The sequence below is a fragment of the Equus przewalskii genome, chromosome 6 (genome assembly GCF_037783145.1).
Source record: "Equus przewalskii isolate Varuska chromosome 6, EquPr2, whole genome shotgun sequence".
In the NCBI taxonomy this organism is placed as follows: Eukaryota; Metazoa; Chordata; class Mammalia; order Perissodactyla; family Equidae; genus Equus; species Equus przewalskii.
In genome coordinates, this window is record NC_091836.1 from 49,316,215 (window position 1) to 49,799,085 (window position 482,871).

At 56.7% G+C, this 482,871-nt stretch overlaps 18 protein-coding genes and 7 long non-coding RNA genes across 84 annotated transcripts; 12 read left to right on the forward strand and 13 right to left on the reverse strand.

Annotated features, from left to right (window-relative positions):
- Positions 1-332: 332 nt before the first annotated feature.
- SPC24 (SPC24 component of NDC80 kinetochore complex) lies at positions 333-6,800 on the forward strand. Of its 5 annotated transcripts, none has more exons than XR_011541496.1 (6): positions 345-538; positions 4,043-4,187; positions 4,573-4,698; positions 4,807-4,883; positions 5,695-5,831; positions 5,945-6,800. XR_011541496.1 is itself a non-coding variant. In XM_070625481.1 (6 exons), the coding sequence occupies exons 1-5, from the start codon at positions 379-381 to the stop codon at positions 5,799-5,801; spliced, it is 594 nt and encodes a 197-aa protein (XP_070481582.1). In that variant the 5' UTR covers positions 346-378; the 3' UTR covers positions 5,802-5,831; positions 5,945-6,800. The 5 variants fall into 5 exon arrangements, 3 of the variants coding, with proteins under 3 accessions (XP_070481581.1, XP_070481583.1, XP_070481582.1); XM_070625481.1 differs by having other exon boundaries at positions 346-538; positions 4,573-4,677; XM_070625480.1 differs by having other exon boundaries at positions 333-538; positions 4,573-4,677; positions 5,695-6,800.
- A 5,872-nt stretch (positions 6,801-12,672) lies between these two features.
- LDLR (low density lipoprotein receptor) lies at positions 12,673-42,350 on the reverse strand. Of its 2 annotated transcripts, none has more exons than XM_070625519.1 (18): positions 42,092-42,350; positions 33,931-34,053; positions 32,897-33,019; positions 31,315-31,698; positions 28,929-29,051; positions 28,044-28,166; positions 26,403-26,522; positions 25,531-25,656; positions 23,658-23,829; positions 23,343-23,570; positions 20,729-20,847; positions 20,312-20,451; positions 18,934-19,075; positions 18,662-18,814; positions 18,038-18,211; positions 16,019-16,096; positions 14,957-15,114; positions 12,673-14,366 (listed from the first exon to the last, which is right to left on the reverse strand). In XM_070625519.1, the coding sequence occupies exons 1-18, from the start codon at positions 42,156-42,158 to the stop codon at positions 14,331-14,333; spliced, it is 2,589 nt and encodes an 862-aa protein (XP_070481620.1). In that variant the 5' UTR covers positions 42,159-42,350; the 3' UTR covers positions 12,673-14,330. The 2 variants fall into 2 exon arrangements, with proteins under 2 accessions (XP_070481620.1, XP_070481621.1); XM_070625520.1 differs by having other exon boundaries at positions 33,931-34,181; positions 42,092-42,305.
- Positions 39,561-45,882, forward strand: LOC103564901 (uncharacterized). Its single transcript, XR_548178.2, has 2 exons — positions 39,561-39,752; positions 44,334-45,882. It is a non-coding gene; the product is annotated as an uncharacterized lncRNA (long non-coding RNA).
- Positions 45,883-60,427: 14,545 nt separating this feature from the next.
- On the reverse strand, positions 60,428-145,551 carry SMARCA4 (SWI/SNF related BAF chromatin remodeling complex subunit ATPase 4). Of its 13 annotated transcripts, XM_070625490.1 has the most exons (36): positions 142,968-143,104; positions 142,434-142,570; positions 129,662-129,914; positions 127,495-127,627; positions 126,335-126,739; positions 125,986-126,084; positions 124,815-125,073; positions 122,259-122,385; positions 121,517-121,690; positions 119,638-119,811; positions 118,360-118,527; positions 118,234-118,284; positions 113,356-113,486; positions 113,143-113,200; positions 104,207-104,328; positions 102,783-102,933; positions 100,961-101,124; positions 97,691-97,757; positions 96,631-96,741; positions 94,853-95,095; positions 92,846-92,959; positions 92,097-92,204; positions 90,955-91,041; positions 90,147-90,193; positions 88,466-88,632; positions 85,783-85,946; positions 83,497-83,724; positions 83,148-83,246; positions 82,835-82,912; positions 81,949-82,167; positions 77,401-77,654; positions 63,256-63,361; positions 62,845-62,946; positions 62,037-62,169; positions 61,743-61,885; positions 60,428-60,924 (listed from the first exon to the last, which is right to left on the reverse strand). In XM_070625490.1, the coding sequence occupies exons 2-36, from the start codon at positions 142,460-142,462 to the stop codon at positions 60,892-60,894; spliced, it is 5,001 nt and encodes a 1,666-aa protein (XP_070481591.1). In that variant the 5' UTR covers positions 142,463-142,570; positions 142,968-143,104; the 3' UTR covers positions 60,428-60,891. The 13 variants fall into 13 exon arrangements, with proteins under 13 accessions (XP_070481591.1, XP_070481585.1, XP_070481589.1 ...); XM_070625484.1 differs by lacking the exons at positions 142,434-142,570; positions 142,968-143,104 and adding an exon at positions 145,474-145,551 and having other exon boundaries at positions 63,256-63,364; positions 129,662-129,911; XM_070625488.1 differs by lacking the exons at positions 142,434-142,570; positions 142,968-143,104 and adding an exon at positions 144,314-144,478.
- On the forward strand, positions 144,294-181,134 carry LOC139084146 (uncharacterized). The gene is made up of 3 exons (XR_011541498.1): positions 144,294-144,431; positions 176,360-179,544; positions 180,092-181,134. It is a non-coding gene; the product is annotated as an uncharacterized lncRNA (long non-coding RNA).
- Positions 179,217-185,929, reverse strand: LOC139084149 (uncharacterized). The gene is made up of 2 exons (XR_011541500.1): positions 185,805-185,929; positions 179,217-179,529 (listed from the first exon to the last, which is right to left on the reverse strand). It is a non-coding gene; the product is annotated as an uncharacterized lncRNA (long non-coding RNA).
- TIMM29 (translocase of inner mitochondrial membrane 29) lies at positions 183,311-185,057 on the reverse strand. Its single transcript, XM_070625523.1, has 2 exons — positions 184,940-185,057; positions 183,311-184,856 (listed from the first exon to the last, which is right to left on the reverse strand). The coding sequence occupies exons 1-2, from the start codon at positions 185,031-185,033 to the stop codon at positions 184,168-184,170; spliced, it is 783 nt and encodes a 260-aa protein (XP_070481624.1). The 5' UTR covers positions 185,034-185,057; the 3' UTR covers positions 183,311-184,167.
- YIPF2 (Yip1 domain family member 2) lies at positions 185,133-190,437 on the forward strand. 2 transcript variants are annotated; one of them, XM_070625524.1, is made up of 10 exons: positions 185,133-185,271; positions 185,423-185,483; positions 185,829-185,986; positions 186,077-186,157; positions 187,361-187,448; positions 188,610-188,726; positions 188,807-188,973; positions 189,045-189,227; positions 189,313-189,444; positions 189,522-190,437. In XM_070625524.1, exons 2-10 carry the CDS (start codon positions 185,453-185,455, stop codon positions 189,570-189,572), a joined length of 1,008 nt encoding a protein of 335 aa, XP_070481625.1. In that variant the 5' UTR covers positions 185,133-185,271; positions 185,423-185,452; the 3' UTR covers positions 189,573-190,437. The 2 variants fall into 2 exon arrangements, with proteins under 2 accessions (XP_070481625.1, XP_070481626.1); XM_070625525.1 differs by having other exon boundaries at positions 189,078-189,227.
- CARM1 (coactivator associated arginine methyltransferase 1) lies at positions 189,620-227,628 on the reverse strand. 2 transcript variants are annotated; one of them, XM_070625521.1, is made up of 16 exons: positions 227,330-227,628; positions 204,601-204,726; positions 203,028-203,134; positions 202,130-202,234; positions 199,941-200,051; positions 198,740-198,917; positions 196,796-196,886; positions 196,599-196,680; positions 192,722-192,807; positions 192,458-192,547; positions 191,974-192,111; positions 191,802-191,891; positions 191,614-191,726; positions 191,444-191,521; positions 191,153-191,221; positions 189,620-191,028 (listed from the first exon to the last, which is right to left on the reverse strand). In XM_070625521.1, exons 1-16 carry the CDS (start codon positions 227,547-227,549, stop codon positions 190,886-190,888), a joined length of 1,827 nt encoding a protein of 608 aa, XP_070481622.1. In that variant the 5' UTR covers positions 227,550-227,628; the 3' UTR covers positions 189,620-190,885. The 2 variants fall into 2 exon arrangements, with proteins under 2 accessions (XP_070481622.1, XP_070481623.1); XM_070625522.1 differs by lacking the exon at positions 191,153-191,221.
- LOC139084148 (uncharacterized) lies at positions 209,006-210,273 on the forward strand. Its single transcript, XR_011541499.1, has 2 exons — positions 209,006-209,165; positions 209,843-210,273. It is a non-coding gene; the product is annotated as an uncharacterized lncRNA (long non-coding RNA).
- A 1,404-nt stretch (positions 227,629-229,032) lies between the features above and the next one.
- Positions 229,033-246,920, reverse strand: C6H19orf38 (chromosome 6 C19orf38 homolog). 2 transcript variants are annotated; one of them, XM_070625526.1, is made up of 8 exons: positions 246,773-246,920; positions 238,852-239,097; positions 237,511-237,816; positions 235,627-235,719; positions 234,918-234,945; positions 234,169-234,212; positions 232,967-233,004; positions 229,033-229,668 (listed from the first exon to the last, which is right to left on the reverse strand). In XM_070625526.1, exons 2-8 carry the CDS (start codon positions 238,880-238,882, stop codon positions 229,519-229,521), a joined length of 690 nt encoding a protein of 229 aa, XP_070481627.1. In that variant the 5' UTR covers positions 238,883-239,097; positions 246,773-246,920; the 3' UTR covers positions 229,033-229,518. The 2 variants fall into 2 exon arrangements, with proteins under 2 accessions (XP_070481627.1, XP_070481628.1); XM_070625527.1 differs by lacking the exon at positions 246,773-246,920 and adding an exon at positions 246,536-246,692.
- On the forward strand, positions 243,164-248,725 carry TMED1 (transmembrane p24 trafficking protein 1). Its single transcript, XM_008537459.2, has 4 exons — positions 243,164-246,117; positions 246,784-246,881; positions 247,023-247,206; positions 247,842-248,725. The coding sequence occupies exons 1-4, from the start codon at positions 245,935-245,937 to the stop codon at positions 248,058-248,060; spliced, it is 684 nt and encodes a 227-aa protein (XP_008535681.2). The 5' UTR covers positions 243,164-245,934; the 3' UTR covers positions 248,061-248,725.
- Positions 248,726-249,248: 523 nt separating this feature from the next.
- DNM2 (dynamin 2) lies at positions 249,249-327,914 on the reverse strand. Of its 20 annotated transcripts, none has more exons than XM_070625498.1 (22): positions 327,700-327,914; positions 301,004-301,077; positions 289,031-289,180; positions 287,898-288,101; positions 285,282-285,380; positions 281,467-281,627; positions 278,901-279,043; positions 275,641-275,776; positions 274,189-274,256; positions 272,305-272,443; positions 271,252-271,338; positions 269,644-269,714; positions 268,213-268,242; positions 266,361-266,412; positions 265,467-265,478; positions 261,784-261,897; positions 257,034-257,143; positions 254,703-254,814; positions 254,147-254,311; positions 251,551-251,783; positions 250,471-250,722; positions 249,249-249,918 (listed from the first exon to the last, which is right to left on the reverse strand). In XM_070625498.1, exons 1-22 carry the CDS (start codon positions 327,858-327,860, stop codon positions 249,849-249,851), a joined length of 2,643 nt encoding a protein of 880 aa, XP_070481599.1. In that variant the 5' UTR covers positions 327,861-327,914; the 3' UTR covers positions 249,249-249,848. The 20 variants fall into 20 exon arrangements, with proteins under 20 accessions (XP_070481599.1, XP_070481600.1, XP_070481598.1 ...); XM_070625499.1 differs by lacking the exon at positions 272,305-272,443 and adding an exon at positions 273,472-273,610 and having other exon boundaries at positions 249,249-249,915; positions 327,700-327,913; XM_070625497.1 differs by lacking the exon at positions 272,305-272,443 and adding an exon at positions 273,472-273,610 and having other exon boundaries at positions 327,700-327,912.
- Positions 327,915-330,152: 2,238 nt separating this feature from the next.
- Positions 330,153-340,241, reverse strand: QTRT1 (queuine tRNA-ribosyltransferase catalytic subunit 1). The gene is made up of 10 exons (XM_070623657.1): positions 339,570-340,241; positions 339,262-339,330; positions 339,029-339,167; positions 333,637-333,715; positions 333,426-333,541; positions 331,162-331,300; positions 330,843-330,918; positions 330,619-330,728; positions 330,447-330,534; positions 330,153-330,364 (listed from the first exon to the last, which is right to left on the reverse strand). The coding sequence occupies exons 1-10, from the start codon at positions 339,810-339,812 to the stop codon at positions 330,212-330,214; spliced, it is 1,212 nt and encodes a 403-aa protein (XP_070479758.1). The 5' UTR covers positions 339,813-340,241; the 3' UTR covers positions 330,153-330,211.
- A 316-nt stretch (positions 340,242-340,557) lies between these two features.
- Positions 340,558-344,768, reverse strand: LOC139083912 (uncharacterized). 2 transcript variants are annotated; one of them, XR_011541044.1, is made up of 5 exons: positions 343,799-344,765; positions 343,462-343,638; positions 342,852-343,004; positions 341,244-341,352; positions 340,558-340,689 (listed from the first exon to the last, which is right to left on the reverse strand). It is a non-coding gene; the product is annotated as an uncharacterized lncRNA (long non-coding RNA). The 2 variants fall into 2 exon arrangements; XR_011541043.1 differs by lacking the exons at positions 340,558-340,689; positions 341,244-341,352 and having other exon boundaries at positions 342,614-343,004; positions 343,799-344,768.
- Positions 344,769-346,427: 1,659 nt separating this feature from the next.
- ILF3 (interleukin enhancer binding factor 3) lies at positions 346,428-375,395 on the reverse strand. Of its 10 annotated transcripts, none has more exons than XM_070623649.1 (21): positions 375,055-375,313; positions 364,546-364,643; positions 364,175-364,216; positions 363,499-363,728; positions 363,168-363,345; positions 361,057-361,204; positions 359,703-359,794; positions 359,227-359,322; positions 358,605-358,716; positions 358,089-358,186; positions 357,409-357,520; positions 357,210-357,320; positions 356,689-356,888; positions 356,161-356,328; positions 355,660-355,782; positions 355,397-355,573; positions 355,147-355,300; positions 354,978-355,031; positions 351,418-351,780; positions 350,555-350,683; positions 346,428-350,060 (listed from the first exon to the last, which is right to left on the reverse strand). In XM_070623649.1, the coding sequence occupies exons 2-21, from the start codon at positions 364,546-364,548 to the stop codon at positions 349,924-349,926; spliced, it is 2,727 nt and encodes a 908-aa protein (XP_070479750.1). In that variant the 5' UTR covers positions 364,549-364,643; positions 375,055-375,313; the 3' UTR covers positions 346,428-349,923. The 10 variants fall into 10 exon arrangements, with proteins under 10 accessions (XP_070479750.1, XP_070479749.1, XP_070479748.1 ...); XM_070623648.1 differs by having other exon boundaries at positions 355,660-355,785; XM_070623647.1 differs by having other exon boundaries at positions 355,660-355,797.
- An 8,419-nt stretch (positions 375,396-383,814) lies between these two features.
- Positions 383,815-407,609, reverse strand: SLC44A2 (solute carrier family 44 member 2 (CTL2 blood group)). Of its 4 annotated transcripts, none has more exons than XM_070623658.1 (22): positions 407,458-407,609; positions 395,033-395,081; positions 393,503-393,576; positions 393,294-393,378; positions 392,625-392,709; positions 392,326-392,436; positions 392,147-392,207; positions 391,940-392,063; positions 391,738-391,821; positions 391,534-391,646; positions 390,065-390,196; positions 389,868-389,967; positions 389,691-389,783; positions 389,433-389,517; positions 388,673-388,935; positions 388,492-388,586; positions 387,706-387,809; positions 387,529-387,602; positions 387,370-387,440; positions 387,117-387,205; positions 385,900-385,984; positions 383,815-385,455 (listed from the first exon to the last, which is right to left on the reverse strand). In XM_070623658.1, exons 1-22 carry the CDS (start codon positions 407,486-407,488, stop codon positions 385,334-385,336), a joined length of 2,130 nt encoding a protein of 709 aa, XP_070479759.1. In that variant the 5' UTR covers positions 407,489-407,609; the 3' UTR covers positions 383,815-385,333. The 4 variants fall into 4 exon arrangements, with proteins under 4 accessions (XP_070479759.1, XP_070479760.1, XP_070479763.1 ...); XM_070623659.1 differs by having other exon boundaries at positions 383,815-385,061; positions 407,458-407,608; XM_070623662.1 differs by lacking the exon at positions 407,458-407,609 and adding an exon at positions 395,484-395,678 and having other exon boundaries at positions 383,815-385,061.
- Positions 398,527-404,288, forward strand: LOC139083913 (uncharacterized). 2 transcript variants are annotated; one of them, XR_011541045.1, is made up of 4 exons: positions 398,527-398,739; positions 399,244-399,485; positions 400,698-400,798; positions 400,916-404,288. It is a non-coding gene; the product is annotated as an uncharacterized lncRNA (long non-coding RNA). The 2 variants fall into 2 exon arrangements; XR_011541046.1 differs by having other exon boundaries at positions 398,546-398,739; positions 399,244-399,471; positions 400,916-403,586.
- A 6,794-nt stretch (positions 407,610-414,403) lies between the features above and the next one.
- AP1M2 (adaptor related protein complex 1 subunit mu 2) lies at positions 414,404-422,678 on the forward strand. 2 transcript variants are annotated; one of them, XM_070623664.1, is made up of 12 exons: positions 414,404-414,580; positions 415,583-415,739; positions 415,939-416,006; positions 417,292-417,422; positions 417,514-417,661; positions 417,751-417,877; positions 418,316-418,458; positions 418,540-418,611; positions 420,164-420,322; positions 421,161-421,286; positions 421,778-421,853; positions 422,246-422,678. In XM_070623664.1, exons 1-12 carry the CDS (start codon positions 414,539-414,541, stop codon positions 422,266-422,268), a joined length of 1,272 nt encoding a protein of 423 aa, XP_070479765.1. In that variant the 5' UTR covers positions 414,404-414,538; the 3' UTR covers positions 422,269-422,678. The 2 variants fall into 2 exon arrangements, with proteins under 2 accessions (XP_070479765.1, XP_070479764.1); XM_070623663.1 differs by having other exon boundaries at positions 414,447-414,580; positions 418,310-418,458.
- Positions 422,679-423,456: 778 nt separating this feature from the next.
- On the forward strand, positions 423,457-426,606 carry CDKN2D (cyclin dependent kinase inhibitor 2D). Of its 2 annotated transcripts, XM_070625545.1 has the most exons (3): positions 423,457-424,156; positions 424,428-424,574; positions 425,640-426,606. In XM_070625545.1, the coding sequence occupies exons 2-3, from the start codon at positions 424,434-424,436 to the stop codon at positions 425,997-425,999; spliced, it is 501 nt and encodes a 166-aa protein (XP_070481646.1). In that variant the 5' UTR covers positions 423,457-424,156; positions 424,428-424,433; the 3' UTR covers positions 426,000-426,606. The 2 variants fall into 2 exon arrangements, with proteins under 2 accessions (XP_070481646.1, XP_008535673.1); XM_008537451.2 differs by lacking the exon at positions 423,457-424,156 and having other exon boundaries at positions 424,202-424,574.
- Positions 426,607-427,032: 426 nt separating this feature from the next.
- Positions 427,033-435,870, forward strand: KRI1 (KRI1 homolog). Its single transcript, XM_070625536.1, has 19 exons — positions 427,033-427,178; positions 427,277-427,350; positions 428,049-428,154; positions 428,463-428,571; positions 428,901-428,955; positions 429,032-429,078; positions 429,341-429,437; positions 429,512-429,589; positions 430,101-430,237; positions 430,563-430,689; positions 430,793-430,888; positions 430,973-431,143; positions 432,365-432,440; positions 432,554-432,642; positions 432,722-432,848; positions 432,934-433,064; positions 433,831-433,895; positions 433,999-434,097; positions 434,975-435,870. Exons 1-19 carry the CDS (start codon positions 427,085-427,087, stop codon positions 435,312-435,314), a joined length of 2,118 nt encoding a protein of 705 aa, XP_070481637.1. The 5' UTR covers positions 427,033-427,084; the 3' UTR covers positions 435,315-435,870.
- On the reverse strand, positions 435,509-441,222 carry ATG4D (autophagy related 4D cysteine peptidase). The gene is made up of 10 exons (XM_070625540.1): positions 440,857-441,222; positions 440,271-440,354; positions 440,016-440,189; positions 439,442-439,718; positions 439,304-439,368; positions 437,868-437,998; positions 436,957-437,035; positions 436,805-436,881; positions 436,594-436,713; positions 435,509-436,068 (listed from the first exon to the last, which is right to left on the reverse strand). Exons 1-10 carry the CDS (start codon positions 441,086-441,088, stop codon positions 435,886-435,888), a joined length of 1,422 nt encoding a protein of 473 aa, XP_070481641.1. The 5' UTR covers positions 441,089-441,222; the 3' UTR covers positions 435,509-435,885.
- A 15,007-nt stretch (positions 441,223-456,229) lies between these two features.
- Positions 456,230-460,824, forward strand: S1PR5 (sphingosine-1-phosphate receptor 5). Of its 3 annotated transcripts, none has more exons than XM_070625542.1 (2): positions 456,230-456,521; positions 458,712-460,824. In XM_070625542.1, the coding sequence occupies exon 2, from the start codon at positions 458,730-458,732 to the stop codon at positions 459,918-459,920; it is 1,191 nt and encodes a 396-aa protein (XP_070481643.1). In that variant the 5' UTR covers positions 456,230-456,521; positions 458,712-458,729; the 3' UTR covers positions 459,921-460,824. The 3 variants fall into 3 exon arrangements, with proteins under 3 accessions (XP_070481643.1, XP_070481642.1, XP_070481644.1); XM_070625541.1 differs by having other exon boundaries at positions 456,280-456,544; XM_070625543.1 differs by lacking the exon at positions 456,230-456,521 and adding an exon at positions 456,872-457,302.
- A 1,808-nt stretch (positions 460,825-462,632) lies between these two features.
- LOC139084151 (uncharacterized) lies at positions 462,633-464,330 on the reverse strand. Its single transcript, XR_011541504.1, has 2 exons — positions 464,195-464,330; positions 462,633-462,910 (listed from the first exon to the last, which is right to left on the reverse strand). It is a non-coding gene; the product is annotated as an uncharacterized lncRNA (long non-coding RNA).
- KEAP1 (kelch like ECH associated protein 1) lies at positions 462,812-472,966 on the forward strand. Of its 3 annotated transcripts, none has more exons than XM_070625538.1 (6): positions 462,812-463,425; positions 465,373-466,058; positions 468,296-468,981; positions 470,258-470,463; positions 471,002-471,178; positions 471,316-472,966. In XM_070625538.1, the coding sequence occupies exons 2-6, from the start codon at positions 465,513-465,515 to the stop codon at positions 471,480-471,482; spliced, it is 1,782 nt and encodes a 593-aa protein (XP_070481639.1). In that variant the 5' UTR covers positions 462,812-463,425; positions 465,373-465,512; the 3' UTR covers positions 471,483-472,966. The 3 variants fall into 3 exon arrangements, with proteins under 3 accessions (XP_070481639.1, XP_070481638.1, XP_070481640.1); XM_070625537.1 differs by lacking the exon at positions 462,812-463,425 and adding an exon at positions 463,428-463,817; XM_070625539.1 differs by lacking the exon at positions 462,812-463,425 and adding an exon at positions 464,472-464,611.
- Positions 472,967-482,871: the final 9,905 nt, after the last annotated feature.

Below are 482,871 nucleotides of genomic sequence, written 5' to 3' on the forward strand. Positions count from 1 at the left end.
ATGGTGAGACCCCCATGCACTGCAGAACGTCAGCTCCACGAGAAGCAGCCCCCATCTTCGCCCCAGAAGGCCACCTTGCACGCCACCCGCAGGCGCTGGACCTAAGCAGAAATAAACAGCTCCGGCCTCTTGCATCCGCTTACCACTCTGCGCAGGCGCAGCCGGCAGGCCTCCCGGGCGCGCCCCCTACCAGCGCCGATTGGCCGTTGCCGATGACTGACAGAGAAGCCGGCGCAGGCGCACCAGGCCAGACCTGCCGCGGCTCGCCCCCATCGGCTGATGACTGACGGAGGATCAAGCCAATGGAAGCGGGGCTCCCCGGGAAGGGGGCGGGACCCCCGGGCAGTTGAATTCGCGTGGGATTGGCCCCGCGTAGTCATGGCGGCTTTCCGAGACATGGAGGAGGTGAGCCAGGGGCTGCTGAGCCTACTGGGCGCCAACCGCGCCGAGGCGCAGCACCGGCGGCTGCTGGGGCGACACGAGCAGGTGGTGGAGCGGCTGCTGGAGACGCAAGACGGTGCCGAGCAGCGGCTGCGAGGTGAGGCCGGGGCCCGGGCCTCGAACCCCACCCCCCACCCCCGCCGGGCCCCCGCATCCCCTGCCCTCATCCCTGGGGGGACCGGGAGGTGCGCGCTGCCCCCGCTGAGCCTCAGTTTCCCCGCCCGTGAAATGGGCTTCAGGGCACCAGCCGCCTCCCAGGGGTTTAGCGGTGATAGAGGAGCTCCATTCTGGCCCCATTCTGAGCATCCCGCGAGCGGGGGCTGGGGGACCCAGGGTTGCAATTGGGGTGGGGGCTGGGGGACCCAGGGTTGCAATTGGGGCTGGGGCTGGGGGACCCAGGGTTGCATTTGGGGCTCAGGGATCCCAGCATCCCCGATTGCTGAAGTTGTTCAGATGTTCTCCTGAGCACCTGCTGCGTGCCAGGCAGAACGCCAGCCCTGGGATGGCAGCGGGGACGAAACAGACAGAAGACCTTGGGGGGTGCTGCTTTGTTGGGGGAGAGGAGAGAGGCTGAAGGAGAAGAATGGGTATGTCGGGGGGCGATGGGCTGCGGAGAAGAGCGAGGCTGTGTAGGAAGGAGCGGGGATGTTTGGGGGCGGGGTCAGCGAAGGCCTTGTAAAGGACGCGGCTGTTGTAGCCGCAAGTCGGAGGTGGGGGAGCCGGCGCTATGTTGCGGGTTAAATGTAAGACACCATCAAATGTAAGACTTTTAAAGGGGAAAAAAGCTCAGCTAGTAAATGTCTTAACACTGAGAGGGCTAGACCCAGCCTCTCCCCAGGGCCTCCAACCTGGATTTCAGCTAATTTATGAGCCCTGTGGTCCCAGCCCAGTGGCGTTAAGTACGCTCCCACGGCTGTGCAGCCATCCCCACCATCCGTCTCCAGAACTTTCTCATCTTCTCAAACAGCAACTCTGTCCCCGTAAACTCCCCATCCCCCTCCCAGCCCCGTGCACCCACCATTCCAGCTGCCGTCTCTATGAATTTGACTCCTCTAGGTTCCCCCTGTAAGTGGAATCAGGCAATGTTGGTCCATGGTGTCTGGCTTCTTTCACTTAGGGCTGTATTCTCGGGGTTCCTGCATGGTGTAGCCTGTGTCCGAATTTCTTTTTAAGGCTTGCTAATGTTCCATTGTATGGAGGACCACCTCTTGTGTATCCGTTTATCCATCAGTGGACTCTCAGGTTGCTTCCACCTCTGCATGTTGTGAGTCACGCTGCTGTGAACACGGGTGTACCAGTATCTGAGTCCCTGCTTTCAATTCCTTTTCGTATTTTCCCAGAAGTGGCTCAAATGGTAGTTGGATGTTTAATTTTTGGAGGAACCGTCATGGAGTTTTCCACAGTGGTTTTGTGCCAGGAGTTTTAATGCCTTACATTTTACGAGGACGTGCCCTCTGGGTTGAAACTCGCATGACCTGGGGGCTAGCCCTGGGGTAGCTCAAGAGAACAGTGTTCCTGGCAGAGGGGACTGCAGAGGCAGAGGTCGGGAGGTGAGGATGCGCCTGAAGACTCAGGAGAAAGTGGTAGAAGGTGAGGTCAGCGGGGCCAGACCCTGCCTGGCCTGGGAGCCCCAGGAGGAGTTCGGAGGTAGAGTAAGCATGATGAGTGTCCCCGTCAGAGTCTTCCCCTCTTTTCTCCTCCTCCTCCCTCCTTCTCTCTTCTTTCTTTCCCCCTCTCTCCATCCTTTCTATGGTTGAGGAGAAGATCAGCATGACCCAGCCTGGGTTTTAGCAGAACAGATGGATTGAGGCTAGGGGAATTAGAGTCAGTGTTCTAGGGAGCACGGACTTTGATCAAAAGGATCCAAATTTGAGGGCTGGACCGGTTGTGTAGCAGTTAAGTTCACATGCTCTGCTTCAGGGGCCCAGGGTTCATGAGTTCAGATCCTGGGTGCAGACCTATGCACTGCTCATCAAGCCACACTATGGCGGCATCCCACATACAAAATAGAGGAAGATTGGCTCAAATGTTATGTCAGGGCCAGTCTTCCTCACCAAAAAAAAAAAAAAAAAACCACCCCCGCATCCAGTTCAGATCCCAGCTTCGCAGCTCAGTGCCTGTGGAGAGGCCACTGAACCTCCTTGGGCTTCTGTGCTTCACCTCTCAAAGGGGGGGTCTGGGGTTAAGCCACCCTCAGAGGGATGTGGGGGTGCCCTGGGTAGGGGCTCCCAGGTCACCCCGCAGCACCTTGAGACTTGCTTGTCTGTCAGGAGGGTGGGTGGGGAAGGGGCAGGAGGCTGCGGCAGAGAGCCAGACCCTCGCTCTCCCAGCAGGAAGTCAGCAGGCCCCGGCTAGAGCAGACAAACCGAGAAATAGCAGCGTAAGCAGATTATGCAGAAATATGAAGGTCGTTGCCAGAGAAAACAACGAAGAGTTGAAAGTGGCTGCTTCGGGGGCCAGAGAGCCTTCGAGAGGGGCTGCGTGTGTGGAAATTTGCACAACCCCATACAGGCGGTGCTTCGATTGAACATTGACTTCGTGGAGGTTCGTAAACAAGTAAATGCTGGCCCTTTGGGGGCGTTTTCATCTGTGTCTCCTCTGAGGTGGCAGCTTTCTCTGACTCCGTGGGAAGGAGCACGGTGACCTTCTTGCGGTGTTTGCGATCTTTCAGGATGTTTTGTTCAACACGTGTTTATTCTGAGGAGGTGCTGGCGGTGTATGGCGGCTGTGAGACGGCATCTCTGACTCAAGGGAGAAATAGTTGACTGTGGTAGGGGCCGTCATGGAGCAGAGTCCTGCCCCAGGAGGGAGGAGATGCCCCACTGCCTGAGTCGGGCATCTCCCAGGAGGTCTGGAAGGCTGGGAACAGTGTGCTGGCCGCCAGGAACCCCAGGGCGTCCCATAAGGAAGAGCCAAGGCCCAGGATGTGAAAAACGTGGCCTATGAGGCGTCTCTGTGGCCACAGCGGAGAGAGAAGCACATGGTGCGGTGACACAGAGGCAGGAAGGAGGCTGGCGGGGACGGTGAAGTGCCAGAGGTGCCCGGGCCTTGTCCTGGAGACCCTGGGGAGCCATGGCAGGTCTCTGAGCAGGGAGTGACATCACACTGGGCCTCTAATGCAGCCACTCGGGGGCAGAGAGCAGAGAGGGTTGGCAGGTTGGAACCAGGAGAGGCCAGAGAAGCTCTCCGAGGGGGCTGTTGTTGGCTCTGCAGGGACAAGGACTGGCCTCAGGAAGCAAGGGGGACCTGCCAGGCCTGGTGACCAACTGGATGCAGAAAGTGAGCCAGTCCCAGGCTTCTTGCTCAGGCAACAGGCTGGTCTGTGACATTGTGGATGAGACGAGGTGTGCGCAGAAGCACTGGGTTCTATTATCATTATTTTTTTGGTGGATTCAGATGTGTTTTGTGAAATGGAAGCACTCAGGCGAGGTTGGGAGAACCAGCCAGTGGGCGTTTGGAGACCGCACAAGCAGGGCAGGGAGCTCATGGGGACACTGCTGTCGACGGGGTGGTCTAGGCTGCAGGGGGCTCTCCTGGGGCAGGGACAGCCTCTGGGGGGCCTCCCGGGGCGAGGGGTCTCAGCCTTCTCTCCGGCCTGCAGAGATCCTGGCTACGGAGAAGGAGGTGGCCCAGGGCCTTCTGGATGCGAAGGAGCAGGCGCACCGGGGCGGCACTGAGTTGCAGCAGCTGGAGGCCGAGCTTCAGAAGGCCAGCGAGGAGGACTCCCGTCTGAAGGCCAGCCTCCTATATCCTTTCCCGTGCGCACGCAGCCGCGAGCCTCAGCCTGCCCCAGGGGGCGAGAGCTCGTTCACACTGGAAAATGTGCTTGGTGGGGCTGGCCTGGTGGTGTAGAAGTTAAGTTTGCACACTCTGCTTCAGCGGCCCAGGGTTCACAGGTTTGGATCCCAGGCATGGACCCACACACTGCTCATTGAGCCATGCCGTGGTAGCATCCCACATACAAAATAGAGGAAGGTGGGCGCAGATGTTAGCTCAGCGACAATCTTCCTCACCAAAAAAAAAAAAAAATAGAAACGTGCTTGGAGCCGGAGGCCCTGGGCCCAGTGAAGTGGTGGTAGCACAGGGGTAGCCCTCCCTCCAAAGCAAGGGCTCCTTAACTGCCTGCTGCACTCAGCTCACCAGAGAGCTCGAGGAGCTCAGAGACATTGAGGCCGACCTGGAAAGACAGGAGAGGGACGTGGACGAGGACACAACGGTCACCATCCCTTCAGCCGTGTAGGTGCCACCAGCGCATGAGTGAGTGCATGCCCGCGTGTCTGTGTGTGTGTTCATTCCCACAGCTTTTTGTTGGAGTGGACACTGGGGTAACTTTCTCTCCTCCTTTTTGTTTTTGTCCTCGTACAGGTACGTGGCTCAACTTTATCACCGAATCAGCAAGATCGAGTGGGATTATGAGTGTGAGCCGGGGATGGTCAAAGGCAGTATCCTTTGTGGGAAAAGTGGGCCCCTGTGCATGGTGGGCGGGCGTGTAACACGGTGCGGCCGCTGTGGAGAACAGCACGGCAGATCCTGCACATGACACGTGGGATTACCATATGGTCCCACAATGAATGCCACTTCTGGGGATAAACACCCAAAAGGTCGAAAGCAGGGACTCGAATAGCTGTTTGTGCTCCCACGTTCCTAGCAGTGTGGTTTCACAAGAGCCAAAAGGCAGAAGCAACCCAGGTGTCCACCAGCAACTGTGGGGATAGACAAGAAGTGGTCCGTCCAGGCAGTGGAATATTACGCAGCCTTAAAAAGGAAGGAAGTCTGACACATGTTCCAATGTGGACAAACCCTGAGGACATTAAGCTAAGTGACAGAAGCCAGTCACAAAAAGACAGATACTGTCTGATTCCACCCACAGGAGGTCCCTAGAGGAGTCACAGTCATAGAGACAGGAAGTAGAAGGTGGGGGAGGGGGAGTTGGTGTTTAATGAGGACAGAGTGTCAATTTGGGAAGATAAGAAGGTTCTGGAGACGGATGGTGGTGATGGTTGCACAACAATGTGAACGTGCTTAACGCCTCTGAACTAGACACTTAAAAATGCTTACGATGGTAAATTTTACGTTATGTATATTTACCACGATTTTTAAAAAAATAGTGCATTACCAGAGTTGAACTTTGGTTCACCAAAGTTTGTTTGAGTCTCCAAATGGCTGAGGAAAACTTTTTTCAAGGCAGTCTCCCCGCCCGCGGGGCCACGGGGAGGGCCGCGGGGGCTGGCTTCCTTACATCTGTGCCCTCAGTCCATCACGGCCCCAGCGTCGCCCAGCCGCTCCACCTGGATGGCACCCAGCTCTCCAAGAAATTCGTCAGCGACTATCTGTGGAGCCTGGTGGACACCGAGTGGTAGCCAGCAGCCTTGCACGCGGCAGTCAGCACGGTGGGTGCTCGGTGCCTCCGTGCTGGGACCAGCTTAAAATGAAATATTTACCCGTCAATGAGCTTTTTACTGGGTTTCTCCCCCCCGTCCCCTGCTCCCGATTTCGCCCTCAGGCGCTGCCCTGGCCTCGTCTGGGTGACCAGATCGAATGTCTTAACTGTCGCAGGCCCGTGACTTCCCGTCTCTGACAAACACCGGACACACAGCACCGCAGGAAACAGTGACAGCTAGAATCTAGGTCTTGATCACTTGCGATTCAAGTTCGGCCCCTTTTTATCTGTCCCGGGCACATGTTTCAGCGCCACTGTGTACCCAGGACTGTGCGAGGAACCCCAGACACAGAGGCAGGGCACAAGGATCCCCTTGGCCAGGGCAGGAGTCAGCAGCGATCAGGTGCCGCCCTGGAGCCGGAGCGAGTCCAGCGTGCGGGGGACCCTGGTCAGGAGGATCTCAGGGCAGCTTTGGGAAGGATGAATCAGTCGTGAAGAGTGTAAGGGCCCACCCCTGGCTCCAGGCTGTGTGTCAGAGACCACTGGTCACCTCGCTAATATTTGTTCTCCTCCCTCCTTACTAAGGAGAGAGTAACACTTTTAGCTGTTCAGTCAAAACACAACAGTTCCCAGCCTCCATTGCAGCTAAGTTCAGGCCAATGAAATGTAAGTGGAAGTGTTTTGAGTCTTCTAAAAGGATCCTTAAAAGGCAAGGGAGTACACTCCTTTTTTCCCCTCCCCTCTATTTTCTGGAACTTGGGTGTGATGGCTAGAGCCCTGGCAGCCATATTGCCACGCTTAGGGAGGGCACAGTCCTCTAGGGATGATAGGAGCCTGATTCCCTGATGATTGGGGGAGCCGACTATCAGCACTGGACTTTTTGGGGGCGGGGGTCTAAACTATCTTGTGTGTGCTGTTGTTATTTTGTTATTTTCTGTCACAAACTGCCAAAGTAAACCCTCACTGATTCACCACGCAACCCAGGCCTGCGCCAGCCAGTTAATGTGTTCACTTATCCTCCATCCTCAGTGATTGGGGTACGACCAAGAGTGAGAGGCTCGGAGCTCGCCTGCCTGAGGGTAGAGAGTGGGAAGTAGGGTCCCCTCAACACCACTTGCCTCCTGGATACAGCCTCGCCTGAAGCCAGCAGCTTTGTTAGTTATGTGAACCTCTGGGTGTTGGGTTGTGTGCACCTCTGTACAGCTGAGTTGTTCACAGTAAGTGTGATCAGTATTTTTCAGTCAGGGGCATTCTAGGCCGGGGGAGCAGTAAGTTCTAGCAGCACCTGAGCACAAGTGGGCACTAAAACCAGTCCATTCCGGTGACCCTTGGAGGTCCTAGGGCCAAGAAGGCTGCCTGTCAGGCTCTGGGGAGATGGCCCCCCAAAAGAGAGGTCATTAGTCCGTCTCTGAACTGTAAGAAGCCCAGTCCATTGGGCTCCTGAAGGAAGATTCCAGAACTTCAGAGGCCCTGCTTTCACACCACAGACCTGGCTGTACACGGTCAAGTCAATGTCCACAGAAGGCTTCAGGGGCTGTTTTCATTGTCAGGGTCCACAGAGTCTTTTGTGGCGCGAGATGGGAGCAGAGCCCCCGCTTCATTCCATCGGCCTCCAAAAAGACCTGACCTGGACCAGGGCTCCCCCAGCCCTCGGGCCCTCGGGGCCGGTCATCCTCTGGGGGGGCTGTCCTGGACATCGTAGGACATTTAGCAGCAGCCCTGGCCTGCATCCTCTAGAAGCCAGGAGTGCGCCCCTATCGCCACAACCTGGGGGCCACACACCCCAGGCTGCCCCCCCGCCTTGTGGCTGCAGCCAGAACCAGTCATTCATGCGCCGTGGTCAGCTGGCAGCTGCTGTCACCTTGGTGGCCATCCCTGAGACACAGCCGGCCTCCAGCTGCTCACCCGCAGGAGTGAGGGTGCCGGGGTGGACCTGGCCCAGCTGGGGGTCCTAGGATGGGCGAGGGGCAAATTTCTCTCCAGTTCAAACAAGCTTGCAGGCGCCGCGTGCCTGGCGAGGACACAGGCCTGGGGCTGCTGCAGCCTCCCTGGACCTGTACTCCCTCCCCAGCAGCCCCCCCGCTGTGTGCTGGGCGGGGGGCCAGGGAGGAGCTGGCCTGCTTGGTGCCCGGTCTCCCCAGGAAGAGGGGGCTCCAGGGGCTGCATGAAGCCAGGCTTGGGGGCCGGGTCCGCATCCCCGTGGGCAGCCCCGGGGACTGAGCAAGTGGCTGAGGAACGCGGTGGGCGGCTCAGGGAGGCGCCGAGCCCACAGGGTCGGGAGCGGCCAGGCCCTCGGCATGCCTGCGCCCTGACTCACTGCCTGGCTGGCCGGCCGCCCGGACAGCCTGCAGCCTCCCCACGCCCCGCCCCCGCCTGTCCCCCTCTGAGGGCCGGCCCTGGGGGTGACCAGCTCTTCCCTGGACCCTGGAGGCTGGCCAGAGGCAGGCCGAGCCCTGGCCCAGCCTGCAGGGGTGGGAGCCAGAATCACATCCCCAGCACCGGGGTGGGGGGGGAACCAGTCACTGGCCCCGTGCCTGCGGAACTCAGCCTGGGCCCCACGCCGACCCCCGTTTCTCCTCTGCACCCCCTCAAGCCAGCACCGGCCCTGCGCTCACTGTCCAGCACCATCCCAAACCAGTGAGGAGTTTCCAGTTTACGGATGGGGAAACTGAGGCACAGCATGGTCCAGCCACTCGCCCAAAGTCACAGGACAGTGATGCCCCTGGAGCCTGGGCCTGGCAGGGGGACCCTGGGCTCTGTGGCGGAGCATCTTGACATCTCAAATGAGAAACAGCCCTGGAGGCGGCTGCCCTTGTCCAAGGTCACCCAGGTAGAGAGAGGAAGCGAGGGCTGGAATTCACGCCCGCCCCTGGTGGGGCCCCAAAGGGTGACGAAGGGCCCCAAAGGGTGACGAAGGGGCTGAGGCCCCGGTACTGAAAGTCACTGCTGAGCGGGGGGTGGGGTCAGAAATCCATACCCCTGGCCCGCCTGCTGCCAAGGGGGTACCTGCACAGTGCCCCTCCCCCAAGTGTGGCGGGGAGAGGCTGGGGGACTGGTCATGGGGCACTGACACGATGCTTGGATTCCCGGGCACCCTCTGGGTGTGGCCTGCGCTGGTGCCCCCTCAGGGAGGCCCCAGGCCCTCTGGCGGCCTCCCCTGAGTGACTCAGAAATGTGGACTGGGCGTCTGAGCCCTGCCAGGCCCCACTTCAAGGAGCCACACTCCAGTGGAGGCCATGACGAACTGGGGTCACGTGGGTGCCGTGTGCCCGGTCTGTTTCCTTACAGGGGACAAGACTGAGGCACAGAGAGGTCAAGCTGTTGGTATAAGGTTTCGTAGCTGATGGTGGCAGAGCTGGGGTTTGAACCGGATCCAGATGCTGTCTCCTAAGCCCGACCTATGAATGAGAGCATCTGTTAGCCATCAACGCTGTCGCTGTTTGTGGGGAGACCGTAGGAGGCCTCAGCCCAGACCTGAGCCTCCAGGGGACAAAGTGTGGAGAGTGATCCAGGCAGAGGGAACAGCAAGTGCAAAGGCGGGCAGTGAAGGACAGCAAAGAGGCCAGCACGGAGGGAACTGCGAGGCCATGAGGCTGGATCACGCCAGGCCTGCAGTCCACAGTGAACCATGGGAGGGTTTTCAGATTCCAGGGGGGCCCCAGAGTTGGGGTGCAGAAAAAGGGAGGCTGATGCCAGCCTCTTGACACAGGTCAGTACAGACGCCCTGCCTAACTAGGGGACCTCCCGCGATGAACCCCCAAGCTCACCCCTCTGTCCAGAGCACAGCTGGGAGGGGAGGCTGGGTGAGCGGAGCAGCCGGGCGGGGAGGGTGGGGCTCGGGAAGGAGGGAGCCCCTCGGCCAAGGGCAGGAAGCCGCGCTGAAACCCGAGCTGCCGGGAGAGGGGCTGGACGGGACCCACGAGTCCTGGGGGCCGAGCCCACTCCCAATGCGCATTCAAAACCCTGGGCGGCTCTCAGGTCCCTGCATGTGCGGGGGGGTGGGGCGGGTGGAGCGGACCCCACCGGGGGAGGGGCGGGCGGCGCAGGGCTCGGGGGGGGGGGGTGGGCCGCCCCCCTTTCCCCCGCGGACCTGGGCTCAGGCCCCGGGCTCCAGCCTGACTCGCCGCAGGCAGCTGCGGTTTGGGGGGGGGGCCCGCGGAGGACACAGTGGGGGCGTCCGACGGGGGAGCAGCTTCCTCCCACCGCCCAGACCCTGCCAGAGGCGCTTCGCCCTCGGAGACCACGTCCTGGGGGGGGCAGACTGCCCCGCCCCGCGGGACCAGCCCCTTCGGGTGGGCGCTGGACCACGTCCAGGGGTCGCATCTCACCCGGGTGCCATCCGCGCCTTTCACTGGGGACCCCCTACGAGCCCAGGGGACCGCAGCCCGAGAGGGGACCCGCGCCCGGTGGCCCTCCCAGGCCGCCCCCTCCCCTCCGCCCGCGCGTCACACGGCCGCCCTCGCGACCCCGCGCCTGGGAAGGAGCCCAGAAGGTTCTCCGCGGACACCGGACACCGGCCCGCCCCGCCCGCCCCGGGCTGTGCCGCCTTTGCCGCGCGGCCGAGCATGAGCGCGGCCCATCGCCCCATTATCGAGCGCGCGGCCGCCCCGGGCCTGCTGGCCGCGTCCCAGGACCCGGCGGAGGGAAGGACGGAAGTGCCACCCTGTGGCCACCGAGCAGACCGCAGGCCCCGCCGCCTCCCCCGCCCGCGCTCCCAGGGCCCGGAGGGGGAAACTGAGGCTCTGAGGGGCCCGAGCTCGCCCAGCTCCACCCGGCGGCCCGCCTCCCTGTCCCCGCGCCCGGTGGCCGGCTCCTCGGTCGGCTCCTGCTCTCTCCTGATGCGGCCTGTGAGGCAGGGGCCCGGGTCCCGCCGGTCCAGCAAGTGGGGGGCGCTGGCGGGGGCCCCCGGGGAGAGGCTGCGGTCTTTCTCCCTCTCTCTGATAGTGGATCCTCCGCGGCTGCCACACCTCCTGGCTCCAGGAATGTCCCCGCTTCCTCCGCTGCTGCCTATTTCTGGCTGCCTCATTGACCTCCGTTTGCTCTTTTAAAAAGTTATCGTTATTTAGCATTATTTTTAACCGTGGGCCAATACGCATAAAAGGTACCATCTTAACCATTTTTCAGTGCAAAGTTCTGTACACTTGGCATTAAGCACATTCACATGGCTGTGCCACCATCCCCACCATCCATCTCCAGAATGTTCTCATCTTCCCAAACTGAAGCTCTGTCCCCATGAAACACTGACTCCCCCTCCCCCAGGCCCCGGCCCCACCTTCTCCTTCCTGTGTCTGTGGATGTGGCTCCTCTGGGGACCTCCTGTGGGTGGAATCACACAGCATCTGGCCTCCTGTGTCTGGCTTATTCCACTCAGCATAATGTCCTCCAGGGTCATCATGGTGTGGCATGGGGCAGAACTCCCTGCCTTTTTAAGGCTGAGCAAAATTCCCCTGTCTGGCTGGACCACATTTGGTGTGTCCATCCATCCGTGGGTGGACCTCTTGGCAATTGGGGGTCACGCTGCTGTGGACACGGGCGTACAAGTGTCCATCTGAGCCCCAGCTTTCAATTCTTTGGGGTGTATGCACCCAGAAGTACAATTGCTGGATCTGATGCTAATTCTGTTTTCAGTTTTTCGCGGGACCACCACGTTTCCCACAGCGCCGGCGCCCGTTTGCATTCCCCCCAACAGCGCGTAGGGTTCCGATGTCCCCACATCCTCACCGGCACGTGTTATCGTGTTGTGTTCTACGTTACCGCCATCCCAGCAAGCGACAGGTGCCGTCTGGTGGTCGGCCCTATTTCCCCCTCCAGACTTAGTTCCCTGGATTCGGTTCTTTGTGTCCAGTGACCTGCCATGTCCCTGACCCGACCCCACTGATGCGCCGAGACTGTGTGTGGTTTCACTCACCTCCCGACGGGCGGGGGTCCGAAACGCCCCCAAGGCCCGGGCCCGGGTAGAGCTGGGGTGCACGAGAGGACGGGGCGGGGGGTGTGCTGGGTGGCCTGCAGGGCACGGACACCCGTGGCTCTGGCCAGATGTTCCCACGACGGAACCTGGAGCCAGACCCGCAGGCACTTCCGGTTCGTGCTGAGAAATGTCTTCATTTTCTGTATCTTAGCGATGAATTCAATAGCCCCATTTTCATCCTTTGTCTTGTTCTTAAAGAACCAACCACTCCACACCAACCACTCCGGGAGGCCCAAGGTTTCAAGGGGAAGAGTCCTTAGAAAGATTGCTTACAGGCTGATGGGGCCGGGGCGGGGGGGTTGGGGGGTGGGGGGTCCCAGCCCAAAATCGCTCTTTCTCCCCCCAGATCCTCACCCGGCCAGTTCTTATTCTTCTGGACTCAGCTCAAATGTCACCTTCTTAGAGAACCTCTCCCTAAATAAAGGAGTCCCCCCCCAGCCTGTCACTTCTCCCTCCCATTGCCGTTTAATATTCTTCTAGAACATTCTTCGAACATATAGTAATTGTGTGTATCTGTTTCCCCTTCCAGAATGTCAGCTCCTTGAGGGCACAGGCTCTCAGGCACTTTGATTCACTGCAGTGTCCCACGTGCCTAGAACAGGACCTGGCACACCACAGGTGCCCAATACCTGTTTGTTGAATGAATGAATGAGCGAGATCCAACAAAACCCTAACTCAGTGAGGCGCCCAGCAGAGCGGGAGGGAGGAAGGAACATGCCCCTAGCTGAGCATGGTGTCACCCCCCAGGGAACTGTGGCGCCCGCCCTGGGAGCCTGCAGCCTGTCCTGAGCTCTGGGGAGACATTCCATTTCCAGATCTTTCTGCGGGGGAGTCCAGCCCATTAACAGACGGAGGAAGGGAGTGAACAAAAGACAAAAGCAGGTTTAAGCCAAATGGTTCATTTAAGAAATTTCATCCCTCACAGGAAGACACTCAGGCTATAAAAACATTCTATACAGCGGTTCCAAAAGCGACACCCACGCCCCCAGCAACCATATATACAACACGGACCCGATTCTCCGGAGAGCGGGGCGCAGGGCGGCACGAATAACCTTTGTACAGAAAGATGAGGCATCTCGGAGACAATGAGCCCCGGGGGGTCGGCAAGCCAACGCAACAACTGGGGTTTGCAAAAATAAATAGCTCTTTTTTTCATATATATATAAGTGATAAATGTTTCAACCAATATACAAAGTGCAAATATCACAAAACCCGCCCCCTGCTCTGGACACGGTTTATTTACAGCTTCAGACAGACAACAGGTTTCACAGTTTCCCTCGGGGTGGGGGGGGGGGGCACAGTGTTTCGTGGTTGGGTAGTGAATAATTGACAATCTCCCCCCACCCCCGTCTCTTTGGTCATAAATGCAGCCACACAGGTGACACCTGCAGAAAGAATTTTGGTTTCAGAAGTCCCGTAAAGTAACGGAGCCAAGGGACATGTGGCAGGGCTGGACCGCTGTGCACGGTTCAGATGGTCACCCATCCATGACAACAGTCATGTCGGGGAAATTAATGGCTCGAGGGCATCTGCATAGACGTGGTGACACTAGCCAGCGTCCCAATCTTGGCTTTGAAGCACTGGGTCACTGGCCCGGGCCCGTCCAAGCAAAGGGAAATAGTGCCAAGCAACCACACGGACGTCGGCTTTACACAGTGTGCGACTCTGGGCTGAAAAGTGCAAGGAGGCCCGGAGGGAGCGGGAGCGGGGGCCAGGCCTGGCAGCCCCCTGGCTGGGAGGATGCTGTGGGGGCCGCAGGCTGCCGTCCCCAGCGCAGGGACCCGGTGTCAGGCACTTCATAGAAGATTAAGAGCGATCGGTGGCTCAGGCTGTCTCTGGAAACTGTTGAGGTTTTGTGAATGGCTGGGGCTTAGCCGGCGCCACCCCCAGAAAGCAGGACTCAGCCACGTTGCCATCGATGCTGGAGTCCCCTCCCGGCTTAAGGGGAGGCCACAAACCCGGCTGGATCTTGACCTGGGGGTGGCAGACGAGCAGCAGACTCTGGCCATCCAGCAAGACGTGCGAGGTGGAGGTGGACACGCTCACTCCTGAGTTTGGGGGCTCCGGCTGGAGGAAGGGGGCGCAGTGGCCGCCTGGGGCCCTGTGGGCAGCACCTGCTCCCCGGCGCCCGAAGCCACTTATTTCTCACTCTGTGTCCCTCCGCCCATCAGTCCCTCAGCTGGGGCCAGTGGGAGAGGCTGGAAGGTCAGACGTCCCCGGAGAGGACAGACACGCACCCCAGCTCACTCGGTTTCTCCTCTTCTCCCTCAGATGGAAAGACAGACAGACAGAAGTCCCACCCCAAGCCGTCCCGTGGGCGCCGTCGGAAGCCCGTTCTGCCTCCCAGACGAATAAATATATAGAACAAAGTTCTGGCAGGCAGCGCGGCCGCCAGCCGTGCTCTCGGTCGCATCCGTCGGTGAACGAACAGGAGGGCGTGGGGGCTCAGGAAGGGCTGGGGCAGGTCAAGGGTCCAGGGAGAAAGTCTCTTCCTGCCCTTGACTGATGGCGGTTCCGGAGGCCCGGACTCCAGGCCGAGGCTCACGCCACGTCATCCTCCAGGCTCACCATCTGCCTCTGCCAAGAGGACCAGGAACAGCGGAAGCCATCAGGCCAACAGCCGGTAAACAGGGCCAGAGGCCACCCACGCCTCCTGCCCTGCGGCCCCACCCAGGCCTGGTCCCCTGCCCCACAGTCTGATCCCCTCACGGCCACCAGAGGGCGCTGGTGAGCACCCGAGTCAGGCCACCTCCCTCCTGTGCCAGAACCCTCCGTGGCTCCCACCTCACTCAGAGCAAAACCAAGGTCCTGCGGCACCTGCCCCATCCCTTCCCTTCTCTGGTCTCCTCCCTCTTTCTGCTTCAGCCACACTGGCCGCCTCCGTTCTCCTCACACAGCGGGCACAACCCAGCCTCAGGGCCTTTGCACAGGCTATGCCCCGGGCACACCACACACGCCCTGCTCAGGGAGGCCGGCCCCGATGCCCTTATCTACAACTGCGTCCCCGCCCTCCCAGCCCGCAAACCGCTGTCTGACCCCCTTCCAGCTTCTTGTTCTCTGTCAACATCTGGCCTAGGATCTCGTGGCTTACCCACGGTCCCTGTTCCCCCCCCGTGAGAGCACCTCTGGGGGCCTCACGCCCGCTCAGGGCAGACGTGGCCTCTCACCGAGGGGTAGGTGTAGCCGTCCTGGCTGCGGCAGATGTGGACCTCGTCCTCCGTGGTCTTCTGGTACACGGGGTTGTCAAAGTGGATGCTGTTGACGTTCTTCAGCCGCCAGTTCTTCCAAAGGAGGAAGGTCCCGAAGCACAGAACGATGAGCAGCGCTGTGGGGAGGGGTGCCAGTCACCCGCTGCTCGGGGCCCCGAAACCCAGCGGGTGCCCTGGCCTTTTTACTTGTTAATATTCTTTTTCACTTCCCTTTTTTTTTCTTCTTTTTTTTTGGTGAGGAAGATTGGCCCTGAGCTAACATCTGTGCCAACCTTCCACTATTTCATCCATCGGATGCTGCCACAGCGTGGCTGATGAGCGGTGTGTAGGTCTGTGCCCGGGGTCTGAACCCGTGAACCCTGGGTGGCTGAAGCAGAGGGTGTGAACTTAACCGCTAACCACCGGGCCGTCCCCCGTGTTAATATTTTTGTTATGAATTTAAAGCAACATTAGCCCATTGTAGAAAACCTACCTGTGAGCGTAATGCGCCTCTACCTTGAAGACTATGGCCTCGCCCCAAAGACTCCTGATGACCGAGGGTCCCCCAGGTCTCCCCCTAACCACACCTGGGCTACGACTTTTCCAGAAATGGAGTTTTTCTCTAAACACAGGGCCACGACTCACTCTTTCCTTCTGTGTGGACGAGGATGGGGCCGGGTCGCTCTGTGTCATTTAGGGCGGCCCTCAGGGCGGCGCCCCCTGTCCCCTCCCCCCGGGTTCGGACAGGCCCGACGTCCCCCATCGGACACATCAGCTGCCTCATGTTGCTCCCCGTCAGCTGCGAGGGGGCAGGATGGCTACGTCTGTCACATCCGTGTCCCCCATGCCCAGAAGCGGGCTCGGTACACAGCAGGCGCTCAGCTATGTTACATGAGTGAGGCTGGAAAGAGGGGCGCCGTGATGATGAACAGGATGCGCAGGGCTGCCCCGTTCCTGGGAGGAACGGTGGGCCAGAGCCCATAGGCGGGCAGGCGGTCCTTTCTTGGGGACCATGGACCGGGGGAGGACCAGCATGCTTACCGATGGGGAGCACGATGGACAGGGCCCCCACGCCCCGGGGCCTCTCCTCGCCGCCTCTGCCCGCAGCGTCGCCCAGGGCTGCGAGGGAGAAAGGACAAGGGGCGCTCAGATCCAGAGCCAGGGCCACAGGCCACAGAAAACACTGGACGCTTCTCATCGTCCTTCAAAGTTCAACGGAATGTGGAGCGTCCCCCAGATCTGAGATGTGTCACACTGGCCTCCACCAGGGCCTCATTCGTTAGCAACGGGGTCATGGGGTTTGGCTCAGGTTCCCAATGGTTGGTGAGGTCATGGGTGGGATTTTTCAACCTGCTTTTTTTTTTTTTTTTTTTTTTTTGCTGAGGAAGATTTGCCCTGAGCTAACATCCATGCCCATCTTCCTCTACTTTGTCTGTGGGACACCGCCACAGCATGGCTATACCACCAGGCCAGCCCTATCAACCTGCTTCTGCATCTGAGGGAAAGGAGCCTGTTCTGGATGGGGCAGGGGCCACCCTCTGACCTGTGATGCTCAGCAGTCCCAGAGCCCGGGTTTGATGGCACCAAAGCCCAGTCCTGTGCCAGCTGTCCCTGGTGGCTGAGAAATACTGCATGTGGGAGGGCGGGGGACCTTGTCACGGAACCACACGCATGCATCTGGGCCAGACAACGGGAGGGTGCTGCCCGAATGAGTTTACAGGCCTCCCACGTGGCCCGTGGGCTGGGCAGCCTGAATCAGCTGTTCCCGGGCCACCCGCACACCGGCGGGCTGTGACTGACATCGCTGGTGATATTCAACCCCTCAGGGTCCCATTCAACCGGCTGCTGTCACTGCGTGTAAGAAGTTTATACCCAGTCCTCTGTTTGCACATATTTAAGAAACCACGTAATAAAAACACTTTCGGGCGGCAGTAGGGTCCTGAGAAGTTTTTCCCTTAAAAGGGCTCCTTGGCGAAATTCGAGAAGCCCTGGATGGGCTTGTGTGTGAAATAGTTGTGTGAGCAGCGCCCGCCCCAGCGAGCAGGGCTCCAGGCCTCCCTCGACCAGGCAGCTCCTCTTTTATCTCGTTTATGGTTGAACAAAGGCTTCAGCCCAGAAAAAAAATTGTCTGAAAATTGCTGATGTGCCTTTTTTTTCTGTCTGGAAAAGTCTATGAACTCTATTTCCGGGCTGCTGAAAAAACAGGTCGCGCGCCCTCTGGTGGACAAAGAGATGAATGGTGGGTCTTCCATTAATTGACTGAGAGCCCAGCTCTGACTTCCGTCCAGGAGGTCAGGTCATGACCTTGAGGGTGTAGATCATGACCTTTTTTTTTCTTTGCTGAGGAAGATTGGCCCTGAGCTAACATCTGTGCCCATCTTCCTCTATTTTGTATGTGGGTCACAGCCACTGACGAGCAGTGTAGGTCTGTGCCTAGGATCTGAACCTGTGAACCTGGGCCGCCGAAGCAGAGCCCACAAACTTAACCACTACGCCATGGGGCTGGGCCCGAAATACCAAAATTTTTAGGAACACAGGATTCGGACTCTACACTTCCACGATCCTGCCTCATTGGACCGTGGCTTTGATCAAAACAGTATTTATGAGACCAGGGGTTCAGCCCTGAAGGCTACAGTTTGCTGATTTAATTTTTTTTAAATATCACATTAAAATATGATTTGAGCCCTGGATTTTGTAGTTCCCGCTCAGAGGCTGCCTGGAGGGAGGAGTGCCTCACCGGCCTCACCCTGGACCTGGCCCGCTGGGCAGCAAAGGGGCTGTGGTGACATCTCAGATTCCCAGGACGGCGTCTGGAGGACTGTGGGCTAAGCCAACACTGTGCACTCAGGCCCTTCACCCGGGTTAGCCCGTGCAGCCCCGCTATTCCCGGGGGATGGGCAGGTGGGGAAACTGAGGCTGCAGAGATGCACAGGCCCGGGCAGAGACAGTCAGCACAGGAGCCAACAGTAAACCCACTCCACCTCTACACACCAAAGCCTCTGAAGGGGCCCATCTAGATGCGCATCCCGATGAACCCAGCCAGGTGTTCCCAGCCCTTACCTTGATGGGACACCGTCACCGTCTCAGCCGTGGTGAGCTCAGGGCTAGCCATGGACCACGAGCTGGCTGTGTGCTTCGGCCCCACCACCGCCGAGCTGCCCGTCGGCCTGACCGTCGAGCTGGCCACGGGCCTGGCTGTGGAGGGCCCCCGGGTGGTCGCGACAGCTTCAGTCTCTGAAAGAACAAACGTTTCCTGGGTGCCCCAGGGCCCCAGCGCCACGCAGACGACCCTGTGCTGCTCATGACAACAAGCAGGAGGGGAGAGCCATTGGCCACGAAGAAATAACCGAAAACAAATGCAGTGAAAATACAAACCCAGCAATATCTACGTCGTTATTGGATTATCTGTGGCTCAAAAGGGAGATCTGAGTTATGGACACGCTGGCCCCCAGCCTGGACTGTCCCCAAGGACGAGAAGAATCGAGAAGAGGGCCGTCTCCTTGCTCGTTGTCTGTGTCTTAACAGTCACCTCCCGGCGTTCAAGAAAGGCCGACTACGGTTACCCCAGCTCATGAGTCCCCATCTCGGCCTCACGGGGCCTCGATCCCCCATTGAACAGATGAGGAAAGAGAGGCTCGGGAGGGTCCAGCCGCCAGGGGGACGGAGCAGGACTTGCGCCCTCACCTGTGTGGCAGCTGCGCATGTCCTTGGCCAGCACCAAGCCGTCGGGGCAGGCGCAGGTGAACTTGGGCGAGCGGGGATTGATCTGCGGGGCCGGGAGACACAGGTACTGGCAGCCGCCGTTGTGGAGGGCGGTCCTCTCACACCAGTTCACCCCTGAAGCAGAAGAGGTGGGAGTCAGGGTGAGACCGAGGTCAGAAATTTCTAGAAAATTCCATAAAAATCCTAGGACACCGGCAGGAAAGTGGAGGTTGGGGCGGCCACCTCGTCTTTACCTCTTGGCTGCGTGAGGTTGTGGAAAAGGACAATGTCCTCCGGGGACAACAGGTTTTCTGCCATCAAGTGAATGTCTGAGCCCGTGAGGCGGTTGGCACTGAAAATGGCTTCGTTGATGATATCCGTCCAAAATACTTTATCCTGCGTGGGCATCAAGGAAGACGATGGATCTCATTAGCCACGGGGGTGGGACACAGACCACTGTCTCCCCGTCACCCCGGTCTTTGGGGTCCTCTGGGAAGAAACAGCACTAGGTGGTGGCATCGTTTTTTCTTTCTTTTCTTTTGCTAAAATTTTTAATTGTGGTCAAATACATATAACATAAAATTGACCACCTTAACCAATTTTAAGTGTCCAGTTCAGCGGCATTAAGCACATTCACATTGTTGTGCAGCCGTCCCCACCATCCGTCTCCAGAACTTTCTCACCTTCCCAAACTGAAGCTCTGTCCCCATGAAACACTGACACCCCACCCCCTCCCCCAGCCCCTGGTGCCTCCATCCTCCTTCCTGTCTCTGTGGATGTGACTCCTCTAGGGACCTCCTGTGAGTGGATCACAGAGTATTTGTCCTTTTGTGACCATGAGGTTCATCCACGTTGTAACGTGGGTCAGAATTTCCTTCCTTTTTAAGGCTGCATAATATTCCCCATGTCTGGATGGACCACATCTTGGGTGTCCATCCGTCTGTCAGTGGACACTTGGGTTGGTTCCGCCTCTTGGCTATTGTGAATCATGCCTCTTAACCCAAAATTGTATTTTATTTTTTGGTGAGGAAGATTGTCGCCGAGCTAACATCTGTGCCAATCTCCCTCTATTTTTGTCTGTGGGTCGCTGCCGCAGAGTGGCTTGCTAAGCCGTGCATAGGTCCTCGCCTGGGATCTGAACCTGCAAAGCCCGGGTCACCAAAGTGCAGCGTGTGAACTTCACCAACACACCACCGGGCTGGCCCCTGAGTCACGCCTCTCGAACACGGGTGTACGGATATCCTGACTGTGGCGCTATTTGGGGCCAGACGACCCACTGTGGGGGGACCCTCATCTCTTTGGAGGGTGTTCAGCAGCATCCCTGGCCTCTCCCCACTGGAGGCCAATAGTAACCCCACTCCAAGTGCAACGAGCAGAAAGTTTCCAGAAGTTGCCAGAGGGCTGCTGGGCGGCAAGATGGTCCCTGACTGGGAACTGCTGCTTTGGACCTTTCAAGACTCTTTTGATAAGAAAACGGAAGTAACTCTAGGTCTAAGACCTCGTCAGAGGCACAGGCTTGAACGAACTGGACAGCGTGTCCCCAGTTAGTGGGACACGCGTGGCGCTCAGTGAACAGCACCTGGCGTGAACTCCCCGGCTCGGAGGCAGTGACCACACGCTCCCAGCCCCCACCTCAAAGACGGCCAAGGAGAAGGGGTGCGCCAGCTTCTTCTTGTCCTCCAAGATGGTCTTCCGGTCCCCGCCGTTGACGTCGATGCTGGAGATGGAGTGGAGCTTGGAGTCAACCCAGTAGAGGCGGCCACCGGAAAGATCTGGAACCCACAGGGGGACGAGGAGAGGTCACGTGTCGATGCCAGAATGGCCCGGCCACTCCATTCCCCGCAGGAAGGAGACCCCGAAGGCCCCAGGGCAGCCGTGCCCAGCAAAGCAGCTCAGACACACAGACAGCACCCCCCGGGCCAGGGCGGTGTGGTTCCAGACGGTCAAACCCTCAGGGGGCTGTGTGGCCTGGTCCAGGCGCGGCCCAGACACTGTCCCCTCTCCTGCAGCCAGTGCCCGGCCCCCAGGGACCACCTCCTGCGAAAGTACCCAGGGTGATGCCATTGGGCCACTGGATGTCCTCCGTCACCAGCGAGTAAATGTCCACGCCGTTCAGACCCCCCTTCTTGATCTTGGCGGGCGTCCCCCAGTCCGTCCAGTACATGAAGCTGGTGGAGAAGCAATGAGAACAGAGGGCATCAGTGGGGAGGGGCCCCCCGCCCACACCCGAGAGCCGCCACACCAGGACCCGAAACACGCCCTCGGGGAGACCCCGAATTCGTCCCCATGCTCCCCCAACCGTGCCTACCCCGGGGCTGCCCCCTGAGGAGCCCTGGCAGGATTCAAGAAGCTTCGTGAACAGATGGAGGTGTTCACCCCAGTGTCAGGACCAGGGCTGTGGAATCTGCATGCTGAACACCGCTTTCCAAGGTCTTTTATGAATTTTCTGTAATTTTTTTTTGCTCTTCAGATATATATATATAAATTGTGGTAAAATGCACAAGATGTAAAATTGACCATTTAACCATTTTTGGGTGTCCAGTTCAGTGGCATTTCGTACAGGCACACGGCTGTGCAGCCATCTCCACCCTCCGTCTCCGGAACTTTTCCATCTTCCAAACGGAAGCTCTGTCCCCATTAAACGCCCCCACCGGCCCCTGGTCCCAGCAGCTGCTTCCTGTCTCTGTGGCTGTGACTCCTCTGGGACCTCGTTATCAGTGCGAGGACAGTGTCCGTCCTTTTGTGTCTGACTTATTTCACTGATCGTGATGTCCTCCGGGTTCAGAGGCTGTGGCAGGTGTTGAGTCGCCTTCTTTGAAGGCTGAATAACATTCCCCTGCACGGAGGGACCACAATTGGTTCTCCACTCATCCTTGACGGACGCCCGGGCCGCCTCCACTTCTGGGCTATTGTGACTGAGGCTGCCATGAACACAGCATACAAATGATCTATTTATGTCCCTGCCTTCAGTTTTCTTGGGTCTAAATTTACAAGCCTGTCTCCAAGGGCTTTGAAACCTCGGGAGGGACGCCAACGAGCCCCCAGGTAGCCAAATCCCAACGACAACCACATTGAAACTGGCTCAGAGGGACAGCCCACGGGTGGGGTGTGGGAGGACGGGCCCTCGGGGGCCCTCTGGCTGAGGGTCCGGTTTACAACATGTGTTTGGAAGGACAGTCTGATGCTGTGTCGGTGCATTTGCTCCCCGAGCTAGTTATCCAATTTCTAGAATGTTCTCCTGCTGATAAACTGCAACAACTCACTTCAAAGGATTCCCAGCTGCTTTGTGACGTAGGGGGAAAAATACTAAATTTCCATGTGCTGGATAGCAGTTCAATGAATCATGGCTCAGGGGCGACAGGGGGCCAACCCCAGGTGCCAAATGGAAGAGACAGGAGGAGAGCAGAGGGTCGTGGCGGGCAGGCATCCTAGGGAAGAGACACCAGACAGGCCACACACACGCACACATGCACACACACACATGCACACACACACACACGCACGCACGCACATGCACACACAAGCACAGAGTCCCCACCACTTGTGTCTAAGTGGATTTTTTCTAGGCGTCTCTCTCTCCTGGCAGTTGTGGGCTGGTTCACTGGACTGCGTGTCCCTCCACTGGATGATGGCATTAGTCCTGTGGGGGGGGACCTGCCCGGGGCCCATCTTCACCCCCAGTTCGATCCGATCTGACAAGACTGAGCCCTGGATGCCACGTGGAGGCGCCAGATGCGCCTTCTCTCACGTTCCCTCCCAGAAGCCAAAGCTCCCTTTTCTCCAACTATTGCAGCCAGAATAGGCTATCCGCCCGGTTGTCTGCACGCCTCTGGAATTGTGAAATTCCACATGTGACGTGCTGAGGTGGCAGATGTGGTCTGACAGGTGCAAAGTTCGTGGGAGGGAGCCAGGCTTTCCACAGGCCACACTGGTCCCTGTGGGTCCTGGAGCTGCTGAGTCAGCCACAGGCCCCTGCAGACACCCTCCTGGGGGCTCCACGGGGTGGCGACCTCGAAACAACTGTCAATCGACTAACGCTAGACCTGAGGGTTTTTACTTTTCTCCAGTCCTGTCCTGGTAGACGATGCTCTGCCCTTAGATACTCAATCAGAATTGAAATTTCTAATTTCTAATAAGAATTAATTTCTTTTTTCTTTTTTCTTTTTTTGTTGAGGAAGATTGGCCCTGAGCTAACATCTGTGCCCATCTTCCTCATTTTGTATGTGAGTTGCCACCACAGCGTGGCTGATGAGTGGTGTAGGTCCATGCCTGGGATCCAAACCCACAAACCTGGGCCACCGAAGTGGAGCATGTGGAACTTAACCACTATGCCATGGGGCTGGCCCCCAGTATTAATTTCTAATACCGATTTCAATCAGTAGTTTGATTTCTGATTTTGGATTCTCATTCCAAGCCCAGGACTTTTGAGGCTCCGGGTCCATCTCAGGTAACGCAGACATCGAGAGGGACCCACATCCCCCACGACCCCCAAAGCGTGGGTGGGGAAGGCCCGCCCTTCCAGGCCTTGTTCTTTTTGGCTCTGCGGCTCCGGACAGCACCCACCCCACTTGGTCTTGCCCACCTCAGGCACAGACCTTCCACACCGCCCGGAGCCCTAACTGGTTCTTCAGCCTCTGAGCCCCTCAGCTTTGGGGACACTCACCCGTGAACAGGGTCCACCACGATGGCCCTCGGCTTTGAGTCCTTCTCCTTGAAGAGTGTCTTTCTCTTCAGCCCCTTGGTGTCGGCCACGGAGACGGTGCCCAGGACGGAGTCGGTCCAGTAGATGTTGCCATGGATCCAGTCGACTGCCAGCCCATCGGGGGCCTGCAGGTCCTCGCCGATGACGGTGTCGTAGGAGGAGAAGCCGGGGGCTCTGTCGATCTGGGTGCTGAGGAGGGAGGAGGGGAGCAGGAATGCGTCGGCACCAAGGGCGCTCATTTCACCCCCGGGCGGCGCGGCGTGGGGCCGGGCTCACCTGTAGATCTTTCTCTGGGACAGGTCGGACCAGTAGACCCTGTTGCTGGCCACCTCCGTGTCCAGGGCGACCACGTTCTTCAGGTTGGGGATGAGGCTGGTGTACTCGCTGCGGTCCAGCGTCATCTTCCTCACCTCGTGGCGGTTGGTGAAGAACAGATAAGCGATGGTGCCTGGGGACCCGGGAGGGATGCTCAGGGGCGTGCAAGGGACCCGCACGCCCCCACCCGTCACCCTGTGAGGTCCGGCTGAAGCAGAGATGCCCAACACGGCGTGGAAAGGGCCTCCCTGTGTACGAACTACGAGCTTCTGATGCTCTGACACGCGAGGCCACGGAGACCCCGGAGGGACGGCCCCTCCCGGGGGCGAGCTGGTTCCTAGACATAGTCAGCGACTTCAAAATGCAAACTAACCAGCCACTGCCCCTGCCTGGTCCCCTCAGGGCCAGGGACCTGACAACCAGGGACACGCCCGGCACCCCAGAGCCGGCTGAAATCATTCCAACCAGCCAATCCCAACGGACACCCTGCCACCTCCGTTGCTTCTGGTGGAAACCACGACAGGGGCTCCTGCCCACACGTCGCCCTCAATCCTTCTGCCTTCTGCTGGTGCTTCCCCGTGTGGCCCTGCGTGGCGCCCCCTCCTCCCGGGAACCGTGAGTGACAAGCTGGCTTGTCAACGGCTGTCATCTCCTGATCTTTAAAGCCTCACTCTAGCTGAATAATAACACCTATACTTTGAGCCACGTGGGCCCCAGCATTTTACAACTAGAGGATAAGGATCATGTCTCATACGTACAGAGCAAGTCCTAAGGGCAGGGAATTCTGCTTGCTGCTTTTCCTACTCATTTTTCCTCACTGATCCTTACACTCCGATAATGCAACCCCCCTTTCTAGATAAGGGGATTGAGGCTCAGAGAGGGGAAGGGACTTGTCCAAGGTCACACAGCGAGTGAGTGGCAGAGCCAGGACTCAAACCCGGGTTGCCCCAACACTGGGGGCTGAGCTGTCACTCTGACACCAATCTTGACCAACAAACGGACCACTTCTACAACTGACCTCACTCCCAATATCGCTTCCCAGCCCCGGGGTTGAAGACCGTATAGACGCTGAGCCCTACAGACTGGAATGGCAGTGAAGTCTCAAACCCTGGAGGGTTTTATGAACTCAGTCCCCACTTTGCCCCAGAACCGGGACACACACAGGGACATGACGGAGGGAGGCCAGGCAGCTGTCAAAAAGGACGACAACAGGGGACAAAGACTTATGGCCTAAGGGGCCCTTGGGGAAACGGCAGCAGGTTTAAAATATTTCTGCAAAATTGGCCGTCACGGGAATCACACTGCAGGAGCAGAAGATGACACAAAAAGGGGCATTTGCACGACCAGAAAACCCCGCCAGGACGACGCCTCCAAAATCACGGGGTCCTTTGATTTAGCTGATTGTAAGAATTAGCCCTCCGTGGCAGTTCCAACCTAACCTTCAGGTGGCAAAGAGACTCAGCGATTTCCACTCTCTCGTTTCATTACGAGCTCTTCTATTCTGGTCTCTCTTAAATGCACTTGTTTTTGGGGTGTAAGTGCCTTTGGTTAATAACAGCTGGGGGGGTGTGGGCTGTTTGGGGCCACAGCTTTCCACTTCCTGACCCCCGAAGCCCACGGCGGGGCTGGGGGCTGCCAGCTGTCCCCTGCGGGGCCACCCTGGGTCTGTGGAGAAGCAGGACGGTGCGGCAGCCTCCTAGTAAGGCCGCGTCCTAACTGGGCTGCCCTTTCGGGGCCAGAGGCCTCGGCGACAGCTACCCCCGGGTCACTTGAGTCCTTGCGAAGTTCACATGGTGAAATCCCCGTGGCATGGCGCTCCCCTCCCCGTGCTCACCTGTGGCCTTGCAGGCCTTGGTGAGGGGGTCCAGCTGGAAACCCGCCTCACACTCACACTTGTAGCTGCCCTCGAGGTTCACGCAGAGCTGGCTGCAGGCGTCAGGGTCCTGACACTCGTCAATGTCTGCAAGTCGGGACAGAGAAGGGGGTTGGGGGCATCTCCCCCTCTGGTGTGGATGGAGCGGCGCACTCCAACCAAAAGCCGTGCCCCGCAGTGGCAAATGGGGGACAGCACGCCCTCTCTGGGGAAGATCTGAGGCCAGGGTCTCGGTGACCATCGGGCTCAGAAATGGAATCGTGGAAACGGACAAGCGTCATCTCCAGCAATGACCTGACCTCACTGTTCACCTCAGGGGTGCAGCCAGCAGGGCAAAAAATCTTTGGTTGCAGTTTCTTTAATTATTAACCCCAAAAGGCAAGAACCGAGGCAGCCCAGTGGCATAGCAGTTAAGTTCGCTTTGGCGGCCCCAAGGTTCACAGGTTTGCATCCTGGATGCAGACCTACACACCACTCATCAAGCCATGCTGAGGTGGCGTCCACAGAGAAGAACTAGAAGGACCTACAACTAGAATATACAAACAACTATGTACTGGGGCTTTGCAGAGAAAAAACAAAGAGGAAGATTGGCAACAGATGTTAGCTCAGGGCCAATCTTCCTAACCAAAAAAAAAGGGGGGGGGGGGGAAAGAACCAAGTGCTTCTTCAGGGTCCACTAGACATCCTGTGCATTGGGCATCTCATTAAATCCTCCTACTATGTGAGGTGGGGACTGCTTTCACACCCACTTGACAGGGAAACTGAGGCACAGAGGGTTTGGTCACCACATCCGGGGAAAAGGCTGAGGAGGCCCAGGGCCTGTCAGGAATCACCTTCGCATCTCCGCTGGTCCACCAGCCGGAAGCCCTCGGGACACAGGCACTCGTGGCCGATCTTGAGGTCGCTGCAGATGTGGGAGCAGCCGCCGTTGTTGTCCAGGCACTCGTTAGTCCCTGCACCGGGCGGGGGACACAGATCGGTCACACTCGGGCCTCCAGCCACCCCTTCCCCATCACCCTGTGCTATTTCACCATCTTTATCGCAGTCACAGCAATGACTTGGAGGCCGGCGAAGTAACATGACCCCTAAGAAGACTGAAAATAACTCTTGTCACATGAACGCCATGGAGGAACCTGGAGGACATTCTGCCGAGTGACAGACGCCAGTCACAAAAGGACAAATGCTGTCTGATTCCACCTGGAGGAGGCCCCTAGAGGGGCCAGATCCACAGGGACAGAAAGGAGATGGTGGGCCCGGGGGAGGGGGAGGGGAGGGGAGATGGTGTTTCATGGGGACAGAGCTTCAGTTTGGGAAGACGAGAAGGTTCTGGAGATGGATGGTGGGGACGGCTGCACAGCAATGTGAATGGGCTTAATGCCACTGAAGCGGACACTTAAAAATGGTTAAGATGGTAAACTTTGTTATTTTTTTACCACAATTAAAATTGTTTTTAATTATAAAAAATTAAAAGCCACACACTACTTACTACAGTTACAAATATTAACTAATTTAATCCTCCCTACAATCGTAAAGACAGTTGAACTGCAGCTGGGGAAACTGAGACACGGCCACGTTATATGACTTGCCGAAGATCACACAGCTGGACCGGAAGCCGGGGGGCCTGGCTGCGGACTCTGCCCTCGCCCTCCTCGGCCTCTTGCCCACCTGCCACCTGTTCGTGCACTGCCCGAAAGCTAAGGATGGTTTTTACACTTTTAAATTATTGAAAAGAAATATAAGAGTCAGCCCTGAGGGCCTGGCGGTTACGGTTCGCTGAGCTCTGATTCGGCGGCCAGGGTTCGGGCCCCGGCACAGAACCACACCACCCGTCTGTCAGTAGCCGTGCTGTGGCAGCATCCCACACAGAAGAACTAGAAGGGCTTACAACCAGAATATACAACTGTGCACTGGGGCTTTGGGGAGGAAAAAGAAAAAAAAGAGAGAAGATCGGCAGTAGATGTTAGCTCAGGGCGAATCTTTCCCAGCAAAAAAAAAGAAAGAAAGAAAAATAGTATTTCAGGACATGTGAAGTTCGATGAAATCCACATTTCCGTGTCTGTGACAGAGCTTTCCTGGGGCAGAGCCACACGCATTTGGTTGCATCGGTATGCGTTTCTATGGCTGTTTTCTTGCTACACCGGCTGAGCTGACTATCTGTGACAGAGCACGCGGCCTGAAAAGTCCAAAGCATCTACACAGCCGTGGATCACAGAGCACCAATGACACTTCCCGGGGGACCCACCGGCCGATCCCAGCAGCCCTGGGACGTGTGAGCAAGGCTGCCCCATCCTATGGATGTGAAAACGAGGCTTAGAAGCGGATCCACTTACCCTCATTGCCCTCACCACCATCTTTCCCCAGGGCCACAGCTCTTACGGGCAGCGGCGGCAGCTGGACCCTCAAGGGACCACGGCACCCATGTCTGGTCCTACCCCCCCCCCAGCTCAGCATGAGCTCTGCACCCCGAGGCTCACCGCATTGCCTGAGGGGCTCGTCCGACCAGTCCTCGCAGTCCCTGGCCGAGTTGCACACCTTGTCCAGGGGGATGCACTCGCCGCTGCGGCACTTGAACTTGCTGGGGCCCTCGCACAGGGTCACTGAGGAGCCAAGAGGAGCGTCAGGCGCCGCGGAGCGCCAGGGGCCTGCTGAGCGCTCGGCAAGAGTCTAATACTGAATCCAGCCAAGAATGTCCGCTGATGGACTCACGAACCAGACATCGCAGTGGCTGACCCCCGTGAACCCCCACCCAGCTTACAAACCGGAACATCGCCAAGAGCAGATGCTGGCCCCGCCCACCCATTTGCACACTGTCTGTGGCTGTTTTCATACCACAAAGCGGAGTCGACAAGCTGCACCTAAGATGTGGCCTGCAAAGCCGGAAGTATTTACTATCTGGCCTTTTAAGGGAAAAGTTTGGGGACCCCTGACCTAGATCATTTTCACAGCCTTTGCTGTCCCATCTGCCACCCTCTGCCATGCCCCCAGAGGTAATGATAATTCTGAATTTGGGGCTTATCACTTCCTTATTTTGTCATTAATAGTTCTATCACACATCTTAATGAATTGCATTAATTATATGGTTGAATTCTCTTCACGTGGAATTGTATTGTACATAGAACTCTGAGCTCAAAGATGTGAGCTCTGGACGCTCGACTTCGTTAAATCTCATAGTCCTGAAATAGGTGCTTTCATTATGCACATTTTTCAGATGAGTGGAAGTGAGGCTCAGAGAAGTCAAGTAACTTGCCCAAGGACACACAGCTGGTGCGGGGCTGACCTAGGAGGCTCCTGCCTCGCCTGGGATGCACTGTGCTCGTCCCCCCAGGCCCAGGACCCCCTCGGCATGGAGCGCAGCTCACCATTGACGCAGCCCAGCTCGTCACTCATGTCCTTACAGTCATACTCCTTGTCGCACTGTCGGCTGCCATGGATGCAGGTCCCGTCGGAGCACTGGAACTCGTCAGGCTGGCACGTGGCCACGGCTGGGGAAAGACAGATACGTGCTAGTTTTTCTCAAGGAGCTCCTTGAAAATTCACTCAAAAGCCACAGACCCAGCCACCCATGCTCAGCAGACAGCAGTGACGCGGCCCGACCTCGACAGAGGCCGGCCAAGCACATGATGAGAAATGAGAGCAATGCCCTGAGTCTGACACAGCCGTTCAAAGGACAGAGACTGCGGACAGGAAAAGTGGCTATAAGACGACGGACGTGAAAAAAGACATTACAGTTAAAGCTCGGGGCCGCACGGGGTGACTGGATTAGGTCACTGCTGGCCACGGTGCACACGTGGACCTCACGCAAGTTTGTGGAAATTAATAAAAGAAACCTTAACTAACTAGAGCCAGGAAGGCCTGCAGGGGGAGCTCTCATGCCCTGTGACACATCGTCAATTGCACCAAATGGGAAGAGAGGACCTGCTTGCACCTTAGACGCAAAGTAAAACTACTTTACTGGGGAAGGAAGATTTCTCTCCTCACCTGGCAACAGCCCAGCCAATGAGAAATGCTACAGCCCAGCCAATGAGAAATGCCACAGCCCAGCCAATGAGAAATGCCACAGCCCAGCCAATGTAAATAGCACAGCTCAGCCAATGAGAAACACTGCAGCCCAGCCAATGAGAAGCTGTTGCCACCCTGAACTGTTACTTTCCGCCAATGGACTTTCATTTAGAAGAGCCTCCCTCCCCCTTTATCCCTATAAAAGCAGCTCCCCTTCCCTATTTATTGTATTTGCCTATGCCTTGCCTTAGCATGCACGTCCTAAGTTGCAATTCTTTTGGCTATTCCTGAATAAACTCATTTTGTGCCTTTTCAGATCAACAGGTTTTTGCTTTATACTAATTCGTTAAGCCGAAAGTTCACATTTCATGCACTTTCCTGTGGGTCATATTTCACAATAAAATGTTTGCAATTCAAATATTCGATTTCAGGATGTCAGCGAAAAGAGAGAATAAATCTGTGGGCTGAACCATCCCCCCTTCTCCTTTTAAAAACCATGCACATTTTTGGAGCTCTGCGAGTTCAAGCCGAGACTCGCTCAGCAATGATATAAGTAAAAAGGAGAGCAATCCTATTTTGAATCTTCGCACGTGTCTTTGCATTGAGGAAAAAGACAACTGGATGCAACTCTAGCATAACGAGAACTCTGATGACAGCTAAAAAGCAGAGAATGATGAAATTTTTAGTTTTCACAGATGTGTCCTCAGAAGGGCACACAGCCTTTCTGTGCCTCAGTTTCCCTATCTGTAAAGAGTGAGGGAAGCCTGGTCTAAGTTATGGGGATGAAATTAATTTCTGCTAATTTTTAGTATGGATCACATGCAAAGTTATCAATTGTTTTTAAAATGTGACATTTAAAAAAGTTTAATTAGGGGGCTAGCCCTGTGGTGTAGTGGTTAAGTCTGGTGCACTCTGCTTTGGTGGCCCAGGTTCATGGGTTTGGATCTCGAGTGTAGACCGGCATCACTCAAGCCATGCTACGGTGGCGACCCACATACTAAATAGAGGAAGACTGGCACAAATGTTAGCTCAGGGCCAATCTTCCTCAAGTAAAAGAAAAGAGGAAGATTGAGAACAGATATTAGCTCAGAGCAAATCTTCCTCACCAAAAAAAAAAAAATCTAATTATATCTGCATAGTAATTACAATTCTATGAACACTGTGTATGTGGACAAAGACACCAAAGAAACAGGAAAAGGAAAGCATGTTCTAGATTCACAGTGGTTCTCTCTAGCCAAGCGACAACGACGCTTGTTCAAGGAACAGTGACACGGGGCCAATCCAGGGCCACACCTTTTATCTGCACTGTCTCCAGCACAGGCACCACTAACCATGTGTGGCTATTCAACTAATCAAAATTCAATAAAACTACCGACCCTGTTCTTCACTGTGCCTGCCACCTTGGTCAGCGGCTACTGTGGGGGCAGCACAGACGGGAAACAGGCCCCCCATCACAGAAAGTTCCATCGGCGGCCCTGGACTTTCCCAGGCCCGCAGAGGCCAATGCTGTTGCCCATGCTACAGGGGAGAGGACCACAGCGCAGTGAGGTTGGGTCCTTGGCTGAGGGTCACACGGGCCGGATGTCACCAGCCAGGCCTGGAGCCCAGGATCTTTTCTGGAGCAAAATAATACAGGCAGCTGCGCCTTGCGCCCCTTGTGGAAAAAGAAATGTGACTGGAAATGGTTTAACCCCCTAGAGGGGCTATGGGTCCCACACCCGGGACGCACAGGGACGGGGGCCCTACCGCAGTTGTCCTCGTCGGACTTGTCCCTGCAGTCGGGGTCGCCGTCGCAGCGCCAGCTGGAGTGCACACACTCGCCGCTGCTGCAGTGGAACTCGAGGGCCGAGCAGGGGCTGTCGTCGCGCGGGGGCGCCGCGTCCCGGGCCCCGCAGCGCTGCGGCCACTCGTCCGAGCCGTCCTTGCAGTCGGGGTCGCCGTCGCAGGCCCAGAGCTCGGGGATGCAGGCGGAGCTGTTGCACTGGAAGCTGGCGGGGCCGCACGTGGGCGCCGGGCAGCTGGCCTCGTCCGAGCCGTCCAGGCAGTCGCGGTCCGCGTCGCACACGAACTCGCGCGCGATGCACTTGCCGTCGAGGCAGCGGAACTCGTCCTGGGCGCACGTCTTGGGGGCTGCGGGGCGCGGGGAGACGACAGCGGCGTCACCGGGCAGCCTCCGGCGCCGGCCCCTCCGCAGATGGGGACACCCAGCCCAGCGGAGGCCCCACCCGGTTAGCAGACCCTGGAGAGGCGGTGCGGGTGGCGGTCACGGGTCCTGGACTGGGAACCACGGCCCCTCCCTGCCCTGCTCTTGTGCCCCCTCTGTGCCTCAGTTTCCTCATCTGTACCGTGTCTCATCATGTTGTGAGGACTGTTGAATTGACAGGTGCAGAGAACTCAGGTTGGGCCGGGCACACGCGAATCACTATTTAAGGGTCTGCTTATGATTAATATTAAAAGAACCCAAAAAGGCGCCCGCTGGTGGTGTTAGCAGTTAAGTTCACACGCTGTGGCAGCCCAGGGTTCGCAGGTTCAGATCCCAGACGGAGACCTCGTGCTGCTCATCAAGCCACACTGTGGTGGCATCCCACATGAAATAGAGGAAGATGGGCATAGATGTGAGCTCAGGGCCAGCCTTCCTCAGCAAAAAGATGAGGATTGGCAACAGATGTTAGCTCAGGGCCAATCTTCCTCACCAAAAAAAAAAAAAAAAAAAAACCCTAAAAGAAAGTGATAATTATAAGAAGTGATGGAGGCACTAACTCACCTTATTGTGATAGTCATTTCGCAATATGTACGTGTATCAAATCATCACATCCTCCACTTTAAACTTACACAAGGTTGTATGTCATTATATCTCAATAAAGGTGGAACGAGAAAAAAGAGTGGCTGGAAAAGAACACTAACCTATTTTATTCTATAACAAAGGAGTGGTTTCATCAGCCACTCATCACGCTGAGACGTGCATTTCTAACGCAAATGAAAGCAAATACGCTTGTTTCTTAAAGACTCTCTTATGGGCTTTTGTGTTTTGTGAACTTGAAGGGTTGATATGATCTTACTTATTTAAGTTTTTCCCAGTTTATTTCTTTTGGAGAGGCTTACTCCATTAAAAAAAATCTACATAGTTGAAAAAATAATAGTAATAATAAATAAAATCAAAGCGCCAAGACGGACACCCTGCTCCGAAGTGCCAGGCAATGGAAGAGCAGCTGATACCCAGCTCGGGCAGGACTCGTGGGGAACAGACTGTGACTGCCGCCCGGAACCTGGTCGGGCCCCACGGACGCGGCCAGGGCGCGCGGGCAGCCAGGCGAGGAACCACACTTACGACAGCCCTGCTCGTCCGATCCGTTCTCGCAGTCCACCTGGCCGTCACATCTCCAGAACTGAGGAATACAGCGGTTGACACGGCCGCCACAGCTGAAGTCTCCCGCCATGCAGGTGACGGACACTGTGGGAGAGACGGGAGCGGGTTGAACTCCAAGGGAAGACCCAACTGCCTTGCAGGTCCTCGCTTTGCAGAGAAGACCCCAGAGAAAGAGGGTGTCCATCCCAATTCCACTTTTCTTGGTCACAAGGAAGGGCATCTAATGGAGCTTGTTAGGGGCCGACCCCATGGCCTAGTGGTTAAGTTCGTGTGTTCCACTTTGGTGGCCCAGATTCACGGGTTTGGATCCCCGGCTTGGACCTACACCACTCCTCAGCCATGCTATGGCACCAACCCACATATAAAATTGAGGAAGACTGGCAACAGATATTAGCTCAGGGCCAGTCTTCCTCAGGGGGAAAAAAAAAAGAGCTTATTAAAAAATCAGATGTTAGGTGATATAAAGGTTTTGGAATGAGAAAGAGGTAGTGGTTGCACAGCACTGTGAATGTATTGATGATACTGAACTGGCCACTTTAAAATGCTTAATTTTAATTTTAAATGGCTCAGCAGTTAAGGGCACACGTTCTGCTTCGGTGGCCCAGGGTTCACTGGTTCGGATCCGGGGTGCGGACATGGCACGGCTTGGCAAACCATGCTGTGGTAGGTGTCCCACATATAAAGTAGAGGAAGATGGGCGTGGATGTTAGCTCAGGGCCAGTCTTTCTCAGCAAAAAGAGGAGGATTGGCAGCAGTTAGCTCAGGGCTGATCTTCCTCAAAAAAAAATAAATAAATAAAATGGTTAATTTTATATTATATGAATTTCACCGCAATTTTTTAAGAAAGAGCCATTAAAGGACAGTTCCAGTAATATGTTCTCTCCCCATCTCCCAGTTCCTGGTTGAACGCATCCATGCGCTGGCCGTTTTCCCCCTCGTCTGTCTCCCACCATCGTGGAAAAGGCTGGGGTCCTGTCACGTCCCAGGGGACTCACTGCACGTCTCCGGGGCCTCGTCGGAGCTGTCGCTGCACTCGGCGCGGCCGTCGCAGACCCACTTGTAGGAGATGCACTTCCCGTCCCGGCACTGGAACTCGCGCCTCCCGCACTCGCCCTGCGCTGGATTGGGGGGTGGGGGGGAGGGGGGGCGGAGTCAGACGCGGACCGGAAACGGAAACTCATCTCCGTCTATTTCCCGCCAACCGACAGACTCCAGGAATAGAAACCTATCCGGACCCTCCAGTTCCCTGGAAAAGAAACTCACACCGTAAATTCAATTCATGACCCAGAAGGACAGAGGAGGAGGCCAAGAATGTACTGGAAAGCGAGACGTGTCGACAACGTGTAAGACTTTGCTAGAACAGTTGCTGAGTCCAGAGTCTGGGCCCACGGGGATATGGGAACAACATGTCCGAACTTCCGTGCACACAGATAAAGAAAATTATTTAGCATGTTGCAAACCCATGTTGGAAATAGGGATGAGGGAAATTGACCCTGTAAAAGCATGAAGCTGAAGGAAAACTTGAGCTGCTCTCTCTAGTAGGTAGAGAGAGAATATAAAGAGACAAAAATTAACAGAAATTAGGGGCCGGCCGGGTGGCACAGTAATTAAGTTCGCACGTTCCACTTTGGCGGTGCCGGGTTCGCAGGTTCGGATCCCAGGTGGGGACCTAGCACTGCTTGTCAAGCCACACCATGGCAGCATCCCATATAAAATGGAGGGAGGCTGGCACAGATGGTAGCTCAGGGCCAATCTTCCTCACCAAAAAAAAAAAAAAAAAGTTATTTTTTAAAAGTCCTTGAAAGATTACATACATTAGAACACCCCAGTTCTTTAAAAGGAACAATGAAGGGGAATACAGATTTGTGGAACCTCTGGGGGTGAAAAAGACTTTAGGGCTTGAAGCCACGTGAAAGCAAGACCTTAAACTGATGAAGGAAGAGCTATGAGTCTCCAGCTCACCCCATCTTTGGCCCCAATGGAAGAACTGTGGTGTCCACCTAAGTCACTGCCAAGACTGAAGACGGCGGAGAGGCGAAGGGGGCCCACGGCCAGAGGGGAGCAGAAAGAACGGGCCTAGAAGCTTCCATTCCAAGCGTGTGAACCCACGGCCGGCGCTCCTTCCTCCCATCCCGTCTCCTCTCTGCCTGTCGATCGAAAGCTTGTCCACAAGCCAGGACATGAGAGCAGCCTGGGGCACTGGATTTCCCCAGCTGCCCCGCCCCGCAAATCCGGTGAGTTACAACACGGTCCAGGCAGCATTCTGCTGCCCCTTTCGCAATGACCCCCGAGGGAGACACATCCTGCCACTGGGCCAGATCCCTTAAACGTTTCACAACCTCAGACCCCAAGTAGTTGCAGTTCCCTCTGCCTGCAGGGCCCCCTCCCGACTCCACCCCTCTGAGGCTGACCCGCCGAAAAACCGGGTTTGGGCCCCCGACCCTGTGAGCTCCTGAAACACTCGTTTCTCACTCCTGTCACACTGTTTGGAAATCAGCTGTTTGCCCGTGTTCCTGCCAGTCTAGACTTAAACTCCGGGAGGGTGAGGAGTGTCTTTTTAATCCTTTCTGCCGACACAGCCACAGCCCAATGCCTGACAGTCGTTTTGTTCAAGAGGTGGGCGAAAATCAGGGAGGGTCCAGCACCTCGATGGGCAAAGATTCCAGGAAACGGGAGCTCTTCCACCCTCTAGCCTTTAGGAGGGTAACAGGGCAGAACCTGTCAAAATTTAAAGTGTGTGGGGCCGGCCCCGAGGCTTGGTGGTTAAGTTTGGTGGGCTCCAGTTCAGTGCCTGGAGTTCGTGGGTTCAGATCCCGGTGAGGTAACCTACACACCATCAGCCATGTTGTGGCAGCAACCCACGTAGCAAGTGAGGGGAGGAAGATTGGCACAGATGTTAGCTGAGGGCTAATCATCTTCAGCAAAAAAAAAAAAAAAAAAAAAAGGGACTAAAGTGCAAAGTCCCTGGGACCCGGAAGAAATACTAACACGTGCATCCAGCAATGTTAAGTTCAGAGAGGTCCAAAGTCTTCCTTATAACAGAGAAAAGGAGGGAACAGCTGGTGGCAAGTTAAAATATGACTGCAAATTCTGTGACACTCCCTTCAAAAGAGGAGCCTAATTCACCACCCTTGGGATGTACTCTGGACTTAGTGACTTGCTTGTAAGTGGTAGAAAAAGGCAGACGTGATGAGGTGTGGCTTCTGAGCCTGGATCTTGAAGGCACCGTGGCCCCCTCTGTGATCTCTCAGATTGGACCCTCTCTGGGGTCACTTGCTCTGGGGGAAGCTTGTGACGAGGAGCCCTGAAGAGCTCCAAGCAATGAGGACCCTCCCCCACAAGCCATTGAGTGCACCATCTTGGAATGGAGTGTTCAGCCCCTGTCAAGCCTTCGGATGATGGCAGCCCCTGCAAATATATATGTATATTTTTAAAGTTTTATTTTTCCCTTTTCTTCCAAAGCCCCCTGGTACATAGTTGTGGGTCCTTCTAGTTGTGGCATGTGGGATGTCACCTCAGCATGGCCTGATGAGAGGTGCCATGTCCGCGCCCAGGATTCGAACTGGCAAAACTCTGGGCAGCTGAAGCTGAGCGCATGAACTTGACCCCTCGGCCATGGGGCCAGGCCCCCCTGCAAACATTTTTTTCCCTGCAGTCATCGGATTCCAAATTCGCGAGAGCCTCTGCACCAGAACCGTCTAGCTGGGCTGCTTCCGAACTCCTGACCCGCGGAAACTGTGGGAGGATAAACGCGCGTTGTCTTCAGCCACTCCGTTTTGGGGTAATTTGCTATGAGCGAGAGATCATTAATACACAACCTGAGATGGTGTGTCTGTATCTAAATGTAGATATACAGCTGCGTGTGCAAAATCCATGTACAATGAGGACGCAGCTCCCCTATGGCCAGTGAAAAAGATGTCGGTTATCCTATGTTGTGACATGGAAAGCTGCCCAAATTACCTTGTTAAGGGGAGAAAAATGCGAGGGGCAGAAGAGTTTCTATAGCTGTGTGTCGCATAATGATGTTTTGGTCAACAGTAGACTGAATACACAACAGTGGTCCCTTAAGATTAGGACCAGACAGGGGCCGGCCGGGTGGCGCAGCGGTTAAGTGCGCACGTTCCGCTTTGGTGGCCGGGGTTCACTGGTTGGGATTCCGGGTGTGGACATGGCACCGCTTGGCAAGCCATGCTGTGGTGGGCGTCCACATATAAAGTAGAGGAAGATGGGCACGGATGTTAGCTCAGGGCCAGTCTTCCTCAGCAAAAAGAGGAGGATTGGCAGCAGATGTTAGTTCAGGGCTGATCTTCCTCAAAAAAAAAATAAAAAAGATTAGGACCAGACAACCCAGGTGCGTAGTAGGCTATCCCACCCAGGTTTGGGTAAGTACTCTCTCTGATGTCCCCACAACAAGGAAAGCACCTAACGATGCCATCGCCCAGCAACGCATCGATCAAATGCATGCCCATGGTTAAGCGCTGCACGACTGTCATAGTTTTCAGTGGGTCCTATTTTTCTAAGAAACAAAATCTTATCTGTGTTTCGGCCTAGGAAAGAGTGGCAAGGCGCTCCTTTCATTCCTTTCGGGGTTGTGTGGTTTTCTTCTCAGAATGCTTCGTTCTTGAAATTTTTAAAAAGTAAAGAAAAAATAACGAAGTTCTCGAATACACACGGACAGAGGGGGAAACTGACTTGGCATTTCTGGTAAAGGGGTGCAGGGAAGAAAGCCGGCCCCCTCATTCATTTCTGCTTTGATGGTTCAACCAGCACTTTCTCGGAGCTTCTCCAAGAGGCAGTGTTGTGAGGTGGTTAGACGTGCAGACCTGGGGGTAAGTGACTTTGCAGGCCATGACACTAGGACTGAGCCACTGAATTAATCCTTCTGGGCCTCAGTTCCCTCATCTGGAAGATGGGGGGGAAGGGTGGGCCCTATTCCCAGGAGACTGTTGTTGAGGATTAAAGAACAGAACAGAAAAGGAGCAGGTGACGTGTTCGTTCGATGGAATACAACTCTGCGACAGAAAGGGACAGATGGCTGATAAAAGCCACAGAGGAATCGCTGAAACACTGTGTCTGTGTGTCTGTCTGGCTTCTGTTGCTCAAGAGTCCGAACTCTGATTGCGTTTATGTGAAGTTCTAGTTCAGCAAAACTAATCCAAAAGGATCGAAGTCAGGTTAGTGGCTGCCTCTGGTGTGTGACGCTGGCGAATGAACTAGAAAAAAGCGCAAGGGAACTTTCTGGAAGGCTAGAAATATTCTATATCTTAACGGGAGGCGGTTACACAGAGAGACATTTCATAAAACTCACTAAACTGTTGTTCCCTTAAATATCTGTCCATTTTATAATATGTCAATTAGACCTCAATTTAAGAGGGACGTTCTAGTCCAATGGTCCTGCCAGAGGTCAGGAAACCAGTCAGGCGAGACTATGAGAGATATGAGGGGGGCCAAAAAGGAGGATAGAGCTGATAAAGATGGAGGAATACAGAGTGTTTAGGAAAATCGACAGAACTTGGTAACTGAGTTACGGGGAGGCCGTGCTCCGGGGGCCACAGTGGGGAGCCGAGTGACGAGGAGGATGAGGACACAGAGAGCGGGAGGACGGAAGCGAACGGGTCGGGCTTTGGAATGTGCTGTGTTCACACATCCTGATACCTGCATTGCTCAACTACCGATCCCAACAGATATCTCCCCCCCGGGGGCCTTAGCATACACCCCACGCCCCACTGACTCACAGCTGAATCATAATTGTGCCAAATGGGGGAAATGAGTCACTTCTCTTTGCTGCTGGCACACGGGGTGCGCAAAAAGCGAGTGAAATTGGAGGCCTCTCAGAAAAAAATCAGAAGGAAGTTCAGGCCGGGGGAATCTTGGAGGAGGGGCTTCTGTCATCCCTGTCACCTCCCGCCTCGCCACCACCAGGTGATCTCAAATCTATTGGTCTCATCTCTCAGCCTTTGCAAAGGATCCATCTTAAAAGCAAAATGTGCCACCGGAAATATTGATAACATCTTAAAGACCTTTGAAGAGGGGTAAAGATAAAGAACAATGACTCTTTCCTGGACACCAAGCCTTCCCCTGGCAACAGTTCGCCAAATATTTGCCAGCCACGGGTGACTGAGGGACTCACCAACAGGAAGAGGCTGCCACTACCTATTTTCATCAGAACAGGCCTGCCCACAGCTGCCAACGGCTCCAGACAATGTTTGTATGAAAACTGGGTGGATTTTACTGTTCCGGGCGCAGCCAGACAGCAGTCGGCTGAGAAGTGAGCCTTGCTAGGTGCAAGGTCACTGGGGACAGAGATCAAGACAAGTGAGCGCCGAGTGACAGCACATCAGACGGGTGTGCCCACAGCAGGCAACACCATCCTGAGCAAGGGGACAGAGCTGGTCCTGTTTCAACCCCACAGCCCAAGAAACCACACATTGTTCTCATTTCCTCCCTGTTGTGAAGCAACTTTGGGTGTTCCATGTCACTTTCATTTGAATTTCAGCAAAAGCAAACCAGAGCCCCCTCCCATATGTCCCCGTGCTGAGGACGCTTAAAACGACCTAAGCACGGCACCACCTCAAAATAAATCTCTAAACATAGCCCTTAGATCTCTCGTTACAAGTAACCTGTCAGGAACAAGGTTATCGAAACAGAAAAGGAGAATACACATTTCTGCTTTTTGGCCAGCACACAAATGAGGTGGTAAACGCTTTCGATGTTTTCTTTCCCACGCTCCCGAAGACACTGGTCGTCTGGGAAAATCAAAACTGCAGAGAGAATCTTTTCGTTGAAAACAGAAGTTTACCAGACGCGGCTGGAAATGGTGAGAGATTGATTTACCCGTGCTCTTTTCCAAACTAGGTAACATCAAGGTCACCCCGGGGGTGACCTCCACAGTAGATTGTGCTGCCAGCTGCTGTGGGGAGGGGTGGCCTGTCTCCGACACTGGTCACTGCTAGACAGACAGACAGGCAAAGTGTGGGTACTATGAACGTACTCGGTGTGGCTTGTGAAGGGCCGTCAGAGAGCCGAGCCACAAAAGCCTCTAGAAGTGGGTCTTCTCAGGGGAGGACCCCACAGATCCCAGCAGGACCAGCCTGGAAAGACAGAAGGAGGCATGTAACTCTCCTTAAAGTTTTCAGTCTCAAAAAAGCTCTCCTTTCTTTGGCCCGTGTTGCCCTGGAAGGAAAGGATGCCTTGCAATGTCCGGTGAGCCCCCTGGGGCACATTGCCGAAGCTGACGCGACTGCCAGCAGGAGGCTGTCCTGTCGCTAAGTCTGGGTGTGCCCTTGGCATAGTGGATACCCCACACACAACTCTTCGCTGCTTTTGATCTGGCAAAGGAAAGGCATGGGGTTCAGAGTCCAGCCACTTCCATTCCCTAAGGAAAGGGACATGACGCCCCTCCCCTGCTGCTCCGGGAAATGCTTTGAAGGAGCAAGCCGGAGCGGCCAGGGCTGCCACAAATACACAACTCTGGGGGGAATGACTAGCTGCCAGCTCAGGAGTCCGGGGACGCATCAGGACTCAGAGCCTCCTTGAGCACAGAAAACCCATCACGTCCTCCACCACCCAGCAAGAGAGGAAACTAAAGCAGGCCACCCATCGTGCTCCAGACGTCCCCGCCAGGATTCTCTCTTAGGGAAGGTGGCTGTGAGCGTGTGAAGTACAGGTTAATCCGCTGTCTCTTGACCCAGCCTAGCTCCCTGCGCCTCACACCCTTGGGCAGCCCAACTCTTAGAATAACCGGCTCTGTGGGCCCACCACCTCCCTTCCTCCCCTCCCAGGGGAAACGGATGTGTCACAAGGAGCGATTCCAGTTCAAAGCCACCTCCGGGCCAATGAAGAAAGCTTCCTGCCATTCTGTTGAGCAGCCAATCCCAGGCTGGGCCGGTTCCGAGCAGGAAAAGGACCATTTATCTGTTTTCCAGGGCGAGGTCAGATGCCGCGGGCGGTCACTTACAGCCCCGGGACAACTCAGGATCGCGCACCAACCAGACTCTTGCCCGAGTCTGAGTTTGAAACGCCCTAAAGTGAGAAATCGCCCTGCGGGACCCACTGAGCCTCTGAACCCACAAGACGACCCTCAGGGGTCCCTCTGCTGTCGCTGTCCCGGCCCGGCTGGAGGTCTCCGCGAAGTGCCATTCGCGTCCGACCGAGGGGCGGGAGTTTTCGGAACAGTGTTTCAGCTCAGAAGGAACCGAGGCCCCGAGGGTGGCCCGGGGACCCATCTGCGAACTTGCCCCGGGCGGGTGGAGCGAGGGTGGCCCCGAGGACACAACGGGGACCAAGGCCTTGTCACCGATCCGGGAGGAAACCGGGATGGGGGCCCAGGCGCTCGCCGGCCGCCTCATCACGCTCGCGGAGGCGGCTCCAGGGGACCGGGACGTGTCGCCGCTTTTGGTGACAGGTGCCCGAGACGACACGACGCGTCGCCTTCTTCGCCTCCCGGAGAACCAGGTGCGGGGCGAGTGTCGCGCCAGCCCCGCCCCACTCGTGCGCAAGCCCCGCCCACACCGCGCGCGCCTCCGCAGTTGCCGCCTCCCATTGGCCAAGGGGAGTGGCTCGAGGCTCGCCTGTTCCAATCGCGCCCAATAGGAGTTCGGGGGCGGGGCAGGGGCGGGGCCGGAGGCGAGGCCAGGGGCAAGGCCGGAGGCGGTGGCTCCCGGCAGAAGCGCGCGAGGTCCCGGTGGCGGATGCCCTCCGCCGGGGCCCGGGAGCCCGCGGCGCCCTCGGGAGGCACAAAGCCCGCTTGGCCGCCGCGGGGACAGCCGCCCGTGGACGCGCGCAGGGGAGCGCCCGCTGGGCCCTCCAGGCTGAGCAGCCGGGCTTCGGGTCACCCTCGCCCCTAGGATGACTCCAGGAGGGGGTCCCACCTTCCCCAGAGCTGGCTATCCCGGTACTCCGCTCTGGGGGAGACAAGGGAGACACCTGGGGGGACAGCCGCATCCCGTTTCCCCTGCCTGCCCCAGATCTCCCCCAAACACTCGCGCCCCGCTCTGCGCTCCCTCCAGCCGTTTGGGAAGGACTTCGTGCCATTTTCCCACAAGTCTCCCCAGGATGGAGTCGCTTTTCGCTCTCTCCCCCCAAAAATTGCCAAGGTGCTCCCCGAGTTCAGGAGGCTCATCCCAAACTTGCGCGGGCGCCTGGAGCCAGCCTTACCTGCAGCCCCCGCCGCGACGAGGAGCAGGGCCATGGCCCAGCGCAGCCGCCAGTCCGCGAGCCTCATGCTCCCAGCCTCCGCCAGTAACGCCCCGGCCCGGGTCCCTGTCTGCTGTGTCGGCGGTGGAAACCCGGGCTTCGCGCGGCCCAGCAGCGACTGCACGCGGGGGCCCCGTCATTTGCAGCATTTCAATGTGAGGTTTCTCGCAGGGGGAGGAGTTTGCGGTGGGGTGATTTTCAAATATCTTCGCCTCACTGCGGGAGGAGGAGTTTCGAGAGGAGGAGTTAGGAACGGCCGATGTGACATGGGCCCCTTAACCCCTGAAACCCTGACTCAGATTCCAGCCGCTCCCGGGCAGGCTGCCTCATTTGTCGTTTTGTACCCCAGGAGAATAGGAGTCGTCCCAAACTGGAGCTGCGTCTCCTGAAAGCGCTCCCTTAAATTTTTTTTTCCTTTCTAGGAATTGTGGATAGATTTTCACGGAGTTTAGTCGTATATAATTTGTAGATGGTTCTTCCAAATCACCGTATAAACAGTCATCAACGAGGCATTTAAAAAAAATCCTCAAAAGTCCAGCCCCAAATGGATTTTGTTTTGTGCGAGCCAGCGCTTGAAGGAGGAGCAAAAACGTTTCTAAAGTCAGTTGACCCGATACCTGGAGCCTGATGTAAATACTGATTTCTCCTTTTACGAGAGGGAGTGAAACAGACAGAAAGGCTGTGTCCTCGCCCCAGAGCAAAATTAAAACAAAACAGGGGGCTGTCCGAGTTGGTCCTGATGCTGATGCTCAGGGCCGACGGAGAGCAGCTTTGGGGGACCAGGGAGAGCCATGTGGAATTCGTGAGGTCGCCTGCCAGAAGCCCCTGCCCAGAAGGCACGTGTGCGGATCTTGGCTGAACCCCACAAAAAGTCTGGCCGTCTCGGAGGGGTCCCCCAGGAATGAGCAGAGTCTCTGGGGTCTTACAAACTGAGCTGGGCCAGCGGGGTACTAACCTCTCAGCGGGCCGATGGGGAAGCCCATGAGAGAAGGCAGAAAAGAGGCAGAAAGGGGACAATTGAACCCATAGAAAAAAAACTGGTGATTAATCCCGAGGAAGAAATTTATGAGCACACTTTGGCCCTGAAGAGCCTCAGGCGTGGAATCAGACAGACCTGGGGCGAGCGGATTAGCTTTCAAAGAAGATAATGCCTGTTCCCCTTACTTGGCAGCTTCAGTGTCAGGGTCAAAGGAAATATCAGCCACCGCCTGGGGAAATTGACGAGGATGGGCAAATTCTGGGAGTTGCGACATTTACAAAAGTGTCAGCACCGCCTTCCGCTCCTTCTACCTTGTGCTACATTTTTTTGTGTCTGTAAGAGTTCTGGGTTTGATCGCCCTTCGGAAAAATTACAAGACCGGACAAGCTCAGTGTCTGTTGTGAGTCCAACATTCTGGCCCCAACAGGCCTGGAAAGGATTAACAGAAACGTTTTCCTCCGGGAAGGAACTTAGCATAAATAAGATGTCTACACAGCTAGCTCGACAGAGATGTAAGGGCAGACCTGGAACAGGGCCACAAAAACTCTGCAAGGAACATTCCTCGGGTGCCAAGGCCTGCACAGGGTCTCTGGGGCAGCTGTCCTCAGTTGTCCCTTTGACCTGCCTGCGGAAATCTCCAGGTCCCTTCTGTTCCTGCCATGTGTGGACACGGTGACATGTTGCCCTGAGGACGGGGTCACGCTGTTTCTCCACTTCTACTCCTTGGAGCCTCCGTTTCTTCTTCTGTAACCAGCTCATAGGGCTGTTGCGAGGATTAAGCAAATTGATATACACACAGGCATGCCTCGGGGATGTCGTGGGTTCGGTTCCAGCCCACGGCGATAGGACAGATACTGCAATAAAGCGAGTCACTCGAATTTCGTGGTTTCCCAGTGCGTATAAAAGTTACCTTTACACTCTCCTGTAGTCTATTAAGACTACAACAATATTATGTCTAGAGAAATAATGTGCATCCCTTAATTAAGAAATATTTTATTGCTCAAAAATGCTACCCACCCCTGGAGCCTTCAATGAGTGGTAATCTGGTTGCTGGGGGAGGGTCTTGTGAAAAATGCATTATCTGTGAAGCACAATAAAGCGAGTGCAGCCTGTATATAGTGATTAGAACCAAGCCTGGCACATGGTACACACCATATATGGGTTCGCCTTTTTTTTGGCTGTGTCTGTGTTGCAGCTGCATCTTTTCTTTTTTTCTTCTCTCAGGGAAGACCTTTTGCCTCGGAGGCACTGAAAAATAATCCTTTCATTTGAAAGTTCCTGAGCTGGCAAAGTCACCTGAGACAACCCAGGGTGAGCGTCCTCCTCGTTCTAATGGACGGCCCACCGTTTTGGCTCATTAATTCACCAGGAGGCTCAGAGCCCAAAGGAGTCCAGCCTTTGGGCAGAGGTGAGTCATGGCAGCTGCGATCTGGCCTGTGGCCCAGCAGGCACAGAGAGAGGGTGAATAACTGCGGGAACCTTGGAGCCTTCCGGTAGGTTCGATTAGGGACCCGCCTTGACCTCGCTGCCTTCGATCATCTCCATAAAAACACCCATAAGCCACACGAGGGCAGAGATCATGGTTGCATCTGCAGTGCCTACCTGTGGTAAAGGTTAAATAAATAAATAGAAAGAAAAGAGATTGTTGGGGTGATTGCAACAAGAGCAGAGATGCACTCTCTCTGAATTCCACTTTCGTTGGGATTTTGATAGTTTGGAACTCAAATTTTCTGTTTTTTTGGTGAGGAAGATTTGCCCTGAGCTAATATCTGTGCCAATCCTCCTCTATTTTGTATGTGGGATGCCGCCACAGCATGGCTTGATGAGCAGTGTGTAGGTCTGCACCCGGGATCCGAACTGGTGAACTCCGCGCGCCGAAGCAGAGCGCGCAAACTTAACCACCACGCCACTGGGCCAGCTCCTAGAACCCAAACTTTCTCCTGGGCTGCTAGTCCTTCTTTTGAAACAGAACACCAGACTGGAAAGCAAACCCGTATTGAGGACACGGAGAGAGCCCTGTCAGTGGTGGGGGGAGGGTCAGAATTGACCGAGATGCCACTGTGTCCTCGAGAGCTCCAGGAGAGAGAACAGGGCAAGATGTGTCCTAAGCAATGGGCCCATGCTGTGCCTGAGGATGCCGAGGCCGCTTCCAGTAGGAGAAGTAGAAGGCCACTAGAGAAAAAGGCTGTTTTCACTTAGTTTGAATACTTGAAACATTCCCACAGTTCAAAAGTTAAAAGCCTTTTTCCCAAGATCAGGAACAACACAAGGATGCCCACTTTCATCCCTTCCATCAACATGGTATTGGCAGTTGTAGACAGCGTAATTAGGCAGGAAAAAGAAATCAAGGGTATGCAAGTTGGAAAAGAAGAAGTACGAAAGAAGTTTCATATGTAGAAAACCCTACAGAGCCCACATACACAAAAAACTGTTGGAATGAATAAATGAATTCAGCAACATTGCAGGATATGAAATCAACACACTGGGCTGGCCTGGTGGCGCAGCGGTTAAGTTTGCACGTTCCGCTTCGGTGGCCCAGGGTTTGGAACCCAGGTGCGGACATGGCACTGCTTGGCACGCCATGCTGTGGCAGGCATCCCACGTATAAAGTAGAGGAAGATGGGCACAGATGTTAGCTCAGGGCCAGTCTTCCTCAGCAAAAAGAGGAGAATTGGCAGCAGATGTTAGCTCAGGGCTAATCTTCCTCAAAAAAAAAAAATCAACACACTAAGACAAGTTGCATTTCATACCCTATCAAAGAATAATCCAAAAAGGAAATTAGGCAAACAATTCCATTTACAAAAGCACCAAAAAGAATAAAATACTTAGGAATAAATTTAACCAAGAAGGTGAAAGACTTATACACTGAAAACTAAAAAATGTCCTGAAAGAAATGAAAGAAGACGCAAATAAATGGAAAGACAGCCCACGTTCATGGCTTAAGACTGTTCAGATGTCAATAGTACCCAAGGCAATCTTCAGAGTCAATGCAATCCCCATCAAAATCCTAAAGATGTTTTTGGCCGAAATAGAAAAATCCACCCTCAAATTTATATGGAATCTCAAAAGACTCCAAATAGCCAAAAGGATCTTTTGACACAGGTGCCGAGGCCATACGGTGGGGACTGGACAGTCTTTCCAACAAACGGTGCTGGGAAACGGTGATCTAAGTGCAGAAGAATGAAGGTGGACCCTACCTCACACCGTATACAAGAAGGAACTCAAACTCGATCAAAGACTTGAAGAGCTTTTGAAAGTTTCATAAACTCGTAGAAGAAAACATATGGGTAAAGCTTGATGCCACCGGATTTGGCAATGATCTCTTAGTATAAAAGTATAGGCAATAAAAGAAAAAAGAGATTAACTTGGGCTTCATCAAAATTAAAAACTATAGTGCATCAAAGGTCACTATCAACAGTGTGAAAAGGCAACACATGGGATGGGACGAAATATTTGCACATCCTGTATCTGATAAGGGATTAATATCCTGAATATATAAAGAACCTCTGTGACTCAACAACAAAAAGACAAACAGCCCGATTAAAAAATAGCAAAAGACGTAAATACACATTTCTCCACAGAAGATAGAAAAAATGGCCAATAAGGGCATGACAAGATGTTCAACATCACTAATCATTAGGGAACTGTAAATCAAAAGGACAACAAGACGCCACTTCATACTCGTCAGGATGGCCATTATTTGAAAAAAAAAAAAAAAACGGAAACAGAAAATAATGCGTGTTGGTGAGGATGCCGTGAAATCGGAATCCTTGTGGATTTCTGGGGGGATGCAAAATGGCGCAACCACTTTGGAAGACCGCTGGGCAGTTTCTTAGAAAACTAAACATACTCTTACCACGTGATCCAGAAACCTCACTCTTTGGTATTTACCAAAATGAGTTGAAAACTTATGTCCGTACAAAAACCTGCCCACGAATTCCTGTTGCCAAAAATGCGGACTCCCAGCAGTGAATGGATAAACAAACTATGATCCATCCAGACAATGGAATGTAAGTCAGTGTAAAAAGAGATGAGGCGCCACCCAGTGGCGCAGTGGCTGAGTTAGCGCTCTCTGCTTTGGCAGCCAGGGTCTCTGGGATTCAGACCCCAGGCGCGGACCTACTCACCGCTCATCAAGCCATGCTGTGGCGGCGACCCACATAGAAAAGAGACGAAGCTGGGCACAGATGTTAGCTGAGCGACAATCTTCCTCAAGCAAAATAAATAAATAAATAAATAAAATAAAAATAAAAAGAGATGAGCTCTGAACCCATGAAAAGACACGGAGGAAATTTAAATGCGTGTTACTAAGTCAAAGCAGCCTGTCTGGAAAGGCTCCATACTGTGTGATCCCCACTTGACGACATCCCGGAAACGGCAAAACTGTGGAGACCGCAAAGAGATGAGCGGCTGCGGGGGGCTGGGGAGGAGGGAGGAACAGGTGGGGCAGAGAGGATTGTTCGGGCAGTGATATTGTGATGGTGGACGTGTGTCATTCTACATTTCTCCAGACTCATAGGATGTATGACACCAAGAGGGAACCGGAATGTCACCTGTGGACTCTGGGTGCTAGTGACGCGTCAGTGTCGGTTCATCGATGGTAAAAAGTGCCCCGTCCATAGTGGGGGAGGCTGCGCGTGCGCTGGGCAGGGCCCTGTGGGCGACCTCCGCATTTGCCATTCAGTTTTGCTGTGACACTAAAACTGCTCTAAAAATAGCGGGAGATGCTGAGGAAGAGATGGGGGGAAGCTGGCTGAGGGTGGGGCGCGCGTGGAAGGGGGGGTCGACATAAAATCGGGACAGACGCCTGAGGCCTCCGCGCCCTTCGAAGGGAGGAAAGTATTTGGGGGCCGCAGAGACCGGGTGTGGCAGGATCCAAGTGGTAAACTGCGCAGATGACTCACTCTGAGGCCTCGGGAAGGGGACCGGAGAGTGGCAGTGGCACAGGAGTGAAGTGCAAGGCAGGGAGCTCGAGAGCTTGGGAGAGGTGACATCTCTCAGGTTATACTTTATATTTAGCTCACCGGCTGCTTATTAATCGACATGAATACCGACATAAAAAGTTTGGTCACTAATGGTCCCCACCTTGTCGTGGGTCATGAAATACATCCATGCGAAGTGCATCACTTACAGCCTGCTCCCAGTTGAAGGGTTTCCTGAAGGGTCTGGAAATATCTGGAATGATCTGGAAGACCCCGGAAAGCTTTGGAGGTGTGGGAAGTCTGGCCAGAAGCGGGAAGGGTCGGCTCTCTGTCCCGCTGGCATCACTTCTGTGACCTTGGACACCTCACTTGTCCTTTCTGGTTCTTACTTCCTCATATTTCTTCTTCATTCAACAAACTTTCCCTGAGTGTCTGCCATGTCTCCGGAACATTTTAGGTGCTGAGGACGCCGCAGAAACAAAGATCCCACCCCTGCTGGAGGCGATGTTGTCGTGGGGGAGACAGACAGGGAACAAATCAACCAGATGGTTTCCAGGCATCAAATTCGTGAGACCCTGCAAAGGCGCGGCTCATGTGGGAGATGCCGATTTTTATGATTTTTTATTGAGATTCAGCACACAGACCAGGAAGCACAGACACTTAGGTGTTCGCCTCCAGAGACTTGTTTCATGTTGTCACCTCTGTGTAGCCACCACCTGGAGCAAGATAAAGAATGTCAACAGTGTCCCGGACGCCACTGGGCTGACCTTAGAGTGTGGAAAGGAAGGGGCTTCCCTGGGGATGCGGACATTTCAGGTGAGACCTGGACAGCCAAGACGTGGCTGAGGGAAGGGCACCGTGACAGAGGGAAGAGCAACAGCGAGGTACCTGAGTGGGACTGAGGTTGGAACGTTCCAGCAGGAGGCGGCTGTGGCTGCAGGGGAGTGAGAGGGGCAGGCGAGGGCAGGGAGGGGACGGGGGCAGGTCGTGCAGGGCCTGGTGGGTGGCAGGAGCGACTTTGGCTTTTACTCCAAGTGAGGTGGGAGCCATGGAGAGTTCTGAGCAGAGCAGGGAGGGGGCCTGACTCGGGTGCTCACGGGCGCCCTCTGGCTGCTGTGGGGGGAACAGCCTGAAGGGGTCCAGGACACGAGCTGGGAAACCCGGGAGGAGGAGGTGACTGCTCTGGTCCAGGTGGGACCAGGGTGGGGCCCTGGAGGTGAGGAGGAACTGCCAGACTCGGTTTACCTTTTGGCTGGGCAGCCATGCGAGTCCCAAAGGCCAGGATCAGGTTCTCATTTACCAACAACCTGTCCTTGGTTTGCAAAGCTCTGGGCTGCGGGGCCTCCCAGGCACGACCCCCGGGGGCAGAGCTGGGCTCGCAGCTCCCCGAGTGGCAGGAACAGACTGTACGTCCCTGAATTTTCGCAACTGCTGAGGGACCAAAGTTGAGAGACCGATGCGGGCAGAAGCGAAGGTGGCGGGAGGTCTCGACTCCCGTCAAGACTGCAGGTCAGCCATCGGGGTACGAGGAGTCCCCCCGAGGGGAAAGCTGAGCCCCGCATTCCAATCTGAGGAGGCGAGCGGGAAGCGATGCCTTCGTTCTGCGTCCTCCTGGGATGTTGTCTTACAAGGCTGTGTCCCATTTATGGGACCCACTGCTTGTGGGATGAAGAACACAGTGAAATAAACGAGGCACAGAAAGGGTGTGATTCCACCCACAGGAGGTCCCCAGAGGAGGCACAACCACAGACACGGGAAGGAGGATGGAGGGGCCAGGGGCTGGGGGAGGGGGAGTTGGTGTTTCATGGGGACAGAGCTTCAGTTTGGGAAGATGAGAAAGTTCTGGAGACGGATGGTGGGGATGGCTGCACAGCACTGTGAATGAGCTTCAATAGCCAAGACGTGGGACAACCCAAGTGCCCATAGACCGATGATTGGATAAAGAAGATGTGGTGTATATATACCGTGGAATACTACTCAGCCAGGAAAAAGGCAAAATTGCCCCATTTGCAGCAACATGGATGGACCTGGAGGGAATTATGTTAAGTGAAATAAGCCAGACAGAGAAAGACACACACCCGCATGATTTCACTCATATGTGGAAGATACACTCAAGGACAAAGAGAACAGATTAGTGGTTACCAGAGGGGAAGGGGGTGGGGGGTTATGTGAAAGGGGTAAAGGGGCACATATATATGGTGACAGGTCACCACTAGACTATGGGTGGTGAACACGACGCAGTCTGTACAGAAACGATAGGTAATAATGCACACCGAAACTTACACAGTGATATACGCCAATATGACCTCAATAAAGTTTAAAAAAATGGAAGGGACAACAAAAACAACGAAAGAAAAACCATGTGACTGTGCTTAATGCCACTGAACTGTGCACCTAAAATGGATGAGACAGTTCAATTTTATGGTTGTATTTTGCTTGGATTAAAAATAAAAAAAGAGGGACCAGCGGGTGGCGCAGCGGTTAAGTGAGCACGTTCCGCTTCGCGGTGCGGGGTTCGCCAGTTCAGATCTTGCGTGCATGGCAGCGCTTGGCAGGCCACGCTGTGGTAGGCGTCCCACATATAAAGTGGAGGAAGATGGGCATGCTGTTAGCTCAGGGACAGTCTTCCTCAGCAAAAAGAGGAGGATTGGCAGATGTTAGCTCAGGGCTGATCTTCCTCAAAAATAAATAAATAAAAAAAGTACAAAGAAAAAAATGAAGAGGAAGAAGGGAAGGAGGGAGAGAGGGAGAAAGGATGGAAGGAAAAGAAAGGAAGGAAGAAGGAAAGAAAAAAAAAGAAAGAAAAGAGAGGGAAAAAACCCTCCTCCGAAAGCTGGAGCTCCCCCCCCCCCCCCCCCCCCCCGCGCAGGCGGCCTGGGCTCGCAGCGCCGCCTGGCGGCCAAGTGGTCAGTGTCGCTCGGTGGCGCTCAGTGTCGGTCAGCGTCGGTCAGCCTGGTGCGCTCACCCCTCCTTTCCAGGAACCCAGGGCTCCAGGGTGGGGACCCCCGTCGGAAACCCCCCGGGCCCGCCCGCCTCCTGCGCCCCCGCTCTGCCCGGAACTGGGCTCCCCCTCGGCCGGAGGGGCTGGAACTCAGGGTCCTGGGTGGGGGGACCAGACGTGACACCCGTGTCCCAGGTGCAGGTTCCCTGGCCACCGCCAGTGGCGTGCACCCGGAGGGCCCTGCTTTTCTTCCCACAAAACGCAACAGCGACCCTCTTCTCCTTCGGATGCTGCGAGTCAGCATCTTCATCCTCCGCCTCAGCTCGAGGCCGTCCTGACAAAGCGCCCCCCGGACGGAGCAGAAGGGCCTGGCGGGGCAGGGACTTCCCAGGATGCCGCCTCCCGCTGCTCCTCCGGGGGCTGGGGCTGCGGCCACATCCGAGCTCGCGGAGGGGACCACGCTGCGGCCTCTGGCATCCACCCAGGTGGGCACCGGCCACCTCCGCGCGCCGGGCAGGTGGGACCCGCGAGCCCGCCTTCCTCCACCCGCGCGGGCGCATGCGCACGGGGCCTGGCGGGCAGCGCAGGGCAGCGAGCAGGCACGTGGCTCCGGCCTGTGGCCCGGGTGGCGGACGTGAGCCTGGACTGGTCGCCTGGATCTTGGACCAGGAGCAGAGGGTACGACGCGGAGCTGGGAGCTGCTGGGAAGGATGGAGATGAGGCTGGGGGCTGAGGCGGACCAGAGACATCCCGGATGGCAGCGCGCAGACGAGGAGGACGTGGACGTGACGACGGGCATCCAAACGACGGCCGCCTGCCCTGTGCCTGCAGGGCGGGGGGCTCCGAGCCGATGGGCAGCCCCTGGGGACAGACGGAGGCGGAGGCTGGCACGGGCTCTGCACAGAACATCTGGGCGTCCAGCGTGAACATCTGGGCCTCCCAGCTCCTGCTGACCCCCTGATGGGCCGGCTCACGGCGGCCTACAGACAGCCAGGCTGAGCTGCTTCAGGGGACGCCCGGCGCCCCAGGGACAGCCCCGGTCATCTTGAAGTGTCCAGCACGGTGGCATTAAGCACAGTCACATGGCTGTGCAGCCATCCCCACCAGCCGTCTCCAGAACTTTCTCATCTTCCCAAACCGGAGCTCTGTCCCCATTGAACACCAGCTCCCTCAGGCCCTGCCCCCACCGTCCTCCGTCCTGTCTCTGTGGACGTGACTCCTCTGGGGACCTCCTGTGAATAGAATCACATCTTGTCTTTCTGTGACCGGCTCATTTCACCTAGTTTAATGCCCTCCAGGGTCATCTGTCGTGTGGCCTGTGTCAGAACTTCCTTCCTTTTCAAGGCAGAATAATATTCCATTGTGGGGATGGGCCACTTCTTGTTTATCTGGTCGGCCATCAATGGACAGCAGGGTTGCTTCCACCTCTTGGCTCTTGTGAATCAGGCTGCTGTGAACACGTGTGCAAGGACCTCTTTGAGTCCCTGCCTTCAATTCTTCTGAGTTTATACCCAGAAGTGGACTTGCTGGATCATGATGATTCTTTTTTCTTTCCTTTTTTTTTTTTTTTTTGCTGAGGAAGATTGTCACGGAGCTAACATCTGTGCCAGTCTTCCTCTATTTTATGTGGGACGCTGACACAGCGTGGCTTGATGGGTGGTGCTAGGTCTGCGTCCTGCATCTGAACCTGCAAACTCTGGGCTGCTGAAGCCAAGAGCGTGAACTTAACCACTACCCCGCCGGGCTGGCCCCTGATGATTCCCTTTTTAATCGTTCGAGGAAGCTCCGTGCTGTTTTCCACAGCAGCTGCACCAGTTTACATTCCTTTTCTTTTTTATTTAGAGAGTTTTATCCTGTTTCCAGCTCTAATGAGCCCAGTTAAAGCCACTTTCCCAGATGCCCTTGCAGCCGCCAGCATCCCTGAGACCCAGTTCTGCTGCACGGAGCAGGCGGGCATTTCTGCACCCGTAGGACGACCTTCCCTGCGCCTGTGCAGCCTCGGGCAGGTTCTCCGACTCCCCTGGGCCTGACTTCCTCCTCGGTCAAGTGGCCATGAGGACGGCTCGCTGCTTAGGACAAGCATCCAGATCAATTGAGTCAAGGGCGTTCGCTGGTGTTATTGTTATTACTGTGCGGGGCTGCCAGCCGGTCCCCCGGGAGACCGGGCACCTCGTCCCGGCTTCAGGCCTCCCGTCTCCTCTCTCAGCCTGAACTGAGTGCTGCACACTCGGCCTTGGTGCATGCTGTTCCCTCTGCCAAGAACGCCTTTCCTTCTACTCCCCTCATCTAAATTTAGTGGGCCTTTTGGGGACTTTGCCTGCCCAGCAGCCATTCTCCTGACTTCTGGTCACAAAGGGGAGGGAGGGACCATCTCTCCCTGATCCTCGGGCCATAGCCAGGTCCCTGCCTGCCAGTCTCAAGGGATTGGCCACGTGACCCTGGCCTGACCAGTTAGAATAGTAAATCACCCTCAGCCATAGAGATGGACTCAAGGATGGGCGTGTGACTCAAGCCAGCCAATGAGAGGACAGGGAAAGAGGAGCTCTCTTTCTGTCAGGGTAGCTGAGTTGAGAAGGATGGAGCAATGGGAATTCATTCCGTTTGGGACCACTAGGGGAGGTCCTGCCAAAAGGGAAAGCCCTGAGACAGGGAGGGACAGAGCCACGACATGGAATCCTGACCTCATGGCTAGACCTGAGTACCTTGATACAGCCATGCCTGAAGGCATCCCTGGGTTTTCCAGTTATATATTGCTTACCCCAGGTTGGGTTGAGTTTCTGCCACACTCAACTGAAGTCCCTGGCAGATGAACTCTTTTCCTCTAAGGCTCAGCACAGGTATCACACTTCCCTAAAGCCCCACCGGCCTCTCCTCCTCTGCTGGCAGCTTGGGTGTTCCTCCTAGGCTCTCCCATTATTCCCCTGTGCATCAATATGGGATCGATATTTTCGGTGCCTTTTCCCATCACTAGACTGGGACCTGGTTGAGGGCAGGGACTGCATTCTTGTTCCTGTCAGCATCCCAGCTCCCAGCAGGAGCTCAATAAATAAGTGAACAAATGAACGAATCGTACATGCAATACGTCCTTGAGAAACCTCATTTGATGGTGGGGGTTTCCAAAGGCTACTCAAGAATCCCTTAAAGAATGAAAATTGTTATTTTTATTCATTTAAAATCTCTTGAAAACAAATGAAACCTTTGGCATTCATGTTCATTTTTGTTCTGGAGAAAGGGGCTCTCATTTTTTGTTTTCTTTTTGTGTGTGTGTGAAGATTGGCCCTGAGCTAACATCCGTGCCCATCTTCCTCTACTTTATGTGGGATGCTGCCACAGCATGGCTTGACGAGCAGTGCCAGGTCCACGCCCGGGATCTGAACCTGCAAACCCCAGGCCACCAAAGTGGAATGTGCGAACTTAACCGCTAGCCACCAAGCCAGATTCTCATTGTTCCTTTTGATTCTGAAGTCACCCAAGCTGGTTTGTGCCATTTGCCAACAAGAATCCTGCTTGATCAAACATCTGTCAGATTAAACCAAACCAAGGGAACCCATATCTGAGGCTGGAAAAGCCACAGGTGCCACATCCGCAAACCCTCAGCCTTAATGATCTATTACAACATTCCTCAGAGGTCCATCTAAACGCCATCGTTTTCTTGGATGACAGCACGGGCTTAAATCTGAAAACCTCAGAAGTAGAAAACTTAGAAATTACTGGGAAGCACCAGACACCCAGCATTGATTCACGAGCGTCACTGGTTGTATGTTATTTCTTCCAGTCTCTCTACTCATATACATGTGACGTGGACGTTTTTATAAAATGGGATTATTTTCTCTGCACAATGTGGGAGTCACCAAACTTGTCCTTCTAGGCCCCCCAAATTGCTCTTTTTGTCCCCAAGTGAAGTTCATCGTGGCCAAGGATATCAGGCGGAAGTGTCACCTCCAGGGGGATGCTCTAAGTGTCACTTTCCTGTCTTGGGGACCGTGGTGACGCACATCAAGACAGGGCCTCCACGTTCCTGGGTCCCTAAGTGACCCGAACTGGTCACGTGTGAAGAAAAAAATCACCTTTTGTTGATTTAAACCACTTGTTCGATGGGGCTGTTTGTTACGGCAGCACACACCCAGCTTGTCCTGACCGATACCATTTTTTTTCAACTTTTATTTTGAAATAATTATTGGCGCAAAAGGAGTTGTAAAGATAACACAGAGGTTCCCTGGGCCTTCCCCCGCTTCTCCCAAGGGTGGGGAACATCGCCATACCCATAGTGCTTTATGAGACCAGGAAACTGACGTTAGCACAACACAGTTAACAAGGCTGCAGACTTTACGCGGATTTTATTGACCAACACTAGTTTGTAGCCCATTTCTGCCGCATCTGAGCTCTTCCTGATGCCCACAATATGATGTCTCTTCAGGATGGAACAGAGCAGGTGTCGCCACTGCCTTATTGTCGAGCTCTTTCATCCCCACCCGAACCACGGAAACGATACCCATTCACGTGTCTTCGATGGGCTGACAACCTCCTGAGAAAAAGGTCTAAACATTTTTATGTCACCTTGTCCAGTTGCTGTTTAGAAAGCCGGATCTGTGTGCAGCTGTGACTGAGGGCCCGCCGTCCCATTGCCTTGCCAACAGTGTTATCACTGAACAAGCCTTCACCGATTTGCTAAGAAAAATACTAATGATGAAGTATTTCCTCAATGTTTTAGTTTGCATTTACTCGGTGGTTATGGGATTAAACCTTTTTTTCATGAACACGCTCGTATTTCTTTTCCGGACCTCGGTGGGGCTTCTAAAGATAACAGCAAAGAGGAAGCACTCCTCCACTGTCAGCTTCTTAGTGCGTTTTTTCAGCCAACGAGCTGGTGTTTCTTTTTCGGTTTCCATCCATTCATCTCTTACCCACATCCGCCTCCTGCTGGTTGCTTAGCAACCAGCCTTCAGGGTGTCATGGAAATAAGCTCTGGAAACACACCTTTCTGGGTGCTCCTAGGGAGGGCTACACGCTTCCGCTCCCAGCTTATCAAGGAAGGCGACGAGTGTGGGAAGGTGACATTGGAGACGAGGCTCAGAGGAAGGAGATTCGCAGAGTGAGGCCTTTGGGGAGGGATGCGCATGTGCAAAGGCCGGGAAGTGAGCAGTGTGCATTTCAGTAAGGCGATGGCGGGAGGGCTGCCAGGCTCACGTGATCAGGGCCCCACGTGCACGTGGGAATCGCGAAGTTCAGAAGCTTCTGGCGCGCGGGAAGGCCAGCCTGGTGGGGAGTGAGGGTGAAGGCGGGGAACCAGGGAGGAGCTGACCACAGTGGTCCAGACCAGCGATGGTGGCCCAGGCGGGAGCCAGGGATGGAGCGGCAGGTGGACAGATGGGAGAGGTACTTAGAAAAGGCTCAGCTGGGAGACTGGCTGGGTGGTGGGGCCTGAGGGAAAGGGACAACAGCGGACTTGGATTGCTGGGGCCACTGGGGCCACCTGGAGGTGGGGACATGGGATCAGAATCAGGTGTGGGAGGAGCGTGATGAGCTGGGCTTTGGCCACCTTGTAAGTATCAATGCCCCAGAAGGCAGGAACGGCCTCATTGCAGTAGAAATCTTTTTTTCTTTTCTGCTTCATCTCCCCAACACCCACCCCCCCCCCGTACACATGTGTACATCTTAGTTGCATGTCCTTCTAGTTGTGAGAAATATTTGAGACCACGAAACAAACTACAAACCAACTGTTCTGTTGAATTAAACACCAGTGAGGAATCAAGAAATGGTTCTTACAATGGACGGACAAGTGTCGGGGCCTCACCAGCTCCCAACTCCATCCACTTATCCCTCGTCCCCAGCGATAATGGCTGTGTGGGATGTGGTGTGTTTGGGGTGTATCCTGATGGACCTTTCTCTAAGTTTACATGGCAGTGCATGGTCCAGGGTCTGGTTTGTGCATCAAAAACGGCATCTTGCTGGACATTTCACTGTGCAGTGTTTTTCTATGCTTAGCAACGCTCTAAAGTTCTTTCCATTAGTTTAATTGGACCTATGTCACTCGAAAAATTATTTTGGGATGTTCCAGTTACAGTTGCTACGTAGTCAATGACCCCACAGCTCAGTGGCTTGAAACACTCAGTTTATTCTCACTCATGGTTCCTGTGTGTCAGGGCGGGTGGAGCAGTGGGGGGTGGCTGGACGCCCCCTCTCCACCGGTGGGCTCGGTGGTCTCTCAGTACGGGCTTGCTTGGGCTTCCTCACAACATGGCGGCCTCCGGGCAGTGGGGCTGTGAGATGGCGGCTGGTGGCTTCAAGAGTGAGTGTCCCAGCGAGCAAGGTGGAAGGGGTGACCCCCACTGGCAGCCACACTGTCACCTCCAGACTCAGGGTGGGGCCCAAGCCAAGCTCAAGGGACGAGAATTGGACTCCAGGTCTCGACCTGCAGCTTCCAGAAGTGCGTGTGGGAGGGAGGGCAGTCCTGTGGCTGCTCGTCACATGTGACACCCCACGCTCCTCCCGACGGCCCCCAGCGCAGCTCCCTCTCCTGCGTGCGCTGGCCCTGCGGACACAGACCTGTGCCCCACTGTTCGACCCTCACCCCCCAGGGGCCTGTGGCACGTCCTGCACCCGGGGCCTTTCCTCCAGATCCAAGCAGGTGCCAGCCCCTGAGGTCGCCTGTGCCCCCAAACCCAGGCTCACCGCTGTGTCGGCCTGGGCGAACGCCTCGTCCCCTCTGAGCCCCCCTTGTGTCATCTGTGACAAGGGAATGATGTCGCCCGCCCCTCGGGGTTGCTGGGAGACATGGGGGAGGGGGGCAGTGGCCGGCAGGGCAGAGGGAGGAGCTGGCTGCTGTCACCAGGAGCCGCGGAGTTGGGGCTGGTGGAGGCCCGTGGTTTGTGGCCTGTGTCACACAATGGCCCCACTGGTTCCAGGACCTTGAGCTGAGGTTAATGTGGGAGCCGAGCCACGTGGCTTGAGGCCCCAACCTCTGACCTCACTCACCATGGCCACGTGGTCCTGGGTCACCATGACGGGCAGGGCTTGAGAGGCACTGGTTCCAGGCCTGGCCACGCAGCATCAGGCAAATGTGTCCCTTCTCTGTGCCTCGGTTTCCTCATCAGCGAGTGAGCTGTGAGCTCACCCCTTGCTTCCTGTGTGTCAGGCCTCATGAGCCTGCTTCTCGCCTGGCCCCTGGTGCCCAGCCCCTCCTTCCAGAGCAACAGCACAACCGCAGCTGGGTACAGGCACCAGAAGAAGGCTGCGTTTCTGTTCCCCGTGCAGCCACATGTGTCATGTGACTGTTCTGGACAATGGGCACATGAGAGAGACCAATGTGTCAGTTTCCAGAGAGGGTCTCTAAGGGGTGGGTGGGCCTTTCTTCCCCCCCTTTGTTGATGGCTGGAATGTGGAATGGATAGATGGAGCACCAGCAGCCATTCTGGGCCATGAGGTGATCTTGGACATACAGGTGGCACATACTATAGCACTAAGACAGGAGCCTGAGGCCCCAACTCCAGACTCTGACATGAGACAGATCTGAATTCATGTCTAATAAGTCAGTATTATTTTGGATTTTGCTGCCATTCATCAGAAACTATCTCACACACACGCTTTTGTCATTTTCAAATTCCATGTGTATTTTTCGTTCCCTCCCAAGGAACTCATTTTTAAATTGGCCTCATCCTGAAATCAAGGATTTGGTGAGCTGGCTCTCTGTAAACATTAACATAAATCCAAATCTCTGAAAATAAAGTCGAAGCCATTCAAACAAAAGAATGTGCGTTTCCACAATTACGGGTGAGACTCTTAGCAAATCCGCTCCCTAAAAGCAACAATAAACTAGAGGAGCTGTCGGAAACAACCATTCCGGGATTCTGGAGATTAAGCAAAGGCATCTGACAATTAAGAAGCGTTTATTCACAAAAAACGCCTGGGTGGCAGGCACGAGCGGTGGAGTTGGCGGGATGTTCTGCCTGGGTTTTTGGTGCCTGCTGGCCAGGCCAAGCCCTGCAAACACGTAGGCGACCGGACAGGAGTCCAGGGAACGAGACAGCCACAGCCGGCCCCACACAGGCCGAGGTCCAGAACACCGTGTGCACACTCGGGAGAGCCGGAGAGAGCGCCCTGCATGCAGAAACTTGCGCAACCTGCTCGACGGGAGGCCGTGTGCCAGGCTGAGGGACGGGCATGAGCAAGGCAGGTCGAGGGGCAAACCGCCCAAGGGAGCCCAGGGCCACATGCCGGGGCCTTGGACACACGGATTGGAACACAGGCTCCTAGCCATCAGCGGCTGACCCCGAGGCCAGGCCGACCCAGGGGCGATTCGCAGAGGAAGCCACATCAAAATAAAGATGGGAAACAGAAGATGCTTCAAATAAAGGAATGACCCTCCACAACTAATCAAACCAGAATCAACTCTTTACTATTTAAAAAATAAATCAAGGCAAGAAGGGAAACCGAAACCCAGAGATGGGGCACAGTCACCATCAGCTGCCTGCCGTGGGGCAGACAGACCGACTGTCAGTCTGGCAATTACCAAACCAGCAAACCAACCCAGCAGCAGCACGGGTCCCTGTGGGGATTGGAGGTCAGGGCTGCTACAATCTGTTCCTTAAAATGTCCATTTATTTTTCTTTTTTGAGGAAGATTAGCCCTGTGCTAACTGCTGCCAATCCCCCTCTTCTTGCTGAGAAATACTGGCCCTGAGCTAACATCCGTGCCCATCTTCCTCTACTTTATATGTGGGACGCCCACCACAGCATGGCTGCCAAGTGGTGCCATGTCCACACTCAGGATCTGAACCAGCGAATGCTGGGCCACCGAAGTGGAACATGTGCACTTAACCACTGTGCCACCGGGCCAGCCCCATAAAATGTCCATTTTTTGAACAAAAAAGCTGTAAGACATCAAAGGAAAGTGCGACTTATGCTGAGGAAAAACATAGACAATTGGACCCTCTGAGGGGGTCCAGATGTTGGACCTTAGAGCCACCATCATAAACGTGTTTACAGAACTCAAGGTGACTGTCTCTGAAGAATTAAAGGCAAGCATGACGACAACAACTCAGGAACAGAAGACCCTAATGAAGAGCCAAAAATTACAGAAAACAACCCAAAGGAAGTTCTGGACTTGGAAGCCCTGCCCCCCGGGGCCACCACACTGCCCTGGGCTTCCCACGTCACGGCCCTGACCGCTGTGTGTGGCACCTCCTGTCTCCGTGCCCATCTCCCCACCCCGCCTTGGCTGCGGGCAAGAAGGGGGCCGAGCTGCTCGTGCCCTGTGTGACAGGGTCAGGGGACAAACGGAGAATGGCAACAGCCCTAGGAGGGCCAAGAGCCGGAGCTTGTGGTCTGACGGTCCCTCCCTTTGCCTGGGCCTCAGTGCCCTCCGTGTGACAGGAGGACTGGCCCCCAGGGGGCTCTGGGGCCCTGAACCGCCACGGCACAGGAAGCCAGGAATGAATCCACCAGAAGGCGAGGCTGTGAGTTTTGCTGTCGGTTTAATTTATTACTGTTTGACATCCAGTGACATTGACATAGCCCGCCGGGCCTGTGGTGCCCGGGCCCCGGCGAGTGTGACCTGTCCAAAAAAATACAGTACGAGGAGTGGACGGCTACAGACATGCATCCACGGCTTCAACTACAGTGACCCCAAACTGCGGCCGCATCAGCACTGCCAGGGAAGGACAAGGAAAACAGGCGTCGCATGGGCCCCGCACGGTTCTGTCTCTCGTTCAAACACTTAATGCGTGACACGCGCTAGCGAGGCCGGGACAGGGCCGGACACAAACAGTCCCAGTCTTCTCTGCCGTATAAATATGGAAGATTCACGTTTATACACTTTACCCCGGGCGGAAACTACCTCTGCTGCTACCCGTTACTGCTACTGGCTATGCTGCCTCGGCCCCGGAGCGACGGGCTCGCGGTCGAGACTGGAATGTCGGCGCTCAGTCTTCCTCACTGCCACTTCCTGAGCGGTCCTGGAGGGGCGACAGGAGGGGAGCGGTGAGCCGGCTCTCCATGGGTCTATTAACTGAAACCCTGACGTGGGCAGAACCGCCTGCCCGGGTGTAAGTGAGCGCACAGGCTGGAGCCGGGGGGCCTTGCCCTCAGCCCCTGCAGCCAGGGCCAAACCTCAGTGTCACTCAGCTCCTGAGGACGGGTCCCTGGGCCTCCCTGCTCCCTGCTGTGTGTCTGTCCCTGTGCCCCTGACCTGCGGCTGCAAAACCTCCTTGGTCACTCCTGACCACGGAAGATCCTTGCTCCTCCAGATGAACATTCTATTGTTTTTATTTTTATCATCTTTTTTGGGCGAGGAAGAGTGGCCCTGAGCTAAGATCTGTGCCCATCTTCCTCTATAATGTGTATGTGGGACGCCGCCACAGCGTGGCCTGATGCGCCACATGTAAGGTCCACATCCGGGATCCAAACCTAAAAACCCCGGGCCACTGAAGAGGCACACACTTCACGGCTATGCCACCAGGCTGGCCCAGGGGGTCGTGGGATTTGTTGACGCCACCTTGATAAACACCCAGCCCGCCAGGCCTCAGCACGGCAGCCCTGGTGTCTTGGGCTGCTGCAGGGGGAGCAGGGTGGGAGGCCCGTCCTGTCCCCAGACGCCCGCCAGTGCTAGGGGCACTGGCTCAAGGGACATGCGGACTTGGTTTTAAGCCACAAGCCATGTGATGCTGAGCCTCAGTTTCCCCATCTGGGGAGCAGGGCAGTCAGAACGTCTCTCCTCCAATGAGCAGACCTCCCCCGGCCCCCTGCTGCCCCTGCCCGGGACTCAGGGCCTCACCTCCTCCTGCTCCTCCTCACTGTCGTCGTCGCTCACCACCGGCTTGGCCCGGGACCCTCGGCTCGGCCGCCGCCGGGCCCCCTTCAGCCGGTCCTGCGCCTTCTCCTTCCGGCCGAGCTTGATCTTCACCTTGACCGAGCGGGCTGCAGGGGGAGAGAGAAAGAAGGCGGGCGTGAGCTAGGGAGAGCGCGGGGGACGATGGGGCTGTGCGGCCACGGGTCCCCTCCAGCGGGCGTGCACGCCGGCCTCCTGGGCCGCCCCAGCCCGAGCCCCTGGCCCGGCCCCGGGACTCACACTCGGACTCGGAGCCTTCCTCCTCGCCCTCCTCCTCCTCCTCGCTCTCCTCGCCTTCGCTGTCGTCCTCCTTCTCGATTTTCTGCCGCACGCTAGTGAACACGGACTGCAGGACGATGGAGTCTTCATAGATCTGGGCGAGACACGGGGCTCGAGTGGGCCGCGGCTCCAGGGGGACTGCCCGCCCTGCCCAGCCCAGCCTGGAGAGCCCGTGTGGGGCGGGGGTCCCAGACCAAAGGTCAGGTGTGTGCATTAGGAACAGCCGTAGGTTCCTCCCTCCCTTTGAAGAATCACAGGGAGCATCCAGTTTTAAAGGCTCTGACAAGGTCTGCAGTAACATCATAAACACATGTCCCTTGTTTCAGCCAGCAGCCCCCCAAACTATGGCCGTATAATCTCCTTCCCAGGAGGCACCTGTCCCAGACACACTCGGGAAAACTTCGCTAAGTTGAGGTTGCGGGTGTGTATGTGTTAACTCCATCAGAAGGCACATGGCCATGCAACTCCTTTCCAGGGCATCCCGAGGGAATTCACAGTAAAATTCCCACAGATATGCCGATGCTCACAGGGTCCTCCTGGGGCAGAGGACGTGAATGGGGCCGAGCCTCCTGCCTCTCATTTGCTTGTTGTGTTTCTGGTTTCTGTCAGTGAGGACACACACTTTTGTAACTGCTAAGATACTCCCAGTTGTTGGGATTTGTAAGAAATCAGTCAATTCAAAAGGGAGCCAGGGTTTGGGTTGGTTTGGGGCGCAGCCGTGAGGGTGGCGAAGGCTGGCAGTGGGGCCCTGGCCCAGGCGCCTCCTTACCAGGGAGCCCTCCAGGTTGAAGGTCTGTGCGTTCTGGCAGAGCAGCATGACGTCCTTCTCCAGGTCGTTGAGGCTGCGGTACTTGTGGTTGCGGATGCGTTCCTGTGGGCACGGGAGGAGTGGCCTCAGCTCGGGACCCGCCTCGGGCCTGGGGACCCTGGGACAGGAGGCCCTCCGCCTCACGAGGTCACAGCCGGGGCTCGGGGACCTCCGTGCAGACTCGGAGGCCCAGGAGCCCTGAACACAAGAGGCGCAGGACGAGGCCTGGGCTGTGCGTGACCTCGAAGGAGCCCCAGATGCCGGCCACCCACTGACACATCCCTGGGACCCTCGAGGCCACGAGGAACCCCAAGATCCCACAACCGGGGCCTGGCCAAGGGCCCCCCCCACGCCGGCATGGCCCTGCGGTACCTTTATCTTCTTGAAGTCCACGGGCTTGCGGATGAGCTCATAGTACTCGGGCAGCTCCTTGCGGGATGGCAGCTGGATGAAGACCTCGCTGAGCTGGCGTCCACTGCTACTGCAGGGGGACACTGCGTGTCACTCGCGGAGCCCCCGCCTGGGCCGCCCGCCCCCGTTGTTTGAGGGCAGAGAGGGCAAGAAATTCAAAGCAGACCCAGGAGTTATTTCCTGAACACGTACTGTCCCATGCATTCTGGAACCTTCCTGAGAGGCAGCCGTGCGCACAGAGGCCCAGGATGCATCTGAGCCAGGCTCTGCGCTCCCCTGCCCGCCACCCAGGCCCTGGAGGAAGGTCGCATGCTGAACGCAGCCAGCCAGGGCCTCAAAAGAGGTGGCACCACAGCCATCTGTTCAGGACTTCAAAAGCGGGCCATGTCGGGAGCGGTCGGCACTGGGGCTCAGACACCAGTTTGCACAAGCACGTGGCGTCTCTTGCGGACGACACTCAGGAGCAGCGAACTTCCGAGAATTGGGCAAAAACTGCGGGAGAAAGATGTCTCCCAGCAGGACGCTGATGAAGGACCAACGCTGCTTTCTAGGCCTTTCCACAGGGAAAGCACCTGTTCTGCACAGGAGCAGAAATGAGACACAACTGCCCTCCCTGTTGTGGGCACCTGTGCGCTCGGCCACCAGGTCGCACCACCTGAGCCAGGCTGTGCCAGGGTCAGGAGCTCAGAGGCCTCGTCCCTCCTGGGCCTGCCCGAGGGAGGGAGCAGGGCTTTACGAGCCAAAAGCAGCAGCCTCAGTTTCTCTTTCTGCTCCGTCAGCCTGACGGAGCCTGGTGACCTCGGTGGCTGCCTTGCTCTGCGGGTCCCCATTCACCCAGCCCCGCATGCTCTGGCCATGGTGGCCACGGCTTGACCTATGGATGGCTGGCGCAGCCCAGCGCCCATCCCGGCTCTGTATCCGGGATGCACCACTCCCGCCTTGTTTACGGTCCCCGAGGGCGGCAGTGACAACACGCTGCCAGCCGGGCTTGTGCTGGACGCCCCGATTTCACAGAGCTCCGCTGGGACCGCCTCCTGGAGGCAGCAGCGCGGGCGGTGTCCGCTTGCTGGCGTTTCTGCGCATCCTGAGGCGGGGCTGGACCCGGTCCCGGCTCCCGACCTGCCTCGGCCAACCTGACGCAGCCTCTCAAACTCTGTTACTCCAATTGTTGCGATGGGGAAACTGAGGCTCCCCTCAGGGCTCTGGCGCCCCGTCCTTCCAGGCTGCCTCTTCCGCCACATCTTGCCCCCTGGGGGACCCGAGCGGTCACAGACAAGGGAGGGCCTGCCCCCTTGAGGCCACCACTCCCGCCCCCTCCCCTCCCCAGGGCACAGGCTTCCTTTCGCTCCTGAACACGCTGGTGGGTGGTTTGGCCACAGACAACTGGAATTTGCTGCATTGGTTCCAGAAGCGGACGTGGTGGCTGCTCCACTTGGGAGAAGCAGACGCGGGGGGACGGGAAAGACGTCAGGCCCCTCCGCTCCGGGGTCTCTGTGCCTCCGGCTCAGGCAAGGCCTGGGCCACAGCCCGCCCGCTCCTCACAGCCTGCCCTCCCCGGGAACCTTCTAGGCATAGAGCTCTCGGCTCTCATCCAACGGCAGTCACCCCACTTTCCCGCGGCGCCGGCGGCACTCATTTCACCCCGAGCCAGGACACACCCCCGCAAAGGTGACGTGACAGCAGCTCCCTTACGACTGCAATGCACTCAGACGTTTCTGCTCTATTCCCACCAGAAAGGCCAGCTGTGACCCACTCACCTCACTTCACAGCACGCTCGCGGGCGCAGACCCCCAGCTGGTAAAGCCCTGGCCGCGGCGCCAGGCCAGGCTTGCCCGCTGTGTGCCCCGTGCTCATCCACATGAGCGGCCGGGACTCAGGGTGCGGGGGGCCCTTACAACAAAACTCCCTCTCCAACAAAGAGGTTGTTGGAGAGAGTGAAGCACGGGGGACAGCAGGCTCCTCTTCTAGGCCTCTGGGGGACTCGCGTTCTGGAGGGAGGGGGCCCTGAGCCCTGCCCAACGGCCCTTCCCGGTGACATGAGCCCCGTGCGGCCAGCCTGGAGCTGGGTGCGTGGAGGAGGCCAGGGTGCCAGGACGCAGGGCTTGAAAACTCTCCCCGGAGACAGTGAAAACCCCTTGGGAAGCCACTGCTTTTAGGTGCCAAAGTCTTCAGATGTGGTTGTTTTTTTGTTCGTTTCTTTTTGTGAGGAAGACGGGCCCTGAGCTGACATGTGTGCCCATCTTCCTCTACTTTCTTTGGCTGTGGGTCACTGCCACAGCACGGCTGGTGAGCAGTCTGTGGTCTGCACCTGGGATCTGAACCTGTGAACCCCGGGCCACTGAAACAGAACGTGCAAACTTAAACACTCAGCCATCAGGCCTGCCCCCAGATGTCATTTTTAATCCTGGGAAGTGCCCTGGAGAGGTCCCCCACGCACACCAGGGGTGGCTGTGACCAAGAGCCGCCCAGGCCTGCTTGCCAGCCCCTCACGCCCGGGATTGGAGGTGCAGATGCCACTGCCCCCCACCTCACTGGGAAGAAAACCCTAGTCCTCCCGCTGGCTGCCCAGCCCTCCGCCCTCTGCATCCCTCTCTCCACTCCTCAGCCTCCTCAGGGACTGGGACGCCGCTCCCCAGAAGCCCCAGCTTCCGGACACAACGAGCACAAGTGCCACCTCTCCCCGAGGTCCCTGAGACCCGCCCGCCTGCGCACCCCTCATACAGACAACACTCGAGGGGTCAGACAGGGGCGCGGGCTTCCACGCCTGGCGCCCACGCCTCCCAGGAGCACTGGCCTCTGGCACCTGGCTGGCTTGGCCTCTCGAACTTGATTTCACAGGTCCCCAAGGGCTGAGCTCGCAGGCTTGGTCGCCCCTCAGCGCAGTCTGTGAGATCTGCCCGTCAGCGTGCGGAGCAGCAGCACAGGGTCCGAGGCTGCCTCACGCCCGGCTGTGGATACTATAAGCGAGTGGCTGCGGACACTCGTGTCCAAGTGGGGGCCTCGCGTCTCCTTTGGGAAGACACTTGAGGGTGGAGTGCTGGTCACCTCGGGGGACACTCCGCTCACTCCTGGGTGGTGGCGAGCCTTCCTCGTCCCGGCTCTCCGCAGCTGCCCTGCTGCTGTGGCTCCCCCTCGATGGGGCCGCCCCACACCCTGGGTGTGACCTGGGACCTCCGTGTGGTTTGAATCCCCATTTCCTTGGTGAGCGGTGACACTGGTCGCCCTCTCCCAGGCAAGCTGGTTGTCTGAGGGCCCCCTCCGGCAGTGCCTGCTCCGTCGTACTCCCCCTGGAGCGCTCCGTCGGACCCGTTTATTGCCAACACCTTCTCCAGTCTGTGGTGTCTTTTTCCTCTCTGCACGGTGTCTTCTGACGAATGGATTTTAGCTGTTCGTGGGTTTTTTTGGTGAAGAAGATGGTCCCTGAGCCAACCTCTGTGCCAATCTTCCTCTAATTTGTATGTGGGATGCTGCCACAGCGTGGCTGACAAGCCATGTGCAGCTCGGTGCCCGAGATCCCAACCCACGAACCCCGGATGAAGCGGAGCGCTTAACCGCTATGCCACGGGGCTGGCCTCTGGATCTGTTTTCATCCAAGTCCAACATGTCAGTGTTTCCTTTCATACTTGGTGCTTTTCCTGTCCTGTTAGAGAAATCTTTGCCTACCCAAGGTCACAGCGGTCTTCCGCTCTCTTCTAGAAGCTTTGACGTTTTAACCTTCTTACATTACCAGATAGCAGGCTGGTCACCTTGCTTAGATTTTGCCCATAGCAGCTGCACCGCCACATCCTTCGTGTCTGTCTGTCTTCCCCCTCAGAACATGAGCCAGACGCCAGAGGCGCTGCCTAGTTTATTCGCCGCTCCGTCTTGGGCGTCGGAAACAAAGCCTGCTGGACAGCGGTGCTTAATAACCACCTGCCGACTGAAGGCAGACTAGCTCAGGGTGCAAGTCGTGGGGTCACGGAGCACGGCTTGAACCCGGTCTCACCAAGGTTGCCTCTGGCCAAGGGTGCTTCGTCGCCCCCACCCCGAGTGGCACCACCTGGGCCAGAAGACTCCGGCAGTGACTCCGAGGAGCCCGCTGCCCAGAGCGCCCCGCGTGCCCGCAGCACCTCCTGTCTTGGGACACCTGCTGTGGAGAAGCTGACGGGGCAGGGTGGCTTGGGCTCCATCTGCAAGCCCTGGCCTCATCCGGCGGCCCGGCAGGGGTGAGGACGGGAGTGCAGGAGCCAGGAAGGATCCTGAGCTGTCAGGATGAGCCCAGGAGCCCAGTTCAACACGAGGGGAGTGCCCGCCCGGCCTCACGCCTCCAGCCCGGCTGCCCAGGGCTGGGCAACAGCAGCAACACGACGAGGATGACGATGAGGACGCCATTCTCCCGCGCCTCCACGTGAGCCCCCAGGGCAGGCCCTTCCCTCAGCCTCCTGCACCACCCTGTCCCCACCACCACGAGGGGCCAGGGGACATGGGGCGGCTCAGAGTGACCAAGGCCTTGCCTGGAACCTTACTTCCGCCCCCGACTAGCCTGGCGGTAATTTCTCACGGAAGGAGCTTTGTGGCAGTAGTCTAGCCCCATGGGCGGGGGCACGCAGTGGGGGGCTTGTCTAGTCTTAGAAGACCTTCTCCTTGGGGCCCGGGGAACCTGCTGGGGACCCTTATCATTCACCCGCCCCAAGGGCGCTTGCCTCTCACTGGCAGGGCGCCCTCCCCCGTGCCAGCCCCGGGTTCTGGTGGGGCCGCCCAGCATCGAGCCCCCACCTCTCCCCAGGACTTGGGCCGGACCAGGCACAGCCTTGAGCCCGCCTGGCCGCAGTGACTGGTCCAGGCAAGGGCCTGGGACACAAGCCAGCCAATCGGAGCCCTTCCCTGGGACTTTCCCAGGCGCTGGGATCACAGAGCTGCTCCCCTCTTGGGTGTGAGGCCTCGAGGATGGGGCCCAGAGCTGGTCTTTGGTAAGTCCTCCCCGTGCCCCCGACCAAGGAGTCCCCATTCTGCCCAAGGGGCCTAGAACTAGGTTCCCGACATGCACAGCCCCCAATCCAAATGGACGTGTCTCTTCAATTAGATTACCGGGTTTGTCCTTAAAGCAAAAGCACGACACGCGGAGGAGGAGCAGAAAGAAGCAGGAGGGACTGAGAGCGCCCTGCACAGGACAGAACAGCTCTCAGTACCTAAGGGACCAGCCATCCACAGCCCTCTGTAAGAGGGAGAACCAGAGAGGTTCTGAGAGCTGCCTACAGACACACAGCAAACGCGAGGCAGGCAGGACTCGAGCACAGGTCCCCGAGGCTCCCGCCTTTCCCACTCGCTGCTCCCAATGCAGGTGAGCCAGCTTTTTCTTGAACAGCCACTGTAAATGTTGTTGGCTTTGTGGGTCACACCACGTCTGTCACGTCTACTCAATGGTGATATTGTTTCACAAAAGCAGCCACAGGCGATATGTAGGCAATGGGCCTTAGCTGTGTTCCAATGAAACTTCATTTATGAACAACGAAATCTGAATTTCACAATCTCGCGTCATGAAATCATCTTTAATTTTCTCAAAATCATCTGAAAAAAACATTCTTAATTCCCAGGCTGTACATACAGGCGGTGGGCCAGATTTGGTTTGCTGACCCCCGGTGTGAACCCTAAAAACCACAGAAAGGGCGTGTGTATGGGGCAGTGGTAACCTGCTGCCTGGGGCCCTCAATTCCTAATCCTCTGACCAGGGCAGACATTGCAAACGGATCACAGCACCAGCCCTTGAGCCCCAACAGCCTCAGGCAGGCAGAAGCAATCAAGTGAAGATGGCGCTCCAGATGGACCCTACTTGTGGAGCATGGAAGTGGTCTCCACCTGCCTGGAAAGGCTTCCTCTTCGTCCCTCAGCCCTGCTCTCCTGCCCAGAGTCCAGTTCAAACCATCTTCCAATGAGATCTCTCAAGGACACCGGTTAGTCCCAGGGCCATCATCCCTTTTAACTCCCTGCCCGTGAATTGGGACAGCAAATGTCCTAGATAGAAGCAGCTCGAGATTTCAAAACTGCCTTAGCAGAACATTGATCTGAAATGGAAGCTCAGAAGGTCCTGCAGACAGCTGAAAATGAAAGAACGAAACACGTCCAAAAGGTTCTTTATGAGCACAAAATGATTTCCAAGGTGCAATTTTTTGACACATTACAAAGTCAGGGCTGTCTCGAGGGTTAGAAAACTGCGGAATCTGGGGAAGATGCACTCACTTAGAAATGCACAGAGCCTCCGCTCGCCAGGCGTCAGCCCTAAAATGCCAGTCAGAGTGTGGGATTTATGACTGTGCGGTACAGAAAAAATTCGGACTCACGGGCGACTGAAAGAAAACGACATCCACCAATGAAGCCGCCAACGACACGCCTGTGGCCGTCAGCCCTGTGCTCTCAGCGCTCTTCTGGCAAAGGAGCAGAGTGGGGACGCCTCACTGTGGGGTCACTGTGGGGTCAGCGTGCCAAGGAGCCAGACGGGCTGCGGGTTACGACACTGACTTAAGTTTCTAACGAGCCCATGACACATCTCAGAGCGTGTTTCTCAACACCGTCCAACAAGGAAACCCAAATCTCATTCTTCAGAGAGCGTGACATCCCCTCAACCTAGGAGACCACTTAGCCTGAAACCCTCCTTTTGGGGGTGAGACCCTGAGCTTTGGAGAAGGGAGAGGCCCGGCCCAGGGTCACATGGGAAGCAGCAGAAGTGAGGTCACAACCCAGGCATGCTCCCAGCTGCGGCAGCTACTCCCCGCGCGCCTGCTGGCTTCCCCAAGACCCGGAACGCCCCGAGGCTGGTGGTGCGGCCTGCTCTGCTGCGGCAGGCGCTCAGGACACATGGGCTGTGGTGACCAGCACAAAGAACAGTGCCCGTGAGCTGCTCACGGCACTGCGAAGACCATTTCCAAGGACCAGGGAGAAGGGCGCTGGGCCTGCTGGTCTACCCGGAGGAACGGGTCGGGGGTGTCCGGGGGTTGGCGAGCTGGACACTGGGCTGCGGCCGGACAGGGCCACCCACCCCCTCCGCATCTGCCAAGGCCACACACCCACTCTCTGCCTTCCCTCCTGCTAATTGTTAACCTCAGTTAACTTACACCTGACTTATTATTTAACTCTTAACTGATTTCCAACTGGTTTCACCTCACAAGTCCGACGTTTCTCAATTCACCTTTCTATTCTTTTATGTATCTCTTGGCTTAATTTTACATATCTTTTGTGATTTCTCATTTATTCAACCTTGGTTTTGGACCTCTTTCCCCATCCTTTTCCTCTTTCTTGTCTTTTATTTTTAAGCCGTTTTGACTTTTGCGTTTCATGCCTCCTGTCTGAGCTGCTGTCTTCTCTTTTTGTGAACGTTCCTTTACTGCTTTCCCTGTGTGCAGAGGAACAGGCGCTTGCTGAAATGCACGGCACGCTCTAGAAGGATCTCTCCCAGCCTCCGAGGGAGGCAGAGGGCAGAGTGTCAGGCGTGACCCGCTCACCCAATCGGCTCGTCCCCAAGTACAGGTATCCGTTCCAGAGCCATTTTAAGGTTTCATGGACTCCTGGTGTTAAGACCCTTCTAGCCCAGCGGCCCTGCTGTCCTTGGCGTGATCCATCTCTGCTGTGGTGATCGATCCCCAGCAGGGAGGGCAGCCTGGGGGTGGAACCGGAAGGATGACAAACAGGCAGGAGAAGCTGCTTCCAGCAAATTCTGCAGCAGGCTCAGAACCTCAGCCCGGCTCGAGAGCTGCCTGGGCCAATCCTCCCTTGGCCTCGAGCCCCACTGGGCCCTCCGCCCCTGGCATCCATGTTCAGGCCAGCCCGGGCTCGGTGACAGGGACCAGCACACTCACCAGGGCATCTCACCTCGTTGTCCTTGGGCCAGAGCGGGGCCCGGGCAAAGAGTGTGACCCCAGACCTGAATCTGCAGGCGGAGGGCCTTTCTCCTCCCGGAGTGGGCTCCGCACCCAGGGCCACCGGCCTCAAGGCTGGGAAGCGAGGCCTCCCGGGCCCTCAGGAAGGGGCTCCCAGACCTGCCCCCGCCCTGCCCTCCCCTCCTGCAGGAGGGGCCGGGAGCCACTGGAGCCCTTGCGGGGACCTCTACTGCACAAGGCTTGAGGCCGCCGACCTTCCCTGGGGCCGCTACATTGCCCCAGTTTTTCCTGAAAATCAAGGTACAACCTTTCAACCCTGAAGAGCCAAGTGCTTCTGATTTTACCAGGAGTGCGGGGCTCCCGCAGGGCACAGGGACGGTGCTGCCACCACAGGGCTGGCCATGCCCTCTGTCAGCCACAGCGGATGCTGGGGGGTCTCCGGGCTGCATACCTGGCCCACGTTCTCTCATTTGGGGGCTCCTCACCCCACGTAGGGCCTTCCACCTCTGTGCTGCAGAGATGCGCGTGGAATCCAGATCTCTCTGACGCTCAAGGCCCTTAGCCGCTAGAGTCAGCGCCTCCCGGCAGGGGAAGGAGGGCCCCAAGGGGCGGCCTGCACACACCACCACCTTTCTGAGCATCTCCTGAGAACACAGACGCTGTCTTCCGGGACCTGGGCGCCGTGGGGCTCAGGCGACTGGCGCAGACACACCCCCACTGCCAGATGCGGTCCGCACGGCAGCCACAATCCTGCCCCGGGGCTGAGAAGCGCCGAGCTCTCCACCCCGGCCTCGTGAGCAGCCTGAGGGTCCCAGGAGGTCCTGAGGCGCCCTCTTCCTGCAGATGCACTCCTCTGAGAGCTTCCCAGAGGCGCCGAGGGGTGTGCCCTGGAGCATACTTGCCGACTGGCATCTGGACACAGTGCCCCAGTGCCTGGGTCACCAGCCACCGCCCCCTAAAGGATCCAGGGACGAAGACACCAACTGGCGGCACGCAGCCCTGTGACAAGTTCCCAGCCTGACCCAGGAGCCTGTGCCCAACGGGTCTACAAGTTTGGATCTGAAAGTCAAAATCTCTACTTCCAACTTAACTTCTGGTTCCAGTTTCAACTCTGGCTGGTGCCCCACGGGTTTCTCGAGGCAATTTGAGATTTCCAACCATCCAGGAGAAGGTGCCCAGAGGCCCAGAGAGCAGGCTCGTTCCCCCTTGCACATGACCCTGCTCGGCTGCCTGGGGTCCCGGGCCGGCTGTGCACTGGGTCTGCAGGCCTCCGCGCATGCTGTCCCCTCTGCCTGTGCTCATGCGCACTCTTCCTGGAGGCCAGGCCAGACCCCAGGGCTGCCTGTGCCAGCACCTGTCAGTGGCCCGGTATCGGGGTCCCACAGCAGGAAGTGCATTCTCACAGAGGCGACAAAGGCGGAAGACCCAACTCTGGGGGGGGCGCCACTGCCAGGGCACATGGGGCCCCGGGGAGGTGGGCGAGGCAGCCCTGAATCTGAACCCACGGGAAGGGAGCGAAGCTTCCTCATCAAGACATCGCGGGTACGTGCAGGAGGATGGAAACACGAAGGCAATATACACAGAAGCCCTGGTATCTCGACACAACACGGCGGGAAGGAGGTGGAGGTATCTTGAAACGTGCAATCAAAAGCAACATTTGGAGTGGGGCCCGGGGAGGGAAGAGGAACAGGGCAGCAGAGCCGGGCGGAGGCCTGCAAGCCCACTCTCCCCAGGGCCACGGGGGCGCAGACAGCAGCACCACGCCCCCTGCTCGGCCCCCCTCCGAATCCAAGCGATGCCCCCGGCCTGTGATCATTCCTGGGTGGGCAGGAAGAACCGGCTGCAACAATTCATTCTTCCTCGGGAGCCACCGTGAACTCAAATACAGAGTCCAGAGAACTATGGGGTGCTGGAAGGATGGCATTTTTTTTTTTAGATCCAAATGTCTCATTTCCTCTTCTGGAAAGGAGCCACTGGAAGTGTGAGACAAGCAAGGCCACATCTGCTCCCTCCAGTTTGATTCCACTCTGGTTCCCTTTGGGGGAATGGTGGCCAGTTCCTCAGAACCTTCCAGGGGTGTCATACAGAATTTAACCTGGCCCAGACGGAGGCCTGGCCTCTGGCCTTGGCTCCTGGGAGCTGATCTCACAGCCCCTGGAACGTCCTGCCTGACGCCCGGGCGCCTGTTTACCTGGAAGCCTTGCACCGAGACAGACTAAAACTGCGATTCAGGGCAGGGGCGCTGGGCCCCGTGGGGTCAGCGCAGCCCACAGAGGGGCTGGAGACCAGGTGGGCCACGTGGGCATTCAGGCGCGTCCACATGACCAAGTTCCAGTAAGAACTCCGGAAGCCAAGGCTGCCCTGCCTGGCGATGCTCTGTGCGGCTGTCTCACCACGCTGCCAGAGAGCCAGCACTGCGTGCGACCCCGTGGGAGAGGACGGCGAGCTGTGAGCGGAGCCCTCCTGGATGCTGCCCCGCGCCTCTGCCCTCGGCTGACTTTAACCTGTCTCCTTCTGCTGTAATAAACCACAATCGTGAGAAGAACAGCTTCCAGAGAGTTCTGAGAATCCTTCGAGAGAATTACTGAGCCTGAGGGTGGTCTTGGGGACCCCTGAACTCTGCGGTCGGCGTCAGAAGTCAGGGTGGTGTAGGGACTCGCCTAAAGTCACACACTTGTTTTCCTCGTGGTTTCAAGTTTTGTTTGCTAATGTCAAACTGCCCATGAAACAGGTCAACCTTGTGTCCAAACATCATCTTTGAAAGTGTCTGCCATGAGGGAACTGTTCACCCAGGACAGTGCGACTGTTGTCCTGAGTTTCTGTCCTCTGATCTCTTCCTGAGCGACCAGCGGCAAAGCAGAGAGCGAGGGCCGCACCAGCCTAGGACCCGACACTGCTCAGAGCCGGACGTGGGCGCTTCCTCCAACGGTCTACTTGCTGACCCACCTGCCCTCCTCCACTGCCCCTCCCAGCCTGAGGAAGGGCTCAGCTCGGCAACGCCGGCCATGCCAGGAGGACGTGCGGCTGAATGGAACCACGCATCCAACCCTCCATCGAGGTGTCCACCCCGTGGCTGTGACCCCGGCAGGGGTGCGCTCCTCAAACGGGGTCTCAGCATCCTGCAACAGAACAGTCTCCACAAGAAGTCATGGACCCCTTGGACATTTGTTGTCTGGTTTACGACCCGGTACTGCATAGGCTGGAAGAACGGTCGCTGGCAGCAGCTAGGGGAGCCGTTCTCTCTTTTGTCACATGACATACAGCTAAATATGCTCAGAAGGCCTTTTCAGTAAGTTGTAGGATGACTGAGAAAGTGGACTGACACTTGACATCTTTTTTAGTGGGAAAATATTCAAGGCCTTCTCAACAAGTTCCTGATGCTGTTTCCAAGTGTCTTTTTTTTGTTTGTTTTTTTGGTGAGGAAGATTGGCCCTGAGCTAACATCCATTGCCAACCTTCCTCTTTCTTTTTCTTCCCCAAAGCCCCACTTCATAGTTGTATATCCCAGGTGTAAGTACTTCTAGTTCTTCTATGTGGGGCACCGCCACAGCATGGCTTGATGAACGGTGCATAGCTCTGTGCCCAGGATCCAAACTGACAAACCCCGGGCCGCTGAAGTGGAGCACGCGAAGCTAACGACTGCCACCCGGCTGGTCCCATGTCTCTGTTCTTTAACCACGGTGTAACGTCATACAGGGAAGTGCACGTATCTTCAGTGTACACCTCGCCGAATGTTTTCAGGCACACACCCAGATCCACAGATGGAATAATCCCAGCATCCCCTCCCTCATGCCCCTTCCCTGCCATCCCCCGTCTCGAGGGAACCACTGCTGGATGCCCATCACTGTGGGTCAGCCTCCGAACCCCCTATAACTGGAAGCACACAGTAGGTACTGATTAGTGCCTGGCTTCTTTCATTCAACAAAAGCCTGCAGATTCTTCCATGGGGCAGTAGCGTGTCTGTTTCCGTTGCTGTGAGAACTCTGCCATCTGATTAGGCCACCACAGACCCATCCTCCGGGGGTGGACACGGGGCTGCTCCGTCTGGGGCCGTCATGGCCGCGGCTGCAGTGAACCTGCGTGTCCCCGTCTTTGGCAGATGTGGGCGCTCGGCTCTCTGGGGTTTGCAGCTGGGACTGGAGCTGCGGGGTCAGAAGCTTCTCTGTCTGGAGGGCTTCAGGGGAGACTGCCAAGAGCTCCCGGAGGCAGCGTGCGGCCCAGCGGCTCCGGCCCTGCCGACACACAGAGGAACCTTGGCCATCCTGGCCGGCAGCGAGGGCACCTCCTCCTCATTTCACAGCGCATCTCCTGATGCTCTGACGTCGACGGAGTGATCCCGAGCTCCGTCTCACGCGCTGACTGGCCATCGGGCCATCACCTGGGAGCTGTCTGCTCACGCCTTTTGCCCATTTGAAAGCTGGGCTGTCTTCTCCCAGCCTGCGGCAGTCTTCAGGCTCTTCATGACGGTGTCCTTTGATGAACACATGTCCTTAATTTTATGAAGTCTAATTGAGGAGTCTTTCATGGCTCGTGGCGTTTGCGTCCTGTTGAAGTCTATGCCTACTTCGAGGCCATGAAGATCTTCTCCCACGTTTTCTTCTACAACTCTACCTTTCACACTTATGTCTAACATGTGTATGGCGTGAGGTGGGGTCAGGGTCACCTTCTCCGTGTGGATATCCAAAAGATCAGGACTTTCTGAAACGTCCCCCGCTCCCCACTGACTTGCAAGGCTCCTCTTCAATTGGATCATTTGAAGGTCCCCTTGCAAGGATATCATTGGGAAAGAAACATCAGGGTCCATCGTTTCCACTGAAGTTTTGCACACTCCGTACTTTAAACAACCGTTAGTCTACTTTTTTCCTTGTGGAATTTGCCTTAAAGGTGAAGTCTGAATTAGTGCAATATCATTTCCTCAGTACTGACGCTAACTACGTTTTTAGACCTAGCAGTTGAACTTGAATGTGTCTTTTTCACTCCGTCATTTGTTTCTCTTCTCCTAATAGAAGACTCTTTCTTTCTGGTTTGAGGAAGATGGTCCCTGAGCTGCCATCTATGCCAGTCTTCCTCTACTTTATGTGGGACGCCACCTCAGTGTGGCTGCCGAGGGGCGCTAGGTCCGTGCCCAGGATCCAAACCCACGAACCCTGGGCTGCTTACCCAGGGCCGAGCACACAAACTTAACCATCATGCCACCAGGCCGGTCCTAAAAGATGCTTTTTAAAGGGCCATCTGCATCTTTTATTTGAGTACAATCGTCACCGCCCCAAAGTTCCACGCTTGCTAAGCGTCCCTCCAAACGACGAATGTGGGCTCATGCCTCGACGCCTTTCCGTCCGACAGACTGAAACTCCCCCTTCCTTTGCTTCTCGACCAACTGCAAAGCATTAGCATCAAATCGATCTGTAAACCCTCCGGTTACGGGGACAGCCATACAGCCAGTATGGACCAGAAAGCGGACTGAGACACCAGGGAGGGAAGGAGGAGCCGCGTGCTGGGCAAGGAGCAGCTGTGCCCCGGCCACCTCCCGCAGCCCACACGTCCGCCCTGTGTGGGCGGAAGGCACACTTGGCCCCTTGGGGGCTGCAGGACAGCCAGCGCTTCCTTCCTAGCATTTCCGTGGCCCTTGTGATCCGGAACTGGATCCACGGCAGCCGACAGCATGGCGTGTCCTGTACTCAGCGTGTGTGAGGGCAGAGACCCAAGGCCTGGGGCGGAGCCTGGCCTGTCTTCTCAACGTGTGGCTGCCCCGTGATGGCCAAGGGAGACCAAGAAGGCTTGTCACCCGAGCGTGGGGAGAGGGCACCAAAAGTGGGAGGGTCAGAGGAGGAGGCCGCTCACTCTCTGCACCAGCCACGCCGCCTCCCCACCACGGCCACACGGGCGCCCATCACAGCACAGACTCTCCTCTCCTTCCAGCCGCCCCGCCACTGGCCGAACCCACCGGCCCCACTCTCCCCGCAGCCGCTCCGCCACTACGCCCCTGCTCGAGCACACCTGCCTGACCTCGTCCCTCAGGGCGCCTCTCCAGCGCCACATTCCTGCCTCGACCTCCCCACCATGCTTTATTTTCCCTCCCCACAGCCGACACGGCTTGTATGCTTCTAGAACATGAATTCCACGAAGGCAGGGGCCCTGAGAACAGAGACTCAGCCACCATCTGGGCAGCAACCGAACCGACAGGGGCCCACGGGCAACGGAAGGCTGGGCAGGTCCCCCCAGGACCCCCGGCCCAGCTGCCCACCCCTCGGCTTACCTGTCCTTGTACTTGATCACGGCATCCACGATCTTCTTCATCTTCTTGGTGAGGTTGGGTGGGTTCGGGGAGAGCTTCTCGGCGGGCGGCCGCCCACGCTTCTTCTGCTTCTTGCTCTCGTCGTCCTTGTCGCGGCTGCGGGTGCTGGTGGTCGGGGTGGAGGAGCCGGCGTCACTGTCCCGCTTGCGCTTCCGCGACGACTTCTTCTGCCGGACCTCCTCTTCGATCTCCTCCAGCGTGCCCTCCTCGATGGCCTTCAGGGTCAATAGTGGTAAAATAGGACAGCCAGCACCGAGGTCGACAAGCAGAGGCCGCGGCGCGAACCCGGGGGCCCGGCTGGGGCGGGACGCGCACGGGGGTCCCCTGGGCTCCGAGAGGGCATGAGAGGCCAGCTCTGCGCCCCCAGCACACGCCGCTCCCCCCCCAAGTCAGTCCTAACACATAAATGGGTGCACTTCACAAATCAAGGAGTCACATCCTCATGTGCGGAGCCCGAAGAGTGAATCCCGCCAGCCCTCCACCTGGCAGTGACACTGGCAGCACTCCCACCCTAGACCCGCCGCATCTTTTTAAAACTGCGGCAAAACACGTAACAGAAAAGTGGCCACTGTTAAGTGTGCAGTTTGGTGGCATCAGGTCCATGGACACTGTGTGCAGCCATCACCGCCATCCACCTCCGGGGCTCTCCCCTCCCCCCATGCCACGTGCACAGGGCAATCAGACCCACGCACCCATCGTGACTCATGTTTTTGCTTACTATAGCCTGGGGATGTTTCCTGTCGTTCTTCTGCAACAGAATTTGTAAGGTCTGTTTATTTCATCGCATAACAGGCCTTAATGGAACCTTTCCCTGTTCCTGAGCATTTGGGTGGGTTCCATTGTTTTTTGGGGGGTGGGGACCATGCTAAATAAAGCCACAACCAACAGCAGTCTTTCCTGCAGAGAGATTCCAGGAAGTGAAACTGCTGACTCAAAAGACAGGAATGGGAACAATATTAACTTTAAAATAATCTTAATTGACTAATTCTCAATGATAACTAACTTGCACGTTTTATCCCTGGAAACAAAGGGACGGGCAGCCAGGTCTCCCTGGGAGCGTGGAATCAGGAAGAAGGCAGGGCCCAGTCCTGAAGGATGTGCCTCGCATTCAGTGGCTGTGACTATCAGCCGGGCACAGGGCTGGGCACCGAGGACACAGGGCTGAGCGGAACCAGATGGGCAGCGATCACACGGACACGCCACAAACATGGTGACAAGTGGGTCAAGCGCCAGGAGGGAGGCTCTGATGGTGGAGCCAGTGTGTCCTGGTCAGGGATCGGGGAGAGCTTCCCGGAGGAGGGGGCACTTAAGCTGAGATCTGGAAGGCAGTGGGAGGGAACGGCAGCCGGGTCAAAGGAACAGCATGGAGGTCACACGGCAGGCAGGAGGGACGGAAAGAATCGACATGTGGGAGGGCATGCACTGTGAGCCCAGGGGGCACAGGGGGTCGAAGAGTGTCCCCCAAACTCACATCCACTTGGAACCTCAGGATGTGATCCTACTGGGAAACTGAGTCTTTGCGGATGTCATGACTTAAGGATTGAGATTAGACCACCCCGTATTAGGGTGGGCCCCAAATCCAATGAGAGTGCCCTTAGGAGAGGCAGAAAAGGCCACAGAGACGGGGGGCGAGGCCGCTGAAGACGGAGGCAGAGACTGGAGCGATGCTGCACGAGTGAAGGAGCTGGGGCCACCACAAGCTGGAAGAGGCATGGAAGGGTCCTCCCTTCGAGCCCTCGCAGGGAGCACAGCCCAGCTGCCACCCTGACTGTGGACTCTGAGCCTCTAGAGCCAGGAGAGAACTAATTACTGCTGTTCTAAGGCCCCAGTTTGTGGTAACTGTTAGAGCAGGCCCAGGAATCCACACCAGTGTCCCTGGATCTGTGGCCCAGACATGCAGGTCAGGCAGCAGGACAGGAGCCCGGAACATTCTGACGGGTTTTGGTACATACGACATCAGGGTGGCTGCCAGTTACACATCCACCGCTAAGATAGCCTGTCTGGGCCAAATGCATTTCCTTTTTGCTGAGGAAGATTGGCCCTGAGCTAACATCAGTGCCCATCTTCCTCTATTTGGATGTGGGTCGCCGCCACAGCATGGCTGATGAGCAGTGTGTAGGTCCACCAAAGTGGAGTGCGTGAACTCAACCATTACACTACTGGGCCAGCCCCACACGTATTTTTCAACTAATGTAAATTCCGTTGAGTATGACATACAAAAAGGCATGTGCTCAATGGGGAAAGGAGAGTCTTTTCAACAAATGGCGCTGGGACAACTGGACATCCACATGTGAAGGAATGAAGTTGGACCCGACCCTACACCATCCACAAAAATTCACTGCAAAAGGATCACGGACCTAAATGTAAGAGCTGAAACTCTAAACGCTTGAAATAGAACACAGGGGTGAATCTTCATGACCTCGGACTTGGCAATGGATTCTCAGACATGAGACCAAAGCAGAAACAAATAGAGAAAAACAGATAAACTGGACTTCATCAGAATTAATCACTTCTGTGCTTAAAAGGACAATATCGAGAAAGTGAAAAGACAACAGGATGGGAGAAAATATTTGCAAATCAGACCTCTGGTAAGAGACTTGTGGCCAAAAAGCATGTGAAAAGATGCTCAACACCACCAGCCACTGGGGGAGTGCAATTCAGAACCACAATGACGGACCACTTGATGCAGCTAGAATGGCCACAACTAAAAAGAGAAGTAAGGGGCTGGCCCCGTGGCGTAGGGGTTAAAAGTTTGGTGCGCTCTGTCTCAGCAGCCCAGGTTTGCGGTTCAGATCCCAGATGTGGACCTACACCACTTGTCAGCCATGCTGTGGTGACGTCCCACATACAAAATAGAGGAAGACTGGCACAGATGTTAGTTCAGGGCCAATCTTCCTCAGCAAGAAAAAGTAAAAAGACAGATAGAAAGTACTCGCAAGGAATGTGGAAAACCCTCCTATGCTGCTGGTGGGCATATAAAATGGTGCAGCCACTCTGGAAGTCTGTTAGTCCCTCAAAAGGTTAAATGACAATGACCACTGGATCTGCTTCTAGGTATATACCCAAGAGAAATCAAAAAGGATGTCCTCACAAAAACCCACACACGGATGTTCACAGCAGCACTATTCACAATGGTCCCGAAGTGGAACAACCCAACGTCCATCACCTAATGACTGGTAAACAGAACATGGTCTGGCCACACAAGGGACTATTATTGAGCCAGCAAAAGGAACGAAGTTTTGATACATGCTACGATTAACCTCTAAAACATTCTGGAAAGTGAAGGAAGCCAGACACCAAAGGATCACATGACGTGTGACTTCATTCATACAAAATGTCCAGAATTGGCAAGACTCTCGAGACAGAAAAGGGCCCACTAGAGGCCGAGGGAAGAGGCTGGGAAGGGAGCTGAAGGGGACAGGGCTCCTGTGTGGGGTGTCAGGATGTCCTAACGCTGATCTGGGGTGACGGCAGCACAAGTCTGTGAAAATGCGAAAACCAGTGACCTGTACACCTCAAATGGGGGACTTCTGGGGTATATAAATTACATCCCCAAAAAACAGAAGTGTGCACAAAAATTACTACATTGTTAGCTACTTTTGAAAAGGCACCTGCTGTCTCTAAAACGTAGGGTTGGTGACACCCCGGGAGCTGGAGTGGCGGTGGGGCCCAGGTTCCTTGGGAAGAACAGGGGTGTTCTTCCTGGCCCTGGCGCCCCGGGCTGATGGCTGGGGAACGGGACACCCCGCCCGCCCACCCCGTGGTTCGCGGGGCCCCTGGCACATTGCAATGGCCTCCCTTCATGCACAGCTCAGCAGGCGCGCGAGTCGGGGGCTTCGGAGCTGCCAGCAGGGGGCTGGGGCCACCGGGCCACGCAGACTGAGGCGGCACTGGGGCCGCACTTGGTCCAGAGGGGGCCCAGGCAAGCACCACCGCTCATCTGGGTGTGGAACTCAGCAGGGCAGAGCTGCTTTCTGGGAAGTGTGGCTTCAGGGACCACCCAGGGCTTGGTTCTTACTTATCACCTGGGCGCTCGGAGCCCTGAGCAGGGGAGGGTCTGATTCGTCACGTGACCCCATGCTGACCCTGGTGCCAGGCGCCCCGCAGGGGCAGGGGAGCAGGGATGAGGCGGGAGGGCCTAGCGGGCATCTGCAGCCCTGTGTCAGCTGTGTGCCGCTGTGAGGCCGGCTACTAGCTGCTGGGGACGCGCTTGCGGCCCCCAGAGTAGCCACAGACCCGACCTTGGGGGGCTCCCTCTCCCTCCACAGCCGGGTGGGTGTCCAGCTCACGGGGCAGCTGCCGGCTGTCGCACCCCTGGCAGGGTGACCTGGCGGTCACCAACTGATCACTGTGCCTTCCCTCTCACGGACTCAGAGGTGACACCGAGCATGGTCCGTAGGCACCCGTCCCTATGTTAGAAGCCTCGCTGCTGTTCGTGAGAACGACCAAGAGAAGCGGCGGGCAGAGGCCCGGTCACGCAGCCCCGCCACGGCCCTCGCCGGCATGTACCTTGAGCCACTGCTTCTCGGTCAGCGAGTCGCTGTAGTCCACCTCCTTGCGGTGGCGGGAGCCGCGGCCAAACATCTTCTCCTCCTCCTCCTCGCAGGTCAGCCGCTCCACCTCGGCGTCGTCCTTGATGATCCACGAGGGCAGCTCGTCCTCCTCCATCAGGCGCGGCTTCCGCTTGGGGTTGCGCGCCTCCTCACGCCTGCGGTCCAGGTCCATGCGCTGGGGCGCGGGAGGGGACAGAGGGAGAGAGGCGTCAGCACAGCACAGCCAGCGGGCACATGAGGGGCACGTGGACAAGGGGCTGCGTCCCTGCCGCGGGGACCGACGTGCAAACAGCACTGGGCAGTCAAATAGCAGCCCTGGGGTCTGTGCTGGCCGTGCCGGCCCGGCTTCGACAGCAGACCCCGGCTAGGGGAAAATGGGAAAGGAGGGGAAGGTCACAGAAGAGGAGCCGAAATGGGATGCGGGCGCGAGGCCTGCCAGGGCAGAGAGCCCCCCTCTGACCCCATGCCGCCAGTGGCTTGCCCCGCAGGGAAAAGGATCTCTATGACCGAAGCCCTGATTTGCCCCTTGGACTCGGCCAGTGTTAACTCCCCATCAGCCATCGGACCCGGGAGGACAGGCAGTCGGTGGGACTGAGGGCCACAAACGGGTCAGGGGATGTGTGCATGCTGCACATGAGCACACGTGTGTAAGAGTGTGTGTGTGTGTGTGTGCGTGTCCCGCCATCTCTACGACACGCCAGGAGGTGGCGGCCAGGGAAGGAAGACGGGGCATGAGGAGGGCTGGTGGGGCCACCCCGAGGGCTGCCCCAGGTTCCGGGACCCGCCACGGACACTCGCGTGGCTAGGAGACCGCTCGGCTGTTGCCAGGGCGGGGCGCTCACCATGAAGAGGTCGAACTCCTCCTCGTGCCGGGCGATCATCTGGTTCACCGTCTCGTCGTCCGGCACCTCATCTTCTTCCTAGAAGACGGCACAGGGTTAGTGCGAGGGCGGCGGGCCGGGCTCGGAGGCGAGCGGCGGCGCTCCGTGGGAGATGAGCTGGCGGTCCAGGGCGGCTGCGGTGGACGGGAGCCACGCGGCAGCGAGAGGCACACACGCACACGCACACGCACGCTCCGTGGGGTCGGGCCCTGCTGGCCGTCTCAGCCGAGAAGCCGAGGATTGAATGGGCGTGGAGACTGAACGACCCTCTCACCTTTAGAGGTGGCTCCTCCAGGTCGGGGTTGACGCCCGCCGGCGGAGGGGCAGTGTGGGCGAGGCTGGCACTGCCGCTGCCCGCGCTGCACTGTCTGCTCTGTGGATAAATAGAGGACTTCAGTCTCCAGGGCTGTCAATCCGGCGTCTTTCACCAGCAGTTTAGAAAAAAAAAACCACTTCAAAGAAAAAGCAAGTACTCATCCTCTTTCCTTTCAGCCCACACTCCCTTTACTCCAAAGGGATGCAAAAAAAATAAGAGTGCAAAAAAGGCAAAAAAACAAAAATGAAAGCCGCTCATGCGTCCACCACTCACGCCGGGGAGGGGTCGGGGCCGGCGCTGCCCTCACCTCGTCCTGCTCCTCGTGCTCGAGAATGGCCTGCAGGAAGGCGCGCCGCTCGTGGCTGGAGGACTTCTGGTCGAACATGCCGGCCTGGATCACCTTCTGGTCGACGTTGAGCTTGTACTTGGCGGCGGCCAGGATCTTCTCCTCCACGCTGTTGACGGTGCAGAGCCGTAGCACACGCACCTCGTTCTGCTGCCCGATGCGGTGGGCGCGGTCCTGCGCCTGCAGGTCCTGGGGGAGAGACGCCTGTCAGTCCCGAGCGGCTCTTTGGGTCTTTAAGGGGAACTCGACCTCGCGAGGCCATCAGGAGGCGGGGACCTTCCGCTTCTTGGGCGCCTGCCTCGGGCCTGGCCACTCCACCTGCCCCACCAGCAGCTGCACGGGCTGGACGCTCGGGGCCATGGCCTGGAGGCTGCGCGGGGACCATCTGCCCTGAGGCCCTCCAGCCCAGCTGTCTCAATGGGAGTCAACAGAGACTCGGGACAAAGCGCAGGTTTGGAGAGCAGCCCAGGGGAGCGCACTGCCAGGCAGTTCCTATCACGACTGCAGGGGCCCCTCGCCCGCCCAGGAGGGCCCTGTGCTCAGCGCCGCCGTACCCCAGGGAGGGCAGCCTTTACAGGATGGGACCAAAGCTACAGCAGCATGGCAACTCCTGGTTCGCCATGCTCGCTACTTCCTCACTGTGCAACCCAGGCCTGGGCCGAACCTCTCTGAGCCTCAGGATTCGCTCTGGGCCCCCTCGTGGCCACGGTGTGCATGAGAGAAGCGGATGGGCGCTGGGTGCTCGGCCCAGGGCCTGGCGTGGAATAAGCTCTGACAGTGGGAGCCGTGTGCCACCACCTGCATCATCGCCCAGCACAGAGCCAGGAGGGCTCCCGCGACATCCTTTGTCAGGGCCCAGCAGGTGTGTGGGGCTGAACTTGAAATTGGCCCCCAGTGGGGGCGGCACAGGCCACACCTGGTGGGGGGTACAGGAGTGCCTTGTGTCCAGGCTGGGCCCAGGCTTGGCCAGGGGACTTCGTGGGGGGGCCAGCGCCTGATAAGGTGCCCCGGCCCTGAAGTGAGCTTAGTGGCCTGAAGCCTCCTAGTGTGGTGGAGGCCAGGGGTCCTGGGGGCCTCCGCCTGAGGTCTGCCTTCTAATGGGGGAGGCATGCCTGACCACCGCTCAGGAAACTGGCCATCACATGGTCCAGACGGGACCCACTCCCCATGTTGACGGGAGGAAGGGACACTAGCAACCACCCGGGGCATGCATCAGATGGGCTATAGTTTACATGCTGCTCATCAGAGCTGCCAGGCCACGTGGAAGGGCACGCTCGCACCCTGTGGATGGCAGAGAAACCTCAGGCAGCCCGCTGGAGGTCACTTCAGTAGAAGCAACCAGAGTATGAAGGGCGCACGCTGTGGGCTGAGCATCCCACCGCTCAGGGGTGACGTGGCTGGGAGCTCTCCGAGGGGCTAGTGGTCATCCCAAGAAACAGAAACCCAGACGCCCACCAAGGGGGCTACGGAAGAAGTCTGGGGGCCATAACGTGCCAGGACAGCTGGCAGCTGCCGAAATGGCTGGTGGGGCCCAGTGTGCTCACACGGAGAGGCGAAACACTTCGGCTGCTAAAGGGAAACGACGCGTGCCAGAACATGCCATCGTCGTGGCAAAGGCAGGACACGCGTGTGCACACAGGCAGAGGTGGGGTAGCTCAGAGCAGAGCAGGACTGGTGGGAGGGAAAAGGGACTCCAGCTCGCGCTACTCCGAACTGTTAGTATTCGCATTTCTTAAAGAACAAGAATGTATTACTTTTATGATAGAATGCACGGACGGTTAAAAACGTACTTAAAAACTGCTGTATCTATAAAACACCGTATTCTGTGCCTCCTGGCACGGAGCCCCGTGGAGGGCATATGGATAAAAAACAAGAGAATCAGTGCACGAAGTATGCTCTGAATGTTGTTTCAGAAGCGCCCGTGGGAGCGAGCTGGCACAGAACACAGCCCACAAGGACCCGGTCACGCAAGCAGCGACCACGCCCTCAACCAATAGGACCGGGTCTTGTCCGCTTTCTTTACGCTTTTACGCTATCCAGGCCTTTTTTTTTTCACATAACAACGGAATGTATTTTTTTCATAATCAAAACAAAAATTATTTCGTTTTGAGAGCCAGAGGAAGGGAACCCTCTCTGGGCTTCTCTCCGAGGCTCGGGGGCTGGGGGTGCTGCCACCACAGGCTCCAGGGAGCCGCGGGCATGACAACGTGGCATGGCCCGAGGCTACAGACCCCGGCCCGCTCCTACCTGGTGGGGGTTCCAGTCGCTGTCGAAGATGATCACAGTGTCGGCCGACTGGAGGTTGAGGCCGAGCCCGCCGGCGCGCGTGCTGAGCAGGAAGATGAAGTACTCGGAGCCCGGCTCATTGAAGGTCTTCAGCAGCATGCCCCGGTCCTCCGCCTTCGTGGTGCCTGCCAGTGCGGGGGACAGGTTCAGCAGGGCGACCAGGACGGGCTGGGGGGTTGGGGTGGCAAGCAGACAGCTTCGGAGAGCAAGGACAGTGCTCACATGGGTCCCACAGGGGCCACCTGAGCCACGGCCACACTCGCTCAACACGCAGCCATGAGCTTCCATGAGTGAGCAACTTGGATTAACAACAGTGACACAACTGACGGCCACTCCCCCTACCAGGAGATGACACTGAGCCCCAACTGGCCAGCTGCATGTCCCCATGTACAACAGGGCCACAGTGGGACTAAGCAAGGCGGGCACTGGAGCACAGCGCCTGAGCCCAGCCGACGCCCAGCCAACAGGGCCGGCCCATCAGTGGTGCTGTCACCACCCCTGCCCGGCTGCTCCCCGGGAGACATCGGTCCCCACACCCCGCAAATACATGGAACAAGAACCCAGCCAGCGGCCGAGCGCCTGCCCTCGAGCCTCCCGTGACGGGCCCTCTGGGTTCACTGAGAAAACTGCCCTAGGCAGACACCCTGGTGTCTGGGATCTGGACTCGTGTCCCTCTGGGCAGGACCAGCTCCCCTGCATTGAGTCGTGGGGACTCACATGTGACAGCCTAGGACACAGTCCTCAGCATCGTGAGCATCACAGGGACAACTAAGTTTCTCGGGCTGCCATCAGTTCAGAGCAAAGGGACCTCTGGCAGAATCGGGCATCATTTTTGGTGATGAAACGCCACTCGCCTACACACCTGATGCACCGTGCAGAGGTCTGATGCCCACCGGACCCCAGGCTCCAGATGCGCCCGCAGCTGCCCCAGCCCTGAGGAGGGGCCGAGACCTAGAGGGGCAGGGCGAGGCCAGGTGGAGGGGCCCGCCTCCCGAGACGCCCGGGCTGCGCCCTCACTCTTACCCCTCTGCCACTTGGTCTACTACACTGTCACGGAGCCCCCACCCTCCGTCGCTCTCTACCGCACCTTCTACCCACATGGCAGCGACCGTCAGAGGCACCAGGGACGCACCGGTGGCCACCAGAGCCCCCCTCCTTAAGGAGAAAACCCTCGTCATAAAGAGAAGCGGAAAGACGGCCAGCGGACAGGCGCTGGGGGAGAAGGGAACGTTCTCCCCTTGAGGCCTCTCCTCTGGGGGCTGGGCGGTGACACGGACAGGGACTGGCACTCCTAAGGGCCGAGCCCCGAAGGACGGGCGAGGCAGCCGGAGAGGCCCGGCCATGCCGGCCTTGGCAGGGCTGTGGTTCTCAGCACCCAAGCTGCAGGAAGTACCTGAAGGAGGCGGGGGCGCAGGAGGACCCCCGAGCAGGCCTGTGTTTGGATGGCGCGCCCCGGACGGAACCCCAGAATGGGCACAAGGCAGCCAGGAGGGTGGGGGCTGGCCGGGGTTGGGAGGGCAGCACCCAGAGAGAGTCAGCCCAGCAGCCACAGGCCCAAGGGCCAGGAAACCGCAGCTCCCCAGGACAGCCAGCGAGACACAGAATGGGGCCCAGGGGCTCGGGGCACCTGGCCATAGAGCCACACCTGGCTGCGAGCCTAGAGAAGGCTGAGAAATCAGGGGGAAAGGAAGCTGTTGACCCGTGTCTACCTCAGCGGCTCCCACGCTCACCGTTCTCCCCAGCTGTCTGAGAGGGAGGGAGGGGACACCCTCCAGGCCTTCCTGGCCCGGTGACACGTGTGGGACCACGTGTGCTGCCTGCTGCCAGCGTCTCACTCAGCCCCTCCTCCCCAGAGCTCTCACGCACTGGGGAAGGCAGAAACACAGGACTTTCTGGGAAAGCACAGGGTAGCAGCCGGTGCTGTCCCCAGGGGAACCGTCACCCCCACAGCAGCTGCTTCCCGCCCTCTTTCCTGTTACTCCCAGTGCTCACGGTCCCGGCACTGATAAGCCTGACCACTGACAGCTCCACAGCACCCCCGGCAGTGGAGAGATAGGCACGTGGCTCACAGCAGCCTAACGGGAGCTAGCCCCCCCCGAGCTCTGGTGGCAAAGGTGGGTTGCCTCTCTGTTGGGGACACTGAGCGGGGGAAAAGAAGCCTGGAGAGGATGCCTGACAATGAAGCCAAAATGGAGGACAGTGGAGCCAAGAGCTGGAGAAAAGCCCCTCCAACAACATCTGGACACCTGGATCCAGCTGTGTCTGAAACCTGAGGATCACTGTGTTTTGCTTTATGCCCACAGGATATGGGTTCCTGTCATTTCTGATCAAAACAGGGCTGTCGGATACTCCTTAACCATTGGTCCCACTGGAAAGACCACAAGCCACGTGTTGAGGAGACCTGTGTCAGATTCAGCTCGGTCACTCTCCCAGGCTGTGGGCCCTGATCCAGCCTACACACTCCCAGGGCCCTCCCTCCCAGTCCTGCAAGCCTGTCACTGAGCCTGCTGCCCTGCTCACTCCTGCACCAGCCCTGGAGGCTCTGAGCCTTGTCCTGCCTCGTGACGGAGGGCTCACGGGCCAGAAGCTTGGGTAGCAGTGGGTAACGCAGCCCCTCAAACGGCCCTCTCTCCGGCACACTCACCATCGAGCCTGAGGTATTTAAAGCCGCGATACGCGAAGTAATCTTCCATGATCGTCATGAGGGAGGTCATCTGACAGAAGAGCAGCACTTTGTGGCTGGTGGCACGGAGTTTCGGGAGAATTCTGTCGAGCAGCTCAAACTTCCCCGAGGCTCGGTACAGGTCCAGCCTGGCAGGGGAGGGTGGGGGAAAGCACCCAGTGTCACCCACGGGACTGTGTCAAGGACGAAGCCCCCCCCACCTCAGGCTGCCCTGAGCTGGCCGGGTGGCTGTCCTCAGGCTCCAGGGGCCCTGAAGGGGCTTCCTGGGCGGACCTACACCCCACAGTTCCAGCAAAGCCGTTTCAACCCAAGTGGAATAAACAGGCACCCCCTTGAGATGTGTGGCCCCCTAATCATCGTCCCACTCGGACACTTAAGAGTGAGAGGACACGCGATTTCCATGACTCCAGGCCAAGCGGCGTGGACGGGGGCTGCCCCCTTGTCCCCTCCTATTACAGAACTCCCAGGAGCAAAGGCTGCCCCTGGAGAGAGCCCATCATGCACTGCACGCAGGGCCGAGGGCCACCGCGGCTTCTCTCATTCACTCCGGTCAGCCACCCCAGTTGAAAGATGTAGAAACTGAGGCTGGACGACAGTGGGACATGGCTGCTGACATGCCAGGGCCAGAACTCGAATCCAGGTCTGTGGGGTCCTATTATGCAATTTGGTATGAAAAAGACAGCAAAAGGGGCTGGCCCGGTGGCATAGTGGTTAAGTTTGCACACTCCACTTTGGTAGCCCAGGGTTCACCAGTTCAGATCACGGGTGCAGACCTACGCACCACTTGTCGAGCCATGTCGTGGCAGCGTTCCACAAATAGAGGAAGATGGGCATGGATGTTAGCTCAGGGCCAGTCTTCCCGCCTCCCGCCCCCAAAAAGAAAAAACACCACAGCAAAAGACCTTTCAGTTCCTTCACACGGTGCCTCTGCTCTGGAGAATGCTTTAACGTCCCAGAGAAATGACGGTGGCACAGCCACAGTGCTCTTAGCAAGGCCGCCTGAGGTGGTGACAGTGAGAGGCAGCATGCACGCTCAGCCCAGGGCCTCAGCACAGCCTGTGCTGCACTGCGTAAGCAACTCTGGGAAAACTTGCTTAGGGCCAGGTGGGCAGCAGGCCACACAGAGTGTCCCTCTGTTAGCAGACAGGGCTGAGGCTCAGAGTAGTCAAGAAAGCAGTCAAGGGTCACAGAGCCCGGAGGTGGCAGAGTGGGGGCTGGGAGCCAGGTCTGCCTCTCGGGGTTAATGGCGGTCAACTCTAAAAGGTAGAAGGTTTTTATTCTCCTCTGGGTTGTTCATATTTTCTAATTTTTCTGCCAGCAATATAGTTCCTTTGAAATCGCACAAATGGGGGCCGGGCAGTGGCAGAGCAGTTAAATTCGCGTGCTCCCAGCATGCTTTGGCAGCCCAGGATTTGAGGGTTCAGATCCCAGGCACAGACCTACCCACTGCTCATCGAGCCATGCTGTGGTGGCGTCCCACATACAAACAGAGGAAGATTGGCACAGATGTTAGCTCAGGGCCAATCTTCCTCACCAAAAAATAAAAGAAATCACACAAATGTAACTAAAACCATCCAAAAACAAGTGAGAACCACTAGAACGTGGGCCATCTGCCCCCCCACCCAGCCGGAAAACTTCTCACCCTTGGACGATGCCGCCGGTAAACCCCAAGTGCTCGGAAAAGGACTCCTGGAACAGAAGGAGAGATGAGTCAGCTCGGGGCAGCACTGGCCACTTGCCTTGCGCCCCTGAGCCCTCTCGCCAGTGCTCAGCCATTGCCCACTGTGGCTCCGAGGCCACACAGGTGCTGAACGCAGCTTTTCTGTTTCTCGGCCACGCCCTCCCTCGTGCTCCTCCAGCGAAGGAAAGGAGTCACAGAACAACGCTCTGAACCACCAAAACGAGCACGAGGACGGCGTGCACCAGAGCCCGTCCTTGGAGCCTGAACTGGGATCCCAGGGGCATCGGGGGACTTGCAACAACCCCAAACGGCCATGCCAGAACAATACGGACACACATGCCTCTCAGAAGCAAGAATCCAGATCCCCAAAGGGCAGTGTGGCCCGAAAAGGTCCTGACCCAGGGGCTTTATGGAAAATCGAGGCTGCTTTCGACACACTGATCCAGGACGGCCCCCACATCCCCGGGCAGGGAGAGCTCGTGCAGCGAAGAGGCAGCAAGACCCCGCCCGGTGGGAAAACGACCCCAGAAACAGTCTGGATGCTTCCGTGGTTATCTGAGGTGGGCTTCCACTTCTGTCCCCTATTGCCCTATGCTGTTTGCATTCTGTATGGTTAAGTACTTGCAAACAGAAAATCAGTACTAAGAGACAGATGTGCAGACACCAGCTACTCAAATACGAAAGGTGCCGTGTGGAGGCCACCAGGGCGCGGCGAGGCGCTGTCTGCAGGCTGGGCAGGAACGGCTGCCCCGAGGGCCCCCAGCCTCACCTCGATGTGCTGGAACATGTAGGGGTGGTTGCAGATCTTCCTCAGCTGCATGATGGTGTTCATCAGGGTCTTGGTGCCGCCCTTGCCCTGGGGAGGACAGAAGAGAGGCTCCCAATGGGCTCTTGTCCCAGGGGCGGGTGGGGGCAGGCGCAGGCGGCAGAAGCTTCTGGGGGGTGTGGTTGGAGGCAGAGAAATCAGGAGGAGGGGCAGGCTCCTGCGGGGGCTGCAAGGCCCGAATCAAGCCCTGGGGGAGCAGAGACGGCCTTGCACCCTGGAGGGGGCAGGGTGGGGAGGGCCCGTCGGGACTGGCAAAGAGCTGAGGCTGACCCACGACTGCCTGGTGAGGCCAGCGTCGTCCTGGGCAATGGGAACCTAGGGGACCGCGGCCGCTGCACCATGATGACTTAGGAGGCTGGCTGGTGACAGGGGAAGGGAGGACACAGGCACGGGTGGGGACCAAGGGCCAGAAGTAAACCAGGCATCAAGCTGCGGCAACAGCTCAGGAGAGAAAGGGCCCGAACGAAACATCGAGAGGAAATGGGGAGGCAGGGCCAAGCTTGGGGCTCGGGGCGCAGGCCTGAGGGACCTGAGGGGACAGTTTCAGTCCTGGCGAGGGGAGCTGGGCCAGGGGGGCCTGGGACCTCAGATCAGCCCCCCTGCCCCACCCCTCTCCATGGTAAGCACCCCGAACTTCACTTGATAACAAGGTGAAGGGGGTCGGGGGCCGCGGCTGTGGAAGCAGCTCTTTCCTGGCTGGGCAGGTGGGCTCACTAGAACATTCTAACACTGCCGGGGTCGGCGCTGGGCTCCACGCTGCCCAGTGACACACACTGAGAAGCCAGCATTTCATGAGCACAGAGGACACCAGCCAGTGGCTGACTGGGAAGGTCTGGGGGACTAAGTGGCCCTGGAAACGGGCCAGGAGCCTCTGCCCCCACAGCAAGGCCGAGCCTGTTCACACCAGCTGTGACCGACGCCACGGCTATCCAGTGCCCTCGGGGTCACGACCAGATCGGGCCTCGACTGCAACCAGGACCCCAAGCAGGCAGATGGCCCGATGGTGACAGCGTGCTCACGACCGCACACCCGGCTGCCCCCAACCCGCCCTCCTCGGATGGCCTGGGGGGAGGGCCTAGACCGACCTTCTTGTCCTTCTCGGAGCCATCGGTCAGCAGCACGCCCTTGGCCTGCATGTGCCGGTAGAGCACACGCTGCAGTGCCGACATGTCACACTTGATGACGTACTCCACCTGAGGGGACATAGCACCGGTCAGCGCGGCTGGGGGCCCTGAGCCGAACCCCACCCCCCACGGGCTCTGATCTGCGAGCCTCTCAGGCACCCTGGGACCCGGGCTGGGCGCTGAGGGGGCACAGGGAGCGACAGTCAAGAGCCCCCACGGCAGGGCTGTGGTGGCTACACCAGGGCAGAGAGCATGGAGGGCACCTGGGCCCGAGGGGCAGTCGGGCCCCTCCCGGGGCCTCTCCACAGAAGGCCAGGAGACAAGGGCAAGGACAGCTGCAAGGGCAACTGTGGCCAGCGGCCTCAGCCCAGTCAGCGGGCAGGGGACGGGGCCCTGGGGGCTGCTGGGTGGCTGAGTCGCTGAGCAAGAACCCAGAGTCAGCCTGCGGTGGGGCGCAGCCCAAGCGAGCCACGGCATCGGGCCCACGATGAGAGCAGGTGGGATTCTGTGCTCCAGCCTACACGCCCGACTTCCGCTTTAGAGACCTGGTGGGTGGGTGGCCGTCCCCAAGCTGTATCACCCCAGAATGCCGAGGCCAGGGCCAAGACACCATGGGCCCTGGGCCAGCAGAGAGCCACCCGCTGGACCATCCTGGGGAAGCCCCGCGCACGCAGCATCGTGGCTCCTTCCGCTCATAACTGCCCCCTTACCTTTTCGGGCAGCTGAGCCTCGACTTCCTTCTTGAGCCGCCGGAGCAGGAAGGGCCGCAGCACTTTGTGGAGGCGCCGGATGATGAGGATGGTTTCCTCCTCGTTCAGGTCCACCTGGCGGCCCGAGACACACAAACCGAGCGTCACCTCCAGGGCTGGGAGGCGGGCACGTCACGGGGGGGAGGTTCCTTTCTAGACTGCCTTCTGCTCTGCGGGCCCTGGCAGGGCACCCTGTTCCTTCCAGACCTGCAAGGATCTGGGACCTTCCAGGGAATTCCTGGGACGTGGAGCTGAAGGTCCCAGGACGCCATGTTTCATAGGCCTTACACAACACAGCAGGACGCTGTGTCGCTTCCCCCAAAGTAACACAGACTTGTGTGTCTGGAAACGCGCCAAGGTCCCAACGACAGCTGGACAGCACGGGGGGCCCTGGGTATGAGACATTTGGGATAAACTAGATGGTTCTCATGGAGGACTCTGTCACTGGGAGCCCCATGACCTCTCTCATTTCAGCCTTGGTGGAATGGAGAGAAAAAAAGACCGTGCTCCCAGCTTGCCTGCTACTCTGATAAAAAGGTAAATTAAAACAAAATTTGTTTCTAAGTGAAAAATAACAGGACATCTGAATTTTTCTTCCATGGGCCCCTGATAATTTCTTGGCAAAGCTTTCACTCAACTTGAAAATAATGAAACTACAGCACTTGCTCCCAGCTCTCAGGATGGCGGTCCTGGGAGGCTAAAAGTGGGACTCCTTTCTTAAGAAACTCTCAGAAAGGCCTCAGTCCCTTCAGGAGGGCTTCGGCCTCAACCCATGCCAAGGAGGGGGTGGCTCATGGAGGATGCTGGCAGAGGCCCCCCTGTCACATAGTGTGGTGGCCGCAGCTGTCCTGCATCTGTCTAAGGAAAACCTCGTAATTGGAACTCGCTGGCTGGGGCCCATGGATCAGCAGCCCCAGGCGGGCTCAGGCCACTTAACCTCTTTCAACAAAAAACGCAGCTGGCCTGCTGACAGTGCCACCCACCGTCACACAGACATCAAGGGACACTGACCACAGCACTCTTTGAAAACAAAATATACAGGGGCTGGCCCTGTGGCTGAGGGTTGGAGTTCTGTGTGCTCTGCTTTGGCAGCCTGGGTTCGCCAGTTTGGATGCCCAGCACAGACCTACACCCCTCATCAGGCCATGCTGTGGAGGCACCTCACATACAAAAAATAGAAGAAACTGGGTCAGCCCCATGGCGTAGTGGTTAAGTTCATGTGCTCCACTTCGACAACCTGGGTTTGCAGATTTGGATTCTGGGTGTGGACCTACACCACTTGTCAGTCACACTGTAGGAGCCCCCATATAAAGCAGAGGAAGACTGGTGCAGACATTAGGTCAGGGCTAATCTTCCTCAAGTAGAAAATACAAGGAAGATTGGCAACAAGTGTTAGCTCAGGGCTAATCTTCCTCAAGCAAAAAGAAAAAAGAGGAAGACTGGCAACAAAGGTTAGGTCAGGGAGAATCTTCCTTGCCAAAAAAAATAATAATTAAAAAATTTTAACAAACAAACAAACCCCAAATATACAGAATCTGGCCATGTTGTTCTCTTGACTGGAAACTTCCGAGCCTCCTGCAGCAGTGAGAGTGGAATCTGAACCCCCAGAAAGGACTGCCAGCTGCATCTTCACACCCTTGCTCCTTGCTGGCCCCACAGCTGCCTCGGGGTCACATTCCCGGAGGTGGCCTCCCTGTGCCTGGGGGCTGGAGCAAGGGAGTCCTGAGTATCCCCTGGGACCCACTCATCATCTCCGCCCTTCTCTGGGGCCCTCGTGGCTCCTGCAGCCTCGGGCGCCAGGCAGCCCCGCTCCATGAAGACATGGCCTCCAGCCCCGGCCTGGCCCACTGGGGTGGGCACTCAGCGCACACCCGCGAGAGATGCCAGCTGACCCAGGCCGCCCATCAGGCCCGGCTCCTCCGCAGGCAGCCCACGCCCCCGGCTTCCCACGCGGCCCCGTGCTCCCACCTTCTCCCCGGTCATGGCGAAGGGCGCGTTGAACCACTGCTCGAAGGTGCTGCAGCTCTTGAAGATGGTGGGCAGCAGGAAGTTGAGGAGCGCCCAGAGCTCGGGCAGCTTGTTCTGCAGCGGCGTGCCCGTCAGCAGCAGGCGGCGCGGGGCCACGTAGTGCGTGTTGAGGACCTGCGTCAGCTTGCAGTGGTGGTTCTTCATGCGGTGGCCCTCATCCACGATCATGTACTTCCAGCGGATCTGCGGGCCCGAGAGCAGGGTCAGGGGTGGCGGCCGGCCCCCGCCGAGCGGGACGCACACAGCCATGGGGGGAGGGCAGCAGGCGGCAGAGCACATGGAGATGGAAAACATGGGTGTGACCACGTCCCCTGACAAGGGACTGGCTGACTGAGGGACAGTCACATCACGTGGCCTCTATATAGCACAGGATGAGGACAGACACACAGACAGGGAGACGCGTCCGGAAGCTGCTGTCAGGCGTTCACGGTGCGGTGCAGAAAGCACTTTGGTTTCCCCCCAAAATTATATGTACTAGTATACTGCACAGAAAAACACGCCAGATAACACACCTCTCGCTGACCAGAGACGGCCTGGGGCTGCGGCCCAGGGCCTGTCGTCGGCTACGTGTCAGCTGGACACGGTGCATGTGAGTGCGCAGGCGGGAGCCCCAGAGTTAAAGCCGCACTGAATTGGGGTGACGAGCCCCAGAGACACCCTGCGCTTCCTCTCCCCCCTCCCAGGGACGCGGCGAGGCCTAAGTGATGCGGTGCCCGTCGGTGCCCCGGACGGAAAGGGCAGAGCTGCCCGGAGCAGGGGCCCAGCAGCCACTCCCATGAGGAAGCCCCATCGCAGGGCGCTGATGTTCATTAAAGCCATGGTCAGAGAAGCACGGGATTGTGGGAGCCCCATCCTTGGGCGCGGGATGGGCCCGGCTTTGGACCAAGTCAGAAGGGTGAGCCCAGAGCGGGAGAGCCTGCACATGGGACGCCAGCTCCCTGGTCTCGGTTTTCCCATCCATCAGCTCGGGGATGCATGTCCAGCACCCAAAAGCATCATGACAAGCCCTGAGAGGCGTGGAAACGTGTACACATCTCCTCTATCCCACATCACAGACCGCGCCCCTCCCCACACCAGGACACGAGCTTTTGGTGGGAAAGGGACCATGCCTGCTTTACACACGGGTCCCAGCACATGCTCAGCAATTCACTGATGGCCTCACTAGAGCTGCCTGCACAAGTGTGTCCGTGAGAGGCTCCCAGGCCTGCGCAGACCCCCAGAACGTGCTGACCCGGCAGCCCCGGGCAACAGCGCATGGGGCCTCGGAGGGCCCGGCCCCCAGTGCTGAACTGCTCTTACTACATGGGCTGTGGCGGGACACACCCGCCAGGGAGGGAGGGCTGGGGCCTGGGGAGGGGCAGAGACGAGGCGGGATGGAACACTGCAGGCAGCGCAGACGGGCCAGCAGGCACCATGGTGACAAGGCTCTTTGAGTGAAGCCCGGAGAGGAGCTGGTCCCCTTGCGGCACAAGACAGCCCCATCTCTGGAACCGGCCCGGGAACTGTCAGAGAGGCACACTCGGGTCAAGCCTGGGCCGGGTCATTCACATGCCCCGAGCGGCCGTCTCTGCCACACAGGCATGAATCACTGAGAAATGACTCACAAGGGGCTTTGAGAAGACGGGAGGCATGATGCTCACAGGACAGTGCTGGCTTGGGCGGGCCCGTGGGCTCCCTGACAGCACTGGCCGGGCAGCCATGCACACGGGGACACTCACCTTGGCAAGGATATGCTTGTCTTTGATGATGTACTCGTAGGTCGTGAGCAGCACGTTGAACTTGCCGCTGCGCAGCTGCGGGACGAAAGCGCGTCTGGCTGCCGGAGAGCCCTGTAGGGAAGACACGCCCGGCTCAGCTTCCAGGCCAGTGGCTGGGTGCTGGGCTGTCCCCCAACCCTGACGTGCCGACTGCTAACCGCAGCGAGTGGGGAAAGGCGTGTGGGCCACTGGGCGCTCTGGGCTGCTGCCTGTGCCACGTCCGCCCCACCCTGCTGGCTGTCAGCTCCCCTCCTGTTCCTGGGCCCCATCTCAGGCCCCCACACGAACGCAGGCCACAGGGAGCGCTCCCCGACGGCAGCTCCAGCCGCTCCCCAACTCGCCCTACCCTGGCCCTCCCCAGCTCCAGGCCCCGGGCTGTGAGCCTCCTCCAGGCTCGTGTTCCAGGCAGACTGATCTTCCTGGGAGCCCGAGCTCCTGCCAGAACGACTTTCGGCTCCTCGAAGGTGGCACCAAGTTCTCCCCACACACGCTGCTCCCCATGCTGGGACCCCCTGCTCCTCGCCATGGGCTGAGAGCCTGGACCCCCAGCCCACGGCCAGGGCCACCGCCCAGCTCTGCCACCTTGTGGCTGGGTGAGGCCTCAGTTTCCCCACCAGGATAACAGGCACAATTAGCCCCATTTCACAGGGTGACCTGATCTAGGCACGGCCCTCAGAGCAGCCGTGCACAGGGTCCACGTCCCCTGTCACAAAGCGGCCCATAGGGGACACTCAGCAAGTGCCTACATGTGAACAGCTGTTCACCAAAGGTCAGATGAGAACAGCATCTTCTAGTGAATGCACGAATGTCCCCATATCCCACAAACTGAGTCCATGACTCTCTCAAGAAGCAAGCATCAGTCCCAACAGGAAATCAAATGAGCGATCTGGAGGCCGCATCCCCAGCACAATCCACGTGCACACACACATGCTCATGTCATGGACGCCAGCCACGCCCTCTGTGCCCAGCCACGCCCTCTCCCGCCCCCCAAGCCACGTCCCTCTCCCATGCCAGGACCTACCTTGTAGGACACCTTCACCACAGAGGGTGCCCACTTGTCAAACTCGTATGCCCAGTTTGACAGCGTCCTGTGGGGACAAGGAAGGGATGGTCAGGTTCCAGCTCTGTGGTCAAGAGCTCAGTGTCCACACCTTGGTCCACGGGGAGGAAGGCCGATGTGGCTGTGACCCTCAGAGCTGGCAGAGTAACTGGCCGCCTGAGCAAGGAGGGAAGGTGCCCCAGTGGGTGAACAGGGACGCGCAGAGGAGGCAGTGGGTTCAGGGACAGCCATCGTTGGGGGAGGAGGCTGGGTCGCCTGGGACGGAGCTGGGCCCCGTAGACCAGTCCTGTCACCACGCGGGGTGACAGGCCTGTGAGAATACGTCATAGGCTGTGCACCTGCTGCCAGGGAGAAGGCACACACTCAGTGCCTCGCGTCAGGGTCCGAGCCAGGCTGGGGACAATGCTGTGGAGCCCTGGGGATGCAGGAGACACCACAGGTTCTCTGTGCCACCTCAAAATGGAATGGCAGCACTGCAGGCCCTGCCCAGGAGGGCGCCCGCCCCATGGGCTGAGCAAGGCCAGGAAGAGCACGGAGAGACAGGCAGTGCTGGAGGTGGGGTGGGCAGAGGGCAGGTGACGGGGGACAGTCACCGGGACTATGTGACAGCCTCAGGAGAGGGTGACGGTGAGGAGAAAGCCCAGCTCAGAAAGGGGTGGGCTCCAAAGGGGTGGGACGTGGAGTTTCCGGTGGGGGAGGGAACTCGCTCAGGAAGCCTGGACTGGGGGGTTTGTAAACAGAGGACTCAGCCTAGCGGGAGACACTGCTCGTGGCTCAGCCAGCTCCTCCCTCCGAGACACTACTGAGTCCGGTGCTGTGTCCACCTTGCACCAGAGCTCCCAGGCTCCCCAGCAGCCAGGGCCAGCCAGGTGGCCACAGTGGGAGCCAATGAGATGGAAGCATGAGTTGCACAGGGAAGCTCTGGAAGGGGGGTGGGGAAGGTGGAGACTCAGCTGCCAGATACTCCTGCTGCCCCTGGCTGCCCATCTCGCTGGGAACCCAGATGAGATGACGGATGCATTGCAGCCATCTTGCAACCATGAGGCTAAGAAGCCTGAGGGCAGGAGTTACATGCTAAAAATGAGCAGAAAACTGCAGAAGCCTGGGGCTCGGCACCCTGAAGCCACTGGGCCTGCCTCAAGTAGCCTGGCTTTGGGCTTCCCCTTACTGAGGATCAGCAAGATGGCCCTGGTTCAGCCACTGAGGGCTGGCTTCTATCGTAGGGAGCAATGGGGGACGGTTGGGGCAGCAGAGGGAAGCTATCTGGGACTTGCCACAGTGATCCTTTCAGGCAAGATTCATCTGACGGATGTGGCAAGTGCTGGAGACAGGATGATGAGAAATGGGATACTGACAGTTCCTAATTGCCTTCCCACAAGACACTGACGAACTGCGAAGGAACACTCAGGTTTACGTGGGGAAACCAGCAGGCACCACATAAGCAAGAGCGCAAAGTTACTCTCCCCTGTGCTGGGGCCTCCCAGCGCCTCGTGCCTCCTGAGGCGAGGCCCCAAGAGGGCACGGCACCCCTGCTCGGGATTCTTACCAGCATGGCAGAAGCAGCATGTCACACAAACACAATCTGAGGAACAGCCTACCAATGGCCTGAGTAGAACTCAAGTGGCAAGATCACAAAGGGTGAAGAAGGACCGGGGAGCTGTCAGAGCCGTGGCACAGGGATGTGACAACAAGAGGTAACGTGGAATCCGGGGCCAGAAAGGGCCATGAGCGGGGAAAGGGACAAGACCCGAATCAAGTCTCCAGGCTCGTGAACAGCGTGAAGTCACTGTTACTTTCACGGCGTTGAGAACTGTCCCGGGCCTAGGAAAGATTTGGGAAGCCGGGGGAAAGCTACAAAGGAATTCTTTACGCTGGTTTTGACTTATTTATAAGTCTGAAATCATTTCAAAATGAAAAGTTAAAAAACCCCCGGCTGCATAACGACACGATGGAGAGCCATTCAGGGGGTGAGACGGAGAGAGGGGACTTGGGCCGTGGGAAGGCTGGGGGACACCACACAGACAAGTGCAGTGGGCGAGGAGGCTAGGCCACCTGTCACCGGGCGTGGGACCTGCTGTGACAGGGTGGACACAGCTCTCTGTGAAGACCCAATCCTACCCAGGCAATCCACTTTACATTATCATGGGGAAGGGAAGGCAGGAGGAAGAAAGGCGCTTCTCCAAGTAAGTGCTGGGAGGGCCTTTTCCCGGGAGGCAGGGCACAAGCGCCCGGCTTCCCGGTCTCCCCTCCACGGCTGATCTGAGGCTGACGTGTCCCCGCTGAGCACGGGTCCAACATAAGGGGGTTCCCCTCGGTCAGGCCCAGTGCACACACAGGCCTGGCCCCACAGGAACAGACCAGCCCCCAGGCCCTGGACGGGTTTGGTGCCTAACTTGAGACCTGGGCTAGGTCAGTGAGAGCCAGCCCTGGGGCTTCCAGAACAACCTGGGGCACGTGACCCATTTTGTGGCCCATCCTGAGCCGGGAGGAGGGATGCCCAGAGCGGCCCGACGAATCCTGGCCCCTGAAGTGGGGCCCACTGGGAAGAAGAGGCCAGTGGCGCCCAGAGGTGCTGAGTGAGAGGCAAAGTGGGAAGCGGAAACGGCGTTCGCTCACAGCGGCTTCACTGCATTCTTCTACTGGGAGGTTATCCGGCCCCTGCAACAACCTTGTGTGGAACAGGCTGGCTGTGGGGCTTGCAGAGGACCCCGAGGACATCCTGCGAGAGCTGTCCCAATGGGGGTGACGGATGGGCATGCTGTTGCCCGCCCTTCTCCCACCCTGCCCCCTGAAAGCAGAGGCAGGCTGCTCTCGGCTGACCCATGTCTCCCGCAAGTTCACACGAGGAAGCCCTCACCCCCAGGACCTCAGGATGTGTTTGGAGACGGGCAGTAAAGAGGTAATCAAGTTCAAGTGACGTCACTAGGGTGGGCCCTAAGCCAACACATCTGGGCTCCTCATAAGGACAGCAAATCGGACAGAGCCATGCACAGAGGGAAGCCGAGGTGAAGATGGGGGAAGGCGGCCACGTGCAGGGCGAGGCGGGAGGCCTCAGGAGAAACCAGCCCCGCTGCCACCTTGTCCTAGGACTGCGGCCTCCGGGAAAATGCCACCTGTCACGGAAGCCACTCAGGCCTGGTGCTTGGTTAGGGCAGCACGACAGACTATACACAGGCGTCAGAGCGAAGGCTGGGGTGCGAGGGAGCCCGGGCCCGGGGGAGGGCGACTCACGAGAGAGGCACTATGATGAGGAAGGGCCCGTTGATGCGCTTGTGCTCCATGAGGTACGTGATGAGGGCGATGGTCTGGATGGTCTTCCCCAGGCCCATCTCGTCGGCCAGGATGCCGTTCAGGTTGTTGTTGTACAGCGACACGAGCCACTCCAGGCCTTTGATCTGTGTGGACAGAGGCAAGCGGCTGGGACTGAGGCCCGGGGCGACTCCAGAGCACCCCCGGGCTGCAGAGACTCGCAAAACCAGACCCAAGTTCTGCCCTAGTCACCAACCGTGCGCGGCCATCTTCATTTGGTATTTGGCTCTGACTCGGCCCACTCCTTGTCTGCCTGAGGCCCCTCCTCAGCTACCATTCCTATGAAATCGCAGGGCTGCTGTGCTAATAATACATGTATATACAATTTCTTTTTTGGGTGCACATTTTTTTTTTGGTGAGGAAGACTGGCCTGAGCTAACATCTGTTGCCAATCCTCCTCTCTTTGCCTGAGGAAGATTTTTGCTGTGCTAACATCTGTGCCCATCTTCCTCCATCCTGTATGTGGGACACCACCACAGCATGCCTTGAAGAGCAGTGTGTAGGTTCTCGCCTAGGATCTGAACCTGCAAACCCCGGGCTGCCGAAGCAGAGCGTGCAACTTAACCAGTATGCCACCAGGCCGGCCCCTCCAGTGCACATTTAGACAGCTAAGTTTCTAAATGTTAGAATGTCCATCTGCCTGACACCAAGCCATGCTGCACTCAGGGACAAACCTGCCTGCACCACGGGACAGTGGATGTGGGAAAGCATTAGGCTTCACGACTGCCTCCAAACACCATTTCAAGATTCATGGAGAGCCTGCCAGAGCCGAGGAGCTTTCAGAAATACAGGCAATTAGAAGACTGTTTTCAAACTGATATGACATCATGAGGGAAAACTCGGGAATTTTCGTAACAGATTAAGGAAGTAAGTTCTGGCCAAGTTCTGATTCCTTTGCTTACACTGGCCTCCCGAAATTTCCACTGGTCGCTGGATTCACCTCTTTGGAACCTGGTATCCACGTGGAGGTTCTGAGAGTTCTTTCAAGGGAAGTCATGGCACAGGAGTCACAAGCACAGGGGAACCAGGGAGCCATGGTCTCTGGCTGGACATATCCCAACTGGCTCCTGGGAGCTGATGAAGGAGCTTGGCGGCAGTGGGGCCAGAGGAAAAGAAATTTCTACCACGAGCAGCTCCACTTCCTGGCTGTTCTAGGCCAGGCCCTGACGAAGAGCTTTAAAGCCATCGTCACTTCAGCCTCAAGAAGGACCTGCTGGAGCGGTCGCTGCCCCACTTCCCAGAAGAAATGGCTGAGTCCAGGGCTGCTAGCTCCTGACATCTAACCTCTCACCCTTTGCTGCATCACACTGCACAGAGCTCAGGGAACAGGAATGAGCACACGGGCCCACACCTGGGGCCCGTCCTGGCATGGCCAGTCCCAAGCTGTGTGATTCTGAGGCATCGCTGCACCTCTCTGTTCCTTAGTTTCCCCCACATAAAATGCAGAGGACGGTGGCGCCCACTTCAGAGTAGGTGGGGATTCAGAGGCTAACAGCTTAGAAAGCGCTCCTGCTCTACCTGGCACCCAGCAGACACTGATCTCTTGCAGTTTCATTTCCTCCTGGTGACTAACCTGACAGTGTCTCTGCCTTACAGATGGGGAAACTGAGGTTCCGAGGGAAGAGCGACTTGCCCAAAGACAGAATGGAATGAGAACTCGGGTCTGCCTGACTTCCACAGCCACCCACCGCCCGGGAGCCCCTCTCTCGAGACCGTGACGTGGATGTGGCCCCTCCAGCCTCACCTGGTACTGCTTCAGAACGCCGTTGACCATGAGCGCCGACTGCTTGTCCACTCTCTCAGTGACAGCATGGGCCACTGCGTAATAGGACTGTAGGCCGCGAGCGAGGGCCTGGGACACACCGTACTCATCATCAACATCCTGCTTGGCATTCCTGGAAGCAAAGAGGACCGCCGTGTGAGGACACACATTCCTATTTCTAACAGTGTGCTTCTGACACAAGGCTCCTCAGAGTGGCCCTTTGTGCTCGATGGCCTGTGACCCGAGCAGTAAGGGGACAGCCTGAGCACAGGCAAGACAGCAAATACTGATCTGAGGCTGGCCTCCCAGGCACCGCGGGTCCCTGCTCCACCTTCCCAGAGCAGGAACCACGTCACTGTCACATCACAGGAAGAGTGTTACTTGCGGCCAGAGGCTAGTCACGGGGCCGGTTCTCTCTACTGAGAGTTCATGAGTCCAAGGGGAAAATGCACTGACGGCCTCACACAAACCCAGAACCAGTTCTGCTTTGGCTGGTTTGTGATCCAAAGAGGAATTTTAAAAAAAAAGGGCTGTAAACCGTTTACGTTTACTGACGTGACAGACACATGATCCCACTCATGTCACACTGCTTTATGCCGTGCTGTGCTTTCTGGTTTTACGTCTTCCTACAAATCTTTCACGGCGGGCTCTGCGTTTTCCCAGCTCAGTGGGGTTTCTCCTGCGCATCTCTTCTGATGGACAAAGGCCCGTGGCTGTTCCACTGGGCGCCTTCACGCCCACAGCTTACAGCACACCCTCCATCCTCTGTTCAGGGGCACCCACTATCCGTACACGAGCAACGACGAGATCAGCCTGTTAACTATAACTGTGCTTACAGAGCACGAGGTAAGAAATAAGCTACCCGGTGCCCGCCACCAGGCACAGGCCACACAGACAGGGGTGTGACAGGCAATGCCACACTGCCAAACGTGCAAGAGTGACAACGCTCTCCTGACACAGTGACACAGGATGGCCCCTGAGAGAGCATCTGGTGAAAAAAGCAGGGGGCAGAGCAGTGTGCTGGGACAACTGTGCAAGTGAAAGACAAACAGATTCACGTGATGCTTACTGATGCACAGGATGTTTCTGGAAGACTATGATGATGGAAAGAGCTTCCTCCTGGGAGGCGCGAGGGTGGGGCGCCTGGGGAACTGAGACAGGCAGCCTTTTGTGGTGCCCCCACTACCTCTGAAGCCCAAGACGAACCATGTGAATGGAGGGAATATTACTAACTCCCTAAAAATCCATGCCGTTTGAAGCACAGCTATTTGGGCTGTTTGTGGTCTCACATTGGCTGCCGGCTGGATGGTGCAGATTGCGTCCAGAGAGAGCCTGGGGTTCTGAGGATCCCGCCGGTGCCACTGCAGGGAGCTGGCGGTGCAGGAGGGAGTGGAGGGGTGGCTTACTCAATGATGTGCCGGGCGTCCACCTCAGAGACGTCGTCGCTGTCTGGATCTGGAATCTTCTTCTTCTCCTCCACGGGCAGCGTGGGAGGCTGGGCCGGCTGCGGCTGCTCCTCCTCCTCCTCCTACCAAGAGACAAGACCTGTCACCTCATGTCTCCCACAGGGACAGGCAGAGGACTCCCGGTGGGGGGACAAACTTCTGGGAGCAAGTGATGCTTCGACAACCCTCACATCTTCTTCCCGTCCCCGAATGTGCTGTGACTCTTCGCATCTTTTTTTAATTGCTCAGGATGCTACTATCAGTTTCCCTAGCCCAGATTCCAGATGCTTCCTTTTAAGGGTATTTTGTACTTTGTTGCTCCCGGTAGATTCCTCATCCTCCTGCACCCATTACGCAATTACTACACGTTTATTCAATATTCACCCAACCTACTGAAGCAGTTTTTCACTTGATTCTCATGGATTTCTCTGAGTATTAAACATTTTAGAGCCAATTTTCAATACCCATTGCTCCCCATTTACTTTTTTACTAACATGGCTAAAATGGCTAAAATATGTCGAATAATACTGGTGATAACAGGCATCCTGGTTACTAAGAGGTTTTCTATAAACCTGTAAATTAAGTATGAGTGCTGTGTTTCATTAAAAGGAGTTTTCTGCATTGACCAAGCAGATGATACAGAGATTTCACATGACATATTGATAAAATACTCATGAATGCATTTCCCAATCAATATCAAACCATCCTTGTATTCCAGCACAAATCATACAAGATGCCAGCGGATTATTTTCTTTATGTATAACGGAACTGCCATAAAACTAAAAACAAAAGTATCTGTAATTAATCTGCTAAATAATTCTAATAAAAATCCAGTGGGATTTCTCTTGGAGGATGTAATATCATTTTATAGGTCATTTGGAATAGTGAACAAGTGATAATAGCACAAACATTTTGGGCAAAATAACATATAACTGGTACAGGCTTATCCTAACTGATATTACGACGTCTGGGATTAAAACAGAGGTGGGACTTCTGGCTAAATCCAAGTGGGGAGGTCAGCCAATTCTCTCCTCAAAAGGCAACTTTAAAACTGGACAAGGGCCAGCCCAGTGGCACAGCGGTAAAGTTCACACGTTCCACTTCTCGGTGGCCCGGGGTTCACTGGTTCGGATCCTGGGTGCGGACATGACACCGCTTGGCAAAAGCCATGCTGTGGTAGGCGTTCCACATATAAAGAAGAGGAAGATGGGCATGATGTTAGCTCAGGGCCAGCCTTCCTCAGTAAAAAGAGGAGGATTGGCAGTAGTTAGCTCAGGGCTAATCTTCCTCATAAAAAAAAAAAAGCTGGACAAAATTGGCAAAAGTAACATTTCACAGCTCTAAGAGCTGAGAAGCATTAATGCTAGAAAGACCTCTGAACCTCAGCTATGAAGAGTGGGAGCTGGCAGTGTTCCTCCTTGGGGGGCTTCCATCTCTCCTCCTCCCAGCTCCGTCATGAAGGTTCTGCCAGGGTGGGCAGGCCATGAGGACAGGCAGCTGAGTCAGACAGGGACTCAGTTACTTCGTAGCAGTGGGCGATGCCCATGTCAGCAGGACTGCTGGTGGAGGTGAGGACCTCAGCCGTGGCTGGGAAAGCACACCATTGGCTGTAGCTGTGCACGTGTGCAGAGGGAATGAGAAAGTGCCAGGCAGAAAGAAAAAGCCAGGGCGGACTTGAAAATGGCGAAACTTGCAATCTGCGCCCCTGGACCCAGCAATCCATCAGCAGGAAACAGAAGCCTCGCTGGCTCTGGGTGTCTGAGCACAATCTCTGCCCGCTCTCTGGGTGACTACTAAGTTACGAAGAAACAGGGCCCACTCCTTGAGAGCCAGGACTAAAAGCAAAAACGACAATAAAACAAAAAAATAAATGGAGCAGAGAAGTCAAAGGCAGCACACCCCACGGGCAGACAACTGCATGGAGTTAGCCCAGGCAGGTTACTCAACACACACCACCAACAAAACCCCTGCGGGAGTCAGAATCCAGAGTGGCGAAAATAGCCTGCCACCAAACATGACGAGACAAGCAGAAGCGGAAGAAAGCGTGACCGGTACTCAGGTAACAAGCAGTTGAACCCGTCTCTGTTCCCAGATGCTGGACTCAGCATAGAACCTTCAAAGCAACTGTCACCACAAATACGTCCAAAGAACCCAAGGAAACCATCTGTCAGCACGATCCATCAACACGCAGAATCTCAACACAAGACTGAAAAGATAAACTCCCCACGCTCGATGGAAAACATGAAACAGTCAAGAAACTGAACAAGCACCGAGGAGAAACACAAAGAGAAAGTTCACAGCCAACTGCGAAAAGCCAAAGACGAATCGAAACGCTTGAAAGCAAGAAAGCGGAAAGCGAGTCCTCAAGCAGAGGCACAGCAACACAAGCAGTGGCTCCATCCTCGCGAAACAAGAGGCCAGAGGCAGCAAACGACGTGCCCAAAAGGAACAAGGCTGCCAACGCAGCATTCCGTGCCCAACTAAACTATCTTCCAACGTGAAGGCTAAAGAAGTACATTTCAGCCAAACAAAGAGAATTTGCTGCCAGCAGACACATTATCATAAATGCTGAAAGCAAGTCGTTCAAGTTGAAAGGAAAGGAGAGCAGATGGTAACTCAAATCCAGGAGGGAAAATAAAGAGCAGGAGACGGTAAATACATGGATCAATATAAAAGACTCTAAAAATAAGTTTTCCTTCTTTCTTCTCTACTAACTTCTTTGGAAGTCATTACATTATATAAAGGATTAATTAAAAGACTGTACTGTTGGGTTTATAACATACATAGATGTAACGTGACAACAACAGCACAGAGGAAAGAGAGCAAATGAAACTACATTGCAGTAAGGTGTCTATATTTTACCAGAATGGAGTTAGCAATAAATTAAAATATATATTGTAATCCCCAGAGCAAATACCAAAAAAAAAAAACACTAAAAAAGTATAGTAAAAATAAAAACCTACAGAAAAAATAGAATGGTACAACAAAAAATATCTAATGCAAAAGGCAGTAAAGGAGAAAGAGAGGGACAAAAAAGACAAAGGAAAGAAAGAGCGGGGGCCGGCCCGTGGCCGAGTGGTTGAGTTCGCGGGCTCTGCTTCGGCGGCCCAGGGTTTCGCCGGTTCGGATCCTGGGAGCGGACATGGCACCACTTGTCAGGCCACAGTGAGGTGGCGTCCCACATGCCACAACTAGAAGGACCCACAACTAAAAATACACAACTATGTACTGGGGGGCTTTGGGAGAAAAAGGAAAAGTAAAATCCTAAAAAAAAAAAGCATTTAAAAAAAAAGAGCAAAACGGCAAATGTAAACCAAATCACATCAATAATTATATTAAATGTGAAACATCTGAAACTTAAAAGGCAGACCCTGTCATACTAGATAAAAAAGCAAGATCTAGTTTCTGCTGTTTCACATTCAAATGAACAGATAGGTTTAAAGCCAAAGAATGGAAAAATATACACCACGCAAATGGTAATCATTCGAAAGCTGGAATAAAGAGCAGGAGACGGTAAATACATGGATCAACATAAAAGACTCTGAAAATAAGTTTTCCTTATCAGACAAAACAGACTTTAAAAGAAGAAACATTACTAGTGACAAAGACAGATATTTAAAAATGATAAAATATAAAATACACCAGGAAGATATAACAATGAAATCTACCTACTAACAGAGCATCAAAACACGTAAAGTAAAAATTGACAGACAATTCAACAAAACTCATTAGGATTTTCCTACTTCATTCTCAACTGACAAAATCAGCAAGGACACACACACGTGACCTGAACAACCCCATCCACCAACTCAACCCAACCACTGTCCACAGAATGCTCCACCCAAGGCTGCAGAGCTCTTTAAACATGAACATGAAACATTCTCGAGGATGCTAAGCCATAATGTGAGTCTCAATAAATGTAAAATTATTAAAATCATACAGGGGCCGGCCCCGTGGCCAAGTGGTTAAGTTCGCACACTCTGCTTCAGCAGCCCAGGGTTTCGCCGGTCTGGATCCTGGGTGCAGACATGGCACTGCTCATCAGGCCATATCGATGTGGCGTCCCACATGCCACAACTAGAAGGACCCACAACTAGGATATACAATTATGTGCTGGGGCTTCAGGGAGAAAAAAAAAAAAAATCACACAAAACATCTTATACCACAAGAGAATTAAGTCAGAAATCAAAAGCAGAGAAAAATCTGGGAAATTCTCAAACACTTAAAATTTAACAAAACACTTCTAAATGACCCAAGGGTCAAAAAAATCATAAGGGAAATTAAAAAATATTTTCAACTGAATGAAAACAAAAACAACATATCAAAATGTATGGGTCGCAGCTTAAGCAGTGCTCAGCAGGAAACTTACAGCTTCAAACGCCTACAACGGCAGAAAAGAAAAGGTCTGCAATCAATAACCTAAGCTTAGACTGACCTGTAATAAATGAAAGACAAATCACTAAACTACCAACATGAACAATGAAAAAGGTATCACCACCAACCCCACAGAAATACAATAAGGAATTACTATAAAAAACTTTATGCCAACAAATAACTAAGAAGAAGCAGACAAATTCCTAGAAAGACACAAATTACTAAAACTGGCTCAAGAAATTTAAAAATCTGAACAAAGCCTGTAACAGCTAATGGAATTAGTCATTAAAAATCTTCTCACAATGAAAAGGCCAGGCCCAGATGCCTTCACTGTTGAACTCTATCAAATATTTTAAGATTAATACTAATCCTTCACAAATTCTTCCAGAAAACAGGAGGAGGGAACTTTTCTTAATCCATTCTATGAGGCCAATGTTAACCTAATATCAAAGCCAGACAAAGACATTACAAGAAGAGAAAACTACAGCCCAGAATCCCTCACGAATACGGATCTAAGATCAGAAAGGCAGGGATGTCTGCTCCTGACACTCCTACTCAACATCATACCAGAGGGTCTAGCCAGTGCAATAACGGCAAGAAAAAGAAATTAAAGGCACAGAGACAGGAAAGCAAGTAGTAAAACTGTGTTTATATACAGATGACATGATCCTGTATGCGAAAATCCAAAGGAATCTATCAAAAAGAAGAACCCCAAAACCTATCAGAACTAACAGTATGAGTATAAAAAGTTCACAAGAGACAGTATCAATATTTTAAAAAATCAATATAACAAAACCTGTATTTCCGTGTAATGGCAACAAAATATCCAAAGATCAAATTAAGGAAACAATTATATTCATAGTAGTATCAAAAAGAATAAACTATTTAAGAATAAATTTAACAAAAGAAGTGCAAAACTATATACTGAAAACTACAAAACACTGCTAAGAGAAATTAAAGATGATCAAAATAAATAGAGAGACATTCCACATTCACGGGTTGGAAGACTAAATATTATTAAGATGCAATTCTCCCCAAATTGATCTATAGACTCAATGCAATAATCCCAACAAGCTTTTTGTAGTAACTGATGTGCTGATCCTATTTACACAGGAACGGAAAGGATCCAGGACAGCCAATAAGAGCAACGAAGGTGGAGGACCAACGCTTCCTGATTTCAAAACTGGTCATAAGCTACAGTAACCAAGATAGACGTACAGACCACTAGAACAGAACTGAGTGAGAAACAATCCCTTACGCTCACAGTCAACTGATTTCCCACAAAAGTGCCAAGACTATTCAAAAAAGAATTTTTTCCTCAATTGGTGCTAGGTAAAGTGGATATCCATGTGCAAAAAACTAAACTCAGACCTGCACGTCAAGACCATACAGAGATATCAACCAATTATGACCCTAAGTGTAAGAGTTTAAACTATGAAACTTCTAGAAGAAAACATAGGAGACAAATTTTCGTGACTCTGAGTTAGGCAAAGAGTTCTTAGATATAACACAGAAAGCACAATTCACAAAAGAAAAAAATTGATAAACTGGAGATTATCAAAACCTTTTGCATTTCAAAAGACGTTGCTGAGGGAAAAAAGGCAAGCAGCCTGAGAGAAGATATTGCAAATTTTGTATCTGATCAGGGACATGTACTAAGAATATTATAAAGAATTCTTACAACTCAATAATGAGATGACAAACAACCCAATTAAAAATGGGCAAACGGGTTGAATAAACTTTCACCATAAGCACATGAAAAGATGCTCAACATCATTATCTACTTGGAAAATGCAAGTTAAAGCCACAATGATGGGGCCGGCCCTGTGGCTGAGTGGTTAAGTTCACACACTCTGCTGCGACAGCCCAGGGTTTCGCCAGTTCGAGTCCTAGGCACAGACGTGGCACCACTCATTGGGCCATGCTGAGGAGGCATCCCACATGCCAAAACTAGAAGGACCCACAACTAAAGATACACAACTATGTACCGGGGGGCTTTGGGAGAAAAAGGAAAAATAAAATCTTTAAAAAAAAAAAACCAAAAAAACCCACAATGAGATACCAGGATGCACCCACCAGGATGGCTATCATCAAAAAGACAGAGAATACCAAATGCTGATGAGGACGTGGAGAAACTGGAACCCATGAAATAGTCCCAGCACTTTGGCAAACAGTTTGGCAGTTCCTTAAAAAGTTCAACTTACCATACGACCCAGCAATTCCATTTCTGGGTATCTACTAAGAGGAATGAAAACACGCATCCATATGGAGACATGCAGGGGAACGCGCACAGCAACATTCTTCATGAAACCAGACAATGGAGACACCACGAAGGCCCATCAGTCAGCGAAAGGACAAACTGGTCATCCAGACATGGAACACAACTCAGGAACGCAAAGAACGAACTCCTGATACACAGGACCATGTGGATGGACCTCAGAACACACTAAGTGACAGAAGCCAGACACAAAGTACCACAGGATGTATGACTCCACTTATATGAAATACCGAGAAGAGAAAAATCAGTGGGGACAGAGAGCACACCAGTCGTTTCCTGGGGCTGGGGGAGGGGGCTGCTGGGGTGACAGAAATGCTCCAAACCAAGTGTGGTGAAGACCGCACAGCTCTGCAAATTCACCAAAAATCACTGAACTGAATATGGGCATATCTTAACAACGTAAATTATACATCCATAAAGCTGCTAAAAAATACAACAAAAGGTTATTGGCCTAAGAATCAGCAGAAGGTTAAAAGAAACTGGGGGCTGCCCCATGGCCGAGGGGTTAAGTTTTCGTGCTTTGCTTAGGCGGCCAGGGTATCCCTGGTTCGGATCCTGGGTGCAGACATGGCACGGCTCATCAGGCCACGTTGAGGCGACGTCCCGCATGCCACAACTGGAAGGACCCACAACTCTAATAAACAACTATGTACTGCGGGAACTTGGGGAGAAAAAGCAGGAAAAAAAAAAAAGAAGATTGGCAACAGTTGTTAGCTCAGGTGCCAATCTTTGGGGGAAAAAAGAAAAGAAACTGAGCAGGCAGTCCTAAAAAGACTCCAGTGGATATAAAAATTGAATATATCAAGTTTAAAAAACATCACAGTCAACGGGGAAGGGATGACTAATTGGTCTGCCAATTCTCTTAGTCCCACGGCTGGGGGGTCTGGTTAGAGCTACACCCCGTGCCCGACACCAAATAGATTCTGATGACCTAAAGTGGTAATAAAGGGGAGCAAAAACAGGAGAAACCAAGAAAAAGATACAGGTGAACACTAGAGCGCTTAAAAATTCAGTTAATGGATCAGCCCAGTGGCTGACGGTTAAGTCCAGATGCTCTGCTTCAGCAGGCGGCCCAGGTATGAGGGTTCAGATCCTGGGCGTGGACCTACACCACTCATCAAGCCACGCTGTGGCAGCAACCCACATACAAAATGGAGGAAAATAGGCAAAGATGTTAGCTCAGGGCCACTCTTCCTCAACAACAACAACAAAAACAAAACAGTTGAAAAACACAACTGATTAGAAGTGTGTAAATGAAACAAACCATTCACAGAAGAAATCTAAATTATCTGCAGCCCCTGAAAAAATGTTTAACTTCTTTTTTAAAAATGTATGGAGGCAGCAAAGGTTTTTAAGGAACTTAAAACAAAACCTTTTTTTTTTTTTTTGATTGGCACCTGGGCTAACAACTGTTGCCAATCTTCTTTTTTTTTTTTTTAAAGATTGGGACCTAAGCTAACAACTGTTGCCAATCTTTTTTTTTTCTTTCTGCTTTATCTCCCCAACCCCAACCGCCTCCCCCCCACCCCCACCCCCGGTACACAGTTGTATATCTTAGTTGCAGGTCCTTCCAGTTGTGGGAAAAAGAAAGCCTTTCAAGACACTCTCGCCCCAGCTGAAGGAGGCGTGAAGGCGAACACCCTTCTGGATGCTAACCGTGTGGCAGGAACAACGCCCCGGGCATCAACGCTGCATCCCGGGCTCCCTGAGTCCTCTTTCCCAAGGATGCGATCCAGGACGGAGGCGCAGGGAGGAGCAAGGCCCTGCAGCAGAGCTTTGTCAACCAGGGACAAAGCAGCTCTCACCTTAAGGTGGCAGATTAAGTGAGTCACAGAAACGCACAGTAAACGCGACTATTTCTGCTGTTTGGCAGCACGGGCCGGAACGGGTGGACGTGCACGTGATCTAGCGTTCAGACCACAGGCCGACTGTCTTAGGGGGCGGCTGCTAAGCACTTGAAATGCAGCTAGTGTGACCGAGGACTCGAGTTCTAAGTCTATTTAATTTGACTAACTGAATTTCAAACAGAAACAGGCATGCGTGGCAGAGGATACTGAACCGGACGGCGCAGGCCAAAAGCACAACTTCCAGCCGGGACTGGGGCTCCGCTGCCCCTGCCCCCCTGCGCCACCAGACGCCCAGCCAGAGCAGGCGAGGGTCACAGAGCGCAGGCAGGTGACAGACACAGGGGGAGGCCACCACAACAGAGCACCGGGGGCCTCGAAAGCCGGACATGGACTCTCACCTCCTCCTCTTCGTCAGAGCCGCTTTCCTCACTGTCAGATCTCGGGGCCACCTCATACCTGGAAAAAACGTTAGTGTTTTAACAGACGCCTCCCCAGAACAGGCATGATTCACCTTCCTTAGCAAACCGGCCAGTTTCTAGATGCACGTGAGGTCGCCCCCCAGCCAGCTCCCCGGGACCCAGGTGGCGCAGACCCTGGCAAGGCCCACTCACCCCGGGTTCATCTCAAGCCAGGCCTCCAGCTGCCCGGCTTTGGGGGCGTCGGTGCCCGTCAGGATCTTCCCGCTCTCCACGTGGATCACTTTCACGGGCAGGTCGCTCATCTGGCTGGTCTCGTCCAGCGGCTGCAAAAGAGTCGAATGTGTGACTCGAGGTTCCGGGGTCTCCAGACCTCGGGCATCCAGAAAAGAACAGAGCTCACCATGGCCAATGAGGGACATGCCCACCCAATGCCACACCTGGAAATCGGCGCAGGAATGTGGCCAGTGGTTATGAAAACGGGTCAACTGCATTTCAGTAAAAAGATTCAGTCAAAATCTACAGCCCACTGACGACAGCTGTGTCTCTGAAGTAACTGACAGACACGTCTTCCTTTTCATGTAGATAAGACACTCACAAAAATGCAAATTCGAGACTACAGGGTGTGGACACTCCGCCTCCGTCCCCCAGCCTGCCAGCTGCTCTCACAGGCGTACCCTTCCAGATCCATTCCACGCATAAGAAACCAGGACTGGTTTTCCTCTTTTTTACACAAATGATTATACTATTCACATTCTTCTGGCCCTTGTTTGTCCATTTACACAGTATTTGTCGACTTCATCAAGGGTGCTCACTGTTTTTTGGAAAAGAGCTAACTAGACTATTTGAAAAATAAGACTGCGAACTGCCTCCTAGCAACGAATATGGAATTCCTCGATTTCTCAGTTTCCAACTTTGGATGAGCATTTCCCCCTTCCAACTTCCTGGAGAAAACCTTCAGGGTGAGGATGACGTTTTTGGTTTGAACTTTTGTCTGCATCTTCCAGGAACTTATACCTCGCTTCCTCCCTCCAAGGTGTCACGGTCCACACCGCCCGCACAGCAGAGTGGGATGGGTCAGCCTCCCCCAGCAGCGGCCCCCGTGAACGGTGACAGCGACCCCACCGCACACGCAGGCTCTGTGGACTGCCTCAACCCCTGACTCCCACCCCAGGCTCCCTGAGAGAGTTAAGGGTGCCGATGCTGCCACCCCCCACCCCCAGAATTCAGATTCAACTGCTCTGGGGATTTTTACAAACCCCCCAGGGGGTTCAGATGGCCAGCCAAGGGTGAGAAGCCCTGGCAGAGAGCAAGGCCAACGGACAGCCACCACTGATGGACGCTCTGTTACTACACTGGAGCAGCAGCCACAGCGATTGCCCAACAGAATTCCCTGAACAGCACGTTCCTGCTGCACGACGGGCCCGGATGGCCTCACGAGGGCTTTGCACTACAGTTAAATGCCAACTCACATACTTCTGAACTCAAGATAAGGTTCTAAATAAATCACACATAATACATGTGTATTTGAGCTCATCACCAATCATCCACCTCCGGGAATCTGGCCTCCAGGGAAAAGTGTGCGTCAGCTATGGACTGGACTGTCCCTCCCAAACGCAAACGCTGACGCTCGACTTCTCAATGTGACCGTATTCAGGGGGACTTTGGGGGTCACTGGAGTTACATGAGGTCGTGAGGCGGGGCCCTCACGATGGGATTAGTGCCCCAGAACACGAGACACCAGAGCTCGCTCTCTCCCCCAGGTGAGGACAGAGAGAAGGCAGCCATCTCCAAGCCAGGAAGCGAGCCCTCACCAGGAAGCCACCTTGATCTTGGATGTCCAGCCTCCAGAACTGTGAGCACCAATGTCTGCTGTCTGAGCCCCGGCTGTGACACTTTGTCACCGCAGCCTGAGCTGAGTCAGACAGCACCAAAATGTCACGTCCCAGGAGGCTCACTACAAAGACGTGAGCAAGAGGCAAAAAGGAGGGCAGAGAAACAGCCGCCAGGGGAGGAGGCGGACGGCGGTGCGTGGGAGCCGCTCAGGCAGGATCTTTCTAGCAGCCGCGCCTGGGAAGCGGCCTTAAGCAGCTATCAGTCTGCATGACAAAACAGAGTCTGACACATCAACACAATCAAACCAAAAGAGAACTAACGGCTGGATGTGGAAAGTGGCCCAAGACGTTCCACACGGGAAAAGTCTAGCGAACGTCTACACTGACTCAAATGGTTCCAAAACCAAACAGAGAGGAGAGAAGCATAAAGATTTCTGGAAGGACAGAGCAGGCATCAGCCAGGGATCACATGCGTGCCTGTGAGGGGAGCTGCCAAGGGGACTTCAATTTTCACGTCACCGTTTAAACGTTTTGTACAAGTATCACTTTTCAGTGACGTTAGAAAGAGTTAGGTTAAGTGCACATGAGCTAACGTGGGCAGATGTCAGAGACACAATGCAGGGCTGGAAAAAGAAAACCATCGGGTGGGGTCCAGCCCCGCGGCTGAGTGGTTAAGTTTGTGCATTCCGCTTGGGCAGCCGTGTTCGTGGGTTCCGATCCCAGGCAAGGACATACACACAGCTCATCAAGCCAGACTGTGGTGGCGTCCCACATACAAAATAGAGGAAGATTGGCACAGATGTTAGCTGGGCGACAATCTTCCTCAACAAAAAAAGAAAGAAAGAAAATCATCAGGTGGCACGTGCACAGAAAAAGCCAGGAACAAACACCCCCACGGTTTCACGGTCTAATCTGGGAAGTGGGGCTGAGGAGGGTTTGGGGAGGTGGCAGAGGAAATGCTTCTCATTCACACACCTCACTTTTATATCTCTTTCTTTCAAATGAGCATATTGAGAATGGCTGCCCTCAGGAGGCAGGCAGGAACGCTGCAGAAAAGATGGGCGAGTGGGGACAGCAGCCCCGCTCTGAGGGGCCACTGTGGACGGTTTTGACATTTGGAACCAGGCTAGTGCTTCACATACTAAATCAATCAGTGACGAGTAAATAAACACAAGCAAGAAGATGGGGGAAACCATGGTAACGGGGCGCTAAAGGGGAGAACTAACCCACCTAACTCTTGTGCACAGTATTTGGAGCACAGACCCTCGGGCTGAAGGACCCCCACAGCCCGGAACCCTCGCCAGGAGGCTTCTTTTGCAGACGGTAAGCATTAGCGACTCCGAATGTACATTCGTGTTCTAGGATCGAGCAGACAAGAAACTGTGTCATGGGCCAGCCTCAGTGGCTTAGTGGTTAAGTTTGGTGTGCTCTGCTTCGGTGGCCTGGGTTTGATTCCTGGGTGCACACCTACACCAGTTGTCTGTTAGCGGCCACGCTGTGGTGGCGGCTCACATAAAAAAGTAAAAAAAAAAAAGGAAAATTGGCAAAGGACGTTAGCTGAGGGCAAATCTTCCTCAGCAAAAAAAAAAAGAGAGAGAGAGAGAGAGAAGCAACTATGTTGTAGGTAACGGGAACCAGGTTTCAGGCTGTTACAAATATGGAAAAGAAGGACAGAGGAACCCTGCGGTACTGGATTAGAATTGGAGGTAGAGTGTGACCTCATGGTTTTTTAGGACATAACCAGCAATGCGCATGTGATGCACACATATGTCTACCTCCTAGGGCCGTCTACCGAGAGGGGCTCGTGGCAATGAGCACGCCTAGATCTTGGTTTCTAAACACTCCTTTCTGATAAAAGGAACAGGGCTCCTTGGAGAAACGGCTGACCGGGGGCTCAGGCAGGGAAAGCAGATGAGACTGGGCCAGTCTGGAGTGCGAGGAAGTCAGGAAGCCCTCCAAGAACAATGGGGACACACCAAAAGGACACAGGAGCCAATATGGAGGGACCCCTGCTGGCCCAAACTGGAATAATGTGAGCATCAAAACAAATAAGGATAGTACAGGATTAAACTAAGTAAATCCATTAAACTAAGGAAGAATCCACGAGTAGGTACCCAGAGTTGGCAAACTACAGCTCACAGGCCAAACAGAAAGAGAAAGGTTTTCCCACCTTAGAAAGCCAGCTAGTAAGTGCAGAAGGAATCGTGGGGACAGATTGTCACTCTGTCACCAGGCTGGCAAACCTGCCGCAGGCGGAGACCACCAATCCGGGACGCTGAGCCCAGAGGGCGGGGGTCTGAGCAGCTGCGCCGCGTTCACATGGTCTCCCGTACGTCCCCAAGAGGTACTCATGAATTACAAAAGGAAAATCTGTAACTGCACAGCGGAGACGCCCTGGCGGATACCGAGGGATCAAGGTCAACCTCACCAGTGACGGAAGAAATGTCCCGGGTTCTCCTGATGTGACGCACGGGGAGGGACACAGCGTCATGTCAGGGTCTTCCCGCCAAAAACACGTAACATGCCCGAATCTAATCTAATCCTGAGGAAACATCGGTCAAGCCCGCAGTGAAGGCCAACGTCGGAGATGCCAGGCTGTGCTCTGCAGAAATGCCAAGGCCAGAGGGCAAAGACAAAGCGAGGAGCTGCTCAAGGTCAAAGGGGACGGAAGGGAGCATCACTGAGCGCCACCATGAGCCGCGTTTGCTGCTGTGAGGGACGCTGTGGGGACAGGCGGACAAACCTAGTGAGGGCTGCAGATCGGCCCACAGTGTCACATCAACGCTCATTCTTGGTTCTCACCATCGCACAGCCACGGAAGAGAATGACCTTGCTTTAGGAAACACACACTGAGACACAGAGGAAAAGCCCTCACGTCAGCATCTGACTCTCCAGTGGTTCAGGAAAGAATGATGTCGCGTGACAAGAGGGAAGCTGGGTGAGGAGCATGCGGGGGTCTCTGTACTGTCCCCAGACTGCTCCCATGAGTCTGCACTGACGTTAAACTACAAACTGGAAAGTAACATCATGCGCATAGAAAGAGGTCTGGAAGGAACCACTGCTGGTCAAGAACGTGCCTCCAGGAGCAGGATCGCAGGGGGCAGGGGAGGCAACACCTGGATTGTCCACGGGCGTCCACGGCCCTCGTAACTTACACAGAAAATGAGACTTACAGGCAAGAGAGCTAAGCGATGGGGCCGGGGCTGGCCTTCCCCGGGAAGGAACCCCGCCTCCTCACCTCGCCGTCGGGGCCGATGGCCGGCGTCTGTCCTTCTGCGTTCTCCGCCTTCTGCAAGGAAAGACACACACGGTCACCCAGAGCCGGCCGGGGGTGGGGTGGAGGGCGCGTCCGGGCCCCACGCACCTTCTTCCTCTTCTTCTTCTTCTTCTCCTTGGCCACCTGCGCGGCCTTGTGCTGCCGCACGAGCTCCGTGAGGTTGGCCACGTACTCATCCGTCTGCTGCAGGAGGTAGGCCAGGCGCTTGTCCTTCTTCTGGTCGATGAGCTTCCGGTATCCCTCCTCGTCCTCCGCCTGCAAGAGCGTGCGGTTGCGGTGCCAGCTCGCGAGACCAAGGCCGGCCAACCCGGGCTCGAGGCACCCACTGTGGTTGTCGCCAGCCAGCCAGCGGAGCCGCGGCAAGGGAGCCACTGTGTCACACGCACGCCCTTCACATAACTATCGACTCCAGTCATACTTCCCAACTCCTACCCAGCGCCAGGGCCCACGGGGACCAGCTGCACAGAGGTGGGCCTGCCAGGAGCCATTTAGAGAGGCCAAGAGCAAGTCCTGGTCCCTCTGGCCACAAACACATCCCAGATCCAGATGCTTCCCTCCACCTGGTCCAAGCCATGTCGTTCCCACAGACAAGCCCCTCCCAGCTTTCTGAAAAGAATCAACTGGGTCACATCACCGCCCCCAGCACCCAGCCTCCGACGGCTCCCCACAGGTCCAGAACGACATCCAAGGCCATCCCTGTGAGCTGCCCATGGGACTCCACCTCACTCCTGCCCCACACCACGCTGTCCCAGGGGCCACCTGCTGTGCCCTGCCCTGGCTTTCTCCCACCTCAGCCCTGACCCTAGGTTCCTCTCTGCCTGGGAGGAGTTCCCGATATCTGCACATCCGTAGTCACACCCACCCTTCCAACCCCCACCCCACCCACAGCCTGCGGCCTTCTCTTCAGTGTACCTTCCATCATCCCAAACTGGCCTGTTTCCCCCAGGCACCTGTCTCTCGGGCCAGCACGAGCCCCAGAGGGCAGGGACTGCATCCTCCTTACTGCTAGGGCCCCTGTAAACATGGCAGCTAGTGGCCCAGAGCGGCTGTCACTATCCACCCAATTAGAGAACCATCACAAACAGTCGCTAGACACATGGGGTGGGGGTGGGGAGTGGGATCACACCATCAGGGGCTCTCCCAGCCAGGAGGGAGTGCCATCTCCATCTTCCAGAAAGAGCAGAGCAGCCAGCTCAGCGGCCGGAGGCCACACGCTCACTCTGAAGGTCGGCGTGGCCGGGCAAAGGGCTGCGGGCAGGTAGGCCAGATCCCCAACCCGTTCTCTCTCTCTGTCCCACCTCCAACGCCGAGCACGACGCTGGCACCTGGGGCACACGCAAGGGCCCAGGCTGGGGGCAGAGTTACCATGAGCCTCCGCATCCTCTCCTTCTCGATCCTTTCGTTCTCCTTCTTCTGCTCCCGCTCCGTGTTGGCGTGGTAGGTGGCCACGGCCTTCGTAAGTTTCTGGATTTTGCCAGTGACGGATCGATGATACTCTTTGAAGTCCTTGGCGTGCTGAAGAATGCTGTTGAGGTACTCCTGCAGGCACGCACACAGAAGAGCACACTGATGACCCACAGGAGTCACCGGAACCTTCCCCGGGGGAGACAACACCTGAAAGGCGGCTTGTTTCTAATCGAGAGGACACACTCAAAACAACCCCGACACACTGTCCCTGAGGCTAGGAGCTCTCTGTGTGAGGAGAGACTCGGGGCCGGCGACTGCGTGGTGAGAAGGGGCCACCTCGTGCCCAACACATGGAATGGTCACCTCGCTGGGACAACCCAGCCCCAGACATTAATGCCTCAAAATACTCCCACCCTCCAACCAAGTGATTCCACTGCCAGGAACTTATTTTAAGGAAACAGCAGAGATTGGCCCCAAAACTCAAAGATAAGAACGCCTAGCCCAGTGTCTTTTCTTTTTTTTTTTTTTAGCTTTTTCTCCCAAATCCCCCAGGTACACAGTTGTATATTTTAGTTGTGGGTCCTTCTGGCTCTGCTACAGGGGACACCGCCTCAGCATGGCCTGACGAGCGGTGCCATGTCCACGCCCAGGATCCGAACCAGCGAAACTCTGGGCCGCCAAAGCGGAGTGCGCAAACTTAACCACTCGGCCACGGGGCTGGCCCATCCCAGTGTCTTTTCTAACAAAGAAAAGTCGAGACTGGGCCACACATGGCCAAACAGGGCCCTGGATACATAAATTACCAGAAGCTGGACGTGCTGAGATGGAAGACAACATAGACGTTAAAAGTCACACGTCAACAACACTAAAAAACAGGTCAGTGTGCAGGTATTTGTGTGTGTGTGTGTGTGTGTGTGTGTGTGTGTGTGTGTGTGAGAGAGAGAGAGAGAGAGAGAGAGAGAGAGCGAGAGAGAGAGGGAGGGAGGGAAGAAGACTGGCCCTGCTGTCACCAATCTCCCTTTATTTTGTGTGGACGCCACCACAGCATGGCTTGATGAGCGGACCCCAGGCCACTGAAGTGGAGCATGTGAACTTAACCACTATGCCACCAGGCCAGGCCCACAGGCCTTTCTTTTAAAGGCAGCTTTTTAACTTTTGATTACTTATGTATACAAAAAAAAGTTGGAATGACATACACCAAAATGTTAACCATGGTTAACAAGGAGTGTTGACATTTCTTATTATTTTAACTAGACCTGTAATAGATACTGACTGGAGGAAAACTTTAGAAAATATAAATGAGCAAACAAGAAAAAGAATCATCCCCAAATCCTACTTGCGTAGATTCTGGTCTCCTTGACAGATCTTGTAAAAACTTACGTTGGATCAGGCCCTCTTCTACTCAGAACCCTCTATGGCTCCCAGCTCACTCAGAGGGAAAACCCAAGTCGTCCCCTCAGCCCACAAGGCCCTGCTTGCTCTGCCTGTCACCTCCCCATCCTCACCTCCTCCCACTCTTCCCCTTGCTGCACTCTGGCTACACCGGGATCCCTACTTTTCAGAGGACACAGGGGCACATTCCAGCCCCAGGGCCTTTGCACCTCCCTCCCTCGGGTCTTGGACCTTCCCCGACCATCCTATGTGAACAGCTCCTCGCTCCATCCCTCTCTGTCCCTGTTCTGTGTTTCTTCACCTCCCCACATGCTGTATGTGCATCTGATTGTGGCCTGTCTCGCCCCACCGCTTGGTTTTGTCCACTAACGGAACCTTAGTGCCTAGAAGGAACACAGACCAGACCCACCAGGGGGCGAGCCGTGACCACCCCGGTGCGCCGCACCTGGTGCTTCTGCCGGCGCTTGCGCTCCTGCTCGATCTTCTGCTGCTTCTCCAGCTTCTCGGTGATGCGGGCCTCGCGCAGGGACTGGCGCTTGCTGCGCTTGTAGGCCTTGGCGTTGAGGGCCGTCTCGAGGGCCGTGTCCCTCCTCATGCACACCACCACCTCCTGCCGCAGCTGGAGGAAGCAAAAAGAGGTCAAAGTGGTTGTGTGCACGCCTCTCTCGTCCACACAACACGCACGATGACGCAGCGCAAGCTAGGCAGCATGCCGCTGCTTCCAGACAGGTCCGTTCGAAACGCCGTAAGCACAAAAGCCTGTGCGGAGGGTGACTGGGAGGCACCATGGGCGGGGACAAGCATGGCCAGGGACAGCTGCTTCTGGACACCCAGCAGAAGGCCCTCGCAACCCTCGCAGGCCTCCAGATTAGCCTTAACCTCAGCCACACACAGGACATCTCTCACGGGTCAGTCACGAGTGCAGCGCCCTCAGACAGACCTTCTCACGTCTGCCCCTTCAAACTGGCAACTGCCGTCTTCGGGAGACCCTCACTTGCTCATCTCAAAACCCGCACGTCCCACCACGGTGCAGGATGTGGGGAGAGAGGAGGGGACAGCGCGCTCGTGAGCGTGGGAGGGCGGGGCTGCTTTTACGGCCGAGGGCCACTTAATAAGGGCCCGGCGAGCAGCTCGGAGCCCAGGCAGCCGCGGCAGAGGGCCCTCCCAGAGCCTCAGCGCGCACCCACCTGCCTCTGGAAGTTCAGCAGCCTGAGGGCCTTGAGCTCAATGGTCGCTTTGGTTCGCAGATCCCCGGCCAGGGAGCCGGGAAGGTTTTCAAGTTCCTGAATGCGGTGTGCGATGCGAGCCTGCAGCCTGGGGCGGGGAAGCAAAGAGGACAGGTGACGAGAGGTCTCTGTTTACGAGGAGGCCCCTGCTCCCTCTCCTGGGGCGGGGAGGGAAAGAGGACAGGTGACGGGAGGTCTCTGTTTACGAGGAACCCGCTGCTCCCTCTCTTGAAAGACGGAGCCTCAGAAGAATCCAGGCCTGAGGGAGGCAGACGCTGGTCAGGAGGCAGGCGACGGCTCTGAGAAGGACGGCAGCCACAAGGTGGGATACATACAGAAGGCATGGCCCCAGAGGACCCGGGGACACAGCCTACAGGACACTGAGAGGGCGGCGCTGCTGGCTTATGCCATTTCAGCAGCGCAAGGCGGCCCTGGAGTCGGGCGGGCCAGGGTCTCCATCCCAGCCCTGGGGATCTACTTGGCCCATGAGCTTCAGGGGCCTCACTTATAAATGGGGGAGAAACCTCGGGGCTCCCTACAGCTTGGTCTGAAGTTCGTATGGGCTAATGCCCTTACTGAGTCCTTCCACGTGTAGTTATTGAGCGCCCACCATGTGCCAGGGGCCGTTCCAGGGGTGCAGCCTCAGCAACCAAAGGACTAACAGGGCTGTTTGTTGCTCCCATGGAGCTAACAGTCTTTTCAGGAAGACGGGCCATAAGGGAGTGAAAAAATTAAATATCTATGGTAATTCCAGAGTGGCAAGTACTTTGAGGAGGGAGCTGAAGGGGAGAAGGGTGGGCAGGGCCTCTGTGAGGAGGTAACCTCAGCAACGAGGCCTAAATGAGCACAGAGTCATGCACAGCCTGTGCAAAGGTCCTGGGGTAGGAACAAGCCGAGTCTGTTGAATGAAAAGAAAGAAGAGGGGCTGGCCCAGGGGCGTAGTGGTTAAGTTCGCACTCTGGTTTGGCAGCCCAGGATTTGCTGGTTCAGATCCTGGGCGCAGACCTGGCATTGCTCATCAAGCCGTGCTGAGGCAGTGTCCCACATAGCAGAACTGGAAGGACATACAACCAGGATGTACAACTATGTAGTGAGGCTTTGGGGAGAAAAAAAGAAAAAGAGAGGAACAGTGAGAGCAGGGTGAGTGAGGACACAGTGTTGGGCAGGGGCCGAAGAGAAAAGAGGTTACTGGATGGATGATGAGAAGCCAACAGCGGGATTTGACCCGGGGAAGAGATCTAACGCAAGTTAACTGCAAAGAGACTTCCAACTGCTGTGTAGGAAACCGCGCACAGGCAAGGCTGCGAGCAGGGAGCCGGGAGGAAGTGAGGACCAGGTGGCAGGGTCAACAGTGGGGACAAGGGCAATGTTCCCGGGTGGGGAGAGGGGAGCAGAGAGGGCTCACCAAGAGGACACAGAGGATGAGGGAGGGGGAGCAAGGGTCACGGGCTGTAAGGTCTGTGGCCCGCTGAGCTGCTGGCTGACAGATGCATGGGGACAGAGACAGGAGGGGAAAGCGGCGGACATGAGGACATCTGGACAGGCCACTTCAGGCCTGGAGGGGGCGCCCGGGTACAGAGGCTGGAGCTCCGGGGCCCGTCACAGTGGAGAGCCCTCTGGAGACGGTCATCAGGCCACATGCTGCATCTGGGGCCATCCGGGAACGAGGCACGGCCCTTACCCTGACCGAGGGAGGCCAGCCACAAGCAAGGTAGTGCGGAAGTGGAGGGAGGGAAGGTGCTCAGGGACAAATCCCAGGGCCCCAGCAGTGCGGGACAGGGGTACAGACCCACGGTGCGCCAGGCGGCTCGCCAGCGCCTGGCGCCCAGGAAACCTGGGCAAAGCGGCCAGCAGCTAGCGATGTCTGAGAGGGGTCCACTGCGAAAAGTCCCCGTTTCAGGGCTGGTGTGCCCAAAGTTGGGTGACACGCGGTGTTGGCGAGGAGGAATGGCACTTTCAGTCCACCCCCACCCGTGCGACGTCCGCTGAGGGCGGGTGCGCAGAATCCACACAACTTCCCGGGCTCGGCCCCCGTCCCTTCCAGGGCTTTAGTTCCGTGTGCACACACACACGTGTGAAATGAGAGACATGCAAGCGTATTCACCACGATGCCGTCTGAATGAAAGATCAGGAAGAACCTGACGCCCACTCAGCCAGGCCCGGCTAACTAAACGGCGGTATGGGCACCGGGTAGAACGCCCTGCAGCCTGAAGAAAGGAGAGAGAAGCTCTTTCTGGATGGAGGGTGATGCTCTCCAAGACACGTCGCTGAAGGAGGAACAGTGCACACGTCATGCACCACTCGGGGACAATGCGGCCACCTGTAGCTGTCCGCCTACCTACAAACAGACGGCAGTTCTCTGAAGGATACACACCAACTGGGGACCCGGGAGTCTGGGGACAGAGGCGGGAGGGTGACTGCTTGTGGCGCACCCTGGTGGCCTTTAGAGCTGTGAACCACACTGACGTGTGTCAGGGCTGGCCCAAGGGAGGCCTGGAGCGGCACTGGCGCCCTCACCTGTACTCCCGCTCCTGCAGGATCTCCACAGGGTCCAGGCCCCGCGGCTTCTGGATGGGCGTGATGCGGCTCTGCTTCTGGTGCAGCGGCACCATGGGGGCGGGCTGGGCCGGCTGCCCCGGTGACTGCGTCTGGGGTGGCATCACAGGGGAGGCGGCAGGCGGGACGGCGGGGGGCGCGGGCGAAGGGCGGCCCGTCGGCTGGGGGGGGATCAGCTTCTGAGGTGTGCTCGTAGGGGCAGCAGCGTTCGCCATGGGCCCTGGGGGGAGGCAAACAGGCACAGCTGTGAGTTCTGGGTCAACTCCAGGTGCAAATGAGAAGCCTGCTGGGTGCTCACTGCCCCAGGGACAGACAAACTTGTCCTCAAGGCTGCGAGGCTGCGCTGGCCCCCTCCCACTGAGCTGCCACGCAGCTTGTCACTCAGGGGTCTCGGGCTTCGAGCCCCCTCTAGATCTCAGCCTGCGTAGCCCCTCCCAGAAGCCCCCACTCATCCAAGGCATTGGCTCACAAGTCTGCTCAGCCACAGCCCACCTGGGTTTGGTCTTTCCGGGCTGTGGCCTCACCGGACCAGCACTTTTTTCCAAATCCTGTTTAAGTGGCTAGCTCATTAATGCCCATCGCTAAAACTCAGGCTCCAAGAGAGTGACGAATGAGTCCCAACAGACGTGGCCCTCACATACCTACCGACCACTATGCTGTACCCTGAGCACAGAATGCACACGGTCAGATGGAGCCCTGAGCCGCCCTGCCACCCTGCCTGCCTCCCACAGCCTTGGGCGTCTTCTCAGGAGGGAAGTGGGTCTGCTGCGACCTCCAGGGCAGAGGCCCCGTGTCCCGAAGGATCGCGTCCTTCACGCCCTGCCTCACAGCCCCTCCTGTGAGTCACAGAGACCAGCTCATTTGGATCCTTCTCTGCTTGTCATTGGTTTTAAAGACACCCCAGGATCACCAAGACCCACAGGACAAGGGGAGGCAGGAATTGCAGACTGGAACCAAACCCGAACCTCTGGGAAGCGACCAGGGACAGGTGAGACCCCAAGAAGACAGGAGACAGAAGCGAGGCCTTGTCCTTGGCCCTCTCTCTCTGACCAGGCGAATCTCAGGGTCGGCACAGCACAAGCTCGTGACGGGACTCAGGGCACAGATGTGTCACCGAGACCGAGGGACGTACCTTCAGGCCAGGGCTTCGGAGGGCCTCCGGGGGGCTGGCCCGGCATCCCTGGGGGCACACCTGAGGGTCCGGGGGGGGGCATGTTGGGCCCTCCCATGCCTACACACAGGGAGAAACACACAAGAGGAGAAAATGCATCCTGTGTTCGCACCTGCAACCACTGCCCTGGGCAGCCCTCCCAGGGGCCACCCCCCCAGAAGCCCCTCCGTGTGGCATCAGGGGAGAGGGCGGCTGGAGAAACAGCGTTCACCACAATGGCAGCCAGCTCTGCCCGACACTGCTGCCCAGACGCTAGCAGTTCACCCCGCCCCCCCCGCCCCCCCGCCGGGCTGTGGACAGCTGGCCTTACCGTGAGGCCTGCTGTAATTTGGAGGTGCTGGGCCAGGACCAGGCCCGGGGCCGGGGCCAGGGCCAGGGCCAGGTCCCGTGGCGGACACAGAGGGTGGAGGTAGTGTTGGCATCTGCTGCTGCATCCCGGGCATGGGCCGCTTGCCCTGCACGGCCATCTGCAGGTGATCGGGGAGGGGCTGTCCCCTGGCCAGCATCTTATACGCCATGATCTGAGCTCGGAGCTGGTGCAGCTGGTTCTGGTTAAACGGGGTCGGGCCCCGGGTCTGCTGCCCCAAAGCCTGTGGGTCAGCACCATCCAGCGGGGCCCCTCCGGGCCCAGATGACATCTGTGGGCCCGAGGACGGGCCGCTGGCTGGAACCGGACTGGAGGCATGCTCGGAGCCACCCAGCGGCGAGGGGTAACCTGCAGGGAAACAGGTCCCGGGGTCACTCAGCAGCACAGTGCAGTGATTTTTAAGGCCATGATGGCAGCCTTCCCACCGGGCTTACACCAGCTCCTATCCTGAGACAGGGGACAGCCAAACCACTCCGTTCTCATGATTCAACCCCGAGGCACCCGGAGGGCACCCACTTGCAGCCTGACCAGTGGGGGCGGGGCTGGTTTGGTTTGGCCCAACTTCAGAGTAAGATGCCGACGGCCAATGCTGAGATGGTCCACAGATCCAGGCCTTCTCAGGACTGCCCTCCTGCCCTCAGGACGGCCAGGCCCCCTCCCTCCTTCCGTTCCCTGTGGGGCCCCAGGGCTTCCACCCCCTCGACTCCACCACTCCCCAAACCTCCCCCCTGGGAAGAGCCTCTGGAAGGCTTTAAGGCCGAGCCCGGGGCCCCAGGCCGAGCTTCTGACTCAGCTGCTCTGCAGTGGGGCCCGGGAGCGTGCACTGCCAATATGCTCCTGGGTGGCCCAAGGAGCTGCCCTGCCCAGCCCTAGTCTACACCCGGCGCTGAACACGGTTCCCCTCCACCAGTGTCCACTTTTCTGGGGCTGCTCCAAGCCAAGGCGGCCTGAACAGGGCACAGCCAAAGCTCAAGCTCAACAGCCCGTCGTGGCAGGGTCTCCCACGGGACTAAACGCTCCCTGGTCCCCTCTGAATCCATCTGTGGGAGGTTCGATCAGGAAAATGACCCCAGGACCCCCAAGGAAGGGAAACGAAACAATACCTTGGGAGTGCTGGTCCATGGGGCTCGGTGGGGGCCCCATCCCGGCGTGGCCCCCCGGCCGCAAGCCCATCCCCTTCATCTGGTTGTAGCGGGGGTCATCCGACATGCCCTTCTCGTGCATGGACTCCATCGGCTGCGAGGGGAGAGCGACAAGGCAGGATCAGCAAGGCGGACGGGAAGAGGCGGCAGGGCAAAGCGCCGCCCGAGAGGAGTTCAATGTCACTGACATGTCCGCCCAACGTCACCATGGCATTTACTGAATCGCCAATACGACCACGCGGCTTAGCCTCAAGCTGTGGTTCTGACGTCTACTTAGGAGCAAAGCAGAGACATAAAATAATGCCACCCAGTGGAGGGTGATCGCCTGCAGGACTGGTGGTCGGAGGCGAGGGGACAGCTGGACCGGGGCGCCCCAGGAGGGCAGGGAGGCAGTTTCAGACTGCCAAATCCCCAGCAGGAAAGGATATGAGCTCCTGGTGAGGGACACGGGGCTCCCTGCTCATCGTCACAAGAAGGATCAGGGATCCTCTTTGGATCAGGGATCCTCTTTGGATCAGGGATCAGGGATCCTCTTCTTTGGGGGCTGTAAATCAGGGAGACAGAAAGAAACTGCTGCCCGGGAGCATGGTACCAATGTCAGATAGGCTGGGACTGGACATGGGCCTCCCGCATGCTGGCTGGGAGGGAGGCTGTCCTGTCCCTCCTGAGAGGCACTGTCAGACCCTGACGGAAGGACGACATCGACTGTCCCTCCTGAGGCTCAGCACTCCCCCTAAGGGAACGGCTGGTGACAGGGACACTGTCCCAGACCCTTCCACGGGCACTCAGCTTGGCCCTGGTTAACGCCCATGTCCGGACATCTCTGGGGACCTACAGTCTAATGGGGGTCCAGGAAAGAGGAGTAAGAGGGGCCTGGCTGGAGCATGAGGGGCAGCGGCACAGGCAGGGGAAGGGGGCCTAGGGTGCCGACCCAACCCCTGGGTGGAACCTGCCCTCCGCTTGCTCTTCCCTGGGCTGGAAGTGCTGCCCAGCCGGCCTGCCTCCATGCGGGTGGAGCTCTGTGCAGGCAGGGGTGTCTCGCCACCTTGAGACCCCGCTCCAAGGCTCCTAACGCTGGGCCAGGCCTGCGGCAGGCGCCTGACAGGTATGTGTCAAAGGTGTATGAGCGATTCCAGGAGGAAGAAACAAAATGGGCAGAGAGGGAAGGGTGGGGGGTCATCAAGAGCTCCCAGGAGGGAAGTGACAGACGGATACTGTACTGAAGCTGACAAGAGTATACGGGAGGAGGGAGAGTGGGGGCCGCCCTGCTGTGCTGGGGGCCGCCGAGGCGGCCCAGGCCTGGGGCATGGGGAGCGATGAGACGGCTCTGCCACCCCCCACTGAGGGGCCATCTCTCCGAGCCCCTGCTCCTCGTCCGTACAGTGAGCACTGTACCCACCTGTACCTCACGGCTGGGGTTGGGGAATGGCCAGTGGAACTGGGTGCTGACATGTGGACAGCCCTGGCAGCGGGGTGGAGGGTCGGCAGACCCACTCCCCCTGCAGGTGCCCCGCCCACATCTCCCACCACAGGCGCCTCCCAGGGTCCCGGAGGTTTGCAAGTGTCCCCTTTTCCTGTAGATGCTAATACATAGAAGAGGGTACGACCTCGTTTCCTCCAACCACCTCCCAGGAACAGAGAGAGACAGGAAAATTATCTGCAACCCTGCTCAGCTCAGCTAAGTGGTCAGACGGTGGGAAGCGGCTGCAGGACGGAGCAGGACGGAGCGGGGCAGAGGGTGAGAGTTACGTGGGAGCGCAGAGCAGCCTGCGTGGAGGACCACATGCCCCGTAAGCCTTCTGTTAGGGATTTAGACATTTAAGGCATGAATGAAAGCACACTTCAGAGTCACGTGACCGCAGCGCCCACGGAGAATCGGGTGCAGGAGACGGGACCGGCGGCTGGCCCACAGCAGGGCCCAGGACGTGCCCTCGGCCTCTTGCCTCTGATGGTGTAGAGCCAGCTGGTCAGAGCGGTGGGCATGGGGGTGGTGTGTGAGCCAAGCCAGGCCAAGGGGAGGTCTCCGCAGGCCACCTCCAGCTAGGAGGCCCTCAGGCCAGAGGCCACCCCCGGCAGCAGGGCTGGGGGCAGCAAGGCGCGCAGGGGAGAGGGGCGCAGGGCTCCCTACCTTGTGCATCTGGTGCATGTTGTCCTGAGGGTACCCTCCAGGCCCCTGGGTCGGGATGGGGTGTCCTGCTGAGGGAGGCCCTGGGCTGGGCCCCATCATGCTGTGGGCAGAACCTGGTGAGGGACCAGGGCTGGGGCCCAACATGGCTCCAGGGGAGGGGCCGGGGCCTGGGGAAGGGCCCGGCCGAGGAGTTCCGCCCAGGGGTGGGTCTGGAGTGGACATCTTCACGGAAGCTGCAGACAGTGGTCTCCTGCTGGAAAGAAGCCCCGGTCAGTCTGGGGGTCACGGCCATCAGGTGGACGGGTCAGGGCTGGCGCGGGATGACCGCACGGTCAGGTCAGAAGCACCCATTTGAAGGGGAGCTGGTGTCTTTGACACGTGACCCTCTGCCACCCAAACCTTTCTCCTCCATTCCTCTGGGTGGAGGTAACACATCAGGCACATGAAACCAGATCCAAGTCCCTGGGGAGGGGAGGGACTCGGAGGCGGGGGGGGGCGGGGGGGGGGGCGGGGGAGGGGCGCACAGATCAGGCCCGGGTGATACTGCCCCACCTGGGGCTTCGCTTCCCCTACTAGCTTTCTGCTCACAAGGTCCACGCAGCTCTAATGCTTGCTCACATTCCCACCCAACAAAAAAGCAGAGCAGGACCGAGGCTGGAAGCCTGTGCAGCAGGCTGGGCCTGCATGGGAGTGGGCCTTCCCAAATTCAGCCCAGACACAGACTCACGGCAAGTGACGCTGGTTTTCCTTTAAGGCACTGAGACCAAGCTTCCTTTGAAATAAGTGCATTTAAGTTTAAAAAGCAGGCTCGTTCACAGAGAAGTATTACATAAGAACAGCACCCCGATATCCCAGCTACTTCGAGAGGGATACTGCAGAGTCTAAAGTGTGACCAACATCGCAGTAGGCTAAGGACGGATCCCCAGAACTATGGCCCACAAGATCCATGAATAAGCTAAAAAGCATCTGGCAATGTTGATAAATTAAGCTCGCTCTGCCGGGACGGTGAGCAGATGCACTTTATGAATGCTCCTATGATAAGGTGTGGCATTGAGGGGACCCTTAGTCTGCTGGGCAGTCAGATGCGGCCTTAAACACAATGCTCTTTAGGTTAAGAACCTCTTCTACGAGGAGGGAGTGATACATTCTCAGTGCTGAAATCTGGAAAACACAGAGAGAACACGGAATCTTCAAACCAGCCATCATCGCATGGGACACGGAGCCCCATTGCTCGCGGCCCCACGGAGTCCTGGCCTCCATGCGCCCAACAGGAGGCGTTGGGGGGAGGGTGGGGGCTCCTCACAGGTGCTCAGAGCCCCCCAGAGCCGTGAGGATGGAGCCAGCCACCCCGGCAGGCGCTCAGGATGGAGAGCTGCCCAGGGGTGCCGCTGGGACCCCGCCACAGTCAGCGCCTCCCTTCCAGGCTGTTCCACGCACAGACAGACACTCAACAGAATTACTCAGCACATTCTAGGCGAGCTTTTCTTCACAGCATCACACCTGTGATCATTTTCATCATTTAATAGTCTTCAAAACACGAATTCTAGCGGCTCCACGGCGTTCCCTCATCCTGATTTCATCCTGAGTTATTTAAAAGCTCCTCTCTCAGTGGCATGTCACAAATCTGGTTTTTGTTTCTGTGGCCTTTTTGATTTTTGGAAGGAATCTCTTTGCCCCTAAACTTTACTGGGCACTTCTGGTTGTAAGGATAAATTCCTCAAGTGTAGGAACATTTTTAATTCTCCTGATTAAGAATAAAAAAGACTGAATTTGCGGCCAGCCCCATGGCCGAGTGGTTAAGTCCACGTGCTCCGCTTCGGTGGTCCAGGGTTTCACTGGTTCGGATCCCGGGCGTGGACCTGGCACCGCTCATCAAGCCATGCTGAGGCAGCGTCCCACATGCCACAACTAGAAGGACTCACGACTAAAGAAAACACAACTATATACTGGGGGGATTGGGGGAGAAAAAGCAGGAAAAAACAAAAAAAGATTGGCCACATTGTTAGCTCAGGCGCCAATCTTAAAAAAAAGAAAAAAAAAGACTGCATTTGAAAGGTGGGGATATTTTCCTGGAAAAGAGATCAAAGCCCACACTTCCTTGTTCCAGTTTTCTGACTAAATAATTGGGGCAGAGGATCAGAAACCTCAGCAGGCCAGGGACCGCTGGCCGGCGCTCCAGCCAATCCTTAACAGAAGGGACAGCGGCCCAGCCAGGAACAGGCCAAGCATGCGAGGGCACCCCACCAGCCCCTGGGCGTCCCCGACTCACTCCGCAGCTCCTGGAGCCTCCGTGCTGGACGTTAAATAAACCCCAGGGGCGCGGGCAACTGGCGTCTGCTCGCAAGCCCCGCCCCGCATACCCCAAACCCAATAAGCTCAGGGTAAATCACACTTTAAAAAGAACAAATTCAAGGCAAATTCATTTGGGAGCACACTCGGATCTGACTCAGCTCCACGTGCAGAGTCACATGTTTTGCTACAGAAAAAGGATCCTGCTTGATCCCCAGCCGCCGCCGGGTCCCATCGGCCTGGGCCCCCAACTTCCCTCACTACAGTGCTGACTCTGGAGTCTGAAACCTCTGGTCCAGGGCTGTGTCCCCGGGGAGGACACACCTGCAGTCACACTTCACAGGTGGCAAGTCAAGTGACACGTCTGAGGACACGGCTGTGGCCGGGAGGGGGACACGGCTCCTCGGGGCTCCCCTCTGGGGCCACAGAGCACCACAGCAAGGTGGGAAGAGGGCCGATGCCCTGCAAATACTCAAGGAATCATGCAGCATCCGGCGGCTTGCGGTTTCCTTCTCACCTGGCGGGCTCTAAGCCAAGCCAGTGACACTGACAGCAAATACAATCCCGCCACCCAGGGAGCAACACCTCCCACTCTAAAGGCAGCCATGCTGACACACAGACACTGGGAAGTGACTTTGGAATGATGGCTCAGCATCCTGAAGGCTTCGTGTCACTTCACACTTCGTGTCAGACCCTCTTCCAGCTTCTTCCATCACACCTCGTGGTGCCTCCAGAATTAAGTGCCTCCGCTTACAGAAGCATGAACTTCCTCACAACATACAGAAGCTCACCCAACACACGAGAGGGCATTGAAAAAAACTTTCGTGCCGAAATCCAGCAACGACCACTTCTGAGAAGCACGGGGTTTCACGACTCGCTTATTTAAATTGCATTTGCTTGTGAAGCTGCAGGCTGCGCCGAGGCAGGTAAGTGTGCAGAGCCACTGTCAGTAAACGGATTGAAAGCTCAGATACACACGGGGAGTGACAGTAAAGGGGACCCAAAAAGTGCAGGCACAAAGCAAACCGTCCGTGGGGGGCACAACAGAACCGGCTCTCGGTCCTCGGCACGGTGCGGAGGAGGGAAGTCCCACTGCACTGACTTGCACTAGGCTGTGGCACAGCTCAGGCCCCGACTGCAGGCACAGCCCACGACTCCTAGAGCAGACACGGCACTCACACCACCCCAGGAGGCCCCGGGCCCCCACCAGTCAGGACCACCCTCCCCGGGGACCTCTGTCCGACGACTGCTGCAGATCAGTCGCACCTGTCACGGAACTGCATCTGAAGAGAGAACCACACAGTACTGTCGTCTGGCCCATCCATGTTACTGGGGACAGCAGTCACTCCTCCTCCTCTATGTGACTGTGCTCCTGCTCATGGACGTCGTGCTACCAGGTCTGGGCTGGCGCACAAAGGTGCTGAGAACAGTGTCACTCAGTGGCGTGGGTGCTCCTCCTCTTGGGGCGTCCGGGGTGGAAACGCTGCTCTAAGGCAGACGTGAATTCAGCTCTGGGAGACGCTGCCAGTTTTCCACACCAGGAGCACAGCCCTACACGCCCGCCGCCCCAGCTACAGGTGGGCGTTCTGGGGGCTCTACATCCATACCGACCCTGGGGTGCTCAGTCTTAACCTGTAACCGTCTGGTGAGTGTATAATCGCCTCTTTTCATGGCTTTAGTTTGCATTTCCCTGTGACTAATGGAGATGAGCACCTTCCCACACGAGGACCGGCCACTGAGCCCCCCAGTCAAGGCGCTCCGTCTCCACTAAGGTTTTCCTGGGGGAAACGTGGCCGCAATTACCGTCTCCCAGGCTGGCTTGCCTTCACGCTCTCTAAATGGGGTCTTGGGATGAAGACACGTTCTTTATTTTAACGACGTCCAACTTACCATGTTTGTTCTGTTATGGTTAACGGTTGTGGGGTCCGTTGAAGAAACCTCTGTCTACCTGGGACGTAGTAAGAAACAGTGATTCGGTCTCCGCTTTCAGTTCCTGACACAGAGCTTCCAGAACCCTTGTAACTTCCTAAGTGATGGGGTGACTGAAGCGTCTTACACTGAGCCCCAAAACCCCTCTGAATTTGCCGGGTGACTGGAGACAAGAGCGTCCTGTTTTAACGAGGCGACTCTTGCCGGGCTCCTGGATGGCTTCAGGATGGGGGTTGGTCACCAGGGCAGAGCCATGGTGAGAAGCTTGGAACTTTCAGCCCCACCCTCATCCTCCGGGGAGAGGAGGGGCTGGAGATGGAGCTAATCCATAGTGCTTATGAGAGGAAGCCTCCATAAAAACTCTACACCACGGGGTTCAGAAAGTTCTGGATTGGTGAACAAATCCACAGGCCCGGAGGGTGGTGTACCCCAAGCCCATGGAGACAGAAGCTCCCACAGTGGGGACACTCCAGACGCCGCCCATGTACCTCTTCACCTGGCTGCTCATCCATATCCTTCATAACAAACTAGGAAACACAAGGCAATGTCTCCTTGAGTTTTGTGAGCTGTTCTAGCAAATCATCAAAACTGAGGAGGGGGTTATGGGAGCCCCTGGCATGCAGCCAAGCTGGACAGAAGAGTGGGGAACCTGAGGGCCCACTACTTGCGACAGGCGTCTGACGTGGGCCCCGGGAAGTCCAATGGGACTGAGCCCTTCACTGTGGGGTCTGCACCAACTCTGGGTAGTTAGTGGCAGAAGTGAACTGCTGCACACTCGGTTCATGTCCACAGAAACTTGGAGAATCGCGTGGTGTGGGAAACCCACAGGTTCAGCATCAGAAGCAGTGTGAGCAGAGGAAACAAGCTTTCCTTTCCTACCTCCAGGTCATGGGACAGAGGAAGAGGGGCTGTTTGAAAACCCAGGGGGACTGTCACTTGCCCCTGCCTCCGAGTGAGGGACACCTGCTGAGGATGTACCAGTCACAAAGAAACCACAGGGAGCACGACCCGGCCGGAGAGGGGAGCAGGGCTGAGGGCCCGCTGGTGGTGAGGACCCGGACCGACTCCACACGGAGGGAGCATCCTTGGCCGGCCAACAGAGGGGTCCCTGAGGCTCAGAGGCCACATGGCGGGTCAGCAGGCCACCGCCACAATGCCACTTGCTGCAGTGCAGCCCGGACTCCGAGCGCAGACTGCCACCTGCCACCGACATGATGCAGAATGAGTGACCTACCCTCCTCTGTTGGCTGGAGTTGAGGCCGTCCGACCCTCAGGGTCACAGCCAGCATCACTCGAGCCAACACATGCGAGGCCCGTAGAGGCAGGAAGCGCCACCACACTGTCGGTGAAATCAAGGTCCCCATGCTGACTGAGCAGTTGCTTACTGATTGTCACCACTGTCCTAGAAGTGTCATGTAGATTAAGTCCTTCGCTCCTCCGCTCCCCAGAGAGATGAGCAACCTGGCCACACGGGTAACCACTCTGGAGAATCCGCTTCCTAAACTTAGCCTCCCATGGGACAGACCTCAAGGAATGCTCATGTCCCGCAGGGCTCGCTCACTCGCTGGGGATCCCAGGCTGCTGTACCCCGAGGCAGAGGTGGCACAGGCTGCTGTGATGAGGGGAGGAGCAGCGGCTGCCCGAGACCTGTGCAGCCACGGCCCACGACGAGCAGCTGACAAAGTCACGAGGTCCAGCCTGGCAATGGATGGGCAAGATCTGGGCTGCTGCAAACTCTCCCTTGCCCTCTGGGTCCCTCTGCCACACAGGCGGTGTCTTAGCCATCACCAAGCTCCTTTCAGCCGTCACCCTTCCTGAGGGGCGGGGGGTGGGCCAGGCCCTGCGGAGAGCTGCAGAGGCTGTGGGATGGGTACCACCGTGCTCAGGGAGACGCCTACCCAGGAGGGCCGGATAGATTCTGCCTGGAATTTCAGGAGAGGTGGGATGGGAGGCAAGGAACGCCCTTCTCTCTGGCCCCTTCTTCCCCCATCACCAGACACCCCTACCCTTTCTATACAGGAAACTAAAGATCTGGCATTTTCAGCAAATTCCTTGGGTCCCCAAGGTCATCCTAAGGCCTTGGGGATTTCAGGGGGCTCCCGTGGCGCTGCCTGGACTCCCCAAGAACACTGAAACCCTTCTCAAACCAGACAGCCACCTCAGCAGACAAGGAATACGAAGGACAAGGGCACGCAGAGGCCAAACCAGTATCACCACCAGCGCATGTGTCCTTGTCCGGGAGCCTAAGCAAGACGCACGTGGCCGTGGGTCAGTGTGTTTCGGGGGAAGTTCCATGAGGAGAGGGCGGAGCCTGGAACCAGGACAGTAACGGGAAATAAAACGACCCCAAGGCAAGAATCGAAAAGCCGAAGGTGAAGATGTTCAGGAGGCCTCGAGATGAAAACAGACTCCCAGGTTCCAGGCGCACAAGGGTCTGCAAGTGACCTGGCCATGTCACCTCGATTTCTCTGAGAAGCACCCCAACTGCCGAGCAGTCAGAACCGCCACAGGATCCATGCGGCAAAAGTTGTGGCACCTCTGAAAATGAATGGGGGGGGGGCCAGCCTGGTGGCGTAGTGGTTAAGTTCATGTGCTTCACTTCAGCAGCCAGGGCTTCACAGGTTCGGATCCCAGGCATGGACCCACACACTGCTCATCTAGCCATCCTGTGGCAGCATCCCACAGACAAAATATAGAGGAAGACTGGCACGGATGTTAGCTCACTTTCCTCACCAAAAAAAAAATTAAAATTCGGGGCCAGCCCGGTGGCGCAGCAGTTAAGTTCACACGTTCCACTTCTCGGTGGCCCAGGGTTCACTGGTTCGGATCCCAGGTGCGGACATGGCACTGCTTGGCACGCTGTAGGCGTCCCACATATAAAGTAGAGGAAGATGGGCACAATGTTAGCTCAGGGCCAGGCTTCCTCAGCAAAAAGAGGAGGACTGGTAGTAGTTAGCTCAGGACTAATCTTCCTCAAAAAAAAAAAAAATTAAAATTAAACAATGAATGAGGTAGCTCCGTGCACACGGACATGGAGGATGGTCCAAAATGAAGCCGGGGAAAGACAGCAGCATGAACAAGAGCTGTGCTTGGCTTGAGCCTCACTTTGTTCAAGATAATAATAACATACATGTGCTAAAGTGAGCACAGAAACCAGCCCAGAGAAAACGCACCAAACGACCGTGGCAGTGCCACAGCTCTGTCTGCAGGCAGACGACGGGGAGCCCGCACTCTCCACATCACAGATGGGGGTGTTTGTGACAATAAACATCTATTACTTTTGTCATCAGACTTTTAAAAAACACTTTGCAAGAAAAGAACCTAGGTCAGAAAAACACCCAGCAAGGATGCCCAGGAAGTGCCTTTATGGAAATAAAAGAGAAAGACGAAAAGGATTTAGGACTGCATTATTTCCCATGCAACTTTCAACTTCATCAAAATGATCATTTAAAATAGAAACATCTGTCGATGTTAGAATGCGGAACCAGAGTGCTGGAGGCCCACAGGTCTAGTTTCTGCTTTCATACCACTCTTTGCGTTTCTCTTATCACAGAGGACGGCAATGGCCAGCCACTGCCACGGGACAGACAGCTAACAGACAATCAGGACCGTGGGAAATCTCCCTGCTGGGATTATGGGTTTGTCTTGTTTTCATCTTGCCTGAACCCAGCATTCTACTGCAGTCTGGCCCCAGGATATCTGCTATTTTGTTTTTTGGGTGTGGAGAAATTCGCTCACAGACATGTCACATGGGCAGATACAATGCTGCGGTCAAGTCACGGCAGGGTGCTCAAACCGGTCAACCGTCAGAGGTGTCCGTGCAGGACAGCTTTGCCAAACCAGCCCTGTTTGTTACATTTAAACTACAAAAGGAAGGGCCGCCCGATGGCGTAGTGGTTAAGTTCACACGCTCCACTTCGGCTGCCCGGGGTTCACAGGTTCAAATCCTGGGTGCGGACCCACATACTGCTTATCAAGCCATGCTGTGGTGGCGTCCCACATACAAAATAGAGAGAGACTGGCATGGAGCTTAGCTCAGGGCCAATATTCCTCAAGCAAAAAGAGGAAGCTTGGCAATGGACGTCAGCTCAGGGCCAATCTTCCCCACCAAAAAAAAAAAAATTTTAAAGAAACCTTACAAAACGAGACCCTCCCAAACACACACCCAATACTCTACTAAGAAAACCCTCCACGCCTGGTCTGATGGTGAACCTGGAAGGCCGTGAGGGGTGGGGCATCTGTGGGCTCAGGGAAAGTGTGGAAATGGCTTAATCAATCCAGAAAAGGCGCTCCCCCAACTCTGGCTGCTCTGTGGCATTTTCCTCGCAATATAACTAAGTAGCAACACTTTGCCCTACATTTAAAAGGGAATACATTTCAGAAAGGAAAAAACCTGTCATGATGGTAAATTACAATGTCTCCTCCCTACACCTGGGAGGCAGGAGGCAAACTGTTAGCAAGTATCATTTTTAGCCCTGGGACTATGTATCATTTTATTCATTGATTTATCCCCTCGCACCCTTTGTAACATTGTCACTCCCTGGAAACCACTGGAGAGCACCTCCCTGACAACAACCAGGTTCTCTGCCCTTGGGGAGTTCGTGCTCTGACCCAGGAGGGAGATGGAGCGTCTACACCATGAGAATACGAACACTACCCTATCTAGCCACTAGACAGCTGTTTTTCAAACTCTTTTGACTGTGATCCAGAGTTGGCCCAACACAAACACACCTCAGGTAGCTGTAACCAGTGTGACAAATCTGTCCACACGTCTGCAAGTCACAGGAACCCTGGATCCACTCTTCCCCTCTGTGGAGGCTGGGGCCGCCCCACAGGACGGATGTCACAGCCCACTGCCAGGGCTGTCATGGTGCCTGCTGTACCCTCGACACCAGCCCGTGGAGAGGGCTGGAGAGAAGCGCCCCACGAGAGGCACGCACAAAGTATGGGAGCAGCCAAGGGTGGGCGGGGAGGCGCCGCCCCCACACCTGCCAAGCATCACCTGCGACAGGCCCGCCCAGCCACCGCCATGCCAGCCGAGCACTGACTGTGCTGAGCAGGGCTCCAGGCGCCAAGCAGCCCCCAGAGAACAATGAAGTCCCTGCCTGGTGGGACTGACAGCTGAGGGACAGGGACGAGCACACAAACAGGACCCGATGTCATGCGGGGGGCAGAAGTACTATGAAAAAATAATCCAGCAGGGTTAACAGTCCAGTCGACAGGAGGCACTCTTTCAATCACGGTGGACAGGGATGGTCTCAGTGACGGGGACAGAGCAGAGACCTGAAGTGAAATGGGAGCCACATGGCTACCTATGGCCAGAGGGACTGGCAAGTGCAAAGGCCCTGGGGTGGGACCCTGCTGGAGTGCAACAGGAGAGAGGGGTGTGGCAGCAGATGAGGTCAGACATGGGCCAGGGCACGGATCACTGGTGACAGGGGTGAGGAGGTAGGAGTCTACTGAAAGGCAATGGGAAACCACTGGAATGTTCTGGGCAGGGCAGTGACACGGTCTGATGAAGGTTTTCAAAGATTTCTCCAGATAGGCTGATGGAATGGACATGAGGGTGAGAGGAGGAGAGGAGCCCAGGTGACAAGGTGATTAGCAGGGCCTCCGCTGGCACATGCCGTGTGACATATAAAAGGTCTCCCTTCCCTGGGGCTCAGGGGCCCTGGAGCCAGGCTTGGCAGAGCCCAGTGGGCTGCACTGCAGCCCCAGCCGCACCCCCTCGGTTCACTACTGCCATAGAGGTGCCGACTGGGGAGACAACGAGAGGAACGGGGTATTTTCTGCTCAGAGAGGTTAAATCACCTGCCTCCAGTCTTTCTGCTCGGCGGCCGTCGGAGGCAGCTCCCAGGGCGTAGCGAGAGGCCCCTGGGCTGCAGCGCCGCATCAGGACAACGAGACCACCCCCTGCGCCACTTTACTGGTGCTTTTGCGGCAGGTCAGGGTGGCACACACCAAACCCTGCTCTGAGTCTCCGCCTGCACCAGGTGAGGGAGCAACTGCCACGCGGGCCACCTGCTTCCTGAGCAGTGGGGTACGACCTGCTGGCGGAACTTCAACCACCCCAGGGAGCCATGGCGAAGGCCACGGCTGCTAAAAGCGGGGCTGTCCGCCTTCACCACACTCACGGCTGGTGCCCTGCAGCCTGAGCGACAACTCAGACTGTTCCCAGGGACAAGCGTTCCCAGTCACAAATGAACGTGTGGCCCTTTGGCAAAGTAACCCAGGCCCAAAGCGAAGCTCTGGAAAACAGTGTGGGGCGCAGAGGCCAGGACGGGGCCAGGGCTGGTTTATGCTTAGCTACCATTGACCTGTGATCTTTTCTTTTCTTTTCTTTTTGCTGAGGAAGATTCACCCTGAGCCACCATCTGTGCCAAGCTTCCTCTACTTTCTATGTGGGGTGCCACCACAGCATGGCTGACGATGGAGCAGGTCTGCACCCCGGATCTGAAGCTGCAAACTTGGGCCACTAAGGCAGACCATGTGGAACTTTAACCACTCGGCCACGGGCCGGCCCCTTACCTGTGTTCTTAAGAAAGCCCCTTCCTGGAGGGAACTGGAGGGAAATCAACGCATCCCCTCTCTTCCCTCTGCCCTGCGAAGTCTAACCCCCCAACAAACCCAGCTACACTGGCCTGCCCTCCAGGCCCTGGCCTGTCCACGAAGATGTTCGAGGCCAATTTCTCATACCCCACAATCCAAAGCCTGAGGAATTAATACCAGCAGCATACAGCTAACAGAAAACTCCAACCAAGACGTCACCGATTATCTGAATAAGCCTAACCCCCCTCCTTAGCGATACCTGCAACCGACAGCAACGGCAGCTCTGCTGGCCTCAGACTCCATCCTGACACCCTCGCCCTCTGACATGCCCCCACCAGGCCAGCAGCTGCCACCTTCCTTTCAGAGCAGGTTCTGCACATCCCTTTAATTCTATTTTTTTTTTAACTTTTATTCTCTCTTAAGTCTTCCACCAGTGTTAGTTACAGGTGATGAGGGAAATATGTGAAACAGAAAACGAACATTGGCTGGGAGCCGGCCCTGTGGCTGAGTGGTTAAGTTTGCGTGCTCCGCTTCAGCGGCCCAGGATTCACCAGTTTGGCTCCCGGGCGCAGACCTACACACTGCTCATCAAGCCACGCTGAGTTGGCTTCCCACATAGAAGAATTAGAATGACTTACAACTACATACTGGGGCTTTGGGGAGGGAAAAAAAAAGGAAGATTGGCAACAGATGTTAGCTCAGGGTCAATCTTCCTCACCAAAAAGAAAAAAAAACACCTCCCATCCTATGGAGGTGAGGAAAAAAATAAGAAAACAAACATTGGATATTTTTCAAAACTCATGCCACCAAACATACATCCTTCTTTCCAATGCCTTATGGTGAAATTGCAAAGCACACAATTTTTAAATATTAAGGAGAAAATGGAGGACTTGATTCCTTTGCTCCCGCTTTGAAAACATAGAGAACTATTGCAAGGGGGCAAAAATAGATTCTGTATGTCACCCCGCCAGGGTGTTGCAGGCACCCTCATGACAAGAGCTACCAGGGGCTCAGCCCCACATGCCAGGCACTGTCCTAAGCGCTGTGCATTCGTCATTTGTCACTTTGTCGTTGTTGTTTAGTCCTTGCAACCATCCTCCGAGCTGGGTACTATTACCGTCCCCCTTTGCAAATAAGGAGACGGACGTGAGCAAAGGAGCACAGGGCCTTGTCTGCCTGGGTGCAGCCGCCCCCCCCCCGCCCCCAGCAGAGCCGGCTCGTGGCGGGCACTCACTGCACACTGGTTCACTATGTGAACGGGGAATGCGCAGCCGGGCCTCGTCTTGCACAACTCCAGGGGGCGCCGTTCACGTTGTGTTCTGTCTGTGGTCGGGGTGAATGGGTCCTGCTGTGCCATGGCAGCCCCGATGACCAAGGCCAAAATCTGCTGGCACATCTGACTATTTACTACGGGCCGGGCACTGTCACCCCATTTCTCTGAGGCCCCAAAAGGGAAAGTGGAGAAGCCAGGAGTCCAACCTGGACAGCTGACTGGAGAGCCCCTGGTGAGGAAACGTCCCGGACCTCAGTTTCTTCACTGGCAGAACGCTGTTCTCACCAGACATTCACCCAAAATACCTATCCTCCCATGCTCCCACATGCGACATCCGCTAAGACCCCGAGCTGGGCTAGGGTTCCCTCCCAGTGTTTTGAGGGTCCACCAAGAGTGGCAAAGGCATATAAACAAGGATGCAAACATGCTGGGGTGCTTTCCACAGACAGAAAGAGTCTGGAGACCATGGCACTGCCCTCTGCCACAGCTCTGATGACGTCCGTCACCCCCGGCTCAAAACCCTAAAAGATCGACGTCTCCTGAAGGTTGGACACAAAGTGACTTCAGGTGGCACATGGAGGAACATTTACTATTGTCATAATTATGTATGCACTGATTTTAAAGAAAATCAGAAAAATATATGTAACTGGCACATCAAACCTGGGCTTCCTAAGATATCAAATGACTGTAATAAATTTTTAGTTTAAACAGATTATTTAGAAATATACATACACACACAAAATGAGGAATGTTAACTTCATCCAACGTTATCTCGCTCAACCCTCTGGACAAGAGTGTGGAGCGGCGTCACTGTCACATCTGTCTCACAGATGTGGGACCTCCTGGTCAGTGCCTCCACGGAGGTCAAGCTAGGATTGAGAGCTGGTCGTGAACCCTGAGAGGTGATTCCAGGACAAGAAGTCCCCACCGCCACCTACACCAACCGCCCCCCAACCCGGGGGGGATGAGGTGTGGCAAACGCCGGCCTGGGAAGTCAGAAACCCACAGCAGCAACCCACGGCCACTGCTCACGACCCAGCCCCAGTCCTGCACCAGCACTTCAGACCCACGTCAACTCGATGCTCCAAGGCCCCTGCTCATTCGTGCAACGATGTCCGCCAAGGGCCTACCGTGGGCCGGGCCCAGGGTGCACTGTGAGAGGCCAGGGAGACACCAGCTTTGCTGCCGGCCCCCCGAGAAGAACGGATGCGTAATTACAAACTGGGGTAACTTCTACATGGGAAAACATCACGTGATGGCACGTACAGCAGAGACGAACAACATGGTCCTGGGCGGTGGAAATACAAGCCGGGCCATCCTCCCTGATACTGAGTAAAGGCCCTCTCTTCCATGCAGCCTCCTTGATTTCTGGTCCCTCCACTCCCACCGGCATCCACTGCGTCCTCTCAGAGAGGGGAGGGAGAATTAAATGACAGGGCGAGGGGAGTGGTTCCCACATTTACAGCCTGTTCCCCTATAAGACTGGAGGGGCTCCACAGGCCTCCAACCCCCAACCATCTCACACCCAGTAGGGACTCAACATATATTTGCTGAGCAATGACCAGACAGTAAGAATACTGTTTCCCACTCGCCAGGAACCATTTTACAGGCTTTCACCAACTCCCGTGGTGATATTATCCCCATTTCACAAAAGAGGAAACACAGAGGTTCAGAGAGGTCAAGCTATTTGCCTAAAGTCACACAGCCAAGTGACGTACGATGCCGGGATGCAAACTCGAATCCTGTCTCAATGCAAACTGAAAACTTCTTTCAAATTCCTCCCAAGTGGCTCTCACACCTCTTCCCTACTTTCCCCAGGGATTCACTGGGGGGGGGGGGGGGGGGGACCAAAACTAGTGTTTTCAAGCACAGCACAAAACACTCTCCCAAAAGGTCCACGTTTTAAATAACAGCCTTAATCTAGAAAATCAACCGGGAGGAATGGGAAAGGATGCAAAATAAAAACAACGCTTTCAACAGCCAACAATTTCCCCCCTGCTTCCTCCCCCACTTGCTGCCCACCCCCCACTTCAGGGCAAGCATTTTGAAGTCACTACTTGCAACATTCGGGCAGTTATTTCTCTTTCCTTGAAAATATTGACTGTGACTTTTTTAAAATAAAATTTTAGGGCAGCTCATGCTCGTGTCCAGTTGATGCTGGACACACCCGGGGTTCTTCCTCCCGAACCCCGATCGCGGCCTCGCCAGAAAGGCAACGTTCGCGTCAGACCCGGGACAACGCAGCCAGCAAAGCCCCGAGGCCGGGCTGCTGTCGCGGCCGCGACGGGGACGGCGACCGGGGGCCGGGCAGCCGAGGGGGCCGCGAGCTTTGTCCGGCACCCCAGGCGAGAGCGCGCACGGGGGGCGCGCGGCCTCCACGCGGCCCGGGCCCCCACCCCGCCGGCCCGCGGATACTGCAGCCGCCGCGGCCTCGCGACGCTGGGGCCTGCCCCGCGCGCGCCGTCCCGGCCAGGCTTCTTGACCCTCGGGCGCCGCCGTACCCCGGCCCCGCTCCGGGCGCCGGCGGCCCCCTCCCCCCGCGGCGCCCCGGCTCCATTCAAACCGGCCTCCCGGCCCCGCGCCGCGCTCCCCCCGCGGCCCGCCTTCCTTACCGGGAGCTGCCGGCGCCGTCGCCTTCCCAGCGCCGCCCCCGCCCCTCCGCGCGGGGCCGGGGGCAGAGTAGGCGTCTCGCCTCTCCTCACGAAACAAAGAGGCCGCCGCCGAGCGAGGGTAAGCCTCGCGCGCGCGCCCGCCCGCCTCGGCCGCCCCCCCACGCCGCCCGCGCCCCCGCTGCGCGCGCACCCGCCGGCTCCCCTCCCCCCACCGCCGGCCGCTCCCGCTTCCGCCGCCCGCCCCGCCGCGTGCGCGCGCGCGCCCACCCTTCCGCTCCCAGCGCGCTTGCGCGGCCGCAAGGGGCTTGGGGGAGGTGGGCGGGGCCAGAGAGGGCCTGCGCGCCCGACGCGCCTCCCCACTGGGTCCCGGACGGTCCTGCGCCTGCGCCCCGGGGTGTCCGGCCTCCGCACGCCGCGCGTCCTCAAGCCGCCGAGCATGCGCAGAGCGGGCGCCACTGCGGCGGCAGTGGGAGATTGGGGGATGGGGCTGGGTGGCGGCGGGGTCTGCGGGGAAAGGATGGCGGAGGGGCCTTGAGACTCGGCAGCGAGGACGGGAAGCTGGTGTGAGGGCGGGAGGCGGGCAAGCTGGGCCGGGGATGAACACGGGCGGGCTGGGCAGCGGCTTGCATCCCTGGTTGGGGGGGTGGCGAGGCCCGTCCGGCGAGACCGGGCGGGGCCTGACTGCGGCCGCCTTTTCTGCACAGCCTACCGGAGGCCATTCATTAGCTCAGCACGTGGTTATTGGCCTGCTGCGGTGGCCCAGGCGCAGGTGCTGGGGCCCGAGCAGACGCATCAGAGCCGCTGGGGCGCTCACGATCCGGTGGGGGAGACAGAGGGGAAGGAGGGAAAATGCATTGTGTTGAGATGGCGACTTCAGGGTCGTGGGCATTCTCAGTGGGGCAGCCAGGGGAGGCCCCGTGCGAAGAAGACGTTGGAGGCAAGACAGAAAGCTGTGCGGGAAAGAGCCTTGTTGCAAGTGTGGAGGCCCTGAGCCTCCGGGCCTCTTCTCTGTGATTTGAAAGTGTCGCCAGTGTCACCTTTAGTCCCGCAGCCAGACAAGCGCTCCCCGAGGTCAGGCCCCACCCCGTGAGACTGTCTCTCCCGCTGCTTCTGGCCGGCCTGCCTGCCCTTCCTGATTTCTCAGGTCGCAGCTGACTCACCGCCTCCTGTTTGATCACTGCCTCCTTTTTCCCCTTCCTTCACATTTCTTGGGTACCCTCTTGATCGGCTGTCTTCCTCCCCTAAATTTAAATGGCAAAGATATTGTCAGTTTTAATCACTAGGGATCCCCAGCATCCGGCGTAGTGCCCCCCTCCGCCACGTACTAGATACTTTAAATTTTTTCATTGAAAGAATAATAGAGACCGACTGTCTGGTGAGTGTGTCCCACACTTGCGTCAGCAGTTGAATCTACCCACGTCCAAGGTGAGTGAGTCACTTGAAGCATAGAGCAAAGATCTGGGTTTCAAACTTGACTCCCTTATTAGTATCTGGGGGATGCCGAGCAAGTCTATGGGACTCGTCTACACGTCTGTTTCTTCACCTGTAAAATGGAAACAGTAATGGCACCCGCCTCCCCTGGTGGTTATGAGGAATCGGTGAAAGCAGGCCACCTGGAGTTCTCTGAACCTTGGCTCCTAATGTGATGCGCAGTAAACGGGCACGTGGGATCCAAACCTCGCTCTCTGTCCTTCATTCAAGTAATATTTCTTAAGCGCCCTCACCACGCTCCGCACTGAGCTGGTCCTAGGCCTCCAGTGATGCGCCGAGCCGGCAGCGTTCCTGCCTGTGGAGCAGACAGTCCATGAGTTCAGTTGACTGTCTCCCGTATTGATCACACTAACACATGATAGGAAAATCGAAGTTCAGTGGAAGAAAAGCCCAGGGGGCAATGAGATCATAACATGGGGCCTTCCTGGGATGAAGAAGTCAGCTCATCCTCTCTGAGGGAGAGGCATTTATGCCAAAAGCCAAAGGAGGAGGGCACTGAGTAGAGGAGACAGGATGTCCCAGGACTCTAAAGAGGAAAAGAGCCTAGGGACAGAAAAAGGCCTATGTGGCTCAAAGGGGGAGGCCAGGAGCAGCCACACTGGGCAGGGCCCTGTGGGCTGTGGTGAGGATCTTGAGCTTTTTCTGGAGCACAGTGGGAAGCAGTTGAAGGGCTGTAATCGGGAGAATCCCATGGCTGCAGGGTGGAGACTGGGCTACTGGGGAAGGAGAGGAGGTGGGGAGTCTCTTTGGGCTGTTGCAGTGGCCCAGGGTGCAGAGGGGGATGGCTTGACTAGCACGAAGGCGGTGGAGGTAGAATGGATGAAATGGGAGGAGTGGACGGACTCCAGCTTTCTCTGCAGCTGGGCCAGTGGGGACATGGATCCTCTGGCAAGAAAGTATCCAGAGTCCTGTTTGGACAACACGTCTGTTGGGAGTAACCCTATAGGCTGGCCATTTATGGCTATATGTTGAAATCCCTGTTTAAGCAAAATTGATGCCTTTAGTGCTTATGTTTATGTCTATGATACATTGCGAGTTAATTTTTTTTCCCTCTCCAAAGCCCCAGTACACAGTTGTAGATTCTAACTGTAAGTCATTCCAGTTCTTCTATGTAGGATGCCACCTCGGCATGGCTTGATGAGCGGTGCTAGGTCCATACCCAGGATCCAAACCAGTGAACCCCAGGCTGCCCAGGCAGAGCACACAAACTTAACCACTAAGCCACGGGGCTGGCCACATGAGTTAATTTTTGTGTAAGGGATGAGGTAAGATTGAAGTTCATTGTTTTCCATGGGGATATCCAGTTTTTCCAGCACCAGTTGTTCCAGACTGTCCCCATTGAATTATCTTAGTGCTTTTGTCAAAAGTCATTTGACTGTTTAAGTGTGAGTCTGTTTCTGGAGTCTCCGTTCACTAATCAATGTGTCTCCCGATATGCTAAGACCACACTGTCTTGATGCCTGTAGATTTATGTCATCTTGAAATCAAGTAGTCCTCAAACTTTGTTCTTTTTTTTTTCACTGTTTTGGCTACTCTAGGTCCTTGGCGTTTCTGTGTAAATTTTAGAATCAGCTTGTCTATTTCTACCCAAAACCATGATGAGATTTTGATTGGGATTGCATTGAGTCTGTAGACCAGTTTGGGAACCATCTTAATAAAATTAAGCCTTCCAATCCATGAACATGGTATATCTCTCTGTTTATTTAGGTCTTCTCTAATTTCCATTAAACGTGCTCTTTTCGGGCCTTTCGTACTCCACTGTAGGAAATGACAAGTGACTCGTGTCAAGGTCACGGGGACCTACGTGTTGCTGGCTCTGGGGGTCAGTTGGCAACAGTGGACACATTCCCTCTTCAGCGCAGTCTCCTCGCGTGGCTTCCAGGGCACCACACACCCCTGGGTTTCTTCCCACCCCTTCGCCGGCTCCTTCCCAGGCTCCTTTGCCACTTCCTTCTCTTCATACTGACCCCTTAGCAATGAACTGCCCCAGGACTCAGACCTGGGGCCCCTATCTACAGTCACCTCCCTGGCTTCCAGTCTGATGACCTTAAAAAATCATCTGCCTCCTAGGTATCTATCCAAAAGGATTAAAGACAGGTACTTAAAGAAATACTTGTAAACAAATGTTCATCATTGCTGCTATTTATAATAACCAAAAAGTTGAGTCCAAATGTCCACCAGCAGACGAGTGGATAAACGCACTGCAGTCTCTCAGTCAGTGGAGTCGTCACCCATCAAAGGCAGCCACGTCCTGACACGGGCTGCCGTGTGGGTGAACCTCGAGAACATGCTGAGAGAGTGGAGTCAGACACACAAGGCCACATGTGTGAGTCATGTCCAGGACAGGCAGATCCAAGCAGATTGCCAGGGACTGGTGTCGGGGAGGACTACCTAATGGGTACAGGGTTTCATGTGGGCTGGTGAGAATAGTTTGGAACTAGACAGAGGTGGCGCTTACACAGCATTGTGAATGTACTGAATATCACTGAATTCTTCGTGTTAAAATATTTAACTTTATGTTATATGAATTTCACCTTAATTAAAAAAAAATCTCCATGCTGGCCAGCCCAGGGGCATAGTGGTTAAGTTCCCGCACTCCGCTTTGGTGGCCCTGGGTTCAGTGGCTTGGATCCTAGGCACAGACCTACACATCACTCATCAAGCCATGCTGTGGCAGCATCCCACATACAAATAGAGGAAGACTGGCACAGATGTTAGCTCAGGGCCAATCTTCCTCACCAAAAAAATAATAATAATAAAATTAAATAAATAAATCTATATGCTGAGGATTTCCGAATCTTTCTCTCCTGTCTGGACCTTACCCTTGAGCTCCAGAAAACTGCCTCTCAGACACCACCACTTGGATATTTAATAGGAGTTACAACTTCGGTTCTATCAAGTTCCTCTTCTGCTTAAAACCCTCCAGTGGCTCCCATCTTGCCAAGAATAAAAGGCAGAGACCACGAAGAGAATGAGAAGCCAAGCCGCAGACTGGGAGGAAACACTTGAAAAGGCATATCTGATAAAGGACCATTATCCAAATATACAAAGAGCTCTTAAAACTCCGCAAGAAGAAAATGAATAACCCAATTAAAAAATGGACAGGAGTCGGCCCGGTGGCGTCATGGTTAAGTTTGTGGGCTCTGCTTCAGCAGCCTGGGGTTCACAGGATTGGATCTTGGGCATTGACCTACATACCACTCATCAAGCCACGCTGTGGCAGCATCCCACATACAAAGCAGAGGAAGATGGGCACAGATGTCAGCTCAGGGCCAATCTTCCTCACCAAAAAATAAAATAAAAAAGGACAAAAGACCTGAACAGACACCTTACCGAAGAGGATGTACAGATGGCAAATAAGGGTATGAGAAAATGTTCCACATCATATGTCACTAGGGAATTGCAAATTAAAGCAACAATGAGATACCACTGCACACCTATGAAAAAGGGAGAAATCTAAAACTGGAAACACCAAATGCTGGTGAGAATGCAGAGCAGCAGGAGCTCATTCATTGCTGGGTGGGAATGCTGATGGCCCAGCCACTTCACAAGATGGTTTCGCCATTTCTTACAAAACTAAACATACTCTTACCATGTGACCCGGGAACCCCACTCCTTGGTACTTACACAAAGGGGGAGGAAAGATGTCCCCACAGAAACCTGCACGGGGACGTTCTGATGGCAGCTTTCTTCATAATTGCCAAAACCTGGGAGCAGCCAAGACGGCCTTCAGTAGGTGAACGGATAAGAAACTGTGGTTCACCCAGAAAATGGGATATCGGCGCTAAGAAGAAATGAGCTCACAAGCCAAGAAAAGGCGTAGAAGAACCTTAGATGTACATCAGTAAGCAGGAGAGGCCCATCTGAAAAGGCTCGTTTGTGCTGGATGATTCCAGCTCTGTGGCCTTCTGGAAAAGGCAAAGCTAGAGACAGTAAAGAGATGAGTGGTTTCCAGGGATGGGAGGTGAGGGGGGAAGACGGGTAGAGGACAGAGGGGTTTCAGGGCAGTGAGACTGTTCTGTGTGACCGTGTGATGGTGGACACGTGTCATTCTCATTTGTCCGAACTCGGGAACCCGAGCGTCACCTGTGGACGCTGGGTGATGACGCGTCCCGGGTTCATCAGTGGTCACAAGCGGTCCCCTCCGGCGGGCATGTTGACGGAGGGGGAGGCTGTGATAGTGGGCAGGGAGTGTGTGTGGTAACACTCGACGTTCTGCTCAGTTTTGCTGTGAGCCTAAAACCACTCTAAAAAATAAAGTTTATTAAAAAAAATATAAACAAATTTAAAAAGCCAGAGCCAGTCCTCACAGAGGCTACAGGCCTTCGCTCCCTCCCGGACCTGATCTCCGACTATCCTTCTCCTGGCTCATCCCTCTCCCGTCACTGGCCTCTTTGCTCACTAGTCTTCAGACCTAGGTCCTGCCCCAGGGCCTTTGCCCAGGGGCTCCTGACACCTGCCTGGCTCCTAGAGGCCCCGTGTAATGCTGCAGACGCCCCTCCTGCATTCCCATTTATTTAGTCTGCGCTATTCGTCTGCCCTGCTGGACTGTCAGCTCTGGGTCTGTCTCCATCACCCACACCTCCCCAGCACCTGGGACAGCACCCGGTGCCTGGTGCGCGGAAGACAGGATGAGTGAGTGCATGGGCACCACGGAGGGAGTCTCAGGGTGACTCAATGCTGCCTCCTCGTACGGAATGAGGGTTTCCATTGACGAGATCCTTCCTGAGGCCTCGGGGTTATCCCCCAGCCTCTCAGATGCCAGGAGGGAGAGTGACCAGGCCCTGGCCTGGAGTCACATCGTCAGGCTCATCTCATGCGCAGCGCCCAAGGCACCTTCCGATCAGCTGCCTGGGGCAATGGCAGCTGCCACTCCGCCTTCCCAGGTGGGAAGCAGACTGTGAGGTGCGGGGAAGGGTGCTGTGAATGCAGGGGGTGCGGAGGAGACCAGAGGTTTGCGACATCCCTCCCCACATGGCGAAAATAACCTTCCCAGTTGGTCTTAGCCCTCTCAGAGCCTGTGTCCACGTCCACGTCCTTGTGTATGTGTCACCTTGTTAGGTGGGAGTTTGTCATATTTTTTGGGTGGCTCAGAGGACGTGTTAGGGTTCTCCAGAGATACAGAATCAATAGGATGTTGGATATACATATATATGCACCCTATTGATCCTGTTTCTCTGGAGAAACAGAACATATATATATATAAATAGAGAATATACATATATATCTGATAGGTAGGGAGAGCTTTATTTTAAGGAATTGGCTCATGCGATTGCAGAGGCTGGCAAGTCAGGGAAGAGTTGATGTTGCAGTCTCGAGTCCGAATCCTGCAGGGCTGGAAACTCAAGCAGGGTTTCTCTGCTACAGTCTTGAGGAGAATTGCTGCGTCTTTGGGAAACCTCAGTCTTTGCTGTTAAGACCTTCAACTGATTGGATGAGGCCCACCCAGGTCATGCAGGGTCACCCGTTTTACTCAACTGGTTTCAACGTTATAATCACATCTAAAAATCTACCTCCACGGCAACACCTAGGCTGGTATTTGACCAAACAACTGAGGGCCATGGCCTAGCCGAGCTGAGGCATAAAATTAACCATTACAGAGAAGAATGGTCTTCTCTCTTTTGACTCAGTGTTGAGGGCTTGAAATAAAAAGCTCACGCATGTCTAGTATGTGCAAACGTAAAACGCACCCTCTTCCTTTGCTGCTGTAAAGTGAAGACTCTTTCAATAATCTCTTCAGATCTTTCTTGGAAAATGAAATCATTTATTAACCAAATGTGTATTTATTCCACAAACATGACCTACTGCCCTGAAAAATGGGCCTCACAAGAAAACGATTTCCCCAGATGAAGCAATGAGATGTGTAGTGCGGAAAACAGGAGGAGTCCTGCTAAATTACAAGCCCAGAGCAATGGCAGGCAGCCCTGGCTGTAATTCAACACAGTAGACAACTGGCATGTCACATAACGCTTGCACTAAAGCATGCCACTGCCGGCAACCACAAGGAGAAGGCTAACCACCCACATTTGTCATAATTTTATGGATGTTTTATTCTTACTCCAGGATGTTTTATTTTAGGTTGAATTTATTAAGCTCTTCTAGGACACTAGTCCTGAATTGTTACACTTTGGGCTTCAATCAAGAGTAATCAGGGGCCGGCCCGGTGGCACAGTGGTTAAGTTTGCACATTCCACTTTGACAGCCCAGGATTCGCTGGTTCGGATCCCAGGTGTGGACATGGCACTGCTCGTCAAGCCATGCTGTGACAGGCATCCCACATATAAAGTAGAGGAAGATAGGCACGGATCTTAGCTCTGGGCCAGTCTTCCTCAGCAAAAAGAGGATTGGCAGCAGATGTTAGTTCAGGGCTAATCTTCCTCAAAAAAAAAAGTAATCAACAACAATGGTTTATATATATACATGCACCGTACATATAATTTGGTCTAGGCTTCATATATTTAGACATTTCACCAAAGAGGATAGACAGATGGCAAATAAGCACATGAAAAGGTGTTTAGTTAGTATCACTAGCCGTTAGGGAAATGTACATTAAAACCACAGTGAGAAATCAGACCTCTCAGAATGGCTGGAATAAAAATCAGCGACAACACCAAGGCTGGCAAAGATGCAGAGAAACTGGACCACGTGGGAACGCACAGCAGGTGGGGATGTGAGTGGTCAAGCCGCTCAGAAGACAGTTGAGCACTTTCAGAAGAAACTAAACAGACAGCTATCACACGGCCCAGTAAGTGTACTCCTGGGCGTTTATCCTAGAGAAACGAAAACGTGTTCACACAAAAACCTGTGCATGAATGCTCACAGCAGCTTTGTCTGTAACAGCCCAGGAAGAACCGGAATCAGCCCGGGTGTCCCTCACAAGGCGCGTGGTTAAACAAACTGCGGTCCGTCAGCACTGTGGATACTACTTGTCAATCAAAGGAAGCGAATGCAACAATTTGGACGAATGACTCTCTAGGGAATTACGCTGAAAAAAAAAAAAGACCAATTACAAAAGGTTACATACTGTCTGATTCTGTTTCTGTAACACTTTGAAACAGCAACATTTTTTCATGTTGGAAGACACATTAGCAGTTGCCAGAGGGAGGTGGGTGTGGTTGTAAACGGGCTGAACTAGGGCTCCAGCGGTGTTGGAACTGTTTGCTGTCTTGACTATGGGGGTGGATACGCAAACCCACACGTGATAAAATTGTTTAGAACTTAATACACAGGTGCACACAAATGAGTACAAGGAAACCTGAAAGAATCGGAACAAGAGCAATGAATTGTCTCAGTGTCAATATCCTGGCTGTTATACGTCAATAGACCTGGGGGAAAAAACATAGCAGAAAAGTATATGTAGATATCCTGGCTGTGAGACTGTATATCGTTTTGTATTTGGGGATTCGAATAGATATTTGCACACCCATTTTCAGAGCAGCCTGTCTCTGAACATCTTGTCTACTGTAAATGTACAGCCAATAGCCAGTATATTTACAATATACAAACATACTCTAAATATACATCGACAAAATGTGCAAGTAACCCAGGTGTCCATAGACAGATGAATGGACAGTGTAGTATATACAGACAATGGAATATTATTCAGCCGTAAAAAGGAAGAAAATGCTAGGGCTGGCTCAGCGGTGCGGCCGTTAAGTTCTCATGTTCCACTTCGGTGGCCTGGGGTTCACTGGTTCAGATCCCCGGTGCGGACACGGCACCACTTGGCACGCCATGCTGTGGTTGGTGTCTCACATATAAAGTAGAGGAAGATGGGCATGGATGTTAGCTCAGAGCCAGGCTTCCTCAGCAAAAAGAGGAGGATTGGCAGCAGATGTTAGCTCAGGGCTAATCTTCCTCAAAAAAACAAAAGCAAACAAAACAAAACCGGGGGCGTGGGTGGGAAAGGAAGGAAATGCTAACATGTTACAACATGGATGAACCCTGAGGACGTGATGCTCAATGAAATAAGCCAGACACCAAAGGACAAATAGAAATTGCAACATGGCTACCAGTCCTCTGGGGATGTTGATAGTTGGGGGTGGGGGTGGGGGGTGGGAAATCTCTGTACCATCTGCTCAGTTCTGCTGTGAACCTAAAGCTGGTCTAAAAACTAAAGACTATTAAAAACTAGAATGTGCAACCCCAAATGAACCCTAATATAAGCCAAGGACTTGAGTTAATCATCGTGTATCACTATTGGTTCTGTTGTAACAGATGTTCCCCGCTAACACAGGACGTTACTAACGGGAACCTGCAAACTGTAGGGCGGGGGCGGGGGCAGGAGATATTTGGGAACTCTTTGTACTCTCTGCTCAATTTTCTGTAGTCCTACAACTTCCGTGAAACCTAAAGTCTATTTATTTATTTATTTATTTATTTATTTATTTAGTGATTGACACCTGAGCTAACATCTGTTGCCAATCTTCTTTTTTTTCTTCTTCTTCTTCTCCCCAAAGCCCCCCGGTACATAGCTGTATATTCTAGTTGTGGGTCCTTCTACTTGTGCTATATGGGACACCGCCTCAGTATGGCTTGATGAGCCGTGTCATGTCCGTGCCGAGGATCCGAACCCATGAAACCCTGGGCCACCGAAGCAGAGCGCGCGAACTTAACCCCTCGGCCACCAGGCAGCCCCCTAAAGTCTATTTATATATGTTCATGATCCTCACCACGCCCTATGACGTGTCTCCTCCCATCGCCCACGTGTTATTGTTGGACTAAGGCACAGAGGGGGTAATAATCCACCCCAGGTCCACACAGCCCTGGCAGAGCTGGCATGATTTGCACCAGGCAGGTGATCACTGGTGTCTGTGCCCTTCACCCTGCGCCCTGTGCCCTGCCGTGTGCTGCAGAGGACCGAAGGAAAAGCAGAGCCAGAGACGGGGCAGGAGCCTGCCCTGTCTGCCGGTGGCATGGGGAGCCATGGAGGGGAGCAGACCCTGGGTGACCGTTGTCACTGTGCAATGGGCTGTGACAGGCAGTGCTGGGCGGGGGTTTTAGAGGGTCAGTCAGCGTTCTCCCAGGAGACAGAGCCGATCGGAGGAGCATATAGAGACGCGCTGTGGACTGAATCGTGTCCCCCTGGATCATATGGTGAAGCCCTAACCCCGAATGTGACTGTACTTGGAGATGGGCCCGCAAGGAGGTAATTAAGGTTCAGTGAGGTCGTGGGGTGGGCCTCGACCTGCTAGGATTAGTGTCCTTATAAGAGGAGACACCTGAGGGCTCCATCTCTCCATCTCGCTCTCTCTCACTTTCTCCAATCCCCCCCGCTCTGCCCTGTGAGCACACGGCAAGGAGGTGTCTCTCTAGAAGCCGTGACTATGAAAGTGAATTTTCTGGCACCATGATCTTGAACTTCCCAGTCTCCAGAACTGTGAGAAAATAAATCTCTGTTGCTTAAGCCACCCAGTGTATGGTGTTTTGTTAGAGCAGCCCGAGCTGACTGATACGAGCTTGATTTTTAAGGAATTGGCCCAGGTGACATGGAGGCTGGCAAGTGCAGAATTGGCAGGCTGGAGGCCCAGGGAGAGCCAGGGCTGTGGGTGGAGCCCCAAGGCCGCCTGCTGGCAGAATCCCCTCTTGCCTGGGGAAGGTCAGTCTTTTGTTCTATCCAGGCTTTCAACTGATCGGACGAGGCCCACCTTTGATGAAGGGCAGTCTGCTTTACTCAGAGTCTACTGATTTAAATGCATCTCAACCAAAAACACCATCAGAGAAACATCTGGAATCACGTTTGACCAAATATCTCTGGGCACTGTGGCCCAGCCAAGTTGACACATAAAATTAACCCTCACATCACCAAAACAGACTGGAAATGTGCAAGCACCAGGGCGTAGTTCGCTGGACACTCTCTGAACATCTTTGGTGTGGAGATGCTGACAAATTCAGTCTTCGTCCGCGGGCTGGCAGAGGGCTCCACCTTCTCCCCTTTGCCGGGGTGCAGCTGGCCACAGGGGGTGTAGTCTGAGAACGTCCAAACTGCAGCCCCTCTCCCCCGTCTGCCTGGGGGTAAGCAGCAGGTGGAGGTTGGGGTTTGGCCCACACGGACCCATTTTCTCAAGGGCTTCTTAGAAGACGATCTAAGGCTGAGGGTCTCAGCCGCAGCGTCCCTGACGTTTGGGGTCGAATAGTCCTCTGTTGGGAGCCGTCTCGTGACTGGGGAGGCTGAGCAGCGCCCCTGGCCTCTAGCTGCCACTGAGGACCGCAGCCCGGGCTTGCTCCCAGGTGCCGCCTGGGGGCTCGGGCCTCTGTGTGGCCTTCCCTGCAGAAGCTCGCTCCGGGCCAGGGCCCTGGGCTCCTGTTCTTTCTCTTCTTTTTGGTGCTTTGCTGTGGCTGGCCACCACGTCACTGACCATCCCACTCTCCGGCAGCTGCTCACATGATGGTTTGGGCGGCAGCCTTGGCCACAGCAGTCCCCTCCAGCCTCCAGCGGGGGGTCTAGGAGCAGCGAGGACCCTTCAGAAACCTCTGGCCCTGCCCTGCCCTCCCTGCACCCCCTGGGTGCCAGTTCTAGGCTGTGACACCCCCCACATCTGGAGATCTGCACACTGATGGGGACAGAGGCTGGGCCGACCGGGCGGGACCATCTCTGCGTGTTGAACTTTCAGGACTTTATCTGTCTACAGGACAAACTCAGGAAGATTCACTGATTCGTATTTAGTGCTGAGCTACTAGTGCAAAGTGTTCCATGTTTATGTGACTTCAGAGACTTTCGTGTGAAAAACAGCACCCTCCCCCCAGCGTCCAGCATCCGGTTCCAGCCCCGGGGGGTGGGGGGCAGAGTTTGCTATTTATGCATCTGCTCTGTAGGCTTATAGGTCCCGAATCCTGGGCAAGGTTTTAGGATGCCTTTAATACTTTTTGAAATAGAAGTACTTCCCATGAAACAAAAATCACCCCCCCCTCCGAGTTCTGACAACCAAAAAAATGTCTGCAGACGCGGCCAGATGTCCCTTGGAGGACAAATCGTCACCCGTTGAAGAGCACTGATCCGGGCAGCTTCTAACCATCCTCTACCTTCACCTGCTCATGGCCAGACCATACGGCAGTGACTTGTCACCCCAGCCCCGGGGGTTTGTGTACACACACACACACACACACACACACACGCATGGCCAGTGGACCCTGCCCCAGGGCATGGGGGTGACAAAACCCCAGGTGGCTGTCCCACCGGCTCTCTCCGTCCGCCTCCTGTCTGCCCCTCCCTTCCCTTCTCCTCCCATCGTCTGCTGCCCTCATTCTGCAGCGCAAATTCAGCCTGGGAGTGGCCTTGGCAGGACTGTGGCAGAACAGGTTGTCCAAGCCTGAACTGGAGAAGGGACGACCTGTCTGCCCAGGGAGCCAGTGCTGGGAACCCACCGCGCGTGCGCTTACGCCAGCAGGGTGACCTTGGGGACGCTCGAGGGTGGGGCCTCTAGGCCTCTGCCTCTCCCAGGGGAAAGGTTCCCCTGTCCGGGTTTATCGGCCTCTTAGTCTCGCTGGGGCTGCTCCAGTGGCTTTGTGAACCCGAGACACACTTCCAGGAAGGCAGAGCGGCCTCTTACCACTCGGAAGTGACAACCAGCTCACACCCATTAGCGTGGCGACTACCAAGACAACAGAAAACGATGTGGGCGAGGATGGGGGGACATCGGAGCCTTTGGGCACCGTCGGTGGGAAGGTAAAATGGTGCAGCCGCCCTGGAGAACAGTGTGGAGGTTCCTCACAAACCGAGAAGTAGAATTACCACAGGATCTAGCAATTCTACTTTGGGGCATATAATTTAAAAAGTGGAAAGCAGGGGCTCACAGAGATATTTGTACTACCATGTCCACAGCAGCGTGACTCCCAATTGCCAAGAGGTGGAAACAGCCCAGGCGTCCATCACAGATGGATGGACACGCAGAATGCAGTCCAGCCAGACAGTGGAAGTTTGTTCAGCCTTAAAAAGGAAATTCTCTGGGGGCCGCCCCCGTGGCCGAGTGGTTAAGTTCGTGCACTTGGTGGCCCAGGGTTTTGCTGGTTCAAATCCTGGGAGTGGACATGGCACTGCTCATCAGGCCATGCTGAGGCGGCGTCCCACATGCCACAACTAGAAGGACCCACAACTAAAATATGTAACTATGTACCAGGGGGCTTTGGGGAGAAAAAAGGGGAAAAAAAAAGGCGGGGAGTTCTGCCCCATGCCACACCATGATGACCCTGGAGGACATTATGCTGGGTGGAATAAGCCAGACACAGGAGGCCAGATGCTGTGTGATTCCACCCACAGGAGGTCCCCAGAGGAGCCACATCCACAGAGACAGGAAGGAGAAGGTGGGGCCAGGGCCTGGGGGGCGGGGGGGCGGAGATGGTGTTTAATGGGGACAGAGCTTCAGTTTGGGAAGATGAGAAAGTTCTGGAGACAGATGTGGGTAGTGGCTGCACAGCAATGTGAATGCACTTAATGCCACTGAAATGGACACTTAAAAATGGTTCCAACGGTAAGTTTTCTGTTATGCATATTTTACCCCGATTAACAAAAAACCCTCATACGCCGTAAAAAATGCAGATCGAGGGGCCAAGCTCAGCCGAGCGCAGCCTGGGTCCCAGGCCCAGCGTGGTGCCTGCTGAGACGGGCGAGTCCGTGCGCAGGGCCGCAGCCCTGGGTGATGCCGACGGCTCCCATGGCCCCGGGGCATCCTGCAGACTGTGCTCCGGCTGAGATCACGACAGCTGTGTTTGCAGGGGACGTGCAGGTCCCCATCATGAGGCTGTCGTCACCGGCCCTTCTGGGATCAGTGTCGAGTCCCACAGGACAGGATGGGTGTGAAAGCCCCGCGGTCCTGGGTCAGCGCTCACTCACGGTGCCACCCTGGAGCCGGCCTACTGAGAGCGGCCCACGGCTGGTGTCCTTTCACCATCACCTGCTGGGCCCTGTGATGTGTTGTTATCAGACATGGCCAAGTGGCCTGCCTGGGCCCTCCCAGACTCCCCAGCGTGCCTGGATTTAGATGCTTTTCCGAATTTAAATCTCCCAGGAGAATAAAGTGGAAGAAGCCATGGATTATTTTTGCCCGGCAAGGTGAACACAGCGTTTCTTGCTTCTGAAATCAGAGCCTCTGGGATCTTCTTAGGCTGGAAGGACTGGACCAGTGGCTGCATTCACCCAAGCTCAAGTCCTTACAGTGGCCCACAAGGCCCGCTGCCCTCACCCCCGCCAGTCCCCACTCACTCGCTCACTCCAGCCACACTGGCCTCCTAGCTACTCCTCCAGCCTGCCAGGCACAGCCCTACCCCAGGGCCTTTGCACCTGCTGTCCTTCTACCTGGAGCATTCTTTCTCCAGATGGCTGCTCCTCCAGCTCTTTCAGACCTTGGCTCCAATCTCACCTCTCTGGACACCAGATTTAGTATTACAGACCCTCCCAACTCCCTTACCCTGCTTTTCCATTCCTCCTAGCACTTCTTCCTTCCTGACGCACTCTCTGCTTTCCTTATTTACTCCGCCTGCAGCCCGTCTCCTCTGGCCCTCATGCCCCCTCCACCAGCACTTGAGCCCTGAGAGCAGGTGCTCGGTGAACACCAGTCAAATAATTCACCTGAGCCGCCATCCACACCTAGAGTTAGGATTTAAAAGGTGTTTGGCAGGTGAGAAGGATTATCAAAGTGTGAGTGATTTTTAATTAGTTTGAAGTTCGTACATTATATAAAAACAGAACAGGCTGGCCCGTCAGTCAGCTGCAGCCCCGCCCTCCGTGCTCAGGCCTCACGCTCAGACCCGTCCTCACCTCCTCGGTGTCTCCCACCTGCTCCTCCGGTTCTTCTGGAAACTGTAGTGGTCCTGTCCTGGGATGTTGTGACGCACAGTAAGAAACACACGTTGGTCTTCCCCGTCTCTGGCAGAGAGCTCCTAGGACCCTTGGAATATGCAAGAAGATGAGAGCGATGAGAGAGTCTTGATATTCAGAGCGAGCCCCTTTCCACCACCCCTGAGTTTATGTTAACGAGGTGACGAGTCGAAAGCCCTGAGGGATGGGGCTGGTTGCCATGGGAACCCTCCTTGTGACTAGAGGGTTGGAACTGTCAGCCCCACCCCCTCACCCCCGGCCTCCCAGGAAGGGGACCCGGCTGGAGGGTGAATCAGTCCTGCCTGAGTAGTGAAGCCTCCTTACAAAGGACGGGGTCAGTGGGATTCTGGGGCGGTGAACCGATGCAGCCCCACACTCCATGGGGACAGAGGCGCCTGCGTTCAGGACCTCGCGCCCTGTGTGTCTCTTCACATGGCTGTTGGTTCATATCCTTCCGTATCCTGTAATCAGCCAGGAACCTAGTGAGTGAAACGCTCCTCTGAGTTCTGTGAGCCACTCTAGCAAATTAATTGAAGCTGAGGACACGGGCCCGGGAACCTCTGCTTTACAGCGGTCGGTCAGAAGCACAGGTGACAGCCTGAACTTGTGATTGGCATCAAAGGGACGGGGAGGCAGTCTGCTGAGACAGAGCACTTAGCCCGTGGGGCTGATGGCATCTCCAGGGGAGTGGGGAGCGCTGTGGGTCTTGTTCTCAAAAAACTGTGCTTGTGTCATGAAACGACGTTCTACGTCACTGATCATCAGGGAAATGCAAATCAAAGCCACACTGAGATTTCACCTCGCACATGTTAAAATGGCCATTATCAGCAAAACAAAAAATAACAAATGTTGGAGAGGGTGTGGAGAAAAGGGAACCCTCATCCACTGCTGGTGGGAATGCAAACTGGTGCAGCCACTATGGAAAACAGTATGGAGACTCCTCAAAAAACTGAAAATAGGGGCCAGCCCGGTGGTGCAGCGGTTAAGTGCACATGTTCCACTTTGGCAGCCGAGGGTTCGACAGTTCAGATCCCGGGTTCAGACATGTCACCGCTTGGCAAGCCATGCTGTGGTGGGCGTCCCACATATAAAGTAGAGGCAGATGGGCAGGGATGTTAGCTCAGGGCCAGTCTTCCTCAGCAAAAAGAGGAGGATTGACAGCAGATGTTAGCTCAGGGCTAATCTTCCTGAAAAAAACATAAAACTAAACTAAAAATAGAACTACCATACGACCCAGCTATCCCACTACTGGGTATCTACCCAAACAATTTGAAATCAACAATCCAAAGTAACATATGCACCCCTATGTTCATTGCAGCACTGTTCACAATAGCCAAGACATGGAAACAATCCAAGCGCCCACTGACTGATGATTGGATAAAGAAGATGTGGTGTATATACACAATGGAATACTACTCAGCCAGAAAAAAAGACAAACTCATCCCATTTGCAATCACATGGAAGGACCTGGAGGGAATTATGCTAAGCAAAATAAGGCAGTCTGAGAAAGACAAACACCAGATGATTTCACTCACATGTGGAATATAAACAAGTACTGGGACAAAGAAAACAGTTCAGTGGTTACGAGGGGAAGGAGTGGGGGTTGGGCACGGGGGGTGGTGAGGGGAACACTTATGTGGTGACAGTCAAGAAATAATGTACAACTGAAATCTCACATCGATGTAAACTGTTATGAACTCAATAAAAACAAAACAACAACAAAAATGACATACTGGAAAAAAATCAATCAAACACAAAAGAAGGCAATCATGGAGGAGTTAAAGAAGAAAAAAACATAGAAAATACATAGAAAAAAGGAGTCCTCTGCATCTCTCAGCAAACGTTTCTCCAGCGTTGACCGTGGCTGACACGGGTTAACTTGCAGAAGTTTCTGTCGTCCTCGGGTGCATCGTCCTCCCGCCACATGGACCTGCGACAACACGCACAGATTATCGCCAACCAGGAAAGTGCACCCCGTTTCGGTGCTCTGAGTTTGTCCTGGCGTTTCACTAGTAGGAGGCATTAATGGAATTGTTCCATGATTGATTGAGTCATTGCCCACGTGACTCGATCTCCAGCCCCCGCTTGGCCCAGGCCCCATCCAGCTGATCAGTGGTTGGCCTTCCTGGCGGGGCGATCACCCACCCTGAGTCATGGCCTTGGCATTACCATCCTGGGACCCACCGTGAGTCATCGAGTTGGTGTAAACTGTCGGGTGTGTTCCAGGGGTCCCACCGTGAATACCCATTCCTGTCACTCAGGAGTCCCAGGGGTGAAGAGGCCGCCTCCCAGGAGCCAGGACAGAGGCCAGGCCTCCCTGTGGGTGATTCCGCCCTGTACCGTGTTGTACCTCAGTTTACACTTTATCCCAATAACAACTTCTCCACTAGATCAGCTGTCATAAAACTGTAGGACATCAAAAACAGAGAGGACTGTAAGAGCGGCCGGAATGAAAACAACAATCACACTGACCACGGACATTGCGAAAGTGACACTGGAGGCCAGAAGACGGGGAATCCTGTCTTCAAGGAACTGATTTTCAAAAACCAAAGTCAAGGGGCTGCCCCGTGGCCGAGCGGTTAAGGTCACGCTCCACTTCGGCAGCCCAGGGTTTCTCTGGGTCGTATCCTGGACACAGACATGGCACCGCTCATCAGGCCATGCTGAGGCGGCGTCCCACATGCCACAACCAGAGGCACACACAACTGGAATACACGGCTATGCACTGGGGCGGCTTTGGGGAGAAGAAGAGAAAAAAAAAAGACTGGCAACAGATGTTAGTCCAGGTGCCAACCTTTAAAAAACAAAAAACTGAAGTCAACTTTGTGCTAAAGACAGCTTTTCAAGAACACAGTGAAGTCATTTTCAGGCAAATAAAAACTGGCAGAGTTTGCCACCAGCAGACCTTCCTGCAAGGAAATTCTAGGGCCAGCCTTGGTGGCCTGGTGGTTAAGTTCCGTATGCTTCACTCCGGGGTCCCAGGTTCTGTTCCCGGGTGTTGACCGACACCACTTGTCAGAGGCCAATCCGTCGTGGCAGCAGCTCACATACAAAAAGAGGAAGATTGGCAACAGATGTTAGCTCAGGGCGAATCTTCCTCAGCAAAAAAATTAAAAAAAAAGAAATTCTAAAGGGTGCTGTTCAAGCAGAAGAAAATTGATCCCAGAGGGAAGAGCTGAGAGCCAAGAAGATATGTTGAGTGAAAAAAAGTGGTAAATGTGGGTAAATCAAAATGAATGTTGAATTTGAAATACTAGTAATAATGCAGTATATTTTGAGGTTGAAAAATAAACAGTTTAGTTTTTTGTTTTTGTTTTTGTGGTGAGGAAGATTGGCCCTGAGCTAACATCTGTTGCCAATCTTCCTCTTTTTGCCTAAGGAAGGCTGGCCCTGGGCTAACATCTGTGTCAGCTTTCCTCTATTTCGTATGTGGGACCCCACCACAGCATGGCTTAGCGGTGTGTAGGTCTGAACCCAGGATACGAACCCACGAATCCCAGGCTGCCAAAGTAGAGTGCATGAATTTAACCAGTATGATACCAGGCCAGCACCTGGAACTAATTTTTTTTAAAAAGTCCTATCATAGCTTGAGTTCACCAAATGTTTCTCCAGCAAAGGAGACAGAGCACGTCCCGACGTCTCTGTGTCAGGTTGGAGATGCGACATGAGGGTCCCAGTGGAGGAATCGCTGTCGGGCCTCCTGTGACAGGTGCTCTGAAGGCAGTGTCTGACGAGAGGCTGGGCCCTGGGAGGGCTCCCCCTTCGAATGATGCTGCAGGTGACAGCTGTAGAAGGAACAGGAGTTCAGGCAAAGGTGGGGACCCGTGGGGGCTGTGAGAGGGGACCGGCCTCAGCACGCCGCTCTCTGGGAAGATGAGAACTCGGAGCGTCCGAGCTGTCGAGCGTCAGGAGTGGGCTCGCAGCTGGCCCCCCTCTTGCCCCGGCTGAACCCTGTGTCCGGCCCCGGGCCAGCCCATGTGCGCAGGTGTGTGGCGCTGCCTCGCGTGGCTGAGCGTGTGTGCAGGGGAGCAAGCCATTTGTTTCTGTTTTAAGAAGACAGATGTCGTGCTGGAGCACAGAGCGTGGAGAAGAACCAGCTTGAGCATCGCTGCCGCCTCCGAACATGATACCGTCTGCCGTACAATTCTGGATACTTCCTCTGTGGCCTTGAATAATTTTTTTCTTTCTTTTTTTTTTTTTTTTGAGGAAGATCAGCCCTGAGATAACATCTGCTGCCAATCCTCCTCTTTTTACTGAGGAAGACTGGCCCCGAGCTAACATCCGTGCCCATCTTCCTCTACTTTATATGTGGCATGCCTGCCACAGCATGGCTTGCCAAGAGGTGCCATGTCCACACCCGGGATCCGAACCAGGGAACCCTGGGACACCAAAGCAGAACGTGCGAACTTAACCGCTGCACCACCGGGCTGGCCCCCAATAATTTCTAATTTAACAATATGTTCTCAACAACACCAGTCATTAGGGAAATGCAGATCAAACCCACAAGAAGATACGACTTCACAAGCATACTTTTCTCTTAATTGTGGTGAAATGCACATAACATGAAATTTGTAATCATAATCATTTGTAAGTGTCCACTTCAGTAGCATTAAGCACATTCCCGCTGTTGTGACACCATCCCCACCATCTGTCTCCGTGACATTTTCATCTTCTAAAACTGAACCTCTGTCCCCAGTAAGCAGTCACTCCCCATTTCTCCTCCCCCAGCCCCCGGCCTCCACCTTCTACTTTCTGTCGCTATGGATTTTCCTGTTCTACATATTTCATCTAAGTGGAATCAAGCAGTATTTGTCTTTTTGTGTCTGGCTTATTTCACTCTGGGTTCATCCATGGTGTAGCGTGGGTCAGAACGTCCTTCCTTTTGAAGGCTGCATAATATTCCACCGGATGGACGGTCCACATTTTGTGTGTCCAGTCATCTGTCAGTGGACATTCGGGTTCCTTCTACCTTTTGGCCGCACAGGTTCAAAGCAGCATTATTCGAGTCCCTGCTTTCAGTTCCTTTGAATCTATACCCAGCAGTGTCATTACTGGATCATCCAGTAATTCTGTTTTCAACTTTTTGAGGGACCACCAGCCTGTCGTGCACAGCAGCTGTCATCACATCTGTTTTTGTTGTCTTCTCATCAGAGCGAGTGATGCTGGCTGCCACGTCTGATAACGATAGAGATTTCCCTTGAGATGGGTGACAGTGAGCGCACAGAAATGAAACTCAAATTCTGCTCAACAGCCTGGGTTTATAACCCACAGCGGCGTAGCCCCCTGCTCTGCCTTTACTCCAGGTTGGTTTGTGGCCCAAATATGAAATTTCACGGTGGGCTTTTTCTCTTCTTTGCTTTATTTGTTTTCTTTTGCATTTATACTTAAAACTAAGGTGCAAACATTTCTGCTTTATCCTGCTGTTACTCCAGAACAAACATTCAACAAGAGGGTAGCCTGGAAGGTTTGCTGACATCCTCTCTGGTGATTTTGCATATTCCCTCTTCATGATGGTTCCAGGAGATATTTGCTGATCTGGCAGTGGAAACACAAACTAACACAGACTTTTTGGCAGTCACATATCCTAGGAGCTGCTGGCATGTTAATTTGTACACTCTTTTCGCCAGGATAATAGCTCCCATGACTGCAGCTAATAGAACCAGGCCCAGCCGTCTCCATGGTAACCTTGCACCGTATCAATGTCACATGCATCCCTCTGAGATCATGGTTCATAGGACCAGTCTCAGTCGTCTCCATGGTAACATTGTACCCTCTCAACATCCCAGCATCCCTCCAAGAACGTGGTTTCACAGGGACCAAGGTAGAGCCGGGGTGGGAGGAGATACTGGCACATTTTCTATCTCCATTTCAACAATTTCCATCTCGGTAGGTCAAGTTGACAATGTTTGAAGAACAGAAAGGCTCATATTGGGCCTTGACTCTTTTGCAAGGCAGCCTTTCAAAGCAGAGCTTCAGGGAGCAATGGCCTGAAGTCACACAGGTGAAGGGACCTTCCGCTGACCACATGTCACCGTGGAACAGCCTGCAAGCTATGGTCGCAAGAGCAGAAACAATTAGGAATCTTACTCTTTGAAAAAGTAGCACTGTGATGGCAAGAAGCCTAAATATAATCTACGGCCACTGGGACCTAATGCCTGGCGTCTAGTAGGTGCCAACTGTTGATAGTGAGTGGGCAGGATTTGCTATTTGCATCAAATCGGGCTGTAACTGTGCGGTCACCTCAGAGTCCTCTCTACAGAACATAAGGGGCAGGACGTAGATTCTTTCATTTAGCTACAAATAATGACTGTCTCAATCCGTTCGGGCTGCTCTAACACAATACCAGGGACCGGGGGACGTGTAAACAACAGAAATTTAGTTCTCACAGTTCTGGAGGCCCGGAAGCCCAAGATCCAGGTGTTGGCAGCTATGATGTCTGGTGAGAGCTCTCTTCCCAGTTTATAGAGGGACATCTTCTCGCTGTGTCCTCACATGGTGGAAAGAGAGGTAGAGAGACCTCTCTGGGGTCCCTTTATAAGGTGACTAATCCCGGTCGTGAGGGCTCCACTTTCCAAAGGCCCCACCTCCAAATGCCATCACATTAGGGGTTAGGATTTCAACACATGAATTTGTGTGTGTGTGGCGGGGGGCACAAACATTCAGTCCATGACATTGACTGCATGTGTCCTGTGTGCAGGGCACTGGAGAGGTGGTGGTGGACAGAGAAACAGACCCCGTCCCTCAGCTCTTCATCCATTGCAGGACATGGACAGAGAAAACATCAATGAGTACTGGGAGCAAAACAAAGCAGGGCAAGAGACTGGAGAGTGATCTCAGACAGCGCGGTCAGGAAACATCTTTTTAAAGAGGTGATGCTGAGCAGGGCCCAGAATGAAGAGATGGAGCCAGGCAGGTATATGGGAGGTGTGTGTGGGGGAGCTTTCAGGCAGAAGAAGCAGCAAGTGCAAAGGCCCTGAGGTGTGACTGCACTTGGTGTTCTTATGTTCAAGAAGAGCTGGAAACTCATGAGCAAGGGGTGGGGAGAAGTGGGAGATGAACCAGGAGGGGCTTACAGAACACTGTGAAGGCGTTCATGGTTACTGGACAATTTGTGCTGCACTCATAGACACCTGGAAAGCACTGAGCAAGTGTTGAGGGCTGAAGAAAAGGAGACCATCTTGGCTTTTTTCCTCTAATGTAGTATGTGATAAAAACTAGTTACCTTAGGGGCTGGCCCTGTGGCCTAGTGGTTGAGTTCAGTGTGCTCTGCTTTGGCAGCCTGGGTTTGGTTCCCAGGCATGGACCTACACCACTTGTTGGTGGCCATGCTATGGTGGGGACCCACATACAAAATAGAAGAAGACTGGCACAGATGTTAACTCAGGGCTAATCTTCCTCAAGAAAAAAAAAAAAAACGGGCTGGCCCAGTGGCACAGCGGTTAAGTTCACATGTTCTGCTTCTCAGCAGCCCAGGGCTCACCGGTTTGGATCCCAGGTGCAGACATGGCACTGCTTGGCAAGCCATGCTGTGGTAGGCGTCCCACATATAAAGTAGAGGAAGATGGGCATGGATGTTAGCTCAGGGCCAGTCTTCCTCAGCAAAAAGAGGATTGGCAGCAGTTAGCTCAGGGCTAATCTTCCTCAAAAGAAAAAAAAGAGGAAGATTGGCAACAGATGTTAGCTCAGGGCAACTCTTCCTTGGCAACGAAAAAAAATTAGTTACCTTAATTGCTTTCTGAACAAGATGGAGAGAGGTTTTTGTTGTTAAAGTTTTCATTTCAGGAGTTTTTTTGTTTTTTACTTTTTAGGCTAAAACGCATGGTCTCACTTTAACTCATGTCATCTGACGGAGTCTTCCTCCACCTACCTCCCACCCCCAACCCTTGTATCTTCTTAAGTAACTTATTAACCAGGAAGCCCCAGGTGATGTGCTCTGTAGAGGGTAACTAATGTAGAAGCATTGCCAGCACAAGCAGGAGCTGTGGTTAAGACCTCCGGCTCAAACCAGACTATCTGGGTGTGAGTTCAGGTCCTGCCACTTGCCTGTAAGATGGGGCCAAAGGGACAGCAAGAGTACTTGTATGAACAAAATGGGAATATCAATAATAAAGAGATAGAAAACCTAAAAAGAAACCAAAAAGAAGTTCTAGTGCTAAAAAGTACAATAACTGAAATGAAAAAGTCACTAGAGGGATTCAAAGGCAAATTGGAGCAAGCAGAAAAAAGAATCAGCAAACTTGAATATAGGACAATGGAGACAATTGAGTCCAAGGAACAGAAAGAAAAAATATGGGAGAAAATTGAACAGAGCCTAAGGGGTCTGTGAGGAACCATCAAGCATTGGACCAACATACTCACTGTGGGAGTCCCAGGAGGGGAAGAGTGAGAGAAAGGCGCAGAGAGAATATTTGAAGATATAATGGCTGAAAACTTCACAAATTTGATGAAAGAAATGCATATAGACATCCGAGAAGCTCAAGGAACTCCAACTAGAATGAACTCAGAGAGACCCACAGCAAGACACATTATCATGAAACAGGTGAAAGACAAAGAGAGACTCTTGAAAGCAGCAAGAGAAAAGCAACTCGTCACATACAGAGGCTCCTCAGGAAGATCACAAGCAGACTTCTCATCAGAGAGCTCGGAGGCCAGAAGTTGGTGGCCTGATACACTCACAGTGCTAACCGAAGAAAACTGTCAACCAAGAGTCCTATATCCAGCAAAACTGTCCTTCAAAACTGAGGGAGAAATTAAGACCTTCCCAGATAAACAAAAGCTGAGGGAGCTCATTACACTAGACCTGCCCTGCAGGAAATGCCCAAGGACATCCTGCAGAATGAAATGGAAGGGCACAGGCAGTCCCTGGAAGCCATATGGAGACATGAGGGTCCCAAGAAAAGCAAATACATAGGCAATGACAAAAGCTAGTATTGTTGTAACAATGGTTTGTAACTCTACTTTTGTTTTCTACATGATTTATGAGATTAGTACATTTTTGTATGTGTGTGTGAGGAAAATTGGCCCTGAGCTAACATGTGTTGCCAATCTTCTTCTTTTTCTGGCTTGAGGAAGATTGGCCCTGAGCTAACATCTGTGCCCATCTTCCTCTATTTTATGTGGGACGCCACCACAGCATGGCTTGATGAGTGGTTCTAGGTCCACGCCCAGGATCTGAACCTGCGAACCCCAGGCCCCCGAAGCCGAGCGTGTGAACTTACTCACTATGTCATCAGGCCAGCCGTGAGATTAATACATTTTTTAAAAAGTCAACTATTAGTCTAAAAGCTGGTATTATTATAATGTTGATTTGTAACTCTATGTTTTGTTTTCTACATAATTTAAGAGACTAGTGCATTTTAAAAATTATCAGTTTATATTTTTGGACACACAAGGTATAAAAATGTCATTTTGTGATGTCAACAACTGAAAGAAGTAGGGATGGCTATAAAGGAGCAGAGTTTCTGTATGTTATTGACGTTAAGCTGGTATAAACCCAAATTACAGTGTTCTAACGTCAGCATGTTGAATGTAACCCCCACGGTAACCACAAAGAAAACTATAGAATATACATGAAAGGAAATGAGCAAGGAATTTAAATATTTCACTGCAAAAAATTAGCTAAGCACAAAGGACAGTAATGCAGGAAATGAGGGATGACAAGCTCTAAGGTATATAGAAAACAAATACCAATGTGACAGAAGTAAGTCCGTCCTTATCAGTGAGCCTTCAGAAGGAAGGAAATTCTGACACAGGCTACAGCATGGAGGAAGCTGGAGGACACTGTGCTGAGTGACAGAAGCCAGTCACAAAAGGACAAATACTGTCTGATTCCACTCACAGGAGGTCCCTGGAGGAGTCACATCCATAGAGACAGAAATTAGAAGGAGGGGCCAGGGGCTGGGGGGTGGGGGGAGCTGGTGTTCGATGGGGACAGAGCTTCAGTTTGGGAAGATGAATAAGTTCCGGAGATGGATGGTGGGGATGGCGGCACAGCCACGTGACTGTACTTAATGCCGCTGAATCGTGCACTTAAGAACGATTATGACTGTGAACGTTATGTGTACTGTATGTCACCACGATCAACAAAAAGTATGTGAGAAAGAAAAAGAAAGAAGATCTGTCAAACCATGAAAAGACATGGAGGAGCCCTAAATGCCTGTTGCTCAGTGAGAGGGGCCAGCGTGACGACACTGTGTAGCATATGATTCCAACCACATGACGTTCCGGGAAAACACAAAACTGGAGAGACAGTAAAATGTCAGCAGTTGCCAGGAGTTCAGGGGGAGGGAAGAATGGGGGGAGCACAGGGGACTGTTAGGGCTGTGAAACTATTCTGTGTGACACTGTAACAGTGGATAGACATTGCTATTTGTCAAAACCCGTGGGGCACCAGCCCGGTGGTGCAGCGGTTAAGTGCATACATTCCACTTCAGTGGCCCAGGGTTTACTGGTTCGGATCCCGGGTGTGGACATGGAACCACTTGGCAAGCCATGCTGTGGTAGGCGTTCCACATATAAAGTAGAGGAAGATGGACACGGATGTTAGCTCAGGGCCAGTCTTCCTCAGCAAAAAAGAGGAGGATTGGCAGCACTTAGCTCAGGGCTGATCTTCCTCAAGAAAAAAAAAAGAAAGAAACCTGTGGAACTGTACACCACCAAAATGAACCCTAGTGGAAAATGTGGGCTGTAGTTAATAGTAATGTCTTGATATTGCTTTGTCACAAATGTCCCACACTAGGGCAAGATGTTAATGATTCGGGAACCTTAGGGGGTTGGATTATATGGGCGATGTCTGTACTTCCTGGTCTATTGTTCTGCACATCTAAACTGCTCTAGAAAATAGTGCATTAATTCTTGCAAAACGCAGGTCCCACCCCAAATGTCCAGCACCAAGTCCTGCTCTGTAGCAGGGCCCCAGGTCACTGACCTGGTGGTCTCAGCCCACACTGTTTCTTCCCCCCGGGATACCCCTACTTACCCTTGCTGCCTCTCCCACCCGGGCTGTGGTCCCCAGAAATCTCCCCCTTCATGATCACTGGGCCCTCTGCTTCTGGAGGCAGCTGGTGATCTGGGCGAGTTGTTGTTCTAGGGTCTGGGGAGCCCCAGTGTCATGGACGTGGGCAGGAGCTGGAATTTTTTTCCTTGTTTTTTGGTGAGGAAGATTGGCCCTGAGCTAACATCTGTTGCCGATCTTCCTCTTTTTGCTTGAGGAAGATTCTCGCTGAGCTTACATCTGTCCCAATCTTCCTCTATTTTGTGGAATTTTTTAAAGTCCCCTTTTGGGTCAATTTCTCTTGGCCCAGCCTGCTCTGGATTCACCAGAATGAGCTGATGTCATTTCCCTTAAAAAGAGGTGAGCGAGAGAGACCAGGAAATAAAGAATGAAAAAGACTTAAAAGAGTTCCAGCGTCACTCAGGTTTCCATGGAGACACTTAAATGGCTTTAAATGCTTGCGTGGGAACCCACCGGGACCCCTCTGCTCACATCGGAAGGCAGCTCCCTCTGCCGCTGGCAGCAGCCGCCCAAGGAGATGGCGAGACGGAGACGGCGCCCTCCCTAGTGGGTCCCTCAGACCAGAACGAAACAACACGATCCCCAAGCCATTGCCCCTCCTGCTGGGCCCTGGCTTCTCACCCAGCCAGTGACAAGCATCCTTGGGCCAGGGACGGTGGCACCAGGCTGCTGGGAGATCAGCCTCGGGCCCTTGTCCCCCCTGCTCCTCCCACCACCGCGCTCGTCGCTGGGGATCCAGCGGGCACTTCAGTTAGTTTCTTTGGGGGCAGGATTCTGGACAGACCCCATCAATGCCGAAGCAAGAAGACTCCCTGTCAATTCAGGGGAAACATCTAGTCGTGAAACGCTGGTTTTTATTCCAAAGGAAGCAAGTCCAACTTAATTTGCCCCACGAGGTTTCCAGATCAGTCCTAGTTCGGGGCAAAGACCAGATTGAGCCTCGCGCAGGCAGCGGAGGGTCAGAACACAAGGGGAAATGGCCAGGCGGCCCGCGACAGGAGAGGGACCTGGCGCCCTCTGCTGGCCACCACGCCACCTGCCGTGCCCGGCCGAGGCAACTCTGATGCCACCGGGATGCCCTTCAACAGGCGAATAGATAAACTGTGGTGACCCAAACAATGGGATATATGTACTGACAAAACATGAGCTATGAAGTGACATCAAGACACGGAGGGAGTGTAAGCGCGTATTACTGAGTGGAAGATGCCTCCTGACCCCAGCTCTGACGCTCTGGAAAAGGCAGAGCTGTGGTGACAGGAGAGCCCAGGGGTGGCGGGAGGGATGAGAGGCGGAGCACAGAGGGCTCCTGGGGCAGTGGCCCTACTCTGTGTGAGACTGTGGTGGGCACACAGGACCCTACGCCTTTGTCCAAACCCAGGCAAGGTGCAAGACCAAGAGCGACGCTCGTGTCAGCAGGGGGCTTCAGTCAGTCATCGTGAGCCACTCTTGGCTCATCGGCTGGAACCAATGTTCCCACTGAAGCAAGAGCTTAACAGCAGGGAAATCTGGGCGCGGGGAGAGGGCGTCTGTGGGGACGGTCTGTCTGCTCGGTTTTTCTGTAAACCTAAAACTGGAGTCTATGGAAAAAACCCAGCTCTATTGGGGTGTAACTGACATAAAACCGACACAAAAGGACGGATACTGTATGACTGTGCTCACAGGAGGTCCCCAGAGGACTCACATCCACAGAGGCAGAAAGGAGAAGGAGGGGCCGGGGGCTGGGGGAGGGGAGGGGGGGTTGGTGTTTCATGGGGACAGAGCTTCAGTTTGGGAAGATGAGAAAGTTCTGGAGACGGATGGTGGGGATGGCTGCACAGCAATGGGAATGTGCTTAATGCCACTGAACGGGACACTTAAAAATGGTTAAGATGGGGGCCGGCCCCATGGCCAAGTGGTTAAGTTCACGTGCTCTGCTTCATCAGCCTCGGGTTCACCAGTTCGGATCCTGGGCACGGACCTGGCACCGCTCATCAGGCCATGCTGAGGCGGCGTCCCACACAGAAGAGCTAGAATGACCTACAACTAGGATATACAACTACATATTGGGGCTTTTGGGGGGAAAAAAAAGGAAGATTGGCAACAGATGTTAGCTCAGGGCCAATCTTCCTCATACACACACAAAAAAAGCATTAAAAAATGGTTAAGATGGTAAATTTTGTTATATGTATTGTATTTTACCACAAATTTTTAAAAAAGCTTTGAGGGGGGAAAAACAGAAATCTTACAATAATTTGAAGAAACTATGGGAAAATCTCTTTCTGAACCCTGCGTGGGAAAAGCCTTTCTAACGATGGTTCTAAAGCTAGAAGATAAAATATTGATAAATTCATCTACATAAAAATAAACTGTGTCCAACATAAAAAACTACCTGGAAAAAATATTTACAGCTCCGGCCACAGGAAAGGCCTCACATATTCGTGTGAAGAGATCTCATCAAGAAGGCAAGAGTAACAGCCCCAGAGGGAAAGGGCCAAAGGATGTGGCCGGTCATTTCACAGAAAGTGAGTCTAAGCCAAACCCCAAAACACAGGTGACTGTCAAGCCTGTGAGGAAATGCCCGACCTCCCTGTAAAAGAAATGCAAGATGAAACTACAATGAGCCACCAGTTTTCAACCATCACGTTGGCCAAATCCAAAAGCCAATCTTAACCATTTTTAAGTGTCCCGTTCAGTGGCATTAAGCACATTCCCATTGTTGTGCAGCCATCCCCACCATCCATCTCCAGAACTTTCTCATCTTCCCAAACTGAAGCTCTGTCCCCATGAAACACCAACTCCCCCTCCCCCAGCCCCTGGCCCCCCATCCTCCTTCCTCTCTCTGTGGATGTGACTCCTCTGGGGACCTCCTGTGAGTGCGGTCACACAGTATCTGTCGTTTTGTGCCAGACTTATTTCACTGAGCATAATGTCCTTAAGGCTCGTGGTGCTGTAGCGTATCGCAGAATTTCCTTCCTCTTTAAGGCTGAATAGTATTCCATGGTCTGCATGGACCACACTGTATTCACCCATTCCTTTGCAGATGGACCCTTGGGCTGCTTCCGTCTTTGCTACCGTGAATAACGCTCTTATGAACGTTCGTATACAGGTACCTGCGTGCCTGCCTTCAGTTTTTGGTCACACACCCAGAAGCGGAATTGCCCGGTAGTGTGGTTCTTCCACACTTAATCTTCTGAGGACCCGCCCTGACTTTCCACAGCGGCCGCACCATTTTACACTGCCACCCACAGTGCACCAGGGCTGCAGCTTCTCCCCATCCTCGCCGACACTTGACGTTTCCCGGTGTGTGGATTACAGCCGCCCTAACGGATGTGAGCGCACACATCTTACAACCCAGCAACCCCACTGCGGGGGGCCGATCTTCACCCTCTTCCGAAACTAGCTTTTGTCAGGTCATCGCACGGCCTCGCCACCCCTGCCGGGGGCTGCCTCTCAGTCTCGCTCTCTTGTCAATGACCGTGGGATTCCACAGGGAGGATGGACCTGGCTTTATCTATTGTTTCCTCGTGGGCGTTTACACTGATTTCAAGTTTCAGGCGTTGCCACACTGCAACAGTGTACCCTTTATGTGGCTATTCCAAGAAACACAGTCTTCAAAACCTACTTGGAGAAAACCAGCACTCACTCTTTAATTTGCTAAGCGCCACTAAAAGATCAGGGTCTGGCTATTTGCTCTCAAATCATGGTTGCATGAGGGCTCTTGCAAAGACACCTGGTCTCTGAAAACTCTTCTCCAAAGTAATAGAGCTTTGGCGCCTGGACCCAAGATCCTGCTTTAACGTATCCGCTAAGAGGATGAAGGTAGTAGCATCAGGCTCATCTTTGACTCCAGCCTGTGGGTCCCCAGCGCCCCCGGGCTTGGGCAGCGCTGAGCAGCCAGGGGCCGACCTCCTCCGGGGGAACTGCGAGGCCGGCCAGCGACTTCGCTGTGTTCCCTAGAACTGCTCCCAGTTTGTCTGATGTTCTAGATTTTACTGTGCAAAACTTAAGCGACGCAAATCGTATAAAGACTAACGCAAGCAACACCCGTGTACCCACCACCCAGCTTTGCCAATATAGCTGGTCCCCAGCGTGCCCCAGCCCTGTGTCCTGCCCTGCACCCCCCAGGGACAGCGACTGTCCTGGTCTGGTGGGTAGCAGCCCTGGCTCGCCTTTGGATCATTCCAAAGAATGGGTTTTGAATGGGTTTCAATTTTGTGTTTTGAATGCGAGGCTTTCTGACTTTATTGATCCTTTCAATAACATGATGTTCTCTCTAAAACAAACAGAACCCTGACTGCGGGAGTGAGTGAACTTTTAACGTGAAAGGGCTGGTTCCCTCCACATATTCTTCAAGGCTCCCCTGTAGACCGCTCGGGGTGACGACCTGGGGAGGACGTCATCCTCTCCTCTCAGCTGTGTGTTGGCTTGTCCCTCTGATGTTGACAAGTCCATTCATCACTGTCGTCCGTGTGTTTGGTTGTGTTCTGTTTCTTTCCTTTGAACGTTTGCTGTCTGTGGTGCTGTTTGAACATGCTTCTAACTTTGGATAAAGCCATTGTGCCACACGCAGTAACTTCCGCTTGCCTTTATTTGGGCCCGTGTCCTGTCGGGTCAGGTGCAGAGGCATGCGGACCAGGTTCACTCGTCCTCACTGCCAGACAGCGCCTGCTGCTCTCAAGGTTTGTGGCCCCTGCAAATGCGTGTGGTGGAGTGCTCGCCCCCAAAGGTGATGGGGAGGCCTTTGGGAGGTGACGAGGTCATGAGGGTGGGGCCCTCAGGAATGGGATTAGTGTCCCTATAAAGGACCCGCCAGAGAGCTGCCTTGTCCCCCACCATGTGGGGACACAGCGAGAAATCTACAACCAGGAGAGGGCCCTCATCAACTGTGCTGGCCCTCTGAGCTCAGACTCCCGGCCTCCGGAACGGTGAGAAATCAAATTCTCTTGTTTATCCATCCCCGGACTGTGGTGTCTTATTAGAGCAGCCCAGACGGACTGACAACACCCAGCGTCTGGATGCACCGCCCGCTATCTAGCCTCAGCTTACAGACACTTCAGCACTTGCTCTGGACAGTGCTGTATCCGGGCACACCCGGGGCTTCTCCAGAGACGCGTGCGCATGCTCCCAGCAGCTGAAGATGCACGCGCCAGAGCTGCCCGTCCACCCTGCGTGCACGGTCCCCAGGCAGCTGCACCGGCTTACACTCCCCTGGCTGTGAGAGCTCCTGGTTCTCCACCACCCGCCCCGCACTGGGGATTGTCAGATTTTTACTGGTTGCCAATCTGATGACCATGCGGTGGCATTTTTGTCGGGAGCCCCGGGCTAGTTTTCCAAGCTGACCCAAGTTGGCCTGGTGCTCAGGGGAAATTGACTGAAGAGTCAGGACAGGGCGGCCCCCGGCCTCCGCGTCACCAGTTCCATTGTTTCATCTGGGGCCACCAGAGGCTGGGAACTGAGGCCTCTCCCTCCATCAAGAACTCGAGGATCCATCACTGAACCAGCTGTTGGAAACCAACTGATTGTCTCTTAGCATTTCTCGTGACATCCTATCCAGCGACAGCCTATTGCTGGGGGCCTACCTACCAGCTTACTTGTGTCGATTTTGTTCCGTTGATTTCCTGCCTTTAGTATTGTTAAACAAATATATTTTGAAAAGGCTCTAGTCAAAGTCTGGAAGAACATGTTAATGGGGGGATGGGATTATGGGGCCTAATTTCTTTCACTAATTTCTGTATTATTTTGATTTTAGGCAGCAAGCATATTGCTTTGTGGAAAAAGGAGAGTTAAAAAAAAAAACTTAATGGAAGAGGATAGCAAGGAAATGTCCTACACGAGCGTTCACAGCAGCACCGTGCCCAACAGCCCAGAGCGGGAAACGAGCCGGATGCCCATCCGTGGACGCATGGGTAAACCCGCTGAGGCACATCTGGACCATGGAATATTCTTCAGCTGTAAAAGGCAGGAAGTTCTGAGACACGCTACCACATGCACGACCCTTGAAGACATTATGCTAAGTGAGAGAAGTCAGACACGAAAAGCCACATATTGTAGGCTTCCATTCATACGAAATGTCCAGAATCAGAAAATTCACCGAGACAGATAGCAGACTGGGGGCCGACGGGGCTGGATGGACGGGGAGCAGAGTGCCTGCTTAAGGGGCCGGGCTTTATTTTGGGGTGATAAACATGTTTTGGAAGTAGACAGAGGCGGTGGTCACACGGTGTGAATTCTAATTACCACTGGATCCATCGCCCTGTGGTTAATTGGATGTTATGTGAATGTGACTGCAATAAAAATAAACAAAGAAAGACGACTTGCAGCCTCACCAGCGCTGACCACCCGAGCATTTTTCCTTATTCAAAGCAAGTCGCATAAGGGAAAAGGGGAGGGGCGGCAGGGGACGCCTGGGACAGCTCTGCCAAAGGCAGCAGCTCCAGGAATGCTTGGCGGGCCCTCCTTGGTGGCCTAAGACATCCGCAGTGCCCCTGGGAATGTCGGTTCCAGCTGACCCCAGGACACGTCCCGGCTGCGTGCCCCTGATCGGGTCTCCCCTGGCCTGGAGGTGGCTGTCCCCACAGGTCCCGTTGGTAATGATGAATGGCTGTTCGGAAGAGCCGTTCTGGTCTGCCACCAGCCGGGGAAGGGACACGGCACCCTTGCAGCCGCCCTCGGGAAAATCTCAACAGGGCCAGTTGGGGACTCCTCCCGTGGATGGCGGCGAGTTCTCCAGAAGCTCCACGTGCTGGGTCTCGCTGAATCAGCGGCAGCATGTGTGGGACGCCCGGGTCTCACCAGTTCCGAGTAAGATGGCAGCACAAAGGCACCGGGCTGCATGTCAGGGCCCCTGATGCCATGACTGATTCACGCATCGATCAGCTGACAAACCCCTTAGAAGAAAGCTGACAGAAAACCTAACGGGACGGACAGTGGGACAACCAGACATGGTATTTGTCCCGACGTGATGCAATCGGAGGCAACAGCACCCACTAGGCAGGAACGTGCTGGAGCAGTTGAACACGATCCGAATCAAGCCTCTGCAGTAGTGGTGCTCAGACTGGAATATATATGGGCAACACCTGGCGACATCTGAAACCTGTGGTTGCCTGGGACCCAGCCGGCGACATGGACTTCACGGCCTGGAGAGTTCAGGTCCCCAGGCGGCCCCGATGTGCATTCTGAGCTGAGACCTGATAGAGGGACCACGGGGCTAGAGGGACAAGTTGCATGTCACGAGCTGCCAAATCCAGTGTGTGGGACATCTCAAGGCGACCGCACCCATGTCTGCAACAGGTCAAAGGTACGTGTCGGGGGACCGTCTCTAGATGAAAAGGGACTTAAACGACACAACCACCAAATACAATGTGGGGACCTCGTTTGGATCTGGATTAAAACAAAGCAAAGTGTAAAAAGACGTTTTTGAGACTATTGGAGAAATGTGATCATGGACTGGTACCAAATGACACTGAAGAATTACTGTGAATTTCATTAGGTGTGACAATCACGTCATTACGTTAAAAAATGATACTGAAATCATAGGGGTGAGAGGACATGATGTCGGGGATTTGCTTTAAAATGCTTCAGCAGGGGCTGACTCAGTGGCACAGAGGTTAAGTTCATGTGTTCCACTTCAGCAGCCCAGGGTTTTGCTGGTTCAGATCCCAGGTGCGGACATGGCACCGCTCGTCAGGCCACGCTGTGGTGGCGTCCCACATAAAACAGAGGAAGACTGGCACCAGATGTTAGCTCTGGGCCAATCTTCCTCTCAAAGATAAACAAAAAATAAAAATACCTCAGCAAAGAAAGGAAAAACTGAGACAACTGACACCAATGTGGCACACTCTTAATTGTTGAATTGGGTGATGAGTTATGGGAGGTCAGACATCCTTGTGTATGTTTGAAACTTGTCATACAAAAGAGTGTCAGAACGCTGTGAGCTGTCCCCAGACCTTACAGTCCTACGGGTTCGGCCTCTTCTTTCAAGTGTCTCCCAAATAAGTACCTGTCACATGACCAAACCTGGAGGATGGCGATGGGCTGAGTCAGCAAAACGCCAGAGCCTGTCGGGGGCCCTCCACCTGTGGCCGTGAGCCTCACCTGCAGAAGCGCTTGTGGCGTCAGCAGGGATCATGGCCGGGGCCAGGGCAGGCAGCGAGGTAAGGCCTGATGCAGACTTTCAGGAGGCCCCTCTCAGGGCAGCCCCTGCCCTGCCTGGCCCTGGGAGCGAGGGTCTCCTTAAGTCCCAGCCCTGGGCACTTGCCGCCATCCCCTGGTGCAGGGCCTAGCGCGCTAGGCACCTCAGGACGACTCCCAGACAGTAGGGAGCTGGGCCAGCGCCCAGGCCAGCCAGGCGTCCGGGAAGCAGCAGGGGACATCTCAGGGGACAGGCCACCTCTGCGGACGGCAGGTGCAGGCCCACAGATGCATGTGGCCCCTCCCTCGCTGCCAGGACCGCGCTCCTCCCGCTGCCCAGCGCACAGTGGGCCTGAGGCCTCTGCCCGCCTCGAGGGGCACAGCAGCCAGCCCGGAGTGCCCACCGGGGCCCACGCCTGGAAAGCTGAACCGATCCAAGCAACTAAAGAGAAAGTTTAAAGAAAGAGAGGCCTGAAAACGTTCGTATTCAATCCAAGTGTCTTTTGGCTCCAGGAGATGGGCACGCTCTGCTCCATGGCTCTTCTCCTCCACGTCCTGAGCACTCCCCCTGGGCGGCCCTGGTCCCCGTGGTTCCCGCGGCCGGGTTGCCCATCTTGCAGAGCACAGCCCGTGGGGCGTGCATTCTGGGCTGGCGTCTCCGCACACCGCGGACCGTGATGCCCACTGGGTCCCACGTGCTCATATGTGCTTCCAGATTGTTCTTACAACTCGAGCGGAATCATCGCCATTTACAGAAAAGGAGCTTGGGGCGCGGAGAAGCTGCTTCACCTGTAAGTGTGAAAGGTGAGATTCAAACATTTTCAGAAAATACACAATACAGTATTATTAACTACAGTCACTATCCTGTACGTTACACCCTCAGGACTGACTTATCCTCTAACTGGAAGTTTCTACCTTTTGACCCCCTTCACCCATTTCGCCCACCCCCGAGCCCAGTAGTCTGGCAACTACTAATCTGCTCTCTGTCCCTGACCTTGTTTTTCTTTCTTTAGATTCCACATGTGAAATCTTTTGATATCTGTCTTTCTCTGTCTGACTTATTTCACTTAGCGTAATGTCCTTAAGGTCCATCCATTGTCACAAAGGCAAGCTTTTGTTCATTTTTATGGCTGAATGATATTCTGTTGTCTATGTAGACCACATTCTCTTTAAACATTCCTCAGTTGCTGGAGCCTTAGGTTGTTTTCGTGCTTCATATGTATAGTAAATAATGCTGCAAGGAACATGGGGGGCATGTAGCTTTTAGAGTTAGTGGTTTTGTTTTCTTCAGATAAGTATCCACAAGTGGAATTGCTGGATCATATGGTACTTCTTTTTTTTATTTTTTTAGGAACCTCCGTACTGCTTTCCAGAGTGGCTGCCCCAATTTACACCCACCAGCGGTGTATGAGAGTTCCCTTCTCTCCACATCCTCACCAACACTGACTTCTTGTCTTTTTTTTTTTATTATTAATGTTATGATAGATTACAACCTTGTGAGATTTCAGTTGTACATTATTGTTAGTCATGTTGTGGGTACACTGACTTCTTGTCTTTTTGACAACAGCCATCCTAACAGTTGCGTGAGCTGAGATCTCACTGTGGCTTTGATTTGCATGTCCCTGATAAGTGATGTCGAGCACCTTTTCATATACCTGTTGGCCATTTTGTATGTCTTTTTGGGAAAAATGTCTATTCAGAGCCTCTGCCTTTTTTTTTTTTTTGCTATTGGGTTGTATGAATTCTTCATATATTTTGGATATTAACTCCTTAACAGATATGATTTGGAAATATTTTCTCCCATTCTATAGGTTGCTTTCTCATTTTGTTGGTTTCCTTTGCTCTGCAGACGCTTTTTAGTTTGATCTAGTCCCACTTGTTGATTTTTCCTTTGTTTTCTCTGCTTTTGGTGTCAAATCTAAAAAATCATCACCAAGATCAGTGTCAAGGAGCTTACTACGTGTTTTCTTCTAGGAGTTTTATGGTTTCAATTCTTTTTTTTTTTTTTTGAGGAAGATTAGCCCTGAGTTAACATCTAGCCAATCCTCCTCTTTTTTGCTGAGGAAGACTGGCCCTGAGCTCACATCCGTGCCCCTCTTCCTCTACTTTATATGTGGGACGCCTACCACAGCATGGCGTGCCAAGCTGTGCCATGTCCACACCCGGGATCTGAAATGGCAAACCCTGGGCCGCCGAAGCGGAACGTGCGGACTTAACTGCTGCACCACCGGGCCAGCCCCAATATGGTTTCAATTCTTACATTCAAGTCTTTAATCCATTTTGAGTTAGTTTTTGTGTACGGTGTAAGATAGTGGTCTCATTTCATTCTTTTGCATGTGGATGTCCAGCTTTTCCAACACCATTTATTAAAGAAACTTTCCTTTCTCCATTGTATGTTCTTGGCTCCTCTGTCGTAAATGGACCATATAAACGTGGGTTTATTTCTGGGCTCTCGATTCTGTTCCATTGATCTGTGTGTCTGGTTTTGTGCCAGTACCATGCTGTTGTGATGACTATAGCTTTGTAGTATATTTTGAAATCAGGGCGTGATGCCTCCAGCTTTGTTTTCTCAGGATTGCTTTGGCTATTCATGGCCTTTTGTGGTTTCGTACAAACTTTAGGATTGTTTGTCCTATTACTGTGAAAAATGCCATTGAAACTTGATAGGGATTGTATTGAATCTATAGATTGCTTCGGGTAGTATGGACATTTTCATAGTATTCTTCCCATCCACGAGCACGGAATATCTTTCCATTTAGCTGTGTCTTCGATTTCTTTCCTCAATGTCTTAATAGTTTTCAGTGTCCAGGTCTTTCAGCTCCTTGCTTACATTTATTCCTAGGTATTCTTTTTGATGTAGTTGTAAATGGGACTTTTTCAATTTCTGACAGCTCGTTATTAGTGTATGGAACACAAGAGCCTTTTATATACTGATTTTGGATCCTGCAACTTTACCGAATGTTTTAGTTCTAAGTTTTTGGTGGAGTCTTTAGGGTCTCCCATATATATCATGCCACCTGCAAAAAGTCAGTGTGTTACTTCTTCCTTTCTGACCTGGATGACTTTTATTTCTCTTTCTTGCCTAACTGCCCTAGCCCAGCTCAGTCACAAAGCCGCTCAGTGTGACAGCTGAGATTCAGACCCTACGTGAAGGCACAGTTCTTCCTGCCCAGACCCGGCCCCTACGGCAACGGAGGCAGTCTGTCCACTCTGCTGTCTCCGGCACTGGGCAGGGCTGAGAGCAGGGGCCTCTTCCCCTGGGTTGGCCAAAGGATGGGGAGCCAACCCCAGACTGCTACCTCCTCCCCAGCAGGACAGACCAGCTCCCACCCACCCACACTGGGCATGTGCAGTCCTCATGTAACTCCTCCAACATCTGCTGATGCTGTGGGGTGTCTGCAGCTCAGAAATGAACAAGGAGACCTGGACCCGACCTTTGGGAGCCGTCTATGTCCCAACACTGCGGGCCCATCTGACAGCTTTTGTTTGTGCCTTACACCAAACTCAGGAGACCAGAGCTACTAGAGAGGGGAGCAAAAATATAGCAGGATTCTGAAGGGAAAGGCTGACCCTCCAACCAAACATAAAGCCACGTGGGCTTCAGGCCTATCCTACGCCCTATGATTCCCATGAACACACTGAGAGCTGTTTAGTTTTTTGCCAACCACCGTTCTGAGCTTCACAGCCACAGGGAGGCTGCACGGACACACCCTGGCTGAAAGGCAGGAGGGGCCCTGAATAACGGACTCCAGCAGTGAAGGTGTGCAGTCCTCTTTCCATGCTTCTGATCGCAGCAAGGAACAAGTCTCACGCTGATGCCAGTGTGTCTCACTCCTTCCCTTGCAGTTGGTTAATCTGTCTCTCTTGAACAAAGATGTCAGGATTTAGGTCCAGAGCCTTTGGCAGGTAACGGTATAGGATTACAATTCAGTATCATTTGGCTGTTTTCATTGCATTTTTTTTTTTCTGGCGAGGAAGATTGGCCCTGAGCTAACATCTGTTGCCAATCTCCCTCTTTTTCCTTGAGGAAGACTGTCACTGATCTAACATCTGTGCCAATCTTCCTCTATTTTATATGGGACGTTGCTACAGCGTGGCCTGATCAGTGGTGCTAGGTCCATGCCTGGGATACGAACCTGTGAACCTTGGGCACCTGAAGCAGAGTGCACGAACTTAACTACTATGCCACCGGGCTGGCCCCTGCATTTCTTTTTTATATTCACTTATTTCTGTATTCAATTTTATGTATGGCTACCGATAACAGCATTTAATAATTTGTGGCAGGATGTTGTTAGGATCAAAGATAGTGCCACGAGTCTGAGGAATAAGTCACAGGGCTGGGAGTTAGTTTGAATCATGGCCCTGCCACAGCCTTGGAAAAATAAGGGACTTTTTGAACCTCACCTTTTCCTTTGTAAAATGCAGATCTTAACTTATAAGATGCTCCCTTCCCCCAAAGGTAATGCTATGAAAATTACCATGTGTCCAATATACCCATAGTATGAATGAACAGTCCAGACACCAAAAGTTAATAGCAAAACGCATGAACACAAGCATCACAACAAAGATGGCTGTTTCACCTCCTGGTTTTATTAAGTACCCACGGGCCACCTAGATGACAGAGATATTTCATTCCTGCAATATTTTAGTTTCAAAAGTATGATTACCATAACCTAGCTATGTATGCTAACATTCCCTTACAGAGGATTCCGTTTTCAGGGTTAAATGTAACATAACCAGAATCTATGATTCCATATAGAGTTCCACATCAGAAAATGCTTTATTCCTCCAAGTCACTTTAACATCACCCTCAATACACACATGGTAAAAGCAGGCATTTTCTTTTTTTGCAAAAAGTTTCCCTATGAAACCCACGTAGTCATACCAATGTCCATCTCTTGGTTTGGTATTGCTTATGTAACACGGTTCCATTTCGGGGAAGCCAGCGGAAGGGTACCCAGAATGTCTGTATTATTTCCCCAGTTTCCTCCGAGACTATAATTATTTCAAAATAAAAAGTTAAAAAAAACCCAAACATGTTACTCATAGGAATAAATAAACATTTCAGCTCCAATTTTAAACGGAAATCGGAACGGTCTTAGGAGAGCTTGGGAGTCCCCCCACAAATAGGACACCTCAGTCGGGGGGACTGTGCGGCCAAGCAGTGACAAAAAGGCTCAGTTATGAATAAGGCTCATTACTGACTCCGGCAGTGGAAAACACACGGCCACGCCACTCCGCTCCGCCCAAGTCCTCGACCCAGACGGCTCTGGACCGGCTTCAGGGAACAAGGAACAAGGGGAGAGCGAGAAAGGCCCCTAATTTGGGGAACCCAGCGAGACCACACTCCGCACGTAGCTGATCTCCGTCGCTGCCTTCGAGGCGCCCTCCCACCAACTGCCCCATCCCGGGGTCTCCCCCGGGGTCTCATCTCGCGCCCTCCGGCGGCAGCAGAGAGTCGGCCTGGCTCAGGGCGAGCTGCTCCCGCTTCTCCTTCTGCAGGACCTGCTCCTCCCACAGCGCCTGGTCCACCTGATCGTCCGTGAGCACCACCGGCCTGTACTTCTCGTCGAAGAGCCGCTCGTTGGCCTCGGAGCGCAGCTGCTGGGGCCCGATGACGCGCAGGTGCGCCGGCAGGTGGAGGAACTCGTCGTCGTTGATGTCGCAGTCGCGCATGCGGGCCCCGAGCACCCACCAGCGGCCCGCGAAGCCCACGTCCAGCACCCGGGCGGGGAAGTCGGCCCAGCGGGGCTGCAGGTAGCGGCAGCGAGCCTGGTAGAGGCTGGTCTGGGCGTCGAAGGGCGCCTCGTAGACCAGCGAGCAGAGGCCCAGGCTGGCGTGGCGCAGGCGCCCGCGGCCCCGCAGCCAGAGCAGCCGCTGCACGTGCGCCTCCGAGGCGCGGTTGCGCGTGGCCGGCGCCAGGAGCAGCAGCGTCCCCGACGCGTCGAGCAGCGCCTCCTCAAAGGCCGCCTCGCCCGGCGCCAGCGCGCAGCAGGCCGCCGCGCCGCCCAGCAGCCCTGCGTACGCGGCCGCGCGCACCGGCCGGGCCCGGGCCGCCGCCGCCGCGTCCCCGCAGGCCTCGGCGTAGTCCCGGAGCAGCGCGCGCGCCCAGGCGCCTGCGGGAGAGACGCGCCGTGAGAGCCGCCCACCGCCGCAGCCCCCGCCCCGCCCCGCCCCGCCGCCGCCTGCCGCTACTCACCCAACCGCGCCCACACACCCGGCTTCGCGGCCTCAGTGCCGCCCGCCTCCCCGCGGCCTCGGGACCACAACCTCTTCAGAGCGGCCGTCGCCATCCTCTTCCGGCTTGGCGTCCGTGTTCCGCAGAGAAACGCCAGGGAGGCGAAGGAAAAGGCCCGGGGAGTCTCTCCTGCGCAAGCGCCGACATTGCCGGAAGTGGCTTCCCGCCGGAAGAGGATAGTAAACGGACCGACGCCGGATGTTGCTGTCCGGTCCGAGAGCTGACGACTGCTGCGGGCAGGCGGGCCGCGCAGGCGCAGAGAGCCGGGGCCGCGCCGGCTGGAGCCGCCGCAGGTGAGCGGGGCGGGGTGCACCTGCGGGGCGGCGGCGCGAGTGCGAGGCCCGGTGGGCGCAGTTAGCCGCCAGGCCGGGCGGGCCGAGGGAGACACTCCAGGAGGGGCGCCGGGCGGGGCGGGGGGCGGACCTGATTGACCTCTGTCCTCAGAGCGGGATGCGGTGACGCCCCCGAGCGACCATGGCAGCTGCCGACGAGCTGGCCTTCCACGGTGAGTGCGGCCGCGAGCCGGCCCGAGCCCCGACCCCCGCCGCTGGCCACACCCTCCCATCCAGGGCCCACCTCGGATCTAAGCCGGACCCCAGGCCGCTGTGAACCCGACCCAGGCAGGAAACCCATCCCCAAGGCGACCCCCGCTCCAGTCCCGAGCTCCCATCTCTAACCCGAGCCCAGATCTGATCTCTCCCAGAACTAGCCCTGAGTTGCCGTTCCCTGATAGGAGGGAGGGGACACACCTTCCCGCTCCCCAAAATTGAGAAGCCACGCCCCCAGAGGCGCTGTGGGCCAAATTGTCTTGACCCCCCAAACATACCTGTGTCCCGTTACTTCTCCATAGAGTTTGAGGAAGCCACCAATCTGCTGGCCGAGACTCCAGAGGCAGCCACCACCAGCAGAAGTGAGCAGCTGACTCCGCAGGGACACGTGGCTGTGGCCGTGGGCTCAGGGGACAGCTATGGAGCTGAGGACGAAGTGGAGGAGAGTGACAAGACCGCGGTGAGTCACGGAAGCCCCTGTGTCCTGCCTCCGTGCAGCCCCCGGCTGAGCCCGGCCGGCGGGCGGGCACTGAGAGCCGGCGCTGTGCAGCTCCTGCAGGAGGAGAAGCAGCAGCCCGGCTTCTGGACCTTCGGCTACTATCAGAGCTTCTTTGACGTGGACACCTGGCAGGTCAGGCCCGGGAAGCTGGCGGATGGGGCTCCGAGTCCTGCTTGGGGTTCAGCCACTGTTCACTGATCACCAGGCCCTGGACAGGGTGCTGGCGATACCCGACGGAGAAGAGTTGCTGCCCAGGCTGGTAGAAGGAACTGGTGCGCTGTGAGGATTATGGTGTGACTGGGGCTGTTGGGAACATGGGGGACACATGTGATCTGCGGGGATAGAGAAAGGCCTCCTGGAGGAGGTGAGGAATTTGCTGAGACCTAAAAAAGGAAGACTTAGCCGGGCAGAGTGGAGGGAAGCATGAGTATGTTCCGGGCACAGGGAACAGCATGAGAGAAGATGATGAGAGAAGGTGTGAACTGTCGCAGGAGCGATCTGTCACTCGATCTGGTTGGAGGTGTGGTGGGGGGGGGAGACCGGCAGGCAGAAGCCAGGTCAGAAGGGGCCTTGTGAGCAATGGGAAGGAGTTTGGGTTTTATCCTGAGCGTGCCAGGGAGTCATGGAAGGGTTTAGAGTGGGCGAGGACTGAGTGGAATGAGCAGACGTGCATCGTGGAGCGTCGAAGGTGGGTCGGAGGCCCCAGGCTGAGGTGGGAGATGATGATAAACCAGGGCTGTGGAGCAGGGACATGTTGGAGAGAGGTGTAGGGAGGGGATGCCCAGGACCTGTGACTGTCCTGGGGCTGGGAGGGGAGGCAGTAAGGACAGTCTTGGGCCGCCGAGCCAAGAGGAGGGGGAAGCGAAGAGGAAGGTGGCAGGACCGGAAGACTCCTTCGGGGTGGGACACTGGGGTAGTGAGTGGGGACTGGCCAGAGGGAGGGGCTCCAAGCCATGGGAACAGCTCATCAAAAACCCAGAATGGGGCCAGCCCTGGTGGCCTAGTGGTTAAGTTTGGCACACTCCACTACGGCAGCCTGGGTTTGGTTCCTGGGCGCAGACCTACACCACTCATCTGTCAGACGTTGTGCTGTGGCAGCAGCTCCCGTACAAAAAAAAAGAGGAAGATTGGCAATAGATGTTAGCTCAGGCAAATCTTCCTCAGCAAAGGAAAAAAACGGGAAGAGCTGAGACCTTTCAGGCAGTGTGGAGAGAGGCGGTGGGAAGTCAGCAGAGAAGGAGCCTTTAAGGTCCTCCCAGGAGCATGGCCCCTTTCCTCTGTGGGCGGCGAGGAGCCCTGGGTAGGCTTCCATCCTGGCCCGACCTTGCCCCCCAGGTCCTGGACCGGATCAGAGGCTCGCTGCTGCCCCGGCCTGGCCACAACTTTGTACGGCACCGTCTGCGGAATCGGCCGGACCTGTATGGTGAGTGAGGTTGCGCATTCAGCTCATTCGATTATTCAGTCAGCAAACGTGGACCGAGTGCTAGGCCCAGATTTCCAGCTGAGGCGAAAGCAGAGATGCTCACGGAGGCTGTAGAACTTCCATCATGTTCAGTGACATCGAGACACACGCGGGGGCAGAGGGCGACAGGGCCGGGAAGAGAGGCTAACAGTTCTGAGGAAGAGAGTTGCCGTTTTGCGTGGCTGGTGGGGGAAGGCCCCTCTCAGGAGGGTGAGGGAGTGACCCTTGCTGGTGTTGGGGTGGAAATGCAACTGAACTGCAGGACAGCACTGCCCCTGGGGCAGAGCGAGCTGCTGGGAGGTGGCAGAGGTGACAGGACAGTGGCGCAGGCTGTGGTGAGCATGGAGAGTGCTCTCAGGGCCCTCTGGCTACTGTGGGGGTGAGTGTGGCAGCAGGGGCCCCAGGAGGGGCAACGCTGTGTGCAGGGCGCCCCGGGGAGGCCGCAGACGACGAGCAGGTCTGGAAGTTTCCGTTAGCAGGACTGGCTCATGAGCAGTGGCCGGTGGGAGGAGAGGTGCCGAGGGTGGCCCCCAGGTTCTTTGCCTGGACTGCTGGCAGGAGAGAGCTGCATTTATGATGGGAAAAGCTGGGCAGGTTTGCGGGGAGAGGGCGCCTGGGGGGTGGCGTGGGAGACGCCCCCATGGAAACGCTGACTGCGAGCCTGCGGTTCAGGGCAGAGGCCCGGCCTCGGGGTTTGGCGTCCTTGGCACAGAGGCGGCACGAAGCCCTGATGCTGCACGAGATCACCCAAGGGGGGACAAGGCAGGAGGAGGGCGGAGGGCTGCCCTGGGTGGTTCCCCGTCACAAGAGGGGCCGGGGAGTGGAAGGGGTCCAGGACCTGCCAGTGAGATGAGACAGAAACCAGGTGGAGAGGTTTCCAGAAGGAGAGGGATCATCCAGCCACATCAAAGGCTGTAGAAAGGCCGAGAAAGATGAGGACTGCTGAACACCAGCACTGGATTCAGCCACCACGTCGTCGCTGGGACCTGGGCAAGTGTCGGGGTGACAGACGGTGCAGGAGGCAGCCTGAAGCTCGGGAAGAGGCTGGGGTTCCAGCACGGTTGACGTGGGACAAGTCTGCTGTCTGCGGAGCCCGGGGCCCCTGACCACACCCTCCCGCAGGCCCCTTCTGGATCTGTGCCACGCTGGCCTTTGTCCTGGCCATCACGGGCAACCTGACGCTGCTGCTGGCCCAGAGGAGGGACCCCTCCATCCACTACAGCCCCCAGTTCCATAAGGGTGAGTACCGCGGGCCGGGCGCAGCCCCTGGCGGGGTCAGAGCTGCGGGCCCGGGGCTGACGGCCCGCCTCCGCCCGCAGTGACCGTGGCGGGTGTCACCATCTATTGCTACGCCTGGCTCGTGCCGCTGGCGCTGTGGGGCTTCCTGCGGTGGCGCCAGGGCGTCCGGGAGCGCCTGGGGCCCTACACCTTCCTGGAGACCGTGTGCGTCTACGGCTACTCCCTCTTCGTCTTCATCCCCACCGTGGTGAGTGGGCCCGGGGTCGGGGGCTGGGTGCCCTCGGGAGCACCTGGGAGCCAGCTGCGTGTCACCCCCAGGTCCTGTGGCTCATCCCTGTCCCGTGGCTGCAGTGGCTCTTCGGGGTGCTGGCTCTGGCCCTGTCAGCCGCCGGCCTGGTGTTCACCCTCTGGCCTGTCGTCCGCGAGGACACCCGGCTGGCGGCGGCCGTGCTGCTGTCTGTCGTCGTGCTGCTCCACGCCCTCCTGGCCCTGGGGTGTAAGGTGCGGTCCGGGCTGCTCTCGGCCAGGCCTTGGGGTGGCGGGTGGCTCAGTGGTCCCGACGCTGACTCCCGGGGTCTCGGTTCAGTTTTACTTCTTCCAGCCGCTGCCTCCGGCGCACGTGGCACCTCCACCCCGGGCCACGGCTCTGCCCCCAAGCATACTGCTGCCACCCACCTCGCCATGGTCCGTGGCTACCCCGGATGGCCAGAGCCTGCAGGTGAGGGGCTGTTCCCAGCGGGGGCTGGGGGCTGCCGGTCTCCCTGAGGGGCCACTCCAGGAGTCCCTCTCTTCCAGGCCCAGCACGAAAGGACGCTTCTGCCTGCCCTACCCACCCTCAGACCATGAATGAAGGCCCCCTTGACACCTCGAGATGACTCCGCTCCTTTCCAGACTTTTCTTACAAAGCAAACACTTTTATTTTCTATGCAAAGGTGATTCAGAGAATTGATATAAAGGCGGGAGGGGGGCAGCCAAGCAGGGAGCGTCCAGGGCACTGTCACCCGAGGGCCACCTGCTTCCCCTGACAGGCAGGGCAGCTCCTCTGGGGCGCCAAGTGACCAGGGCCTGGGGACTCACCTGAGCGCCACCACACGGAGTTGGGGGTGTTAGAAACGGGGCAGGAGAAGAAAATGGCCTGTGCTGAAACATACATTTCCTTTTTATTTCTTTTGGAGGGACAGGTCCCTGCCAGGCCCCTTCCCAGGCTGGGGGGGCCCAAATGCCATCTTAGTAGTGGGGACTGGAGCGTCTAAGAAGGTTGAGGGAGACACACAGGCCTGACATTAGCTACAGGAAAGAGGACGCCTTCCACAACAGGTCCATGAGGTTTCTGTGTCTGCCCCGGGCCGCCACGGTGGCCCTGCCCGCCAGGCCCGGGGCCACCTGCTCTCGCTCTTGGCGGGGTGGGGGTAGGGGTGGAGGGTAGACCTGCAGGGGCTCAGGGACAGGACAGCAGCAAGAGGCGGGGCCTAGGACGGAGGGCCTTCCCGACTGCCGGGCTGGGTTGTACATTCAAGTGTGAGGTGAACCCTTGGGGGAGGGGGCCCGGCCTGCAGACCCGGCAGGGCCGCCACCCCCAGAAAGCCCCCCCCCGACGGAGCCTCTGGGTCAGGAGGGGCTGCTGGCTCGGCCCGGCCGGCCTGCTTTCTCAGAGGGGCTGTGGATTGACACTGGTTCTTTTCGTAAAAAAATAAAATTAAAAAAAGCAGCACGTCACGCCCATGGTGACCAAGGCCTGGGAGTGGAAAGGGAGGCCCCGCCCAGCCAGGATGGCCCTCCCACAGGGGACGAGCCAGGGCAGGCGCCCAGGGGCCAGGCGGGGTGACAGCTGTTCCCCCACCGCCACCGGCAGCTGTCAGGCCCAGATGCGGCAGATGTCAAACCCAGGTCAGGGTGGAGAGGGCAGGAGGGGGCCGAGGGCTCCCACGACATGATCTCGTGTAAAACATGGCAGCGACACGCACTCAGGGCCAAGAGGTGGGTGGGCAGTGGGGTGGGGGCGGCGGCGACAACGACATCGTGTAAAAAAGTGTCCGAGTTCCCATAGCAAAGAGGGCTGGGGCCGGGGGTGGGGCTCCTCCAGGACGGGCGCGCCGCCGCAGGGGCGGCTGGCTTCATTTGGTTTCCTGGTGCTGGCAGTCCGTCTGTCCCGCACAGGTCTAGCTCCCGTAGTGCATGGTGTTGGTCGGGATGGACATGGGTGAGGCCATGGAGATGGCGGGGCCACCCATGGTGAACTGGCTGTTGACCGCGTAGTGGGCGCTGGAGCCGCCGCCGCCGCCGCCCTGGGCGCCCGACGAGCCTGTGGGGCGGCCGTGGGCACTGAGCGGCCGCTCTGCCCTCCCCGCCTGGACGCGCCGCAGAGAGAGAGAGCGAGCGAGCGAGCAGGCGAGAGGGCGGCGGCCCGGCTCCCCCGCCCGCGTTACCTTGGACAATCCCCGTGCTCATTATGGAGCCCATCCGCGAGTGCGTGTGATTGACAATCCCCGTGTTGGCTGCGCAGCGAGAGGGAGAAGGAAGGAGGGAGACAGGTCACCCGCCCGGCCTGCCCCAGCCCCGCTGCACGGTGGGCACCCCAGGCCGGGGTGCAGCGGCGGCAGAGCGAGGCAGAGAGCAAGGGACAGGGGCCTGAGCCGGGAGCCCCAGGAAGAGGAAGAGAGGACACCAGCGACTGTATGCAGACCCAGCCCCGCCGCCCCCAGCCCCGGGACACTCACCCAGAGGAATCAGGTTGTTGTGGCCCACGCTGGAGCCGCCGGCGATAACACTGCTCAGGTCGTAGGCGGTCGGCATCCCTGTACCCGGAGAGGGAGGTGTCAGGGGTGGGGACAGTGGCGCACTGGCAGGGGTGACCCAGACATGGCCCGCGGTCTGCCCGCCCGCTCACCGGCCACGGCCATCCCGCTGCTCAGGTTATAGGTGCTGCCCGTGTTCCACATGTTCTCCGACGGCGACGTGTAGTGGGAGCCGGGTGGGGGCGAGGGCGTTGTCCCTGTGTATCTGCGGCAGAGACGGACCGTGGGTAGGGCCGGCTGCGCCGGAAGGGCGCCCCCCGAGCAGGCGCGCCCCGCCTACCTGAAGAAGGGGTTCTTCAGGTCCAGGAGGTTGCTGGATTTGGAGCCCGTCTGGTCCACCTGGGCCACAATACTGATGTCGTAGCTCTGTCTGCGGACGGGGCAGGGGAGGCGACCGCGAGTCAGCTGGCTGGACGGCCCCCGCCTCCCCCGCCCCCGGCGGCAGCACGCACCTTTTGTTGGCAATAAGCAGACATGTCCCTGAGAGCGTGTCCCCAGCCTTGGCGAAGAGTGGCGACTGGAACAGGCACCGGACCTGGTACCAGTGGGTCAGTGGCTCCGTCGGGGCCGTGGACAGCCACACGGTCATTCTGCCAAGCAATGACAGGCAGATGCTTGATGGGGCCGGAGCCACCACCCTGTGCACCTTGAGCTCTCTCCAGGTGCCTGCCCCCTCTGGCCGGTCCCCTGGGGCCCTGGAGCTGAGTCAGGCTGGCCACCAGGCTGTCCCAGACACACGGCCGCATGCATGCCGCCCTCCCCGCCCCACAACACCCTCCCCAACAGTCTTGCTGGAAGGCGAGCTCGCACTGTCTTTTGGAAGGGACAGGGGAACCTGGAGGAGTCATGGCCCGCTCTCCCAGCCCCTGGCTCGGGGTCACGACTGCAGGGAAGTCCCCAGGCTGGGCCCAGCACGCTCTGCTCGCCCACACTCACATGGAGCCGATGAAAGCGACGTCAAACCAGAAGGCCAGGCCGTGCACCAGCCCGGAATGCAGCATGTGGAATTTGAATGGGATTTCTATCCTGGGAGCAAAGGGCAGCATGAGCCACAGGGGCTGCCAGGCGAGGAGGGGTTAGCTGGGGGCAGGTCCTGGGGTACCACCCACATGCCCGGGGGTGGCAGAGTGCCCCGGGGAGCCAGAGGCCCTGACCCCTGCACAGCTGGGCCTGGAGGGCAGGCCTGGGCGCCATCGGTACCTGTGCAAATCTCCTTCTTTGGCTTCTAAGAAGTTCACCGTGTACTTGACAGACTTGGCCATCAGGATCCGGATGTCAAATGTGTCCTGGGAGAGACCACAGGTGTGACCTGGCTTTGGGTGCAGGGGCCAGTGAGGAGGGGAGAGCCCGGCCCCTCCCTGAGTCTGGCCATGGCCGCTAGGCCACTGGGCTAAAACCAGCTTGCCCTCGCCAGACCTGCTGGGGGAGGATGAACTGGCACGACACCACAGAGGGCAGTGGGATGGCAGCTCTCAAGTGACAACTGTTTACACACACTCAAGACTTGGCACTTCCACTTGTGGGAGTGTAACCTACAGATGAGTGTGGATGTGCATAGGCTTACACGCGTAATCACAGACTAAGGAGCGACACGTGGGTACCGTCGAATTAAGCCAACGGTGGCCCGTCTATAAAAGCCGGTGTGCGCGTGCAAAGGACGAAGAGGCTCCTTATGAACAGACAGGGAGAGATCTCTGAGAGGAATCATTAGCAAATTCACAAAAAAAGCAAGTTGGAGAACTGAGTGCTGACGTCCACTCGCAGCTACGATGGAGATTTTAGATCAGACTACCACTCCTGCCAAGAGCTACACGAGCCGAATGAAACACAGAGGAGGAAACAGCCCCAGCTGTGTGAAGGCGTTGGAGAGCACCTGCAGCAGCCGCGGCTTCGGGGCCAAGGTCCTAGAGAGAAGGGCGATGCTTCTGGCTCGAGCCTTTCCCCTTGGGGTGGGCCCTTGCAGGGGCCTCCCTGGGTGGGGAAAGCAACATGGGGCGCAGGGGGCCAAGACGCGAAGGAAAGAGGAAGTGTGGAAAAGGAGGTGGACATTCTGCATGCCATCTCACTGGGCGGCATCTGCCAATGTCTGGGGTGGGGTTAGAGAAACCCAGCAGAGACGGCTCTCAGACGCAACAAAGCCACAGTTGAGCAGCGTGTTGCTGCTGGGAGGCTGGGACGCGGGGCCCTGTGGACCACCGGGCGAGCTCACTGCGACCGTGAGGGCCACGCCCTAAAGTAGCGGTTCTCAAAGCGCGGTCCCTTCAGAGCAGCCTCAAGGCCAAAACTGTTCATAACACTAAGATGTTTTCTGCCTTGTTCATTCGTTAAGGCAAAGCTGACATTACCACAGACTGAATGCGGAACAAATCCAACTGTCTTCTATTAAGCCAGAGATTAAAAGATTTGCAAATTAAAAATGCAACTATTCTCACTGGAAAGTTTTGGAAAATATGTATTTCTTAAAAATGGTATTTATGGGGCTAGCCCAGTGTTGCAGTGGTTAAGTGTGCATGTTCCACTTCAGCGGCCCGGGGTTCACCAGTTTGGATCCCGGGTGGGGACATGGCACCTCTTGGCAAGCCATGCTGGGGTAGCTGTCCCACATAGAAAGTAGAGGAAGATGGGCACGGATGTTAGTTCAGGGCCAGTCTTCCTCAGCAAAAAAGAGGAGGATTGGCAGCACATGTTAGCTCAGGGCTGACCTTCCTCAAAAAAAGTGATAAATAAAATAAATAAAAATTTTTAAAAATGCTATTTATGTTAACATGTAATGGGTTTACTGTTATTTTTAAATGAATTAAAATAAGTCAAAATGAATAAATGAATAAAAATATGTCTTTTTAGAGCCAGCCCTGATTGCCTAGTGGCTAGATCTGCATGCTCCACTCTGGTGGCCCAGGTTCGGTTCCCGGGAGCGGAACCACACCACTCGTCTGTCAGTAGCCATGCTGTGGCAGCTCACACAGAAGGACTTATAACTAGAATATACGACTGTGTACTGGGGCTTTCGGGAGGAAAAACAAATACGTATTTTTAAGTTTTTTGGGCTCAGTTTTTAATACCAATAGATACTAACGGTATATCAATAGATATACTGGATTAGATATAATGGTATACCAATAGGTATATCAATAGATATAACACACATTCACGAAAGTTCTTTGGGATCCTCCATTTTTAAGAACGCAAAGGGGCCCCAAGACCAAACAGTCTGAGAACCCTTGCTCTACAGGGAAGCTGGAAATAGACCAGCCAAGCGGAGCCTGAAAGCAGCCCCCACACACCTCAGTGCCTGCCAGGCCCGTGTGCTGCGTCCATGTGGCCGGCACTGCCTGAAGCACCGCCAGCCTGGGAGGGAGCCTCCTGCAGGGCTGCTCCAGTGCTCGGTACCAGGCACAGCGAGACAGAACCAGAGATGGAGAACCAAAACCCAGAGGATGAACAGAAGACGGGTACACTTACCATTTACCCAGATACTGAAGTCATCAGAGACTTACAATTACTGTGTGCAAGAAAAAAGGTGGAAAAATGGAGAATTTCAAGGAGAACCGAAATAGTGAAAAATACACAAAATGAAATTCTATAACTGAAACTAAGAAAATCAGATTAGACACAGCGAAAAGAGGACTGGAACTGGAAGGTGCATCAGTAGAAAATAAGAAAATGAAGCAACTGAGAGAAAAATGGATGGAAGATACAGAAGAGAGTGTAAGAATCATCTGAGACTGCTGAAAAGGTCTAATGTACACGGAATCAGAGTCCCAGAAGGAGAAAGAATGGGGCACGGGGAGGGTTTAAGGACATACTGCCCAAGAGCTTCCCGAAACTAATGAGAGACGTCAGGAGGGGGAAACAAGAATATATACCTCGTTAAAACAAAAGAAGGCAAGAAAAGAGTTAAAAAGAAACAACAGTCAGAATAAACAGAAAAATGGTAAGATGACAGATTTATACCCATATACAGACCAATAATTACATTAAATGTAAATGGTCTAAATATTCTAATTAAAAGATAAAAAACATCAATCTGGTTAAAAAACAAGACTCATATATATGCTGCTTATCTGAGAGAAAACTTAAGTAATAAGGATACAAAAAGGCTGAAAGTAGAAGGATGAAACAATATATTGTACAAAGGTTAACCAAAAGAAAGCCAGAGTAGCTGAACTACTATCAGAAAAAAAAGGAGACTTTAAGGCAAGAAGTACTCCTAGAGATAAAAAGAGGCACTTTTCATAATGACAAAAGGATCAATCAACAGGAAGATATAATAATCCTAAACCTGTATGCGCCTAATAACATAGTGTCGAAAAATATAAAGCAAAAACCAGCAGAACTAAAAGGAAAAATAAGTTAGTGATAGGACAAGTAGATCAAAAAGTCGGCAGAGAGAGAGACTGGACCGACACAATTCCCAGCTGTGACCTAATGGCATTAATACCACACTGTTCTCAACAAGTGACTAATACACTTTTTTCTCATGTACACACAGAACACACACCAGAGAGACTATACACTGGGTGTAAAGCAACTCTCAACAAATTTCAAAAGACTAAAACCATACATTGTATGTCCTCTGACCACAGAGCTAGTAAGAACTGTATGCTGATTATGCTATCTTTTGAGAGGAAAAAACGTCCAAATATCTATCTATTTGTATATGCACATTTAGGTAGAAAACTTCTGGAAAGACAGACAAGAGATACTGTTTGCCTCCCAGAAGGAGGACTGTGTGGCTGGGGACAGAAGTGGGAGGCTTTCCCCTTGTAAGTTTTTGGTTTTTGAACCTTGGTCTGTGTATCACTGTGAAAACCTCAATAACTAAAAATCCATCACCATCAGTCCACAGGCTGATCCACGTGTCTGGGGTCCATGTGTCTGGTGACAGCTCGCATGTACCGCGTGCTTCCCATAAGCTGAGTGTGTTACCTCCAGCATCCTCTGTGCTGGGGCGGAAGTGAGAGCTCCGAGAGGGGCAGTGGCTTCCTTAGGGATGCACAGCTTGCTCCCCTCGCCTCACCCCAGAGGAGGGCCATGTCCCACACGAACTGCGACAACGCCCGGGCGCCCCACTCACCACCACAGGCTGCCGGAAGTACTCGTCCACCGCGGCGCCTCGGAGGGCCGACAGGTCCACGCCGTGGAAGGAGGGCTGGTACCTGTGGGAAGGCCCGCCCATGGCGAGGTCACCGGCAGCTCGTCCGGCCCGTGTCTCAGGCCCCACGGAGGAGGAGGACAGGCGGCCGGCCGAGCAGGCGGCCCCGGCGCACTCACCAGAAGTTGGCCTTGGTGAACTGTTCCATGTAGAGCTGCTCGTCCGTGAAGGGTGCCAGGTGGACGTCACCGATGGTGGGGAACATGTTTCCTGGGAGCGAGGGGCAGGCAGGGTGCCAGTGTCAGGGTGGGACATCCCGCAGGGCCTGGGAGAGCCTCTAAGGGGCCCAGGACCCCCCACCCTGGGCCTTCCTGGCCTCTCATTCATTCATTCATTCATTCATGTGACACAGAGGTCCTGAGTGCCTGCTCGCCAGTGGCCCCAAGGAGCACATGACCTGCAGCACCTCCCTCAGCCTGGACAGCCAGTGGGGAGGCACGAGGCCCGCCGTGTGGCCCATTACCGGGGCAGGGAGGCGGGAAGGCTCCCCGAGGCTCGGGGGAAGTGAGTGGCGCCCAGGGTGTGGCCAGGACTTGGGGGCCTGCCATCCACAGGGCAGTGCCTCCCAGGCACTGTTTCCCTTGGACACCCGGGCAGCCGGGACAGCGAGGGTGAGCCCCAAGCTACGCCTGCCGTGACCTCAGCTGGGGCCACAGGCTGGTGGGGATCTGGCCGCACCCCCACCACAGGGACTGCCCAGGCTCTGGCAGGCAGGCGGGGGCCGCTTGGGCCTCCATCAGTGTGACTTAACGCACAGACAGATGAGTCCGGGCCAGCGGCGGGAGAGCCAGGCTTGGGAGGCCCCGGTCACCTGGCCACCAGATGTGGGCCTCCCCGTCCCTCCCTCCTCTCTGCGGGGGAGGGCCCTGAGGCGCTAGCGGGAATCCGCCTTCTCCTTGAGCCAGAAGCCTGGGCTGCAGCCACTGCGGAGGATGGAGACGCTCCCTCTGGCTGGAGGCCCCCTGCCAGCCTCTGGGGCAGCCCCCAGCCCTGAATCCCCCCAAAGAGCTTTCTGAGATTGACTGGAGCCACACTCCCGCAGGCTGGGGCAGCGCAGGCCTGGGCCTCATCCTGGGCAGGCTGCTTGACCAGCAGGGTCTGTCCTCACATCCTGTGAGGAGCAGGCCACTCTGCTGGGGCCGCATCCCCGGCCCAGCCTGGCCCACGGGCAGGGTGGGATGGGAGGAGAGCGAGTCCAGGACAGTCCCCGGGCGGCCTCACTTTCCACACTCACGCCCAGGACGCAGGACACAGACACAGCACACAGCCGTGGGGAATGGCAGCCACCAGCCCCCCCAGGGAGGCGAGTGCGGGCAGGGCCCTGCAGCCTGCATCCAGGAAGGCTAGAGGGCTGAGGCGGGGGCCCCCCACAGACCCACCCACCCCCGCCCGCCACATACCCCGGCGGGAAGTCTGCCGGCTTCCCACGCTCTGCCCCTGCTGCTGCCCTAGCCAGTGACCCCGTGCCCCATGCACACACGCACACACACAACTCCTTGCTTATACATTAGTACTCAGACAAACCCAGAAGCGAGCAGAGAACCGACACACACCATGCAGATGCCCAGGGCTGTGCAGACACCCAGGGCCGTGCAAAGACCGCCCCTCCCAGTGACCCAATGACCCAGGAGCACAGACAGGCAGGCAGCCACAGATGGGCACACTGGACAGCTGCCCCCAACACACGAGGACCCCCACCCCCGTCTCCCTGAGGGCCAGGTCCACAGCTGGGGATGAAGGGAGAAAGACGACAAGTCAGCCCCTCGGGAAGGGGCCCCCACGACTTCCCTGCAGCTTCTATACCACCACCTTCCTGCCAGACACTGTCCCCCAGACACCAGGGCACGAGATGGCAGGGGTGGCCCGAGGCTCTCTGGAGGCGTGAGCAGCCCAGGCAGGAGGCTGTCTGGCCTGCTTTGGGGTAGGGAGCGAAGGCCCAGACGACCCTTGCACCGCAAGCCGCCGCCGAGGCCAGCAGGCAGCCGGACCACAGTCGTGCCGGAGGCGAAGCGCCCAGGGCCTCTCCAAAGGTACCCTGGGCCCAGCAGCCAAGGGCTACTCACCGCCAGGCCGCAGGTACTTCTTGGCGTGGAGGTAGCTCTCGAGCATGCGCTCGTTGAAGAGCATATAGCCCATGGGCTCCGAGATGATGATGTCCACCTGCTCGGGCAGCGAGACCTCCTCCACCTTCCCGGGGATGACCACGATGCGGTCGGTGAGGTTGTTACTCTTCACCAAGACCTGCGGGCGGGCGGGCGGGCCAGGGACATCACTGGGAGTCCCTGCGCCCACCCGCCATGGGGCCGTCCACATGTGGCCACCAGACGCCCTCTGCCTCCCTCGTCGGATCCTAACCACAGCTGCGATCAGCCGGGCGCCCTAGGAGCTCGCGGCGGCCCCAGCCCTCTCCTGGCTGCCCTGCCGCGGCTGCCCGCCCCTGACATCAGCTTCACCCCGCGGGGACAAGTGCTGACGGGAGCAGAGACAGGGGCGGGAGACTTTGCTCCAGCCACCAGAGCAGAACCTGGACACACCGTCCCGCCCAGGGATTCCAGGGCCAGGAACTTGTCCTGGGGACAGTCACGCAGGGCAGAGGTGACAGTGTGTCAGCATTCAGTACAGCGCTGGTCTGCAGAGACTGCGAGCAGCCTAAGTTCGCCAACACTCTGTGTCTACACAAAAGATGCTCTGCAGCCACGGGGAGGAGCGAGGAGGCTCCATACGCGGCAACACAGTGGAGACAGCAACGCGGGGCCGAGACGGCAGGGCGGCTGGGAGCCGGGGCAGGGTGCGTGGGGGGCGTCTTCACTCGTTACCCTTTTGTAGCTTCCAGGTTTGGAACCTTGTGGATGAAGGTTTCAGTGCATTTTTCCCCAAAGAGAAATGGAAATGACAGCAGACACCCATAAAATGAAATCCTGAGGTGAAATGCATTTTGCAAACGTGGGAAGTGGGGTGCAGAGAGGGTGACCGCTGGCCCGGGGCCTGTGTGACTGCACAGTCTACCCCCTGTAGGCCCAAACCACCCCTGAACCCCGTGGGTGACCCCCAGTCATGGAGGGGACATGGCCCCAGGGTCAGCAAGCCCCTCTCCCTCCCAAAACCATTCAGTTTGGGGGACAAGAAACTCAAGTAGAGAAGTGATGTCCCCAGCCTCCCCTGATCTGGGGGCAGGTCTCCTGGGGCCTCCCAGCAGGGCTGGCTTCCCCAGGCTGGGAGAGGACAAGGACGAGGACGGGCCGGGAGGCCCCGCAGGCCGCTGACCTCGGCATGCTGGGCCATGGTGCTGGCCTCCACCGCATAGATCTTCCTTGCTCCGGCCTGGGCGGCGAAAAACGACAGGATCCCAGAGCCACAGCCCACGTCAAGGACGATCTGGGGAGGTGGGGTGGTGAGAACAAGACGCCAATGAAGGGACAGACATCACCAGTCTGAGCCCTGCCAGACAACCCCACTGGGTGTGCCCCGTGCTGCGAGGAGCACACGAGCCCCAGCTCTGGGTCTGAGGGCAGCAGAGCGGGACTCGCACAGACGGCGAGGACGGGAAGCCCATTACACACTCTCGGACCCGAGAAGGAATGGTTTGGGCTGTGGGTTGATGCAGCATGGGGGACAGGCTGTCACTAGTGTCACGGTGCCCAGAGTCTCTCTGGGAACAAGCGCTTGCTAGGTAAGGGCATTCTGAGCCCGGCTGTGTGACCACTGAGGCTTGGCCCGACCAGGCAGGCCCACCTGGAGGGCACCAGGTGGGCAGGCTCCGGCTCCAGGCCCCACAGGGCGTCAGCATGCTGGGAGGGGCCCCCGGGCCTCTGGGTCAGCTGGGCTGAGGACCAGCTTGGCAGCTGAGTGTGTGCTCCCGGGACCTCTGCAGCCCTCGCAGGGACAAAAGGGGCCCAGGGGCCGTGGGCGGAAGCATCTCCTGGCTCCGTGCTGACCCTGCCTGCAGAAGTGGCCAGTGGCTTGGCTGGGCGCCCCCTGAAGAGCTGCCGGCCCCTGTGCCGTGGGCTCTTGGAAGAGTCCAGGCCGGGGCATGGTAGACTGTCCCACGTTCTGGATTCGTCGGATTGCTTCCTCACAAGCAGCATCAGGAGAAAAGTTTCTGGGGTGACAGGCACGCTCTAACAGAGAACTGCTCTAGGCGCAGAATGAGCGCCCGGGGGTGCTGGGACCGTCACATGGGGGCCTCGGGGAGCCCACTGGAGCTCTAGGTGAGCCAAGGAAGGGATGTCTGTCCTGGGGGAGCTCGCAGGGACTTCGCTGAAGGAGCGTGCCCCTCCTGGGGCTCAGCGTGGCCTGCTCAGGAGGCCACCCGGCCCGGCGAGGACAGTGCCTCCCCAGCTGTGGGCTGGGTCCTGAGGGGATTCCAGCACTGCTGGGGGCATGACCAGGGCACCGGCTGCTGAGGGCGCGGACCTGTGGAGAGCCCTGACACACGCTGGGAAGGCACAGGCTCCCGGGGGGTCCAGAGACTCCAGGCCGTGGGAAGAGAGGGAGTAATCGCTCACCTCTGATCACGCATACTCTGCCCTGCTCGCTCCTTCTAGTCACGAGTATGCGTCACTCGGCAACGTTAAGATTTTAAAAGGAACCGGGGAAATAACTAGGTAAATTACACTACATTCATGGGACTCAATAATAAGTCCCAAGACGTCCCACTAGGCGGGGGAGAAGTATTTTGCAAGAAGAGCACATAAACTACAATCCCATTTTGTGAAAAAAAAAAAGGTTGAATGAAATAACTCAAAAATATATACACTGGCAGCCAGCCCGGTGGCGCAGTGGTTAAGTTCGCATATTCCGCTTCTCGGCAGCCGGGGGTTCACCGGTTCGGATCCCGGGTGCGGACATGGCACCACTTGGCGTGCCATACTGTGGTAGGCGTCCCACATATAAAATAGAGGCAGATGGGCACGGATGTTAGCTCAGGGCCAAGCTACCTCAGCAAAAAGAGGACTGGCAGAGTTAGCTCAGGGCTAATCTTCCTCAAAAAAAAAAAAAAAGCTGGTACAGTCATGCACCGAATACTGACATTCGGTCAATGACAGACCGCGTATCTGAAAGTGGGCCCATAGATGAGTCCCACGGAGCCTGGGTGTGTAGGGGGCTGTCCCAGCCAGGCTGGCGTAAGGACATGCTGTGATGTTCACACAAAGACAAAATCACCTAACACATTTCCCAGAACACAGCCCCGCTGTTAAGCGATGCGTGACTGCATACAATGGGGAGAAACCTGGAAGCGACCTTCACTGCTGCCCGCGGTCATTCTGGAGGGAAAGGACAGACCTTCCATGGCTGTATTAGACACCCTGGGTCCCGACACAAAGATTTTGCTTTTGTAATCCGAAAAAAGTAAAAATAAAGTCAATGAGCAAAAAAAACCTGGAGACAACTGACAGCGAGGTGGGCACGGCGGGCAGAGGCGTGGGGGGCGGGGCGCCTGCGGAGCCACTCACCTTGTCCTTGAAGTCCGTGTGGTTCTGCAGGATGGCGCGCTGGTAGGTGCCCGTGCGCACGTAGTCCTGCATCATGTTCTGCTGCTGGGACAGGTAGCCGTAAAACTGCAACAGACAGGCACCAGTGGCACAGGGCGACAGACACAGGTGGCCGAGGCCCTGGCCGGCCAGCGACATGGGGGCCGCCTCGGGCAGAAACTTCCATCTAGAGGCCGTCTCCCCGCTACCGCCAGCCTGGCCCCCAGGAGGGACACCGCCCACCGTCACCGTGGCCAATGCAGCCTGGAGCTGGAAGCCAATCGGGAGAACTCAAGACTTGCCCTGGGCGGGGTTCTGAGATCAGGGGCCCCAAAGAAGCAGATCTGACAGAACCCAGAACTCAGAGCACCAGGTGGGCGGGGTGCTGGGGTCTCTGTAAGACGACAGGCACTGGGAGGCGGTGTGGCCTGGGCGGAGGCCCGGGCCTCGGCATCGGGCAGACCTGGCCTCCCACCTTGGCTCTTGTGCATAAGAGCTGTATGACTTGGAACAAGTCTGAAGCTCCCTGAGCCTCAGTTTTCTCATCTGTAAAATGGGGACAATAAGAGTCCTTCCCTCCTCGAGTTGTCGGGAAGGAGGCGAGGCCTCCGTGTGTCTGACGCGTGTGGACCAGCGCCGGCCGCCCCACCCGCTGCGGACGTTCCGGCCACACTCGCCTTCCGCACAGTGCTCTCGGCTCTGAGCAGCAGCTGCACTCTGATCCTTGCAGCAGCCCCTGGGCAGGCACTGGCGTGTCCATTTCACAAACACGGAAACTGAGGCCCAGCGAGTGGAGGAGCCCTGCCCGAGGGGACGAGCTGGTGGGGGCAGAGCCAGGCTGGGCAGCCGGTGGCCCTGGGCCACGGCCGCAGGGACCCACCTGGAAATACTGCACGGCGGAGGACTCCTCGGTGCGCTCGCTGAACACCGAGCGCTCCAGGGTGTGGCCCCGGCAGGTCTTCAGGATGTTGTAGAAGGAACAGAAATCTGCAGGGGAGAGCTGGGTCATGCGCAGCCGTCGCAGGGGCACGGGGACCAGAGGGACCGGGGACCCTCTCTCCAAAGAGGTGCACACCCGACTTTTCCACCTTGAGCACATGCGACACGACGATTTCTTTTTCCCAAATATTTAAATTTGGACAAGAAGAAGGGCAGCCGAGCCTGCCATGTGGCTGCTGACACGGGAGGAGGCAGGTGTCCGCACTGGGGGCCGGGGTGCTCCACAGGGTGGGTGGCGGCGGGCCTGGGCGCTTCCTTGTCAAAGGAAGTGCGGCGAAGCCTCCGGAGGGCACACGCCCGCTGACCCGGGCACAGAACCTCTGGGCTTCGTCCCAGCAAATAACCACTAGCCCACCGAGCGGCTCACAGCGTGTCTGTGCGTGGCAGTGGACACAAGGGACGCCATGCCTCGGTGACAGTAAGAGGGGACTGAGAAACAGTCAGAGACGCCATCACCGTGGGTCTGCAGGACTGATGGTATGCGGCCCTTTAAAAGGAACTGTGTTTATTAACACAGACGATGGCTGCTGAATTGCATCAAGCAATTCAAAATCCAGAGAGACAGGAGGAGGTGGGGCCAGGGGCTGGGGAGGGGAGGGGGAGCTGGTGTTTAATGGGGACAGAGCTTCAGTTTGGGAAGATGAGAAGGTTCTGGAGCCGGCTGGTGGGGACGATTGCACAACAATGTGAATGTCCGTAATGCCACTGAACTGGACACTCAAAAAGGGCTCAAATGGGAAGTTTTTTGGTACGTATACTTCACCACAATTTAAACAACAGATAGGATCGAAAGGGGAAAAAGCAAAATGCAAATATTCACACAGTAGAAAAAGACTAGAGGGGGCCAGCCCCGATGGCCTCACGGTTAAGTTCGGCACACACTGCTTCGGCGGCCTGGGTTCAGTTCCCGGGCACAGACCTACATACCGCTGATCAGGTCATGCTATGGCAGCATCTCACATACAAAACAGAGAAAGATTGGCACAGATGTTCACTCAGGGCCAATCTTCCTCAGCAAAAACAAACACATACTAGAGGGATCTAAGCCACCAACTTCCAATGGTTAACCCTGGTGGTGTTTCCTCTCTCTTTTTTTTAACAATGAACTTAAGTTATTCCTGGAGGAAACGGGCTGTAGGGCTCAGGTCCCTTCAGGGGTCTCCAGCCCTGGTCGTCCCACTGCCCCCACTGCTGCCCCTGCCCCATGCCACCAGCAGCGCTCGCTGGGGCTCGCCAGCCCCTCCGTAACCTCATGTGTCCACTCGTGTCCCGTACGCGCGTCTGCTCAGCACCTTCCGGTGGCTTCTCTGCGCTCCGCCCGCCCCAGCCCCTCGTCCTGCCCATCCTCCAGTGTCGGCTGGGCCCGGCCCAGACCCTGACGGCCTCCTCCAGGGGCCAGGGCTCTGGGAGGAGGGAACAGGGGCCAGGCCCGCGGGGCGGGAGGGGCATCGTACCGTTGGGCGTGGCGAACTGGATGAGGACGCTGTTGCAGCCGAGCGTGATGATGAAGGACTGCTTGCCCACGCGGCTGCACTCGGTCTCCCGGGACACGGAGCACTTGAACACGCACACGTCTTCATCTACAATGACAGAGGCGGCGTGAGCCACAGGTCCCCGGCCGGCCACGAGGCTCTGCTCAGCCGCCTCTGCCTGAGCCATGTCCCTGCCACCCTCACCCACTCCTCTCGGCTCCCAGATTCTTCCGGGTGCTGTGAAACCGCCCTGCACGCGCTGCTGCGTGCCCTGCCTGTCAGCCCTCGCTGAGGACGAGGGGGTGGCCGAGCAGGCGACAAGGACGCAGGAACAATGCCTGCGGGACAGGAGGCCGGGTGTGCCAGGGCCACCAGGGCTGTGACGGGGGTGCCAGGCGCTGTGCGGCCCAGCGAGGCCTCTGGGCCCAGGGGCGCCTCTGCCAGGACACTGCCTCCTGGTGCACCTCCTGGCGCCAGGCCCCTGTGCACCCAGCGGGCACTGCGGTAGGGAGACATAGCCGCCAAGGGCAAGGTTTGCAGGGTCAGAGGGTCATGGGAGCCGCTTCCCAGCTGAGGGAGGCGGGCATGCATCTGCCAATCCTTCTGGGTCACATGGGGTATCACTGGCCTTCATAGCTGGGGGAGGGTCAAGAGGGAATTCCCAGGGCCCTTTCTAGGTTCTCCGGCTGAGCCCTTCCTCCCTGTCCTGGGGCAGCATAGTGACCGTGAGCCTGGCCGCTGGAGGACAGCCTGGGCTCATGCCCCGTCCACGCCACTCAGTGTGTCCCTTGACCTCCCTGAGCCTCGGTTTTCTCATCTACCAAATGGGACTGACGGGGGGGGGCAGGCAGAGGGCCCAGCACATGACAGTCCTGCATCCCGCGCGCGCCGCCACGACTGTTTCCAGTCATTCCTTCAACGAGCACGTGGTGTGCCCAGCTCACCAAAGCGGGGCACTGAGTGCCAGCAGGAACAGGATGAACCACACGACGCTGCGGCCCTGAGGCAGTGCAGCGGGCAGACGCCGCGTTGGTGTCGTGTTCTTGGCAAAAACGTTACCCTGGTCCCATCACAAGGGGACAACAGCCATGGCCAGGTCACAGGGACAGTCTGCAAGACAACCTGGCTTGTCCCCTCTAAACGGCAATGTCAGGAAAGACGACCATTGCTGGGAAGGGTTCCAGAGTGAGGGAGACAGGAGCCGCGCCCGTCACATGCTGAGTGACCTGGGACTGAAGCCTGACGAGACGCTCTCCAAAAGCTACGGAGGCCACGTGGAGAAATGTGAGCGTGGACTACAGGTGCGGTCATTTTAAATGATGTGATGACAGCATTGTGGTCTGCAGAAGAACACCCTTATTCTTAGGAGACTCGCGTGGAAGTATGTAGAGAGAATTCTCGTGATGTCTGCAACTTATGCAGACAATGACGAAATAGATGCATGGAGAGAAGCACGTGTACAGATGGGCAGAAGTGTTCCCAACCGCCCCAGGAGAGCCAAAGCAATCTTGAAAAAGAGCAAAGTTGGAGGACTCACACTCCCAGGTTTCAAAACTTACTACCAAGGTGCAGTAATCAAAACAGAACAGCATGGCCAAAGAGAGACAGAGATCAGTGGGACGAACTCAAGAGTCCAGAAGTCAGCCCTGTCGTTTACAGTCAGTTGATTTTTAACAAGGGTGCCAAGAGCATCCAACAGGGAGAAAATATTCTCTCCCACAGCTGGTGCTGGGACGAGCGCTCTCCACGTGCTTCTGCAGGGACCCCTACCTCACACCACACACACAACCCAACTCAAACGGGTCAGGACCTAAATGTACGAGCAGCAACTGTAGAACTCCGAGAAGAAAGCACAGGGGCAAATCTTCAGGACAGTGGGTTTAGCAAAGGACTCCTAGATTCGACACCCAAAGCAAGAGTATCAAAACAAAAACTCGATAAATTGGATTTCACCAAAATCAAAAACTTTTGTGCATCAAAGGACACTATCAAGAAAGTGAAAAAACCTACTGGACGGTGGAAAATGTTTGCAAAGCACATACCTGAGAAGGATCTAGCATCTGGAATATATAAAGAACTCTTAACAACAAAAAAGATAAACAGCCCGAGTCAAAAAGGGGCTAAGGGGGCTGGTCCCGTGGCGTAGAGGTTGGGTTCGGGGCACTCTGCTTCAGCGGCCCAGGTTCACGGGTTCGGATCCCAGGCACGGACCTACACCACTCCTCAGCCACACTGTGGCGGTAACCCACATATAAAAAATAGAGGAAGACTGGCACAGATGCTAGCTCAGGACGAATCTTCCTCGACAACAAGGGGCAGAGGACTTCAACCGACATTTTTCCAAAGAAGACACACAGATGTCCGAGAAGCACGTGAGAAGATGCTCACCATCGCTAATCAGCAGGGAAATGCAAATCAAAACCTCAGTGAGCTACCACTGCACACCCACCACCATGGCTGTAATTTAAAACCAAAAAGGGGAAAAGAACAAGTGTCGGTGAGAGATGGGGAAATCGGAACCTTCACACCCTGCTGGTGGGAACGTAAAATGGTGCAGCCGGCATGGAAAACAGGTGGTTCTTCAAAAGTTAAACATAGAATTACCGTTTGACTCAGCAACCCCACACCAAGGTACAGACCCAAAGAACTGAAAGCAGGTACTCAACACACACTCGTATGCAAATACTCAAAGCAGTGATGTTCACAAGAGCCGAAAAGTAGAAGCAACTCAGATGCCCACCAGCCGAGGAGCGGCTAAACCAAACGTGGTAAAACCATACAAGGGCATACAATTCAGCCACAGAAAGGCAGGCAGTCCTGACACTCGCTACCACGTGCATGGACCTCAGAAACACGCCGCCAAGGGAGAGAAGTCAGACACAAGAGGTCACACATTTGTGATCCCACTTAAATGAAACATCAAGAAATCGGTAAGTCCACAGAGACAGAAAGCAAATTGGCGGCAGCCAGGGGCTGGGGAGGGAGAATGGGAGCGATTGCTTCATGGATACAAGGTCTCCTTTTGGGGTGACGACATGTTTTGGAACAGGACAGAGGTGACGGTTACGCAATACTGTGAGCGCACCAAACAGCACTTAATTACACACCCTGCGCGGGTTTGTTTAACACTATGTAAATTTTATCTCAATAGACAAAGATCACCGTTCGATGTGTGAATCTGGAGCTGAAGGGCCTCAGGCTGTGCACCGTGGCCTTGCTCTCTGCCTGTGTAGTCTGAGCACTGGGCCGGGGCCAGGCCGTGGAGGAGGGCTCCTGGGCCACAGCGGGGCACGGTCACCCTCCTGGCCACGGATGGGAGGGAAGCGTGTCCTGGCCACCACGGCCCCAGGCTCACCCACAGGGGACCCAAGATAAGGGGCTGCCAAGTCCAACAATAAGCAGGTCCCAGGAAGGGACCCCACACCCTGGCATGGTGGCCATGCCCACACCCCTCCTGGGGCAGGAGATAAAGCCGATCTGTTGGCTGCGCCAGGGTGACAGTGAGACCAGAGAAGGCCTCTGTTTACGAAGCAGCCTGGCAACCCAACCAGTTGCCCTGGGCGCCCCCTGCCACCTGGCGCCGGGCAGGCGACCACAAGAACCTGTGGCTGAGCGCAGGCTGGCTGCGTCCAGAGGGGCTGGGCTCAGGCCAGGGAGGCCAGCGCCGAGGGTGACCTGACCCATCCAATCACGGCAGGGGCACCCACCACCCAAGGAGGCAGGCTTTCGTAAGAGTCACGGCTATGCCACCCCCAGGCCAGCCCCAGGCACCCAGGAGACGCTCGGTAAATATCTGACAAACCAAAATGAAAAGCTGGACCACATTCCTAGAGCTTTTCAAAGCTTCAAGAGAAGCCCAAGCTCTGGGGCTGGCAGTGCAGGCCTGGCACGACCATACTCCTCGCTCATCAGTCTCTCCCCTCCCCAGCCCTTCCCTGCGGGCCAGCTCCGGCCTTTGCACATGCTGTTCCCTCCCGCCGTCCCCCCTTTTGCCAGGACGAGCTCTCAGGACGAAGGGCGGTGGTGCCCCTATCTGCCAGTGGACAGCACGCACAGGGCTCTGCTCACTCAGTGGCCTGGGGCCCCCGAGGCCGGGCAGAGCTGGGATGCACACCCCACCTCCTGGCTGTGGATGGCTCCCAGGGGAGAGAGCTTGCCCCCCAGAAAGTGCCTAGGGCCCAGACCCCACGGGGCCTGGACCCAGCAGTGGTGGTCAGGTCCCCCCAGCAGCGCGGCCCTGGGGGCCAAGAAACCGCCTGGCAGCCTGGAAGGTGGGCCCCTCCCTCTCAAGTCACCATGACATTCAGCCATCAATGGGTGACCCTGAAGAGGCGGGAACTTGACTGTGTCCGGACTCCAGGAACCAACCAGAGAGCACCCCCCTATTCTGGCAGCCGGCGTGTCAGGAGCTGTGGACACACGGCCGGCCCAGGGAACCAGGCAGCAGAGAGGGGCTGGCGGGCCACTGGACCTCGAAGGGGGTTGTGGGCCAGAGGCTGTGCCAGGCTCCCGGTTCCTCTCTCTGCAGTAGGACGCACAGGCTGGAGGTGGGCAGAGCAGAGGCTCTCCTGAGGCGGGGTCCAAATGGGGGGCAGGGAGAAAAGGACTCCAGACTGGGAGCATCCATCACGCCAGGACTGTCTGCCCCACTTCCAGACCCCGCCGGGTACCGTGAGCTGGCCTCCCACCCGCCACGCTGCCAGTCTGTCCTGCAGAGGCTCTGGGTGGGGGGTGAAGGGCCACCACAGCCAGGGCCAACCCTGCAGGGTGAGCAGTGCTTGGGACCCCGGGAGGACAGGAAACCACCCCACCTGGCTTGCTCCCGGGAAGCAAGGCTCCCGAGCACCCATGTCATGAACCCCAGTCCCCATGGGGAGCTGGGCCCGGCACTCGCCCACACTCCGCTGAGCCTGGGATGGGGCTGAGATGTCAGACCATGAGGACCAGCACTTTCCAGGGCCAGGCTCTGTTCCTGCGCTTTCCCCTGACTCCTCATAGCACCCCTGGGAGTATCTACTGTTACCGCCCTGTTGGCTCGAGGAACCGGGGCTCAGAGAGGTTAGGTGTTTCACTCAAGGTCACACAGTGAGTGAGTGGCCGAGCTGACTGCTCCAGGGTTTGGGCTCCTAAGTAACGTGCTGGACAACCTCTCTGTGCTTCCAGGAGTGGGGATGGCCAACTTTCTCTGTAAAGGACCAGAAGGTAACTATATTTGGCTTTGCAGGCCATATAATCTCTGCTACCATGACTCAACTCTGCCAGAGGCAATAAGTAAAGGAGTGAGCGCGGCTGACTGCCAGTAAAACTTCGCTTACCAACGCGGCCGAGGCATCTGGAACCACAGGCGCAGAGAGGAGGGCACGAAGCTCCCTCTGCACGCGCTTCCTCATGTGCTCACCGGACACCGGGAAGCGGAGACGCCCTCCCCAGCCCAGGGGAGGCGGGAACAGCCGGGTGGCCCGAGTGACAAGGATCCCCAGGTTAGGGGCACGGAGCCAGGGGAACACGGACACTGCAGGAGGCTCGAGATGGCACCTGACCCAGCCCGGGGGAGAGACCAGGAACAAACTCTCCAGTGAGAGGGAACAGCACGTGGAAGGCAGAGGGAAAAGGGGGCTGTGATATTCACATTTATAATAAAAAATAGGTATTCGGTCTTCGTCCCAATTCCTGGCATGGAGCTCCTAAAACTCGGGGAATTTCCTGCTAAGAGCCATGCAGGTGTCTTTTGTGACTCACAACGAGCCCCCTCAACCCTCAACCACTGCAGGTTGCTCAGAAGCACAGGTGACAACCCAGACTTGCGATCAGCGGGGGTGGGGGATGGTCCTGCGGGACTAAGCCCTCGACTGCAGGATCCGACGGCCTCTCCAGCTAGTGTCAGCACTGAGCGGAACCGTAGGACACCCAGCTGGCGTCAGACAAGCGCGTGGTGTGGGGACACCCCCAGCGCCTGGTGACAGTAAGTGTTCTGCGTGAGAACTGAGAGTAAGGGCGACACGCAGGAGGAGCGTTGCCCTGGAGGGGCCCAGGAGGGAGGAGGGAGCAATGGGAACAGCGGGGCTGGGAGTCTGCCCCACAGCCACAGGCAGCACTCTGTGGGACCCCCGTGCTGGGTGACAGGAGGGTGCTGGGTGACAGGCAGGCGATGGAGACAGGGCAGGCAGCAAATGAGTGAGGCTGGGACACGGGCGCCTCTTGGGGACAGACTGCCTGCTCCCCACCCACACAGAACCAGCCCCCCGCCATCCCCTCCTGCCCATGGGATCCAGGACAACAAAACTGGGGGACCCTGAGGCACAGGGGCTCCTAGGTCCCAGGCTTGAAGGAAACGCCCTGCTCGCCACCCCACTGCTGGGCCTGACCTGGGCGAGGCACCCAGGTGGGCTCAGCAGAGCTGGCTGACTCGGAGAGGTGGACACAGGGCGCCCTGTCTCAGGCCCTGACCAGATGGTCCCAGGGGATGCGCCGAGCCTCCAGTCACCTCCTAGCCACAGTGTCTGCTGCGGTCTCCCACCTGCTCACACCCCTCCATGGTTTCCCAGAGCCTTCTGGAACAAGTCTAAACTCCTTAGAGGGTTCAGGAGCTCCCTGCCAATGTCTGCAGCCTTGTCATGCCCCGTCATCTCTCTAGCCAAGCCACATTGACTTCGCCATGCCCCGAGACCACGGACAGAGGATGTCTCTCCAGGCTCTGTGGCTCCTGAGACCTGGAACACCCTTCCCCTCTTCTCCTGCGTCCCTGTCACCTCCTCCAGGAGGTCCTCCAGCACCCACCCTTCTCGCCCCCCGACGACCAGGTGAGGCACAGACGAGGGCTCTGCATGCGGCCCGCACCTGTGGGATGCCGACCCACGGCGGCCTCGGGGCCCGAGGTATGGGAGGCCAGCCCCTCCCCTACAAGCAGGAGGCAGCCAGCAGGGCTCCAGGTGCGCAGACCCTGACGGCGTGGTGGCCTAGGGAAGGTCACTAACTACTCAAGGCGCTGGGCACTGGGGGGGCCGCACGCTACCGTTCCCCCTCGCTTCTGGAAAGAACAAAACAAGGGCCCTTCAGGCCGGGCAGACCTGGCTCAGAAGGGCTCAGTGGAAAAGGACAAACGCTGGAGGCAAACTCTCCTCCCGCGGAGCCTTCCATCCTCGCGCAGGGTGAGAGCCGCTCCTGGCCTCGTGGGGAGCAGAGGGGGAGGGCCTGACGGGAAAGGAACCCCCGGCTCCGGAGGGAAAAGGAAAAAAAAAGGCCACATTTCAAGTCCTTGCCTCTCTGGCGGGAAAACAAGCAGTGCCACCAAAGGAGGAGTAATGAAAGCTATTTATCTTGGCAGACCTGGGGGGAGTCAAAGCGCTCGTGCGAATGGGAGGTCTCTTACTCAGTCGCCTCCTACCGCCAAATAAAACATGGCTGCTCAGCTTCCAGAGGAAAATATTCCACGGGAGAGAGGAGGGTCAGGTGAAGCGGAGGACGAGGCATGGAAAGATCTAGATGCTTCCCTCTGCCCACCCAGCGGCATCCTCTGCTCGGGGCCATCGGCTCCCCAGGCAGCTGTGTGCCGAATGTGGGCTCTGGGGCCAAGCAGCGACCAGACTGCAGGGTGACAAGAGCTGGAAGGAGGGAACTCGGGAGTATGGGGGCGACAGACTGCCCCGGGGAGACGGTGACATCCAAGTGGAGCCAGGCCCTGGGGGATGGAGGGCTTGCCCTCCGGGAAGGGCCCGTCTCCCCGAGGCACAGGCCCCACTGCCCTGGGTGGCAACGTGTTGTAAACTCTGCGCAGGAAGCTTCCTCTGTCCCTGTGAGGCGTGCGCCCCAGGGGCCAGGACAGGGAAGAGAGCATCCCGGCTGACCCAGCAGGCAGGCCAGGCAGGCCAGGGGTTGGATGATGGGCCTCCAGGAAGGCCACACCTGCCCTTCTTCAGCTGTGTGGCCCTGGGTCTCGGTTTCCTCATCTGTCCAATGGCAGTCATGACACAGCCCCGGGGCTGAGAGGACACACCCACGCAGAGGGCCTGCCTTCACCTCTGAGCTCAAGAGCCCGTCTGGGAAACGGGGACCAGACCCCTCGCTGCCGTGAGGGTCCCCGGAGATAACGGAGGCAGCAGGAAGTGTACTGAGTACTTGGGGACCGGGAGCAGCCACTGTCCCCGTCCTCAGATCAAGGCCAGTCTCCGTGTCAGAAGAGACTCCCACCCCGGGAATCCTCACCCCGCCTGGCCTCCCTCGCCGGTGTAACCCGAGCCGGCTGCTCCTGCGCTGTCCTGGGAGATGCTCTGGGCAGCAGCTGCCACACACTGCCCAACCCCGGGTACTGGGTGACCATGAGGTCACCCTGGGCTCCTCTGCCCGGCCCTGGCCAGGTGAATCCCAGCCCCTGACAAGCCCCTGAGCCCGTGTACTGTGGCACCTCTTCCGGGCAATCGGTTGGTCAGACCTCCGTCCAGAAATCCCCTTGCGGGGTCTTACCCTACAGCGCTGCTTGTAAAGGTCATACGCAGACACAGGACCCCTCACAGTGGCAGAAAACCTATATCCCCTGCGAAGGAGCAAATGAAGGTGCGGCCAGTGAAGACACCGACTGCCCCGCTGCTAGGGACAGAACATATGCACAACAGGCACAAAAGCGACAGAGGTCGGGGAGGGGCCAGGCGCACTGTGTGCCTGGGGCTTGTCTAGAAAGAAACACAATAAAATGACTTGGGTGGCTGCCCCTGGAAGGTCCTTCTCGGTGGGCATGCTCCTCTCCCACTGTGCAAACTGCAGAACTCAGAGCCCGGTGGGCTCCTGGGGAGAGATTGATGCACGCATGCCTGAAAAAACTGTGCAGGAAGGTCACACCAGAGGACCAGCGGGGTCGGGGACAGGCCGGGATCCGGAGGGAGGAAGACACGGAACTTTTGCACTTCTGCCCTGTACACGAAAGATAACCAGACAAAAGGCACTCGGGACGGGCGAGGCCTGGGGTCTACTCAGGCCCATCTGGTCCTCCTAGTGAGCAGGTCTGACTAGGTGCCCCCCCAACCCTGCTGGATGGTGGAGGGTGGTGGCAACATGCCTGTCCTCTGCTGGGGAGGCTCTGTGACCAAAGGACCCTCCGAGGGCTGGGATGGAGGAGGGGCAGACAGCCAGGCCAGGGTTCCCAGGGCCACCAGTGGCTCAGGTTTCTTCAAGCCCGGGGCATCACAAGTCCACATTCCAGGCAGCTGTCACCCGGGAAAGCCCTGTCCTGCGGGGAGGCCACCGGGAAGGGGGAGGTACCGCTCTCAGAGTGAATCCAGGCTCTGCCACCTGGGCCCTCACCCCCCGGCCCCCAGCCTCCTCTTCCCTGTCTAGAAAAACAAAATAATAACGCATCGTTCACTGCTGTCATAAGACCTGACACACCGCGGGGCCAGCCTGAGAGCCACGAGCGCACAGGGCCCCCATCTCCGCAAGGCACCCCGGCCAGAGGCAAAGACCGAGAGAGGAGTCCTGGAGAGAATTCTGGACACAAGGCCACACTGGACCCAGACTGGGAGTCTGGCCCTGTCCCCCAGCTGACAACTGGACCAGCACAACTAGAAGGCTCTCGGGGGCCTCAGGGACCCAGGAGGAGCCATCTGGCCCAGCTGGAGAGCCACCAGCTTCCCACAGCTCTTGGGAATGTCTTGTTTTGGGCTCCAAAGGCTCCTGGCTGGGTCTTCAGGTCGCCTCAAAACGGCCCCTTCTGAAGGCGGAGCACCAGCGAGTGGAACACGGGACCCCCCTAGGGGAGACGAGCTGGGAGGGGGCAGCGTTCTCTGGGCAATGTTTTATTTCTGAAGGTGGGGGTGGCAACGCACAGGCCTTCGCCACTCTACCCTTCATTCCTTTAAAACTATTTCACAACAGCTCCACAGCCAGCTGCCTCTGCTGGCACGTTGGGGTCCCGGGTTGGCAATTTACGGGCAGCTCACAAAGTCAAAAAGTTCAATCTACTTTAAAAGGGGCCCTGCGAATACAGGTTTCCCAGGAGGACGAGTCATTTCCAAAGTCACCCAGTGACAGGGTGACAGGACACGGGGGGGGGGCAGGGCCGAGGATGGAAGAGGCCCCCAGTCCCAGAGGTAGCCAGGCAGCCATCTGGGGGGGCCGGGACCCCTCCAGGGTTTCCTGTTGGTATCTGGGGAAGGTCCCCAGCACAACTGGGGCCACAGGCCTGCCTGCCTACTGCAGGACCTGAACTTGGAAGCCAGCTGGAGCTGCTTCTGGGGGTGGCACCCCGGGAACGGCCAGGCAGGCCCTCTGCGCAACCCCGGGGCTGACCCCAGGCTGGAGGAGGGCTGGCCCCCTCCAGCACTGGAGAGCCCCAGAGCTCATAAATCAGCAATGGCTTCGGGAGCAGAGGCTGGGGGGTATCCTGCAGGGGGCCTCTCCGTGGGGGACCATGGGGGACAAGGAGGCTGGCTCTGCCTTAGGGGATTGAAGGCTTCAGGTCCTGCAGGCCTGGTCTGGAGGGGCCTGAGGGTGAGTCGAATTGTGGGGTGTGCGGAAGGGCAACCCCGAGGACAGGTGGACCAGACAAAGAAGGCCTGGCTTTGCTGGAAAGCCTACTGGGGGCGCCGGCTGGGCGGGAGCTGTTACATGCAAATGCTCCCCGCCATGCTAATGAGCGCAGCCCAGGCCTTTGTGAGCCACAATAGGGCCAGCAGATGTGTCGGGGCCTCGCCCTGCACGGGGAGCTTAGCGGATAATCATGGGGGGCGGGCAACAAACCGGCCGCCCCACTGGCCTCCATCACCCAGTCTTTCTTCTCTGGCCGTGACTTTGAAGCAAACAGCTAATGCTGTACAATGCTCCCGGCCACCTTCCAGGGCACACTTAGCTCGGTTTCAAGAGGGGAAACTGAGGCACACAGAGCCGACATGCTGGGAGCAGCTAAGCCTGGGGAACCGGCAGCTTGGGGCAGATTGTGCCCCAGCCTTCAGGAGGAGAGCTGGGCCCGGGAGGCTGTCAGGGCTGCACTAGGGCGCTGGGCAGGATGTGGGCTCTGGGCCCGGGCACAGCCAGGCCTGGCTGGCTGACCACGGCTGGCAGGCGCGTCCCGGTGAGCCTCACCACCACAGGGAGGTACTGATTCTGCTCTGAGTGTCAGCAGGGTCCCCACCACCCGCGACACATGGCAGGAGCTGAGCAAGCCGAGGCGGGCAAGGGAGGCCCCTGGCAGAGGGGACGCTTCGGGAGGCCTGGGGGGCCGGGTTGGAATGAGGCATGTCCGGGAGCAGCAGGAGGACCCCAGGCTGTGCAGGGGGACCCAGCCTCAGAGCAACCAGTTGGTCCCTCCATCTCTGGCTCCTGCACTGTTCAGTGCCGAAAGCAGAGCTGTTCACAGGTCTGAGCATCTTGAACGTGGCTCCCAGGACGGGGCTGCCCTCGGCCAGCTGAGGGGCCTCAACCTGGGGACCGGGGTGGCTTCAGAGAGCCCACACGGGAAGAGGTGGGGGGACGGGGCAGGGTCAGCCTCGGTGGAGACCGAGTGATGCAGGAAACCAGCCTGGGGGCTGAGGCTGACCTGGGGCCCGTCTTCACAGAAAAGTTTTGACCACTGGCCCAGAGGTGACACAGGATGTCCTGTGGCTGCGGTGCTGCCGGAAGGGCCTCCGCCAGGCCCCTGGGGCTCCGGGAGACCCTCTGTGCCCGAGGCCGGCCTCGGAGAACAGGATGTTTGAGTTAGGAGGACGGGCTGCACCAGATGTGACTCCAGATGTGGCACAGGCGGGAGGGGACCAGAAGGGAATCAGCAACCAGACAGGAATGAGGAAAGACTGGCTTTGGGTTCCAGAGGAGGCCAGCAGCGTCACTGCCCTGATACAGGACAAGGACCAGAGGGGCGGGGGGTGGGCCCCTCCCCACGCCAGGGGCTGAATCTCCGTTTACAGCACTGACCCCTCGGCAGGGCTGAGTGGAGGCCCAGAGCCCACAGGGTTGGCATCGTGACTATGCCACCCACCTCTCAGCGCCTGTTTCCTCGCTTATAAAATGGGCAGGGAGCTGGAGCCACTGCGCCTCCCCGCGGGGCGTGTGTGGCTTGGGTGGCAGAGAACGGGCTGGTCCCACCCCGACTGGCACCTCCACCGAGCGCCCTTGTGCCAACTGTGCGCAGCGGCCAGGTGCCCCTCGGGGCTGCTGGGATGGGCAGGCGAGTGAATGAACGTAAAGCCTGGCGCGGCGCCCCAGGCACACGCTCGCTCAGCGAACAGCAGTGACGGTCGGCCCTGCAGGCGGTAATAACCAGGGCATGGGGGGGGGGAGGTGTGCGAGGGGACTCAGAGCCAGCGTGCCTGCCCCCACATAGGGACCAACCTCCGGTCACATCAAGGGCTCCAACTAGAGCCAGGCTCTGCGAGGACGGGGGACCCCCCCAGGGCACACGTGGAAAGTCTGGAAGTTCGGCCTGCCTCTGCTCTCCCCTCCAGCTCACAGAAGAATGTGGCAAATTCTCTGGAATGTCCCTCTTGGGTCTGCAAGAGGCCCCCCAGTCTGTCTTTGATTATTTATTCCCATGCCCGGGGTGGGGGGGGGGAGGGCGGGCAGGGGTCACAAGAGCACCCTTTTTCATTAGAGCACCGATCAGCCAGGGTCCTGCCTCCATCCCCCCCCACCCCCGTCTCCCCGTGCTGCGCTGTGGGGCAGCTTTCCGAACGTAAAACCACTCTGTTCCGACACGGGCACCGCATCCCACCTCCAGCCACGGAACACAATTAGCGGGGGAGCAAAGCCAGCAAGGATCTTAAAGAAAAACAGCCCTGAGCCACTCTTGCCAAAGCCGTGGGTGATGAATCGCTTAAAAGAGACAGACAAAAAGAGGGCATAAAGGGGGCTCTCCCCTCTGTGCAAGGACGGGGGGTGGGGAGGAGACAGCCCCCCCCACCTTGACCAGTCTGGACCTGTTTTTGAGAATGTTCCGCCTGGCAGAGGGGACAGACCGGCCTGATGGGACAAAAACTACCCAGAGGCCACGGGACAAGTTCTAGGTCTGGCTTTGGGTGGCGGTTACGCAGGGGGACACAATTGTCAAATGCACCGAACGGCACACCTACGACCTGCGCATCGGTGCGTGCTGACAAAGCAGCGATTGAAATAAATAAGTCATCAGAAGAATAACCCACCAGAGGAGACACATGGGGGCCAGAGTCCCCACATCCAACCCCTGCAGGCCTGGGTGGAGCCTGGGCTCAACTGTCTCCACGTAACTGGTTTTCGGGGAACAAAGGGAGGGGGGTTGGGGAAGTTGGGGACTCCGACTCTTCAACCAGAAGTCAGAGCTGCAAAGCGTGACAAGCATCCTGGCAGGTGCCGTGTTTCTCAGGTCAATGGCAAAGGTGCCAAGGGCCCGGCCCCGCACTGTTACCGGGACCCTGACCCTCAAGCTTCCCAAGCAAGTCCCGGAAGTGAGAGAACGGGAGGGCCACCGCACAAAGCCGCAGGGGCTCCCTCCTGAGTCATCCGGGACCAGAGGAGGCTCGGGCAGGCTCTCTGGAGGCCACCTTAGTACCCTCCCCAGCTGCAGCAGAACCTGTCCCAGGGTTTAGGATCAGCCCCTGCCCTGGGCCACATCTTCCCTTCCAGACCTCACAGCAGTTCAGGAGACCAATGACACATCACACCGTGTGCCTGTCACCATTGTGTGCGCTGGGCCAACACCCGCCCTCAAGACCGCCAGGAGGAAACTGAAGTGAGAAGCAGGGTCACTCAGCCAGGGTCACAAGGTCAAGTCAGGGCCAGGCCCCACAGCCCAGGCTGCTCCTGACCTCCAGCAGCTTCTGCCCCACCGAGGGCTGCTGTGCTCTGGGAAGAGGAACAGAAGACACTCCAGCCATGGAATGCCAAGTGCCTGTCCCTCGGCCTGCCGGAGAGACGGGGGACCAGGACAGCAGGAGGGACGACCTAGAGACACTGCCGACCCCAGCTGCCCCAGGAGCAGGCTGGCACCCCAGCTAAGCCACTGCCTACTTGTCCCCACAGCTTCCCTCCTTCCCCCTCAACTCTCTCTCTGGCGGAGGGCCTCCTGTCCCCGCTTAGCTCCGCGGCTGCCACCCTCTCCTTGCTGCCTCCGGGCCACTGCCCATCCAGGGGCGCCATGGGGTTCTGCGGCCGCCCCCTCTCTGCTCCCCAAGACCGGGAGTGTGCTGGGGTGGGGATCGCACCTGACTTGTGCAGGGCTGTGCCCACAGTCCAGGCACAGGTGTCCGCCCTCGCCAAGGCCACCTGGCACCAGCTAAGACCCTCCATGGACCCCACCGCTGCCAAGGGAGCTAAGAGTCGGGAGACGAAGTCATTCACCCAAGATCACCCCGCTAGGAAAGGAGAGGGGACAGATGTGGGCTTGAGCCGGGACACAACCACAGGTGTCACCTCCCTCCCCAAGACCCTGGAATACACGCCAAGCCCATTGCTGGGGCCGCCCCTCCTCCGGGCCGCCCTGCTCCAGCCCTGCTGGCCGCTGGCTGCCCTTGACCGCGCTGGGCCCACAGGCTCACTCCAGGAGCGGCTCTGCCCGCCTGCCGGCCAGGGGACATTATTTTAAGCACTTTACTTCCACTAGCTCACAACTCACGCTGACTCTCCAAGGTAGATGCTATCAAGATCCTTGTTTGACAGTCGAGGAAACTGAGGCACAGAGAGGACACGCAGATGGTGAGGCATGGAGGTGGGACTTGGCCCCAGGCCCCACTGTGCCTTCTCCTGGAGGCTCCAATGCCCGACCCTGAGCAGGGGGGCCACCTCTGACCACCTCCCACCCCGTCCTCCCCCTCTCCCACCCCTCCCCCAGCATCCTCAAGCCTCAGCTCCTACCACTAAGCACTAGGTGTTCAGGTGACTGCTGACAAGGCCAGTCACACCCCTTCCCCTCCATAAATGGGGGACCCTGTGCTCGTCTCCAGTGTCACTGTATCCCCTGCTCCTAAAACAGTCTCTGGCACCCGGCAGACGCTCAGCAAAGCTGTGCTAACTGTTTCAAGTCAGAGGAGCGGCATCCACCGCAATAAAAAGATGCAAGTCCACTCTCCACCCGTGTTTCCAGGTGAATGAATGAAAAGCGGGGTCGGGTCTCCCCATCCTTGAAGAACTGATGGTGGGCCTTGCTGCCCTGGCTGAGGCCGGCTCCCCATTCTCCCCCAGACCTGCCATCTGGCCATGTCCCCTCCCCCAGCCCAGCCCTCCAAGGGGGCTGCCCCTGCGGATCAGAACCCACTGACCTCCCCTTGGCTCTCTAGCTCGCTCTGACCTTCCTCTCACTCCTGCCCTTTCAAAGCCCATCCAGGCCCCGCCTCGCTCACCAACCACCCCCGCCCCTTACAAGCCAGGGCATCCACTTCACCCCGCAACCTGGCGCTGTCCTCCAGAGCTGTCAGCCCTGCTCTGCTCAGAGAGCCCTTCGAGGGGAATCAAAGGTGGGGGATCTTCTTCGGGGGGGCTACGGCTCGGTGAGTGGCAGCCCAGGGGCCCCAGGTCCCGTGGGATGAGGGCCAGGCCCTAGAGCCTCCCTAGACAGCTGGTGAAAACATTTTCCTAGCATTAAAATGGTTTCCATAACAACAACAAAAAAGTGGGGGAGCCATTCCCCAGAAAAACGCATAGAGAACCAACAGCAACGCCACGCACAGTTTACGGGGTGCACACGGAGCCAGACACACAGAGGGAAGCATCCTACGTGCTCCCTCCAGAGAGGGGCCACTGTCATCCCTTTTCTACAACCAAGGGAGCTCGTCCGAGGTCATAGCCACCGACTTTTGTCCTATGCAAAACTGCATACAATTTCAGGGGCTCATGGGACCCCCTAGGGCCATCCACAACTTCAGGTTAAGAGCCTTTGCTCTGAGGTGCCTGACCCCCCCACCTGGAGCAGCTCCGCCTGGCCCAGGCCTGGCCCTCCACCTGTCCTCCTGGGATGGGCATCTCCCCGGTTCCTGAGCAGATCCAGACATAGTTCCCTCACCGCCACCAAGGGCTCCTGGGCTCCCCAACTCTGCACCATCTGACCCAGGCCAAGGCCTGGCACCTACAATCATGTACGAGCTCACGCCACACTCCTCCTTCAGGCAAAAGACCCTGCACGCCCACCTCGTCCAGACCCCCACATGTCGTGCCCGCGCCTGCCCACCAGGCACCAGCCCCTTTCCACCTGCGATCTCACAGATGGGCCTGCAACAACCCCAACGGGGCTCCCCGTACCTGAAAGACACGGGCCCAGAGTGTTTCAGAAACGAACCTTCTGGATTTTTACAGAGGCAACAAGGTACAGAGAAGGCAAGTTATCCCCACAGAGCACGGGCAACCCCTGAAACCAAGCCCGCTCTTGCATGAAGTGTGTTGACTGTCCTATGACACTGGGTACGCAGAATTACGAGGAGCCCCGCGCAGCAGCTCGGGTGGGATTCCGCTGACTGAAGAGCTAGATTTTACTATCAAATGAGTAGCGAGTCCACTCATCAGAACTTCTGGATCTCCCAATTGCCAGTGAGGGGCTGGGAGCCTCGGGGGCGCAGGTGGAGGTGAGAAAGGGGAGGGGCCTGGAGGTGGCAGGGGCGGGGCCCAGGACTGGCGGCCAGGCCAGCTCAGGACCTGGTGGTTCATAGACATGCCTTTCTATTTTAAGATATGAGACACCACAAGTCAGAGGACAAATGGCCACTGGCGAGAGGCCTCTGTGTCGGGGTGGCGGCAAGCAGGGAGGGGACGCTGGCCAGCTGGGGTGGCATGCCCCTTCTGAAGGCGGCACCACTAGCCAGCACAGCCTCAGGGCTGCAGGCCCAGGGTTGCCAGCCCTTCTGATTTTTCACAAGTACAAAGTCAGATTTTGGTGTGAAATCACCCGATTAAAAAAATATCAGGAGTCTACTTTTATTTTCACCACATAACCAAGCAAACCCTGCAGGCAGGTCACCCACGATACCCGGCCACGGGTCAAGGCCTCTGCCACTCTGTCCCCAAGGCCCTGGGCAGAATTCACTTCTTGTTCCATAACACAACTGCTGGCCCTCCGACACGCTTCTGAGGCAGGCTAAGGTGAAACTACTCGGTTACATGCCTGTTGTGTTCTCTAGTCTGGAAGCTTCCACAGGCTTCTCGCTCCCTGCTCCTGTCTACACCGTAATGTGCTGCTGGAAGAATCTTCAGAAATACCATTTTTATCATGTCAGGCAGGCAACACCTGACCATATACAGGAAAAGGCCCTGTCACTTGTAAAATGTGACTCGTGCCCAACCTTGTCACAACTCCCCTTGGCTGCTGCTCCACTCCTAAGAGGGACCCCTCTGCTCCAGGTCAGGCTGCTGTCCTCACCCCCACCCATGTAAGCACCTTTCCACAGACCAGGAATATCCCTCCCAACACTCTGGCTACGTCCTCAGCCTCCCCACTGTGGCCAAGGCTACCGTCTCCCAGTGTCCATTCTCCCTTTCTCCCAGAAAGAGAAACCCTGACATTAGCTGAGCACATGGTCCCTTAGACTAAAAAACTACATTTCCCAGCTTCCTTTGCAGCTGGTAGTGGCCATGTGACTGCATTCTAGCCAATGAGATGGAAGCAGACGCACCCAAAGCCAGCTTCTGGGAATCTTCCTCACCAGACACCTGGCCTGTGCCCTTGGCACTCTGTCCCTTCCTTTACTCCGCTGTCTGGAAAGCAGGGTGCAATGGCTGGACTCTAGCTGCCACAGTGATCCTCGATGACAAGAACACAGCCAAGGAACGGCAGAGAGGGGTTAGCTGGCAGGACCTGGGTCCGTCCGAGGACGTCCTGAAGCAGAGCCTGCACACAAGCCCTGTCTGCCAGCCTCCAGACTTCAGCATAAGAGCAGAAGAAAGAAAAGGCCACCTTGTTTAAGCCATTGCTACTCTGGGTCCCTGTTATGCACAGATCAGTGGAATCCTGACCACCTTTTGTCGCTGAACCACTCTGCAGTAAGACAGCGGGTCCAAGAGCCGCGAACGCCAAAGCCAGCTCTGCTGCCTGCCAGCACGTCGCCTGGTGGAGCCCTCCCGCCTCTGTTTTCCATGAATAACACAGGACTGGAGTCCCTGACCTGCCAGGACTGTTCTAAGGACTAGCGGTAACACACAGCCAGGGCCACACCTGTCAGGCTAACTGGCCACACGGTCCAGAAAGTGTACTCGACCTGGCCTGAGCGACCAGGACACGCCACCATCAAAACAAACATGGACACAGAGAAGGGCTGTTCCTTTCTCTTGAAGCTGTGGCGGGTCTGGCAGCCCGGGGGGTCAGAGGGGGGCGGCTCCACGTCCCCTCCCACCCCTGCCCGCTTCATTCACGGACCCTGGGGGCCGCGGGCTGCTTCTGTCGGGGTCAGAGCCAATATTTTCGGTTTTGCAGGACACTATGGTCTCGGTGAATATTCTTCTTTGGGTTTTTGGTTTTTTAAATCAACCCTTCAAAAATGTCCAAACCTCCCTTAGCTCTTTTTAAAAATAAGCTGCAGCCCCGGTTCAGCCCATGGGCCCTGATATTTCCTGTTATCCTTCCCCCAGCTGCCCCAGGGTTGAGCATTTGAGTCTGTGAACACATGTATGCAGAGCCTGGTACACAGTAAATGCTCAATAAATGCCAGCAGCCAGGAGCAACCTGCAGGCCACTGAAAGGTGACTGGCCTTCCAGTGGTACCAACTTTCTCGATTGTGGCCCCAGATTGACGCTGAATGTCCTAAAGGCAGGACCCACGACAAACTTCTGTCCCCCTCCCTGGCCCCTGCATCAGGGGGGTCCCAGGCAGGTGAGTGAAGGAAGTCACGGGCTCCCGATCCTGCGGCAGCCCGCCATTCTGCACCTTGTCTTCACAAAGGGTTTTTCTCTGGGGTTTCCACAGCCTGGCACGCCCCCCCAGACTGAAATTTAGCCCCTGTGGGAGTCGGCCCTGCTGTACGTCCTTCCCAGCCAAAGGGGTGGGGACTGCAGAGAACCAGCCAAATCGACTCACACTGACCAAGAAAGAAAAGCGACACAGTCATCTCCAGAAAGGCCGCCACGGACTGGGGAATTGAGAGTCTGTGCTGCTCTCCCTCCACAGTGGGCTTGCCGGAGAAGCTGCTTCTTCCGGGGGTGGGTGGGCAGCCCATGTCCCAGAACTCCGGAGGCCGTGCCAAAGCCTCCTCGGGCCCAGGTTGCCTGCACCTCTGCCCAAAGAAGACGGCCTGGGTTTGGGAGCTGCCATGTGGCCAATGCCATGGACGCAGGCCAGGGTGACTCCAAATGGCAAGAAGGGCTGGGGGGGGTTACCGTGCCCTGCGGGGTGACTGGGACAGAGACTTGCACAGCTGTCCTTTCCCACGTGGAGGGCAGACATCAAGGAACACGGCCTGTGTCCGGCTCCTCACACCCACCTCCCGGCGCTTCTGCAGGAGACACAGGTGGCAGCTCAGGGGTCCCTCTCCCACCTGCTGGGGGTGTGAGACAGCTGCACAGCCCTGCAGCATAAGGGGCTCCCTTCTAGAAAAGCCACTTCACCAGTCCACACCAATAACATTGCTGTCAATAATACCTACAGAGGGGCCGGCCCCGTGGCGTAGTGGTTAAGCTCGGCACACTCTACTTCAGGGCCAGGGTTTGCGGGTTTGGATCCTAGGCACAGACCTACACCACTCATCAGCCACGCTGTGGCAGCGACCCACATGTAAAGTGGAGAAAGAGTGGCAGAGATGTTAGCTCAAGGCTAATCTTCCTCAGCAAAAAAAAATAAAAAAAGAAACTATAGAAATACCTACGGCTTACTGCCAGGCACTCTGCCCCACACCCCCATGGTCCACTTCACCCACCTTCCCAGGCCCCCAGAGGCACGACTCTCATGGCCGACAAGGAAACCGAGGCTGTGTACAGGTGAGTGTTGCCACAGGTAAGGATACAGGCTCAGGAGGTGGAATGCTAGTTCAAGCCCACACGGCTGGTGCACCACTCCAGGCAGGCTCCACATTCAGAACCCTCGCCAGCACCCAAGGGCACCTCGGGCTCACCTCCCACATGGCAGGCACCGGGAGATCCCTGCGGGTGTCCTGGCCAACCCTCCTGTCCCCACCCACACAGAGACTCGAATCCCGGGGTTCTGGAATCACAGGCAGCACACAGGACCCCACCTTGCAAGGGGCAGATGAGCAGAACATGGCTCCTAACCAAAGCATTCGGGTCCCAGAAGGTTCCAGGTTGGAAAATGCTGAGGCCAGGAAAGGAAGCTCATCCTGAGGGAAGATCTCAAGCCCCTAGCAGCCAGGTCGCCCCCTAGTCATGAAGGGGTGCTCCTCCCTAACCTGTCCAGCTGCCACATCTCCGTGCATTGCCCCTGTGGCTGGACCACCTCTGCCCTTTCCCAGGGGACTGTCAGCCAGCACCCAGCGCTCTGGGAACCAGGCGGGAGCCACACGCCCCAGCCAAGGGACTTTGCACTCCCCAACCTTGGCACACTTGAGAGCAACCCCTCCTCGTGCACCGCGTGCTCCAGGCCGCTCAGGAACCAGGGCCGCCTTGCCCTGAGCAGTCACCCAGCCAACCTGGAGGCCATCGCCAGCTCGTAATGGGAGCAGGTGTTCCCGCCAAAGACGCGTTCGTTCATTGAGCAAACACGCTGTGCCACACAGTCCTGTCATCCGCCCATTCCACCAAGGGGGAAACTGAGGCACAGAGACCCACAGCGCCGGACAGGGTACCGGTGTGGCCCACGTTGTAGACTCTAAAACATATGCCCAAGCCCTAACCCCCTAGAACCTGTGAAAGTGACCTTCTCTGGAAAAATGGTCCCTGAAGATGTAATTAAAGCTCTGAAAAATAAGATCATCCTGGATTTAGGGTGTGCCCTAAATGCAATGACAGGTGTCCTTAGAGGAAAAGAGACAGAGGCACAGGGGAGGAGCCATGTGGAGACAGAGGCAGAGATGGAAGACCTGCTGCCACCAGCCACGCGACGCGTGGAGCCAGCGGAACCTGGCAAAGGCAAGAAACGCTTCTCGTCCAGGGCCTCTGCAGGGAGGGTGGCCCTCGTGACACTCATGTCAGACTTCTGGCCACGACTTGGGAGAGAGTACATTCCTCTGGTTGGAAGCTACCAAGTGTGTCCCGGCGGCCCTGGGAAACACACACAACCAGCGTCCGCCGACACTGGAACTCACACCAACATTATCCGAGCATAAAGGGGAAAAATCCTTCAACTTCTGAGGCTGGATCAGCCCAGACGGAGAATCGCAGTTTGGGAAATGCAGCCTTTCTCCTCTTTGCGAACGCGTCAGTTATGAGTTATCTCGAGAAGTGTTAGCTTTCCCACAAAACAAAGACACAGAAGCCAAAACTCTCCTGGAGAAAAATGTGAAGACTCAGGGAGATGAGGTGCGGAGTCTACGAGAACTCTCTGTCCTGTCTTCCCAAGAATTCCATAAATCTAACGCTGGTCTAAAATCAAAAACAGTTTATTTACAAAAGAATAACTGACCCTCCGGGAACTCCTTTGAGGATCGGCCCTGGGACCCTGGTTTGAGAAACGCGGCCCGACTTTACCCTGTTCCCTGCTGACGGTGGCCGGCTGCTGGCCATTCTGCGGATCTGGGGGAGCCTGCTGAGAGTAAGAGGCTGCTTCAGCATCTGTCCTGGGCCCTGATGCCCGCCCGGCACACTTCTCCCCTCTCCACATCTGGTCCCAGAGAACCAAGCTCTGCCCCAGCAAAAGACACAGCTCCTTTAGTTGAAATTTCCCAAGTTGAGGTGGGGGGAGAACCCTGTGTGAACAACGGCTCCGCGCACTTTCCTTCCAACACTGCGTTCTCAAAGCAGCCAAATATTCACCCAGGAAAGGCCTCCTCTTGGCCCCCAGAACATCAGCGTAGGAAACCCTGAGCCACACAGCTGAATGAAACAGAGTAGCAAAATGTGAACGGAGAACTCGGGCATCAGAGAACAGATCGGCGAGAGGAACAAGAGAAAGAAAAAGGACCAACTACAAAGACTCGGGGTCGTTGGCCAAGCCACTTGTGATTTCTTTTTTCCACGGAAACGTCAGTTGTGAAATTAGCTTGTGAACAGATACCCAGCTTCTCACATCCCCCAAAAGGAAGATCGGGGGACCGTGGCGGCGGAGGGGGCTGGGTTGCCTCTTACTCCGGAGCCAGGCATCAAGACGGGGCCCTCCCCGCCCACGTTTCCACCAGGGGCCCTCTCCCCAGATCTAGAAGTTTCCCAGTCGGGGGGTCCGCAAAGCCAAGTCCTCCAGATGGGTGGAACCGGGTCTTCCAAGCCGCCCCAGACTGGGGACCACGTTCTGACTGTCCGTAGCCGTCCAGGGGGCCCCTGAGATGACCAGAGGCTGCCCACGCCCCCCTCCTCCCCGCTGGGGCGGCCACACCCGACCCCCCGACTCCCACCTCCCGCACACCCCGGCCCCCTCCCCTGCCCATCCCCTCACCCCGGCTTCCTCCCGATTCACCTTCCACTCTCGGCCCCCCACTTCCTGCCCACCCCTCCCAATCTCGGGGCCCTCACTCCCCGTTTCCCGCTTCCCTCCGTACTCCGGCCACCTCCGGCCACCACGCACGCCCTCTTTTCTCTCTGTCCCTGACACCGTCTCCCCGCACCCCTCTCTTGGGACCCCCGCCCAGCTCCCCGGGCTCGGCCCCACGGACCCAGGCGGGCCCCCCGCTCCGGGCCCCCCGCCCGCCGGCCTCGTGCGCAGCCCCCGCGCCGCCGCGCCCGGGGCCCCGCACTCACGGCTGTAGAGGGCGATGCCCGCCGCGTCCGGGCCGGCGCGCACCTCGAGGCGCAGCGCCTGCTGCTCCGCGTGCCGCTGGATCTCGCCGTTCGCGTCGCCGATGGTGAGGAGGCGGGCGCCGGGGAACACCGACACGGCCGAGCAGGGCCCCGCGCCGACCGGGCCCGCCACCCCCGCGCCGCCCGCGCCCGGGCCCGCCGCCGCCGTCGCCGCTGCCATCTTAGATCCGGCTCCAGGCCCCGCCGCCGCCGCCGCCGCCGCCGCGCCCGGGCCCAGGCCGCCGCCGCCGCCGCCGCCGCCGCCGCCGCGCAGGCCGAGGCCGACGCCGAGCCGGGCAGCGCCGCCTGCCGGCCACCCGCGCCTCGCCGCCACAGCCACCGCCACCGCCGCCGCGGCCCGGCCCCGCGGCGCTGCGCCCCCTGTCGGCGGCCCTGGCGCGGGGCGGAGCGCGCGGGGGGCGGAGTCGGCCCCGCCCCGCCCCGCCCCGCTCGCACCGTCGCCGCTTTGTGAGGTGGCGCCGCCGCCCGGGAAGAGCGAGGGCGGAAGCGTACGTCAGGGGGCGGAGCTCCGCCGCGCGGACACGCCCCTCGGCCCGGGCCCCGCCCCCAGCCCTGCGCGGCTCGAACCGCTGCGCTTCGTAAGGTGGTGCGGCTGCGGGGTTCGGAGGCCGCGGGGCGAGAGCCCGCGTCAGGGGGCGGAGCTAGGCCGCGAAGACACGCCCTGGACCCCGCCCCGCGCCAACGGACGCGCTTCGTGAGGTGGCTCCCGGGCCCGGGAACCGCGGGGCGGGTCTGAAGCGCGCCGGCTCCGACACGCCCCCGAGGCCGGGCTCCGCCCCCTGGCCCCGCCCGGCTTTGTGAGGCGGCACGCGGAGGGGCGGGGCCCAGCCGCGGCGAGGCCCCGCCCCCATTCCGGTCCTGCTCCCTCCCATTGGGCCTCGCTTTGTGAGGCACCTCACTCTCCGGGAGGGCCGGAGAGAGGGGCGGGGCCAGGAGCTAGGGACACGCCCCCAGTCGGTGGCCACGCCCCCAGGCCGCAGGGCTGGGAGCGCAGTTTGCGGTGGGTCTCCGCCTCTTGCGGGGCGTGAGCCCCCTGGGAAAGCCCCCTCCCCCGCGCTGACCGCGCCTTCTCTCTTCGGCGTCATCTCTGTCCCCTTCCCGCAGTGCCCTCCTCCTGCACCCTCGGCCTTCACTGTCTCCCCCACGGAACATTCTTGGGCCCCTCCCTCTGGTCCCCTGGCTTAGCCCCTTCCCTCCCCCAGTCACTCTCCCTTCCCCCGAAGATGGCTGGCCAGTGAACCCAGCAGCAAGGCCGAGTGCCCCTTTGCTCCACACACACACTCATCTTCCCTCCAAGTCCCCCTCCACTGCTCCAGGCCCCATTCCTTTTGCGGGGACGCAAAGAGGCTTGCGGCCACTTTCCGTCTTGCCCACCTCCTGCCCTCCCCTGGACCTCCTCATTTTCTACTCCTCCCCGGGTCTCTCTGCGCCCCCATCCTCATCTTTCCACCTCCTGTACCCACCAATGCAGGGACTTTAGCAGAGTCCGGGTGGCGCTGCCCCCCTCCCCACACCCCGACGGCCCTCCCCATACACCACCCTGGCTGCGGGCAATGGAGGGGTGCTCCCCTCGCCCCCAGGCATCCAGCGATTGGCCCCCGAGGTCCCGGGCTTGAAGGATTACAGTCCACAGAGGCCTTGGGAACAGCTCAACACGTGTTTTAGTTAATAACTTAGGCAGACCAGCAGGGCAGACACGCAGGACACACCCCCAGGTACCCCATGCTCCAAAAACCCAGTCGGGTTGGCCAAGTCAGATGTGGGGGCGGGGTGGGGTGGCAGGGTGGAGGGAGTGGGGGGGGCGGGATGGAGGTGGGGGGCGGTGGAGGGGATGGATATGTGTCCTTCCCTCGTCGTCTGAGAAATGGGGAATCCAAAAAGATTTCCTGCTTTCTGTCCAGCCTCCAGGCCAATGCCGGTGCCCCGGCTCCCACTCCTGCTCCTCTGTGAGGTAGGTCCCAAGGCCAGGGGTCCCCTTCATCTCCTCTGTTCAATTCCCTGAGAAAGAGGCAGACGGAGCCCTCCAAAGTAGGTGGAGGGACCTCGGGTGCGGCGCACCGGCCAGCTGAAGGGAGATGGCTGAACGGGGGGCGCACAGATGTAAAGAGACGGAGCCCCGATCCTCGGCCTCACTGGCAGCCCCGGAAGGTGCTGAATTCTCGGGGCTCCGGCGAGGATGACGTGGAAGAGGGCCTGTTCTGGGACTCAGAGTGGCCAGGCGTCACAGCAGAGCCTGGGCGAGCATCCACGGTGGCTGCATCTTCTTCTGAAGTCATTTTCTTTGTTTGTGGAAGAAAAATAGAGAGCGAGCTGATTTGGGGTTTCAGGATCTAGGGTTTCCCCGTGTCGTGGCCTGAGACTCCCCCAGGCCATCAGATCTCATCTCACCCCCCAGACACAGGCACCCACAGCTTCAGGTCCCTGATCCTGCCTTCTGTCCTCATGCCTCCCTCGCTGCTGAACAGGGGACCAGACACCCTGGGTTCAAATCTCAGCTCCACCTCATCCTAGTGGTGTGACCTCAGTCGAGTGACTTAACTCCTCTGTGCCTCAGTTTCCCCTTTTGCACCATGGAGAGAAAGTTAGTACCTCTCTCCTGGGGTTGCTAGGAAGCATGAAGGAATTAGATAAAGAGCCAAGTGTTAAGTGAACAAAGCGATCACTACCATCTCCTTCTCTCCCACTCCCTCTAAACCTTCCTCAAAAGTCCACCCCCACCTCCGCCGTGGAGCCTCTGGCCCTGAATGCCGAGCCAGAAGTGATGAACTTGATAACACTGAACTCAGCTGATGAGAGCAGCCTGGGGTTCCACTCCCAGTCCCGCCCGCCCCTCCCCAGCTGGGCAAGCCCAGTGAGACCCATAACCAGCTTCAGTGTCCTTGTTCGTTAAAACAAACAGTCAAGTCCACCTCATAGGGTGTCATAAAGTGACTAGAAGACTTTCAGTGCAATAACACAGTACAGCTGCTTCGTTTCTGTTGTCTCAGCCGACAGCACAGCTTTCCGATGCTTCAAAAAGAAACTGGAATTGAAAGCAGGGACCCCAACAGATACATGCATCCCCATATTCAGAGCAGCATGACTCACAATAGCCAAAACGAGGAAGCAACCCAAGTGTGCACCAGCAGACAACTATGGTCCAGACATACAGTGGAATATTACGCGGCCTTAGAAAGGACTGAAATTCTGACACGTGTTACAACACGGATGAACCTTGAAGACATTATGCTGAGTGAAAGAAGTCAGTCACAAAAGGATCAAAGTTGTATGGAACAGAATAGACAAACTCATAGAGACAGGAAGGAGGAGGTGGGGCCAGGGGCTGGAGGCGGAGGGGGAGTTAGTGTTTAACGGGGACAGAGCTTCAGTTTGGGAAGATGAGAAAGTTCTGGAGACAGATGGTGGGGATGGTTGCACAGTGAGGGGAATGTACTTAATGCTACAGAAATGGACACTTAAAAATGGCTCAAATGGTCAATTTTATGTATATTTCCCCACGAGAAAAAAGGAAACTAGAAAAGATGACTAGAATTTACTGTTAAGGAAAAGAAACACTGTGCGTAACCGTGTGGCCGGCACGCTAGCACGTGTGTTCAAGGCTGAGGATAGAGACGTGCTGTTTTCACCGTGCTGGCATTTTCGAGAAGCTCCCAGGTGGTGGGGAGACCAGTGGGTGGAGAGGGCTTAGTAATCAAAGAAAACTTTACTGTATATACATTTTGACATATGGATGTATTTCATCTTCAAAAAAATTTTAATTAAAAACATATTTTTAAAGTCACCAAGACTAATACTGAGAAATGTTATTTCTCTCCTTGCTGTTCTGATTTCCATTGTTTCATGCTTTAAAAAAAAAAAGGAAAAATCGCCAGACTGGTGCCTTGAGCAGTGTGGCTTCTCAGAGAAAGTTTTAGAATTTGCCCTGCCTGCCGGGTTTTTCTTGACAGCTCAGGGTTTGTTCCCGGAGCTGAGCCCTCAGAAGGCTGAGCAGGCGGGAGCGAGCCCCTTCGCTCCCACCTTCTGCGGCCCAGCGCCTGGGGGCCGATCTGAACGTCCCTGCTCCCCCGCCGGACTCCACACTCACGGCTCCATCCGCTCCTGCGCATCCCCGGGGAGGTGGCCCGTCACCCGTCCCTCCGAGCCGGCCCATTCCCAGGCCTCTGCCACGCCGCCTCCTTCTCCCCCCGCCCACTCATCCAACCCAAAGTCAGCGCATCGTTTCCCACCCGCTGAATCCACCCGACCTGCATCCGGGGTTTCCTCCAGCTCCGCTGCCGACTCGCTGGATCAAACCACCCGCCGCTGCGCGCGCCTGGACCAGCGCTGTCGCCTCCGCCGGGGTCCCCCGGCTCCACGCCTCCCACGGTCTATCCTCCCCGACGCCGCCAGAGGGCGCCCGGGAGCACCTGACTCGCGTCACAGCCTCCTCGGCTCCCAACCCTCCTGGCTCCCACCTCCTCCGGGGTAAAAGGCAAAGTTCTCCGCGGGGCCCCCTTGATTCCTCCCCCTGTTCCACCCCAGCTCTACTGGGCCGGGCCAAGAACGTGTCCTGGTTCTGGATCAACCCTCCGCAGCCACCTCTGGGACATCCTGGATCTCCCATCTAGGTGACAAGCGAGCGTCCCGGTCCCTCCCACCCAGGCTGGCATCGTCTGTCTCCTGCACAGAAATCACAAGCTCTGAGGAAGGAGGGGCCGCGTCTGGTTCTGTGCAGACCCCCAGAGAGGGGCTGGTGAACCGGTCCCACCCTCCCCTGGCCCCCCATCATGGTGCCCCGAGCCGACTCCACCCCAGGCTCCCTGATGGCAGTCCCGAAGCATCCACGTGTCCAAACGGGACCTCTGAGGCCATCGTGAGGGAGGCCACCTGCACCGCAGACCGATACCCTCCTCTCCGTGGAGAGGAGCTGGCTGGTCAGTTCCTTGATCCGTGGTCTCCAGGGGTCACATATCTCCAATTTAGTAAAAAAAATTATAATAAAGTACAAACCCTAAGTCCACCCCACGATGCGGCTGTGCAGCGGAGTCCCAGAGACCCAGGTTCACATCCCAGCCGGGACACCGTGTGATCGGGGGAGCAGCATCCCTTGCCGAGGGGTGGGGATGTGGTGAGACCCCGCCCCCCAAAAGGGAAATGCACAACTGGGACATTCCAGCGGAAGTCCTTGAAACTGAAAACCACAGTAGGCTTTTCTTTCTACCAGGAGGGGACCACAGTGTGCATCAGACTGTCACAAATCTCCATGACCCCAAAGAAGCCACCAGGTTGCCCTGAATCCCCTGGTACCATTCTGGGGGGCTGGCCTGAGTACAAAGCCGGCGCTGACCCCGACAGCAAGCACCCCCGGGGGGCCTGCCCCTTGCCACACGAAGGCCTGGACAGCGTGGCCACCTGCGATCCCCGGGGACTTGTCAGAGCCACCTCTCAGCTCGCAAACCATCCCTGCTCAGTGATTCCGGGCTTTTCCCGGTCCCCGAAGCTCAGAGACAACAGGTCGACCCAGCCGGGGGTGGTCCGCGCCCTCCCGTGGTGAGGACAGTCGGCAGAAAACCAGGACCAAGAAACGGAAAGACTCACCGACGAGATGGCAAACAGGGAGTTATCAAAGGACATGTCTGCAACAGAGAGAGAGGTCAGTTTAAACTCCCTGCTCACCGCCCGCGCCGGCCCCGCTTCCGAGCCCACGGGCCGCCGGTCCCCCGTCGGGAAGGGCATGGGGTCCATCTCCCAGCGTCCTCTTTGCTCCTTCCAGCCTGATCTGCAAGGAGCACCTTGCACCGCTGCAAACGGAACCGTGTACCTCTTCCCCTCAGAGCCCTTCTTCAGGGGCCCCTCGCTGCCCCCCGGAAAATGGGTGCCTTGTCCCAACTCCAGTTTCTGGAACACCCCTCAGCTCCTCCCCCGCCCCAGGCTCTCCCCGAGTCGCCCACTCTTCACCCAGCCCCGCCCTGCTCCTCCCGCAAGTCTCTGCTTAAACATCACTTCCTCTGGGGACCACCCTCCCAGCCCCAGACAGGGTCCGGCCCCCCCATCAGCTGTTTCCCTACTGGAATACGGGGCTTGGCGGCAGAGAGCGCCTCTGTCCTGGTCATCGCGAGAACTCCCCCTGCCCTCAGCTCTTAGCACATAGTTGGTGCTCAATAAACGTGTGAGCCAGCGAAAGAAGTACAGAGAATGGAGCTCCTCCGCTTGGGGTCCCTTCGCGAGCATCGCACATCCCCGACTGGCTGCCTCCCTCTCGCCCCCTGGTGGAAGCCTGCAGAACGACACGCTCGGGACCACAAGTGGGGCCCCATCTAGGGCGGAGCCTGGGGGACCAGACAGGCGAGGTCTGTGCCCCGTGGAACGGACCATCCAGCGGTGGAGGCGAGTATGACGTATACAGCAGGCAACGATAACTTCAGTGTGTTTCTACTGGGGGGTACGGAGATGCCAGGGTGCTGGGGACCTGTGGCTAGAAAGCGCAGAGCCTGCCTAGGGAGTCAGGGAAGGCTTCCCGGAGGAGGTGGCCTGTAGCCTGAGGCTGGAGGGAGGAAGAATGTTCTAGGCAGAGAGCAGAGGGAGTGAAAGGCCCGAGGATGAGGCAAAGAGAGAAGGCGAGAGGTCAAACCTGGGGGCGAGGGAGGAGGGGAGAGAGCAAGGGGAGGACGGGGTGATCTTGACCCTCGGGGAAGTGAGCGGCCCCAGAAGAGGTTCGGTATCCAGAAATGAGACCCCATACGGTTCTGAGGTGGTGACCCTGCCCCGGCGGGGGACCGCAGCCCCGAGGAGACACAGACCTGTGGTGTCGAAGTTCATCTGGGCCCAGCAGGACTCTCGCTCTCTGCAAAGGGATGGGAGACGAGTGACGGCCCGCCCACTGCCCGATCCCGGGGAGCCCTGGCCCTCAACTTGGCCTTGACCCTCCGCCCACCCTCGCGTCCCCCCTGAACCCCCTCAGATGGAAATTCTCTTGCAGGAGCCCCACAGCCAGCTCAAGTCTGTCCCCAGGGCTGCTGCGGGCTCTCTGCCACCAGACAGCGGGGTGTCCACCCCTCTCTCAGAGGGAGAAACTGAGGCTAGAGCCAGCTGGGACATCCTGATGCCCAGGACCCAGGGCCACCGCCTGCAGGCTGCAAGGTGGGCCCGGCACAGCCCCCGGGGACGCCACTTGCCTCCTGCCACCGTGGATTTCTGGAGTCATTACGATCATTTGGGGCAGCTGGTGGTCAAGGGACGTGGGGAGGGCTCGGCCACCTGCTCCCTGTGTGATGGCCTGAGCCTCGGTCTCCTAGTCTGTCAAATGGAGCTATTTAGGGTGTCTATTCCCAGGCCCGCTGCGAGGATAACGGGAGCCCCGGCCACAGAGTCCCCCGCATACCATAGGCGTCTCATAAATGGCACCTGTCCCTCTTGAGCGGCCCTCCCACCAGCGCCTGCCTGTCCTGGGACCAGGTGGCCCTGTCTGGAACGGCCTTCAGAAAGCTCCTGCGCCGGGCCTCTTTCTCTCCCCAAAACACCCTGGGAGGGGCCCCAAGGCCCGGCTCACCTTTTCTTCTGCAATTTTTTGACTTTAACTGGGAACAAAAAATAAATAAGCATTTGTTAGATTTTGGCCCTGGTTGCAAAGAAGCCCAGAAACCACCACCTGCCCACCACCTCCCCCCCACTTCCTCCCCCCCACCTCCTCCCCCCGATGCTGGAAACTTCTCCCGCTCAACAGGGAGCCTGAAAAAACATTTCCCCCAACTGCATGAGCGATGGGTGTTGCTAAGACCTCTGAATAAGGCTGTGCATGTAAAGTTGTTTTTAAAAAATCTATTAATAAATTATATAAGTATTATATTAATTGTATAATTAATTAGTTATATTAATTTCAGGGCGTGGGCGAGGCCGATGGGGAGTTGGTGTTTCAGTCTGGGGAGATGAGAAAGTTCTGGAGGTGGATGGTGGGGAGGGTGGCGCAGCCACGTGGCTGAGCTGAATGCCGCTGAGCGGCCGCTCAGAAAGGGCTCAAATGGTCAATTTTATGTGGTGTAGATTTTATCACAGTAAAAAGTGTCTATCTCCATTTCTGCTGCCCACCACCCTCATCGCACTTCTGGAGGGTTCTTCCTTACTAAGTTTTGGAGTAAGCCCTTCCCAAAGGATACGCCTCTGTGTTCCTAAGGCACCGGGTGTGAGTGTGAGGGCATTTGCACACCCCAGGGGTTGCACACTGGCAGACCGTGGGCCATGCTTTCTCTGCCTGCTGTTACCTTTCCGGACCACCACGGCCAAGGTCACCAGCCCAGCGAGGAGGAGGAGGGCTCCAGCCAGGCTCAAGGAGAGCACCAGGATCCTAGTGGACCCTAGAGAAAAGTGGGGAGACAGAGAGTCAGCAGGTCATGGAGTTGGGGGGGGACACCTGTCGTTCCTCCAGCCCTCCCCCCGTACCTCCAACCATTTGGCTTCAGTGTAGCTGGACCCTGGGGCTCTAGCAAACCTTGTGTCTGGCCGGTTAGCATAGTCCCTCCCCCTAGCCATTGTGATTGGTTCAGGGATGGGCATACGGCCCGAGCTGAGCCAATGAGAGCTAATTCTGGGACTTTGGTTAGACCACTGGGAACAGAGTTTTACTCCTCTGGGCAGCATTACAAAGCTGGAAGGATATCCATCTGAAGCTGCTGGGCATGATTTTGACACCGTGAGTGGGGAGGCCTGCCTGAGAATAAGACACAGAAAAAAGCAGAGCTGAGAGGTAGTAAATGATTCCTGACATCTTTGAGCACCTGGATCCAGCCATGCCTGAAGCCAGTGCTGTCAATTAACTTCAATTCAGTGAACCAAGAAATCCCCTTTTGTTGCTGAAGCCAGCTGGAGTCAAGTTTTCAGTTCCTTGCAGCCTGAAGAGTCCCGCTGGTTTCAGCCTGGGCACCTGGAGGTCAGATGACATCCATGCCCAGCCACAAAGTGGACTCTGAGGCCCACACAGAGGTCAGCCAGAGGAGCGTAAAGCCTCACTCTACAGTTTACTTCTCTGCCAAAGACCCGGCTGCCCCCTCCTGGAGAGCGAGGGGTCTCCCGGGGAGCTGGGAGGAGGCGCCCTGACCCCAGTGGAGGTGAGCCCGGCGGGGACACAGACACACACTGTATTCTCACAGTGTTAGTACTTGTTCATTCATTCACTGGGGCCAGGACGGCTGTTGTCGCCTCCCCCCTCTGAGACCACAGGACCCAGGTGGGAGAAGAGGCCCTTTGACGGTGGAGCTCAAGGACACAGAGACAGTTCTGTCATCACCACCTGGGGGCCTCTGCTGCTGGCAAAGCGCTCTTTGCAGCTGGAAAATTCTGATGGATGGGGACACAGAGATCCTCGGCGCCAGCTCCCTGCCCTCGTCTTCCCTGTTTTCCTCCTTGCTCACTATTCCTCACTATTCCAACGGCTGTTGGGGGCACCTCCGTGTTGCTCAAACACTCTGGGCGGGCTCAGCCTCAGGGCCTTTGCACAGCCTGCTGCCTCTGCCCAGAACACTCCTCCCCAGACCCCAGGTGCCTGGCTCCTCGTCATTCAGGTCTTGGCTCTAAGAGAGGCCTTCCCTGGCCACGCTCCTCTGTCTGTAAAATGACTCCCTTCGCCAGGCCGTGTTTCATCCCTGCCACTCTCCTTGTCCCCTGCTGGCAGACTGAATATGTCTCGGACTCCTCGTTATCATCTGAGCCCATCTCCCCGGAATGTCCGCTGTGGGAGGGCAGGGACATCATTGTCTGTTTCATTTGCTGCGGAATCTGCGGTGCCAAGGACTGTGCCCAGTGCCCACGAATGTTCTGTGGCCGGGAGGGGAGGGTGCAGCCATGGCGAGGTTTAATGCCTGATTTTGGAGGCCCATGGAACCCCAGCTCTGCCACCTGCCAGCTGTGTGACTTTAGCAGGTCCCTTCATCCCTTGTGCCTCAGTCTCCCCACTCACAAAATGGGGACACTTGTTGTACCCATCGCACTGGATGACCGTGACGATTAAACAAGGAAAGATGAGGATGTCCTGGCCAGTTGGAAGCCTGGCTTGTCCTGTGACGACTTCCAGGCGGGAGGAACAGCACGTGCAAAGGCTCGGCGGTGAGAAAATGGGGCCCGGGGCAGCGGGGCCCCTGGGAGGGCCTTACCTGGGGGGATGTCCACGGTGTCGCTGTGCTCCGACAGCTGGGGCCGCATGTGTTCGCCGAGCACGCCATACTGGCAGTTGAAGGGTCCCCGAGAAGGGTCCCTGCTGCTGCCACTCAGGTTGAAGGTGACCTTGAACTGGTCCGCGGGGGCCTGCAGGAGCTGGACCACATGCTCCCCTTGATACAACGTGAAATTGGCCCCTGGGTAGCCCTCGGGGGCCTCGCACTCGATGTAGATGGGGTCCTCTTGGCTGCTGGGATGTGGGGACACCAGCAGAATGGTCGGCGCTGGGATCGCCAAGGAGCCTGTGAGATGCGATAAGGGAGGCCAGGTGGCTAGGTGTTTAGAGCGGAGGCTGACCTGGCTGTGCAGCCTCGGGCAAGTAGCTCACCCTCTCTGGGCCTTGGCTTTTATGTACCCCTGGAGGCTAGTGGTCCCTACCCCACTGAGATGCTGAGAGGATGGAGTGCCTGGCACCAGGTGAGGGGTCGCTGCGGACGAGTCACTCTAGGATCATCACAGTGGTTATTACACAGCAATGCAATGACCCTCATTATTTCAGTCCACAGCACTGACTACAGGCCAGGTCCTGTTTTAGGCGCTGAGGATGGAGCAGTGAACGAGACAGACAGACAGACACGCCTGCCTCGGGGAGTGGACGCTCTCGAGGAGACGAGGAATGCTGTGCTGCGCCGCAGACACAGTGATGGGAAGGCTGTGCTGGGTGGCGTGTCCTGAGGAGGTGACAGAGGCAGAGTGGGGGACAGCGTGCCAGGCAGAGGGAACAGCATGGGCAAAGGCCCAGAGGATGGTGGGGTGTTCAAGGAGGCCGGGGTGGCTGCAGGGAGGAGCGGGGGCGGGGGGGAGAGGGGAGGAGGGGAGAGCAGAGGGGGGTCTGTCTTGTTTCCCAGGCCGGGATGAGGAATTTGGGGCTCGGGGTACAGCTTCCTGCAGGAGGGCCCAGCGGCCCCCGCGCTCCGGGGCACAGTGTCTGGTGCAGGCGAGGGTCCTCCAGCCTTCCTGGTCCAGACCCCACCTCGCCTCCAGCAGATCGTCCTGCGGCCCCAGCCCCAGAGGCCAAGTAGCGCTGAGTCACAGGGCGTGGGCCCCGCTGTCACCTGCGCGGTGGCAGTTCTGATGCCCTTGACCCGGGGGTGACAAGGAGCCGGAGCGGAGACAGCCGGGCTCCTTGGGCCTGTCCGAGGCCCTGGGGCGAGTGGGTCAGGGCTCCCTCCTCCAGGCCCCGGGCCGGCAGCCCCGCGCTGGTTTCTGCCCCCAGAGCGGAGGCCAGGTGGGGGGAGTGGGGAGGGGGCCGGGGGTTCCAGGGGGCGACAGCTCACCGGCTGCAAAGAGCAGGACGGTCCAGGGCATCTCTCCTCCAGAGTGTGGCCAGGCGACCTGGCTGAGGCCAGCTCCTCCTGGGCCAGAGCAGCGAAAGCAGAACCGGGGCGGATTCAAGGGTTTCCTCACTGGCAGGAAGTTGCACACACACACTTGGGCATCGACAGGGACACTCTGCTGTCCCCACCCCTTCCACGGCCGCACAGCAGATCCTGGCGCCTCTCTGCGGCTTGGTGGCCACGGCTCTGCAGATGGGACGGAAAAAGGGGCCAGATGGTCGGGGGGGGGGCATTTATTTTTTTCTCCCCCAAGAGAACTCCTGGGCATGAGGAAGAGTAAGGACTGCGGGCTGTTTGAGATGCTCATGCCCACGACACTAACCACGGCCCACCCAGGGCCAAAGTTGAAACTTGTGGGGTGGAGGTGCTTGGGCATGGTGTTTACGGCTTGGCCTCTGTGATCTCAGGCAAGACACGGTCCTTCGTTAAGCCTCAGCTTGCTGTTCTGTAGAATGGGGCTAAGAGTAGCAGATATTACATCCAAAGGACTCATGAAGTGCAATGCTTAGTGGGGAATGAACGCTCCCAATGTGAAGCCACAGGGAGGAAAAGCTTCAGGTTCCAAGAGAAAAGCTCCTTTCAACCTCGGGTCCTTTGCACATGCTGTCTCCCCTGCCCGGGGCACAATGCTATCAACCTGGTCAAACCCCACTTCTCATTCGGGTCTCAGCTTAAATATCACTTCCAGGAAATCTTTCCAGATCCCTCTGGACTTAGAGAAATCCCCTTGCTGAATTCTCCCCTGGTGCCTTGTCCCTTGCTTGTATTGCAATTAGCATGCTTGTCTTTTCAAGGAATTTGTCCATTTCATCACAGCTCTTGAGCTTATTGGTATAAAGCTGTTTGTGTCCCCTTGCTAGCCTTTTAATGTCTGTAGGATTCGTAGTGATGTCCCCTCTTTCGTGCCTCGTAATAATAATTTGTGTTTCTTCTCCTTTTCTCTTGATGATTCTTGCTAGGGGTTAATCAGCTTTATTAATCTTTTCAAAGTACCAACTTTTGGCTTTGTTGTTTTTCTCTATTCTCTGTTTTCTATTTCTTTGCTTTTGGCTCTCATCTTTATTTTTTTCTTTCTTCTAGTCACCTTGCATTTCATTGGCTCCTCTTTTCCTACCGTCTTAAGGTGGAAGCTTAGATCATTGAGTCTAAACCTTTATCTTCTAATATAAGCATTTAAAACCATACATTTCCCTCTAAGAACTGCTTTACCTGCACCCCACACGTTCTGATATATTGTGCTTCACAATCATTAAATTAGAAACATTTTCTTATTTCCCCTGTGAATTTTTTCTATGACTCATAGAATATTTAGAAGTGTATCACTTAATTTCTAAACATTTGGGCTTTTTTTTAAACATTTTATTTTATTTATTTATTTATTTACTTACTTACTTACTTTTTCTCCCAAAGCCCCCCCGGTACATAGTTGTGTATATTTAGTTGTGGGTCCTTCTAGTTGCGGCCTGTGGGACTTTGCCCCAGCGTGGCCTGATGAGTGGTGCCATGTCCACGCCCAGGATCCAAACTGGCGAAACCCTGGGCCGCCAAAGTGGGGCGCACGAACTTAACCACTTGGCCATGGGGCCCGCCCCCATATTTGGGCTTTTGTGATAGCTTACTATTCATGGTTTTTAATTTAATTCCTTTGTGGTCAGAGAATACACGCCAGTATTCTCTGACCACAAAGGAATTAAAACGCCGTATAATTTCAATGCCTTAAAATGTATTGGTACTTTTCGTATGGCCCAGCGTGTCTGGGTCCACATTCTCTGAACACGTGAAATGAAAGTACACTCTTCAGCTTGTTGGTACAAATCCAGTAAATATGAACTCGATAAGTCAAGGTTGTTCACAGAACATGCTGGAATTTATTGAATTCATCCAGCTCGTCCTCTAGGAAGGGATGGGGTCTGTCTGGTCTCCTGCAGCTTCCCATTGCCCACCACTGAGCTTGGCACACAGCGAACCATAAATATTTCTTTTTAAATTTTTTAAATTGAGGTCACATTGGTTTATAACATTATAAATTTCAGGTGTAAATTTCAGGTGTATATCATATTCCGACTTCCGTATAGACTGCACTGTGTTCACCACTGAGAGCCTAGTTGTCACCCGTCACTGTACATATGTGCCCTTTTACCTCTTTTGCCTTCCCCATCCCTTTCCCATAAATATTTGTCGAGGGTCTGACTTGAAGGCTGAGAAGCACACATTGGGTCTATTTTTTTTTTTTTTGAGGAAGATCAGCCCTGAGCTAACATCTGCCAATCCTCCTCTTTTCGCTGAGGAAGACTGGCCCTGAGCTAACATCTGTGCCCATCTTCCTCTACTGTATATGTGGGATGCCTGCCACAGCATGACTTGATGAGCGGTGCCATGCCCGCACCCAGGATCCGAACCGGCGAACCCTGGGCCGGCAAAGCAGAACATGCGCACTTAACGGCTGCGCCACCAGGCCGGCCCCGCTCCAGGTCTATTTTTGTAGCTCTGTCTTGCATGTGTAGGAGACATACTCCTGGATTATTTATTCCACTGACTGTTTACTGAGTGTCACCAGGAGCCCAGAACAGTGCTGGGTGTCAGGGACGCCGTGATGCATGAGGCAGCTCCCTTCCTCCAGGACTCCAGAGTTTGGTGTGCAAGTCAGACAAGCAGCCGAGAGTCCAGCTGGTGAAGCGCTACGATGGAGGCAGCCACCGAGGCGGCTCTGAACCAGCTTCAGCAGCTTCCAGGAAGGCTTCCTGGAGGAGGTGGTATTTGACTCTAAAAGCCTGAGAAGGAGATTCTGGGCATTCTAGCCAGAGGAATAATATGTGTGAAGGGCTTTGGATGTATGTGAGGACTTCATCCTGGGAGCATCTAAAATGGGGCAGGAATCCATAACCTGGAATTTCGGATTCAGAAAAACAGCCACACAGACCTGTACCGGTCAGCTATCACCGAGACGCACCCTTAAGAGGCACGATGAGGAGTCAGTGGCAGGGGGAAGGGAACTCAACAAGGGGTGGGGACTCCCTGGGGTCCAGGAGCCAGTCTGCAAACTCCCCATGGTTGTTCGAAGCCCAAGCTGCTGTGAGGCCAACGCTACAAAGGGAAGGGGGATCCCACATGATGTGGCCTGTGCTGAGCGCTCCCCACCCCATCTCCCTTTTGCCCCTGGAACCCTCGGAGTGCCTCTGACCTCAGGGCACTGTTCTCTCTGCTGGCCTCCTCTCCCTTCTACTTCGAGTCTCAGCTACCATGCCACCTCCTCAGGAAGCCCTCCCTGATTTCGCCCGGGCAAACCGAGCCACCCCCCTGCCACCTAGCATTTACTTCTTAGTGCCTACAGCTTCCTGAAATCCTCTTAGTGCTGACCTTGCTTGTGTCTGGTCTGGCTCCCACACTGAGATGACAGCTCCACGAGGATGTGGACAGTGTCTGTTTTATTCACAGTGTCAGTAAACATTTCTTGAATACTTGGAGAGTGTGTTTGTTTACTGGAGAGAAACAAGAATCACCCATTCAGAATCCAGACTTCAGCGAAAGTGGCGGAGTCTGTAACTCGAAGGGCTTGTCCCTCCAAGGAAAAATTGACAAATCGAGCAAAAATGGTCAGAATCAACTTTATCGGAACTCAATAAAACAGCCAAAGGGTTACGCCAGCCAAGCGAATGCTGAGTTGAGAAGAAGGCAACGTGAACACGGCAGGAAAGGTTCGCCGCGTTCTCCCCGCTCTTCCCTCGTCTCCATCCAGCAGGGCGGATGGAGGTCTGTGCTCCCAGGATGGGGCCCTGGTCCCCGGCTGCTGAGGGAGCAGAGCGGCCCTCATTCTCACAGGATCGTGTTCCTCTGTCCTGACATGTCTGGGGGCTGCTGCAGGACTGTTTGAGACGCCCATCTGTTGAACTCAGAATGCGTTCCTGCCAAACACCGTAAGGCACAGGAGGAACCCACAGTTGCCTGGGACAAAAGATGGCAACTGCGGACAACGACAGACGTGGCAAAAGCTGGAAGAAGAAGTTTCTCTGGGTAGTTAGGGCATTCAAAAGCACCCATATATACTGAGGAGTTTAGAATGCAATATGCATGTCGAGGGCAGGACAAATGCTCAGAGGAGGCCCGAGGAGACCCTAAGCTTTCATCTCTGGCTGATTTCCAGGCTTGGTGCAAACAGGAAGCGAAAGCTATGGCAGAGTTGTAAACGCCCGGGCGAAGCATTGAAGAAACACCGGCTTAGATCTGTAGAGAGCATAAGAGGATCTTCTTTCTTCTTTTATTCTTTTTTTTAATTATATGAGTTGCCCTTTCTTTTATGCTTTTTTTTTTGGCTGAGGAAGATTGGCCCTAAGCTAACATCTGTTGCCAATCTTCCTCCTTTTTTTTTTTTTCTCCCCAAAGCCCCAGTGCATAGTTGTATATCCTAGTTGTAAGTCATTCTAGTTTTTCTATGTGGGATGCCACCACAGCATAGCCTGACGAGTGGTGCGTAGGTGTGGGCCCAGGATCCGAACTGGTGAACCCCAGGCCACCAAAGCAGATTGTACAAACTTAACCCCTTGGCCACAGGACCAGCATGAGGGGATTTTCACTGTTCCTTGTTGCTTTCTTCCTTTTTTCTCTCCCTAATATATAAATAACTCATAACTCAACAACAAAAAGACAAACAACCCAATTTTAAAATGGGCAAAAGACTTGAATAAACCAAAGAACACACACAAATAGGCAGGAAGCACATGAAAAGATACTCAACATCAGGGAAATGGAAACCAAAACCACAATGAGATGCCATTTCACACTCCTCAGGATGGCAATAATAAGAAATACAACGGAAACTAACAAGCGCTGATGAGGATGTGGAGAAAGTGGAACCCTCATACGCGGTTGGTGGGAATGTAAAATGGTGCAGCCACTGTGGCAAAGATTGGCAATTCCTCAAGAAATTAAGCATAGAATTATCATGACCCAGCAACTTCCTTCCCACGCACAGAAACAGAAGACCAGAAGCAGACACTCACACAAATACAGTCATGAGCCGCATAACAACGATTCGGTCAAAGACGGACCTCATATATAGGGACTGTGATCCCATTAAGATGAATATCTTGTAGCCTGGGTGTGTCGGAGGCTGGACCGTCTAGGTTTGTGTAAGGGCACTCTATGATGCTTGCACAAGGACAAACTGCCTAGCGACTCATATCTCCGAATGTATCTGTCACTAAGCGATGCATGACTGTACATGTACACACGTGTTCTTAGCAGCACGATTCACAACAGCCCAAAGGTGGAAACGACCCAAATGTCCATCAACAGGTGAATGCATAAAATGTGGTCCATCCATCCAAGGGAATACTATTCAGCCATAAAAAGGAACTGCGTGTTGATAGATGCCAAGGTGATGAAACTCGAAACATCATGCTAAGGGAAAGAAGTCAGACACGGTCACATCTCCATTTATACAAAATATTCAGAACCTACTGGATTTACTAATCCACAGAGGCAGACTGGCGGTGGCCAGAATCTGGGGTGAGCAGGACTGAGGAATCACTGCTTAGCGGGCACAGGGTTTCCTTTGGGGCGGGATGGAAATGTTCTGGAAGTGGTGGTTGCACACCCTCGTGAATGTACTAAATGCGCCGAGTTGTCCACTTAACCGTAGTTAATTTCACGCCACGTGACTTTCACCTCATTAAAAAAAAAAAGAATCACCCTTTCTCCTCGGCTACTTCAAAACGTCGGAGGACAAACACCTGGAGAGAAATGCAGTACGCGCACGACCTCACACAAACGCTGACATTACGAAGTGGTGCTGTTTGCCCAAGTTCTCGGGCCGCGGGAAAGAGCTGACAGCCACCAGCTGTGTTTGAAGAGTCACTGTCACCAGCTGCCAGCTCCTCCCCGGCCTATCTTTAAAGACTCAACATTTCCGTCTAAATATTTTTTCTTGCCTTTACATGGAATCACCAGGTAAAGCCCATTCCTCCAAACTTCTTTGCCTGTCTGTCCGCTTCCCCGAGGGAGGTCGCCTCCAAACCCTCTAAGCACCTGCGGGAGAGGTTAACTGGGGGGCGACGAACCTGGACCCTAACACATGATATTCACTGAGCGCCCGCGACGTGCCAAGCACTGAACCAGCATCCTCTCACTTAGTCTTCACAGCAGCCCGATGAGGCGGTTGTAGCGTCACCCCCATTTTACAGATGAGAACATCGAGGCCGGCAGGGTGACTGCGAGTAAAGGGCGGGGCGAGGCCACGTGGCTCCCAGGCCCACACTCTCCGCGCCTCGCTTCTCTGCGGACTCTGAGCACCTGGGCTGTCGTGTTCCTCACCCTGGACCGCTCCGATCACTCTGTTTACCCGCCGGCCCCCGAGTTTGAGACCCTTGCGTGAAGGGTGGGCCACGCCCCTCTGCGGACTTCCTATGGGCCAGGCCTCGTCTCACTCAGTGCTCACCATCCCCAATTTACAGACGAGGAAGCACATAAATGATGGTGCTAAAGCGCAAAAGCAATGAGGCGTCGACCTCACATCTGGGCCCACGTTGATATGAAAGGTCTCCGCCCCGCCCCACCTGAGCCTTTTTATAGGCCGGCCCTACGGGTCGCGCGCAGGCCCATGCCCAGCCGCTATTTTGGATCTGCTCCATCCACACTGCATCGCCAACGGTCGTCGCGCGCGGCGTACCATGGGAAAAACCGTAGAGAGGCGCCTTAAAAAGACTCGGCCGCTTCCACCTTAGTTGTCTTAACTTTTGCCTGAGAAGAATGTACCACCATGGTACTTATTTTTGTCATTTTCCCCCACCAGCGGTTGAGACCAGAAGTGGACATCTGTCAGAAAGACTTCCCTAGAAGGTTGAGTGTTTTTAGGCGCATCAGGCATTCATTCGGGCAGCTAGACTCTCAGGGGGTCCTTCACTCTTAGCTCTGCTGGTTTCGCACGACGGGCAGAAGCGGCTGCCAATGAGCTCCGCCGAGTAGCAGAGGGGGCAGGGCTAGCCCTTAAAGGAGCCGCGACCCGTTAGCAGACCGAGGGTGACCCGGATGATGGCGGCCGGCGCGGCCCTAGCCTTAGCCCTGTGGCTACTACTGCCGCCAGCGGGGGTGGGAGGGGCAGGGCCCCCGCCGATCCAGGACGGCGAGTTCACGTTCCTGCTGCCTGCGGGGAGGAAGCAGTGTTTCTACCAGTCCGCGCCGGCCAACGCCAGCCTCGAGACCGAGTACCAGGTAGAGGGTCGCGGGCCCGAGAGCGAGCGGGGCCACGGAGAGGGGGCGTGGCCACGCGGCCGAAGCGAGGCGGGCACTCCAGAGGGAAAGGGGAGGAGCCCGTGCGTAGGAGCGCGGGGGCGGAGCCAGGGGAGCGCGACGGAGGGGGCGGGGCCAGCGCGTGGGAGCGGAAGGGGTGGGAGCAGTGGAAAAAGGCGGGTCTAGAGGGAGGCCGCCCCAGGGGGCGGGGCCACCGGAAGGAGAGGGAGTCTCCAGAGTGGAGGCATCTCGCGCGTGGGCGTGGCCAAAGAAACGGGGTTGCGTGGATTGTGGGAGTTGGTGGGCGTGTCCAGGACGCGCCCCCCGAAAGGGCGTGGCCAATATGACGCTTTCCCGGGGGTGGGGCTAAGGGAAGAAGGCGGGGCCTCTTTTGCCTTACTTTGGGCGTGGCCAAGTCAGGGCGTGGCCAGGTAAACGTTGATCGAGAACTTCGGACAGGGACGTGGCCAAATGAAAGAGCGGATCCCGAAGCTGTCTTATCAATGGGCACGCGGCCGAGGCGAGGGGCGGGGCCAGAAGGACCGGTTGGGGCAGGACTGGGTTCCAGGGGTAGGTGTCAGGCTCAGGTAGGCCCCGAGTCCCGCCCTTGTTCTACCGTAGCCCTCCGCCCTCTTACCTGCCACCCAGGTGATCGGAGGAGCCGGGCTGGACGTGGATTTCACGCTGGAGAGCCCTCAGGGCGTGCTGCTGGTCAGCGAGTCCCGCAAGGCAGACGGGGTGCACACGTGAGTTCAGTCCGCTGCCTGCCCTGCTCGGTTACAGCCCTGCCCCGCCCCAGCGGCCTCGGATTACCGCCCTGCCTGCCTCGCCAAGTCCGCCTGGCTGGCCGCTCAGGGTCACGTCTGTGTGTCTGTCTGCCTGCCCAGGGTGGAGCCCACGGAGGCCGGGGACTACAGGCTGTGCTTTGACAACTCCTTCAGCACCATCTCGGAGAAGCTGGTGTTCTTCGAGCTCATCTTTGACAGCCTGCAGGACGATGAGGAGGTGGAGGGCTGGGCAGAGGCCGTGGAGCCCGAGGAGATGCTGGACGTCAAGATGGAGGACATCAAGGTGCGCCAGGCACAGCCGGGGCCACTCCTCCCAGATGGCTGGCATTGGGCAGCAGTGTGCCCCTGCCCTGCCACCTTGACTTGGGTCCCCCTTGGCCTGACCCAGCCTCCCCTACATATTGGTGCTCCCAACTTAATTCGAAAGTAGCAGCCCCCAGTTAAAATTACAGCACATTTCTAGGTGTAAACCTTGTTTTAAGGGCTTAAATAACTCCCTAAATCTCCATAACCACCCTATAGGTAGTGTGCTCTAATTATTCTCCATTTACAGTTGGGGAAACTGAGGCACAGGATGCCTAAGTAACTCTCCAAAGTCCACACAGCCAGCAACTGGCAGAGCCAATATTTGAACCCAGACAGTCTTGCTTCAGCAGCTGCTACTTATTAACCACTAGTAAATACATTCCTTATACTTATTTAAGCATTCAATTCTCACAGCAATTCTGAGGCCCAGAGAGGTTAATTAACTTGCTCACAGTCTCACAGCCAGGGAGTGGCAGAGTGAGGATTTAGACTCAGGCAGGCTGGTCACAGAGTCCGTGTTCCCAGCTGTCTCTGCCCCGTCCCCCCAAACACGAACTCTCACCCCATCCCGCAGGACAGAGGCCTGACCCTCCTTCTCTCTCTGCCCCCTAGGAGTCCATCGAGACCATGAGGACCCGGCTGGAGCGCAGCATCCAGATGCTGACGCTGCTGCGGGCCTTCGAGGCGCGTGACCGCAACCTGCAGGAGGGCAACCTGGAGCGGGTCAACTTCTGGTCGGCCATGAACGTGGCCGTGCTGCTGCTGGTGGCCGTGCTGCAGGTCTGCACGCTCAAGCGCTTCTTCCAGGACAAGCGCCCTGTGCCTACGTAGCCCCCGCCCCGGAAGGACGACCAGGAGACAGGAGGGGAGCGGGTGCACGCGTGTGACATTTGGGGTCCCTTCCCCAACTTAGTCTCCCATGGGCCAGGAGGCTCTGTGGTCTGGGCGTGGAGGGGGCCCCCTGGCAGGCCTGGCCCTCCGGGAGGGGGCTCAGCGGCTGCGTCTGTGTTCCTGGAGATGGTGCGTGGGGGCTCCGCCGCGTTGGAACGGACCCCGTGGATCTGCCGGCCCTGCCCCTGTCCCCTCCTGAATGTGCCTTAGCCCGAGTCTTCAAGGGGCACCGGCCCTGCTCGGTGCGGGACAGGCCCAGGAGGCAAATGCCCTTCCCCTACCGGCCCTGGCTGCCTCTGGGCCCCGCGCCTTCCTTCCTCTCTGGTGGCTGCTGCCTGGGCGCCTGCTCGTGCCAGGGGCTGGCAAGAAGATGCGGCCGAAGTGTTCTCGCCAGGATGGTTGCTTTATTCACAGGAAGGGCCCGGGTCCCTCGGCCCAGCGGAGGGCAAACTGGGTGTGAGGTCAGACCACCTGGCCCTCCCACCCTCCAGCAGGGGCCCCAGACAGGGCTGAGGGGTGGCCGGCCAAAACCTGCACAGGGCTCATGGAACAGAGGGCGGTCTGGCCTGGGCACCGGAGTCAATAAATTATGGTCAAAAAATCCCAGAGCTTGGTGACTGGGGCTCAGGGACACCAGCCGGGACAGCCCTGTCCCCAGGGGGCAGCCAAGCAGGCGGGAGGGGTCTCCACGAAGCTCAGAAGAAAGGTTGGGCAGGAGCCGATGGAGGTGGTCGCCTGGGCACAAGAGAAAAATCAAAAAGCCAACTTCAACCGTGTCCCCAGCTGGGCCAGAAGGCCTGGGCCCCTGAGAGGGCAGAAGGGGACCGGGGGCAAGTCCTCAGGACTGCGGGGGTGGGGAGGGGGCCTGCCGGCCAGCGCAGTGTCTGGGACACAGCCAGGCCTGTGTATGTGGGGGCAGTGGGGGCGCAGGGAGGACCTGCCCCCACTAAGGGAAGGAAGTGGCCTCCCCTGTAGAGCATGGTTCCCTCCAGAGGCAGCAGAGCCCCCATGAGTGAGGGGTGGGGACCACGTGGGAGGGACAGGGCCCTCCGCAGAGGCCTGCTGGGGGCCGGTGCGCAGCCCACGCCCTCAGTCTGAACGCAACACAAAAGGCCCAGCAGCCGCCGCCAGAAGCTTCTTCCCTTTATTTTAGTTTATTAATAGGACAGAGTGCAGGCACTTACAGTGGTCAAACCGAGCGAGGGGTGAGCGAGGAGGTCTGCTCAGCGAGGCCGCCTGGGGCCCACCCCGCGGGGAGCCCAGAGGCCCCACCCACTCAGCCCTGAGCCCAAGAAGCCCTGGGGACCGGGAGGAGGGGCTGAAGGAGGGGAGAGCGAGGACGGCCAGGGCCGAGGGTCGCGGCCCTGGCAAAGGCACCTCCGGCAGCCAGGGCCAGGCTGTGCTCGGCCCAGGAAGGAATATGTACAACTCGGGCAGGGCCGGCGCCACCGTGGGAAGACCGGGCACAGGCGCCCCGGGTGCCCAGGGTCAGAGGCCTGGTCTACGCGGGCTCTCCCGGCTGGAGAAGCGGCCCACCCCAGCCCGGTCCTCGTTCAGGATGGCTCTCGGGGGCCGCTCCCTCCTCGGCTACCCGGGCCCCCCTCCCACAAAGTGCAACGCCCGGCTCCCGGCCCCGCCCGGTGCCGTCCAGCTGCGGGGAGCCGCAGGGAGCCTGGTCCTGGGGGCGCCCAGACCACCGAAGCTCCTGCCCGAGCGCACGCCCATGGCCTAGTCGAGCAGCGACGGCTCGGCGGGGCGGATAATGGTGGGCCGGCTGGGCGCAGCTGGGGGTCTTCTGCTGCAGAGAGAATACAGACACACAGGGAGGGGAGAGCAAGTGAGGCCGAAGCAGGGCAGGCCGAGCACCCAGGCCCCCAGCCCGCCCCAGGGTGCCCCCGGTGCTGGATGCTCCGAAGCCTGCGGGGGCTAGGAGGGAGGCTGCCAAGCCCAGGCGTTGGCCCCCGTGGTCACTTGCTTGCTCCGCGACCCTGAGCAAGTCCCCCACCCGCTGTGACCTCAGAGGCTGTGACCTCAGGTTCCTCGGGGGAGAAATGCGGAGAAGAGCCCGGCCCGCAGGGCGGGGTGAGGTGGGGCAGGGGGAGCCATGGCTGAGCATGTGTGTCCTCAGGAAGGAACAAGGGTCAAAACCAGAAGGGGCCCCGTGTGAGGGGTCCCGAGCTGTGGAGGAGCCACCTGCTCAGGCAGAGGACACCCCGACTCCGCTGCTCTGTGAGTTTGGGCAGGTGACTTGGCCTCTCTGGGCCTCAGTTTCCCCACCAGCCCACTGGGGATGCGGTGGCAGGGTGCAGGCTGCTGGCTCTGGAGGCAGGTGGTGGGGGGCCAGGCTTACCTGGGCACTCCTGGGGGGATGCCGGGTGGGATCCGTGCCGGCCGAGATGGGATCTGAGGCGGGGCCGAGAAGGGGTCATTGTTGGCGAACACGCTCTGGGGGCCTGGCCGGGACGGGATGGGGGGTGCCGAGAAGGAGGCTGCTGCGCCCACGGGCACGGGGATGAGGGGGGGCCCCGGGGTGGGGCCCCTCACTGCGGGGGGCCGGCCCGGGGGGTGCATGCTGGACACGGGTCGGCGCTGTGGAGTGGGGCTGCGGAGGAAGGAGACAGTGTGAGCTGGCCGCGGGGGCCTCCTCTGTGATGCGGGCTGGCATCCTCCATCCCCCCAGACCTACTAAGTGACGGCCGTGCTCCCACCCGAAACCTGAGCCAGGGCCCGGCACCTGTCCCATGTCCCTCTGCCCTCGCTCCCACAGGCATCGCTCTCTCACAGATCCTTCCAGAGTCCAGCCCCGCCCTCCAAATCAAGTCCAAGTGCCCTCAGAGGCTGCAGGGCCCGCGGCCCCATGGCTCCCCCTGGTCTGGGCGCCCCACTCCCCACGCTGGACGCTGTGCCCCCTCCCTAGGGAACTCCATGGCTCAGAGGTTTCGGCAGGGCTGGCACCCTCTACGAGATTTTCCTGACCGACCCTCTCCTGCCGCCACCTGCCCCGTCACTGGTTAGGGGTCCCCGCTCGATGCTCTGAGCTACCCGCACCGGTCTCATTTCCATCTAACAGCTCTGGGGTGGCCGTGGGGAGGGAACATCCTGGTTAGGGCCTCTGGATCCTCCCCACCCCCACCTCTGGCGGGGCTCTGTGCTCCAGGACCCGCCGCTGGCGTCCCTGGGCCTCCTGCCTTCTCTGGTTTCCATCTGGGCTTAACCCATGGAAGGCACCAGAAGACAGCCGAGCCTTAACCCTTCTCTCTGGGCCCATCAGGCCTAGGTGGGGCAGCAGCTCCCCCTGGGGGTGGCCCGGGCACTGCGCCATCCGGGGTCGGGCTCCTCCGCCCCACCCACATCTGGGGGACACACGGCGGGAGTTGGGGCCCCGCAGGCGGCAGCCCCTGCAGCACACGGGTGATCAGGCTGTCCGGACCTGTGGCTGCTGGCGCTCTGGAGCCAGGTGTCGTCGACGGGCGGGGGCACGGGCGTGGACACGGTGCTGGTGCTGATGTCCCCGATGATGCTGAGCGCCTCCTTGAGCGCGTGGTACATGCGCAGCATGTCGTCCCGCCGCTGGGCCTGGTCGGCCGACTCCTCCATGAGGCTGCTCTGGTCCGACGACGAGTACAGGTAGGCCAGCAGCTCGTGGTGGATGAAGGCCTTCGTCTGGGGGAAGGGGCGGCGAGGTCAGCGCGTGCCCCACACTGACTGCGGACCCAGACGGCCACGCGCCTGGCTGCACACTCGGGGGTGGGGCGCTCTGTCTGTGACTTACTGTCGCGCACAGACGATGTTTAGGACATCCCACCCAGCTGTCTCCCGAGTCCCTCAGGGGCACTTTCAACTGTTCTTCCAACCTGTCTCCCGAGATGCTTACTACATTTATTCCGAGACTCTTCCCTCTTTTGTTGCTATCTTTTCTCCTGTTGTATCTTCAAAACTGGCTTTCTTAAAAAACTACTAGTTTCTGTTCATTAATCTGATCCTTTGTTCCTTCCTGAACCCTCCTGCGGCGTATGGTACTTTCCTGGGGTTTCTAGTACCCGTGTTCGTAAGTACACAAGCTCCTACGAACAGGGACAGTGTTTCCCATTCGTTGTCAGTGTTCACGCCTCTGAATTATTTTTCTTGTCTGCTTTGGTCAGTAACTCTATGAGAAAGTTAAAGGAAAGTGGAGACGGCCCCCTTGTCCCTGATTTTAGAGAAGATGCTTCTAGAACCCCACCATTAAGCTTAAGACCAGGGCTTTGAGACCCACGTGCACAGATTCAATGGCTGTGTGACAGCCCATGACAGAAGGCCCCTGCTGGGCCTGGCCTGGTGGTTCGCCGGTTCGGATCCCGGGTGCGGACATGGCACCACTTGGCAAGCCATGCTGTGGTAGGCGTCCCACATATAAAGTAGAGGAAGATGGGCACGGATGTGAGCTCAGGGCCAGGCTTCCTCAGCAGAAAGAGGACGATTGGCAGTAGATGTTAGCTCAGGGCTAATCTTCCTCAAAAAAAAAAAAAAAAAAGGCCCCTGCTACAGTTGCCTTTTTAAGAACGGATATTGAATTTTCTCAAACATACTGTCAGCATCTGCCAAGATGACCATGCTCGATAGTTCTTGATGTGGGAACCATGTGAATGCATTAGCAATTCAAACACTTAAATTCTGAAAAACCGGTAAAAGGGAAAATAAAATAAAATCTGAAAGTACCAAAAAGTACAGGGAGAACGGCTTTGTCTGCTCTGGCCTCCTTTGCCCTAGGTTCTAGGAAGCAACTGCTCTTGCCAGGTGCTTGTGCAAACTTTCAGAGATTTCTATGCATGTATAATTTACACATATATATATTCTCCTCCCTTCCTACACAAATGTATATTCTGTTACGCTCCACACCTTTTCCACTTAACAATGAAAGTTATTACAGACGTGGAGACATCCCTCATTCTTTTTCTTTTTTTGCAATAGAATGGATATTAATTAAATGGATTCTACTAAATGGCGCGATTTCCAGTCTTTGGCCACCACAAAACAATGCTTAAAAGAATAACCACGCACGTGCTCATTTTGCATGAGGGCAAGTGTCTCTGGGGGAAATTCCCAAGTGGAGCCGCTGGGTCGAGCACAGACACGTGAAATTTTGCAGTTGCAGAACCATATGCATCATGACTCCCACCCCTGGGGGAGGCCATGCCAGGACACCCGTGAACCCTAACACTGAGGAGGAGACGGCGAGGAACGGAGTGGAAGGGACGAGACTTGGGTTTTTGCGTGACATCCTGCCATATTTACAGGGTTGACAGTCCCAACACAAACCCAACCTGGTCTACAGGCTTTCTAAGTGCCTGGTGCCGAGCTGAGGGCCTCAGGGGCGAAGCCCTGAACCCTCCCAGCAGCCTGGAGCCGAGACATGAGTGCAGCTGTGTTTCACCACAGAGGAGCCTACAGCCCTGAGAGGCCGGGAGCCCTGGGGGAGGAGGTAATGCCCTGAGTGAAGGCGGGCTGGGCCGCAGGCCACCAGGAGGCCACAGCTCGGGGCGGAACCAGCCTGGGGTTGAGTGCCACCTCCCACTCTTCTGAGTGACTCAGGGCAGGTTTCTTGACGTCTCTGGGCCTCCATTTTCCCGTCTATAAAATGGGGATGAGAGCAGTCCCTCTCTCAGGGTTATCATAAGGCTGAAAACATTTAGAGAAAGCAAACATACATGGTGTTTGCTTCAACTAACTGATGAAATGGGAGTGCAAGCCCCGTGGGGCCTGCACTTCCAATTTCCCAGCAGGCTGGGAATCCTGATTCTGATGTTTAAAATGTGGTGAGTCTTTTTTTTTTTTTTTTTCCTGAGGAAGACTGGCCCTGAGCTAACATCTGTGCTAATCTTCCTCTATTTTGTATGTGGGTCGCTAACACGGCATGGCCGCCAACGAGGGGTGTAGGTCTGCAACCGGGATCTGAACCTGGGCTGCCAAAGTGGGGTGCACCGAGCTTTCCTACGGACTGTGTGGGGGCAGCTCTGGGCCGGGTCCTCCCCAGGATGGGCACTCACGTTGTTGATCATGAGGTGCATGATGGTCTTTGGCATGAGGTCGCGGATGGACTTGTTGATGATGGCCACGTACGAGTCCACCAGGTTGCGGATGGTCTCTACCTGCCGCTCCAGCTGTGGGTCCATGGAGAACGTGTTCTCCTGGGCTCCGTCCTCGTTTTCCGCCTGCACAGGGAGCAGAAGCATGAGGGGTGACTGGCCTGAGGCGAGCAAGGGGACCCCCTTCTCTGGGAACTGCTTGCGCTGTCCCACCCACAGCCGACCCGTGGGGCTGGTCCCTGACGGCCGCGTGGGCACTGTGGGGCCCTGCCGGCCCCTGGACGAAGCGGATGGGATCCCAGGCCCTGTGCCTGCCTGTCCTTGGCTTCAGCTGCAGAACCTTCTGGGCCCCGAGAACAGGCCCCACTCCCACTTTTTCTGCTTCATGTGCTCAGGAGGGTCTGGGCCACATGCCCTCAGAGTTCTGGCAAACACGCCTGGAAATGACCCACCCCTGCCTCTCGCAGGTGGGGTGAGCTCCAGCCGAGGTGAGTCAGGCGGGTGGGCAGCCCCTCACCTGGTCCTTCTCGGGGTAGACCCCGGCTCGGAGGAACGAGGCCTTCCAGCTGTCCACGTCCTCCTGGGAGTCACAGGCCAGCTCAATCTGCCGCAGGTCCTTGTAGACGTTCCTGTGGGGGGGGCGGCACTGCTGACCCTGCCTGTGGGCCCGGCGGGCGCAGGGAATTCACGCCTGACCCAGGCACTAGTGCCCGGGACCCCACTGGGCAGATGGGAGCAGTGTGTTGGCGCCCACAGCACCCAAAACCGTGCCGAGAGCAAGGCTCACGCTCAGCAACGTCGGATCTAGCAGCATCCGGGCTGTGTCGATTTTGTGGGCTCAGGCGACCCCTCTCCTTCCCCTGGGAGCTGCCCGTTCCCGCCTCCCTGCTCTCCTGTGGGGGCCCTCCAGAAGCGGCAGGTGTCCCATGACACCCTCCCTGGGTGGGGGCTCCCATTGAGGTGTTTTCAGAGAGGCCACAGCGATGTCCAAAAGAACTTTGCGGGATGGCGGAAACATGCTCTGCCTGTGCTGTCCACCGTGGTGGCCACAGTCACAGGTGGCTTCTCTCTGAGCACGAGGAAGGGGCCAAGGGCCAAGGAAGTCAATTTAAAATTCTAATTTCCATCAATTCCTATTTAAATAGCCACACACACCAGTGGCTACTGCCCTGGACAGTGAAGGTTTAGAACGTGTCAGATTCCTGGAGGCTGGGGGTGTGGGGCCGTCCAGGGATGGGACCTGGACTCCCAGCAAAGGCTTCTGAGATGCTGGGCAAATGTGTCTGTGGGCCCAAGAGGGGTGCGGAGCCACAGGTTGGAGGAAATTGGATGGACAGTAACCAGAGCTTGCAGACAGTGTCCTACAGGCCAGGAACCGTGCCACACGCACACTATCCCGATTCACAGGGCAGGTGTGGCCACGCCATCTCAGCCTTTGAGCAAGACCTGGGTTTGAGGTTAGGCATGGCCTCACAATGGGGCTCTGGCGAACCAGTAGTCAGTGAGTGGCTGCCCTGAGAGACTTCTAGAAGGAGTCACTTGGAGAGGGGCATGCCTTTGTTGCTCCTCTTCCTCCTTCCTGGAACATCATCATGATGGCTGGAGTTTGGGCAGCCATCTTGGACAAAGAGGAAGAAGGCTGAGGAATAAGGAGGGGTGCCTGGGCCTGGAGGCCTATGGAGCTGCCCCCCCTGCCCTCGATGGTAAAGTCTAAACTTGATTTACATAAAAATACCAAACTCTGATCTTGTTTCCACTACTCTTATTCCTGGTTTCCTGAACTCACTCCTAAATGATGTATCAGGTAGTATCTTCACCCCCCTGCACAGTGGCTCACAGGGCCAGGAAGGTGGGACAGCTGCTCAGTCACACAGCCAGGAAGAGCTTCCCAGCAGGCTGTCCCACCTCAGAGCCCAGGGTCGCCAGTGCACCATGGGGGGTGGGGGGGTGGGGAAGGAGGAGTCTGAAAGAGCTATAAAGGGTTTTGGAGGCAGCAGGTGGCCAGCCTGGGGCTCAGAGCTTTAGGCCAGGACAGAACTTCTCTCATGCAAACCAGGAGGCTCGGCTGGAACTGGGGGGTGGGGATGGGCAGTGGGGCAGTTGGTCGTGGGATCAGTGGTGAGGACGTCAATGCCTGCTGGCCGGTCCTTAAAAGTCACCAGGCCTGGGCTGACCAATACCCCTGACTCTGTGGTCCCGGTTCCTGAATGGGGGCAGGTGTGAGTCCGGGCAGGGCCCCTGGTCCCCGCTCGGCTTCCTCCTGCTCTCGGACCAGCTGCCACCCAGGTCTCTCCCTGAGCTGAGGAAGGCGTCTTGGCTTGTGCTCGTGTCTCCCACCAGTGCCCCACGGATGGACTCACCAAGGGCCTTCTGGGTCCTTCTCTTCTCTGTCTACACTCGCCCAGGGATTCGGCCCAAACACCAGACCCCTGTACCACCCAGCTGCCTCCCTGATGCCCCTGGTGTCCCAGCAGAGCCCCACCCAGCCTGACTGTCCCAGACCTACCCTGCCTCCGCCCTTCCCACTTGCGGGAGCTCAGGGTCGCCGGTGAGGCCTCTCACCCACCCCGACCAGGCGGAGCTGGGTCGGCTCTGTCTGAGTCTACCAGAATCCCCCACTTCTTCCAGGGCTCCCTTGGGTCCAGCCCCAGCAACATCACCCTGGTCTCCGGCCCCCCTATTCTGCCCAAGGCCACCAGAGGGCGCCGTGTGCACAGAGCCGGGTGCCCCCTCCTCTGCCCAGAGCCCTCCCTGCGCACCCCCTTTCTGGAAGGTGAGCCCCAGGCGGGGGTTGTCCGAGGCGGAGTCTGGCGGCCTTCACACCCTCCCCTCTGGGCCCGGGGCCCACCTCTGCTCTGTGTTGAAGATGGCGAAGACGTGCTTGTTGGACATGAAACCCTTCTCCACGTCGCGGATTTTGAGGTTGTCCAGAGGCAGCATGTACTTCTTCTCTTTCTCCTGAGGGCAGAAAGGGAGTGGTCATGCCGGGCTGTTTCACTGAGGACCTGCGATGCCCCGGATGGGACCCCACCTTGAGGGCCATCACCAACGCTGGTCACTCTACTTGGATTAACTCACCTGCTACCACCCTCCCTCTTGATTGCGCTGCCTTGGCCATGCTGGCCTCCGTGATGCTCCCTGCACATCCCAGAGGGCTTCCACCCCAGGGCCTTTGCACAACTGGGCCTCTGCCTGGAGTGGCCCTCCCCGCAACGCGCCCAGGGCTCCTTCCTGGCCTCTGTCACATCTCTGTGCACAGGGGACCCTCCTGGCACGGCCCGCCCTGACCCCACCCCACACGCTCTCACGTCCCTCCTTCCCTGACATAACACAACACACCACGTAGTGACCTGAGTCACCCTCTGTCACCCGGACTGACTCGTCACTTCCTGAGGGCAGGGCAACTGTTTTGGTCACAGCTGACACATGGTGGATGCTCAGAACGGGCCAGTTCTGACTACCCCGAGTCCAACCCCTTCTCCCCTCCAGGCCGAGCAGATGGAACCGTCAACTCGGCTATGGCTTCGCAAGGAGCCCGAAAGCGAGTCACCACTGCGATCCTGCTTCACAGAGAGGGAGACTGAGGCACGGGGGGCGGGCGGCAGATGGGGGCGGTGCAGGGATTTACGCCTGGGCAGCTGCGGACAGTCCCGGAGCTGGACAGCAAGGCCCCGCTGAGCCGATGCCAGAGCCCCAAAGCTGCAGAGGGGTCCCTGCTTCCCAGGGGCAGCCGCGTTCAGGAAGCGCCCAGCGAGCATGGGGCAGGGCGGCCCTGATGGTGAGTGCAGGGCTGGCAGTCGTGTTCCAGAGCCCAACGCTCACCCACCGCCATTGGCTTGGCACCACGGGGCTGGGCCTGCAAGCGCATCACTGCTAGTCCTCACAGGCGCTGTGTGTGTGTGCGCGCATTAACCAGGTTTCCTAAATCAGGAACGAGAGGACAGCGTCCGGGCCCCCTGCCCCCCATGCCCACCTGGCCCACAGCAGCTCTCAACGACCACGCGCAGCTGCTCATCCACCAGCTCACGGAACTGCCCCCGGTCGCCGCCAGGGAAACGTCGCGCACAGAGAGGGAAGCTGGCTGCCCAGGGCCACACAGTGGGTGCACTGGGCCACAGCAGACCTCCAGAAGCCAGGCATGGGGGACCCACCGCCAGGGTCTCTGCATGGCCCTCTCTTTCACCTCTGGGGTGGCTCTGGAGGGGACACGTCTGCCCCTCAGTCGGCAGCTGGCTTTGTCGTGTGTGTCCTGTCTCTGTCCACTGGAAGGCCCAGAACGCAGCCCCACATGGCCGCCACCTCCACAGTCAGGAGCAGACCCGGTGACCGAGGGGAAGTGGCAGGGGGTCCTGGTGGGGGCTGGCTGAGTCTCAGGCCCATGGGAAGGGAGGGGGGAGCGGCAGCCGGAGCTCACCCGGTCTCGGCACCTCCGGCCATGTGCCCTTGGGGGCGTCACCGCCCCCGTGTGCCTCAGTTTCCTCATCTGCCAAAGGCAGACAGGAGTCCTGCCCCCAAGTGCAGAGTGAGGATGGAGGTGAGCATAAGAGGTACTAGGGTTTTCTTTTGTCTGTCTTTGTCTGTATGTCTCGGCTCCGAGGTCAGCCCATCGGGCTCTGGGCAAGCACGAAGGACAGAGTACTTCCCCAGGTTGAGCTGTGATGATGCAGGGACAGGGGCCCGGTGGGCAGAGAGGTGGGAGTCCTAGGGAGGGAGGGCAGCGAAGGAAGGGTGGGCCCAGATCCCTCTGGCCTCGGGAAGTTTCGGGGGGCTTTAGAAGGGGCCAGGGCAGGGGGCAGGGGGCGGGCTCCCTCCCCGGAAGTCGTGCAAGGGACTTGGCTGCCCCCACCCTGTGGCGTGCGGAGGCAGGAAGCTTCCAGCCGGCTGGCCGGGCCAAGGAACTGAGTCACGGTCCTCTTGGGCCCCAGCGAGCCGCCACATCTGGAACTGTTTACAGAGCGATCCCGCCCCGAGCGTGGCGGCCGCCTTCCCGATGCTGCCGGCACGAACACCCGCACACCCAGGGCACAAACACACCCCGGAGACACACACCGAGGCGTGCGTGCGCCCTGCCCAACCCCGACCCCCAAGGGGCCCTTCTCCTGCGCACAGAGGCCAGGGACCTGGGCCCTGCGGCCCGCCCATCCCACCCGCCTCCCCCACCCCGGGCTTAGGATTTCCTGAAAACCCACAGCTTGCTCCAGATGCGAGCAGCCCTGCCACGTCACAAGAGCCGGAGCGACGGTCGCGAACGGAACAGCGGCCTCCTCGCCCGCTCGGAGGTGGAGGCGCAGTGGCCCCGCGGGGGGCCACGGATGGACAGCCGGCCCCGCCCGCCCAGTGTTCAGACTACCTGTTCAGGGGGCTCCGAATGTGTACAGTAGTCTGCACATTGGTTAGGCTGGGCCTGGGCAGCGGCGCGGCGACGGCCTCCCGAACTGGCCGCCGCCCCACGGGGAGGCCGACCCGAGGTGAGTGCCCTGGCCCAGCACCCCGTCCCCCGGGCTGGAGACGTGGATGAAAGATCTGGAGTCAAGACGGGCCTGGGGGGAGAAGAGGCTCTGGGATGGGCGCACGGAGCCCTGATGTCCGAGTGGGGGCCCCGCCAAGGGTTCCCCTCTTCCTGGCCCCCGCTGTGCCTGCCTCCCCGCAGTTACTTTTTAAATAAAGGAATACAGACACCTGGCCTCTCTCTGAGAAGTGGGTCTGGCCCCGGGGGCCAAATGTGTGACTCTGAGGCCCCTGTGGGCATCCTGCCTGGGGCAGGGGGACAAGACTGCGCTCCTGCCCCCTCCCATCTTCACCGCTTGTGTCGGGGCCATGGGGCCTGTCATGGGCATCTGATTCTTACAACCCGGCGGGTGCTTGACCCTCCTCCCAGCGCCTCCCCTGCCTCTGGTCTGGGGCCCAAGGGAGCGTCGGGGGCTCCCACTTCCAACCCTCAGAGGAGGGAAAAACGAAGGGCCCCTCCTTAAGTGAAAGAAGAGAAGCTCCTAGAACTGAGTCGCAAGGGTGTCGCGCGGCAGACCAACCACAAGCCCCTTGACAGCTGCCCAAGGCTGTCGCCAAGCTGGCGCTCCTGCCCTGGGGACCCCAGCGCCCAGAGGCGGGGACCAAACCTCAGTTGCCCAACAGCTGACACCCCACAGAGCAGACTGGGTTCCAGACTGTGGGGGCAGAAAGGGGAAGACGTGTGGCAGCATCATCCCCACCCCAACTCCGGCCATTTTGAGGAGCAGATCGGGCCACCCGGGGTCCTTGAGGAATGCCTGGTCTCGCCACTCTATATCCCAACCCCCTGAGGCTTGCTCGCTCTGGGGTCCTAGACACCATCCCCCGCACGCCTCGTTTAGAAACAGTCACCCAGGCAGGGTCTCTCGGTGGCTCAGGCCCGTGAGGCTCTAGAAGGTTCCAGGGATGAGTCTCTGGCCTCGTGTGGAGCGGGATGACGACATTTCACCCCAGGCACCCTCCGTCGTTGGCTCCACATCTGGCCTGGCCACGGGGGCGTGGTCCAGGCCGGGTCTAAGGTGTCTCTGGGATCAGGGAGTGCACGCCCTGTACCCCCCACCTGGGGACCCTTTCCCGCTCTGTGACACGGGGCAAGTCACTGCTCGGAGCCTCAGTTTCATCCCTGACAGACAGAGTGTCAAGATTTCCTGAGGAGGGGGAGGAGGGTGCCCTCCGCGTGAGGCCTCAGTGGGCTCTCTCAGCCAGAGAGCCTGGTGCAGGGCAGGGGCTTCATAAACCTGAGGGCCACCCTGGGGTCCCCACAGAGCTGTCCCGGCCTCCTCTCCAAGCCTGGGTGGAAATTCACCCGGTTGGGCTGGGGCAGTCTCAGCTGCCAGGGAGACCCTGGGTGTGGGCCTCAGGGGCTCCCCCAGACCCCCAAGGGGAGGAGAGCCGGGCAGGGTGGATCAAGGTGTGAGCACGGAACCTGGCTCCTCCTGTGAGGGCCCCAAGGCCATGCTGGTGGCTGTGCCATCCCAAGTGAGTGACACACAGTGGCCAGGTGACTGGACTCTGGTTGGGGGTGCGGGAGCAGAGCCCTCCTTCCCTTCTCTGGACAGCGGGGGCGAGCCCCTGCCCACGGGATCCTGGAGCCCCCATCACAGGGCGGCAAGCGGTGCTGCCCCTCCAGATACAATTCCTGCTCCCAGGGACCTCCTCTGACAAGGACAAGCACATGTGAGACGTTCCAAAGACAGACATGAGAGCTGCGCACCTCACAGGAGGCGGGGGCCACTGCAGATGGGGAAACTGAGGCCCCAGGAGGCTAAGGGTCTGGCTGAGCCCATGGAGGCTGCAGACAATGGAAGCCCTGCGCCCCAGCAGCCTGGCTGTGAGCCTGAGACCCTGACCCAGGCAGTGCCCCCCTGAGAGCCATGGCCTCCCTCCCCGTGACTTTGCAGGCTGGACCCTGCAGGGGGCTGTGAGGGGCTGGGGCGTGATGTGCGTGCCTGGCCCAGCCTCCAGCCCCCGCCCGTCACCATCCCCACGGGGAGATCTGAGCACAGTGGCGCTCAGGGAACCTTTCTGGAAGGAACGAGGGAGCACCCGCCCGCTCTCTCCCGAACACCCCACCTCCGCCGGCCACTCACCTCCTCATCCTTGTACCAGGACAGGGACTCGGCCGTCAGCACAAACCAGTACTCCTTGGAGCCGCCCTTCATCAGGCTGATGTTGTTGATGGTCAGCCAGCCCCTGCGGATCACCTGGAGGAGAGGGCGCAGCTCAGCGGGGATGGCGCCCACCGCCCAGCCCAGCCGCCCCAAAAGCAGTGCACAGCGCCCCAGCCAGCTGGGAAGCCAGGGACCACGACAGACACCTCCAGGCTCCCCAACTCCGCCTTGCCCCAAGCACCTTCTGCTGGAAGCCAACACCCAGCCAACTTCCCATTGGAAACCAGCAGCCATCACCAGCCCACTCCCAGCCCTGGGGTGATGGAGAACCACCCGGGAGCCCACAGGGGCGCGAGGATAGGCTGAGTCAGCACAGGCAGCAAGAGGGATGCCCGGCCCAAAGGGGCCCGGAGGAGGGGTCCCGGCTGGAGCCGCCCACAGTGGGGCGGCTCTCTCCTGTCCCGGCTGAGAGGCACAGGCTCCACATGAAGCCTCGACTCTGCTGCCCGCCCCGGGGCTCCCTGCCCCACAGGCTCTTTTCCGAGTATAAGCATGAAGACGCGCCTCGAGGAACCCACAGGAGGTCCCGCTTCCAGCCCGGCGGGCCCCCTTTTCTCTGACTGACACGTCGGGGTTCTGGGCTGGGAGACCCCGGGTGGGGCTCGTCCGGCTGTAGCTGTCATCTGAGGGGGAGGCAGAACCCAGGCCTGCACGGGGGACTCACCGGACAGCTAAATGCAGGCAACCTGGGGACCACGCTCCCCTGTTTCCTGGGCCATGGAGACACGTGGGGGCCAGAGCCCCCACCGCTCTGCACTGGGGACCCCGGGGCAGCGGGAAGCACGAGGAGGCACAGACACAGCCGCCTGCGGCCAAAGCAGCGACACACTGTGCCAAGCTACACGGTGTGCTTTGCGTGGCCACGGACAGCTGGGAAGGGCTGGCGTCGACGCCCCAGGGCGGGCAGGGCAGCAGCATCGGGGATGCCTCTGGGGCCCCCGTGCCTTGCTAGAGGGTGGGCCTCAGCAGCGGCTTCAGCCTGCCTACCCCGACCTGCCCCAGGCCTCTCAGACCTTAACGGCCACCAGCCGGAGGCCCTGTCTCTCCTGGGGCTGGACATGGGCTCCGAGCCTCAGAGGCCATGAAGGCGGAGGTGGCCAGAGAACCTAGGGACCCCTGAGCTGCACTGAAGGCCCTGCCCAGGTTGGCAACAGCATGCGATGCCACCTGGCAGCTCGTTAAGGCCAAGGGCACAGCCCACCCCTCCATGGGATGACGAGACAGGACTGGGGAGTCTCACGGTCTTTGGCACCTGCCGGACCATGGCTGCCTGGCAGGCGAGGTCAGTCTCTTTCCTGGCAGCGGGGGACCAACTCAACCCCAATTGCTCAGGATGCCCAGGGTTACCACTTAAAGGTTCGAGTCCTGGGAAGGCCCCCGTCCATGAAGCGGGATGCCTGGTCACGCCAAGGGCAGGGCTGGTCCCCAGACTCAGGCCTGAGGCCGGCCCTCGGAGCAGCCAGGAAGGAGCCCCTGCTTCTGGCAACTACTGCAGCCCTAGGCTGCGCGAGTCTCTGTTCGGGTCTGCTCCTGCGCTCCCCCCGGGGGCCGGGGGCTCACCTTGTCCCAGCCCACCCCGGGCACAGAGCGGATGCTTCCCAACGGCAGTCACTGAGCAGGGGAGGGAGGGCAGAGGTGGACAAATCCTCCCACAGCGAGGCCTCTGCACCCCGGACCCAGCCTGCTTCCTGAGGGGGCAGAGGTGCCCTGACTAGCCCTTGGAGGCCTGGCTTGCCAGCGGCCACCCTCGGTTAGTAGCAGTCAGAGCTGGCGGGTGGGCTCCAGCCATGCTGCGGGGCGTGTGGCCATGGGGTGGGGGCTCTGCAGAGGCCACGCTGGGAGTGGCACACCTTGGGGCAGGAGGCTGCTGGTTAGGCCTGGAGGAGTCCTGAAGTCCCCTTCCTCTCAGGCCATCCTGAGAGCTGGCCATGTGGAAGCCCAAGTGAGGTCAGAGATGAAACCCCACCTGGGGGAGGGGCCGGCTGGGGGCGGGAGACCCAGGGGCTAGTCCAGAGGAAAGTGAAAACCAGATCTGTGCCTAAGGGCACTGAGCTTAGATGGGAAGACTGGGGGACAGAAGAGGCAGGCGGGGCCCCGGTGCTCCAGGATGCACAGCGACAGGCACACAGGCACGCTGCGGGCAGGCAGGAGGGCCACCGGGGCAGCAGGAAGCGGCACAGCTGGGCCCCCAGCAAGGGAGGCCGGCCTCCCCCCTGGGCGAGTGTCCCAGCCTGAGACCCCAGGCAGGGGTGGAAACCACGGCTGGGACACCAAGGGACCACAGCCACGCACATGGCAGGGCTGGGCTTTGTGGCCAGGGGAATACAGAATGACCAAACCTCTCAGGGTGCAGGGAGATGCAGGCCCCTGGGCTGCTAGAAGGGAGAACACTCCTCAAGTTCAAAGGGCACTGGGGACGACGCAGGGGGAAAGCAGGAACCATGGGCCCAGGGGCCGGTCATTCCTCCCGCCAGCACCCCCCGCCCCAGCAGGCCCTATCCGCAACGTCTGGGCCCTGTCAGAGGACAGCCGTGGGCCACCCAGCGCCTCGGGGGCTGGCAGTGAGAACATCCTGGAGAAGGGGCCTCTGTCAGGGCTGCGGGACCAGGCTGTGCTCTCCGAGGAGGAGAGCTGGGGCTGAAGCCAGCTGCACGGAGGTGAGCCCTTGAACTGAGCTCAACTCTCAGATGCGAGCAGCCCCTGCTCCCCACAAGGTGGGGCCACCCAGAGAGAAGTTTCCTACAGCAGGGATGGCAAATACTGTTCATGTGGGGAGGAGCACGCCCATCAATGGACAGGAGCTGCCCGAGCACCGTGAGAATTCCGGGCACAGAGGGACAAGGATGCTGGGATCAATTAGTGATGTCTGCCACTGGTAAAGGAGAAGGGAAGGGGAAAGTGGAACAGAATGGCCTAATCAGTCATCATATCTGCCACAGAGGCAGCAGAGAGTGGCAGCATCCGGGAGTGAGTTCCCTAACCAATTTGTCACATCTGTCATGGGTATAGGAAAGGTGTTACATGCAGAGCTCTCTCGTGGAAAAAAAAATTCCTTGATCAGTTAGTCACGTCTGCCACAGAACGGGGAGTGGCTGCATGCTCAGAGAAGAGTGCCAGGATTGATTAGCCATGTCTGCCATGGGCACAGGACAGGCGAGAGGCACAAGGGAAAGCGAGCTGGATCAATTAGCAATGTCTGCCGTGAGCACAGGTGGGGAAAATTTCTGCATGGTGATGTCTGCATTGGAGACAAATTGGTGGCAGTGGCAAGAACAAGTTCCAGCAGGGCTTGAGCAAAATTTTCCCTGGCCAGGGATGTGAGGAGAGGGAGGTGGGGGGTGTTAGCTGAGTATTTGCCAACCCTGACCTACAGGAAACTAGGTCACTCTGTCAGGAATGGGCCGCATGGGAGGTTAGTATCTGTCAGTCTGCTTATGCCCAGGCACAAGCCATGCCCAGCATGGGATGCAGCACGGGGTTTCCAGTTAGCTTGACTTTTAGTTGTTCTGTTAATCTGGGGGGTAGGGAACGTTACGGGGTGGCGGGGTCTCCACCACCACTAAGCTGTCTACCATTTGCTACCACGCTAGGTGGGTACTTACCAAGATCTCCCCCTTTGAAATGCAAAGTTAGGATTGTGGGTAAATCAAAGAGGAGCAGGCGGAGGAAAAGAGACGTAAGGGACGTGAGGGGACAGAGAAAAAGCAGAGGCACAAAAATGGGAGGAGAGAAGAGCAGGGGGGAAAAAACAGCAAAAGAAAAAAAATTACATGCTATTAATTATATTCATGGTGTTAATATTTAATTCATTATCATCTCCCGAAACAAAAAAGCAACAACGTATGTATTACCTATGGCAAGCGCAAAATAACCATGCAGGGGCTGCGTCCTTCGTTTCTAGAGGGCTCTAGGATCGTGTGAGCTGAACAGCAGGGCCCCCGCCCCCACCCGACGGGGAGAGGCAGGGACGCTGGCAGGAATTTTTGCAGAGATGACGTGTTTTCTTACAGAAAAATCACAGGCACCTACTGCTGGCATATATAAGGCTGTTCGTGTTTCACGAGGCCTCTGGCGGGGGCATGACATCAGGGGAGAAAACTCTTTGCATGGCTCTGGCTTTCTCCAGGTTTGGGGCTCACAGCACCCCCAGGCCCCCCAGAAGTGCCTGTTGCCACACAGCCTCCACCTGGCCCCTTCCCACAGGCTCCGAGTCTCTGGGGCCAGGACCCCATTTGGCTGCAGAAACCATGGGGGCTCAAGCTGCGCCCCTGCTGAGGTTCACGTTCTAACTGTCAGACCGGGCAGGCAGAGGGGTGAAATCTGCTCCGTGGCCTGCCAGAGCTTCGGCTCAAAGACCGGTTTCCTGGAACCTCCAAACCCGAGGGGCCTCGAGAGGCTGGGGCGTGGGGAGCCGGTGGGGCATTGCACTGGGCTCAGGGTCCCTCCGTGCCCTCCCGCCCCCAGGGTGGAGCTGCGGGCCCTGCAGGGGGCGCTACCTGGTTGGGGATGGCCCTCTTCTTGTTCAGCTGCGTGCTCCTCTGCTGGGCGCTGAAACCAAAGCACAGAGAGGGCTCATGCGGCGAGACGCCGGGAGGGACAAGGAGCAAGCGGCCCTCGAGGCCCAGATGGGGGTTCTGTCCCTCGGGGGCCCGAGTGACCAGCTACGGGCAGAGGTGGAGAGAAGCTGCCTGCACACACAGGCCTGCCCCAGGGAAACAGCTCAGGCTCATGGAACAAGCAGAGGTATCGAGTCAAACGGAGGCTTCCAGGCCCTGATCTTGGCCGCTCCTGAGGGTGCCAGCCAATCCCAGGGGTCAGTGATCCTGGGGCCTCCAAGAGGGGGCAGGATTTCCAGGTAGCTGGAAGGCTGCCCCAGCGGCTACAGGGCAACCTGGGTGCCAGGCTGTTTGTGGGGAAGACTTGAGGCTTTTTCCCGCTCTCCTCCTATCTCTGACCCCGGCACCAGGTGCTAAGTGGCTCTGACCACGGGGTCGTCAGACCCGGGAGAACAGACGTGGGACAGCTGCTCGCCATGAAAACACCATGGCCTCATCTGGGATGGCTCCTGACCCAATGCTGAGAACACTCAAGGTCAACAGGGCGTGTTTCTACAAGCTCTGTTATTTGTCTAGTCCTGATCTCTTTTCTTCTCATCTATCCTGTTTCCTAGCTACGCACATGAAGGCCACGTATTTTGTACGAGGCACCTACAACCTCCCTTGTTCATCCTAATGTATTTTCTACTCGGATGACCCTATCTCCACCTGCAAACGACTGGTGTCTCCTGGGACTCAGACGTCCTATTTTCTTTTCTTGTCGTATTGCATTAGATGGAACTTTCGGAACAATAGGAAAAGGCAAACCACTTTGTTTACTCCTTTACTGACTGCTTCTGGGGACTTACTGTTGGATATGGTAGGTGTGTGTGTGTGTGTGTGTGTGTGTGTGTGTGTGTGCGCGCGCGTGCCTGTGCGCATGTGTAAGGAAGCAGGCTTCTGGTGTCTGTGTGTGTGTGTTAAGGAAGCAGGCTTCCGTTCCTGGATCAGTAAAGGCTGGAACATTAAGAATGGAGGCAGAATTTACCCGACGGTTTCCCCAACATTCACTGAATTTATTTCAGGGCTTTTTCCCCGGGCCCTGTTTTCCGTGTTTAGCAGCAGTGAGAAGCACCCCAGAACAGCAAAGCTCAGGAAGGAGTGTGGTCAACAGTGTCTGAAGCAGACAGGACCAAACTATGCCACACACAGCGATGGCTGGGTGCCGCTGACATCCTAGGGGCTTCCTGGCTCCCACCCTCACTGGGAGGCCCACACGGCTATCCCTGCCCTTGCCTGGATCCTATGGGGGATTTCCTGCTGCCTGGCGGGGGCAGTCCTGGGTCCTCCCCGGCCTGCAGGGCCCTCCTGGGATGAGCCTGGCCTCGTGCCTCCACCATGCCTGCTCTCCCATACTCCTCAGCCTTCCTTCTGCCTCCACCGCTCTCTAGGGTCCTCGCCTGTCACCTGGCTGGCACGACTTCCTCAGGAAGGTCTCTCCAGGCCACATCCCTCGATCCCTTCTCACAGACCCGCACCTATCCTCCTTTCCAAGTCTCATCTTTGTGACAATCTGCTCAACGACAACCTGTCCGCCACCTCTGGGCTCTGAAGGGGCAGGGCCCAAGGCTGGCTTGTTCAGTGTCCCGGTCCAAAGGTTCCATGGCTATTTGGAGGGCCCCTGGACGTCCCCCCAGGGCTGAGGCCTCAGCTTGTACCTGGGCCGGGTGGAGCCTGGCACCTGGGGCCCCGCCCCCAGCCAGGGCGCCCCGCTCACACACCAGGGAGAAGGCACACAGCAGGCAATACCCACCCGGTCACCAGCTGCTCAGTATAGTAACAGCTGGGGGAGGTGGGAAGGCCCAGGAGTCCAGAGGAAAGAGTGGAGTGGTCAAAGGAAAAACAGGAGAGATTGTGAGAAGGAACTGCGGATGAAGTGTGAGAAGCAGAGACATCGCCGTGAGGAAAACAGCAGTGAACCAAAGAGGGGCCCGGAGTTCTCAGCCCACGCACACCCGGCTGTGGGGGACAGGAGCGTGGGGCGTGGGGGCCCAGGCTCTGAGAAGCCCGCCTGAGGGGCAGCCCGTGGCAAGGAGCCTCCCCCTCCCCTGACGAGAGAGCCCAGCCGGGGCCCTGGCCTCAACTGGGCTGGGGGGGGGAACTCCTGATCATGCCCCCATTCGCTCGCTCACTCACTCACTCATTCATTCATTCATTCCACTCACCTACCAAGCGCCCAGCACAGAACAGCTGCTTAACCAACCGTGTTGGTGCACTGATAAATGTTCCACTCCGGTAACGACTTAACCCAGCAGAGACCCCCGATAGAAAGACTCCCTTGCCCCAGCCTGCCAGCCCAACACTGGGCTCTAGCAGGTTCCGCCTCAAGGAAGGCAGTCCCAAGGCCAGGCCACGAGGCCGCCCTCTGGACCCCCACAGGCCTGCCCAGCCCCCGCCCCAGCACTAACCACTCCGAGCCTTAACCGCCGGGGTGCACGTCTGTCCCTGGCACGGGGCCTTCCTGTGAGCTGGGGACCCAGGTGAGCGCCGGCTCACTGTGTCGGGGCAGGGAAGGCGTACCAGGAGTATGTGCTCACTAAGCACCAGGAAGCTGGCGCCGACAATCTGTGATTCTATGGGGCTCAGGCAAGAAGGCCTCTGTGAGCGGGCAGGACAATCTGTGTGACACCCAAGGCCTCTGCGGGGAGGGGCCGATGGAAGTGGGCAGTGGGCCACGCCAGAGACCACTAGCACTTCTGCCTACATCCTCCAAAGTCTGAGCTCCCTGCTCTGGCCCTCCTCTGGGGCTTTGGAAGGTTCCGGTTTTAATCTACAGTGCACGGATGGAAGCCATGGAGATCCGGCGGCACTTCCCAAAGAGGAGCCCTGGAGCCCTAAGCCCGCGAGGCGCTCTGTGAGAGGCCAAGTGTGTGCAGGGGGCTCTGGGAAAATGAAAGCTCTGAGAAGTCCTGCAGGGAAGGAGGCGCCAGATGCAGGCTAGCCTCTCCCTTTGCCCACGAGTGTGATACAGGACTGCACTTGTCTCCTTAAACCAAGCACTGGGGATGGGGCCACTACTGGTCCAGGAAAGCTTCCAGAACTCTCCGATGCCTCCATGCCTCACCCCGGGACCCCTGACAGGGAGCCCCCCAGGCCGCTGAGGGAATCCCGACTGGACTGCCTCCCTCGGGGCCTGGTGGCCACCGGGGCCGCCCCGCCAGCCGTGGTCCCGAAATGCACATACTTGGCGAATCCGATGAAGTCCTCGTGGTTCGTGTTGATGTAGGACTGCTCGATGTCGATCAGGAGAAGAATCTGGGGAGCAGAGATCGCCGTGAGGAGCGAGCGAGCGGGGCAGGGAGGGGGAGCTCGGGCCCATGCTGCGTCCCAGGCAGGGAACAGACGCCACCCCACCCCCCCACGCACCCTGGGGGCATCTGTGGGGATCATGGGGGCTTCCAGACATCAGGGCTTCCCAAGGAGGGGAGACTGGGTCCACCGAGCAGAGCCGGCAGCCTGGCGTGCTGGTCACGGGCACGGCCAGTGCCCAGCTGTGTGACCCAGGGGCTCGTGTCACCAAGCTGTGGAATGGGGCAACGAGAGGTCCAACTGCAAAGGGTCAAATAATTCCCACTAGGTAACATGTTTATAGAGCTGTGCCTGGCAGGTATTACTGCCTCATTAAAATGGCAAAGGCAACTTGGCCTGGCAAGGACAGGAAAATGAAACACACACACACACACAAGCCAGCTGGGATGTCATTCAGATACAGGACAGGCCTCTAAATGGCGCGCTGCCCCTTCTGGTCACCTCACTGTGCCTCTGAGCCCTCAAGCATCAGAGGTTCCGGCACCCGGACCCTGTGGGGTTGACAAAATAGCAGGTGCTCCGTCTGTGGGAGCTTTATGAGGTCCAGGTCCTGTTGTCCCGGAGCCCGCAACCAAGCCTGGCGGTGTGGATGGGGGCCAGCAGGGGCTGCGGTGTGGACGGAGGGGACAGAGCATTCCAGCCAACGACAACAATGTGAACTGGAATCTCTCGAGCTTTCGAGAAAACAACCAGGCGTCGGAAGCTATGAGGGCAGGAGGCACAGGCTGACTGGGGGACCTTCCGAAGGTCAAATGAGCTGCTTCCTTCTCGTCAATGTCAAGGGGAGAGGGACCGTTCCAAACAGGATGACACCACAACAAACAGAACACATCGGCTTGTTTGGATTCTTGTTTGAGCCAACAGCCGCCCAGAGACCACAGCGGACAGCCGGGGACAAGTGACTCGGAGCAGGTGTGGGGCCGTGTGAAGGTGGAGCGACGGCCCCGGGCTCGGCAGGTGACAAGTGAGACTGGCGCTGTGGCTGCACAGGGGCGTCCCACCCTCTGCCCCTGTGTGTGCTCAGACAGTCTGTACAAGAAAATGTTAAAATACAAAAGCATCCCAAACGTGCTTCAGCGGGCGGAGGGATAAAGAAGTTGGGGTCCACGGTATGTGGACCGCCACTCAGTGGTCAGAGCCATGAACCAGCACACAGCCCAACAGGGAGGACTCCCCAGGGCGTGAAGCCGCGTGACGGAGGTCAGAATCAAGAGGCCACAAACCGCAGGAGACCATTCCCAGAACATTCTGGAAAAGGCAAAACTGTAGGGCCAAGAGCAGCTCAGTGGGTGCCAGGGCCTGGGGGCTGGGAAAGGAGTGACAACAACGAGGACAAAGGACTGGAATTGTAGGGGTGATGAATGTTCTGTGTCTTGACTGAAGAGGGGGTTACGTCACTGAACCTGTTTGTCAAGACTCCAAAACTGTACACTTGAGATTTATGTGCGGAAATGAAACGTGAACATTAAAACAAAGGCCCTACCTGGTCCTTGGTCCTCCCCTCCCGTTCCCGGATGTAAGTGGTGACAATTCGCTCCGTCTCCTCTCGCAACCGGGGGTAGGAGCTGAGCTGGGGGGAAAGCAGAGTGGTGGCAGCGTTGGCTGGGTCCCCACGGCCTGGGAAGCCACGTGAAGCACACAGAGGATGCAGGGGGAGAGGGTGACGTGGGGTGGGCCCACCGAGGCCCCACCTCCTCCTGTCTCAGAGCTGCTCCAGCTGGGAGACGAGGGGGCCGGTGGGGGCTGGTGGGCCGGAGTGAGCGATGGGGGCCCAGGCACGAGTGCAGACGCTTTCCGTGGATGCGATGACCGCAGGTGGAAGGTGCAGAGAAAGCGGGTGGCGTGTGTGCTGCCCGGCGGGGAGGCCAGCCCCTGCCCGCCCAGCGCTGGGTGACAGCGAGGACACGAGGTGTAATGAGAGCCACGGGGTCATGGGGCGAGGGTCCTCGCAAGCGCATCGCGCCTGCTCTAGGGTGACGGGGCAGCATCTGGGCATCTACCTCGGAGGGACCCCCTCGCGGGAACTCTTCCCCCATCATTTCATCTGTGGACTCCACTCCTCCAGCACCCCCAGTGCGTCAGCCTTTGCAGCCACAACAAACCGAATGCACAGTTTGGGGTACATCCCTGAGTTGCAGGAAATTGTGCAGAGTCAAAATCCACCGGGGAAAGCGTCTCACGTGCCCTGTCACAGCAGATCACGCAGGTCTGCACGCTGCGTGAGGTGATGGTGACAGGTTGGAAGCCCCTTCTCGAAGGGGTCCAGGAAAGGGTGCCGACTCTCAGCCCCACTGCCTGTGTAGCTAACACATTGGCGACATCAGAGGCCTCCCAGCCCCGCCAGCAAAGGTGGGATATGCGGGCGGGACCACTTTCTCCGTTTCGCCTGCGGATGTAAAGTGGCAATGTCACTAAGTGACAACCGGCCCACGGAAGGGGGTCCGGGCGAGGCAGTGTCCCAGATGCGCAGGTGAAGACTAACGGAAGGAGGGGACGGCGGACAGGTGCGCGGGTGGAAGAACGAAGCCTCCGTTACCTTCTCGGCACACTTTTTAATGACCGTGGCCAGCTCTGAGACCACGAGGTCAACACACTTCAAACTCGGCTCTTTGAGTTTTACAATCTGTTTTTTCACAATGGCTTCAAAGGCCATGTCGGGGGTGAAGAGCCCCGTCCTGGGTCGGGTCGAGGGCGGGATGAGGTAGGAGGACACCCAGGGACAGTGCAGGCCACACGCGTGGGACGGCAGGCAGAGAGAGAGAAGAAACGAGAGTCAGCTGGTTAGTGGCATGCACGAGGAGCCTGGCCCGCATTTGCCCCACAAGCTGCTTCGGATCAGAGGCGTCCTGGGCCCGGGGGGCCTGGTGTGGGGTTTCAGGATAGACGTGCTGTGGGTCGCTGTCATCAGACGGACGGCTAAGGGGGTGCAGGGGCCCTGAAATGTCGCATCTGTGACACTGGGTTTGAAAACGCTCATCTCCAATCCAACTGGGGTTTTGTCCCCCTCCCTTTTCCATTCGAAGAAGCTTAAGAAGCAAATGTGGGCTTTGCCAGACTGCGAAGGGGAGGCTCAAGCAGCAGCCCCCTGCCTCGGAAGGCCGCCCAGAGCCCCGCGGCTGAGGGCGCGCAAGCAGACCGCCCAGCGAGAGGCGCCTCAGCTGCTTGGCCAGAGGGCTGCCCAGGACCCGGGTCTACCGGTGGACGGCAGCGGCCCGTGAACACTGTCACCCAGGGGTCGTGACCTAGAAGATCTGAGGACGGGCTGCCTGGCAGGACGGCAGGGGAGCCGCCTGAGCCAAGACGCCTTTGTCCACGTGGCACCCAGGACAGACAAGTGGTGGCATTTGTCAAGAAGGGGTGACAGCCAGAGAGGCTCTGGGAGTTTGGCCTCCAGCAGCTGACGCGGGGTCCCCCTCTGCTTCCCAGAAGGCAGCAAAGCGACAGCCCAACGAGACCCCCACTTCCATGGACACATGCTAGGCTCGGCATCAGGGGCCCAGGGAGCCCTGCCCAGCAGTCTGGCGAGTTCTGGAGGCCTGGCACCCCCGGCCTCTGGGCAGAGGCCACGTTCTTGGAAACTGAGGCAGTGTGGGGGGAAAGGCACCAGCGGGCACAGGCTGAGGCAGCCCCCTGGGAGCCTGATACCAAACCCCTGTCCCCCGATTCCACAAGGCCAGGAGTCCCCCTGCCGAGGGTCCAATACCTTACTGGTACACTGCCTAACTGTATTGATTAGCTCCTGGATAACCAGGTCGACACATTTCAGACAGGGCTCTTTCAGCTTGACGACCTGCTTTTTCACAATGGCCTCGAATGCCAAGTCCGGGGTGAACAGCCCGGTCCTAAAAGCATCCGTACCCAGGGGCGGGGGAGATAAGTCAGAGAGAAACACAGCAAGGTCAGCATCTCCAAGGCGCGGGCTGGGCCCCGAGAGCGAGCCAAGGGCATGCAGGACTGGCACTGGCCGCCTGCGTCCCCTGCCTGGAAAGCCCAGGGGGAGCTGAGGACCCTGTGGTGAGACGAGGCTGGATGGGACCGACCACATTTGGTGGAACATGGAGCAGACCCAGGAGGCTCACGGGGGGCCCGGGATGGGGGCAAATGCTGGCTTCCTGTGATCGTGACTCGGCTCGGGCTCCCTCCGACCCCCCCAGGGCAAACACACAAGGAGGCTTTAGCTGACCACGGAATCAGGGCACACGCCAATCGTCTGGGTGGTTTAACCAACTTTTAACCCAAGGGCGGTGGACAGCCCCGTGGCAATGACAGTCCACACAGGATGGAGCATGGTGCCCTCACTGGCCCCTGGAGACCCACAGGGAGAGACTGAAAGCCACCCAGAAGCCGCCTCAAGGCCTCACAATCAGGGGCCCCCGAGGCTTGGGGGGGGCAAGGGCACGGCCCTCCCCGCGGAACCTGCCTGACTCCGTGGATGTTCTTGATGGCGTAGCTGATCTCCCGTCGCAAGTCCTTCTCGTCGAACTCCATCTGAGGACAGACAGACGGACGCATGCAGGGAGAGCCTGGGGCTGCCCCACAACACGTCTGTGTTTGGGGACTGTCACCTCCTGCGGGCAGTTTGGGTTCACGTGACAGAATATTTAATGGGTCAAAAAATTTAAAAATCTTAAAACCCAGTTCCAGCAAGGATGCTGTGAAACTCACACTCTGGCTCTCTTGGAGGGAACATGAATTCCCATTACTTATGATGGGCTGCCTGGCAGTGCAAATTAAGCACCTCCCAAAACATACCTATACTGTCATCTGGTAGCTCAAATGAGCTAGAAATTTCTCTCGAGGGAGAGATAAAGAATGAGCTACAATCAGAACTCTTCACAACAGCTGAAACATGTGACAACAGCCCAAATGTTTCAACAAAGGGAGACTGGTTAAATGATAGGACATCCAGAAAACAGGATGTCACTTGGCCATTAACAATGCAGGGAATGGGGGCCAGCCCCGAGACGTAGCAGTTAAGTTTGTGCAAGACGCTTCGGTGGCCCGGGGTTTACAGGTTCGGATCCTGGGGGCGGACCTACACACCGCTCATCAAGCCATGCTGTGGTAGGCGTCCCACATATAAAGTAGAGGAAGATGGGCATGGATGTGAGCTCAGGGCCAGTCTTCCCCAGCAAAAATGAGGAGGATTGGCGGCAGATATTAGCTCAGGGCTGATCCTCCTCAAAAAACCCCAAAAAACACAGGAAATGTGTATGACTAGTTTGGAAAGATGGCCACCATGTGAAAAAAGCAGGGTACAAATACATTTATGTGCACACGAGAATGGGCGAACATACGTGTTGTGTGCGTGCGGGGGGCTTAGCCATCTGCAGAGAAAAAGCTCTGAAAGGACTCACGTCCAGAGCTAAGGGCGTTGTCTGTGGGCATTAGGATGATGGCTGTTTTCTCCGTTTAGGTTTTGTTCTTTTATGAAAAAGAATTTTACTGGTTTTTATAAAGAGGGTATGTGCTCGCTATAAAACGTCTAAACTTCAAGCAATTAAAAACAGAGAGAAATCTCAAATCCCAGGGCCTGGAGCTGACATTTTTGCGAACATCCTTGTGGATCTGTCTTTTGCAAAGATGCACATCTAGAAACACGTGTACGATTTCATACGAAGGATGTTACGAATGTCTATATGTCACGTTGGACGTGCTGGCTTCATAATCCGCTTTCTTCCCATCAACATGCTGGGGGCACTTCCCACGTGAATTTACCTATATTTTCTATATATTTTGCAAAGAACGTGTACTGGTCTCAGTCAAAGGAAAGAAATGGGCCTGTGCCCACAGTCCTGCCTGCTGGGGGAGGAAGCCCCCTTGGGCCTGGAGGGGGAGCCTGGGGCCACGGGAGGCCTGGCCGCGGCGCTACCTTCACCAGCTCGAAGGGAAAGCGCTCGTGGAAGATGCGATTGATCCGGGCGCCCCCAGAGAGCTCCAGCGTGTCCACTTGGTCTCCGGAGCCCTCAATCCGCTTTTCGAAGTCCACCCCGAACTGCTGGACCATCCTGCAAGGAGAAGGAGAATCCGCACGTCAGAGCAGAGCTTCCCACAGCCCGGGAAGCAAGGCCCGAGTCGAGCCACGCCGACTTCCCTCCTCATTTTTCAGCAGCAAGATCTACATGGGGGTCAAAATAAAGAAAGAAAACACAGGAGCCGCCACCGCCAAGCACTTGCCACCCGCCGGGCCTGCTCTCTAGGCCCATCACGATGACTCCTTCATCGAACTGAGGGGCAGAGAAATTACTCCCACTTCTTGGATGACAAGAGCGAGCGGTGGGGGCCCCAGCTTGGCACCTGCGGCCCTGAGGCTTGGCCTGGCCCAGTGGGACCACGGGGTGACAAGACAGCCCCCTCACAGTTCAGGTGGCTTCCGCTGGTTCCCACCACCTCCCAGCCTGCTCAGGTGGGGCCTCCGGCACTGATGAGCCGGGAGGCCTGGGACAGGTGGCTTTGTCCCGAGCCTCAGTTTCTTCATCTGCAAAGTGGGTGGCCCTAACAGCGCCGCCACACAGGGTCATTGTGAGGACTCACGGGCTTTCTAGGTTTCGTCAGCTCTAAGAAGGCATCTATCCTCGAGGCACTAAGATCAGTCCATGCTCCCACAAGAAAAAAGGCTGCCAATTAATGGTAGTTCAGTTAAAACGTCTGGATTCAGCGAAGTTGAAATGTTCTTTTTTTAAAGCGCTCACGTAATTGACAAAATGTGGTAACGGCACATGTGGCCCCTTGGAACCCAGCTCAGCCCTTAAAAAGTGTCTGTAAATGTTACTGATCATGACTGTGATGACGTGAGCAGTGGAAAACGAAAGCGTTGATGAGCGTTTCGGTTCTCTCCATTTCTCATCACTGCCCTCAGTCCCCGGTGCTGTCTACCTTCATCACTTCCTCACTGCCGCCCCAAGTCTGTCATCTCCTCCAGTACTGCGTGGAGCTTCCCCTGAAGGGGAGCTGCGCCAGTCGGGCGTGGCCCTGCTGGGCCTGTAGCGTGGGACCCGCGGAGCCTCCGCACAGGGAAGGCCTGCTCCTCTGGGCAAAGGTGGCTGATGCCCACAGGCTGCTGGGGTGGCCGGGCTCAGCCGCGGACGCAGAGGTCCTCCCCAAGCCGCTGGGGAGGAGGTGGCACGAACAGCGTGTCCCAGACCCCAGGAAGCCCTTGGCCCACATGAAGCGGATGGTGTGCAGACTAGATTTCTTTCCTGGAGACACACAAAGGCCTATGTTGATGCCACACCTGCAGTGGGGGCCTTGAATGGTGGGCCAGACCGGGGCCAAGGCTGGAAAAGGCACAGGCAAGGACAGACGGCAGAGCAGCAGAGCGGTTCGGGACCAGGATGGAGACCCTGGGCCACCTGCCGCCAGCCTTAGAAGGGAAGAAGGCAGGGCACGTGGGCGCTAGCCTCCTGGGGCCCTGGGTCCCAGCTCCGCTCGCAGAGCATCCTCACCGATGGTCCCCCAAAATTCTGTCAATGTCCTCACCTCTGGCATTGCAGACGTAATTAGTTAAGAAAAGGTCAGACTGGATGGAGGAGGGTGGCCCCAGACCAATGTGACTGGTGTCCCTTAGAACAAGGGGCAATCTGGACACACACAAAGGGGGAACGCCATGCGAAGATGAAGGCAGCGACGGGGAACACCTCAGACTGCCAGGACACCACCACAAGCCCATGGAAGGAGCCGACCCTGCCAACACCCTGACCTCGGACTGCTAGTGGACAGACTGAGGGACAATCCATTTCTGCTGCTCACACTGTGTCACAGCAGCCACAGCAGGTGCAGAAATGCCCGCAGGTCCCCTGTGGGTGTTGGGTCACGTGAGTAACCCAGGGGCTCGGCCAGGCAGCCCGGGAGATGGAAGGCTCTGGATGCCGCTGTAATAAGGGCACGAGAGCAGAACCGGGGAGAGTGTGATGTCAGTGTTCCCACGCCCTTGTCCGGCAAGCCCGCGAAGACAGCAACTGGGGCGCAGAGGAGTGAGGCACTGAGGGCCTCGGCCGACCTGGCACCACGTGAAGGGCACTGCTTTTATCCTAAAGGCCAAACGAGAAGTCGCGCCACCAGCCATTCAGGGGAAGGCGGGAGCAGGGCCCTTGGCTTGCCTGCGTGGCCTGCATGCTGCAGAGGACCCGGGGCCCGCAGAGAAGATGCTGAGGAGGCAGGCCCAGCCCCACTGGGGGCCGCAGAGGACAGCAGCGCCCCTTCACTGTGATGGCAAAACCCCGTCCCTCTGGTGTGCCCCTGGGAGGGGTCTCCCACCATCAGCCATATGAGCTGCCAGGGTTTCCCCAGCCCACCCTAGGCAAGCCCTTCAGTGCCCAGCATCCCTTGCAGGCCAGAAAGCGGGGGTCCAGAGGCAGGAGGAGCGCCGAGAGGCCCTGGGATTGTGCGGCACACCCGCTCCCCACCACCCAGCTGGGTGGCAAGCACCAACCCAGAGTCAGGAGCAAGACTCCAGGAGACCCAGCGGACACAGCTGACACAGGGCCAGCTCCCACCCCCGCCCCCCGTGTCTGTCCTCCTCGCAGCAGCCAGAGGGCGCCCAGGAGAACCCGAGTCAGGTCAGGTCCCTCCTCTGCTCAGAACCCTCCATGGCTCCCATCTCACTCAAGAGCAAGACCAAAACCTGCCTCCCGCTATGGTCCACAGGGCCCTGCACACTCTGCCCTGTCCCCTCCCTGCCCTCACCTCCTTCTCTCCTCTCGTTCACTCCTATCCAGCCATCTCTTCCAACATGCCAGGTACAGTCCTGCCGCAGGGCCTTTGCATGGCCAGGCCCCATTCCCCAGGATTCTGCATGGCTCCTCCCTTCCCGCAGCATCCCTTCCTGATCACTCTATTTTAACTGGCACCTCCACGCCCACCCGGCACTCTCTAGCCCCTCCCCCACTTTGATAGTTCGCCCTTTAACACACCCTACATTTTCTTCCTGACTTCTTTCCTGTCCCGTCCCTGCTGGCTGGCCTTTCTGAGCACAGGGGGCAGGGACGGGCAGCTGTTCCCAGTGCTCAGGACAGGGCCTGGCGCACAGGAGGAGCGAAGGGATGGAAGAGCGAAGGGATGGAAGAGCGAAGGGACGGCGGAGCGGGGACCAGCACGCAGCAGAGGCCTGGGCACCCGGCTGGGGACACGTACTGCAGGAGCGCCTTGGTCTTGCGCGTGGGGTCGTCGGGCCGGAAGTTCTTGTACTCCTCCACCTCCTTCTCCAGGGACAGCAGCTGGCTCTGCAGCTTGCTGCGCAGCGTCGGCAGGGACTCCCGGATGTGGTTGGTCAGTTGCTGCGGGAGAGGCCAGAGGTCAGAGGGCAGCTCTGGGAAGGGGCAGGCCTGCTCTGCCCAGTGAGGGCGCACAGGCCTCGAGGTCCCGAGCCCAGCACACCCCAGGCTCGAGGGAAAGCCACAGAAACAGCCCGCAGGAGCCACACTAGCACAGGGGCGGCCTCGGCAGGGCAGACCCATAGCGGTGTCCATGCCATGGGCACACGCAACTGGGAGCAGCGGCTGGTGTGTGAGGAGGAGGGGGGAGGCAGACAGACAGCATCAGCCTCCTGGCCCTGAGACTCTCAGAACAGCTCAGGTTCGGATCCTGGGCACAGACATGGCACCACTCGCTGGGCCATGCTGAAGCGGCGTCCCACATGACACAACTAGAGGGACCCACAACTAAAAGTATACAACTGTGTACTGGGGGGCTTTGGGGAGAAAAAGGAAAAATAAAATCTTTGGGAAAAAAAAAAGAGAGAGAGACAGAAAGAGAAGGAAAGCACAAGACAGAAGCGACAAAATCACTAACACCCCAAAAGAGAAAAGCAGGCATTGCTGCCATCGTCAGCCTGGGGATGAGGCGGGAAGGAGGCCCACACTCCCGCACGGATCTGACGGTCCCCCAACATCCTGTGTGACCCGGCAGGTCTCAGGGTGGGGGGCTCGGCTCTGGCCTCCACTGGCACCCAGAGCACTGGAGTCGCCCCGGCTCCTGGAGGCACCACGAGGGGAGGCCAGGCCCCCAGGAGGCCCTGCCGCCTGCAGGGAGCTCCACTCCCCCCAGCCCAGGCAGCCCCACTTCCTCCTCGGGCCCTCCCACAGGACACTTCCTTCCCTCCTCCGCCTCCCACTCTGCGCCGGCTCCCTCCGCGGCCCTGGGCCCCACCGACTGCTTGAGCCAGCGTTATCTGGTGACCTGGACTGAGTCTGTCCCCCTGATTAGAGATATGCAGGGACAGGGCCCTGCTCTCCTGATGCCACTGTGTCCCCAAGGCGTGCATGAAGGCAAGACTCTTGGACTGTCGCTCTGAGGCCCTGCCACCATCCAGGAAGTACCCTAAAGCATGGAGGGGGGAATGCCTTGCAACCCCGGTCACCTCAGACAGGCAAACCAGGACAGCTCCTAAGGACGGCCACTGCCTGTAACTGTGTGGCCACATAATCCCACATCGGGGCTCTGCTCCCCAGAGAAACTGGCACATACACACAACGGGGTTAGCCAGATGAGGGCCTGGGTGCCCAGGGACTCCTACACAGCCAGGAAAAGGAGTGGGGAGGGCCCTCTGGCACATGGACGGAGCTCCAGGAGAGACTGCTGAGCAGAAAAGAACAAGTGCACCGGGGAGCACCTGTGACTACGTCATCATTTATGCTAAGAAAGCGAGAGGGGCCAGCCCGGTGGCGCAGCAGTTAAGTGCACACGTTCCGCTTCTGGGCAGCCTGGGGTTCGCCAGTTCAGATCCCAGGTGTGGACATGGCACCGCTTGGCAAGCCATGCTATGGTAGGTGTCCCATATATAAAGTAGACAAAGATGGGCACGGATGTTAGCTCAGGGCCAGGTTTCCTCAGCAAAAAGAGGAGGATGCTGGTGGCAGATATTAGCTCAGGGCTGCTCTTCCTCAAAAAAAAAAAAGAAAAAGAAAAAAAGGATGCTTTCCTTCTGCCAGAAAATTCAAAAAAACATCTAAAAAACAACAAGAAAAGAAAGGGGATTCTGGAAAGTCCTTTTTGCTTTTACGGGCAGAACGAAACTCAGCGTGACTAACAGTGGTGCCCTGTGGGTTGGGTCACGGGGCAGGGGACGGTGCTTCACTCTTTGCTTTTTAAAACTGGTTTGGTTTATGAACGCTGGGAATACGTTACCGATAGAAAAAGGACGATGGGAAGACAACGAACTCCCGGAGCTGCTGGCATTTGAGACGAGCTGCGTCTCAGGCAGCACGCGCTCTGAGCACCCAGCAGACACCCGCCCCAGGGGGCAGGGACGGTGACGATTCGTGACTGACGGACAAGGGGAGGCTGGGCTCCTGGCCAAGGGCCACCTGGGCAGAGGCTGGGGCGGGCTTTTGGACCCAAGAGGGTCAGGCTCCGAAGTCCTCTCACTTAGCTGCTGTCTAGTGCCGCCAGCTACCCTACCCTGGTTCAGGCCAGGCATTCGGAATCCAGGTCACCAACCTCAGGAACCATACGCAAACTTCTGGGTATGTGATTAAATAATTATAATAGTAATTAAAGTAACAGTAATAAATAATAGCGATGGTAATAATAGTACTGGCACCAACTTATTGAACACTCTCTTTACCAGGCCCTGAATCAAATGTGGATTGAACTCATTTTGCTAACACAAGAGCTGCTCTGGACCAAGGCCAGCACCATTGCGGAGGGCAGCTATTGTGCAGTGCACAGCCTGTGCAACTGCACAAAACCCTGGCCATACCTGATTCAGAGTCTTCTGCAGATGCGGGGTGCCCATGCGGTCAGCCATGTGCCGGTAGGCTGGGTGGGAGAGGAAGAACTTCCTCTCAGCCGCCAGTGCTGCACGGATGTCCTTCTTGCCCTCGATGTCCTTCTGGCTGCGGTTCACCACGCCAATGTAGCCTGTGGGGAGAGAGGGTTGGGATGGGCCAGTGTCGGGCAAGCCACGGCGCCTGGCGCCCACTGCGGACCAGGCACAGGGCTGGGCAGGGTGCAGGCGTGGACATGGATCCTGTCCCCACAGCCTGGGTCACGAGCCGTACGCATTACTCAGAGACAACACAGAGGACGCAAACGCAGAGTGCGATGCCAAAGAGCAACGTCCACGTTGGGAGGAAGGAGAGATTACATCCGGCCTGGTGTGAGGAGGGGACAGAGCAGAGCTCTGGGCAAGAGAAGATCCAAAAGCTGAGCTTTAGGGGCTGGCCCGGTGGCACAGCGGTTAAGTTCACGTGCTCCACTTTGGTGGCCTGGGGTTCGCCGGTTCAGATCCCGGGTGCAGACAGGGCACTGCTCGTCAAGCCATGCTGTGGCAGGCGTCCCACATATAAAGAAGAGGAAGATGGGTACGGATGTTAGCTCAGGGCCAGTCTTCCTCAGGAAAAAAAACCCAAAAAATGAAAAAAACAACTTTAAAGATAGGTAAGAAAAAAATCTCAAAAGGAAGGGCAATAGGGGCCAGCTCATCTTGCCCAGTACTGACAGCTACTGTCAAGCTCTCATATTTGAAGTTTGGGTATCCTGGGGCATGTGGGTCCAGAGAGATGAATGGAACAGAACGCAAAGTCCCAAACCACGCCCAGTGGCAGGCGGGAAGGACCGGTGAACACTTCACATTCAACAGGAAACAAACTGGGTTATCCCACAGTTGCTGCTGGCAATGGAACGAAGTTGGGGGCCCCCCAAAATTAATTCTCGAGGAGTCACAGGTTTACACAGAAAACAAGGCACTACAGAAGTACCTGAAGAAAGCGCGGGTGAGTTTTGAAAATGCTTGTATCTGGGTTAACATTTTCTGAAGGAAACCAAGGAACGGTTAACCGTGAGGACATGAGAAGCAGGGCCTGAGGGCGGGGGCCGCCTAATGACAACCGTGGGGGAAAAGTGTGAAATGTTTTTTAAACACGCAAAACAATTTTTAGGATAAAAGCACTAGTCTGAAGAAGATTTGCAGTATTTGGTGATAAAGGAATTGGGAGAGGACAAGCGGAGGGAGCAGTGTTCAAAAAGCCAGTAGAGCCAGAAGCCCCCGAGCGTGGACACGAGGCACCCAGTGTAGGAACGGGGACCCTGGGCAATAAGTACTTCGCCCAGTGGCTGACGCATGGCAGGTGCTCAGAAAACAGATGTGGTTCCTGTTATTCATATAATTAGCACCTGCCTGCCCTTTTCCTGGCAAGTCTGGTGCTGATATGATTGTTTTTCATCCTCTTCATATCTATCATTATGTCCTCTTTTTTTTTGCTGAGGAAGATTCGCCCTGAGCTAACATCTGCTGCTAATCCTCCTCTTTTTGCTGAGGAAGACTGGCCCTGAGCTAACATCCATGCCCATCTTCCTCTACTTTATATGTGGGAACGCCTACCACAGCATGGCTTGATGAGCAGTGTGTAGGTCCGTGCCTAGGATCCAAACTGGCGAATCCTGGGCTGCTGAAGCGGAGCACACGAACTTGACCGCTACACCACGGGGCTGGCCCCTCATTATGTCCACCACCAGTATCACAGGGAGCAGAAGGAAACAGCAGGGGAGGGAAAGGTGAATGGCTTGGGGTTTGGTTCCTTTAAAGGTGAAAGAGTTTTGTGTCTTTTGTAAACCAAGAAAAGGGCTCCAGCTGGCGGGATTCTGAAAGTCACAGGGCGAGAGGAGAAACCAAGGACAAGAGAATGTGAGGTCCTAAGACGGTAGCAAGCGTAATGGCACAGAGAGAGGAAGAGCCGGGTTTCCCGGAAACAGGAAGGCAGAGGAAGGGGACGGTAACAGCGAGTGGAGAGGAAGGAAGCTGAGGCGCTCTGTGCCATCGGGACACTTGGGTGGCAATGCTGAGCCCAGCTCATGTCCCTCAGGGTCTAAGATGAGGGTCTAAGATGAGTGCAACGGAACATGGGGTCAGGGTGGCTGAGGAGGGCTTGGGGACGGCAGGGTCTGCTCCCCTCTGTAGCACCGACCCTTCCTTCTTAAACCTCTGACACGATTTGCTCTTTACCCCCTGATCCTCACAGCCAAACAGGTTTTGGGGTTCTGCCCCAACCATGCATCTCTCCTGATCAGGGCCACCTCTGACCACGGGATGGCCCAGCAGCACGGGCGGAAGGTGGTAACCAGGGTCTGAATGCTTTCCCCATGGCTAGCCCAGACATCGACAAGGGCACCCTGGGAGCAAAAAAAAGATCTAAATGGTGCCAGCAAGATGTAAGGGCCAGAAGTGCCCACAGTGGAGAGCTGATCCCAGACGGAAGGGACAAGAAAAGAAATGGAAGCAATCAGGAAATAAATGGCTTTAAAAAAAGCAAATAAAAACCTAGATGGACATTCAACACGGCACCACAGAGAAAAACGGGAACCAACCTAAGTGTCCAACAAATGGGGATCAAGTAGCAGCCCATGCACGCCATATAAGGGACTCCACAGGACCTTCAGATGTCACCTTGAAGAAGGTTTACCTGTCACGGGGAAGCGTGCTGATATTCTAGTGAAACGGAAAAGCAGGTCAGACAGCAGCAGGTGCTGGAGAGCTGGCGTTCAAAACCAGCTCCGCCACTTGCGAGTTCTCTGAGCGGGGCCTCAGTCTCCTCCTCCATCAAATGGGGATGAGAAGAGAGCCACTGGGTTGGACTGTGATCAGGATTAAACGGGCTCTTACACATCAGGAGCACAGAACAGTGCCTGGTACAAAGCAGACACTCACTCAATATTTATTCTCACTTTTTGAAAAGAAAAATATTTAGGCTACTCTTGTCAGGAGACCTGAATGTGCACGCGAACCGGAGCCTACTCAGGCCTCCGTCCAGATCCGGCGATCCGTTTACAGGGACCCACCACTGGCCAAACCCTGAATGGGGGCCTGGTCTGGTTTCTTCCACAAAAAAATGGTATAGAAGGAAACGAAGGAGCTGTGAGGGGAGTGGTTTGGACAGAAATGTAGGTATAGGAGACGAGGCCTGGGATTTGTTCTATAATCCCCCATGAAGAAAACACCACCAGGAGGGGAGGTCACGTGGGCGTTCAGGATCAGCCATTTGTTGGTAAGCACCGAGGCTGGGTCCACGGGGGCCCCTCGCATTGTTCCCTCTACCTTCCAGAAGGTTTGAAAAGCTTCATATCAGAAAACAAGTAAGAAAATTAGTGCAAGTTACAAATCCCAGAGAACTTTCTGGAAGGAGGGCCACCAAGTATTAAGCAGTGGTTCTCTGGGGGAAGCGAGGCGGATTCTAGTTTCTTCTTTCTATGTATTTGTTTTCTGATGTTCCAAACGTGAGCAGGTGTGAACTGCGTAACTGAAAACCAAATAAACACAAATCAGAAGAGAAAGACACACAGTTCACTAAGAGGGAAAGTGAGAGGATGCAAGCGGAGCAGGGAAGCCGTCACTTCTGGGCGGTGGGGAAGCGGGGACGGTGACCGTGTGGGAGCACTGGCCGGGCTTCAGGAACGACAAAAACAAAAATATTCTTCTCAAAATATGCTGCTCAAGTCCACCCACCAAGAGTTGCTGCCTCCCTGGCCTGCGTCCCCCAGGCTGCCCCTCCCGTCCCAGGGTCCCAGCCCCCTCCGCACCTCTCCTCAGGGGCAGCAGCTTGTTCTCCAGGATGTCCCTGGCATCGGTGCCTTCATCCATCAGGTCCAGCTTGGTGATGACGCCGATGGTCCGCAGGCCTGAAAGAGCCCAGAGGTCAGAGGGCGCCGCCAGGAAGGAGCGTGGGCCGGTCGCCCCAGGACACCTGGGCCAACTGGGACCCCATGTCAAGGCTGTGTGGCCTGGGACAAGCCAGCACGGCACCTGCCTGGAGCCTGGTCTCCCTTGGGGGCCTGTCCATGAGGATAAACCTGGTGCGTGGCAAACATTCCATCAAGAGATGCTGCCACCGTCACTGTCATTCGAAGGACCTGCAATAGCATCTTGCTGCTGTGGCGTCAGGAGAAAACCTCACGGAGCCCCGATCCTGGGCATCCTGCACACTCTTGAGCTGCGTGCAAAACCCCAACATGACACACACACTTGTGGCGACTGTGTCTAACATCACCTTTCACCTGAGTGACCAAAATTCCACTCTGGAAACCAGCCCATCGAAGTCATCCTCTCCCCAGGAGCCCTCCCAGCAAAGCCATGCGGCTGCAGATCCACGGCTTCTGCGGGGTTGAGGGCCGCCGTGTGCGTGTGTGTGACACAGGGGACAGAGGGAGGCCCAGGGAGACCTCTGGGGGACACCAAGGTGGGCAGCTCTGCCCCCTCCAGGCCCCTGCCGTGACTGTGAGCTGGCCTCACCGTTGCCGAGCGCACGGGAGCCACAGCTCGAAACACCACGACGCCGGGGTGGGGTAGGGAGGGGACAAGCAGGGGGCAGAGGGACGTGCCTGGGGAGGGGGCCTAGGGGTGTGGACTCTGCTAGGAATGTCCGATCTCACCGGAGCATTCTTCATGAAAGACGAGACGCAACTCTGCTTTTTAAGAACAAAGACAAGGCAGGAGTGGGCCGCCCGGGGCGCAGCCATGTCCCTAGGTCCTTATGGTCACAGACAAATGCACGTTACAGAAAAATAAAAAAAGATCACCCCTTTATTGAAAATGTGAACAAACTCTGAAAGAATATTTGCCAAGAATGGCCACTAGAACCTCTGTGGGCAGAGGGGCTGTCATTTTTAGGTTCTATGTTTTACATTGGTGACAAATATTTGGGGGCAATGATCGGGAATACTTTTGAACGCAGAAAAATACTTTTTTAAGAAAGAACGCCAGCATCGAGTTCACGCGTGGCGCTTAACTCTACTCACTCGGCTTTTCTCACTGCCTGATCAAGCCTCTGCAATCTGTCACGGTTACACCCCATTTCACGGGACCGGCCTGGGGGGCAGGGAGGCAGTTGGGGCTGTGGGCAGGGGTGACCCCTCCCGGGAAAGCGCACCTGGGATGACCCTGGGGAGGAGCTGCCACAGCCTGTTGGTTGCAGGACAAAGATGCTGGGTGCACAGCCCGGGGCTCTGAGGACCTCACGGGAAAGGGCCACCAGCAGCCACCCTGTGTCAACTGTCCCCAGGCCTGAGCCAGGGCTGGAAATGGGGTGCGTGAACCACAGAGCTCCCTCCAGCTCCCTCCAAACCACTCTGGAATCAGGCAGTTCGAGCGCATTTGGCAGAATGTATTTTCACGTGTGTGATACTCTGCCAAACCTGCACCGCGCCCCACGGCAGCCCACAGGCCTCGCTGACCGGCCCGGCCCCCGCTGCCCTCCCCTCAGCTCGCTCTGCTCCAGCCACACCATGCCGGTGTCCTCGCTGTGTCTTGGGCACCTCAGGCCCAAATCCCACCCAGCCTATTTAGCACCCACTGTCCATTTTCTTGGATTTTGCCTCCTTTCCTCATTCTGGTCTTGCCTCAAATCTCACATCTTCAGAGGCCCTTGACCCCCTCCCACAGCAGTCACTCTAAAGGGCTCTGTTTTCCTCCAGCGCTTACCTCTCTCTGAAATTACCCCACTTGCTTATGTCCTTGTTGGATTCTATCTCCCTCACTGGCATATCAGCTTCCCAGTGGCAGGGACTCTGTCAATTTTGTCCCCTGCAGGGTTCCCAAGGCCAAAACAGAGGCTGGCACACAGCAGGTGCTTAACTGACATTTCCTGAATAAACAGCCACTGGAAAAGTTTGACCAGGAATGCCCTGAGCCAGAGATGCCACAGTCCCCACTACTCCCTATTGCCCCAACTTGCTTCATTCGCTTGTCACTTTTTCTCCTTCCCTGCCCGGCCCCTGAGCTGTTATGGAGATCTCTCCAGACTGCTCAACAGCTCTACAGGCTGGGCTTGCTGCTCCCGTTTCAACAGAGGGCGGGCCAAGAAGTGGGGAGGGTAAGTAACTTCTGGAGGCGGGATCTGGACTCACACCTGTGCCCCGAGAGGGCTGGCCTCTTCCTGGTCCCCTAGACTAGGTTCCTGCACAGGCAAAGTGGGGGCCACCGTGCCTGAGGAGGAATGCCCAACTGCCACACAACAGCCTCCTGGGGGATGCCCTCTGGCACTGTCAGCCCTCCCGGCAAAGCTGTGTCCCAGGAGGACTTTTCCCAGGGAGGCCACATGCAGAAGAAAGCCAGCATGACTTGGAATCAGGGACGCTGAGCAAGCCGCAATGCCCGAGGTGCCCACAAGGGGGCGCCGCTGCGCAGGGCCCGGCGGTTACCTTGGGGGTCAACCTCCTTGGCCAGTTTGAGGGCGTCCGAGTTGGCCAGGTCCATGTTGGCAGGGGTGACGGCCAGGATGAGGCTGCTCTCCCGGCTGATGAACTGGAGGATCATGTCCTTGATCTGGTACTCGATGTCTGGGGGCTGGTCCCCCACAGGTACCTTGGTGATGCCCGGGAGATCGATGAGGGTCAGGTTCAACACTGGGAGGAATCAGAGGGCAAGGCCGTCAGGGCCGGGGTAGTGGAGGGGAGGCCCGCACAGCCCGCAGACCAAGCTCAGCCCCCAAGTGCGGGGGAGGGGCTTGGGCAGGCCTCAGGACATTTGCACCTGCAGACCACAATCACTCTAAATGGCTAAATAAACCTCAGCCCCTCCATGCAGCCAATACCAAGGAGCCGCTAAACTTGTTTTAAAATGATGATACTCTGATAAGAAATATACTCTGAGATGCATTCATACAAAAAAGAGGCACAAACCATTTTTATATTATGCTCCAATTTGAGTCAAAGTGGTGAAACATACATACATGATCTACACATGTATGTATTCATAACTGCTTATCTATGCATTATATGTTATTTGCAGAACTTAAAATATATTTGCAATGTGTGCAGCCAGGTAGGGTTTTGCTGTATATTCTTTCGTAATTTTTTAATGCGAGCCAAAGATAGGCATCATTTATTCAAAGACAAATTTTAAAACTCATCACAAGGGGGCCCTATTGAGGAGTTGAGAGTCTGCTGGAATATTCCCCAAGTGCTATCTGAGCTAGCCATCTGTGCCTCTAGGCCAGAGGCCGTCCACGGCTGCAGGCTGCTCTGTTGAAATGATGTGGTTTTAAAATCAGGATATTTTGCAGACAAGGCTGGCTTCCTGGCTCCTCTCGAGGAACTGGAAGACCTGGCTGTCTTGGGCTGTGTCACTATGTAGCCACCATCACCCAGGAGTCAAGCGGGGGCTGCCCCTTTCAGAGGAGCATACAGTCGCACTTTGCCCCAGTCCCCACCACTCCCAACAGTCTTGCTGGCAGGCTGTTATTATTTGTGAGTGTGAGACCGACCCAAGCCCCGAGAGGTCCAGTCAGCTCTCCTCTGCCCCAGACATGACGGGTCACGCCTGTGCCGCCTACCGTGTGGCGAGTAGACCCGCAAGTTGATGGGCACTGGGGAGATGCCTTTGTTGGTCCCCGTGACCCTGTCGGTCTCTGCTTCGATCTCCTGTCGGACTTCATCAAAGTCTGTAAACTTTTTGGACTTGCAGTGCAAAAACTCGGCATATTCTGAAACGAGGAGAAAGATGCTCAATGAGAAAGAACAGGCTCGCAGCGGGCGGGGAGCAGACGGCCTTCTGGGACAGGCGCTTGGTCAAGCAGAGTGAGGAAGCCGTCACGGTCGCTCCAGGAATCTGGGGACCAAGAGATTCCTTCTCGTGACAAGTACTGGGGGCGCTCCAGACCTCGGGGATCCCAAAGGGAACGAACTGGCTAAGATCCCCGTGGAATGGATACTCTCCAGAAGCATTTTACAAAACGACATGTCGTGACATATTGTGAATCCAAAAACATATCAACAGGTGAGTGTGACTAGCACTTATTCTTTGTTTTGTTTTGTTTTTTTGAGGAAGATCGGCCCAGAGCTAACATTTACCACTGATCGTCTTCTTTTTGCTGAGGAAGACTGGCCCTGAGCTAACATCCGTGCCCATCTTCCTCTACTTTATACATGGGACACCGACCACAGCATGGCTTGCCAAGCGGTGACCCGGGATCTGAACCGGCGAACCCCGGGCAGCCTAAGCAGAACGTGCGAACTTAACTGCTGCACCACTGGGCCGGCCCTATTCTTTGTTTTTGATGAACAGAATACAAGAGGAAACATCAGCATCCATCACCCACTGCGTGCGTGACGTCTGCTGGACGAAGCTTCTGCGATGGTGTTTGTCATACGTGAGACTGAGGCCTGGGTCTGAGGGACAGCCGCCCTCGCTGTGGGTCATGGTCAAAAGACACAAGCCGCTGTCCCAGGGGGATCCTGAGCCGCCAGCGATCTCCAGCTCGGCGACATTCCCGGGGGGGGGGGGTCCCGGGGACACATTCACCATGTTCCCTAAGGCGCCTGCACAGGGTGGGGAATGGGGCCACTGCTGGCCTCACCCAAGCCTGTCTCACTGTCCCTCCTCCCCTCCTGGATACTCAAGGGGTCCCCACATCTAGACACGAGTCCCTCAGGAGAAATGCTTTCTGGGCAGGGCCCGAGTGGATGTACGAGGCCTCTTCATGCCTCCTGAGCCCAAGGTGTCTGAAAGGCGTATTGATGCTGAGATGAAAAGCATCAAAAAAGTAACTAATGTGGAGCCAGCCCAGTGGCTGAGTGGTTAAGTTCACGCACTCCGCTTCAGCAGCCTGGGTTTCGTGGGTTCGGATCCTGGGCACAGACCTATACACCGCTCATCAAGCCACGCTGTGGTGCATCCCATGTAAAATAGAGGAAGACTGGCACAGATGGTAGCTCAGTGACAATCTCCCTCAAGCAAAAAGAAGATTGGCAACAGATTATCAGCTCAGGGCCAATCTTCCTCACCAAAAAAAAAAAGGAACTAATGAGGTGGTGCTGGCCCTATCATCAGGCTGGAGAAATTCCAAGCACAGATATGGGATAAGGCAAGAATAGGAAATGTCCATTGTAGGACGTAGGTGCTGAGCTGGCGTTCGCTGTACAATTCCTCAACTCTTCCCCTAGGTTTGAATTCTCACAGTAAATGTTGAGGAAGGGGGACCTTCTAGGCTCAGAGATCAGGGCTCCTGAAGGACGCTAAAAAGAAGAGGGAAGTAAGTCACGCTGGCAAACAGCCCAAAGAACCAGACCAGCACAGAGATGCAAAGATGGGCACGGCCGCGCCGTTTCTGCGAGTTAAAAACTGGAAATCGCCTCGATGGCCAGCAGGAGGAGACCTGGCTCCTTGAATGACAGCACGGACACACCATCAGCTGCCTCCAGAGAAAGGGAGGAGATGGAGGCCCGTGACACAGAAAACCCGGCAGGTCTAGACTCTCCCCAAACGAGTAACGAGACAGAAAGAAATGTGGGCAAGGCGGCTCGCCACCCCATGGCTGTCGTCCGACAGACTGCGCTGACCTTCGGCCCTGGCTCGCTGTGGCTCAGCCCTGCACATGGCCTGTCTGCTCCTCACAAGTGAGCGCCCAGGCGGGCAGGCGCCTCCGTGATGCCTGTATCACAGACAGGAAACTGAGGCCCGAGCTCAGCGGTGGACCTGCCATTCAGAGCTGAGATCCTTTGTCCCCAGGTGGTGAGTCCCACGGCCTTTGCGAGGCCACCAGCAGTCCTTTAGCCTCTCGGAGCCTCTGCTGCGGGGGTTGGGGGCTTCGTGGGCTCAGACCACTGAGGACCTAGTCCAGCAGGGGGCCCGGCTGCTCAGGAGCAGGGGCAACAGGGACGCGGCTGGCAGATCCAGGCTCAACCACCCCACCCCCATCGGCTGACCCCGTTCCCAAGGACAGTCACGCTCCAGCCCTTCACAGGGACAAGAGGAAACACTCGGCTGCTCTTCCTGCAGCAGCCACCAAAAATGGAACAGTCCTCCACCCCCCGCGGCAAACCTCAGCTCTCTTCCGGCTCAGCGCCCGGGCTCAGCGCCCACGAGAGACCACCGCCCTTCCAGGAGAGCAGGGGCTCTGCGACAGGAAGGCACTGGGGGCCGTGGCATGGGACCTCTGCGCCCCCAGGCCTGGTGCCCGGAAGGCCTGGCCCCACTGCCTCTTCCAGACAGCCTTCCCTGACTCCATGCCACCCGGCACCCATCCTGCATCTTAGGCCTCCTCACCCGTCAGACCCAGGCCACCCTGGATCACGTCTATGGGACCAGGCCCTGCTGGCTGTGGCCCCCAGAGCCCAGTGTGCACCGGCAGCCTGCGTCTGTGTGGGGGAAGGACATACAGGAGACAGTGTGAGAAACCGCAGCTTCTTCCCCAGCAGGTCAGTGCACAGCACAAACCACATCCTCTGTGCCAGACAGGAGGGTTCAGGAGCCAGCCAGACCCACCCCTCACCTCCTGCCTTCTCTGCTGGGCTCCTTGTCACGTGTGCTAGACTCCAGGGTTATTGCAAAGTGAAAAAGTGTCCACCAAGCCTGTTTTCCCCCGGTACCGACCCTCTTAAAGCCAGGCCTCGGTCCTCCTCTCCTCAGAATCCTCCATGGCTCCCACCTGACCCGAGAAGAAGCCAAAGGCCTCACCCCAGGCCCCAGGGCCTTACAGAATTCTCTTCCCCAACTTCTGACTGCACTCACTGCCCTCCAGCCACGCTGGCTTCTCTGCTCGTACTCCAGGCTCACTCCTGCCTCGGCCTTTGCACTAGCTCCTCCCGCTGCCTGCAGACGCCACCATGGCTCCCTCCCTTGCTTCCTTCAGGCATCACCTTCTCTGGGAGGCCTGTCCTGATCCCCACCTGAGACGACAAACCTCCCTTTCCTTATCATCCTTGTCATCCTCAAGCACACTAAGATCATTTACCTTGTCACCCTGTGTCTTTTCTCTGGTTCCCCGCTAGAAGGTCAACCCCACACGGCAGGGAGCCGAATCCATGTTGTTCACTCTGTGTCCCCAGGGCTCCCTCTGGGTATACAGCAGGTGCTCAATAACTACGTGCACAATTAAATGACTCCACCGGACAGATAATACCAGCCCTGCTTCAGCTTCCATGAGGTGACCCATCTTCAAGGCCACTAAGCTGGATATACGGGAGGCTGGACAGGGAGCGGGTCTGGTGGGGCCACCTGTTCTCCCCTCCCGCCCTCCCTCTTCTCCAAAGCCAGGCTCCTGATCTGATGGGGAAGATGCACACTGCACGAGCGTGTCACAGCAGGTGCCACAGGCACTCAGAAAAGAGCCCAAACACACCAGGAGCCAGGAGGGATCTCCTGGAGGGGCGGCGGCCCAGCTTCAGCCCCGGCCCACCCCAAGATGAGGGAGCTAGGCAAGGTGGGTGGCCAGAGAGCCCTGCCCGTGCCATCTGTCTGAAGTGGCGACCTTTCCCCATGCCCTGAGCATGACCCGGGGGAGTCTACAGGGAAGGAGAGGGGTTGTCCATTGGCCGGGGTCCCCTCTGTGCCTCAGTTTCCCAACGAGAATAAAAACATGAGAAATTGAAGGGAGAGCTCAGTCCGGGGCTCCACAGGCCTATACATGCTGGAGTACTGGAAATAATTTTTTTTCTTTTTTGTGATGAGGAAGATTGGCCCTGAGATAACATCTGTTTTTTTTTTTCTCCCCAAAATCCCAATACATAGTTGATATTCTAGTTGTCAGTCCTTATAGTTCTTCTGTGTGGGACACCACCACAGCATGGCTTGATGAGCAGTGTGTAGGTCTGTACCCAGGATCCAAAGTAGAAAACCTAGGCCACCACAAGCTTAACCACTTGGCCATGGGGCCAGCCCCAGGAGATAATTTTTTTTAATGATCCACTGTCTCAAAGAATAAGTCAGAGGCCTGAAGGCTGAGCTTGTCACCTGCGACACCTGGAGAGCCCCGTCAGCTGGTCCCCAACAGCTAACACCAAGCCATGGCCTGCTCTGCCATCCAGGTTCCCGTGTGGAACTGCACCCCTCTGTCCCCGGCCCAGCTGCCGTGTCCGCAAACCGTCCCTGCCCCTGGCCCCGGGGCAGCCACACGCACCCCCAGCGCCGCCCTGCCCTCCGAGCCCGTGGACTCCCCGGGAGCAGGGGCAGTTGTGTGACCAGGCCCCGGGCCCTGCGGGACCCAGCCCAGAGCCTGGTGCCCAGCAGGAATCGACGACTAAAGTGGGCCCTCGGCCAGCGGTCACGCTGCCAACCCGGGGTAGCCGGCACCCTCCCCCACCACAGGCCCCTGCCCGCACCCTACCTGGGGGTCCGTGAAGGCACTTGCAGGGCTGTTTCTAGAAAGAGGTTCTGCCCTCCCTTGAGGACTTGCTCCTCATTCAGGTCTTGGCTCTAAACGTCACTCCCCGGGGAGGCCCACCTGACGCCCGGGCTCCAGCAGCCCCGGCCCCTCATTTTACGCTCCTCACACTGGCGCACCACGTGCTCAGGTGTCGCCTGCTGACACCGGAGCTGCAAGAGAGCTGACACCCAGTTTTGGGGCCTGGTCCACAGCAGCTGCGCAAAAAACTTAATGACGAGTGACCCACTGCAAAGCATTAGGGGCTGCAGCCTAGAAGGACATCACTCCCCTGATCCCCAAGTGGGTCCTCACTGTGCTAAACAGCCAACCCCCACCTCGGGCATCCCCTGGACCCTTCGACATGGTGCCCTCAGAACGGAGGCGACAAGTGCAGGCCACCACCTCCTGGGGGTCGGCACCCTGGGTACCAGGAAGCAGCCCCATGACAAAGGCCAGGGTGCCCTCAGGCCTGGCTCCCCTCGAGACCCGTTTTGAAGGAGCTTGCAGAAGGCAGTGTCAGCGCACCCTCCCCAGCCCAGAGTCACAGCAGGTCATGTACCCGCGGCCCCTGCGGTGTTTCTCCAGAATTGTGAAATGCGAGGCTCTACTGGGGCAGCCTACCCTCAGCCCGGCCCTTCGGGCCTGGAAAGGGCAAGTCGGGCACCACAACACGATTCCAGGAGGTGACAAGGAGCAGAGCAGGCGGTGGGAGCGCCTAGCCAAGCCAGCTTGGTTCCAGCCTTTCCCCCCGCGCCTCAGTTTGCCCACAATGAAATGGGACAACACAGAGCCCACGGCAGGAGGATGTGAGAAAGCAAGCAGCTTCCGCAGTGCCAGGCCCACAGGGGACACACAGAGATCATGTGCCCATCTTCGGGGCCCTCGCGGGCTGTCTGGGGTCTCAGGGCTCTTCCCGGAGGCGCTCTGCCCTGACCTGCACGGACACGGCCCACCCCCTGCTCCGCTCTCAACCCACAGAGCGCAGCGGGAGGCGGCGTCTGCCTTCCCCAAACCCAACGGTGACAGCTTGCAGTCTGGTTGACGAGACCCAGGAGGCTGTCTGGGGGCTCAAACACACTGGGAGACCGTGAGGGCCACACGGCCGGTCGGATCAGACTGCGAGGGACCCTCCAGAGCCTCCAGCCGCCCAGGCAGCGGCACAGCCCATGACCGCTCCCCAGTCTGTGGGGTCCGCGAGCTCCCTCTGATCTGAGACTAGCTGTGAACATCTCTGATTTCGGGACACGCTGCCACTGGGCGGGTGGGATACTGTGATGGACAGTAAGAAACACACGTTGGTCTTCCCCGCCTCTGGCAGAGAGCTCCTAGGACCCTTGGAATGTGCGAGAAGATCAGAGCGATGAGGGAGTCTTGATATTCAGAACGAGCCCCTTTCCACCACCCCTGAGTTTATGTGAACAAGCTGCCTAGGAAAACGCTTGAGGATGGGGAGGGTTGGACCGTTCAGCCACGCCCCTCGACCCCCGGGGAGGGCACGGGGCTGGAGGTTGAATCCACCACCTATGGGGAAGGATTTGAGCACCCAAGGGTGAAGAAGCCTCCATAAAAAGCCAAGAGGCCGGGCTCAGAGAACCTCGGCCGGAGAGCAGGCGCCGGCGGCGAGCGCGTGCTCAGAGGGCTGGGGGCTCCGCGTGCTCTAGCCCCGGCCTGCGCATCTCTTCCATGCGCCTGCTCCCGAGTCAGGTCCTTTTACAATAAACTGGGAATGGAGTGAGTGAAATGTTTCTCTGAGTTCTGGGAGCCGCTCCAGCAAAGTAATGGAACCTGCGGACGAGGCTGTGGGAACCTCCGCTCTACAGCCAGCAGGTCGGACGCACAGGTGACAACCTGGACCTGCGGTCCTGTGGCTGGAGCCCTCACCCTGTGCCATCTGACAGCAGCTCCTGGCAGGGGGTGTCAGGACTGGCTTAAGTTGTGGGACAGCCAGTCAGCGCCCGCCAAGACCTGGCAAACAACTTAGTGCTGCCGGAAAAACACGCGTGGAGAAGGCGCCAGCCCCCAGCTCGGTGCACACCGGGACCTCTGCGGAGTCTATGGGCTTTGCAGAAAGGGCCTTGCCAGGGCCAGGCTCACGGGGAAGGTGCTGGACAAAGAGCCGCTGATACTCCCGCCCACAGGCGAGGAGGGCACAGCAGCAGCCCCGAGGGCAGCCCCAGGTACCTGGCCAATTTGGATGAAGCACCTGTGGGAGCCAGGCCCTGTGCTGGGCACAGGGGAGAGTGGTGGGTGGACAACACGCCCCCACCTCCCTGCCCCCGTGCCACGGAGGTTCACGCAGTGGGAGAGAGACCATTAAGAGAGTATAAGACGGGGCGGCCCTGTGGCCAAGTGGTTAAAGTTCAGTGCGCTCCATTTTGGCACCCTGGGTTCGCAGGTTTGGATCCCAGGCATGGACCCGCTCCACTCATCCACCATGCAGTGGAGGTGACCCACATACAAAGTAGAGGAAGACTGGCACAGATGTTAGCTCAGGGCTAATCTTCCTCACCAAAAAAAAAGAAAGAAAGAAAGTATAAGAACAGGACGGTGTCCTGTTAGGAGGAACCAAGGCAGCAGTGACTAGGGGTGGGGGGTGGGGCTCGCCCAGGGGAGGAGGAGGAGGGGAAGGAGGATGAGGAGGAGGAGGAGGATGGGGCAGGTGTTCTGGGCCAGGAGCACAGTGAGGGCAAAGGCCTGGAGGCAGGAACAGATGAGCTGGTCTTGAGGATGAGGAGAGAGACTGGCTGCAGCCGGGAACCAGGAGGAGGTGAGGTCCCAGGTGCCAGCAAGGCACTGCGTGGGCCTCAAAGCCACGAGAAGGAGGCTGGGAACCAAGTCCTGACATCCCCTCTCTGGCTGCTGCGAACACCGGCCGAGGTCAAGGTCAGGAGGGGAGGCCCCAGTCATCCACATTCCACACACGAATGGTCCCCAGCACCAGGATTACCAGGCCCAGGGTGGGGGTGGGGGGGCTCCCAAGGAGGTGCAGGGTTCACTCCTGAGCCACCAAACTTCCTGGTGGCTGCAATCTGAGGTAACTTTTAAACTAAGCCAATTAAAAGTACTGGCTGGGGCCAGCCTGATGGCACAGCAGTTAAGTTTGCACGTTCCGCTTCGGCAGCCCAGGGTTCACCAGTTCAGACCCCAGGTGCGGACATGGCACTGCTTGGCAAGCCATGCTGTGGCAGACGTCCCACATAGAAAGTAGAGGAAGATGGGCAGGGATGTTAGCTAAGGGCCAGTCTTCCTCAGCAAAAAGAGGAGGATTGGCAGCAGACGTTAGCTCAGGGCTAATTTTCCTCGAAAAAAAAAAAGGAAAAGGGGTCGGCCCGGTGGCCAAGTGGTTAAGTTCGCGAACTCTGCTTTGGCGGCCCAGGGTTTCGTCAGTTCGGATTCTGGGCACAGACATGGTACCGCTCGTCAGGCCATGTTGAGGCAGCATCCCACATGCCACAACTAGAAGGACCCACAACTAAAATATGCAACTACGTACCTGGGAGCTTTGGGAGAAAAAGGAAAAATAAAATCTTTAAAAAAAAAAGGAATGGCTCCCTGAGACCTGTCTGGACGAGGAGAAGCCGGCCCATGGGGCCTCTCCTGCCAGAGAGGAGGACCAAGGCCCAGCCTCCCAGCTGTGTCGTGGAACTCTGGACCCCACAGGAGGGGGCAGCCATGCCACACCACATGGGGTGCTGTGGCCATGAGGGGGGGGCACCACCATCACCCCATTTCACAGATGAGGAAACTGAGGCAGAGAGAGGGAAGCTCCTTGCCCGAGGCCCTGGATGGTGAGGGGTGGCAGCCTGGCTCTGGAGCCCCGTCCCTGAGAGCCAGCTGGACGAAGGCTCATCTCAAAGAGCAACACAGCTCCACGTCACCCCCAGAGGGCTCGTGAGTGCCAACCAGCACCGCGTCCCCGACAGCGCTCAGCATCCCCCCTCCTGTTAGTGAGGCGTCTCCCCATCCCCCGCCCCATCTCCCCAACTGTTCAAGGCCTCTGTGATCCGTGCCCCAACTCCGCACCTCGGGGTTACTCTAGACCGCCCTTACCCCGCTGGCACCACCCTGGGCCAGGCCCACCACTGCTCCCTGGTCTGCCTACGAGTCCCCCTGTCCCTGCCTGTCCTCCACCCGCAGGCGGTGGGCTGAGCCGGCTCTCCCCACCCCACACGTCTGAATCCCGCAGCACGGTCTGCCAGGCCGTGCCACCCGCCTCCTGCCGCCCGGCCTCCCTCCTCCCCAGTCTCCCTCACAGCCTCAGACACTCTACTGCCCCTACCTAGAACGTTCTCCCTGGGCCCCTGGCCCAAAGTAGATCCAGGCTCCAAGATACTCTCCCCTGGTCCCCTGTGCTTTCCCCTCTCGACCTGACCATAGTGATCCCACATCTGCCACCCCCACCAGGCCAGGGCTCAGGGAGGGCCGGGCCCCTCAGGGTGCTCACATGGCCTTCCTGGCACCCAGCCAAGGCCCGGCACTGGGAATGCCAAGGCCAGGCAGGGGAGGGGGAGTAAGCGAGCTTGGGACACAGCAAGGGCCACTCCCACGTGGGACAACCCAGGCGCCTCTCCCCCACCCCCTCCCCGCCCCGAGCCCAACAGGATCCAACTACATCTCTGTCTCCATGGCTGCCACCCTGTCCCCTCCTGCCCCCAGGTCGCCCTGCCCCTGCGCTGGTCCCTGTGATCTCTTCTCCACCAGTGGCCACAGGATCTGGTCAAGTCATACCTGGGCCACACTCCCCAAGAGTGAGTCTAAGGGTGGGATTTCAGATGACCCCCCGTGCGCCCTGAGGCAAGTGGCTTCAGTTTGGAAGCCTCAGTTCCCTCAAGTAAGGTGGGGCGGACAGGAATGAGACTTCCACGTTAGTCCGTGTCAGGCACTGGGCAGAGGCGCCCTCCCAGTTGCTGCCCTCAGTGTGCCCGCAGCACTGTCACTCATCATGTGCTTCTCTTCTCCCCTAGGAGGAATTTCAGTTCCTCCGAGAGGCCGTGCTGGGCATCGCCCCTCGTGTCCTCACACACTGCTCTCTGCTGGGAAGCAGAGTTCCCCTTCCCCGACACAGCCCAGTGCCCCCGGCAGCCCCAGCTCAAACGTCACTTCCTGAGAGAAGGCCCTGGACACCCACCCTCCTGTGTGTCTCCTTCCTGGTCTCACCCCAAGTCTCCGCCTTTAGTCCCCTGGCGCTAATGGGAGCCCAGGAAGGCAGGCGGCAGGTGGTGGCAGCAGCCCTGGCCCAGCCTGTGGCATGCAGTGCTCAGTGGACCACCGCTGGGGGACGGCCATTGTGGAGCTGATGGGAAGGGCCTCCCGCCATGACACGGTCCGTGAGCTTTCAGGGCAGGAAGGCAGCCAACCTGTCTCCCCAGCAAGCTGTCCCCAAACAGGCCAGCAGCAAGCACAAAACTGCAGCCGCAGGGACAGCATCACTCAGCAAGGGCCGCACGCGTGCCAGCCACCGTTCTACAGGCTGTACGTGGATTGGATAACGAGGTCTTCACAGCCACGGACCAAAGCGGCACTATAATTATCTTCACTGTCCCGACAGGAGACACGGCTGTGTGCGGCGGTCCCTCCCCAGGGGCCAGACAGGCAGAAAGCTGCAGAGCCAGGATTTGAACCCGGGCAGTCTTAGCGCCCAGCCCCCACCCACGGGGGCAGAGGTTTTCCGGGTGTGACCAGAGGCCAGAAACCTGAGCATCGCCTGGGAACTCATTCAAGATGCAGACTCTCAGGCCCCACCCCCCGCCCTCCTGCTGAATGGGAAACAAAGCCAAAGGCCTGGCCCAGCTGATTGGACAGCTGAAACCAGAGAAGGCAGCCCACTGGCTCGCCTGTGGCCAATGACATGGCAGAGCTCAAAAAGAGGAGCTGCTGGGCCAATCGGCTGCCGCGTCGCACTGGAGCCACGCCCCCCGTGGGCTGGGCGGAGTCAAAGATGAACGGGAGAGGGTCAGACCCTGCACTGCTGAGAGCTGGGTCTGAGGCCGACCTCCGATCCCAGATCTGGCGCCGTCAGAAAGGCAGGCAGGCAGGTAACCTGGCTAGGCTTCAGTTTCCCCCTCTGTAAAATAGGAGCGTGTCCGCTGCCTTCGCAGCGTGGGGGTGTTTAACCCGGCCGGGAGGTGAAGCTGACGCACATCAGTGCTGGAGCGACCAGGGCTGAGACTGCAGGTCTGTGGGGAAGCAGGACGGAGACCCGGGGGCTCCGGAGAGAGAGGCCCCGTCCCCGACGGCTCCCCTCTCCCCTTCCAGCCTTAGACCCCAGACGCTCTCCGAAGAGGCCCACGTGGGTTTCCAGCTGGGAGATGTGCCCAGGTCATGTCAGACTTGTGTGGGAAGAACAGAAATAAAGTGAGGCCACCTAGGGGAGGACAGAAAAAGTCCACATGTGGGCCATTCTGTAGTCAATGGGTAGGTCTCTCCCAAAAGTCAATGTCGTGATTTAAAAAGAAATGAAAGCAGGGGGCCTGCCTGGTGCCATAATGGTTAAGTTTGCATGCTCTGCTTCGGCAGCCTGGGGTTCACGGGTTTGGATCCCAGGCGTGGATCTACACACCACTCATCAAGCCACACCGTGGCGGCATCCCACATAAAATAGAGGAAGACTGGCACAGACGTGAGCTCAGGGCCAATCTTCCTCACCAAAAAAAAAAAAAGAAGAAGAAGAAGAAGAAACGAAATGGATGCTGGAAAAGGAGACGCGACAATGGAGCGTAGCATGGGACTGATGAGAGCAGCTGTAAAACCGGCCTGGAAAGCTCTGGAGCACAAGCGGCAAGGCGAATATGGACTGGGCATTAGATAACACACAGGAGTGGGTGCTCTTCCTGGGTGTGGCTCTGTGCGTGTAGGAGGGTGTCCTCATTGCAAAGGGAAGCACGCTGAAGCATTTCAGGTTGACGTGTCACAGTGTCTGCCACTGATTTTGAAAGTGTTCAGCAAAAACGTGTGCTCTACGACACAGCAAACACACATGGCACCTGGCGGCCTGGTCATGGTTAAGGATGCTTGGGGTGGGCGTGGGGGTCACCGGATTGGGCTTCAACCTCCCTGTTCCCGTGGAAACCGTGAATTAAACCCCAGAGCCCAAGACGCGGGACCCCAGCTCCAGCCCCTGACCTGCACTCACTTCCCACTGCAGCTCCGAGGCGCCCAGCGTACCTGTTTTTGAGTAGATGAGTTGCAGAATGAGAGGCCGCCGGGTGACGATTCCTGAACCTCGGGGAAGGAAGTCCCTGTGGGAGGGGAAAGGGACAGAAATTACTCATGAGGCCAGCCTATGGGGCAGCAAGTGTGACCACATGTGGTGGCGCAACCCCCGCTTGCAATTTGGGCCACCTCGGCAAAGACACCGACGCCATCGGGGCACTGGGGACGGCTCCAGCCTTGGAGGGTCCCGAAGCCACGGAGGGGCGGGGGAGGGCCTGGACTGAAGGCTGGTGCCTGTGCTCCGGCCCCAGCACACCCAAAGGGCCCTGTCCTTGACAACTTTTTGTGTCATCTCTCCCAGACCCAAGAGAGATCAGTACATTTGCTACACGTTTTAAAGTAACGTAATGCTATAAAGCAAGCTATAAAGACTAAATAAAAGGGAAGAGGTTGATGGCAAAACAGGACCTGTTTCATGGCCTGAAAAGATAAATCGACAGAGGCAGGAAGTGCATTAACGCTTGCCCCGGGGGTGGGAAAAAGAGAGGACAGAGCTTTCTGGGGCGGTGGAAATAATTCTAAAACTAGAGTGTGGTGATGTTGACTAATTATTTACTATAAGCTTATTACAAACCACTGCATCGGAAATGGGTGCACATCCTGGCATGGAAATGGCCCCTCAATAAAGCTGTTTAATAAAAAATACATGCTGTGTATTTCACTACGGAAACACTCAGGCATGACCCGCCCCGGCTCACCCTGATCCCCTGGACTCGCGCAAAGCGGGAAGACCGGAAGCCACCCCGGACCATTCAGAAAGGAAAGAAGATGAGCAGGGCTCCAGGTGGGCCCCCAAGCAGAAGCAGCATTTTTAGAGATTACTAAAGTCGTGCAAAGGACTCTGCTGTTTCCTGTAAAATGGCAAGCTGCCAGCAAGCACCAGAGCTGGAGTGGATGTGCCCAGAGGGGCGGGGGGGGGAGGGGGTGGGGTGGTGCCGGAGATCACGGTGAGGCTGGTCATCGTTCTTAGAGCGAGGCCACCAGATAGGGTTTAGGGACAGCCAGATTATGGCCATGTGTGCTTTTAAAGGTGCGTCGCCTTAAAAGCCCCCTCTGGGGGCTCCAGAGGTGAAGGTGGGGGTCGAGAGGCGGGAAGGAGGCAACCGCATTGGTCCACACGCACAATGACAGGGGCTGGACCCAGGATGGGGAGGGACATAGAACACAGTGGACACATACTGGACAGAGCCCAGAGCAGTTCGGGAGATGGCCAGCCATGACCAGGCACCGGCTAGACAGAGAAGGACCTCGGAGGCCGGGAGGGGCCAGAACAGAGGAAAAAAGGCCCCGTGGACAGGTAGGAATCCTGGAGGGTGAAGCCCGCAGCCCCTGGCGGCACAGCCAGCCCTCCACACTGAAGGTGACACCAGTGACATCAGGGTCCCGAGGACGACTCAGAGCCCGGGGCCACGCCTGCCCTGCACGGAGCATCTCATGTCCACTTCACGCCATGTGACTCCGAGTGGTGTCCCATTCTCCCCTCTGGCGGATAAGGGGACTCAGGTGGAGCTGCTATGTGACGCGGCCAAGGCCACACGCTTGTTCACTCAAGTATTACGCACACCTACTGAGCACACTGGAGATGCTGGGGACCCCAGCGCTGACATCTCATGGAGACCCCGTGAGATGGGGGTGGGGACAAAGAAGACACACTATGGGGTAAGAGGACTTAGGGGCTGGGATGGTCGGGCAGGTCTCTCTGAGAAGGCGAAATGAGGGGCGAGCCACATGTAGGGGTGCAGAGTGGGCAGGCCTGGGAGACAGAAAGGGCCACATGCTGGTCTGCAGACTCCAAAGTCAGCTTTTCACCATGGCCCTCGCCACAGGGGGCACCCGCCGTCTCCAGGAGAGCAACGCCCCTTCGCAGGGATGCCAGGCTCTCCCAGGGACACGGTGGGCCTGCTGGGGCTGTTAACCTCTCAAGCATCCACGTGGCCGGGGCCTTGGCTCACAGGCAGGGACCTGAGAGGCAGGGACAGGAGGCACCTTGCCCACCAGAGACGCGGCATCTCAGATGCCATCCGACACAGAACCACCAACAGCAAGGGTGCCGGTGTGCACGTCCTTCACAAGAACACCCCCCCCCCCAGGCCCTGCCTCTTTGACACAGCGGAACATGTCAGCCACCCAAGAAGACAGAAGCAACGTGCGAATGAACCCTGACCCTGCTGGGCGGGAGGACAGCTAGTTGTCATCGCTGACCTGTGTTCCCCAGCACAGATGGACCCCAGGGTGTCCGTCCGCTCTCGCTCCAGTTGATGGGACATCCCCAGTTTGGGGCCAGTACGAATCCAGCTGCCACCAACATTCTCATAGGAGGCTCTTGGGGACACATGCCCTCGTTTCTCTTGCTGAGTCATACAAACGAACTTGACCAGACAAACTGGTCTTGGCGATAGAAATCAGAGGCATCAGTTCGCTCTGAGGGAAGTGAATAGAAGGGGCAGGAGAGAAGTTTCTGGAAATGATGACAACATCCTCTATCTTGACCTGTGCTATGTGCGTGCATCTGTCCAACAGCTCAAGGTGTGTACTTAAGATGGGAGTGATTTCCTGGATCTAAGTGAAACCTCAGTAAAGGTCCCGGGAGGCCAGGCTCAGGAAGTCTGCGGTCGAAAGGACAGCAAACGCTCCATTGAAACGTGCCCACAGAATTCTCACAATCTTGTTAGTTTCCCAGTCAAAAGGACAGTTCAGATGGAAGGAACTTTAAAGACTAAATAAATACATTACGGCTCATCCATGCCACTGTGCAGCACCCCCCAAAAAAGGGAGAAAGACCTTTTGAGGTCCTGACATGGAACTTCCTTCTGGGTGGACCAAGTGAGGAAAAACAAAGGATGCAGACGAGGTTTTTCTGTGTTTTCTGACTAAAGAAAACGAAAAAGCAACAAAACAGAGCCCAGGGAGGCTGGGGCCTGTTGGGAGGGAGAATGATCGAATGTTCTGGAACATCTCTGAATTCTGCACCAGCCATGTGGATTAGTGACGGCAGAACGTTGTGTGTTTAGAGAGTAGCTAACAGCTGTGGGGTGCTCAGGAGTGCCAGGCAAGGAGCTGAGAACTTTCCATGGATTTCACTCGTTTAACATGACAAGATCCAGCAGACAGGTCTGCGAGCGCCACTTCATGGTTGCAGCGAGGCCCAGAGGTGGGCACCTGCCCAAGGTCACCCGGCGTCCGGGAGTTGACAGCAGTGAGGACTCAAAGCCATGGGGTCTGAGCCCCTGACCACAGGTCACCAGCCTCTGGGTCACACGTGTGACTTGGAGCCGCTGGCATCTCCCCTGCGAGGGACAGGCCTTCGGCCACTGGGGTTGGCACGGGCTGTCCTATGACTGCTCTGGGCGTGTCTGGGGGACCAGGCACTGTGAGCACAATGGTGACAAGGGACAATGACAGCCTCAGAAGAGCATGAGGGCCAGCGTGATGCCCGAGAGAACCCGAGAGCGCCAGGCGCACGCAGGGGAGGCAGTTTTCCAGGCGGGGACTTGGTGGCGAGCGAAGGAGGAGTGGGGGGTGCAGGCCGGCGGGGGAGGCAGAGCCCGGTGGGAGGAGGCTGAAGGACGAGGCTGGACAGCGTGCACGGCCTTGCACACCAGGCTGGGAGCGCCCGGAGCCCTGAGTCTTGTCCCACTGCGCTTCCAGGAGGTTCCGACTGCTGAGCAGAAAGGGCATCGACACCCACCCTCAGCTCCAACAGCCCCCCAACAGCAGCCCCCAGGACTCTCCCAGGGCTGCCGGGAGGAAGGGCCTGTCCGGCTGTGCCCCGAGGCCACCCGCAGGGCTTCCTGGCACACGGAGCAGGAGCGCTCTTGGGGCCTTCCTGCCTGCCTGGGGGAAGGAAACCGAGTCCCCAGTGGCTCTGCCCGGAACGCTGACTGTCCACGTATCTGGGGGCGACATCAAGCCTCAGTCATCTGCTTCCTCCTCCCTGACCCCACGTGCCACAGGGTCACCAAGTCCTTCCCTGTGACTCAAAGCGCCCACCACTCTCCTCATCTCTCCTTGCCGTTGCTGCAAATGACCACTGTGCACCCAGGGTGGCCTGCGTTCTGGTCCTGGCTTGGCCGCCTCTGTGCTGTGTGACCTTGAGCCGGCTTCCCTGCCTCTCTCGTCTGGGCTTCCTGATCATGAAGACAGGGTAACTCCACCTACCTCGGAGGGCAACTGGGTGCCAAACACGACAGGCGCCCCATGCCTCGCTCCCCACAGCTCTGGCTCAAATGACCCCTCCCTAGAGAGACTCCGCCCACTCTTATTCACAGCTCCAACCGCCTCCCTCCTGGCCACCTCCATCTTTCTCCAGAGCAGTAACTGTCACTTATCTGTTCCTCCCCCAAAGTCAGCTCCCCAGGATAGGATCTCGGGTCTGTCTTGTTCCCTGGCACACAGTAGGTGTTCAGTGTTAAATGTGATCATTCCAGCCCCTGGCCTCCTTCCCACCCAGCCTGCTCCTGGGTTATCTGTTATTAGCTTTCTTTCTTTTTTTAAAGATTGGCACCTGAGCTAACAACTGTTGCCAATCTTCTTTCTTTTTTTCTTTCTGCTTTTTCTCCCCAAATCCCCCCAATACATAGTTGTATATTTTAGTTGTGGGTCCTTCTAGCTGTGGCATGTGGGATGCCGCCTCAGCGTGGCCTGATGAGCGGTGCCATGTCCGCGCCCAGGATCCGAACTAGCGAAGCCCTGGGCCGCTGAAGCAGAGCGCGCGAACTCAACCACTCAGCCACGGGGCCGGCCCCTGTTGTTAGCTTTCTAAATCAAAGACCTGAGCCCCAAGCCTTCCTCCCACAGAGCCCACAGGACCAATCCCAGGTCTGACAGGGTCCCCCACCTGCCCATCCCACCCCCCAGCACCCCCGACCCGGCACCCCAGGCCTCTGGGATCCCTCCTGCAGTTCTGGCCTCCAAGCCTTTGCAGGAGCTGTCCCCTCTGCCAGGAAACCCTTCCCCGCAGGCCCTGCCCACACCCCGTGGGCAGATGCAGTGGATGGCACCCCTCCCTCCCAGATGCACGCCCCTCCCGCTCCCACCAACGTGGCCCCCAGCAGAGGTCTGGTCTGGGGACTTCTGCGAGGACTTCTGCACCCGGCCTGGTCTGCTCCATCTCCAGCTCCTAGAACAGAGCCTGGCATACAGCAAGTGCTCATTAAATGTTTGTGGAATGGCCGGGAGCAACAAGGACTCTGGAGCCAGAAGCCTGGATTCAAAGCCCAGCTCTGCCTCCATGAGCTGTGTGGCCCTGGGCAGGGCTCTGCCCTCTCTGGGCACTGGCCCGGCCATCTGTGGGATGGGAGGACACCACCCACCCACATGGAGGGCCCGGCTGGCCGTGTAACCTGGCGCCAGTCCCTTCAGCCCCTGGCGCCTCAGTTTCCAAGCTCTAAAATGGGCCACCTCCCCCTGGAAGCTGAGGGCGCTGTCGGGGGCAAGGAGAGGCGGGCATGCCAGGAGGCAGCACCACGGGCAGGCCGGAAGCCCAGGCTGTTTATTTACTGTCTGTGGACAGAGTACAGGCCCCACCAGGAGCCCTTTGACTGGCTTCCAGCCCCGACTAGGGCGGACGCCTGAGTGCAGGGAACAATGGGGGCCAAAACCCCAGGGGCACGGGTGGGGGGTGGGGGAGGGAAAACAAACAGACAAGGCAGCAGAGGATGAGTCCGCTGGAAGGCTGACCCTGAGCTGGTGAGGGCCCAGGCCACCCTGCGCCAGGGCAACCTGGTGGCAGGAGGCCCGGCCAGCACCTTGGGCTGGATCCCTTCCTCATCACCATATACTCGCGGGGTCACTCAGAGCCCCAGTGTGGCTGGGAGGCCTCAGCACAGTGCCAGCCACAAGAGGAGTCCCCAGCAGGAGCCCCAGGCCCCAGGGCCCGACCACACCTGGCCCGCTCTCTTGGCTCTGACATGAGCCTATACAGGAAGCACCAGCTGCCTGCCTGGCCCGGCCCTAACCCCATCTTGGGCAACATCTCGGGAAACTCAAGCGACACCAAAGGCATGACGTAGGGCCGATGCTCCCATTTCACAGACAAGGAGACGAAGGCTCGAAGTTTCAGGACTGCCACAGGCCACTCAGCAAGGAAGGAGCAGGGCTGGGATGGGAACACAGTGGGACACCAACGAGGCAGAGGCCCCAGTCACCCCCACCCACCTGGGGGGCCTCCTTTGTGGTTTTGCTAGAATAGAAGCAGAGCTCATCATGCAGCCTCGACATCCAACCGCACACCCCACTGGGTCCCGGCCTCATCCCTGCCTTGTCTGCACCCCCTCCTGACACCATCAAACAGTAACCACTGGTCCCCTGGAACCCAGCCCACACTCAGTGTCACCGGGCAGATGCCACTGCATCCTTGTGGCCACTCCAAGGGTCAGCAGAGTGGTTATGCCCCTGATTCGGACCACAGAGCCGGGCTCCTCCCACATCTCATCCCGACCCTGCCCAGCAGCAAGTCCCGCTGGCTCCACCTCCAGATGGAGCCTGAATTGGCCCCTTCCTTGCCACATCCAAGGCCATGAGGCCTGCCCACTGGCGCCTGCCTGGACCAGTGCAGGGAGTCCTCTCAGGCTGCCCACCCTCACCTCCCACCTCTGGTCTCCCCAGGGTGGCCAGAAGGCCCTGCATGGTCACCCCAGTCACCTCTCTACCCTCCCTCTTCCTATTCTCCCTGTCGTTCACGTTTCTGCCACACTGGCCTCCTCCATGTTCCCCAAACACAGCAGACATAGTCCTGCCTCAGGGCCTTTGCACTGGCTGTGCCCTCAGCCTGGAACCCTTGCAGCATTCACATGGCCAGCTGGCAACTCCCGGCCAAACTGTCTCCTCCCTACGCCCCAACCCCAAGAGGAAGCAGCTCCCTTCTGTCACACACCATCCAGCTCAGTCCTCAATTCGACTCATAACCGGCATCTTCCACTACACTGGCTGGTTCACGTGGCTGCGGTGTGTCCCTTCCCACCCTCCCACCCACACAGAGTGGCAGCCTCATGGGGGCACGGCCCTCTGCCTGGCACGTTCTCGGGGCTCTTCCTAGCTCCCAATACGGAGTCAGGTGACCGAAACTTGCATGATGGAGGCCCAAACGTGCCACTGTACAGGAGAGAAGACTGAGGCAGCCGGGGCGAGACAGGATGGCGCCTGGCCGGCTTGCACAACCCCCTCCTGGGTGCCGCCCCTTCACCAAATTCCCAGCAGGCCCCTCCCTGCGCAGGAATCTTGCAGGTTCTGAAGTCAGCCCCACCCCTGGCACTCAGCCATAGTGTCACCTGCTCTGTGGTCTCATCTGGCGGCCAGGCCAGGGGCAGAAGCAGGAAAGTGGCCCATGGCGACAAGCCGCCTGGCCCTGGGCCTCAGACCCCAACCAGAATCCAGAGGCTGCCATCTCCTTTCCGGACAATCTGTGCAGGGCAGGTCATCTCTTGGTGCCTCGGTTTCCTCATTTGTTAAGTGGGGGTCACGTCACCTGCCTCAGAGGGCATTTGGAAGGGTTTGCAAAGTTCTTTCCACGGGGCCCAAAAGAGACCATGTGCCCCATTCGATCAAAGGGAAACTCAATACAATTTAAGTCTGATCATGTCCCTCCTTTTCTCCAAAGTGTCCCCAGGGCCTCCGAGGCCCTGAGCAACTGTTGCGTCACCTCCCTACCCTCAGCCCCCACCTCCACCTTGCTCACTCCCTCCAGGCATACTGGAGGTCAAGGTACGCAAGGAGGCCAGACCTATTCCTGCCTCAGGGCCTTTGCACATCCTGATGCCCTGTCTGGAATGATCGTCTCCTCTGAGCCTTTCCACAATCCTGGCTTCCTCTGGTCACGCAAGACTCAGCTCAGAGGGCACCTCCTCCGAAAGGCCTGACTGTCCCTGACTGACCCCCCCCCGCCCCACGTCACCCTGTTTTCATTCTCCTGAGTGGGTCTGCAAGGACGGCCAGTCCCTGCGGCAGTGCTGCCTGGAGTGAAAGCCATGAACCCCCCAGCTGCCCACCAGCAGAGAGCGGGCCACATCAACCCCAGAGCTGGCCCAGGAAGCAGGCCAGGCCGCGGGGCTGAAAGCAGAGTGCGTGCGCAGAATCGATCAGGACCCCCAACTCTGACTTTTTTAATTCTTGTGCACACTGCCTGCCTGTGCAGGGACAACAGGCGTGGAGGTGACGCCCTGAGCCCTGGATGGGGGCTGTCTATGGAGCGAGGACGAAGCCTTCCCATTTTATAGTCTCCAACGCCATCTGAACGTCGCTCTTTTATAACTTTCATATGCCTTTACAGCCGGCAAATATTAACCTGCAACTTTCCGGGTGGACTGACAAGCCCAAGGCCAGTGGTCAGCCAAGCAGCACGGCCCAGGGTGACGTGGAAACCGCTGGTGTCTTGGGACCTGAGCCCTCAACTCTGCCCCCCCGGGGGTCCCCCGAACGATGTCCTCTCTGCTCTGCCCTGCAGCAGAAGGCTTGAGCCACACTGTCACCTTGGCGACAAGATCACTCCCATCCTGGGCTCTGTGTCCTCAGCTGTAAACAGGGTGTGGCAGGGACGAGAGGGGACAGCGCAGGTGCCTGTACGGGGGCTGGCCACACATGCGTTCCCAGCTCTGCGGATGTCACCACCCTGAGGGCCAGCTGCACCTGGAGGCAGGACGTCGGTAAAAACCCAGGCAGGAAGCCGGGCGGCGCCTCATCCACTCCCAGTGTCCTCGGACCATCCTTGCAGGCTCCTCCCTTGGAGCAGGAGAGTGGGCAGTGGCCTCTGGGGACAAGCACAACACCCCCGCCTCCTTCCCAGAGCCTCAAGCAGCATGATAGGGTGCCACCACGAGGAACCATGCAGGAGCACCGGGCGCAGTGGCACAGGACCCGGGATGGCCCATCTCCCGGCAACTCCTGTTGGTACTGCCTAGCTCTGCTGTCACTGTGCCCTTCTCCCCTGCTCGGTCCCAAGCTCCTGAGGCGAAGTCCCTGGTCACAGCCACACTGCTGCCACCTTGCTGTCCCTGCCGCATGTGTTCACAGCCCAGCAGCCAGGCAGAGCTTTCCACACTGTGAGTCAGACCCCGCTGCACATGCACTGAAAACCCACCCGTGGCTTCCAGCGTCCTCCCTGAACCCACAAGGCCCTGCACCAGCATCCTGTCACCACCCTGCCACTCCCTCGGCCTGGGCTGCTCGTGCCATCAGATGCCCCACAGTGCCCTCCATTCCTCCTTCGCACCCTGGCTCGATGGCGCCTCCTGGGAGAGAGCCCCCCACCCCACCTGCCCCCAGGCCCAGCTCTGTCCCCTCCCCCTGCACGCCCTCTGCTGTCACCCCAGCATCTCTGCTTCCTTCCTCCTCCTGGGCCCCTTCTGGACTGTCAGCCCCGCGAGGACAGGGATTCTTGTCTGCTTTGTTCACTGCTGGGTCCCCAGCACCCAGCATGGTGTCTGGCACACAGCAGGTGCTCAATAAATGCCTGCTGAGGCGTGAACAGCAAGAGCAGCTGGCATATGACACACAGGCCACGCGCAGAGCTCCGTGCACATGAGGCCCTTTTTCACCTTCGCAGGGGCTCTTGCCAACTCCATTTCTCAAACGGGGAAACTGAGGCAAGAGAAGCTAGGTCACCCGGACCAAAGCCACACAGCTAACAATGACACACAGACCCAACCCACCTCATTCCTGTCCCCATCTGCCGGCACCATCCCGGTCACCGCACCACATGTCTGGGAACAAAGACAGAAAGGAGCCCTGGGCTCGGGACAGGAGGGCAGTCACGGCCCTGTCAGGACAACCTGGAGAGCAGAGCCTGCGGCCAGACGGAGACCTGGACAAGGGCCGTCATGTCCTGCACCTTGGTTTCTCCGTCAGTAAAACGGGACAATAACAGTGCCTACCTGTCAGGGTGTTGGCAGGACTAGGGGACGAGTCACGTGAAGGCCAGCATACACGGGGCCCTATTCCACAAGACAGCTCACAAGGGTGACAGGGAAAGGGCACCCTACCCTGGGCACCTCGAGAAGGACCCTGGCACAGCCTTTCCTGGCAGGACAGGCAAGATGATTCTAGATCCGCCTCCTCTCCAACCCAGCAACCCCCTTCCAGGGTCAGCCCTGGGCCCAGCACACGCACAAGCCTCCTGGCCCCAGGACTCTGTCAGGAGGGGAAACTAGAAATGACCTAAAAGCTCATGGAGGAGTGACCAGACCTAGTGGGACAAAGAATACTACACAGCCATAAAGCAAGCACAGGGCAAAGAAAACACAGGCAACTCAACGGTGATAGCTGGAGACGTCAACACCCCACCTTCAATAGTGGATCGAACAGTGGACGAAAGGTCAACAAGGAAATAGAAAACGTGAACACCGCCATAAACCAACAAGATCTAACAGACACAGAGCGATCACCGCGCCCAACGCCAGCAGAACACACGCCCTCATCAAGGGCACAAGGAACAAGCTTCAGGAGAGGCCGGATTTGAGGTTGGGCCATAAGACAAGATTCAATAACTGGAAAAGGGCTGAAATCATACAAACTATGTTCGCTGACCACAATGGAATAAAGTTAGAAATCCACGACAGAAGGGAATTTGGGGAAATTCACAAGTATGTGGAAATTAAACAATCATTCCTAAATAACCAATGAGTCAAAGAAGAAATCAGAGGGAAATGAGAAAATACTTTGAGATGAGTGATGAAAACACAACATACCAAAACTCATAGGCTACAGCTAGAGCAGTAGACAGAGGGACATTTACAGATGTAAGCACCTATATTAAAAAAGAAGAAAGATTGCAAGTTTTTGTACATCAATTCTACCTCAAGAAAGTTTTTTTAAAAAAACTTTAATTAGAAACAATTTTTTTTTGAGGAAGATTAGCCCTGAGCTAACATCTGCTGCCAATCCTCCTGTTTTTGCTGAGGAAGACTGGCCCTGAGCTAACATCCCTGCCCATCTTCCTCTACTTTATATATGGGATGCCTATCACAGCATGGCTTGATGAGCAGTGCCATGTCCACACCCGGGATCCAAACCGGCGAACCCTGGGCCACCAAAGCAGAACGTGCAAACTTAACCGCTGTGCCACCAGGCCAACCCCAGCAACAAATATTTTACTTTTTTAAAAAGAAAAGAGATTTCAAATCAAAATTTAACCTTCCATTTAAGAATCTAGAGAAAGAAGAGCAAGACCAATAAACAAAAATCAGGTATATTATTACACACCAGCAGTGAACAATATGAAAATGAAATTAAGGAAACGATTCCATTTACAATAGCATCAAAAAAATAAAATACGTAGGAACAAATTTAACAAAAGAAGCACAAAACATTTACAATGAAAACTAAGAAACACTGTTGAAAGAAATGAAAGACCTAAATAAATGAAATGGCATCTTGTGTTCATAGACTGAAGGACGTAATATTGTTGAGATGGTAATAATTCCCAAATTGATCTACAGATTTAATACAACGCCAATCAAAATCCCAACAGCATTTTTTACAGTAACTGATAAGCTGATCCTAAAATTCATAGGGAAATGCGAGGGACCCGAAATAGCCAAAACAAGCTTGAAAAAGAAGAACAAAGTTGGAGGACTCACTCCCCAATTTCAAAACTGATTACAAAGGCAGAGTAATGAAGATGGTGTGGTACTGGCTTCAGAGTAAACATAAAGATCAATGAAATAGATTTAAGAGTCCAGAAACATCCTCTTGCACTTCTGGTCAACTGATTTTCAAACCAGGTGCCAGGACCATTCAATAAGGAAAGAAGAGTCTTTTCAATAAATGGTGCTGGGCACCTGGATAGCTACACGTGAAAGAATGAAGCTGGACCCCTACCTCACACCATATATAAACTCAAGATGGATCAGAAACCTAAATGTAAGAGCTAAAACTACAAAATACTTAAAAGGAAATTGAAAAGTAAATCTTCATGACCTGCATGGATTGGGCAATGGTTTCTTGGAGACGACACCAAAAGAAAAAATAGATAGATGAGACGTCATCAAAACGTAAAATGCTTCTGCTTCAAAGAAAGTGAAAAGACAACCCACATAATGGGAGAAAATATCTGCAAATCATTTATCCTAGAAAGGACCAATCTTGATACCAGACATAAAGAACTTTTATGAATCAACAATAAAAAGACAAATAACCCAATTAAAAAATGGACAAGGGATGTGAACAGACATTTCTTCAAAGAAGAGATACGAATGACCAATAAAAACAAGAAAAGATCATAGTTAGTCATTAGGGAAATGAAAAAGCCAACAAGGAGCAAAATACTACTTCATACTCAACAGGAGGCTGGATTTAAGAAGACACGTGTTAACAAGTGTCGGTGAGGATGCGGGGCAAATGGAACCCTCCGCCGCTGCTGCTGAGAATGTAAAATGGTGCAGCCACCGTGCAAAACAGGCTGGCAGGTTCTCAGAAGGTTACACATAAAGATTACCACATGACTCAGCAATTCAACTGTACGCACATCCCCAAGAGAAACGAACACACACGTCCACACGAACACTTAGACACAAACGTTCACAGCAGCGCTGTTCCTAACAGCCAGGGAGTGGCAGCAACCCAAATGTCCATCAACAGATGACTGGGAAACAAAACACGGTCTAGCCACACGATAGAGTATTATTCAGCCATAAAAAGGAAGGACGTTCTGATACGTGCTGTGATAAAGAGGAAGCCTGAACACACTCTGCCAAGTGAAAGAAGACAGACGCAGAAAGCCACCAGGTGTGCGAGTCCACTTAGATGAAACATACAGAATGGGCAAATTCCTAGCGAGAAAGACGAGTGGTTGCCAGGAGCCGGGGTGGGGAGTGACTGCTTACCAGGCAGTGTCTTTGGGGACATGAAAATGTTCTGAAACGAGAGAGTGGTGACGGTTGCCCAACTCTACGCATGCGCTAAAAACCACTGAGTAGTCTACTTGCCAAGGGTGAATTTTATGGTGTGTGAATTATATAAAGATGTTATAATAAAAGAAAAGTTTTAAACTGCACAGATGCAACCCATGTACCAGCCGGGAACAGGTCCATCAAACGTCTTCAAGATAAACCCACTGCGGAGCCACATAAACCAGCCGGCTGCCGGCGGCCAGCCCTCAGCCTGCCCTCCCCAGCCTCGGCCCCTCTGTGACCTGGATCTTAGCCGAAGCCTCCACTTCTCTGCGGCATGGTTGATGAGCGTGTGACCACCCGCCGCGTGGCAGCCCAGGCTTGGCTGTCTCTGCTGACTGAGTCCCGCTAAGTGACTGAGACACAGGTAGGGGAGTTGACATGGAGAGGGGGACGGGGTCTGGAGCATCTAATACACATGAGGCACCGTGCCAGGGGCCGGGGCCGACCCAGGAGCAAGGCCCCGCCATCAGGCATTCACCTTCTACTGGGTGGAGACGGTCAATGAACCAAATAAGCAGGTAGGACGATGACGGGGAGTGACAAATGCTTCCTACAAAAATTAAACAGGACAAGAGGATGGGGTAACAAGGTGGGGGCATGTTAGCAGAGTGGCCACGGAGGGCCTCTTGAGGATTCATCTGAGCACAGAGGCCTGATGGAGGTGACAAATGAGCCACAGGGCTATCTGAGGGGAATAGCTTTCCAGGCAGTGGAACCAGCTTGTGCAAAGGCCCTGAGGTGGGACTGTGTCAGAAATGTTTGAGGAACAGTAAGGAGCCCAGTGTGGCTAGAAGAGAGCAAGTAAGGCAGGAGTTGGGGGAGAGGAGGGGAGACAAGTGCTGGGGTGGGGAGGGGAGAAGGAGACCATGCAGGGCCTTCTGAAGGCAGTGAGGACTTTAGCTCTTACACTGAGGGAGCTGGGAGCCATGGCAGGTTCTGAGCAGAGGGGAGGCAGGTTCTCAACAGGCTCCTTCTGGCCATCGTAGGGAGAACGGCCCGGGGTAGGGGGGAGTGACTTAGGAGGAGGCGACTGCACCCGTCCAGGTGAGTGGCAATGTCGGACAGAATAACACAGTTATAAAAACTAACAGCGAAGCTCTCCACGTACTGACACACACAGATCTTTTTTGGAGAAATCAACAAGCTGACGCTAAAATTCACATATAAGGCAAAGGAACTGGACTAGCCAAAACAATTTTGTAAAAGAAGAACAAAGCAGACTCACCCGGCCTGATTTCAAGACCTACTATAAAGCCCCAGTAATAAAGAAACGTGGCTTTGGCCAAAGGTCAGACACACAGAATGGACCCACGCAAATACGGCCAACTGATTTCCGACGCAGACAACTCCACGGAGAAAGAGGGGTCTTTGCAAGAAGTAGGACTTGAACAACTGGACATTCACACGCAAAAAAAAACAAAACTGTAAACCTCAACCTACACCTCCTAAGGCGTACAAAATGAACTCAAAACGTCTTTCTGAGCCACACGGGAACCTGCACATGAATGTTTATATCAGCATTGTTCATAATCACCAAAAACTGGAGACGACCCCACGTCCTTCAGGGGGTGACGGTGAAACAGACAGCGGTCCAGAAATACTGCTCATCTATAAAAAGGATCGAACTGTCGATGCCCACAGCCTGATGGCTCACAAACGCATCATGCAGAGAGAAACAAGCCAGACTCAAAAGGTCGCCTGAGTTCATTTCTGGGACATTCTGGAAAAGGCAAAACCATAGGTGGAGAAGCGATCGGCAGGTGGCAGGGGCAGGAGATGGGAGAGGGGTGACTACAAAAGGGCACAGGAGGATTGTGGGGGGTGACGGAGGCGTTCTACGTGCTGATGGTCGTGGCGGTTACACAACTCTCTGCATTCGTCAAAACCTGCAGAACTGTGTGCTAAAACGGGCGGTGTTTACTGTATGTAAATTACACCTCGAGGGAGGGAAAAAAGATAAATGAGCTCTCTGTGTGTGGATACCGAAGATCCCCAAGAAATACTGTGATGTAACAGTGGAAACTGGGTGTAAAGCTGTGTCCGGGGGAGGGAAGGAGAAAAACACACACTCGAATTCTCTTTATTTGCACTGAGCACCTGGGAGGACGCACAGGAGACGAGGAAGAGGCTGCCACCGGGACTCTGCAGGAGCCGCCGAAGCCTCCTGTCTGAGAGTCTGGAACTCGGGGCCATGTTGCACATATTTCCCAGTAAACAATTACATTCAAAAGAACCCTCGAGGGGCCGGCCCGGTGGCGCAGCGGTTAAGTTCGCACATTCTACTTCGGCGGCCTGGGGTTTGCCAGTTCAGATCCTGGGTATGGACATGGCACTGCTTGGAAAGCCATGCTGTGGTAGGCGTCCCACATATAAAGTAGAGGAAGATGGGCACGGATGTTAGCTCAGGGCCAGTCTTCCTCAGCAAAAAGAGGAGGATTGGCAGCAGATGCTAGCACAGGGCTAATCTTCCTCAAAAAACAAAAAAAAAACCCTCGAGGCTTTCAAAGGATAGTGCAGGAAAAGGAGAAAAAGTAACTCAGCACTGGGGAAAGCTGGCAGACGCCACCTTAACCCAGAGACCAAGGTCAACGGAGAGACCAAGGTCAGCATCACCCGCGATAAGCCTTGTTGATGTCACAGACCCCTGAAAGGGGGCGAAGAGAAGGACACCTCATCTCCGTGGTCTTCTTCCCGAAACCCCAGAGCCTCGGTCTAACCATGAGAAAATACCAGATAAACCCAAACTGAGGGACATTCTGCGAAACAGCAAGGTCGTCAAAGCAAGGAATGACTGTGGCGCTGCCACAGATGAGCAGAGACTGAGGAGGTGACGATGACATGCAATGTGGGGGATCCTGGATGGGGCCCTGGGACAGAAAACCGTGGGAGAGCTGAACAAAGTCTGGCTGCCGTTAATGATGACAACATTCCAAGGTTCACTTCTCAGTTGTGAGAAACAGGCCACGGGAAGGGGTTGACATCAGGGAAAGACAGGTGGGGTATACGGGAGCCGTCTGTTCTATCTCTGCAACTCTTCCGTAAATTCAAAGCTTATTTACTTTCTGTAAATCTACAATTATTCCCAAAAAAAGGTTTACTGAAAACAAAATGAAGGCAGGGCCAGCCTGGTGGCGTAGTTGTTAAGTTCTTGCACGCTCTGCTTTGCTGGCCCAGGCTTCGCCGATTTGGATCCTGGGTGCGGACATGACACGGCCTGACAAGCCGTGCTATGGCAGCGTCCCACAGAAAATAGAGGAAGATGGGTACAGATGTTAGCTCAGAGCCAATCTTCCTCACCAAGAAAAAAAAAAGAAGGCGGCAGCAAAACCCCTTTTGACAGTAAATAGCAGGGATTTGGCACGAGGTGGTCACATTCTGCTGAGACTTCAGAGTGCCAAAGATGGACTTATGGAGGCATTGGGGGGGACAGGGGACACTCACACACAGAAAGCTGGAGGAAGGATGTGACAAGAGCCACAGGCTGATGGGAGTGGCTCTCGCAAAGGGCAATAGGAAGCTCGGCCTCGCTCTGTGCCCGTCCTGCAGAGGGGATTTTTTTTACAATGGGTCAACAGTTGAATAACTTGTAATTCACGAAAGAGTTGAAAAATCAAGCTGGCATGTCCTTTCTCATCTGGTGCTGGCAGTGTGTTCCAGTGGGACCTCCCAGCCTCGGAGAGCGGCCTGCCCTGAGCTCCCTTGTGACCTGTGCCAGGCGGGGCCCCAGGACAGACGCCACGGGAGCTGGCCTCCGTCGCAAGGGCTTCCGCCCAGACAAGGGGAACTGGGTGTTGCGAGACAAGCAGGCATGCCAACCCAACCACAGGAAGGCTCCTCCAGCTGAGTCGGGGGCTCACGGCCTCCAGTCACAGGCCCCTGATCTTGATTTAGACATCCCTGGCACCCCAAACCCCACCCCATAGAAAACTTCTGAAGGCCTTGTCCTCAAAGCCAGCTGGGGGCCTCCCGGGTGAGGAGGCTGGGACCCTCCAGAAGGACCCTGCCCAGCAGCACAGAAGACAGGGGCCCCGCAGCCTGGGACAGACGGGCCCGTGTCCCCGACCTGCCACAGGGCTTCCTCCGGGAGTGGCCTGGCCGTGCCAGGGCGTATCACCCGGCAGCCGGGTGTCACCCCAGCTGGGACTGCTCCTGCCTGCTCCACTCGGCTGCCAGCCCCAAAAGACTCTTATCACTGAGAAATGTGTCACGGGGCAGTCTCCGGGACGCCGCCTGCCACGGCTGGGCGTGGGGGTGCCCCCAGGGCCCTGGACGGTTCTGCCAGCCGCCCACTTGTCCACAGCCCACGTCTGCGGTCCAAGCAGGCTCAAGTTCCCTGGAGCCGCAGTGCTCCACGCCGCGGCCCATGGCTGGAATCCCCCGGAGTCTGAGGCCGGTCTAGGAGGGTCTGGCACTGGGCTCCGGCATTTTATGACCACTCCCTGTGGTGGATCCGAAGGGGCTGCCAGGGCTGAGAAGCAATGACCCCCAGCACCTCGTTCTTGGTCCGGGAGGGCACCTGGCATCCATGGGAGGAGGGGAGGCCTGAGACCTCGGGGATGCTCGAGGACCCGGGCCGAGCAGGGCTCACTCCTGACCGGGCTGCCTGGCACCAAGGCAGCAAGTGAGAGTCGGGGGCCCCCACTGGCAGCTGGACGGGGCATCCGTCACCGCAGCCTGGGGAGGGCCCCCTCTTACAGCTGGGGAAGCCAGCCCAGAGGGACACCCATGCCAGGCCAGCCTGGGGGTCTTTGTCTAACACGGTTATTCCTCCGTGTCAGCTGGGCGAACCACAGCCCTCCCCGGAAAGAAGATGCACTGGCTGCTGTCCCCGGAGCACCCCTGCCCCTCGGCTGGCCATGGTCCTGCACGCCCCGGGCGGGCTGTGAGCCCCCAGGGCCGAGTCTGGGGCCGTCTTCCAGCCCCTTCTCCATGACCGTGAGTGCAGTGAAATCAACCCAAGTCTGGTTTCTACGGACATTCATTCAACAAACACACGTGCTCCCACTGTGTGTCAGGACAGGAGGAACATGGAGAGCAAACTCTGCCCGTGAGGACTGACGTTCTGGGGGAGCAGGGAGGCAGAGAGGAAACAAATAATTCACGATCATTTCAGGCGTGAAGAACGCTGAGGCCAACATGGCGAGGCCGGCAATCAGGGGGAGGGAGGCGATCTCAGAGAGGCAAGGTTTGAGCAGGGACCCGAGAAGAGAGGGGCTGGTCGGCTAGAACTCCGGACAAAGAGGAGCTGCAGAGGAAGGAAGAGAAAGGCCCCTGGTGGGAGGGAGCCTGGGGAGTGTCGGTCGTGGCCAAGAGGCTGGAGGGATGAGCAAGAGGGAGAAGGGGTGGAGGTGTTGGGGGCTGCAGGAAGACATAGGTGGGCTTGTACCCTAAGGGAGGTGAGAGCCATGGAGGGTGGTGGGCAGAGGAGGGTGACCTGTGGACGCTGTGAGGGCAAGAGTAGGAGGCAGGGGACCAGGGCAGAGGCGACTGCACGGGTCCCAGCCGTGGAAGAGGTGGGGAGGAGGGGAAGCGCGGCCAGGACGTGCTGATGCGGGAGCATCAGAGAGGACTCTCCGAGCAGTTCCAGACCCACTCTTCAACCCCAGTGAAGCCGCTGCTTGGCGGTGTCCTGGCCACCACACCTGGGGAGGTGAGGGCCACACACCCAGGGTTGGCCACCAACCTCCCCACGTCCTCCTCTCCCACATTCTACACAGAGGTCCCATGTCCACATGCAAATTGGGACTGGATGACTGGAAACAGCCTTAACGTCCCCCACCAAGAGGCAGGGAAATAAACAAAGGTGCCTTGTGCCGTGGAATACTACGCAGCCATGAAAAAGAAAAGACAGCGCCCTGTGAATAACAGGCATGAACCCCAAGCTGGTGGGTCCCAAGCCAGGTGGGGTCTGCTTCCAGCCAGCTCCTGCCCAGCCTCCTCACCTCAGCAGGAAGGCCTGCCGCCTCCTCCCAGAAGCATTCCCTGACCACCATTCCTGCCCCGAGGCTCCCTGTGGGGGCCTCCATCTTCCACTGGCCTCCACCCACTTCTCACCAGCACATGCCTCCTGGGAGGACAAGGACCTCTCTGGCCTCGCTCACAGGGACATCCCCATCTGAAGCAGCCTCTACCACTTGCTGTGGAGGCGCCATTCTCCACCATGGACAAACCCTGGCTGAATGAACGAGTGGGTAGGACAGGGGTTCGGAGGTCGCCACCTGCCTGCCCAGCCCTGCCCTCAGCTGCTTCATCCGTAAAACAGGCCTGCCCTGAAATGGGGTACAGGCAGGTCTCTGCCTGGCAAATGGCAAGGGCACCAAAGACACAGAAAGCCCACCCAGTTGCCCCGGAGTGGCTGAGGTGCCCCGGTGAGCACTGCAAGGACCCCACAGGGTTTAGAGTATTAAGTCAGGGTGGGTGCGCTCTCTGGGGACAGGCCAGCAGACCCGGGGCAAGGCTGGCCACTTGAAACCCAGCATCCTTGGGGAAGCCTCTGCGTCTCTGTTTCCTCATCAATAAAAGGAATCAACGGACCGGCCTAGTGGCATAGTGGTTAAGTTTCTGCACTCCACTTTGGCGGCCCAGAGTTCGCTGGTTAGGATCCCAGGTGCAGACCTACACACCGCTCATCAGCCACACTGTGGTGGCGTCCCACATACAAAATAGAGGAAGATGGGCACAGATGTTAGCTCAGGGCCAATCTTCCTCAGCAAAGAAATAAAAAAATAAAAAACGGATCAAGCCCTGGCCTCAGAGTGGGTGAGGCCCCTTGTGCCAAGGCCCCAGCGAGGATCACGGTGCATGGACAGAGGGTGCTGTCCCCTCTCCTCAGGACGGCCACAGCAACCCCCCCACTGGCCCCCGCCTCCACTCCTCACCCCTCTGGGCAGGTCAGGAAGCTCTGAGCAGCAGGTACAAACATTCCAACATGGAAAGACCTCCAGGATGTGTCCAGCGGTTGGAAAAGAACGAGGTTCTGGAAAGCAGACACATCACAAAAGCAGCAGCCCCTCACGGCGCTGGGCACTTTCTGGAGGGCCCGGCATGGACGCGTGTACAGAAGCACACGGGGGTCAGGCAGCAGACACCCCAAACTGACGCGGGGGGAGGGAGGGGCGGGTGGGCGGTGCGTTCTCCTCATGGGTCACGGTTTCCTTTGTACAAGAACCCTGTCTTCAGGGTCCGACTTGAAGAGTTAAAATTTTGGAAAAGTGGCATCTGAGGGCAGCTTCCTGACCCCCACGTGCCCACCGGCTCTGGCCTCCGTCTTGGCCCCCTTGCCACGTCCGCGGCGGGCACCCGCAGGCTGGCGTGCACGGGGCCCTCTTTCTGCCTCCCCTCTGCCCGGCACGCTCCTCTCTGGAGGCTTCGAGGGGCAGGCTTCGTGGCGAGCGCCCACCCCACCCGCCCCATCGGAAGCAGCCCCAGCCACTCTCTTCCCCCCATTTCCACTGCGCTTCTCCATCTTCAGAATGTCCTTGCTCATTTAATCGTTTACCCCGTCTCTGTCCGTCCCAGTCCCTGCTGGTCCCCAGCGCCCAGCACAGAGTAGGTGCCACTTCAGGCATGCCAGTCAGATGCCCAGCTACCAACCTCGAGCGAGCCCGAGAGCCGGGAGGCACTGCATCCGTGACCTCAGCCCCAGCGCCATGGCGTCCACTATTCACCCTAGTCCCCAAGCCACGGCCACACCTTCCATCCCTGTGTCCCCAGACGTCTGGCTCTGCCCCCTCTCTGGCCTCAGTTTCCCCATCTGCAAAGCAGGGATGCTAAGAGAGCACGTGCCCCCCAGGGGGGCTGGGAGCCCGGGGTCAGGTTTTAGCCCTAAGTCCCCCAGGGGCGACACAGGACGCTTCTCCACAAACATCAGCTCTTACTGTGTCACAAACATCAGGCGAAACTGAAGGGGCCACCCAGCTCCCTATTCACACTGAGGGTGACGCCAAAGGAAGAAATCCGCCCCCCAGCAGAGACCTTGCCGCCCACACTAACAGGAGCCCCAGACGCACCCGGGGACAACAGTCTTGTCTCCCCGGGGCCACCCTGCTTCGGAGGAAGGGCGATTTTTTCTTTTATTCGGATCGTGGCTAGTGCCCTATCAATATCTCATTATTGGCTTGATTTTTCCAAAGCTTTAACACAATGAGAGCTTAATGACAGCATGCAATTGGCAACCCTCGTAAATTACGGGTTAGCTGCTGTTTTCCTGCAGTCGAGGAGCCTGTGATTTCGGCATTTTCATTCAAATCGGGCAAAAGCTTGGCAGCAGCGGCTCCGAGCCAAAGGCGAACACCCACAGAGACGCGGGCTCCATGTGGCGCCCGGCCCCTTCCACCCGCGCTGCCTTTGAAAGCTCTCCAGCGAGAACCGTCCACGAGGCCGTCCTCTGGCCTCAGCCAGGAGCGACCCGGCTTATTACCAGGGCATTTCAATCTGCGGACCTCGCGAGGGCCATTATCCCCAGGCGAATAGCTCTGAAAACAGCACTTGAGCGGCCCCGAGCCGAGCTCTAGAGAAATCTGTCTTCCTGGGAATAAAGAGAATCCACAAAAGCGAACCAAGAATCACGTGGGGAGACAACCCACCTGTGGGGATCCGGGGCGCACATCTTCCTGGGCGTTTCAGTACGAAAAGACAACTGTTTTGAACAAGCTGGCGTCACAAGTCCGCTGGGTTTGGGACCCAACAGCCCTTCCACAGCCATCTGGCTCAGTCAACCCTCTTCGACATCACTCTGTGCGGCTATTTCACAGTCGGGGGTCTGGATGCGTTGTTATCTAGCCATTTCGCAACTGCTGGGCACTCTGGCCCCCAACTTCCCGCCACCACATTCAACATGGGCATAAAGAGCTCTCCCGGCCAAATATGCGTTCGCAGCCACCTTGCCACTTAGAAACGAACCAGGACCAGGCTCCTGCCAGCATTTCAGGCCCTAGGTCACAGCTGGTTCCGGCTGTGTCCCCAGAGTGAGGGACAGAGCAACCTGCCCACATGGACAGGCACTGGATTTGCATTGATGCCAGAGGAGGTGGCACTGATATTAAGAGTCATCAGGGGTTCCTTTTCTTTAAGGGAAAAGAAATTAACACCGCATGTCAAAGTCCTGCCCCAGGGCTACCACCACGCAGGGGCCTATTATTTCACAGGGATTATCTCATTGATCCTCAGCCCTCCCAGGAGGGAGGGACCATCACGCCCCCATTTTGCAGATCAGGAAACTGAGGCCCAGAAAAGTGAGGTCCTTCAGCTGACATGCGGCACCGCCACACACCTCTGGGCTCTCCCCATTCTAGCTGGCCCAGGGACTTAGACTACACAGGCAAAGGCACTTCAGTTTTGCCCAAAAAGGGTAATAAAAATGGGAGCTGTCACTTCCAAGTGGCTTTGAACACCTAAGATGTGTGAAGGGACAAACCGGCCCAAAGGGCCAACCGCATGCCCCTCAGTGTGGCAGGGACACAAGCCAAGGGTCTGGCACCTGCTGTGTGCCAGGTGATAGCCCTGGGGCACAGCCACATCTCCCTAGAAGGACATGCCACCATCACCAAATGGCAATGCAGCTGGAGACAGGAAAGTCCCATGGGCAGCCGTTTCTTGTCAAAAGAAAAATGGCACCAGGCCCCTCCATGCGTTCACAGGATTTGTTCACTGAGAAAATCTAGGTAAACCTGAAAATCAAAGGCAGCAGCCCTCAGCTTGCCCAGGACCAGGTCCAGAAAGACAGTAACAATGTCCCTGGCGGCTTTCCCTCTGCTCAGAGCCTTCCCCAGCCCCCAAGGCTCTGCGTGGCCTGCACCCTGCCCCACCGCAATACCTCCCTAACCTCATCTCCCCCACTTTCCCGCTATACTGGCCTCCATGCACACTCCTGCCCCAGGGCCTTTGCACTGGCTGTTCCCACAGCCTGGGACCTCTTCCGGCAGATCTCCACTGGTGGTTCCTCCCTCATCTTAAGCGACCCTCCCCAGGAGGGCTTCCCTAACTCTTCTATTTAAAACTGACGCCTCCCCCCAATCCCCCACGCCCTTTCCAGAATCCGGCTCTTTTTTCCTGTGACAATCTTCTACCTTCCTTCTTCTTTATCTGCCCGTGCTGGAATGCCTCCTCCCCCAGGGCAGAGGTTTTGAAATCTCGCTTGCTGGGGACTCTGTCTGCAGCCCTGGAACAGGGCCGCCGGGCACAGAGTGAACGGACTCAGAAAACAATTTCAACGAGCGAATGAAAAATGCACAACATTTTAAACACTTTTTCTGCACCAGACACGCCTCGAAGCACTCGAAATGGTCTCACTTAATCCCTCACTCCATCCTCAATGACAGGCGCCTGTGACTTTATCTGCCCTAAGAGGCGAAACACACCCAACCTGGTCGCCTGAGTGGGGCCCATGAGTAGATACTGTTGACAGCCCCACTTCCCAGCTGGGGAAACCGAGGCACAGAGAGGCGAGGCTCATAGGATCAAGCCAGCGCCTGGGGTCTTGGAGCTGGAGGCCTCAACCTCAGCCTCCTCCTGCTCTTCTCCCAGGGAAAAATTTCCCAAGCCCTTCCCTCGTGCCAGCTCCTAAAGCTAAATGACACGGTTCCGAGGGAGCCACATCCTCCCCTCTCCTCAGGGCCACAGGTTTATCTGCTGGCAGAGGGGGCACAATCCAGGAGTCCTAAACTCAAAGGTTTCCAGGGCCAAGGGGCTCCGGGCAAATGTGAAATGGGCCTGGGTGAGCATCAGGGAGTGGTGGGGTCTGTGGCAGCTCGAGCAGACTGCTGGTCTGACGGGGCAGCCAGCAGCTGCTGCTTCTGAGATCCAGGCACTAAGTACCAAGCGAGACACCTGCCCAGGGAGGCCAGAGCATGATGATTTCAACAACAGCCATGGGTACAGGGTCCACGCCCCAGGGAGGGTCTGGTTATCACTCCCATTTTACAGAAAAGGAACCTGAGTCCACTTGGCCAAAGTCACACAGTCAAACAGGGAGCCGGACCTTGGGCCCAGGGCCTGTGCTAACCACTAAACTCGAAAGATCCTTGGGTGTTTGCTAACACTACAAAAACCCAGATTTTGATGCAAAACCTAATTTTTCAATGTTGGCAGCTAATTTTTTTTTAAACACCATGCAGGTGAAATCAAAGACGCAACAAGAAGGCTTGGGCCCCCAGGGCCACCGACATGAGTTGACTAGGCCATTCCCACTTGGACCACATTCTTAGAAAATCCACAAGGAGGAGGCAATGAAACGGAGCGGCCCGCACTGACCCTAAGCACAGGCCCTTGACACGCGCTTTCGTCGGCTCCCTGAGACCAGCGGGATGTCCCCCGCACAGGTCAGCGATGCACAGTTGGGCCAAAGTCACAGAAAGAAGTAGGGGCTGGGATTCCAAGTGAGGCCCACCTGCCATGCCCCTGGAGCAGGGCTCCATAGCTGAGAGGCCTCACCCACGTTCCAGAAAGAAAAAGAAGACAGCCCTGTGCACCCCATCCCCAAAGAGAGGCCTTTTTACAACGCTGGTCCTCGGGCCCTGAAGGGATCTTTGTAACGACCCAGGTTGCTTTGCGGGCTTCTGGGAAGAGGCTGCCACACGGGCCAGCTCGGTAGTAGCTGGCTGTCGCCAGATGCCAGGGTGGGCAGAAGAGAAAGGCCAGGGGCAGAGGGAGTGAGGAGAGGTGGGGAGAGGAGAACCAGGGCTCCCAAAGCCAGAGCCCCCAGTTCGTCACTGAACAGCCTCAAGTAAGCGTGCTCAGCTCTCGGAGCCTCAGTTTCCCGCTCTGTAAAATGGGAGCCCCAGCACTGCCAGCCTCGAAAGGCTTCAGTGAAGCCCAGTGTGTCACTTGAGAACCCTTCGTCCTAATTAGCTTGTGTCATCGATAGGAGAGGGACCAGCCCGGTGAATAACAGCCCCGTCCATGTAGGCCTACTGTGTGCTACAGAGGCGCTTTCAACACATCATATCGCTGCAACCTTGCAACAGCCTTGTTGAGGGATCATCACCCCACTTTTAGGAGGGGAAACTGAGGCACGGAGAGGTCAAATAACCTGTGCCAGGTCAAAGGCAAATGAAACAGACAGAGCTTTGCAGACGCCCACTGGAAGCCTGGGCGGGCAGGAAGATGGCCACACACAGGAGCCCACGGCCCGGCCTGAGGACCAGCCAGCCCCGGCTGACCCCAGGTCCACAACTTTCCGCCACAGTCGACAGAGGGCAACTTGCCAGAGGCCAGGCAGCAAAGGAGGAAATTCGTGACACTGAGAGCAAAACCTCAGGCCTCTGGGAAAGCAGGGGCGGGCTGGGCACCCGGCTGGGCTCCAATGAGCGCCAGCCTGGTGGCCTTGGGCAGACGGCGAGTTCCTTCTGAGCCTCCCGCCTCATCTCTAAGGTGGGGGTAACAGAAGCCTGCACCCCACTCGCTCACCGATGGATTCAAGATACTGAACCAAGAAAGAACTCAGCCCTGGGCCGGCTGGACGAACGTGACCCCTCAGCACGGCTAACAACAACAATAACAATAACGATGAGAATGCTGACTATGTTATCGTTTGGCAGCCACAGTCATAAACGGAGGGCTTCCCAGAATGGAGAAGGGGCCGCCCATCTGGGAGGCAGAAGGGCAAGAGGTGGGGGAAGGGAGGGGGCGAACCAACCGGGCTCGGCAGCCTCCGGGCCGCTTCTCATTCATTAGCTTCCTGAATTCTCGACACAGCCCAGAACAGTGGGGTTCACCCACTGGACAGATGGGCAAACTGAGGCTTCTCAGGGCTGCCCAGAGAAGGGTGTATTCCAGTTTTCCCCACTCAGGCCTCATCAGGCAAGAAGTTCCTTCTCAGGCCCCAAGGAGGGCCCTCAATTTGCAAGCTTTAGCTTGGGGGCTGGCCCCTGTGTTCTGGGGCCCCGGAGCACCCTGACACGGGCCAGGAAAGAATGCTGGAGAAAGTTCCCCGGAGTCCTCCTTCCAGCTGAGAAGGGGGAGTTCAAGGATCATGCTTCCACTCCCTTCTCCTCTGCATGCTGCCACGACCCCTCCCCCCCACAGAGGTTGTTAGACAGTCGGGGGCTGCCAGGGCACTGATGGACAGACCAGGAGAAGGACAGACAATTGGACACAGAGACAAAAGCAGCCACTTGGAAGAGAGGAGCCAGCGTTCGCCAGGGACCACGCTGAAAACAGCCCCAGGGAGCCAGACTGCAGGGCCCCTTAGGGCAGAGGGCAGCTGGGGTAACCCCACAGACGGCTGGCTAAGTGGTAAAGCCTGTGAGGGGCACGGATGGACGGCCAGACAGCACAGGTCACCCTGGACAGCGAGCTAGACAGCAGGGGGCTGCCCTGCGGGACTGGCCAGATGGACAGCCAAATGGTGGTGGCAGGGAGGCCGACCCAGGACAGAGAGACAGCCAAGCAGACGGCGGCGGCTGCTCCAGATAAAGAAACAGCCAGCCAGACCGCAGGGGTCGGCCCGATGCAGATCTAGGCAGCACGCTGCGGACAGACAGAGCAGGGGGACAACCCCCGACCCCCAGGCCACCAGATGGGACATTTCACCCACTCAAGCCGGGTCCCCCGCAGTCCGGGTCCGCGCCCCGCAGCCCGCGAGACGCCCCCGGGGCCGGGGCCGGGGTCGGACCGCCAGCCCCCGCAGGGCCCGCCTTCCCGTCCCCGTCCCCGTCCCCGCCACGGGCACGCAGGCGCCGCAGTTACGCCGGCGGCGCAGGGCGCGCCATTCCCGGTCCGCCCTCCGCCCTAGGCCGCCGCCAGCCCGCCGCCGCGCCCGCTCACCGGCCCACGAAGTTCTCGAGCACCGAGCTCTTGCCGGCGCTCTGGCCGCCCACCACGGCGATCTGCGGCAGGTCCAGGTGGCAGCTCTGGCCGATGGAGCTGAAGGCGTCCTGCAGCTTGTTGACCAGCGGGATCAGCTCCTCCATCCCCCGGTTGCCCATGGCGCCGGCGGCCCCCGGCCCGAGCGCCCCGCGCTCCCCGCCCGCCCCGGCCCTCAACGATGCGGCCCCGCGGCGTCCGCGGCCGTTGCTCCCCGCCCGCCCGGGCCTCGGCGCGACGCCCGCTCCCGGCTCGGCCTCACGGTCGCCGCCTCATCCGGTTCTCAGCCGACACCCGACCCGAGCGACCTCCCGCCCGGGCCCCGGGGCTGCGCCCAAAGCCGTCGCGCCGCCCCCAATTGGCCGGCCGCGCTGCCACTCGTGCCCACGAGCCAATGAGAGCGAGGCACGGGCTCACGAGTGAGTGAGTCTTCCCCCTGGGGACCTTCTCGCGGACTGATAGGACGCAAGAGCTGTCGCTATTGTGTAAGAGCCAATAGCGGCGGGAAGTGAGTTGTCAAGGCTGGGAGGCGGTGTTTCGGGAAAAGGCGTGTTGGCACCGCCCACTGGGGGAGTTCCCGATGGGGGCAGAAAAATCCTCCAGTCTTATTGGCAGAAAGACACGCCAGTCAACAAAGCTGGCCAATGATATTAGGGATCGATTCTTAGACACTGGTTTGTCACTTCAAGCTACCTAGTTCCCTAAAAATTTCCCATTGGTTTATATAAATACCACTCCGTTCCATCAGCCAACAAACCGAGAGAGGGCGGGCTTTAACCTCCGAATCCTGACTCTGACTGAAAACTATGTTTGTCAATCAAAGAATCCCCCGTTCTGACTTGTGATTGTTGTCTTTCGGTACAGGGTAAGGCCCACCGTACTCGCTGCAGGGCGCCACTTCGTGGTGGGACCCGGTGGTGACCGTCACCTGTGAGTTTCCGGGCTCTAGAGAAAACTACAAGTCCCAGGATGCATCTCGGCCCCGGGCTCGCAAACCAGCTCTCCGCGCGGGGTCCTGCCGCGCTTTCAGGGTGAGAATCAGGCGATGTTAGCGATTCTCCCGGAGAGGCGGACTAGCGCTGCACCGTTGGCTCCCACCTTCCTTCCCATAAAGTCACGCCTCCACGCCTTTGCAAATGCCGTGCCCTCTCCTAGGAATACTTTCCGCTCACGCCCCGTGTTGATGCGGCTCACGCTCCGTTGTCGTTCCCCGGCCCCTTGAACCTTTCTGAGTTCCAGCGAAACTCAACGGATCCTCTCCCCCGGAAAAGGCACGTGATTATGCAGGCAACGGTGGGGGTTCTGGGCACTGAGACCCTTGACCTCTTGGAAGAGAGGCGGGGCTGGGTAGAAGAATTTTAAGAAAAACGACCCACAAGGTTTGGCATTGCAGCCTTGACCACAATCACAGACCCTGGAGACACCTAACTGCCCGACATGGAGCTCGTAAATACTATGCAACAGCTGCAGAAAAGACTGAGGAAGTCTTTGTGTACTGATGTGTAAACAATCTGAGATATACTAAGAAAAAGAAAAAACTAGCAAGGGAGAATACTGTATGTGAAGGACGCTGCCATTCATGAAAAGAAATGTACCCATGGACAATTTCTGGAAGAATACACAGACTGATCAAAGTAGCTGCATTTTTATGCTGTTTGAATTGTGGATCCTACAATCCTATTACTTCTCAAATGAAAAACCTTTCTTCTAAGAGGACTCGGTCTGTAATTGGCCCTATCTGGGTTAGATCCTGGACCTGTGTATTTTGTTGGGTGATAATGACCACGTGACTTCATTCCTCTGAACCTGTCTCCTCATCCGTAACATGGGAAACGTAGCTATACCTGCATCATAAGGTGGCAAAACTTAAATACACGACAGCTTTTGAGAACAGTGCATTGCACTGTCATCATCCCTGTGTTTACTGACAGGACGATGAGGCCACATGTGCCAAGGGTCAAGGCAAAGAGCATGAGCTACTTCTTCGGTGGTGACCTTGGGCAAGTGACTTCCCCTCTCTGGGCCTGCTTCCTCACCCGTAAAAAGGAGAAGGACAAGGGGGTCAGCCTGGTGGCACAGTGGTTAAGTTCGCACGCTCTGCAAGCTAACAGATGTTAGCTCGGGGCCAATCTTCCTCACCAAAAAAAAAAAAGGGGGGGGGAGGAAGACAACAGTGCCCACCCCCATGGTGGCTGGGGGGGCTTGAGCCACAGGAACAATGCAGGTCCCACTCTGGGGTACTTCCTACATGGTGACATGCATGCTGGGCTGTGCCAGGTGATTTCCAGATACCAGCTGCTGCTATAGTTACTTGTCATTATCAACCAGAGGGGGAAATATCAGCCTCAGTGACACTCAGACCAGGAAGGGGACCAAGACAGGCCACCTCCCCAAGAAGGCACAGACACACTAAGTTATAATAAAAAACGCGAATCCTTCAATATCTTCCATCCCCTCCCTCCCTCAAGCCGGGTCACGCCAGCGTGATGCCCACAGAGGCCAGGGCTTCCGTGGCCCAGGTGGGACAGAGGGTGGGGTCACCGTACATGGTGCCCATGAACTGCCGCACGAAGTCGGGGAAGCGCTTCTCCACGATGCTGGCGCGCACGGCGCTCATCAGCTGCAGCTGCAGGGCGGGAAAGGTGTCAGCGTCGCCGCAGGCGCCCGGCCCGCCACCCCCCGCCGTGCCCGCCCGGCCACCCGCCCACCTGGTAGGCGATGTTGTGGACAGTGAGGTGGTGCAGGGCGGCGGTGTTGTCGCTGTGGAGCAGCGCGTGCAGGAAGGCCCGGCTGTGCCTGGGGACAGGAAAGGGGCTCAGCATTACAAGGGTCCTGCCCCCTCCGCGCCCTCCCCCGACCCCCAGTCCCCATCCTCCCTACGTCTGGCAGGTGGGACAGGCACACTCGGGGTCTATGGGGCGGAAGTCCTTCTCATACTGCTTCTTCTTCAGCTGCAGGTTCCCTGTGGGGACCAGCGCGGAGCCGAAGCGCTGCGGGGGAGGGGGGCGGGGAAGGCGGGTCAACGGGGTCTTGGCCCCCCCAGGCCCCCCCCCATCTTGGCACCTAGGCCCCCGCCCCTGTCTGCCCCCTGCCCAGGGCCTCACCGCCGTCCGCGTGGGGAAGACGCAGTCGAACATGTCGCATCCAAGAGCCACGCAGACCACCAGATCGGTGGCATAGCTGGGGGTGGGGCCGTGGGGGGAGGGGAGCAGAGTACCTCAAGCCCTCATTGCACACCCAGCGCCCACCCCCAGACTCCCCCACCCCCTCGGAACCGCCCTCAGGGGGAGGACCTGTCCTCTGTCCCCTCCCAGGCAGGCCTCCATCCTTCCCCTCCCCCAAGCCCGGGGTGGGGGTTTGGGGGTAGGGGTGCCCAGGAATCCGCTCCCCAGGGTGGCGCTGTCTCCCCTCTCCCCCACATACCCGACCCCCATCAGGTAGCGGGGCTTGTCCCTTGGCAGCCTCGCTGTGCTCAGCGCCACCATCCTCCAGAATTGGTTCTTGCTCTCACCCCCGCTCAGGCCCCCAATGGCGAAGCCAGGCACGTCCCTCTTGGTCATCTCTGCGGGTACAAGGCAAGGTGAGGGGGACCAGGCAAAAGGCACGGTGTCCTCCCCCTTGCCCAGGGCAGACCCTGCCCACCCAGTCCTCCCCAAGTCCCTCAGGAGGAGAGAATAGGACTGTTTGTGTCAGTGAGTGAGTGTGTGTGTGTGTCGGGGGGGCTGCCACCCAATGAAGTGCATTCCTGGGTGATCCGGATTTTAGAAATGGGCCACAAGGGGCCAGCCTGGTGGCCCAGCGGTTAAGTGCGCACGTTCTGCTTCTCGGCGGCCTGGGGTTTGCTGGCGCGGATCCCGGGTGCGGACATGGCACCACTTGGCAAGCCATGCTGTGGCAGGCATCCCACATATAAAGCAGAGAAAGATGGGCACGGATGTTAGCTCAGGGCCAGTCTTCCTCAGCGAAAAGAGGAGGATTGGCAGCAGATGTTAGCTGAGGGCTAATCTTCCTCTAAAAAAATAAAATAAAAAATAAAAATAAATTTAAAAAAAAAAACAAGAAATGGGCCATCACGCTCAAGTTGCAGAGAAGGGACGGCAGTTTTCATCTAGCCTGAGGCCACATATGCCAGAGGCTGGATTCAAACCCGGGTCTGGCCTCAAAGCCCAAGCTTGTCCCTGGCCCAGGGGCCCAGTTCAACCCAGTGGAGGCCCCAGCACCCAGCAGGCAGGCCTGGTCTGGGGCCGGCTTTTTTTGTTTTGTTTTCTGGTGAGCAAGACTGTCCTGAGCTAGCATCTGTGCCTACCTTCCTCTATTCGGGCCAGGTGTTGAAGCCTGAGTGCGCAGCAGAATCAGCTGGTTCAAATGCAGCTTCCCAGGTCCCCCTCGCCCCCCAGGGCCACCCGGTGGTTCGCAGCACTGTGAGAAGCGCCGTGGGGGCAGCGAGGGGCACTCGTCACACCACAGGTGGCTGAGCAGTGAATTTAACGGGGCTCGATGGGGTGGTTGTTTTTTTTTAAATGAAAGAAAACAGAAAATACCAGAAAGCAAAAAGTCTGTCGCGTATAAGGGTGATGTTTCACGGAACCTTGGTTTCTGCTGTCATCTATGTCCATGCGGACGGAGCAGCACGTGAAATGAATCTCTGACTGTGGGACTCCGTTAAAAAGACTTTCTGGACTGGGGAGCTGGGTGGGGGGCGGAGTACAAGGACAGTCTTCCCAACGGCACACAAGGTGCCAGCTGCAGGCGGGAGGACGCTTTGAAGAGTTTCCCAATTATTCCTCCCTTTGACCCCATGACACTGGGAGAATGTTCCCATTTTACAGAGGGAGAAAGTGAGGCTCAGAGAGGCCAAGCCACTAGCCCAAGGAAGCACAGCCATGTGGGAGCAGATCAGAGGTTTGGATCCAGCCCGACAGACTCCAGAATCCAGAGTCTTGCCCATGACACCTCACTTTCTTTGAGCCCCATCTCTGCCCCCACCTCGTCTCCACGGCCACAGCCCTGGTTCAGGCCTCACTGTCACCCTTCTGCTGGGCAACTAACTCCTCCAGTCTCCTGCTTCCGGTCCTCCTGGGATGGTCCTGTGATGCTCCTTGGTTCCTGTCACTCTCCCACTCAATAGCGCTCCATGGCTCCCCAGCACCTCGATGTGGGGTCCCAGGGCCCCCGCTGTCAGCACAATGTTCCGGGCCCAACCCCTCGCTCCTGACCCTGCGTGTCTTACTCCCCGGGGAGAGAAGAGGACCATGAATCGGTTAATGCCGTAAGTTCTAGAGCCCAAGGCCTGGTTCAAATCCCACGTCTGCAACATCCAAGCTGTGTGGCTTGGGGTAAGTGGCTGAACAGCTCTGGGCCTCAGTTTCCCCTTCCGTAACCTTGGGAACCTCATAGTTCCCACCTTACAGGATGGTGATGAAAAGCCAAGGGGTCGACCCGTGCCGGGCATTTGTCACGGAGCCTGGGGGACACCTGAGAACAGAGAGCTACTGGAATTACTGATATTCTGCACTCTCTACTCCATTCTGCCTCCAGGCCTTTGCTTCGGCCGCTGCTCCTGCCTGGACGGCCCTTTCGCCCATTAACAACCACTGTGTGAGTGCCAGCCCATGCCAGGCCCAGGTGGGGCCCTCTGCGACGGAGGAGCCCCGCTCCACGGGGGCTCGGGGGGCACATGGCTCTACCTTCGAGGCAGGTGGTGCGGAGATGCGCGTCCAGCCCACCCTGGATGATGGCAAAGAGGTTCTGCTGGTCCGGCCGCCGATGGGCCGCGATGCACCGGTCCAGCCAGCGGATCGACCTGTAGGAAGGCCTCAGTCACGAGCCCTAGTGGCCTGGCGAGGGCTGGGGGGACACGGCTCCAGGAGCAGGACCCCTCCCCTGACACGCACACACCTGAACATGGCCTCCTCCACGCGCGGCCCCGTCACCGTGCTGCTGACCACATCGTCCAGCTGCATGATGATGTCCGAGCCTGGAGGGGGCGGGTGACATAGGAGCTCTGTCACTGGGAAAGGCCCCCTCCTAATGGGGACAGGCTGGACCCCAGAAGTCCGTCACCGGGTCCTGCAGTCTCCCACGCAGCCCCCAATCTGGCAGCCAGTGGGAGCTTTTCCAAACGCACATCCGATCTTGCCTCCCTCCAGCTGAAAAGCTGCCTGGGATACAGACTAAAACCCCACTCCATGGGGCTGGCCAGGTGGCGCAGCGGTTAAGTGCACACGTTCCGCTGCTTGGCAACCCAGAGTTCGCTGGTTCGGATCCCGGGTGCGGACATGGCACTGCTTGGCACACCATCCTGTGGCAGGCATCCCATGTATAAAGCAGAGGAAGATGGGCACGGATGTTAGCCCAGGGCCAGTCTTCCTCAGCAAAAAGAGGAGGATTGGCGGCACATGTTAGCTCAGGGCTAATCTTCCTCGGGGAAAAAAAAAAAAAATGATGTGTGTACCAAGTGCTTCATCGCACTGTAGCAGCCAAAGCACAGTGGGAGCCTGAGCATCTGGCAACAGGGGTCTGGTTAAATAAACACAGTCCAGCCCTTCACGGAAGGTTCCTTTCCCATATTTCCAAAATCCGGGAACTTCTCAAATTCAAAGGCTTTTTCTTATGCCTATGGCACACTCATTTGGCAGGAAAACCCAAGCCAGTTCTGATCTTTTTTTAAAATTGGATTTAGTATGAAGATTCATAAGTGTTCATGCGATAAAAGTGAAGTGTAGGCCATATGATCCAGCAACCCACTTGTGGGTGTACACCCACAAGAATTGAAAGCAGGGTCTCAAAGAGGTATTTGCACACCCATGTTCATAGCAGCGTGATTCACAAGAGCCAAAAGGTAGAAGCAACCCACGTGTCCTATGGCAGATAAGTAAAATGTGATATGGACATACAGTGGAATATTACTCAGCCATAAAAAGGAACAAAGTTCTGGCATATGCTACAACATGGATGAACCTTGAGAACATTATGCTCAGAGAAATAAGCCAGACACAGAACGACAAATACTGCACATTTCCACGTATTCGAGGCCCCCAGAGGAGTCAAATTCAGAGTAGGACGGTGGGGCCAGGGGCTGGGGGACGGGGGGAGGGAGTTAGTGTTTCATGGGGACAGAGTTTCTGTTTGGGAAGATGAGAAAGTTCTGGAGACGGATGGTGGGGATGGTTGCACAACAATGCGAATGTCACAGAGCTGGACACTTAAAAATGGTTAAGATGGGGGCCGCCCCCATGGCGTAGTGGTTAAAGTTCCATGCACTCTGCTTTGGCAGCCTGGGTTCGCAGGTTCAGATCCCGGGCACAGACCTACTCCACTCGTCAGCCATGCTGTGGATGTTACCCATATACAAAACAGAGGAAGATAGGCACAGATGGTAGCTCAGGGCAAATCTTCCTCACCCAAAAAAAGAAAAAAGTTAAGATAATAAATTTTATGTTATGTGCATTTTACCACAATCTTTTTTTTTTTGCAAGTTTTTTTTTTCCTGAGGAAGATTAGCCCTGTGCTAACATCTGCTGCCAATCCTCCTCTTTTTGCTGAGGAAGACTGGCTCTGAGCTAACATCCATGCCCATCTTCCTCTACTTTATATGTGGGACGCCTAGCACAGCATGGTGTGCCAAGCGGTGCCATGTCTGCACCCGGGATCCAAACCGACGAACCCCAGGCCGCTGAGAAGCGGAACATGCACACTTACCCGCTGCGCCACTGGGTCAGCCCTACCACAGTCTTTAAAAATGTGAAAAAATGGGGGCCGGCCCCATGGCCGAGTGGTTAAGTTTGCGCGCTCCGCTGCAGGCGGCCCAGTGTTTCGTCGGTTCAAATCCTGGGCGCAGACATGGCACTACTCATCAAACCACGCTGAGGCAGCGTCCCACATGCCACAACTAGAAGGACCCACAACGAAGAATATACAACTATGTACCGGGGGGCTTTGGGGAGAAAAAGGAAAAAATAAAATCTTTAAAAAAAAAAAATGTGGAAAAACAAAAGTGAAGTGTGAGATCACAGGGTGTTGCCCCAGACCCCACTGGGGTGCTGTGTAACAAATGGTATGTCTTCCTAAAATAGGAAAATTCTGAATTCTGACCCCACGAATTTCAGATTAGGGACTGTGGACTTATATGCTATATGTCAGAAAAGCTGAAGGAACTATTGCGAAGATGTATCATTATGGGAAAAAAGCACAGTGTACCACGCTAGCCAAAGATAGGGCAATCTGAGAATCAATAAGGATTTTAAGGGCCCAGCCTGGTGGCATAGTGGTTAAGTTTGTGTACCCCGCTTTGGCAGCCTGGGGTTTGTGGATTTGGATCCTGGGCGTGGACCTACAGACAGCTCATCAAGCCATGCTGTGGTAGGCGTCCCACATAAAACAGAGGAAGATGGGCATAGATGTTAGCTCAGGGCCAGTCTTCCTCAGCAAAAAAAATAAATTAATCAAAAAAATAAGGATTTTAAGTGCAATGGGACACATCAAATATGTTTAAACCCATGAGTCACGGTGATTCTAAAAAACTAAACACTAGCTTGTCACTGCTCGACGATGCTATGTAATCAACCCATGAAAACTGGTAAAAAAAAAAAAAAAGGAAAAGAATGAATCCCACTTTTCCTATATGAACAGAACTACTTGTTCTCCCAGGAGTAGGTGAGGGATGTTTTGCTTAACAGAAGTAATCTGGCTAAGAAATGAAAAGACAGGGGCTGGCCCAGTGCACAGTGGTTAAGTTCATGTGCTCTGCTTTGGTGGCCCCGGGGTTTGCCAGTTCGAATCCCGGGTGCAGACCTACACACCACTCATCAGCCATGCTGTGGCAGCATCTCACATACAAAATAGGGAAGAATGGGGACAGATGTTAGCTGAGGGCCAATCTTCCTCAAGTAAAAAGAAGATTGGCAACAGATGTTAGCTCAGGGCCACTCTTCCTCACCAAAAAAAAAAAAAAAGAAAGAAAGAAAGAATGACACAGTTAGAACATCATCATTTTGCAACTCCTGATCCTGGTCTGAGGCAAGCAGCAGGATGGCTCAACAGGAAAGACAGATACTAGGCGCCCGATGGAAATACACACTGTGGCGACATCTCGCCAAAAGGAACAAGAACTTGAATCTGGCTTCAAACCTCTAGATCCAAGTTCCAACCTACAGGAAAGCTGGAGGGCGGGGAAAACTGTTACACGACACATGGGGTGCGACCAGCAAAAGTCAGGCTCTGTGAACCACCACAGGGCAAAGGAACCATCTTCCTCAAGAAGCAAATTGCCTCCCCGCCTAACAGGGGGTGGGGGGAGAAACTATATATTTAATGTATATAATATATATTAAAAGAGACTTCAAAGAGCTTTCAAATAATTGCAGTATCTGCACATTATTTGGATCCTGAAACAGATGGTAAAGAAATTCTGACATCCATGAAACAACTGGAACTTTGAACACTGGCCAGGTGTTTGATGATGTTAATGAATTATTGTTAATTGTTTTTGGGTGAAATGATGGTATTGTGGTTATCTTTTATTTTTTTACTTTTATTATTATTTTTTTTTTGGAGGAAGATTAGCCCTGAGCCAACTGCTGCCAGTCCTCCTCTTTTTGCTGAGGAAGACTGGCCCTGAGCTAACATCCATGCCCATCTTCTTCTACTTTATATGTGGGACGCCTACCACAGCATGGCTTGCCAAGCGGTGCCAGGTCCACACCCAGGATCCAAACCGGCAAACCCCAGGCCACCAAAGCAGAATGTGCACACTGAACTGCTGCACCACTGGGCCGGCCCCATGTGGTTATGTTTTAAAAAACCAACTCCTGGGGCTGCCCTACGGCTGAGTGGTTAAAGTTCCGTGCGCTCTCCTTCAGCAGCCCAGGTTCGCAGGTTTGGATCCCAGGTGTGGACCTACACCACTCGTTGGCCATGCTGTGGCAGCATCCTACATACAAAGTGGAGGAAGACTGGCACAGATGTTAGCTCAGGGCCAATCTTCCTCACCAAAAAAAGAAAGAAAGAAAGAAAGAAAGAAAGAAAAAATTTAAAAGTAGAATATTGTGACCAACTATATGCCCCGAACATTGAAATAAAGTTCAAGGAATGATCAAATTCCTTCAAAACTCCAACTTTCCAAATCAGACACAAGATGAAACACAAAGTCTGAATAGCCCTATCAACATGTTAAATAAATTGAATTCGTCATCAAAAATCTTCCCACAACAAAACCACAGGCCAAGGGCTTTTACTGGAGAATTCTACAAAACATTTAAAGACGAAATGACACCAACCTCAGACAAATTCTATCGGAAAATAACACTGGAGAAGAAAGTGGTCTGAGACACTGATGAGGCATGATGGCCGTGACCTGGTGGTGGGTGATGCAGGGTGACAGGTCACTGGGGTTGGATCCATCCTGGTATATACTTGAAATTTTCCATCATTAAAAAAAGTGCAAGTACAGAAGAATGTGCCATAAATAACACACTCTCCGAATGGGAAAAATCAGAATAGATTTGAACTTGCTTGGATTTGCATAAGCTCTGGGAGGATATAGAAGAAACCAGATACACTGGTAACTTATGAGGGTGGAGGAGATAGATAAAGGATGAGCGTGGGAAGGGCATGGTTTGCAGTCCACTTTTTTTTTTTGGTGAGGAAGATTGTTGCTGAGCTAACATCTGTGAGCATCTTCCTCTATTTATATGTGGGATGCGGCCACAGCATGGCTTGATAAGCGCTGTGTAGGTCCGTGCCCAGGATTGGAACTGGCGAACCGGGCCACCGAAGCAGAGGGCACAAACTTAACCACTCAGCCACCCTGCCGGTCCCTTTTTCCCCTTTGTAATTGTGACATTTTCACCGACGCCTGTCTCCCTCATAGCCTGGAAGTCCCGCGGATGGCGCGCACCAGCATGGAGCCCAGAGCTGCAGCGGAGGCCACAGAATAAACGCTGGGGCAGGGCTGACCTGTGTTTCCAGAGCCCTTTACCAGACTGAGAAAACCTTCATTGTCACCATCGAAGCTGCCCCATCGCCCTTGTCGCCTCCATTATTTCAACATGTTTGCTCAGTTACGAGGCTATTTAAGAGAAATAACAGTAATAACAATACTAATAAAAGCTCCGACATGCCAGGCGCCTTGCGAAGAGATTTACCGACGCGACATCATTATCCGTGTGGACTATCCGCCGACGCTCAGCGAGGAGCAGTGACTTGCCCAAAGCCACGCAGCACAGGGGAGCGGGCCCTCCTCCCCTCCGCGCCGGGGGCAGGGGCAGGGGCGGCTCCCGCATGCGCTCACCCAGCGCGTTCTGGATCTCCACGGACCTCTCGGGGCTCAGAAGGGTCTCCTCGCCGTCGTAGGGGGAGCGGAAGCGGACGCCCTCCTCGGTCACCTCGGACAGGGACACCAGGGACACCATCTGGAAGCCGCCGCTGTCCTGGGGGGAACCCCCCGCGGGGCTGTCAGCGGGGTGGGGGAGGATCTCCACCTCCGAGAAGTGCCCTCGGACCCCGGCCCCGACCCCACCTCACCGTCAGCAGATTGTGGGGCCAGTTCATGAAGCCGTGGAGACCGTGGGCTTTCTGGATCAGCTCGGGGCCCTGGGTTCGGGGAAGAAAGGGTCAGGTTACGGTTGAATGCGACCCTGGGGCTCATGTTAGGGGACAGGGCTGAACAGCTTCGCTCCCCGCCGTTCCCTCACGCCCAGCGCAAGGCCTGGGCCACCGGGTATGCTCAGTACGCGTTTGTTGACTGACTTTGGGAGGCAGGCCCGGGCCCAGGGGCTGCCCCAGGGCCCCGCACGCTCCGCCGCCGCCCCGCCAGGGCAGAGCCCACCCACCGGCCTCAGACCCAGATGGTAGGTGTTGCCCAGGCAGATGCGGCAGCCCAGCGCATCCAGCTGCTCGGCCGTGATGCCTTTCATGGTGGCCTGCGTGCCCACTGGCATGAACACCGGAGTGGCCACCGGCCCGTGCGGCAGCCGCAGCTCGCCCGCCCGGGCCCTGGAGCGGCTGCATTCGGCCACCAGCCGCATGATCCGCGGGGCCGACTCCATGGAAGAGGGGCTGGCCGCCGCCGCCATCTTGGCTGCCGGAACCACGTGGGCAGTGAAGCACCCTGGGCGGCGCCATATTGGCTCCGGTCACGTGACGCGCGCCGCGGGCAGAAGCTCCGGGAGAGCGTCCGAGGGACCATGGCAACGGACGGCGGCGCGCTCGTCCCCGTGGGGCGTCCCGCACGCTCCCACCGCCTGCGCGCTCCCGCGAAAAATCAACAGGGTCGTGGGTTCGAGTCTCACGCCTGCCACTTCTCGTTCTGCCATCAAAGCCTCTCGAAGCCATCATTTGCTCGTCCATAAAATGGGGCGAATAATAGTATTTGGGCACAAGGATGTTATGAAGATTGAATGAGAAAGACTGACGCAGAGATCTTCCCTCGGCGCCTGGCACAGCCGTTTGGCTTGTTCATTGCTTTGTCCCAAGAGCTTAGAACAGGACCTAGGACCAAGTACCTGCTAAATAAACATTAGTTTATTTCATGAAAGAAGGAATCCCAGATTGACAGAAGGGGAGACTGAGGCCCAGAACCTGGCCACATTTCTTCGTTCATTCATTCAACGTACACCTACATGTACATCCCCATTAGTGCCGGCCTCCATGGCGCACCGGGATGAGAGAGGCTGACACACGGATTTATTGAGCGCTAGTTGTGTTCCACGGAATAATAATATAAAATATTATATATTATAATAGTATGTAACATACAATAATAATCGTTAATATTGGAAATGGAGCTGATATCTGTCCTGGCCAGCAGAGGGCGATATTGCCCAAGAATCCTTCCTTTCAGGACCACTGGCCTCAACTGGGCTGATGTGAGCAAGAGTCTGACCTTCTGTGATCCTTGGGCTGATGATGCCAACTTCTCAGGATGGTGAAGAGTCCTCATTGAGGCGGCGTCTGGAAAACATCCACGCAGGAGGCCCACCTCAGGGCCTTTGCACTTGCGGTTACCTTTCTCTACAACACGCTTCCTTTCTGATTTCCCCACGGCTGGCTCATATTTTCACCGTCGGTTGCTCCTGACTCCCCCAATCTTAGGAATGCTCCACCTCCCATCATTCTATATCACATCGCCTGGAACTAATATTACTTTTTTACAAACCTCTACACATTCTCAATTTTTATTCTCAGCAGAGTCCACTCTCGTTGAACTCCCAAATCCTCTACAGAAGCCTCCTTGACATTCCCACTGGGTGTCTACAGGCAGCCAAACCCTACATGTCCAAGCAGAGCTCCTGAGTGTCCCCCCACCTCCCCAAGCTTGCCTGTCCCCCTCCACCTTCCCCTTCTCAACAGTTAGCAGCTCCATCCTTCCAGGAGCTCAGACCAGAAACCTCGGGATGGTCCTTGAGCTCTGGCGGCTCGTCTCTCCCTCCCTAGATCTGATTTCTCAGCAAACCCTGGCTGCCCTGCTTTCAAAATTCATCCCGAATTGACCACTTCACACCCACCTCCAGAGCTCTCACCCTGGTCCAGAAACTGGCATCTCGTGCCTGGATTATTGCAGGAGCCTCTTCAGTTGTCCCCTGGCTTCTGTCCTTTACACCCTACACTATATACCTGTAGGCATTTTAAAAGAAACGCTTTCAGCATTTCACCCCATGTATGCTGTCTGCTGTATGTTTTTTGAAGATGCACCATATCAATAAAGCAAGGTGCTTTCAATTCCTAGTTTGCTCAGAGATTTTTAACACAAATCGATGTTTATTGTGCACTTTTTCTGCACCTATAGACATAAGTATCTAATTTGTCTCAGTTAATTAAAAATGCCAAATCACATAAATTTATCTTCTAATTTATTATATAAATTTGATTTCCATCCCTGGGATAAACCCAGCGTGGTCATAGTATCTCTCTCTCTCTCTTTTTTTTTTTTTTTTTTGGCTGAGGAAGATTCGGCCTGAGCTAACATCTGTGCCAGTCTTCCTCTATTTTGTATGTGGGACTTCGCCACAACATGGCCACTGATGAGTGGTGTAGGTCCATGTGGGGGAACCCAACCTGGGCCACCCAAGAAGAGTGGCCCAAACTTAACCACTAGGCCATGGGGCTGACCTCCCATAGTATCTTTTTACATATTGTAGCATTTTTTATTGATATTGTATTTAGAATTTTTGCATCTCTGTTAGAAATTATATTGGTCTATAATCTTCCTTTCTCAAACTGTCTTTGCCTAAGTCCAGCGTTCAAATAATGCTCACCTCATAAAGTAAATTGAGGAGTGTTTCTACTTTCAGGGAGAAATTGTGCAAGATTGGAATGGAATGATCTGTTTCCAGAGTATTTTATTGACCTCACTTATAAACCCACCTGGCTATGTTGTTTTCCTTGTAGGAATATTTTTAACTACTGATTTAAGTTCTGCAATGATTATAAAGGACTATTCAGGTTTCTGTTTCTTCTCAAGTCAATTCAGGTAAGTAGCATTTTTCTGAGAATTTATTCATTTTGGCTAAGTTGTCAAACTTATTGATCTACAGTTGCTCCTAATATCCTTTTTATTATTTTATTTGTTTTAGTATTTTATTCCCCTCTTTGTGGATCTCAATGCAGAGGCTTGAGTTATTCTAGTCCTTGACTGATGGCAGTCAAGATGATTATGATCTCAGGAAGCCCTCTCCTTCCTTCCTTCTGTTTAATCCCCACTCCCCCATCTCCACAGCCTAGGGGCTTATGTATATCTTTTTGACATTAAAATAACTACTCTAGCTTCCTTAGGTTACAGAAACCCTTAAATATTTTTGCATACCCCATGACTTTGAAATTTTCCACCTCGTTTAAGCTGTGTCTTTAAAAAGCAAGAAGGAGGTAGATTTTGGACTTTTTCACCATTCCAATAATCTGTGCCTTTTTATTAACAAGTTTAGTCCATTTACATTTATAATACCTACTGATATATTTGGATCTGTTTCCATCTTTTTACAGGCTATTTGTGTAGTTCTTTGATTTCTTCGTGCAAACAGAAGCAAATACAAAGCAAAATATTCCTATTTATCCATTTTTACACAAAAGGAGGCTTGCTGGTTACCCTGGTGGGACACACTTTGCATTTTACCTACACTTCAGAGACCATCTCATGTCAGTACGAAGTGTCCTTGTTCTTTTTAACGGTTGCCTCGTTTCCCAAAGTATAAGTGGAGCATCATTTGCTTACAAGGTCTCCTCTTGATTCCGCTTGAGTTGTGTGTAATCTTTTGCTTCTATGAATAAGGCTGCAAAGAAGAATCTTGTATTTAAATCATTTCACATGGTATAAGGATATCTTTATAGTTAAACTATATCTAAGTATATCTTTAGGGAAACTTTCCAGCAGCTGACTGGGTCCAAGAGTATAATACTGTAAGATCTTAAAGATTTTATTTTTCCTTTTTCTCCTCAAAGCCCCCCAATACATAGTTGTATATTTTCAGTTGTGGGTCCTTCTAGCTGTGGCATGTGGGACGCCGCCTCAGCATGGCTTGATGAGTGGTGCCATGTCCGCGCCCAGGATATGAACCAGCAAAACTCTGGGCCGCTGAAGCAGAGCATGCAAACTTAACCACTCGGCCAAGGGGCCGGCCACGATACTGTAAGACCTTACCAAATGCCCTCTACAGGGCTGTGACATTTGCATCAGCACCAGCAATTAGTGTCCAGAACGTGCCCCTGGAAGGGGGAAGCGGTACATACCTGTTTCCCCACAGCCTCTCCAACGCAATGTCGCCTGCCCACCTGACAGGAGAACTGCAGGAACTCCGTGCCAGTTTTAATGTGCATTTCTCTTGTTCCCAGTGAGGTCTGGCATCTATTCTTCACTCCCACCTTCTTGCAACATTGTGTTCCTATAGCTTTTCTGGCCTCGTTCTCCTGATTTAAAAAATTTTTCAGGTGCCAGTGTGTGCCAGGTGTCTGTCTGGTCAGCCCTCCACTGTCATTGCCTCATTTGACTCGCACAGTACAAAGAGGCGGGTACGATTGGTATCCCCACTTTGTGGATGAAGAAACTAAGGCAGAGATATTTACTGACCTGCTCATGGTCACATGGCTAGTAGTCAAGGGAACAGGAACTGAAACCTAGTGCTGTCCAAGTGCTGTGAAGCCAGCCTCCTATACACTTTCTTTCCCGAAGGAGAAGGCAGTATTAGGGATTACAGCACAGAGCAGGGGTGAAAAGGTTATAGCCAGAGGAACCTGGGACAGGGATTCAGGCTCTGCCACTCAGAAGGCAGGTGACCTTGGTCAGATGAGGGCCATTCTGAGTCTCAGTTTCTTCATCTTTAAATTGGGGCAGAGGGTCATTATGAAGGGACACTGGGCCTGGCACACAGTAAGTGCCCAAATACACACACACATACACATGCAATAAACATTACGGAGTGCCCGCTCTGTGTCAGGGTCTGTCCTCACTGCTGGCAACACAGCGGTGAACAAGCAGACAGAAATCCATGCTCTGGAGGGGTCAACAAGAAAAACTGGGAAAACTTGTGTCAGGTGGTGATGAGTGCTGGGGAATAAAGAGGGCGGGGGAGGAGAGGAGGAGTTGGGAGGTGACTGTTTTAAGCAGCCACGATGAGATCTGAGAGAGCATTTCAGGCAGTGGGAGGAGGAGAGCAAAGGCCCCGAGGTGGGAATCCGCTTGGACGGTTTGCGGTGCGGCCGGGAGGTCAGGGTGGCTGGAGCGAGGGAGGCGGGGAGAGGCAGATGAGGGTGGAGGGTCCTGCAGGGGCTCTGGTTTCGGAGGCCTTTGGCTTTCGCCTCAGCTAGATGGAAGGGCGGAGGCCTCTTAGGGGAGCGTGGAGTGAAGCGAGCTCTTTCTATCACCAAGAGGTCAAGTGGGGGCTGGCGGTGGAGTGCAGCCGAGGTTCAGTGGCGTCTGTTTCGGGGCTCTGGCGCCGCTCAGCAGGGAGGGCTGGGGGCGCCATGAGGCCTTCCCTTGAGGAGGCGCTGGTTCAGCACAATGGACAGCGCCACTCCTGTTGCCTGGAGACCAGGGAAGCGGCCGCCCCGGGGGCGGAGCCTGAGACGTAGTCCAGTAACGGGCGGCACGCTGTGCGCACCCTGTGGGCCGAGCCAGCGGAAGCGTCCAATTAGAAGCGCTTGCTACGCCACAGTGACGCGGCGGGGCGGCCGGGGGCGGAGCCTGCGAAGCGCGCCTATGCGCAGCGCAGCCCCACTGGGAGTGGGCGGGCGGCTCGCAGCCCGCGGGCCCAGCGGCGGCCACGCGACGGTTTGCAGAGGCGGGTTTCCGCGCCCCTCAGCTGGAGGCCCGCGCTCACCCAGGTACGTGACCCAAATGCGGGGTTCTCAGTAAATCCCCCAACCTCTCCTTGCTGGGATCGCTGCAGCTGCCCAGGGGAGCCCCCAAACCAGGGAGTGGGCCTTAGGGAGTGGGTACCGAGGTCCTGGGACCCAGAGGGCAGCAGTGGGATTTCTAGAACCTCGGTGGGAGAGCTGGGGGCTTCCAACACCTCTGCCATTGAAAAGAGGGGTCCTTGAAGCCCTGGGGTCGGGCGGTTGTCCCAGGAGCCTGGAGGATGTTTTCTCTGGTTTATCGAACCCGCGGTAAGGGCTCTCCTGTGCTACTCTCATCCCCCACAGTCCGAGTGCCAAGAGGCTGAGCCTAGGAGCCAGCTTTTCTTTATTTTTATTTTTTGTAAGGAAGATTATCGCTGAGCTAATGCCTCTGCCCATCTTCCTCTAGTTTGCATGTGGGTCGCCACCACAGCGTGGCCTGAGGAATGGTGTGTAGGTCCACACCTGGGATCTGAACTGGGGGACCTGGGCCGCAGAGTCGGAGTGCATGACCTTAACCACCATGCCACTGAGCCAGCCCCAGGAGCCAGTGTCTTGGGAGACACTGGGAAGGCCATAGGCCCAGGACTTGCAGCCTTGGGGGAATGATCTCTGGGGCTACTCCCTGGACATTTGCTTGTCTGCCCCAGACAGAGGGCAGGGCCATGAGGCGCCCCTGTCCGTCCTGTGTGCTGAGGCAGTGCAATGCTCCTCTCTGGCCCATCTGCTGTCTGGGACACGCGGTGTTTACCTGTCTTGGGGCTGGGAGCTGTTCCCTCACCAAGGCCAGTGGACCATGCCACCTAAATCACTCTGAACCTCAGCTCAGATGTTCCCACCCGCAGCCCCTCTGCTGGTCTCCCAGCCTCCATTCTCCCCTCTCCTGCACATGTTCTCTGTCCAAAGACCAAGTGGACTGTTCTGAAGCACGACCCCGCCAGGTTCTCACAATCCTGCCCCCTGCCCTCCGGAGGAAGGTTACAACCCCTCTGCTGGGCAGCAAGGCCCTCACTGGCTGGCCCCCACTGATGTCCGGCCACACTTCTCCCATGTTGCAACCATGCTGCAACCAAAATACTTCACGCACTGACTTCAGCTCCTTGAAGTCCATTCCCACCCCAGAAGGAATTCTGCCAGCACTGTTCCCTCTGCATGGCACACCCTTCACTCACCCTCCTCACCCACTCCTGGGTCCAACTCCTCCCTCTCGTCTCACCTGACTCCCTGGCCCCCTGGGACCGGCCCCTCTTGGTGCCTGAAACCCCCTGAGGGCAGGGACCAGGCTCGCTGCCGTATTCTCCCAGTGCCCCATGCACGACTGAGACATAAACACCCAATAAATACATGTGGAGTGAACGAAACAATGAACACATGAAGTTTCCATTTATTCTGGGATGGGTTAGAATGAGCATCCGGGCCAAGAAGGCTGGTTGCCTTCTTGCCCCAAATCGTGTCCAGAGGTCTAGGACGGGCCTGCAAAAGGAGCAGCCTAGGTGACCAGGCCTGAGTCCTTCGGGGCGGGGCAGGCCGTGCCAACTACACAACGGTCAGCGGTGAAAGGGAGAGTGAAAGTCCCCCTGCCCAGGTGGAGGGTAGTCGCACAGCCGGCTGGTGACTTCCAGGTCAGACTGGACCCCAGTGACACTGCTAACCCTAGAGGAATCCTGGATCTGTACCCCTCTTTACTGCTCTGAGGTGCCCTTTGGTCCTAGGTCACCAATCCCCAATACTGCCCCCTGGAATCAGTCCAAATTCCCTGCAAGGCCATGCCCCTCCCTCTGACGTCACCTCAGCCCACCATGCGCATATCCAGCTGTCCTCCCAAGTCAAGAAGACTTTCTCCCCTCCAAAGGGATCCTGAGCCCTCTGGGTGGAGTGTCCAGTCCCAGGTCACTGACCCCCAGGGCCTATCCCCAAGTACCCTGTCCTGATCAGCTTGCTCAGTAAGTGTGTGGGCCGCTGGTCCTTCCTGCTGACACTCCTGGTGATCTCTGCTGGCGACAAAGTCACAGGACACCATCCTCCATCAGCACATGGGCCACGGCATCTCTGCTGTTCATCACAGGCCTGGCCCAGGAAGGCCTCGCTCAGCCAGGAATGGGTGACATGCCAGCACCCAGGCCCTCTCCAGGCTCGAGGTGTCTGCCACATCTTCCTGAACACAGCGTCCTGGGTGGCAGGTCCTGAGGGCTGGGATACTGCTGCCGGCCAGCTGAACCACATGTCCACCAGCACCAGGGAGGTCCCCAAGCACAGTGAGAAGCCCGGAAACCTGCGCTCATAAACTGTCACCTCGAGACAGGGACCCACCATACTGCCGGCTCTGCGCCGTCCAGACCCAACCACGAGGAGCCTGCCTGTAGCTGACCAACTCCCAGGGCGGTGCCAACTGGGAGTAAAACCCTCACCCAGCCCTGCAGTGGGCCGAACACTGTCCCCCCAAAAAGGCGTGTCCCAGTGCTAACGCTGACACCTGTGAACGGGACACCGTTTGGAAGCAGGGTCTTCGCAGATGTGATTACAGATCTCGGGACGAGCTCCTCTTGGACCGGGCGGGCTCTAAATCCAGTGACTGGTGTTTTCAGAAAAAAGAAGAAGATCTGAGACGCAGAGACTCCCAGAGAGGCCGTGAGCAGATGGAGGCAGATCTGGAGAGGTGCTGCCACAAGTGAGGTGTGCCCGGAGCCGCCAGACGCTGGCAGGCAGGAAGGATGCTGCTCCCTGGACGCCGCTCTGTGGCCTTGGCCGCGGCCATCTCTCAGGTCAACACCAGTCATCCTGGCCCAGGGAGCGACTCCAGCATCCACTCAGAGACAGGCCACGTGGGGCCCTGCCCTCCCTCACGACAGGGACTCCCAAGGCCCGGCTCCCTGAGCACTTGTCTCCACATCCGGAAGGCCGGGGACAGCGTCTCCACTGTCTTCTCCAAGATTCCATCCCTCATGGTGGGTCTGCCTGCGGAAGTCCGAGTGTGGAGGTTGCTGCCTGGGAAACTGATGGTGAGGAAACGAGCTTTCAAAACATAGTAGAGAGTGAAGGCATTTGGCAGGTGGGCCAGGGCATCGTCCTCGTGGGTTTCTGAGGGCTGCAGGTCCATCCACAGCCTGGATCCTCTCATCTCAAGCACAAGATCCCAAGGATCTCAAGTGGGTCTTTGTCCTGGCCCCCGGACATGTCCGGGAGAGGAGACAGGTCATGGCCACTGCCCATCCAGGTCAGGGCAGGGCTGCGTCCCTCAGGTCTCTCTTGTCTGTCTCCTCTGGGGCACACCGAAGGGAGGGACCCCAGGGCAATGCAGGCTGAGCCAAGCGTTCGCACCGTGTCACCTCTCAGCTGAGCCCCACACGGCCTCTCTCCCTGGGCTGGACTGGGTGGTATCTGGGGCCTCCTCTGCTCCAGCAGCAAGCCAGTCTTGAACGCTCTCTTTTATGGCGCAGAACACCTTTTGCCTCTCCAAGAGAGCAAATCCTCGTCCTCTGAAGGCACACTGGATTTTCTGCATCAGCCGTGTGATTCTGAGTCAGTGGTTCCCACCTCTCCCAAAGGCCGTGGTGAACCAGGCCCAGGAGGCCAGCGGGCGGCCAGAGGACGGAGAAGCACCGAACAGGGAGGCCCTGTGAAGGTGCCGCCCTCCACCCGGGCTGGGCCAAGCCGATAGGGGCTGCCGGGGAGGGCCCTCCGCCTCCGCCCCGCTGACTGAAGCGTAGACGTGGGCAGCATCCTGGCCTCTGCCCGCTAGATGACAAACATCTCCCGAACGCCGCCCAGTTGTCCAGGATGGAGAAGCACTGCTCCAGGGAAGCCCACCGGAACCGGGCAGGGCCGAGCAGAGCCCCAGCTGCACGCCGCAAGCCCCGGTGGGTGCCCAGGAGGAGGGCTGGCACGCCGGTCCAGCATCAATGGTTCTGCAGCCGGGCTCTCCCAGATCCGGGGCTTCAGCCAGACGCAACTGGCCATTTTCAAGTTAGGTGACAGGTACCAAACCCACGACGACATTTTACTCCATGGTGATGTGAAACTGCACTGAAAACTACCCCAGGATTCAGGGAGCAGCAAGCCAGGCACGCTGAACAGTGCGAGCCCCCCGGTGCAGCAGCGTGGGCCGCCGGGAGCCGCTGCGCTGACCCGGGGAGCCCACTGGGTACCACGGCCCTAAGACCCCAGGACCGGGTGCTGGCCTGGCCAACCTCGGAGGAAAGGCGTCCACAGGCCCGGAGCTGGGCCTGCTCTGGTGACCAGGGACCATCCTGCCACCCCACCCTGCTTTCCTGGGCTGGGAACAGAGTGGAGGAACCTGCCTGTCGCACTGCTGGCGGGTCAGACACCCAGGCCTACGACGGGCGCAGAGTTTTGTTTCTCTTTATTCATCTACATTCAGCTGAATTCAGATGTACTGCCTGAATGATCCAGACATACAAAACCCCACTCTTTCCCACTGGTTTTTAAAATAAAATCTTCACTTATAAAACTGAAACACTAAAGCATTAAAATACAGAAAGCTGTTGAACTCACTTCACAAAAGCAGGAAGAGATGACGCATCCCCTCCGGAACTATTTAGAGACAAACCGAGTTAACACTAACACCAAGTGTAAATAGACAGAGGGAGACCGAACTGCGAGAACTCAAAACTACTCAGACAAAGTGGTAATGGCCACTAACAGACCACTGAAGACACAGAGTCCCAAACACGGCTAGATACGGGTCACAGGACGGGCCACGGGCGTGGCCAGCTGTACCTCACGACACAGCAACGTGGACGGGGCGGGGCGGAGGGGCCGGCTGACATGTTAACTGTGGTGCGTGAAACTGGATCTTCCAACGGGGTGAGTGCAGACGGACAGACGCAGGCGCCCGCGGCTTTATCTGTACTGGTAGCTCATGCTGTGCTCTGCGTTCCTGCCGTAGCCGCCCTGTGAGGACTGGTAGGAGCTGGGGGGGCCGCTGTAGCTCTGGCCGGAGCCAGGGGAGGTGTAGTTGGACTGTGACGAGTAGCCTCCTGGCGGAGAGAGGGCGGGTTAGCAGGGAGGCCTGGCACAGCCAGCACCCGGGCCGAGTCCCGCAACAGCGGCTCAGCTCTACCTGGCTCTGCTAAGTGCCTTCCGCGCCATTGGGCCTGGCTGTCACCCACACCCTGTGCAATGGGACCGTGGGAAGACGGGACCTGGGCTGAGGAAGGGTGGGCATCCACCCAGGCACGGAGCACAAGGCTGAGCCCGCGCCTAACTGGAGGCCCCACGCCAGGCTCTGCAGGGCCGACTTCGTGAGCGGTTTCGGGATGTGGGGCTGCAGAAAAGCTGAGGAGGTGGAGGCTGCGTAAGGCTGCGTCCTCGCAGGCTCCTGGGCCCGCCTGCGCCTCCCACTCCTGTTGTCCCACACGTGGAAGACACGTGGCAGCTGCCACTGCAGCTTGCCCCCTACACGGCCTCTGTGCACCCCGCTGGCTCCGAGCTTGGGCCCCCCGTGCCTTGCCGCCTGCCGCCTCAGGCCCACCTTGTTTGCCTTGGTATGACGAGCCGCCCCCAGAACCGCTGCCGTAGCCCCCGTGTGACCCTGGGTTGTAGGATGACCCGCCTGAGCCGTAGCTGTTCCCGCCGCTTCGGCCTCCACTCCCACTGTAGTCTGGGGGAGAGAAGACAGCAAGGTTATGGGGCCCAAGCCAGACGTGGCTGGGGCGGTCCAGGGTCCTGGAGCTGCGGCCCTGGAAGCGGGGGCCCTTGGCCGAGACTCTGGGCCTTTGCAGATCGCCCTATCCTGAATGCTTACATTCAGCATACGTTGATCAACCACCGAGTGCCGGAGCTAGCCAGAGCCCCTGCAAGGTCTCCGTGCCCCGGGCCAACCCAGTGCCCAACTTCTGAAGCCTGTTCCACCCCTGGCATTCCGGCAGTTCAGGAACCCAGCAGCAGCCTCCCCACGTCCCTCCAGCAGCCAGCGCCGCCCCTGCCGACAGCACAGCTGCTGCTGCCTGCAGTCCTGTCATGGAGGGCCAGGCACACCCAGACTCGCCCAGCTGGGCCAAAAGAGCAGCCGCGGCCTGCTGGGTCTGCGCGTGGGGCGAGGGCGGCAGGGCAACACATCTCGCTCTTTTAGGGGCTGGATGCAAGTGTCCAGAGCCCATCCCTGAGGTCCCCTTGCGGCGGCGGCCCCAGGCCCAGACTCAGACTCTACCCTTGGGCCCCAGCCTCAACCCACAGCCTGCGGGGCCTCCACTAGACCTGCCTCAGAAGAAGGCGACAAGAAGGGACAGCAAGGACCTGGGCCAGGGGGACTCTGCCTCCAGGTGTTTCCCACGCCCGCCCTGCAGCCAGCACCGGACTGCTGGGGTGCAGGCGTGGTGCGCCCGGCCGACTCACTGAATTTGCTCTCGTAGCTGTAGTCGGCGCCGCCGCCGCCCCCGGGTGAGCTGTAGGAGTTGGAGTAGGAGTAGCTGCCCTGTCCGTGGCTGTAGCCCTTCTGCTTGCCCTGCGGCGGGCCGTAGTTGCTGTACTGGCTCTGGTTGTAGGGCTGCTGCTGGCCCTGGTGCGACTGGTAGCCCGAGCCATAGGAGGGCTTCTGCTGGCCCCCGTGGGGCTGCTTCTTCCCAGCGTGTTTCGGGGGCACCGGTGAGTTGTAGTTGTCGCCTTGGTAGTAGGAGCCGTAGCCGGAGGAGCCACCACCGCCCCCACCGCCGCCACCACCGGCATTCCCAGAATGCCCTCCGTTGCTGTAGAACTGACCTAGACAGGAAGGCAGCAAGTCAGGCACAGGGTCAGGAGCTGGGGCGAGGAGCAGAGGAATGGCAGCTGTGGGCCCTGAAGGCTGACCCACAAGCCGGCAGCGCGGCCGGGACCAAGGGAGGCGGCGGGAGAGAGGAGCAGGTGCTCTGGTCCTTGGAGCAGCCTGGTTCGGGCGGCCCAGCCTTCAGCTCCACTCACCCATCAGCTGACGACAATGGATCTTTGCCAAGCAGCGGCACCACAGCACGCCGGCAGCAGCGTTTGCAGCGGATGTCAACATGACAATGAGATGGGCTCCGAGCGTGGTAGGACATTCACCACTAGCTGACTGCTACCCAGATGTCCCCAACGGTGACAGGAAAAGCGAAGCCCCAGAGAAGCAGCCAGCCCCCTCCCCCGCTGTGCTGGGAAAACGCTCTGCAGCCACAGACCTGGGTGCCCCGAGGAGATGCTCTTTAATGAGGCCCCTAAAACCCATGTCATTCCTGAAGACCAACTGGTCTGAGCTGGTCTCGGAGGAGCCACACGGCCTGGCCGTCTCCCTGGGGTGACTCGTGCAAACGCCCGGCTTAAGGAGTGACTCCACAGCCCCGTGGGAAAAGGAGACTGGCTACGGCTGAGATTAAAACGTCCAGGTGGGGCCTCAGGTGACAGCCTCAGGGGTCCCCCAGGATGGCCATTCCTTGTTCCCAGCACAGTTGCCGGGTGCAGGCGGGACCCAGCAGCAGGACTGACAAGCGTGCAGCGAGGCCGCCACATCCTCATGCCTCGAAGCTGCGAATGTCATGGTACCAGGCCCCCTCCAGGCACTAGGTAAGGGACCCCGAAGACAGGGTGGTCAACACCCGGCCTCCACCAGACATTCAGGCGGACTGACGGGGGTGGGTCAGCTGAGGCGAGGTGAGGCGAGTGCGGGGAGGATGGGCCACAGAACTCCTGGCCTGGAGGAGGCAGGCCCGGGCACACCATGACTGGCTGGCGGGGCAGGTGCCCAGTCGCCCCGGAGACCCAGGGGGAGGGGGAGGACAGAGGACCCTCCCACACAGCCTGTCCTCACGTCCCGTGTTCAGCACCTGGGGTCTCCCGGCTCTTGGGTGCAGTAACCTGGCACTCCCCACGCGCCTTCCACCCGCTGGGGATGTGTGCCCACACTGGCGGCCCTGGGCCCCCCGAGCAGTGATTTGGATAGAAGTGACCCGCCCCATCAGTTTCTCTTCTTCAGGCGGGCGGCCCCCACCCCCCCCACCGCACCGGCCCGTCACGCGCCGTGGAGGCCGTCCCCGCCACCTGCGCTGCCCCGAGGCCCGCCCGGAGCGCCTCCTTGGCCCTCCTCGCCCGTGGGAATGAATGAAGACGCCAAGTCCTGGGGGCTTCTTACTTTAACATGTATTGATTAAAAAAAAATAAAGGGCAGGGGAAGTTTTCAACGTCATTCAGGATAACTATTTCCTGGTAGAAAAAGACATTATTCTCAAACAATAACTTTCTAAAAAAAAAAATACACCATGCAATCAAAGTTTTAAAAAGTTTCACTGAATGTTTCAAACCTCTGGGAACAAATTATGTAGTAACCGTTTGGACCAGTTTTTGCCTGAATAAACGCAAAATCTTGCAAGTCAATGCAGAGACAGGCTCTGCTGCAAAAAAAACTCTGCTGACGAGAGCCCAAACTCTACTCACGTCCGAGGGCTCCCGCCAGGACACGGGAGTCTCAGTCAAGACCAAAACGCCTGCCCAGGCCTCTGCACGCAGGCAGGGGCCACCAGCTCAAGTGTGCACGCTCAGGTGAGAAGGCGCAAGCTTCTAGGCCTTCTGGAATGTGCTGCGGCCGCGCCAGCGACACAGGCCTGCGAGGCCACCTCCTCGCTGGAGAGATGGGCTACACGGCAGGCTTTCTCTGCTTGATTATTTTTAAAGCCCCATTTAAAAACAAAACACAACAACACAACACAACAGCTCTCTAGACTCCCGTGCATCTGTTGCCGTGAGCAGGACTTGCAAAATTCCACGTTCTTGCCCTCAAAGCCTGTCTGCGGCGTGCGCTGGCGATGGAAGCCCAGCTGTGACACCTTTGAGAGGTCACCTCTAGCCGACCCAGCACAGGGTACCGCGTCCCCACACAACACCCACCAGAGCGTTTACAAAAAGGCGGGACAGGTTCACTTCGCACAATGTACAGTTCTCCAAGGTTCCCAACATTTTACATGCTTATAAAAAAAAAAAAGCCGGTTGCTCTGGATTCGGATGTGGTGAAATCGTTTTCGTTACTGTCAAAGGCATCAACCAGATTGGGAATTTGTTAAAAGGTTAAAAATTCATACAAAACCTGCTGTAAATTAAGACAAAGGTAGATTAAAATGCGTCACTGTCTCTTAAATAAAGTAATGCTTTCCATAAAAAGCAAAGGTGGGCTTTTGCCTTGATGCTGACCACGCTGGCGCTAGAATTCTGTGCAACTCTGCACAAAAAGGCATTCTCTGAAAACTGTTTTCCACTTATTGTGAACTTCAATGTGACCAAGTTCAAAGGCAAATCACGATAAAAACTGCCATTGTCTTAAATTCTGCAGGCTAAGAGTTTCAGACAAGCTGCGGTGACAAGCCACGGTTGAGAAACCCAGTGAAGCAGAGGGGCACAGCACGGACACTTTGGGTTTTGGAGTTCGAGAAAATTGGAGTAAAAAGTTGATTTTGTGTGCAATACTTTTAGATGTTCTAGGAGGACCCAAAATCATGATAGCCGTAGCAGTCTGTGAAAAAGTCACCTACAAAAGGGGGAGACAGAGCAGAGAAAACAAATTAGAATCCTTTGGAAAAAGGGCACAGAGGGCCACATTTGAAATTCATGTTTTAGATTTCTCTGCTCCTGTAACCCCCCAGTGAAGGCTCCTTCTCAAGACAAGAGCTGTGCACTGTCCACAAAAGCATTTCACAGCACTGGTGCTTCGCACGGCTTAAAGCAGAGAAATTTAAAATTTTGACTTCTAGGGCACTTTCAAGTCCCACGCGCGTGCGTGCTAACATCTACGGAGGACAGCGCGCTTCTGCAGGACGGGGGGGCTGGAGGACTGACTGACCCCTCGCCGGGAGCAGGCGGCTCAGGGAAGCTGCTGCGGGTGGGCCGCCCTGCCCTAACTCAGGCCCGGGAGCTAAGCTGCAGCTTCTTCCCCAGTCAGACAAGGAGAAACGCACACTTACTGTAGCCGGCGGTCGCCGAGTTGCCTCCATACCCGTAGCTGCCATACCCGGCGCCTGGAAGGGAAGAGACAGGGTTACCGGGGCCGAGGTGGGTGTGCCCGGCCCTGGGGCCCCCCACACCCTGAGAGCAAGCTGGGCCACGGGGCCAGCGCAGGACAAGGGTCCTCACCAGCATTCATGTAGCCTCCGTGGTTGGCGCCACCGAATCCTCTCCCTCTCCCTCGACTGCGGATGTTCCCTCCTCTGCCCCGCCCTCGGAGGTTTGGGGGCGGGGGCACTTCGTTGTGCATGGGGCCCCCCATGCCAAACCCAGGGTTATGAGGCTAGACGGGAGAGAAGACAGACAAGTCACCTTCGCCTCACACCCAGGGCACGGGGGACTTCGCGCCAAGGCCAGAGACAGGAGGGGGGCCGCTGACCTTAGCAGCAAACTTGGGTCCACCTCTGACAGGCACAGGGGCCCTCTTCTTCTTGTTGGCCTCGAGGGCGAGTGGGGCGTCGGGGAACAGCTTCTCGAGTGCAGCCAGGGCAGCATATGCTTTGGCCACCTTTTTGTTCGAGCCAGCACCTTGAAATTTCTGCCCATCCACCTCGACCTGGGAAGAGTGGATGTGCGTCAGGGGTGGCCAGATGCCTGCCTCCGGGGTGGGGGCCACTGCGTGGGGGCCGCCCCACCGCTCACCTCCATGACGAAGCGCTTGTCGTGGCTGCCCCCGGTCTCCGAGATGAGCTCGTATTTGAGGCCCCGCCTCTTCTCGTTCAGCTCCATGACTGGGTTCTTGCCATGCTTAGTGAGGATCGGCCCCTGCTGTTTTACGTTCTCAGGGAAAACAGAAAAGAAAACCAACGACCTCAGTTAAGGGCTCACGAGCCCGCCTCACACCTCAGGCCCTCCACTCTGTCTGCCCTGCTGTCCTGCGCCAGCCTCGCCTCTGGAACTCATGTGTGGGCCCCTCGAGGGGACCACCTCCACCCACACCCTCTCTCTGGGGGACAGGCTGTCTGACTGAAGGCCACCCTGTGCAGCCCGGGACACTGGGCCATCAGCAGCCGGGCCCTCTCGGCAGTGGCGCAAAGGCTCACACCCAGCTCCTGGACACAAGGACCACTAGCTGTCCCAGCACCCAGGACACAGCTGCCTGCTCCACCCTATCGGGCCCTCCAGCGCCCACCACACGCTCACCTCAGTGGTGGGATCTGAGGGGAAGGCCGCACTGGGGGTAGAGACGGTCTCCACCACAGGGGGCGGGGCCACCACAGCCGGCTTCGCCTCCGTCTCCTCGGCCGAGTCCTCGCCCTTGCTGGAGTCCCTGCCCTCGGCACCAGTGGGCAAGCCCATGTCCTGCAGCACCTTCAGCAGAGATACCCGTAGGGCCAGTCACCACGAGGGCTTCCAGCCCGGGGTCTGAAGCTGGAAGCTCCTGGGGGGTTCCCGGCAATTGGGAAGGTGTTTTGCCCGTTAGCTCCCAGGAGACCCACTGCCCAGCCGGGTCTAGGGACACCCTACGTGTCAGCCACAAGGACCAAGGCATCATCTCCACGTGTGACCTGGCAAACATTTGAAAGTCTAACGGTTGCAGCGCTCGCCCGCCTGGGCTCCTACCCCAGGCCCTGTGCTGTCTGCATTGAGCGCCTCACAGGGAGTCGGGGGCCGGGGGCACTCTTGCTGTTTGGAGGACATGTCCCATCGCAGGGCCGCGGCCACACTCACCTTGACGGCCACGTGCAGCTTGGCGGTCTTTTTGGATGGGCCCGAGGCCTCGAACGAATTGCCATCCACCTCCACAGACATGGTGAAGATGGGCGCGTGCACCGGCCCAGTCTGGGAAACCAGTTTGTACTGCAGCCCCGGCTTCAGCTGGTTGAGCCTCATCAAGGCGTTCATCGCCTGGGGCGGCTCTGCCTTCTCCTCTGGAGAGAGAACAGCGACACTGTTCTGCAAGGTCGGTCAGCTGAGCCGGGGAGGGGGCACGTCTGCCGGCCTCCTGCCCCACAGCACAGTGGCCCGGGTGCTGCGCGCACCACGGCCTCCCCGCCCTTCGCAGGCATACCCACCCCACCTGTGTTCCCTGCCCGCGCTGTATTTAGTCATTGAGAAAAAGGACTTCAGTATCGCGTCCGAGCAAACGCAGCAACAGCAGGCATCTTGTGCACGAGGAGGTGGGGGATGGGGGGTGCTAACCCTCCCTGGAGCCAGGGCAGGGAAGCTGGGCTGGGACCGAAGGCCCGCACCTTTCTTCTGGATCTTCTTCTTCTTTTTGCTGGGCGACTTCTCCTCCCCGTCCTCCTCCATCGGGCGCTTCATGGGCGTAATGGCGTAGGTGGTACTGGGGGGGATTTGAACTGAGGGAAGAGCGGGACAGGGCGGCTGAGTGCAGCTGGCCTCTGCTGCGCGTGCGCCCTGCCGCGCCGCCTGGCCCTGTGCGCTCACCCGTGTAGTCCACCGGAGTTTCGTTCTTTGGTTTCTTGGGCATCTTAGAAGGCAAAGGGTCCATCCCCAGGACTTTATGGAGCTGGCCAAACGCAGCAAGTCGCAGAGCATGCTGGAGAAGGGGAAGAGGACTCTGACTCGGCCGCCCTGCGCTCCCAGCTGAGGTGTGTGCGCTTGCTAATGCCTTCTGGAAGGGGCGGGAGCTGGGGCGTGCTAACGGTCTCCCCTACTACAACAAGGGGTCCCCCAACAGCCAGGGGAGGGCCTGACTGCCAGGGCCCAGCCTCGCTGTGGGGGAAGGCCAGCCTGTGACCACCCCCCGAGAGGAGTACAGGAGACCCCATCCTGGGGACTGGTTGCCACACGGAGCCACGTGGTAGGCCTGCAGGGGAAGGAGCCCCAGAGCTGTCCACACAGCAAGTTCGTCTCCCCGCTAAACTCGGTGTCCGAAAACAGCACTCGAGCCGGCCGAGGGGGCAGGCGACAACCACGCGTGGCGCCAGGGGAAAGAAGCAGCCCAGGCTGGGGCACCCTGTACCGGGCGCGAGCCCTCTCCTGCAGTCCCCGACCTGAGCCTAGTGTCCGTGGCGGCCCTGAGAACGCCCAGTAACGGAACTGAAGCCGGTGATTACACACTGGGTCAGGGCTCGCGGTGGCAATGGCAATGGCGGCGACTATACCTGCGCACTCTGTGTGATATCTTCCCGTTGCTGTCTGTCTAGATGCCCAATAGCATCAGTGGCTTCTTTTTCACAAGGGTCATAAATGCCAGAACCATCTGAAGGCAGGAAACAAGGAAGATATGCAGAGGATTATCTTTTAGCATCTCGGAAGAGCTGTGCTGGCTGAGGGAACCAGGTGCGTTACCCCCCGCGCCCCATCCACACCCAGCTCTGGAAAACACGCCGAGCTCGGTGACCCACTCGGCGGCCAGCCCATGAGGGCAATAATCCATGTGTCTCAGAGCAAGGAGCTCGCGTGGGAGTGGGCCACCACTGCCCCGGGTCCGCCCTGAGTCACACTGCGGAGCCGGCACAGGGCTGGATATGATGGTGCAAGAGGGTAGTCACATGCTTCAGCCCTAGGGGGACACGGGGTTGCTGCTGCCCTAACCCGGTCAGGGGACCCGCCAGGAAGCGGCCTCGGGGCCTCAAACCCTGTCCTGTGCCTGTGACTTGCAGCGCACAGGGCCCCACCTGGCATCACGATGCCCGAGGCCAGGCACTCCAGCACTCTGCGCAGGGCCTCGCCGGCGCCCATGGGCCTGTTGGCCGTGCCGATGGACTTCTCGCACAGCAGCTCGAGCGGCTGGAAGGCAAGGGGCACGGTGAGCCAGCGCGCAGGGCACAGCCGCTGGGGCCACACCAGACACCGGACCTGTCTCCTTAAAGAGCTGGGGGAGGCCTCTCGGCTCTGCAGGCCCAGACGCAAAGTCGAGGCCATATTGGAGATACTTATATTTAAGATGCAGCCATTTGAAAGCATGAAAACCCTCCTAAGTCCAGGCTGTCAGAAAGCAGGCAGCTGGCCAGGAGCAGCCACAAACACTGCTTCCTGGACGGACCCGTGAGAGGAAGCACACGGCCTGGCCCGCACTCCCGAGGCTGCATGGGCTTTTTCCACAGCGGACCTGGTCTCGCTTGCACCCCTACCCAGGGGGTGGCACACAGTAACTGCTCCACAAGCCGCCATGACAGGGATGCATCAGCCACACCCTGAAGGACCACTGCAGCCCGGACACCATGATACATGCCCGGGATACGGGAGGAGGGCTCTGTGCACACAACCCCTGGGGGCCGAGGCTACGAGGCGCCTTACCCATCCTCTGAGGGGACCCCAGGTGGGCACACGGGTGCACAGGTCCCTCAGGACCCGGATGACAATGACACACGACTTCAGCCCGTTGGCTCTGGCCTAAAGGAACAAAGCACAGGCTCTTTACCCAAGGCTGCTCCGCGCACACAGGCACACATGAACACGAGTCTCAGGGCGCTGCTTTGTCCAGGGTACCTGGTGAGCGTTCGCCACCACGAAGCGCGTGGTCAGTGGCAACGTCACTGTGCAGACAACAAGGACAGTACTCGTGGCACAAAGCAGCAGTGGCCCACCTACTAGTCACAAGCCTCCTGGGGGTGTCAAATTTGTGCACGCGCGCTCCTTTAGCAACCGCACGCCGGCGGCTGCTAAGTTCAGCACGGTGGTCTTCATGGTCCCGAAACTTTACGGTGCAAGTTAGCCAAGTTAAAGCTTAGGAATTCTCTACCGAAAGACAAATAGAAGAACAAAATGCAAACCTGGAACCACTTGGCGTGTCGGAGGGACGCCAAGGCAGCAAGGCATTTGTGCCTGTCCAGAACGTCCGGGGGGTCGTTGACTGAGGGCGCTTCTATTCATGGGCGGAATAAGAAGACAAGGCAGTTTGACCAAGGGGTTTCTGTCGGGTGGGAAGGGGTGTGGCGGCTCCCTAAGGGCAGCCGAGGCTCCCGGGGTCTCAGGGCATCTCCGCCCTGGGCCAGGGAAGGAGAAGCTGGAGTGCGTCTAATTCTGCCCTGAGAGGAAATCAAAAAAATCAGAGGCCCCTCCAAAAAAAACCAAAAACAAAACCAAAGGTGGGAAGTTACTCTAAAAGGCACCATCCCATGGGGGAGGGGACAGATAGGTGGCCCCTATCTTCTAAGAGACTGTTACCTTGCTTCCTCCCCTGGATCTCCCAAGAAATGAGCTATGCTAAAAATTTCAATAGAAAAAAAAAAAAAAGCAAAAACAAAAAGGTGCGGGGAGTGGAAATGAACTCCCTCTCTGCGCCCACCAGGCCGACTGCCCTGCCCCAGCCCTTGACAGAGAGAGTCCTGTTGGTCAAAGGTCCAGCGTCCCTAAATGGATACACGAGAAGGGCTCTGCCACCCGGAAGCAGACATCAGAACGGAAAGGAATGCAGAGCGCCAGCCGGGCTGCGGTGCCCGCGCTGCAGCAGAAGCGGCCGTGTCCCCTGCCACGCCAGGGCTTTGGGGAAGGCCCACGACCCTTCCTCCATGGCATGAGGAATGTGATTAAGACACATCGCGTGAAGAGCCGCGTGAGGGGCCCAGGGTGGACCTCGAATCGAGAAAGCACTAGTAACGCTTGAGGTTTTGGTTTGAGAATCGCACAAGTGCTTAAAACTTGACCCAAACTCCGCACCAGCTGGGTCCCTCACCGCGGCCGATCAGCGTGGCCAGGGGAAGAGGACACACAAAGGAGCCCTCGGTTCTGCTGCAGCACAAGCAGTCGGCCCCACTCCAGCGTGATGTTCACGCAGAAACCATCTGCTGTCTTCATACTTGAAAAACCACAAAATCACCAGGGACACGCTTGTCCAAGGCCAGAGAATGGCTCAACCGAAGAACCCAGTTCAACACGAGAACATTCCAGGATTACGAGCAACGCCAATGGTGCAGCCCTCTGTGAAAAGTGCTACTCACTTTCAGTGTGAGCATTGTGTGAAGCTCCCTGGGAGCGACACCGCAGGGAGCTGCGATCTCGGAGCAAAGGTGGCCAAAGCCACACCGAGCGCCTTGCCTCAGAGCACTCTAAAACTGAATAGCACATTTGAATGGCGAGGGAACACCCCGTCTCTGAGGTCCTGCAGGCCTGCCTCAGCCGCCCTACCTCCAGCTAACACCTTCTCCATTTCTTCTCTGACAACAGGGGACGTCAGGTGGATGGTCAGGGACAATGGAGGCTCTTTCGTGTTTTTTATCACAATCGCAGCGTCATCGACAGACTGGAGGATTTCGTACTTGTCTTCTGTGACAGCCTACAAAAGAAAAGGCAGCCTGCAGCACACTTTCTTTGCGGGGTAATCGGCAGCGCTGGGCGGCCTGCTGGTCACTACGGTCGAGGCCGCCTTCTTGGGGGTGAGGTGACAGCAGTACCTTCCCCCCAGGGGGTCAGGACCTCCCTCTTGCCATCCAGGTCTTTGTCACTTTGCGGGCACTGCAGAGAGGAGGGGACCAGCTCCGCAGAGAGAGCAGTGACTGCCACAGGAAGCTTTAGAAGGCGACAGGAAGGGCTGAGGGTCTGGGGAGGAGACTAGGGCCCGAACCCTTGTTTTCTCCCTTGCGACTCGCGTAACTTTAGGTAAGTCTCTTGATCGCACTACGATCCTGGTTTCTAATCCGTGAAATGGACAAAGCGATGTGACCTCTAGCACAAGGCTGCAAGAGGCTTGCGTGGGCCCTGTGGGTCCAGCATGAGGCCCAGCAGCGGGCATCCAGACACCGCTATTTCCACCCCAGGAGGAGCAGCCCTCAGGGTGGAATGACAACCACGGGGAGTGAGAGTGTTTACAGCCTACGAGGCACATAAGATCATGGACTGGCTGCCGTACACACGTCTATAAATGGATGTTCCCAACAGTCTGACCTCCTCTTCCTTTATCAGTTTACACGCCTTGATGAGGCAAATTCCAGCTCTTAGGATTTTTGTTATGGAACGCACAGTAAATATCATGCCGGGGGGAGAACAAACGCGCCCCAGCAAATCAAAAGTGCGCTTTCTCCTCAGCACTCCGGGCCGGACTGCGCCTGCTCGCGGGGCTGTCTGTGCACTCTAAGATGTTTAGCAGCATCTCTAGCCACGGAGTAGGAGCCAGTAGCACCCAATTCCCCCATGGTGACAACCAAAACTGTCTCCAGCCAAATGTCCCCTGGGGGCAAAATCAGCCAGCAAAGCACTAATCTAAAACGATAAAATACACTTTATTCGCATCTTTCTTCAAAGACGGACTCTGCAGAAATCATCTTTCCTTTAGAAACATTTACATCAACTTCATTTCTTCAATTAACATACTTCTTATAGTTAAGGATTAAAATTAGCTTAAAAATTACCACGAAAACAGAAAAGTTTAGGGCTTCGTTCCCCTTAAACTGCCCCTGAAAAGAACCTCTGGCCCTGCGTCAGCACCACCTCTCAACGCCGACCCACCAACCCCAGACCGTCACCGCACAAGACGGAACGCGTGTTCCTGGGTGAAGTGAACACTGTGTCTCCCTCGAAGGAAGGAGATTTGTGCCTTTGTCTTTACTTTCTTCTTTCGCTGATCCTGTCCCTAAATGCAGGGTGGACCCGTCCCAGGGAGGCAGCATGTGGCAATGGGGCATGGAGGCTCTGAAGGCGGAGAACTCGCCAGCCGGGGATGCTGGGGTCATTACTCAGCTCCCTGAACCTCGGTCACATCTTCCAGAACACTGAGATGATAAAGCCCTACCTCAGAGGGTCGTTACGAGGATGAAATGATTCACGTAAAGAATGCGTCTGGCCCAGAGCCTGGTGTAGTCAAAGCTCACGAAATGTCAAAGGCTAGTATTTATGCAACACTTTGGTAACGAGACAAATCAACTGGTTTTAAAAAAGCTTCTCTGTCCAGGTTCGGATCAGGAGGAGCGTCAATAACTGTACTATCTAGTCATCCATCCACCCGACGCCATGTGGATGTGAAGGCCACACCCACTGCGGCCCTGGCACAGTGCAGCTTGGCGCCTGGCAGGCACGGGGTCCTTCCTGGCTGCCACTGCGGCCAGCAAGCCACCGTCCACAGAACTTCATTGGCTCCGTGGCATCCTGCCCATTAGCCATCGAGAATACCAGAAGGCCTGAGCACAGCAGGTGCAAGGTGGGTCTGGAGGGTGCCTCGGCGCCCTGCACAGCCGGGCGTGGCCCCCTCTGCCCTGCGTCCTCCACAAGCACCCGGACCCCGTCCCAGGGGGCGCTGCACTCACAGCGAGCTGGATGGCCAGGTTGTCGGCCACTTTGTCCAGGAGGGCGGTCGTGGGCTTCTCCTTGCACAGCAGCACCAGCTCGAGGTCCAAGTCCCCCTTGAGCAGCAGGCCCTTGGCCACAAGGCCAACACGCATCACCCCACGCAGGGTTCTGGTCATGTGCTCCGTCTTCTGCTCCCTGAGGACAGACCACCCGCCTTCAGGGAGGCATCCAGTCCGCCCAGAACCCAGAGGCCCTAGAAAGGCTGGAATCCCTTAGAAAAGGAGATGCTCACCTACACTGGCCAGTCTCCCCAGGAAAGCAAAAGGACCCCAGAGCTCTCCCACTTACCCGGCGCCTTCTTTGCTCTCATCCTCTGGGGGTGCATCCATGCTCTCCGACTCGGCATGCTCGCTGCTGCCTTTCTCCTGCTCATCGATCCAGTCGGATACGGCTTTGAGAGCCCGTTCCGTGTGCGACACCATGTTCTGCACCGCCTCCAGCTCCTCTTGGGTCGGATAAACGGACGAATGCTTTGCCATCACGTGGCGATCATCATTCACAAAAATTCGCACTGGACGCTGGAAATCCAAAACCTCAGTCAAAAACAACGCAGAATCCAGGCAACCCACCGCTTATCTTTTAAGCTGCACAACTCAGAATTATGTATCAGCATTTGTGTGAAAATAAGACTCTGAACATGATGGAGGGTTTGCGACCAGGACAACCAAACCTAACAGTTGTGCCTTCTCTAGGCAGTGGGAAGGGGGCACTTGCTTCACACATTTCGATGTACAGTAGTCCCCCCGGATCCGTGGGGGTACATTCCAAGACCCCCAGTGGATGCCTGAAACCGCGGATGGTACCGAACCCTAGAGACACGCTGTTTTTCCTACACAGACGTGCCTATGACAAAGCTTAAGTTAGAAATGAGGCACAGTAACAATAAACTAGAGCCACTCTACCACCGCCGTAAGAAGTCATGTGCATGTGGCTGCTCTCAAAGATCTTAGTGCGCTGTACTCACCTTTCCTCTTCTTCTTGTGACGATGTGATGATGACACAAAGCCTACGTGATGAGATGAAGTGAGGTGAATGACTGCATCACGCTACTCAGAACGGCGCGCAATTTACAACTTAGGAAGTGTCTACTTCTGAACTTTCCATTTAATATTTTCGGACCGCAGTTGACCGCAGGTAACTGACACCGCGGAAAGCAAAACCACGGATAAGGGGGGACTACTGTATTTGAACTGTTACACTATGCAGTATTTTATAATTCAAAACCTCTCAAGAGAGTGGTAATAGAACCAAACGCTTAAAAAGGGCAATGCTACAAACATTTTTGTACATAAACGAAGAAACAGTATCTATGATTTAAAAAAAAAAAATTCTTACCATTTTTACTTCTTTTTCTGTAGTGTCTGGAAATCAAATTTTTGCTTATCTTTTCAAATTGTGACAGATTTCCTTGGTGTTATCAATACTTCAACTATCTACAAGATCAGAAAATCTTTTTAGTTTCAAATATTTCACAGCTGGATGAATTTTATCGCCCAGACAGCCGGCAGTATGCAAGCCGGGGTGCCGCCTCCCGAAGGAGCCCGTTGACACAGCAGGACGCATCTGTACTTCCAAGTAACCACACTAAGCCAAGGCACAAACAACTACAAAATCCCCTCAACATGACAACAGCTGGTTTCTAGAAGCCACATCTGATTTCAGGCCCACGCTCATGTAATTTTTACTTTTTCTACCTTCTTCCATCAATTTTTACATAAAGTATGTCAATTTTTAAAAATATAAAAAATAAATATATTAACAAGCCTCCAAAAAATGGTACAGGCAGAAATATTTGGCAAAATCTTGGTGTCTGGAGAAGGGAGAGTGAGTGAAGGAACTCTGGACCCTGAGGGTAATGAAGAGATGGAAGGAAAGCAGCAGACAGAGGACCCCAAAAGACTTCTGTAACCTGCACAGGTAAGAACCTTCTGCAACGTCAGGTGGACATGACCACTGCGCCACGTGGATGGACAGACCTGTGGGTTCAACTCCAGAGACGCTGAGACAACTGAAATGTACCACAGAAGTCTTCAGGATACATGTGGTTATAACTACAATTTTGGACTCATTAAATAACATGCCAACTACAACCTACTCAATTCCCACTCTGTGCCAACAGTCTGGTCCACACTGAACTCTTCCAACTGAGCCGACAAAACCCCCATCCGAATGTGTGTCAGATGAATCCACCCATTCCATCCAACCACGTAACAGCCAGCCCCCTCAGTCTACGCCGGGTACCAGCCAGAGCAGCAAAGGCACCCGCTTCAAGAATAAACATTGACATGATTGGCCAAAACAAGAATTTTCCACAATGCTTCAGGACTACCTAGCAATCTAATTGAAAATTTAAAGGTTTCAAAGTAGAACTTGAAAATCTAAGGGTGGAATGGGAGGTGACACCCCCGCAGAGCGCGGAGAGAGGACAGGCGGGGTCAAACGCTTCATGGTGGGGGAGGGGGAGGGAAGGGAGAAGGGGAGGACCAGGCCCTGGGCTCAGCTGCGGGCTGGGCGTGGGCCCTTGGGGAGCCACCGGGTTGTCACCAAGTGGAGCCTGAATCCTGCCTGCTCAGCCATGCGGCCTTGAAGTTTCTTTGGCGCTTCCTCCTCCTAACCTGCAACATGGCAGCTGTCCCTCTAGCTCTCAGGGACACTGTGAAAATTCGAGTCAACCCATGGGAAGCATGCAGCACAAATCCCACAGACCCTCAAAGTTGACACAGACTTCTCCTACATCATCGGGGTGCTGTGGGGCCCAGTGATGAGTGACGTGCACCCACAGTGCACCCCGTATTAAGGAATGAGCATTCATTCAGTCAGGAATGAATGATATTGCAGCTGTATCTGAAAATAACAGCTTTAGCGGTATACCTTTTTTTGGGGGTGAGGAAGACTGGCCTCCAGCTAACATCTCTCGCCAATCTGCCTTTTTCCGCCCTCCCCAAAGCCCCAGTACATAGCTGTATATCCTAATTGTAAGTCATTCTAGTTCTTCTATGTGGGACGCTGCCACAGCATGGCCTGATGAGCAGTGTGTAGGTCTGCTCCCAGGATGCGAACTGGGGAACTCTGGGCCAAAGCAGAGCGCCCGAACTTAACCACTATGCCTCTGAGCCGGCCCCAAGAATGTCTTTATCTGTTGGATACACAATGAAGATAGACTTATAGCTGAAAGTGCATGTCTGGTAACTGCTATACAATACTCCAGTGAGGCGGGGAGTGGGGAAAGAACAAGGAAGGAACAACATGGCAAAATGGTGACAGCTGTTGAAGCTGGGGGTGGGTATAGTGGGACTCACTTGTGCGTGTTTGAAAATTTCCATAATAGTTTTTTTTAAACGCATAATACACTTACGCACTCTTCAAAATGGCAGCCATAGCAGGCAATCTAAAAGTTAAACCAAAGCTCAGAAACCCAATTCTAACCCGACAAGAAGTGGGCCATCAGAAATCACAGCCTCACAGCAAGGAGGAGCCTATGAGAAAGAGCCACCAGTCCTGGCCATAGCTATGCTGGGACCCCGTCAATCTGATAAGGAAGGCGGACGCTGAAAGCCACATTTACTGATCCGACCAGTATTCAGTGTACACCTCCTGTGTGCCAGGCGCTGGCCAAGATGCTGGGACACGACAGACATGGCAGGCAAGCCCCTGTTCCTGCGGCCCAGGCCAGCCGGTGTGCTCTAAGCAAGGCCAACCCTCCCGGTCCACCACGGCACAGGAGCAACGCCCGCTCACTGGACACCTGTCAGTGCTCATCTTATGCTGCCCCCGCCACAAAGAGCCAACGAAGAGACTTCACAGTCACACAGAACCGAAGCCCCGGCCCCGGGGGCCACAGCCTTCCCACTAAGGGCTCTGCCAGACGGGCAGTGTCGGAACCGACTACAGGAGCTCCTCGGAGAGGCGGTGGACTTGGCACCTGACAAAGGAGCCGCACCAGGTGAGCCCGGGCCACGCTGCGCGCCAGCCAGCAAGCACGCGCTCACAGACTGACGCAGGCTCGCACAGAGGACGGGCGCTGACTGTGAGGGCTGCCACTGGCCACACTTGGGGCAATGGAGTATCCAAAGAAATAATGCTTCCACCTCCATGAAGTTCTAGAACAGGCGAAACTAACCAACGATGGGAGGGAACTCAGAACAGCAGGTGCCTCTGGGGATGGTGGCGGGACACCTGAGAAGGGGCCCAGGGAGCTCTCTGGGGAGAGGGCCAGCGGCTCCACCTTGGTCGGGGCTGGACGTACGCAGTGGTCAGAACTCCCTGAACGGTATGCTCCAGACCTGCGCATTCCTTCAAAGAAAAGAACTAACGGTAGGCAAATGCTGGACTCTAGCTCATATTCAGAGGGAAAACTGCAACTTTCTGCTACTTACTTTGAAACCCATCTTAAACATAAAGTGGACTGAAGGAAGAAGAGAACAGGTGGATGGACAGATGTGTGACACAGAAGAGTCAACCGTCAACGACAGCACCCAGGGAGGGTACACGAGGTGAGGCGGTGTTCCCCGCAAAATTGTGTCACCTTTTGTATATTTTGAAAATATAAGTGTTTCAAATATATAACTAAAATTAATTCAGCACATTGAACTTACACAAATCCACGAGTCCATAATGATACTTAAAAAAAAAAACCAAAAACCCTAGTTTGCCACCCTCGGAGCTGGCTACAGCCCAACTCCACATTCAAAATCATTCATAGGACTGAAGTTCACCCAGCTGACGTGGGGAATCTACCAAAAGCGCCATCTGACAGAGAGAAGTGAGGAGCCAAAACCCTTCCTTCCATGGCTGGGGAACAAGATACTCATTGTGTCAAAACATCAGCCCATCAAAAGTGCCTCAAGGGGCCGGCCCAGTGGCGCAGCAGTTAAGTTCACATGTTCCGCTTCCACAGCCCACGGTTCCCCGGTTCGGATCCCAGGTGCGGACCTACACACCCTTTGTCAAGCCACGCTGTGGCAGGCGTCCCACATATAAAGTGGAGGAAGATGGGCATGGATGTTGGCTCAGGGCAAATCTTCCTTAAAAAAAAAAAAAAAAAGTGTCTTAAGGACGTGCACAGGTCCCCAAACACATCTGTCTTCAGCCAATGCGCTGCATGTAGGTTTCCATCTACTGTCTTCACTGTTTATAACGTGGAAACAGGGCGGGGCCTTGGCTCCGGGGCTGCCTCACTTGCTGGACCTCTGCTCGGAGGCACAGGCCCCAGGAGGGACCTCTGCTGGGACTCATTGGGCTGTGGCCAGTCTGACCACCACACTTGGCCCGAGTGGCCCATTCATCCCCAGGCCCTCCTGAGGGCAGGCCTTGGTGGCGACGCCTCCTGATCCAGGTGAACACGAGCACTAATTATCTGAACTAAAGCAACTGTTGGAAAACTGGTGTCAACACTCCCTTCCAGGGCAACAAAACTGGCCTTGCTTGTCTCTAGGGAGGCCAGGTCTGCCATCCAGGCCTCCGGGAAGCCAGCTGCCCTGGTCTTCTGGGTGAGCAGAAACCTCCTTCTAAAGATTTCTGGGGGGACTGGCCCAGTGGCACAGCGGTTAAGTGCACATGTTCCGCGTCTTGGCAGCCCGGGGTTCACCGGTTCGGATCCCGGGTATGGACATGGCACCGCTTGGCAAGCCATGCTGTGGCAGGCATCCCACATATAAAGTAAAGATGGGCAGGGATGTGAGCTCAGGGCCAGTCTTCCTCAGCAAAAAGAGGAGGATAGGCAGATGTTAGCTCAGGGCTAATCTTCCTCAAAAAATAAAAATAAATAAAAACAAAGATTTCTGGCGAAGAGCACAGCACCCGACGCGCACCCTGCACCGCCCCTGCCAACCTAACTCCAGACAGAAGCTGTGCAAGGCTGCACAGTTGCTCCTACAGCTATGTTCAGGAGTCAAACGTGGGCACCAGCGGAGCCCAAGTTTTACCAGCCCAGCCTCTGAAAAGAAACCCCAGGAAGGAAGGAGCGGAGACAGCAGGATCAGGATTTTGACTGAGCCCTCCCTGAGGCCTGGGATGATCTAACATGCAGGGGTCAGGTTTCTGTTCTTTGTTCTCGAAACCAGCCCACCCACAGCATGCAGCGGTAAAGGAGGCAAAGCCACAAACATTCTGCCTGCGGTGCGATGACCATCTTTCTGACCTCTCGCTAATTACACTGACGTCCAGGGCACTTGCTGCCAGGAAAGAAAGGCCCAAGTTAGCCTGTGTGGACCAAGAAAGGTTTGGAGCATGAACACCGGTGGAGTGGCAACACCCTAAGAGGGATGGCCCCATCTGTCTTCCAGGGTGGATCTCCCTCCAGGGTGCTCCGCAAAACCTTACAGCTGTCCCCACCACTCTGGGGAACAGTCTGGAGAACTGGCCTGATGCAGACAGACGATAGAGACCGAAATCACGCTCCAAAATGTACCAGGACCCAGCCGAGCTCCTGCTCCCCAACCTCTGCAGCTCCCAGTCCGGGTGTGAAGTGACGTGAGACGCACGCTACCCTTCAGTGACCCCTTCAACTTCTACTGATTCAGACTCACGTCATCAAGGACTCATGGACAATAATCTTGACAAGGCAACCCAGCCAGAAGATGCTCCTCGAAAATCTGGTTATGGACGCCATGCCGAGAAACTTCTAAACTCAACTCAAATCTAAAGGCTAGAGCAACGGGTCCTAGTTCTGTCTGCAGGAGTGTTTTAACTGGTCCACAGGGAGGTGTAAAGTTAGGAATAAAGACTTTCACAAATATTTTCAATTTAAAGAACTGCCCTTTAAGCTTATTTTCTCCCTATATTTTCAGCATTAAAATATCCCTTTTTCTTATGAAAAGGTGGAAATGGAATACAGTGACAAAAGGATATTTTCTTTGACAAAATAAAAAGTCGACAAATACAGACTGTTTCTCAAAATGCTTCTGGAACTCCACCTGGTGTGGGAGACCCAGGACTCCAGGCCCTGTGGTACGTGGAGCACCCATGGGTCTTGGGGACAGAAACCCCAGGTGTGTGTCCCACCCTGGACCCCCCAACCTGGCAGCTGTGGGACCTCCAGGAAATTACTTACCTGTTCAGAGCTGGGTCAAAAATGAGATGAAAACACCAGCTAGGCCTAAGAGTTGCAAACAGTCAGGATGAAAGGTGACTGTGGGAAAATGCTCTAACTGTGAAAGCGTACTACACTGCAAACGCAACGTCTTAGGGTAATCTCAGCTACTCTGGGATGAACCAACAGAAGTGCCTTAAAATCTGCCCGTGAGGGCGCACTACCACAGCACAAGGTCCAACGCGACTCCAGGCGGGAATCCCCAAACCCTCCTCCCAGCATGCTCTTCAGGCCTCGGACGGGGCAGGGGCAAGCACGGGGACCCCCCACACCCAGTGAGGGGCAGAGGCACCTCGCCCATGGAGCCCACTAGGAAGCCTTCAATTTTTTTTTTTAACTTAGTGTACAATTTAATTTGTTTACTTCTCCCAAAAGTGTTTTCTCCGTAGTTAAGGGGGGAAAAAAGAGACAGTCCCTCAAAGGCTGTTAACTATGAACACAGAGATATATGATTTCTTTTAGTGGCTAAGGATCCCTTTTTAAATGAAACTTTTTGCTTTGAGATTAACTGCAGCCCCGTGTACAGCTGTAGGAAATCACAGATCCAATATACTCTTTAGCCAGTTTCCCCAATGGCAACATCTTGCCAGCTAGAGAACAATATCATAAGCACAATGCTGACGTCGATGCAGCCGGAGACAGACCACTGCTGTCACAAGGATCCCTCGCTCCTGCTGCCCTTGGAGAGCCAGTCACCTTCCCAGCAGCCAGCAGGCCTAACCCCGAGCAATCGCCAACCCATTCGCCATGGCTGTAATGTTGGCATTCCAAGAATGTTACATAAACGGAATTACCGAGCATGTAACCTTTCCGGATTGGCTTGTTTCATGCAGCGTAACTGCCTCAAGATGCATCCAAGATGTGTAGCAACGGTTTGTTCTTTTTTCTCGCTAAGTAGTATTTCACCGTGCGGGCATACCATTGCACGTTTAACCATTCGCCCGCAGAGGGACAGCGGGGTGGGTTCCAGTTCTCGGCTCTTACAAATAAAGCTGCTCGGAACGTCTGTGTCTAAGTCTTCGTGTGAACACAGACGATCACTTCTTTGGGATAAATGCCCAATGGAGAAACTACTGTGTCATATGGCACGTGCCTGTTTCGTTTAAGAAACTGCCAAAATGTTTTTTCAGAGTTGAAGTGTTAGATTTTAAAAAACTCACTCAAGTCACTTCAGTGAAATTGACCTAATCCCCCTTCTCTCCACCCTCTGCCCCACCCCGACTCTGTGGCGTAGTGGTCACTGGTGAACTCTCCCTGGGCAGCGCACAGACCTCCCTGTTCACAAGGCAGCCCGCCTGCTCTCCTGGAAGGATTTTGCACAGGTCACCCACAGGACAAATATTTAAGTGCCACTGTGAGCCATGGGGCTGGGCTGGTTATTTCCATATTGCTGACATTTAAGCTTTTTTTTTTTTTAATTAGGAATACATAGCAAGGATTATTAACCTGTAAAAAATCTCAACGTACTACTAAGAAGCGAGCCTAACTTGCAACGTTTCATTCTTTAAACAGACACACACACACAGACAGATAAGAGAAAGAAAGCAGCTCAGAGGCAAGCAGCAGAAAAGCAAGCGCCTGGAAGATGATCCCAGTAAGACCTTATCCTTGAGCTTGAAGCACAACCCTAATGAAAAAAGCAAGCAGCAAGGCTGTCTGGACCGTTCAAGGAAAATTATCCTGGATCTCAAAGAGCCAATAGCACTTCTTCTCACAGATCACCTAACATTATCAAAATCATGTGTAACAAATTCAGACACTGATAATAAAAGCACGCACATCCAACTCCGTAACTAATGATCCTTGGTGATCAACATGTGGCCCACAAGAAGACGGCCCTTGGATAGTAAACCCCCTTTCCTGTTAAAGCTAGCGGCTATGTTTTCAATTTCTTCATTATGTGGACAGTCAACGAGAAGAGAAAACAAATTAAATTTCAACTGGACATTGCTTTCTCAAGATAGTCAGAAAATAGCAGATGTTAGCAGTCTGTCTGAATTTCCAACTGCAACTGATAATGGGCTCACCTATAAGGTGCTGCCCGGGAGGAATCTCTCAGGGATCTAACAGAGCATCAGCATGGCAAGGACCCATTCAGCAAGTCAGTGCGCTGACAAGGCTCCCCGACAGCCACCTGGCCACCGCGCTTCTACTACCCACTCTGTGACGCTGCCAGCACCACGGAGAGGCAGCACCGACTCACCCTAAGTTATAAACCTCAGGCAGCGAGTCGTCCACACAGAACTGTCACTGGCTGCAGCAGGTGTCTGAAGCCGCCTTGTCCCTTCAGGGCCACGCCCCCTCCACGAACAAACTGTGTGTCAGCTGCGGTCAGATTCCTACTTGTCTCTAATTCCCAGCCCGGCTGCTGGAAACAGAAATCAAATCTTCCTCTCCCGGGACTTCGCTAAGATAAAAAGGATCCACCATACAGAGCCCAGAGCATCCTCACTCCTGAAGGTGCAATCAAAGCAGGATGCAAATCAGGGTCACCACTCGGCGACACACAAGCCAAGACCGGATGGTGACATTCACACAGCTTCTGAAACTAAACAAGGTCCATCAACTCACTGACGAAACGCGGCAGGAGGGCAAGGCCACACAGGTGCAAACCCGAGTTTCTTGGGGAAAACAATAAGTCCTCTGGGCCATCAAATGCAATCAGGATGGGGGCGGCAGTTAAGAGGGCGCTGTCCCAGGCCCAACTCCCCAGACCTATCCAGAAGCGAGCGCACTTCCACCCTCACCTCTTGCTGAGGTCCACAGACGGACAAGATGGTGCCCGCTGTTGACCCCAAGGGAAGAGGCCCATAGACTGCAGAAGGCTCCTTCCTCCTCACTGGCTCCACCTGGAAGACTGAAGCAGGGGAGCAGGAAAATGAGCACCAGATAGCAACAACAAAGTAGCAGCGGCCTCTGGCCAATGTGGCATCTCCACAGGACGATTTTAAGAAAATAACAGACACCTAGGAAGATGAGCCTCCAAAATAATTCTAAGTACTAAAGGAATTTTTGCCAATAGGCAATACTCTAAGTTCAATCAGGGCAAAACAAACAAAAACTGCAAACAATTAGGCACCTCTGCTCCAGAAAGAGGGTGATTCCCAAGCTCTCCCAAGCTCCGGAAGGTAGAGAGACTGATAAGTGAGCATCCAGTGCTGGCAAGGCCAAGCCTGGCAATAATTGCCAGGCTCCAGACAATACTAGGGCCTGCACAGATTCCATTCACAAATCCGAGACCAGGACCTGCCCACATGGCCAAGAGACAGCTCAGGGGCAAAGACCTGAGGACTAGGGACCGGAAGAGTAGCACCTGCCTGGGCCCTGGCGCCTTTTGCCCCTTTTCCAGCTGTGAATGAGCCTCTGGTTCCCACACTTCATTCACAGCCTGAGCGGCTACTGTAGCTGCGTCCCACGAGACCACACACAAAGCATCACACACAAAGCATAGTGGCAGCACTGTGAGCCATCCGTGGAGACTCCCAACCACAAATACCTGAGGAAGACTCAAAAGTCCTAAATTTGAATCCTAACTTCGGGCGGAACCTGGCGTTTTCCGATGGACCCCAAATATGCCACCAGACCACTTATTTGAAAGACGGCAGAATCCTAAGCAAGCAGAAAACCAGATTCAGCATCGCTAGAATACCTGAGTCCAGAAAATGTAGGCTTATCACGGAAAGTGATGCTTTCTTGCTGATCCATCATGCCCCCTAAAGCAGAACAGCAAGCCACTGTCACTCAATTTTGGAGAGACAGCTTACTCTCCCCCAAGCTGGTGGAGGACATGTTGATCACTGTACACCCCAAACAATTCATCCAGGCGGAGGATTGAGCAGGGCAGAACCTCAAGAACAAACCCAAGAATCTCGGCTACTCAACCACTTGATGAAACCAGCTAGAATAGGGTTTCCAGCGCTCATGTCTGGATCTCAACCTTGGAGACCACAGTGTACCCCAAGATCGCACCACATCACCGTTTTGGGGGAGCACGCAAAGCCTAAGCAATCTGGAAAGAAGATCCAACGTCTGTAACCACCTGGACTAAAAGAAAGAGCAAGCCTCAACCCTCCCGCAAGTTTGGATCCTGATCTGCGGGGAGGCCTGGTGGTCCAGAGATGCGGGAACCCCGTGAAGCCACAAAGCCCTCCAGTGCCGTTCGCGTAGAGACGGGATTCCAGGGAGGGGGTCCACCTCCCCGCGCCACGTAAGGACAAAGGAGGCGACATTTCCCGCCTCGGGAACCTGGGACCCTCCTGGAAGCCGGGGAGGGCCGGGCACAAAGAGGAGGGGGCGAGCAGGGGGGTGGCCGCGGCCGCGCAGGCCAGGATGCTCCCGGCCCGAGGGGGTGTGTGCTCCCGGCACGTGCGCGCCGGGCGCCGCAACAGACAAAGCGCGGCCCGCGGGAGGCGGCGGCGGGACCGGTGCGCGCGCACCCCCCGCGCGAGGCGCCGCCGGCGGCGAGGGGCCGCGAGGGGGGGCGGATGCGCGCGCACCGGGCCTCGCCGCCGCCGCCGCCGCCATTTTGTTTCCTCGGCACAATGGGGGAGAGTAACGGCCGAGCGCGGGAGCGAGGCTGGCGGGGGAGGAGGGAGCCGGGCGCCGGGGCGAGGGGCCCGGGCGGAGGCGGGGAGCGCGGGGCGCCTCCGGCCCGGCCACCCCGACCCCTCCGCCGGGCCCGCGCAGAGCGGGAGGCCGGGCGGGGGAGGGGGAGAGGCGGGAGCGGGCCGGGCCGCCGCCACATTGACGCTTACCTTGTCGGCGTCCCCTTCCCCGACCGCAGCCGCCGCCGCCGCCCTCCTGCCACAGCCTGCCGGGGTCTCCCCCCCTAAAAGCCACGCGGTGCGCACCGGGCTGCCGAGTCCCAACTGCAATGGCGAGAAGAGGAGGAGGAGGAGCCGGGGCCGGGGGCGAGCGGGCGGGCGGGCGCGCGCCGGGGAGGTGCGGGAGCACGTGACCGGCCGGAGCCCCGCCCCCTCGCCGCCGCGTTGCCGCTCGACGCAGGCCCAGCCCGAGAGGGAGGGAGGGACGGAGAGATAAGGAGGCGGGCTCTGGTCACGTGACAGGAGCGTGGGCGTTGCGTGTCCCGTCACGTGGCGTCGGAACGCGTCCCTCCCCTTCCGAGGGCTCCTCTGGATCATGTGATGGTGGCGGATTCTGAGTCCGCCTTGGGCACGTGACCAGGTCCTTGGCGCCTTCCCTTTGCCGTATTGGGAGGCCTGCATCACGTGACCACGCCGCCGCTCTTTTTTTCAATGGCGGTTTCGGAGCGGCCGTGACCACGTGACTCCGGGCGAGGGGCGGAGCCTCCGTGCGGCTGCGACGGTGTGCGCCTGCGTGGGCGCCATCTTACCCCCGTCGCCATGAGGACGTTGGCGGAAACGGTTCTGACAGGCGGGCGCGTGAGCGGCTTCCGAGCGGCCGGATCTCGGTCTCGGAAGTTCGGCCTCTGTCGGAGGCCGCCCCGCGGGGCTTTCTCCCTCCTGCCCGCATCTCCCGCGAGAAGCCGAGGGGACCCGAGAGGCGCGTGCGAGGAGCGGCCGGGCCGGGCTCCCCGCTGCCGCCCGGGGCCGGCGCCGGAGCCTCGGAATGGCAGAGCCGGGCTGCTCGGGATCCTCCGGCCCCCTTCACCCACATGGAGAAACTGAGGCCCAGGCAACACAAAGACCTGCGTCGAGGGCTCACGGCCCGGGCCCGGCGCCTGTCGGATGCCCGGCGTGCGGTCTCCCTCCCCCCGGGGTCGGGGTCGGGCCGCTCGGCAGGCGGTGCGCGGGGGCGAGGCTGCAGGTGGGAGCAAGGGGCTGTCCCGCCTCCCGAGGGGTGGGAAGGCCTGGAGACTCACGGCTCTTCCTGTCGCGGAGCTTCCCCGCCTGGCGCGGGGGCGGTGCGCTCGCGTGTGAAGGATGCAGGATGCTGAGCCCTGTTTCCGTGTCTGCAAAACGGTGATGAGCTTTTTAAAGGAGCGCTCGGCACGACTCTTTGGGCGGAAGAAATGCCCCCAAATGATAGCTATTATCCGGGAGGTAAGAGGTGAAAATGTGGTTCCAGGAATGAGTGCATGCCGTGCGTCCCGATTTTCTTTTTCATTTACGCTTTACTTAGGATTTTGAGCCGATCAGGTATTGCCATGATGTAAATGTCAGATGTGCAAAAGGATGTGAAAGGACAAAGTCAGTCTCCCTCCTTGTCTACGTGTCTACGCTCCTCCTTGGCAGCCAGCGTCAAGGTTTTTGTGTCTCGCTGCAGAGATGTTTTACGCCTAAAGATGCTAAATTGTGTTTTTATGGCCTTTTTTCACGTAAATAAGACATTCTGCATCTTACTGTTTTTTCCCTTACTTGCAGATCTGTCTTAAACGAGTAGAGGTTGAGATTGAAGAAGGGTTTGGTAAAAGTAAGGGGGCGTGTGTTTAGACGAGATTGGCTAAAGTAAGTTTCGGTGGTTCAAGGTCACCGTGACTGTGAGAATGATAACTGGCTTTGACATTTAAGTTAGAGCCCAGCGGTGTCTGTTTGACACACGAGGGCCGGACTCAGAGGCCGGGCAGCTTGTCTAAGCCCACAGCGCTGCCAAGTGGCAGAACAGGGACAGTCCCTCGTTTCTGACTCCAGGTCCACAGGCCGTCCCTGGGAGGGGCCCTTGCGTGCATTCCTGAAGAACCTGGTTTTGAGGCTCTCGCTCCTCTGAGGCAGCGCTTGTCACATCCGTTTCGCAGGCACAGATAGGATGGTAATGACAGGCATGAGACTTCAGATCAAACCACGACCTCCTTGGAGGAGCCCAGGACGGACTTGGACAGTTTTTCAACCTCAAACGGTTGCCGGTGTGGCGGGCGTGTTGCGAGGGCTGGAGCAGCGGCTGTGGACATGCGTGTTGCTTGTTGGCCTCGTGCCCGTCCAGCCTGGCTTAGAGTGAGACATCCGTGGGGCTGCAGTGGAAATGTCAGGAAACCAGAACTCCCTTAGAGGTGCCCTCTGTGTGCACCCACCCCTTCCCCACCCCCCGGGAGCTGCTGGAGGAGACGTTTCCAGCTGCAAGCTTCTGCCTTCCTTGTCCATGCTCTCTCTCGGGGCGCCATCCAAGATGGAAGACCCCACATGCCATCTGCTTTCTCCCTGCGTCTCCGCTCTGGCCCAGCCTCCCACCTTTCCTCTCCACTGCTCCCTGGTTAACAGCTCCGTGTGTGCACAACCGCACTCGCACCTCCTTGCCTGACTTGACACCCCGCATCGTCTGGCTGTACCCCTCTTCTCCTCATTCCACAGTCCCCCTCACTGGGTGAAGACTGAGGTCTGTCCTCGCCTCTTGCAGTCCCTCTGTCCAAACAGGTTCCGCCATGCTCTGGGATGTCAGTGTCCGCAGGGACTTGCTCTGCCCTCGCCTTCCTCATCTGCAGAGACTTCTCCCCCTAGAGCACCCCTCCCCAGACGCCCCTGATCACATCCAAGAACTCCTCCCCTTGAAAGCTTTCTGACTGTGTCTGCTGCCTCCCCCTCAGTGGAGTGGCATTTGGTTGACCACAGTGCTTTGGGGGACCACCCATCTCCCTCGCTTCTCTGTAGTTGAGTTGGCAGGTTCCCACTGCCTGATGCCAACACTAGTCACCAAAATCAGGCAGTCGGAGCAAGTGAGCATCAGGCCTGGGCCTTTGGGGCAAGAGATGCCCTCATGTCTCTGATCGTCAAGGCAGGTGTGGTCGGAAGACAGGGTGTACCCTGATGAAAAAACGTCATAGAGAATGAAGCAGTCTGGAAGAAACCTGAGCCAAAAGATGGAGTGAGAACAGTGTCGTGGTTCTTTGAAAGACTAGGCAGAGAATTACCATATGACCCAGCAATTCTGCTTCTGGGTGTGTGCCCAAAAAGAAATGAAAGCAGGAACTTGAGACACTGGTATCTCCATATTCATAGCAGCATTACCCACAATGGCCAAAAGGTGGAAGCAGCCCAGTGTCCACTGATGGATGAACGGGTACACGAAATGTGCTGTATATGTACAGTGGAATAGTATTCAGCCTTAAAAAAGGAAGGGAATTCTGCCAAATGCTATGATGTGGATGACCCTTGAAGACTGTGCTCAGTGAAATAAGCCAGTCACAAAAGGACAAATAATATATGATTCCACTCACAGGAGGTCCCTAGTGGAGTCACATTCACAGAGACAAAGTGGAATCATGGGGGTCAGGGGCTGGGGGAGGGGTCTTTAATGGGGACAGAGCTTCAGTTTGGGAAGATGAGAAGCTTCTGGAGACGGATGGTGGGGATGGCTGCACAGCAGTGTGAATGTGCTAAATGCCACTGGACTGTATACTTAGAAATAGTTAAAATGATAAATTTTGTGTATTTTTTGACACTTTTTAAAACTAAAATAAAAAGATGGAGCAAAAGTGAAACCAAGGCACAGCCACATCATTTGAGCCCCAGGATGTTGCGACTTGTGGGGGAAACATGCACATAGCCACAAACATTGAGGCTGTCGTTCGGGCCATGCGTAGGACCCCAGGCCCCTTGAGTCGGTCATCTCTGCCTGCCGGGACCCTTGTGCCACCCTCACATCCCTGCTGCTCTTGCTCTTCCCATGGAGCAGTGTCTGCAGCTTTTGCCTGTTGGGCCTCCACTCCCTCTTTGTTCTGAGGACCAAGACTTGCTTTTGGGGAGCCGCCTCTCCCCCGCTTTATTCCTGCCTCCCAGCGTCTGCCCTGGGCCTCACCCATCAGAACCCCACTTCTCCCTCGGCCCAGTGACTGGTTCAGCGATGGCGTTTCACAAAACGGGCCCAAGGAGAGGCAGCTCTGGGACTGCTTGTGATCGTCTGAGAAAGAGCTGGGTCTTTCTGCTGGGGCCGCTGGGCTGGGAGGATGTAAGCCCAGGGTATACAGCTCGATGTGTCCTTTCACGTTACTCCACTCATTCATTCAAGCGCCCTCACCTCAGGGCCTTTGTGCTGGCTGTTCCCTCTGCCTGAAACGCCCTTCCCTCAGTCTTCACAGCTCCCTCCCTACCTCTCTCAGCTCTCTGCCCTGTGTCACCTCCTCAGAGAGACCCACCTGCCCTAACCACCATGTTCTATTTCTTCCAAGTGTTTATCACTACCTACTCTATATTTAGTTATTTGTTATGTCTCCCTTACTCCCTTGGTGAAGTCTGAGATGGGGAAACACAGTTCTTGTTCACTCCCGTATATCTAGCCACGAAGTGCCTGGCTTAGAGGCCTGGGAAAATCAAGAGTGAATGAGTGAGTGGACGTGTCAGCCACCACACCTGCCCCCCACTGTACCCAAGGCAGTCCGGCCTCATGGATAGGTGAGCCACAAGGGAGCTCCCCCCATTCCCCTTAATCCACTTTGAGGTCTAGCATCCGCAGTCCTAAGTGCATAGCTTGGTAAATGCTTACAGAGTCTACATCTGTGCAAGCACCACCCCAGTCAAGGTAAGGAACATTGTCACCACCCCAGAACGTTCCCTCTGCTCTCTGTAGCCAATTCCCGGCCCTCTTGTTACATCACCAGGATTCACTTTACCTATTCTAGAATGTTCCAGAATTGGAAGCATCCAGCATGAACTTCTTTGTGTCTGTTAGTTGCCTGGGCCACTGAGCTTTCTGGCGGCCTGTACCTGGCCAGCACGCCTGTGCCTGCACCCCTCGTTTCTAAAAGGGCAGCGGGGCCCCTCCTGGCCTGGCTTCCCTCCACATTCTCTGGATCTGTAGCTCTCAGAGTAGCAGACCACGAATATGGACGCTGGCCAACGCAAGCAGAAAAGAATTTGAGGACAGCCTGCTGCTAACAGACCTCCAGGAGGGCCGGGAGGAGCTGGCCTTGAAGGCTGGGCAGCCCGAAGCAGCTGCCGGGGACACAGCGACACCACCATGCCCTGGCCCTGCCCTGGGGAGGCGGACAAGAATCAAGCAGAGTGTGTGCTGTGTCCCATGGTGGCAAGTGTGGTGGACGAAAAGAAAACCAGGGCTGCCGAGCTGGGGCAGGCGATTTTAAGCCAGGCGGCGCCCGGGAAAGTCACGGGGAGCTGAGGGACTGAGGCCAAGCCGACTGCTGGGAGAAGAGCCTTCCAGGCAGAGGAAACAGCCGGTGCAAAGTCCCACAGGTGGGACCGTGCTTGTGGACGAGCAGCAAGGAGGCCCCAGGGGCTGGAATGGGGCTGGCGAGGGCAGAGGGGAGAAAGGGACATCTGGGAACGGGCGGATGGGTCCTGCGGGGACCCTGGACCCACGTGGAAACTGGCTTTCACCTGAGTCTGTTGAAAGCTGTGCGAGACCTCGGGCAGCAGAGGGAGGGGATCGCTCCGGCATCGTGCCCTTGCCCAGGGGACTGCTTGAGTCCCTACGCCTCTCCATCAGCCCGGCCACGTCCAGTTCTGCCCGCGCCTCCTGCAGCCCAGCGTCCCTGTTTGTGGGGCGCTCTCCCACGCGGTGAGCTGGTTTCCCACGCTTTCTGTCTTCTCACAGCTTCCACCCTCTCTGCATGCTCCGCTCTGAGCTGCTGGCCGCCTGATTTCACAAGGAGATAGTCACTCCCAGCCGTGTCCTCCCGCCACCACCACCGCAGCCACCAGCACCTGTGGCGCCTTCCACATAGCTCCAGGCACCCCCTGTGGCTCTCTCCTCCCCAGGCCTCACCTCGCCTCTCTCGACACTCACCCACAGGTGACCCCAGCCAGTCCCTCGACTTAAGGCCGTCAGAGCACTGAGCCCTTCCGTTGCCTGCCTCCAGCCTGGCTTTCCCCCCTGAGGTCCAGACGCACGTATCTGACCATCTATGTCACAGCTTCCTTTGGAGATTTTGTATAAAGTGGGTGCAAAATAAACCCACCTGCCTGGATCCCTTCCATCCACATTATTGTTTCTTTGCATCTCTACAAGCATTTTGTCTGCTTTTGCACAAGCGCCGGCACCTGCAGCTCTTTTCAGAGAACCTCCCCTGGCCTCTGGACCACGTGCCAGCATCCCTTTGCCTGCCCACTCAGAGCATCAGAAGGGCCTTGGAGCTTACGTTCCCCCAGGGCAGCCTTTAGGCAACGACTGACGGGTGCGGACAACTCGGAGATGGAACAGCCTCCAGAGCTCCCTGCGGGATGGACTATGGGCCCTGGCAGGACTCCGCCTGAGCTTGCTCCCTCGCAGCCCTGCTTCCCCAGCGCCTCTTTCTTTCACTTCACACATGCAATCCATCAGGTCAGCTCCATCTTCAAATTATATCGAGAATCTGCATGCTTTCGTCACCTTCACCAAGACCACCTGAGTCCAGCCCACCATCAGCACGGACCCGGACCAGTGCGGTAGCCTCCTCATTGGTCTCTGCTTCTGCTTTTGTGTCGTACAGTTTCTTTGTGCACAGCAACCAGAGGGCTCTGAGCATGCATAAAAGATTGGAAACCTAAATGCTGGTGAATACTACTTTTTTTTTTTTTTTGGCTGAGGAAGATTCACCCTGAGCTAACATCTGTTGCCGGTCTCCCTCTGTTTTGTATGTGGGTCACTGCCACAGCATGGATGCCCACCAGTGGTGTAGGTCCACGCCCAGGAACCAAGCCCGGGCCGCCCAGCAGAGTGCACTAAACTTAAAACCACTAGACCACAGGGCTGGCCCCCCTGATAATAGTCACTAATACTGTGCACGTTGCCAGGGCCAGGCACCATGCCAAGCTCTTTATATTCATTTGGCTGTGCTGGGCTGTATCCTGGGTGCCTGCTGTGCACCAGGCACTCTGCCCTGCCTGGGGTAACGGGGTAAAGAAGAGGAAGATCTTCCTCTGTGAGCTGACACACTGGTGAGGAGGCTGACAGTGAGCAAGTGAAATACAAATAAATAATGACAGGTTTGACAAGTGCTATGAAGAAAATCAACAGGGTGATGCGGTCATCAACAAGAGAGGCCAACTTTAGATGAGCAGGGAAGGCTTCCTGGAGGAGACCCCTGAGTGGAAAGCAGAGGATGATGAGGAGCTAGCCACGCAAAGAGCCAGGTGGAGTGCATTTCAGGCATAAGCGCTGGGGCCGGCGTGGTGGGTGAGTCAGCGAGAGGCGGGTGGCAGGGCGGATAGGCCAGGGCCTGTGGGCTGCAGTGAGGACTTTGGCTTTTACTGAGTAAAGTGGGAGCCATGGAGGGTTCTTGAGCAGAGAAGGAGTGTGAACACACTCAGCTGTTCACAGGCGTCCATCTGTGCCTTTGGGGTATGACCGAGGGCCTTCCTGGGCCCGTTCAGCTGACCCCATCTTATCAACAGTGTAATTAAGAGTGGTTTTTCAGGAACTGAGAAACGACCTCTCATCCAGTTCAGGCCAGTCGAGGCCACCAACCCATCAACTGGGCCTGCACAAATGCCGGAGAAGTGACCCTTTTGACATCAAGGGGCTGGAAACTCCCCCCTCAGAGCATACTAATGTACCTATATTGTGAACATGCGTCCTGCAAAGAGCCACGGAGCTCGACCACGCTTGCGCAGACCCTCAGTCACCTCACCTCTCTCACCTCCAATCATCTGTCTCCACGCTTCAGACCGCCCTGCCCTTCCTCCCACAAATTCGGATCGGGGAGACAGACCGGACAGCACGTGCCCCCGGCTCCTTACCGATCCATATAGCAATAAAGCTGATGCTGTAATAGTTGGCTTTTTTAATGCACATCGGATAGGACCCCATCTTCGTGCGGTAACGGGGGAACAGTGGAGGAGGGGAGGGAATAGCGAGGGCCAGGGACCAAGGAAAGAGACTGCACTGTCCAGATGAGTGACAGTGGGAGCTGAAGACAGGGGAGAAGTGGGCAGGTTTAGCGGCTATGTTGGAGGCGGGGCTAACAGGAGGTGGGGCGGGGGGCGGGGTGGCAAGGAAAGAACAAACTCAGAGGGTGGAGGTGAGCGGGGTACCCAGAGGGCATCAGCACAGGGTGTGGGATGAGGGCTTCGGGGTCAGAGACCTGGATTCCAGCGCCTTCTCTGCCCCTTTTCCTCTGGGCAACATTCAGACACATCACCCAACCTCTCTGCCTTAATTTCCTCCTCGGCAGAATGATGAGCGTCCTGGAACGCGGATGGAAAAGACTCAAAACAGCAATGGCTAATTAGGAAAGAATTCCGGGGCGGGGTGCGGAGGGAGGAGGGCAGTTAGCATGCAAAGGCGGGCAGCCGGCACCAGGGGGCAGCCGCGAGCCTCGGGGCGGCCGCGCCCTGCTCTGCAGCTGGGCGGCTCCCAAGTGGCTGGACTAGACTGTGGCGCTCAGGTGCCTGGGCCCGGGGACAAAGCAGGCCTGGTGGCACGTGTCCAGCCGTGTGACCGAGGAGGTGGGCGGCCATCACCGCCTTCTGGAGTCTGGGGATCAGAACCTAATAATGGACAATTGTTCGAAAGAAATCTGAGCTGCCCGCGCGCTGGAATTCAGGCGCAGACGGGGGTGCGGGGAGCAGACTCCTAGGGGAGTCGCCCGGACTCAGAATCCCAGAGCAGTGGAAGCTGGGGTTCCCCCTCCCAGCCTCCCACTCCCTCACAAACAGTCCAGGCCCCGCTCTGTTCAATAGGCACTTTATTAGTGGTCGGAATGCAGTTACACGCAGGGCTGTGTGGACAGAACCAGGGGCAGGAGGGCTGGGGCAGGCACAGGAGACACAGACCCCAGGCTGGCATTTCTGCCTCTCCGGGATCGTGGAACGGTGCCGACGAGCAAAAACGAACTCGGGGATGTTGGGATATGGCGAAGGGGGACCCGGCAGACCAGGCACCCTGAGTTCAACAAGTTTGGCAAAAGAATCCTCAAGGCGAAGTGGCTGGGCCGGGGGGGCCCGGGCTGGCCGGCATCTGCTCCCCACTCCTTCCCCTGAAATCCTCCCCTGGGTGGATTCAGTTTCTTGTCTCTTACAAAGAGAGCTGTGTCAATAACTGGCAGAGGAAGGGCGAAATTCGGCCGACTCCTCCAGCCAGCCAGCCAGCAGGTTTCCATTAAGCAGCCATTAGCGGTCTCCTCCCCCTGCGCTGGGCGGTCCGCACAGCCTGCTCCCGTCTGCCTCCCCCAACAGTCTCTCTCTCCCCTCCCATGCCAGGAGACACCCCCACCTGGGCACCTACGGTCCCACACCAGCCATGAAGGCGCTCCTCAGCGGCCCCCTCGACTGCGGAGACAGACAGAAAAGGCTCATAGACCCTTTAATGCACGTCCAGGTTAAAAAAAATAATACAGAAATGCCCGTGGCAGCCGCGAGCCAGTTGTTCAGCCATGAAAAGAGGCTGGGGCCTGGCCGGAGTAGATGCAAGTAACCGGGGCCCTCAGGAGCTGGAGCTTACTGCAGCCGCCGCTCCAGCCGACACAGATGCTGTCCCGTCGCGACAGGGACAGGAAGCGTGGGGCAGCCCACAGAGGTCGGCCCCGTCGCCTGCCAGACATCAAGGGACCTCAGTGGACTTCTTCCCACGCAGGCCAGTCACCCAAGGCTGGAATGACCTGCACAGTCTTGAAAAATATGACTGCCCCTTGGCATGGGGAGGAGATGCCCCAGGTCCTCTAGGTCCCTGGAAACTGGTGGTAACCAGATATCGGGGCATGGGGGCGGCAGTGATAGGATTTGGGGTGAGCCCAGTGGGCTGGGGGTTCTGACCCAGCTGCTGAGCACCCAGTGTGAGATTTTCCAGGGAGGCGTGGGAGGGTGGGGCCTTTAGGACTCCGCCGGCTACTTGTTGGTCTTGTTCAAGAGCTTCTTGAGGTTGGAAGACATGAAGTAAGGCCTCTCGGCCGAGCCATCATTCCTTTCCAGGTCCTCCACTGCAGAGAGAGGTCCCAGAGCAGGTGGCATGAGGGGAGCCCCGGGACAGTGGCCTCTGGGGACAGGGCGGGCGGATGGGGGCCACAGAGAAGCCTCAGAGGGTTAGGAAGCAAGACACGCTGGGACCGGAGAGGGGCAGACTGTGGTGGGCTCAGAAACGGGACACACACTCGCTCCCCACTCCCAGGCAAGGAAGAGCCCCGCATGCACCCCCCACCTACAGGGAGTTACCGAGGAGGCCTGTGGGCCCCCCAACCACCTCCCTCCCTCTCTACTCCTCGGCTTCCACCCGCTTCCCCTCCTCGGCACTCCCCTTCAACAGGATGTCTCTCAGCTCGGGCGACATGAAGTAGGGTCGCTGCTGAGAGCCGTCATTTCTTTCCAGGTCCTCACCTGGGCTCCCCCCAGGAACCAGCAGGGGGAACATGGGGTGGTCAGGAAGGGAGGGAAAGAGGGAGGCAGGGAGGAACAGGGAAGCCAGCAGGCATGGAGGAGAGGAAGAGAAGAGAGAGAACAAAAAAACAGGCAGATGGAGAGACCAGAGTTAGTGGCAGCCACGGATCCCCCCGACAAAGCCAGAAACTCCGAAGCCGAGGGCCCAGGGGCAGAGTGCGTCCCCGCTGCAGCCTGGACCAGGGGACGCAAGGATGGAGCAGCTCTGAGCGCAGGAGGAAGCCGAGAGGGCATGCCGGGGCGCTAGGACGAAGGACAGCCAGTCCCTGGGGAAGCTGGGGGCACCGGGCAGGTGACTATGTAGTCTCATTGGAGGGAGATGTTCTGCCCAGAGGGGAGAAGGGAGTCAGGGCCCCGCCAGGGTCGGGGGGAGGGGTCACTCACAGAAGCAGAGGAACAACGTGTCCACACACATGCCATAGACGCTGAAGAAGCCATGGGCAATCAGGTAGGAGCCAACGATCACTGTCTGGGCGAGGTGAGAGGAACTGTTTTCACCCCAGCGTTTGCCCTGGGCAATCCCCACCCACCACGGCCCTCCCTTGCTGGGCTCATGTCATTCCCCTGCTGATGAGCCCTCCTGAGAATAACATCTGACCTCCTACCATCCACTCCTTGCTCTCTTCAACACCAGGGCCTTTGCACATGCTGCTACCCTCACTTAGTCTAGTTTACACCTCCTTATCTTTCTGCTTTCAGATCAACCATCAAGTCCTCAGGGACCATCTCCTCCAAGAAGCCGCCTCTGACATCTAGACCATTTTTTGCTCTCCTAGCACCACGTAGCCCTCCTCTGAGGCCTTAGTCCAGCTGCAATTTTATGCATGTTTAGGGTGTTACAGATTTAATGCCCACATCCCGGCTAGACTATGTCTGCCCCCTTTACTGCTATACCCTCAGCAATTTGGAGACTCACAGGACCTTGGCAGGTACCTGATAAACACTTAGGGACTGAAGTGAGTGGACCTTAGAGAGATTAAATAACTCGCTGAAAGTTACTCATCGTAGAACTAGTGGACAAAGAACCAGATAAAAATCTAGGTCGTTGGGCTCTGAGGCCTGCACTCATATAGGTACCACACTGCTCTCAGGGGATGACCTAACCCCTCTAAGGGCCCTGTCACCTCCTCCCCCCTTCACACCAGCCATACTGGTTTCCTCACTGCTCCTGTCAAAGCCCTGCCTCTGGGCCTCCGTACTTGTTATTCCTTCTGCCAGGATGTGGCCTGCATTCCTTCAGACCTTAGATCCGACATCACTTCCACAGGGAAGCCACCTGGATTCCCAGGCCTGCCCCCATCCTCCACCACAGGCTGGAAGAGTTCCCTGTCATTCTGCCCTGTGGCACCTACCAGTTTGCAATCGCACGTCCACCTATATCGTTATTGGTCAATATCTATTTACCTCTGAACTGTAAGGCCTCTAGAGGGACACCCCCCTCCCCGTGTCTGTTACACAGTAGGTGCTTCATAAATGTTTGTAGACTGAATAAATAATCAACCCCCCACCTCTGACCCCCATCTGCATCTGTCCAAAGGAGGCCAGAAGAGTTCCAACACCTCCTTCTCCTCAGACTCATGCCCATCCCCAAAGGTCCATACCAGTATAGGAACCCAGTAATAATTCAGAGGCGGTGCTGTGTCCTGCACGATCCTGATACGGTGGGTGAAGAAGAAGAAAGCCAGGATTCCTGGAAGAGGGGAGGAAACTGAGGGGGTTGAAGATTCTGGCTAAAGGAAGTACCCGCCCCCAAGAAGATGACAGTCATCACAGAAGACATGGGGCCCAAGAGCAGTTCACAAGTCGCCCCCAACAGGCTCCCACAGCCCAAGAGGCTGGGTGAGCGGCACTCACCCACGCTCCCCACGATCAGAAGTTTGCCCAAGAGGAAGAGGAAGTCGGTAACTTTGTCGAGGACCGCCACTCTGCAGGGGAGGGTGAGAAGCAGGTGTGAACGCGGGCGCAGGGACAGTGGGAGGAGGGAGGAGATGAGAGGATGGTGTTTCCCCTAACCTGATGATGTTTCTCATGAGCAGGAAGAAGGCGTTCCTGGCCGAGGTGCAGAAGTTGGTGCCGTAGATGGCAATCTGCAGGGAGGCGGGAGGGAGGGGTCAGGGCCCGGGGGTGGGAATGAGGGCTCCTCCCACTCAGCAGGAGCTGCTGGGTCGGTTCCCTCCTGGGCCTGCTCACCATGATATAGGCATTCCGGTTGAGGAATTTGATAAACTTCTCCAGACACCAGAAGCAGCATTTAAGACAGGTCATGAGGAACTTGGCAAACCTGTTCTCTGCAGCTGGGAGAGAAAGGAGGGATGCAGAGGTGAGGGGAGACCCGCCCAGCCGGCTAGGGACCTCCCACCTGTTCATTACACGCACTTGCCAGTCCCGGACTCCCAGAGCCCACCTTCTCAAAGAGAAGGGAGAGGAGACCTATCAAGGACCCTCGGGGTGCTACCCACCCCCACCCAAGTAGGACACAAGTTGGCCCAAGACCCTCAGCGCCGCCCCCAACCAGGGACCAAATCTTGGAGCCTTTGAGACCAGCCTCCAAGACAGGAACCAATCACAACAAGCACTGCTGCCCTGGCCCCGCCTCCCAGGCACAAGCCAATCCTTGCTGCCGCCTTGGCCCCACCCCAAAGCACAACCAATCCCAGCCCCACAGCCCCTGCTTTGCAACTACAAAACTAGTCTTAGCCCCGCCCAGGTCTTGCTTCAAGAACCAACGGTGGCCCAGGACTCTTGGCCCGCCACCCCCCCCCCCCTCGCCCAGTGGTAAGAACTCCGCCCAATAGGCTCTCGGCCCCTCCTCCATCGCAGGAACCAATCACCCGAAACATTCTCCCTGCACCACAGTCGGAAACCAATCACTGTTCCATCACCTTAGCTCCGCCCCCCCAAGCAAGAACCAATCCCTGTCTCCCCCTCAGCCCCGCCCCCTGGTGGGAGCCAATGCCAGCAGCGCGCAGGCCGCACCTTTCAGGCGCTGATCCAAGTACTCCAGCATCACTCGGATGATCTGCACAATGGCCAGAATGAGGGCGCCAAAGGCCAGGGAGCCTGTGTGGTACCTACGGGCAGCAAACACGGTCAATGGCCCGGCCAGGCCTCCTCCACCCCATCTCGCCCCCACCCCCCAGCCCACCCTGGGTCCCACCTGAGCGCCCGGCCGAAGGCGGAGAAGAGCGGGAAGGCAGGCAGGTCGTCTGGCTTGTTGAAGGCCCAGTAGTAGGAGGCGAAGGCCCCAGCCAGCGTGACCTGGCCCAGGGCCAGCACGAAGTTGGCCAGCCAGAAGAACATGAAGACATTGAAGACCTGCAGGCCCAGCAGGGCCCGGTGGTAGCCCGACTCCCCGCCATAGAAGGCGAACTGGCAGTGGGCGCCGGGGCACAGGTGGGATTCGTTGGAGGAGGGGAAAGTCTGCGGGAGGGACACAGAGCTGGATCACAACATAGGGGCCAAGGGTTCAGAGTGGCTCTGGGCATCAAGGCCGGGTCAGATAGACCATGGTGTGGGACAGGAGTAATGGGGATCAGAATTAAGTCAAGAAATTGGGGGTTCAAAATAGGGGCTTATAAGAGGGGTTCTAGAAGCAACGGTAGGGATCGTTGACCAGAGGGGTCAGGATAGGGGCTTGTGAAAGGCAAAGAAGGGGTTCTAGTAGCAAGAACTGGCCATCATGGGGTTACAAGAGGGGTGGGGGGTCAGGAAATGAAGTCAGAGGAAAAGGGTGGGTGGTTCAGCACTGGGGGGTGCTGCCAAGTTGGATCTCTTCCCTTCCATGCTCCCCACATCCAGCACCTGGCATACAGTAGGCGCCAAATATTTGTCGAATGGTTCCCAAGTCGGGATGAGAGGTTTCAGATCATCTGTGGGCTGCTGGGGAAACACTTGCCCCCCCACCTCCAGACGCTCACCTCAGGGTTGCAGGTTTTCCCAGCAAGTGGGCAGGCGCTGTCATTGAAGATCTTGTAGATGGCTTCGTTGGAAGTGGACAGGAAGCTGGAAGCTCGTTAAGAAATCCGGGGATCTGGGATTAGGGCCCCCAGGGGCTTGTGGGAAAGGATCCATCCCCCCACCAGCTTGTGGCCCTGCCCCCAAGTGCGGGTCAGTTCCAGGCAAGTTTGGCCCTTAGCCGCCCCCAGGGTCGAGGATCAGGGTGTGATGGTGGATACACAGCAGTGCTAGCCCAGTAGGCGATGCAGAGGCACAACAGGAAGAAAGTGACCAGCGGGTACAGCAGGGAGCACATGACATATCCCACGGCCCTGGGGAGGAGCAGAGACACAGGCGTCAGGGCCCGAGCAACCCTGGACCACCCCAGCCGGACCCCCTGGCACCCTGGCACCCACCTGCTGGCCTCTTTGATGAGTGCAATGGCAATGAGAATTCTCTTCCGTAGGAAGATGAGCAGTAAGATGATAATTACCTCCAGGATGCTCAGAATTATCACTGTATGGGGCAGAGAGTGGCTGCATCTGCGAGCTGCTGGGGCCCCCCACTCCCTCCCAGGCCTCACTGGGGGCAGGACTGGGGGGCTGGGACTCACTGAAGGCCTTCCAGGTCTGCCGCAGGTGCAGGTAGACGCGGAAGTCCGTCTGGAAGCCGAGGTCCATCAGGGAGACGTCGGAGCCAGCCTCACCACGCAGTCGGGCGTATTCCATGTAGCAGTGGAATATTCCTGCACAGAGACACCAGTATGCCACGACTGACCTCAACCCGCCGGCTGCTCCCCCAATGTTACAAAGGAGGACCGACCACCCCCATTTACCAGAAGCAAAAAACGAGGCTGAGAGGGGCTGCCCTTGCTTGCCTCTGCCCCAGGACCTTTGTACTTGCTGTACCTACTGCCTGGTCCATTCTCTCCTGACTGGATCCCTCACACCCTCCAGTCTCTGCTCAAATATCACCTTCTCATAAGACCTTCCAGATCCCCTGCCCGAATTGAGAATCACACCCTCTCATACTCCAGCTTCGGATTGCCACTCTCTACGTTGACATCCTAGAGGGCTTTTCTGGTTTATTTATTTCTTGTCCATTTTCCCCACACCCCCAGGAATATAAGTTCCATGAGAGCAAGGATTTGTCCTGTTTTATTCATTGCTATAAGCCCAGCACCTGAAAAACTGCCCAGGACACGGTAGGCACTCAATACATGTTTGATGAATGAATGAGTGAGTAAATAGGGGTCAGGATGCTGTGTGGCCTGAGGCTTTCCTCTGACCCCCTTTGCCACTCTGTGACAATGATTCACGGGTGGAGAGGGAGGACATGGGTGTTACCATTCAGTGGGGTAACATTACAGATTTTCAGCATTCTTCGCTTTTTGCAGAATAAAATTGTAAAATACATATAAAGTGAAAAAACTAGTCACCTAAAATGCTGGCACCCAGCTAGAAACCACTATTAACATGAATATTTTAATATCTGTGTCCTCAGATTGGGTCCCATTTCAGGCATTTTCCTCCCAGAAAGTTTAAGCGAGTCATCAGAATATGAAACCCTGGATTTCAAGAGTTGCCTCTGGGTGCCACAGGCCCTCCTCCCATCTCATCTGCACCCTGTCTCCTTCTCATTCAGCCTCCTACCAGTAAACACTCATTATCCCCATTTTATAGAGGAAGAAATGAAGGCACAGGGAAGTTGAGTCACCAGCCCAAGGTCACAGAGCGAGGAATTGGCAGAGCCAGCATTTGGATCCCCGGCTTCCTGGTGCCAGAGCATCCTTAACCATGGAGCTAAGTTATCTACTTGAGAACGCCTCTCGATGCTGATCAAACACAGATCCAGGCCCCGGTTTGCAAGACTACGATTAAGCCATCCCCGAGGGGTGAGCACTGAGGTTGTTTCCAAGCGTCTGCTCTCGTAAACAATGCTGAGATGAACATCTTCCCCCGAAACACACCAAGTAAAAGACAGTGGCTGCCTGATGGCTTCGGAGAAGATTCTCGAGGCGCCATGGCCAGGTCAAAGAGCACTGGCATTTTGCAGACTGTGGGGAGGGGAGGGGAGACGCACCGTAGCCCAGCACGAGAATCACCATGACAATCATCACCCAGACCATGATGCCAGCCACGAAGCGGAGCAGGATGATAAACAGGAGGCTCATCACCATGGCGATGACCAGGCCGCTGGGGGATAGAATGGGTGTGTGAGCGGACCCCAGCCTCCCGCCAGCCTCAGACTGCGCAGCCTGGGTCGGCCACCTCCGACCCCGCTTACATGATGATCCAGTACCAGGAGACCGTGTAGTCTTCAAAGATCCTCATGGCCAGCTGCCGCGCCTCCAGGACCCCGTTGGCCTTCCTGGGGGACGGCGGACATGGCTGGAGTCACAGCCCCTCCCCCGATGGGGCCAGCCCCAGGGGATGCCCCGTCCCACCCAGGGAAGCGCGACGCCAGCGTGATGCACAGTGGTCCTCACTTGGCGCCCTCCACCAGCTCCGTGATGTTTTTCCGAGAACCAAGCCCATCCTCATACGTGGTCTCGTTGCCCACCATGAGGACCCCCTTGTGGGCGTGGATGGCTGGGAAGCATCTCCGGGCCACTGCGGAGTGGGGGATGGGACCATCAGGCTGAGCCCGAGACCTCCCCCCCGCCCCGCCCGAGCTCACGGGACCCCAGACTCACGGGGTTTGCTGGGAGTGAGGACAGCCGGGCAGTCGCCATCCCGAAGCAACTCAGGCACACCCTGCAGAGGGAGAGGAGGGCGGGGCTTCATCCCCAGACCAGCCCCTGCCGCCTGGCCCGCCCGGGCGCCCCCGCAGCCCGCCGCCCGCCGCCACTCACCTTGCTCTTCTGCCACTCACCTTGCTCTTCTGTACGCCGGGCACACAGAACTGCTTGTAGTAGGTGAAGTCCTGGGACCCGTAAGCGCTCAGGAGGGTGAGGTAGCGGTCGGGACATTTCTCCACACAGATCTTGGGGGGCAGGAAGCAGGGGTTGTTGGGTGGGATCGAGACAGACGTTCGACCCCACTCAGGACGGGGGTCCCACCTCCCGTTTGCCAGGGAAAGAGGAAGGGCTGGAAGAGGAGCCGTCACTACAGGGGGAAAGGACCTGCGGATGCAAAGCGGGAATGGGAAGAGGACGGGAGGGAACGCGTCACCTGGGGGGTGGGACACTGAAATTCCAGCAGGACCAGGGGGCTGGCACACTTCACGATGTTGAAATAAAACAGGAAGGATTTGTTCCTGGGGTTGGGGAAGGGAGATGGAAAGTGTCAAGTCTTCTCAACCACCCATATAAAAATATCTTAATGAAAACGACAACTATAATGGTAATAATGACAGCAGCAGCAACTCCATCCAGGCACTGTGCTAAGCTCTGTGCATATATGGGCTTGTCTAACCATCACGACAGCCTCGTGAGTGTGAGACAGTTATGATTCCCATTTTAGAGATGAGGAAAATGAGGCCCAGAGAGGTGGAGACACTCGCCCTAGGTCACACAGCCAGGGAGGGGCACAGCCCGCACTGAAGCCCCTCTTTTACCTCACCCACTGTTTATCACCACCTGACTTCAGATGCGACATTGTCTCTGCTCTGTCTCTGCCCTCAAACATGGGCCACCAGGGGATAAGACGCAATGTCTCGTTGAGTGCAGTGTCCCCAAGGCCTAGGACAGAAACTCGGGCATGATGGGACTTTTATACATACCTGTTGACTGGACTAATGGACGGATGGAGGTGGGAGAAGCCTAGAACCTTCTCAGTGCTCACGAAACCCTCCTGTCCACTCCTCCCCAGCCCTGCCAGGCCCCACAGAGCCAGACTCACGCATTTTTTGTGCCCTTCTGCCCGCAGAATTCGCCTCGGCTGTCAGTGGGGTAGATCACCTTTCGAGGGTCCCCGTGGGTCCAGGCTGTGGAGGGAGCCAGGGAGGCGGTGGCGCTGCCACGTCTCAGCACCAGCCCCACTCCTGCCCCAGAGGCTGTGGCTTGCCCCCCACCCTGGACCCCCCAAGTCCCTTCCCCTCCTCCACTCACCTATGATGCCTACAGCCACGTAGCCCACGATGGCCAGGAGGAGGAACACACAGCAAATGACATCTGTGCAGCCCCTGGGAGCAAGGGACAACATGAGGATGGAGCCTGGTACCCGGGTATCATGGACCCATTCTGCCACACACACAGACCCACATCCATGTGCATGTGGACACGCACTCCTGAGCGGTGTTAATGCTGTGCCAAAGGGCACAAGCAGTTTATATTTTAATACCTAACGCTACGCTGTCCTCGAAGCAGGTTGCAGCAATGTTCAGCTCTCTTTTGACTGAGTGCTCATCTCCCCACATCCTTACCAGCATTACGTGTTCATGGTTTTTAAAATTTAAACTATTTTTATTATCATAAGATTCAATACAAACATGGTAAAAATTAAAACCACATGGGAACATATATAATAAAGAAGTCACTCTGCCACACAAGCCACTGCACATAAGCAACCTCTGGTAGTGACTTCCTCTGAGTCCTTTGGGTCATTTATTAGGTACAAATGTTTTCAAAACAAATTTTTTTTGTTAACGCAGCTGTGATTATGATACACTCACGGTTCTGTGTCTTGCTTTTTCCACTTAACATATTGAGAGGGACCCATGTCACTAATTAGAAAGGTTCTCGTACATTTTAACAGCTGGGTAATATTCCAACCCAAGGACACACTGTAACTTGTCAAACGAGTTCCATGGGAGGGACACGCAAATCGTTGGTTTTCACCTTTTCCAAAAAGGCAGCAACATCGTGGATTTTTGTCCATGTGTGCAAGCTTTATTGGGAGAATTTTTTCCCTAGAATTTAAGCTTTTGGAACAAAGAGACACACATTTAAAAAAAACTCCTATTTCCGGGCCCGCCTAGTGGCACAGTGGTTAAGTGTGCACATTCCACTTCGGTGGCCCAGGGTTTGCCAGTTTGGATCCCGGGTGCGGACACAGCAACGCTTGGCAAGCCATGCTGTGGTAGGCGTCCCACATATAAAGTAGAGGAAGATGGGCATGGATGTTAGCTCAGGGCCAGTCTTCCTCAGCAAAAAAAAAAAAAAAAGAAGGATAGGCAGCAGTTAGCTCAGGGCTAATCTTCCTCAAAAAACAAACAAACAAAAAAAACAACAAAAAAACAAACTCCTATTTCCAAATTCCCTCTGGAAAAGACTACCGCAATTCATTCCAGAGTAGAATAGGTGTCAATCTTTTTAACCTTTGCTAATCTGTGATGGGGAAATTTCTACTTGGTTATTATTTTAAGTTACATTCCTTTACTTTCCAGTGAGTTTGAGCGTTTTTCCAGACCTCATCGTCTACCGTATTTCTTGTTCTATAAATGATCTGTTCCAATCTTTTGCCCGAATTAAAAGAATCCATTTGTAGGACTTTTTCTGTATTAAGGAAATTAGTCCTTTCATCATCGGTACACATAATTATCACTAGTTTGTTGGAGAACAGATTGGGGGGGTGAAGAAACAGGGATGGGGACAGTATTAACAGAGATAACCTCCCCCCAGGCACCCAGAAGCCCTTACCTCTTGTAAATGGGTCCCTTGAAGGTGGGGTCATACTTCTGTGGCGTTCCTGCAAATCACCAAGAGTGAGCTGGGTGGACCAAGAAGGAGCCGGGAGACCACCCACCCCCAGATGCCCCCCAGGGGTGTCTCTGGCCACGGGAGGAGTAAGATTGACAGACCTCGGGGAGTTTTCTGCCTCATCCCGCCTCCAGGCGACCACCCCCAATCCCCCCCAGGAGAGGCAGCCGGGCGGCTGCGCAGCCGCCAGGGCGCCCGGTGGAGACGCTGGGGGTCCAAGGTGGGATCTGGGGGAGAAGATTCCCGCAGGAGACCCGGGGAGGGGGCGACGGAGACAGGCCCTCCGGGTGCAGGGGTTTGGAGGGACGCTGCCCGCGCTGGGGGGGGGGGGGGGGGCCAGGCTGCGATCCGCGATGCCCCCCGAGTCCCCGCGGGGGGCGACCCTGCCCACCGTGCTTCCCGTAGTAGTGCAGCCGCTCGTCCCCCATCCCGCGCCCCCTCGGCCCTCGGGTCGGACGCGGCGTCCGGTGGAGGGAGGGACGGACGGACGGACGGGGCGGCTCCTCCCCGCGGAGAGCGGGGCGGGGCGGCCCAAACCGGTCAGACCGGCCCCAGCCCCGCGGCCGGACGGAGGGCCGGGGAGGAGGGAGGGAGGGAGGGGAGCCGGGCTGGCGGCAGCTGCTCCCGTCACTCACCCGCGGCCCGATTTAGCCCTCCCCCCGACCCCGGGAGCTCGGCCGCTGCACCCCGTGCCAGCGTCCCCACCCACCCGGCGACACCGCCCGGAACACCTCTCCGCCCTGGAAGGGCGCCTGATGTGGGCCCCCGTTCTCTAGGGTGGAAACTGAGGCACGGGGAGGTTCGCCGCCAAACCGACAGATGGCTGAGTCCAAACACCCAATTATAGTCTCTGAGCTGAAAACTCGCCAGCCAGTGGCTGAGGTTTATTCTGGTCCGCATTTTTTAAACATTAAATGCCAACAGTTAAATATTGAGAGTGATATAAAAATCCACACAGCCAGTCTCTTGAGAAGGGGCGCATGGGGACAGGCAGCCCCAGGCCACATCCCTGCCTGGCTCCCCCCCACCCGGGTCCCTTGGTGGCCCCCAAAGCTACACACCTGAGCTGTCATCCCATTCACACTCTCACAGCCGCGAATCCTAAAGCCATTGTCCTTGTAGAACAAGCATTTAGCGCCCACTGGGAGCAGCTGGGAGAGACCCCACTTTGCGGTCCGTTCCTGTGGAGCTGATGTCCTACTGGGTGGCCCTGGATTCAGATGTTCCTTCTGCCTCATGGGAGCCAGAGGACACTCACACCAGCGCCTCGCCTTCCTGAGCCTCAGTTTCCCCATCTGTGAAATGGGGCTAAAAATCTAAAACCAAGACTGGCCTCAAAGTCCAGACACCAGGAGGCATACAGTCGGCACGGGGTGTACGGTCGGCATGACGTACTGGATTGTCAGTGTAGGGGTGTCCAACAGACATCGGGGTATACAGTAGGTGCAAGGGGACCGCCAGCAGGGGGCATACAGTCGGTGTGGAGCCATTCAGGTGACAGTGAGGTACACAATTGCAACATGGTGTTTTATCCGTGTGGGGTATGCAGTAGGCGTGGGGGTACACAGCTGGTGGGGGGTATTCAGGCAGCAGGGAGTTGTACAGCCAACATGGGGTACACCAACCCAACTGGTTGCACCCCCATGCCCAACCATGCACACCAACACCAACCATCCACCCCCATGCCGACTGTATACTCCCTCGGTCTTGTGCCTGTTAGCATTGCATCTCCCAACAGTCCTTGGGGCCAGCTGTATACTTTACGGTACAGCCAGCTGTACACTTGACGTGGCGTTAGACAGTCGGCGTGGGGGGAAGTCGGCAGGAATATATAGTCAGTGTGTAGCATCAGGCTGCCTGGGGCTCAGCAGTGTGGTCATATACAAGTGGTGCTCAATAATTGTAGCTGCTGCCTCAGCGTCAAGCACCAGCCCCCAGCTCCCCAGGGCTTGGGTCACTAACTCAGCTTGTCCCTCAACGCAGCCTCCCCACAGTGGCCTCCAGCTGCAGGGGCCCCGCCTGACCCCTGGCCCACAGGCTTCAGCAAACAGGCGAGGTGGAGGCGAGCCATGGCCTTAGGGGACCCGGCCACCCAGAGAAACCCCGTGGTCCCGGCCCCTCCCAGGCTGCAGCCGCTTCTCTTCCCAGATCCACAAGGTCCCTTGGGGACACTCCTGCAGACTCAGGACTGAACTACCAGCTCCACGCTGATGGGTCCCAAATGTGGGTCCCTGGGGAGGGCCCAGCCCCAAGCTGCACCCCCCATAACGCCTGCCCCCCAGCGCCCCACGTGGGGGTCTCATGGGCAACTCACACCCGGCACAGCCATATCCAAGCCCCAGAGCGACCCCCAGCCTGACTCAGGACTGGCAGGCCACCCTCTGGAGCGCTCAGGCCAACTCTGCCCTCTGAATCTACCCGGGAGCCAACCACTTCTCAGCCCTCCTCAGCCCCTGAGCCTTGTCACATGGCCATCACCTTCCACCTGGACCAGTGCAGGCCCCTCCACCCTGGTCTACCAGCTCCCCCCCTCACCCCCCGCTGTCTGTTCCCCCCACAGCAGCCAGAAGAGCCGGTGAGCCCCTGAGTCATGTCAGGTCCCCTCCCTCCCCTGCCCAGAACCCTCCATGGCTCCCACCTTCCTCGGAGGAAAAGTCCAGCGCTTCCCCGTGACCCACAAGGCCCTGCACGCTCTGCCCCATCCCCTCCCTGCCCTCACCTCCTGCTGCTCTCTCCTTCGCTTGCTCCATTCCAGTCTCACGGGCCTCCTCGGTTACACGGCAAACTCACCAGGCATGGTCTCACCTCAAAACCTTTGCACTGGCTGTTCCCTCCACCTAGAAAGCTCTTCCCTGAGATGTCCATGTGGCTCCACCCCCTTCACGCCTCTGCTCAAACATCACCTACTCCGAGAAGCTTTCCCTGACCATCCTATTCTGATGGATTGAATTGTGTCTCGCCGCCCCCGTGCCTGTCCCCTGCACAAGGACAGGGATTTATGTCCGTTTGGTTCACAGCTGTGTCCCCAGTGCCCAGCATGGCTCCCGCCATAGAGCAGGCACTCCCTAAGTGTTTGTTGAGTGAATAACCACAATATATAATCCCCGCATATATAGCTAAGTCTGAAAATTAAAATGCGTTTTCCAGGGGCACGTATTTAAAAAATTAGTTTATGACTTTTATGCATAAAAGAACGTAACACACGCTAAACATGGAACGTCCAGTTGACAGAGAAAGGAGAAATCGATCCGCAGTCTGGACTGTCCTTTTGGAAGAAAATAAAGTTGACTCCAACCTCAACACATAGCAAAACGAATTCCACGGGGCTTAATCACCAAATACATAAAACCTCAAAACTATGACAAGTATGAAGGGAAAACTCAAGAGCACGTTTCTAGCATCTGATAGGAGGTGAGACCAGTAAGGTGGGCAGAGGAGAGAAGTTTCTCGGACAGAATGGGGAGCAGCCACAGACTGGCCGGCGTTGCCCAGGCGTGCAGTTCAGACTCTGGCCTGGTGCTCTTCACCGCCCCGGAGGTCCCTTCATCAGCCCTTTTTACAGCAGAGGAAACTGAGGCGCTGGAAGGGCAAACGGCCTGCCCAGACACCTAGCAACAAGCGATTGGTCCCTATGTCAGGTTCGATGGGTGAGTGGGAGCCACGGAGGGTGTTTGAGCAGGAGCATGACCAGGCTTGGGAGGGGAGGAGACATGGGCAAGTCTCAAACAGCTCTCAGGGAAATTGGTAGCTGTGGATGGGATAGCCGGGCATGACCTTGCTGTGTGAACTTGAGTCACCCCTCTGGAAGAGGGAACTAAAGAGGCAGGGGGCGCCTGGCAGAGGCGTGGCTCAGGGCCCGGCCTGGTGACCTCTCAGGAAATCCAAGAGGAACCACTGGTACTGTTTCCTGATGGGTTCCATGAGCTCTCATGAGCATCAGGCGGTGGGGCTGGAGGGAGGGGCGAGGCCAGGACTAACGGTTTCTGAGTGTGGAGCCTGATCAAGATCCTGGGGGACGGACCTTGCTGAATCTTTGCAACAATCCTGCAAGACAATAATAAAAACAGGAGGGACGCCCCCACGCCTCTGTGTCACCGCCCCGTTCACCAGGTACCAGGCACGCTTCTAAAACGTCACTCGGTTTCCCTCAGTTACAGCAACTGCGTGAGGTCGAACACATCATTGCCCCCATCGGACAGATGCAGAAACTGAGGCCCAGAGAGAAACACCCTGCCGGTGGCCACAAAGACGGTGGGCGGCCGAGCCGGGATGCCCAGCCCCTGAGCTGGTGTCTCTACGCATTTCCTGTGGCTGCTGTGACAATGACCACCAATGTGGAGGCTTAAACAATGCAGATTTGTCACCTTTCTGTTCTAGAGGTCAGACATCCGAGGTGTGTCTTCAATGGGCTAAAATCAAGGTGTCGGCTGGCCTGCCTTCCTCCTGCAGGTTCTCGGGGGGAATCTGTTTTCTTGCCTTGTTCCAGCTTCTAGAAGCCGCCTGCACTCCTTGGCTTGCGGCCTCCTCCTGAATCCCCGAAGCCACCATTCCTGGCAAGCCCACATCCGCTTCCATGGTCACATCTCCTTCTCTGACTCCCCTGCCTCCGTCTTCCTTTATAAGGACCCTCACCCTCGGGCCCACCTTATTCTCTCCCCATCCCCAAGTCCTTTACTTCATCCCGTCTGCAAACTCCCTTTTGCCACGTAAGAGGCAACCTATTCACGGGTTCCAGGAATGAAGACATGGACATCTTTGTGGGGGGAGGGACCATTAGTCTGCTCACCACAGCATCTTAACCATCTAGGCCAGGGGTTGCCAAACTGTCACCCGTGGGACAAATCCCTTCACTGCCTGTTTCCATATGACCCAGAGCTAAGAATGGTCTTCTCTCTCTTTTTCTTTCTTTCTTTCTTTCTTTTTTTTTTTGGTGAGGAAGATAGGCCCCAAGCTAACATCTGTGCCAGTCTTCCTCTACTTCGTATATGAGACTCCACCACAGCGTGGCTTGATGAGTGGTGTGTAGGTCCCCACTCAGGATCTGAAGCTTTGAACCCCAGGTGCCAAAGCAGAGCGCACGAAGTCAACCACTATGCCACTGGCTGGCCCTGGTCTTCCCATTTTTAAACGTCAGAAACACATTAAAAGAGGAAGTCTATTTTGTCATGTGAAAATTATTGCAATTTGGGCCCAGTGGCACAGCGGTTAAGTGCATAGGTTCCACTTTGGCGGCCTGGGGTTTGTCAGTTTGAAACCCGGGTGCGGACATGGCACCGCTTGGCAAGCTATGCTGTGGCAGGCGTCCCACATGTAAAGTAGAGGAAGATGGGCACCGATGTTAGCTCAGGGCCAGTCTTCCTCAGCAAAACGAAGAGGATTGGCAGCAGTTAGCTCATGGCTAATGTTTCTCACACACACACAAAAAAGAAAGAAAATTATTGCAATTCAGGCGCCAGCAGCCATCAGTCAAGTTTTCTGTCACGGCCGCGCTGGTTTTCATGCTGTCACTGGCTGCTGTCATGCTACGATGGCAGAGTTGAGTAGCATGGCCAGAGATTGGACGTGGCTGCAAAGCTGAAAATATCCACTCCCTGGCTTTTTACAGAAATTTTCCGCCTCCCGGTCTCTAGACCATGAACCCACACGTGCTGAGCCGGACACCAGGCCAGCCAGGTCTCCTGCGCGCTCCTGTCACAGCCGGTCGCGGTAAGGCCTGTCATTCATTCCCTGCCACCGGGTGGGGAAATGGACCGTGCCTTTCCCGCTCCAGGTGGCTCTTTTCCTGTCCGGAGTATGGGACTGACACCTGCATTTCCTTCCTAGGTGCTGCCAGGACTCCATGCTCACAAAGCGCTTCGCACGAGTCTGGCGTGGGTCCCAGGCTTCCACGGACCCCCAGCAGGAGCGGGGTCCCGTCTCACAGAGGGGCAAACTGAGGCTGCCGGCTCAGACCGCACCAGCTGTGGGACAGAGCTGCGAAGCGACTCCAGGCACCTTGGCTCCAAGCCAGGCCTTTGCTGTGGGGACACTGGGGTGGGGGGGGGCGAGGCACGGGAAAGCCAGGCCATTAGACCAGGCAGGGGCGAGGGAGGTGGCCTTGGGGTCCCCGCCTTGCTGGGCACAACGGCCGGCCCATCCAGCACCGCGTGCGTGGGAGATAAGGGAACCATCTTAGGCTGCCAGTCATGATGCCGGGGCAGGACATCCAGCGCCACCCAACCCCCTGGCTCCCGGCCACCAGCCAAGTCCCCAAGGCCTCGCCCACGCAGCCCGGCCCGCTCGCCCCCCGCCTTCCCAGAAGTCCGTGCCTGGGGAGTGGACTTCCTAGTCCCCCAGCCAACTCCCTTTGATAAAAGGCTCAGCGACAGCATCTAGGTGCTAAAGCTAAAAGCGATTCTACGGTCATCATGCCCAAAACAAAGATAGAGCGCCTACTGTATGCAGGTTGCTCAATCAGACACTCGCTTCCAGGACCTCATTTAACCCTCACGACAAGGCTGAGGGCAGATGGCACAGGGAGGCACAGAGATGCTTCACGACTTGCCGGAAATCACACAGCCAGCGGGAGCTGAGTTTGAACTCTGTTCCTGACACCACCTCCCGAACCGGATGCTCCGTGAATGACTCCGATTTACCAGGGACCCAACTGTGGGTTAAGTGGCAAAGCCGAGCCCGAGCATGGAACCCTCAAGGCAGCCACGAGAGGGAGCCCATACTGTTGTTAACCCCATTTTACAGGTGGAGAAACTGAGGCTCGGTTTCTATATAAATGAAAGGTACGGGGATACGAAAGGTAAACGATGGCGCAGAATGAGGAAGAGTGGAGCTGGGACCGGAACAGAGCTGGCTGAGAGGCAGAACTCTGGGGTTCGCCTTTTTGTAGCTGTGCTCATTTTTTTGCACCTTGGTTCCCAGTGACCGATGCCCCTCAACTCGTGCTGTTGCCTCTGTCCTGGTCTCCTGGCTTCCCCCTTGCAGCCCATTAAGGCCAGATGGCACCTGTGATCACCTGGGCCAGGCCAGGTCCCTCCCCAGCTTAGAACTCTCAATGGCTCCCATCTCTCTCAAGACAAAAGCCCAAGTCTTACCCATGGCCCACAAGGCCCTGTACGCTCTGCTCCATCCCCTCCCTGCCCTCACCTCCTCCCATTCTACCCCTCCATCCCTCCACTGCAGCCACACAGGCCCCCTGGCGGCTCCTCAAACCCCAGGGCCTTTGCACAGGCTGTGTGCGCTGCCTGAAACACTTTATGCAGCTTCCTCTCTCATTCCTCCAGTCACCTCAGGCTGATCTTTTCTGATCCCCCTATTTAAAAATGTTAAACCCCACCTCCAATCCCCGTAGATTATTCCCACCCCTCCTTCATGCTTGATTTTTCTCCAGGGCCCTTCTCTGACATTCTAAGAATTTTTCTCATTCGTCTTCATTTCTTGTGAATGTCAGCTTTCTAGAATGTCAGCTCAAGCACCGCACCTGCTGTGCCTCCAGGGTCCAGAACAGAACCTGGCACACGGTACCTGCACCGGCGATGTCTGCTGCGGGAAGTTACAAATGAACTTGTTTATAGGAAGTAACCCGTATGCTTATCAAGATAAAAAACGTCAAGGAGAACAAACTTTTGGACTAAAAAAAACACTCTCCCTCTCACCCCTGGCCCGGAGCCCTCACTTCCTCTTCCTGGGGACAGTTCCTCTGACCGGTTTCCTTTTCCTCCTTCCAGACACTGTCTACAGGACACATGCATAAGCAGATTGGTAGCTATTTATTCCCCAGTTCTGTCACACTGGCTGTTCCTCATACTCTGCGATTTCACACACTAACAATGTTTCCCATGAGCGAGTTTAGATCTACTTCATCTTTTTTACAAGGCAACATAGTGTCCAACACTGGGAACGGTACCATTTTTCATTAAAGCAGCCTGAGGAGCTTTAAAAAGAGACAGATGCCACACGTACACACGAAAATTAGTAGGCTGGGTTCTCAGACAGACTTCTTGGCTGGGCCACCTCTGGGGTGGAGGCAGCTGGCCAGGGTGTGTGAAGGGTTCTTTCACATGGAAGACTAGAATCTTCTGTGTGGTTGAGGGCTTATTTTTAATTTTCAGCTCCCCCCCTCCCAAAAGAGAATACATTAATTTTGTTACATAAGAGTTTAAAGTCCTACGTAAAAATAACCCTCCCTTTGAGGATTGACTGGGAAGGGGCATAAGAGAACTTTCTGGGGTGATGGAAATGTTCTCACCAGCAAATTTTTTCTGATAAGGGCCAGATATTAAAGATTTTAAGCTTTGTGCTTCACATACTATCTATAGCATATTCTTTTTCTTTTTTTAACAGCTATTTACAAATATAATAGCCATTCTTAGTCTGGCTTTACAATAGGCCATAGCACAATGTGAATATACTTAACACTGCTGAGCTGTACACTTAAAAATGGTTAAGATGGTAAATTTTGCGTCATGTTTTTTACCACAAAAAAAAAAGTAAAATAAAATAATAATAGTATTAGGCCCTCCTTGGTTATGAGGGGCTGCCAGGCTACTGGTAAGGTTTGGTTTTTGTCCTCATCTGAGTGCTGGTTACATGGGTGTATCCACCTTGTGCAAACTCCTGGACACTCGCACATCTAGGATCTGTGCCCTTTTATGTATGAATTCTGTCCTTCAATAAAAAGTTTAAAACATTCCCCTTGATTGGTTAAATACAGGATGGTCCGTCCACCAAGGGGCTACTTTATGTAACTGTCAAAAAAGACGGAGAAAGCTTTCCAGGCGCTAATGTGAGAGACCGTCTCCAAGATATATTAACCGAAAAAGAAGCAACACGTGAAACAAACACCTTTTCATTCAACAAATTTTTGCGGAGTGCCTTCAAACCAAACAGACATGCATTCCTGCCCCGCGAAGCTAGCCCTCTAGGGAGTTGCTGATATTTTTGCAAAAGGCAAAAAAAACCAGCCACTAAATAAAGACTATGTATATGACTGCATGTGCAGATCTGAGGCCTAGATTCCATCTGGAAGAAAACACAAGATGTTGTAACACTTACGCTCTGCAAGAAAAGAGTGTGGCGCTGGGAGACGGAACAAAAGGGAGACATTTCAGGATAAAGCTGTAAAGTCTTTGTACCTTTTGTATTTTGAAGCATGCGAGTGTTATCTCTTTCAAAAAGAATAAACTTGCAATTAACAAGTAAATACCCTCTCCTAACAATACTTTTTTATATATTTTTTAAAAGATTTTATTTTTCCTTTTACTCCCAAAGCCCCCTGGCACATAGTTGTGTATTTTGTTAGTTGTGGGTCCTTCTAGTTGTGGCATGTGGGACGCCGCCTCAGCGTGGTTTGATGAGCAGTGCCATGTCCGCGCCCAGGATTCGAACCAACGAAACCCTGGGCCTCTGGAGCGGAGCGTGTGAACTTAACCCCTCGGCCACGGGGCCAGCCCCCTAACAGTATTTTTTAATGCATCTCATGCCAGGGCCCCACTGCCAGCTGAGTTGGACTCTCGCAAATGGAGCCATGGAATCTGCTTTTTAAATGAGCACCAGGGGCCAGCCCGGTGGTGTACTGGTTAAGTTCACATGCTCTGCTTCGGTGGCCCAGGGTTCACAGGTTTGGATCCTGAGCATGGACCCACGCAGGGCTCATCAAGCCACGCTGTGGCGGTGTCCAACATACAAAAAGTAGAGGAAGATGGGTACAGATGTTAGCTCAGCAACAATCTTCCTCAAGCAAAACGAGGAAGATGGGCAACAGATGTTAGCTCAGGGCCAGTCTTCCTGGCCAAATAAAAAAACAAAATAGATAAACAAATTTAAAATAAATAAATAAGCACCATCACTTTTTTCTCCGTTTTTTTCACCCTTGTCAGAGTCTATTGTTTTAGATTCTAGAATCTTTTCCCATGCTGCTCATGCCAAGGCTGGGCTAGGAAGGATGGCAGTGCCCATTGCTGACATCCATCGGGGCCAGGAGCCATTTCATGGTTTCCCCTGCAGCTGCTGCCACCCCCTAGATATGTGTCTGCTGAGGAGGGAGCTTCCTGCCCTGCCCAGTCCAACTCTATGTGTCAACGGAGAGGGCTGTTTCTCCATCAGCTCACGGAAAATCTACGTCCCCAGCCTCACCAGCCCGAGTCCTCCCGAGCACAGAGAGCTCACCAGGAACCTGACAAAACACTTCCCACCATTAAGTGAGATCTGCCCAGTCTGACAGATTAGGATACAGAGTCTCAGAGAGGTCACCAACTCGCCCAGAGCCACACAGCTCCTAGGTATCAGAGCCAGGATCGGAGCCTGCGTCTGTCTGATGTCACCCGTTGATTCACAGAGGGCATTAGGGCACAAAGGAAGGATATGTGAGCCACTGTTGCACACTGTTCCCAGAGGAAAGCTCTCCAGTATCTGGCAGGGACTTCACGGGGCAGCCCGAGTGCCCTAGGTTTTGGGCTCTGATAAGAAGGGGCTATTTACAAGCTCAGCAAGACCCCCACTTCAAAGAGTCGACCCACATGGCTCCTCTAGAGGTGAGGGCTTGGCAGCAAGACTCCACTGGTCTCCACCTCGGGCTCCCTGGGCCTCACGGTGAGAAATAATTAAGCAACTGTGGTTTGTTTGCTGTTCCCTCTGCCTGGAACACACTTGTCCCAAATCTTCCCATGTCCGGCTCAACCCCCAGCCCTTGGTCACCTAAAATAACCCCAGATTCTAGCCCCCCCCAATACACACACACACACACACACACACACACGGTGTCCTGTTCTTTGCTTCACAACACTTACAACAACCTAAAATTACATATTTAGCCAAAGATTTTCCGTTTTGTTCACCACTGTGTTCTCATGTCCTCACCTCGCCTGTAAGATGCTCAACGAATACTTGCGGATGGCCTGTGGTCCCAGCACCCAGCACAAGGTCTGAGGGGCATGGAAGTCCCCCGTGCCGGGCGTGGGCCTGGCAGGGCCCTGCAGAGTCTGCTCAGGCCCATCCATGGCTGGCTCCCCTTTGCTAAACTCAAGGCTGGAGCGAATCCTATCATTGTCCACTCTGCCCCCCGACTCCACCCCAGCCTGGCCTCGGGGAGCCCAGAGATTCCTCAGGTGTCGCTCACAGGTGGGCAGGACCTGGCCATGACCCCAGGCTGAGATTCCCAGATCAGAGACAGCCACACCCAAGGGACAACAGAGCACCAGCAGCCGGCTGCAGGGTCTGGGGCTTAAGCCAAAATCCAGCCCAAGGGGGCCTCTCAGCGGGTCGGGGCTGGCAGCTCCAAGCAAGGAAGGGAGTGGTTGGGTGGTGGCCAGAACCCAGTGCCTCGCTCTGAGCAGGGAGGGTCCCAGCCTCCCCCATCTCTCTCTCTGCAGCCTTCCGAGGCCACAATCCCCTGGGGCGGGGAGGGAGCGCAGCTCTCGTTGGCTTGTTTTTCTTGATTCTTTTTGAGGCGTTTCCGGCCCCCTCCCCAAAGCCCTTTAGCCTCACAGTTTCCAGGAAGTCCTTGTCACACAAGGCGGGGCTTCAGGGCCCCTTCACCCCAAGGCATGCCTCGCAGGTGTGTGCCCAGCTCAGGACCCAAAATGGAGAATAGAAAGGAGAAACTGAGGACCGCACCCCCCACCGTGGGAACCAGAGAAAGGGACGCCCCAGTAGGGCGTGTGTGGGGAGGGGGGTCTCTTCTTGGTCCCATCCCCGGGGCCCAGAGGCGAAGGCCGCCCTTAGAGGGTCGCAGGAGGGGGTGCCAGTCCCCGGGACGCCGTGAAATGCGAGCCAGGAGCCCCCAAGCCCTTGCACAGGCCGGGGAAACTTTCTCAATTGTTTCCGGCTTCCTTCCTGCCCCCTCCCCGGAGGCGCCCTTGTTTCTGCCCTTCCACGGCGGCTGGCAAGACCCGATGGGCTTGCACTCCAGCATCTGGTCTGCCCCAGGCTTGCCTCAGTTTCCCCATTTGCCCGAAAGCCCGGCACGGCGACTTCTGGGGGATGTGGGCAGGAGGAAGAAGTGGTCAAAGGGGACTGGAAGAAGAGGGGGTTCGGGGGAGGTTCAGGCCCTGTCCCTTTTCCGAGCCCCGGTCGCCGCGCCTCCCCTCCCCCGCCTGGCATCTGAGTCGCCCAGATAACGGGACCTCCCCGGGCAGAGCATGCGCCGTGCGTCCCGGCCCATCCGCCGGAGGGGGAGCGGGGGCTCCGAGGAGCGGATGGGGGGTGACCTGGTGGGAGCAGGGGGCGTGAGCTGGACGCAGAGCGAGATGTAGGGCTGGGGAGCAGGAGCGGGCCCTCCAGCTGCAGCGGGGTGTTTACGATCTCCGGGGCCCCCCTCCCCCCAGGCACCCCCGACTCAGCAGAGGCGGCCGCAGGCCACAGGCGGCTCCTACCGTAGGCTCCGTCCTTCCGCTCGTCCTCCATGGCCGCGGCGGGCGGGGACGGGAGTCCGAGCCGGCGCGACCCCAGCCCCCGGCTGGCGGGCGGCTCGGCGGGCTGCAGCGCCCCGCCCCGCCCGGCCCCGCCCCGCGGGCCTCGTCCAATAAGAGCCAGGAGCGGGGCGGGGGCGTGGCCGGGGGCGTGGCCGCGCTCCGGAGGGGGTGGAACCCTAAGCATTGTTTCCCATCTGGGCGCGACTAGGGCTTCCCGGGCGCATTCGGGGGGCCAGGAGGGGCCGTCACTCATCCCCCATCCACCCACCCATTCCCTCGCCAAACAGATGCTGAGCGCCCGCTGTGTGCCAGCGAACAGACAGCAAGATGCCGTTTTTCATTCATCCGGTTGGATCATTTTAGAGTTTGGTTACATCAGGTGGCGTGAGCAGGTGCGGTGGGTCAGCCTGTTTCCTGGCGGAAAGGTGAGATCCAAACCGTGTTCGCTCTGTGCGCTTCCTCTCTGCTGCGGACGCTGGAGAAGCCATCGCAGGCGTGTGTGCACGCAGAGTCCGCGCCAACGGGGGTTCCCTGAAGCTTTGAGAGTTATTGCAAAACGCGGAGGAGATGGACGTGTCCGCCAGCAGAGGGGCGCGTGCAACAAGATGGGATGGTCGCAGGGGAGAACAGCACACAGTGGATGAAAAGAATGGAGTCGTCAGGACACTGCAAATTATAACCCAATGGGACACCTCTACGCCCCCGCCAGAATAACCAGAACTCAAAAGACCGATGGTAGCAAGTGTTGGTGGGAATCTAGAGCAAAGCGGACTCTCCTATGCAGCTGGTGGAAGTGTTCTGCCCTTTGAATGACACAACCACTTGGAAAAAGTTCTGGTAGTTTCTTATAAAGTTAGACGGGCACCTACCATATGAGCACCCAGCCGTTCTACTATTAGGTATTTAGGAAGGAAAAAAAGCCACCCACAAAAGGAAAAGAGCCGCAAAGACGTGTATACAAACGTTCGTAGCAGCTTTAAAGCAACTTCATTTAAAATGGCCCCAAATTGGAAGCAACCCGACTTCCATCAGTGGGAGTGGGTGCATGGTTCAACAAACTGTGGTGCGTGGAATATTTCTCAGCAGGAAAATGGCATGAACAGGGTCTGGCCCGGTGGCGCAGCGGTTAAGTGTGCACGTTCCACTTGGGCGGCCTGGGGTTCACCAGTTCTGATCCCGGGTGTGGACATGACACCGCTTGGCACACCATGCTGTGGCAGGCGTCCCACATATAAAGTAGAGGAAGATGGGCACGGATGTTAGCTCAGGGCCAGTCTTCCTCAGCAAAAAAAAAAAAGAGGAGCATTGGCAGCAGATGTTAGCTCAGGGCTAATCTTCCTCAAAAAAAAAAAAAGACATGAACTGTTGGTAAGTGCAGCTGCGTGAATGAATCTCAAAAAAAAGCATTCTGCGGAGTGAAAAAGGCCAGACCTTTCATGTGAACTTCTAGGACAGGCATAACTGTTCAAGTTATGGTAACAGAACGTGGATCAGCGGCTGCCTTTGCGGACAGAAGTGACTGTCAGGGTCACAGGGTGGCTTCTGGGGGGTGGAAACAGACTGTGGTTACACAGGTGGGTTTGGTTTGTGAGTCACTTGACTTCTGCCCTTTCTTAATAAAGGTTACTCTTCCTTTAATTTTTTAAAAGTTGGCACCTGAGCTAACATCTTTTTTTTTCTTCTTCTTCTTCTTCTCCTCAAAGCCCTCCGGTACACAGTTGTAGATTCTAATTGTGAGTCCTTCTAGTTGTGGCATGTGGGATGCCACCTCAGCATGGCCTGATGAGCACTGCCGTGTCCGCACCCGGGATCCAAACCAGAGAAACCCTGGGCCACGGAGGCGGAGCAAGCAAACTTAACCACTCGGCCACAGGGCAGCCCCTACATTATACTTTTTATTTATTTATTTATTTTGAGGAAGATTAGCCCTGAGCTAACATCTGCTGCCAAGTCTGCTTTTTTTTTTTTTTTTTTTTTTTTTTTGCTGAGGAAGACTGGCCCTGAGCTAACATCCGTGCCCATCTTCCTCTACTTTATATGTGGGACGCCTACCACAGCATGGCGTGCCAAGTGGTGCCATGTCCGCACCTGGGATCCAAACTGGCAAACCCAAGGCTGCCAAAGTGAAATGTGCACACTTAACCACTGTGCTACCAGGCCAGCCCCACGTTACACTTTATGAATGGAAAATTTTAAAATTGTTTAAGAAAGAAGGAGGTGGTTATTATAAGCGTGAACCTTTATGGGGAGCTTACTCACCGTCAGGCAAGGTACTAAGTGTTTTATATGAAAACTTTATAGCTGTTTTCCAGTCAGGGAAAGTGACACAGAGAGGTTAAGTAATTTACCCATAGTCACACAGTTAGTGAGCACGTGGCTGTATAAAGATTTGAACCCACGCAGTCTGACTTCACAAGCCACACACGCTCCACACCCTTCAGCCATAACTATTGTCGAGTAAAAATAGCAAGTTGTATTTAGCTGGTTAGTTGTGTGTGGTATGGGGAAAAGAGAGAGAGGGAGATGTGACAGATCACAGACACACACACACACACACCCCTGCCTGTAACTTAACAGAGAAAGATCTGACCATGCCAGGGGCTGTCGGAGGGACCAGGATGTAGGAAGGGGCAAAAGGGATTTTTTTCTCCTGATCTATAATGTTCTCTCCATCTTTGACCAGAGAAAGTACTCACGTATTTCTTGGGTAATGAAAACTGTCTTTCAGAAAATTGATTTAAACAAGCCAGTCACAAAAGGACAAATTCTGTCTGATTCCACCCACAGGAGGTCCCCAGAGGAGTCACATCCACAGAGACAGGAAGGAGGAGGTGGGGCCACGGGCTGGGGGAGGGGGAGGGGAAGTCAGTGTTTAACAGGGACAGAGCTTCAGTTTGGGAAGATGAGAAAGTTCTGGAGACGGATGGTGGGGATGGCTGCACAGCAATGTGAATGTGCTAAATGCCACTGGACTGTGTACTTAAAAATAAAGATGGTAAATTTTATGTTATATATATTTTACCACAGTAAAAGTGTTTTTTTTTTTTAAAAAAATATGGAGCCACACCGCTGTGACAGGAGAGCAGGGGGCCCCTGGGAAAGCCCAGGGCAGGGATCCGACCTAGACACGGGTGGGAAGTCAGAGAGGCCTCCGCAAGAGGGGACCCCAGGATGAGGCGGAGAAAGTGAAAAGGGCAGGCGCTGGAGGAAAGAGGGAAAGAGAAAGAGGAACTGAAATTAGGGAAGTCAGAGTGTCTGGGGCAGGACCCATGGGAGAGGTCAGCAGAAGTTTAATTGCCGGGCAAGGTCGCTCAAGGGCAATGGGGAGCCATGGGGGATATAAGAGTGAGGGAGGACCGTAGGAGCTGTGAGTCTCAGGGGGATCCCTTTTGGGGTGTGGAGAAGGGATGGAAGGGGGTGCCTAGAGGCAGGGTCCCCGGTAGGAGGCTGGGCCAGGCTGTAGGCATCTAGGAGGAACTGGGACAAGGCCACAAGCCCCTGGGGATGGGGGAGGTGGCAGCTGAGGCAGGGCAGCTGGGCACACAGGGCTCCTCTGTTCTCTGACCCCACTGAAGCTTTCGGGCTCATGAATTTTTCAGTCAAACAGGCCTTGAGTGTCAGATTCCAGGGCACTGGGCCCAGACTCTGGGGTTCCATTTCCTGTCTGAAAACGTCTCGGGGCCCGGGAGAAGGACCCTTCAGGGGTTCAGTGGTCCTGGGGCTGGGGCGGGGCCTGGCAGGCAGCACCCGAAATCCCCCTGGGGAGGGCATCGCGGAGGACACCCCTCTTTCAGGCAGAGGCAGCATAAACCCTTGCGCTTTGCAGGACTGGAATTCTAGCTCCGGCCCCGCAGAGCCTCGGTTTTCCCATCTGTCAAATGGGCACATCGGCTTCCCTAAGGCGGCAGAGCAGCCGGGAGCAGGCTGGGTCCAATTCTGGCTCAACTGCCTCCCCGCTGTGTGGCCTTTAGCGAGTGGCTTCACCTCTCTGTGCCTCTGCTTCTTCCACCCCAAGAAGACAGGAAGGTCTTTCCCTTAGGGCTTGAATGAGTTGGGAAGACCCGAATCGAATCAAACGAGGCCAAAAATAGCAAATGGGGGGGAAAAAAAGACACGAGGAAGGGTCGGAACATAAGAGCTCCGGGCATGTCCTTGTGTTACTGCGGGTGTTAGATACGCGGAGAGGGGAGTGGCGGTGCTGATAGCTGTGGTCCTCTCCCTCCTGGCCCACAAGCCAGTCCACTCCCAGGGGCTGATAAAGGGCTGGGCCTGGGTTTGGGGGAAGAGGGAGGAGGGGATGGGGGGCGACGCCTGGGAGAGCTGAGTGGCGCCCTCTGTGGAGCAGGAGGGGCCCCACCAGGCTGAGGCTGAATTTCCCTTCCCTTCCTTTATTTCCCTCCCCCCAACTCCTGAGGTCGCTAAGATGGCAGGCAGCCCTGGGGTGGAACCCGGTCCCGACAGCTGACGGACGGGCAGGGGGCCTAGGCCCTGTGACTCAGAGATCCCAGCCCCAGGAGGTGACACCATGACTGTTACACCCATTTAACAGAACGGGAAACTGAGGCATAAGAGGGACAACCACCTAGCCCAGCACCTCACAGCCGCTGGTGGAGTCAGGATTGAACCCCAGCACCTGTGTTCTTTTTCTCCCCAATTTTAATAATATATTTAATTTAACCCAATATACCCGATTATTATCATTTCAACATGGAATCAATATTAAAATTATTACCTGGATTTTTTTTCTACTAAGACTTTGGCATCCTGCGTGTATTTTTTTTCATGTTTTCTTATTTTTATTTAAGATCAAAAAGAAACAGATCGAAGTCTCTCCTGTCACACGCATTTCCAATGTAAACGATTTTTGTTTTCAACAATGAGTTTTTGGAAGGAAATATTCACACTGTCCCGGTCTATTTCCAGGAGGAGGTTTTTATTTTCTAAATTAAACTCCTTTGTCCCCGTTGGTAGGGAAACATAGTTACAAGGCAGAAATCCAGAGTTTTTTCTCTTGTAGCCAAAAGCCAAAATGAGAAAATTCATTTTATCTTCAAGAACAAAGATTTAATATGATTTTGTTTTTCGGTTTGGGATTTTTTTTCCCCCCATTTGATTTGGCTTCCCTGCCTTAACTTTTCCTAACTTTAGGAATGTTGTTGCTAATTCAGCAGTGTCTGTGTTCTCAACCACCACACAGTAAACAATAACGACAACAAATAATAATAACAGGAGTGTCGACTGTTCCAAGCACCACGTTGTGTCTAGTAACTCACACTATCTGCACTGTAGCTTAATCAGAGGGGCAGGCCTGGTGGCACAGTGGTTAAATCCACACTCCGCTTAGGTAGCCCAGGGTTCGAAGGTTCACGATCCCGGGCATGGACCTACACGCCACTCATTGAGCCACGCTGTGGGAGCATCCCACATACAAAATAGAGGCAGCTTGGCACAGATGGTAGCTCAGCAACAATCTTCCTCACGCAAAAAGGGGAAGATGGGCAACAGATGTTAGCTCAGGGCCAATCTTCCTCACCAAAAAAAAAAAAAAAAAGCCCAAAACTTAATTAGGAAACTACAGTTACTAACCACATTTCACAGATGGGCAAACTGAGATCTAGGGAGGGGCCACAGGTGCCAAAGCCACGCAGCTGGAGTGTTGCAAACCCGGGACTTGAGCCCAAGCAGCTGCCCCTAGAGCCTGCACGCTCAACCAGCACACAAACAAACGACAACAACAGAAACAGTATTAGTACCAGCTCTGAGCCAGGCTCTGCACAGAGACTTTCTCCTGGATTGTCCCGCTCATAAGGTCGTGGTGGAAATTTTTCAAATGTCAGCCCCTTCCCTGAGCTCCACGCTACACAGCCCCCCATTCATTCTCCAACACACACTCCCAACGCCCCCAGGCCAGTTCAGTTGTCATCGGCACTCCCGTCCCCATCAGGGATCGTTTTGTTCTTTGGTTTTTATGCTGTGTGCCTCTCAGCCTCCCTAGAATGAGAGCAGCGGAGTGGCTTTGTCGGTGTCGCCATCCACAGCGCGACAGACCACGTCACTAAATCTGCGCGCAGTGAGCCGTCACCAACAGTGTGGATTATCGCCACCACCACAGTGAAAGCAGCTCCCATAAGTCCACTTTGGCACACAGGACGTGCTCCAGAAATGTTGGTTGGGTGAATAATACGATAATTATAGTCATCATCCTAATGACCATTTCCCTTTTCAACATTCTCTCACCATCTCAGTGTCACATAGCAGGAGCTTATAAATATCTTTGGCGGGAATGAATAAGAGTAACAGTAGGAATAATGATAAAAGCAGGTACAGTGGTCCTGCTCAGGCTGCTCCCCACAGTTCCTGAGTGCAAGGACTTACTAGTGAGTAAATATTTGAGTGAGAGAATAAATTAATTGGTAAATATTTATTGCCTGAATGAGTGAATTAATGAACGCATGATTTGGACAAATATTATTGAGTGCCCAGTGGGGGGCACTGGGGACACAGATACGAACAGGACAAGTCCCTTCAGACAAAGGGAAACAATGTGAATGGATGGGTGGATGGATGATGGATGGATGGATGAATGGATGGATGAATGATGGATGGATGGATGAATGGATGGATGAATGATGGATGGATGGATGAATGGATGAATGATGGATGGATGGATGAATGGATGGATGAATGGATGGATGAATGATGGATGGATGGATGGATGGATGGATGAATGGATGATGGAGGATGGATGGATGGATGAATGGATGGTGGGTGCACGGATGGTCTGGGGTCTCCATCCACCAGCACTCCCAGGTGCAGAGGGAAAGCGAGTCGGGGCCGCAATCCCACCCGAAGCTCCGCCCCTCCCAGCCCCCGCAGCGTCTTCTCGTCGGCCGATTGCGCCGCTCACCTGGCGGCCTCCCCTTTAAGACGCGCTCACCTGGGCGCTCACCTGCGCGCGGGCGCTTCCGCAGGAAGAAGGAAGCAGCGCCACCATCTCCAACCGGCGCTCCCTCCCCGCCTCCCGGGTCTGCCCGCCGCCACCATGTCGGCCTCGGCTGTGTTCATCCTCGACGTCAAGGGCAAGGTGAGGCTGGGCGCGGGGGCTGGGGACCGACAGGTGACGCTGCGCTCCCCCGGACCCAGGAGCGGCCCCTCCTCGCAGGCGGGGAGGCCCCAGAACGCCCTGGGGACTGGGGACACCCCCTCCCCCAATGCCTGGGAGCTCGTGTCGAATCCCACCTCCACTGTTTCCTACCCGCGCTCCTGGGGCCGGGGCCTTGGCCTCTCCCAGCCTCAGTTTCCCTCTCCGTAAACACGGACATTACAGGCGTCCCCACCCAAAAAGAGTTAATACCACCGGAGGCGCGTCAACCACTTCGCAAACATCAGGCATGCAATCAACTGAAATTGTCATGCCTACCACCGTCCTCACCCCCAGTCTTAATCCTGGGGGCGCACAGCAGGGGCAGAGAGCTTGGTTCCCCTTTGGGGCTGCCCTGCCCCTTTCTGGAACCCTCTCTCGTTCATCTGGTTACTCAATAGCAGTAACAACGGTGGTGACAATAACACCCCTGATAATAATCACGGTGAGAGCGAGGGTGTTGGTGGACCTGCTGTGAATCCTTCAGGGGCTAAACCCTGGACCGCACGATTTTACCAAGTCGGTCCTATGATCATTGACTGCTTGCCGCCCGCCAGGCAGAACCGTAGGAGCGAAAAGAGATGCACGGGGATCATCTTTCATTTCTCTTGCTTTCTGTAATCTTCCTCCCTTCGTTCATTCAATCTCCAGTTTCCCTAATTGTTATGGACGCGGTTCGTACCTCAGTTTCTCCGTCTGTAAAATGGAGATGTTGGTACCCACCGCCTCACAGGGCTGTGGTGAGAACTCAGAGGGAGCGGCCCTCCAGGCTTCAGTGGAACACAGCCCAGTCCTCAGCGAGGGCTCTGCCCCACTAGCTTTTATCACGTGCCCGCTTTACAGTTGAGGAAACTCAGGCCCCAAGAGCCAGAGCCGGGCCGAGGCCCCTCAGGTGGAGGGTCCCCGGATCCCCGTGGTGACTGGGTCTTCTCTGCCCACCCCCAGCCCCTGATCAGCCGCAACTACAAGGGCGATGTGGCCATGAGCGAAATTGAGCACTTCATGCCTCTGCTCATGCAGCGCGAGGAGGAGGGTGTCCTGGCACCCCTGCTGAGCCACGGCCGCGTCCACTTCCTGTGGATCAAGCACAGCAACCTCTACCGTATCCGGCCACGGATGGGCCCCTGGGCGCCTGGGGTGGTGGCAGCTCAGGCCCAGAGAGGGTGGGGTGAGGACAGGAGTTGCACAGCACATCCGTGGCTCAGGCTGGAAGTGGAGGGGGGACAGGGTTGGGGTTCAGGGTCTGGGCTCCATCCGAGCCCTCCCAGATGGCACCGTTTCCTTAACCTGGCTGCCTGCAGTGGTGGCCACCACGCTGAAGAACGCCAACGCCTCACTGGTGTACTCCTTCCTCTACAAGACCGTGGAGGTAGGTCCTGGCCTCCCATTGGCTGGTTGCTCTGTCCGTCCACCTGGCTGCCCGCCTCTTTCAGGAGCCATTTCTCCTCAGATGCTTTCCCACACCTGCTCTGTGGTGGCTCACCAAAGTCCCATCACCTGTCCTCATTAGCTGCCATGGGGTCATCTCTCCTTACTGGGCAGGGGCCAAGGGGGCGTACTGCTCCCGTCTGAGCCTGAGGGAACCGGGTTCCAATCCCAGCTCCCCTGCTTCCTGGCTGTGTGACCTTGAGCAAGCCAGTTCCCCTCTCTGTGCCTCTAAAGTGGGAGTTAGAACAAGGCCTACCCAGGGTTCTTGTACAGATTAATCAAATTCGTACCTAAAAAGCGCCTGAAACAATACTCAGTATACACTAAGTGCTCAATCAAGGCTTGCTATTGTTCTCAGTATTATCACTAATGCTATACAATCGCGTGACAGTTTATTGAGCACTTTCTATATTCCATTCTCAACGACGGAGAAAGAGCTCAGTAACTACTTTTCAACAAACAAGAAATATTTATTGATTTGTCTCCTCTCTGCCAGGCACTGTTCCTGGCTCTCCTGAGGAGTGAAAGGGCATGAAGGAGATTCAACAGGATGTTATCTGGTGCCTGGTGTGCTGGTCTCACAGTGATACTTAAGGGGCCTGGAGGATAGTGGTGGCTTCATTGAGGAGCCGACATTTGAGCTGAGGCCTGAATGCCAAGGAGGTTGCTGTGAGCAGAGTGTCCCAGGCAGAGCAGACAGCATATGCAAAGGTCCTGAGGCAGGAATAGAAAGCAGGCCAGTGAGGCTAGAACAGAATAAGGGATGGAGAGGCTTTCAAATTTTGGATGACGGACAGGTTCTCTGCTGTGGTTGTGCCTCCTAATTCCCAGGGGCCCTTAACTTGGGGTCCCCAACCTCCCAGGGGCCTGTGGATAGAATTCAGGGAGTCTGTGAGCTTAGATGCGTTTCTAGATAGCAGACTTCCTTTGCCATCCTGTGTATTTTATTTCATGCATTTCCAGACCTTATTCTGAGGTGAGTCTGTAAGCATCACGGAGGCACAGGGACCCATGGGCCACAAAGCCGGTTCTGAGCCCACGCAATCTGTCCTCGGGGGCCAGGATGCTGTTGGTTTTGTTAATGGTTAACCATTACTTTTCCAGCACAGGCATACAGTAGGCGCTCAATAGTTGCTCGTTGGCTGGCTGGGGGAATGAGTGGGGACTCCCAGCGCCAGCGGCCACACCTCTGTGGGTGTCTGCCTCCCTCCCCGCCCCCACCCCAGGTGTTCTCCGAATACTTCAAGGAGCTGGAGGAGGAGAGCATCCGCGACAACTTTGTCATCGTCTACGAGCTGCTGGACGAGCTCATGGACTTCGGCTTCCCCCAGACCACCGACAGCAAGATCCTGCAGGAGTGAGTGGGCCACGGGTCGGGGGACGTTGCCCGGGGAGGGCCAGGGGAGGGTCCCTGGGTCCAGCTGCTCGTCCCCGCCGCCCTCCTGCAGGTACATCACGCAGCAGGGCAACAAGCTGGAGACGGGCAAGTCGCGGGTGCCCCCTACTGTCACCAACGCCGTGTCCTGGCGCTCGGAGGGCATTAAGTACAAGAAGAACGAGGTCTTCATCGACGTCATCGAGTCGGTGAACCTGCTGGTGAGGCCCCCCCGCCCCCGCCGCAGCCCGGGGACGGGAGAGGGAGCCCCTGCACACCCCGCGACCCCGCGCCCCGTGTGCATCCGCAGGTCAACGCCAACGGCAGCGTCCTGCTGAGCGAGATCGTGGGCAGCATCAAGCTCAAGGTGTTCCTGTCGGGGATGCCGGAGCTGCGGCTCGGCCTCAACGACCGCGTGCTCTTCGAGCTCACTGGCCGTAAGCGCGGGGAGGGGGGCGCCCCGGGGACCAGCCACCGTGGACCCCAGCGGCGCGGCCGGTTCCGGAGCCAGCTCGTGCGCGCCCTCTGCCGGTCAGGGCCGGCACTGCGCCTGCTGGGTCCCCCAGTGCCAGGCGCCAGGACGGGGAGGGTGGGGAAGAAAAGGATGGATCCCGGCCCTTTTGCAGCGGACATCCTAGGGGACAGGATAGCATGGAATTTGGAAGCCTGACCGGGAGAGCCAGACTCCCCAGGGCCGCATCCTTGCTCTGCCCCTGGCCCGGCTGAGTGACTCTGGGCAAGTGGCTCATCCACTCTGGACCTCAGTCTCGTCATCTGTAAAGAGGGGCTGATGGAGGCGGCAGGCGGGGGCGGTTGGGGTGGGGACTCGGCCCCAGCCCCCAGGGTCACCCAGCGCGCTCGGGCCTGAGTTTCAGGGAGCAAGAACAAGTCTGTGGAGCTGGAGGACGTGAAGTTCCACCAGTGCGTGCGGCTCTCTCGCTTCGACAACGACCGCACCATCTCCTTCATCCCACCCGACGGTGACTTCGAGCTCATGTCCTACCGCCTCAGCACCCAGGTGAGGCGGGGTCAAGCCCGGAGGCGCCGGCTGGGAGCTGACCCCAGGGCGGGCGAGGACTCCCCCTTCCTCTGTCTGCAGGTCAAGCCGCTGATCTGGATCGAGTCGGTCATTGAGAAGTTCTCCCACAGCCGCGTGGAGATCATGGTCAAGGTGGGTCCTGGGGAATCCTTACGCACAATGCGTCCTCTGCCCCGCCCAGCCGGTCACCAGGCTAACCTCGTCTGCCTCCTCCCTCCCCGCTCCTCAGCTCCTCACATCCTTCCAGCCACACTGGTGTCCCGGCTGTTCCCTCTCCTGCCATCACTCCATCCCCACCCACCCAGGTATCCACATGGCTCTTTCCCTCATCTGCTTCAGCTCTTTGCTTAAATGTCACCTCCTCCAAGAGGGCTTCCCGGATTTCTCTATTTAAAATTGCAACCCCCTGGCATTCCCCACCTCCTTTCTTTGCTCAATTCCCCCCCCCCCCCATTATCACCATCTGACATAATCTATTTTACTTATTTATTGACTTTCATATTAAATACATATAAAACTATATAGCATATTTGTATGGTTTAAAGGATAATGAAGAACCACGCAGCTTATTCGAATGGGCTTGACCAGAGCTTCCGAACCCCTACATGTCCCTCCCCCGATTCCAGCCTCGCCCTTGCCCAGAGGGAACCACCATCTTGAATTTTATGCAACTTACTTCTTTGCTTTGCTTTACGATGTTGCCACCCACGGGAGTAACCACAAATATTTCGTGCTGTGGGTTTCCAACCTTCATGTCGGTGGACTCGGGCTGTATGACTCCCTTTATTCACGTCACGTTGATTTTAGACTGAATCCCAGGCGTTGTAACTTACTGCATCCATTTCCGCGGCTGCAGAATCTTCTATCACAGGAACCTTCTACATCTGTCCATCTGGTTGTTTGCGGTTCCTGGCCGCCCGGTCCGCAGCCCTGTGCGGGTTCCTCGGTGCCCCAAGCAAGAGTTTCTCTCTCCAGGGCTTACAGTCAGCTCTTTTTTACTGATGGGGAAACTGAGGTCCCAAAGGATTAAGATGTCACTCATCTCGGAAGGAAGGGCGGCAGGCTGAACTCGGCTCTGCCTGGCTCAAGAGTCTGTGCTCATCCATCTGACTGTCCCCAGTCTTGGGGTCTCAGGGGAGCTGGGTTGTGGGGCGGATGGTCACCAGCAAGGGTCTCGACACTCCTCAATGTCCCCGTCTCTGCAGGCAGAGAAAGGGGGAGGGGCCGTTAAAGTGGGGGGCCTTCCAGAAAGAACGCCTGGAGGTCCTCTGCCCCATCCCACCTCTCAAACTTCCTTCCCCAAATTAATAAATAATAGCAGTAATCATAGTGCCAACTACCACCCATGGGACGCTTAGAACCCTTGTGTTAAAAGCTTGTCCTGTGTCACACAGCTCCAGACACAGCCCGAATGCCGTAACTTATGCATTTATTTGTAGGGAGGGTGGGTGATGGTTGAAAACGCAGGCTCGGTTCCAATCTGCTGGGCCTGTTCCCTGCTGTGTGGCTTTGGCAAAGTGCCCTTTGTCTCTGTGCCTCTGTTTCCTGATCTGTAAAATGGGCAGGATAGTGGCCCCCTCTTCACGGTCGTAGGGCTCTCGAGATGGCGCATGGAAGGGGCTGGGTGGATGTTTGCAGAATGCACAAGCGAGTTCTTCAGGCCCCACACTCTCCCCCCCGACAGGCCAAGGGGCAGTTTAAGAAGCAGTCAGTGGCCAACGGCGTGGAGATTTCTGTGCCAGTGCCCAGCGATGCTGACTCGCCACGCTTCAAGACCAGCGTGGGCAGCGCCAAGTACGTGCCCGAGAAGAACGTCGTGATTTGGAGTATTAAGTCTTTCCCGGTGAGCACCGGGGGCGGGGGGCATCTGGCGGACCGCCCGCGCTGCTTGAGGGCAAGGCTGAGGGTAAATGGGAGACCCACACCTGCATGCACATGGCTATCTGTGGGGGTAATAAAGCTGGAAACCAGGGGCTGGCCCTGTGGCACAGTGGTTAAGTTCATGCGCTCTGCTTCAGTGGCCTGGAGTTCACTGGTTCAGAAGCTGGGCGCGGACCTAGACACCGCTCATTGAGCCATGCTGTGGTGGTGTCCTGCATAGAAGAACTAGAATGACCTACAACTAGAATATACAACTATGTACTGGGGCTTTGGGGAGGAAAAAAAAAAGGAAGATTGACAAGAGATGTTAGCTCAGGGCCAATCTTCCTCGCCAAAAAGAAAAACACAAAAAAACCACCAAAAACCTGGCAACCAGTCAGCCTGGTAGTTAAGCTCTCCTCCTTGCAGGTCTCAAGGAAACCAGCCCTGGGGTCAAATTCCCTTTCGTCTTTGAGCCAGATGGCCCTGGGAAACCCACTTCCCCTCCTGGAGCCTCAGTTTGCCCATCTGTGAAATAGGCAGGCTCATGCTACCTGCATCCTCAGGCTGCTGGAGGATTTGATTGGCCCCTGGGATGGGGTGGGGGGGTAGTTCACCCGGGCTTGACAAATGGGAGACGGTCACTAGAAGGCCCCCCCACCCCAACCAGACTTTGCAGCCAGAAGCTTCGGCTGAGAGTCTCGGCCAGGAGCCTTTCATTCTCGTCTGTGAAATGGGCTGAGAGTAGAGCCCATTCCCGGGGCTGATGGTCCGGGGCAGATGGGGGCCCCTCGGGGTGTCTGACGCCCGCCTGCCCACAGGGCGGCAAGGAGTACCTGATGCGTGCGCACTTCGGCCTCCCCAGCGTGGAGAAGGAGGAGGAGGAGGGCCGGCCCCCCATCGGGGTCAAGTTTGAGATCCCCTATTTCACCGTCTCTGGGATCCAGGTGAGGGAAGCGGGCGGGGGGATCCTCTCCTGGACCTCAGTGGGTTCCCCTCTCTCCCAGCTCTTGGCTCGGGGCCCCTCCGTTCCCTGGCCTGGGTCCTCCACTGTCCTGCCCCACACAGTGTTGCCTCTTCTGCTCTCAGCCTGGGTCCCCTCTCCCCCCACCTCTCACTGTGGCCTGTGCCACCTCGTCCCCACTAGCTTGTTCACTTCCGTCCCTTCCTCATTCGCAAGCCATTCACCATTCCCTTGGCCTGTGCCACCTCGTCCGCCCAAAACCACGCTGTGTCTGTCCCCGTATCCTGTGCCATCTCTTTCCCACTGGACCCCCTTCCTCCCCACACCCACTGCCATGCCACATCTTTGTCCCAAGCCATGTCACCTTGTTACTCCCAGCCTGTGCCACCTTCGCCTCCCAACGTGGCACATGGATCCTTTTGGCCCCCGCCAGCTCTCCCCCGGGCCTGGCCACCTCCTTTCATTCCCTGCCAGGTCCGATACATGAAGATCATCGAGAAAAGCGGCTACCAGGCCCTGCCCTGGGTCCGTTATATCACCCAGAGTGGCGGTAAGCGCCCGGCTCCCAGCACCACGCGGTCCAGGAGAGGAAGGGGGCCATCTCGGGGTTTTGACACAGTCGAGCTTGGAGGGCTCCAAAACTCACCCGGCCTGGCCCCAGACCTACCTCGTCTTTGTCACCATGCCATTCTGGGCCTCGGTTTGCCCATCTTTAAAATGGGGGGTGGCGGTGGGGTTTGGACCACGGCCAACACAGAGAACCCCCATCTGCTGCCCCGAAACAGGCTTGTTGCTATGGTCCCTGTCACTCTGCTTGACCCCATCCTTGTTACATCCTCGGGGGGTTGATCATGAGCACGGGGGCCCGGGAGGGATGGGGGGCTGTCCCGCTGTCCCCTGTCCACAGTTCTGACATGGTCCCTGCTCACTGTTTCCCCGCAGATTATCAGCTTCGTACCAGCTAGAAGGGCCCAAGCATGCGCCTCCCTCTCCCCAGGCCCCACCTGCGGACTTTAGACAGGGAGGGAAGATGGGTGGGTGGGCGTGCGTGAGGGCAGACCCCTGCCTTGGCAGTTTCTGGCTCCCAGCTCCCACCACCTGTCGGCCTTTTCCTCTACCCATAGGCTGGGAGGGATGGGCCCCATCCCGTCCCCCCTGCCTCCCGTCGTCGTCCCCTGTCCGGTCTCCGGGCTTCCCCCCCTCCTCCCATTTTATATGAAGAAATAGAAAAGGGACTTGAAGCCCCCCTCATGAGTGCCTTCTCGCGGTGATCTGCCTTAGGGGGTGACGGGGGCCCCTCCTCCACAGCTGCTGAGCCCAGAGGCCCCCCTCGCCCACTCCTCTGTTTTAGGACGCCATTAAAGAGATGAATCTAGGCGCTGTGTGTGTGCTTCTCGGCTGGGGACTGGGGATGCCAGGGACGTCCCTGAAGTGCTGGGATGGGAGTGGGCAACACATCGCCATTCCTCAGCCCTGGGCATCGCTCCTCTGGGCCAGCGAAGTCGCCTGCACCTCGGTCCCCAGGCCCGCCTTCCCTTCCCTTCAGTTCCCCTCATGGCTGCCAGAGGGCGCCTGTGAACTTCTGCGTCCGATCCCGGCTCCTCCGCTCGGAACCCTGCCACGGCTCCCATCTTGTTAAAAGTAAAAGTCAAGTCCTTACCGCAGCCCACAAGCCTGATCTACACTCCTCCCCGCCCCCACCTGCCCTCACCTCCTCCCTCCCTCCCCCTCGCTCTTCCTGGACACGCCAGGCACGCGCCCACCTCAGGGCCTTTGCATGTGTAGTGCCTTGTACCTGGCACGCTTTTCCCCAGATATCCAGATATCCCTCCCCTTCAGGCCTCTAATCAAACGTCGGCTCCTCCGGGAGGCCCTCCCTGACCTCTCTGTTTCAACCGCCTATCTTTCCCAAGAGACTACCACTTACTCTCTTTTATCAGCACCAGAGCGTTTACCACTCTGAAAAGATTTAATGATTGTCTCTCCCGCCCTAAACGGTAGGCATCCCGCAGCACAAGCAACCCCCGCCGCTCGCTCTCCAATTGGGCGCCTAGTACACAGGAGGCGCTCCATAGATGCTTGAATGAAAGCCTGTGCCAAAGCCGCCTCCGACGGCGACGCTCGCCTCCCGGGCTCGCCCACGTGGCAGCCCCAGCCTGGGCCTCCCTCGCCCTGCGCTTGCTGTGCCAGGCCTGGCTCAATCTGAGCCAGCACGTGATTCCTCCTCCGCTCACCCCAATTTCCCTTTTTATTTTCTCCGCGGGACCTAACGCTATCTACAGTCATTGAGTCGCTGGAACGTGCGTTCCCCGGCGCCCGGAACGGCCCCTGCGCCCAGGGGGTGAATGAATGAAGTGAACGGTCTGCGCCTAGGAACGGCGAATAAGTGCCCATCGCGGGACTCACAGATAGCACCCCGGCCTGGGCGGCCCCAGCCCTGCCTCCCTTCCCCCCGGAGGTGCCGAGGGCCCGGATCTTTCTCCCCGCGGTCAGTTAAACCGGCCCTCTTTCCCGCCCACCGGGCCAGTTTGAAAACCGAAAACCCCGCCATAGCCGGCGGGTCACCGGTCGCGGCGCCTCGGCCAATCAGGAGAGGCACAGCCCATGCCACCACCCTAAACCTCCCCGGCGACGCGTCGCCATTGGCTGCGCCGGCCCAGGGGGCGGGGCGCCGCAGGGTCGCGCCCCGGGCAACGCGGCTGGGCTACAATGTAGTGAGTTCGTAAGAAAACAAATCGGCGGCGCCCGGGGGCGGGGCCTCGGCGCGCTTGTTCCGCCCCCTGGCGGCCGGCTAGGCGGCGGCGGCGGCGGCGCCGGCTCAGAACAGACCCCGCCCGTCGCGGAGGAGGGAGGGTGAGTGGGGGGGATGCCCGGCCCCCAAGGGGCGGGCGCCGGGCCGGGCCCTGCGGGCGGCGGAGGGCTGGGCCGGGCTGCCAGCCCCTCGCGACCCGCCGGCTGACAGTGGGAGGAGCCGGCCTCGAGGGCTGGGGTCGCGCCGGAGCCCCCGACGGGCGAGCCGGACCGGGAGCCTCGCGCAGGCCGGGCGCGCGGCGGGAGGGCTGCTGGGGCCACGCCGCCGGCTCCCCGCACTGATCGCGCCGCGGTGGGGCGGGGGGCTTCGCAGGCCGACATGCTGCTGGAGGAGGTCCGCGCCGGCGACCGGCTGAGCGGGGCCGCGGCTCGAGGCGACGTGCAGGAGGTGCGCCGCCTTCTGCACCGGGAGCTGGTGCACCCCGACGCCCTGAACCGCTTCGGCAAGACGGCGCTGCAGGTGAGGCCCGGCCGGCCCCGGGCGAGGGCAGGGTGGGGGAGCGGGGCAGACGGGGGCCCCAGACCCCTTCCCTCTCGTGTCCTGGCCTCAGTGGTGGCCGACTGGGGTCCGATGCCCCATCTCCGGGCTGACGTTGCTCCTTGAAGTCCCCTTTCTTTCGTAGGTGATGGTGGATGGGCTTAGGTTGGGGGAGGGGAGGGCTTGCCATCTTTTCTGGAGGATTCCTTGTTCTCTTAGTGCGGACAATTCAGTTGCCCTGGAGAAGCTCTTATTCCGTGGCTGAAGGTTCGGTTTCCTTGGGTCTCAGTTTCGTTGGGGTGGCTGTGGTTTCTTGGGGCTTCTAGGGGGGCATGTGATCGCTGGAAGGAGGAATTTGTCTCCAGGGCGTCCTCAATTTCTGGAGGATTCTCTTAGAGGGATCCAGTTTCCTGGGGAGAATCTCCATTCCTGGTGGGTTTTTTTTTTTTTTTTTTTTTTGTAATTTTTTCAGATGCATGGTATATTATGCGGGGTCCTGATGGGGGAACAGTTACAGACTGCATGGGAGCTCCTATTCCCTAGGGGGCACTTTACAGGGGACCCCCATTTCCTGAGGGGGTCAGGTACCCTGGGGAGCATCCTATTTTGTGGGAGGGGGCTATTCCTTGGAGAAGGACTTTCAAATTCCCTGGGCATCTGCTTTCCCTTGAGGGGGCTGTCAAGTTCTTTGGGGACAGTTTCTCACTCTAGAAGGCCTATTTCCTGGTGATTTCCCATATCTTGGGGGGGGGGGTCTCTGGTTCCTTGGGGAGGGTCTTAGATTCCTTGAAAGTTTCCCAGGGGGCCATTCCCTAGGACGGGTGTCCTATTCTTAGGGGGCGACCAGTTTCTTGGAGTCCCTATTCCCAGGAGACCTTGTTCTCTGGGGTCTCAAACAGCCGCCCGGGGGCTTGTGTTCCCTGGGGCGTCTTCATTCTCGAGAGCCTCTCTTCTTTGGCGTTCCCTATCCCTGAATGACCCCTCTCTCCAGGGACCTCTTTTCCTGGAACCCCTCCCTTGAGGACCCGACCCTCTGCCCCTGCACAGGTCATGATGTTTGGGAGCTCCGCCATTGCCCTGGAGCTCCTGAAGCAAGGGGCCAACCCCAACATCCAGGACGCCTCCGGCACCACTCCGGCTCATGACGCGGCTCGCACTGGATTCCTGGACACCCTGAGGGTGTTGGTGGAACATGGCGCTGATGTCAACGCACCTGATGGCACAGGCGCGCTCCCCATCCATCTGGCGGTGCGGGAGGGCCACAACGCTGTCGTCAGCTTCCTGGCTGCTGAGTCTGATCTCCATCACAGGGATGCCAGGGGGCTCACCCCCCTGGAGCTGGCTCGGGGAAGAGGGGCGCAGGATCTCATGGACATACTGCAGGGGCACACGGTGGCACCGCTGTGACCCGGGGCCAACCTCTCCTCCGGCATCAGGACCCAGCTGCGTTCTATGTCAGAAGAGGAGGAAAGAAACACTTTCTCCCCTAGCTCCTCCTGTCCACTGCCGAAGGGGAGGGGCCCCAGTTTGTGGCTTGTTGGTGTTGATTTCTGGAGTGTGTGTGTTTGAGGGCCATTTCTCATTTCTTTTTCTCACCCCTTTTGGTGTATCGAGCAGAGAAGGGCTCCTGCAGGCAGCAACAACGTAAACGGTTCAGTTTCCTCCACGCCCCGGGCTGCTGGGGCCGCAGACGAGGCCCAAGGGCAGAGCGTTTAAAAGCCCAGCCCGAGTGAGGTCATCGCTTCCAGGGCTCCTGGAACCTGGCGACCTTGGCCGGCTGCACCCAGAGAGAGACCTCAAGTGTGCACACTGCTTTCGGGCATCGGGGGAGGGGGGTATTCCAAATCAATAAAAGGGTAGTATGAGTTCATTCCTATTTTGTTGGAAGCTTGTTTTCCAGTCTCTTGTACAGCGTTAAAAAAAAGAAAAGATTCTATTTATTAAGCTTTATGGAAAAAATTGTTGTGTGTGATAATTTAATGTTTTTACCCATTAAATTAAGACTTGTGCCTGACCACAGCGCCGGCGCCTTGTGATTTTTGAGTCTGCAGTGGGGAGTCGAGCGTCCAGGATGTCGGTGGTGTGGGCCCGGGGGTCGCGGGTCGGCGATGCTCTGGGGGAGGGGAGAGAGTGGTAATTCCCAGGGTGCCAGGGGTGGGTGAGCTGGGTGGGGCAGCGGTTTGCGCTGTCGGAACGGAAGGGAGGCAGGAAACCGCGAATGGAGAAAGGGCCCCCAGATGTCAGCTGGGTGCCCGGAGCCCCAGGGGTGGGGTGGGGGTGGGCGGTGGCCGCAGCCTTCCCCGCAGAGGTGTGACCGTGGGCGGGGACTGAGGGCACTGGGCGTCAGGGATCCCGGAAGGGCCGGGGGCGGGGCTAGGCGCGGCCCGCGAGGCCCCCCGCCCTCTTTAAAGCTCGTGGTGGGCGGGGCCCATGGCAACCCCGCCCCCTCCAGGGAGCTCGCCGCGCGCGTGCGCAGTGGGCCGCCCGCCGCCATGCCGGAGCCGCGCGGGTCCTCGCCGCTGCGGGTGAACGCGGCGTTCGCGGCGCGGTACGGCCGCTACCGGGAGCGCGAGGAGCTGCAGCGGCGTGAGTGCGGGGCGCATGCGCGGGGCTCTCGGGTAGTGGGGGCTGATCTAGTGCCCCCTGGGCTGATCCGCTGGGGGGGGCTCTCCTTGTGCCCACAGTGAAAGATCGCTACGGGGACCGGGACAGCGGCGGCGACTCCAGCTCCGAGTCTGACTCCAGCGACGAGCGCGTGGTGAGCTTCCCCGCTCCGGCCCGGACGCGCGGGAGCCGGCCGACCCCCAAACCCATTGCAGCCTAGGGAGCGTCCAGCCCCCGACCCCCAATCCCAAGAGGGTCGGACAGCGCCTTCCCATGGTGGGGAGGGCGGGCACTCTCCCCCTCCTTCCCCTTCCCCGCCACCTGCCCGTCCTGACGTGTGAGGTGCGACCCCTCTGTCCCCCTTGCTCATCCCCAAAGTCAAACCATTTCTCAGTGTCCGACTGTCCCCCGTGCCACATGGGGCACCCAGCTTGTGCCCACATCAGCCTTGATCTGCTTCCTGGCCTCACCGTGCAGCCCAGCCCCTGCTTGCTGCCCCGCTGTGTCCTCTCTGCCCCACGTCAACCTCTTGTCGTCCCCAGGAAGTACCCTCTCCTTGCCGGCTGCCTTCCTCTGTCTCATATCCTTTATCTGTGTGTGTCCCGCCCCTGCCCACCCCGAGAGGGTCCCTCTCTCTCCCCCACCTGTTGAGCGGCACAGACTCACCCAGCGCTCCAGCTGTCTTTCCCCGGCGGGATCCCCCCTCCTTCCTCCTAAGGGAGCCCCTACCCCCGCCCCACTTCCCAGCCCTCAGCCCACCTGCCCTGGTTGCTTTACCACCCCCATCACAGCCCCGACCAGGGCTCTCTCCGCCTCCCTTCTGAAGCCTCTCCATCCCTCTTCCTGCCCTAGGAGTTTGACCCCCAGCAGGAGCGTGACTTCTACACGACTCTCTCCTTGTTGAAGAAGAAGGACCCCCGCATTTATCAGAAAGATGCCACCTTCTATCAGAGAACAGGTCTGGGGCTGCTCCTGTCTGAGGCCCAAGTTCCTCCTCGCTCTCTGGGCTGTAGTCACTATTTACTGGATCGTCACACAGCAGAAGTGCTTAGCAGAGTGTCTTAGACTATCACCTGTTGTTAATATTGGCTGTTCCGAGTGTGAATTACTCACCGAATGGTCACCGCCTGGGGGATACCTGCTACACAGCCGGGACTGGTGGCTTGGGGCTTTGAAACCTCGATCTGGCCCAGCCCAGTGGGATTCTCGGCCTGGGGAATGCAGGGGGTGGTGTCTGATGGCAGGTGTCTCCCGGTGGCCCCACAGCGTCGTCCTCGGAGAGCGAGGAGGAGCCAGCCGCCGAGCAGAAGCAAAAGAAGACACGGCCCATGTACCTGAAGGACTACGAGAGGAAAGTTATCCTGGAGAAGGAGGGGTGAGGAGAGCCGGGCCCCCCCAGCCGTCCCCGGCGGGTGGACAGGCAGATGGTGTTAGACTGGGAGAGGGGAGGACGGCTAACCCCCAAATCCTCACACCCTCTGGGAGCACCCAATCCCTGTCCCCAGTCCCGAGGGACAGACGGCGCCCTTCGCATCCCCTGGGGTGGCCACCTGGAGGTCTTAGGGGCAGAGGTGGGAGGGAGCCGGTGAGTCACCAAAATGGAGGACACCACGTACCCAGCTGCCGCTCGTCACAGCCCCCCCACCATGGGGACAGACGGGCCCTGGGGAGTCTGTTCTGAAGCCCCCATCCTTCCTTGCCCAGCAAATACGTCGATGAGGAGAATTCCGACGGGGAGCCCTCCCATCAGAGACCCCAGGTGGGTGCGGTGGAGGCTGGGTGGGGCCGGAGGGGCCCCGGGCTGAGCCTGAGGCCGGCCTCACTGTCCGCTGCAGGTCACGTCAAAGAGTTACGTGGACGAGCAGAAGCAGCTCAAGGAGAGGTGAGCACGGCCAGCCGAGCGGCCGCGTGGAGAGGAGCTGAGGCTCCTAGGTTCAGATTGAGCTCTGGCACTTAATGGCTGTGTGCCCTTGGACATGTCACTTGCTCTCTCTGGGCCTCAGTTTCCTCATCTGTTAAGTGGAGCCTGTGTGTCCCAGCACCACTCCAAGCTTGTCGGGGAGCGCTCAGGGCTTCATAAACGGGGTTACCGTTAGGCCAGCAGGCAGCCTGTCCGTCCTGACGCTTGTTCTCTTGGCGGGCAGCTTCCGGGCGTTCGTGGAGGACAGTGAGGATGAGGACAGCGCTGGGGAAGGCGGCTCCGGGTTGCTGCAGAAGCGCGCTAAAACCAGGGAGGAGAAGGTGGGTGCTGGGGCCCAGCTGGACCGGGCAGGGGCCAGGGCTCCCACAGACCCTCAGCACTGGCCTTCCTCCAGGCCCAGGAGGATGCCGACTACGTGGAATGGCTGAAGGGACAGAAGGAGATTCCAAACCCTGACGCCTTGAAAGAACTGGTGAGTTCCCGTGCACGGTTGCTGAAGAACAGAATCCTGTCCCGTCTATCCCACCTTTTTCCAGAAACCACCTTTGAGGGCATGGCCAAGAGCACACACGCTGAGGACGGGGTGTGTTCCTCTCTGGGTCTCAGTTTCTTCATCTATAAAATGGGGATGGGGCTGGCCCCATGGCATAGTGGTTAAGTTTGCATGCTCCACTTCAGCAGCCCGGGGTTTGTGGGTTTGGATCCCGGGCGCAGACCTACACACTGTTCATCAGCCATACTGTGGAGGTGACCCACATACAAAATGGAGGAAGACTGGCAACAGATGTTAGCTCAGGGCCAATCTTCCTCGCCAAAAAAAAAAGAAAGAAAGAAAGAAAAGAAAAACTGGCGATAATGCCACTAACCTAATTCATAGGTTGGCTGTGAAGTTTCAGTTACTTAAACCTGCTTGGTGCCCATGTCCCCTCTCCTTCCCTGCTCCCAAGTCCCTGACCTGGGTCCTGTCACCCCCTCACCCTCAGACTCACCTCAAGGAATATTGGAACAACCCAGAGCTGGATGAAGGGGAGCAGTTCCTTCGGGATTACATCCTCAACAAACGCTACGAGGAAGAGGAAGATGAGGAGGAGGTGGAGGAAGATGAGGAGGAGGAGGAAGGGTGAGCTGCCACGTCCCCCAGGGGCCTGGAGCCAATGCTGGCTGGAGAGCACAGGCCTGGGTGTGTCCTCTTTCACACAGATGGAAGTGGAGTTAGTTGCTGGTGAGGAGGAGCCGCGGACTGTGGGCTCTGGAGCCAGGGGGCACTAGTTCAAATCCTGGCCCTACCGCCAGGCTTCTGTGCCTCAGTTTCCCCATGTGTAAAATGGGGGTATTGGCAGCCCCTGACCGTAGGGTTCCCTTGAGGGTTAAATGAGTTAGCATGGCTGGTATGCAGGGGTGCAGGAGCTCAGCTGACCCCAGTCTTGTGCCGTCTTGTCCCTCAGGATCCCCGGCCCCCCGGTCCAGCTGGCCGTGGACGACTCCTCAGACGAGGGGGAGCTGTTTCTGAAGAAGCAGGAGGACTTCGAGCATAAGTACAACTTCCGCTTCGAGGAGCCGGACTCAGCCTTGGTGCGTGACTAGGGCCGGGCTGGGGACGACCCGGCCCACAGGCCCAGGCCACGGGGGCCCGGAATCATCTCTGTGGCCCTTCTGGGCTCCCTGCTGCCCACAGGTCAAGACCTACCCTCGGAGCATTGCGTCCTCCGTGCGCCGCAAGGACCAGCGCAGGAAGGAGAGGAGGGAGGAGACCAGGGAGAGAAAGAAGAAGGTGAGTGTGGGGGCAGCGGGAGGGGAGGCCCCTGGGCCTGCTGGGAGAGCCCACAACCCTTCCCCCATGGCCTGCCTCCCACAGGAGAAAGCGAAGAAGCAAGAGGAAATCAAGCAGCTGAAGAACCTGAAGAGGAAGGAGATTCTGGCCAAGCTGGAGAGGCTGCGGCAGGTCACGGGCAATGAGACCCTGGGCTTTGAGGAGCAGGACCTCGAGGAAGACTTCGACCCCGCCCGGCACGACCAGCTCATGCAGGTATGGCCCCCGAGGCCCAGCGCAGGCTTGCGGCCAAGTGCTGGCGAGTGTGGCTCTGGAATCAGCAGTCATTACTTGGCTGTGTGGCCTCAGAGAAGTGACTTGACATCTCTGAGCCTGTGTCCCTGTCTGTAAGGTGGGTCCAACCGTAGCAGCTACTTCAGGGCTGTTGTAAAGATAGCCTGAGAGGAAGGCACATAACAGTTGAGTTGGTAAATGCTCCAGAAACAGTGGGTTGCTGTATTTCCTTTAAACTCAGTTATTGAGCCGTTAATATTTATTGTGGTAATTGTGGGAACATAGCATCAGGCTGTGGAAACAGGCCATGAGAGCTATGTGGGAGAAGCAGTAGGGACCACGGGTGCCCCAAAGAGGCCTCTGACCAAGCCTGGGAGGTCAGGAAGGAGATTGCAGGTGCGTGGATAGGCCAGGTGTAAATGGGAGTGAGCGGGTGCTGTGTAGTAGGAGTTCAGCCTTCACTTTCTAGAAGCTTCTTAGTCCTGAGCTTCAGTTTCTCAATGGAACGGAGGTAGTTTGTGTCTCTCGGGTGCTTGCAAGAATGCAGTGAGATGCAGCTGAGCACTGGGCATACAGTAGGTGCTTCATACATGACACACTTAGCAATATCTGCCTTTGCCAGGCCCCCTGGGTGCTGGAGTTCCAGCACAGTCTCAGCCCTCCTGGAGCTCACAGAGTGGCCAGAACCGGTCTGACATTCATTGAGCACCTGCTGTATGCTCAGCTCCAAGCAGCATAGCAGAGCCTGCCCTCCCAGAGCACCCGGTCTAGCAGCAAGCACTTAACCAACCCACAGCGATCTGAGCAGTGATGGGGACGCGCAGGGGGCGCTGGGGTCCTCGAGGAGTCCCCTGACCGGCGTCACCACACGCGGTGGTGAGCTAGTTAGGACAGGCAGCTCAGATAAGACCTGAGGCCCGAGTAGCTGTCAGCCCGTCAAAGAGGGAGGGAGTGCGCCAAGCGGGGGTAGCACAGGGGCGAGGCCAGGAGGAGGGAGAGAACTGGGTCTGTGGGACTGAATGGGGGACAGGGGACAGAGGACGGGGGGGCAAGACCAGCCCAAGAAGGCGCGGAGGGGTCCCGGCACACAGGCCTCCTGCCATCAGGAGCTGACTCCGGGGGCACTGGGGAGCCATGTGCGATGCGGGGGTCAGATCCCTGGGGGTCGTGGGCCTGCTGACCCTCCCGGCCCCGCCCCTGCAGAAGTGCTTCGGAGACGAATACTATGGCGCGATGGAGGAGGAGAAGCCACAGTTTGAGGAAGAGGAAGGGCTTGAAGGTGAGGTCCCCTGGGGCCTTGGCCTCGGGGCTGCTGGGCCTGAAGCCTGTGGTCCCCGCCTGACCCCAGGCCTGACCCCGCCTGACCTCTGTCTATCCATCCTCTGGGAGCAGACGACTGGAACTGGGACACGTGGGCCGGGCCTGAGCAGGGTACGGCGTGGAGCCAGGAAGAGCTGCACTGCGAGGACCCCGACTTCAATGTAGGTGCCACGGGTACGCGGGGCACTGTGGACGATCCTGGGGGCCCCCAGGGCCGGCCTGACCCGCGTGTCCCGGCAGATGGACGCCGACTACGACCCCAGCCAGCCTCGGAGGAAGCAGCGCGAGGCCCCCTCGATGGGCAAGAAGAAGCGCAAGTCGCCCTTCGCCGCCGCCGTGGGCCAGGAGAAGCCGGTGTTCGAGCCGGGTGAGGCCCCAGGTGGGTGGTGGGTGGCGGGGAGCGGGGCCCGCGGGCCTGACACCGCCCGGCAGCCTGGCTGTGTCCCCCGCAGGGGACAAGACGTTCGAGGAGTACCTGGACGAGTACTACCGGCTGGACTACGAGGACATCATCGATGACCTGCCCTGTCGCTTCAAGTACCGCGCTGTGGTGCCCTGCGACTTCGGGCTGAGCACCGAGGAGGTGGGGCCCTGGGGGCGCCGAGGAGGCAGGAGGACTCCCATGGGGCGGGGCCCAGAGCTTGTCCCCATCATCTTGCTTGTCGTTCTGGTCCTGGCTGTCTGTCTGCAGCCAGGGGCTGTGACGACCTGGGGGCTCTGGAACCAGGTGGCCCAGGTTCACATCCTGGCCTGGCTGCTCACCAGCTGTGTGGCCTTGGCCATGTGACTTAAGGCTCCATGCCTCAGTTTCCCCATCTGTAAAATGAGCCTAATAACGGCCCCCGCCTCATGGCTGTGGGGGTGCCTGACTCCTCACGGTCAGGAAGAACAGGCAATATTTATAGAGTTTATACCACATCTTCCCGACGACGTTCCAGTAGGTTCTGAGGGGATGCCCACCTCTTAAGTGGGGAAACTGAGGCCTGGAGCCTGGGCCTCACCTGGGATTGGCAAACCCCGTCCCTGGCAGAGAGACCCCTGCCCTGTCCTGAGGCTTCTGGGGCCATGGTGCACGGATTGGGGCTCCCGGGCCCAAACTGGAATGAAATCAGCCGCTTCCTGGCCGGCTTGGGGCAAGGATCCACTCTCGGAGCCTCAGTTTCCCCATCTGATGCCCCCTGCAAAAATCATCCAGCGGGCTCCGCGGAAATCACTTCTTCCCTACCATCGTGACGTCCTGCTGAGTGGTCCTAGCATCGCCTCAATTTGCCCAAGGAGGGGACTAGGGCTTAGAGTCAGGGTCCCCCGGGGCTCAGGAATGAGGACCCCCCCAACTCCGTTCCCCTCAGATCCTCGCAGCTGATGACAAGGAGCTGAACCGGTGGTGCTCCCTGAAGAAGACCTGCATGTACAGGTGACGGGGGGTGGGGCCAGGCGCCCCAGGAGGAGGGGCGGCCGGGCGAGCTTGGGCACCCCTGGAGCCCCCAGTGATGGGCGTGTCTGCCGGGCGCCCGCAGGTCGGAGCAGGAGGAGCTGCAGGACAAGAGGGCGTACAGCCAGAAGGCCCAGAACGCCTGGAAGAAGAGGCAGATATTCAAGTCGCTCTGTCCAGAGGAGTGAGTGTCGCTGGCTGGGGCAGGACGGCCGGGAGCTGCCAGGCTCAGGGTTGAGTCTTGCTCTGCCGGCCATTCCTTGCATGACCTTGGGACTGGGGCTTCCCTTCTCTGACAGCTGGCTTCAAATCCTGGCTGGGCTATAGCTGTGTGACCTTGGGCAAGTCACTTCCCCTCTCTGGGCCTGTTTCCTCATTTATAAAATGGGGATAAAGATGGCTTGTTTCTTGGTGGTTTTTTGAGGATTAAGTGAATTAATTCATGGAAAGTGCTTAAAACAGAGTATATGCCATATAGGTATTAGCTATCGTTATCATGTTGTTATTTCCTGATCTATAAGGCGGGGGTGGTGGAAGCTCACAGGCTTGATTGAAAGGTGAAATGAGTTAATTTACATGAATAGCTTAGTGTAGGCCTGGGCACAGATACGGGAATTACTGGCAATACCGTCCAGCCTCAGGTTTCAGTAGAAAACTCTGGGGGCTGGCCCGGTGGCGTAGCAGTTAAGTGCGCACGTTCTGCTTCTTGGTGGCCCAGGGTTTGCAGGTTCAGATCCTGGGTGCAGACACGGCACCACTTGGCAAGCCATGCTGTGGTAGGCGTCCCACACATAAAGTAGAGGAAGATGGGTGTGGATGTTAGCTCAGGGCCAGTCTTCCTCAGCAAAAAAAAAAGAGGAGGATTGGCAACAAATGTTAGCGCTAATCTTCCTCAAAAAAAAAAAAAGAAAAGAAAAAAGAAAACCCAGGTTTTGAGCCCCAGGCAGGCCCCTCTTGGCTGCCCCTCTGAGCCTCTCCTTTCCTAGCTGAAAAATGGGACGTGAGCCCAGGAAGTGGTAATCATGCTGGGCCTGGGTTGAGCGCTGACTTTCCTCCCCCAGGACGGAGATGCCCACGGAAGCCACAGGGAAGCCACCGAGAGACAAGGCCGGCCCGCAGGGGCAGCTGCCAGCCCCCGATGGGGCCTGTGGGAAGCAGCCACGGCCTGGGAGCCCCCCAGCCCAGGAAGAGGCGGCCCCTGGATCCAGCCCGGAGAAGCCAGCCCCCCCAAGGCGGAAGAGGGGCAAGAAGGCCCGGCTCCTGGGCCCCACTGTGACCCTCGGGGGCCACGAGTTCAGCCGCCAGAGACTACAAGCTTTCGGCCTCAACCCCAAACGGCTGCACTTCCGCCAGCTGGGCCGGCAGCGCAGGAAGCAGAAGGGGCCCAAGAGTGGCCCCTGACCTCCACGGAGCAAGTGGGGGCCCCGGGGTTTCTCCCGCCCATCAAGACCCCAAATGCACCCCACTCTGTCCACTCTGTGGACCCTCTTGTCTACCTGTGGGTGAGGGGGCATCCCCATCTTACAGATGTGGCAGCTTCCCCGGGGTCTGCCTTGGCCCCAGCCCTCAAATGCTGGGTCCAGCCGCAGCCAAGGTCAAGTCCAACGGCTTTATTAGCCCCCAGCAGCCACAGTTCCCCCCTCCCACCGCCACCAGCCCTTAGGGCAGGGGGCTTGGGGACCAGGGAGGGGCGCGGGCGTCCAGTGCAAACTACAGTACTGAGTCAGGCCCTGAGTGGGTGCCGGGGCCCTCCCTCCCCGCCGCGCGGAGGGCCCAGCTGGCGGGAGGCGGGCAGACGCGGGCTGGCTCTGGCTGGGTGGCCCCGCTCGGAGGTTTCCTGGACTGGGCTGGCTGCGCTGGTCCAGGCAGCGTCGAGAAGGGGCAGTCATCCCAGCCAGAGTGCAGGATCCCACCCCCAGCGTGACATAAATAGAAAAATAAATAGTGTCGCATCTTCTCCCCATCCCTCCCTCTATAAAAACACAAAGTCCTCGGAGCTGGGGCGTTTGGCCTTGAGGAGCCGCCCGGTGCGAGGGAGCCGCAGTGTGGGCTGCGAGAGCTGGGAGCAGAGGTCGTCCAGGCTGTGGTCCTGAGCGTGGCCCTCGGCCAGCGTGAACATGGGGTACCGCTCCGTGGCCGAGGAGGAGCTGAGCACCTGGGGAGGAGGGAGAGCACTCAGCCCCCACCACGGCCGCGTTAACCATTGCAGCAAGCAGCTCTATCAGGTGCTTCCCTGACTCAGACCAGCCAATCAGCATCCTCCATCCATCCCCGGACGGACAGGGATTGGCTCAGTGAAGAGCACGTGACCCAGCGCAGCCAATGAAAGGCAACCCTGGGGTTTTTGCTGCATCTGCTGGGAAAGTGGGACTCCCTTTCCACTGCGCTGGGAGGCGGGTGCCCAGAGAGGCTGGTGGCCACCATAAGGGTGAAGCCCTGAGGGGACAACAGAGACAGGGAGGGGACAGCCACTTGAGCCAATGGATGCAGCTGTCCCCTAAGGCAGTGACGCCTGTAACTTTTCATTTTATGCCCCTTTTTTGATCTGATCAGTTACAGCTGGGCTTTTGTAGCTTGTGGGCGGGGCAGTCATCTTGACAGCGCCGCCTGGAGGCAGCTCCCCAGGTCTGCTGGCCTCGAGGCCTCTTCCTCTTGCCCCCCACGCCCCCGTCTTGCTCACCCTGGTCAGCTCCGAGCAAAGTGTCTCAAACTCCTTCCTGTCCCCAGCGTAGAAGCCCACAGTGCAGCTTGGGTCCATCTTGGTAAAGGCCATCTTGCGTGGGGAAGTGCAGTGGAAGGACTGGGGCAGGCAAACAGAGAATCAGGGGGCCTGGCTCCCTGCACACGTCCCGGCACCACCCCCCCGCCCCCCCCACAGGATCCCAGCTCACCTCTAAGGGGAAGTCAGCCCGGCTGACATCCACAGTCGGCTGGCAGTAGTGGGGGTCCAGGTAGAGCAGGAAGTCATCTGCAGGGGAGGAGGCGTGAGCAGGGGTGTGGAAGGGGAGGGCGGGGTGGGATGGAGCAGGACGGGCGGGCCTACCCTGGTAGCCGATGAAGTACAGCGAGTGCCGAGGCTTGCCCCCCATGATGCCCAGGCACAGCTCGGAACGCAGGAGCTCCTGCAGGGAGGACAGTGGGTGAAGAGGACGAGTACTATCAGGCAGTCACTCAACAAAACGCTTAGCAAAGGCCCACTGCCCTGGGGGGCAGCAGTGACCAAGACACACAAAACTATAGTTCCTCACAGAGCTGAGATTCTAGTGTGGGAGACACTAGATGAGTGAGCTTTGTCATGTGTCAGAAGGTGATGACACTGGGAGAAGAATAAAAGAGCAGGGCTTTGCAGTTTTAAATAGGGAGGTCAGGAAAGGCCTCAGTGAGAGGGGATGTTGCAGGGCATCTTGGGAAAGAGTACTCCAAGTGGCAGGAACAGCAGGTGCAAAGGCCTTGAGGCAGGTGTGTTCTGAGAACAGTGAAGAGGCCCATGCGGCTGGAGCAGAGCGAAGTGAGGAGAGTGGGGGCAGATGAGGTCAAGGAAGGGACGGGGACATGGTGTGGGACCCTGTGTGCTGTGGGGAGAACTTTGGCCTTTACTCTGAGAGTCAACACACCAGGGTCTTTCCAGCACGCCTCTGGCTCCTCACTTGCCCCTGGCTGGAGAGGGACTTTCCTAGGCTGTGCAGCCACCCCCACCTGCCCTTCGTTGTTAGTTTTGATTCCTTTAGAGTCCAAACTGTCCCAGCTGTCACTTTGCTCCCAGCTCCACTGCCTGTCATTCCCCCATCAGAATGTCCACTCCCAGAGGCATGAATTTTTGCCTCTTCTGTTCCTCTCTGGATCCCAGCGTAAAGTGCTACTGAACACACAGATGAAGGGATGGAAAAGGCAGCCCAAGCTGGAAACATCTGGAAGCCTCCCAGGGGAGGCACAGTGGAATGTGGCTGAGCCTACCTTCACGCAGGGCACGTACACGGGGTTCAGCGTCTCACCACCCAGCCGCACGGGCACCAGGATGACCACAGACTTCCACTCGGCTGTGGGGTCTGGCCTGGCCACCAGGCGTGCCACATCCGCCTTGTACACTGGAAGGACAGGGCTGCGGGTCACCTTCTGCCCGTCCTTCAAGCCTCAGAGGGTGGCCCTCCATGCCCAGGGGCCCAACCGTCATCAGTGGAGAAGGATGTCTTTCCAGTGCCCCCAAATGTCCTCAGACAACCCCAGGGCCTCGGGCAGGTGTGGACACGCCCATTTTACAGAAAGGGCAACTGAGGCCCCGCAATTTGGACAAAGCATAAAGCCGGGAAGACAGGAAGTGCCTCCCGAGGACCAGGCCTGACTGGTCCTCACCGACCTGGCGCCTTGGTTTGCCAAGAAGGAAATGGGAGCGCCAAGCGGCTCCCCCTCGCGAGAACGTCCCTGTGTGTGCCTTCTCCTCAGTTCGCCACCGCCTCCTCACCATGTAAACCCCTTCCCTGCTCCCAGAGAAGCAGCTTCAACCGGTTCTGGAGACACAGCTGCTCTATCTGAATGTTTGTGTCCCCACATTCATGTGTTGAAACCTAACCCCCAAGGGGATGGGTGGGGAGGTGGGGCCTTTGGGAGGTGATGAGGTCATGAGGGTGGGGCCCTCCAGAATGGGATTAGCGCCCTGTTAACAGACCCCAGAGAGCCCCCTCCCCCCTTCCGCCCTGTGAGGACACAGCAAAACGATCCAGGAAGCAGCCCCGCCAGATACTGAAGCTGCCAGGGCCTTGATCTGGGGCCTCCCGGCCTCCAGAATGATGAGAAATAAACTCCTGTCATTCAGAAGCCCCCTAGTACTGGTGTCAGAGCCCCCCTAAGCAACTACCACACTGGCTGTGAAAATTCAACTTGCCCCCAACTGCTGCCGTTTCACATAAAAACGTACAGATTTTGTAGATTCCCTGATTCCAACCCACGAAGGCTCCTAATAATCAAGACCTTTTCGAAACTGACTCGGAGGATAGCAAGGAATAATAACAATAATAGCTAATAGCTAGTGTCACGCTTACTATGTGACAAGTGCTAAGGATTTCACTTGAATTACTGACTTACTGAATCCTCATGACGACCCTACGAGGCAGAGGAGCTCAGACTTTTGTGCACGTTAGAACTGTTTGCAGAGTAAGAGTGCACGGGGCCTGAGAGAAGGAAATCCGACGTCCTTCATTCTCTCACGCGGGGAGACGCTCCTCAAGTTTCTCCTCCCGGCTCCCAAGGGAGTGGAGGGACCCTGAGCACCTCCCCTTGTGTGGGCCTGGGATCCTTTCCAAGGGTCCCTCTGTCCCAGAGGAAGGGGGCTCCTAAGAAGCAGCAGAAGTAGTGAGCAGCTCAGGGTGAGGACCCTGAGACCCTGGTCCCCTCACCTGTGCAGTCCTGAGAAACGTACACCACCAGGCGGGTGACCTCTGCGCAGCTCTCCACTGCTTTCCTGGGGGCGAGAGGGCAGGCCTGAGTTCCTGGGGGCACACAGCGGCTCCCGTGGCCCCTGTCGCGGCCCTCACCTGAGTATATGCGCCACCAGGGACGGCCCATACCAGTCGCCCGCCTTCTTGCCTGAGCTCTGCCCGAGCTCCACCAGCTGGTGGAGGCCGAAGGGGGCCCGGGGGTGGTCGGCGAACCAGGACACAATCTGCCGGTGGCGGCGTTCCTGCTCCAGCTCGGGGGCGCCCTGGGCCCAGTGTGGGGGCATCCAACGGGCAGGCCCACGGTACCGGTTGGGAGAAGACAACCCCACCGGCTCAGGGGGGCCCAGGCCCGCGCCCTCGGCCCATGTCCAGTCTGGGGGGGGATGGAGTACACGGTCAGACCATGCCGCTGTGGGGGGTGGCGGGGGCCACAGTTCCCATTTCCAGATGCTCTGCACACAATGCTTATGCTCCACGTACTGTGTGTTGGACAATTTTCACGTTTTTGAATCTTACTTTATAAACCACTCTAGCGCCCCACACCCCCAAAGTTACTTTACCCACAATCCTAACACGACTTTAAACTCTTGGTTTACAAACAGTTTTGGCCCTGCTGGGCCATGTGGTTGGCACTGTACTCCCAGCGTGCCCTCCCCTCACCTCGGCTCACCTCTGGGCAGGTAATGCAGCAGCAGGCCCTGCGCCAGCATCATCTGCCCGCTGCGTAACATGCATCCCCAGCCACAGTCGGAGGTCAGGCAGCCCCCCGCCAGGGGCGGGAAGTCCCGACGGTAGGTGAGCCACAGGCGGGAGGCGAAGTCCCGCTGGAAACGCTGGATGTCACCTACAAGAGCGGGCTTGTCAGCTGCCACCAGGAACACCCCTGGGGGCCTTTCCCAACCCTGGCCTGGGGCCACCAGCTCACCCTCGCTCTCGAAGCGGTAGCGGCGGCCGCAGAGGTGGACGCTGGAGATCTTGCTAAAGCTGGTGCGGCTTTTGACTGCCCAACCTGGGGAGACACGGGGCAGCGCCCCCGCGAGATGAAGCACGTGCTTTGCAGACACGCAGCAGTTACAAGAGGCTTCCATTACCCCATCTGTGCAACGGGGACCTCCTAGTTCCTATCTCAGGGTGGCACTGGGGATTCCGAGTCACAATCCTCTTAGATGGAGGTGGGGCCCCTATTAACAGCCACACGAGTGTCTGCCGCTAATTCTGCAGGAATTAAGGCAGATCTGATGATTGGACCCATTTAACAGGGGAAAAATGGAGGCACGGGGAAGCAAAAAAACTTGCCCAAGGTCACACCGGGAAGGACAGGACCTGCAAACACCTTCCCCGTTGGACCTGCCCCTGGGCCGCCCTGGGCAGGGCAGGGTGGGGACCCGCAGGTGACTCACAGGACAGACAGTGGAACGCCCGGCAGGGGCAGGTGCTCCCGGACTCCCGCCCCCGGCCCGGCCGAGCCCCCGGCCCGATCCCCTCGGACCCCCGGGCCCGCCCCTCCTCACCGTACTTGACGTTGTTCCAGGCGGTCAGGAACTTCGCCTTAAACTTGTCCACTTCGTCCGGCTCCCCGGCCGCGGCCCCGGGCGGGCCAGCAGCGGGCGCGCCGGCTCCAGGGGCGCCCAGGCCGTTGGGGCCCGGGGCTCGGGGACCGCGCGGCCTGCGGCCCTCGGGGCGGCGCGCGTCCTCCGGGCTCCCGCTGCGGTACTGCGCGGCGGCCGGCGACACGGAGTTCATGGGCGCCGGGGCCGGGTCGGGGCCGGAGCGGGCGCTAGTGGACGCCCGACGCGAAGGCCAGGCCCCCGGGCCCCGCGCGGGACGCTGTCACCGCCGCCGCCGCCATTTTAGCGGCCCTGGGCCCGGGAGGGAGGCGGGCGTGACTCGGCCGCACGCCCCGCCCCGGCCCGGCCCCCAGCCTGGCTCCCCGGCCCGGGCCCCGGGGGCCGCACGGGGCCTGCAGACGCGGCGCCTCCCCCCGGCGCCCGCCCCACGCCTGCCGCCTTATCGCAGCGGCCAGGCGCGCCCAGCCCCGCACGCCCTTATCCGGGGCCCCAGGCCGGGAGCCCCGCCCCCGGGCCTGCCCCGCCCACAGCCCCAGCTCGACCGCCCCCGGCCCCGCCTCCACACCGGCCCCGCCCACAGCCCCAGCTTGGCTCCCTCTCGGCCCCGCCCCCGGACAGGCCCCGCCCACCAGCCCGAGCTCGGCCCGCCCCCCCCACCCCCCGGGCCGGCCGCACCACTGCCCCAGCTCGGGTCCCGGCCCCGCCCCCGCATCGTCCCCCTACGAGCTCAGCTTTGCCCACCCCCCGGGCTCCGCCCCGGCCCCGCCCCCAGATGGGACCCTCCCACCAGCCCCAGCGTGGGTCCCCTGCCCCTCCCCCAACCCAGCTTGGCCCCGACCCCGCCCCCGGCCCCAGCTCCCCCCATTCCCCGCCTTGGCCCCGCCTCCCGCCCCTGGCCCCAGCTTGGATGCGTCCCCAGTCCAGGCCCCAGTTTGGCCCCGGTCCGGGCCCCAGCTTGGCCCCAGCTCGCCCCGGCCCCGCCCCCAGGCCCAGCTCGGCCCCGCCCCCAGTCCCGGCCCCAGCTTGGCCCCCCTGGGCCCCAGCCCCGCCCCCGCCGGTGCCCCTGTGCTGGCTGCAAGCCCAGAACCCGCGTCCGCCTGGGGCCAAACGTGTTTGACACCCCCTCCCCACCTCTACTCCCTCCTGCCAAACCACACCTCTGTGAGCCTCAGTTTCCTCGTGAGTCAAAGGGGGCGCCATCCACAGCACAACATAGACGAATCTTTCCGATAATTTTGCTGAGGGAAAGGGGCCAGACAAGAAAGAAAAGGATGTACTCTCTCGTTATATTTGCATAACGCTCTAGAAAATGCAACCTCATCTCTAGTAAGGGAAAGCGGATCGGTGGCTGCCCGGGGGTGGGGCGGGGAGAGGGGGGCGCGACGGAGCTAAAAAGGGCGAGGGCATGCTGGGCGTGGGGTATCGGTTTAGGACCCTGATCGTGGCGATGGTTCCCAGGACGTGAAAACTGCCGGATCGTACGCTTTAAACGTGTGTGGTTACTGCATGTCAATTACACTTCAGTAAAGCTGTTGAGACACTTCGATGCGTCTCACTCCGGAATGTTAGGAGGACGAGGGGAGCTCAGCCGTGTGAAGCGCTTAGCGTGGCATCTGCGGCACAGTTAGGGCTCCGCGGAAGTCAGTCACCACCCAAAGACGGGAGGAGGGTGCAGCGACCCTGTGAACCACAGGGAGGGTGGCCTCTAGTGGCCAGCGCAAGGGCTCTGTCCGCAGCCGGCTCAAGGAGGTGGGGTGAGGATTTGGATGAGGGTGGGAGATGTGAAGAACACACGAAAGGACCACGACTTTCTCCCCTCGGCTCTCCCGTCACTCACTTCCCTTCAGGCACACCGCCCTCCTTTCTCAAACTCAGCAGGCACCATCCCACCTCAGGATCTTTGCACTTGCTGTTCTCTCTGTCTAGACCTTTCTTCCGGGAGATATCTGCATGGGTCTCCCTCCGCCTCCTTCAGGACTTGCTTCAAATGTCACCCTCCCCAACGTGACACCTTCAAAATTCCACCCCCCCAGCCACCCCATCCTTCGATGCTATATGTTTTTTCCAGAGCAGTTACCCCTACCTGATTGTCTGAGTCAGCTGGGGCCTCAATAACCAATACCACAGACGAGGTGGCTTCAAGAAGACATCTCTTTCTCACAGTTCTGGCGGGAGGTGGGGGAGTGGAGTCTGACATCAGGGTGCCAGGATGGCTGCAGTCTTGGTGAGGGCTCTCTTCTTGGTTCTGTCCTCTCACCGCGTCTCCTTGGTGTCTGCACAGAGAGAGAGAGAGAGAGGGAGGGAGAGAGAGATCTCCTGTGTCTTCCTGTCTTTCTGGGGGCATTAATCCCTTGGGGGGGGCTCCACCCTTATGATGTCATCTAACCCTCATGGCCTCCTCATACCACCGCATTGTCAGGCAGGGTTTCAACATATGAATTGCTGGGGACACGCGACATTCAGACAATAGTGCTGATTATACGTATATAGTGTCTGTGTTTATTACCTCTGTCCCCACCAGATCACGAGGGCCGGGGTCCCTGTCCATCCGCATCACTGCTGGGTCCTTAAGACTCAGCATGTGGCCTGGCACACAGCCGATGCTCCCAACACAGTAGGTGCAATAAAGACTTGTAGAATGGAAGGGGGCCGTGTTGCCTCACAGGGGACAGAGGTGCTGTGGGGGCCAGAGAGGACCCCCTCCTGTTTGATCTGGTGGCGGACCCGCCCTCATGGCCACAGCTGGCTCCTCCCTCAGGGAGGCTGTTTCATGATGTGGTCCTGGATTCCCTGCCCTTCCCTCCCCTCCCCCACGAGGACAGCCACAACATCAGCTCCCCGCCTGGGTCTCCATCCCCAGCCCAGGGTCCAGCCACCACCTGCGCTCCCCCCGGATGTCCCCCAGGCTCCCCAGGTTCGGTGCATCCCGAATTGATCTTGCATTTCGCCCCACTGGCTTCCCCCCACCCATGCTTTTGGTCCCCCACCGATCTCCATCTTATGAGGGTCGGTCCATCCTCCACTTCCTAATCTGTCCCCACTTGTCCTCATCCTCCCAAAGCAGCCCAGTCGTCATGGCCACCTGGGCAGACGCTGCAGCCAGGTGTGTTGGACAGTGGATCTTGCCTCTGTATGCCTCAGTTTACCCAACTGCCAAATGGACTTGTAATAGTGCCTCCTCCCTAGGGTTTGGGAGAAGGATGAAATGAAGATGCAAAATGCTTAGAACACTGCCCGGCACGTAGCGACGGCCACTTTTAGAGGGAATTCTTACTGTTATTTTGTCATTCCTATTTCCACCTCTGCCCTCCCAGGGTCTGGCCGCCATCACCACGTTCCTGGCCTCCTGGTTGCCACCTGTGACCCCTCCAATGCACATGACAGTGGGAAGAACCTAGCTATAAAATTTTTTTCTTTTTCGGGGGTCGGCCCTGTGGCCGAGTGGTTAAGTTCCCTCGCTCTGCTTCGGCAGCCCAGGGTTTCGCTGGTTTGGATTCTAGGCACGGACATGGCACTGCTCATCAAGCCATGCTGAGGCGGCGTCCCACATGCCACAACTAGAAGGACCCACAACTGAAAATACACAACTATGTACTAGGGGGCTTTGGGGAGAAAAAGGGAAAATTTTAAAAAATCTTAAAAAAATTTGTTTTCCTTTTCAAATGATGCTAAACATTCACTTTATTTGTGGGGTTTTTTTTTTACATTTTTAATTTTAAAAATAGTTCATCTTTTTGAGGTATAATTGACATATAACACTATATTAGCTTCAGGGGTACAACGTAATGATTCAATATCTGTATATATTGTGAAATGATCCCCACAAGAAGTCTAGTTAACAATCATGAACTGAAAATAAAATATTTGTTCTAAATTTAAAAAATATTTTATAAAGATAAAATTATTATTTTTTTTTTTAAAGATAAAATTATTTTTATGCACAATTTCCACCACACCAAAAAAATCTAGAGCAGGACTGTCTGATAGAAATATAATGTGAGGGACCGGCCCAGTGGTGCAGTGGTTAAATGTGCATGTTCTGCTTCGGCAGCCTAGGGTTTGCCGGTTCGGATCCCGGGTGCAGAATAGCACCACTTGGCACGCCATGCTGTGGCAGGCGTCCCACATATAAAGTAGAGGAAGATGGGCATGGATGTTAGCTCAGGGCCAGTCTTCCTCAGCAAAAAAAAGAGAAGGATTGGCAGCAGATGTTAGCTCAGGGCTAATCTTCCTCAAAACAAAGCGAAAAATCCGATGTGTGTTTTACACCCACAGCACATCTCGATTTGGACCGGCCACATGTCAAGAGCTCAATAGCTGCATGTGACCAGTGGCTACCGGGTGGGACAGTGCAGGAAAAATAACCACTACGCAGATGCAGCTGCCCCCCCGGGGCCTTCCCTCTTTGTTCCCAGATACTCTTTGCCTGAATCGGGGTTGACCCTTCCAGGCTGGGGGGCTGGTGCCCGGTCTGCACCTCCGTTTGGGCTGACTCTCCTCTTTCAACCCAATATCGCCCTCTTCTTCTCTCCTTTCTCCTCCTCCTGCAAGGTCCCACCCCCTTAAGCAAACCAGCCACCAGGCACCCCCACTCCAGGAACCCCCACTGGGCCGCCCCACGCTTGTCTATTTCCAACTGTGGCCACCACCTCAGGTCCCAAACACCAATGATTGTCACGAGCCAGCCCGCGTCGTGGGCTGTACCATTTCTCCCAGATGGCTAAGTTGAAGTCTTCGTCCCAGGTTCCAAATAAGGCTGTGACCTTATTTGGAAATAGGGTCTTTGCAGATGTAATTCGCGATGATGAGGTCCCACTGGACAAGGGTGGACCCTGAACGCAAGATGACTGGTGATCTTTTATTATGAGAAAAGAAGACAGAGAGAAACGCACACACAGGAAGAAGGTCACGGGGCCGCGGAGATGGAGATCCCGGTGCTGGAGCTGCGGATCAAAGAATGCCACCGGCCCGCAGAAGCCAGGAGAGAGCCCAGGAGCCCTGAGAGAGGGCATGGCCCTGCTGGCACCTTCACTTTGGACTTAGCTCCCAGCACTGTGGGAGAATCCGTTTCTGTTCCAAGCCCCCAGCTTGTGCTCATTTATCACGGCAGCCCCGGGAAGTTAACACAGCCTGTCCATGTCTCCCCTGCTTTGGGTCACAGCCTGCCCATCACCAGGCCCCTTTATGTGCCCTCAGGCTCCCCTGACCCCAACTGTAATAATCCCCAGTCGACTGTGTTATTGCTTATTAATCCTGGTGTCCCCTGTGAGAGCCACAGCCCCACCAAGACGCATGACAACTGTCTGAACTCCCGTTGTTCTCTTCAGAACATCCATTGTCACTTGCAGCGTGTCTGCACCAGCAAAGACAATGAGAAAACCAGCCACCCCTACTTCCTAGGGCCTCTCATGTTGGAATATGATACATATATAACAACTGTTTGTTGAATGACTAACTGAATGATTATGAAACTTAGCATCCTCAGATGCTAGCTTCTCCTTAGCTCTTCCCAGCTGTGTCTTAGTCTCCACAGCTGGCTTCTCAGATCCATTTGCCCGAGCCTTGCCCTACTGGCTTTCTCTCTCTTAAGCCATTTAACTGCCTGAGCATGACCTAGAAAGTAGGAACAACTATTATCCCCATTTTACAGATGAAGAAACAGAGGCTCAGAAACAGAGGTCATACGGTAGGAGAGCAGCCATCATCCCCAGCGCTCATCTGCATAGTCGCGATGCATTTAAAACTCAGAAAGCAACCCAATAAAAACACCAGCGAGGGGCTGGCCTGGTGGCATAGTGGTTAAGTTCACGTGCTCCACTTCAGTGGCCTGGAGTTTACTGGTTTGGATCCTGGGTGTGGACCTACACACTGCTCATTGGGCCATGCTGTGGTGGTGTCCCACATCGAAGGACTAGAAGGACCTACAACTAGAATTTACAACTATGCGCTGGGGCTTTGGGGAGGAAAAAAAAGGAAGCTTGGCAACACATGTCAGCTCAAGGCCAATCTTCCTCACCAAAAAGCATAACTAAAAAAAAAAAGAAAGAAAGAAAAGAAAAAGACTGACCTTACCAAGTGCTGGTGAGGAAACACAGCAACTGGAACATTGCAAGTGCGTGCAGTTTCTTGTATGTCAATGACACGTCAATAAAGTTGGAAACAACCAACCCATATGGTAACCTCAGGGCTCAGACACAAAAGCGCCCTGGCGTGGATTTCACTACGGGGGGACAGTCTTCCGGTGACTGTCTCTTGACGTCAGTGCGTGAGCTTTGTCACGGGTCCCTCAGCCGTTCCTAGAATGTTTTCGGGCCTCTCCACTCGTTTCCCAGGCTCCCGAGTGAATAAATCCTGTGCTGGGACTCCCTCCCGGGCTGAGCGGCGGCTAGAATAAATTACACCCTCTTGAAGAAAACATAAATAGCCGGAGAGATGCTCTCTCACGATAGATCACTTTCCTTGTCAAGCCTCGTTGCTTCCTTGGAACCACCCTGTCCGGACTTGCATGCCTTTATTACACTGAGAATTGTGCGAGAGAATGTTCTAGAAACGAGCTGTGCTCATTGTTCCCTTTTTGGCTGAAAGAAGGCAAAAGTCTTCTTTCTTTCAACAAATGTATCCTGGGCTACGGCCGTGAATAACACAACACTGGTGTCTCTCCTTGAGGTCTTTGTGGTGGGATGCAGGAGATTGACGGGGAACTCATTACTCAAATAGTTACATAGTTATGATTTTAATAAGGTCGCGTAGGAAAACACAGGCTTACAATAAAGGGAAGCAATCCAGGAGGACTTCTCTGAGGAAGCCACGTGTGAGTTGGGTCCTGTATTCGTCAGAATAGGTCAGGTTTCGCTACAGTAACACACAAGCCCAAATCTCAGGGGGTTAACGCAACCAAATCTGTTCCTCCCTCATGTTCGCTCATCCTAGCTGGTCTGGCGGGGACTCAGCTCAACACACTCAGGCTGAGGAGGCGCCCACCACCGTGTGACAAAACAGGACAAGACGGAGACTGGAGAAGCGGCCTTGAGTCTTTCGATGCCTCCACTGAGAAGTGGCTGACAGCCAGAAGTGATGTATGTCGTGCCCACTCCCTTTTCAATGGCCAGGACCAGTCAAGGCAATGACTTCATTGAATGTACTTCTCCACTCAATAGCTATTGTGCTACCCTAGAAACGTCTACACAGCATCTAAAGGATGAGTAGGAACGAGCCAGAAAAAGAAAGGAAGGAAGTGCATTCCTGGCAGAACAAATAGCACATTCAAAGACACTGGAAGCAAAGAGACAATGGGTCTATGACAGAAAGGATTTGCAACCCAGACCACTGTCTCCAGGCAAAATATTGATCAAGGGTGAGGAGCAAGTCAGCACATTTCAAAACACGGAAGGGCTCAAAAATTTTACCTCTCATGTTCTTATGTTCCCAGAAAGTTACTGCAGGATGCACTCCATCAAAACAAGGGGGTAAACCAAGAAAAAAAGAAGACATGAAATTGAAGAAATAGGGGTCCCAGCACAGGAGAGAGATGAAGAGAATTCCAGGGAGGGTGGTAGGACAAATTCCTAGGCAGAAAGAACGCAAGAGGAAAACAGAATGCTACCTATCGATTATCCTGCAGATCTGATCATTTGGAGAGTTAAACTGAGATGCCCTGCCAGAACTTTTAAGAAAGACAACTAAAGAAAAAGGAAAATAGGCAGTTAAGTCCAGGTGGAGAAATTATATATCATCATAATTACACTTCTCCACTGTGTCCTTCCAAGGGAAATAAAATTATATTTCCATAAAAGCAATAAAAAGAATGTGAGCCACCAAGACGCCAAGTAAATGTATGTCTCATAGGGTTGATGACTCAATGGCACCCTGGATGGCCGGGAGGCATCTCAAACTCCACTGGCCCCAAACTGAACTCCCCAAATTTGAGTCCTGACCTTTCTGTGGCTCCATGGCCTTCCCAATTCAGGTGTCTAAACACAACCTACCAAGGTTTGGGGACTAACAACCGCCCGGGTGAAGGTGCTCAGACCAATTTGGTGTGACCACTCCCACATTCTCCAACCTGACCAATCAGAGCAGTCCCTCCCCCAGGCCAGGTGGTTGGTTGTTTATGACCCGATCCTGGCTGGACCAACAAAATTCAGTACTGGGACTTCTGTTCAAACCCTGGGGCAGTTGTTGTCTCTTTCCAAGTGGCTACTGAGTGGGAATGACTGGTCTATAGTGCCAGGCAGAACTCTGCCACCCAAAGGGGAGCTTGAGGACATGAAAGCCCAGCCGAGCCCAGTGAGTTAGATTCCTGGTGACATTGGAGCTTCTTGATCCAGCCATGCCTGAAGTCAACACAACTCGTAGACCCCTAGATTTTCAGTTCCATGAGCCAATTCATTCCCCCCTTTATTTCTCTCACGCCAGTTTGAGTTGTTTTTTAGCTGACTTAGTTTTTACTTTCCCTGGAACTTCCAACTAAGCGAATCCTGATAAATACAGGCCCGACTCACTGCCAGCCATCGCACTAAAGAGTTGACGTGAACTATCTCATTGAACCCTGCGGGAGAGGGAATAATTATAATTCCCATTTAACTAATAAGGAAACTGAGGCTCATAGAGGGGAATCTATCTGCTCAAGGTCATCAGAGCCAGGATTCCAACCCACATCTGTCTGACCCCAAAGCCCGCTTCTCTTTGACCGTGAGGAGCAGTTGCCAGATTTGGAGGTTCAGAAGCAGGAGATATGGCATGGAGGGGGGGCGCTGGGAGCGGGCAAAAGCCTGATGCCAATGGCCAGAGCTCCTGGAACTTTCTGCAAAGGGCACCAAGGAGTTACGCAGGGTTGCAAGCAGAGGAAGTCACAGGAGGAAGGATGGACGGCCGCGTGGGCAGCGGGATCAACGAAAATAGCAACAAAAAGTAAAAACTCTCCAAACCACAATGCAATACCACTTCAGTCCCACTAGGATGGCTGAAATCAAAAAGGACAGAAGATCCTTCGCAAGGATGTGGGGAAATCGAGCGCCTTCTCCATTGCTGGTGGGAACGGAAAATAGTCCAATCAATTTGGAAGACAGCCTGGCAGTGCCTCAAAACAATAAAAATAGAATTAGCATAGGACGCCATCATTCCACTCCCAGGTATACACCCAGTAGAAATGAAAATGTATATCCACACCAAAAATCGGTACACGGAGGTTTATAATGGCATTTTTCCAACTAGCCGAAAAAGTAGAAATAACCTAAGTGTCCATCCACTGATGAATGGAGAAACAAAACATGGTATATCCATACAATGGAATATTAGTCAGCCGTGAAAAAGGAGTGACATGCTGATCAGGCTCCAACATGGATGGACCTTGGACGTCCTGTGCCGAGTGAAGGAAGCCAGTCACAAAAGACCACCTAGTGTATGATTCCATTCGCAGGAAATGTCCAGAATTGGCAAATCCATAGAGTTAGAAAATAGATTAGGGTTCCTGGGGGTTGGAGGGAAGGAAGAAATGGGAGTGACCGCCAATAGGTACGGGGCTTCCTTTTGAGTGATGAAATGTTCTAAAATTGTTTGTGGGGACTGTTACACAACCCTGTGAACACACTAGCAACCAGAGAACTGTAAGCTACAAACGCATGAATTGTATGATCTGTGAATCATTTCTCCCAAGAAAGCTGTTAAGAAATATCTGACATTTATTGAGTGGTTGGCTCTGGCCAGGCGATGTGTGAACCTTCTCCACCCATGAGCGAATTCATATTCACATGCTCACTGAGAAAGGAAAAGACTCTCGTGACTCCTCTTTTCAGTGGGGAGACTGAGATCAGAAAGGTTAAGCGAGTCACACAGTGAGGCAGTGGTCAGACCCCAGAGGCCTAGCATTTGAGGTTCCACCAGACCTGATCCTTGCACCCCATCCCCCATTTCACCTCGCACCCCTGCTTCTTCCCCTAAAGCCAAGCTCTTGCCCGATGGAGCTGATTTTAGTTTCTTTTTCTTTTCTTTCTTTTTTTTTTTGGTGAGGAAGATTGGCCCTGAGCTAACATCTGTTGCCAATCTTCCTCTTTTTTTTCCTCCCCAAAGCCCCAGGACATAGTTGTATATTCTAGTTGTAAGTCCTTCTAGTTCTTCTATGTGAGATGCCACCACAGCACGGCTTGATGAGCGGTGGGTAGGTCCACACCCAGGATCCGAACCCGTAGATCCCAGGAGCTGAAGCACAGTGCGTGAACTGAACCACTACACCGCCCGGCCAGCCCAGAAATGAAGTCCTGATGCCAGCCACAGTGAACCTTGAAACACGATGCTGAGTGAAGAAGGCAGACACAAAGTCACACATTGCACAGCTCCATCGATAGGAAGCCTCCAGAGTCGGTACATCCATCGAGACTGAAGGCAGATTGGTGGCTGCCAGGGGCCGGAGAGGGGAAAGCGGGGGACAACTGCTTAATGAATGTGGGGTTTCCTTTGGGGTGATGAAACTGTTTTCAAACTAGAAAGAGGTGGTGGTTGCACAACATTGTAAATACACTCAGTGCTACTGATTCGTTCCTTTAAAATGATTAATTTCATATTATGTGAATATCACCTCAATTTATTTATTATTATTATTATTTTTTTTTTGGTGAGGAAGATTGGCCCTGAGTTAACATCTGTGCCAATCCTCTTCTATTTTTTTTTTTTTTTTTTTGTATATGAGATGCCGCCACACCATGGCTTGACGAATGGTAAGTCACCGGGGATCTGAACTCACAAACCCCAGGCCGCTGAAGCAGAGCACGTGAACCCAACCACTACGCCACCAGGCCGGCCGCTCACCTCAATTTAAAAAATAAAATGAAATAAAGTAGGCTAGGCCTTTGCTCACGCTGATTCCTCTGCCAGGAACACCCTTCTCTCTGCCTTCTTGTTATTCTGAGCCCAGCTCCCCTCGCCTCCTCAAGGACACATTTCCTGGTGCCCCGGATCTGAACGAGCCCCCAGTCGTTCTCCTACTACACGGTGGGGGTTCATTTGTTTACAGCACACACCACTGTGTGGGATTATCTTAGTAACTTGTGTATGGACAGTTTTGGTTCCCAGCAAAACTGAGCAGAAAGTATGGAGAGATCCCGTGATACACCCCCCCCGCCCCCGGCAGCCTCTCCTACTGTGGACGCCCCACCCCACGTGGTACATTGGTGCAACTGATGAAAGTCTGAGGTTGAGGTCACAGTTCATCCTTGTTGTTGTACATTCTATTAACTTTGACCAACGTTTAATAACAGGTATCCACCATTATAGTATACTAGAATATTCTAGAAACTAGAATTGTTTCACTGCCCTAATAATCCTCTCTTTTCCCCCTATTCATCCCTCCCCACTCCATTAACCACGGCCAACCCCTGATCTTTTTACCGTCTCCATAGTTCTGCCTTTTCCAGAATGTCACAGAGTTGGCATCAGCCAGTATGGAGCCTTTTCAGACTGGCTTCTTCCACTTAGTAATAAGCATTTAAGGTTCCTCCACGTCTTTTCAGGGCTCAAGAGCTCATCTCTGTTTAGCGCTAATATTCCATTGTCTGGCTGGACCACTGTTTTTTTTTTTTTTTTTTTTTTTTTCAAGATTTTATTTTTTCCTTTTTCTCCCCAAAGCCCCCCGGTACATAGTTGTGTATTCTTCGTTGTGGGTTCCTCTAGTTGTGGCATGTGGGACGCTGCCTCAGCGTGGTCTGACGAGCAGTGCCATGTCCGCGCCCAGGATTCGAACCGACGAAACACTGGGCCGCCTGCAGCGGAGCGCGCGAACTTAACCACTCGGCCACGGGGCCAGCCCCTGGCTGGACCACTGTTTATTCATCCATCCACCTCCTGAAGGCCATCTTGGTTGCTTTCCAGTTTGGACAATGCTGAATAAAGCTGCCAGCAGATTGTGTGCAGGTTTTTCTGTGGACCTTACACTGTTCCTTAGGAGGGCACCAAGTCCATCCCTCAGGAGGGGATGAGGATGTAGCCCCACCCCTTAGAGGAAGGAGCATGGGGAACTTGACAAAGATTAAGGCCACCAAGGTGATTAGGAAATACTTGGGGGGGGGCTGGCCCCGTGGCCGAGTGGTTAAGTTTGCGTGCTCCGCTGCAGGCGGCCCAGTGTTTCGTTGGTTCGAATCCTGGGCGCAGACATGGCACTGCTCATCAAACCACGCTGAGGCAGCATCCCACATGCCACAACTAGAAGGACCCACAACGAAGAATATACAACTATGTACCGTGGGGCTTTGGGGAGAAAAAGGGGAAAAAATAAAATCTTAAAAAAAAAAAAAGGGAAATACTTAGGGAGAGAAACTTTGAAGCCATGCCAATGTCTTGTTTCTCCTTAAAATTTTGCTCATGAATTTTTTCGTGGATTCTGGCTGCAGCAACAATCACAGTGGTATTGGAATTGCAAGCTTCTGTTTTCATCATTGACTTACATTTATTCATTGGAATTCTTCCGTCAGGAAGATTTCTCCCTTCCCCTCATTTTAAAATTGCTTCAATCATGTATTTAAATAGGTATAAATGCATGGACATTTATTTTGTCCTTTGGGTTATAACCCATTACTACTACAACTTATTTTGTATTCAAATTGTTCCAGCTCTGGCCAGCAGGAACTCTTTTAGGCTGACTCCTCTGTCCTTTTAGCTTTTTTTTTTTTTTAGCATTTTCTGATGCTGCAAGACGTTCCAGTCTCGTTTCGTATTTTCTCTGCCCCAGAACCAGCCATTTCTCCAAGGAGCCCTGGTTCCTCGTATTGGAAAATGGTATTTAGAGACCAAAATCTGGGTGCTGAGTGTTCTCATTGCTCGTGGGGTGTCTCAGCTTCTGGTCCCTCAGCAGACAGACCTAGGAAGCACATGTGTACTAACCCACGTATGCACACATATCTATGTTTATTTTTGTGTCTACCTATTAAAGATAAACATGTCATACTGATAACCCTGGTCCAGCAGCACGGGGCTCATTTATAACTTCTTTCTCCAACAGCTGTCTGTATCTATGACATGGGTACTTATTTGTTCAAAACTAGCGTGTAATTGTTCCAGAGTTAACCTGTTCCCCTGGGAGAAACAAACAGAGCGACTGGAGTTCAGTGTTTCAGTACATGTCAGACAGATCTTTGAATGGGAAACCTCTGCGCGAAGCCCTCAAGCCTTGCGACTGGGAGCCAAGTCGGCCCCGGGCCTCCAGTTTGAGACCCTCCCAAACCAGGACCACTCTGGGCTCTGGCTTGGGCAACCATCAGCTGGCAGCTCTCTGCAGCCATGTGGGTGCCTCAGGGCTGGTGGGAGGGGGCTGGGGGGAGGGGATGCCCTGCTGCAGCCCTCTGCCTCTCTGGGTTAGGGGGGTCTGAGGGGACCCCAGTGGGAGGCTCTTTGCCCTTTCAGAGGCCCGGGCACGGCTCAGCGAGAGTGAGTGCAGACGGGGCGGGGCGGCCCCGGTGGGCGAGGGCCTTGGCAGCAGAACTGGCCGTGCCGGTGTGCGCCCGGGCACGCAGCAGCCGGGCGGGCTGTGGCAGGAGCGTGGAGGCCAGGGCTGCCCTTCCCCTGGGAAAAGACCCGGCTCGCCTGGGAGGCAGGGGGTGGGGACCGCTCGGGATGCTGGTGGGCCCTGAGCCGAGTCCCCACCTAATCCCTCCACGGGGATACAGTGGTGACCAATAGTCCCCTAGCTAACATTTCTTGAGCTCCAACTGTATGCCCCAGCTCTGTTCCACTTGTTCCTTTCATCCCCGACGACAGCCCTCAGAGTGGACACTGTTATTATCTCCATTTTACAATGAGGCCACCGAGGCCCCAGGGGGGCACCACTTGCCCAGAGTCTTAGACTGTAAGGTAGTAGAGCCTGGCTCCAGACTCCAAGCCCTTCACCTTTACCAACCACTGGGCAGAGGGACAGACAGAGTGTCCACCTTCTTGGATCTGGGGGTCTAGGGCAGAGGCACCCCATAGGCCAGATGAATAAATAAATAATGGAGGTAATTTCAGATGGTGCCAACTGCCATGTGAGATTGGGGAGATGGGGGACAGATCAGGGAAGGCCTCTCTGAGGAGGTGACTGGTGGGAAAGGCTGGGGGAATTTTGTTCCAGGCACACTGATCTCCAACTGCCAAGGTCTTGAAGTGTGTGAGGAACAGGGGGGAGGCCGGTGGGGCTGGAAGGGAGTAAGGCAGAGGGCGAGCGGGGGAAATCAGGAGAAACATGCAGGGCCTTGTGGGCGGTGGTGAAGACTTGGATGTTTTCTCTGAGGACATAGGGAGCCATGGGAGAGTTCGGAGCAGGAAAGGGAGTTTGAAGAACTGTTTTAAGGGCCGACCAGTGGTGTAGTGGTGAAGTTCAGTGCATGCTGCTTGGTGGCCGGGAGTTTGTGGGTTCGAATTGGGGGCAGGGACGTGCTGTGGTGGCCACCCACATACAAAATAGAGGAAGATGAGCACAGATGTTAGCTCAGGGCTGATCTTTCTCAAGCACAAAAGAGGAGGATTGTCAGCAGATTTTAGCTCAGGCTGCAAATCTTCCTCGGCAAAAAAAAAAAAAAAAAGAATTGAATTTTGAGAACAGTTTTAAGAACTGTTGCCCCGGGTGTGGAATGGCGGATAGGGATGGAAGCACAGAGGGGTCTAGGAGGCTCCTGTCATCTCCCCGAGTCGCCAGGGTCCCAGTCTATGGAAAAGGGGCGGGGAGGTGGTAGGAGGAGGGGACGCTGAGCCGGGACTGCGGCCGGAAGAGCCTGCCTCCGTTGCGGGGGGCCCGCGCGGGAGGTGAGATTGCCGCCCCGGAGGTGAGAAGGTTCCCACTCCGGGGTGCGGCTTCCCCTTCGCAAAAGGGGTCATTGACTGAGTGCCGGCTGCGTGCCAGGCGTGCCCTCGAGCGTTTGGAGAATCGTCCGGGCTCAGCCCAGCGGACTAAGTCGGCGCGGCTGTGGGGTGCCCAGCCTGGCTGCGGGGTGCCCGCCCCGAAGCGTCAGGGCTCCCGCGCCCCCACGCGGGCCCCGCTGGCTTCGCTCGGTCGCGCGCATCCTTGGTGGCAGCAGCAGCGCGGGCAGGAGCATCCCCAAGGGGCTTCATGGGGGCGCGACCCGGCCTGGGAACCCCTGGCCGCCCCTCCCCCGGGGGCGCCCCCGGATCCGCCCGCATCCCCAGCCTCCCGCTCATCGCCCCTGGGGCGCCCTCGTCCCACCCTCGGCGGGCAGAGCCTGAGGCCACCGGGACAAAGAGCAGCCCGGCCCAGCCCCCTCCCCGGCTGCGGCCCTGGTCTGAGGGTGGGGGAGCTGCGCCGGGCCAGGAAGTCCCTGGGAACGCGGGGTGGGGGTGCGGGCCAGCTGGGACTGGCCCGTTGGAGAGCGGAGGCCTGGGAGAGGCGTGGGAGAGCGACACCGCCAGAGCGAGACAGCCAGCGGCTGAGAGAGACGCACAGAGAAACAGGGAGAACCAGAGACCGACCCTGAGAGACCCGAGGAGAGAGATCCACCCAGAGACACTCATTCATTCATTCATTCATCCATCCATTCACTCAGCGCGCCCGGCAGCGCCCAGGCCAGAGCAAATTCTTGCCCCCGTGGGGCTGACAGTCTCTTGGGGACAGAGCGCCAAAACGCGATAAATGAGTCAGTCACTCATTTATCCAGTGGTAGGAGTGATGAGGTGGAAGACATGGGGTGGGGGAAAAGGGGAACCGGGAGGCAGGCGAGCCAGATGCTCCCTTCTCGGGGGGAAAACGAGGTTCCCACCAGAGTCCTGCCCGTGCCCGCCCTTCCCCCACTCGCCCCAAGCCGGGGGTGGGAGCGAGGGAGTGGGGAGGGGCCTGCGCCCGGGAGCCGCCGGGACCTATCTGCCGTGGGGGAGGGGACGGAGGCTGCGGCCGCCCCTGCTGCAGACGCCTCCTAGTCGGTGCTGCCGGGGTCCCTCCCCCGACGGGGCGTCCTTGGGGTGCAGCCTAGGAGGGTAGGTTAGAAGGTAGGCGCAAAATGGGGAGGGACCGGCGCCCAGGAACCGGAGGCCAGACAGGACCCCTCTGCTGAGGGGGAAGAGGCGCAGGCCGCGGCCGCCCCTGCTGAGAATCCCCCTGTCCCCGCGTCTCCGGTCTTCCTCCGCCGCGACGGAGCGGCCCTGGAAGGGCAGCCCAGGCCCGGAGGGGGGAGCCGAGGGCTCTCCGGTGCCAGTCGCCGCCGGGGCGCGCTCCGGTGCCGCGGCGGGTGGCACAGGCTGGCAGCCGCGGGCCGGGTGCCCGGGCGCCGAGGGGAGGGGGCAACTGCTTGCGACCGCCCGCGGGGCGCCGTGCGGGCCCGCCCCCTCGCCTGCCAGCTCCAGCCCCGCCCCCCCCAGCGGCATCTGCTCACTCGGCTCGAGGCAGCGCGACTGCCGAGGGCGCAAGACCAGGACGCAGGGGTGAGTGTACGGCTCTGGGTCCCTGGGGGCGCGGGACTCGGCCTGGCCCGGAGGGGATTGTCCTGGCCACCACACCGGCGCCCTAGCTTGGGTTTCCCGGGCCTTTCCTAGAGGCCTCTAGGGAAGAGAAAGCCGCTGACTCCTGGGCTGGATACCGAGCCCGCGATAGGGGTGGGGGTGCCTGGAATCCCCCTGCCTCGCCCTCTCCCGGCCACGCCGCTGCGAGTTTCGCTACCTCAGTCCTGCCTCCAGGCAGGCGGAGGCGACGCAGGTGGGGCAGAGGCTCTGCGCCTCTCTCCGCCCGGTGTCGCCATCAGAGCGAGTGTAACCCGTGTCTGCGTGTATTTGATGCCTCCCTCCCCAGCGTGGCCGAGTCCACACCTCCCTGTGGATCTGTCTGTGCGCCTGGCGCCCTGTGTGCCTCTGAGGCCGTCTGCGGTGCCTTGGTTCCTGCCCTCTCCTAATGCGTCCCTTCCCCTCCCTGGGCGTCGGTTTTCTCATCTGTTAAGTCGGTCTCTCGCCATTGCGTAACCGAGTCTGCGCAGCTGTTTGTGTGGGAGCGTGACAACCTCTGTGCCTGCTTCTTTGGGAGATGCTTCTTCTGAGGCTCCGTTGCCTTCTCTGCGAAATGGGCCTAAGGGCACTGAAGGCCGCAGTCACAGCTGGGCAGTATCATTATACCCTGATGACATGTGTGCCCCTCTGCCAGGGCCTGTCTGTGCCATGTGGATCCTGCCTGCTGCCCTTGGGCCCTGCTCTGCAAAATGGGTGGCCCGGCTCAGCTTTCTCGCGGCGTTTTGCGGCGGCTGAAGGCGTTGGGGCAGGAAAAGCAGTGTGTGCAGCGAGGCGTGGAAATTGTGGGGCTCTGGGCTCCAGGCTGGCTGTGGGTGGAGGTGGTGAGATTGTGGCCTTTGTCACTGGGTGTGAGACCCCGTCCGCCTGTGGCTCCATTTGTATGTCTCTGCTGTGTCGCTCTATCCATGTGTGAATGTATTTCCGTGTTTGGGCCCCGACTGCGTATTTTTGCCCTAGTTTGTGACTATGTGGCCACGTGTTCTTGTCAGTGTGTCATTGTATTTGTGAGTCCCTTCCTGCATGTGGCTGGATTTGTGTGCATTCCTGTGCCTCTGGGTACTTCTACTTGAGTGTGAATTCTTAGTGCTCCTTTCCTGTGGGACTGGTGTCACCCTGTCCCCTCGGGATGTTATTTGTGTGTCTGTGTCGGCCCATCTCCATGGACACCCCCCTTCCATCCCGAATTCCCTCTGGGCCGCAATGTGCGTGTCTGGGGTGGTGGGTAGGGGGTTGGGGCCCGTTTCCCAGGGCTGCGAGGCCCCGCCCGTGCCCGCCTCCGCAGGCCGCGGGGTCGCTGCGCTCCCGGTCTGACACTGCACCCGACCTCTCCGCAGACTTGGGGCGGGCGGCCCATGGAGCCAGGGCTGCTGCGTCCGGCGCCTGTGAGCGAGGTCATCGTCCTGCATTACAACTACACCGGCAAGCTCCACGGTGCGCGCTACCAGCCCGGCGCGGGGCTGCGCGCCGACGCCGCCGTGTGCCTGGCCGTGTGCGCGCTCATCGTGCTCGAGAACTTGGCCGTGTTGGTCGTGCTCGGACGCCACCCGCGTTTCCACGCGCCCATGTTCCTGCTCCTGGGCAGCCTCACGCTGTCCGACCTGCTGGCAGGCGCCGCCTATGCCGCCAACATCCTGCTGTCGGGGCCGCTCACGCTGAAGCTGTCGCCTGCGCTCTGGTTCGCGCGTGAGGGCGGAGTCTTCGTGACGCTCGCCGCGTCCGTGCTGAGCCTCCTGGCCATCGCGCTGGAGCGCCTCCTCACCATGGCTCGCCGGGGACCCGCGCCCGCTGCCCGTCGGAGGCGCATGCTGGCGCTGGCGGTCGCCTCCTGGGGCGTGTCGCTGCTCCTGGGGCTATTGCCCGCGTTGGGCTGGAATTGTCTGGGCCGCCTGGACTCCTGCTCCACGGTCCTGCCGCTCTACGCCAAGGCCTACTTGCTCTTCTGCGTGCTTGTCTTCGTCGGCATCCTGGCCACCATCTGTGCGCTCTACGCGCGCATCTACTGCCAGGTGCGCGCCAACGCGCGGCGCCAGCAGGCGCGCCCCCGGCCTGGCCCCCTGAGCCGGGCGCGCCGCACGCCGCGCTCGCTGGCCCTGTTGCGCACACTCAGCGTAGTGCTCCTGGCCTTTGTGCTATGTTGGGGTCCCCTCTTCTTGCTCCTCTTGCTGGACGTGGCGTGCCCGGCGCGCGCCTGCCCCGTGCTCCTGCATGCTGACCCCTTCCTGGGTCTCGCCATGGCCAACTCGCTTCTGAACCCCATCATCTACACCCTCACCAGCCACGACCTGCGCCACGCGCTCCTGCGCCTCGTCTGCTGCGGCCGCCGGCGCTGCGGCCGGGGCGCGGGCGCTTCCCCGCCGTCCGAGAGTGTGGCTGAGGCTTCGGGCGGCCGGCACCACTGGCTGCCCTCGGGCCTGGACCGCAGCTCCAGCCGCTCCGAGCGCTCGTCGCCCCAGCGGGACGGGCTGGACACCAGCGGCTCCACCGGCGGTCCCGGCACGCTCACCACAGCCCAGACCCTGGTACCCGCACCGCCCGCAGACTGACGCCCTCTGGCCCGCCACTGCCTTCCTAAGAAACTGTTTTGCAGACTTTTTCTTTTTAAATAAAGGGATTTGTAGGAAAGGCAGTAGAAAGGAGGCAGAAGAGACGCAGGGAAATGTATTTTATTGACTTTAAACCCCACGGCGGTTATCGCAACAGACACAAATCGCTGCCCTTGTGGAACCCATTTTCTGGTGGGGACACAGGCAATAATGGAGTGAAGATAAAATGGGAGTAATTCCAGTGACAATAAAATGATGCGATGGTGGTCAGAGTGACAGATGATGTGAGCTGAGATGTCATTGTCCTGGAAACAGCGGAAGGAAGAGCATTTCAGGCTGCCGGAACAGCAGGTGCAAAGGCCCTGGGGCTGGAATGTGCCTGTGTGTTCTATGAAAAGCATGGATCCCGCTGCAGCTGGAGCAGCGATGAAGGGGGAGAATGGGAGGAAACAAAGGCAGAACAATGATGGAGCAAATGAGGCAGGGCCTTGTGGGCTCAGGGGAGAACTTTCCTTCTGCTCTGTGTGAGATGGGAGCCATAGAGGGTTCTAGGCAGAGGAGGGACTTGACCTGGCTCAGATGTTGACAGATCTCTGTGTGGGGTGAAGGTAGAAGCTAGAACAAGGTGAAGATGACTGCACTGACCCAGGGGAGCGATGATGGGGACTCAGATGGTGGGGCTTCTGGATCGATTTTGGAGGTAGCGCGACATAATTCCTGAGGAATTGAGTGTGGAAATGACAAAAAGAGTGGAGTCAAGGTCAGCTCTCCAGTTTAGAAGAGAGGACCGCCAAAGACAGGGCCCCCTAAAATTTGACTCTGGGAGACTCAGCCAGTTCCTCTCTGAGTGTGGTGTCAGACCCCTCGTAAAAAGTAAAAATAGAATAAAATCACAACAATGACAGCCTTCCTGCCTGACTGGTCCCCCCGCCGTGACAGGCCCAGAACACACCTTTGTCCTCCCCTCAGTGCAACCTTGCGAGGTCGGTTTCCCACCCACATTGTGCCTCCTCCCAGTGTCCGAGCCAGACTCCCAGGCCTGTCGCCTGGCTGCTCCGGAGGGGTCTGGCAACGCCCCCTCCCTCGGGGGTCTGCATTTTCGGCCGGGGGCGATACCAGGGCTCCGTTTATGCCCATAAAAGGCTCCAGGCGCGCTGGCCGCGGCCCCTGGCTGTCCCCAGGCGCATTCCTGACCCCCGCGCGGTGGGGCGGCCGGGGAGGGGCGGGGGGCTCCGGGCGCGGGCTGCCGCGCGCCACCTGCCGGGACACCGCGGAACTGCAGGCGGCCGCCGAGACCCGGGGGGATTTGGGGGCCCCCGACCCGGCCTGGGGGTCTGAGTCCCCGCGGGCCACACGCACGGGAAACCAGCCTATTTCCTGGAACACAAACACACCCGAGCCGGGGGGCACGGTCCCAGGCCTCTCCCGGGACTGGACCAGGTTCCCCACCCGGCCTGGCGCCCCGCCCCCAGGCTCTTGAATCTTCGAAGGAACCTGACGCCCGCCCCCTGCTCGGTTGTTTGATGGTGTGACGGTAGGAGACGCGTGCACTTGTCCACATCCTACAAAATTCGAAAAGCACCAGTTCCCCTGCTTGGAGTCCGTCACCGTGGGAATTCAGGGAATCTTCCAGAACTGCTCTGCGGATGAAGGGGGCGAAATGTAAGTACATCTTTTCGCGCAGCTTTCGCGCTGCTCTGCACCTGGCGCCGTTCCCTTCCGAAGGCATCTTGGAAACGGTTGCCCGCCCGCAGATTTGGTGCTGTCCTTCCGTCTTAGTCCGCTCGGCTGCCGTAACAAACAGCATGGCCTGGGCCGTTCCAACCACTGAAATTTATTTCTCGCCGTTCTGGGGGCTGAAGTCCGGGCTGAGGGGCCAGCGCGGGCAGGCGCGGGTGAGGACTCTCCTGCGGGCTTGCAGACCGCCCCCCTTCCTGCCGTGTCCTCTCGAAGTGGAGAGGAAGCAAGAAGACCCTCCCTGGCATCTCTTATAAAGGGCGCTAATCCCTTCACGGGGGTCCCACCCTCAGGACATCACCTAACCCTAATTCCCCCCCCCCCAAGCCCCATCTCCAAATACCATCCCGCTGGGGGGAGGGCTTCAACATGGAATTTTTTTCTCTTTGAGGAGGAGCACGATTCAGTACATAACACTTGGGGTTGTTTTACATTTTTAAAAATCGAGGGAAATATTCGTCCAGCAAATGTCTTGTCCTTTTTACTGGCTGCATAGTATTTCACAGCATGGATGTGCCACCACTTATCACACCAGGGCCCTAGGGAGGGACATGTGGGTTGAGTCCAGTCCTTTATACACAGCTTTGCCGTCCACATCCGTCCTCCCGCACGTGTGGGAGTGGACCTTGGATAAAGCTCTCCAAGTGGCACCACGGGGTCCCAGGGCCTGTAGATGGGATGTTGAGAGACATGACAGGAGGTCTTCTGGCGTGTTCGAGGAGGGTGCGGGTGTCCCCACGGCCTCGGCCCCTGTGTGCATTCGCCGCCGACGCTGTGGCGCCCCCTCTGGAGCGGCCCAGAACTGCAGCTTCACGTTGCAGAAACGGGGCGCGCGGGCAGGACCCCGAGACCCCGAGCGGGGGCGTCCAATCCTCCACATTCACCCCGAAGGTGGGCAGAACCCTTTCTTAGACCAACATCTGTTCAGGCCAGCGTTTTCTGGCTATTATTCCCTCAATTTTCATATAGATGGGCTTTTCAAAAGAAACTTAAATACATTTATTTAAAAGTTAACTTTACAGGACAAACGGCAGAAATGGCAAATCAGTATCCTTTGCCACGAATAATCATCGATCATAGTTATTGGGCGGCAGCATTCGCGTTTCGTTCCCCCGATGGCCGAGCAGGGCGGTGCTGGGAGTTTTACCAATTTACAGGTCAAGCCACGGACCCACCGGCCCAGAGCTAGAGGGTGGCAGAGCCGGGTTCGAACCCCCGCAGGCGAGCGCCACGCGCCCCTGGATCGGAGGGACCTAAAAAACGCAGACACCGGAAACCGAACTCAGTAGATAATTCTAGCTGGATCCAGCCGGACCCTGAGGCCTGCATTAAAGGAAGCGCAGCTCGAGGGGCGCAGCCGTGCGCAGAGCCGGCGAAATCGGGCGCATGGAAGGGACGGTGCGAAGGGGGCCTGGCAGTGTGCCCGCGCCCGACGCCCCGCTCCTCGCCCCGGGGCGCCGGGCACCTGCGGGAAGGGCGGGACATCGCGGCTCCTTCCCCGCCGCGCCCTCTCCGCCCTCTTCCCGCCTCCTTCCCGGGAGTCCCGAGGCCGACCCCCACCCGACGGCCGCGACCCCGCAGGCCCAGCTGCCCAGAGGACGAGGTCCCCCGACGGCGGAGGCGCTCGCGGGTCCCCGACAGCGACCATTAAGCGGGAGCCGCCCCTGTCCGGGCCGCGGCCCTTCGGGCTTCCCGGAAGCGCGGCGCGCGGGTGGCACCACGGAGCATCCCCCCGCGGCGGGAGCCACGGGGGCTACGCGGGGTCGAGGTGAGCGCGCCGGCGGCGGCGGCGGAGACTGTTGGTCACCGATCCCGGTGCGCACAGGGGCGCGCGGACTGCGATCCCCGGCGCCTCGGGCCACGCGGCTGGGTGCGCCGAGGGCTGCGGTCCCCGGCTCCGCCGCGCCACCAGGACGGGCGCTGTGGCGGCCGCGCCCGGGCTGCGCAGCTTGGTGACAGCTGGCGGGGGCGGGGGTGCGGCCCCTCTGTCGTCCCAGCCGCCGGAGGCCCGGGGCCGCGGGGACTTTTATTGTGACACGGCCGGCGCCGGGCTCTGCTTAGTCATGGTGACCTGCGCGCTCCGCGCCTCCCCCCGCGCGCAGCGATGGAGGCGCCCGGGCCTGGGCGGCGGAGGCGGAGCCCGAGCGCGGCCATGGCGGGGTGAGTGAGGCGGCCTGCGCCCGGGCTGCGGGCACGGCGGGCCGCGAGCGCCCCTGCGGCGGGCCCGGGGGCCGGGGATCGGGGCGCCGCGGGCGCGGGGGCCTCGGGGTGCCTGCGGCCCCGCGGAGGGCCAGGAGGGCGCGGCCGGGTCCTGTCCTTTTGTTGGACGGCGCGACCGGCGGGGTGGCGCGGGGGCCACGCCAGCCGGGCGGGAGGCCCAGGTGGCACCCTCCGAGGGAGGCCCGGGGACCCCGGGGCGGTGGGGGGCTCGCTGTGCGCCCTGGGGGCGGCCGTGGAGAGGCCGCGGCGGGGTCACTTCCTCCCTCCTCCGGGCCTTGGGGGAGGCTCCGACGGGGCATGCGCAGTGCCCCACTTACCGCTTCGTGGGGGGAAGTGCCCAGGGCCCAGGGGGCACCGTTGACCGATCGGTGGCCAAAGACCAAGAGGCAGGCCCGGGCCTCCACCGGGGGGAGGCGGCCAGCGGCCGGGTGCAGGAGGGCGCGCTGGCAGGCGCAGGGGGCGGGCAGCCGGCCAGCCACACGCTCACTGACCCCTGCGCGGTGCCAGGCCGCAGGCGGGACGTGGGGGAGGACCAGGCCGGGGTGGCCACGACCCTGACCTACCCGCCCTGCCCTCCGAAGCCCTGGGGTTGAGGCCAGAGAGACGGGCCAGCCCGCAACAAGTAGGCACAGGAGCTCCTTTCGGTTCCTGACAAGCGCTGGGATGGTAATAAACAGGCCCGAGGGGACTCTGCGCTGAGCTGGAAGGATAAGATGGAGACCCAGGGAGCCTCTGTAGGTCCCCCCTTCGCCCTGCAGGACCTTTCACAACACACCTCCTGCCCTGGCGCTCCCTTCACGGGTCATTCTCTCTCCTTACACCCCTCCCTGATTCTCCCCACCGGCTCTCTCATTCTGCCTCTGAGCCTTCGCCCTTGCTGTTCCCTGTGCCTGGAAAACTAACTCCCACGGCACCCCTTCCTCTGTTCATGTCTCTCAGCTCCAACAGAGGCCGGATTTAAAGTAACTGACCCCAAGTCACACTGTCATTTTATTTATGGCCCTTCCTTCCCCCAGTGTCTGTTCCAGGGGGCACAGTTTATGTCTGTTTTGTTCACTGCTGGGTTCCCGGTGCCTAGAACAGGGCCTGGTACACAGTAGATGCCCGATAAATGTTGGTGGGGTGAATGAAGGAAACAGCTGGATATACTCTAGGAAGGGAAGGGCCACCAGATGGGGGAACAGAGTGAGCAAAGGGAAGAGGTGGACAGGGGCCAACTTCGGAGGGCTTTGCAGGTCATTGAAGAGTTTGGTGTTACCCTTCATGGCACTGGGAGTTGCTGGAGGGATTCTGAGCAGGGGAAGGACATCATCTGACCTATGTTCGCTTTAAGATGGATCCTTGGGCTGGCGAGGTCGTGGGGCAGTTGGCGAGCACAAGCGGACGCTGCTGCACCTGGGCTTGGGGAGGAAAACAGGTGTAGGAGTGGCTTTACCTTAAAAAGCGGCCTGGCTCCAAGCCCGGCCCCCAGCCCTGTGCTCTCTCCCTCCTCCAGGCCCCTGAGTGCCAGTGGTGGTGTTGTCCCTTGTCACCTGGAACCCCATGCAGCCGGAAGCCAGGCCTAGCGGGGCTGGGGCCCGCACCTGATTCCTGCCCTTGCGGTCACAGCGCCCGGAGGGGGCGGGGCCCACGGTGATGTTCGCGTCCACCGAGTGCAAGGCGGAGGTGACGCCCTCGCAGCACGGCAACCGCACGTTCAGCTACACGCTGGAGGACCACACCAAGCAGGCGTTCGGCATCATGAACGAGCTGCGCCTCAGCCAGCAGCTGTGCGACGTCACGCTGCAGGTGAAGTACGAGGACGTGCCGGCCGCCCAGTTCATGGCCCACAAGGTGGTGCTGGCCTCCTCCAGCCCCGTCTTCAAGGCCATGTTCACCAACGGGCTGCGCGAGCAGGGCATGGAGGTGGTGTCCATCGAGGGCATCCACCCCACGGTCATGGAGCGCCTCATCGAGTTCGCCTACACTGCCTCCATCTCCATGGGCGAGAAGTGCGTGCTGCACGTGATGAACGGCGCCGTCATGTACCAGATCGACAGCGTCGTGCGCGCCTGCAGCGACTTCCTGGTGCAGCAGCTGGACCCCAGTAACGCCATCGGCATCGCTAACTTCGCCGAGCAGATCGGCTGCGCGGAGCTGCACCAGCGCGCGCGCGAGTATATCTACATGCACTTTGGGGAGGTGAGCTGGGGGGGACATCACCGTCCCCCTGCAGGTGGGCGGGGCCGAGGAAGGAGCTGGAGGAAATGGGGCTCTGAGAGCCTGGGCCACACATCTGGGGGGGGTCTGGGAAACAGCTGGAGGGGGGGCCTTTCTGGGTGTCTGGGCTCCCTGAGGTCAAGACGGGGCCAGCGGCTCAGCCCCGGGGGGCGCTGAGCAGGCCCAACCCGGCAGGCCGTTCCTGAAGCCGCGGGCGCGCTGCCAAGGGCCAGCGTGACCCTTCGCCGGGTTCCCTTCGGTCCACACAATCTTGTCCTTCGGCTGCTCTCGGTTTCATTTTCGCTTTGACGTGGAGGAAGTTGGGAGCCCAGGTTATTGATCTGGGGGAAAAGCAGGGCCCGAGAGCACCTGCTGGGGGCCGGCACCCCACGCTAGGCCCTTTCCATCCTTCTGGTCCCTGCAGCTTCCCAACTACCTCAGGAGCAAGCCTGTGCTGGGGGGCCTTCTGGAACATTTCCAAGGCCGCCTCCAGGGCCCGCTGGACACGACGTGGTCCCCATTTCTCTCCTTCCTGCTACGCCACGTGTGGGGCTGACCAGATGCCCCCAGGAGCTCTGGCATTAGTCCCAGGGCCTAGGGCTCCCCCACTGGCCTGCCCAGCATGGGGTTCAAGGGGTCGCATGGATTGGGGTGCCAGGACGATGTGACCTGCTCATGTGGGGTGACGGCAATGGGGCATATAAGCTGCTGCCTGACAGATATGTCCCGGGGCCTGTACCCCTAGGAACAGGCCTGTGATGAGGTAGTTACAATAGCATCCCCCTTTCACAAAGGGGGAACACCAAGGCACAGAGAGGCAAACACTTGCCCAAGGTCACACAGACAGTAGCAGGTCAAAATGGCAACTCAGAGGGCCAGCCCCTGTGGCCTAGTGGTTAAGTCTGGTGCATTCTGCTTCAGTGGCCTGGGTTCGGTTCCTGGGCACTGACCCACACCACTCGTCAGTGGCCATACTGTGGTGGCAGCTCACATGCAAAAAGAGGAAGATTGGCAAGAGATGTTAGCTCAGGGCCAATCTTCCTCAGGGAAAAAAAAAAAAGCAACTCAGGCCTGCAGTTTTGTCTTCTAGAGTATTCTATTGCTATTCCTTTTTCCTTGAGTCAGTCTGCTGTTTTGAAAAAGTAACTTCGTTTAAAAAACAGGGTAATATTCTTAGAGTTCAGACACAAAATGACACCAAGATGTATGCAATTGAGGCTGGCCAGTGGTGTAGTGGTTAATTCCACACACTCTGTTTTGACAGCCCGGGTTCGTGGCTTCTGATCCCGAGTGTGGACCTACACCACTGTCAGCCATGCTGTGGCGGTGACCCACATATAAAGTGGAGGAAGATGGGCACAGATGTTAGCTCAGGGACAGTCTTCCTCAGGAAAAAAAAAGAGAGAGACCACTCAGGCTGCTTTCTTCAGAGCTTGCACTTTTTCCCCTAGAATAGTCTATTGCTATTATTTTTCCTTTTGAGTCAATCTGCTCTTTTGAAAAAGTAACTTCATTTTTTTTTAATTTTTTTTTTTTTAAGATTTAATTTTTTCTTTTTCTCCCCAAAGCCCCCCAGTACATAGTTGTATATTCTTCGTTATGGGTCCTTCTAGTTGTGGCATGTGGGACGCCGCCTCAGCGTGGTTTGATGGGCAGTGCCATGTCCGCACCCAGGATTCGAACCGACGAAACACTGGGCCGCCTGCAGCGGAGTGCGCGAACTTAACCACTCGGCCACAGGGCCAGCCCCAGTAACTTCATTTTTTAAAAAACGGGTAATATTCTTAGAGTTCAAACACAAAATGACACCAAGAGGTGGACAGTTGGGGCTGGCCAGTGGTGGAGTGGTTCATTCGGCAGGCTCCACTTTGGCAGCCTGGCTTCGAAATTTGGATCCTGAGCACGGCCCTACATCACTGTCAGCCATGCTGTGGCGGTGACCCACATATAAAGTGCAGGAAGATGGGCACAGATGTTAGCTCAGGGCCAATCTTCTTTAGCCAAAAAAAAAAAAGAAAGAAAAAAAGAGAGTTCCCTGGTCCGTTGTCCCTTTGCCGTTTCCCTGAGTACCTCTGTCCTGGCGCGCGGCCTGTGGCATGAACTCACTGAAATCATCCCCAGCGGGGCTTTCGGGCGCCCAAGGGGGGGCCGGCCCACCCCAGCCCGCAGTTCACGCAGGCGCCTGGGGCCGCCCGTCACGCCGCCGCCGTCCCCCGCAGGTGGCCAAGCAGGAGGAGTTCTTCAACCTGTCGCACTGCCAGCTGGTGACGCTCATCAGCCGGGACGACCTGAACGTGCGCTGCGAGTCCGAGGTCTTCCACGCCTGCATCGACTGGGTCAAGTACGACTGCGCGCAGCGGCGCTTCTACGTGCAGGCGCTGCTGCGGGCCGTGCGCTGCCACGCGCTGCCGCCGCGCTTCCTGCAGCTGCAGCTGCAGAAGTGCGAGATCCTGCGTGCCGACGCGCGCTGCCAGGACTACCTGGCGCAGGTGTTCCAGGAGCTCACGCTGCACAAGCCCGCGCCCGCGCTGCCCTGCCGCGCGCCCAAGGTCGGCCGCCTCATCTACACGGCCGGCGGCTACTACCGCCAGTCGCTCAGCTACCTGGAGGCCTACAACCCGAGCGACGGCACGTGGCTGCGCCTGGCCGACCTGCAGGTGCCGCGCAGCGGGCTGGCGGGCTGCGTGGTGGGCGGGCTGCTGTACGCCGTGGGCGGCCGCAACAACTCCCCCGACGGCAACACCGACTCGAGCGCCCTGGACTGCTACAACCCCATGACCAACCAGTGGTCGCCGTGCGCGCCCATGAGCGTGCCGCGCAACCGCATCGGGGTGGGCGTCATCGACGGGCACATCTACGCCATCGGGGGCTCGCACGGCTGCATTCACCACAACAGCGCCGAGAGGTGAGGGGCGCGGCGCGGCCGGCGGGCGGGGGAGGGGCCCGCGGCCACACAGGTCCCAAGCCAGCGGCTCCGGGAGTCGCCCCCCGCGGCTGAGTCTCTCTCTTTGTCCCCCGCCTTCAGGGAGTGGAAGCCTTCCCGGGAAGCAAAACGCCTGTGTGATTCATGGTCGGGACCGTGGATGGTGTGTCTGGGCCTGGGAACTGCTTCCAGGGCCATCCCAAACGGACACGGCCACTTTGTGCAGATTCGGAGAAAGTTCCATGAGTTTGAGAATGTCAGACGCTAATTGGGTTAGAACGTGACGCCTTGCTGCCGGCTGCCCCCCCAAATTGTTATAATAAACAGAGGAATGAAACGTGTTCCGCGGGAAGATGCCCCCTTAGAGGGGGCGCCCTTGTGCAGTGCACAGTCCGCACAACCGTGCATGGTGACCCTGTGTTTAGAGACCAAGCATTTTGGGCTTTTGGACTCTTGCATAGCCTAGTCCTCTACCGTCTTTTTGTCTAGAAGTGTGATCTAGGATTCAGTTCTCACCCGGAACTTGTTAAATAAACGCCCCAGCCCCCACTGGAGATCTGGCATCAATGGGTTTGGAGTGAGGCTGGGGAATGGGAATTTTAAATACAATCCAGAGGGTCCTGATGCCCGTGATCTGTGAATAGGACCAAGAGATGGTGTGTCACCCTCAGCAGGTCACTTTCAGGGAAAGAAAGGGCACTGTTAGTGACCCCAGGAGCACAGGTGTGAACTAGATGTGCCTGGGTCAAGGGGACTTCTGGTCACCCCAGTGCTGAGCATCACTCTCGGAGAACAGCCGTCTTGGGTGGTAGCCTGGTTGTTAGAATTGGGGTTCTGGTGTCCGAGAGGGCTGGGTCAGCCCAACTCTGCCACTTCCCCAGTGACCCTGGACATGCCACGTCCCCCTCTGTGCTTCTGTCTTGTCCTCGGTGATTTGGGGGTCAGTAATGACCACCTGGCCCGCCAGGCTGCGTGGGGCTTCAGTGAGATAAGACCCCGAACCCTCAGCACAGGGCCTGGCAGTGGTATGATGGAGCCACCGGGGTCCAACACATGCGTGTGACCTTGAGCTCGTGACCACTTTGACCCTCAGTTTCCTCATCTGGAACACGGAGCTACTGCTCAGTGGCGCCTTGGAGAACAACTGTGAGGACTAAAGCGCTCCAGGGTAGAGAGAGCTGGCCAAACACGGGGCCGCAGGAAGTGTCCCCGAAGGTCCACTCTGATGGCCCTTGTCATTGTCATTATGCCCTCGCAGGTATGAGCCGGAGCGGGACGAGTGGCACTTGGTGGCCCCGATGCTGACGCGGAGGATTGGGGTGGGCGTGGCCGTCCACAACCGGCTGCTCTATGCTGTCGGGGGCTTCGACGGCACGAACCGCCTCAACTCGGCCGAGTGTTACTACCCGGAGAGGAACGAGTGGCGAATGATCACACCCATGAACACCATCCGGAGCGGGGCAGGTGGGCAGGGGCTGCGGGGAGGGGAGGGTGGAGGACCTCCCACCCTGGGGTGCATCCCAGCCCAGCCTCCCGTTTCACCTTGACCCCTGTGGAAGACACAGGAGAGCTAGATTCTTTCTTCTTCTTTTTTTTTTTGGTGAGGAAGATTGGCCCTGAGCTAACAACTGTTGCCAATTCTCCTTTTTTTCCTCCCCAAAGCCCCAGTACATAGTTGTGTGTCCTAGTTGTAAGTCATTCTAGTTCTTCTATGTGGGACACCACCACAGCATGGCCTGACGAGCAGTGCCATGTCCATGCCCAGGATCCGAACCCATAAACCCTGGTCCGCCCAAGCAGAGCATGCAAACTTACCCACTGCACCATCAGACGCCCATAGAGCTAGATTCTGACAGTCTCCAAGCTCCTCTCTCCCAGTTTTGCTTCTGAGACGGTCCCTTGGGAGACGGGAAAGGGGAGGGTCCCCCAAGAAGGCGGTGGCTGGGGCCCCCGAGGCCACGTCACCCCGGGGTCACCCTCTGTGCTGTGCGTTTGTTTTTAGGAGTCTGCGTCCTGCACAACTGTATCTATGCGGCGGGGGGCTACAACGGCCAGGACCAGCTGAACAGCGTGGAGCGCTACGACGTGGAGACGGAGGTGTGGACGTTCGTGGCCCCCATGAAACACCGGCGCAGCGCCCTGGGCATCACCGTGCACCAAGGCAGGATCTACGTCCTCGGTGAGGCCGGGTGCGGGGACCTCCGCGGGCACAGTGACCTGCTCATCCCATCTTGGGGGCCCCGGCGGGCAGGCTGCTCGCGGTCCCCGCCTCCTCACCCTTGGAGGCAGTGACGGTCCCCTCTGCTCTGCCCCCAGGCGGCTACGACGGCCACACGTTCCTGGACAGCGTGGAGTGTTACGACCCGGACGCAGACGCCTGGAGCGAGGTGACCCGCATGACGTCGGGCCGCAGTGGGGTGGGCGTCGCGGTGACCATGGAGCCGTGCCGGAAGCAGATCGACCAGCAGAACTGTACCTGTTGAACCGCCTCGGTTCCTCGGGCCAAGAGGGGCCGCTGGAGAGGATGGTCCTTTTTATACAAAAACAGGGACAAGAGAAAAGGCGACAGAGTGGACGCTGTCCCCGGGATGGGAGGCTGGGTGCCTCCGCGTCCCGTGACGACTCCAAAGGAAAGAAGCCCAGATTGGGGCCCACGCGCTGCCACAGGGTTCCGGAAACGTCCAGGATGGCCTGCCTGGCTCCCGGGACAGGCCCCCGCTCCCGCCACCCCCAGACTCGGCCAGGGTCCCGCGCCAGCAGCCGCCACCTCCCTCTGGGCTGAAAGCGGGCCCCGAGCTCCGGCTGGTTTTGCTCCCGGGCCTTGTGACGGGTCCTGGAGGCCTGGCCGGGAGCCACCTGAGGCTCCTCTGGAGGTGCGGACCCGGGAGGGCCCGTCCGTAGAAACCTCTGGATCTCTCTGCCCTGGACGGTCGTCCTGTTGATAAGTAACCCTGTAACTTTCCAATGAAAATAAAGAACAACTAACTAGTGTCTTCCACCGGGGCTCTCGGCCAGAGGGCGTGAACCTGGGCCCGAAGGGACTCTCCTGAAGGGTGCTCCAGCCTTTGCCTCAGAGCTGGAACTTGAAACCAGTTCGTTGTCTCTGCTCAGCACATCTTGATATGTGGGGCATCTCTCTCCCCATAGACAAGCCACACGGGGCTCCTTTCTCTATCACTTTTTCCCCCTTTTTTTTGGTGAGGAAGATTGGCCCGGAGCTAGCATCTGTTGCCAGTCTTTTTTTTCTCCCCAAAGCCACAGTGCATAGTTGTATATCCTAATTGTAGGTCGTCCTGGTTCTATGTGGGACGCCGCCACAGCATGGCCTGACGAGCGGTGCGTAGGTCCACGCCCAGGATCCGAACCGGCGAACCCTGGGCTGCCGAAGCAGAGCACACGAACTTAACCACTCAGCCACAGGGCCGCCCTTCCCTATCACTTTTGCTCCTTTGAAGACAACGACCTAACTTCTATCACCTCTCCCAGGGCTCCTCGAGGCTAATGTCACAGAGGCGCACAGCTTATATTTTAAGGTGAACCGTCCCCGACGCACCTTCCGACTTTGGTGACCGTCTCTCCAGCCATTTTCATGGGCTGCAGGAACACGGCCAGTTTTTTATTGAGGTGTCTGGGGATGAAGAGGACAAAGGGGCTCTTGGGGATCTTCTTAGGCTCCTGTGAACCGGTTGTGTGTGGCCTGGAGCTCTCCCGCGAGTCCGCTCCGTTCGTGCTGGGGGAGTGGAGGAAAGAGGAAGGAAGTGTGGTCTCGACGACTGGGGAATTCACTGGTTCTTCCAAGGAGCTCAGAAAGGAAACGATTCCTTCCCTTCCAGGGACAATGGTCCCTCCCATCTTGACAGCGTCCCTCACTCAGTTCCCTGGAAGTCTGTCTTAATTGAGCCCAGCTGTCTGGTTCTCTGAAGGTTTGTGTGGAACAAGAAAATAAATCTATGCTGGCCGCATTGAATGGATGGGGTGGACTAGGAATTGTCAACAGAATATCTACGTAGCCTTTTGGCATTCACAAAGTCTTTTTGCCTGAATTTTTTTGTGTGTGTGCAGGGGAAGATTGGCCCTAAGCTAATATCTGTTGCCAATCTTCCTCCTTTTCCCTCCCCAAAGCCCCAGTACACAGCTGTATATTCTAGTCGTAAGTCCTAGTTCTGTGTGGGATGCCGCCACAGCATGGCCTGATGAGCGATATATAGGTCCGCACCCAGGATCCCAACCAGCAAACCCCAGGCTGCCTGAGCAGAGCCCGCAAACTAAACCACTACGCCACCAGCTGGCCCTTACATTCACTTTCTAACTCCACAAAACAACTTTTTTTTTTGGCAGTGACCAAGCCCCCAGGGGTCCCTGCCCTCGTGGAAATTACAGCCCAGCAGGGGAGGAGGGTGGCCAACTCGTCCTGGTTTGTCTGGGACTTGTCCAGTTTGAAGACCAAAAGGCTGGTGTCCCTGGAACCCCTCCATCCCAGGGAAACCAGGACCCTTGGTCGCTACAGGTGCCCAGATGCTGCGGCCGTATTGCAGATGTGCTGAGTGACAGGCAGAGGAGGCACGGTTCCATTCACAGTCCAAAGTCGATGGCTCTGGGGGCTTGGTGGAAATGGCTGCGCTGGGGATAAGAATGGGTGGGGGAAGGCTCGGGCCGGTGCAGTAGCAGGTAGAGAGGATGGCGGGTTTATCAGGCGGGGGCTGTGGGAGTGGCGAGGAACAGAATGTACCAGGGAAGAGGCTGATTAGATATGGAGGGCGCAGCCTTAGGAACAAGCCTGGGTGGTTTCAAGCGCAAACAGCCAGGAGCTGGGAACCTTGGAGGAGCCTGCAGTTAGAGAAGAGAAGTGACAATGGGGGGTCGGCCCTGTGGCCTTAGTGGTTAAATTCGGTGCACTCTGCTTTGGTGGCCCAGGTTCGGCTCCTGGGCGCAGACCTACACCACTTGTTGGTGACCCACATACAAAATAGCGGAAGATTGGCACAGATGTTAGCTCACAGCAAATCTTCCTCAGGCAAAAAAAAAAAAAACAAGTGCCAATGGTTCAGGGCATGTTCCATGTGAAGCGTCAAGATAGAATTGTTTTAGGAAAGTGCACAGATTTTTCTAGCCCTCAGTCTTTAATGCTTCCAACAAACAGTACTCGATTGGCTGTTCTGCGCCAGACATGAAGTGGGGTGTCCAGACACAATGAGGCACAAGCGGGACACTGTCCCTTTCTCATAGAGCTGGTGTTAACAAAAGATTCATATGATCTACATAATTCTGTTTGACGGTAGCTTTCCGAGGGACAGGAGCTTGACCTAGGTCAGAGGCCCCAAGAAAGCATTCTTGAGGATGTGGTTTTCTCACGGAAATCCAAAGGAACTGGTAAGTGTAAACCAGGTGAGGGAAGGAGGGGCGAGATTCTGCAGAGAGGAAGCATCACGTGCAAAGGTCCTGAGGCACTGGGAAGCAAGTCTAGATGAAGCTCTGAGGGGGAGAAACATGATCAGAAGAGGCTGAACAGAGGTAGTCAGGGGGCCAGACCATACAAGCCCTGTGGGCCTCAAATACTTAAATACATAAGTATCTTTTTAAGAAATTAGAACATTATAGGTAAAGCTGAAATCTCATTCTCTTGCCATTCCAGCCTTCTTTAAATCTTAAAAAAATAATTTGCAGTCATGTTCTATGTGTCTCCTTACAAAAATGGGATAATGTTGCCTGTATTATTCTCCAACTTGTTTTTCTCCCCTCAGTCAGACTTCTAGGTGTTTTTGTCTGTGATGTCACATTCCTTTTAGCAGCTCCCCGATGTTCTGTTTTCTCTCTTCCACTGTTGACACCCTTAGGTTGTTTGCAGTTTCTCAGAATCACAGATGAGGCGGCCACGCCCACTCTTCACGTGTCTCCGTGGGCACAAGCGTGTATATTTCTCCGCGTGGAGGCTGAGAGGGGAACTGACTAGATCACAGGGCAGACAGACCTTTACTACATGCTGCCAGATCGCCCTCCAAACTGGTGGTCACAAATCCTATTCCTGCTGTTTTCTAGAAGTTCCTTATGAATTTACACACAAATTAATCACTTTTTCCTGGATAGTTTTTCCCTTTTGTGTCATATTTAAGAAAGACTTTTGGTTCTTGCCAGTTCCTCCAGCTTGCTATCCATTTGTTGTTATCGTCTCCTGCCCATAAATTAACTGTCTTGCCTAAGGTAATCAGAGTTGGGTTTTTTTGTTTTTTGTTTTTTTTGCTGAGGAAGATTGGCCCTGACCTAACATCTGTGCCAGTCTTCCTCTATTTTGTATGTGGGTCACCACTGCAATGTGGCCACAAATGAATGGTGTAGGTCTGCACCTGGGAACAAAAATTTTAAGGAACAACACTAGGAAATACAAAGCGGTTCCAAAAGGCTTTCAAATGCCCACTGGATTTGCTAATGGGGAAGGAACTTTACCAAGAGCCATTTCAGAAGAATCGTGAGGGTGAAGCAAGAGATTCCTTCCATAAAGACTTATTGAGTGCCTCCCAAACAGCCACTGTCACCGAGGAGACAACATGGAGTCAGTGAAGGAAGCTGAGGAAGGGAACACTTTTGAGACATTTGGGTGAAAAGAGGCAGAGAAAGCTCAGATCACAGCTGGAGAGCCACGAAGGGCTCGGGGGCGGGGGGGGGGTGCTGGGAGTTTGCTTTTAAGATTCAGAAGACATGGGGCTGGCCCGGTGGTGCAGCAGTTAAATGTGCACATTCCATTTTGGTGGCCCGGGGTTCGCTGGTTCGGATCCCGGGTGCGGACATGGCACCGCTTGTCAAGCCACACTGTGGCAGGTGTCCCACATATAAAGTAGAGGAAGATGGGCACAGGTGTTAGCTCAGGGCCAGTCTTCCTCAGCAAAAAGAGGAGGATTGGCAGTGATGTTAGCTCAGGGCTAATCTTCCTCAAAAAAAAAAAAAAAAGATTCAGAGCACAGAGTGTGTCTATAAGCTGTTTCCAGTACAAAAAGAGACAGTGAAGATGGAGGTGAAAGACGGCCTGGACCACAGTGATGGTGAGAAAGGAGCTTCCCACCCCCAATTAACTGGACAGGGTCTGAGGTACCGTTCAGCTCCTTGAAGGGCGCTGTTGTCCTGGATGCTGGGCTACCTTGCTTGGCCCAATACAACGTGCCTTCAATTCAATGACTCTCTTCTCCTTGGGACTGTGTTCTGGTTTTAAAATATAAACGTTAGTGGAAATGTATATTGCGGAAGATTGGATTTAAGAAAATAAAATTAGGGAGCCAGCCCCATGGCCTAGTGGTTGGGTTTGGCACACCCTGCTTCTCTTCAGTGGCCTGGGTTCCGTTCCCGGGTGTGGACCTACACCACTCGTCAGTGGCCATGCTGTGGCAGTGACCCACATACAAAATAGAGGAAGATTGGCACAGATGTTAGCTCAGGGCCAATCTTCCTCAAGTGAAAAAAAAAAGGAGGAAGACTGGCAACAGATGTTAGCTCAGAGCAAATCTTCCTCAGAAAAAAAAGAAAGAAAAAATTTAGAAAGAATACCCTAGAGAAAACAGAATAAATTTGAGACCCATATCTGGCACGCACTTAGTGCAAATCGTCTGTGTGCGTCACTTTCCTCGTCTGTAAAATGGGGATAATATCAGTACCCAGCCGCTGGCAAACACAGTGGGAATACCACAAGTGTAGTATTAGCAACTAGGAATGAGGTCAGTACTGGAAATTTGAAACGCTGACATTGATCTGAATGATCAAGATTGTTAAAGTCAGAATGATAACATTTAATGACCTGAGAGCACTTTATCCGATTTACGGAAAATCTCCCCCTGCCTCTCGTCCCCCGTGGAAACGTCCTTCCACCAGCCCGGCTGTCTTATCTTCCGCTGGTTTTCTTGCTCTCCACGCCCCTCGGGGTAAGACAGGAAGTTGGGTCTAAAAGGAGCGCAGCACCCTCTGGTGGGCCTCTGGGTAAAAAGCGGAACTATTTCCAGAGAAGGAAAGTTCCAAAAAGAACGAGATTGGCCGATTCCCAGGTGTAGGATGCTCTTGACCTTGACTTGTTCTCCGCTTTCCAATGAGCATTCTTCAAAACTTCCGGGCAAACGATATTTTGTATAAATCAAATACCACTGCAGGTGCCTCCAGGAAATTCCCTATTTAAAGGACTGGGAGCCCCAGCAGCACACCCAGGGTTGTGACTTTGATTTTATTACGCCGCAATTTAACCAGGACACCCGGGAACACTTTCCAGACTACATGTCCCGGGATGCCCCAGGTTTAGGAACGCTTTCCAGACTACATATCCCAGGATGCCCCGGGTTTAGGAACACTTTCCAGACTACATATCCCAGGATGCCCCGGGGTTTAATCAGTTGATCTAGACAACTTGGTGGGAAATTTGAAACGGAGCAGCCTGATGCTGATTTCCCTCTTTGGCTTCACTTGCTCTCAGCTTCAACGAGCTGGTGTTTCCTCCTTAAGTCTCAGCTGCGACACGTGGGGTCCCTTTTCTCTCTACCCTATGTCTTCCCCTTACTTATTATGTTTCCCCCTCCCTGGCTATCTCTGTTCTAAGGATTCATCAAGCGGGTAGGTACAACTGGGAGCAGACGCCATGGTTTCTGCCCTCCTGCTGCCTATAGTCAACTAGGGAGACAGCTATTTGCATGGTTGTTTATTAATGTACACCCAGAAATCCTGAGAAGCGCTCCAGGAAAAAGTAGCTTGCAGAAGCAAGGTATTTGTGGATCCCGTATTCATAATTATTCTCCTATTCTTCTGTCTTGTTCATCATTTTATTTGCTGGCACATAACAGAAGCTTCACACATATTTGAAGGTTCAAATTCTCATTATTGCATCGTGTTATTGACGAATTATTGTACCTCAATGGATGTATGATAAACATTTGCCAGATTGAATGGAATTAGCCAGGTCTTCTAGATGCTTCTCCAAGGGTGTCGATTTCCCCGTCTTTGTGCAAGAGTAGAGCTGCTCAGCCTGTTAGGATTTCACGTCAACCCAAGGACGCCTTTTGGCCTCCCTCTAAACACCGTTACCGCCAGATCTCTCGGACCTTGATGGAGCAAAGGCAACCCTCTTCCAGGTGACACGCCCGCACATAGCCCATCACTCAATAAGTACCTGCTGAGGATTTCAGGAACTGTGAGAAGCTTGATGAACATTTTAAGGCAGTCTTGAGGTCTTCCTGTGGCTCCCATTTTAGGAGAAACAGTCCCAGTTCCTTAAACGATTTCTCGTATGACATGGTGAGTTCCTTTATCAGCTAGTTTCACAACCTCGCAACACCCTGAGGGCAAGCCGAGGCTTACCTTCCAGTCTCCCCAGCTGGGGGCCGGGGAGTGCAGGAGGGGACTTTGGGACTTCTCTTGTGTCTGGGGACCACGGAAGCCCTTGCAGGGGCCCACCTCACACTGGAAGGCAGGAAGGGGTTACCCTAAGAAAAAAGGGAGGTGATGGGTCCCTTCAGCGTGTGGGGATGGCAACGACAGGAAACCCTCGGGAAAAGGGGGGACAAGGCCAGGCCCCTTCTCAGGAAGGAGGAACGATTCTGAGGGCCCTTGAGGCAGGGGGCAAGACTCTGGGTTCCCCTTAGGAAGAGATGATGACATGGGAGGGGACCCCTCAGGGAAAGAGGGTGACGCCAGGGTCTCCCTCGGGAAGGACAATGCTAGGGCCCCATCAGGAAAGGGGACTGACACCAGGGTCCCTTTGGGAAGGGGATTCACGCCGAAGTCAATCTAAAAAAGCGGAACGGCGCTGGGGTCACTCTCAGGAAGGGAGCGACGCCAGATCTCCTCACCTGTCTCAGGGGTGGTCGCACCTGCTGCGGTCAGAGCGCCTCAGTATCCTCAGCCCGCGCCTTTCATTGGCTGCTTTCTCGGCTAATGACAAGTACGCCAGCCCGTCGTGGCGCGGGGCAACATCTCCCGCGGGCCCTCGCCACGCCCCCTGCACGATGTGCGCGTGCGCAGCTTCGTGGCCCTGCTGCAGCGTCCCAGCCCCACTCTAGGGGACGCTCGGGGGTCGAGCTCCCAGTCTTGCCTCCTCCTCTGCCAACGACCCATTTTATAATAATGGTACCTAGTTTATAAGGCTGTTGTGAAAATTGAATGTGATAAAGCTGAGCTCTTACTACTGGCATTTTACGGCGAGGGAAACTGAGGCACGGAGTGGGGAAGTACCTGCTCGCACCAACCCAGTCATTAACCGGCAGAGTTGAGACCAGATTCCAGGCAAGCTGAGTCAGAGTCTGTGTGCTTATCTGCCTGCTTCCGTGCCTCCCAGATAACAAATACCGGTTCTTTCTTTCCCCTGATTATAAAATAATTTCCCCCTTGATTATAAAAGTAACACATGCCCATTGCAAAGCTTCAGAGAATATCGGAGACGGCAGAACAGAAAACATAGATCTCTTGTAATCCCACCACTGGAGACACTGTTAATATTTTGATGGACCAGCCACCTTTTCCAAGCACATCTTTTTTAGTAGGATCATATAATGCAGAGTGTTTTGAAACCTGCTCTTCTCGCTATGGACATCTTGTCATTTTAACAAATAGAGATCCACCTCATTTTTTTTAAAGATTGGCACCTGAGCTGACATCTGCTGCCAATCTTCTTCTTTTTTTTTTCCTTCTTCTTCTCCCCAAAGCCCCCTGGTATATAGTTGTATATTCTAGTTGTGAGTGCCTCTAGCTGTGCCATGTGGGACGCCACCTCAACATGGCCTGATGAGCGGTGCCATGTCCCTGCCCAGGATATGAACTGGCAAAACCCTGGGCTGCCGAAGTGGAGCGAGTGAACTCAACCGTTCCGCCATGGGACAGGCCCCACTTCATTGTTTTTAATGGCTGCATATTATTCTATTTTATGGGTGAAGCATAATTTAATGACTCCTTAATGTTGGACATCTGAGTTCTTTTTTTTTTTTTTTTTTTTTGGTGAGGAAGATTGGCCCGTAACTAACATCTGTGCCAATCTTCCTCTATTTTTTTGTATGTGGGATGCTGCCTCAGCATGGCTTGATGAGTGGTGAATAGGTCCCTGCCAGGATCTGGGCCTGTGAACCCAGGACTGCCGAAGCAGAGCACATGAACTTAACCACTACACCACCAGGCCAGCTCCCGGACCTCTGAGTTCTTAATAATTCTTCACTATTCTGACCAACACTAGAAGGGGCATTTTGTACCTACATCTTTAGGTTTTCCTCCAACTGTTTCTTTAGGATAAAGAGTTTTAAAGCCGCAATAGCTGGGTCAAATGCATGCACAGTTACTGATAAATATTGTCAGGCCACTCTGGGAAAGCTATATGTGCCTACTTCCATCAGCACTAATGAGCCATGAAAGTGTTTTGCCCATCCCACGATATTCCATCTTTTCATTATTTGCCAATAAATGAAAAAAAAAAACAAAACAAAAACAGAAACAAGGAGCAGGTCTGGTGGCCAAGTGGTTAAGTTCATGCACTCTGCTCTAGAGACCCAGGGGTGGCTGGTTTGGATCCTGGGTGCGGACCTACACACTGCTCATCAAGCCGTGCTGTGGCGGCGTGCCACATGGTAGAACTAGAAGGACTTACAACTAGATATACAGCTATGTACTGGGGCTTTGGAGAGAGAAAAAAAATAGGAGGATCGGCAACAGATGTTAGCTCAGGGCAAATCTTCCTCACCAAAAAAAGCATACCTTAAAAAAGAACCAAAGAAAGCATCTTGTTTAATTAGTACTTCCTTATATTTTTATGCTGTGAGAAAGGGGAAAAGATTACCTACATCTCAAGATTTTGTGCACTTGAAATCAGGTCGTGATGATCATTTAAAGGTCCCTGGCGGCTATCATTGTGGAACAGGCCCTGGGTGAAGGGACGTCCGGCCTTATTTCTCTGAATTTCCCCAACATTCTAGATCATGTCTCAGCCTCAGTTTCTTCATCTGGGAAATGGAGCCTAGGACAGTACCTATCTCAGGGTTCCCGCAGTCAGTAAGATGCTCCGCCCAATAGGCGTAGCAGTGGGCGGAGCCCCCGAAGGCTGGGAGGGGCGGGGCCATCTGCCCAAGACACGTGCCTGCAAGTGGCTGATGGCAACTTCAGAGAAGGAACGACTCCACCCCCTCCTCAGGTCGCCCGTCCTGTGCAGATGGCAAAGCCTCGCTGGCTGTGCCCCGCTGCCCGCGGTGGTCACCTTGGCCTGAAGAAAGATGAACTCCCCACCGGGAGATTTTATAGAGCTCGCTGATGGTCACGTGCCACCTCCACCCTTTGATCCACATTCTCAGACTGTCACTGCATCCCAACACAGGAGGCGTTGGGGACATCACGCCTGCCCTTTTACACTTGGGGAAACTGAGGCGCAAACAAGAAGGCTCACTGGGGGTCACTCAGCCGTCCCCTGCAGCCTGGGAGTGGCTCTGCCTCCTTTGGGAAAACGTGTGTCACCTTTTTGCTTCTTGTGCAAAACTCAGATTCGCTGGAAACTTCTACCTAGTTTGCCAGCTTCGCTTCTCCCCTCTGGGTCCAGGCTCACCCCACTCCTCTGGCCAGGGTATCTAGTGTGAATCTTTACGCCACAGTCAAGCAGGCCACCGTATATACACGCTAAATCCTCTACACTCACACTCTCCCTTAAGTTCCAGAACCGTGCAGTCCCACCCGGCAGCCGCCGGCTCCATGTGGCTGCTTCATGCAAAGGAAAATGAGAACTCTGGTTCCTCAGTCGCACCAGGCACATTTCAAATGTTTAATAGCCACACGTGGCTAGTGGCTACCGTGTCAGACAAAGCATAGGACATTCCCATCGTCGTAGAAAGTTTCACCGGACAGCCCCGCCCTGGACCCACCTGTAAGTCTGGGACTTGTTATCCCCTTTTACAGATGACATAACTGTAGGTGGGAGAGGTTTCACGCCCAAGGTCACACAGCTGGAGCTGGCATCCAAACTTGTCCCTGGCCGCTAGAGATGACCGGCAGAGTAGGCTGGTCGACGTGTCCTTGGAACAAAGCAGCTGCCCTCATTTTGTTCCACACACACTGTGAACATATACATATTCACGTATTTACACCCTGATCGCACTGAGCTTACCCACTTACGCACTGCTTATGTGTTTATTTCTGCTTATTGCACCCCGGAGGCAGCCCGGTCTCCATCTGAAAGCCGCTTCAGAAACACTTCGACTATTCACATCTTTATCCACAGGGGAAGTTTGGCTCATTAGCATAATGAGCATCAGAAACGTTTTATAGGTGAAATCAGAAGCATGCTAATGAGCCTGATAAAGGTTGGAAAAACGGGCTCCCATGGGTAGAATTAACCATATTCAAATACGGGGATTGGTTAAAATATCTGAGATTCACTCACTCTCCAGCCTTGTATGAACACATTTGAAAAACAGAGCCAAAATCCTGAGCTGGTCCTGCGTGAATTGGAGGATTCAGCTTGCCTGGCAGCCGCAAGGCTTACAGGCTGTAAGCAACACAGGATCCTGTCTTTAAGAGGTTTGTTGACTTTTTTCTTCTTTTTTTTTTGCTGAGGAAGATTAGCCCTGAGCTAACATCCGTGCCAGTCTTCCTCTACTTTCTATGTGGGTCGTTGCCACAGCATGGCTGATGTAGGTCCACCCCCAGGAACCAAACCTGGGCCACCAAAACAGAGTGCACGGAACTTAACCAGCCTCACAGGTTTATTCGTTTTGGTTTGTTTTCATGCAACATGAAGGCTGCAACACCAAAATGGGTAGGAAGCTGGGAATTCAAGGAACTTACAGGTGTAAATTCTCTTGTGTCGGGTAATCAAATTTCATGTCTGCACAGCAGAATTTGAACTTAGACCCTTTATCACGATCTGGCAGTCAGATAGTGGAG

Coding starts and splice junctions, on each gene's coding strand:
- SPC24 (XM_070625480.1), top strand. CDS start 379: ATGGCGGCTTTCCGAGACATGGAGGAGGTGAGCCAGGGGCTGCTGAGC. Junction 4,188..4,572: donor CGTCTGAAGGCCAGCCTCCT/ATATCCTTTCCC, acceptor TGCCTGCTGCAC/TCAGCTCACCAGAGAGCTCG. Junction 4,678..4,806: donor GTCACCATCCCTTCAGCCGT/GTAGGTGCCACC, acceptor GTCCTCGTACAG/GTACGTGGCTCAACTTTATC.
- LDLR (XM_070625519.1), bottom strand. CDS start 42,158: ATGAGGCTCGCGGACTGGCGGCTGCGCTGGGCCATGGCCCTGCTCCTC. Junction 23,571..23,657: donor TCCCAGAGAAAGATCTACAG/GTGAGCCCGGCC, acceptor CTCCCTCCTCAG/CACCCAGATCGACAGAGCCC. Junction 20,848..23,342: donor GTGGTGGACCCTGTTCACGG/GTGAGTGTCCCC, acceptor CTTCTCCACCAG/CTTCATGTACTGGACGGACT.
- SMARCA4 (XM_070625487.1), bottom strand. CDS start 142,462: ATGAAGTTAACATTCCTCATTTTGTGTGT. Junction 126,740..127,494: donor CATGGACCAGCACTCCCAAG/GTATTGTTTCGT, acceptor GTTTCCCTGCAG/GTTACCCCTCGCCGCTGGGT. Junction 83,247..83,496: donor AGCACGAGGAGCAGGACGAG/GTGAGGGCAGCG, acceptor ATTTATCCACAG/AGCAGACAGTGCAGCGCGGG.
- TIMM29 (XM_070625523.1), bottom strand. CDS start 185,033: ATGGCGACGGCCGCTCTGAAGAGGTTGTGGTCCCGAGGCCGCGGGGAG. Junction 184,857..184,939: donor GGGTGTGTGGGCGCGGTTGG/GTGAGTAGCGGC, acceptor TCTCTCCCGCAG/GCGCCTGGGCGCGCGCGCTG.
- YIPF2 (XM_070625524.1), top strand. CDS start 185,453: ATGGCAGCTGCCGACGAGCTGGCCTTCCACG. Junction 188,974..189,044: donor TCGTCTTCATCCCCACCGTG/GTGAGTGGGCCC, acceptor TGTCACCCCCAG/GTCCTGTGGCTCATCCCTGT. Junction 189,445..189,521: donor CGGATGGCCAGAGCCTGCAG/GTGAGGGGCTGT, acceptor CCTCTCTTCCAG/GCCCAGCACGAAAGGACGCT.
- CARM1 (XM_070625521.1), bottom strand. CDS start 227,549: ATGGCAGCGGCGACGGCGGCGGCGGGCCCGGGCGCGGGCGGCGCGGGG. Junction 200,052..202,129: donor ACACGGACTTCAAGGACAAG/GTGAGTGGCTCC, acceptor CCACCTCCCCAG/ATCGTCCTTGACGTGGGCTG. Junction 198,918..199,940: donor CCATGGCCCAGCATGCCGAG/GTCAGCGGCCTG, acceptor GCCCGCCCGCAG/GTCTTGGTGAAGAGTAACAA.
- C6H19orf38 (XM_070625526.1), bottom strand. CDS start 238,882: ATGCCCTGGACCGTCCTGCTCTTTGCAGCCG. Junction 237,817..238,851: donor CGTCCTGCTCTTTGCAGCCG/GTGAGCTGTCGC, acceptor CGCATCTCACAG/GCTCCTTGGCGATCCCAGCG. Junction 234,213..234,917: donor AAAAAATTGCAGAAGAAAAG/GTGAGCCGGGCC, acceptor ATCCCTTTGCAG/AGAGCGAGAGTCCTGCTGGG.
- TMED1 (XM_008537459.2), top strand. CDS start 245,935: ATGATGGCGGCCGGCGCGGCCCTAGCCTTAGCCCTGTGGCTACTACTG. Junction 246,882..247,022: donor AAGGCAGACGGGGTGCACAC/GTGAGTTCAGTC, acceptor CTGCCTGCCCAG/GGTGGAGCCCACGGAGGCCG. Junction 247,207..247,841: donor TCAAGATGGAGGACATCAAG/GTGCGCCAGGCA, acceptor TCTGCCCCCTAG/GAGTCCATCGAGACCATGAG.
- DNM2 (XM_070625498.1), bottom strand. CDS start 327,860: ATGGGCAACCGGGGGATGGAGGAGCTGATCCCGCTGGTCAACAAGCTG. Junction 257,144..261,783: donor CCTGGTACAAGGATGAGGAG/GTGAGTGGCCGG, acceptor TTCTGCCCTCAG/GAGAAAGAGAAGAAGTACAT. Junction 254,312..254,702: donor TCTACCCCGAGAAGGACCAG/GTGAGGGGCTGC, acceptor CTCCCTGTGCAG/GCGGAAAACGAGGACGGAGC.
- QTRT1 (XM_070623657.1), bottom strand. CDS start 339,812: ATGGCGGCGGCGGCCAGCCCCTCTTCCATGGAGTCGGCCCCGCGGATC. Junction 339,168..339,261: donor GGCCCCACAATCTGCTGACG/GTGAGGTGGGGT, acceptor GGTTCCCCCCAG/GACAGCGGCGGCTTCCAGAT. Junction 330,535..330,618: donor GCCTGTCCCACCTGCCAGAC/GTAGGGAGGATG, acceptor TCCTGTCCCCAG/GCACAGCCGGGCCTTCCTGC.
- ILF3 (XM_070623647.1), bottom strand. Junction 358,187..358,604: donor CTCGGGCATCGTGATGCCAG/GTGGGGCCCTGT, acceptor TCCTGCCTTCAG/ATGGTTCTGGCATTTATGAC. Junction 355,032..355,146: donor CGGAGGCTACATGAATGCTG/GTGAGGACCCTT, acceptor CTTCCCTTCCAG/GCGCCGGGTATGGCAGCTAC.
- SLC44A2 (XM_070623661.1), bottom strand. CDS start 395,520: ATGGGGGACGAGCGGCTGCACTACTACGGGAAGCACG. Junction 392,710..393,293: donor CAGAAGGGCACAAAAAATGC/GTGAGTCTGGCT, acceptor CCCCAACCCCAG/GAACAAATCCTTCCTGTTTT. Junction 392,064..392,146: donor CCTCACTCCCAGCAAACCCC/GTGAGTCTGGGG, acceptor CCCACTCCGCAG/TGGCCCGGAGATGCTTCCCA.
- AP1M2 (XM_070623663.1), top strand. CDS start 414,539: ATGTCGGCCTCGGCTGTGTTCATCCTCGACGTCAAGGGCAAG. Junction 414,581..415,582: donor TCCTCGACGTCAAGGGCAAG/GTGAGGCTGGGC, acceptor GCCCACCCCCAG/CCCCTGATCAGCCGCAACTA. Junction 417,878..418,309: donor GCTCTTCGAGCTCACTGGCC/GTAAGCGCGGGG, acceptor CTCGGGCCTGAG/TTTCAGGGAGCAAGAACAAG.
- CDKN2D (XM_070625545.1), top strand. CDS start 424,434: ATGCTGCTGGAGGAGGTCCGCGCCGGCGACCGGCTGAGCGGGGCCGCG. Junction 424,575..425,639: donor TCGGCAAGACGGCGCTGCAG/GTGAGGCCCGGC, acceptor GCCCCTGCACAG/GTCATGATGTTTGGGAGCTC.
- KRI1 (XM_070625536.1), top strand. CDS start 427,085: ATGCCGGAGCCGCGCGGGTCCTCGCCGCTGCGGGTGAACGCGGCGTTC. Junction 430,238..430,562: donor GATGAGGAGGAGGAGGAAGG/GTGAGCTGCCAC, acceptor CTTGTCCCTCAG/GATCCCCGGCCCCCCGGTCC. Junction 432,643..432,721: donor GCGAGGACCCCGACTTCAAT/GTAGGTGCCACG, acceptor GTGTCCCGGCAG/ATGGACGCCGACTACGACCC.
- ATG4D (XM_070625540.1), bottom strand. CDS start 441,088: ATGAACTCCGTGTCGCCGGCCGCCGCGCAGTACCGCAGCGGGAGCCCG. Junction 440,190..440,270: donor CTACCGCTTCGAGAGCGAGG/GTGAGCTGGTGG, acceptor CCGCTCTTGTAG/GTGACATCCAGCGTTTCCAG. Junction 436,069..436,593: donor TTTGCTCGGAGCTGACCAGG/GTGAGCAAGACG, acceptor CCTCCTCCCCAG/GTGCTCAGCTCCTCCTCGGC.
- S1PR5 (XM_070625541.1), top strand. CDS start 456,518: ATGAGTCAGTCACTCATTTATCCAGTG. Junction 456,545..458,711: donor AGTCACTCATTTATCCAGTG/GTAGGAGTGATG, acceptor ACCTCTCCGCAG/ACTTGGGGCGGGCGGCCCAT.
- KEAP1 (XM_070625538.1), top strand. CDS start 465,513: ATGTTCGCGTCCACCGAGTGCAAGGCGGAGGTGACGCCCTCGCAGCAC. Junction 468,982..470,257: donor CACCACAACAGCGCCGAGAG/GTGAGGGGCGCG, acceptor ATGCCCTCGCAG/GTATGAGCCGGAGCGGGACG. Junction 470,464..471,001: donor CACCATCCGGAGCGGGGCAG/GTGGGCAGGGGC, acceptor GTTTGTTTTTAG/GAGTCTGCGTCCTGCACAAC.